General features: G+C 35.5%; 13 protein-coding genes across 22 annotated transcripts; 10 read left to right on the forward strand and 3 right to left on the reverse strand.

The window, feature by feature from the left end:
- The first annotated feature begins 1,150 nt into the window (after positions 1–1,150).
- Positions 1,151–47,902, forward strand: LOC138706023 (tRNA (uracil-5-)-methyltransferase homolog B-like). The gene is made up of 9 exons (XM_069834919.1): positions 1,151–1,836; positions 9,688–9,858; positions 13,415–13,576; positions 17,383–17,575; positions 30,283–30,398; positions 37,116–37,372; positions 41,699–41,927; positions 43,896–44,091; positions 46,775–47,902. Exons 1-9 carry the CDS (start codon positions 1,411–1,413, stop codon positions 47,143–47,145), a joined length of 2,121 nt encoding a protein of 706 aa, XP_069691020.1. The 5' UTR covers positions 1,151–1,410; the 3' UTR covers positions 47,146–47,902.
- A 12,603-nt stretch (positions 47,903–60,505) lies between these two features.
- On the forward strand, positions 60,506–64,794 carry Spase12 (Signal peptidase complex subunit Spase12). The gene is made up of 4 exons (XM_069834931.1): positions 60,506–60,685; positions 62,382–62,441; positions 63,088–63,174; positions 64,375–64,794. Exons 1-4 carry the CDS (start codon positions 60,653–60,655, stop codon positions 64,483–64,485), a joined length of 291 nt encoding a protein of 96 aa, XP_069691032.1. The 5' UTR covers positions 60,506–60,652; the 3' UTR covers positions 64,486–64,794.
- An 11,542-nt stretch (positions 64,795–76,336) lies between these two features.
- On the reverse strand, positions 76,337–89,473 carry LOC138706014 (zinc finger protein 420-like). Its single transcript, XM_069834908.1, has 4 exons — positions 88,959–89,473; positions 84,070–84,249; positions 81,122–82,369; positions 76,337–77,355 (listed from the first exon to the last, which is right to left on the reverse strand). Exons 1-4 carry the CDS (start codon positions 89,198–89,200, stop codon positions 76,512–76,514), a joined length of 2,514 nt encoding a protein of 837 aa, XP_069691009.1. The 5' UTR covers positions 89,201–89,473; the 3' UTR covers positions 76,337–76,511.
- A 434-nt stretch (positions 89,474–89,907) lies between these two features.
- Gabat (4-aminobutyrate aminotransferase) lies at positions 89,908–124,451 on the forward strand. The gene is made up of 10 exons (XM_069834944.1): positions 89,908–90,222; positions 99,787–99,920; positions 105,951–106,118; positions 109,560–109,640; positions 110,488–110,686; positions 114,738–114,910; positions 116,586–116,723; positions 121,469–121,626; positions 122,822–123,090; positions 124,214–124,451. Exons 1-10 carry the CDS (start codon positions 90,165–90,167, stop codon positions 124,333–124,335), a joined length of 1,500 nt encoding a protein of 499 aa, XP_069691045.1. The 5' UTR covers positions 89,908–90,164; the 3' UTR covers positions 124,336–124,451.
- A 34,125-nt stretch (positions 124,452–158,576) lies between these two features.
- Positions 158,577–336,176, forward strand: Sur (Sulfonylurea receptor). 5 transcript variants are annotated; one of them, XM_069834961.1, is made up of 29 exons: positions 158,577–158,801; positions 198,740–198,940; positions 225,879–226,236; positions 253,255–253,500; positions 255,319–255,645; positions 258,889–259,161; positions 261,096–261,233; positions 263,054–263,216; positions 272,094–272,272; positions 274,134–274,274; positions 280,110–280,407; positions 281,914–282,019; positions 286,334–286,595; positions 289,814–289,951; positions 292,180–292,431; positions 294,598–294,950; positions 300,348–300,428; positions 301,074–301,180; positions 302,597–302,850; positions 308,806–309,027; positions 314,938–315,095; positions 315,427–315,622; positions 317,920–318,154; positions 320,202–320,329; positions 323,996–324,183; positions 326,198–326,301; positions 329,200–329,396; positions 331,683–331,842; positions 336,040–336,176. In XM_069834961.1, the coding sequence occupies exons 2-28, from the start codon at positions 198,774–198,776 to the stop codon at positions 331,839–331,841; spliced, it is 5,430 nt and encodes a 1,809-aa protein (XP_069691062.1). In that variant the 5' UTR covers positions 158,577–158,801; positions 198,740–198,773; the 3' UTR covers position 331,842; positions 336,040–336,176. The 5 variants fall into 5 exon arrangements, with proteins under 5 accessions (XP_069691062.1, XP_069691054.1, XP_069691069.1 ...); XM_069834953.1 differs by lacking the exon at positions 336,040–336,176 and having other exon boundaries at positions 331,683–331,878; XM_069834968.1 differs by lacking the exon at positions 336,040–336,176 and having other exon boundaries at positions 302,600–302,850; positions 331,683–331,878.
- Positions 336,177–340,281: 4,105 nt separating this feature from the next.
- Positions 340,282–424,904, forward strand: LOC138706093 (catalase-like). Its single transcript, XM_069835052.1, has 10 exons — positions 340,282–340,449; positions 372,057–372,231; positions 379,471–379,612; positions 385,815–385,965; positions 409,498–409,677; positions 414,263–414,454; positions 414,541–414,693; positions 416,739–416,974; positions 420,939–421,071; positions 424,590–424,904. The coding sequence occupies exons 1-10, from the start codon at positions 340,357–340,359 to the stop codon at positions 424,698–424,700; spliced, it is 1,566 nt and encodes a 521-aa protein (XP_069691153.1). The 5' UTR covers positions 340,282–340,356; the 3' UTR covers positions 424,701–424,904.
- On the forward strand, positions 389,441–395,592 carry LOC138706078 (myb/SANT-like DNA-binding domain-containing protein 3). Its single transcript, XM_069835013.1, has 2 exons — positions 389,441–389,671; positions 391,939–395,592. Exons 1-2 carry the CDS (start codon positions 389,497–389,499, stop codon positions 392,703–392,705), a joined length of 942 nt encoding a protein of 313 aa, XP_069691114.1. The 5' UTR covers positions 389,441–389,496; the 3' UTR covers positions 392,706–395,592.
- On the reverse strand, positions 390,740–400,539 carry LOC138706074 (putative nuclease HARBI1). Its single transcript, XM_069834998.1, has 2 exons — positions 399,231–400,539; positions 390,740–392,455 (listed from the first exon to the last, which is right to left on the reverse strand). Exon 1 carries the CDS (start codon positions 400,351–400,353, stop codon positions 399,232–399,234), a length of 1,122 nt encoding a protein of 373 aa, XP_069691099.1. The 5' UTR covers positions 400,354–400,539; the 3' UTR covers positions 390,740–392,455; position 399,231.
- A 2,040-nt stretch (positions 424,905–426,944) lies between the features above and the next one.
- On the forward strand, positions 426,945–458,995 carry LOC138706100 (queuosine-tRNA galactosyltransferase-like). Of its 4 annotated transcripts, none has more exons than XM_069835064.1 (9): positions 426,948–427,202; positions 429,836–429,978; positions 434,199–434,421; positions 437,824–437,888; positions 439,388–439,453; positions 441,413–441,576; positions 451,491–451,643; positions 451,868–452,135; positions 458,838–458,995. In XM_069835064.1, exons 2-9 carry the CDS (start codon positions 429,946–429,948, stop codon positions 458,916–458,918), a joined length of 1,053 nt encoding a protein of 350 aa, XP_069691165.1. In that variant the 5' UTR covers positions 426,948–427,202; positions 429,836–429,945; the 3' UTR covers positions 458,919–458,995. The 4 variants fall into 4 exon arrangements, with proteins under 4 accessions (XP_069691192.1, XP_069691183.1, XP_069691165.1 ...); XM_069835073.1 differs by having other exon boundaries at positions 426,948–427,186; XM_069835091.1 differs by lacking the exon at positions 458,838–458,995 and adding an exon at positions 455,689–456,151 and having other exon boundaries at positions 426,945–429,978.
- Positions 458,996–473,270: 14,275 nt separating this feature from the next.
- Positions 473,271–480,086, reverse strand: LOC138706119 (uncharacterized). Its single transcript, XM_069835104.1, has 6 exons — positions 479,441–480,086; positions 478,321–478,477; positions 478,072–478,214; positions 477,576–477,701; positions 477,142–477,349; positions 473,271–476,910 (listed from the first exon to the last, which is right to left on the reverse strand). Exons 1-4 carry the CDS (start codon positions 479,570–479,572, stop codon positions 477,648–477,650), a joined length of 486 nt encoding a protein of 161 aa, XP_069691205.1. The 5' UTR covers positions 479,573–480,086; the 3' UTR covers positions 473,271–476,910; positions 477,142–477,349; positions 477,576–477,647.
- A 9,561-nt stretch (positions 480,087–489,647) lies between these two features.
- On the forward strand, positions 489,648–534,652 carry LOC138706126 (zinc finger protein 93-like). 3 transcript variants are annotated; one of them, XM_069835126.1, is made up of 7 exons: positions 489,648–489,761; positions 490,785–491,086; positions 493,520–494,446; positions 510,654–511,004; positions 517,776–518,103; positions 530,943–531,297; positions 531,380–531,897. In XM_069835126.1, exons 2-7 carry the CDS (start codon positions 490,818–490,820, stop codon positions 531,433–531,435), a joined length of 2,286 nt encoding a protein of 761 aa, XP_069691227.1. In that variant the 5' UTR covers positions 489,648–489,761; positions 490,785–490,817; the 3' UTR covers positions 531,436–531,897. The 3 variants fall into 3 exon arrangements, with proteins under 3 accessions (XP_069691227.1, XP_069691216.1, XP_069691223.1); XM_069835115.1 differs by having other exon boundaries at positions 530,943–534,652; XM_069835122.1 differs by lacking the exon at positions 510,654–511,004 and having other exon boundaries at positions 530,943–534,652.
- Positions 534,567–549,371, forward strand: LOC138706146 (coilin-like). Its single transcript, XM_069835135.1, has 4 exons — positions 534,567–534,799; positions 542,192–543,587; positions 544,626–544,731; positions 548,066–549,371. Exons 1-4 carry the CDS (start codon positions 534,567–534,569, stop codon positions 548,188–548,190), a joined length of 1,860 nt encoding a protein of 619 aa, XP_069691236.1. The 3' UTR covers positions 548,191–549,371.
- Positions 549,372–555,562: 6,191 nt separating this feature from the next.
- wls (Wnt ligand secretion mediator) lies at positions 555,563–575,486 on the forward strand. The gene has a single exon (XM_069835147.1). The coding sequence runs from the start codon at positions 555,762–555,764 to the stop codon at positions 557,415–557,417; it is 1,656 nt and encodes a 551-aa protein (XP_069691248.1). The 5' UTR covers positions 555,563–555,761; the 3' UTR covers positions 557,418–575,486.
- The last annotated feature ends 1,230 nt before the right edge of the window (positions 575,487–576,716 follow it).

Genomic DNA, 576,716 nt, shown 5'->3' on the forward strand with positions numbered 1-576,716 from the left:
GGTTGAAAGACCGCCTTTCGCGATCAGCTGTTAAGCGAGTCACGTGGTTTGCCTTACGGCCTGTATTAGATCACGATGGCAGTGGCTTAGCACAGATCTGCCGTGTTTCGCGGTGGCACCGCAAAGAGCGCTGTACAGGACAACATGGCCACTCTATAGTCTTCTCTTTCTATCTCGTTGCCTGTTGCTATGGTAACAACGGTTGAGTTGCCAAACTTTGTTTCCACATGGCGAGTGCTTATAGCTCTCTTAGCAACATTTATTGTGCACACAATGTTAGCATTGGTACGTTTTGTGTTTGATTCTCTGTCGATTTTTGTATTGTTTTCTTACTTTTGCGTCAATGGTCAATGAATGTTTTAACGTCAGCCATCTTAACGTCAATTGCTAGCTTCCATCAGCTGGCAGCATGGTAGTCCATATTGGCAACATAGCACTGTAGTTCCAAGTTCGGCCGCTTAACGGTCATGTCCCATCTTTAAAAAAAAAAAACATGTATAACTGTGGTATTAGCACTTCTAATATCTAGGGTCGAGTATAATATAGTCGCGAAGCTCAATACGTAGCGAATATGCGTCCATAGATAGTTGCTAACCAATAGGATCGCTACTATCGCCTCATCACAGACTATGCTAAATAGTACCGGCACAGTCTATCGGAACATCCTCACAACTCAAGCTTCGTGACTGTATATACCAGATTGTGGTAATAGACAGTATTTGCATATATATATATATATATATATATATATATATATATATATATCCATAGTATTTGTAGCCAGTGCATTGCAGTTCAAAGAGAATAGAATTCATTTCGCTTAGAATTCTATAGGGGCGCTGATAGTCTTTCATCCACAGAATCCGGCAGTTTATTTAGTGGAGATCCGTTCATAAAGGATCGCTAGTCGGAAATAAATACCAAATGATATGGTAACTTCGAGCTATTTCTATGTTCGAAGCATGGAAATGTCGCGTGTATGAATAGGACGTGGTTCACTCAAAGTTAATATTGGTAGTACTGAAATAAAGCGATCATAGAGTAAAATCCGATATCTTCTGTTGTGGCGTTCAATGAATTGCACATTAGGTACTGATAAGGGAAAATAAAAAATAAATGGGTATTTCAACACAAGTTGACTGAAATCGATAAAATTTGCATGTCGTATCGTCTGCTCTCTATTGTCATAATCTAGAACTAAAGTATCCCTGTGAATGTTTATAGCCGTTCGATAGTTGTTTGTCAGTGGTAGACATCGGATTACTAGATAAATAAACAAGTGTAGCTGTGACATAATAATATAAGAAACATTCGAAGGACGTGTTTCTTCTTTGATCATAGGAAGTAATGGATGTATCGATACGTTCGAAATAATTTTCTTATAAGAAGGCGTAGCTGAATAGCGTTAAAATGGATTCAGAAAAATGTACACCACTTAATGGAGAAACAGTTACGAATAACCATTTGGAAAGAGAAAATGATTTACCTACTGCACAAAATACAGAAAACGAAGAAGTTTCAGTTCAGGATTCAGAAATTAAAGTAAAAAAAGAAAACGTTGCAATAAGTGATCAAAATACTCTTGAAAAAAATGACTCTGCCCCAGAAGAAACAAAACCGACCACTACTTCAACTGTATTGGAACAAGTGTCCGAAGTAGAGAATTCCATTAAGAAGGAGAACGAAGAAGAGAACAAAAGTAATGATGAAAATAAGGATAATGAAAATGATTCGGACAAGACTGCGGAGGAACAAGCATTGGCTGCAGAAAATCAGGCAGCTTTGTGGGATATATACGTACTATTTGTACGAGGACTTCCAACAAGAGATATTGGGGTGAGTTGATATTTGGTAGTGGACAGGAATGTAAAAATTAAGTGACCGAATGTTAGTTACAAATATAGACTTCTCAGTCTTCATTACTCTCACCAGTTGGTCTCTTGCATTAGCAATTGTTAAGATTTTGTGACATAGGCTACATAAAGGCAAAAGATACAGGCATAATATGTACCTATCCATGAATAAAGTTAAAATCATAAAATTACTATTACGGTAACTCAGACCTGCGCTACCACTGGTTTTTTTATATATACAATTTCGGTGAAACTTAGGTATCCACGACACTACATATATACTTACTGTATTTATATAATTGTCACATTCCTCGGCCTCATATCACTGTAACAAACCTCTCAACTAACATATTAAACTTGTCACATGTCTCGGCTTAATGTCACTTAGCTGCCCCCTCATTTAACCCCTAAAGAAACAACCGAATAAGTATTTACCTTCGTAAATTTTGGCTCTTTTCTAGCACGCGACACCGAAACTTCAAAGTTGCATTTTTCTAAGTTTACTGTGCGAGAATCTGTGACAGATTAGGTTAGGTTAGTTCAAGCTTTTGATTAGCCTTTCATATGCGAATCTGTAACAGGTTAGGTTAGTTTAGACTTTTGGTATGCAGTGGCAATGCCAGGATTTCACAGTTGGGGGTGCGAATGCGGTGCTACATATACAGTGAAAAGTGCTGTAAGTAATATCTAAAACGAAAATGTACCCTGATATTTTATGTTCCTGAATCGACAAACGAAACAATAAGCAGCTTTCACTACACTATATTCTAGTCAAGCATAAGATCTGTACTAATCTGCCTGTAAAGACACTTGGAACAGATGCATTATAGGACCCACCCTAAATATAGAAATATGCTAAGCCACAAAAAAAAGGTCAACGGAAGTTGCGTTTCGATCAATTAAATGATCGATATAGGCCTATATTGTTTTGATTATGTTGCCAACCAATCAATATTGTTGTAAATTAGTTTGATAATAATCATGGCGGCAATTTCGAATGCTATAGTTAAATATAAAAAAGAAGTGGATCAAATTCTCCCTCTTGATTTAAAATGTAGGCCTCGAAATGGAAATTATGAAATAATAAATAAGTTGTAAACTTTTTAGTAGCTTTATCCATGAATAAAGACATGTAGGCTATGTTTATGGTTTTTTTTTATGCGAATGTGGTTTACTTAGGAGTGAAATGTTTTGCGAAACATGCAATCCTGGGATGAGACTGAAGAAATTTAAAAGTAAACGAGATGAACTCCTGTGGAGATGTCATTGGAAATTACAAGGTATTAAATGATAGACACAGGAACGCCGTATCATAGCACTTTGTGAAATCACTCGGATAACGGAGAAGGTGAAACGGAACATCTGCAGTGAGATCCATGGTAAAATGCTAATTTTACACCAATTTTGTTTTTAATTCTTTGGTCCAGGGAAAATACTAGTAAAAATGTGTTTTTGTGAAAGACTAATATTTTCCCTGTACCAAAAATGCAGTATAAATTGAGTAGAATTAGTATTTTATAATATATTATAAAGATGACTAATATGAACTTAATTTTATTGTTGTATTAATACCAATGTTGTATTGTTTGAAAGTTTAATGTTACTGTGTTTTTTAAGTTTAGCTTTGGTTTGTTTCTTTAACTTTATTTTGAATAAATTTAATATATTGTATAACAAAGGTGACTAATATGAGCTTAATATCATTATTGTTGGTTTTATTAAATTATACATTTTTATAGTACTGTATATTTAGTATTGTTAAGATGGCATACTTGATATAATAATCGAAAATATACAATATATAATCGATACTATGGAATACTCGGGGTGGGTCCTATAATGCATCTGTTCCAGACACTTAAAATAGGCTGCTGAATTCCATCTGAAACATTGCCACATTGCCACAAAGGAATTCATGAACACTCGTCTCTTTAACATCACTCTCCGCCAAATCATCGAATTCTAAAACACTTTCGGATTCAGACCCCCCAAGTGAATATTTTTTTTTTTTTTTTAACTAACAGTTCTCACGAAGAAGTTTGAAATATTGCGTTTCCCACGCAGGCCCAATACTTCAAAGACGTTTATTAGAGATCATTCATTTTTCGAAAACAATTTCTAAAGAGTGAGTCTATCTAATCGAACATTTATTTCACTTTATCACAATGAACGTTTTATTCCATTACACCTACTGCATTGTTGAGCTCAAGGAAATAAACGAAATTATTATGTGCACTTAGCGGCAAAAAGAATGGGCCGGCCGACAATTTCTAAGTTCCAGAGACATACATTGCGCATGCTCGTCTCGTCAAAGCCGTAGTTCACTAGATAACACATATTAAACCATTTAAATTTGCTGTATTTTGTTTAAGAGTCTAAAAATATGTAATAAAATCGAATGGCAGGTTGATTCTAGATACACCAGGGCCCTTGAAGAGTGAAATAATAATAAAATTGATAAATACAAAATCAACCGGAGCGAATATGAACAGGAGAACCACGTATTATGCCGAACTCAGTTGGCGGAGCGCTGGTACATTCAACCAGAGGTCCCGGGATCGATACCCGGCCCCGGAACAAATTTTCCCTTGAAATTATTCAAATCTGCTTTACAGGGAGCTTCATCTGAAAGACCAGATTTGCATAATATATACGTCAATGTGTACGTTGACAGAAAACCACAATTCCAAGTCACATAGAGATTGTGTGCACTCGATGTGGGTCTCTGGCATTTCGTCAGCCCATGCGAGTTGTGTGGATATAAAGGGAAGGGTTGAGACGGTGTCAGGTGGAGTTCCCAGGTAGCTCAGTTGGCGGAGTGCTGGTACATTCAACCAGAGGTCCCGGGATCGATACCCGGCCCCGGAACAAATTTTCCCTTGAAATTATTCAAATCTGCTTTACAGGGAGCTTCATCTGAAAGACTAGATTTGCATGATATTAACTAGTCACAGTAGCGTAAGTCGTTACGGCATTGGTCTATTGAACAAGTTGATAGTAATACAAGGTTCGAATCTCCCCGAATCTTCTTTTTTTAATTACAAATTTGCCATCATAAGTGTCTCGCAAAGCTATAATTATGTGACGATATCTCTTAGAATATGCCCAAACTCTAATAAATAATAAACCTCCCTCCTTTTTCAAGCAATACTGCTATCTGTTAATACAACGGAAAACGATATCCAGAAGGAACACTTTTCTTCCAGCAGGATAATCATCCCATACACACCGCCAACTGGATTCAAAGATGGTTTACGAGGAGGTGTGATGTCGACCCAGTCGACTGGCCTCCAAATTCACCAGATATGAATCCGATTCAAAATTTGTGGGCTGCAGTCAAAAGGATCCTACGCTCTAATTGGGCAGAACAACCACCCGTTCGGACACCTGAAGAATTGTGACAGAGTTCTAGATGCATGGGAGGAGATGGCCAAGAATTTAGACCTGTTCCTTAATCTTGTGGACTCCATACCGCGCAGAATGAGGGCAGTTGTTGACGCAGGTGGTTTGTGGAAGAGATACTAGTCCCCATCACAGGCCTTGTTTTGTTAATATATTGAAAAATTGTTTGTTTTTTTAATTTAATTATTTATTTGTGTTTGATATGTGTCCGGTTTTTTAGGATGTGAAACAAGTATTTTTGTTTATATTTTTAGAAGGCAGGCATAACGAAGTTTGTTAACAAATGCCATTTCACATGTAAACTAATAAATTAAGTAAAAGTTAAAAAAAAAATAATAATAATAATTTTACCGTACCGGGAGGCGAACTCACAACCTCTGGTACGGATGTCAGACTTCTTACCACTGGGCCACACACTGCTCGTAAGGTTTACTACATTATAGACGGACGACTTTCAATGAAGAGACACCACAGCAATGCCTTGCAGTGGGTTACGTTTACACGAATGAACCGCGCGATAGAACTTAGCATTTCTATCGACCAAGAGTCTGCCCATTCTTTTTGCCGCTAAGTGTACTTCAGAAGCACAGAGGAGAATGAAGTCTAATTTGATACCTATGTACTAATGGTCTGTTTACGATTGTCGCAACAATGTGCTGAACTGCAAAAACTTATCAGTTTGCAACTGTGATTAGCATACGTTAGGTCTACCGAAGACTTGAAACAAAAATTAATAAAACAACAGTCTGCAAAATTTTAATCCTTCTTTAACTCCATCTCCACAAATATCTCGTATAAATTCAAAATTTTCACTTCCAAAATCATCATAAGTACATGTGCGCTAGTTTCTCTACGAAAAGCTCCATAAGACAGCCTCTGTCAATCATAGAATGGATCTAAAGTATTATTTTACTAACTTAAAAATAACTAGTGCTCATAAACAAAATTAATGCATGATTTTTAATTATGGACATGACAGCTGAGGCAGCCATACTAGAATTTCATTAAAAATACCTAAGAAAAGCTTACCTATTTTCAGACTTTGTAGAGATCTTGTGAATTCTTCAATAATAATCGACGTCTCCAGTCAGTTGATTCCTCCTCTGCAATCACGAAATAACCAGGGGAAATCCAGCAATTCAAAATTTACTTGATGCCAGCAAAAAGAAACTGCATGAAGTTGGTGGTGGAAAATAAAAAAAAATTAAATATAAAGAAATACCGGTATGTTTTCTAGTACTTTATTAAGAAATTGAAGTTATTTATTTATGCGAATGACAGGGACATAGATAACTTATCTTTTACCTAAACACAACCTCAAGATTAAAACAATTCACTTAATACAACTTAAAATTAAATCTAATAAAGGAACTAAACAAAATCCTTAAAGAACTAAGAACTAAACAGAGGCATGAGGCTTCTCACCTCCCAGTATCTGGCACATTCTGTCAGTGATTTTAGAGCTGGGCAGCATTGGAGATGATCCTTATTCATCGCTTCTTGAAGGTCACAAAGGGTACAGGTTGGATGTTGATAAATACCGAAACGGTGGAGATGCTGCGCCAAGCAGTCATGACCAGTTGCAAGGCGGAAATGCGCGACTGCCAATCTTCTTGGTCCGTTAGGTATTGATAGAAGGCCCCTTCTCCAGTGTTTGCCATATGTTCTTTCTGCAATCTCATGAGAGTGGATGTTGTGGGCAACTTCTTTGATATATAATTTTATTGTCTGAAAGGGTGTTGGTTTAGGAAATGTTTGTAAAATTTTAGCACCTTTTTTTGCCAAGGCATTGGCCTGCTCATTGGCAAATAAGTTGCAGTGCCCGGGGACCCACTGTAGTACCACGATTTTGTGTTTTGCTTGTAATAGTTGTATGGCATTTTGACAGTCTTGGATTGATGAAGACTCAGGGTCTGAGGAACCTACAGATTCTATGGCTGCTTTGGATGACTTTATTTATAGCAGTAATTTTCCAGTTTTTAAATTTTACCCATAGGCTCATTTAAGCCTACTATGGAATGCATGTTACAGCCTACAGTCTTCCAGATTGAATATTGTAATTAATATGCAAGATATGCTTATAATGGATATAATACTTCATTCCTAGAAATCAACATTATTTCAACATTTCTTCATTCCATCATAATTCTTATTAATGATAAGCGATGTGTGGAAGAGACTGTTCCAGGGAGAGAGCTTTTGGAGTTGGCTGCATGTTTTGGAGGTTAACGTAGTGTGTAAATTGAGAACGAAACAGGAAATGACATATCTCTTTCTATCATGGAATGAGACTGTAGGTGCTAGAGATGAACAAAACTAACTGCCGCTCTCACTCGCTGTGTTCGTTGCACTTGTCTTTCGAGTCTCGTCTCGTAACTCTTGTGCGTTTCGAGTTTTGCTCATCATTCTCGAAATAGCATTTGGTGGACATGGAAAGATTTCGTAACTTTGAATAACATACATCATTGAAATAAATAACATTAGAGGTGTTTAATTGATACAAAAAGACAAAACAAAACAGTATCATAGTTATCGAAATGTTCTGGTACTATTATCAGATATTACCTATGGTTATATAAATAGAAAAAAAAAATTCTCAAATAAAGTTGCATTTCTAAGAAACATAAAACGTAACGTTAAATAAAGCGTTAATACTTTTTTTACTTGAGATTATACACTTGATATCAAACATACAGAAAAAAAATTCAAGGCTGCTTGACGTTTGAGAGTTGACCAATATGATGTCTTGAATGCGCGCTTGATTCACTCACAAGTAGTCTTTGCATCTATGACATAGGCAATATGACCAAAATTTCATCCATCATCCCTCTTAACCTATGTACTTCCTTTACTGTAGGCTACTATTGAAGTGTCGGTATAGGCATCGATTTTGTCCTGCAACTTATTGCCATGTAAAGTTTTCCTTTATATCGTGTCATTAAGAGGGGAGGTACACACCCTTGGCCTGTAAAAATTTAGTGAAATTCTTTTTTTTTTATCTCAGCTACTATAAAAGTTAAATGAACAAAACTTTTCATACTTATTATACATACATTACACTTTATAAAACACTGTTCAGAATATTAAAATAGCTCTAAGCTTACCTGTAAAAATAATATCAAATTTGGATTTTTTTTTTTTTATAATCGTAAAGTAGTCACATAATAAAATAGGCCTATACAATTAATTAAATATCTGCATGATTCTTTTACTGGAGTATTTTAAAAACCTATCTCAACAACTACCTATTCCTTCAAGAAATTTCTTTTAATTGCTACCTTCAATATTAAATTTTCTAAAAAATTTTATTAAGAAAAATATATTTCCTGAACGAATAGGTGAAAGATTCTAAACTATGTTGTTGATGTAGGTCTTTAAAACATTCCAGTGAAAGAATCATGTAGATATTTTATTAATTGTATATTTTATTATGTAAATGCTTTACGGTTGTAAAAAAAATTACGCAACTTTGATATTATTTTTGCAGGAAATTATTAACTATTTTAATATTCTAAATAGTGTTTTATAAAGTGTAATGCATGTATATTAAGCATGAAAAGTTTTGTTAATTTAGCTTTTATAGTAGCTGAGATACTCGGGAGGAAATTAAACTCAGAATAAATATGGGAAATGCCTGTTATTATTCGGTTGAGAAGCTTTTATCATCCGGTCTGCTGTCAAAAAATCTGAAAGTTAGAATTTATAAAACAGTTATATTACCGGTTGTTCTTTATGGTTGTGAAACTTGGACTCTCACTTTGAGAGAGGAACATAGGTTAAGGTGTTTGAGAATAAGGTGCTTAGGAAAATATTTGGGGCTAAGAGGGATGAATTACAGGAGAATGGAGGAAGTTGCACAACACAGAACTGCACGCATTGTATTCTTCACGTGACATAATTAGGAACATTAAATCCAGACGTTTGAGATGGGCAGGGCATGTAGCACATATGGGCGAATCCAGAAATGCATATAGAGTGTTAGTTGGAGGCCAGAGGGAAAAAGACCTTTAGGGAGGCCGAGACGTAGATGGGAAGATAATATTAAAATGGATTTGAGGGAGGTGGGATATGATGATAGAGAATGGATTAATCTAGCTCAGGATAGGGACCGGTGGCGGGCTTATGTGAGGGTGGCAATGAACCTCCGGGTTCCTTAAAAGCCAGTAAGTAAGTAAGTAGCTGAGATAAAAAAAATGAATTTCACTAAAATTTTGCAGGCCAATAGTGTAGGCCCTACCTCTCCCCTTAAGTGATAGTGAACACAATTCAATCTTGTTTAAGGCTGTCTTATTACTAGTGTGAAAAGAAAAATATGAGTATGAGCCAATCCAGACTTTATTACCTTCACGATCATTGTGTTGTGTTATAACCCATTTAACAGATATACCATTAGGCCTACAGATAAATAATTCTGATATTTTTATGTTGACAGAATTTGAAGCAGCTGCTGAATTGTACATTGGGATTAGGCTCTCATAAGATTAGACCACGATTGCGAGGTGACACTGTTCTTTACATACACTTCAAGAGTAAGAAGGAAATGATAGATGGCCAGAATGTACTTCACAGCCATGGTATTGTCTCCTGCAGGTTACATGCAAAAGTAAGTATACTGAAGACTTTCCACGGGATGGGTATCCTGTACATGGTAGGCCTAATTATATAGTCTTGGTGCTGCAGTGAAATAGAGTCGTACTATACAGGGTGTGTTTAAATTCTCATTACAGACTTTGAGGATTGTTGTTGTTGTTTTCTAATGCCAGACGTTTGACAATAAAGTCATTTGACCTCTTGCACTCCAATACTTTTCAAAGATATTATCATGGTCAGCCATAGAAGCACAGATTCTGAGGTGTTGTGAATCCATTTCTTGGTTTGAATTGCACAATGGGCAGTTAGGGGACTGATATATTCCAATTCTATGCAGGTGTTTGGCCAAACAATCATGGCCTGTTGCCAATCTAAATGCAGCTAAAGACGATTTTCGTAGTAAATCTGGAATTAACTGTGGATTATGATGCAGAGAGTTCCATTTTTTCCCTTGTGATTGTGTTATCAAATTTTGTTTGTTGAAGTCTAAGTATGTAGATTTAATAAATCTTTTCACAGAGTAATATGTAGATTTACTAACAGGTCTGTAAGTAGCAGTGCTGCCCTTCTTTGCTAATGCATCCGCATTCTCGTTTCCCAGGATTCCACAATGGGATGGTATCCATTGGAACACAATTCTTTTATTGAGTGATATTAATTGAGAGAGCATTTTAGTTATTTTTGCTGTTTGAGATGAAGGTGTGTATTTAGAGACTGTTGATAGAATAGCTGCTTTGGAGTCTGACAATATAACTGCATTCTTAAATTTATTGATGTGGCATAGAAGATTCCTGAGACTTTCACTTATTGCAACGATTTCTCCGTCAAAACTTGTTGTTCCATACCCAAGAGATCTATAAAGTGAGAAGAGACAGCATGTAACACCTGCACTGGCACCTTGTTTTCTGGAGATCAAGGATCCATCGTTGTATAAATGAAGCCTGTTTTGTGGAGGGTACCTAATATTAATTGTCTCTAAAGACAATTGTTTCATTATTTCAGTGTTTACTTCTGATTTCAGTATTTCTTCTGTTAAATTTAGATTATATTCTATATTTAATAGAGTTAAAGGGTTTGGTTTAATTTGTAAGTTTTCTTTTAAATTCGGGATATTGATTTTCTGTTTTAATTCTTGAACCATGGATATGAAACTTTTTTGAGTTTAAAATCTATAGAGAGGACTGTATGAATGCCAATTGTTTCACGGTAATCTGATAAGTTTTTCATATTGAATCAGTGCTTTTTCTTCTATTGTCATTTTGATGCTGTTAATATTAGTGAGGAATCTCATAGAATCTATTGGAGTTGTTACTTTGAGGATTGTAGTGGGGACCAAGATGATTAAGTTTTGCATAGAAACTCATGTCCGGAAACATGCCGTTTTTCTGCTACAAACAAAACACCATCACATCACATGTTGAACTCTCCCACTTCTGCTGCTTACTATACGTTGTTTTCCTTGAGAGTCCACTTACAGGAAGGTCTTGATGTGATGACCAGCGACTTAAACACACACACGGTATCTACATACCATGTTTTGGTACATATGATCACCAATACCTGGTAGTCTAACATCCGCACAGCCATAACCTGCACTAGATCTTTCTCTGATTCCACAGGGATCTCGTAAATCAATCTCTTCATGTGGCCTCACAGAAAGTAGTCTAGCGGAATCAAGTTGGACAAACGTGCAGGGCAAGCAATTGATCTATGCACTGTTGCCCAATCGTTGATCCAGATGACCTCGGACTGCAAGAGCAAAATGAGGTGGTGCGCCATCATGCTGAAACCACATTGCACTGAGCTTCGTTGTACAATAACATCATATCGACATATTCCCTAAATGTGTAGTTAACCATGTTTAACAGCAACACACTGCCAATGAATTACAGCTCGACTTGAAGTGAAGAATGATAAACAAATTACCACAAGCATTACAGCAGGTATGGATGTCAACTGATCGGCACATCTCCGGGCAGTTTACAAATCAACTGAATGGCATGACAACAAACCTGTAGCGGACACAGGACATAAGGTGATCTTTGAATGATGTACGTAATACCCTAGTCATTGGCACCGAAAATGCGGGAAATTTGAACGTGTGTTGTGGGGTGTTTTGTTTGTAGGGGACATGAGTTCCTATCCAAAACTTAAATGTCTTGGTCCCCACTACAAGTCCTCAAAGTCTTTAATGGGAATTTAGACACACCCTGTATAGTAATGTATCTTAGCACTGAGTATGTAGCTTACTTTACATAACCATAGATTGATCAAGCCAGAGTTTATCCCTGATAGAATTAATGTCATATAACCTGGCTGGAGCATTAGGTTGAATCCTGTTACGATGCAAGTTAAAATTATCTTCAAGAGTTATCTGGAAGTATGATTACAACTCCAATACATTCGTATGGGGAATATGCAATCATAAACATAATAAAAATAACAAGTATAATAATTATGTATTTATTTATTCATTCATTTATTCATTTACTTACTTATTTATTCAGTCATTCTATTTATTTACTTATTTATTTACTTATTCATTTATTCATTCATTCATTCACTTATTCATTTATTTATTTATGTATTCATTCATTCTATTTATTTATTTATTCATTCATTTATTTATTCATTTATTTATTTATTTACTTATTTATCTATTTATTGAGTGATTTATTTATTCATTTATTTATTTATTGAGTGATTTCTTTATTTATTTATTCATTTATTCCATTTATTTATTTATTTACTTATTGATTTATTTATATATTTAATCATTCATTCCATTTATTTATTTATTTATTTATTCATTCATTTATTTCTTTAATATTTATTTACTTATTTATTTATTTATTTTTTCATTCATTTCATTTATTTATTTATTATTTAGGCTATTTACTTATTTATTTATTTATTTATTGAGTGATTTTTTTTATTTATTGATTCATTTATTTGTTTATTTATTTATTTATTTATTTATTTATTCATTCATTCCATTTATTTATTTATTTATTATTTATTTACTTATTTATTTATTTATTGAATGATTTTTCTATTTATTTATTTATTTATTTATTTAGTCATTTATTCCATTTATTTATTTGTTTGTTTGTTTGTTCGTTTGTTCGTTCATTTATTTATTTTGGTGTAGTTACAGCCATCAGGTCTTCTCTTCCAGACCAATACAAATACAAATACAATAATAGGAATAAAAAGATAAATCATATTATAAACAAAGTAAAGTCACACAAAAATATACACAGATTTGCAGTCACACGAATTTTAGATGAGCGATTAAGTCTGTCGTCAATTTGCAAAGGGGGACAAGTCCACGAAAATATTATTTTTAGGTTTTTATGCCATCTTGTTTATCTCGTAGATAGGTTCTGGATAGTATATGTAAAGTTGAAGAAGGTATCAAATCCACTGCTAAAATAGCTTGTCCACCTTCTTCCCCTCAGCTCCCAGGTTAGGAAGCCTTGCCAATATAGCTCTCGAAATCATAAAATTAAGCTAGTTGCGCCTAAGGAAAGATTTGAATACTATGATCGTTCTTGACTGTTTTTCAGGATGCAAAAGATCAATCTCAGCAACCTACAGCATCTCAGAAACGTAAAGCAGACAAGGATGTTGAAGAGGATGAGGACACAGACACGGATCCACCTGTTGTCAAGAGATTCAGACCTGAGACTTTCATGTCACAGTTTTTGGAGGGATCGTATGAAGATCAGGTAATGTGCTTTTGACATAATGCCAATATTGTTATGCACTTTTTAACGTGGGTATGTCCCTTGTGTTTGTATTATTCTCAAGTGTAAAATATACATATTATAAGTAGCTATACGTACGAGAGGAGTACCTAGAGCAAGTTCACAGGGCTATGTAGTGTTAGTAAAATTGAAGCTAGTCTGATTGCAATGGTTGTGAAATATTTAATTTCTATCTGTTGGTAACTCCCATGTTAGTTAGCAGCATGCTGCACACACTTCCCTTCACCTCTGGTACCAGTAAGGATCCCCTGTTATGAGTGAAATCAAGTGCAAGGGGTGCGAGAAACTTGAGGTTTAGTGAGTGGAATGAAGATTTGATCATTGTGTATAGTTGGCCGACTACCAATTTTTAAATTATGTTAGAATTACGTCATTGTTGAAGGAACTAAAACAAAACGGATAATGAGGTCAATTTAACCTCCTCACTTTGCAGTCTTTTGTGCTGTAGTAGTTATGCCCCAGGTACGTATATAACCTTACATGACTGTGGTACGTAAATAGCAAAATGTTATTCTCATTGAAAGAAGTGTTATTTCTGCATGTGTGTTTTTTTCTTCGGAATTTCTGAATTATATTGTCACAATTTTACAAATTTACCTATTACATAAGCAATAAAGATATATCGTAATAAAACCTGTATTAGACCAGGTGGTCTGTTACAGTCTCACATCAGCCTATCTTTTAGCTATAATCTTTTCGCTGTAAGAAAAATCCTAAAATAAACAATAGCACGTGACTGAAGTGAGGCTTCATTGGCTGCTGTTTGGCGCCATAGATTCTCAGTACATGTTCCCGCCTACTGTTGTACATTCTGTTTCATGTTAAACATTTCCCGTTACTCGTCAAGTAGGCCTAACCTTACTACTGTGCATTAATTTGCTTAGGAAACGTTTACTTTATAATTACTCTAATTAAAACTCACATTACTTATTATATACATTTAAGACTATTTGTTTTTCTCCCGAGAGGGTTTTTACTCTTGTGATTAATAACTACACACACCGAGGATGCAGAAGCCATATTTCAGTACCACGTACTTACGTGAACAACTACGAGCTCAAGTGACGCCAACTTGTTACAAGAACAGACTACCTCAGTATCACTGTTTGTATTCATCCGCATTCATAGTACATAACAAAATATAAAAGTAGCTTTTCTTTTACATATCGTTTTACATATGAGTGAAGTTATATGTTTCATTGTATTTAACAACTAGAATTCAATTTTTTATTTTTCAAATAATACAAGATGATGGTTTCTAAATGCGGACTATATTTTCCTGCATCGTGTGAGTATTTCAACTGTGAGCTAATCACAGATATGACAGCCACGTGCTTGTGTTTACATTAGGATTTTTCTTACAGCGAAAACAGTATAGATGACCAACTGATCTTCCACCGGGAGCATACTGCAGAATTTATTTGAAAATGTGTGTTCCATCCATTCTTCTGACATGATTTTCTCAGTTTTTCCTTTGATTGTTTACATATTGTAATATTGGTTCGGTTTCGAGTTCTTTCAGGATATCATAATTTCTTTTATGGTCCCATTTTGTGATCCTGCAGTGCGTCTCATAACCTCAATCTCAGCAGCATTTATTCTTGAGAAGTCTGGTGTTCCTGTGGTCCAAGTTTTGGATCTGTAAGATAAAATTGCTTGAGCAAGAATTTTATACATTTTGAGTCTTGTATATCTCTGAACTAATCACTGTTTCAAAACTGAATTTATTATACATAATGTTTTTATAAATTTTTGTTTTCTAATGCCAGATATTTGACAATAAAGTCATTTGACCTCTTGCACTCCAATATTTTTCAAAGATATTATCATGGTCAGCCACTGAAGCACAGATTTTGAGGTGTTCCGAATCCATTTCTTGGTTTGAGTTTGATAAGTTTATTTTGTATATCAAGGTCGTGTGTAAATGATAACTAATTTCCAAGGTAGTTACAGTTATTCATTCTCGAGGCATATTTTGCTGGGTATAGGATCTTTTCCTTTAAATGCGAACACTAAGGTTTTATCATATGAAATTTTCATGTCATAATTTTTGGTTATTTTCTCTAAATTATGTAGTGATATATGGAAGACAGCTTCAGAATTAGCAAATAATACTTTGTCATCTGCATATAACATCGTATGTATAGTTTGAGTTTGCGTGTAATTGGCATATTGCCATGAGGTAGCTGTCTCCATTCTTTAATTATGGTATACAGTACTAAACAATAACGAAGTTTTTTAAAGTTATTTACATACTGTATTGTATTATGAATAACTTGTTTATTATGGACATGTGAGTAAGTCTTTCTACATTACTGGATTCGACTTTGTCCCTGTAAGATTACAGGATCAAAAACTACATAACACTCTCACCTTCTGTATTATCCGGATTGCCCTTGGCCCATATAGTCCAGATAATCGGGACTCTACTGTATATGCAAAATCTATTAATCATTGGTCATGCACTCTGGATAGTCTGATGAATTAAGTGGTTTATGCTCAACCCCGGGCCATAAGCTTGAAACGATGGAACCAAAAAGGTGTACTAGTATGGCCGTCAAATTACCCATAGTTCATCTCTTTTTCCGGTGTGTTTATCAGCTGTTTTGTTCATATTATTACGTTTACGAATTGTTTCATGTTGTGAATATTTCAAAAGTGTAATCAAGTTCAGCAGGAGTTATTTTATTTATAAGTAAGCTAATATTCTATTCGGCTCAACTGTAGAATATGTCCGTTGATACGTCCCCCTATGCTTTAACATATGAAGGAGTGCCAGCATCCTTCTTGATAAAAGAAAGAATATGGAAATGAAGTGTTCATTCCATGTCACAACCATAACACTTTTAATAAATATTTAGTGAAATATACATTGATATAATAATCTGCTAGTAGTACTGTTACCTCCAGAGCCATTCTAATCTGTTTATGTATGACCAAAACCGATAGTAGCAATTTAATATTTGGCAGTTGGCGGTATTTCTCCGTGGATTATGGGGCGTAAAAGGTATAGTTTGACATCATATCCGTCGCACCGATTTCAAGCAGATTTGGTTTGGAGTACTCTCTCCTTTCTTTTTATCCTCTCATTCTATGCTTCTCAACATTAGTGACATCTATGAGTCCACTTGTAGAGTTGGGCTGAATAACATCAAGTTAAGGGCCTTTTCTTAATCTTTTTAATTGGTTTATTTCACTGCACTTTATGAACTGCGATGGTTATCTAGCATCTGAGTGAAACGAAGGCGATGTTGCCAGAGAAATAAGGCCAGGGTCCAGTTCCGAAAGTTACCTAGCATTTGCTCTTAATGGGATGAGGGAAAACCCTGGAAAAAGCTTTAACCAGGTAACTTGTCCCAACTAGAATTTGAACCTGGGCCCACAGTTTCGCAGCCTGACATGCAGTGGACTGCCATTGGACAAAAATAAGTTATGAATACATTTTTAGTGATGGCTGAACATTTAAAACATAATTTTTGTCAAATAAAAACGAAAATAAAATTTACGTAAATACACAAAAAGACTGTAGTTTGTACAGTGTTTTTACCACTTTCCATTTATAACATTAGTTCTGAGATAAGTGAAATTCAGGAGCTATAGAAAAAAATAGGTAATTTTATGATGGGTGATACTATGTCTTAGGCACTATAATAATACAGACAGTACAGCTGTCAGAGTGTGGTTTTATAAGGTTTCTTATTAGGGTAATTAAGGTAATTTGGTATGAATGAACAATACTGAAGACGTTTTCTTTCCTTATGTTACAGATAGAATGGAAGTCAAATGACTTGTATTTAAAACTTCGGAAAGTGGGAAAAATCCTTCTTGGGAGTTACCCACGATATGAAGGATTGATTACACAAAGACAGCTCAGAAATAATGGATTAATCTGTGCTTTGGATCAGTTTAAAGGTTGCCCTACTAATGAACGTTTTGTTCTCAGGTGTACATTTTCAATAGGTAAGTTCACTTGTCTCGATAATAATTTCCGTAGCTCAAAATTAATTTACGTTAGTTTGGCAATTATTTTTAGAACAGGTTATAAACAGCCCCTGTCCTTGTCAGATTTTCATAATGGCTAATTTTTTCTTGCAACTTTTGGAAATGCTTTTTTAAGTAACAAGTCAGTAGTTCACTGCACTGTAGAATTGTACTACTTACACTGTTACAAGATAGTCTCTTTATTGATTTATTTACGACATATACATCACTAGAGTGGAACGCAGCCGGGAAGGCAGTTTCAAACTTTCGACAGCACAGGGAGAGACAGAACTTTGCAATGCCAAGTTGCTTACTCATAAAAGCATGATGCACGACACCAAGAGTTATGTTAAATTTCGAGACTAATGTACTTTTTGCTCTTGCGTGTATCTTTATATTAAAATTGAGAAATCGTAAATGTGTACATTTTATAATGCAACCAAGAAAATGAAATAGTACATTATGCAACGAGCCTATAATGGTAGTAATTAAGACGTGAGTATGTTTATGAAACGAGCGCAAGCGAGTTTCATAATTTTCATACAGGTGTCTTAATTATCATTATAGGCAAGTTTCATACGACTTTTTATGCTCGACCATATTTCTAACTTGAAATTATTCATAAGTATTCATGTTATTCTTATCTGACTGGGGAGCGGAACTGACCTTGTGCAATATCTCGTAAATTGTGAGACGCGAAAGTATTGATTTTTTCCGAGAAACAAATGTCATTGACCTTGATATAATCTAGAGAGTAAAATAAACATTAATCTTGATATAACCTTGAAATTGATTTAGACATTGAAAAACGAAATGACAAATTGAATTTATTTGAATATTATTTACAATTAACGCTAATTATAATTGTCTGTTACTATAATAATTATTATAGTAACAGACCTTCTGTGACAGTATTGGATTTCCAGCCTCCGTGATGTTTCACTAGTTGTCTTTCGATTGCATATCCGAGAGAATAATCGATACTTGCGCTTTCATATTGCTACAATGGTGTTTTCTGATTGGTGGAACACCTGAACTTTAATGAATAGGTGTACTTTCTGATTGGTGGAACACCTGAACTTTAATGAATAGGTGTACTTTAATGAGGTCCATTAAGGGCTGCTACCAGGTGTATAATTACTACATTTCGGCATAGTCGAGCATAAATAAATTAAATTAACAGTAGACAGAATGAAAACAAAAAGCATTGAATAATAAACACACAATTAAAAACTATAATAAATTAATAAATAGACATTTACCTGAACATTAATCAGAAATATCTCTGAGATCGTCTGCATCATCGTCGTCTTCACTTTCTTCATCACTATCTTCAAGATTAGGGTGACTAGACGTCCTCTTTTGTCTGGACGTATCCTCCTTTTTAGGTCTTTGTCCTGGGTCTGGGCGGATGTAAAAAAAAAATCAAGAAATGTCCTCCTTTTCGTAACTTGTATGCCTGATATTTTGAAATTATCTGCTTTGACCACTTTTCAAGTAATTTGCCTGTAGGTGGCAGCAGCATCGACGGAATATACTCTTTGCCAGTGATCATAACCCCCTTTATTCCCCCTTGTTATGGTCGTTGCTCAGAGGTAGCTAGTAAATTGAAGTGCGAATGTAAATCTGAATAGATGTTTTCTGTTTTTTTTAATAATTTTATTATAGTTTCCATGACTTCCATATGTAAAATCATTATTATTAAGTTTTCATAATTATTTTGTAATAAAATAGATATTAATATACTTTTAATATGATATAAGCCTAAATCTGTACTGTAAATATTTTGTAATAAAATAGATACTGACGTAATTTAATAGTACATTATGCAACGAGCCTATAATGGTAGTAATTAAGACGCGAGTATGTTTATGAAACGAGCGCAAGCAAGTTTCATAATTTTCATACGAGCGTCTTAATTACCATTATAGTCAAGTTTCATACGACTTTTTATGCTCGACCATATTTTTAACTTGAAATAAGTATTCATGTTATTCTTATCTGACTGAGGAGCGGAACACTGACCTTGTGCAATACCTCGTAAATTGTGAGATGTGCGCAGACGCGAAACTATTGATTTTTTCCGAGCAACAAATGTCGACATTGACCTTGATATAATCTAGAGAGTAAAATAAACATTAATCTTGATATAACCTTGAAATTGAATTAGACATTGAAAAACGAGATGACAAATTGAATTTATTTGAATATTATTTACAATTAACGGTAATTATTATAGTAACAGAACTGACTTTATTTCAAATATAGGTGATTTATTGATTTATTGTTGTCTTTTGATTGCATATCCTAGAATAATCGATACTTGCACTTTCATATTCCTACAATGGTAGGAACTGTAATGTATAGGTGTACTTTAATGAGGTCCATTAAAGGGCTGCTACCAGGTGTATAATTACTACATTTCGGCATGGTCGAGCTTAAAGTATAATATAGGCCAAAGTATAAATCTAAATACATATTTTCTGTCCTCTTTTTTTCGAACAATATCCTCGTTTTTTAAGCTTTGTGTTTTCTTTTTTATTGATGTGAATCTGCTCACCTATTGAAGATTAATGATGAAGGGCTCCATTTTATCATCCCTACGAATCTCTCGTGCATAATCTTCCTCTTGTAATTTCTCCGCGTGCCGTACACAGTTTTCCCATGCCTCCTTTGATACTGTTTCAACAACCTCATGTGTTACTGTCTCGACGTCGGCAATTTTAAAAATCAAATATTGTTGTATGCAATACATATTTATCTTGAAGTTATCCAGGTCCATGACTGGTTTTTTCCTCTTAGTATTTTTCCCTGGCCATTTGAACACTGCATTAGTTTTATTTCCGTAGCTTGTTATTCTTTGCATTGTTCGCAAACTGATACCATATGTGACTGCTGTCTTCTTTTGAGGTGTGGCAACATAGTGTTCCTTACCCTCACCACATCTCGCCGTCTGCTGCTGGATGCTTACAAAATACAAATATACTTTAAACGCTATTTCTCTCACCTGCCGATATAATATGTGCCATTTTTCTCTTTCTGGATCCATGTTTCTGTAATACATACACACATATAAATACTTACTTACTTACTGGCTTTTAAGGAACCCGGAGGTTCATTGCTGCCCTCACATAAGCCCGCCATTGGTCCCTATCCTGAGCAAGATAATCCAGTCTCTATCATCATATCTCACCTCCCTCAAATCCATTTTAATATTATCTTTCCATCTACGTCTCGGCCTCCCTAAAGGTCTTTTTCCTTCCGGCCTCCCAATTAACACACTATATGCATTTCTGGATTCGCCTATACGTGCTACGTGCCCTGCCCATCTCAAACATCTGGATTTAATGTTCCTAATTATGTCAGGTGAAGAATACAATGCGTGCACTTCTGTGTTGTGTAACACACACATATAAATACTTATTTACTTACTGGCTTTTAAGGAACCCGGAGGTTCATTGCCGCCCTCACATAAGCCCGCCATTGGTCCCTATCCTGAGGAAGATTAATCCAGTCTCTACCATCATAACCTACCTCCCTCAAATCCATTTTAATATTATCTTCCCATCTATGTCTCGGCCTCCCTGAAGGTCTTTTGCCCTCCAGCTTCCCAACTAACAGTCTATGTGCATTTCTGGATTCGCCCATACGTGCTACATGTCCTGCCCATCTCAAACATCTGGATTTTATGGTCCTAATTATGTCAGGTGAAGTATACAATGCGTGCAGCTCTGTGTTGTGTAACTTTCTCCATTCTCCTGTAACACACATATAAATAATAATCTAAATTCGTTTATCGTAATATTATAAATAAAACTCTCAAAACATCCACTTGTGAACTGCACAATCAATCACCTGTTACTGATTTGATTCTATTGGGTCAGCGAAAGACACGTCATACCACAAAGCGAGCGAATGCTACTGCGCAACCATCTTCACGCCGCCTTCCCAGCTGCGTTCCACTCTAATAGATCTAAATCCGTAGGCTATTCAAAAGTGTGACACAAAGTAATTACAAAGTTTCCCCTTCAATACAGAGTGTCACAGCAAGGTTTATGCCAGCCACACACCATAGTCGTTTGGGGTTCCCTCATCAAGCGAACGAATCCTGCTCAAGGCAAATGTCATTCACTGTTTGGCACCAGCTAAGTTTGTGCTGTGCTTACAGTGAGTTAACACGTTAATTGCTCTTTAACATTATTGCGTGTGTTAGTAACAGCTGACAGTATGTAAGTTAAAATTAGTTTATTGCAGTTATTAGTTTATTGAAATACCACCCCAACAGTTAACACTACAACTGAAAATGGTTGCATGTGTCACTTATGTAAAAACAGAGTCTTGTAGGGAACTGTGAAGGCAATTTGCAGAGAAACTTCCTGTCGTCCACATTTCACATAGAAATACTGTAAGAAATCTTGTTCTGAGATTTAGGGAAACAGGATCAGTGATAGAATTCCTAACAGAAAGAAACGTATTCTAGCAGAAGAAAAACTAGACAAAATTGGACAATCATTTGAGAATTCTCCAAAGAAATCTCTATGCCATGTCTCACAGGAAGTAGGCATTTCAAGAAGTTCAGCCCCTAGAGCTATTAAATTGTTACATTTGAAGCCATACAGAGTGACTGTACTCCAGGAATTGAAACTGCAAGAAGATATAAGACGTGTGAATTTTTGTAATTGGGTTCTATGGAATATTACTGATGGTACTGTTGATTCGCACTTCCTCATTTTCTTGTATGAGGCTTGGTTTAATTTAAATGGTTATAGGCATTGGAGCGTAGACAGTCTCTGGTTAATTAACAAAATTTACATTTCATGATGAAAAGTTGGGGTGTGGTGTACTATAACTGGAAGACAAATAATAGGGCCCATATCTTTTCAAGACACTGTAAAATCAGACAGATATTCACACACCATTTTTTTAACAATTAACTAGTAATGAGATATCAGTATCGCAAACAATAAAATACCCCATTCAACAACAGTCAAGGAAATAAGAACAGTAGTACGAGGTGCATTCAAGTTATAACAGCTCCGATTTTTTTCTCACAAACTAATCACACGAAAAATTCGAAACTTGTGTCACTTCTCGACTTAATCTCCCTGCAGTCATACACATTTTTCACAATTTCGATGCCATGATTCCATGGCCACTGTGAACGCTTCTTTAGGAGTCTGTTTTGATCACTGGAAAATTGCTAAAATGCAATAGCGGTATGACTAGTGAATGTGCGACCACTGAGAGTGTCTTTCATCATTGGAAACGGTCAAAAGTCACTAGGAGCCAGGTCAGGTGAGTAGCGAGCATGAGAAATCACTTCAAAGTTGTTGTCACGAAGAAACTGCGAAACTTGTGTCACTTATCGACGTAAACTGTTTCTGATTCATAATGATGTTTTCATCATGTTTACAGAGAATTTGTAATTTCTTTGATATTCGATATCATTCCTATATTCATATTGGCATTAATGAGTCACGTCACACTTGTACATGCACCGGTCAAGTCTTCACTGACAATGCGATTTAAAACTGCCAGCAAGAAGGACAGGCTCTGAATACAGTAATCTTCCAGGTACTGAAGGGTCACATTTCATTCTGTTGTATTCACCAAACAAAGACTTCTACAAATCCTTGAATATGTGGGCATTAGCGGTAAATGTAGAAGTCCAGTATCCTTTAAAGTACGATATTTTAGAATTTTCAGCAGGTGAAATTGTGTATTAAATGGGATGATGAACATTTTAAGTGGTGGATTTTACATGGTTTTATAAAGGGTCAAGAGACCAGACGAAAAGAGCATATAATGCAGAATAGCATAACAAACAGGCGTGTATTATCGGGGTTTCACTGTACTGTCATAACTTTTGACAGTGGCTGTACTTCGGCTGTAGAAGGCAGCACATTTCTGAGGCGTGATGCAAGACCTTAGTCATTGTTAGTTGAGCTGCAGAAGCGAGAAGTTTATAGTAGCTTTCATGATGGACTGGGGTGATTACGAAAATCGTGTAGCAGTCATAGCACTTCATAAGGTGGACAAGTCAGCAGGTGAGATTTTCAAAATGCTTCAGAAACTGGAAATATCCAAGAGATCAGTGTATCGCACTATCCAGCTTTTAATTGAAAATGACCTGTAAAAGACTGCCCTAGGCAAGGAAGGCCACACACAATATGGACTCCAGAATTGGTTAAAGTAGCGGCAGCTTGAATGTGTGCAGAAATCTGATACGTAAGGAAACAATTATGGTTGGCGTGCCTGGGGAAAACCCAGGAAGGAAAAATAAAGAGGATCGTATGGTTCAAGGTTTTTGGTTGCCTCTAACAATAGTACTTATAACACAAGCCATCATAAATATAACAATTTAATAAACCACAAACAAGTAGAGAGAAAGAAGCTACAAATATTATACAAATTAAGAACTGTGAAAACATAAGAATAACCCCAAGCAGGAAGTGGGGCTAATAAAAGAATTTTAAATACTAAAGTCTGATAACGGCGTAAATTGCCGAGAGAGAGAGAGGACTAATAACTAACATGGAATGAGAAGTGAAAATATGGTATTATACACTACAAGTGATCAAACCCTCCACATAAAGTACAGTTCTCCGTGGCGCACGGGCTCTGAGAAATCCAATAAAGTTCAACACTCCAACCTTTAGCTGATTGCTGGTGCAGGTCCGTGTAGAATACCTCGTCACCGACTCAGAACTATCACCATTAATATCACGATAGACTCAAAGAAACTCCACTATCATATAAAGGATGTCGACGATCCCACGCTGTGTAGAATATGATAATTAACAGAGCTGGCCAGTGCTCTGCTAGAGATGAAGCAGACCACCCGGGTCTATGTAACTGCAATATGAAAACGATGTTCTATCGGTGATGCGTCCCACGCATAACCAGAGTCGTTCCTTTTCAACCAGGCGGGCCGACTCAACCGCGATGTTGGCGAAGTACAAACAACCAACGAATCCTCCCGTGGAGGTTGGAGACTAGACGTCCTCTCTCTGACTCGCTTTGAACCCGAGTCCCGTCTCTCGAGGCCGCTCCTAGCTCCTCCAGCAGACAGCCACCCCACTCCCTTGTTCCTCCAATCAGAGGAAGCGAAAATGAGGGTGCGTTCACAACAAAAAAAGGAACAATGTAGCCAACACTATCACATAAAAATCCCCCGCAGCATAAACTACACCACATTGGTAAACTAAGAATATCCAGGATGTCTATGTCTTGCATGTTAAGTAGTGACCTGGGTTACATACTTACAAATGATGCAAAGGACACATTCTCACAAATGAATTGAAGCACAGTAGATTAATAAAAGCAAAGCACTTATTTAAGTGTTATGCAGAAAATAGGCAGATGAAAAGGTTTTCAGTGTTAAGGCTTTCAATGCTCAAAATGACAGGGTATACACCACAAGTTCAAGAGAAGCTGGCAAAAAGACTCCAAAAGTCCAGAAGGGCCATCATCTTGCATCAATGTTTAATGTCATGTTTTATTTAACGACGCTCGCAACTGCAGAGGTTATATCAGCGTCGCCGGATGTGCCAGAATTTTGTCCCGCAGGAGTTCTTTTACATGCTAGTAAATCTACTGACATGAGCCTGTCGCATTTAAGCACACTTAAATGCCATCGACCTGGCCCGGGATCGAACCTGCAGCCTTGGCCATAGAAGGCCAGTCTTGCGTTAATCATGGTGTGATGGGGCGTGAGTTACGAGGGCACAGCTGAACTCCATTTCTACGAGAAGGGAATAAAAACATCAACCAAAGTGTACCCAAAAAGTTCTGGAAAGACTGGTCAGGAACCTCAATAACACACTTCCACAATCAGAACTGGAGCTTTCAACAGGATTCAGTCCCAGCACATAAGGCTCAGACAACCCAGCAGTGACTTGCGACCAATGTGCCAGACTTCATTTCCACCTCTGATTGGCCTCCTGGTAGCCGGATCTGAATCCTCTTGACTACAGTACAAATTGTGGTCTGTGCTTCTGGACATGGCTTGCAATAAGAGATGCTCCAATATTGCCAGTTTTAAATGCTCTCTTTTGAAAGCAGCAGTGGAATTCCTTGTTGATGTGTTGTGTAATGCAATTGGTGAGTGGCCACAATAGTACATTATGCAACGAGCCTATAATGGTAGTAATTAAGACGCGAGTATGTTTATGAAACTCGCGCTCGTTTCAGAATTTTCATACAAGCGTCTTAATTACCATTATAGGCAAGTTTCATACGACTTTTTATGCTCGACCATATTTCTAACTTGAAATTATTCATAAGTATTCATATTATTCTTATCTGACTGGGGAGCGGAAGTGACCTTGTGCAATATCTCGTAAATTGTGAGATGTGCACAGTCGCGAAACTATTGATTTTTTCCGAGGAACAAATGTCATTGACCTTGATATAATCTAGAGAGTAAAATGAACATTAATCTTGATATAACCTGGAAATTGATTTAGCCATGAAAAACGAGATGACAAATTGAATTTATTTGAATATTATTTACAATTAACGCTAATTATTATAGTAACAGAACATATCCTTCTGCGACAGTATTGGATTTCCAGCCTCCGTGACGTTTCGCTAGTTGTCTTTCGATTGCATATCCAAGAATAATCAATACTTGCACTTTCATATTGCTACAATGGTGTTTTCTGATTGGTGGAAAACCTGAACTTTAATGGATAGGTGTACTTTAATGAGGTCCATTAAAGGGCTGCTACCAGGTGTATAATTACTACATTTCGGCATGGTCGAGCATAAAGACTTAAGGACTGCATGTGTGCTAAAGATGGTCATTTTGAAGAATGATTTGTGATTGTGTTTCATTATACAGTATATCCATGTAACTGGTATTATTTGGATATGTTGTTATCTAATGCTGGGCTTTGGCAACGAAGCCATTAGCGTTCTTGCTCTCCAATATTTCTCTGTGGTGGATCCATCAAATAGAACTTCACAGGTTATGAGATGATCTTCAGTCATTTCTTCTTCTTTGTTGCATAGAGGGCAATTTGGATTTGTGTAAATTCCTATTTTATTCAAGTGTTTGGCCAAATAATCGTGTTCTGTAAGCAGTCTGAATTTTGCTACTGCAGATTTACGTGGGATTTCTGGAATAATTTCTGTTTTTTTTTATTAAAATGCTCCATTTTTTATCTTTGGCTTTGGTACATAGTGCTTGGTTTTGCTTGATTTTATATTTATTTTTAATTAGTCTTTTGATGGATGTAAAAGGTAGGCTTGTATTTGTATTCTGAATTAAATTGGATCCTTTTTTGGCAAGGAAGTCAGCAGTTTCATTTCCAGCAATTCCGCAATGTGCAGGTATCCATTGCAATTGAATTCTTTTCTGTAGTTTTTGAAGTTGTTGGATCATTTTGTGACATTCTTTAATTTGGATTGACATCATTTTATATGAATTTATTGCATATAATGCTGCTTTAGAATCAGAGAGAATGACAGCATTTTGAAATTTATCTATTCTGTATAGTAGGTGTTGGAGTGAGATATGAATAGCCATTATTTCCGCATCAAAATTTGTTGTATGATGTCCTGCTGGTTGATAAAATGAGAATAACGCACACGTAATTCCTGATCCTGAGTTGTTATCGATAGTAGACCCATCTGTGTAGATATGTAACCATTCTTCTGGTGGGTATCTATTGTTCACAGCTTCTAATGCCAGCACTTTTAGTAGAGGTTTGGAAGTTTCAGATTTTGTAACTGGTTCTTCTAAATCTAGTTGAATGTTAATTGGTTCGAAGGTTAGAGGGTTTTCTCTGCTTAAAATGTTTTCTTTAGATTTAGGGAGATTCAATTCTGTTTTTCTGTATTATTTGGATATTAAAATATCTTGACATCTTGTGTCAATTTATTGAAAACTTTGTAACAGTACTTATTGTAAGACTAGGTATACCTTAAAATAACTGAAATTTGTCTGTTTGATACAGCACATTCAAGATGGTAAGGTACAGAGTACCTTATTTGACGATTTCATTGATTTTTAAGTGATGAAAACTTTTGTTGCCATATTCATAACAGAAATTAATAATAGAATGCTTATCTGCATCCATATTACCAAGGTTTTGTTCATCAGTCATGATGAGTAAGGAGTTCTAAAACACTTGAAATTTTCCATTTCACGATCTTCTTAATGATGAAAACAGTCCACTGTTGTGGAGTAATGGTTAACATGTCGAATCATGAAATGAGTGGGCCCAGGTTTAAATCCTGGTTGGGGCAAGTTATCTGGTTGAAGTTTTTTCCGGGGTATTCCTTCAGTCCATTAAGAGCAAATGCTAGGTAATTTTCGACACTGGACCCTGGACTCATTTCACTGGCATTATCACCTTCATCTCACTCAGATGTTAGATGACTATTGCAGTTGATAAAGTGCAGTGAAATCAAATACCTTACTATAATAATACCAGACAGCTGTATACTAGCAGCATTGGGGTCAATGCGAAATATCGCGGACTTGACATCTAGCGGAGAGGGATGGAATTACGTCCACATATACAAATATTAACATAGCGAGATTGGGATTATTGTTTGAAACGTGAGTTACTAATGTGGAATTATATATGAAATACTTAAGAAATGTTGAATAATATTTAATGTAAAATTATTATCTTATATCAAAGCTGCATGTTATGAGAAATATTGTATACTTCATATTACTTTCCGTAATTAATTGTCACATATTTTTTCTTTGGTTTACCGAGACAAAATCAATCTGATATTAGGAATGAATTTACAGTAATGTTTTATATACGCATTGCTGACAACTGCAAAGATAAAATTGATAGTAATCTGATGCTTGTAATAATTAGTAAAGGCATGTGGACAACAATGAAACTTAATTTGATAAAACCTTAAAATCCAATACATTTTAACTTCTGTTTATTTATTATGTCTAAATAAAAAATCTAATTTGTATTTTTCTATCAACACAAAGACGAAGGAATTAGGCCTACTAAAGAATGTTGTTGACTTACGTTTTATGAACTGTCGGAAATCGAAAGTACGATTTGGAGCAATTTGTAATGCTGCAATTGTCACAATTATAAACAGCACATATACACTCTGACATTTTAACACTAGTACTAATTCATAAAACTATTAACAAATTAACTAGCCCAGCAACAATATACATTGCAGTTGATTACAGCTTGTTTCGCGAGTATCTCCATCCCGGCAGGTAGGTAGCAGCACCATCGTCGTTCGCACGTAAAATTGCTAGCTGCCCGGTATTATTATAGTAAGGTATTTGGATAAATCTGTAAATATAAAACCAAATTAATACAGTTCATTGTCAGCACAAACTTGGAGATTTTCTTTTTTTCTCTTGCAACTACACTGACCGGGGGAAAAAAAAAAAAAAAACTAGGAAAATTAAAATAAAATTAAGTTTCAAGCTCAATTACGTAGTAATTATAAAGCTGTGTACCACTCTTCAGGTTGTTTCTACACTCTGCCTACCATCTGGACCTCTCAGTGAGACTCGTCGGAAAAAAATACTTTGTTCCAGTCGTCCATCGTCCATTCTGAGTGCTAACGAGTGAAGTGAAGTCAGGCGATTCGATGCTGCATGGTCAATTCTGGGTCTGTAGCAGCTCGTCGTGGTTGTAGGTTTGATTCTCCTAATCGTTTGTGAATTGTCTTTTCACTTGTGCTGACACCTCGCACATGCTGCAGTCAATTTCGGACTTCCACCGCATTTGTTTTCCAATTTCCCAGAACTTGACTGACAATAAATTAGTCATCACAGTTCGAAATTTTGCGTTTTCTGCCTGATTCAGATCTTCTCGAGTTTCTCTGAAGCGTTTCACAGCTTCTTGAACTGTGGTGTATGGTATTTGTATGGCGGCAGCAGGATAACAGAGGCTCTGGCCATCATCAATCAAGGCGACAGCCCTTGCAACACTTTCAGGGCTTAAAGGCATTCTTTTGAGTGGAATTTAGTGGTAAAATGACAGGGTTGGACGATAGAATTGATGTTATTGAATTCACAAAAAGAAAGAGAAGCAATTCATCAGTAGAACGTCTAAAAATGTTTGTGATTGATATGCAATAATTGCAGTACACTCGACAATTTTTAGAAATTGTTGCGAAAGAAAGTGGAGGGAAAACAGTAATATTCAGCAATGCATGTTCACAAAAGTTTAAAAGTGTAAAAAATAAATTCCACATTGTTGCAAAAACAATAAGCTTTATAATTACTACATAATTGGGCTTGAAACTTAATTTTATTTTAATTTTCCAAGTTAAGCTGATCGTTTTTTTTTCTTTTTTTTTTTCCGGTCAGTGTAATAGTTACAACACTGATGACTACCATTGAGGCTGAAACTAATAGTTACAACGCTGATGACTACTTCTGAGGCTAAAACGTGTTTATTAACACTGAAGACAGTTTTGAGGAGCTCTGTGAGAGAAGAAAGACTGACTGCATTGACAAGATTAAATGTGGCGAAGAATACATTGGATCACTTTTGTATTTCAATAACAAAGGTATTGATTTGTTTGACAGTCAGAAGGATCACAGAATCAAGCTCACATTTAACAACTGCTTTAGAGACGAGTATTTTTTGCAGCATTGAAGTCCATCCTGTATTGCACCTACGAAATTCCTTTGTGGAGGAAAATGCTCTGAAGTATCATAAACCTTATTTCAGGTACAGACCCTGAAACTGGGAAACTTGCAGTTGGTTTCACTGCTGGTGATGGCTCTGTGCACAAGATTTCTGCAATCAAACACAATTATCCTCCACATGTGGTTAAGGCTGCAACGGTAAGTTTGTTACTTCATAGGGAACTAATGACACCTGTATAAGCTAATTATAGTGCTCGCCAGAAATGTGGTTCAAATGTTCTTCTGTGTTTAAGTGACATGGCTTTTCCTGCACAACAGTCATGCCCAAATTTGAAGTCGTGTTGATTAATTTTTCTTGACTTGATTTTTTCCTAATGGTTTAAGTTATTACAGTGAAACCTGTTCAAGACGGAAGTGACATGGTCCTAATTTTTTTTTTTCCGTTGTGGACAGGTTTCCGTATTATTCAGATGTGACATTAAAATGGAATATTTTGTCATTCATATACATGAAAAACAAAATGGCATGCCGCAAATTGCAAGAAGTACAAAATATTCCATTTAACACTAATCACATTAAATCAGCTTTCTGTCGCTTATTACGTTGGTGAATCATCTTGATTAAAATCTCATTTTCTGTATAAATATTATCGTAACTCACTCATTAGTCATTAAACAGTACTAAAGTTTACTAATCTCATGGCCGGTTTGTCCAAGTATTGTTAGAAGACTTAACGACTGTTAAACCTTCAACAGTTTGTTAAATACAGTTTTTCCATTTGTTCAACACCAGTTTGGCTTAACAGATTCTTAACCGTTTGTTAACTTTAAATGTAGGATTTCAGGCCGTTAACTCATTTAACAAACAGTTAAACATGGCGGATAACACCACAGCTGTTCAGACAAAAGTTGTGAAAGTAACATGTTATGTTTCTCTTTGAGGAATGTTTAGAGTAAGGGACGGTTTCACCAAGCTTCAGTAAATCAGTCCAAATGAAACATTAACTAGTACTGAACATTGAAATATTTACACAATTACGTTTGTATGTGAGCTGTGTCCGTAGACTTCAAGCCTAGCTGCTATATGTGCCTCGTCGCGCTGGTTACGTCATGGTACCCAGATGGAGTAGTCAGTAGCGTGTTGGCTTGCCATTCCAGGGGCCCGTGTTCGGTTCTCGGCGACAACTTTTTTTTTTTAACCTAACTAATTTTTATACATGTTACCTTTCTTCATTTTTATAATTTTGTGTAGTGGAACTTATTATTTCGCAACTCTGGCTCCACTAAGAGAATTTAAAAAACTCTTGGGAGATCAATTTTCTTCCCGAAATAAAACAAACAAATTAAAGAAAAATAAAAGAAATACACATGTGGATCTAATACATTGTCCACATGCCATCGGCGTCTATCACTGCCTGGCATTTTCGGGGCATTGAGTCCACCAGATCGCAGAAATAGTTCTGGTCCTTAGCGAAATCTTCTCAGGGAACCAGAACTTGATCCCAGAACTGATCTGGATTTTGAGGTGGGATGTCTCGATATTTGTCAATCCTCTTTTTCATGCTTTTCCGTGAACCGTTTTTGAACGTTTATGGCGGTGTGCGCGGGGTGATTATCCTGCTGGAAAATTAAATTTCCATCGGAAAGAAAACGATTATAAATTCCAAGAATCCAGCTCTTTCGCTTCTGTTTTAAAGCCAGTGCAAACATCTTATCGCTAGCTATAATATAATTCTAATAAATGAAAGTTAATATACCAATTAAGTTTTGTTATGTTTGAATGCACATTATGTATTAATTTACTAATATTTCTTAGGTACCGGTATGTAGTTATAATAATCACTTTCATGTCTTAAAATAAAATTCAGTTGTATGTTACCTAGTTGAAATAGGCCACTTGTTCCAATTCACTAGCTACTATTAACTCTAGATTCTATGTTACTAGCTCTTCAACTATAGCCGATGTCAATAGTGCTTCAAAATACGCAGTGAGTAAATAATAAAATGTTTCAGCAGCAATTGCTTCTTTAGGACGAAATTACATATAATTTATACATGAACCTAAATTAGAGAATTTTATATGATACGGAATTCTCCTCGTGGTTTTCTGTACAGTTGACTACACACACATTCGTGTAATTATTGTCACCTGGTGGTCATAATGCTGAGATTTTTCTAAACAGAAATTCATATTTAGCATTATAAAATGTAACCATACATAATAATTATTATTATTCAATTTCAGTCAATGCAACTTTCATTTATCAATTCTCTGTACTGTATGAATCATGGCTACTGTAATAGGTTACGATTTTACACATGTTTCATGACTTACTCCATAGTACAGAATTTAAATAATAATATCAGCCAATAAGAAGTTGTCTTATATATGCAAATACATTACCAACTGCTGTTGAGTAGTTAGAATAGTATTAACGACAGTTAAAGTTAAGTGTTGGTTATTTTAAACAAAATTATGTTGGAAAAATGGAAAATATCTTAACAAAACGTTAAAAATAAACCAGCTGTTAATTTAACATTTGTTAAGCCAAATTAAACATTACTTGGAAAAACTGGCCATCATTCTGTTTAATATCTAACACTATACTCTAATACTGTACTGCATATCGCTGCACATTATTAGCTAATTAATTGGACTAAGACTATTAGAAGCCTTGAATACTGGTTTATTTAATTTCTTTCCCAGTTCAATAGCTTGCTTTGCAGAATAGATCCAGAAATTGGCTTGTTCTTTGAAAGGTCATGAAGAACTCATTTTCACAACAGTTCATTTATTTTCACATAAACAGTTGCTTTCTGGTTCCTTTTGTGTCACCAATATCGGCCGCAAGCCACTCACTCATTATGATCTGTAATTTTTAAAGTGTCACACCTGAGTTTTCCACAACTGAACTTCAACATTAATTCACATAGACTTTGTTTCTAATTTTCCTTTATCTCGATAACATTTACTTCATCGCTTAATGTTAATGCCACATTTTATGCAACTTTTTTTTTACCTCTATTTAGCTTCGACAGTATACGGGTGTGAAGCATTGAAAATCTTTGAAGGGACTCGTCTGCCTAGTCAACGGGTAATAAAATTTATGACCGACAGGCCAACACACCCTCGTACCCTCTAAAATTTTGCAAAGAAAACTTGTTTTTATCTTAGTGACCTACATATTTCGTATATTCCTTGAAATTACACGCTGTTTCAAAATATAGTTACAAAATATAGTCCAAAATATTGTTTCCGTTTTGAACAGTAGCAGACAGTTTCCGTTTTATTCAGGAAAAATTACACATAATACATACAAATTTCGCCAGGACCAATAAATTGTCCCGAAATAGACAGGATTCCGGATTATTCAGGTTCCAATTTGAACAGGTTTCACTGTATATTCTTATGTAACATTAGATTTGTCAATAGAATTACAATAGGCATATGAAGGGTACACAGGAAAAATGATCAAGGCCCATCAATAATTGAAATTGAATTAATAATGCCATCTTACAGTGGAAAGGGAGTACTATCATGTAATGTAGCTAGTTTTCTGTTAAAATGATCATGGTCGTCGAAAATGGGCATTGAAGTTTTCATGTACTTCAGGAGAATGATCAAGCTCCAGTTGGTTCTGTGGAAGAATGATCAAGATCCATTGTCCTACTCTTCTTTTTCTCTTTGTATGTTTCACCGCATAATGCTGCAGTTTTGTGTTACTGGCTTTCTGGCAATTTATGCAAATGACGCAAACAATAATAATTTGATAACTTTTCCACTCTTGAGTATGAATGCAATGATTATTTTTCGCACTAAAATAGATAAGTTCTCATATTGCAGATTGTTACATCAGCTTTCTTTCAGGTTATGTTAGTTGTTCCGGAGTTTGGCTAAAAGTAAGTCAAAAATGAAATGGAGGCATCAGAAATAACAGAGAATGTAGATGAACATTCAGTTGCTGTGCAGAATCCGAGTACAAAGGCAATAAAAGTTTTTCGCGTATTTCTAAGCATCGAAAATGATACAGATCATGAGTCACATTGCAGGAGACGATTGTAAGTGTTCAGGATTGAGATGTTCTCAGAATATTTCAGTTATAGAAAGTAGTAGATAATAAGAAAAATCCAACCACTATCACCTTCAATACTAGTATTACAATGCAGGTAAAAAAAGTGTGGTCAGTTTTGAATTCTGATAAGAATGGGGGGCCTGTGTGCAGTCCTTACTGCCAATATAATAAAGTGGGAAAATAAGAATTGTGTGATATTGGACACTTATGATATGTCTTGTTCTACATCAGTGAATATGAAATTAATATTAAAAGAGCAATTTTTTGAATGGTTATTATATTAAAATAAAACAATTATTTCATCCTAAACCCTCTATAATACTTGGAAATCACCAATGGAAAGGAGCAGCACCACTTTTTAGCAGTAAGAAGAATTCGATCAGCCAATGGATATTTCAGTTAATGACGTGAAAAAATCTTTAAATCTTATGAAATTTGATTCAGCTCCAGGTTCAGATAAAATTGTAATCAGAACCTTGAAATTGACAAATCTACCAACAGTTAGAACTCTCCTGGTGAATATTTTTGCCATAACTCGGAAACTAATCGAGATATTTAGAGAATTCTCTCACAGATAGAAAGGGGAAATTCTGTTCTCCAGATTTCGGATAAAATAAAAAAAAAATCGGCCAGTTAAGCTAGATGTTTCCTCTTAAAGAAGCCAGACAGCAGGAAAGGAGAATGGAATTTACATACAAATAATCACATAGGCAGCCAGGTAAGCAGTAAGTAGTGTGTCTGTAGTACTATTAAATTGCGGTAAAAATGTTTGTTTATTTTAATGGAACATGTCTTTGTTAAACTGTGTTTACTTCGCACATTAATACAGCCTCTTTAATTTTCTAAATAATTTCGAACAGCATACCCAATGTTATAAAATACCGCATGCCCCTGGGAGACATGGAAATTGAAATACCTAACTGAGACATAGTTAGGCAGAAATTCCATAATTTGTGCTTAGATGTCAGAGTCGCCATCTCTTGAGAGAAATAAAAATATATTACTAACTACAACCCTCAGTAAAGACTTTGTATTCCTTGTTTTCATACCCACAGATTGAGCAGACTCCACTAAACTTCAACACACTCGAACAGCAAAACTATAGGGTGCCCACAAATCAGCTTTCAGGTTTCGAACACGTGTAACTTATGTTTAATGAAACTCAGATACACTTGAAATTCATATCGTTAGAGAGAGAAACTCACAGAGTTTTTTTAGTACGATCACATAACATAAAACTGCTGAGCAATAACATTTGTTCATTGTTGAGACGAAATTATGGCTTCGGAGGACAGAAAAGCATTCTCTCGCAGCACTTTGTCCTCTGGTTTTAGGGCCTGCAGCAACTTTGGAATGTTCCACATAGTCGACACAGCTCCCTGCTGGCTCTGATGGTAGATTTTCGCGGACTACATGAGAAACTTTCACAGACACACTCAACTGTCCTTGCTTACTGGCAGGCATCCCCATTTTTAAAATCAGAGTACAGTACCACTTGCAAATTACAGGCTACTGTGTTGTTCTGCACCAAATCTTGTACAGAAATGTAGTTGGACACTAATAACTGACTGGTTGATATGAAAATCGAAGATGCTAAAAGCTTTTCTGTCTTCCATAGCAGGAACAAGGAATAAATCTTATTACACAGCAGTCTTACTACATGTGAGGTACTAAAACAAAACTTTCTGAGCTTATGGTGAAGAATGGGTAGAACGGAGAAATATTCTCTCTGACACCAGGACTCGAACCTGGGTTTTCAGCTCTACGTGCTGACGCTTTATCCACCAAGCCACACCAAATTTCAGTTCCGATGCCGGATTTAATCCTTCTCAGTTTAAGTTCTACCTCTCTGTTCCCCTTTGGTGGCCTACCCTCATGTACTGTGTCACAGAATATGTGACAGTGGCACAATGCCAGAGTACACAGAGATGTACCCATTAGGCCAGGTGCACACAGAATTAGACGAGACGCGACGTTTTGCTTTACAATGCCTCGCTACAGCTTAACACAGTCTGCTTGCAACAACAGATTTGCTGGCTGTGTGAATTTGAAAAAATGGCCTAGGCTAGAAAATGGCGTCAATGAAAGAGGATTGTCTATATGAGAAATTCCATTGTATTTTTGGTTATTATTTCCTAAGGATGCCTAACACACCTAAAAATCTATAGAATTGAAAGAATCTTAAAATTAAATACTACTAATGTAGTGCACAAACGTCATTTTATATGTTTATGACTACTTCACGACTCACAATAAAGAAAAATAGTATATTAAATCAATAATGAATGAAAGTATAGAGCATAGAAGTAGGCCTACTACAAATTATTATTATCAATATTATTATTCACCTGGTGCTTTCATCTCATTTGCAATTTCTCACATATTTTTAGAAACCACATTATTGTCGTGATATTGTTTCAAAGATTGTACAGAATGTATCTTTCCTGTACTAAAACAACTAATTTATCCCCATTGAGCTCCATTATGAATAATGTGCATTACACAACAATATAGTATTTGTAGATAGTGAAAGCACGCAATCATAGCCACTACTAATGCATGAGCAGTACACTGCAGCTATCAGACAGTCTCCTCATGACGAACTTCTAGCAGTCATTCGATGTTGTCTCTTTGTGTCTCCTTGTGTCTGCTCGCGACCGTCGTGCCGTGTCTGATTCTGTGTGCACCCGGCCTTGCTAGTGATTAAGTGGCCGGGGTCCAATGGAACAAGGCACCATCTTGAATCACGAAGCCAAGGCCAGGCCAAACAGGGAGTAGATTTATTTGTATCATAATTTGATAAAAATGTGAAGGAAATAAGTTGTTAATGTTTATGCTTACAGGTGTTTGAGAAAGCAGTACTTGCATCAAAAGTTCCAGACAGCAATGACAATTATAGATTCTGGCATGAACTAATTGTCCGCACTAATCAGGCAGAAGAACTGATGGTTGTGGTGTTTGTTCAATGCCTTCGGGAAGTGGCTCAAGATAGGATGATACGTTTGAATGAAGAATTAAAAGAATTTTTTGAAAATGGAGAAGGAAAGGACTGTCGTGTTGTGTCAGTCTACACAAAAGTGACGGATACATATGTTGAACAGTATGTTTACTTAGATGTTTCTTGCTTGTAATTAGTACAGTAAAACCCTGATAAGACGCTGTTCAAGGGACCGGGTGTAAACCACGTATTAGGCAGGTATACTAATTTTGATTTATATACAGTATCTATTAGCATTTTTCTTTATTGAAATACATGATTCATGAAAGGTAATATAGTATTACTCCATTATGTAATTACTGTATTGTACGTCAAAGACATTTACAATATGTATTGTACTTAATTTTTTCGGAAAAAAAGTCATTTATAGCTGTTTGCCGTATGCGTGTTCTCCAAGTCCTCATGTTTACCACACTTCAGTTTCTGCGATTACATCCTCCTGACGTTGCAGCTGTAGTGATTGAGTCGCGATTTTTTATTATCGTTCTTAATATCAATGTTGGGATTCCTAATGAATCAGAGAATTGTTTCTGGTTAAGAGTACTGTTCTCATCGTACTTTCGTAAGATTTCCAGTTTTTCTGACACACAAAGCGCTTTTCGTTTAACACTCATTGCAATGACATTCACAGACACTTCAATACATTAAAGGACGACAAACTGCCCAGCAAAAATTTCCAGAATTTTATTACTGCTGAATAAGGAATGTTGTTTGAGAGAGAGGGTTAGCAAGAGGGTGGGGTATTGTAACTATATGTAGGCTTCAGGGGCGATTTCTCAGGGCATGCTATGCTTGCTGCGCAAGCCCAATATTTTCGTAGAATGTGTATTTCCAAAATGGGATTATGTACATTAAAATTTATTTTGATTTTTGGAATATTGTATAGGCGTAATACCATCCGCAGGTTCCACACTGCACGTATCGCAACGCTTGCTCGTTTCTTGGAGCTACAGGAAAGACGTAGAAATTGAGAGAATATGATGCGCGCGCAAGTGCCTTCCTCCTTAGTCCGTCCTAGGCGCACATGCTTCTGTTATGTGTTGTTTGAAGCTCTGGTCCGAGAGCTACACCAACGACTATTAAATTTTAATGTTACACAGAGCAGTATTGACAGTGGGAATGTGCTTTGATTTGCGAGTGCAATGTAATTGTATGAGGGGAATGCATGTGTTAGCTGCTGCATGTATTATTAATTCTGAAACATTAATTTGAAGTATTGCAATGAGTTCGGAATTGTGTGTTATTGAAACCTTATTATTAAATCCATTTTCCCGAAGGACTATTCAAGAGAAGACAGACATAGAGAATATGTGCGCTCATTCAGTGCATCTCAATACAACAATATGCATTGGTTGGCAGGGTCGAAAAAACTAAATAAACTGTTTTGTTGGCCATGTTTGTTATATTATATCGAACTTTTACAACTGATAAGCGAATATGATCCATGACTCATAATGATTTCATAATTACAAAATAAATTATTTATTTGGGTCTCATTATTTTTATTAATTATGAATTATTATATCCTCCCATCTTCCCTATGAATAAAAGAGCAAGCCTAACTTTCGTGACTAGCATTCGCCCCTGGTAGGCTTTAACCACGCAGGTAAGGAGAGGAATAAGAGAGCGTAACAAGAAGATGGGGTATACTAAGGTATGAAGTATGAAGGTTTAAATGCGCAGGTAAAGGGTCGAATACCAATACTTTTCAGGTTAATGGCACCAGTGAGTTCAATGACCAAAATGTTTCATTGCTGTTACAGTACATTGCTGAAAATTACATCGAAAATATTCCACAAAAACAGCGTATTATGTGGGACTTGAGCGCAACAAACTAGGTATTTTATAAAGGTGTTGTATATGAAATGTACAGGGACCAGACAAAAAAAGCATATTACACGGGATAGCATAATAAGCGGGCGCATCTTATCGAGGTTTTATTGTAGCTACATAGTGATATCCTCAATATCTCAGTGCAGTTCAGTACAGTAACGAGAAGCAATAGTCGTCTTAAAACTATGCATAATATCTTTTCAATAATTTGTTGTTTTTCTTGAAATCATTATTTTTATTTCTCTTAAATTATTCTTGCTATTGTCAGACTAGCAAAACTCTTCTAATCCAATATATGTGACCATCCATTCAAATTAAGCACTTTATTATTGTACAGAGACTGTCTACACTTTTTTTTATCTTATCTTAACAAGATTAAATTTGCAAATACAATTGACAGTCTTTTTAAATATTTGTAGCAAAGAACCAAATTAAAATCAGTCAGGTGCAGATGGTCTGCAATTCCTTTGAAAGGTATTTTGACAGAACAGTAACACCCCTCTTAACTGAACTTCAGTTAACTGAAATCCAGCTTATCCAAAACAGTGTCGCAAAAAAAAAAAAAAACAGTCAATGTTTTGTTTATCGCTGCAATATTTTTTTCATCCCTTATAGCATGGCTACAAATTTAAGTGTCAATGTCCTCACAGGAATGCTACATCTGTTTTCTACCTCCATCCCCAAGTACTTGTTTTGTATAGTAACCATGGGTGGCCAGTCCCATTAAAGGTACGGTCACACGTCGCTACTTTTGCAGCGATGCAGTGCAAAAAACTGCGCAACTCTCGTACTGCGACATGTGAACAACGGTGCAACCCGAAAAGTAGCGGCTGCCGAACCTGCTGCTCGCTGCTTTCCCATGCTGTGCGCAGCTTAAAAGTAGTGACGTGTGAACAGGGTTCTCAGGGTTACAGCTGCAGCATTTTGATATCGGTTTTGTTGAAACTTTTGCTGCGGTTGCGACCAGTGTTGCCACCCAAATGTGCCAATGATACTTTTATTGTTTGGATGTATTTTAATTTTAGATGTGATGAAAATAAATTATTTGTAACAGTTATTAAATGCACAACACAGTCTGAGCATATTTGCTGATGGTATAATTCACTTTTTTAATATTCTGTAGCGTAGTTTCAAACAGGAGGGTTGCCAACATTGATTACATGAATATGCTGTTGGTTATCATTTAAGTATATAGGCATTTTTAAAAGCTTTATAGTAAAAATAATGCCAATTTCTGAATACTAGTTAGAACAGAAAAGCAAATAATAGATAAATAAGCTTTCGCATGAGTTTGTTAATAATGCTAACATAACCACAAAATGTATATTGAGAAGTCAACACGGAGATGGAAATCTGCAGCATGACTGCGGCTGCAAAAGTAGCGCCTTGTGTGTGAACAGACTCGCAACCTCCAGTTGCAACTTTTGCTGCACTCGGGTTGCGCAGCACGAAAAGTAGCGTGCAGCGCACTATTTTTGGCTTACGTGTGAACATGACACGCAACTTTTGCAGCTGCAGTACAAAAGTTGCGCAGCAAAAGTAGCGACGTGTGAATGTACCTTAAGTGAGACATTCATTTTGCCCCACCTCTTCTCCCATCTAACCGGGAATTACAGAATTATGGTGTATCCTTTCGAGGTAATTTCCAATTTCTCATTCATTTTAGTTGTGTTGCAGCTATTGTGTTATCAGTACGTCTTATTTTTTAGTTACGCGAGTGCATTGTAGAGTAACATGATTACTGTATTGATGTAAGATTAATGTGCAATTCTTCTTCTTTTCCTTCTTCTCCTTCTCCTCCTTCTTCTTCTTCTTCTTCTTCTTCTTCTTCTTCTTCTTCTTCTTCTTCTTCTTCTTCTTCTCAAGGCACTACAACTTCAAAATTGAATGTCTTGGCCTTCTCAACAATTTTTTCCAGGAACTTCTATTCTGTACGACCATCATCCAATCCTTGATTCTTAGCTTCCTTAAATCATTCACAATATCATCATTGATGTGCAATTACAATATTAAATTCATTGAATTTTTGTTTATACTTTACATGCTTAACGATCTATTTTCCTTCCCACTTTTACCAAAAATATTTCTCATCGATTATCTGAAATGGTTCAACCCCCTTTATTTTGGACAAACGGGATTCTATGGTGTAGGGTATTTCAAAAGTATGTGGTAATTTAAAGTGCTTATATTATCGCTAATTTTTATCCGATATTGAAAATCAAGATACTGAGTGTACCTATTTACAAAAAAATTAATTGTAGCTTTTAATGTAAGTATTCAGTTATCTTAATAAGTTTATTTAAAATCTTTTGGGATTAATGTGAAAATGTCGTGGTAATAGAAGAAAATTATCACAACCTATTTGCGAAAAGAAATTATTTTATTTCTTTAAACTCGTATTGCGCTTAAAATATATTGATATTGATATGTGTCAACCTTTCCGTGTATCATGTTATAATGCAGCTTTATTATAAAAGTAATATTGAGCTATGTTTGCTGTGCATTTATAGAAATCTGGGTCCACTATTAATATCTGTTTTGTTTTGCACCTTTAAATGTTTGAGTATTAATAATGCTTTCTTTGAATTTATACAGTGCTACCCGTGTTGCCCAACCATTAACTCTGGCAATGGGATCACCGTATCTTGAAGAGACAGTAGTGGGATTGAAGTTCCAACTTCTACCATCTTTGCACTTCTGGAATAATTTGTACGCTGCTGAGGTGGTTTGCAAGGCTGTTGAAGAATTATTGGCGCCAACGAAAAGAATTTCAGTATTAGAAGTTGGCTGTGGATTGGGTCTCATTGGAATGTATTTGGCGAAGGTTCTGATAATATATTTTTACCATGATTTTCTATATAACTTATGTATTTTGTCTGTAGATAACTGAATTCCACTCAAAACCAGATTTTAATTTAAGTAAGTATAATAATAACAGAACATGTTTAAGAGTTATAATATTATAGTTAAATATTTTCTCTACCACATTATTTAGAAAAACATATGCACTAAAGATGTACATTGCTTGTTGCCCATAATCTGATCTGAATAGAAAGTGTGCTGAGAGGTTTTCAAGTGGAGTCTCTAAATAGAAGATGATAAAGATAGTGACATCATTAGCAAGTTATGAACTAGAAAGAACAATCAATCTTCTTAATGTATCCAGTTGTTTGCTGACAACATAAAGTCCACTATAGTCTTTTCAGTTTTTGTTTTTCATGAGAAATGAGGGGTATTTTGAACAGTGTTCATTATAGATACCTGTTACTAGTAGCCAGATTTAGGGTGTAGTCAATATATAAACATTACATAAATAAAATTTCAAGGCTAGTATTAGCACAATCTTAGTAGGTAAATAGTTTACTGAAAGTAATTTATTGTTCATTATTCAGTTAAGTCATATTTCTAACAAAAATGTATTTACTTCACTTCTCTGTGAAGAAATCCACAACTTCGTAAGAAGAAAATCATAGCTGAATGTTATAAAATGGAATGTTGGAGGCCTATCTCAAACAGAGGAATTGAAATTAATGAAAATATTTATCCATGTTGAATCTTTCGTATACTACTTTTAACACTTGAATATAAATAATTGATTAAATGGCGATTGACTCTTGTTAATTGTGTAAGCATATGCGGCTTACAGCTGTTTTGGTGCTTCTTCACACCATCCTCAGAGCCTACTAGATCTTGGCATCATCTCGAACTTCGCTGCCTGTTGCGTTCGATTGTTGAAAACTAACATACGAAAACAAAAAAAAAACACACACAAGATCGCATCCTCATTCAATAAAACAGAAATACAACACAGCATACAGAACAGAAAACACACTACAAAGACATCTCAACACACAAACAACACAAACAAATAAATACAATCACACAGGCATATACAAACTCACATGCAATAGTTGCAACAGTTTCTACATTGGACAGACAGGCAGATCATTCCAAACTCGATGCAAAGAACACATTAAAACAATAACCAGAGGACACAATACATCTATATATGCCGAACACATAACTAATGCTAACCACACATACAATAACATAAATACAGACATGGAAATCCTACACATACAACCCAAAAACCAAAAACTCAACACACCAGAACAATATGAAATATACAGACACACTAAAACACACCCTGATCAAATTCTCAACATACAGGTCAATTTCAGAACACACACACTATTTGACACCACATTTCAGCAATCGAACGCACCCACACAACAGGCAGTGAAGTTCGAGATGACACCGAGATCTAGTAGGCTCTGAGGATGGTGTGAAGAAGCACCGAAACAGCTGTAAGCCGCACATGCTTATACAATTAACACGAGTAAGATCGCCATTTAATCGAAAATATTTAATAATGGAAACAAAGTCATTTGCCTCTTAAATTCTGATTACTTGTCTGTTAGTAATTATTACCGTCATAATACACAGTTTTGCTTCTGGGTTTGGGGTTTTTTTTAGTGGGTTATTTTACGATGCTTTATCAATTGCTGTGATTATCTAGTGTCTGAATGATATGAAGGTGATAACGCCGGCAAAATGAGTGAAAGGTCCAGCACCAAAAGTTACCCAGCATTTGCTCTTAATGGGTTGAGGGGAAACCCCAGAAAAAACCTCAACCAGGTAACTTGTCCCAACTAGGCTTTGAACCCAGGCCCACTCCTTTCATGCTCAGGCATGCTAACTGTTATTCCACAGCAGTGGACTTTATGGAATTGTTAAATTCTGACATTTGTAAGTTAACACTTCCTGAATACCCTATGTTTCTTATTTTCAGTCTGCTGGAGAGTTGCTGTGTATAGACGAGGAACATTTCATAGAAGAGGCGAAGAAGAATGCAGCTCTCAACAATATTACAGAATGTCAATATTTTGGAGGAAAGCCAGAGGAATTGCTTCCTATAGTTGCAACAAAGATAACATTCAACAAAGCATGTGCTGTTGTAATCAGCAGTTCAAGGCACTTTTCTACATGTGGGTTCTTTACTATGTAAATTGTTAGCTTATAGTCAAGAAATTATATGAATGAAAAAATATATATTTCTCGTTCCAGTAATAACAATAAAAATTAAACTACTTATTTCCACACTGAGTAGGTCTTTCACATACAGAAGGAGACAAGAGCAAATAATTTTTTTCTGTTAAGGGGAGAGGATGGTAGTTTTTTTAACTTTTTTCCTATTTGGTGTAAAATATTAATTTTTTGTATGTAGAGAGGTCATAGCTGTGGCAACTCAAGCAAAATATTTTGAAAAAAAAATTATTTGGGGGCCCAAATTTGAAAAAAAATATACCCAATGCAGGATTGTACTAAAATAGATATATCTAAACCGTTTTTAAAGATAGATTCAAACAATTTTTTTGCAATGTATTTGCAAAAGCATGTTCTACAAACTGTCTGTAACAGAATTTTGATATTAGTCCCTACGTTTGTAAAATAGACAATTAAAATTTAATAACTATTTTCTGATTTCCTTTCTTGCAAACAAACGGACGTATTTTTAAAATGAAATCAATTAACAAAATTCTGTTACAGAGAAAAGTTTCCTAATGGTCTAAAGAAGTGTGTTCTAAATTTCATGCGTGTATCTTTAATAGCTCAGAAATTATATCCATTTTTGTCTGGCAATGTAGCAAAAAAAATTAAGTTACTGGAAACCGATAAAAGCGGGTGTGTGATTTAAAAATCCATAGCGCAGGAAGTTTAAAAATGACGTCTCAACACCCGATAAGGGCACAAATACCAACAAAATGTTATGCAATGCATTCCACACATATCAAAGGGTATTTTAAAGAAAAAAAAAATTTTTTGAAAATTTAATTTACAGGAAACAACAATAAAAGTGAGCGAGTGATTTAAAAATCCATAATGCAGGAAGTTTAAAAATGGCGACTCAACATCTGATAAGGGCACAAATACCCACAAAATGTTATGCTATGCATTCCACATATATCAAACGGTATTTTAAAGAAAAAAAAAATTTTGTTTTAATTTAATTTACCGGAAACAACAATAAAAGTGGGTGAGTGATTTAAAAATCCATAACGCAGGAAGTTTAAAAATGGCGACTCAACATCCGATAGGGGCACAAATACCCACAAAATGTTATGATATGCATTCCACACTTATCAAAGGGTATCTTAAAGAAAAAAATTTTTTTTTTTTTTTTTAATTTAATTTACCGGAAACAACAATAAAAGTGGGCGAATGATTTGAAAATCCATAACGCAGGAAGTTTAAAAATGGCGACTCAACATCCGATAAGGACACAAATACCCACAAAATGTTATGCAATGCATTCCACACATATCAAAGGGTATTTTAGAGAAAAAAAAAATTATTTTGAAAATTTGATATACAGGAAACAACAATAAAAGTGGGCGAGTGATTTAAAAATCCATAATGCAGGAAGTTTAAAAATGGCGACTCAACATCCGATAAGGGCACAAATACCCACAAAATGTTATGCTATGCATTCCACACATATCAAAGGGTATTTTAAAGAAAAAAAAAATTTTTTTTATTTAATTTACCAGGAACAACAATAAAAGTGGGCAAGTGATTTAAAAATCCATAACGCAGGAAGTTTAAAAATGGCGACTCAACATCCGATAAGGGCACAAATACCCACAAAATGTTATGCTATGCATTCCACACATATCAAAGGGTATTTAAAGAAAAAAAAAAAAAAATTTTATTTAATGTACCGGAAACAACAATAAAAGTAGGCGAGTGATTTAAAAATCCATAACACAGGAAGTTTAAAAATGACGTCTCAACGTCCGATAAGGGCACAAATACCCACAAAATGTTATGCAATGCATTCCACACATATCAAAGGGTATTTTAAAGAAAAAAAAATGTTTTTAAATTTAATTTACCGGAAACAACAATAAAAGTGGGCGAGTGATTTAAAAATCCATAACGCAGGAAGTTTAAAAATGACGTCTCAACGTCCGATGAGGGCACAAATACCCACAAAATGTTATGCTATGCATTCCACACATATCAAAGGGTATTTTAAAGAAATTTTTTTTTTCTTTTTTGAAAATTTAATTTACCGGAAACAACAATAAAAGTGGGCGAGTGATTTAAAAATCCATAACGCAGGAAGTTTAAAACTGGCGACTCAACATCCGATAAGGGCACAAATACCCATAAAATGTTATGCTATGCATTCCACACGTATCAAAGGGTATTTTAAAGAAATTTTTTTTTTCTTTTTTGAAAATTTAATTTTTCCGGAAACAACAATAAAAGTGGGCGAGTGATTTAAAAATCCATAATGCAGGAAGTTTAAAACTGGCGACTCAACATCCGATAAGGGCACAAATACCCACAAAATGTTATGCTATGCATTCCACACATATCAAAGGGTATTTTAAAGAAATTTTTTTTTTCTTTTTTGAAAATTTAATTTACCGGAAGCAACAATAAAAGTGGGCGAGTGATTTAAAAATCCATAACGCAGGAAGTTTAAAACTGGCGACTCAACATCCGATAAGGGCACAAATACCCACAAAATGTTATGCTATGCATTCCACACATATCACAGAGTATTTTAAAGATTTATTTTTTTAATTTACTCATTTTTCACCAAAAAATACCATCCTCTCCCCTTAAGTTATTTTTCTGAAATTTGTTTCCCTGTTTCAGGTGCCAAGGCCTTAAAGGAACTGAGAAAGATTGAACAACTTAAAAGAGTGGTATTGGTGACAGAAATGTTTTATCCGCGTTTCACACCTATAATGACCTTGAGCAAACCATCCATTGCAAATGGTATGGGCAATCCTTTCTTCCCTGTGCGGGCCATTCCTGTGGACTTGAAGCCGAGTGCAAAAGGTTATTTGCTGTTAATACTAATGGAACGTATTGGACTCGCCAGCCTACCAAAGATGCCAGGCATGTCGAATGATAGATCTGTTTTGTATAATATGGGAGGGAAAAAGAAGAAGAAGTTTCAATACAAGAGCCAAAAAACACAAAAAACTTTCCTACCTGCTGGAAACTGGGGTTATTATTATTAGATTTTTATGTATCATTCATTAAGGAACAAAGCGACAAGAAGATAATGAACTTTTGACTCTGAGACCCCAGCAAAAAGGTGTGGATTATAGAATTCTAGGACTTAATGAATTATTACAAGCTGAATTCAGTGGGAGTGTGAGTTTTGTTTCCAATTGCAGAAGAAGGAATTATGACTTATTACTAAAGAAGGTGCTTGGCAATGATCAATAAATTGTAGAATTGTTTGTTCAGTACTGGAACTGCAGAATGTATACTGTGGACTGCAGAGATACTGATACTTCTACCGTAATTAGCGTAAGTCTAAAAACAGTGAATTTCTTACATAGGGAGATCAGCAGATGCGTTTGAATATCTGGATTAACATCGATATAATATTTTTTTCAAGGACTTATTCAGATTCAGAAGCACATAACAAAATGATTTGTTATCACATGTGCTGTAGTACAAATATATTAATTATAGTTTTGAAACTCTGAGTTTTGGTTATAACACAACTTTCTTCGTTAGCATATCTCAAGTCTTTTAGGTGCGGATCTCTATGTTGTAGAGATCAATATGAAAAGTGCTAATTGTTTTCTTATTGGAACCATTAAAGAACTGATAATTCACTAACACTTTAAGTTGAATTTAAAGTGTGAGAATTAAAATTCCGCATTCCACAGTAACTCAGAACATTTTAACACAAAAGATTGCAGTGCACATTGCTGCTTTGCACTTTTACAAGCACCTTTACTTAGGCAAATCCGCAGGTTTTTGTCAATTAAAAGGAACATCAAGAAACATTTTTATTATGAACTTTATGATCTACTATAAGCAAGGAGATTGATTTTTTTTTTTTGAGAAAGCGAGAAATTTGGATTGCCATATGTTAGAAAGATGTAGACTTTTGTTTATTAAAGTCACTTTCCAATAGCTGAAATGATCAAGATTCACAGGAATTTCGTCAAGATATTGTGTTTTTATAGTGTCACATCTAGATAAATCAGTACAGAATTTGACTTTGTAAGAGATATCACCGCAGTAAATTGCTTTAAAATGTTCTGGATATGATTTCCTGATAGTAATACAGAATTCGTTTATATGATAACAGAGAGATTTTTACTTATGTATATAACGAACATGAAATGTCTTAAATCTTACCAATTATTTCTGCTGCTAATATTTACAGATAAAGACAGTTACACTGTTCATTCCTACATTACATACATGTGTATCATGTATCCTCTACTGTCTAGAGATATGAAACAGAATTTAACATGAAAGTGTGAGCGTATGTTTGAGATCTTTGGATAGACTCACACTTTACATTCAATTTTTCAGTTTAATTGAAGATTAATTGTTAATATTGTAACTTCATTAGTTATGAGTGTGCATGGGAGGATTTGTGTGTTTGAATGTGTTTTTTTTTTTTCTTTTCTAATTTGAAATTATTTCTTCTGAAGAATCTTTCCAGTAATATAGATAAAATAATATGCTAGACAGAAGAATTTACCTTGTCAAAAAATATATGGACTGCCTATGGCTGTAGCTACACTTTATTTTACAGATACTATTATTCAAGATTGATAAATAATATAATAAAATATTTGTTATAAGGTTAAGAATTTTAACATTTCATTTTACATTGTGATGGAAAGTACAGTTTTATATAAAAGTTTTGTTGCACAGATATTTTATAAGTCCTGCAAAGGAGGCATTACGCATGATCAGAGGACGAGTGACCTGTTCACAAGAGAATGACTAGTTGAGGTAAAAAAATAGTAATATGTGTTACAAGAGCGGTATGTTGAAGTTTTCATGTTCGAGGAAAAGTTTGAGAAAGCAAAATGTAGTTGAGCTTTTTTAATTTCCGAGAATTGAAAGAAAACATACCGCTCATGTATTGTACATTATTTTGTGCGAAGATCGTTTATTACATACCTGAAAGAGGAATTTCTAATTAGTTGCAATGAAATCTCCATCTTGGTTTCTGTTCAATGACGGCAAATTTGAAAAACAAAAATATCTATCTTCAACATTGTTGCTTTAAAATGTTTTCTATGTTTACTATACTCCAGCAGGCCGTGATATACATCTGTCTTTTTTTTCCCCCAGTCTATGATGAGTCTGAAATCTTGTTGATTTTTTCACAGCTTCCTTAATGTTACTTGCATCACGAATGCAGTAACTTTAGTGGAGTTGTAGAGTTTACTTAATTTTTGCAAATATTTAAAAACAATAATTAACAGTGCAATTTAGGTGAAATTGCAGTGTTAAGTTTCCAATTTATAATTATTACTATATTGAACGTCTCAAAAAATAATATGTTAAAAGCCTAACGCAGTAAAATCAATATGTCACTTAAGCGGTAAGAAGAGGGAAATTGTTATGTGTGTTAGGTTGGGAATACTGAATGTGGAATTTTAGACTTTCCGCGGATTGGTTTTGTGCGGAAACCAAGCAAATACGCACGATCTCGCACAAAAATAGTTTTGTTTCGTTGTATGTTTGATCAAGCGCACTGCCTCCTTTCTGGGTCTTATAAAGAATCTGCGCAACTGAATTTTTTCTAAGATTGTACATAAGTATTGTGAAAAGTATTGCAAATATCAGACACATGAACAATATGTTATTCTCCCTCATGTTTCACAGCACAGAAATTCTGTCTCACTACCGTACAGATATCCCCTTGACCCACCTAAACTCAGTTATTCCCAGTTCTGTATACTGGGTCATCAGTAACCGAGTTCAACTCTGTCAGCCCAAATTGGATTAGGTTTATAGGAAAATCTTGCTTAACCCTTCAGACATGGCACAGGGTGTTGTGAACACCCCAGTCAGATATTATGGAGCTCGTAACTTCATATTTAGTAAGTCTATACTTCTGAAACTTTCAGTACCTTTATTGGAATTGGTAAGGCAACAATAACCGTAAACATTTTTGAAATCGGAATTCGCATACTCGAGATAATAATGGTTGAAGTGGGTGGGGATGGTTAAGTGCGACTGCTTAAGAGTGAAGATGAGTTGAGGTGCGTCAAGGGGCAAGAGTAGCAACATGCACCGTTGTATACACGACCTTTACCCCCTCCCCAACTCATTTTAAGCCAGATCTCCATCTCTCATCCAGTTTGTGCTGACAGCTGAATTCGGTATCTGTGATTGCAGCAGTCAGGTACTATTCTTATGCTATGTTTTGTTAGACCAGCGTTTCTCAAACTATGGTCCGCGGACCACCTGTGGTCCTCGAAGTCTGCCCTTGTGGTCCTTCAAAAAAGACAGAAGGAAAAATAAAATTCAAACGAATTGCGTATCTCACTATAGCTTAAATTCTCAGAGTTTGGAAATGAATCGAATTTCACTTTTTCTCCCAGTACTGACATTTTATGAAATTATTACCCTACCCGTCTATCAACTTCCCACTCTACTCTCAGCAACAAAAGAGGGATTTGAAGCACTATACACGTGATGTTTCTCGACATCTTTTCCCTGCACATCTGGCGCCACGCATGTAACCCAGCCAGGGATCACCCAAATTCATAACAGAGGACCGAAGTACTGAACCTTAATTCAGTTTAAATTTTTTTTTTTTATCCAATACCACCAGGTTGTCTTTTCGACATTTCTGGTCTTCTCTCCTGGCTGTGGCTTAGTTGTAACCCACTTCTGAGGTTGGGGCACCTGGAAGGCGGAGTTACATTACCCCAATGATGTGATAGGATGATTATGATAATGTGGCACCAGGAGAGGTCTTAAATCTAAACAGTTTTAAAATATAAGTATACTGGTATTAAAATATGCTACGAAAATGATAAATTTGTTTTCGAAGGGAACAAGAGTAAGGTGGTCCACGGAACTGTTCTGATTTTAAAAAGTGGTCCCCACTTCAAAAAAGTTTGAGAAATGCTGTGTTAGACAATATTATATTAGTACTTTGTATCCCAAAATTAATAATAGATTTCTTACAATTAATTTTGTACAGTATTGTCCTAGTGCTTGTGTAATGCAAGAAGTAATCAATTACAGATATGTTAAAAATTTATACAAGTAGTGAGATCCTTCAATAAACTTTGGGAAGTGGTTCAAATGATGAAAAAATGTCATATACATATATGTCCAAAGCACAAGCATTTCCGACCTACAGCTCTTCTGAAAAGTGTTTACACCTTATATAATATTCTTTAGAGTAGACATTTGAAATGCGATCCCCCCATATCAATACAGAAATGGATATGATGCTGCATTGACCATTGTACTTGATCCAACATTCCAGGGGTTTGAAAAATGTTGGTTGCACATGTTTTGACAACATGCTGTTGCAAAGTGAGTTTCAGCTTCATTTGCTAGATTACTATAAGCTAAACTGAGATTCAGTGATCAAGGAGGTGACATAACAGCCACAGCATGACCTGTCCATCGTCCACAGACAACATCAAAATGATGAACATTTTGTAGGAAATGAACTGGTGACCTGTCATGCATAAACTCCTTTCTCCTTATGATCACAGTACATTTTCAAGAAAATAGATGTAAGCCCGACCTGTGAGCATTTTGATATAATGTAAGGTTCACTGAGTTAATACCCCCATGACACCCATTAGGGAAAAACACTGACACCTCTTGCACTGTTGCGTGTGGATTTTCATTTGCCACTTGTAGTTGATTTTTAAGTTAATAGTCATGTCTTTGGTAAATCCTACTTAATAAATGGGATGGTTTCAAGAATCCATGAATTTGGAACGGGCTATTCCATATGAAATCGATCAGTAAAAAACCTCGCATTTTTTTATACTCTAACTTTTTCCCTACTTATACAAGGTGCTGAGGGGAGTGCATTTTCAAAAATATACTATCGAAAGTCAAACGGTTTTTGTATTATTGAGCGACAAATTTAGCATATTTTATAAAAACAAGCCTCTTTCAGCGCTCAGAACTCTGGAACCATTTACTTCAGAACATTGAACGAGAGTTAGATTTGGTAGGTTATGTTAAGAAGTAATCCTTATTTTTATTGTACACAGAGAGACAGATAATCTGATTTTACTTGCTTTTAGGCTTTTTGGCCATTTGTAAAAATGTAAAAAAATATTGAGAAAAAATCTTGCATTATTAAGAGGGATTCGGCATTGTTTGCTTAGTGGTACGGCAATAAGTTTCGAGGGTATTAAATAGATTATTTTCACACGCCTAGACTTGAACGGCGCAGTACCGCACGCACTGGCAGAGAGTTGAAGATAAGCGAGCATTGGGCGTCATTTTACTCCTGTGTGTATGAAAACCTGTGATAAAGCTAGCACAGCCATGCGCTGCTAGATGACACATCACGTGTTTGTCTCCTGGCCTTGCTTGTCTTGGCTAGCTCCCGCCTCAGTCAGCTGGTTAGTTCACGCACGTACTATTTATTTTCTTTATTTTATATTTTCAATACCTTCTTATCAACGTGCCATCAGTAAAAAATACGTGTTTATTTGTACTTTCAATGCAGAATCTAACTATATATTTTTTAAATATTTTTTTCCTAGCCAAAGGCGTCTTAATGAGGAAAAATCTAAATTTCTCCATTTCCATAAAAAGTAAGAAAATCTGTTTATATGTCAATATAAACTATAATTTCTCAGCATCAAAATAAACCATGATTTTGATCATTGGGTGAAATGGTTTCGGAGCTACAACAGTTTAAAGTTGCTAATTTTATGAAAATACGATAAATTTAAATATTTTTAATTTAAACACTATGAAGTTCTGATGCCTCAAACTTTGCACAAAGCAGTGTATCACAGTTCTCTACGTACAAAAAAAGTTTCATTGTATTTAGAAATTGTAAGGTCAATTTTCTCTATATTTCGACCGATTTGAGATGGAATAGCTCATACACACATCGCAACCCATTGAAGAGTAAGGTCTTGAATCCGTTGACAAAGCCTCATGACATTCTTAGAAGCTCCCATGCCTGCTGCAATTTTTCGTGTATTGATTCCATTTTATCTGAGGCATTGATACATCCTGGTGAATATTAATGATATGGAATTCTACATTCATGGAATCATTCCTCGTAAATGCAGGTTATTGCTTGCATTACTGACTGCTAGTCCATACACGCAAACCAAGTCTGTCATTTTTTTAGTTTGGTTATTTAACGACGCTGTATCAACTACTCGGTTATTTAGTGTCGATTGGATTGGTGATAGCGAAATGGTATTGGCGAGATGAGGCCGAGGATTTGCCATAGATTACCTGACATTTGCCTTATGGTTGGGAAAAACCCCGGAAAAAACCCAACCACGTAATCAGCCCAAGCGGGAATCGAACCTGTGCCTGAGCACAACTCCGGATCAGAAGGCAAGCATCTTAGCTGACTGAGCTATGCCAGTGGCTTGCCATTTCTGCAGTCTTGTAATCTAAACAAGAGTTCAATGCACTAAATATATATATATATATATATATATATATATATATATATATATATATATGCGAAATGACTAACCCAGTGAAAGCACCTATTGAATTTATGGTCAGAGTATGTACCTTGCATGTGTAAAATGGGAAATTACTCTCAAACTGTGTGGTATTGGACACATGTTTGTGTGTTCTTTTTTCATTACCTTGTGTCTAGAACCATCTCCACAAGTTTGATTAGAGCATTTCACAAATACTCTGTACAACGACCTTGTACAATTCATGGTCACCACCAAATTTGGAACTCTTTTGAGGGAGGAAGATACTTTTTGGTGTGTTAGTTGTTTAGTACCTCAGTTCACTCTTATAACTTTTTTCAGGTTCATTGTAAAAAAATAATTCTGTAAGGTTTGTGTTTTCTCCAATACTCAGTCTTAAATATATGTACAATTAAACTAAATTAAATTTCTTTTACTTCTACTTCCAAACTAAATACTAAGACATATACATGAAAATAAATCAAGACTGATGCAGCCAAGAAGTAATTAAAGGTATTCACTAAATTGGGACAGTTCAGTACTTCATGTTCTGTAATCGAAAAGAAGTACAAAATTTTTCAAAATTCACATATTAGAATTTGCAAGTTATTATGCATGACCGTTCGTAGAATAAAAAAAAAAGTCTCTCCTGAACTTCTGTCAAAACATGATGAAAAGGTGAGAAACTTCGTCAGTATGTTATGTTAGTCATGTAAAACTTTTATTATTTATATTGTATGAAAATGGGAACACTCTAATTTGAGCCATTGATAAGCTAAATTTAAAAAGCCATTCCAAACTGACATGAGAGTTCGAGCATGAACGAAGCAGAATTTATTATTTTAATTTATGCAATGTAAAAATATTAGTATCAAATCGTAATTTCTCAGAAGTGTAAGATTTTCTTATATAATGAAGCTTAGTGCATTTTATTTTACATAAATTATTTTTTCACGGTGTGAATGCTCTTAACTTTTGAATAAGAAGTGGTGGAAATGTAAGAGATTAATCTACATTTAAAATTACATATCCCATGTGAAGGAAAAAAAAAAACAGAGTCCTAAAAGTTTTCTGTTTAATGTTAAAGCTTTTAATTCTTCTTGTTCGAGTAGCAGAAAAATAACTGTACTGAAATAATAGTGTTGCTGTTGATGTTATTTAAACATTGTTTTTCAAAGCATACCAAACTGCAATGTAACCATAATGTCTACACATGCTGGCAGATTTGTGGCTTTAGTTTCACAAGCACTGCCTGCTGGATCGCATCCTATAGCTGCATAAACTGCCTGGTCAATCAAAGTTATTTTGCTGCTAGTTGGCAGGTAGTACCACAGTAGATCCTACCATAAGGATTGAAACAGGGAGTAGCCAGCCGGAGGATGTCAATAAAGAAAAGATCAACATTTATCTGCCAACAGTTGATTACTTCAAAGCAAAATACCAGCTTGAAGACATTGAGGTGATTGGTCTTCTTATTGGAGCTCGTGGTGTGATTCCCAAGTTCTTTGAAAGCTTCAGGAAGACTTTTGAACTACCACAGACACTTACTGCTGACATCATAACTTCAGTTTTGAAACACTCTTGCCAAATTCTGAGTCATCATATTCACTCTGTTTAATTTTGTTTATTCACTTTATATTCATATGTTTATTTTAATTTTCTTTCTACAAAATTTATGTAAACATTTAATATTGTAAAATTCAAGTAGGAGAGTATACTGAGTCCTTCTGGGCTACCTCCAATGGGAGGCAGTTATTACCTTATCTTATCTATAATACAGTCACGAAGCTTGAGTTATGATAAGATAATAACTGCCTCCCATTGGAGGTAGCCCAGAAGGACTCAATATACTTTCCTACATGAATTTTACAATATTAAACGTTTATATAAATTTTGTAGAAGAAAATTAAAATAAACATATATGAATTATAAAGTGAAGAAAAAAAAAATTAAACAGTGAATATGGTGACTCAGAATTTGGCAAGAGCGTTTCAAAACTGAAGTTATGATGTACTAAGAACAATAGACTGTGCAGGTACTATTTCGCATTGTCTGTAATGAGGCAATAGTAGCGATCCTAGTGGTTAGCAACTATCTATGGATGAATATTTACTGCATATTGAGCTTCGTGACTGTATATACTAGATTGTGGTAGTACCCACCACTATTAACATCATCAGTACCGGTATATGCAAAGTCACTACCTGCCACCTAGTGGCTACTCGCGCATAACAGTTGATTGGGCATAGGGTGTGATCCAGCAGGCAGTGTTCACAAGATACTCTTGATATTCTTTTGTTATAATTATATTTGTAATATACAAAATGTCTCAAATAAGCCAAGAAAACTATAGAGTAAACCCTCGATTTAACAGACTATTGGGTACAAAGGGATATCCATTAAATTGTGAATTACCGGTATTAAAAACAATAATATTTTTAAATATATCTATAATTTGAACATATTAATGTTACATGTTAAATTTATATACCATTTTTCTGATAAATCATGTCACACACGAATAATGTACATTTTTATCTCACTATTACATATGATGTGCTTCAGCTGGCGACCAAACCTAATGATGATTGCATGGTGCATATTTGCATAACTGTCACACAGGACTCATTTTATCTCACTACATAAGACGTGCTTCCACTAACGACCACAAATAATAATAATAAATTTAATTAAAACATATAATAATAAAAATGTCAGCAAAAATTGTCCCGGATTAACTTTTCATCTTCTTTACTGTGAAGTTGAAAAGTTAATCAGTGATATATGTGTTAAAAGTGTATATAGAACAATGTAGAATCAAGACACACTAGGCTTTGGACAATGAAGAACAACACTTCGAAACTAATCAGCCAGGTAATTTCCTAAAAATTAACACAGTAAAGAAGTTGAAAAGTTAATCAGTGATGAGGCGTTCAGAGCTGAAGTGGATCAAGTCACAAATTTTCATAAATTGAGTTTAATTCATTTTCTGATTACCTGAAGTTGAATCTTTTCCGAGCAGTAATGGATCAAGTCTTAATTCCAAGCATTCACCGGTAGATGATACCAGTCAGATTTGGCTCTGATTATATGTTCACGAAGTTCACCAAAGCGTTGCATCAATTAACATACAATTGTGTATATTTTATAAATCTAGAATTTGACAATGGAGCAATAAAATTATTGCTAGTGAAATTAGATAATCCACTAGAACAAGTTAACTTTAAGTCCTATTATCTCAAAACTACGTCTCATGGACTTGATCCACTTTAGCTCTGAATGCCTCGTATATGTGTTAAAAGTGTATATAGAACAATGAAGAAAAAATTGTCTGTTAATAAAAAAATCCGTTGAAGTGAGGTCTGTTAAATGGAAAGTATGTTGTACTAAACTTAAAAAATAATAAAGGAAGGTCTTGTTCACAATTTGTTGCTTTTGTTAAAATATTTCAGTTTAAGAATACAATTTTCTATCCTTCTTGTCAATATCTTGGTCTTTCTGAGAGATCTCAAGAAGCATCTGAATTGTTCATTTATGTCTTCTTACATTCAAATATCAAAATTGTCAAGAGTGTTGATCATTTTTCGTATATATAAAAGTTAAATACCCAGAATATTGTATTGCATTGCATTTAATAGTGACGTTTGTCATATTTGCATTCTTTTACTTTAAAATAATGTTTATTTTGTTGTACATTTTCAGACTTACGTGCAGTATACAAATGGACATAAATAATGCATAAAATATGAGTAATAATGCAGTACACATGTTAATTGAAGTAGTGCACAAGGTGTGCCATGCATTTACTTGCATTACAAATGTAAACATTCATTCTAGAGACATTTCCTGTCTATACATCAAAACTGCAACTTTTGTGGTAAATATCTGTATAGATGTTTCTGTCAAATGGGATAAGAACAAAGCATAGCATTGGTTAAGAATTGTAACTATTTTTAAGCCGCTTCAGGTTGTTTGATTGGATATGAGAGACATGAATGGTTCTGTTGTTGATTGTGATTTTGCCTGGATAAGTATTTTTTAAGAATATTAACCTTTCTTTCTCTCTTGAAAAGTGCTGCTGCTGTGAATACCTATATAAACATCTTTAAGTATGTTTCATCTTGGTTTTCATGTTAGTGATTTTCGAGATAAATTACAAACACTGTCTCCACTTTTAGACTCGTGTTAAACGTTGTAAAATCATAGACCTTTGAAAATGTGATGTACACAATTGTAATAAAACCAAACAAATTGTCATTCATATGCACATTAAAGTACCGGTATTCTAATCTTCATTTATTACCGTAGATTAATAACATAGCTCATTGTTATTTCCTTGTAATTCTCAACAGTGACCTTACCTAACCTTTAAATTCAATATAACTTTGGCTTGCATTCAATGAATAATGTTTTGAGAAAGTCCTGTATTCATTGTATTCATTGGTATAGATGAGGAGGCGAGACCTGGCATGTGAGTTTTCCGATAGAAGAATGAGCTATCAGAAAGAGAGCTTGTTTCATAATGGTTAATACTGCACTATCGATACAGAAGTTAATCTCAGACTAAAACCTATCTTCCCTCTCCATATCCATTGGTGATATAGCCACGGCATATGATATGATCACAGGACAGGTCTTGCCTTCTCTACTATACCATCCTGCATTAAATATTGAGAGATGTGGAACCATTCCATTAGGCAAGACATTTCTTTCCTTTTGAATATGTTATAATAGGTTCGATACTACTTGAAGTGAAAAATGAGGCAAAAATGGTCAACTGTATTCATTCTGTGGATTTAGTGTCTATCAGTATATAGATTCGCACACACATTTTTGGAAATGTGAGTATAAAGTCAAAATATTTTGTAAAAAGTATTTAAATACATTAATTGAAAATGTTGACAATTTAGTCTCAAATTTAAAAAGCAGTAACATATTTTGACATAATACTGAAATTAAAAACCTAAACTCGGAATAAAGATCACCTAATTTTGAAGAATTGAGATAAATTATACGTATACATTGTGTTCACACCTAAAAATTGTATTATTAGCACATTGCATCTTAAATTATATTTAAACAGAGGCTAGATGCTGTCGCTTTCATTTGCAAGTTTTATGCAAAATATAAATTATATATAATATTTATTATTATTATTATTATTATTATTATTATTATTATTATTATTATTATTATTATTATTATATACTCGCTTTAATATCTCTGATCATATATTCGCTGGTCATATTGCGAGTTAATCTTTTGGGTGAAATCTGACGGCCTGTCTACTTTATTGTGAACTACCCTATTTGTAGATTGGATGTGTGTTCACAGTATAAAGAAGATGGTGAATGTTACTTATGTCCCGCCCACTATAGGAGACATAGGCCAGTTTTACACTAATCCTAAACATTTGGAATAATAAAAGCGTAAACTAACCTAACCTAACCTAACCTAACCGCGTCGGTGTCTTCCAAAATCGGCGGAAGTCGCTCAACGCTCGTTTAATCAATATTATTCGTTCAGTGGGTGGTGGATACTCTACATTGACCAAGAAGACAACTGTGGTGTGTTTATTATTTATTGCTATGAATAGTAACCACAACTCTCAGTTACATTTCCAATATAATATATCGTCAACAATACTATTTAATCACTTTCCAGCATGTGCACTATATACTTCGATATGAAAGGTTTATTCTGCAAAGAGTTGGAGTTTATTTTTCAATTTACTGTATACTTCCTATCGAAGTAAGAAATACTCGTAATAATTATACCACCAACAAAACCAAAGCTTAAAAATAAACCCCAGCCTGGCTTTCACAAATTAATTTTGTTTCAATAATGAATAAGTTTGAATATGTTTTTTTTTTTTTTTTTTTTTTTTTTTTTTTTTTTTTTTTTAGCTTCGTCAGATCGACTTTGATGATGACATCATCAATGCTTTCTGTGGCGAAAGAACGAATTAAATTTTTATAATTCACAAGTAAGATGCATATATTTTGATTCAAGTATTTATTGTTTTCTGAAAATTGTAACATTTAATTTAAAACTTATTTAAACTAAACTTGACCTGTATAATAGCTGCTTATAAATTGTTTGTTGGAGTTGGGGGAGGGGGGACGGCAAATTTTAGCACTGCCTAGAGGCGGCACTATACTTAAATCTGGCCCTGGTTTCACGGTCAGATGTGCTTACAGTTACTCAGCAGCTGTGGACCCACCTTCTTCTTAGTCTCGACCCATATATTCTAATGTTGTCTATCTTCTGCCCTGAACTTTTTTCTTGTTCACCATTCGTTCCTTCCTGCAATAGGCAATTTTTTCACAGCCAATGACCAGCGTATTTCTTTTTCTCTTCCTGGTCACTTTCAGCATTATTTTTTCTTCACCCATTCTTTCTAGCAGTTTAATTTCTTATTTCGTCTGCCCATTTTACAAACATATTAATTCATTCATAGCTTTCTGCCCATGGACAGGCCTTTCATTACAAACCCAGTATCTCCAAATATATACTACTATAATAAATAATAAAATAAGCAGGCCCATATTTAGACATTCAGCTACTTGGGGAGTTTATATTTTGCGCCCAGTTTAATTGATTTGTGGGAACAGTTTAGGCGACTGACACCAGGACCCAGCACTACATGGAGTGGTAGCAGTGGTGCCCATCACTACGCCGTCTAGATCATCTGGGTATTTACCTAGATCATATAAACTATATGATTTAGGGTATTAGCAGTATTATTTATTTAGCCCTGATTACGTATATTGCGATCGGGGTATTAGTGTCGCCTGTAGAAATGTCTTGAATCTCTATTTAAGCAACAGAAAATATAAAAGAATTTGTCGCCGATAAAACGTCAAATCGCCAGATTTAGCGACAGGTCACTAGATTGGCAACACTGGTAATAGTACAAACCAGTCATCCAGACGGCGGTGGTAGAAAGAAATGTCAACGTGTGCACGTTAAAATAAAGTGAAGCAAAGTAGTGTTATTAAATACTGTATACTCTTGAGTAATAAACGTGATAGCTTGGCATTTAAAATACAGTCTTGGTATTTCGTCACGTTTATTGAAATCAATTTAAAAAATGTATTTTTTCGACACTATTCCAACTCATATGGTAAGGTGGAACGTTTTTAATTAGGCATTTGAAGGAGTGAGAATGATATGAACTTAAGCCACAAAGACAAAATTTTGCATCAGAGCTTATTAAAAGGTTAGAGTGCATTGCTATTAGATGCGTTATCATAATTTCTTCAACATATATTCCTATTATTTGTTGAGTAAATGTTATAATCAGTGGCGAAGCTTGTATTTGAAGAGTGGGTAAGCAGAAAGTTTTACCTTAAATTTTTTTGTAGAGTAGTTTCAAACGGCGAGTTTTCTTGATGGAAAAATTGTCAATGACACGATTCTTAAACATCTGGTCACTCATCAGTTCTTCCACTAGCTTTTTTTCAATGGCAATGGTACTAAGACAGCTGAGTCTTTCATTGGTCATAGTGTTACGCAAGTATATGTTCATTCTTTTCAAAGTACTCATACTCCTTTCAGATGAAATTGTGGTCACAGGAAACGTTAAAAACAAACTAATTTGGACACTTCCACATAGGCTACACACTTTCTAGATAATTTAGGACAATATAATCTAAAAGTTTTGAAGGGACATATACCAGAGTAAATGTTAATCAATTCATTTTCCAATCTCTCTCCATTAAAGAAGGGGTATTTGTTCAGAAGACTTTGTAGAAGGGAAATTAGCATTACATTTTTCTTCGTATGTCCAAGATGACTTACTTTTCAGAACATTCGACAAATTACTACAAGAGTCTGGTTCACTCATTTCAGGCTCAATCTGATAACACCTATTTCTTACAAATAATACAAAAATGGTCTTCACTCATTTTGGGCACAATCTAGTAAAATCACACTTAATCCTCACAACGAAAATGGTCTTGAGTAACTTTTGTGCTGACTAAATCAAGAGGAACATTTTCCACTAAAGCAGCGTTGCCAATCATGTTTGTAACAAATCCTTAAACAGCAATAGAAGTTCACTAAATTACTATGTTATCAAGAACATTTTTATTCCTGTCGCTAAGAGGACTTTAAAAACTCGCTAAATTAACAAAAGTAGTAATTACAATATAAAACTTTCATTAATGTTGCCACTGAAAATTTGTTAAAAGTAGTTAGATCTAGTTAACTTACCATAAATTATATTGGCAACACTAACTGCAAGCGAAAGAAAGTCTGAATAGGTATTGTTGGTCACTGTGGTTGGTCGTGAGACATGTAAAGTGGAGGGGGTTGCTAGAAATTCAAAGAACCTCACGTTATTTTTCGTCCTCTCCAATTCCTGCTGTAAAGCGAAAACCTGTTGAACCTCTGGGAGGTTACGGTTGAAGTGGCAGAAAGAAGCAAGCGAGAATTTGTCTCACTCACAGATGCTCACCACCCTGTCCGAACACAATAGATAGATTTTCTCATTCACATGTGCCACTCACTAACTAGCACCGATGAGCGAATAACCCTGTACAAGCAACGAATTTTCTCAATTCAACAATTACTGTCGAGAAATTTATTACAGTAGGCCTATTTATAATATTTTATCTTGAGTTTTGTTTTGGGTAGGCATTGCCGGTTATAATACTTTACTAGTGGTTTCCCCATATGTGTAAGAAATGAACTGGTACAGAAAATTATTTTTGTTTTAAGTGTGACTTTAGATTATCTTATTCTCACCCCTTCATTTCTCATTAGTAGACCATGAAACTTGTTTATTAAGTACATCATATGTAATGTTTATTTTATAGGACTTTGATGGTCAGAGGAGAGCAGAAAAGCTGTCTCGAATTATTGTAACACTTTTTGGAGTAAGTATGTTTTTCTCAATATTAATTTAATTTAAGAAACTTACGAAGGTTGTAAAGGCTCATTCATAACGAAAATTAAACATAACATAAGCATTAACTCCCATTCACAATGAAAATTAAACATAACGTAAGCGTTAACTCCCATTCACAATGAAAATTAAACATAATGTAAGCGTTAACTCCCATTCACAATGAAAATTAAACATAACCGTAAAATAAACACAGAAGTTTGCGGCCAGGCTACCAAATGGGATCATTCACAATGATTCACATAAACACTGACATTAATATTACCGTAAGACATTAACATGAAAGTTTGCAAACCCCATGCTTTCATTTTGAAATGACAACATAAAATGAGAATGAGCACCAGAGTCTTCACCATCAAAAAGAAATTTTTTGATAATGACTGCTAGATGGAAGTACAGTTGCTACATGCAATTCCATAAGGATTATAACGTGACTCACTTTTGCTGATAAGTGATATATTTGCTCAAAGAACTTGAGATACATGCCAATTATATACTTGTAATTTGTTTAAAAATTAAAAGTGAAAATAATGATGAAAGGAGCACGAATACTTTGGAGTAGAAACTGCTTCACAGATAATATTTTATTCTTATTTTATGACCATGGCTTGTTGCAGGTGGTTGGCCTTGTTTGGGGCTACATTATACAACAGTTTTCACAAACGGTTTACATCCTGGGAGCTGGATTTGCTCTGGCCTCAATTGTAAGTATAGAAAGCTCTTTCAACTGTCAGTATATTTTTTTTGTAAAAAAAAAAAAAAAGTAACAGGGGATTTTTAAATCCCATTGATTGCATGAGTACTGCAATACTACTGCGGATGTGCTGTCATCTTATCACCTCATGATGTCAGTGCTACATGTTACACATAAAATGCGACATTTTTCCCAGTTTGTCCTACAGGAATTAGTCAAGCCATGACATGAACAAGAACCCCCTTCCAGAATTTGAAAACATTATAGTCCGGATCAGCTTACTTAATACCCTAAGGGTGAAACCTAACCATTTTTCCACTGTTACTAAATATGCTAGTGGATTATAGTGATTTTCTAGCTCTCAGGTTGAGTTTTCTTTTACCAGCTTCGTTTCGAATTTCGGGTATTGACAAATGCTACAACTGGCAGTTATTTTCTAACTGTTATGTTGGCAGCAATGATTTAGGTTTACAGTACAACAAACTGATAAAAATGCAAGTAAATAAATACATTTTTAGGTTAGGTCTCATGAATCGTAAATTCTTTAGTGAAAGCAATAAATTTCATGTTGCCTGACAAAATAAATTGTAATATTAGATCGTACTAATCCTAATTACCAACATAATAAGCGAGAAGTCCAGAAGGCAAATATGCTATTTTATAAATAAATTATTGAACCATTTAGGAAACACGTCGCAACATAAAGATGAGATGTGGTAAATAAGCAAGACATTGTTATTGTTAACACTATATTATTATTATTATTATTATTATTATTATTATTATTATTGGCTACTGGCTGTTGTACAGCACATTAAATAAGATAAGTAAATAAATTATTATTATTATTATTATTATTATTATTATTATTATTATTATTATTATTTCAGTACGTAGCATTGTGATTTTACCCTCTTTGGTGATATCTGGTACCGGTATTAGTTGGCAACACTGAAGAGACAGCCAAATTAGACTTTTAGAAACTGCTCTTATGTGATCCTCACTATAATGCAATTTTAGCATAACGTGGCGAAAATGTTAACCAGCTGATCACCAAGAACAACATTTTATGTAAATGTTTTAAATTGAAGACGAATGATTGCTTGCTCAAAAATGTACTCTACATACAGTGTGTTATTAAAGAAAAAGCGATATTTGCATCTCCAATATAACCAAGTATTGTAAATGGCAAGATTATTTTGGGTTACAGGTTACTATTCCACCATGGCCAATGTATAGGAGGAAGCCTCTTCAGTGGCAGAAACCTCGTCCTGAAAGTGATACATCTGAACAACCAACAAAATCAAAGAAGAAGAAATAACTATTGGTCGAGTTAAACAGGCCATACGAATTTGACATCATTCCTGTTTGTTTTCTTGTATTCAATATTATAATAAATTATATAAATTGACATTTTCAAGGTTTTTAAGTGTGTGAAAAATGAGTGATATCATGATCTGTCAATTGTGCAAGAAGTTTGCTTTTCTGGTTTTTGACTCCTGAAACAGTGGTGTACACCTAGAAAGAGGTTTTGCTGAGTATGGCATCATGTGAAAAGTGACAGAGGTCACTTAGCACTGATTCACAACTCAAGCTTTCAGCAATAAAGTCTTGTGATGTACATATTGCATTATAGATGTAATTTATTGGCTGAGCCTTATAATAGTTGTTAGAGCTGTCAATCATCCTCTCTAATGCACATTTCACATCTTTGGAAAAGATAGCTAGCTAGAAATGCTGGATGTAGTCTCTACGTGCTGTGTCGGGAAGATCTCAGGACAACCGTTGTAGGCATTGCCACAACGAGATTGAAACTCTTGCACACGTCCTGGGATCCTGTCCGCATGGCAAAGCTCTGCGAAACGCTAGACACCACCAAGTACGATCAATTATAGCCACTGCCCTTAAAGATGCCGATTACAACACGTTTGAAAAAGTACATGGTCTCTCCGTCACTGACAGTACATGGCGCATAGATATAATAGCTTTCAAGGAATCTACAAGATCTGGATTCATAATTATTGATCCCACTGTGCGTTTCGAAACGAATGAGGAACAGCCAGCAGAAGTGGATAAGGAAAAAAAGAATATCTACAATCCTACCATTCCATATTACTTACAAAAGTACCAGCTAGAAGAGCTTGAAATAATCGGACTTCTGGTTGGAGCAAGAGGTACCGCTACTCTCTTCATGAAAGATGTGTTTAAGAGGCTTGGAATATCGACATCTATTATTCCGATTGTAACTTTAGCTGCATTGAAAAGATCAATTGCTCTCCGGAAGCATCATCTATATTCGAAATGAAACCAAGTTCATTAGCATTCTTTACTTTTTTGTAACACCTCTCTAAAACTAGGTATATTTCCACCAATCACAAAATGTATTTGCAGCTATGTACTTGTAGGAGTTTCGTTGTCAAAACAAAATTAATGGTTCACTGAACTTGTAAACATTTATATGGTTAAGTACTCTTTGTCCCTTGTGGCAGCTCACGAATAGTGAGAAGATTTCTGAATTTCTAGACTTGAACCTTAGGCACATGGTCTGTTTCGTTCAATTTATGAGTGACTTACGATCTATAAGACTTCAGTTTTAATACTTTCAGTGCAGAGTATTTAAATGTCCAGCATACCTCTGTGCTGTCACTTTTAAATGCCCCTACTACGAGAAATTTTCGTGAGGTGGAAGCATTTGATATATGGACATCTATTTTATACCATGAATATTAGATGAACTGGAATATTGAATGGTTAAAAATTGAAACTGTTAATACAGTTTGTTTTCTCGATAAAAAATTGCAAATTTGAACTTGTGCATGGGATGCAGGCATATAAGCACTACTATCGGGTTTAAAGTGTTAACAGTTTCGTCTCTTTCCAAGCCGATGTCTTGGATACAGCTGTCTATTGAACTATTTTTCTTAACAATTTCATGAGAGACTGTTTCTCGCCTATAGCCGATTTCTTTTAATTTTTCTCCAGATAGAGTGCAATTTATGCACCTTCTTGCTTTTTTTATTTAAAGTGAGCTGGTTTATCAAACTTTTTTCACTTAATTCTATATTGTTGAATCAGATGATTGATGAACGAGTCCACACCTGTGGAGTAACAGCGCGTCTGGCTGCGAAACCAGGTGGCACTGGTTCGATTCCTGGTGGGGACAAGTTACCTGGTTGAGGTTTTTTCTGGGGTTTTCCCGCAACTCAATATGAGCAAATGCTGGGTAACTTTCGGTGTTGGACCCCGGACTCATTTCACCAGCATTATCACCATCTCATTCAGACCTAAGATGTTGATAAAGTGTCGTAAAATAATCTACTAAAATAAAATAAAATTGATGAACGAGGATATTTTCATAGAAATAATTATAGCACGACATTTTTTGTATGATTTCTTCGTATTACACATATTTATTTAGGCCTGCAATTATTTATTCGAACAGCATGAGCATAATAATGGTTATAAATTCATTTTACTGTACTTCTGGCTTCCCAGTATCTTCTAGTTATGTTTTTTGACAAAACAGGACAGCACATCAAATGGTTTTTGTCACAGACTTCTTGTTGGTCACACAATGTACCTATAAGGCTTGGTGCAATTCCAAAATGATGTAGTAGGCAGTCATGACCTGTGAGGAGACGGAATTCTGCAACAGCTATGTCCCTCGGGTACGGTCTAAGGTTTTACGCCACTCTTAATCTGAGATTCTTGTTGTTAGCTGAAGCTGAGAGCTTTGAGAGATGGTTTTACTGATAAGTCTCTTTACTGTGTGAAAAGTTGTTGGTTTGTGTTTTATCTGCAGAATTTGAGAGCTAGGGTGTCTGCAATATCATTTCCCTCCACACTGCAGTGTCCAGGAATTCACTGAAAGAATATGCATTTTTTTCTTGGATAGTAACTGTTTATATAGTGTTTTGCAGTCCTCTATTTCTGAAGATATGAATAAATTCACATTATCCAATGGTAGATTTTGAGTTTATAAATAGCACTACTTTATAAAACTTATCTTTAAAGTAATATAGCTGATATTATTCTATTCAGATAGCTTCAACTTCTCCGTCAAAGATTGTTTTATATTGACCGACTGCTGTATAAAAAAGAAGAGTTCAGAAAAGACACCAGTTCCAACATTTATTTGATCGCATGTAAGGTAAATGCATGCCACTGCCTAATTTCGACCAAATTAACATGAACACCAACAGATGGGAGACCAACAAAAGCTGTGTTTTGAGCAGTTTCCACCATCCGGAAGTGACATATGTTAAAGAGAGAAGTCATTAGTAGATTGCGGACTTTCTAGACACTAACTCCTGAATCAAGTGGATTCAAGGTCACATAACTCTGGCTATATTCTGGCAGCTATGACGTCATAAAGGGGGAGGAGAATACGTACACTCGTGCATAACTAGATGTTTCAGAGACAACGTGGTAATCGGACATTCTACCTGGTGATAAAAATTAATAAATATTCCGAATGTAAAGAAGTCTCGTAGTTACAAATTACAATTACTTGTACAGGAGTTTGGTAGGCAGTATTTTTCTAGTGATGGGAAAATAATTCAATGCATTTCATATATCGGTAATCGAAAAATCTGTGGTCTTAACAGATGGTTCATACAACAGCATTGCAACTCAGGGACACAATAACCAGCTTAAAATTTTACAAGTGAATGAATATGAAGTAACATCTTCAATTTTATCATTTCTAAGTAGTGTTGTCGATCGATAAAATATTAATCGATTAACGATTTGAATTTAATTGGTTGATCAATTTGAAAAATGTTTTAATATACTGTAATACATTGCAAGATTGGCGAACACGTTGCGGATATTTCTGTACAGACACTCGGCAGCCCAGAAGTTTCTACGAGTTTCGTTCAATCCATCATTATATCAAAACCTTCCTAATTTGTGTAAACCATCACTGTTTGTAGTATGTAGGAGGTATTTGTAATCGCTCTTAACTATTAGATACTTATTTTATTAGCCACAAAAGTAATTGCAAAACTTGAAAAATGTGCATACATAGGTACAGAGAAAACAAAACACACCCTTCTTATTGTACATTGTTGGGCAAGGCCACCTGACCTTATTACCTGGCTAAGTGCAGTGTACATGTAGACCTACATACTGTAGGTACTGTATTGCAATGACTAAAGGAAACACTGCCGAGCAAGCAAAGGGGAAGTGATAGTTTACTTGTATTCATCCCTTGGCGGTGCTGCCGGCCACCAGGTCTACACTCAGGTAATTGTGCGTGTGTACTATGTCAACATTAAATTGACTAATCTTGTTTACATTTTCTTCTTGTAACATTTCTCAGTACGAATGGCATTGTCTTTTCGTATGTTTTCTCATTGAAAGAGTAGGAATTAATAACGTTTGTCCACACCTATGGAGTAATGACTAGCGCGAAACCAGGTGGCCTAGGTTCGAATCCCGGTTGGAGCAAGTAACCTGGTTGAGGTTTTCTCCGGGGTTTTCCCTCAACCAATTATGAGTAAATCCTGGTAACTATCGGTGCTGGACCCCGGACTCATTTCACTGGCTTTATCATCTTCACTTCATTCAGATGCTAAATAACCTGAGATATTGATACAGCATCGTAAAATAACCCATTAAAAAAATAAAAATAAAAACGTTTCCAATGGAAGTTGTTAAAGGCAAGTATTTGAGCTCACACTCAATCTGCACCTTGTGTAATCTAATTTATCTTTATTTCCAGTGTTAAAGAAATGTATACCTGATCTAGATTGATAAAGATCTATATTAGATCTAAAGACTGTAAACTGACATCACCTTTAACTCTGAAAATAGTGGCCTACATGATTGCTTGGTATTTTTGTTGAATATTACCCTCAGTGCCCCTTTTTGAAGTAATAAGGTGCTATTGACTCCTGTTGCACTTCCCCATATATGAATTTCATAGTGAGATGCAAATAGTGCAAAGTATATCTGTGTGAGAGTTTCTGTTGAGGCCAATGATTTAACTGCCTAAAAACAAAAATTACCCTTGGCAATTTAATACATATACTTTCTGTGTGTTTGTGCCATCCTCATTTTGGATCCAAATAAAAACCTAACAGTTTAATGTATTGGAGAGGCCTAAGATCAGTTTCTGAGTTTTTTTCCTCATTACACATTAATTTGTTTGATTGAAACCATTGTTTAGCTATGTTAAGAATATTGATCTGTGACAGCTTTAACTGGTTAAGGTCTGAGTGAGATGTTATTGAGGTGGAATCATCAGCATACATGATTAGATCTTGAGGCAGACTGAAGGGCAAATCACTTATTACCACAAGAAAGAGAAAAGTGTCTAATATGCTGCCTTGAGGAACTCCATTAGTGACAAGTGTCACATCAGAGAGCTTATTTGATATATTAACAATTTGTCTTCTATTTTATAAATAAGATCTGATAAAGTACCGGTATTGACTCCTATATCTAATTTTTTCTACAGCATAAATTTATAAAATATATAAACTGTAACACCATTTGTACTGAAATAATTGTATTTATTTATTAGTTCCTCACATACACCTGTCCATAAACATAATCATATACTGTTTCACTTGTATTAATTAGTTTTAAAACTTTGATAATTTATTGTTGCATTAGGGTTATGTATGACACTTTTTATAAGAACAGACCTATAAAGTAGGGGTTATGACACATTTTATGACTATAAAGTAATGTCTTTTCATTACTATATTGCTAATATTGGTCACATTTTTCCTTCTGTATCCACAATTCCGGTTTTTTAAATAACCATGGTTATTCCAATTTTTAAAAACGAACGTACAATCGGATTATCATTATTTATATAGCTGCTATCTTATTTTCTTTTTCTTTTCTCGGGTTTGTTTTGTCAATGAAAAGTGACAGGGTTTGTTTCGTAAATTGTCTTCTTTCCCACAAGTGAAAGGGAGAATCCATTAAAGGGCGTCATTAAGTAAACAAACCAATACCTGTTAGGGGTGGAAGGACTAGTTACTGTATTACAATCAATTTCACCATGACTTTTCCAGCTATAGTACTGCATAGAGACATAAGTGTTTGCTGTATTGTAGCAATGCAAGTAATCAAGGGTCATTCAGTTTACCCTGGGCAGGCAAGCCTATTTGTGTTTTGGTTATTTCTACATACTTATGTCTCCAAAGAAGCCAATTTCATATAGCCATTTTATGCTTTAAAACTAGGAAAACTGGATATGCTGACATACCTAGAAAGACTGAAGGGGGTCATTTTGATCCCTAGTTTTATATTGCCTTAATATGCACGGAAAAATTATTTGGTTGTGTAATATGTAATGCTTTTGCAATATATTTTTATGCATCATAATGATGGCTCTTCACAACAGAAGTACAGTCAGTATAAAAATGCAATAAGTAGCACAGATTATAAATATTATAGTGTTATGGATTGAAGCTATTGTCTTTTTTAGTAAGTAATATTTTCGTTAATAATATTTCTTTCCAACAGTTGTAAGAACTATTCTCGACCACTGAAGTACAGTCACTAAAAATATAATAGTATTTAGGAATTTTATTTTGCTTTAGAACATTCTCTTATTAACTTATAGTATACACTTACCACACCACATAAGTCGCTACTTTTCACATTTTCCACAGATGGGATGTGTGCATTTTGCACATACCATCACAGTTTCGTTTCCTTTACACTCAACACGAATAGCACATTTACGGAGCTTTTCTCCAGTGCTGGTTTCGTTATCCTCTCTGGGGTTGTGAACTTTGCTAGTTGTCATATAAGGAGCACGGATTTCCTCACGCAAAAGCAGTATGAAATTTTACATATTTTACATATGAGAGCATAGGATTGCATCAAAAACTAGTCACTAATTGAATATTATTACACTTCATTACTATACAGTCTCCGTGGTCTGGAGGTCCCGGGTTCGATTCCCGGACTCGGCTCTCGGTGAATTTTTCTTGAAGAAGAAAAATTATTTGGGTGTCTAGAGTCTGGAAATTTGCATGATTGTGAGTGTGCCGGGTTAATATTAATTAACCAATCATCAAAATATAAAATACATCAGGACTGTCACTGAGCAGTAACTTGAACACATGTTTCAGCGTCACATTGTTGACAAGTAACTCCATCTGTTAGCAGAACCATAAAGCATCTAATAGATGCTAAGGGTTACCAACAACGAAAAAAAAATTACCATACTATTATATCTAGTCAGTGTTGCATGCAATGGAGGGGGAAAGGAACTGGCCACTCTACCCTATTATCTCCTGGCTTAGTTGTCTCATGAGTGATGCCTTATTGGTGTCACTTGTGAGGTTCAGACCAGTCTTCGGACTGCTGACTTTACATACATACTAATAATATCAATGGATATCAATTTGACCCCTCAGTCTTTCTAGGTATCTCTTTTAATACCTTCGTTTCTATAAAAGTTTCAATGTCCAGATTTCAGGTGAAGAATATCTTGGTAAAATTAAGAAATGTCATAGAGCCACAGTTGAATATGACATGTAGTATAAGAGTAATGTGCTCATAAACATGGAAAAGGGGTCAAAATGACCCATCCGTCTTTCCAGTGTTAAGAAATTCTTTCAAAACAGCACAATAAATAACTGAGACAAAATAGTGTACTGGTATTTCAAAATTTATGAAAATGATAATAGTGTAATAGATTCGAACAAGGTATGTTCACTGCAATTTCTAGATTGTTTACAATGCATCTTTGCAATGAGCTGGCTTTGCTTCTTTTATTAATAATAATAATAATAATAATAATAATAATCCGTAGTGCTACAGCCCATGAAGGGCCTAGACTGACCAGTCGGCTGCTGGCCTCACGCCCACAAGCCGAAGCAGAGGTAGACGATCATCCAACCAGAATGGAAGTATCGTGCTTAACACGATGATCCTCCCAGCCGTTACAGCTGGTATTCGCTACCTATCGTAGCTCCCCAAGTGCATCACGATGCTGGGTGGGCACCGGTCCCATACACTGGCCGAAATTTCATGAGAAAATTTCTTCCCCCATGAGGACTCGAACTAGCGCGCATTCCGTAATGAGAGTCCTAGGCTGGATGCCTTAGACCACGACGTGGGACTTGCTTCTTTTATTGCATAGCATAAAATACACTGAACTTCCTTCAATATTCTCTTAACCATATGTATAGAACTCTCGCTAGGCAGGCATGAGCAGAGAAATGGTAGTCATACTATAACTTTTCGGAGGACTCGTTTTAGTATGGAGCAACAGGAAATGCAAATGACCAATGTTTTTCTATAAGAGGACACTTTACCTACCCAATGACAGGGACATCTGTAAAATTGAAAATAAGAAAAGAAAGCAGTGCAAAACAGAAACACCTAATGATTGGAGCAGATCACATCCCTAAATTTAAAAAGTTATTTTTGACTTCCAGAAGTAAAATTTTGAGATACATTAAATTTATACAAACATGTTAGCAACACAATGAAAGATACAGTGTAAAGTTCAACATACAGAAGCTAAATACAATAGTGACATTCCCTACATCAAAAGTACAGTTCATTTACTCCTTGAAAAGACAAGAAATACTCGAATGTCATATTAAAAACATAATATATTTCGTCAGAAAATGTGCAGCTACTGTACATTATAGAAAACTACTTCATTTATGTGATGATAGTGCACCTGGCACAAATAATAAACGTGAATCTAATACAGAATGTATTTGAAATAGTTCATGTATTTAATGCCCATTAAAAAAATGTGTTATTGAAGTTAGGAACTTTATACATTGTGTAAGAAAATAAAAAATCGGACATGAAAACGATTTTCTCTTTTCTTGATATTTCTTGTCTTTCTATATGATTAGAATACAAAGAAGTATCAAATGTTACACTTTGTTATTCTTGTTCATTACGGAAATCATAAACCACCTAATTTCAGGTGTATGTAATGTTTTCAAATAAAGATCTATATAACAATCGTTAATTTTAGTGCCCATATCCATAGTTGTTCTATATTAAGGTTGTACATCACAAAATAAAAAAAGTTTGGATATAAAACATGACCTTGAGACAGTTTATTCTCTCCTCTGAAAAAATTGTTTACTTGGAGTTAGAATTCATTTTTATTTCCATGATTCAACTTGTTTAAATAAAAATAAATTTGAGTTCACAATTAATTTGTTGGTAACAGCAAATTCTGAATCATGGTAAATCAATTACATTAAATTGCCTACTCTTGTTTTGGGGCAAGAAAATATGTTAGAATTTGTTGTTCAGAGTTATTATTTCATGCTAAAAATATAGTAAGAATTTACATCGGCATTCACGCATAGGCACCATATACACCAGAAGTTATTTTTAAAACCTACAGGTAGCTCAGTTGGTAGAGCAGCTGGCTACGGACTGGAAGGTCCGGGGTTCGATCCCAGGTGGTGACAGGATTTTTTCTCGTTGCCAAACTTTCAGAACGGCCCCGAGGTTCACTCAGCCTCCTATAAAATTGAGTACCGGGTCTTTCCCAGGGGTAAAAGGCAGCCAGAGCGTAGTGCCGAGGTCATGGAAAGCATGGGACTCTACCTCCATGCCCCCCCAAGTGCCTTCATGGCATGTTACGGGGATACCTTTACCTTTTTTTTTTGTTTAAAATTATAATAAAAAATACCTCCGCACATTAAGTATACCAATGTAAACACACATACCTACATAAAGACAATTTAAATTATAGGTTAGTACGTGTCAAACTACGTATGTAACTCATTCTGAAGTTGTGGACAAAACATAATGTCCTAATTCCAGGACATACTCAAGGCATTCACCCCTGATGGTACTGCCTAAAGGTAGCCCTTATCTCACATCCTACTACCTTACGTCTGAGGTGGAAAATCGGGACTGCCAAGTGTCCCGTTCTCTGCAGATTTTTTTTCAATCTTTGCTGGTACTTTGTTTCCAATGCATGTTAGTTGTGAATTACGTTGAGTTATTAAATCAATAAGGTCTATCTTTTCCTGACTTACTTACAAATGGCTTTTAGAGAACTAGGAGGTTCATTGTCGCCCTCACATAAGCCCACCATCGGTCCCTATCCTAGGAAAGATTAATTCAGTGCCTAGCATCGTATCCCACCTCCCTCAAATCCATTTTAATATTATCCTGCCATCTATATCTCGGCCTTCACAAAGGTCTTTTTTCCTCCAGCCTCCCAACTAACATTCTATATGCAGTTCTGGATTCGCCCATATGTGCTACATGTTCATCTTAAACGTCTGGATTTAATGTTCCTAATTATGTCAGGTGAAGAATATAATGCGTGCAGTTCTGCGTTGTGTAACTTTCTCCATTCTCCTGTAACTTCATCCCTCTTAGCCCCAAAATTTTTCTAAGCACCTTATTCTCAAACACCCTTAACTTTTGTTTCTCTCTCAAAGTGAGAGTCCAAGTTCCACAATCATACAGAACAACCGGTAATATAATTGTTTTATAAATTCCAACTTTCAGCTTTTTCAAGAGCAGACTGGATGATAAAAGATTCTCAACTGAACAATTACAAGCATTTTCCATATTTATGTTTACTTTCCTCTCGAATGTCATTTATATTTGTTACTATTGCTACAAGGTATTTGAATTTTTCCACCTCTTCAAAGGCTAATAAATTTCCATTTCGTACTATGTTCTGGTCACGAGACATAATCATATACTTTGTCCTTTCGGGATTTACTTCCAAACTTATCTCTTTACTTGCTTCAAGTAAAATTTCCCTAATAGTCTGTGGATTTTCTCCTAACATATTCACATCATCCTCATAAACAAACAGCTGATGTAACCTGTTCAATTCCAAACCCTCCCTGCTTTCCTGGACTTTTGTAATGGCATATTCTAGGGCAAAGTTTAAAAGTAAAGGTGATAGTGCATCTCTTTGATTTAGCCCACAGTGAATTGGAAAAGCATCAGACAGAAAACTGACCTGTACGGACTCTGCTGCAAGTTTCACTGAGAGACATTTTAATTAATCGAACTAGTTTCTTGGGAATACCAAATTCAATAAGAATATTATATAAAACTTGTATCTCATCACTATTAAGTCAATTTGATCTCAAATTATGCAGGAATTATGTCTGTTCTTTTCTTATCATGAACACATATTCATATTTGAATAAAAGTTACTACTTATTAATTAATAATCCATTAGAAATAGCCATAAAATGTTTTTTTTTAATATGTCAGAAAAAATCACGAGACGTCCATGTACTGGTATATAATGTTTTACTTTTCAAATAATAACACTATGAGCATTATTGTAGATCATCTTCTTTATTATATTCAAAGAAACAAATATGCAACATTGGTGGACATATCTTAAAAATTGGCCAAGTTATTACGGAAAAATGCAGTTTTGAGTAAATGACCGAAAAACTTAAAAACTTACAGAAGATTGTGCAAAAGTCAATACATAGCAGGACATTTTAATGTATAACTTGGTCAATTTTATAGATATCTTAAAATTTCTTTCACACAAATAATGCTAAAAAATTCATATTAAATTAATAATAAAAAATTACATTTTTTTTTTATCGTCCAAGGTGTATGTAATCCCTTAACTCAACATTCACTCCAAAATGTACAAGCTATACTGTTGGTAACATACTGAACTATGCTTACATAATTTTATGCTCGACCATGCCGAAATGTAGTAATTATACACCTGGTAGCAGTCCTTTAATGCATGTCATTAAAGTACACCTACTCATTAAAGTACAGGTCTTCAGCCAATCACAAGTCAGCTTTGTACCGTTATATCGATTATTCTCGGATATGCAATCGACAGACAATTAGCGAAAAGTCACGTAGGCTGGAAATCCAATACTGTCGCAGAAGGTTATGTTCTGTTACTATAATAATTTAGCGTTAATTGTAAATAATATTCAAATAAATTCAATCTGTCATCTCGTTTTTCAATTCTAAATCAATTTCCAGGTTATATCAGACTAATGTTCATTCTTATTCTGTGCCAAGGTCAATGACATTCGGTCTCGGAAAAAATCAATACTTTCGCGTCTGCGCACATCTCACAATTCAGATCAGTTCGCACATAACCATAAAAAGACCTAATTTTCAATACTTTCAAGTTAGAAATATGGTCGAGCATAAAAAGTCGTATGAAACTTGCCTATAATGGTAATTAAGATGCTCGTATGAAAATTATGAAACTCGTTTGCGCTCGTTTCATAAACGATCATACTTGCATCTTAATTACTACCATTATAGGCTCGTTGCATAATGTACTATTATATTTGTCTGGATGTTTTTCCATAAAAATATTATTTCAATGTCAAAGTTAAATACTGATGATTTGTTCGTTACAAGTTCTCAGATATGGATACGAACGTGGTTTAACAATTCAATTCTTTCCTTAAAAGATTCTCCACACATGTCGCAACAATACTCTCTTTTTATGTCTGGTATAACTTTATTGTTCATGTTGGAATCTGGAGCTTCAGATGTTACACCTTCATTTGATATGAATGCATAATTGCTTGTATTGTAACATTCTTGTGACAGTACAGGGGGTGTTTCAGGACAATTCGTTCTACTTGTGCCATCCTGCGCTTCTGCTGTTTTCACATGTTCTTGTTTCCCTTTTGCTGCTTTTGCAGCTGCAGCAAGTTGGTCACTATGCTTCACTATATGCGCACAGAGAGCTTCTCTGTCTCCCACCATGTATCCACAAAGCTGACACCCGTCGGAGTTCCGAGCCGCATGCACCCAGCGTACATGTTCCCGAAGCACCACTTTTTGATTAAATGCTCGAGGACAGAGAGGACAAGCATGAGGGCGTTCGCCTGTGTGGATACGTTCGTGCTTACGAAGAGTTCCACCATCACGAAAAGCTTTCCAGCAGAAGCGACAACCGTATGGACGTTCACCGGTGTGAGTTCGCATGTGTATGAGATGTCCCTGTCGACTTGCAAAGCATTTACCACACCGCTGGCACAGGAATGGGGAACTCCCTGGAGTCCCATTTCCTGAATGCACACGTCCATGTTCCCACAGTCCTTGCCGGCTAGCAAAGCTTTTACCACATTCATTACATGTGAATGGAGTGTCACCAGGATGCTGCATTCGACGATGTTCATCCAGTGCTCCTCTATCTGCAAGGCTTACTCCACATATTTCACATACATGAGGACGTTTGCGATGAATCCACATGTGTCTAGAAAAGAAAAACTAATTAGCAATTATAGCATTCTAAGGTCATATGAGCTTAAGAAAATTACTTTGTTCAAGAATTTTATCTCGTACCACAAAGATAACTATCTATAAAACACTTATAAGACCTGTACTAGCATAATTACCATAATTATTCCATTCTCATTATCTGAAAAATGTAACAAACCTCCTACATCTATATTAAATATTAAATTACATAATTCTGATTGTTGTCTTATACAGTGTAAATGTCTGATTATTAAAGAGTCCTCTGAAGTTAAGTATTTAGGCATAATTTTCGATAATCATTTAAAATGGAATCAACACATTAATTACCTTTGTAATAAATTACGTAAAATAGTATATTATTTTGTTTTATTGAGGAATTACTTGTCAATAAGTTTATTACGCACAATATATTTAACATTATTTCAATCGGTAATTATGTATGGAATTATAGGATGGGGTAGCTCATTTAAATCCAATTTTAATCCACTTTATTTATTACAGAAGAAAATAATTAAAATATGTCTTCATAAACCTATTGATTTTCCATCTCAAAATTTGTTTTTTTGACTTTAATGTACTTAACGTAAGACAAATTTATTATATTGTATTAATAAAATTCATACATAAAAATCGAAATAATTTTGAATTGTATTCTCATAGTTATGAAACAAAAGGTATGAATTCTTTAAGATTGTTTGAACCAAAATGCAACACTATTACAGTATTTAATCATAGTAGTAATTTAGGCCCAAGAATATATAACAAATTTATATTTAAATATCCTAATCTTGTCATTTCTAATAGTTCTAGTATTAAATTTAAAAAGTTATGTATGGATTTTATAAAAATTGAAAAATTGTAAATTTAAATTTATATACTATAATTGCATAGTACACATAAGACAAACTGTATTGTATACTTATTAATTTCAATTCAGGAATCCGCCCCTGAGCACGAGTTCTCCACTTTTAGGGGTGAGCTAAAGTTCTTTCTATATATAATATATGTTATATTATAATTATTAGCAAAATAATAAATAAATATGCTGCTGACACTTGGTCCCTAACAAAAAAGGATGCTGGAAATTTGGATGCCTTTGAGAGGAAGATACTCCGTAAAATAATTGGCCCAGTATTCGAGAGAGGAAGATGGAGGAGGCGATATAATAATGAGTTGTATTCCATCTATAAAGATCCGCCTATTAGAAGAATAGTAAAAGCAGCAAAAGGTGGGCTGGGCATGTGGCACGGATGAATGACGTAGAAATTCCTAAAAGGATATTAAATGGAAATCCTGGGGGCCAAAGAAGCTGTGGACGACCAAGAATAAGATGGTTAGATGGAGTTGAGGAAGACATATGTAAGATGGGATATAGGAATTGGAAAGCAATTTCGCAGGATTGAGACAATTGGCGGAAAATCATGGAAGAGGCCAAGGTTCACAATGAGCTGTAGGCCAAGAAAGAAGAAGAAGAAGGTCATATGAGTGTTCTTCAGAGACCTTTATACATATGGCTGACACTGAAAATGCTGTGATTTAAAATAAGCTAAACAATAGTAACATTCCACCAAAGAAGACGCATATTTACTGTAAATAATAATCCTCATTCTTGGTAAACAAAAAAATTTCAATGGTCCTAGTTGTGCAGTTGGCTAATCCATCATTTAATGCTATATAAAAGGAATTCCTTGGGAAAAACAGATATTGTAACAGGTTAAGTACTACCACCACTCTCTCCCTCACCCACAACGGTTCTGTTTATGTATAAAGCATGTGAATGAACCCCAGAAGTGTGACTAAAATTGAATTGGTAAATTCGGCATTGCCCAGAATAACAATTTATTTAAAACCATGAATCCCTTAATGGCTTCTTAAATAAGACGTGACCAATGAGGTACAAAATATTTTTGTTGTTACTGAATTGTTATGAATATGATTTCGGTGATGAATGAGGCCGGTGATTTTCAGGGATGTTGTGGCCCGAATTTCCTGGCATTTGCCTTACGGTTGAGGAAAAACCTCAACCAGGAAATTCGACCCGACCAGGAATCGAACCCGGGCCTTCTGCGTAAGAGACCAGTAACAAAATATTTTTGTGACGTGTTATTAAACTTAGAGGACTCAGCACCGCAAACTACTGCAACTGATATTGTTTAGTGATGTACCTTTATTATCTTATTTATTTGTACATACTGGGTTAAAGGGAACCGATGCATCAAAATTTAAGAAGTGATTGATTCTATATGTTTTTTAACTTGGTTATGTAATGACGCTATATCAATTACGAGGTTAGTTAGCGTAGATGGAATTGGTGATAGCGAGATATTTGGAGAGTTAAGGCCGAGGATTCGCCATAGATTACCTGACAATTGACTTAGAGTTGAAGAAAACCTCAGAAAAAACCCAACAAGGTAATCAGCCAAAGCGAGAATCGAACCAGCACCCAAGCACAACTCTGGATCAGCAGGCAAGTGCCTTAGCCGACTGAGCTATGTCGGTGGCTTTCTACATGTTAAATATAACAGAACTTGTATTACACTTTTTTTTTTAATAATTGCGAAAAAAAAAAACACACACAACCTCTACCCCCCCCCCCCATCCTGTATGTTCCTTATGATCATTATTTTTAAAAACTTGTTTCTGGGTATACAGTTTTACCACACTTACTCTGTCGAAAGTTAGAATTGCATGAACTACATGATTGAAATGTGTTCATGAACTTCGAAATTGTGATTATCCTATAGTGTGACTTTTGTAGCATGAACTGTAACAGACGGGATTACTTTAAAAACATTACTTTGTACTACTGTGTTTGGTATTTATAGTCCCATCGCTCTAATTTCCAGCAGCCAATCACGTTGCAGGTCAGCTACATTTAAACGTGTGCGTCTTGTGATTCGCTGATAAGATGTTATGCATTTCCTAAGGCTGGATAAATACTTAATATAATCGCCCATTTTGGCTCTTCCATTGACGTTCCCAGAAAGCATACGAGGACTTATTTGCTGAATTACAGTCCGTTTGATTTATTATCATAGGAGCTACGACATGATAATGTTTAAGGGGACACTCAACTATATTTTGGAACTTTTTTCCTATTTGACCCTATTAAGTTTTCAAATTTGGAGAAAAAGTTTAATATACACATAGAAAGTAAGATGCAAAATCTCAGCTCATTAGATACAATACTTTTCAAAATAAAAAATATTTCAATTTTTAATCAATCATTAATTGAAATATCACTTTTAATTATCATTTTTTATTTTTTGGCTTTGTGCATTTGACTGTGACTTCTCAATGAATAGGGGAAGAATTCTGTGTATTGATTTAGTTCCGTCACGTAAATTAGTGTAGAAATTTAATTTTTCATTTCTATGACACTTTTTCTCCAATTTTTAAGTTGAGTGTCCCCTTAACGGTGTGGCAAATAGATCCCTCGTCCGGTAGCTCGGCAACAAAAGAACAAAAATGGCGAACGATACTATCTACCTAGACATTATAGAGCCTAGACTTCCTAAGATGTAAGCAAAAAGGAGGAGTCACACCGGGAATAACAGCATCGCGACTATAGTGTAATCAAGAACTCTCGCATTTTAGTAACTGCTGAGATTGTTGACTTTTATCTCGGAATTATTCCCCAAAATTAGTTTGTAATCCTCTGACATTTCCTTTTGGAAAGCTTTACTTGGTTCTACCATTAGAATTGACACAGTGTATTAAGTTTCTCACTGTACGAAAAGTGTTAACTGAAATGAAATTACCTAAACAGCTTCTGCTTTGTGGTGAATCTTTTCTCACATTCTGTGCAAGCATGTTTTCCGATCTTGGCTGGCTGTGAAGAATTTACGTTGGGAACCACCGGACATGAACTTGCTCCCATGTATCTCCCTGCCTGCTGCTGAGTTTGCTGTACAGCTTCATGGTGTTGCTGTCGTTGATTTACAATGTTTCGTGTTTTACCCACACAAGTTTCTCTATGCTGTTGCAATGATATGTCTTCAGGAAACATTTCCTCACATTTATCACATTCGACTGGACTACCCCAATGATCCTGGTGTAGACGTTCGTGAGATTCTAGAGCTTTCCCACGTGAAAAACCCAAGCCGCAATGGCGGCAAACATGTGGGCGACGATTTAAATCCACTGGAGGTTTCGCCTCGTGCCTCACTACACAAGAGTATGTTTCTTCGGTTGGTGGACATTCCACTGGTGGAACATATGGTAATGTTTCAACTTTCACAGCAGCTTCCTCATATCCTTCAGAATTAAAACTTATACTGTTATTTTTAGTCACAGTCGCATAACTACTAGCGTTGCAACTCAACTGCGCTTCAGTATTGGACTGGCTAGGGCTACTTTGTTGTTCTTGTAAATTCTGAACAGATTCTACAACAGGGATATCTTGTTGCTCTGTTAAAGTCTGAATAGATTTAATCGCAGGTATATTGCTTTGTTCACGTAAATTCTGTATAGATTCTGAATTTTCCTCATAACTGAACTGTGAAACATTTTCACTTATGTTTGAAATCTGGGAGTAATGTTTTGGTGTTACAGACCCGTAATGGGATTCATTATTGTCTGATGTAACAGGTATTTCCAGGGTCTGGGATCGAGACAAAGCATTACCATCAGTTCCTCTATTGTAAGAATAATTGACATCCCATCCATTATACGATGGCACTTGTATTTCTGACAACTTGTTGGTCACAGTTTGATTAGACTGTGTTGTTGCTGTTGTTTGAGGAAGAAGAGGAGGAGAAGCTGGAGCAGATGGAGGAGAAGAAAAACCATGAAAGTTTTGTAATGTTCGCACAGCAGAAGGAATGGCTGATCCAGAAGATATCAATGCACGCCCAGGTGAATATGTGTGAATCTTCATATGGTTTGTGAGACTCGACGGTCGTTGAAAATCAGCTCCACATTGAGGACATCTGTGTGGCCGCTCCACCTGATGGCATACCATGTGGTTCTGAAGATCTGCTTTTCGCCGAAACAGGTTGCCACAAATTCTGTGTAACATAAAATTATGCATATGGTAATCAATAATACACGATCATAAATACACAAAATCATTTCACTGTAATTGAAAAATCACTAATCCAACATACAAAAATCACTAACCAGACATACAATCAGATAAAGGAGCAAACTAGTTTCATTAAGAGAAAGGAAGATCATTACGGTGCCTACACACTTAGCGAACAAATGATGAAGCAAAATTTCGTTGTTCGTTCGCTATTTGGAGCAACGTACAAATCATCAGCAAATGGTCAGAAAACATTCACGTTTGCTGATTATCCGCAATAATGGCAGACGAAAATATAATTACAGCAAGTACAGCCGTTGTTATAGGCAGTTTAATAAAAAGAAAGATAAAAAACAAAAGGCGATGGTGGCAGATGCCACTCTACGAAAGTTGCAATCAATATAGAGGCACTGACTTGTTTCATGATTTACGTCGAATGGAATCGGGACAGTTTCACAATTTCTGTCGCATTTCAGAAACAGACTTCGAAGTATAACTGTGCAAAATAGGGCCAAAAATTTCCAAGAAAGACACAGGCTGACGAGAAACAATACCTATTCAGGAAAGGCTAGCATTAACACTTCGATATATTGATACAGGAGATTCGTATATAAGTTTAATGTATTTATTCCAAGTGTCGAAACAGCTGATTAGCAGGATTGTTCCAGAAGTATGTACAGCCATAATTGAGAAACTGGAAGATTTTATTAAGGGACGACTGCAAGACAGGGGAAAGATTCAATATACGGATACCTCACTAACAATAATTATCTTAAAATACTAAAAAGAAAGATTTTTCTGTGTTTGTCGAATGCATATCATGCTTATGAAAAGGCACTTTTCAGTGCCAATAATTTATTTTGTATGCACAAGGTTGGAGCTTTGTTTTTTTTCTGGGTGTCAATTTGTCCAAAACGAACGACATATGTTTATACGCGAACCAAGTTGACTCGTACACTTCATCACTCCCCATTTCAGATCTTTTTGTGGACTTCTGCCTTTCCCTCCGGGATGATATCAGTAGGGACTCAGTTTTCTTTTTGACTTCTGCTCCCTACAATAAACAAAAAATATGTATCCACTGAAAATAAATAAACAAAAATAATTTTCAAATTTTGCACGTGTTTGGCTTGCCTAATTTACAGCTGAACATCTTTCCAATAGCTTCCCAAACATCATGTTTTCTTACTTTATTGTGGTAAGTAGGATGCTTGGGATTCCATAAAGTTTCCTGCTCCCTATATGCATTAATAAGATTTATAACAGCATCTTCCATCCACTCCAGTTTCGACATCCTGTTGGTGAAATTGAACTAAGCGCTGCATTCTGCTACGAACTACAAGCTGGTGGCAAATCCCGTCCACAACGAATACCACTTCCTTTGATGTACCGACAAGTGACGGATCACTTCCGAAGGCAAACCAAACGATCGGTTTGCCTTTGCTGCGACGTACACACATTCCGATTTCAATCAGTGAATGCATTCATTTGTCGTTCGTTCGTTCGCTAAGTGTGTACGCACCTTTACATGCATTGTACAGGTTAGGGATATATAAAATTATTGCAGAGAAGTAGAGAGAAAAATTTCGCAAAGGTACAATTTCATTTTCTGCTTCAGTGCCAATCCTACACTATTGTAAGCATAGGGTCAACAATGAAAGTGATGAAGCATCTCATAATCACCTGCAGGCGTGAGGACGATCCACTTGATGGCACACAATGTGATTTCCCAAGTCAGTCTTTCGTTCAAAGCTTTCCCCACATATATTACAAATATGTTGACGAAATGGTACCGGCTGTGGATTGCTAGCAGATACGTTCTCGAACATTCCACCAAGCTGTCGGAGTGCTTCCACTGCCATGCTTCAAACACAAGATACATTAAATTTAATAATAATAATAATAATAATAATAATAATAATAATAATAATAATAATAATAATAATAATGATTTATTTTAGCTGGCAGAGTTAAGACCATAAGGCCTTCTCTTCCACTCAACCAACAAAAAGTATATATATACTTATGTATGAACTTACAAAGAATTCAACAATTTGATTTAGATAAGAGTTACATGTATACAAGATTTATTTACGAATTAAACAACAAAATACTATGAACTATTAATTAAATACTGAAATACAAACTATGTAGCAGAATTATGCTAAAATACATAGAATGTTAAAATATTTCAAATAATGTTAGATAATAGGAAGAGATTATTATGAAGTAATTTTGAAAATACAGCACTATCAGGATGCATGTCTAAAGGAAGGGGTAACAATGTATTTTTTATTTTATTTTAGCAAGTTATTTTACGACGCTTTATCAACAGCTTAGGTTATTTCTGTGGTGTTCGGGTAAAGGGGTATAAGTCATTTTTTTGTCCAGGTGGAATTTTGTTCCTCAGATGAACACACAAGTTAAATTATACAAGTGGGTGTGCAAAAATCAAAGAATACAAGCAGTTGATGTGTTTTATTTGTGTAGAAAATTATTTGTAATAAGGGTTCCAAGTTTAATTTTCGTTTATCTCCGAACTCATTTTTATGACTTATCTCCCTTTACCCAAACACCACAGATTTAGCATCTGAATGAGAAGAAGGTGATAATGCCGGTGAAATGAGTCCGGGGTCCAACACCGAAAGTTACCCAGCATTTGCTCACATTGGGTTGAGGGAAAACCCCGGAAAAAACCTCAACCAGGTAGCTTGCCCCGACCGGGAATCGAACCCAGGCCACCTGGTTTCGCGGCTAGACGTGCTAACCATTACTCCACAGGTGTGGACGTAACAATGTAGTCAGTGACAGTTTAAGTCAGTATGATTGGAGTGAAATGCTAAGAAGGTTATCTTTTAAGCTGTTTTTAAAAGTGTTTGTCTTGCAGCCCCTAATACTTTGTGACAGGGAATTCCATTGTCGCGAGGTGGATACTGTAAAAGATGATGAATAATGAGATGTTCTACGAAGAGGTATACTTAACGCACCACAGATAAGTGATCTGGTATTTACGTCGTGGTTAGAGTATAGATAAGAGAAATGAGACGAAAGGTAATTTGGTGTTGAAGTGTGCAGAATTCGAAAGAGTAGAGACAAAGAGTGTAAAGTTCTACGTTTCTTAAGTTGGAGCCACGAAAGATTTGCGAAGAACGGTGATATTTGATCATATCATCGGATGTTGCACACATATCTGACGCACATATTCTGAACTCGCTGTAACATGACTGACAGTTCAGAACTTAGGTCACTTAACAGAACGTCACAATAATCGAAGTGCGGCATTACTAGGGTAAGTTTTATACAAGTAAACAGGAAAATCACAGTGAACATACTTCATCAAACAAACCGCTATATGTGAAACTTGCTATAAGAATACAAAATCTGTATGAACAGAACAGAACACTAAATGATAAATTTGAATTTTTTGTAGAACATGATTTTAGGAAAGATTCTAACAACCTGATGTGAAACATATATGTCACCATAATGAAGACAGGTGTATACAAATTAGCATGCACTATTGTCAAATATGCGTCCACCTCTGCTTCGGCAAGTGGACGTGACGTCAGTAGCTGGCTGGTTGGTCTGGACCCTTAAAGGACAGTAGCACCACGGATTACCATATACAAGGTGGCAGTGAAATAACCTTGCAGATTGGAAAGGACAATAGCGTACATGTAAATGAATAGAAAACCTGTGGGTATTACATTTTGTGATTAAATGTACGATTAATTAGAAAATTAAGTATGAAGTTTCAGCAGTCAGACACCATTTTCACACTCAGAGCTGTGTTTTAAGCAATATTCTGCAAAGTTTTTGTAAAAAGAAACAAAGATTAATGATCAGTACATTTCCCAAATTTTTTATCAGTTATTTTGATGGTTCAAGGATTTGCATTTGGTTTATTGTTTGGGAAAATTCGGGGGAAAAAAAAGGTAATCCCTTGGATCATTAATTCCACTTGCTACACAGAGACTGCACCAGTAACTGTTTAGATGTTGCCGCCTACCCCTTCCACCTCAATGAAGTGATCCCACCTGTTTTCACCTGCTGGCCCCCACTTTCACAGCAGCTTTCACCCTTACTTTGGTCAGTATTCAATTTTTCTTTTGTTTATGGGACATACGATTCGACTAGAACCCAAGTACATTTGTACCTTAATGCTATTGTAAAGAATTAACTACCAAACCTGAAGTGCTATAATTTTTTAACTGGCTGTAACTACTCGCAAATAAGGGGATGAGTAAGTGAACTAAAAACTCTTTGCTAAAAGTTTGAGTGTATAGCTGTGCTCTAAAATAATGACAGATCTGGTATTTCATTCCTTCACACAGAAGAAAAAAAAAAGGTAATGTCAACTTTGGCCTCAACTTTCAATTATTACAAGGAGAGACAGGGTAAATGTGCTGAAAATAAAAGTGTTTTCTCTACCTTTCTATCATTTTTCTGATCTGAGCTACCGCATTTACTGCAACTGTCTGCAAATGCCAAAATGTCAAACACCATAACAGAAAAATGGCTGCCATTTTTATATTAAGATATAAATAAAAATAAACTAATTTACTAATTTCTGTTTATTTACACGTAGAGGTCATCACTATTAAAAAATAAACGTTTTTAAAATAAATTTATTCCTTGACCGTTTGATATGGATTGACCGATAACTGTGGAGATCCACTCCACCAACGATTTTCAATTTTTTTTTCTGAAAACCCCCAATGTTATCCCCTTTTCAAAAGAACTTAGGAAAAAAAAAAGTAGCCAGATGATCTAACCTAATCTAAATTTCGACTTAGGCATCAATCAATCTGACAAACACACCAATCTCTTTTACCTTAATAGTTCAGTGCATTGATGCCTAAGTCGAAATTTTGGGTAGGTTAGATTAGGTTCTAGGGTAGAATTCAAGGAAGAGTCGCATTTTCCCGATCAAGAAGTTGAATGACGTAATAGGCCTAAGTTATATGGCGTCAAGTATGTCCGCAATTACATTGCGAGTACGAAAAACTGTTTTAATAAAAATGTGACATAATGAATTCAGTAAGATTAATGGAATACTAAAAGGAATAGTGTAGTGAATCGATTTAATATACGTATACGGTAGTAAGGCAATTGATACTGGATAAGTGCAGTAACGCCATCATTCGGATATGGATCATAACAGTTTCTTGTACAATATAGGCCTGGGCGGCCGGGTAGCTCAGTTGGTAGAGCAGCTGGCTACGGACTGGAAGGTCCGGGGTTCGATCCCAGGTGGTGACAGGATTTTTTCTCGTTGCCAAACTTTCAGAACGGCCCCGAGGTTCACTCAGCCTCCTATAAAATTGAGTACCGGGTCTTTCCCGGGGGTAAAAGGCGGTCAGAGCATGGTGCCGACCACACCACCTCATTCTAGTGCCGAGGTCATGGAAAGCATGGGGCTCTACCTCCATGCCCCCCCAAGTGCCTTCATGGCATGTTACGGGGATACCTTTTTTTTACCTTTACAATATAGGCCTAAGTTTATTAGTGATCTATTTGTCATATTAACTGTAATAAGATTAACAGCAAACTAATGAATTCAGTTCTATTATATAATAAAGTCATAATGCTTAATACTTTTGGAAGTTACTTGATGTTAATTGTGCGTAAGTATAATTTTTAAGGATTTGTTCATCAACGAATTACGCTACGTAATAGTTCACTAAACGAAAGATCCTAGGATCGAATCTTGGCATATTCATGTATTCCAATTTAATATGAAATAGGCCTAGTTAATAGAATGAAGTAGAGAGAGAAAAACATGTGGGGGAGTACAGTATAGTGGAGTGGTGTAGGATGGGAGAAATAAAACATTCGTATTTTTAAATATTACCATCGTACGTGACGTCACATATCGCGTCATAGGTCTCCTATTGGTCTGAAAAAAACAGCGACTGAATCTTGGATCTTACAGGTTCTGGCTAAGTTCTTTTTAAAAAGTGGGAGTAAAGGTTGAGGGGTTTCAGGAAAGAAAAATTCGAAAATCGACCAGTGGCCTTTCCGTTTCGGTGAAGTGCGGATGGGGAACAGTATTGCATTAGATTTAAGAAATACTGCACTAGATATCTTCAACTTATTAGATTTTTAACAACTGTTAGGAAATTTTAATTATCCAAATACATTCAATAGTATCAAGCACTACGTTATTCAACAAGGATTCTCTTCTTATTGAATTTATGACAAAGTAGCCTTTAAGCATGCGGTAGTGTCGTTAAGCCGGAAGTGAAGTGAAAATCGATGGTGGAGTGGATCTCCACAATTACCATGCTAATGTTAACTTTCGAAAAGGCTGCTGGCAACATCCTGGGATCGGAACATATGCTGTAAGTAGCTATAAATCGACCTTGTGCGTGAGTAATGTTGAGCAGCCATCTAGAAAGAATAGCCTTCTTGCCTTCTATATTCGATTCTGCAAGACTGTTTGGTCAGTAACTTTTACATGTTGTGAGATGACCAACTCAACGTTATATTTGAAGCTTTTCCAGCCAACTTTTTGGAACTCTCTCAATATAATAGCCTAGGTACTTACAGAATAATTAACATACACTAACCTTTCATCTTCTGTAGTTCCTTTTGGATCACTATATTCTTCTTTAATTGCAGTTTCTACAAAGTTACTTGTCATCTGGTCCTTATCCATACATTCTTCTTCATTCTCGCTGAGAACCTCCGATTTACACTCAAACTGGGTGTCAACGTTATTGTTTTGACATCGACCATCATTGTAACATATTTCAACCTGAATACCATCTCCTTCTTTCCTCGCATTTCCTTCTTCTAATTCAACATTCATCTTGCATTCAGCACTCTGAAATAACTAACAAGCCACGTTTACTTTTTTCTTGTCATTTACTTCCATTTCCCCTTCAAAACTAACCTACTGACATCTATATTATTTTACAACATTTTCATTTAATACAATATTCGACCATTTAAACACATTAAATACAATTATTGATGGCTTCGAAACGTGCTCTCGATTGTCACCGCATAATTGAATAAGAGATTTTGACCCAAATTATATTTAGATCAATGACCCAACCTAACAGACATCTTGCGACTTGTCTGCCAATAGAATGCGCCACGTTACATTCCTAGGCAAATGTAATCGATCCTCCGTAGAAGTTGGTACGTCTGGCAGGGGAAAATTTATATCTGACATTCAGACAGAGGGATAATTTTTGTAACATAACGATTCGAACTTCTATCTTCTATGACTTCTTCAGTCTCTCCCGGATTCTGTTATGACATATTATTTATACGATGTTGGAGGTGTCAATGCAAATATATCTTCTAATTACCAATTATCCATCATTAATCACAGTTTGTTGAATTACAGTACAGCAAAGGATTACTTTATGTAAAATAATGAAGTAATGAATTAGGCCTAATTACATTTAATTTTGACAAAAAAAAAAAGCAGTTATTAGGAAAGTTAGTAACAACCGTATAAGCTATTAAAACAAGGTCAAATTTGTTAAAAATAAATAAGGCCTTAAATTGAACTCAACTAACTTAAACTAGTTCCAGTCTCCGATCCCATATGTAAATATGAGTGTTGCGTGTTATCTTTCTTTCCCATCCTCCTACTCTACTGATAGTTGCTACAGTGACAGTGACTAGTCCGTATCGGCTGCTGTAGTCCGCGTATCTTGTCCGTGTTATTCAGTACTGTTGTAGCTGTCGTATTTGCAGGTGGAATAGTAATTATTCCACATAATATCTTTCGTCGCACGCATAGATTTAATCAGAGACTGATGGCACAGATCGGAAGAAGATTGGCTTCGAATTTGAAAAAAATAAATAATTGGAATGGTAGGTTGATGCATTCAAATGTGTACTGTAGGTATTATGCTAGTGAATGTATTATGTTATCTTCTTTTGTGATATTATGTACATTTATCATTATTCATAATAAATTAATTTCGTGTATACTGTTAAGAATTCTAGCATTAGTTTGTGGAATTTTTTTACTTGTTTTCAGGTAGATTTATGTTAATTTATCCATTTCACAGAAATGTAGAATTTCAGGGTATAAGCAGCAATTTAGAAAGGGAGATCATGGCATTTGCCCCTTTTTCTCCCTTTTTTCGTTTCAACTTGTATTTTATGTTTGGTGTACCCATTATATTACAGGAAATTTAATATTATCAGAGTAAACCTAATATTTTGAGTCTTTAAAAACATATTCTTTTTTTAAGCTTCTCTTGACATCACTATTTTATTACTATGTTGCCTTTGCACATTGATAGTGATTAGCCTATAGTCTTCGAGTGTTAGTGGTGTATCATAGACTTTTTACAGCTAGCCAGATACTTTTTACAGCTAGCCAGATACTTTTTCTTTTTACCTTATCACTTACGGCATTCACATTACTTTTCCTGTTAACAAAAGCGAAGAAATTCCATTCTGTACGGTGACCAGATTTTCAGGTCCCAAAATCGGGATACCTTGTAAAGTGTGATAGTAAATGAATTGTGAACTTTTTATATAAATTTACGTGAGAACGTATACTGTAGTTTTCTGTTCTTTTCAGAGCTATATTTATTTGGCCCCTTTTAAGGAGGGATTAAGCTTCGTCATTTGCTTGTTTTCTGGTTTCAAGTTGTGTTCCCTCCAGTTTTCTTGAGACTGTAGAGAACTTTACTGCTTTTTTGTTGACTTCTCTTTTATGTGTAATTGTTGATTCTACCAGTAGATGTTCTATTAGAATGGTAGCTGGTGAGGAAGAGAGTAGCCTACTTGTTGTATGAGTCGTATGAAAATGCGATCTTGTAGTGTCAGGCTACTATACCACTTGGAATGAAAACATTAGTCAGTCAATCGCATGACTCATAACATCTCTGCCAGTCCAATCTCTGCACGTTGGAATACTGGCTCTACCAGCCCCTCTCGTTGAATTGAATATAAGTGGTAGCCAATTTTGAAGTTAATGAGATATAATAGTAACACCAGCAATGGCAACTAACTGACTATATTGCCAACTTTAGAGTTCAGATCCCTTAAAAACATTACTATAAATGTATAAAAATCTAAATTGGGACAAATCATAACATCTAGGCAAAATCCGAGACAAATTGACGTCCTGAAATGCCTCCGGGATAGGAGATCAAAATTCGGGACTGTCCCGACTGTGTATTTTATTTAATTGACTAGTTTCATTGTGAAGTGTAACATTTTCTGAATTCTAAACATCTTCCTCTACCAACAAATTTTCTACACAGCTAGTAGTAACATTTTCTTCAGAGATACGGTTAATAAAACCACTACAACAAATTCTATATGACTATTTTTTTCCAATAAGAATATGATCCAGTCTGTTGTCAAAAAATCTGAACGTTAGAATTTATAAAACAGTTGTATTACCAGTTGTTCTTTATGGTTGTGAAACTTGGACTCTCACTTTGAGAGAGGAACATAGGTTAAGGGTGTTTGAGAATAAGGTGCTTAGGAAAATATTTGGGGCTAAGAGGGATGAAGCTACAGGAGAATGGAGAAAGTTACATAACACAAAACTGTACGCATTGTATTCTTCACCTGACATAATTAGGAACATTAAATCCAGACGTTTGAGATGGGCAGGGCATGTAGCACGTATCCAGAAATGCATATAGAGTGTTAATTGGGAGGCCTGAGGGAAAAAGACCTTTGGGGAGGCCGAGACGTAGATGGGAAGATAATATTAAAATGGATTTGAGGGAGGTGGGATATGATGATAGAGATTGGATTAATCTTGCTCAGGATAGGGACCAATAGCGGGCTTATGTGAGGGCGGCAATGAACCTCCGGGTTCTTTAAAAGCCAATAAATAAGTAAGAATATGATCTGCAACAGTTTTCTTATACTATTTTTTCTTGTCTTCCACATATTCTACCACAGTAGATAGTAGTTGATTTCCAGCCTCCATGAATGTTCAGTATTAGCATATAAGCATCATTATCAGGTGGCAGATGAACATCTTCGACAGTGTCCGGTATATTCCTTTAATTTTTCAATCTTAATTATTTAGCAATATGACTCCGTACGTATTCATACCAACTATCTGCCTACTATATTTTTCAGTTCGATAAAACAAATTGTTACTTTACTTTATACAAGTGGAAGTTCACTGTATGTTCGGCATATACGAAGCAAATAAACTAAAATTTTCTACTGACAACAAAACTTCATTACACATGCGTCTTTGAATGAGATATTTTTCACAATTAAAGCTGAACCCACATATTCAACTTTCATACTGTATCTCGGCTAACTTATCTCAATTGCAAGCACCAGCTATTAAATAGCATATTGGCCTATATTATATAAAAGCATCCAGAAATAAAGAAAAAAGTTATAAGCTAGCTATTTTAATGAGGTATCAGGTACCATTTTGTTACAAGCCACATTGACTATAAAAGAAATCCAAATAATAAAAATAAGGCTACGATTTTGTAAACTTTTATCATAAGGTACCTTTCATTTGGTGCATTTTGAAGTTGTGAATTGTATGCATTTTAAATACTCCTTCACACGCATACTTCAAATATTCTGATGAAAACTGCAAAGCCCTTAACTGAATTGAACTCGTGCCATAACTATGTAGCAACTGAGCCTCTATTGCCAGCAATGTGATGTCACTTCCTGTTTAGTCGTCTCATAAGGTGGAAACTAGTATAGTTATAACCTTCCACATGTGTCTACTACAATTGGACAGGGGATTGTGTTTATGAAGGGAACTGAATGACTAATTAGAATGTTGTATTGTTTAGTAAATACTGCATTAAAAATAAAAGCCAATTTCAGAAATATGATTTTATATTTGTTACGAAGTAAGAAATTTTTACAATTCATTCATTCATTCATTCATTCATTCATTCATTCATTCAGTGTTTTGCCCAAGGGCAGGTCTTTCACTGCAAACTAAGCTTTCTCCAATTTTTCCTATTTTCTGCCTTTCTCTTTATCTCCTCATATGATCCACATATCTTAATGTCGTCTATCATCTGATATCTTCTTCTTCCCTGAACTCTTCTCCCATTCACCATTCCTTCCAGTGCATCCTTCAGTAGGCAGTTTCTTCTTAGTCAATGACCCAACCAATTATGAACCAGTATTTTAGTATTTTTGTTATAACTGGGGTTATGATGAATCTCAACTGAATTAACTGTTTTATTTAAATTATTGCCATTACATTGCATAATTTGTTCTCATACACATAGGGGCCATAATTTTCCATAAAACCGGGACAAAGGTACAAGGTTAAGTTATTATGAGTCGTATTTTATTAATGATGGTGCAGTGTCAATACAATGCACGTCAGTATTTTAATAGACTACTTGAGAACTTGATGTACAATTCACACTTTTGTTATTGAATGTTTATGTATTTTGATTTTTGGCACTTTGTTAAGAATTTCACACAGGCTACTTTAACTTTATGGGCATTAGATTTTCTTATATCAAGCATACTTTTCAAAACATTTTACAGAATCTAGATACTTCGACATTTTGGTATTTGTAATCAGTTTATAAAATTCACTACAACTAATGTTTGACATATTGAATATCAAGAACTACTCTTATTAATGCCAAACTTAATCTTCTCCTATCTTCAGAAATCTGTTCTTTTTCTAACATGTTGTTGTTATCCAATGCTGGGCTTTGGCAACGAAGCCATTAGCGTTCTTGCTCTCCAATATTTCTCTGTGGTGGATCCAACAGGTAGAACAGGGTTGCCAGATGAAGGAATCGAAACCTTCGTACTAACTTATGAAAATTGTCGTACTTCAGCATAAAATTGTCGTACATTTTTCAGCTTCCTAATGTATTAGGCCTACTAGTCCGCTGCTGTGTAGTAATGGTTAGCATGTCTGACTGTGAAACGAGCGGGCCGGAGTACAAATCCTGGATGAGACGAGTTAGCTGATTGAGAGATTATTTCCGGATTTCCCGTCAACCCATTAAGAGCAAATGCTGGTTAACTTTCGTCGCTGGAGTCATTTCACTGACATTATCACCTTCATGTCATTAGTCATTACACAGTTGATAAAGAATCGCGAAATAAACCTTTCTCTCTCTCTCTCTCTCTCTCTCTCTATATATATATATATATATATATATATAATGTATTATGTCTACCAGTCTACCAGTAAATTTTAGTTCGAATTAAAAATGCTACTAATTATTATTAACATCCACAATGACATTCAGCATTGAAAAAATCACCACCACCCATTTCTTCATCATCAATACTGTCATGACGCTTCGTTAGAAACAACTTTGTTATATTTAAAGTGAGCGAGCATGTCAGCTTTGGTGCAACTGATACAGGGTCACCTCAGTTATAGATTAGGTCACAGTGGCTACAGGCAGGTTAGGACAACCCTTAGCACGTTGGCCATAGAAAGGCGTATTGTGCACCCCGAAGTGTATGGGAGGGTGTACCAGCCCACCGGCCGCATGTGACCCATCATCCGCTCACCCATTGGGACCTCCTACCCTTCCTCACTCTAAGTTCATGCCGCCAAGGTGACCAAGCAGCACAGGATCCATTCCAACGGCCCTTCCAAGGTGTCGAAGCGCCCTTGGAAGTGCTCTTAAGGAATGAATCCTGGCAGAGATATTTCGGAAGGCTGGGAACTCAGGGACGATTATAGAGAGGACGCCCCCTCCCGTAAGTGGATGAAGACATGCGTCTGACCTGAATATGGCTATTGAATGAGATGAGAAAGATGAATGATGTGATATGAAAATCTTAATTCTTTTTCTACACGGGAGGGGAAGGGGAAATGGACCGTGACAATGAAAATTCCAACTCAGCATTTTCCTAAGCAACTGTGGAAAACCACGGAAAAACCATAGTCAGGTTGGTCGGTCCGGGAATCGAACCACGGACCTCCCAAATGTGAGTACCATGTGAAATGCATGAGTCAACTCACTCGGTTAAGAGAGAAGTTTTATATAATATTCTTATTGAATTTGGTATTCCCAAGAAACTACTTTGATTAATTAAAACGTATCTCAGTGAAACGTACAGCAGAGTCCATATAGGTCAGTTTCTGTCTGATGCTTTTCCAATTCACTGTGGGCTAAAGCAAGGAGATGCACTATCACCTTTACTTTTTAACTTTGCTCTAGAATATGCCGTTAGGAAAGTCCAGGATAACAGAGAGGGTTTGGAATTGAACGGGTTACATCAGCTGCTTGTCTATGCGGATGACGTGAATATGTTAGGAGAAAATCCACAAACGATTAGGAAAAAAACAGGAATTTTAAGAGATAGGTTTGCAAGTAAATCTCGAAAAGACACTCCCTACCATCAGTGAAGGGGAAGATGCTACTGTTCATCTTACAAACGTTCGACTAATTGACTTTCCAGATAGTGACAAATTTTATTTCTGAAAGTGTTTACCGGTACTCTATATTTCGACCAGCCTCATGGTCTAGTGGTCAGAGCTTCTAGCTACAGTTCATGAGGTCCCGGGTTCGATTCCCGCTTAGAGCACAGGAATTTTTCCTGTGTTCGTCCATGGTCTGGAATTTAGGTTAAGTTTAGATTTAAGACCTCTCCTGGCACTACATTATCATAATCATCCTATCACATCATCAGGGTAATGTAACTCCGCCTTCCAGGTGCCCCAACCTCAGAAGTGGGTTACAATTAAGCCACAGCCAAGAGAGAAAACCAGAAATGTCGAAAAGACAACCTGGTGGCATTGGATAAAAAAAAAAAAATTAAAATCAGCAGAAATTTGATCTTTGGCCAGTGCGGCGGCAGATAGGGGCTGAAAATTATATCAAATTAATTCATCTACAGTCGACTCAAACCCGACGCCTCCATTATGTCGGCTTAGACTTCTTAATCCTACTGCGGTATTATTTCATTGATAACAGACTTTCTTTGTCGAATGAACAAGGAAGTTAATAAAATTAAACATGTATTACTTTGACATAACCGTGCCGTAGAATTTCACAGGTTTGTAGATGTTCTGCAGTCATTTCTTCTTCTTTGTGGCATAGAGGACAAGATTCCTGTAAATTCCTATTTTATGCAAGTGTTTGGCCAAATAATCATGTTCCGTAAGCAGTCTGAATTTTTCTACTGCAGTTTTACGTTGGATTTCTGGAATAATTTCAGTTTTTTTTTTATTAAAATGTTCCATTTTTTATCTTCGGCTCTGTTACATAGTGCTTGGTTTTGCTTGACTTTATATTTGTTTTTAATTAGTCTTTTTTATAGATTGAAAAGGTAGGGTTTTATTTGTATTCTGAATTAAATTGGAGCCTTTTTTGGCAAGAAAATCAGCAGTTTCATTTCCAGCAATTCCGCAATCTGCAGGTATCCATTGCAATTGAATTCTTTTCTGTAATTTTTGAAGTTTTTGAATCAGTTTGTGACATTCTTTAATTTGGATTGACATAATTTTATATGAATTTATTTCGTATAATGCTGCTTTAGAATCAGAGAGTATGACAACATTTTTAAATTTATCTATTCTGTATAATAGGTGTTGGAGTGAGATATGAATAGCCATTATTTCCGCATCAAAATTTGTTGTATGATGTCCTGCTGGTTGATAAAATGAGAATAACGCACACGTAATTCCTGATCCTGAGTTGTTATCGATAGTAGACCCATCTGTGTAGATATGTAACCTTTTTTCTGGTGGATATCTATTATTCACAGCTTCTAATGCTAGTGCTTTTAGTACAGGTTTTGAAGTTTCAGATTTTGTAACTGGTTCTTCTAAATCTAGCTGAATATTAATTGGTTCGAAGGTTAGAGGGTTTTCTCTGCTTAAAATGTTTTCTTTAGATTTAGGGAGATTCAATTCTGTTTTTATTTCCGTGACTTTAGACAAGAAACTTGTTTGTGTTTTCAGCGTGGTTGGTTGTAACAGTCTTTTTTCCCCATTTTGTTGTTGTTAACCGTAGCATTTTTTCATGATGTGTTAGTGCCTGCTCCTCTAGAGTTAGACATATTGGAGGGTTCTGGGTTAAGGCTTGCATTGCCGTGATTGGAGTTGATTTTGCTGCACCAGTTATTAGTCGCAGTGCCTGATTTTGGCATACTTCTAGTCGATTCAGGTTAAAATTATTTGCTGTAATTATTATCTCCGCATTGTAGAGAAGTATTGGCTTGATGAATGTTCTGTACGTGGTGTTCAAAGTCTGCCGATTACTACCCCACTTTGCTCCAGCTAATCTCTTTAAAATTGAAAGTCTTTTCGTTGATTTGTTTACTACTGCTTCAATATGATTTCTCCAAGATAATTTTAAATCAAAAATTGTCCCTAGGTATTTCGTTTCATATGTTTGACTCAGGTTTGTTTTCTTGAACTATAGATTTAGTTTAGGGATTTTTTTCTTCAAGCTAAATATTTGAAATGTTGTTTTATCAATATTTATGGCCATAAAATTGTTGTCAGTCCACTTTTCTTATAGCATCAGAGCCTTTTCCATTGAAGCTTTGGATTTGACTATTTGTGGGGAAGATGTCCACATGACCATGTCGTCTGCAAAAAAAGAGCTGTCTTTATTTCTGAGCTTGATACAGCCGAGGGAAGATCGTTGATGTAAATGTTAAACCAGGTTGTACTCAATACTGCACCTTGTGGGAGGCCCATTTTTATTGCCCGGAATTTGGAAGTACTGTCATTGTATTTTGTGCGAGATCGTGCGTATTTGCTTGTTTTCCGCACAGAACCAATACGCGGTAAGTGTGAAATACCACTTCAGTATTCCCAACGTAACACACATAACAATTCCCTCTTATTACCGCTTAAGCGCGACATTCATTTTACTTTTTTAGGCTTTTAACATATTATTTTTAGAGACGTTTAACATAGTAATAATTATAAATTGGAAACTTACCACTGCAATTTCACCTAAATTGCAATGTTAATTATTGTTTTTAAATATTTGCAAAAATTAAGTAAAGTCTACTACTCCACGAAACTTATTGCATTCCTGATACAAGTAACATTAAGGAAGCCGTGAAAAAATCAACGAGATTCCAGATGCCGATGTTATTACTGCAATATGTTATATCAATAATATTGTTAAAATATTAAAATGAAAAATAAATCATTACATAACCTTACCGTTTGTTTTAAGTTCGCATTTATAGACTGGGGGGGGGGGGGAAGACAGACGTATATCGCGGCCTGCTGGAGTATAGTAAACACAGAAAACATTTTACAGCAACAATGTTGAAGAAAGATATTTTGGTGTTCCGAAGTTGGCGTCATTAAACAGAAACCAACATGGAGATTTCATTGCAACTAATTAGAAATTCGTCTTTCAGGTATGTAATAAACGATCTTCGCACAAAATAATGTACGATACACGAGCGGTATGTTTGTTTTCATGTTCTCGGAAATTAAAAAAGCTCAACTACGTTTCGCTTTTTCAATCTTTTCCTCGACCATGAAAACGTCAACATACCGCTCTTGTAACGTATATTACTATTGTAGCACAGAAACGCTGGGAAAGGAAGTGAGTGATCCAGTTTAACATGTTGTTTTGAATGCCTAGTTTTGTGAGTTTTTCGAGTAGATTATACCTCCATACTGAATCATATGCTTTTTCAAAATCAATGAAAACTGATAGCGTATCTTGATTTTTGTTGAAAGATTCTTTGACATCTTGGGATAGCTGAATTGTATTTTCTTTTGTAGATGGGTGTTGTCTGTTTCCTGTTTGTGCTGCTGTTAATATGTTATTACTTTCTAAGAACCAATTAACCTCGCTGAAATCATACGTTCTGCTGTTTTTGCAATGACACTTGTTAAAGGAATTGGTCTGTAATTATTTATGTCATCAGCTGTTTTGTCTTCTTTAGAATAGGGATAATTATTGCTTTTTTCCACTCTATAGGTACAGTAGAGGTTCATGATAAGTTAAATAATTTCAGTAGTGCATTTCTTCCCTTTTGTCCGAGATGTTTCAGAAATTCAACATGTAGTTTATCTGGTCCAGGAGATTTGTTATCTTTTAACTCGTGGATTGCAGAATTTAGTTCCCTTAAGGTGAATTCTTTGCTGAATATATCATTTGTTTGTTCTTGACACTTCTTAAATTTTTTAGATGTTTTTTAATCTGCCTTTGCTTCTTTTTAGCTTCAGGAGAAGGTTTGTGTTGAGAGCTATAATACTTATTAAAGGCTTCGGCAATAGAGCTGCTGGAAGTAAGCGTTTTCCCATTAAATTTGAGTGGTTCTTTCCTTGTTTCTTTCTGACATGTGATTTTACTTACATATCTGTATACTTTTTTTGCATCTTTTCTATAATCAACTTTTTCAATAAATTCACTGAATGCAGCTAATAGTGCATTGTGTCCATCCACTGATATTCAGTTAACTAATATGAATGTAGTTACATGAAATTTTCTATTTTAGGACTTCCTCAAAACACACGGTCCATAAGAGAGGCATCCACCGTGGTAGCAGGCGAGCCTGAAGGACCAACTGTGAAAACAGACATTCCTGGACCAAAGTCAAAACAGCTAATAGATGAACTGAGTACCATTCAGGTAAAATTTTAAGCACAGTATGAGTTTTCTTTAGCACATAATAATGCTGAATTTTTTCTTAATGTAAATATAGTATAAATAATTGATTAAATGGCGACCTTACTCGTGTTAATTATGTAGTGTACGAAAGATTCAACATGGTAAATGTAGTATTATTGCTTACAATTGAAAGTTCCTTAAAAGCTATTATTATATGTTAATTAGTTCACACTAATGTCAAGCGTAGCTTAAGGGTTTCTAGCATCAAATGATACAGTATATAGGTCTCGTTCTACACAGACTTCACCACACGATAATTTTTAATCTATTCGATTAATCGATTAAACGCATTTGATCGATTAATCGGATTTTAAAATGGATTGGGTAATTGGTTTGATTAATTGATTAAATAGACAGCTTTAATTATTATTGCATTTAGAAACTAGGGTTACAAATTGTTAACCGCATTTAAAGTATAATCTAATTTGAATGGAAAATAATAGAAGACTACAAGTGCGAATTAGATTGAAATCTTTTGTAATATTACGTGTGTCAACTATGACGAGAAAGATACTCGTGATGAAATTAGAACTTGCTATGCATGTCTCTTGCTTTTTGCACCCCTCCATTCTCACCATCGCTGTCAACTTTACTATCATTTGTATTTACTCTGTTGCTAACAGCATATCACTATGTGTCTTTCAAAACCATTAGCCTCTAAGAAACGAAAGTTTCGAGTAGTATGACAAGACTGTTTTTTTTTTTTTTTTTTTTTGCTGTGAATATGGTGAGAATATTATCTAATTTGTTCAAAAGTGATATGTGGAAAATTACAACACAATAATATACAAAAGGACATGATACTACATGTCATCCACAATATGAAACATTAAAGTGTAAGTAAATTATAATAATAATTAATAAGAATTATTGTATTATTTTGATCTGTAACTTCTATATTAGACTTCTCGTGTTACCTGCTACCAAGAGTACAGATTGGAGTACTAGCAGACCTGGGCGTAGAATTTGTCTCTATTTGTGAACAGTGGAATCTTTTACTTGTAATGTATAGTATCTACTACCTTGTATATCGATCAACAGCTTTACTTTCTTAGCTGATGTAAGTTGCCTTAGAATTTTTTCTGCTTTAAAACTCATCATCCTGGAGTGAAAAGCAAGCCCAAAATTAGTTTGTATGTAGTTACTGATAGTTTTATTCTGAAATTTATCATCTTTATATTATAATTGACACCCTAGTTAGTTAAATCCAGGCCACCGGCGTGGCTCAGTCAGTTAAGGTGCTTGCCTGCCAGTCTGAAGTTGGGCTTGGGCGCAGGTTCGATCCCAGCTTGGGCTGATTACCTGGTTGGGTTTTTTTTCGAGGTTTTCCCCGACTGTAAGGTGAATGTCAGGTAATCTATGGCGAATCCTCGGCCTCATCTCGCCAAATACCATTTCGCCATTACCAATCTCATCGACGTTAAATAACCTCGTAGTTCATACAGCTCGTTAAATAACCAACTAAAAAAATAGTTAAATCCATACAGATATTTATATATAATTAAAATAAATATACTCATATATGTGTGTGTGTGATCAATAATTATATTATATTACTAGCCGTACCTGTGCGCTCCTCTGCACCCATTAGAAATAAATATAAAGTAATTATTTAATTAAAATAGCACATTTGATCCCGGGAACATTCGTGTTTGATAGAAGGATAAATCGTTTATTATGTTACTTAATTTAAGTTGTATTAAAAGAATTAAAATGGGATCATTTTGATCCAGAGACCACTCATTTGGTCATAAAAATCATTTTAGGAAATACAGGAAACGAATGCTTATCAAGTTTTCTGTGCACAAGAAGCTATTTTAATCTTACCTGTCTTCGATTTGCTCAGAAGTTACTGTAATAACATTATAGCATTATGTCTATCTAGAGAAACTAAATTTCCAATGATGAATTAATAATTAATTATACAAATCGGTTAATTTAGCTTCCAATATTACTTCATACAAACACAGAAACATTCTCTATAGGCTACCATATGTTTCATAGCTTTCGATTGTTGTTGTCCAAGGCCCCTTATAGACGAAGTCATTTGTTTTTTATTTCATTACACCGCCTTAGATGGCGTTGTTATTGTAATTTTTAAACTCATTTATCTCATTAAATATCAATCCTATCAAAATTTTGCATGGAATAAAACTTATCGGAAATTATTTTTAAAGAAACTTTTGTTATGTAATATTTTTCATGAAAATTAATAATAAGGGAGATATTTCGATTTATTTAATTCAAGCCCCCTTATAACCCCCCTTTTAAATAAAATATTTTGAATGCCATATAGCCTAAATTGTAAGTTACAACGAACTTAATTTATATTCCAGTTTTCATATAAATCGGTTCAGCCATTATCGCGTGAAAAGGTAACAAACATCCAGACAGACAGACATAGAAACAAAAATTTCAAAAAAGCGATTTTCGGTTTCAGGGCGGCTAATTATATATGTTAGGACCAATTATTTTTGGAAAATCGAGAATTACCAGAAAAATTTCGGCTACAGATTTATTATTAGTATATAGTTCTGTTGTAGTTTATGCAGAAAAATCGTTCTCAAAATTGAAATTGATAAAGTTTTTTACGACTCATTGTACCATGAGAGATTATTGTTATTCGCAATTCTATCTATTGAAAGTAATTTCATTTCAGAATTGAAGTATATTTTATTGTAATAGTTGATTTTAATACTATTGCATCTGAAAGAATTAGATAAAATGATGTACCTGTACAATCTGTTCAATAAATATTTTATTACACTCTGTCGTGATTTAATTAGCTTAGAATTAAATATCTTTTTCTCCTCTATAACCTCATGTGTGATTCTACCTAAGTTACACAAACTTTAGGACCGCCTCTATGCACTTGTTTTATGAACTGGTTAATGTAGTAATTTCCAAATTAAAATAAATATATATATTTTATTCCATACAGATTCTTGAATATCTTTGAAAGTGCAATTGCACCCCAACTTTGGCTACTAGCAACAGGCATCTATTCCGTCGGATCCCGGCAAACTAGTCACTCATATCGAGTGCACCTCAGCACATGTGTGGATTTCGGTCCTGCGTTCATAGACATCTATGACGCAGTGCAGAGGGCGGCCACTAGAGGGAACCCAAGAGATGGAGCTTAATCTGAGACGATTCTAACCGGCGTCGGAGTTGTATCCGGTGTGGCTTAGTTGATAAAGCATCAGCACGTAGAGCTGAAAACCCTGGTTCAAATCCCGGCGCCGGAGAGAATTTTTCTCCGTTCCATTACTCTTTCATCTATAATAAACACCGATCAAAATACCCCTCATTTCTCGTGAAAAACAACAACTGAATAGACTACAGTGGACTATACTGGACTTTATATTGTCGGCAAAAAGCTGGATACGTTAAGAAGATTGATTGATTTGAAAGTGCAATGTGTAGAAACTTTATTAACGATGTTATTTGTTTCAGGTACCTAGCTCACTGTTATCGTAATTATGAAATTGTTTGCAGAAGATATTAGAAGTGTTTTATCAAAATTGTGTAAGATGCTTATTGATTTGATTTACTTTTTAGTAGCGCATTTTTAATCGTTCATTAAATAAAGATGTTTATAGAATTATTGCCATATTGCATAAATAAGATAAGGGAATGAGTAGTAAGAAGTGGAGTGATTTCTTATCTCACTTGGAAACCGTTTTCAAGGTGATGCATTAAAGTTACATTAAACTTCAGTTACTATGTCGTCTTGTTATTCTCTGCCTTGTTTTCGTTCGTGTTTATCGTATACTTCTCTTTCACTATTTCCTCTTCTTTCTCCTTTCTCTTGTCCTTCCTTTTCAATTGTTTTTATTTTTCATTATATTTCTCCTTTTTATTCTTCTTCTCATTCATCTTTTATTTTCATTCTTCTTCTCTGCTTTCCTCTTATCGAAATTAATTAAAATGCACTTTAATAATTCATTGATAAACACTCCTAAAACGAAAATGAGACACTTTTCCGCCTATGATACCGGTATACAAGTGATACTTAAAAATGAACAAACATTGGTTGAGAAATATGCTGTTCAGTTTAATAGTTTATACAAAGTTATGCAATATGATATGATATATGATGTTAGTTACATCAGTCGTGATAGCCCTTCACATTTCAATAGACAATGCTATCACTCCCTTGGATACGTATTCTGCTTACAATTTCTTTTTTATCATTCGACTATTACATATAAATGACCCTGATCACTTTTCTACCACTTCTCTCACCTCTGTTTCATCTCCCTTTTTTTTCTACTTACTCCCTCCCTTTCCCAAAGTTAAGCAATAAATAAATGGTGCATTACTTACTTATGGCTTTTAAGGATCCCGGAGGTTCATTGCCGTCCTCACATAAGTCTGCCATCGGTCCCTATTATTATTATTATTATTATTATTATTATTATTATTATTATTATTATTATTATTGTTGTTGTTATTATTGTTATTGTTGTTGTCATCGCCGTCGTCGTTGTCCAAATATTGAAACCCTATGTTACCCTTTGGTATATTAGGGTTGTAGTGTGTTACATGTGAAATACATTATGTAGAGATAATATACAATTTTAAAGAAGTAGTAATAAGCATGAGTCATAGTTACAGTATAAATACATTAATTAATAGACAGTAAAAAAATAGTAAATACATTACACAATAATTACATTAATTTAAAACAAAATTAAATACGTAAATTAGAAATTATAATCGAAGGTGAGTTTAATGATATTAAAACACTACATTTTCACTGTAGAAATAAAGATAACTTTTATAAATAATACTTAAAGATTCTATAAATCTCATTAACATCTTCAGTGTCACGCTCTATAATATAAGCTATTCAAGTCTAAATAATTAGTAAAAACATTATTACAACAATTCACATTACAAAAAATATAAGAAAGAATTTTAAATTATTGCAAGAATATGGCATAAATTTGCGTATTTATACATAATTTTACATCGGTCCCTATCCTGAGCAAGATTATTCTAGTCTCTTATCCTGAGCAAGATTATTCTAGTCTCTTATCCTGAGCAAGATTATTCTAGTCTCTTATCCTGAGCAAGATTATTCTAGTCTCTTATCCTGAGCAAGATTAATCCAGTCTCTACCATCATATCCCACCTCCCTCAAATCAATGTTGGATTTTTCACCTATAAGATAGTTGATGAAGCACTTTACTTAGTTGTATACATTTTTAAACCAAAAATAGTGAATTGTTTTTAAAGTAGGTGTGCAGTTGTTTGAACCACTTTATTGATCGATTGCAATTGCTTTCATGTGACATCTGGTGGAAGACAATGGACAATCAGTGCAAACCATTGAAAGTCAGTGTTAAAAGTACTTTTCACCTGCTAAGATATAGTCAGTTTTTAACACACTTGCTTAGCACTAAAAGATCTACTTTAAGGAATGGCTGTCTAAAAATATTTTATAGCAGTATGTTGTCAAATAATCCTGACTCTTGGGAAATCTAAAATTTCATTACCCTCCTTTGTAGGGTTAGGAACTTCCGCAGTAGCAGTGTGTAAAGAAATTGCTAGAGAAGTAGATGTATTGTAACCATTCTGGATCTGGTTAAGTGTAAGAGGTGTTATTGAACTCCAGATGTCTAATTAAAAAGTGGCGAGGGCCAATATTCTCCAGAAAAATGGTTCATTTAAACCTGGGAATTCCTTACCTGCTCCTGCGCGGAGTATATTATTGAAGAGTTATTAGGTGTAGATGACAGAGCGCTACAAAAAAAAAAATTGCCTTTTTTTTACTCGGAATATGGGACTAACCAAAAGTGTGGATAATCTGTAATAAAATAATTCTCAAACAAACGGTTATATTCACTTATGGTCTCGAGTATCAAAGCTCTAAAACAGGTATTGGTATTGGGTATCCAGTATCGAGAAAGTGTGATATGAACTCATCTCTAGAAATTATTGTTACAAACTTCGATATGAATATCGTGATTTTTTCTATTACAGCAAAGTGGAGCAGTGCAGTTGTTTGCGGATTATGAACGATCATTGGGCAACTATTTGGTAGATGTAGACGGAAATGTTCTTTTGGATGTATACACACAAATTTCGTCTATGCCTTTGGGATACAATCATCCGGAACTGTTACAATTGCTTAATAACCCAACAAATGTGGTAAGTAGAACAGTGAGAGAGAGAGTTATACAGTAGAAACTCTATTATCCATGGTAATAAAGGGCTGAACTGAGTGATTAATAGAAAACATTGGGTAATCCATATATAACAGATTTTATAAATTAAGTATACAATTCTTAAAGTTTCGTAATTATTTTCTCCGTGGTCTTGTGTTTAACATGGGTTTTTAATGGCCAAAGAAACTCCTTGTGATGGTTGTCTGCAGAAAGATAGGAATAGCAGAAATCTCGTGTTGTAGATTTACATATATTATACACTTTATCTTCGTCTTTTATTAGAGTGCGCATACTTGTAATGCCAATCTCGTATTCTGATGTGAGATAAGCTACAGTTTCTCCTTTCTCAAATCTCTAAATTATTTTCACCTTTTTTTTTTTTTTTTTTCGAAATTTAACACAAGTTTTCTTTTGACTCACGTGGAAGACTTTTGCATAAAAATTATACAGTACAGCAACTCGAACAGTAGGACAAGGACTGAATGATGCACGCGTTTGCAAATGTGTGGAAGTTCTTGGAGTAATTTTTTTGAAAACGGATAGTAGCAGTACAAGTTGGGAAAAACTTCTCCTCCCACAAGTAACAGTTTCTTTTCTGTTGCCGGCAGTTGCGGCATTCTTACTACATACTGTGTAACAATAAAGCATTGTAATAACCAGTGGCGTAGCGTTAATGTAAGCTAAAAAACTCAGCTTCCCCAGTTAATAACACCATAATAAACTTGCAGTTCATGAACAAAATGATTTATTAATTTTAATACAATTTATATTTACGCATTAAATGTTGCGATGCAGCAGCTCAGGATGATTTGTGATGCAGCAGTAAATATGAAGCCTGCACACACCAACTTCCAATCCCCTCCACTGCACCATACAAGCAGACTCGTTTCTTTCACGCATTCTTCTGTGTAAGCTACCCCGCAGATTTTCCATCCCTTTCTAACTAAATTACCCTGGTCGCAAGGCTCGCAAGAAGCTAGCTTTGACATTGGAAAGAATTTACCTTCCAAGTTATCCCTTTCGTGAGTTGTGTTCAGTTGAAGTGTTAGTGTGTATTGTGGGTGATGTAATAAATAATGAGTGAAATAACAGTTCCTGACACTAATTTATGTAGTCGAAAATAATCTTTTGATAAAGATTTTAACGTTGATTGACGTAATTATATTTACACTGTATCTATTGACCATTAATATTGTGATTTCTCTAAATATGACATGGAGTGACCTAATGTTAAATTATACGTATATATGTCCATTTGTTAGAGATATGTGTAAACCATGAAATCATATTTTATTACCATTTGAGGTGATGCCTTATTGCTGTTACTTATGAGGTTCCAACCAATCTTTGAACTGCTGACTTGACATTGACTACTATTTATTTTAAGACTATATTTTTGCAATATGTTTCCTCATACATGAAAGACAACTTGAGTTAGCTTCCCCTGGTCAAAATTTCATGCTCTGCCACTGGTAATAACCCTCTCTGGAATAAATACGTAATAACTTAATATAATGTACAGTATTTTCTTTCACAATGCAGGCGTAGTGTGTAGACAGAGATAACAGTTTTTAAACAGTTCCTTGTCCTTGAGAGAAGATAGGTGGATGGAGACAGACAGCTCTCGTGATGATAGCGAAAGTTGCATATCTCTATTAGTTAAGGGGAGTTGGTCATTATCGCATGCAAAATAATGGTAAAAATAGCCTCTCTTCAAGCAGTCATAAATATAATACTATTTATCACAGCTCTTTCATTTTTAGTGATATATGTATACACATTAAGCTTTGAAATGAAAAAGAATGGCTATTCTAGAGTAAATCTTTATCCTTAAATTATTTTTTTTAATTAAGCACAATTTTTTATAAATCCACTACATGTCTGTGATTAGGTACATTCTATTCACTTATTATAGCACATATTGAATTGAAAATTTGACCACTTACTGGTAATAGATACTAAAACATATCCTACTAAAATTATTCATGTATCTATAATATTATGGGCATAGGGCTTATAGCAATCATCACAATCAATAAATTAAAAAGGAATTGAAGATTAGTATAAGCCGTATGCCCATAATATTACAGATATTTTAATAATTTTAGTAGGGTATGTTTTAGTATCTATTAGCAGTAAGTGGCCAAAATTTTAATTCAATGTGTGCTATGATAAGTGTGTAGAGTGTACCTAATCACAGGTATGTAGTGAATTTGTATAAAAAATATGATTAAATTAAAAAATTAATTTAAGGGTAAGATTTACACTAGATTAACCATTCTTCTTTCATTTTAAAGCTTAATGTGTATACATATATCACTAAAAAAAATGAAAGAGCTGTGATAAATACGAGTAGTATTACAATTCTGACCGCTTGAAGATAGGATATTTTTACCATTACTTTGCATGCGATAACGTCCAATTCCCCTTAAAAGTAAAAACAGATCAGAGCTGAAAAATAAATGTTACTTTAAAATTGAAGTTTGTGGTGAATTAATGTAATTTATTATAAAACCATCTTATTATATTCTTGATTTTAGAATTTCTCTTCATGATGTAGATATAACAATTAGAACAGTATAAGGAACATTATTATTAATTGCCCTATGAATATGTCACAAGGATGATAAACATAGCAAACCAGCAGGCTGCTTTATACTGTAGTTAGTAGTGTTTTATGTTTGTTATTGAAAGTATTAATTTTATAACATAAACTTTTGAAGCAGCCTATGTTTTTATTATAATACATCTACGACCATGAATGATGCTGGTAAATAGGAAAGTCCAAAAAAAAAAAAAAAAGTTTTAACCACTTTCGATTTTCAGAGGTTTTCAGAAAAGGCAAAAAACGAAATGAAATTGACTGTGGACTACCACCTTATGAACATGAAGAAAACTGTATGACTTGAGGCTTTCCCGGCGTTTGATGTAGAATAACTCTTCTCGGGTTCTCAGCCAGGTGAGTTGGAGATTAGCTTCCAAGCTTTCGACGGCTAGCTCTGCCATCTTCTTCACTTCACTTCGTCCCTGAAGAAGATGGCAGAGCTAGCCGTCGAAAGCTTGGAAGCTAATCTCCAACTCACCTGGCTGAGAACCCGAGAAGAGTTATTCTATGAAGAAAACTGCTAACCATAGAGGTAGTTGCCCATGTTATCTAGGCAGCTGTTCATGAAAATAACATTATTTTGAATTCTGAAGTGCCACAACAATGAAATTGACTTCCAACCTTGTAGATTCTCATATACTAGTGAGAGTTAAAGTATCAGCTTTTGTGACCTGATAGAGCAGCCTTTTCTTATTAAGAATCCAATAATAGCAAAAATGGACACCAGCCCTTAAGTGAAATAAAGTACGAAGTAGATCAAAGAATGCCTTTTTAATTACAATAAGCAGTTTTAAATTCAGTACATGCATTGTCTTTCAGAAAACAATAGTGAATCGACCGGCTTTGGGTGTGTTCCCTGGATCTGACTGGCCCAATAAACTGAAGAATGTTTTGTTACAGGTAATAATTGTCTTTGTAATTAATAATTATTAATAGATTATTTTTCTGTCTGCATGCATGGGTTGATTTTGTCAAATTGAAATGTATTTTTTCTCAACATTGGGACTAGAAAGGTATATGTATTGCTAGCCTCATGCTGTGAACAACATTACCAATCATGAACAAACCTCAACTATTATAACAGGAAACCAGAAGATAGACGAGAACTCACTAAAATTCAGAGGATGATGGAAATGACATCGAAACTAATCAATCTGGTAAAATAACACCACAAATTAAGTGTTAATGCAGTGAAGTTGTTATCAATTTATTTTAAATACTACCGGTAACTTAATAGTTCTTCAGCGTAAATTTTTATTTTTGCCATAACTTCCATTCAAACCACTTATGAAATGAATTTCAGACAGCTCTTTCCTAGGAATAAAGAAACCAGGTAACATGTGATATCTATATTCTATACTACTGCTTCTATTTATTACTTCTGCTACTACTACTGCTCTGCAAAAAACGAGTGAAATCCCTGGTAGAATTCTGTGAATAATGAACAACGTGAACAATTAGAGGGAAATCCCTGGTAGAACACTGAGAATAAACAATGTGAGCAAACAGAGTGCTAAGTTCAATGTGCGAAACTGATATCTTATGTAACTTAATTACCTTATGCACGACTTGTGCGCATTTATTCTATTATTATATTCTATACTCCCATGTTGTGACATGTGAATACGGGAAATTTTAAAGTCCTGGTAATAGCATGAAAGCTTTTTTAATATATATTTTAAACAAATATACGTAATAAAATAATCCAGAGCGATTTATATGTAAATATCTTTTTCTCTAAAAATAGGTTGCCCCTCCTGGTTTGAATCAAGTCACAACAATGATGTGTGGCTCGTGCTCCAATGAGAATGCATACAAAAATATATTCATTTGGTATCAACGAAACCAACGAGGTGTTACGAACGAATTTTCAAAGGAAGAAATAGACTCATGTATGCTGAATCAGTCTCCTGGATCCCCGCCACTTTCAATCATGTCCTTCCATGGTAAGTGCTGATGTGTAAAATTCGAATAGTTAATGTGCATGAATGTAACTCTTTATTGTGGGATTTAAAGTAAGTTTTAAGTTAGGTTTACTCTTTCGTTTCTAATTTAAGCATATTCATTCTTCAGTTAGAGCAGTGTTTCTCAAACTTCTTTGAAGTGGGGACCACTTTTTTAAGACAGAACAGTTCCGCAGACCACCTTACTCTTGTTCCCATCGAAAGCAAATTTATCATTTTTGTAGTATATTTTAATATGAATATACAGTAGCGTGCAAATTAATCCGAACAACATAATTACTTATGCAAAAACATTCGAACGGGATAAAAAAAGGATCTAAGACATATCTCAGTAATCTATGTGGCCTCCCTTGTTCCTAATAATAGCTTTGAGACGATTTGGCATGGATTCCACTAATTTCCCACAAATATTCTTAATTTCTTCATCGCGAAACTATACACCAATGAGAGCAGAAATCATCTTCTCCTTTGTAGAACAATCCATTTTTTGCATTCTTCTTTTGCAATTTGACCACAAGTTCTCAATGGGGTTGATGTCGGGTGAGTTGCCTGGCCAGGGGAGTACCTGAATATTCTTCTTGTTGAAGAATTCTGTAGTTTTTCGAGACGTATGGCATGGTGCCAGGTCTTGTTGGAACACACCTATGCCATCCGGAAATGATTTTTGCAGCTGGGGTACGATTCTGGTTTCCAATAAGTGAATATATTTGTCAGAATTCATCATTCCCTTGATAGGTATTAATGCTCCAGGCCCTTCATGTGTAAAACAACCCCAAAACATTACTTTAGGGAGGTATTTGGGTTCTTGTTGGAGATGAGCTGCTGTTACTTTTTTGGATCCTTTCCGTACGTAAGAAACATGGTGGCCGTGGACCTCGAAATGAGACTCATCGGAAAAAAGTACATTCTTCCAGTCATTCACTGTCCAGTGTTGATGTAATTTTGCCCACATTAAGCGTTTTTTGCACATAACAGGGGTTAGCAGTTGCTTCTTAATAGGCTTACGAGCCCTTCGTCCAACTTCCAAAAGCCTACGCTGCACTGTTGTGACGTGAATATTCACCCCAGTGGTAGGCATTAACTCGCGGGTTAAGTCGACAGCAGTTAGTCTAGGATTTAATTTACTTTTCTTGACAATTAAACGATCATCTGCAGGTGAAGTCTTCCTTTTCCGGCCACAGTTTCCTTTTTTCTGGGGTGTGATGGATCCAGTCTCCCTGTATCGTTTCATGATCGAATTAACAGTAGCCAAACCGATGTGACATTCTGCAGCAATTTGCCTCTGTGTCATAGAAGAATGCTCTGCTAATGTTATAATTTTAGACCGTTTTCGTGGAGTTGTATCCATTTGTGAAGACGACAGAATGTACACAGGATTACAGTATTAAGTCTTCAACACAACTGAAATGCTTATAAGTACAAAACGACAGGCAAAATGTCACATATTATAAAAAAAATAATGACAGACCTTCAACAATGGAATTACACGTACTACAGATGTCAATTAAAGCGGTATGAGCAGCTGTGAGGCCAACAATGACAGAAAATGTAAAAATATGTCGTGTTCGGATTAATTTGCACACTACTGTACTTAACTTTTAAAATAGAATTAATTAATTAATTAAAATTAATTAAATTAATTTTATATTAGTATTAACTAATTAAGCTAACGTTAATAGAAGAAAATTCATTTTTGTTTCTTTAATAATTCAAAGCTATTAGAGTTTAGATAATCTGTAACTTATTAACTAAAAAAAAATAACTAAATGTTGGTACTAACATTAATGAAATGGATAAGCCTGCCGATTCTTGAACAGTTGTTCTATATTTGGACATATGCTTGTAAGCTTAAGTCGGAGATCGTCACATACATCGAGTCGATTTCGGTAGCCTACTTTGTTTTTATTAGAGAGTGATGAAAACCCTTTCTCACACAGATACGTAGAAGCAAACTGAATTATAATCTCTAAAGCACCGTTGTACAGTTCACTATATTCTCTTTTCACTTTAAGTCCAGTCTCATTCGAGAGTTCGGTAGCCTACTTTGTTTTTATTAGAGAGTGATGAAAACCCTTTCTCACACAGATACGTAGAAGCAAACTGAATTATAATCTCTAAAGCACTGTTGTACAGTTCACTATATTCTCTTTTCACTTGTGATGCGGTCCAGAAATTAACCATACCTTCCGCTTGGAATTTCATTTTAAGTCCAGTCTCATTCGAGAGTTCAATTAACTGTTCTCTTTCACTCAATAAAAGTTTGTTAGTTTCAACATCACAATGAAAGTGATCACGAACCCATGAAAATTCGTCATATTTAGTTGGAAAATAAGTTTCAAATTGTGACCTCAGAGTTGTATTATTTGTGTACGACGTACAGTACGTGACCATGTCAGTATGCAGACTGGGTGTCGGCCAAACTATTAAGAAAATCATAAATACATGAAAAGGTTCGGTCCTCTTATGAATTTGGGTGGTCCTGGGCTGGGTTATAGGGGCGGCGCCAGATGTGCAGGGAAAAGATGGCGAGAAACACCACGTTCATAGTGCTTTAAATTCCTCTTTTGATGTTGAGAGTAGACGGATAGAGTAATAAATTTCATGAGATGTCAGTACTGGGAGAAAAAGTGAAAGGTGATTGCCACGTGTCATTTCTAAACTCTGAGATTTTCAGCTATAGAGTGATATGCAATTAGTTTGAATTTTAATTTTTCTTCTGCCTTTTTTGAAGGACAATAAGGGCAGACCTCGAGGACCACAGGTGGTCTGCGGACCATAGTTTGAGAAACGCTGAGTTAGGGGATGCATGAGCAATGTTACAAGAGACAAAGTCGGTAAAATAATAGTTCAAATGAATTAAAATTCTGTCACGTGTTTGCCATTGCATCCCTACTAACGAACAGAGGGGGAAACGAGATCACGGACAAGTGGGCCAGAGCTTCAGGGTGATGAGGCTGTGGTAAAGAAAAGAAAGAGTAGTGTTCATTAACATTGGTTTATAATATAAATTGTTGTTGTTGTTTGTTGTTGTTTGTTGTTTTCTAATGCCAGGCATTTGACAATAAAGTCATTTGACCTCTTGCACTCCAATATTTTTCAAAGATATTATCATGGCCAGCCACTGAAGCACAGATTTAAGAGAAAATGGCAAGTTGTAGCCGATTTAAGTGAACACCATATTTTAACGTTTTGGTGGCTACTTCATTCACACACAACCCCCAGAATGTCTGGAGGACCACACCTGCTGTTGCTCGACTGGTCCACTGGACCTAGCTGGGAGATCTTGTTAATCACCAGCTTTCCCTCCTTAAGCCACTGGAGGACGATTTTAGTGCCATAGCAGGTCAGCACTAGGAACAGAAAAGTAGAAAGAGGAGAAGGAAAGTGAAATGAACCCCTAGGCCTCAAATGCTCTAATGCCATCGGGGTCGAAGAAAGTAAGAGTTCAGTCAGAGGACTGGATAGGAAAGGGTAAAGAGGGAATTAGGTATGGAATAGAGGAAAATTATACCAAATTCAGTCATTAATTCATCAAGCTGACCAGTGCTAATTGATGAGTAGCCCCTCCCTTTAGTTCAGCTCGTAAAATTATGCTTACTAAATGCTTATAATATATATGTAAAGTGTTTTTCCACTGACATGCTGGTTAGGGGAAGCAATAGTGTCACGTTAGAAAGTGAAAAGTTATCGAAACCTCGATCTGGGAGTTCGATGTAAGGCATGGTGAGGTTGAAGACATAATGTCATTGGGCTGAAGATACTGGATGAGAGTAGTACTGGGACTACCTGGTTAGAGACAATGCTGGCCCTCAGGGTACAGTGTAGGAGAACTTTAGAAAGATGGAGTCTGGATTCGAGATTAGCCCTCTTTGAGATCACAGAAGTCTGCTTCTGGTATATATTGTTGTTTGTCATTTTTCAAATATATAATGATATGCTTATTGATGTTTATGATAATTTGCTTCATCTGTATGAGTGCTTGAAAATCTACAGCGTGATTAAAACATTAATTTAGAATGTTACTATGATACAGGAGCATTTCATGGGCGCACTTTGGGTGTTCTTTCAACTACACATTCGAAGTACATACACAAGATGGACATTCCCGCATTTGACTGGCCTATTGCATCGTTTCCACAATATAAATATCCTCTGGAGGAGAATAAACGTGAAAATGAAGCTGAGGACAAACGTTGTCTAGCTGAGGTACAAGAACACAAAACCTACATAGTTACTGTCTTTATCGTCTTGTTTTGTTTCTTTTTCTTCTTCTTCTTCCCTTCCTAACCAATGTAATCTTATTCTTTCTTAGACTATTTCACGCATTGTTTTCTCTATGTGTGTTGTCTTTTTTTCTTGTTTAATATTTGCCTTGTTTTGAGTGAAAAAAGTGGATTTTCAGTCTGTAGGATTATGCATCCTAAATGTGTTGCTTGAAGTCTGAATATTGATGGCAATAATTTTCCACTGTCGGTCATGTTGAAAATGTAAATGGGTAATAAGATTGCCACTTGAATTGACCAATAAGAGCAGTAAGTAGTTGATTTTTATTCAAAATGAATCTAATTTAACATAATCAGGCTGTCAGGTGAAATTTATTGTGTGGTGTAATATCTCGTAAAAAATCTTTTAACCCAAATTTTCATTGCTTACTGTCGGCAGGTTATTCAATTTAATTTATTGCATTCCATAGCTCAGCAGTCATCGGCACAGTGCACCCTCGGGCTAGTGTCTCTTACACACAGATAAGAGACTGCACTAGTGTGCATTCGTGCCTGCTGGCAGGTATGCTTTCTGCCTCTCCCTTCTGCACGTCGGCGCATATTGCAATACACTGCTTACCCATTACCCATTTCAGCGGATGCTGATGACCACTGCCATAGATCTTACATCAGTATTGTAGTTTTGAAATGTGAAGCAAGAAAAAAATATATATATTATTATCCAATGGCAGGATTTGACATTGACATAATTTTCCTTCTAGCTTCTCACTGCAGATGCACCATATCTCCCTTTTGTTGTTTTGTGAGGTTCAATTTGCTGCAAATTAGTAGGTGTTCCTCGGTCATGTCACTGTTGGGCTCACCACACAGAAGACATGCTGGCGATTGAAGAATCTTGATCTCGTGAAGATGACGAGCAAGGCAATCGTGTCCAGACCCAAGGCAGAACAGGTCCACTGACTCTTGATGATCTTTCCATATAGTTCCCGAATGTTTTCCCATTTCTTGCCTTTGCTGCATTCTCATGATCTTGCTGATTTTTTAAGGCTGTTTTTGTTTCTTGAATCTTTCTTCTGAGGATGGTGGTGCTATTTATAAACTATGGTTTCTGTGATCCTTTTTTTTGGCCAGTTGATGTGCTGTTTCATTACCCTCTATGCCTTCGTTTGGTGGTACCCATTGGAGGTATATTATTACTTTGCTTTCATAGGAATGCTAATAGTTTGCGGCATTCATTTATAGTTGGATTATCAGTTGTGTAATTGCTGCTTGAATTGCTGCTTTTGAATCTATGGGTAACACAGCTTTAGTGAACATTTGTATTCTGAGAATGACATTGTGTAGAGCAATCTCTATTGCTTTAATTCCTCCATCAAAGGTTGCCTTGTTACTTCCTACAGCATGGTTTATCTCCAAGAGCGTTTGTATAAAACTTTTTTTTTTGCAAAATTTAACTTTTATAAATTATGAGTAATATTCCATACTTTTGAATGCATGCGCAGTATGTGTGTGAGCGTGCGTACGTGCGTGTGCGCGCTTATATATATATATATATATATATCTTGCCTGGACATTGTTACTCGCTTTCACAGTAAGTTCAGTACCAATACCAGTACAGAAAATTCAAGCCTGTATGGTTATATTCTTGAATTTTTCAGGTAGAAGACTTGTTTTCCCAGTTCAAGAAAAGGAATAAGCCAGTGGCTGGAGTAGTTGTGGAGCCCATTCAGTCTGAAGGTGGGGACAATGAAGCCTCACCATACTTCTTCCAGGAACTGCAGAAAATTACTAAGAAGGTAACATGTACGATGTACTTCACATCAGTGGCGAAGAAAGAGAGATTATTGCTATTGTGTCCATTGGCCATGGTCATGGAGGAAAATAGACATCCATCATCAGTAATCCATGGTTGGGTAGCCTACGTAATTTTTCCTCTGCTTCCTAACGTAAAAAAAAATGAATAAATAATAAATTCCACATAGCTATTGTTATCTCCTGCCAGTTTTTGAAAAGTTACGTTCTTTGTTAAGAGTTTTCCTTTGGGAGGGTTTTGTTGCATATTTGTATATGTTTGCACAGACTTCTTAGCAATTAGTGAAGTAATAAAATGGCGTATCAACAATGGAAATACAGTCCACATATTTATTTATTTATTTAATCCACTCAACAATGTAATTACAGAGTAGAGAAAAAAATAACAGTAGTAATATATATATATATATATATATATACCGTAAAGTGGGGTGACTTTGAACGCTGAGGTGACTTTGAACAGTAAGTTAGCGACTTTCTAAATTAAATGCTGTACCCAATTGCGAAAAAACCGTTTAAATTGTCAATAAATTAGTTCAGTTTTTTCGCAATTGGGTACAGGATTTAATTTAGAAAGGCGCTAAATTGCTGTTCAATATCACCTCGGCGTTCAAAGTCACCCCACTTTACGGTATAATATATATATATATATATATATAATGGTAATTTAAACTTAAACAGTTATAATCCAATACTACTCAACAAATGATATCAAGCAAATATTACATGTAAATCTCGGTAAACAAAAACAAAAGTATTTACAGTATGAAGAAAACTTAGATTATATTAAAGTAATAAAGCCAGTAATGAAATGCAAATAACTAGTCACAGATTAGTAAGAATAATACAATAACTGATGAGAGACTAGACCTACGTTAAGTCAGAATTAGGAGTGAGTTAGTAATGATAATTGGTATGAAATAATTTAAGAAAGAAGACCAAAACTACAATATGCAAATCAGTTAAGATCTATTTATTAGCAAAATACTTCTGGAGTGTTTTGAAAACTACCGGTATTTATTTCTCTCAAGAGTGTGGCTCTATTCTGAAAGATGTCAATATTGCTCAGTTTATTATGGGAGGAACAGATTCTAATAAGTGGAGAGTACTTGTAATAACATGTCCTAGCATAGTTTATATTAAATGTTTTACTGGTCCTACAGTTCTCTCTTGGTACATGTATTGCTATCCTGGACAGTAGATGACTATTTACAGAACTTGTTAATAAATTATGGAAGCATTTTATATCAATATTATTTCTTCTGTGTTGCAAACTTTCAAAATTAAAGAGAGACAAAGAGATGAGTACGAAATACTACTTTCATTGTTTCAGGAGGGATAGTAACCAAATGATTTAAGAAACAAAAATCTAATGATTCTCTTTTGAACACTTTCAATTTTGTTAATATATTTAATTTGATAGGGGTTCCATACAGTACTGCAATATTCAAGTTTTGATCTAACTAGTGAACAAAATAGAATTTTTAAACTATCTTGAGAGGAGAATTTTGTGGTATGTCTATAGATAAATCCTAGAAGTTTAAGTGACTGAGACACAACTTCCAAGCTGCTTTTCACTGCGTAACTGCTAAATATAACCTTCTCCCATTAGCAATAGAGGCAAAGAACTTACTTCACAAACCTCACTTGGGTCTGTGGCCATAATGGTAAAAGGGGAAATAAAAGAGCTGTTGAAATAGCCAAGTATTACAAAACTTTGTGGTGTATATAGATCTGTCTTGCAGTAAAATTTGTTCCTGAGGCCCAAAATGTTTTGGCCGGGTCTGGCTTCTGTATTTCGTATGTTTCTGAGGGTTTTGAGGTTGCACTCGAAAAGCTATAACTGAGGCGCATTTCTCGTGGCCTTGTGGTCTAGCAGGTATTCACCCCAGCCATCAGCCTTCTGAGACCGGTTTTTGTCAATGTCGGTCTCAAGGGTGGGATGAGGTAAAATTAGCAGTGGCGACTCCTTTCCTTAAATAAGTCATAAATAACGTAAAAATTTTCTCTCTCTAACAGGCACGAGTCCACACCTGTGAAGTAATGGTCAGCGCATCTGGCCGTGAAACCAGGTGGCCAGGGTTCGAATCCCAGTCGGGACAAGTTACCTGGTTGAGGTTTTTTCCGGGGTTTTCCCTCAACCCAATACGAGCAAATGCTGGGTAACTTTCGGTGCTGAACCCAGGACTCATTTCACCGGCATTATCACCTTCATTTCATTCAGACACTAAATAACCTAGATGTTGATAAAGCGTCTTAAAATAACCCCCCAAAAAAAAAAAACAGGCACGAGCTCACACGTAATTGATTGCTCTTGTCCACGTTTTAATGACGATGAACTGTCATGTTCAAGAAAACTACAACTATAAAAGCCTGAAATAGAACTACCAGTACTGATACTAAACACTTTATTTAATTTTATGATGCTGGGTAACTTTCGGTGCTGGACCCCGGATTCATTTCACCGGCATTATCACCTTCATATCATTCAGACGCTAAATAACCTAGATGTTGATACAGCGTCGTAAAATAACCCAATAAAAAAAATTTAATTTTATGGTGGGAACTACATTTGATTTTAGCTTAGGTCCACGTAGTTTTTCTTTTGGTATTAAATTTAACTTTAAACACTGTGATTCGTCAAAGTCGTTAGTAGTGAAATACAATGGACATAATGTACAGTATTGGCAACAAAATCCGGACCGACCTTTGTAGCTGATTTCAGAGCCTTGTTCACTCCAGAGCACGATAGACTGATAAGACTTTCGTGGTTCGAATCCTGCCTGGGAAGGAAACTTTTTTTTGTTCCTTATTCAAATTTATTCCCAATACTTTTTGATTGCTGGTAAAATTCATGTTCTGGGAATAATAAGTTAATTAAGTAGTAAAATATCGCTGCAATCGAAAAGTATTGGGAATAAATTTGAATAAGGAACAAAAAAAGTTTCCTTCTCAGACAGGATTCGAACCACGAAAGTCTTAGTTACCAGTCTGTCATGCTCTGGAGTGAACAAGGCTCTGAAATGAGCTACAAGGGTCTGTCCAGTTCTTTGTGCCACTACTGTACTTCCTGGTACGGGGTTAAAATTTTTCTTTTTACAGTACTGTAATCACACTTTGAACCACCGAATCAATTCGATGAGGGAAGGTGTGAGAAAATATACCGTTTTCCCAATTACTCTTTTCTCTTGTTGAATTACTGCACCCATATACACTACAAGAGTGCATTTTATTAATTTAATAAAAGATTAATTATGTGAAAACACAACATTCTTTAGCACTAGCACACCACAATTACATCTCGTGCCTCTGCTTGAGAGACTAATGCTTACCGCTATGAGGTCAGGTGAGCTGAATGACGTCACCCTTGAATCTTTCCCCAAGTGATTACTATTGAATGAAGTGATGTAGAACAAAATAAAAATATTGTTATGCATATTTCTTAAAATATTTTAATATGAAAGAAACTTAATTTTAATGTTGTGTTTCCTTTTAAGGGGTTAGGTGCACCTTACTGCAGTAAAATTTTGGAAATATTCAACATATTTTTCTCCATTACTATATCATGTACAATAATTATTTGCATTTTTTTTTTTTTTTTTCAAAATTCATTTCACTGTGCAGTGATGAAGCATTTCCCACATAACTCAAAAAGTATTCAACATTCTGTGATTAAATTTTTTGTGTGTATTTATGCATGTTATATCTGCGATATGATGCAAGATCACTTCTCCACCTTTGATAGATTGTGTGATAAAAAATAAATTCATTTAAAAAAGTGGTGAAGTATCAGTACTTTCTTCTAACACAAAATAAAAAAAAAAATATTATTTATTAAGGAATGTAGTTGAAAGAGCATGATATTGTAAATATGAGTTTCAGCAATAAAATAAAAGAGAAAGAACATGAAAAGTTAACAAGTTAATGAATTATGAGGGAAACGCTTCATCACTGCACAGTGAACTGCCACCATTTTGAATTCGTAAAAAAAAAAAAAAAGTCTATGTATAATTTTTTTTCAAATGGTAAAAATATTTTTTTTCATATAGCAGAAGGACAGTGTTTTACACATATCAATTTTCATTATTGCACAAAATACAGTAATGGAGGAAAAAATGTTGAATATTTCCAAAAATTTTACTGCTGTAAGCTGTACCTAATCCCTTAAAGTAACACAACAGACACCCATACCATTCAATGTGTTCAAATCTGATATTAGGGATCCATGAGTACACTTTTGTTGGTGTCTTCAGCTATAGCTCCTGCAGTAGGGCATTTTAGCCTTGTTTTTTCTTCTACACTACACCCATCTAATACAGTATTTACACTTATGACTGTTTAAGAATTCGTTCTTCTTGTATTCAGTTATGTTTGAATTGTAATATATTATCCTAGATCATATATGTAACAGATATGTCGGGGTTATAGGCTTTGAGGTTAACAACTTTTGTCAGGTTTACTACGCTGCCATCTAGTTGTTACATAAGGAGTCACGTCATAATACCCATTTGAATTGCATTAGCGACTGTGCTGCCATCTCGTGTTCGTTTACGACGGACGGGTCGCGATCCTGGCAGTTGTTCTCTTCAAAGTGCTGCCGATTTTAACGTAGCGAGGAGTTATCTGTTACATATATGATCTAGGATATTATTCACAGAAAAATAATAATGCAATTTCTAAGTTTAATTTGTTACAGTATTTAATGTTTTGTTTTGTGTGTGATGTCCAGAATGGAGCTGCCTTGTTGATTGATGAAGTACAGACAGGTGGTGGGCCTACAGGCAAGATGTGGTGCCATGAACACTTCAATTTGGATGAAGCGCCCGACGTCGTCACTTTCAGCAAGAAAATGCAGCTTGGTGGTTACTTTCATAAACCTGAATTTAAGTATGTTCGAATATAAATAATAAGTAAATTTAGTCGATTAGATATTTTGTGCATTAAAATTAAACAATTCTTCTTATCCTTAATCTTTACTGCTCAAACTGTTATTGGAAATTGTGAGACTTTTTTGTTAGGTAAATTATTAGACTGATTACCAAAAATGAATATGTTGTTGTTGTTTTCTAATGCCAGGCATTTGACAGTAAAGTCATTTGACCTCTTGCACTCCAATATTTTTCAAAGATATTATCATAGCCAGCCACTGAAGCACAGATTTTGAGGTGTTCCGAATCCATTTCTTGGTTTGAGTTGCACAATGGGCAGTTAGGGGACTGATATATTCCAATTCTATGTAGGTGTTTGGCCAAACAATCATGGCCTATAGCCAATCTAAATGCAGCTACAGACGATTTTCGTGGTAAATCGGGAATTAACTGTGGATTTTGATGCAGAGTTCCATTTTTTCCCTTGAGATTGTGTTATCAAATTTTGTTTGTTGAAGCCTAAGTATGTAGATTTAATAAATCTTTTCACAGAGTAATACGTAGATTTAGTAACAGGTCTGTAAGTAGCAATGCTGCCCTTCTTTGCTAAAGCATCCACATTCTCGTTTCCCAGGATTTCACAATGGGATGGTATCCATTGGAATACAATTCTTTTATTAAGTGATATTAATTGAGAGAGCATTTTACTTATTTCTGCTGTTTGAGATGAAGGTGTGTGTTTAGAGACTATTGATAGAATAGCTGCTTTGGAGTCTGACAATGTAACTGCATTCTTAAAATATAAATACTTCCCTTCCCTTCCCTTCCCTTCCCTTCCCTTCCCTTCCCTTCCCTTCCCTTCCCTTCCCTTCCCTTCCCTTCCCTTCCCTTCCCTTCCCTTCCCTTCCCTTCCCTCCTGCTCTTTCTCCTTTTCTTTCCTTCCCTCGTGTACGAATACCTTCATTTCTCGACGTAGACATAATAGTGATGTTTAGAATTAAGTATTTTCGAAACACGTGTTTGTAAATTGTTGTTGAAGATTGCTGAATTTCAGTTCAAAACTAAGTAGGCATAATATTTTGTTATTCCTCTTTAGTGGAAGATGGAGAAATAATGAGTTTAATTTTATCTCTTTTAGAAATTAAAATCCACTCACACAAACTGAAACACCGGAAGGTGACACAGACTTCTGCAGTGACGATGTTTTGTTGTAGGCCACAGCAGCCCTACAGGGTGTTCAATACATGGATGGGTGACCCAGCAAAGCTCGTGCTGCTGCAAGGTGTGCTGGATGTGGTGCGCAGAGATTCTCTTTTGGATCTAGTACAAACGACAGGAAAAAAGCTTATGCAAGGCCTGCGAAACTTTGAACAGGAGTTTCCTCACTTGCTTCATGCCGCACGAGGTCGTGGTACATTTCTTGCTGTGAGCTGTCCATCCACTAAGTTGAGGGATGACTTGGTGGCCAGGCTCAAGAAGAAGGGTAAGTGATGAAATTTTAGTCGCATACCAGATTCCTTCCTTCGTTTTTCTTTCTTTTTTTTTCTTTATTTCTTCTACCCACTGCAGTGAGTATGAAACTTTACCACATGTGCTTGGGAGTTGCCCACAGGGAGAGGTACTCAGAATAAAACGTCACAACACCATACGTCCTATGATCGCAGATGCATTTTGATCCAAAAATGTAGATGTTCACAAGGAAGTTCATTGTATTGCTGATGGTGGAAGCAATCGTAGGATCGATATCATAGCTATAAATAGGAATAAACAGACAGCCGAAATAATTGATCCTACCATCAGATTTGAAATCTCAGCCACTCAACCATCTGAAGTGAACGAAGAGAAAAAGAAAATCTACGAGCCCACGATTCAGTACCTATTGGCGAAATACAACACTGAAAAAAATCACAGTTACCGGTCTCTTCTTCAGAGCGAGAGGCACCATCCCGAAAGCCTTTGTAAAGTGGAGGGAAAAATACAAGCTGACGAGAGATCTTCAAGATGCCATTGTCACCACCATAATAAAATTTTCTGTAGCGATATTTCGTCAGCATCTTTATGGTGTACATTCAATTTAAATTGCACTTGGTTCTATTTTTTTTTCTTATGTCTTATTCACTTTTGTCTGAAACCTGTTTATATAATTTTTCATTTTAAATTTTATTGTGAGCTATTCTGTGTCGCAGGACAAACCCAAAGTATTGGGTCAGACTACTAAACTAAATTAAATTATTGAATATCTCCTTTTGTCGCTCTTATCTTTTATTTTCCTGCATTCTACTTTCACTTCCATCAGGTAAAGTCGTATTACAATATTTGGAATTATATAGAATTGAATATATAACCTTCGATTTAGGTTTTAAAAATTAATTTTGCATTTAATTTTAAATTGTTCCATTTTGCGTCATAAGCCAATTCATGAAATGTGAAGACTGCCAGGTTTTCGTAAAATTGACTTTTGCTTAAAACCTTACATTATATTTACTTCTGCATTACTATAAATGTAAAAGGAACTTAGACTTTTATTGCGGTATGTTTAATAATTAATTGAAGAAAAGATAATATTATGAAGCTTAAATTAAATTTAACAATGAATTTCGTTTCAGGTGTGCAGACAGGGGGATGCGGGGAGCTGTCAATACGATTGCGACCTGCTCTTATCTTCACTCCCAAACATGCTGATATCTTCTTAGACAGGTTTCAACAGGTGCTGAAAGAAACGAAGTAAAAACGTTAACAAGGTTCTGGTGGACAGGTGTATTACGACAGGGAGCGAATTTTTATGTAATAAAAATGTAAATTATTTATTTTTATGTGGTAAAAATACAAAAATATTTGCCAAAACATTAAAAATATTTAGAAAAAAATTAACTCATTTACTTCGTCTCTTATAAAAGAAAGGTAACTCATAGTACTCACTAATAACCGCAAAATATTAGTTACTGTAGTTCCATTAGAGTTACAGAGTATAAAAAATGTTACCTCAAAATTATCCAATTTAAATGCATGTCGATTTAAATGCCTTCCTACTGTGATTTTGTTCTACGTCACATGACACTCCAATCTTACATATTTTTAAAGGGCAGATAATTCTTTACACATTACTTACTTACAAATGACTAAGGAACCAGGAGATTCATTGCCCTCTTACATAAGCCCACCATCAGTCCCTATCCTGAGCTAGATTAATCCAATTCCTACCATCATATCCTACTTCCCTCAAATCTATTTTAATATTATCCTTCCATCTACACCGTGGCTTCCCCAAAGGTCTTTCTCCTCAGGTCTTCCAACTAACACACTCTATATGTGTTGGGTTATTTGAGAACACTGATCAGCTTTGGCTGTTTTAATGAACGGTTTGCAAAATAACACTTCTCATCAGTGGCAAATATGTTATGATGTTAATACGTCATTAAAATCAGACTGATAAATGGTGTACCAGGATGGAAACGGTGATGTAACATTTGCAGGGTGATCCATTCTGATACCATAACTTAGTGACTAATAACTAATAACTTCGATTGGGTATACTACTACGATGCGAGTATGAACTTGATGGTGGTCTGTGGCAACTGGCGGCTATTTTGGGCATGCACGAAAATTTCCGGGCATAAGTCTATATCTCGTCTATATAATTATTTTGATATGTATTCACATAAAGTCCATGGCTCTATGCCCGACACAGCCACATCCCTTTTTTTTTTTTAATCTTACTAACATTGGTAAAGCTGCGATCTTGTACTCGATTTCACCTTAGAATGTTTATAATAGTCCCACCTTCACTGATTGTTTCATGTTACACAAGCTACGGACAACTGACAGAGCTATCACATCTCACATCTGGAATAGCTCTCACAGTATACTGTACTCTATTATGTAGTAAATAATTTCGTAATATTTTAAATTAAAAGTGTTTACATTGAAGGAAACATGAAGGGGGCAATTTTTACATTTCAAATTTACATAATATTTTTAAAAGTATATAAAAATTAATAACTTGTGATAATATAAAAAAATATACATTAGGCTGCGGAGAAAAGCGTGAATTACATGTTTATGATTAAATATTTTAAAATATTTATTTAGCTATAAAAAAATTAGAAAATATGTGTTATGAGAAATAAATGTGTGAAAAAGTGTGAATTATGTGTTTATGAATAAGTATTTTAAAATATTTATTTAAATATAAAATTTTTTAGGAAATACGTGTCATGTAAAATAAAAATTTTGGTTTAAATACACAGGAAGGCATGCCCAGAATTTTGAATTAATTCAAAGGCTCCTATGTTCGTAAAAAAAATATTTATATGTTTATTTACATAAGAATCCGCTCCTTAATTACGAATAAGTAAAAGCAACACGAAGAAAACCAACTAACCATTCATTGTTTGAGTATTAGTAGAGGAAGAAACTATTTTTTGTATGATATTCTAAATTTCTTATAGATTTGCTACCAAAATGTGTACCTCATAAGTAATTTCGCTTTTTGAGAATATTATTGTATTCTTTTTTATAAGTTTTCATATACGAATTAAAATATACACGTCATTGCAATCTTATGTTCTTGAATTACCTTGCAGTTGGTGCCTCAACAATCCTGTAGTCTGTTCTTTTGATGTAAAGAACTCGGGTATTTCTATTTCAGCTTATTCTCTTCCACGGGTAAAATGTAGAGTATACAAACTGAATTCGATTTCATCCAGTTCTTGGATTTTGTGCTTTGAGTAGCATGGGATTGTAATGTTGCAGAAGCATTTTCCTTTCATTAACTAATGCCGATTTTATTTCAGCTAAAAGCATAGGGGGATCCAGAGAAGGGCTAAGGGGAGCTTTGAATAGTAACCAGTTGCTAGAACTGGCGAGTGGCAACAATGGCAGGAAAAAGTTAGCCACCTCCCTCCTCCCATTTAGAAATTCTGGATCCGCCACTGGCCAAAAGTGCATAACATTGTTGAAGATATTTAACATGACTCTGAGTGGACATTTTGAACCACATCAAACTTCATTTGTTCTCCCTTAGCTTAAATGTATTTTGTTGAATGCTGTGTCTAGCAACAGGTCATTATGTCCACTTGGAACTAAACTTTTCCTAGCATCAGATCATTGTTGAAATCTGACAACTTCTACTTATTTTGATATGACATCATGACATTACATAGTATGTTTGAAACAGGGTGCGAAATCGTTTCTTACTGGTGGAGGGAAGACGTAAAATTTAATATGAAGCTAATTATGGCACAAATGCAAGAAGAAAAAATAAGCCCAGTTTCCGTAGGGCCTATTTTATAAACAAACGTTCCAATTTTTTTATAATAACAGTTTTTTTCATTCATTTTAATGATTCTGGTTTGGAAGGGAAAGTTGGTGATAGTGATATGGATTATGTACCCTTAGAATCAAGTGTAGAAAAATAAGTTCATTCATTAGGCGAAAGGCTGACTGAGAAAGATGCAATATTTGCACAGAAAGCAATACGAGCAGCAGATACTGAAGTGTTTCTGAAAAAAATTTAAACCACAGGAATGAAAGTTAATCCGACATGAATCTATGAAATATGTACATAGCAGGCATAAGTTTACTGGGAAAGAAGAAATAAAAAGAAACTAAGAATGCTACAGAATTTTTCTTGCACCTGAGATGGTATTTTTTGTATATTTTTCCACTGTAAATAATTTCCATGTTTGTGAATAAATGTATAACAAAACTGATTCACCCTATTTACTTTACGTATCGAAATGACTACATTAAACTATTCTCTTTAGAATTTATATTCATTATTTATATATGAAGTATAGTCCTGATGAGAGCATTTTGAAATGTCCAGAAACAACTTGATTTCTACAATTGATATGTCACTAAATGCTGGGTTTCAGTATTCGTGCTATGAACAACATTAATGAAATCACATTCATAAGCTCCATTGATAATAGCACATGACGAACTTTGTCTTAGGAATAGGCAAATCATTTATGCTTTCTTAGAACTGGATATGTACTCTCTCCATTGTGACGCAGCAATGTCAGCATTCAAACCTAGCAGATCAGGTACATCATGGTTACCATTATGTTCATACCATTAAGGCAGCCGTGGCGAGAATGCGACTCGCGAGACATTGTGGCTCGCAGTGAGAGCTACGCATTTCTCTTGCTTCTAACCTCCCCCAACCCCCACCCTCTCACTCATTGGAGTCAAACTCCGTTCCATTTCTTTTTGTCTCTGACCTGCGAGTGGCATATGTCTCTCTCGAAACCATGTACCTCTACAAAAACGAAAGTTTCAAATAGGATGGGAGGACGCATTTTTTTGCTGTCAATATGACGAGAATATTAAATGTATGATTTGTTCACGAGTATTACGAGGAAAACAGTTGTATAACATAAAACGGCATTATACTACATGTTACTCATGAAACATTAAAAATTAGGTGTTAATAATAATAATAATAATAATAATAATAATAATAATATCATCATCATCATCATCATCTCTGTACGTCGAACCTTTTTCAGCAGATGTACAAATAATGCGGTTAGCTCTTCAATTTGAACTCACTGATTTACTATTTGATGTCAAATGAAAGCTAGATGTAAGGACTTGACAAATGTTGAACTTTCAAATCTTTGCCAAAAAATTAATATCCGAAGCTTCGTTCTTTCACTTGCTCTGTTGAAGCCATGTTCGCTACAACTTACGTTTGTGAAAAATTATTTTCAACAATTAAAATAGTAAAAACCAAATTTAGATCATGACTGACGGATCAACTACGACTGGCAGTAAGTGACATAATTCCTGATTTTGAAACTTTGTTGCAGAGACATTCTGAAGACAGTGATATTGTTGATTTATTGTTCATTTCTTTCTTCATTACACGTACTAAACATTAGTTTGTAGCCTTGTACTGTATAAAATTATATTTAAGTGCTTGACGTAAGGAAAATGAAAATCCGTTAATAAGTCAGACAGTTGCTTCACTTCCCCTTCGGGTGTCCGCCTCCCTCCATAGGTGCTATGCACGTTGCAGGTTACACAGTGGTTTCGGCGCACGAATACATTTTCGCTACCGCTGCATTAAGGTATGATCAGGTATATAACTTTGTACAGGTACATCATTGTTACCATTATGTTCATACCATTAAGAATGTTCACTTCAAATACTGGAAAGCAATACATAAGTCGAAGGAAAACTTCTTTTCACTTCATCTCTGTCCACACCTGTGGAATAACAGTCAGCGCGTCTGGCCGCGAAACCAGGTGGCCCGGGTTCGAATCCCGGTCGGGGCAAGTTACCTGGTTCAGGTTTTTTCTGGGGTTTTCCCTCAACCCAATACGAGCAATTGCTGGGTAACTTTCGGTGCTGGACCCCGGACTCATTTTCACTGGCATTATCACCTTCATTTCATTCAGACGCTAAATAACCTGAGATGTTGGTACAGCATCGTAAAATAACCCAATAAAATAAAATAAAAACTTCATTTCTTAAACCTTGAATTTTCCCCCCCTGATTTTGTCAGACTCACTAATTTAACTTTTCTTATCACATTGTAATATGCTAAATATTATAGTTTTGTTTGTAAAGATTTAGGTAAACATCATATTTAATACATACTTCTCTATGAGCTTCCATTGCTGATAAAAAGTTTGTTTTAATTTAATTGTAAAAAATTACTTTCTGTGGTTTTACTATCACGAATAAAATACAAGTGACGTGTAGAAGTATATCTTATAATATAAACTTCTTTTTTAGTGGCAGCTGTTGTGAAAACCACTCAGGGTAGCACGATCTCTTATGCAGGTGGGAGGGGTATATGTGCAAATATTTTTAGAGGTAATCGGGGATAGTATACTGAACCACATTATGTAACAAATTTCTGAGTCTTTGAATTTTTTTTTTTTTTTTTTTTTTTACATGAAAAAAACACAAATGTTTTGAGGTTAGTTAATACTTTCAGGCGGTTTGTTGTCTTTACAAACAGCTCACTAGTTACGTGGAGGTCTAAGCTTGTGGGGGTTCTACTGTCCAGGCTTACCATAAAGGTGTTTGCAGTACTGTTCCTTTTAACTTTTTATTATAAATCTGTCAAAGTAATAGGAAGCTAGTTCATAGGAAAAAAAGCGGGATTACTTGTGAGAAGTCCTAATAATTACAGTGAACAGGACTAAATGCAGTACCCATATGCAATATTTAAGTATATCTCTGAACTTATTACAGTATTATAAGAAACGAATTAAGGCTGGTTCACAATAAACCGGGAACGGAAACGGCAACGAGAACAAAAACGGAAATAAAGTTAAAATAAATGTATTTAAATGTGAGGATTCACAATTAACCATTGTGAACGCTCACATTTAAATACATTTATTTTAACTTTATTTCCGTTCTTGTTCTCGTTGCCGTTTTCGTTCGCGGTTTATTGTGAACCAGCCTTTATACTTTTAGTAGTAAACAACGTAACTTCATTAGGACTTCTAACGAGCATAAAAATAACACAGTATGGCCACAGTCTAGTATATACAGTCACGAAGCTTGAGTTTATGAGGGTACTAGGAACAATAGACTGTGCAAGTACTATTTCGCGTTGTCTGTAATGAGGCGATAGCAGCGATCCTAGTGGTTAGCAACTATCTATGGATGCATATTTACTACGTATTGAGTGTCGTGACTGTAGATAATAGACTGTGGTATGGCCCAGAATAAAATATATTGATACTAAACTAATGAATATTGAATTTTAATTCTGTTTATTACATGTTTATAATGCAGTGTACACTATCATTGTTTATTCATGTTCCATAACGTTGAATATTATTGGAGGGCCATTCCACAGTGAGTGATCACTTTGCAGTGAAAAAAAAAAATCATTTTATAGTTTCTTTTGCTTAAAGCTGGGAGTATAACTGGTACCAGTAGTAGACCTATGTTATCCATAGAAAATAATTATTTTAATAAGAACTTACTGTGGAAATGGATAAAACATTTCACTCACGTATTGCTGTGAAGTTGTACTGTTGCAGAATAATAATTCCATTCTCATTCTACACACCAAAATTTTGTTCGTTTACACTTTTCACTGCCCCATTATCTATTTTATGTCTCGATGGGCCCATGAAGATGAAATAAGCGTCATATGAAAAGGGAATAAAGTACCTAATGGTCTCAATTCCCCATCATGTTCGACACTCTCTAAAAGAAATGAAGTCGGTAGCCTACCTCTAATTTGTGAACGTAAGTTCATAAGTGTTCAGTTTCAATATTGATTTGGTATTGTGTTCAGATTCCGCCTGTTTTACAAAGAAACTGAGTGATTTTCGAGAAAAGATTTCCTAGACATGGGCTAACTGCATAATTCTTTGAAGTTTTGACATCAAATTCTGTGTATGTAGGACGTTGATCCTGAAATATGTATATCTCACGAGCTGATTGCATAAACATAAAAATCCTGAATGAACATTCTTTTTCTTCAATTGAACCAATTATTTTTGAAAGGTCTCATGTCTACTGTTGTCAATTTTACAGGAGAAGCAAAAAAACTGTTTTATTTTGCTAATGGTACTTTGCAGTGTAATCAGATATTTTTTATTCGACGACAGAGGTGTAGGCCTACATTTACATTTGCATGCATTAAGGGGACACGCTACTGAGATTTCTAATCTCCACAATTTTGATTGTAAGTTTTTGAAATTTTAAAATCGAATAGATGTTGATGAGTTACATGTGCACAATTATTTTCAAAATTTTATGTTGAAAAATGTACTCGGAAAAAAATAAAATATAAAAATGTGTTTATAATTTTAGTAAACAAATATCTGGGTCTCATATAAAGATAATTTGTTTCATAAACTTTTAAAATGATGCTAAGACTACCTACAATGAAATGGTGCATGGGTTTGTTCCTAGTCAATACAGTTCATCAGTAAAAAAAAATTAACTTTTAACATTGACCAAAATTGACAAAAACTCAGTAGCGTGTCCCCTTAATTAATGGTACCGGTAACATCACTAAAACTTAACTGTAAAAAAATTATATTTATTTTGGACTTGTGCCCTTTTAATAATAAACAATAAGTAAAACATAATGAAACTAATTTTTATGTTCTTAAATCTGTTTTATTATTTACTAACAAATACTTAAGAATTTTACTGTTAAGAACATTATTTTGCTAAGGCAATATCTCTTAGTCCACACCTGTGGAGTAACGGTCAGCACGTCTGGCCACAAAACCAGGTGGCCCAGATTCGAATCCTGGTTGGGGCAAGTTACTTGGCTGAGGTTTTTTCCGGGGTTTTCCCTCAACCCAATACGAGCAAATGCTGGGTAACTTTGGGTGCTGGATCCCTGACTCATTTCACCAGCATTATCACCTTCAATTCATTCAGACGCTAAATAACCCAGATGTTGAAAAAGCGTCGTAAAATAACCCAATAAAAAAAAATCTCTTATTTCTGAAAAAGCAATTTAAAAGCATAAAAACTTTTAAGTTTCTTCAATAGACATTTCCTCTGAAGTTTTGAGTCATCTTCATTGTTTTTTTTTCTTCTTTCGGCTACTGGAGAATTTCTTCATAAAATTGAAGATATTCCGAAAGTACATACTGCATAACTTTGCTGACATCTTCAACTTTCTTATTTATTGCAACTTTCCCATAATTTGATTTACTTTAAAGTAGTTTCAAATCATTAGGATACATCGCATTAGTTCTATGCAGCAACTTGAATATGTGTGTCACTACTTCATCTATATATCCATATGCAACCACTGTAGGCCTACCTGAGGACTTAGCATCAAAAACCATAATTGAATACTGTGAGATTTAAAAGTATATTTTCTGGTCTTTAGGCACTCCTTTTCCTAATGATTCAACTACTCGCCATTTTGTAACTGTTGTAAACAAAGAATGGAATCATGAGATTTTATATTCTACATCATGCAAAAAATTATGGCAAAGGAAGAGAGTTTGTTACTGATACGTCACATGTCCTGGACACGTGCCCTTTCAATACTAAACGGAAACTTCTTTACACTGTAATATTCGGTAGAGTGCACATACTTGTGTCTTTTCTTCAGGAAACAGTGTGCTACACTAAGAAGAATATGATGGTGGTCATAACTCAATTTGTCAAAAAAGTGGACATGTGACCTTTCAATAATAATCGATTCAATTGTAAATGTTATGCTAGCCATAAGATACGACTAATAGTATACACAGTCATAAAAAGCTGAAGGAATATTGTTCAGTGGTCCAGTCATCAAGAATTAACCCTGATCCTAGAATGTGTAAGCTATTCCAGTTCCACATGTTGGGAACTATTTGTAGTAACAATAATATGTTTCATTACAGATGTTTTCATAATGTAAGTTTTATGAATTTCTCCTAGGATATGATTAATTGGACCACATATTACAGAAAGGAACCAATCCACATTATACCTAAACTGAGAAGAATGCACTTTAAAGTTAAACATCATCATCATCATCATCCTGTCAAGTACTAGTCCCAAAAGAACTGTTACGGCCTGAAAAAGCGATTTTCTTGCCATCTTTTCATAGGTTGACCAAGTGACCGTTTCCCATTTGGACAATACTTCATTATTGCCTTAGGGATCCTGGATGAAACCATTCTTGAGACGTGTTCCTTCCAGCTTAACTGATGTCTGGAGATATAGTCCAGTATTGATGACACATTAAGTTCTTGAAGATATCTTCATTTTTCTTTCGATCCCATTTAGTGTAGCCAGCTGTTCGGCGCATGAATCTCATCTCGCAAGCTGTTAGTCTGCTTTCATCTTTTGTCCTTATAGTCCACGCTTCACTCCCATAACATAAGACTGGTCGAGCTAATATTTGATAAAGACGAGTAACGAGTTGATTTTTGTACTAATGAAGGTTTTAAAACTCTATTAATGATGCCCATTGATTTGTTGAATTTTACAATTTTCTCTGATAAATCCAAATTTTCAGCAAAAGAAAGTTTAAATCCTAAATAATTAAACTCATTAACTCTTTCCAAAATTGTGTTATTTAAACAAATTTTGCTTGGTGTTGGGTATTTACCACAAAAGGTCATTATTTTTGTTTTGTTAATGGATATTTCCATTGAATATTTTTGAGCTATTAAATTTAAATTGTGTACTGACCATTGCAAATCATCTTCAGATGTTGGTAGTAAAACGAAGATCATCTGCAAACGTTATTACATCTAATTTTAAATTTCTGTTAATAGTGATATATTCGTGTTTTGTTTCTCTAAAATCTTTCACAATGGCATTCATATAAACGTTAAAAACGTCAGACGTTAAAGTTAAACATGAATGATAAATTCACAAGTAAATATAACCACATACTTATTGCTTTAATGTAAAGTTTATTATACGAAATATCTTTGTTAAAAATGTGAATCCCCGGAATTATTTAATTACTGAGACATTAAATTTATTTGTGGGTTGGTTCCTTTCTGCAGAATGTGATCCAATTGATGTATTGGGCTTGATTAATTGAATATCAAAATAGACAAAAGCAGAATTTACAACTGCGAGTAAATTAAAAACAATAAACGTGTTGTAGTGTGACAAACAATTGCCCCAAACTTAATGAGGGTAAGGAACATCGTAAGTAAACTATTGTGCTACTATTTGTTATCTGGATAAAATACTATAAATTAAATAATGAACCACTGATATGCTTCTTATGACAATTATAAGACCGATCATAATTAACATTACAGGACACTGTTTCATATAGAGCAGTTGCAGAGAACAGGCTCCTTTACTTTCCACCTGAAGAAAATCCTGGTTACCTATATTATTTAAAAGTTTTAAAATTGTCAGTTTCTTCAGTTGGACAATAAATATCCAGAAATACCTTTTGTCTGCCACATTAGCTATTATATTACACAGAACTTGTGAGTTTTCTTGAAATATGAACTGTCTTCCATACATGTTTTTGAGGTCCAAAAGCATCCTAAGTCTTCCATTTTGTCATATACAGCAATGCGCTGATATTAGCTCGATTTTGTAAACTGGATGTATTGTTAGTACAGTGACTGTTATGTGAAATAAACGGCTTAATTTAATTGTTGTATTAATTTTCTTTTCTTTCCCATCTCCCTTGAGACTTCAGTATTTACACTGACGACAATGATTGATTAATTAATTACAAGACTGTATCCTGTCCCGTCGCTCTTATTTCCGGCAGCCAATCATGTTACAGGTTGGCTACATTTAAACGTGTGCGTCTTATGATTCCCTGCTGATGACGCTATGCACTTCCTAAGGCTCGATAAATACTTAATATAATCACCCGTCATTTTGGCTCTTTTGTTGCCGTTCGCAGAAAGCACACAAGAACGTTAATTGCCGCTCAATTATTTTCTCAATTATAGTGCGTTTGATTTATTATCATAGGAGCTACGACATGATTTAACGGTGCGACAAATAGATTCCTCGTCTGGTAGCTCGGCAACGAAGGAACAAAAATAGCGAACGATACTACCTAACTAAACTTTATAGAGCCTTCACTTCCTAAGGCGTAAGCAAAGAGGGAGGAGTCACGCCGGAAATAACAGCGTCGCGACTATAGTAACAGTTTTCAAATTTAATCTACTTTACAGTTTGTTATTACATTGAAGATGTCTGTCTTTTGTACTAGCGTTTCTCTGATTTTTTGATGACGAGGCCTCACATTTGTTTAGTGCGGCCTCTGGCCTAATATCAGTTTAAAAGAAACCAGTTTAATGATGTATTTATTGAACACAAAATAATCGGATGTTTAAATTTTCATAGAACAGCTTTTAATAATAATAATAATAATAATAATAATAATAATAATAATAATAATAATAATAATAATGGCGATGGTGACAGCAATGATGACATTATTATTATTATTATTATTATTATTATTATTATTGTTATTATTATTATTATTATTATTATTTCTACTACTACTACTACTACTACTACTACTACTACTACTCTACAGCCCTTTGAAGGAGCCAGACCGACTACCCGGCTAACATAACGGAATTTCTCTAATTATCGTACCTCCCCAAGTGCATCACAATGCTAAGTGGGTATCGGTCCCGCACAATGGCCGAAATTTAATGAAAACATTTCTTCCCCATGATGACTCGAGCCAAAGCGCATTTCGTAAAACGAGTCCTAGAGAGGATGCCTTAAACCACAACGCCACGGCACAGGACTAATAATAATTGTACTAGGCCTATATTTTATTATATTATTGCGATGTACCGAAGTATTATATTTTATTAGTTATGAAGCAATGAGCAAATTTCTGTACACTCCACATTTTTAGTGACATGATAATCAGTGCACAGGACTTAGAATTTTATTCGTGGTAGATAATACAGTCCTCCAAGAAGGAGTAAGAGACGAGCCCAGTTCAGCCCAGTTGGGTAGACTACACGCAGGTCTCTGAAGGTTGAATGCGACATTATACGTATTATAATGTCTTTGAATGCGACCAAGTCTAAATTCGGTGCAAGAAGGAAACTTCAAAAGGTAATTTATAAAGTCACTTCCAATGATGTCAAGGTTTTTGAAGTACTGCCATATAGGAAACATTTTTGAGAGGAAGTGTTCGTGAGGGCCTTACAAATTTTTCCATTCACAACGGTCAAAACTAATTCGTGTGCTATTTCATTATTGTGACAGCGACGTGAGATTCGAACTCACGACCAGCGTCCCGCAAGAGAGAAGATCGCGCGGAGCACTTTGGGATGGCGCGCGGCGAAGAGGGGAAAGGGCCAACGCGGCGAGAAAGTGGAGAGAGAGTGCGCGCGCATCTGGTGCTGGTAGAGAGGAGAGGGCTCTGGATTTCTCTGGAGTGCCATCTCTAGAGACGCGTGGAACCTTCGAGGCTACGTCGCTGTGGTTATAAATTACGGACGCGAAGGAACGGCAGGAGTTTCCAGTTTTCAGTTATTCAGTCAGTGAGTAAGCCAGAGCAAGCAAGCCAGACTTGTGTGCCGGAGTTCGACTCGAGTGTGCGTCCGCATCTGCGTCAGCATCCGAAGGCTTGAGTTCGAGTGCAGTGGACCGCAGTTGGAGGGACCTGAGTTCGAGTGCAGTGGACCGCAGTTGGAGGGACCCGAGTTCGAGTACAGTGAACTGTCTCTGAAGGTCTGTGGTTCGAGATACTGTGAACTTGAGTGACTGAGATAGAAGAACTGTGAACTGAGAACGGGTAGTTCTGATTTGTAAATAGTGCTTTGTAAATATTAGTTAAGATTAACAGTTCATTGTTGTGCGTAATAGTCCAAGTAAATTGTCATTGTCGTCGGTGGAGTGCTATAACGAATACTGTGTTGAGTGAAGATCCAATTGTTGACGAGAGCGTTTAAGGTGAATTGTAGAAAGGAATTATTGTTGTGACGAATAAATTACATTGTTGTTACTAATAAAAAATCACATTATCATCAGTACTGAATGTCACTTTCGTAGGTAATTACTTTCAATTTCTCTCAATTTTATTCACTTCCTTTCGAGATAGCTAATCCTTTTCTTTCTTTTTTTTTTTACTTTATTATTTAACGACGCTGTATCAACTATGTGGGCCTACGAGGTTATTTAGTGTCGATGGTACTGGTGATAGCGAGATGACATTTGGCGAGATGAGGTCGAGGATTTGCCATTTGACATTTTCCTTACATTTGAGGAAAACTTCGGAAAAAAAAAAACCAAACAGGTAAGCCCCGTCGGGAGGGGGCTTTCAGTACCTCTTATGCAGATCTATGACTCGTCTAGACTCCACCACATGCTATCTACTAATCTTTGGACAAACGGCGAGGAACACCTGCCATGACTGACGATCGATTTGGCGTCACACAAAGACAAGCGGTACCCTATTTTTTGAAACGGAGATGAAATGTGGAGATTGTCGGTGGAATGACGAGGGGAAAGCTGAAGCACTTCGAAATAAACCCTTACGACGTTGGCTTTGACCACCATAGAAATACCTGCATCGCCAAGATTTGAACTCCGTTCCGCGGTCCTAAACAAGCGCTCTGCCAACTGACAAACATTCTGATGGGAGGCAGATAAAAAAGTTAAAATTTTTCTTCCACCATGTTAATAATGTCAAAAGAAGTGCTTATAAAAATTTTGGCCACTCGATCGCAATTATGAGGTCCAGAAAGTGAAAGGTCGTTTACAGAAAACAAAAAGCACAATTGCTTATTGAAACAGATGCAGCAATTGTTGCGCTATTTGTCAACATATTCCCCACTGGAATTGAGATATTTGTCACCATGGGATCAATTTTTGTATCCTTGTGTCGTAGAAAAAATTATGATCTATTTAACGACGCTCGCAACTGCAGAGGTTATACCAGGGTCGTCGGTGTACCCAAATTTTGTCCAGCAGGAGTTCTTTTACATGCCATTCAATGTACTGACATGAGCCTGTCGCATTTAAACACACTTAAATGTGTCGTAGAAGTCAGCCGCTTGAGATCGGAACCAGTGTTTGACAGCCGTCTGCACGTCTCTGTCGATCCCATGATATGACAAATATCTCAATTCCTGTGGGGAGTATGTTGAAAAATAACTCAATAATTGAAGTGGTGAGATCAATAAATCATTCAAGTCCACTTCTGGCCATTCATTTTTTGAAAATTCGAAATTAAATTTTGGATATTTCCACAAGTGTTACGACTTTAAAAGTTGGTATACTACTTTGTCTTGATCTCTAAAACAACCAGAAATATTACGTGCAAAAAATAATAATTAGGTAAGAAATAAAAAAAAAAAGTTTTCTGCATTTTCTGAAACTTGTGTAAATTGACTTGAATGGTTATTGATCTCACCGCTTCAATTGCTGTTTGTTTCAATAATTTTTTCCAGTGAAATTGTGTTTTCTTTCTGTTAACGGCCCCTGACGATCTTACTTTTTACGGCCCTCGTAATTGCGGTCGAGTGGCCAAAATTTGTATAGGCCTAAGCACTTCTTTTGACATTATTAACATGGTGGAAGAAAAAAAATTAACTTTTTTTTCTGCCCCCATCAAAATGTTTGCTTGCGAGCTACCAAGGTGGTTGTCAGGAATTGTATTATATCTGAAGCCCGTTGTCAAGAATAATAATTGTAATACTTTTAGATTTGGTTTACTTATGAGTCCAATAATTTCTTTACTGGAATTCTTTGCATCCGTTTATAGATCACCATAATGAGTAACGTTTCAAAACATTCGTAGTTTATTATTATTGTTATGATGATAATAATAATAATAATAATAATTATTATTATTATTATTATTATTATTATTATTATTATTATTATTATTATTGAAGCAAGTAAAGCGATCGGTTTGGAAGTAAATCCCGAAAAGACTAAGTATATGATTATGTCTCGTGACCAGAATATTGTACGAAATGGAAATATAAAAATTGGAGATTTATCCTTCGAAGAGGTGGAAAAATTCAAATATCTTGGAGCAACAGTAACAAATATAAATGACACTCGGGAGGAAATTAAACGCAGAATAAATATGGGAAATGCGTGTTATTATTCGGTTGAGAAGCTCTTATCATCCAGTCTGCTGTCCAAAAATCTGAAAGTTAGAATTTATAAAACAGTGATATTACCGGTTGTTCTGTATTGTTGTGAAACTTGGACTCTCACTCTGAGAGAGGAACATAGGTTCAAGGTGTTTGAGAATAAGGTGCTTAGGAAAATATTTGGGGCTAAGCGGGATGAAGTTACAGGAGAATGGAGAAAGTTACACAACGCAGAACTTCACGCATTGTATTCTTCACCTGACATAATTAGGAACATTAAATCCAGACGGTTGAGATGGGCAGGGCATGTAGCACGTATGGGTGAATCCAGAAATGCATATAGAGTGTTAGTTGGGAGACCGGAGGGAAAAAGACCTTTAGGGAGGCCGAGACGTAGATGGGAGGATAATATTAAAATGGATTTGAGGGAGGTGGGATATGATGATAGAGACTGGATTAATCTTGCACAGGATAGGGACCGATGGCGGGCTTATGTAAGGGCGGCAATGAACCTTCGGGTTCCTTAAAAGCCATTTGTAAGTAAGTTATTATTATTATTATTATTATTATTATTATTATTATTATTATTATTATTATTATTATTATTGTTATTGTTGTTGTTACTGCGCACCATTATCGAATTATTGTTTATTATAATACGTGTGTACATTGATTTTCTACACTGGGAAATATGGATCGAAATCGTGGCGAGTTTAAACGAAATTTGTAGTGGATGAAGATGATGTTGGGGCAGGATTTCCCTTCCTCTCTTTCATCACTCCACTAATTCCCGGTAATCATCTCATTCGCTACAACGCACGGAGCATGGTAGCTGATCACCTCTCCTAGTGCCACGGGGTCTCACTCCGTCCCATAGACCTACGAGGCACGCTGTTCTTGTTGCTCGTTATTCTATTTTGAAGGTTTGACCTATCGTCAAGAATTTCAGTTCGATTCATTGATTGATTGTTCAAATTCATTTATTGACTGACTGATTAAACTATTGATTCTTAAGACTGACTAGTTGATTCATCGAAGTACGTAACTTCGCTCCTAGTGATCTAATTTTCTAAGTCGAGTTCCAGATTTTCATAAGTTTCAGATCTTACTTACAAATGGCTTTTAGAGAACCCGGAGGTTCATTTCCGCCCTCACATAAGCCCGCCATCGGTCCCTATCTTGAGCAAGATTAATCCAGTCCCTACCATCATATCCCACCTCCCTCAAATCTATTTTCATATTATCCTCCCATCTAAGTCTCGACCTCCCCAAAGATCTTTTTTTCCCTCAAGTCTCCCAGCTAACACGTTATATCAATTTCTGGATTCGCCCATACGTGCTACATGTCCTGCTCATCTCAAACGTCTGAATTTAATATTCCTAATTATGTTAGCTGAAGAATACAATACATTTAGTTCTTGGTTATGTAACTTTCTCCATTCTCCTGTAACTTCGTCCCTCTTTGCCCCAAATATTTTCTAAGTACCTTATTCTCGAGCACCCTTAAACTGTTCCTCTCTCAAAGTAAGAGTCCAAATTTCACAACCATACAAAACAACCGATAATATAACAGTTTTATATATTCTAACTTTCAGAATTTTTGAGAGCAGACTGGATGATAAAAGCTTCTCAATCGAATAATAACAGGCATTTCCCATACTTATTCTGCGTTTAATTTCCTCTTGAGTGTCATTTATATTTGTTACTGTTGATCTAAGGTACTTCAATTGTTCCATCTTTTCAAAGGCTAAATTTCTAATTTTTATATTTGCATTTCGTACTATGTTCTGGTTACGAGACATAATCATATATCTTTTTTTTCGCGGTTTACTTCCAAATCTATCTCTTTGGTTGCTTCAAGTGATATTCCCGTGTTTTCCATAATCGTTTGTGGGTTTTCTCCTAACATATTCACATCATCCGCATAAAAAGTGAATAAGTATTGTAAAAAAATATTTCTTAAACACTTCTGTCACATTAAAATATAACCAAATGTGAAAAAATTATAAAATGCACGTGGAATATAAAAGGAGTTAAAAATAAAATTACTCTCTTTGCAACAACAAACAAATCGTAACTAATAGGCTAATTGTTACATGTGCGTCGTCTTATTCCAATTTAACATAGGTACATAAGATAAAACAGAATTTCGGACGAGTTTACATGTTGGAGTAAAATATCTGACCTTCGAAGTGCGATGTTTGTGCCAGTTTCGGACGAGTTTACATGTCCCGGAGCTAACAGCTTTGCCTGACTAAATGAGTGCACTAGTTTTACGATTAACATAGAGGCATGAGATTAAATACTCTGTCTGTCACTAAATTCACTCATTATGGTTACATCCCGATTTGATTTGATTTCATTGATTGATTGGTTGGTCGATTAATTGATTGATGGATCGACTGATTGATTTTAGCGCTATATCCTTTATCTACGAATGTATGAATCCGAACTTCAGTGAAAGAGCTACTTGGTTCTTCTATTGGAGGCATACAGTATATTATACATTCGTTGCTCAGAAAAGTTTGTGTTCCTTTCGGTCGGAGATAGTGTATCAGTGAAAGGCAATAGGCCTCAGTCCCGTATATATAGTAAGTGAATCGTAGATAATGGCATTAATTTCAAGGGGTCATTCTTTGAGATAATCAAACAAAAAAGTTTAATTTTTTTTTAATCGTTTTTGCTTCTTTTTCGAGATAAAAATTGTTTTATGTGAAATATTTTATAACTTGTTTTGGAAAAGCAATTGGCTTAATTCCCATATGCTGAGTTAATTTAAGAGAGCAGTGTATTATGATAGTAAATGATTGGAATGATTTTAGTTTTGTCCTTTAAATGTACAGAAATTTTATCCGAACAATTGTAATTTTTCGTTGTGGAAATTAATTTTAAAATACCATGAAAGAGTAATGGAACGGAGAAAAATTCTCTCCGGCGCCGGAATTTGAACCCGGGTTTTCAGCTCTACGTGCTGGCGCTTTATCCACTAAGCCACACCGGATTCTACCCCGGCGTCGGAAGAATCGTCTCAGTTTTAAGTTCCAACTCTTGGGTTCCCTCTGGTGGCCGCCCTCTGCACTACGTCATAGATATCTATGAACCTAGGACCGAAGTCTACACATGTGCTGAGGTGCACTCGTAATGAGTGACTAGTTGGCCGGGATCCGACGGAATAAGCGCCGTCTTAAATCACGGTATGATGACGCAGAATATCTGCATGGAAATATCATATGCACTTCGGTACATTATAATATATATATATATATATATATATATATATATATATATATATATATATATATATATAAATGTTACATTTGTTCGAATCAAATTTCTTTCTTTCTTTCTTTCTTTCTTTCTTTCTTTCTTTCTTTCTTTCCCTTAGTTTAACCTCTCCCTTTTAGGTGCATTTACACGACCCACGCCACCCGGGCCTTACAGGGCCGCGACCTGTCGGGAGATTTATTAAGCTATGGATCACATACATACTTTTTTGACCACACAAGGACATGGAGGGCCTCCCCGGACGAGGGATCAGCTCTATGCCAGGGCCACCTCCGATACAACACAAACATTTAAGACAATGCACAGCATTCACTCACACATATGAAAGCATTAAGGGAAGGATCGCCGTCCATGGCCGGACTTTCAAGAGGTACAATCCCGGCATTTACCTGGAAAAAAATGAGGAAACCATGAAAAACCTCAGGATTGCCGGCCTCTGGGATCGAACACCGGACTTCCCGAATGCAAGGCCAGCCCTCTACCACGCCTCTAGGAATCAAATTTCTGCAAGGACAAAACTAAAATTCTTTCAATCATTTATTATCACAATGCACTGCTCTCTTAAATTCATTGAGCATATTGGGAAATAAGTGAAAATTTCTTTCATTATGTTTATTTAACGACGCTCGCAACTGAAGAGGTTATATCAGCGTCACCGGTGTGCCGGAATTTTGTCTCGCAGGAGTTCTTTTACATGCCACTAAATCAAGTGACATGAGCCTGTCGCATTTAAGCACCCTTAAATGCCATCGACCTGGGCCAGAGTCGAATACGTAACCTCGAGCACAGAAGGCCAGGACTAAACCGACTACGCTATCTAGGGCGACGAATTAAGTCAATGGCTTTCCCAAAACACGCTATGAAATGTTTAATGTAAAACAATTTTTTTTTTCTCGAAAAGATAACAAAAATTAGGAGAATTATATGAAACTTTTTTTGTTTGAAATACGAGTACCTACATTATATCACAGATTAACCTCCTGAAATTAAGGAATTATTATCGGTTCAACCTGTATATGTTGATGGGGTGGGGGGGAAGTATATTGATTTTTTCAGTTTACATGTCTGTTAAGTTATTTATTCAATACGGCTAAATCAGTATCTAAAATCATCGTTCTTATGGAGCTAAACAATGGCGCATAGCATGTGACGTGCGGGCGTTAGTAGCGCAGAGTACGGAAGCTTGACTCCTGTTGCTGCCAGTTTGAATCAGCCCCAGCCGTGTCGGGATGTGCAGTATGAAGGACGTTGAACCTGGTGGGAGAGAGCGCGAGATTCTATATACATTGCAAATTGTCATGTTTGAGGTTACAAATGGACAACTATTAAAAACAGTGTCAAGAAGGTGATACATTATACATTTTATACATTTGGTAACAACTCAAGTCCTTTGTCATATTGCGGATAATATTAGATTTTATTGTTTGTTTTCTTGAATTATTGTTGAAAACACATACATGAATGAAATACCGGTAATTTAATATGTACGCAAACAAAAGGTGCCATTTTATTTTCTGGATTGCATACAAAAGACACAATTAAAAATTAAGACAGTCGATTTTTTTAATAAACAGCATAAGTATAGTTACGTAAATATTTTCTCATAGATATACAAGAAATATGTATTTATGTATGTATGTATGTATGTATGTATGTATGTATGTATGTATGTATGTATGTATGTATGTATGTATGTATGTATTATGTATTTATTCACGCTGCAATGGGTATATACCCGGTGGCAGTGGTAACTAATTACACTCAATAATGACAATAATAAACTTATTAATTAAAAATACAGTTAATAGAAATACCAATAATTAATACAAATAATTAATACTAACAATAATAATAATAATAATAATAATAATAATAATAATAATAATAATAATAACAATAATAGGGAATATCCTAAATTAAATGAAGCACGATCACTTAAAATAACATTTAAAATACATCTAATTTGTATCTTAAATCTAAGTTCGAACTAAAACCCACGAGTATGATATGTTCATATCTGCACAAGTACCTTTCCACATTACACTCATTTCGCTGTCAACTCACTCACTGCACTGGAACTACGACACATTTCACTGATTCTATCCTGATTTCACTAACACTTCAAAAACATTTCACTGTTCAAATACTTTGCACTGCCACTATAAACTATAAAGCTTCCCTGACAGGAACACGTTTCACTGACACAACAAACTTCACTGACACAACATAATTCTTCACTGATACAACACTTCAATAACAAAATATCATTTACATCCTTTACATACTGTGTATAATTACCGTCTATTAGTAAAGTCCTTAAGCTTATTTTTAAATACGTTTTGGTTGTTGGTAAAGCCTTTAGTAAGTCTGTAGGTAAAGCATTCCAGTCCCTGATAGTACGATTGAGAAAAGAAAACTTTCCAGTGTCCGTCCTCTGTCTTCTTTCCCTCAATTTATATGAGTGGTCGTTCCTTGAAGAGTAATTTGGCGGTTGCAACCTATTTTTTATTTCTCTCCAGGCAGGCTCACCTCTGTATGTTTTGAACAGTGCGCATAATCGATAATAGTCACATATTTTTGCATAAATTTTTATTTGTTCTTTTATTTACGAAAATTGGCATTTAAAAGTGGCATGAATATTAAAACATTATAATATTTATAACTTGATGTAAGTTACTTTGTTCTGGTTTAAGTATGTCTGTAACAATGAGAAATTCTGTCTATACTCTTTTTGCTGTAAGAAAAATCCTAATTTAAACACAAGCACGTGGTTGTCATACCAGTGATTGGCTCCCGTTCGAAACACTCACCGACGCAGAAAAATATAGTTCCGTATTTGGAAATCATAACCTTGTACTATTTGAAAATAAAAATGAATTCTAACTTAGTTATTAAATACGACGAAACATATAACTTCACTCATATGTAAAACGCTATGTAAAAGAAAAGCTACTTTTATATTTTATTTACGTTGTAAGCGGATGAATACTAAGAGTAATACCAAGGTAGTTTGTTCTTGTAATACGCTGGCGTCACTTGAGCTTGTTCTTGTAAGCACGTCATAGTATGGCTTATGTGTGTGGTTCCTAAACAGAAGAGTGTAAACGAAAAATTTTCTTTAAAATAATTATGGGTTTAATACGAGTATTATGCCCCACATACGAGATATACTATTAGATTCACAAAGTAGTTGTTCACCTGATGATATAGGACATACTGTATTATATTTCAGATTTGCTCCAGTAACGCCTTGTGTCATAGAACCAATATTTTCAGAGTACAAATATTTTTTTTCTTAATATAAAAGGAGTATTTCTTTTGATAAAATGAAAATGTTCATTGCTATTTGTTATAATGAGGCTGGAATCATAATTATATACTTTGTATGTTACTTTTATACGTATGGGTAAATTACTTTAGATTGGGAGTTACGAACTTTATAATTACAAATTGTTGCTTTTTATAAAAGGGGGACAAAACCAACTGTGGTAACTTTCGAGGAATATCACTTTTGTTGACGTCGTACAAAATTTTGTCCAATATTTTTTTGAGAAGATTAACTCCGTACGTAGATGAAATTATTGGGGATCATCAGTGCGGTTATCGGCGTAATAGATCGACTATTGATCAGATTTTTTGTATTCGACAGATAATGGAGAAAAAATGGAAGTATAAGGGTACAGTACATCAGTTATTCATAGATTTCAAAAAGGCATATGACTCGGTTAAGAGGGAAGTATTATATGATATTCTTATTGAATTTGGTATTCCCAAGAAACTACTTCGATTAATTACAATGTGTCTCAGTGAAACATACAGCAGAGTCCGTATAGGTCAATTTCTATCTGATGCTTTTCCAATTCACTGCGGGCTAAAGCAGGGAGATGCACTATCACCTTTACTTTTTAACTTCGCGCTAGAATATGCCATTAGGAAAGTTCAGGATAACAGGCAGGGTTTGGAATTGAACGGGTTACATCAGCTTCTTGTCTATGCGGATGACGTGAATATGTTAGGAGAAAATACACAAACGATTAGGGAAAACACGGAAATTTTACTTGAAGCAAGTAAAGCGATCGGTTTGGAAGTAAATCCCGAAAAGACTAAGTATATGATTATGTCTCGTGACCAGAATATTGTACGAAATGGAAATATAAAAATTGGAGATTTATCCTTCGAAGAGGTGGAAAAATTCAAATATCTTGGAGCAACAGTAACAAATATAAATGACACTCGAGAGGAAATTAAACGCAGAATAAATATGGGAAATGCGTGTTATTATTCAGTTGAGAAGCTCTTATCATCCAGTCTGCTGTCCAAATATCTGAAAGTTAGAATTTATAAAACAGTGATATTACCGGTTGTTCTGTATGATTGTGAAACTTGGACTCTCACTCTGAGAGAGGAACATAGGTTAAGGGTGTTTGAGAATAAGGTGCTTAGGAACATATTTGGGGCTAAGCGGGATGAAGTTACAGGAGAATGGAGAAAGTTACACAACACAGAACTGCACGCATTGTATTCTTCAGCTGACATAATTAGGAACATTAAATCCAGACGTTTGAGATGGGCAGGGCATGTAGCACGTATGGGCGAATCCAGAAATGCATATAGAGTGTTAGTTGGGAGACCGGAGGGAAAAAGACCTTTAGGGAGGCCGAGACGTAGATGGGAGGATAATATTAAAATGGATTTGAGGGAGGTGGGATATGATGATAGAGACTGGATTAATCTTGCACAGACAGGATAGGGACCGATGGCGGGCTTATGTGAGGGCGGCAATGAACCTTCGTGTTCCTTAAAAGCCATTTGTAAGTAAGTAAGTAATTGTTGCTTTTTATAGCCTAGGCTATTATTCGTTTATTATTTTCTTGTTCTAAGGCCGTGGATGATTGGAGCACATATTTGGTTACCACCCGGCTGTACGTGTTTGTCGTTCTGGTTCATTGACATCGCTATTACTTTTCAGTCTGTAGAGATATAGTCCAAACTCACACAACTTGACAGTTTTGGTACCAACTTCCTAATTCTGGAATTATACAATGCTTTTGAATGTACTGTCGTCCGGGTGGTAATGTCGCAAGGCGGAAATCACGTGACAATTAGTTGACGGACCCTTTTCTTTTTGAGTTATTTTAAATAGATGTACCTACTGTATAATGTTACGTAGACTTCCAATTCGGTGCAGCAAATATATGTAGGAAAGAGCCTAACAGACCAATTTGCTGAACTGAAATGTGATCGGATATAAAAAGAGAAAATCAGTGAACAATCGTGAGATGTACTTTAGTTAATTGTGAGAAAAGAATTTCCTGTAATCTCACAGACAGCTCTAAACGTATTACTCCAATTCTCCAGTCGACCTGGTTGGCGAGTTGGTACAGCGCTGGTCTTCTATGCCCAAGGTTGCGGGTTCGATCCCAGGCCAGGTCGATGGCATTTAAGTGTGCTTAAATGCGACAGGCTCAGGTCAGTAGATTTACTGGCATGTAAAAGAACTCCTGCGGAACAAAATTCCGTCACATCCGGCGACGCTGATATAACCTCTGCAGTTGCGAGCGTCATTAAATAAAACATACATTTTTAACATCCCATTCTCCAAGTGTGAACAAGTATTTTCTTATTTGACAAGCCTTAAAACAAAACATCGAAATAGGTTTTTGACCGTCAAAAAATAACTTCGAGTTTGCCTGCCAATATTACGGCCTAGAATAAAACTGTTTTGCTCTTGAAACAAGCATAAATTTCACGCTGAATTGGCAATGAAAGAAAAATGATAAACTTGAGGAACTGTTTAATTTTGTTTGAAGGTGAATCTTTTATTTTATTCTTATTTATTTATTTATTTATTTATTTATTTATTTATTTATTTATTTATTTACTCACTCACTCACTCACTCACTTATTTATTTATTTATTTCCAAATTGGAAACGGTTTTGCCTAAATATATAAACACAGCATTTGTTAATAATGGTTTTTGTAAGATATAACTTGAAAGTGAATGACTTTCTATGAACAGTATTATTAAATATATACGGTTTTAATTTTTTTCCTAACTCTAATAAGCTTAAATGTGATATGAATCACCTACTATACAACGATACTTTGGCCTACGTGAAAACACTACGAGTCAGGCAGCTGGGGTTCCCTGAGGTTTAGTTAAACATTTCTATGGTTCCTCGAAGCGAAAAAGGTCGGGGAAACACTGCCTTACAGAAAGGCCAACAAAAACGGGTGAGGGAAACCGTGATGCTACGTAAACACTCGGCTGAACAGCAGAGGCCAACTAATTATTTACTTTCTTTAAATAATTCTGTCGTTAGCTTCAGTAATATAGCGCACAATTACTATTGAGCATTGTTGGATTGCACTATGTAGAGCATAAATTATAATTACTGTTGGCAATAAATAATTGTGATATGTTAAAACTGCAAATGAACGTAATAAAAAGAATATATCTCACGTAACAACATTTCTTGCATTTCATCATGCAAACTCAGTTACAAAAAATGTCTCACTAGTAAAATATCTAGCATGTTACATATGTCACTCTTGCATTTAATAATACATGACATTGCTGATTCAGTTTACAATCATACAGGGACATCATTTTATTTTTACTTCAATTTTTATTGTACCTGAGTTTTTGAATGTACTTCACTCCCACCCCTTCTACTAATGAAGTTCAATCGTCCTACACACAGATACAGTCATAGTAGCCTTACCGTCACAGTACGTTCCAAAAATATGTTCGCGTTTTCCAATGACGAAAGAGCTTTCAATATTGTATCATTTTCGCACAGGTACTGTCGTCCATTTGCCTACGTCGCATTCCGGTTTTCCCCACCAGCTTCTATTCGCCTCTCTGTAAAGGCTAGTGTCCGTGCTGTTTCAGCTCTTTTCTGAGAACATTAATTTCTGTTAGGAATTGGGCATCTACGTAATATTATACCCATACAACTGTTTAAAATAACTTAAATAAAAGGGCCTCGTTAAGTAATTAACTGTCACGTGATTTCCCTCCTTTCTACGATCCTGCGACATAACCACTTGAACGGACAATAGATAGCATGTCTGAGTAATTTTATCTTTTCGGATCGAGCAGAAGTGAAGATTGAATTTACAGTAGGGGAGAGTCGGGTAGTATCGGACATCGGGTAATATCGGACAGTGCGTTTCTTTCATCTACCACCATATGGTAGTACCTGAATGACATGGTTACGTTTCTCTATGTGACATCACAGAAACGTAACCATGTCAATCAGGTACTATCATCGTGTGGTAGATGAAAGAAACTCACTGTCCGATATTACCCGATGTCCGATACTACCCGACTCTCCCCTACGTAAGGTACTCTTTTACAGAGTAGGTACAGAATTATTTCAAATGAGTTACTAGTACGAAGGACGAAACTGATAATTGGAATTACACACATTAGAACTGAAGCCTGTATCGAAATGAACCGCCACCATTTTGAAAAATGTGTTTAAATATTCATATTATGATTATTTTTCAATTTAACTTCATTCTCTATAGTGTACGCTAATGTGCTATAGACAGTATAATATACAGTGCATAATGAATACGTCCGTATGGACAGCTCAGTTCGTGAGTAAAAACACTCATTGTTAATACCGTACTGTATTTTGATTACACAAAAACCTAATGAAAATTATCAAACTCAAAAGCGTGATATTTCCGAGTTTAAGTAAATGGATGAACTACTTTTCTTCCCTCCTATACCTAGTAAAGTGATTTGTTTGTATATTACGCCAGTATCATCGAACTCCAGTCATGGAAGGGGTAGCAACCGTTGATCCAAAGGTATAGCCAGGTTAATATCAGAAATGTTAGTAAAAATAAAATGATGTCCCTGTACATCATTTATTCCCGTTTTCATGGCTCATAAGTAGAGAGCGGAATTTAGGCAAAAACCTATTTTTTTTTCCTTGATACATACAGGCTTGAGATTTAATATTTAAATTTTTCAGGGATATATAGGTATAAATAAAGGGGTTTTATAGTGCCTAAAATGCCTATTTCGACGTTACTGCCTATCTTTAAGTTTTCTAAAATTGTTGCATCTTTTTCATATTTTGCAATTCATTTTGCGTAATTTTCAGAAAAGTCCATGCATATGTTAGAAATTTATTTTTTTCAATCGTTGATTTTACTACTTTATATATTTTGTTAGGTGTTAACCTTTACATAATAAGTTGTGTGATGTATGAACGTTTTCGTTGAGCATTTCAACATCATCAGATACAATCTGTCATTTTACAATATCAATACTCTCAGTGTTATCTACACAATCTACACATACAATACATGTTTACTATCATATGGGGATAAAACCTATTAAAAATTATATGAATTAGTTTTATGATGTTCAATTGTGGATACCCCAAATGTCAACAATTAAAATATACTTATATTATCATGGATATATTTTTTTGCAAGTCATCACATGTGAACAATATTATGAACGATGTAATGATATGAGACTAAAAGTGAGATTAAAATATAAAAATGAGCTTTAGTCTCATATCATTACATCGTTCATAATATTGTTCACATGTGATGACTTGCAAAAAAATATATCCATGATAATATAAGTATATTTTAATTGTTGACATTTGGGGTATCCACAATTGAACATTATAAAACTAATTCATATAATTTTTAATAGGTTTTATCCTCATATGATAGTAAACATGTATTGTATGTGTAGATAACACTGAGAGTATTGATATTGTAAAATGACAGATTGTATCTGATGATGTTGAAATGCTCAACGAAAACGTTCATACATCACACAACTTATTATGTAAAGGTTAACACCTAACAAAATATATAAAGTAGTAAAGTCAACGACTGAAAAAATAAATTTCTAACATCTTTTTCATAGCTGTTTACTGTTTTCCTTAACATCCTGTACCGTTTACATTCCAATACGGATAACAACTCCTTCCTAGCAGTGAACGACACAATAGAGAAGTACCTCCGGGCCATCCCTTCTCATTCTTACAATCTTTCAATTTTAAGATTTCAACTTTCAGTCGGCCTGGGTAGTGTAGTCGGTATAGTGCTGGCCTTCTGTGCTCGAGGTTGCGGGTTCGATCCCGCCCCAGATCAATGGCATTTAAGTGTGCTTAAATGGGACAGGCTCATGTCAGTAGATTTACTGGCATGTAAAAGAACTCTTGCGGGACAAATTATTATTATTATTATTATTATTATTATTATTATTATTATTATTATTATTATTATTATTATTATTATTATTATTATATCTTCCTCCGTCTGTCAGCAATTTAACACAAACTCGCTGGGTTGTACCCGAATAAGCATTCTCTTACATTCCAAGACAGATAACAACCCCTTCCTTTTTTCTCACCATTTGCAAGTACAGCAGTGAGCGACACAATAGCCACAATAGGTGCTGACCATCTACTGTGAAGCAAACTATGGAAATGTGATTGGTGAATGAAAAACACTATTATATTAGTGACATTCTTTAACAAAAAAAGCCTGTTTTTATTTTATAGAGCCTAAATAAAGGATACAATGTAAAAATTGAAATATACCGTCTATACTTATCTAGTTTTTATATAATTGATTATAACATAAACGTTTTCGGCACTAATGTGCCATTTTCAAATGTATGAAAATTTGCCTAATTACATATTCAAATAGATGCACATGAACTGTGTGAATGAAACATATGTGTACCCTTGATGATCTCATATCACATATAAAACAATCTATATGTAGATAATTAAATAATTAAAAACACACACTTATTACTAACATTTAAAATCTGTTTCGATTTTCTGCTGCAATTATCCATCGTATTCAATTACTTAGAACGTTATTAACTTACACTGAGATACTAACTGTTAAAATATTAAAAATCCTTTATGTTAATTCATTGTTATTACACCAAGGTTCCTTGTTTGTTCACTTTCACATGTCGGAGCACTTTACCATGATCGAATGTGGTGCGTAATATAAGTTACATTGATACCTGGCTATTGTTTTCCTTCGGTTTGCCGTGGTTGGATTATTACATATTCATGGTTGTCATCGTCCGATTATCAGTCAACCATGAATATGTAATAATCCAACCACGGCAAACCGAAGGAAAACAATAGCCAGGTATCAATGTAACATATTACGCACCACATTCGATCATGATAAAGTGCTCCGACATGTGAAAGTGAACAAACAAGGAACCTTGGTGTAATAACAATGAATTAACATAAAGGATTTTTAATATTTTAACAGTTAGTATCTCAGTGTAAGTTAATAACGTTCTAAGTAATTGAATACGATGGATAATTGCAGCAGAAAATCAAAACAGATTTTAAATGTTAGTAATAAGTGTGTGTTTTTAATTATTTAATTATATACATATAGATTGTTTTATATGTGATATGAGATCATCAAGGGTACACATTATATGTTTCATTCACACAGTTCATGTGCATCTATTTGAATATGTAATTAGGCAAATTTTCATACATTTGAAAATGGCACATTAGTGCCGAAAACGTTTATGTTATAATTGATCATATAATACTAGATAAGTATAGACGGTATATTTCAATTTTAACATTGTATTACAACTTGCTTATCGGATAAACCATACAACATGAAATTACTAAATAAAGGAGTTTAAGAGCCTATTTTAGGCGCCTAAAATGCCACTTTTTAGGGCCTAAAATTCCGCTCTCTAATCATAAGTTAATGCCCTTGTAAGTGCAGAACCACAGAGGAAGCAAGAAGCAGTTTTCGCAGCGTGTAGAGTAATATTTTGTACCTGATCAGCAAAATTACCGAGAGAGTGGGTTCCTACGGTAGTTACCTATCTGATACCAGCTTCATCTTACATAAATATAGTATTACTCGTATTATTAGTTATAAGTAGAGAGCGCGTTTGAGGTTTGTAACGCAAGGTTAACTGCAACATCGACTATAGCTGTGACCATGAGCAGCACGTAAGGCAGTGTACTGTCTTCCTCTTCTGCCATAACCACAACTAAACCTGACGATACAGTCGTTTGAATTACATATTTCTTGTGTTCCGGGGATGCACTTTAAAATATTAAATCACCAATTGCTTACAATACACATTAAGTTACGACGTTTATTTACAATATGTACAAATCAGTGTGTTACTGCATTGTAATACACATATTTATAATTAATTCATACGTTAAGCACATATACAGGGTGATTCAAAATGTAAGGTCAACCGGTGAGGAGATGATTCAGGACGACATTTAATGCAGCTTTATTTATTTGTAACCGTTTCAGAGTTACAACAGGTCAAACAGTTAATTCACATCTCATGATACTTAATACTAATTTACCGTCAGTTGTTTTAATCCAGGTTTGTTTACAAAGCATGATTTCCACCATTGATGGGATGACAATGGAACACACGCCGTAGCTACCGGCGTGGCTCAATCGGTTAAGCCGCTTGCCTGCCGGTCTGAAGTTGCATTCGGGCGCGGGTTCGATCTCCGCTTGGGCTAATTACCTGGTTAGGTTTTTCCGAGGTTTTCCCCAACCGTAAGGTGAATGCCAGGTAAACTATGGTGAATCCTCGGCCTCATTTCGCTATTACCAATCTCATCGACGCTAAATAACCTAGTAATTGATACAGCATCGTTAAATAACCAACTAAAAAAACACACGCCGTGAAATATTGTGATTGGCCAGCACGGTCCCCTTACTTAACGCCTCTGGACTTCTTTTTATGGGGTTTTATGAAAGAAAAGGTGTACGCGAGTTAGTGCAGCTCTAACAGATATCAGATTACGAAACGGACTGTTAGATCTTGTGCAGTAAGAGAACGCGCTCAGGCATGTTTTCGTGCAAACGGAGGACATTTTGAGAGCTACTTCAATAAAGTGCTGTAAATTCGCTATTATTGTAAGTCACCTTAGTTTTGGGTAAATGTTTGACTTGTTGTAACTCTGAAACAGTTGCAAATAATTAAAACTGACAAAGGACTTTCCTGCTCTAAATGTCGCCCTATATGATCTCCTCATCGGTTGACCTTACCTTTTGAATCACCCTGTAGAAAATGTATATTATCTTACTTTGCACTACTTTCCCTTCCTTCATGGTTGCACTTGCAATGAACAACAATATATTTCATCAAGGATTGAGAGGTAAACCTCTTTCGATATTTATTTAATTTTTTTGTTTTAGTAAGTTATTTTACGACGTTTTATCAACAGCTTAGGTTATTTAGCGTCTGAATGAGATGAAGGTGATAATGCCGGTAAAATGAGTCCGGGGTCCAGTACCGATAGTTACCCAGCATAGGCAGTGTTTATACTGCGAAAAATTTCTCTCTACAACGCATAATGTGGGAGGAGCAATGATACCTAGCAATACATAATTATTTCTGTAAATTTCGGAACGTAATATCCAATTTAAATTCTTAAAATTTCGGAACAAAAAGAAATACAGTATATGTACAATTAAGGAAAGTAAGGAAAGTACGGGTATAACAAAAGTATTCTCCTCTCGCTAAAATTATCCGTAGAGAAGTGTTGAAGCCCGAACTCTTAAAAAAATAACTGCAGTTTCAAATCCCGAGAATTGTTTACTTTCAGCATATCTCACCGATGTTTTGATATAACAGTAGATAAATGCTACGAAATTAAGTAAAGAAGTACGGAAGAATGAGAAGAATTACGATGGAAAGTAAAGAAATGCAGATGTACGAATAAAGAAGTGAAGACCTGTGGATGAATATGAAGAACTAACAGAGGAAGTTAAGAAATGTGCCAGGAAGTATAAAAGTACAGGAGTAAGCAAAGAATTGCCGAAGAATGGTCAATAAATGCTATGAAATCACGTCCACTGCCACTGAGTTGTGAGCGTGAAGTTAGCGTACCTGAGAGGTACAACTCCATCCACACTCGTGACGTCATTAAGGAATTCTGTAGTAAACTTGTATTCTCTCATCGTAATATTTAAGTTCGTAGATTGAGAAGATTAACTCCATAATATGTAGATACAATTATTGGGGATCATCAGTGTAGTTTAAGGCGTAATAGATCGACTATTGATCAGATTTTTTGTATTCGACAGATATTGGAGAAAAAATGGGAGTATAAGGGTACAGTACATCAGTTATTCATATATTTCAGAAAGGCTTATGACTCGGTTAAGAGAGAAGTTTTATACGTTTCAAAAATACGGGGCATAATTTCAGGTATGTATTTCCCACATGTAGACAATCAAAATAGTTCATTACAATATGTGTCCGGAAATGCTTCATTTCCGAGTTATGGCCTTCACAACATTGAAATTCACCGGAACGTTTTTCTTTCCGCAGGTCGTTGTCATTACAGAAGATGTTCAAAACGTCCACCTCCTGCTTGAATACAGACCTCACATCGATGTCTCATTGACCTGCGAACACGATCCCAAACTCCAGGAGTATTGCGTATGTCCTCAGAACATGCCACAATTCGATTCTGAAGGGATTCCAAATCAGGCACCGGAGACGAATAAATCAATGATTTTAAATGGCCCCACAAGTAGAAATCGAGAGGGTTCAGATCAGGTGAGCGTGGAGGCCGAGCAATTGGGCCACCTCTACCTATCCATCGATCAGGAAACCTTCGATCCAAGTACTGGCGAGACGTACGACTGAAGTGTGCAGGAGCGCCATCATGCAAGAAGTGAATGTGTTGACGATTGATCAGTGGAGTGTCTTCTAAAATATGAGGTATGGTGTTTTCCAGGAAGTTTGTGTACGCCTGTCCCGTAAGTCTGTTTACAAGTAGACTACACGGGGTCCAACTAATCGATCACCAATGATACCAGCCCACATGTTGAGGGAGAACCGTACCTGGTGATGAGATGAAACAGTTGCACGTGGGTTTTCATACGCCCATACATGCTGATTGTGGAAATTTGTTATGCCATCTCGTGTGAACTGTGCTTCATCTGTAAATAATACTAAGGCAGGAAAGTTCGGATTTACACCACACTGCTGCAAGAACCACTGACAGAACCTAACTCGTGCAGGGTAATCTGCTGGTGACAGGGCCTGTACACGTTGCAAATGATAAGGATACAATTGATACTCTTTCAACAGTCTCCAGACAGTCGTATGAGGAACATTGACTTGCAACGCTACCCTTCGTGTGCTGATAGAAGGAGTCATGTTCATCTCCTCCTGTTCTTCTGGAGTTGTAGATCTTGGTCGTCCCCTTCCCAAACCAGGAGAGTTAAATTTTCCATACTCGCACAGACGGTAATGTCTTCGGATCTGGACATTGTCGCTGTGGGTACCTCTCCTGCTACAAACGACGAGCCAGCGCACATTGCCGTCCGCCTTACCGTACATGAAGTGTATCTCTGCCAGCTCTTGATTTGAATACATGTCGCACAGTCTAACGCCTACACAACACTGAATGTAACCTTCGCCTCGGAATGAACTGTCAGAGTGCCCTCTTAATGTCTCCTTTGACGGCAACGACCTGCGGAAAGAAAAACGTTCCGGTGAATTTCAATGTTGTGAAGGCCATAACTCGGAAATAAAGCATTTCCGGACACATGTTGTAATGAACTATTTTGATTGTCTACATGTGGGAAATACATACCTGAAATTATGCCCCGTATTTTTGAAACACCCTGTATAATATTCTTATTGAATTTGGTATTTCCAAGAAACTAGTTCGATTAATTAAAATGTATCTTAGGCCTAGTGAAACTTACAGCAGAGTCCGTATAGGCCAGTTTCTATCTGATGCTTTTCCAATTCACTGTGGACTAAAGCTGGGAGATGCACTATCACCTTTACTTTTTAACTTCGCTCTAGAATATGTCATTAGGAAAATTGAGGATAATAGACAGGGTTTGGAGTTGAATGGGTTACATCAGCTTCTTGTCTATGCGGATGACGTGAATATGCTAGGAGAAAATCCACAAACGATTAGGGAAAACGCGGAAATTCTAGTTGAACCAAGTAAAGCGATAGGGTTAGAAGTAAATCCCGAAAAGACTAAGTATATGATTATGTCTCGTGACGAGAATATTGTACGAAATGGAACTATAAAAATTGGAGATTTATCTTTCGAATAGGTGGAAAAATTCAAATATCTTGGAGCAACAGTAACAAATATAAATGACACTCGGGAGGGAATTAAACGCAGAATAAATATGGGAAATGCGTGTTATTATTCGGTTGAGAAGCTTTTGTCATCTAGTCTTCTGTCAAAATATGTGAAAGTTAGAATTCATAAAACAGTTATATTACCGGTTCTGTATGGTTGTGAAACTTGGACTCTCACTTGAGAGAGGAACAGAGATTAAGGATGTTTGAGAATAAGGTTCTTAGGAAAATATTTGGGGCTAAGAGGGATGAAGTTACAAGAGAATGGAGAAAGTTACACAACGCAGAGCTGCACGCATTGTATTCTTCACCTGACATAATTAGGAACATAAAATCCAGACGTTTGAAATGGGCAGGACATGTAGCACGTATGGGCGAATCCAGAAATGCATATAGAGTGTTAGTTGGGAGGCCGGAGGGGAAAAGACTTTTGGGGAGGCCGAGACGTAGATGGGAAGATAATATTAAAATGGATTTGAGGGAGGTGGGATATGATAGTAGGGACTGGATTAATCTTGCTCAGGATAGGGACCAATGGCGGGCTTATGTGAGGGCGGCAATGAACCTCCGGGTTCCTTAAAAGCCAGTAAGTAAGTAAGATTGAGTTTATTAGACCGTGGATCCGAAGAATACATTCCAAACCCGGACACTTCGGGGGCGCTAGAAGATCTGGTAACCCTTGCATGACGAACAAAGAGATATGACTTACGTTATTCGTAACATCAATTATTGTCAATTCCCTGTATTTACTGCAATCATTTTTACTCCTTCTTGTATATTGCAGACAGATAATCTTTATATTCTCCAATTAAAGAATTAAATGCCGGTTCCTGTTTGTGAATCCTATTGAATCATATTGAACTCCTTACTAGATTATTACAAGTTGTAATTTACAGCAAGCACAAATTAATTACGAAATCGATTTCTCAAGAGTAACTTGCTCGTGATGTCATATGAGTTTGCGGTTATCCCACGAATCTTGTTTTCTTAGCGGCAGTTAGCAAGTGGCGCGGGACGGGAGGGGTTATTGCCATGCAGATGCCCGTCCGTCCCTAGCAGTCAGTGTTCCAAGTGGTGCGGCCGGTATCGGTCGAGGTAGAGGAAGGAGACGTTGACGAACCTGATGGCGGAAACGCATCAATTGTAACTCTAGAACTACAAGTGGATGTTGTGTTATTTGTTTTTCATTGATAAACGATCAAACTGTGTTGGGTGGACACTACCGCTCTCGTGGTCTGTGCATCAGGTAAATTCATGTTTACATTACCTTGACTAGCATTTATAAAAAACGACTTTCTTGTCTGTGTTTTCTATGACCCCAGGCAATACGTGACAGTACGTGGAGAAGTGAAAGGTGCTTACACGAATCTAGAGCACAATTAAATCCCTAAATAATCTCCAGAATTTCAACATTTTTTATTGGGCATATTGTACGGAAGTTACTATGTTGTTTACAATTTAAACATTTCGCTGTACAGGAGTAACAGTGTTGTTTACAGATTCATAATTTCGTTGTACAGGAGTAACAGTGTTGTTTACAATTTCAACATTTCGTTGTACAGGAGTAATAGTGTAGTTAACAATTTAAACATTTCGTTGTACAGGAGTAACAGTGTTGTTTACAATTTCAACATTTCGTTGTACAGGAGTAATAGTGTAGTTAACAATTTAAACATTTCGTTGTACAGGAGTAACAGTGTTGTTTACAATTTCATCATTTCGTTTTTTTTGTTGGTTATTTAACGACGCTGTATCAACTACTAGGTTATTTAGCGTCGATGAGATTGGTGATAGCGAGACGGTATTTAGCGAGATGAGGCCGAGGATTCGCCAGAGATTACCTGGCATTCATCTTACAGTTGGGAAAAACCTCGGAAAAACCCAACCAGGTAATCAGCCCAAGCGGGGATCAAACCCGCGCCGCAACGCAACTTCAGACCGGCAGACAAGTGCCTTAACCGGCTGAGCCACGCCGGTGGCTCATCATTTCGTTTTACAGGGGTAACAGTGTTGTTTACAGTTTCATCACTTCGTTGTACAGGAGTAACAGTGTTGTTTACAATTTCAACATTTCGTTGTACAGGAGTAACAGTGTTTACAGTTTCATCATTTCGTTGTCAGGAGTAACAGTGTTGTTTACAATTTCAACATTTCGTTGTACAGGAGTAACAGTGTTGTTTACAATTTCAACATTTCGTTGTCAGGAGTAACAGTGTTGTTTACAATTTCAACATTTCGTTGTACAGGAGTAACAGTGTTTACAGTTTCATCATTTCGTTGTCAGGAGTAACAGTGTTGTTTACAATTTCAACATTTCGTTGTACAGGAGTAACAGTGTTTACAGTTTCATCATTTCGTTGTCAGGAGTAAGTGTTGTTTACAATTTCAACATTTCGTTGTACAGGAGTAACAGTGTTTACAGTTTCATCATTTCGTTGTCAGGAGTAACAGTGTTGTTTACAATTTCAACATTTCGTTGTACAGGAGTAACAGTGTTTACAGTTTCATCATTTCGTTGTCAGGAGTAAGTGTTGTTTACAATTTCAACATTTCGTTGTACAGGAGTAACAGTGTTTACAGTTTCATCATTTCGTTGTCAGGAGTAACAGTGTTGTTTACAATTTCAACATTTCGTTGTACAGGAGTAACAGTGTTTACAGTTTCATCATTTCGTTGTCAGGAGTAACAGTGTTGTTTACAATTTCAACATTTCGTTGTACAGGAGTAACAGTGTTGTTTACAATTTCAACATTTCGTTGTCAGGAGTAACAGTGTTGTTTACAATTTCAACATTTCGTTGTACAGGAGTAACAGTGTTTACAGTTTCATCATTTCGTTGTCAGGAGTAACAGTGTTGTTTACAATTTCAACATTTCGTTGTACAGGAGTAACAGTGTTTACAGTTTCATCATTTCGTTGTCAGGAGTAACAGTGTTGTTTACAATTTCAACATTTCGTTGTACAGGAGTAACAGTGTTGTTTACAGTTTCATCACTTCGTTGTGTCCACACCTGTGGAGTAACGGTCAGCTCGTCTGGCCGCGAAACCAGGTGGGCCGGGTTCGAATCCCGGTCGGGGCAAGTTACCTGGTTGAGGTTTTTTCCGGGGTTTTCCCTCAACCCAATACGAGCAAATGCTGGGTAACTTTCGGTGCTGGACCCCGGATTCATTTCACCGGCATTATCACCATTTCACTCAGACGCTAAATAACCTGAGATGCTGATACAGCGTCGTAAAACAACCCAATAAAATAAAAAAATAAAAATCACTTCGTTGTACAGGAGTAACAGTGTTGTTTACAATTTCAACATTTCATTGTACGGGAGTAACAGTGTTTACAGTTTCATCATTTCGTTGTCAGGAGTAACAGTGTTGTTTACAGTTTTATCATTTCGTTGTACAGGAGTAACAGTGTTGTTTACAATTTCAACATTTCATTGTACGGGAGTAACAGTGTTTACAGTTTCATCATTTCGTTGTCAGGAGTAACAGTGTTGTTTACAGTTTTATCATTTCGTTGTACAGGAGTAACAGTGTTGTTTACAATTTCAACATTTCATTGTACAGGAGTGACAGTGCTGTTTATAGTTTCATCATTTTGTTGTACAGGAGTAACAGTGTTGTTTACAATTTCAACATTTCGTTGTACAGGAGTAACAGTGTTGTTTACAGTTTCATCATTTCGTTGTACAGGAGTAACAGTGTTGTTTACAGTTTCATTTGGTTGTACAGGAGTAACAGTGTTGTTTACAGTTTCATCACTTCGTTGTAGGTATACCGTACAGGAGTTAGTGTTGTTTACAATTTCATCATTTCGTTTTTTTGTTGGTTATTTAACGACGCTGTATAAACTACTAGATTATTTAGCGTCGATGAGATTGGTGATAGCGAGACGGTATTTAGCGAGATGAGGCCGAGGATTCGCCATAGATTACCTAGCATTCACCTTACGGTTGGGAAAAACCTCGGAAAAAACCCAACCAGGTAATTAGCCCAAGCGGGGATCAAACCCGCGACTGAACGCAACTTCAGACCGGCAGACAAGCGCCTTAACCGACGGTGGCTCATCATTTCGTTTTACAGGAGTAACAGTGTTTTTTTTTAGTCGGTTTTTTAACGACGCTGTATCAACTACTAGGTTATTTAGCGTCGATGAGATTGGTGATAGCGAGATGATATTTGGCGAGATGAGGCCGAGGATTCGCCATAGATTACCTTGCATTCACATTACGGTTGGGGAAAACCTCGGAAAAAACCCAACCAGGTAATCAGCCCAAGCGGGATCGAACCCGCGCCCGAACGCAACTTCAGACCGGCAGGCAAGTGCCTTAACCGACTGAGCCACGCCGGTGGCTACCGTAACAGTGTTGTTTACAGTTTCATCATTTCGTTGTACAGGAGTAATAGTGTAATAAATATGAGAAATGCCTGTTATTATTCGGTTGAGAAACTTTTGTCATATAGTCTGCTGTCAAAAAGCTGAAAGTTAGAATTTATAAAACAGTTATATTATCGGTTGTTCTGTATGGTTGTGAAACTTGGACTCTCACTTTGAGAGAAGAACAGAGATTAACGGTGTTTGAGAATATGGTTCTTAGGAAAATATTTGGAGCTAAGAGGGATGAAGTTACAGGAGAATGGAGGAAGTTACACAACACAGAACTTCACGCATTGTATTCTTCACCTGACATAATTAGGAACATGTAGCACGTATGGGCGAATCCAGAAATGCATATAGAGTGTTAGTTGGGAGACCGGAGGGAAAAAGACCTTTGGGAGGCCGATACGTAGATGGGAGGATAATATTAAAATGGATTTGAGGGATGTGGGATATGATGATATGAAACTGGATTCAGCTTTCACAGGATAGGGACCGACGGCGGGCTTATGTGAGGGAGGTAATGAACCTGCGGGTTCCTTAAAAACCATTTGTAAGTAAGGAGTAATAGTGTAGTTAATTGAAACATTTCGTTGTAGGTAGACCGTACAGGAGTTAGTGGTGTTTGCAATTTCATCATTTCGTTTTGCAGGAGTTTTCGTTGTACAGGAGTTGCAGTGTAGTTAACAGTTTAAACATACCGTACAGAAGGTACAGTGTTGTTTACAATTTCATAATTTCGTTTTACAGGAGTGACAGTGTTTACAATTTCATTATTTCATTGTACAGGAGTTACAATGTAGTTAACAGTTTAAACATTTAGTTGTAGGTATACTATACAGGAATTACAGTATTGTTTACAACATCATTTAATTGTACAGGAGTTACAGTGTAGTTCAGTGATGTCAAGCTCGGTCACTGGTGGCAGCTGCCATAGGTTTGCCACGAGTTTGGATCCAGGGCCTCTCGTGGCCCGAGCTGCTAGCACAGTGCTTTGGCAGGCGAAGACATAAGAACTTAGGGCGATATTCATAGACATTCTTAGCGCAGGCTTGCAGTGGATGATCAGCGAACTAACGTTTTTCTTATTCATGAACCAGTGTTAGTGATATGATATGATATGATATGATATGATATGATATGATATATGATATGATATGATATGATATGATATGATATGATATGATATGATATGATATGATATGATATGATATGATATGATATGATTATGACATGATATGATATGATTATGACATGATATATGTGATATGATATGATATGATATGATATGATATGATATGATATGATATGATATGAATCCTGTACAAGTAATCACTCGATAGCGGGGGCTAGTTTAGCACGCTCGTAGCGCTGGCTAGCGAAATGTCTATGGATATCACCCTAAGGGTCCAAGAAAAGGCTGTGTCTAAATCCATAGACATAATCCGCTCTGAATCCCCTACTTTGCGTAGATTTTTTAGTATACGTACAATGGAAGAATGTGTTCTTACGTGAGGTTGTAGCAAATCATATACTGTACAATGCTTAGAATGCAAACAGTACTTCTTTATAAGAAAATACCATATAAAACGACATTACGAGCTGAAACACCAAGCGGACTATGAAAGATTTGATGGAAAAGAACGAGTTGTTCTAGTAAAATGTCTAAAAGTGGATAAATGTGATGTAAGTAGTTCGCCGACACTATGAGATATTACAGTTATTTGTCTAACAAGTTAAATGTTATTTACCGTAAATGCACAGTTTTAAAGTTCATGAGATGTGCTGATAGTACATTTAGGCTTACTTACTGTTGTATAATCCTAAGAGGAAACCAAAAATATGTTTCATAGAATCATAGTTAAGGGGAGGCAGAGGTGAAATTTTCGAACAAAACTGAAGAAAAAATGAAAATTTGGTTTTTTCCATTTTTATTATCTTTATTTTGATATTCCGATGTTAGTTTTTGATTTTGTGCCCTTAAAAGTATGAAATTAAAACCAAGATAACTGTATTACTATATTATTCCCATAATAAACTATCAGGGAAAGGATTTATATGTAAATACATATTTACTTATAAAGCTAATATAATTTATATTTTGCATTATCTTTATGTTTCACAATGTGTAGGGTTGAAAAATCCTACTTTTATTTTCCATATTTTTCCATATTTTAGAGTTTAGTACATATTTTCGTTAATTTCCATATATTTTCCATATTTCATATAAAACAGTCCATATTATATTAGGTTTAACAATAAAACAAAACAAAATTCCATTAACTTTTAAAAATACATTTCAACAATAGAGATTTAAACACATGTTCAGTAATCCCTTTAACATCAGAGTTATTTGAAAATTAGCAGTCCTATCAACAATGGGAAAGTAAGTTACAAAACTGTATTAATTTAATTTAAAATTTTTAACAGACTTCAGTTGTGCAGCTCAACAGTTAAATGCCAGTCAGAGTACACATAGGTTCAGTTTTGTAAATCATACTATAAAGACGGTAAATATGCCAAAAGTACGTCATTCAGTCAATTTAAAATCAAAACTAACAAGTTACATTTCAGAATTTAAAGAAGATGGTTTATCAACTGACAATAAAATATTATTTTGTAATTTGTGTCAGTGTGCAGTATCATCTACACAAAAGTTCCTGGTGCAACAACACATTACAACTAGTAAACATCAGGCCAACAAACAACTAAATTCCAAGCAGAGACAATTGTTTTTAACACAACCAACAACATCGAATGTAAGATCTGAGTTTAACATCGACCTGTGCCGTTCTCTCATCTCTGCTGATATTCCTCTCTACAAACTAAAGAATAAGGTCTTCAGGGAATTCCTTGAAAAATATACTCAACATACAATCCCGGATGAGTCAACACTTAGGAAGACGTATGCTCCATCCATCTACGATGAGACAATACAGAAGATAAGAGATGAAATTAAAGATAGTTCAATTTGGGTTTCCATTGATGAGACTCCCGACAAAGAAGGTAGACTTGTTGGTAATGTAGTTATCGGTTTGTTAAGTGAACAATATTCTGAACGAATTCTTTTACATTGTGATGTTCTAGAAAAGTGCAATAACAAAACTATAGTTAAACTGTTCAACGAAGCTATGGGTATCCTGTGGCCAAAGGGTATTATGTACGATAATGTGTTATTCTTTATTAGCGATGCTGCCCCTTATATGGTCAAAGCTGGACAAGCATTATCTGTTGTATATCCTAAATTGACTCATTTTACTTGTGTGGCGCATACATTTCATCATGTGGCAGAAGTGGTCAGAGACAATTTCCCTAAAGTAGATTTGTTGATTTCATCAGTGAAAAAAGTATTTCTCAAAGCTCCCAGTAGAGTTAACGTGTTGAAAGAAATGTACCCTGAAATTCCATTGCCACCAAAGCCAATTTTAACTAGATGGGGTACATGGCTAGAAGCAGTTGAATATTATGCCGAACATATAGACTCTATTAACAATGTTCTCCTTGCATTGGACTCTGAAGATGCAGTCTCAATTGATACTGCGAAAACAGTTACCTGTGACATAAGTGTGAAGAATGACTTAGCTCACATTCAGCATACATTTTCATGCATCATAAAAACGCTCAAAAGTCTCCAAAATAGGCACCTTTCACTATCTGAAAGTTTTGAAATTATAAATAGTACTGTGGAACAACTGAATCGTGGTAGAGGTAAAGTTGCAGATGCAGTAAGAGCTAAGGTGGACACTGTACTTTCAAAAAACCCTGGATATGAAGAACTACAAAAGGTTGTTGCTGTGATGAGTGGTGAATCAACAGTGAAGATTAACTTGGACTTATCCCCAGCAGACATTGTGAAATTGAATTATGTACCAGTTACTTCTTGTGACGTCGAACGCTCTTTTAGTCAGTATAAATCTATCCTCAGAGACAATAGAAGAAGATTCACTTTTCAGCACTTGAAAGAAATGTTTGTAACCTATTGTTATGGTAACAGACAATAAAAATTGTGTTTTGTTGAAACTACATTGGAAGATAAGGTACGTCCATTATATTTTTTGTTTAGTTTGATTAAAATGTACCAATATTTAACGTACATAGTCATTTTTTTATAATTTTAAGTCCATATTTAATTCCATATTTTGGTAAAAATCCATATTTAATTCCATATTTTGGTAAAAATAACTACATATATATTTACATATTTCATATATTTTTAGTCCATATAAATCCGTTCCCTGCTTATCATTATTTATATACCTTCTCTGAACATATAAATAAAAAGAAATATTGAAAATTTATTACAATATGGTGCATGAAGCATTTTATATCAAACGATATAAAGTTTTATAAAATTATTAATATTTACAGAACTATTGTACTTAGAAAGTTGAAACTTGGTATGTCCATTACTAATAACATACTTAGTATCCATGATCAATTTCAAACAAATCGGATAAATTTTGTGGATTTTTAAATATTCACCTCTGCCTCCCCTTAATATGTAAAAAAAAAAAGTCTTACCGAAACCTGCATGTCGATGACCCAAGGAAATATAAAACTGATCATTAAATTTATACTCGAGTTGAAGGAAATGTTCACAAATTTAAAAAGAGTAATATAAATACGCATTAATTATTCCGTAATGTACATATTTTTTATTATAATTGCTTATGTATTCTATTAATGCTTATTAGACATTTCCCGCTATGTACCGTATTTTCCGTGGCATAAGATTCACTGTTTTCTTTGAAAATAGGTCTGAAAACCATTCTGCATCTTATGCGTTGATACTAACTTTGTGAAAGGGTGAAAGTTTCATGGGATTCTGTGAAAACTGAGATAATAACCTGTTGATGCGATTGTGGCAGCAAATGATCTAAGAAGTGGATGTTTAGAAGAGTCAATATTTTTAAATACATCTAAACCAACACACTCCTTTTGGTTACTTTTCACAAAGGTGTCATTTTGCAGATCAGCAACCTCAAATTGAACGAAGTTACGCAACAATAGATAATTTGAAAGAAAAAAATTGAGATATTTGCACAAATCTGTTGTTGGCTGGATTATTTAACTCTGAGAAAATAAAGAATGCGACATCTGCATTTTGCTGCTATTTATGAGCAAAATTCGTTTATTGCATAAAATTTATTTATTTATTTATTTATTTATTTATTTATTTATTTATTTATTTATTTATTTATTTATTTATTTATTTATTTTGCAATATTAAACCAACTGCTGATCTGTTGTTGAAAATCGGTTAGCCCTTTTCTAGTATTATTTGATCTATTTTTGTAGTAGTATGAATGTTACAATAATTCATGCATAAAATGTTTAATGAAAACCGGATTATTTCAATGGTCAGTATCTCGAAAACAGATTTTTGGCGGTTGCTCTCTTATTACGCAACTCTTTCCAATTGTAAGTTTGGTCGTACCTTCAGAATGGGTGTGTTAAAAGGATTTGCAAATAGAGAGAAATAATTTCCCATTTGTTTAAAATCACAAAACCTTCTATCTCTAAATTCTGAAAGTAATGTTTCCAGGATGTCGCAGTATTCCTCTATTTTTGAATCAGAAACATTTGAAAGTGACTCCAGACAAGAAAAATGATGAAACTAATTATTAGGGCTATGAAAAGGGAGCAGTTAAAGCTAGTGATGGTACCGAGTATAGCTGCGGAGGGTGGAATGTGGTGAATTTCCCCTACAACTTGACGTAAGCAACGGTACAGACTATATGCTGCTTACGTCAAGTTGTAGGGGAAATTCACCCCATTCTATCCTCCGCAGCTATAGTGAGGGTCACATAAGGACAGTTCCTAAACAGCAAATATTACCGTCTTGACAGTGTTGCCAAGTGTTACCAGCTATCACACAATCCTATGTACTAAATGACTTATTTACTTATCGTACTTTATGTTGTAAGGTTATTCTAAATAATTCAATAATTTGTAACATATTTTCGTAGGCAAACTATACGAGAAAGGGATCAACATGTCAATTATTTTGTCTGGCAATACGAAATTCATTGGTTTGACTAAACAATTGACTCACGAGACCTAACCTAAAAATGTATTTTGTTTGACCACATGAAATTATTAATACTAACTCCGAAAACTTACCTGACTATAATATTGAATTATAGTCCACATCTGTGGAGTAACGGTTAGCGCGTCTGGCCGCGAAACCAGGTGGCCCGGGTTCGATTCCCGGTCGGGGCAAGTTACCTGGTTGAGGTTTTTCCGGGGTTTTCCCTCAACCCAATATGAGCAAATGCTGGGTAACTTTCGTTGCTGGACCCCGGACTCATTTCACCGGCATTATCACCTTCATCTCATTCAGACGCTAAATAACCGAAGATGTTGATAAAGCGTCGTAATATAACCTACTTAAAAAAATAAAAATAAAAAAATATTGAATGATAACCACAACGCAACACATAAAATAACTATTATGTATTAATATTAATACTGATATTTATTAATTATTAGTATGTTCAAATTTCACTAGCTTCCAGTAACCGGCTCAGAAATCTAGTAAAATTTTAATTTCATGGAACTCCAATACTGACAAATATTGTCGACATTTGTCTCAGCTGCCAACATACCAGTTACAAAATCACTACCATTTGTAATATTCGTCAGTGTCGAAATTTGAAATGAAGTTTGCAAAAGAAAATTCAATCTGCAAACTAGAAAATCACCGCAATCCACTAGCATATGTAGTAATGGGGGAAATATGGTTAGGTTTCACCCTTAGGGTATGAAGTAAGCTGACCCGGACTATACAGGGTGGACTATTTAAGTTGATATTGTATAATATCTCCAAAACTAAGCGTTGTAGAAATAAATGTCTTGAATAAAAGTTGCTTGATATTATGGGGGAAAGAAAATGCCATTTGTCGTGTTTTATTTGGAGGACTCCAAACTTTCATGCTTATGCTTACGTGATTTGCAAACAGAACACAATCGTAGAGCGCTGAAGTATACGACAGAATATGAGGAAATGGCGTCGTTGTTATGTTTCCATGGTTATCAAGTATGTTACTCTGTGTACCTACCTTTCATCAATGTTTAATTGTCTACACCAGTGAAAGAACCATGTACTACAAAATGGTTTTACAAAATCTGTTTATTTTGTGATGAGGAATAAGAAAACAAAATAAAAAAATATTGGTTCCCATTTAAAAAAGACGTACCTTGACCCTCAAATGACCATCCAAACGTTCTCCAAATAAAACACGACAAATGATATTTACTTTCCCCCATAATATCAAGCAACTTTTATTCAAGACATTTCTTTCTACAACGCTTAGTTTTGGAGATATTGGACAGTATCAACTTAAATGATCCACAAACTGTTACAAAACAACGGACACAATGTCTCATTGCCTCCTCGCCTACTGTGATGCTGGACTGTTTCGAATGGGTCCAACCATTCATTGCGCTCTTCTTACACAGCCATTCATAATTTTTGTTGTTATTTACGTTGGTGTAAGAACAATCGCAAAGTGCGTCATACAAAAGTTGTTTAGTTTTTTATGAGGAATGAGAAAATAACATTAAAAAATGTAGGTTCCTATTTAAAAAAATTAAATTAACCCTAAAATAACCATCACAACGTCCTCCAAATAAAACACGACAAATGACATTTACTTTCCCCCATAATATCGAGCAACTTTTATTCAAGATATTTCTTTCTACAACGCTTAGATTTGGAATATTGTACAGTATCAACTTAAATGGTCCACCCCGTATACTCGGTACCATCACTAGCTTTAACTGCACCCTTTTCATAGCCCTACTAATTATCTTTTAATTGCACTTCTCAAACTTTTATCATCATGGAAAAAGATTTCATCGCGTCATACATGTCAACTATGTTTTGATACGTCCTTGAAGCCGGCAGTTTAGTTTGTGCAGCTGTTCAGAAATATCTGTTATGAACGCCAAATCACTATTCAGATAGTACTGGATAACAGAAAGAGCCACTGCTGATGGTACAGACAATGCTAGAGGAAGAGGTTCAGCGCGGAGAGGGGTGTTGTCAGTTAGGACTTACATTAAAGTTCAAGCGCTGTTTCATGAAACACAATTTTGCTATGCCTGATTTAGATGTTCACAGTAGGCCTACATCAGTTAGACGTACAGTTGTCGCTATCAAATAATACAGGGACATCATTTTATTTTTACTTCAATTTTTATTGTACCTGAGTTTTTGAATGTAGCCTACTTCACTCCCACCCCTTCTACTAATGAAGTTCAACCGTCCTCCACACAGATCCAAGACCGCATATACAGTCATAGTAGCCTTACGGTCATAGTAAACAATACGTTCCAAAAATGTGTTCGCGTTTTCCAGTGACGAAAGAGCTTTCAATATTGCATCATTTTCCATTTGCCTACGTCGCATCCCGGTTTCCTCCACCTGCTTCTATTTGCCTCTCTGTAAATGCTTGTGGCTGGGCTGTCTTAGCTCTTTTCTGAGAATATTAATTTCTGTTAGGAATTGGACGTCTACGTAATATTATTCCCATACAACTGTTTAAAATAACTAAAATAAAAGGGTCTCGTTAAGTAATTAACTGTCACGTGATTTTCCCCCTTTCTACGACCCTACGACATAACCACTTGGACGGACAGTGGATAGTATGTCTGAGTAATTTTATCTTTTCGAATCGGGCAGAAGTGAAGATTGAATTTACAGTGCGTAAGGTACTCTTTTATAGAGTAGGTACAGAATTATTTCAACTAGAGTTACTAGTACGAAGAACGAAACTGGTAATTGGGATTAGGTACAATAGTCTATAGTGCGATAATATGCACAAAAGAACTGAAGCTTTTATCGAAATGAACGGCCACCATTTTCAAAAATGTGTTTAAATATCCATATTATGATTATTTTTCAATTTGATTTCATTCTCTATATTGTACGCTAATGTGCTATATACAGAATAATATAGACTGCATAATGAATACGTCCGAATGGACAGCTCAGTTCGTGAGTAAAGAGACTCATTGTTAATACAGTACTGTATTTTGATTAAAGAAAAACCTAATGAAAATTATCAAACTCAAAATCGTGATATTTCCTAGTTTACGTAAATGGATGAACTACTTTTCTTCTCTCCTATACGTAGTAAAGTGATTTGTTTGTATATTACGCCAGTATTATCGAACTCCAGTCGTGGAAGGGGGTAGCAAACGGCGTTGATCCAGAGGTATAGGCAAGTTAATATTAAAAATGTTAGTAAAAATAAAATGATGTCCCTGTACAAACATCACTCTTATGTTCTCGGACAAAATGTTGAGTTCTAGCATCAAACACCTTATGTTACTACGTTAAAGACAGTAACTTCGTTAATGTACCTGTAAAAGAAATTAATTTATAACTCCAGAGGTTTTTATTTTACAAGCTGTTAAATGTTATGTGCGCTTCCTTGTCTTCGTAGAGCTCATGTAAGAAACATGACGTATCTCTTTCTGAAAATCCTGAGCTGCATAAAAGAAATCGGTCAAAGCCAGGGCCGCGGCACGCCTTTTCTTTTTCTCGGCACGCGTTCTATCGTCTTCCGCGCATCGTGAGGCACCTGGTATGACCTTGAGACTCGAGAACAATCACCTTAATAAATAATGTATCGTGTCTGGTCTACAACAGCAAGCTGAGTAAGATATTGTTCAATGAGGAATACGTGTTAATCTCTCTTCGATACAAGTTAAGAAAACTGAATGGCTCTTTCTATAGAAGAAAAGTGTTCATAGGCCTATACGATCCCTACCAGAGTGCTGCATTGGAGTTAAATCGCTCGCTTGAACTCAGTCGAGTGTCGGACCCTCGAGTGAGATAGGATCGGTCGTGATACGCTCGTAATAAATAGAAGCACAGCACAAAGTCATCTAACCGACATGTCTTGTCTTGTATGGAAGGCGACAGATAAGATACACATATGTTTTGCTCACACGGTAAAAATAAGGCATTATTTTCTGCGTTTATGACAAACGTTTAATGGAACAGTCAATGGAACGTACCAAAACAGTAACATGAAGTTATAAATAAAATAGTATGAAAAACTTCGATATACAGTTATTATTGCTAATTAATATTTATTCAATATTTTATTTACCGCATGTATAATATGATAGGTCCCTACATAGTGTTCCGCCTATATACTGCGACAATGTAGAAACGTTTTACAAAATATTATTGATATACCAGTAGATTAATAATAATATTAGTACAGAGATAACGTCACAGAAAATATAATAAAACGAATAATCATGCTGCTCAACTGTTACAAACGCAAAGATTGATACACTAATTATTATAGATTATTATTATTATTATTATTATTATTATTATTATTATTATTATTATTATTATTATTATTATTATTATTATTATTATCATCAATAAAAAACTTGATACGGTTCTTGCATTATCGTGATTGTGTTCTCCGTTTATAATAATTACATTTATATTCAATAACATCTATCAGATGTGGCAAAAACAAAATCACTCCTGTGTGGCGGGGGGGGGGAATTTAAAGCAAGTTTTGTGGTTGTACTATGGAGGGGTTAGTTAAACACTGCAAAGTTTTGAAATGCTAAACATCTATGATGTTACTACACAGTTCATCACTGTAACAAGAACGAATGTCTAACACTCGGCTTATACCGTTCGAGGATTTATCGCTCGTGACAATTTTACCCATCATGCATGTGCGCTACCTATCGGATTATGCTATGAACTACTTGGCGCTCAAGCGAAAACGTCCGATGCAGACCTTTGATCCCTACGTACCGAGAGAAGTTTCTCAAGCGATTTAAGCAACAATTTACTGGTGTTGATGTTTCAGTTCGTTCAACTATTCATAATTTAGTAGAGACAATTCGGGAAACTGAAAGTTACAGCCTATAGACGAGAGACCCAACCATATCCTTAGAGTGCTTATCAAGGTAACTTTGGACGAGGTTACATTTCGAATAGAAAAATTATCCTAAAATATCTTAAGCGGATTTCTCATCAAACACAAATTCCCTAGGGTTCAGTTCAGAAAGCAGCAACTTTATTGAAAGTCAAACCCAATAAATTTACAATGACTCTTTATCAACTGCTGTGGTTACCTAGCGTCTGAATGAATTGAAGGTTATAATGCCAGCGAAATGAGTCCAGGGTCCTTATTTTGACTCTTATCGTGGTGCTTCTCGTGGGTCATTTCGTCATTCTTATCGTGTTTCTCGTCTTTGTCTTTATCCTTGTCGTGGTCCTTATAATAGTCGTTGCTGTCTTTGCCGTAGTCCTTGTCTTTCTCATAGTCCTTATCGTAGCCCTGATCCTTGTGATTCTTATTATGGCCCATATCGTGGTTCTTATCGCGATCCTTGTCGTGATTCTTATTATGGCTCATGTCGTGGTCCTTATCGTGATCCTTATCATGGTCCATGTCGTGGTCCTTATCGTAATCCTTGTCGTGATTCTTATCATGGTCCATGTCGTGGTCCTTATCGTAATCCTTGTCATGATCCTTATCATGGTCCATGTCGTGGTCCTTATCGTAATCCTTGTCGTGATTCTTATCATGCCCCATGTCGTGGTCCTTATCGTGATCATTATCATGGTCCATGTCGTGGTCCTTATCGTAATCCTTGTCGTGATTCTTATCATGGCCCATGTCGTGGTCCTTATCATGGTCCATGTCGTGGTCCTTATCGTAATCCTTGTCGTGATTCTTATCATGGCCTATGTCGTGGTCCTTATCGTGATCCTTATCATGGTCCATGTCGTGGTCCTTATTGTGATCCCTTGTCGTGATCCATGCAGTGATTCTAATCGTGATCTTTGTCGTTGTCCTTATCTTTGTCCTTTTCGTTGTCCGTGTTATTTTTTGTCACGGTTCTTATAGTGGCCCTTGTTACATTTCGTAGGGTTCTACAGTTTCATTTCAGCAAGTGACTTTTTGTCACACCGTAATTACCTTCTATACTTTCATAAAAGACAAAAAATATAGTGCACGTAATCAGATATCTATACCAGAAATAGATAAATGATAACATTTTGCACTGGCGTTCAAAGATACCTGACTTCTACTAATCGATAGTGATCGATAATTTATTCGTGTAAGTATGGCTTAATTAGTTATTACTTCTATGTATAGATGACGAAGATAACAGTCAGTGTTGCCAGTAGTACACAAATATACCCGCATCATAGAATTCAAAATTTTATCCCCACTCTAATGATTGTAAAAAGTACTAAGGTTAGCGGGAAACCGCCGATACTGACAGTTATGAGAATAATTTATACTTAATCTACATCATCATTTTCCCCAACATTTTCTACCCGTCTCAATAATAGTGTCACCTATTGAGAATTAGGAAAACTATTTTAAAGTTTGTCAATTTCTTACACAGGGACATCACTTTATTTTTACTAACATTTTTAACATTAACCTGGCTATACTTGGAAACACTGTTATCCTCCTTCCATTACAGGAGTTTGGAGTTGCTAGTGCAATATGTAAACAAATCATTTTACTAGCTATAGGAGGAGAGAAAAGTAGTGTATCCATTTATGTTACAGGGAAATATAGTATTACGGTTTTCAATTTTGTCATTACTTTACCGTATTTTATCAAAAAAACAGTACGATAGTAACAATTTTTTTCACAAACTCAAGTCTTCAGGTGGTTATATACATTATGTAATGTCTACTTTAATCAGCATATTACTAACCTAATTTATTCCTGAGAATTTTGTGAGCACTTCCGTAAGAAACCCCAATTTCTACAGCTAACTTCTTGACCGACTTATTACGACCTCGTTGCATCCTTTCTCTAGCATCTTCTACAGCATCTTCTGTCACCTTTGTTGGCCATCTAACACTTTTCTTCCTTTCTGTACACTCTGTTGCTCTAAATTTATCTACCAGATTAATGACATTTCTACGAAAATATTCCGTAATGATATAATCAGGAAATTGTTAAAAAAAAAAAAAAAAAAAAAAAAAAAACTGTTGTTCACATTCGGTTATATTGTAATTCCAGTTTCCATCATCGTCCTTTATACCTACAAACAGTAAAACTAAACTCTTGTTTAAATAATGCTGTTAAGTACCGCACCATATTATAGGGTAGGCCTACCGTACTTTCGGTAACTCTAATCTTCACTTGTGCTCAGTCCACACAGATAAATTCAGTTATGCTACACACCATACTTGTGTGAAAATAAACTTCAATAATATAAGCTTTTTCTTCTATAGAAAATGCAACATATTTCTGAAACACACTGTACTCTGTACTGTTTATTTCACTGCTAGCAACAGCGGCCATAAGTTTGTGTGACTGACGTTAGCAAGGACATTAGTGAAAGGGGTGAGAGTCAAGTACATTTAGAAACGCAGGTACAATAAAAATTGAAGTAAAAATAAAATGATGTCCCTGTATGTTTGGTTCTGACTTATCACGTGGTTATAAAGTTCTCTTACTTAATTACTTATAGATTTTAGAGAACCCGGAGGGAAGTTCATAGCCACTCTCACAGAAGCCCGCCATTGGTCCCTGTCCTGAGCAAGATTAATCCATTCTCGACCATCATATTCCACCTCCCTCAAATCCATTTTAATATTATCCTCCTGTCTATGTCTCGGCCTTCCAAAGGTCTTTTTCCCTCCGGCATCCCGACTAACACACTTTATGCATACAAAGTTCGCTCACATGATCAGAAAATTGTAGGTCAGATATCTTTGAACGCGAGTATGTCTTGGAGTAGAGTGAAAATAAGCATCCACGGTCGGACTTCTTCCTGCATTGCTACGTCGATATCAATGTTATGTTTTATTTAACGACGCTCGCAACTGCAGAGGTTATATCAGTGTCGCCGAATGTGCCGGAATTTTGTCCCGCAGGAGTTCTTTTACATGCCAGTAAATCTACTGACATGAGCCTGTCACATTTAAGCACGCTTAAATTCCATCGACCTGGCATAGAAGGCCAGCGCTATACCAACTTGCCAACCAGGTCGACAAGTCGATATCGTATGCACCGAGCTATAGAACTTAGATTTCCTACCATCAAGAATCGTCTCATTATTTTTTGGTGGACTGTACATTAAAATCGTATTTTTTTGTTTTCAGAAGTTTCCCTCAGTCTCTCAACAGAAAGTTTAAGTGATCTTGGTCATTATATTGCGTAGACGTAACAAAAATATACATTTCCACAATTATTTTCACTTGATCTGTTACAGTTCTGCTTTTGTTTGTGTTACGTGAATGTTAGAGCTCAGTTATATTGAAGTTAGCTTTCTCATTGAGTAAATCATCCACTAGTGACGAAAAACATTTCTGACGCAGACAGGAGGAAAAATAATTGTTTTGTGTATATATATATTTTTCTAAATAGACTTGTGTGAAGAAGAGGAATTATGACGGACTTCAGAAGTGTCGGGATTTAACTTCTGAGGCATGGAAGCTGGAATGGGCAGGTTTTCCAATGTTTTTGCCACTTTGAAAAATCACGAATATATAATATATATATATATATTTATGTCATAGATTATTTTTAAAAGTACATAATACGCAGATCCGTTTCTTTTAATTTTACAATCGCGATGAAAGCAGACTGCCAGAAAAGTTACTATGCTCTAAGAAGGGACGAAATTTCATTCGATTATATGGTTGAAGTTACTAATTAATATTAACTTATTACTACTACTACTACTGCTACTGCTACTGCTACTGCTACTACTACCACTACCAGTACCACTACCACTACCACTACTATTATCATCAGTAGGGAGCGGATGTTGATGAAAAGTCATCACCTTATTTTTCACATTAGAACGATGCCTATTAATATAAAAATCCTTTCTATGTTAATATCAACGTAAAAAAGTAATTTCTTATATTGCATTTTCTGCATTTTTGACGTTTTTGAACTAATAGGTATTTTTTATTTTTTTTTTCGGCATACTTTGTAGAACTTTAAGATCATTTGGAATGCATTTTACTTTCTTCTTTACCGATAGGTGTGTTAAATCATTTTCTAAGCAAATAGGTCAGTAGTAATTACGTACTGAATATGTAGATAACAGTGAAGTTTGAGTTTTATAGTTTGGAACAGACTCTAAAGTCCATCCCTCATTCCAATGAAGGCTTCATTTCACACAACGGAAGTAATATAAAATGCTTAACAGCAGCTTAGTTTGAGTGAGGACTTTGACTGCTACTGTTCTTTTGTCGGTACGAGGGTGTATTTAGAATTTATGTTGGAAGGAGGGAAACTTTCACCATGTCCTGGACAGGACGTTGTGTCCTCAACATGGTTCGGAAGGGATGTCTACTGTAGTAGACAGTATTTTTAACACACAGATTGCAAGAATGCACGCTTCGACCACAATTTATTTTGTCATTCACACTCCCTCATCTGGAAGATCTGATAACAAAAGTGAAGTACGGAAGGAGGAGGAGACGGAGAATGAAGGCACTGATGTGGACCACCCCTGATTGAAATATATTGCAAACCCTCATTAAAATCCATAGTTTTCCCGTAAAACCTTCATTTTGTTGCATGTTCTATTCCTTTATCTTAGCCAAATTCCAGGAAGTTGCCTCCTCTCTCCGAGATTTGCAGGGCAGTCATTGAAACAAGGTGACTAATTTTTGAGAAGCTGTGGTGCGAGTACGGTGAATAATATTTAAATGTCATTTTATATTAATTTCATGTCATTTTCCCATTAGTTTAAGGGCACTTTAATGATAACTTTAAGTAGATTTTTAGGTCATCAACATCCGCCCTCTAATCATCATTTATTACATTTATGACACTTGTATTAAACAAGTGAAACTTTACGCTATGAAACAAAGGAAATTTTAATATTTGAGGAGAAAAATTCGCTCCGCTGCTGGGGGTCGAACCCGGGTCCTTGGTTCTACGTACCTAGCGCTCTGACCACTGAGCTACGCCGAATTCAATCCACAGCACCGGATCGAATTCTCCTCCTACAGTGTTTCCCTTTTGTGGCCTGACTCCAAGTTGGGCATATACGTTGACATTTCAAGTCAACTGCCATTATACAGGGACAGCATTTTATTTTTACTAACATTTTTAATATTAATCTGGCTATACCTTTCTATTAACGATTGAAACAGGAAACACCGTTTGCTACCCCTTCCACGACTGGAGTTCGATGATACTGGCGTAAAATACAAATCACTTTATTAGGTATAGGAGAGAAGAAAAGTAGTTCATCCATTTATGTAAACTACGAAATATCGCGATTTTGAGTTTGATAATTTTCATTAGGTTTTTGTTTAATCAAAATACAGTACTGTATTAACACTTAGTGTTTTTACTCACGAATTGAGCTATCCATTCGGACGTATTAATTATGCAAAGTATATTGTACAGCACATTAGCATACAATATAGAAAATGAAGTTAAATTGAAAAATAATCATAATATGGATATTTAAACACATTTTTGAAAATGGTGGCCGTTCATTTCGATACAGGCTTCAGTTTTTTTGTGCATATTATCACACTATAGACTATTGTACCTAATTCCAATTGCCAGTTTCGTCCTTCGTACGAGTAACTCATGTTGAAATAATTCTGTAGGCCTACCTACTCTATAAAAGAGTACCTTACGCACTGTAAATTTAATCTTCACTTCTGCCCGATCCGAAAAGATAAAATTACTCAGAAATGCTATCTACTGTCCGTTCAAGTGGTTTTGTCGCAGGGTCGTAGAAAGGGGGGCGGGATCACATGACAGTTAATTACTTAACGAGGCCCTTTTATTTAAGTTATTTTAAACACTTGTATAATATTACGTAGACGTCCAATTCCTAACAGAAATTAATGTTTTCAGAAAAGAGCTAAGATAGCCCAGCTACTAGACTTTACAGAGGGGGAACAGAAGCAGGTGGGGGAAACCGGGATGCGACGTAGGCAAACGGACGACAGTACCTGTACGAAAATATGATTCAATATTGAAAGCTCTTTCGTCACTGGAAAACGCGAACATATTTCTGGAACGTACTATACTCACTAACTCAGTACCGCTTACGCGCCCTCGACTCTGTGTCGTGAACGGTTGTAAGTTTACTAGTAGAAGGGGTGGAAGTGAATTACATTAAAAAACTCAGGTACAATAAAAATTGAAGTAAAAATAAAATGATGTCCCTGTAGAAGGAGCGCTCTCAGCTGAGTGACTACTGGCCGGGATTCCGCAATAAAGTGTACATTTGTCAATACGAACCAGATAACCAGTGGTCAAAATTTGGTGAATCTAGCTTCAAAAGTATGGTAGTTATTGATTTCAATATTGTGAACCCTTAAAAATATGGAACTTGGAAATTTCAGTGTAGTGTCCCCTTAAATCTTATCCACATAGCATCCTCTCTATTTTGGCTCTGTAAAACATACGTTTCAAATCAATTATTACAATATACAAATATGGATTCGTGTAGAGAAATTATTTAAAATTATAAATAAAAATGCAATATATATAATATAGCCGGGGTGGTTATCCGGTGTGGCTTAGTGGATAAAGCATCAGCACGTAGAGCTGAAAACCCGGGTTCAAATCCCGGCGCCGGAGAGAATTTTTCTCCGTTCCATTACTCTTTCATCGTATTCAATATAGTGTTTTCTTATAACTTAAATAGGCGTGAAATTTGATATACTGCTATTTTTGATGGATGCCATACCATATATGGATTAAGCAGAAGATGGTCTTGCTGTCATTTATTCGAAAATGACACACGTGACGTGAGTTATTCATGATCTTTACAGGATATGTGAACAAGTCAAAGTTGTCTTCCCTAATATGGTTAAATTAGTTTCATATGGAAATGAAGTTCATAAAGTCATATACAAGAATTTCTCTCTTCAAGTGCAGAAATCCTGACTCGTCCTTGTCACCAAGGGAATATAGCTCAGACTGCAGCGGCTAATGGCACAGCTCAGGCGGTAGGCGTGTTTGCGTGCTGATCTGGATTTGTGCTGGAGCGTGGGTTCAATGCTCGTCTGGGCAGATTATCTGAATGAATTTTGTTTTTTTCCGATTTTCTCCCATCTATCAGGCGAATATTATGTAATGTCTTGACGAATTCTTGGCCTCATCTTGCCAAGTATCATCTCACTATCACCAATTCCATCGATGCTGAATAACTTAATTGATATAGCATCGTTGAATAACCAACTAAAAACTTGATTTAGTGGACTAGAGTATACTGTAGAAAACATTTTAACCAGTAGCGGCCCGCGGTTACAAAGGTTGGCAGTTCTGCATGAAAAATAGTGTATTTAGCAAACGCATGCTGTTTATTTCATCTAAATCGGATAACGCGTGTAATTACCGCCCCTTTTCGAAGTTGACTGTGCACCCGAAATTGTACTCCAACCATCCGTGCACTACACCTCTCCCGCCTGACACAACTAGTCACCTAGTGGAGATGTGCCCAACATGTTGATACCTGAATGAACAACCATCAGAAACTTTCCATCTTCGAACGCTTTTAACTCCTACCGAATTTCGTTACGCCAACTTTTTTCTAGCCTACACCCGTAACGGCTGACGGAATTATAAAACGGAGACCTGGGAGTTCCTACAGATTTGCAATAAAGTATCGTAACTTTACCGGTTTGTGAACATGTTTGTCGCATTATTAAATTGAATTATTTGGCATAACAGCGCAAGAAATGAGCTGTGGGACACAATACAAATTCTCCGTGTTTCCCACTCATTACGTTAGCCCCGTCATTAACCAGCAAAATTAATTCATGTTGTTCAATTATGACTGAATTATGACCGTTAAGCCTATATTCCATTAAGATAGTTTGCACCAAACTTTCAGCGTCATGTTTTGGTGACAGTGAAGAGAAATGTCCAATAATTGTATTGTTATCCAGCAATTAATTTTGAATTGTTTTCGTAGTTCCTTTGAATTGTGACAGCCCTATAAATGATCTTTGAAAGTTTAATCTAAACGTGGAATAAAATCAGTCAGACTTCGAAATATTCTGATTCGGCAAGTTCTTGCATCGCTAATTCAAATGCGGCACAGAATTTCACACAGTTAATTATTTTAGATAGACCATATCTATTTTTAGAAACAGTTTCATCTTGTTTCTGAATGTTAATCCAATACGCAGAATCAAGCTGTGTTAAAATATTTTAAGAACTCTAGCAGTGACATATCTGTTTGACTTGAAATGAGTTTTCGAATTTTCGTGCTTTTCTAGTTTTTTAAGTCAAATTAACTAAATCCTTCACTCCGGTCTTTGTCCATGTATTTTCTCCTCTAAACAGAATACATGGGCGGGGGAGAAAGCGTTTTCATGAGCGCAGCAAAAAACCAATCGTTTCCATTACACATTTCGGCATTAAAATGACTAGTAGGCTACATGATTTCCTCGACTCTTTACAGAAATTTCAATATTAAAATATGGTGTAGGATGTTCTAATTTCTTAAGTTCACGTGCAATTTCTCTTTTAATTTCGAAAAGGATTGGTCGAATAGGTTTTCATTTTAATATAAAATGTTACCTTAAACACACTGACTAATCACATCACATCACATCACATCACATCACATCACATCACATCACATCACATCACATCACATCGCATCACATCACATCACATCGCATCGCATCGCGCATCACATCGCATCGCACATCGCATCGCATCACATCGCACATCGCATCGCATCACATCACATCGCACATCACATCGCATCACATCGCACATCACATCACATCGCACATCACATCTCACATCACATCGCATCGCATCACGCATCACATCACATCACATCGCACATCACATGGCATCACATTACATCGCACATCACATGGCATCACATCACATCGCACATCACATGGCATCACATCACATCGCACATCACATGGCATCACATCACATCGCACATCACATGGCATCACATCACATCGCACATCACATGGCATCACATCACATCGCACATCACATGGCATCACATCACATCGCACATCACATGGCATCACATCACATCGCACATCACATGGCATCACATCACATCGCACATCACATGGCATCACATCACATCGCACATCACATGGCATCACATCACATCGCACATCACATGGCATAACATCACATCGCACATCACATCGCACATCACATGGCATCACATCACATCGCACATCACATCACATCGCACATCACATCAACACACTGGAATGTAATGACATACAGTAGTCCAGAAGCCTAATGTGTTCTAATACAGGTCATTAAGAGATGAGGGTGTTGGCGGTTCTTTTGTATAGGCTATTCGGAGAGAGTTGCTTCGGTTGCAGCTCTAATGCAGTCTTATGGGACGGTGAAGAAAACCAGTTTTCTGCTGCTACTACCCTGCATTGAGCTCAAGGAGCTGCCGATCACAGATCCGAAAAGTACACTACAGCTAATATTCTCGAGCAGTTCAAGGCAGAGACTCTTGAATTTCTCAGATCTTACCCCCAACCTGTGTGGGATAAATTCTTCTTTAAATACATTAACCCGACTGATGTAATGAAGACGCTGCGACGCATGAAATCTAAAGCCCAAGGTAAGGACAATATAAATATCACTCTCCTGTATAAAATAATAGATGTGATCCTGCCGACCGTCACCCATATATTCAATGCATCTATTATGACTGGGTCCTACCCCTCACTCTGGAAAATGGCATTAGTGAAACCTTTACCTAAATCTAACACACCTTCTACAGTAAACCAATACAGACCGATATCAATTCTTCCCACTCTTTCAAAAGCATTAGAACATATTGTACACGGACAACTTACGAACTATCTCGACGAACACAAACTCCTCGATGACTATCAATCGGGTTTTAGGCATGGACACAGCACTACTACAGCCCTACTTAAAGTGACTGAGGACATACGTGAAGCTATGGATAGGGGTGAAGTAACGGCACTAACTCTTCTCGATTTCAGCAATGCCTTTGGTTCTGTTGATATCGACTTGCTTCTTGCAAATATGAAGGCTTTGCACCTGTCAGACAATACCTTGAGCTGGATGGACTCCTACCTACGGGACCGCCAACAGTGTGTTTCACTTGATAATCAATTCTCCCAATGGCGATGCACAAAGGCGGGAGTGCCGCAGGGCTCCGTATTAGGACCACTACTTTTCTCTATCTTCATTAATGACGTATCAAAGAACTTACAGTATTACCGATATCACCTCTATGCCGACGACCTACAACTTTACATACATTCCAGACCCAATACGATCAATGAATCAATTGACAAGTTGAATTGTAACCTAGCCACTGTCTCCACTTGGGCGGCCAATTTCGGACTCGCACTTAATCCAAGTAAGACTCAAGCCATAATTATTGGACATAAGCGTTTAGTTAACTCCCTTAATAACAGTAATCTTTCACTTGTTACCCTTAACAACACGCTAATCCCTTATTCATCTGTCGTAAAAAATCTTGGCTTCTTTTTTGATAATAATCTAAGTTGGAATTTTCAAGTTAAAGAAACGATAAAAAAATCTGTTCCTCCATTCACTGTTTGAGTCGCTTGCCCCAGAAACTAAAACTTACCCTAGTACAAACCCTAGTAATGCCGCACTTCGAATATTGTGACGTTTTGTTAAGTGACCCAAGTTCTGAACTGTCAGTCAAGTTACAGCGAGCTCAGAATATGTGCGTCAGATACGTGTGCAACATCCGACGATATGATCACATATCACCGTCCTTCGCAAGTCTCTCGTGGATCCGACTTAAAGAACGCAGAACTTTACACTCTTTGTCTTTACTCTTTCGAATTCTGCACACCTTAACACCAAATTACCTTTCGTCTCGTTTCTCTTATCTATACTCTAACCACGACATAAATACCAGATCACTTATCTGTGGCACGCTAAGTATACCTCTTCATAGAACATCTTGTTATTCATCATGTTTTACAATATCCACCTCGCGTCAATGGAATTTCTTGTCACAAAGTATTAGGGGCTGCAAGACAACAAACACCTTTAAGAACAGCTTAAAAGATAACCTTATTAGCATTTCACTCCAATCATACTGATTTAAGCTATCACTGACTACATTGTTACTTTTTTCTTTAGACATCATCCTGATTGTGCTGTATTTTCAAAATTGTCTCATAATAATCTCTTTCTATTATCTAATATCATTTGAAATATAGCCTATTACATTCTATGTATTTTAGTTTAATTCTGCTACACAGTTTATTTCAGTGTTTAATTAATAGTTCATAGTATTTTGTTGTTTAATTCGTAAATAACTCTTGTATACATGTAACTCTCATCTAAATCAAATTGTTGAATTCTTTGTAAGTTCATGCATATGTATATACACTTTTTGCTGGTTGAGTGGAAGAGAAGGCCTTACGGCCTTAACTCTGCCAGCTAAAATAAATCATTATTATTATATTATTATATTATTATTATTGTTATTATTATTATTATTATTATTATTATTATTATTATTATTATTATTAAGGCTCCTACAGACAGTAAAATCTGGAATCAAAGGAGAATGAATTGTAAAAATAAATGAAACAATGAACTAGATTTCATAAAAGCACGTTTTACATTTTTAATTTTACAGGCCCATTTAAATGGCGGTTCTGCAGCTCTGCAGTTCTTATTGTAGAGCCGCCCCTGATTTTTATATAGCTACTTATTTGTATTTTGAAGGAAACGAATAAAGTCGTTGCTGCATGAAATTTTGACAGAATTAAGTTAAAAATGGCAGAGGGTATACAGGGTGTTAAGAAAAAAGTTATCCAATATTTTAGGAGACGCTAGTATGCATCAAAACAAGGAAAAAAGTCTAATAAATATGGGTCCTACAACACATACTTCCTGATATCTGAACACTTGTTCATAGGAGGTGCTCAATGTGACGTCCATTCATGACAATGCATTCCTCTGCCCTTCGGCGTAAGGAATCACGCACTATTTGAAATTGACCTGGTTGTGCTTGATAACCAAAACTCTAGGGGATTTAGATTTGGGGAACTAGAAGGCCAAGGTGTGGGGTCTCCCCAATCAATCCAACGGTCCTGAAATGTCAGTGTCAAATGTTCACGCTAATTGCGGAAAAAATGTGCTGGTGTGCCATCATGCATGAACCACATCTATAGTCTGCTGACATGGCACATACATACTCCAGTAAGGAAACAATACATTAATTAGAAAATCCTGATAGCGATCCCCAGTTAATCTCTGTAGTAGCACGTATAGCCCTTAATCTATCGCCAAGAACGCCTGCCCATACGTTGATTGAGAATAGGTGCTGATGCCTTGTTTCTTCAACTGTATGGGGATTTTCATCAGCCCACACGCTGATTACGAAAATTCACAACACCATCTCTGCTGAACCCCGCTCATATCCGCAACCAAACTTTTGTTTTCAGTATTCCTTGCGTCGTATCAGTATTCCATGCCAGGGGTGTCAACTACGGTATGATTATCTGGTAGTCTGCTATATTGTAGGGCAGCAAAATGAATTCCATAAATGGACGTCCCATTGAGGCACCTCCTATGAACAAGTATTCAGATCTCAGAAGGTATGTGTTGTAGGACCCATGTTTATTATACATTTTTTTTCTTGTTTTGATGCATACTATCACCTCCTAAAATATTGGATAATTTTTTAACACCCTGTATTTAAATATAATTTTTCTGTCTCAGCCAATAAAAATCTAGACGGTGAAAGAAATTTATGAAGTAGAAACAAACCTCGACATGATTACAGGTCCGAGAGTATATGTACTTAAAAGAAGACTTAGTAATGAAGCATTAAAAAAAATTTTGTTACTTCAAAATGCAAAATTTGAGATGTAGCCTACTTGAAGAGCAATACAATGAATATATAAATGTGAGACATACTTTACTTGAAGTAAGTCTAAGTACGATTGACATCATGCGATGTGAAATGGTTATTTTCCCGGTACTTTTCTGTGACAATCACCAAAGATTTGTGATGAATAGGCCTGTGACATTGGAGCATGTTTACAGTGAAATGTAGCCAATTCACTACAGGATATACACGGAGTTCGCAAGTGTATGTGTGTACGGAGACGACACAACCGTCGCGGTACAGTTCATTCAAGTATAACGCAAACTGTCGTGAACTGTAGTGCGCTCCGCAGTATGGCTCAGAAAGAAAGAAACACGTCTTGGAAACTAGAATATTTAGTTTCACAGTATGGTGCAGATGTGTTTTGCATTTTAAATAACTTTGCAATGTCAGTATTACGTCTGCTAAACGCAAGGAATATAATGTTCAAAGGCACGTAAGTACAATGCAACATAAACGGCTGGAACAAGGAAATGTGCAGAAGGACACTATGTCACATTCAACATTTCATGAAGACACGTGTAAGGCATTTATATCTGCCGATATACCATTTAACTAACTCGCAAATACGGCGTTCCGCGAGTTTTTACAGAAATAGTAGACACTCATTCGCTTTCGAAACTTTGAGAATTCATCCTGTTGTTCACTGTAATTACAAACTAAACACGCAATAGACAATTCATCTAAGCCCACGTGTTGAATAGAATTTTCTAATTTTGAAATGAAGTTAAATAAAGGTAAAAAGTAATTCAGAAGGATGTATGTATTATCAGTGGCGGCTGATTGACTGAGGCAAGTGAGGCCGGGCCTCAGTCACTTGGCTTAACTGAAATAAAATTTTGTGTTTTTATATAATGTATTAGTTATTTGAATGAAGCATATATCGCTGTAGAAGCATTTGAAAACTTTGATGTATATAGACCTGTTTTGCAGTAAAATTTGTTCCTGAGGCCGAGATCGCTCGTGCCGGGTCTGGCTTGTGATGTATGTAGACCTGTTTTGCAGTAAAATTTGTTCCTGAGGCCAGAATCGTTCGTGCCGGGTTTGGCTTAATGCATTTCATGTCCTTTCGCGGGCTTTGAGTTTACGCTTAAAACGTTGTAGCTGAGGCACAATTCGGCTGGCCTGGTCAGGTTTCACTCCTCCCATCCATGGGCCGGCCTCAAGGGTAGAGTGGGGTGGGAATAGCAGTGGTGACTTGTCTTCCTAACTAGGCCATAAATAACAAAATTCCAGCTCTTTGGCAGGCAGGAACCCACTCGAGATTCTCTCCCCTTATGTCTCAGTTTATGACATAAGCGAGGGTGTTCTATTATTGTACTTCGTAGTACAGTAGTGAATCTGGGCCAATGTTGTTATGTATTTCGGGAAAATATAAACAGAAACAAATGAGAGAAATAATGCTGGTGCAGTTAATTCATTGTTAGAGTGTCCTTTTTCGAGAAGAAATAATACTAAAAGAAAGGAAGTACTAAATAAAGAGAGAGACTACCGAGATACCTACGACATCGCTGATAATTTTTCTGACACATAATCTTAAAACGCGAGTTTCTATTGCATCCTGGTATGGACAACATAAATGGTTATGTGGTAATGTGATGCAAAATAAACTTCTCTTGGCCTTGTTTGTTGCTGTCAAAGAAAAAAAAAATAAAAAGAAAAGAAAGAAAGGGGAATTTCAACACATAATATGGGTTGCTTCATCACACTGAAACAATCACTGAAACTCAGAGCGTAACAGCTTATTTGGTGAGTGAAATTATTATTTTTCATTGATAGTAATAAGAATAGACTAATAATAGTAGTAGTAATAATAATAATAATAATAATAATAATAATAATAATAATAATAATACAGTAATAATGATATTAATAATATAATAACAATACCGGTAATAATTAATATCATAAACAAGCATTTCCTATCGGAGGCACTTAAACTAGTTGCATCTGGCCTCACCGAGGATTTTGATCACCGGCCGCTACTGTGTATTATTCTCTTCTGCAGACTGTACTGTACAAGACGGAGCGGTGCAGCGTACTCTGTGTACCTATGTCCTGGATTGAGTTGGCTTTCTTTCACCGTAAACATGCTCCAATGTCACAGGCCTAGTGATGAACAAATTGATAAAGATGTTTCTGATTTTGAAATGATGCGGCATATACTAATCCGCTTAAACAATTTTCTTTAAGACAGAATTATTTTATATATTATAAAACATTTACAGTGATGTGAAGGAGAAAAAACATGTGTTACTTTGTACAGAGCCAGAAACAAATAATGGACAGTCTCTCGGTAGCAGTACTCCTGTATGTAGGCAACAAGCTCGCAAGACTGTTCACAAGTAGCATACATATAGCCTAGGCATTCTTGTTTACTGCACATGCGCAGTGTGTTATAACTGGGACTTTGAAAATTGAGGTGGCCCAAAGTTTGTTTATGGGTCTGTACTAGTAGGCCTACTAATTACAATTTTTAAAGATTTGTGACATAAAATACACCTTGTTATAATGTATTGTTAGCGCCTAAAATCCGTTCCCTGGTAAAAAGGGTAATATGAGTAATAATAAAAAATGGAATTATACTCAGAGGACTCTGCTCAGGAACTGTCTTGTTCCCGGCAACATCCCACTTGATCTTGACTGGACTTTGGAAACTAAATCTGACATTTCAATAATTTATTTAGCTTTGTCACTATAGAATGATTGACTCACAATCTAGAAGTAATGGAAGGTTTTCTGGGTAGAATCACTGGGCTGCAGAGTTTGTGTGGACTTCAAACTGAGGAAAAACTAGCTCCGTCAAAATGGATGTATTGTGAATAGGCCTATCCGTTGTAGTTTTAATAGGAGCATGCAGTGTCTGAACTTTTCTTGTCTTTTATCTTGTATAAAAGAGAGATGGAAAAAACCTGCTCTTTGTCGAAATTCTTGGAAATGCTAATCCTTTAACAAGCCCTTCTTGCCGGTGTTGTTAAATATGTGGCCTGTGGAGGCGTCAGTTGCGAAATATGAGAAAGCTATCTCGTAATGTGTTATGGGAATTCACAATGTTGAAAAACATACTAACTCAAGATTTATAAAATAAATCGCATCGCGGAAATGCAAAAAAAAAAAAAATAATAATAATAATAATAATAAAATAAAAAATAATATGTGCGCAAACAACATAAGTGGCATTGCGACATGCAAGGTTAAGGCAGGTCTGCAGAACCCGTAAGTAGGGGAAATATGACGTCAGCCTCACTCCACTTCTATTGGGGATGATCGACCTACGTAGAGTTGTTTACATTCTCTGCCCGTGCAATGGTCCATCAGTGGCGTCATGTAATTTTCAAAAAGGATTTTAATAAATTCATTGTATTTATAATGCGTTATCTCGTTTCAAGGTTTACAATTATGCTAGGTTTCCTGTCGGTAGCTTCTTTGAGATTTCTTTGCACCTAACCTGTTTTAGATTTTCGAAAACTTTCCTCCTATCATCACCTACGGAAACATAAATTTATAGCATTTAAGTAATGAATCTTGAAAGTCACTATTAATTTCAATTCAAAATCAACACAACGAGTGACGTCCTTAATTTAACAATAGGCCTATATAAATAAATAACCAATATACAGTTCGTAATAATGAAGTTACCCGAAAGTTTGTGCATTCCATAATTCTTAATATGGCTTTGTTGAAATGTGGTTTAATATTGAAATGACATGTAGAAATAAATTGGATGGAACACAGTAAACAAGCATTTCTTTCGTCTTCAACAACAAAATAATCATATTCTCATATCCTTTGGAAGTAGTATTTCTTCACAAGTTTAGATTTTACCATGTTCTAGTTCTCTTTAAACTGCAGTACACGTATTGTGTATTTATTTACTTACTTATTTACTTACTTATTTACTTACTTATTTATTTACTTACTTACTTATTTACTTAATTACTTACTTATTTATTTACTTATTTATTTATTTATTTATTTATTTATTTATTTATTTATTTATTTATTTATTTATTTATTTATTTATTTATTTATTTATTTATTTATTTATTTATTTATTTATTTATTTATTTATTTACTTATTTGGCTGGAGTGCGTTACAATGTTGAATGACAGCATTGACATCCGGTCATATAGCTATCACTCACTTATCAACGTACAATTTATTTATCGTCCTATTACTAGTAAAACCAGTTAAGACCAGTAATGCAAGTTTTGTAACAATAGGAATTAAAACTTTATTAATTCACGAAAAATCATAATAAATTCTTCAAATACAGTAATTGGTTTGTTGCCTGCATGCAACATTTCGGACTTATTTCATTTTAGTATAATAGAGCACGGAAATAAAAGTCGGGGACTGTATTTAACTTGTTTTACACAAAAAGTGGACTTAATCGGCTTTACTACTGCTAGGGCGATATATACATAGGTAGAGCTTCTTACGTGATATGCATACATACATTTTAAAGTGTATTTTATATGTCTTTTAACTTATTTATTTCCCTCATTCATTTTTCTCTTACTTTCTAAAGGTATGTTCCTAAGGATTTTATTATCTGTTTATTTTTAATTCTTGATAGCATATTGTATACCTGCCGCCGCAAGAATGAATGTTGATGCAGCCGAGCGTAACTAGAACGCCATGACCACACTGGTAGAAAAGGTGGGTGGGGTAAGAAGGGGTAGTAAAGTAGTCGCTCTGAGGAGCTACATTTCTGCAGGTCTGGGTTAGGGTATTCCATTTACATACGCCATGAAGACGCATGGAGATATGGAATTATAGCTCCATGCTTTCAGATCTCTGCACTAGAATAAGGTGGTGTAGTCGGCCCCATTCTGAGACTGTAAGTTATTTTATCCCTCGGGAAGACCCAGTACTGTGTGAGATTAGGCTTTTTTGAAGTTTAGAGAAAAAGAGAAATGGCGATATAGCCTGGGCTTGAATCCGGGACTTCTGCGTCCATAGAAAATTGCTTTACCATCTGAGCTACGGTATTTAAAAATAACTATGTAAGAGTATTGCTTGAAAGTGCTGTAGAAAAAGTAATGGAAGGAATATTTGAGAAAAGCGTGTGTAAATTATATGAAAAATTGAACAGCTTCATTGGGAAACATGGTCTTCGGTTACCATGCTAGCTGTTAAAAACCAGCCCAGGGTTTCTTCACTTGCAGTAATTCTACAACACAGACCTTCCAGAATTTTTTTCATTTCCGGAAGAAGTCCTGCTATGTATTCTATTCTGTTTAAAATCCATTAACTGCGGCCGGTTCTGAACCCTCAAACTTCTATTCCAACGGCTAGTACGGTATCCGCTAGACCACCGCGGACACAAGATATCTTACCGATGTTGTCCATTTCCGATCGACGTGTCTTCGTCGAGCCTTCCTGTAGTGTAAGGCCACGAGTTGTTTGTATGTGTCGTCACGAGAGACATCTTGCTTGTACATGGCCGAAGGACAAGGCCACAACCATCATCGGACTCGCCAGTCTGCATGTCGCAATGCCCCAAGTATCAGTCTGTAAGACTGTTTCTGCTTCTTCGTAACGAGATATGCCGTTTTTGGATAGGCCTACTAGAGGGATCCCATTCGTCCCGTTTTACCCGGGGCAGTCTCGTTTTACCTAGGACAGTCCCGTTTTACAAAATGTCCCACCATCCCAAAAACGTTTCTCGGGACAGAGAGAATGTGTGTTGAATTTTTCAATTTAATGTTGAAAGAGTCCAAACTTCTTGAACAAATATAGGCCTACAGTTTGTGAAAATTAAAAATTCATTTTGAATCTACTTCAGCAGAAAAAAGAATGCATCTTCTTCAGCAGAAAAAATTATTGTGTATCTACTTCAGTAGAACATTCAACATAATATCTGTATGTGAAAAAAAATGCGTAAAATTAGTATGCTGTGATGAAAATAAAATACAAGTAGTTCAGTTGTATATACTTCAGTTTAATCCTTTAATAATTAAAATTTAATTAGTTAATAATGTTGAGATTTTTTTCCTTTTTTTTTTGTGTGTCACGCTTTTCTACAAAATGTCCCATATTTTTAGCGAGGTATTTTTCAAATGTACCAGTTTTCAAATAAAATAAAATGGGAACCCTATACTAGTCGCGCTGATACATACGCGAGTTTGTTATTTTTCTTTTTGTACCCATACTACTGTATTTCTTGTGCACAAGACGTTAGATTTGTTCCTAGAGACTTTCTCTACAGAATATATTGTTTGGGTATTTGAATGCCCGTTTCTGGTCCAAATTAACGCATATCTGTCCATGGGATTATGGGAAATCCCAAAGATCATGTTCGCAAACTTCACATACGCGGTCGGTTTGATGAAGCGCTTTGCTTACGTCAAAACCGCTGGCAGCGGAAGCATCGAATAGGCTATAAAGGGGAGTCGCCCAGTTGCGTACGGCGGTAAAACATTTCGAGGGACCGGTTGTTCTCCTCCCTACGTAGTAGGTCTACTTTTTGCCCGTTCGAGAGTTACAGGCCAATTGCGTACCGGACGAGATCATGTGTACTTTGCAGACATTCTGCTTTGCTGATCGTTACTTGAATCATTATACCCTCAAAACTCGTAATTATTTTTATGCTCGACCATGTAGTAATTATACACCTGGTAGCAGCCCTTTAATGGACCTCATTAAAGTACACTATTCATTAAAGTTCAGGTGTTCCACCAATCAGAAAATACCATTGTAGCAATATGAAAGCGCAAGTATAGATTATTCTCGGATATGCAATCGAAAGACAACTCAGTCGAAAAAAAACAACACACAAATTAACATCAATTCACAGTCATCTTCCAGCCTTTCACAAAGCACATTCCCGCAAATTCATTTCACCAATTGCACAATAAATCACCTATATTTGAAATAAAGTCAGTTCTGTTACTATAATAATTAGCATTAATTCTAAATAATATTCAAATAAATTCAATTTGTCATCTCGTTTTTCAATGTCTAATTCAATTTCAAGGTTATATCAAGATTAATGTTTATTTTACTCTCTAGATTATATCAAGGTCAATGTTCACATTTGTTTCTCGGAAAAAATCAATACTTTCGCGTCTGCGCACATCTCACAATTTACGAGGTACTTCACGAGGTCAGTTTCGCTCCTCAGATAAGAATAACATGAATACTTATGAATAATTTCAAGTTAGAAATATGGTCGAGCATAAAAAGTCGTAGCCACCGGCGTGGCTCAGTCGGTTAAGGCGCTTGCCTGCCGGTCTGAAGTTGCGTTCGGGCGCGCGTTCGATTCCCGCTTGGGCTGATTACCTGGTTGGGTTTTTTCCGAGGTTTTCCCCAATCGTAATGTGAATGCAAGGTAATCTATGGCGAATCCTCGGCCTCATCTCGCCAAATATCATCGCATTATCACCAATCTCATCGACGCTAAATAACCTCGTAGTTGATACAGCGTCGTTAAATAACCAAATAAATTAAAATTAATTAAAAAGTCGTATGAAACTTGCCTATAATGATAATTAAGACGCACGTATGAAAATTATGAAACTCGCTTGCGCTCGTTTCATAAACATACTCGCGTCTTAATTACTACCATTATAGGCTCGTTGCATAATGTACTATACTATAACACTGGTCAACAGCCATTTTGCACCAGACATAAAACTAACAAATTCTTACTAATATCGACCTCCTGAATTCAAAAATAACAATCAAAATGTTCCATTAGTTCGGGTTTTCGAGATGCACAATATAAGTCATTTTATGTATATAGTATTAAAAAATTACCGTATTTCGTGTGTAACTACTTTATTTTACAAATGTGACGACCCATTATGTGAAAACAATATTAGTATAAGTAAGCCACCAAGTTAGAAGCACTTGTAGAAACAGAAATTTTTTATTGCCCTTTTACGAGTTTATTTCGAGGGGGGAAACAGAATCGCGGTATGAATTCGCTTGAGTTTACCTGATTTTACTTGAGATGTGCATTTCTTTCACTGTGAGCTTTAATGACATTACTGTAGTTTATATTTTGCAATAGACCACCTTGTCAAAACGACTTCTAGAAGCGGAAATTGTTTTATTGCTCTTTTCGGTTCCATTTTCAAGGGGGAGAAACAGATTCGCTATATGAAAACGCTTCAGTTTACCAAGAGATTTCCGTGGTGTTAGTATTCTGTGTAAGACGTGTATTTCTTTAAAGTGTGCTTTAATGATAATGTTCAAAGTACGAATGGTTTATATGTGCGTATTTGAAGGTTGTAGCATTCCTTCTTGGAATGCAATTAGGCTACACAAAATGTTGCTGCTTTCTATACGAATGGGGCAGTCGCGCTCGAGATAAGCATTATAAAATAAAACGAAAATCACTAGAGCCAGGGAACAAAAATATTATACATCAACCCCTTGTACCTCAAAGTAAAGTAATTTTACTTCCTTCATTCATTAAGCTAGGATTAATAAAGAATTTTGTTAAAGGGATGAATCATAAAACTGAAGCATTTAAACATATCCAGGAAAAATTTCCTGCTATTAGTGACTCAAAAATAAAAGAGGGAGTTTTCAATGGACCACAAATTAGAGAAATAATGAAGGACAATCACTTCGAATCTTTATTGGAAGGAAAAGGGAAAGCCGCCTGGTTTGCATTCAAAGAGGTTGTATTAAATTTTCTGGGTAACCGTAGAAGTTAGAACTATGAAGAACCAGTGTAAAATTTACTGTTGGCGTATGAAACTATGGGTTGTAACATGTGCCTGAAAATTCACTTCCTTCACTTCCATCTTGATTTTTTCCCCGAGAATTGTGACGATTTCAGTGATGAGCATGGTGAGCGCTTTCATCAAGAAATTTCAACTATGGAAAAAAAGATACCAAGGACAGTGGAGCACCAATATGCTAGCAGACTATTTTATCTCGTGAATTAGGTATGAAAGAAAATACAGAAAAAGAAAGCTTACTGCATGAAGTTATTAATGACTTGAAAAATGCGTTTCTGAGTTTGTTTGCTAGTTGGTGACTTAAGAATGCTTTCTTACCATTTTTAACTTTATTTACTTTCTGGGCTAAAAATTAAGGACCGTCCCATAAATAGAACGCTATGCATAATGGTCAGTGATGCAGTAGTTGAATAAAATAACCCCTTCTTGTAGTTCAAATAGTATTTATGTGTTTATTATGTAACAAATACATATACTGTACATATTAGAATCAGTGGTTCAACTGCCCTTCTCACACAAGCCTACGCATTGTACAACACTATTTTGTGTGGTAAGGGTAGAAAAATTTAGGGTGGAGTCCAATTTGACACTTGCTGCAGATGAACTTTGCTTTCCCCGTACAATTAGCACACTTTCACTGAGTTTCATTTTCAATTGGCCAGTGGTGTTGACCATCAAATCTTATGTCTCCTGATGGAATGGGAACAATTTTTCCATAGTGGGCACTCACCCCATGCCTTTTCAGCACTGTAAAAGCCAGGAGAAGGCAAAAGTTGAAGAGCGGTTCTGAAGAGTTTTGAAGCTTCATGTTTCTGTACAGAAACCAAGCATTCACTACGGCAACATCAAGAAAATAAGCGAAGATGGACCACCAGTCTGTTGTTGCCGCTGTTACTAACATTGGTACTGCCAACGCTGGTGCTGCTGTTTCTGTGCTAGCGCTGGTACTGCTTTTGCTGCTAGTGATGGTGCTGCTATTGCTGCTACTAGCGCTGGTGCTGATGGTGGTGATTGTAAAAAAATCCGTAGCGTTACAGCCCATGAAGTGCCAAGACCGACCAGCCGGCTGCTGGTCTCAAGTCTACATGCCGAAACAGAGGTGGACAATCATCCAACCAGAATGGCGGTATCGTGTGGTTAGCACGATGATTTCCCCCCCCCAGAAACCGGATTTTCGCTATCTATCGTAGCTCCACAAGTGCATGATGATGCTGGGTGGGCACTGGTCCCACACACTGGCCGAAATTTCATGAGAAAATTTCTTCCCCCATGAGGACTCGAACCAGCGCGCATTCCGTAACGCGAGTCCTAGGCAGGATGCCTTAGACCACGATGCCACGACGCGGTATGTTGGTGGTTGTAGTAGTAATAATAGCTAGTTTCCGAAACCGGATTTTCGCTACCTATTGTAGCTCCACAAGTGTATGATGATGCTAGGTGGGCACCGGTCCCATACACTGGCCGAAATTTCATGAGAAAATTTCTTTCCCAATGAGGACTCGAACCAGCGCGCATTCCGTAACGCGAGTCCTAGGCAGGATGCCTTAGACCACGATGCCACGACGCGGTATGTTGGTGGTTGTAGTAGTAATAATAGCTAGTTTCCGAAACCGGATTTTCGCTACCTATTGTAGCTCCACAAGTGTATGATGATGCTAGGTGGGCACCGGTCCCATACACTGGCCGAAATTTCATGAGAAAATTTCTTTCCCAATGAGGACTCGAACCAGCGCGCATTCCGTAACGCGAGTCCTAGGCAGGATGCCTTAGACCACGATGTCACGGCGCGGTACGTTGGTGGTTGTAGTAGTAATAATAATAATAATAATAGTACTTGTAGTTGTAGTAGTACCCTACGATGGCCTTCTAGCCTGGAATTATCTTCCCTGCCTTTGAAATTTTCATATAGCCTATTAGCTTCCTTCTTTTCGGACGGCAATAACTTGTGCGAGAAACCTCAGCTTCATTTTTGTCTAATGTACTTTCAAAATTATTCGTTGCAGCTTTTATGTTAGAAGACTCTGGCATACTTTCATCAACATTGTCATCTTAATTATCATCATTACATATATATACTGTATATATATATATATATATATACATATATATTTTTTTTTTTTTGTAATTCCGCTTTCCTACTAAGTAGCATTTTACTGCCAAGATTATTCAAATTAGCCTCATGCTCGTCGTCAGATTTAACACTGTCTTTTTCTGTATCATGGGAAACTTCTGGAGGGGTCACATATATTAGACTCTCATTATTATTATTTTGATTTTTCATTAACCCCAGAATTTCACTTACGGTTAGACTGGAAATAAAACAATGTAATGGAAACCATATGCATATTATAAAGAATACTACAGGAGTGCACACGGCATGGCGTCCTATTTTTAGGACGGCACTTTATTTCACCTTGTATCTAGCAACATATAAGAAAATTTTATTGTTGTTATATACCACATGAAAACTGAAGTATTCAACTCATAATGTGAAAATAAAAATCAGATTTCTGTATCACCATTACAGAGTAACTAAGAATGAACTTACCAGCTGTGCGTCACAAAATACTGTTATCCTGCCATCTTGTCAAAAATTAGCTGGTATGAACAAATGTTCGCGCGGAATTCAAACACTGCAACACCATAATAAAATGTAATAATTTATCTTTTAAACAATGCCCCCAACTGTACTAAACAAGAAGTAGTTCCATAGAAATCAGTATTTTACACACGTCCTATTTTTAAGACGCTATGCAGTAATGGGTTTCTTCCGAACAGTGAATATTTAACCTTATTGTCATTATACAGGGACATCATTTTATTTTTACTTCAATTTTTATTGTACCTGAGTTTTTGAATGTACTTCACTCCCACCCCTCCTACTAATGAAGTTCAACCGTCCTCCACACAGATCCAAGACCGCATATACAGTCATAGAAACCTTACGGTCATAGTAAACAGTTCGTTCCAAAAATATGTTCACTTTTTCTAGTGACGAAAGAGCTTTCAATATTGAATCATTTTCGCACAGGTACTGTCGTCCATTTGCCTACGTCGTATCCCGGTTTCCCCCACCAGCTTTTATTCGCCAGCTAGTGGCTGGGCTGTCTTAGCTCTTTTCTGAGAACATTAATTTCTGTTAGGAATTGGACGTCTACGTAATATTATACAACTGTTTAAAATAACTTAAATAAAAGGGCCTCGTTAAGTAATTAACTGTCGCGTGATTTCCTCCTTTTCTACGACCCTACGACATAACCACTTGGACGAACAGTCGATAGTATGTCAGAGTAATTTTATCTTTTCGGATCGGGCAGAGGTGAAGATTGAATTTACAGTACGTAAGGTACTCTTTTATAGAGTAGGTACAGAATTATTTCAACATGAGTTACTAGTACGAAGAACGAAACTGGTAATTGGAATTAGGTACAGTAGTCTATAGTGCGATAATATGCACAAAAGAACTGAAGCTTGTATCGAAATGAACGGCCACCATTTTTAAAAAAATGTGTTTAAATATCCATATTATGATTATTTTTCAATTTAACTTCATTCTCTATCCTGTACGCTAATGCGCTGCAGACAGTATAATATGCACTGCATAATGAATACGTCCACATGGACAGCTCAGTTCGTGAGTAAAAACACTCATTGTTAATACAGTACTGTATTTTGATTAAACAAAAACCTACTGAAAATGATCAAACTCAAAAGCGCAATATTTCCTAGTTTGCGTAATTGGATGAACTACTTTTCTTCCCTCCTATACCTAGTAAAGTGATTTGTTTATATATTACGCCAGTATCATCAAATTCCAGTCGTGGAAGGGAGTAGCAAACGGCGTTGATCCAGAGGTATAGGCAAGTTAATGTTAAAAATGATAGTAAAAATAAAATGATGTCCCTGTATAAAGCAGTATTTTGAATAGAGATATAAATTCGAAAATTTCTCAAAAACCGTAACCAACAACTGTCATCGTGTCATATTCGTATTCAGGAGGCTCAAATTATATAAATAACGTGTCTCACATGCCCAGCGTCTCATTCTTTTTTTTTTTTTTTTTTGGGAAGGGGGAACTGTAAGTTACAGGTTTCTTTCCTAAATGTGTCATAAAATATACAGTCTGTACATGATGTTTCATTTTGAAAACTATGCTGTTTTACCGGAAGAGTTTCTGCTGTTTGATTAATAATTGTCCTGTATGCACTCCTTCGTTGCAGATCGAGTTGAGTGGGCAGTGTGACACCTTTCGACATGGACTGGTTCTGCGCAACTGCATTCAATGAAACAAGAGTTACGAAATACTCGTGGTCATCTGAGAAGGACAGATGTAACGTGGACGTTGTTAACATCACAGTGGCAGTCTGCAGTGTCTTCGTGGCCCTGCTTGCCAACGTCTTCCTTCGAGAAAATGGTTGGAGGTACGTTCCAGCCATTTAGACACAGTATTCTCTCTTTCTGAAGTTTCAATCTTAGTATCACAACCTTTTCTTTTCTTTTTTTTTTATTTTATGGTAGACTTGAAAGCAAATGTTGCTTTTATTAAAAACTTAACCAGTTATGTTACCAGTTTACCTTCATTGCGAGAGGTACGTCCAGAAAGTAAGTTTCCCTCACAGCTCATAGATAGCAGGCCATGCATTGTGAGAGGCTAGTGCGTGTGCGTGACAGAGTAATAAATATATAATAGGATGCGTAACTTACCGAGTTTCCCTCTCACACGCTAGAGGGCGCTAATGTAGAAATTTATCTTGCTGCCATCTCTTATCTTTAGGCGAACTTATTACATCTAGCAGCACACAAAGTGGCGAAAATAAAAACTAATTACTCCATACATCCAGCAGTACACCTGGTGGTAAAAAAGTTAAACTATGCAGAAAGTATTCCCTCCTCCCCCCCCCCCAGCCATTCTCAAACCAACCCAATTTAAAATAAAACATTTACATTTTTATTCCTTACATCATCTTCCACTGAAAATTCTTATTGGAGCCTACAGGAAGATAAAAGAGACGATCTATTTTACACTACTCAATTAAAATATTATAACCAAACAGAGACAGAAAAAAAAAAGGTTAGATAATTGGGATTGTATTCTTTGGGCATTTAGTATACAACGCAATGAAAAAGTCTGCAAAAACTACACAGATAGTTGAATTTATTATAGGCTATTACCAGGGCCGCCGACAGAATTTATGGGCCCCTATGCAATACTGTATTCTGACCCCCATTGAAAAAAGTAACAATTACAAGTTACCAGTTATTCTAACCATAATAATTATTTGCAAAATAAATAAAAGATAGCACCATACACAGATACGAACTTAAAAATATACACTTTTATTACGTTGAAAAGTTTTAGCAAAACTTCACATTAGCGCAATAGGCTCTATATTATATTCATAAAGCATTATTCTTAAACACCTGTATTTTCTAACTTTTAGTCCAACATCAACATCCTTGACTTAATTGATGCAAAATCATCAATGTCACCAAAATTTAAAGACCTAGCAAGATCGCTCTCCAGACTAAGGAGCCAAAGTTACTCAATCGTTCTTGACACATTGTTTATCTGAATAAATTTTTTATTTCCTTCATTTTGCTGAAGGATCATTCAGCATCAGAAACTGTCACAGGAATTGTATCGAATATTCTAATGGTTATACAAATATTTGGAAATAAAGTATCCAGCTTTAATTCCCTCAGACTATTCAGGAGATTCATAGGTTTCAGTGAGGTTGGTCCTAAATTAGAGGCATGAATTGATTTTAAATATTTCGGCTCATCACTGACCTCTTTGTTAATATCTTCATAATATTTTTCACGCAGTCTAGTACCCATATTAATATCTTCCAATTCTTTCTGTCTCTCCTTGATCTTCTCAGCTCTCGACTTATGTCTGTACTTGTCCATTGTGCAGTTAAACAATAACCAGTAACACTAATGAACAGAATTTACTAAACAAACTACAACGAAAAGACGAAAGTTTCGACACGAAAATACAATGTACTGAAAAAGAATCTTATCCTGCGACGCGGTTTAAGAGAGTTCACTTATTGTGATGGGCCAGCGGGGGTTTGGTAGTTAAAAAGGGCAAGCCACTAAATAATCGAACGTGTTCAGTAAAAGCGACGGGAACATAGATCAGGCAAATGCCGGGGCCCCCAATTGTCGTGTTGGTGAACGTTAATGCGGGAAACTGATATTCTATTAATGTAATCTTCATCTTACGATGTTTGGGCGACGTATATACGTCCGTTGATGTGACATATTGATGAATTAAATACTATTATAGTCACAATCGTGCCATGGTATGAAAGAAAAATTTCACAATCTCCAGCGGGAATCGAACCTGCGACTTCCTGTTCTCCGGTGTTCCGAGTCTTTGGCGTGAGACGAACTCGATAGCTCAGTGGTAGAGCGCCTGACCGGAGAACAGGAAGTCTCAGGTTCGATTCCCGATCGAGGTTGTGAAATTTTTCTTTCATACCATGGCATGATTGTGACTATAATAGTATTTAATTCATGATATTCTATTACATAAAAGTCAAATATTTACATATGAAATGGTAATTTGTATCAATTCTACTATTGTTTGAGTTAATATGTCAAATTTATGTAACAAATATTCTTTCAAAATTTTATAGTACCCGTATCTATCTACGAATAATTATTCATGATAATAAAAAGTAATCAGACTCACTTAATCTGACGGGTCCTTCTTGCACACGGGCCCATATGCACTCGCCCCCTTTGCCCCCCCCCTTCTCGGCGGCCCTGGCTATTACTATTACTTTACAATACAGTACATTCAGCAACACTATTTTTACAAGATCCATAAACATCACTGTTTAACATACACTGCTTATTACACACGTATCACTTATATCCATTTTTTGCAAGTTTCTGGCTGCCATTTTGACTTCTCAACCAACCTATTTTTTTTTTCCAAGATGTTTTTATTAAAAGTACCAGGTCTCTTGGACACTTGCCTTTTACAAAAAAAAAATATGATTATACAAATTGAAGTATACATAGGTTTAAGAAAATTGATTAATAAGACCGTCAAAGACGAAGATATCAACTAACGTCTGTAACGGATAAGTAGAGAACTCTGGGTAATCTACCCATCACGTAATTCTAATGTTCACCACCTAAGACGTCGGGCACTGGTCTTGTTATTTAGTCCGTAAGACGTAATATGGTGCTGATCGGAGATTCTCATCCTATCATATATTTATCCATGACGTAGCGATGGTATGCGCCAGTTGATACTGATTCCTCACAGTAGCACCAGTATAGCAGATGAAGATGTTGGCTCTAATTCCATCCCCCGCCAATTGCGAGGTTTGTTCTGTGGTAAAATTTTTCAACGCACAGAACATAGCACCGATCGAAATCCGTCGTCAACTGTGTCAAGGGTCTGGAGTGGACAGACCATCATGAGCAAGCAGATGGTGCGTCGCTGGTGCAGGCAATTTTCAGAAGGTCGGCAGAATGTGCATGATTGGAGCGCAGTGGGCGGCCATCTCTCGCCACGGACGATCTTGTGGAGCAAGTGCGGCAACGCATTGTGGAGAACCGTCGCTTCACGATTACGGAACTCACAAACAAGCAAACATTCTCATGGGGGCAGATAAAAGAAGTTAAATTTTTTCTTCCACCACGTTAATAATGTCAAAATAAGCGCTTATACAAATTTTTGCCACTCGACTGCAATTACGAGGCCGTCCAGAAAGTGATTTTCCCTGGGACCGTTTATAGAAAAAAGGACAATTGCATGGAAATATTTATTGAAACAGATACAACAATTGTTACGCTATTTGTCAACATATCCCCCATTGGAATTGAGCCATTTGTCATACCATGGGATCAATTTTTGTGTCGTAGAAGTCAGCCGCCTCAGATCGGAACCAGCGTGTGACTACGTCTGCACCTCTCTCTGTCGATCCTATGATATGAGAAATGTCTCAAGTCCGATGGAAAATATGTTGAAAAATAGCTCAACAATTGCTGTATCTGTTTCAATAAATTTTTCCAATGAAATTGTGTGTTTTTTCTGTTAACGGCCCGTGGCGAACTTATTTTTTCACAGCCCTTATAACTGCGGTCTAATGGCCAAAATTTGTATAAGCACTTCTTTTGACATTATTAACATGGTGGAAGAAAAATTTTAACTTTTTTATCTGCCCCATCAGAACGTTTGCTTGTCAGCAGCCATTTTCTGCAGATTTCCCGCTCTTTATTGCAAGAAATTATCATGAAGCGCCTGTTTAAGAAAGTGTGTGCCAGGTGGGTGCAGAAGCAACTGACACCCGAACACAAAACAAAGGCGCATAGGTTGAGCATTGACATTTCTGGAGAGGTATCACGATGACGGCGGTAGAATTTTCTAAAGTCCATAAATTAATCTCATCGGTGAAGGAAGCTTTCGTTAAGACACCGTCAAGGTTAAAGGCTATTAGAGAAGAGCTCAAAGATATTTCTCTGCCATCTCAACCAGTTCTTACCCGATGGGATAGATGGTTAAAAGCAGCAGAGTTCTAAAGTGAACATTTCTCAAAGATCGAGAAAGACAAAAAATCTACCCGAGGATGCTGCTTGTGTCACTACGGCAAGACAGTTACTCGAAGATCCGTCCATCGCCTGTGATTTGGCTTGAATTAGGTCCCACTATACGTTTCTTGTGGCAATCATTTCAGAATTGGAAGGCTAAGGGAAACCTATCTGTGAAAACATGGCTTTACTGGAGGAATTAAAACAAAAAATCTAGGAAGCTCCAGGATATGTGGGAGAAAAAGTGCGTACAAAAATGGAAAATGTTGTACGTGTCCGTCTCCCTTTACCCTTTACACTGAGATAGCCACGGTCACTTCAACTGACTTCCGATATAGTGCTAGTCGTCAGACTTCCGGTCAGAGATATTGTTAGATGCGCTAAAGTTTCATAACTGACTACAATGACACATATTATCTTTTCCCTTCCCACTTTATCAGACTTTAGGACTGGATATGAAATTACGTAGGTCTGGTTAAGGTGATTGGTCAACGCATTTTGTCGGTACTGGTTAAAATGCATTAACGAATACTTTTCTGTGCATATTGATATGCAGTTTATTACATCGACGGGATTTTTAGGCTTTTAAAAAAGCCATTTTAAGTTTTTGGAATAGGTGTGAAATAGTTTTTTTAAAGGTTTTCCGTTCAACCTTTGAAAGGAGTCTCAAAAACTGCCCGATCGTTAAAAATGTACCCTTACAATTATTCTTAGTCCCTATTTACACTTGCTATTTGTCGTTTGACTTGCAGCGCGGGCGCATGCGCAGTACGGATTTCGTTCCTTTCCATTCGACATCTGCTGGGTAGAAGCTGTTTCTATTTCTGTGCGACATTTCCTAGGTGGGCCAGCCGAATTGACGCGACAGGACCCGAACATGGTTCGGAAAAGCAGTAGCAGACAACTTTTAATCAGCTGTTTCTCTCTTTCCGCGCGCTTTGTAGCATCATGTCAGAGTGGAACAAAAACCAAGTAATGAAATTAATCAAGCTTTACGAGGAATTTCCATACTTTTATGACATCAGAAATAAGGACTATCACAATAGGATTCGGAGGGAAAATGCACTGGAGTTTATTTGTAAAAATTTGGAGTCTGTTCGTCCCAATACTATTCCCTCCGACATCAAAACAAAAATAAAGAACACCAGAAGTTAATATGCAAGAAAAAAAAAATAAGCTTTCAATTCATTTTAATATAATGAATATATATTGGACAATTTTGTTCCAGTTTGAAATCTTTACTGAGAACATGGAATAACCCTTTCTCCTGCCTTCTGGACCTCCATCTCCTTTCCCAGTCTCTCTCTCTCTCTCTCTTTTTTAATTTTTTATTTTTATTTTTTTTTATTTATTTTTTTTTTTTTGCTTCTCATTAGTGCAAGCTAACAAAACACTTGAAGCTGTAGAAGCTAAAACAGCTACTTTTTATTGTTAAAATCCATTCTGTTCATTTAAAAGGCTCATCACATCATTCACACGTTGCTCGAGCTCAACAACTAGCCTCGAGTAGCAGACGAGAATTCTGCCAAGAGTGAACGGTGATGCTACATATAGCCGACAGAAAGCGCTTGATGTTGCGCGACAAATAGCAAGTGTAAATTGGGACTTAAAAATAAATATATATTTATTAAGGCAACACGGACCACGAAACTGACCTTTTCAAGAACCAAACCATTTATCAAAATTTATAAGATTCGAAATTTTTGCTCCTTCCCCTTTAACATTATTTGTAGTTTGAATAAATTATTGTAACAATTAACATTTTATGTAATATATAATTTGTCTTGATATAACTATATAAATTTAAATTTTAAATAGTTAAAAGGTACAGTATACACACAACTTTTGAATTAAATTTGTTCAAATTTGATAAGGAATTATTTTAAAAAGTACCGTAACAAAACAAAACATCATTTACTGGTACTGTTCCTGGTTGCAATGTATGACCAAATACTTTTCAAGATTCTCGACTGAGAAGTTATTTCTATTGTCTTTCAAAATACATTTGAAGACGAAGAGGTTCTTTTGACGTCATAGGTGCAAATTTCATCGCTGCCAGTGCAGCAGGTACCCACGGTAACTGACAATTGAAGCTTTCCCCCCTGGAGAATGGAGCATACATTTTTCACTTTTTCAAACCCTGGATTTCTTCAGTTTTAAGTTAAAAGTTATGTTTTATTTAACGACGCTCGCAACTGCAGAGGTTATATCAGCGTCGCCGGATGTGCCGGAATTTTGTCCCGCAGGAGTTCTTTTACATGCCAGTAAATCTACTGACATAAGCTTGTCGCATTTAAGCACACTTAAATGCCATCGACCTGGCCCGGGATCGAACCCGCAACCTTGGGCATAGAAGGCCAGAGCTATACCAACTCGCCAACCAGGTCGACATTCAGTTTTAATGTGACTGTTTCACCCACGAGTCCTGATACTTGTTTCTGTACAAGCGAGTCAATGACACCAATTGTATCTTTCAGTCGTAGTGACGAAGATTCCAAGTACTCAATATATTTTGCAAAGTCACTGAAATGTTCCTTGAGGAAAGCAAGAGAGGCATAGAGGTTGTCACTGCTAAGTACAGATTTTGCCTTAGGAATTGAGAGAATCTCCTCCCGTCGAGAGTGTTCTTTCTTCTCTCTCTCTCTCTCTCTCTCTCTCTCTCTCTAAATGTATTGTTATTTATCTCAAAATAAAAGAAAATCAATATATAATACAGGGACATCATTTTATTTTTACTAACATTTTTAATATTAACCTGGCTATACCTTTAGAGAACCGGAAACACCGTTCGCTACCCCCTTCCACAACTGGAGTTCGATGATACTGGCGAAAAACACAAACACATCACTTTACTAGGTATAGGAGGGAAGAAAAGTAGTTCGTCCATTTACGTAAACTAGGAAATATCGCAATTTTGAGTTCGATAATTTTCATTAGGTTTTTGTTTAATCAAAATGCAGTACTGTATTAAGAATAAGTGTTTTTACTCACGAAATGAGTTATCCATGCGAACGTATTCATATGCAGTGTATATTACACTGTCTAGAGCACATTAGCGTACAATATAGAGAATGAAGTTCAATTGAAAAATAATCATAATATGAATATTTAAACATATTTTTGAAAATGGTGGCCGTTCATTTCGATACAGACTTCAGTTCTTTTGTGCATATTATCGCACTATAGACTATTGCATCTAATTCTAATTGCCAGTTTCGTCCTTCGTCATGTTGAAATTCTGTACCTACTCTATAAAAGAGTACCTTACGTACTGTATATTCAATTTTCACTTCTGCCCGACCCGCACAGATAAAATTACTCAGACATGCTATCTACTGTCCGTCCAAGTGGTTATGTCGCAGGATCGTAGAAAGGGGGAAAATCACGTGACAGTTAATTACTTAACGAGGCCCTTTTATTTACGTTATTTTAAACAGTTGTATAATATTACGTAGACGTCCAATTCCTAACAGAAATTAATCTTTTCAGACAAGAGCTAAGACAGCCCAGATTTTACAGAGGGGCGAGCAGAAGCAGGTGGGGGAAATCGGGATGCGACGTAGGCAAACGAACAGTACCTGTGCGAAAATATGGTTCAATACTGAAAGCTCTTTCGTCACTGGAAAACGCGAACATATTTCTGGAACGTACTATACTCACTAACTCAGTGCTGTTTACTATACGCAGCCCTGATTCTGTCTGGAGGACAGTTGGAACTTCATTAGTAGAAGGGGTGGGAGTGAAGTACATTCAAAAACTCAGGTACAATAAAAATTGAAGTAAAAATAAAATGATGTCCCTGTACAAGAAGTACAGGATAACGTTCATCAACAATGATTTAGGTTTTTTTAGGTTCAACAGAATTCACATATACGACTCCTATGGGTCATGATTCGGAAAAGTATCGAAGAAATTAGTTCAGAAGCAAGGAAAAAAAAATGTGAAAACCTATAAATCCAGTCCCTATTTATTACACTAATTTTAGAATATCTGTTTTCGTAAGATGACCTTTTAACAAAATCTGCTAGTGTTACCTATTCTGTTTTCAGTGTACTGTTCTTTCAGAATCCCAATAAGCTTGTACTTGTCACAGACTTTACAAATTCTTCTCACTGGTACGTGTTGATGACTGCTTCGGATTTTTAAGTATTTCAAGGTTTCGAATTCCAGTAGGGTGTAGGCTAAGTGAAGAAAAATATGCCGGGTTGGGTATGATAGAAGGAAAAATTGAACTTGGACTGGAACGATTCTACATCATTTGTGTTTTCTTTAATTTCTGTACAGTGTACGTTTGCCCACATTCTGGGAAGGGAGAAACTTGGCGTCTGGAGAAATATAGTTGTCGAATATGTAATCACAAAGGAATCTATTCTGTCTCCTTCAGTTAGCCATCATGTCATCTGTGAAGCAGACATCAATGTCTTCAATTTGTAGAAATGGAAGTCTACAAAAGTAGCCCAAACAGACACATGTCTACTTAAAACAAGTTTAGATACTGTGGCATAGGCTACTTACTGTAGATATTATACCTGCAGTAATTGCTCTAGTCGCGTGGCATTTCTGGAATTTTACCAGTACACATTTGAGGAATCTCCAACCTTGGCACACGTGGTATACACCCTTATATCCCCATGGAAATGTCCACACCTGTGGAGTAACGCGTCTGACCGCGAAACCAGGTGGCCTGGTTCGAATCCCGGTCAGGACAAGTTACCTGGTTCAGGCTTTCTCCGGGGTTTTCCCTCTACCCAATACGAGAAAATACTGAATAACTTTCGGTACTGGACCCCGGACTCATTTCACCGGAATTATCACCTTCATATCATTCAGACGCTATATAACCTAATATGTTGATACAGCGACGTAAGGTAACCGAATAAAAAAAAACTCAAGGAAATACCGCAAGCACCTATTCATTTCTGTTTCCAGGAACCCATCGGAAATCGAACCTGCGATTTTCCAGCTTAACACCTTAACAGCGACGGTACCACGTGCCTTCCAATAAAAGTAATTTATTTAATAAAATTACAGTATAACATTGTGACCAAATACATTCTGGTTATTTCCTCTGATCCGAATTACGAACAAATTTTGCGACCATTAAAACCCTGTAAGATTTAAATGATATACATATGTAGGCCTATGTATATTAGATAGATTCTATAACATATTTGCACAAACAGCGCTCAACGAGCGGGAGAGCCGTGTTTTCCGCTCACCGAAATGGAGAGGAAGATACGTCAGAATGACATAGACTTGCTATGGGTAGAGGAGAGGGAAACGACCACTCAGTTATCTAGTGGAGTGCAGTGTGTAGACCTATTCTCAGTAACTGTTTCACGTTGCTTACCTACTGCTTTAGGCTTTTAACATATTATTTTTAGAGACGTTTAACATAGTAATAATTATAAATTGGAAACTTACCACTGCAATTTCACCTAAATTGCACTGTTAATTATTGTTTTTAAATATTTGCAAAAATTAAGTAAAGTCTACTACTCCACGAAACTTATTGCATTCCTGATACAAGTAACATTAAGGAAGCCGTGAAAAAATCAACAAGATTCCAGATGCCGATGTTATTACTGCAATATGTTATATAAATAATATTGTTAAAATATTAAAATGAAAAATAAATCATTACAAAACCTTACCGTTTGTTTTAAGTTCGCATTTATAGACTGGTGGAAAAAAAAAAAAAAAAAAAAAGACAGACGTATATTACGGCCTGCTGGAGTATAGTAAACACAGAAAACATTTTATAGCAACAATGTTGAAGAAATATATTTTGGTTTCCCGAAGTTGCCGTCATTAAACAGAAACCAACATGGAGATTTCATTGCAACTAATTAGAAATTCGTCTTTCAGGTATGTAATAAACGATATTCGCACAAAATAATGTACGATACACGAGCGGTATGTTTGTTTTCGTGTTCTCGGAAATTAAAGAAGCTCAACTACGTTTCGCTTTTTCAATCTTTTCCTCGACCATGAAAACGTCAACATACCGCTCTTGTAACGTATATTACTATTGTGCGAGATCGTGCGTATTTGCTTCGTTTCCGCACAAAACCAATCCGCGGAAAGTCTAAAATTCCACATTCAGTATTCCCAACCTAACACACATAACAATTTCCCTCTTCTTACCGCTAAGTGACATATTGATTTTACTGCTTTAGGCTTTTAACATATTATTTTTAGAGACGTTCAATATAGTAATAATTATAAATTGGAAACTTACCACTGCAATTTCACCTAAATTGCACTGTTAATTATTGTTTTTAAATATTTGCAAAAATTAAGTAAACTCTACAACTCCATTGCATTCGTGATGCAAGTAACATTAAGGAAGCCGTGAAAATCAACAAACATGCCGATGTTATTACTGAAATATGTTATATAAATAATATTGTTAAAATATTAAAATGAAAAATAAATCTTTACATAACCTTACCGTTTGTTTTAAGTTCGCATTTATAGACTGGGGGAAAAAAAAGACAGACGTATATCACGGCCTGCTGGAGTATAGTAAACACAGAAAACATTTTAAAGCAACAATGTTGAAGATAGATATTTTTGTTTTGCAAATTTGCCGTCATTGAACAGAAACCAAGATGGAGATTTCATTGCAACTAATTAGAAATTCCTCTTTCAGGTATGTAATAAACGATCTTCGCACAAAATAATGTACGATACACGAGCGATATGTTTTCTTTCAATTCTCGGAAATTAGAAAAGCTCAACTACGTTTCGCTTTTTCAAACTTTTCCTCGAACATGAAAACTTCAATATACCGCTCTTGTAACGCATATTACTATTTTGTGCATATAAATCCGGGCCCTTGCCTGATAAGTGATAAGATCAATAACTGGCTATAGACGAGACCATTTTATCTTCGCTGTGAGGATAAATTGTCTCCACCACAAGATATACATCTCAAGACTATGAGGAAGAAGTAGGGAATGCGAAACAAATGACGAGTGATAACCGTGTATATTCTAAGAGTGAGCTTAATTTATTGCGTGTTATAACTCAGTCATTCTTCAGGAATTCACAGATGTGTCCCACAAGTTTAATCCCTGTCTGCCACACACATGGCATGGTGGGTTTGATTGTGCGTGATAGAAACCTTGAGTAGACAGCTGGCGCGCGACCTTGTCCCGCATCCCACGCATGCCATGTGATTGGGTGGGGTTTTCCTTTCTTTCATCTCCGCGATTTCTAGTGCAGTTTTATACAGTATATTACTCTTTCACTTGCACTATTATTATTATTATTATTATTATTATTATTATTATTATTATTATTATTATTATTATTATTATGAACTTCATATGTAGATGAAGTTATTGGAGATCATCAGTGTGGTTTTAGGCGTAATAGAACGACTATTGTTCAGATTTTTTGTATTCGACAGATATTGGAGAAAAATGGGAGTATAAGGGTATACAGTACATCAGTTATTCATAGATTTCAAAAAGGCATATGACTCGGTTAAGAAAGAAGTTTTATATAATATTCTTATTGAATTTGGTATTCCCAAGAAATTAGTTCGATTAATTAAAATGTGTCTTAGTGAAACTTACAGCAGAGTCCGTATAGGCCACTTTCTATCTGATGCTTTTCCAATTCACTGCGGGCTAAAGCAAGGAGATGCACTATCACTTTTGATTTTTAACTTTGCTCTAGAATATGCCATTAGGAAAGTTCAGAATAACAGAGAGGGTTTGGAATTGAACGGGTTACATCAGCTTCTTGTCTATGCGGATGACGTGAATATGTTAGCAGAAAATCCACAAACGATTAGGGAAAATACGGAAATTCTACTTGAAGCAAGTAAAACGATAGGTTTGGAAGTAAATCCCGATAAGACAAAGTACAGGATTATGTCTCGTGACCAGACTATTGTACGAAATGGAACTATAAAAATTGGAGATTTATCTTTCGAAGAAGTGGAAAAATTCAAATATCTTGGAGCAACAGTAACAAATATAAATGTCACTCGGGAGGAAATTAAACGCAGAATAAATATGGGAAATGCATGTTATTATTCGGTTGAGAAGCTTTTGTCATCTAGTTTGCTGTCAAAAAATCTGAACGTCAGAATTTATAAAACAGTTATATTACCGGTTGTTCTGTATGGCTGTGAAACTTGGACTCTTACTTTGAGAGAGGAACAGAAATTAAGGGTGTTTGAGAATAAGGTTCTTAGGAAAATATTTGGGGTTAAGAGGGATGAAGTTACAGGAGAATGGAGAAAGTTACACAACGCAGAGCTGCACGCATTGTATTCTTCACCTGACATAATTAGGAACATTAAATCCAGACGTTTGAGATGGGCAGGGCATGTAGCACGTATAGGCGAATCCAGAAATGCATATAGAGTGTTAGTTGGGAGGCCGGAGGGAAAAAGACCTTTGGGGAGGCCGAGACGTAGATGGGAGGATAATATTAAAATGGATTTGAGGGAGGTGGGATACGATGGTAGAGACTGGATTAATCTTGCTCAGGATAGGGACCAATGGCGGGCTTATGTGAGGGCGGCAATGAACCTCCAGGTTCCTTAAAAACCACTAAGTAAGTAAGTATTACCATTGAAGATTATGTTGATATTTTGCAAAGGGAATTATATAATATTTTATCTTTTCTCTAAAGAAGTAGTATTTTCGAACATTAAGGATATATCTCTAGGCACTGTACCTTTGCTCGATATGTCAGCAGCAAAACACAAATAATTAGGAAAAGTCACTTTTCAATGAATAACACTGTCACATATACACTAACTTCATCATAAATGAATGACCTTCCCCCCTTGTGACTGCATCAAAAGAGCACATGCTGAAACAATGATTCATCCTTATTAGATAAAGTTTTCTGTCATAGTTATGAGCATAAAATTGAAAAGACCACCTCCGTGGTGTAGGGGCCAGCATGCTGGTCTCTTACGCGGAGGGCCCGGGTTCGATTCCCGGTCGGGTTGAATTTCCTGGTTGAGGTTTTTTCAGGGTTTTCCCTCAACCGAAAGGCAAATGCTAGGAAATTCGGGTCACAACATCCCTGAATATCACCGGCCCCATTCATCACCGAAATCATATTCATAATAAATCAGTAATACATAAGTATACAGTCGCCATCTACAGTAGTTCACAACATTAGAACCAGTCTTAACAATAGTACATAGGCCTTCGGATTTCACACAGAAGATTAACTCGCGATATAACCAGAGATGTTAAAGCGAGTATAAATAACAGCGAGAAAAAACATTGAAAAGTTGGCTGACAAGCGACTCATGCACCGCGTGTTTTATTAAGGCACATTGAGAAGTAGCGGCACTTTTCAATAAAGTAGCTTACTCCTTTTTTAGTTGGTTATTTAACGACGCTGTATCAACTAGCCCTACTAGGTTATTTAGCGTCGATGCATTTAGTGTTAGCGCTGTGGTATTTGGTGAGATGAAACCGAGAATTCGTCATAAATTACCTGACATTTTGTCTTGCGGTTGGATAAAACCTCGGAAAAAACCCAATCAGGTATTCAGCCAAAGAGGAAATCGAACCCGCTTTAGAGCGAGTCTACTATTGATTCGAACGGGTCTGCCATTTTGATGCTGCCTTACCGATAAAAATTTACACGTCTTCATAATATTGCCTTGGCAAGCTTACAAAAACTGCACATGAATAATAATACTTACTGGCTTTTAAGGAACCCGGAGGTTCATTGCCGCCCTCACGTAAGCCCGCTATTGGTCCCTATCCTGAGCAAAATTAATCCATTCTCTATCATCATATCCCACCTCCCTCAAATCCATTTTAATATTATTTTCCCATCTACGCCTCGGCCTCCCTAAAGGTCTTTTACCCTTCGGCCTCCCAACTAACACTCTATATGCATTTCTGGATTCGCCCATACGTGCTACATGCCCTGCCCATCTCAAACGTCTGGATTTAATGTTCCTAATTATGTCAGGTGAAGAATACAATGCGTGCAGTTCTGTGTTGTGTAACTTTCTCCATTCTCCTGTAACTTCATCCCTCTTAGCCCTAAATATTTTCCTAAGAACCTTATTCTCAAACACCCTTAATCTCTGTTCCTCTCTCAAAGTGAGAGTCCAAGTTTCACAACCATAAAGAACAACCGGTAATATAATTGTTTTATAAAGTCTAACTTTCAGATTTTTCGACAGCAGACTGGATGATAAAAGTTTCTCAACCGAATAATAACAGGCATTTCCCATATTTATTCTGTGTTTAATTTCCTCCCGAGTATCATTTATATTTGTTCAATAATAATAATAATAATAATAATAATAATAATAATAATCCTTGGCGCTACTCCCCTTTAAAAGCTCAGACCAACCAGCCACCTGCTGGCTTCACGTCCACATGCCGAAGAAGAAGTGAACGATCATTCAATCAGAATGGAAGTATCGTGTGGTTAGCACGATGATGCCCTAAGCCGTTATAGCTGGCTTTCGTAACCGGATTTCGCTACCTATCATAGCTCCCCAAGTGCATCACGATGCTGGATGGATACCGGTCCCATACACTGGCCGAAATTCCATGAGAAAAGTTTTTTCCGCGTGAGAACTCGAACCAGCGCGCAACGCTAGTCCTAGGCAGAATGTTTTAGATCACGACGCCACAGAAAGGGACGCAACTAAAGTTAGAATTATCTCTACTTTGCTATATTCGTGTAAAGTAAAGCATCTTCCGTTCTGATGGCTCATCAAGAACACTGACAGCGTTGCCACGTTGTGTTGCAGCAGACCACCTTTTTTGGGGGGGAGGGGGGGTCTCCTTTAGGCTCCGCGAAGGCTCGTGACGGGCAGGGAGATTTAGCTCGAGCTTTACGTGACCCTTGTGGACGGTACCACGCTCCGACCGGCCTTTATCTCGAGGAAGACCTGGTATTCAGTTCGATTATGAGGTTGAGTGGACCGTTCTGCACGTTTTGACGAGTCAGTCACTGTACCAACTGAGTAATAATTGAATTAGAACTGAATGTCTAATAAGGTGTTTGTAAACAGAGCTACTGGGGTGACAAACATTAGCAAATGTCATGTTTCAATATCCATAAAACTGTGCTCAAAATAGAAATAGAATTAATGCTTTTTAATACACTTGCCACTTATGCATCTCGGATTTGATAATGGAATACGGAAAATTATATAAAGAGATCCGTTTATATTTTGATAGCGGCTATAGCGTATAATATTATGTCTCGTGACGAGAATATTGTACGAAATGGAAATATAAAAATTGGAAATTTATTTTTTGGAGAGGTGTAGAAGTTCAAATAACTTGGAGCAACAGTAACAAATATAAATGATACTCGGGAGGAAATTAAACAACGAATAAATATGGGAAATGCCTGTTATTATTCGTTGAGAAGATTTTATCATCCAGTCTGCTGTCAAAAAATCTGAAAGTTAGAATTTATAAAACAGTTATATTACCGGTTGTTCTGTATGGCTGTGAAACTTGGACTCTAACTTTGAGAGAGGGACATAGGTTAAGGGTATTTGAGAATAAGGTGCTTAGGAAAATATTTGGGGCTAAAAGGGATCAAGTTACAGGAGAATAAAGTTACACAACACACAACTGCACGCATTTTATTCTTCACCTGACATAATTAGGAACATTAAATCCAGACGTTTGAGATGGGCAGGGCATGTAGCACATATGGACGAATCCAGAAATGCATATAGAGTGTTAGTTGGGAGGCCAGAGGGAAAAAGACCTTTGGGGAGGCCGAGACGTAGATGGGAAGATAATATTAAAATGGATTTGAGGAAGGTGGGATATGATGGTAGGGACTGGATTAATCTTGCTCAGGATAGGGACCAATGGCGGGCTTATGTGAGGGCGGCAATGAACCTCCGGGTTCCTTAAAAGCCAGTAAGTAAGTAAGTAAGTAAGTAAGTAAGTAAGTAAGTGAGTGAGTAAGTAAGCAAGCGGCTGTAGCGTACATGAACGCTATTGTCACGCATTGGTTAGTGCAAACTTCATTTGGAGAGCATTAGTAGTTTTATACAATTATGTATCTGAATACATGGTACGAAAACGTGAAAGATTGGTGGGGGGAGAAGGATCCTAATTTATAGATATACTGATTTTGGAAAAACATTGCATTTACTTTTAAATGTTCCATATGAAAATGCGGAACCATTTCCAATGATAGAGAGACGATAAAATACGTCAAATAAAACAGAGCTTACCTAAAAAATTCTGAGGTGGTATTACTCTTCACTGACAAGGGATGTACTCGATCTCGAACTCTCAGAACCGCACAAAACCATGCTTATAATGTACGAGCACTACTGCGTGTTCAGTTCAAAGTGTGTCATGGCTCGCTATGTGCCGTCATTTGGCTAGTCGATGAGCCTAGAGAATTCAATCTTCCTACACTTCCGCAGAGCCGTATTACCTATGTGCCAGAGAAGTTGCCTACCAAGTACGGCGTGCCATTCTGAGGAGTACTTACCGATACGTACGGTAACGCCTGTAGTGGCAGGAATGTGAACTGTTTGGAAATACGTACTGAGGTGAGTTTTTTTCTTACTGTCGGGGTATGGGGAGAGGGTTAAGACGATTACTTACGTATTTGTTGACATTAACTTCGACGGTCAACATGGACACAGAGCATTTGATTTGTGTTGTGGAATGTTGCCGTACGCAACCGATGATAACAAATACCCTGCGTACGACTTGGCCGCACAAAACACAGTTCGAAAAAGGTTATGGTAGCACATAGACTTTACATAAAGCCATCTGTTGCTACGACGTTCAAGTTATACCATACACGTTCCCAAGTTCAGATTGAACGCCTTGATTAATAAGCAACTTCTCTGACATAAAAGCTGAAACTCGCTTCAAATCGCTGACTCACAACAGTGACGTCATGACACACTTTGAAATGAACACCCAGTATACTATAATGTATAAATCACTGATCACAAAAACAGTGGCATGAGTAATTTCATGCAAAACAGCGCGTCTTGCCACGAGAGACATTTGAATGATCACCTATTCAAGGTCTTTGGTAATGCAAAGAAGCAAAATATCAGTCTAATAGGACTAAAAACACATATATTTTAATGTCGTGACTATATTGCTACATATCTCATCAACAGTGTCACAAAACTTCTGCTTAAAGAAATTACGATACTTGAATAACAAACTTTTTCTACTGATCTTATAGTGTTGCACAGCTACTTAGTTTTCAAAATGCAGGAGTGGGATTTCAATGAATTGGTCAAAGCAAAGTGGAACTGAACAATATGCACTTCTGACGAAAGCCATTTTTTCTTGTTCAATATCACTTCCGCATTCAATCAGTCCAATATCAAAGGTCACATTAATTTTTTTTTCAAACGATGGTATTACAATAGAATGTCAAAATCATAACCTGCCTTTTGCCAAGCATTTTGCAACATAGACTTGTATTTTGGTGCAGAAAATTAAGTGTATATCACAGAGTGAGTGAAATCTGGTGATGAAATGGCGATTGTGTAACTTCACCTGTGTTTTTCCACATTGCAGTCTTTTCATATAGAGCTTATATTTTCTAAAGAATTACACATGAAGACGTTGGAAGTGTTTTGTTGTCTTCTGTGGCAGTTTTTTAGTGTAACATCTTTATTCTGAAAACTTTCATGTAAAAGAGTACACTCTTTATGGCTTGACCAGGATCACAGAGCAATAGGCTCTTCTCACATGTTCTGAAGTTAGAAAACGTTTCATATACCCATTCGATTCTTTTCCACTTTTATTTTCCTTCACAGGAATGTTTCGTGGACATGTTGCTTCAAGTTTCTATGAAACATTTGGGCCGAAAGTGTCTTGTTTCTTATACGACTTCTTAACTAATAAGTCACTCATTGATAAAGCCAATAGAGCTGTGTAGAGCTATGTACAGGCTGCAACATATCAGCTATAGTTTTCTTTCCTCTGTGATATAATGTTGACAATGAAGACATTTCAAAATTAAATTGAGTTTGGTCATTACTCCAAACATTTTCTTTGTCCACACTCCCCTCCGTTAGATATCTGTTCACTTCCTCCACAAACTCTTGTGCCTTCTGACGAATACCATAATCTTCGTCAATGCCTTCGCGTATAACTAACGTAGTAATATACCTGCAAGAAAAGCCATTTCTTCTTTAAAATTGTTGATAAAAGAAATTGAAGCTTCAGGCCAACCTCTTTTGTTCACTTCCTCCACAAACTTTTGTGCCTTCTGACGAATACCATAATCTTCGTCTATGCCTTCACCTGTGACGAACGTAGTAATATACCTGCAAGAAAAGCCATTTCTTCTTTAAAATTGTTGATAAAAGAAATTGAAGCTTTGAAATTGTCCATGCCAGTCACTTTAGACTCTTCTAGTGCTCACATTTGCAGATGCAAATAGTGAACTGTAGATCCATACGACCTTGACTATCAAATTGTGAAATTAGTTACTACGTGGGGTCTAACTTTAATAGTGGCAATCTGCTTTAAAAGTGAAACGAGACGGAGTTAATTGTTGTCACTTCTACCACATGTTAGTCTATGTCTGCCCCCTCCCCCCTAAAAGGACTCTTCCGTCCGACTCACAGCGCATGCGCTGTGGAGAGTTGAAGTTAGTCTCCTGTTAGTTACAGCTCTAAGCGGTTGTGTTTCGCCATGTTTACAAAGCAGGAAGAGCGATCTCGGCTGAATGTTAGTGCACAGTATTTCCGTCATTTTTTAGCATAATCTGAGACCAGCGTTGAGAAGAAAGCGCCCGCACGTTTTGCAGAACCTTTCCATCATTTTGCAGGATAACGCAGGGGCGCACACGGCACAGCCTGTAGCTGATTTGTATTGTCGCTGGGGGTGGGAAGTGCTTTTCATCCACCACATTCACCGGACTTAAGCCCCTGTGATTATGACTTAATCCCGAAGATGAAGGAACCACTTCGTGACGTTCGATTCCGGACTGTTCCCGATATTCTGCAGGCAGTAGGGCGGTCCATCGGAAACATCAACAGAACAGGAGCTGCTACAGGGATACTACGACTTCCACATCGCTGGCAACGAGTTGTAGACAGTGCTGGTTACTACATTGAGGGACTGTAGAAGTTTCACAGATGTATCACTTGTATATTCGTAATAAATAAGTAGTTACCATTATTAAAGTTACAACCTGGCTATTTTTAACTTTTTAACTGTGACAGCCTGTTTCCCTTGAAGTCAGCTCGATCTTGTCTTTTGCTAGTTACATAATTTAAAACTGTTAGATGCGGCAGTGATGTTGAATGTGAAAAAGCAACTTTCGTCGGAAGTGAATATTATTAGGGATCACTTTGCTTTTATCACTTCATTGAAATCAAACTCCTGTATTTTTAAGACTGTATAGCTGTGCAACACTATCAGATCAGTAAAAGAAAAAGTTTATTTTTCAGGTATCGTAATTATTTTAAGCAGAGATTTTGGGTCACTATTCATGGGAAATGTAACAATATGGTCACGACATTGAAATATGTGTGTTTTTGGTCCTATTATATCGATATTTTGCTTCTTTGTATAACCAAAGTTCTTGTCTTAGACCTTAACCCTGGACTGTTCATCTACTTTGGACATCATTACTGCTCACCTGTGGTATGTTGTCACCCTACGACTTTTATTTCCTCCCTCCCGCCACTAAGATAATTGAAACTTTTATTGTTGTTGAATAGTCCAAGCTATTATTAGATTATTAGACTAAACTACAGAAGAAAATGGAGTCATCTGGGGTGACGCGTCACTCCGGGGAGAATTGCAGGGTTAAATAGATGATCATTCAAATGTCTCTCGTGGTAGGACGCGCAGTTTTGCAAGAGAATGACTCATATTACTGTTTTTATTATGAGCGATTTATATTATAAGCATGTTCTTATGAGGTTCTGAACGTTTGAGGTCAAGTACATCCCAAGTGTTGTCCAGAAGTGACGCATTTATCATCGATGGTAACTGCGTGCCACAATATTTCAAGGGAGTTCCATTAAAGCCAGAATTATAGCAGTTATATTTCCAACGGTTTTTTTCTACAATAACTGTAAGTTTAAAATGTCAAAATCAACAGTGATCAGAATTGTGCAGGAGTCAATGAAGTCAGAGAATACCTATGTAGGCTATGTGACTTAAAAGGGGTTTGGAATTAAATTTTTTCATGACTAAGGTAGGCTTTGGAAGAAAATGAAATTTTTCCAATTTAATTTCAATGTGACTTAAGAGAGTTTTGAAGTATATTATAGTGAATCACATGTATCTAATCCTATAGTCGCGACGCTGTTATTCCCGGCGTGACTCCTCCTCTTTGCTTACGTCCTAGGAAGTGAAGGCTCTATAAAGTCTAGGCAGGTAGTATCGTTCGCCATTTTTTGTTCTTTCGTTACAGAACTACCATACGAGGACTCTATTTGCCACACCGTTAAACATTATGATGTCGTAGCTCATATGATAATAAATCAAACGCACTGTAATTCAGCAAATATTTGAGGGCAAATAACGTCTTCGTGTGCTTTTTGTGAACGCCAACGAAAGAGCGAAAATGGCGGGCGATTATATTAAGTATTTATCGAGCCTTAATAAATGAATAACGTCTTCCTCAGCGAAACACAAGACGCACACGTTTAAATGTAGCCTGCAACGCGATTGGCTGCCGGAAATTAGAGCGACGGGACTATAGTAAGGGATATTAACACAAAAAAAGATAAACAAACGACTTTGGTGGAGTTTTGAAGTAAGCTCTTAAATTGTTCCGCAATAAAATAAGTCAATGTTGCTGCGGTCTTATCTGAAAGAAAATGAGTTCCCATTTGCGATTTGTAGATTTATAAATTCCGAATAGTAACGGAAATTCCAGCTGCTTCATAAACCGATCTTAGCACCTTAACAGTTGTATCTAATTTTTCTTTTTGTTTTTTTCTTTTATGAACAGTTCACGAGCACGACTTAGGTGTAGCGGCATACAGTGAGTAAGCTGAGGTGTGGTAGTGTTGCATGTGGCATGGTAATTTCTCACGCATTTAACTGTAGGAGCAGCCTTGTTATGAAAGAATGATGGTGGGAAAGCAGTGAATGATACGTGACATACTGCCACACAAGCAAACGTTTAGCTCTTCAACAGGTCAATCAGCTCAGCACACGTGGTTGTAATTAAGTAGACATGACAGATCCAAGCAGCGGTGGCAAACGTACAACATCCGCTTCTACCGGTACATTAACTTCAGGGAGGGAAATTTATCTGTTCGCTGAAGTTAACTGCATGACAAATGCATGGTTTGCTACATGTCAAGCAGTTCGTGTTTCACAAAATATATACTGGATAGACTCAATATGGACATGCAATCACAAGCTATATTGGTGGTTATGAGCGTTGCTCTTTCTCTCTCTCTCAAAATCTAAAAAAAAAATAATATTATAACGTCTGAATTATTATTATTGTTATTATTATTATTATTATTATTATTATTAAATATTATTATTATTATTACTTACTGGCTTTTAAAGAACCCAGAGGTTCATTGCCGCCCTCACATAAGCCCGCCATTGGTCCCTATCCTGAGCAAGATTAATCCAGTCTCTACCATCATATCCTACCTCCCTCAAATCCATTTTAATATTATCTTCCCATCTACGTCTCGGCCTCCCCAAAGGTCTTTTGCCCCCCGGCCTCCCAACTAACACTCTATATGCATTTCTGGATTCGCCCATACGTGCTACATATCCTGCCCATCTCAAACGTCTGGATTTTATGTTCCTAATTATGTCTGGTGAAGTATACAATGCGTGCAGCTCTGCGTTGTGTAACTTTCTCCATTCTCCTGTAATTTCATCCCTCTTAGCCCCAAATATTTTCCCAAGAATCTTATTCTCAAACACCCTTAATCTCTGTTCCTCTCTCAAAGTGAGAGTCCAAGTTTCACAACCATACAGAACAACCGGTAATATAATTGTTTTATAAATTCTAACTTTCAGATTTTTTGACAGAAGACTAGATGACAAAAGCTTCTCAACCGAATAATAACAGGCATTTCCCATATTTATTCTGCGTTTAATTTCCTCCCGAGTGTCATTTATGTTTGTTACTGTTGCTCCAAGATTATTATTATTATTATTATTATTATTATTATTATTATTATTATTATTATTATTATTATTATTATACATCATGATTACACAACTTTTAACACTGTATCACTTCGGAATATGCATGGTAAGACTTTCCTGTGTTAAATTTCAACGTACCTCGTTTACATGTTTCGACCTATTTATGGGTCATCTTCAGAACTGGTCGTTGTTGGTTTTGGCGCAACTTGTTCTGTTTCCTGTGAGAGTGTGTTCCTGTGGTATAGTGTAGAGCCAAAGAGTGTGTTTTGAAATTGAGTTGTGTGTTGAGAATTATTATTCCAGTCATAGTTTCCTGCACAAGGACAGATCTTTGACTCCAAATCCAGCAATCTGTAATCTTTCCTATTTTTCGCGTTCCTCTTACAAGCAAACATTCCCATGGGGGCAGATAAAAAGTTAATTTTTTTTCTTCCGCCATGTTAATAATGTCAAAAGAAGTGCTTATACAAATTTTGGCCACTCGACCGCAATTACGAAACCGTCTTGAAAGTGATTTTTCCCTGGGGCCGTTTACAGATAAAAAGCAGAATTGCATAGAAAGATTTATTGAAAGAGATACAGAAATTGTTGCGCTATTTGTAAACATTTCCCCCACTGGATTGAGACATTTGTCGTACCATGGGATCAATTTTTGTATTCCTGTGCCGTAGAAGTCAGCCCCCTGGGATCAGAACCAGCGTTTGACAGCCATCCGCATCTCTCTGGCAATCCCATGATATGACAAATGTTTCAATTCCGGTGGGGAATATTTTGAAAAATAGGTCAACAATTGCTGTGCCTGATCCAATAAATTTTTACATTGAAATTGTTTTCTTTCTGTTAACGGCTCCTGGCGAACTTATTTTTTTACTGCCCTCGTAATTGCGGTTGAGTGGCCAAAATTTGTATAAGCACTTCTTTTGACATTTAACATAATGAAAGAAAAAAAAATAACTGTTTTATCTGCCCCCATCAGAATGTTTGCTTGTTATTCCGCATATGACTCATATCTTAATGTCGCCAATCATCTGATATCTTCTTGTGCCCTGAACTTTTTTTCCATTCACCATTATTTCCATTGCACCCTTCAGCAGGCAGTTTCTTCTTAGCCAGTAAACCAGTCAATTTATTTTTCTCTTTCTGATCACTTTCATCATTATTATTTCTTCATCCACTCTTTCTAGTGCAGCTTCATTTCTTATTCTGTCTATTTCACACGCTTCATTTTTTTATATCCACATTTCAAATGCTTCGAGTTGTTTTCTTCACTTCGTCGTAATGTCCATATTTCTGCTCCATAAAATATCATACTCCACACAAAGCATTTCACTAATCTCTTTCTTAGTTATTTTTCCAGAGATTCGCAGAAAATGATCCTTATTCTATTAAAAGCTTCTCTTGTCATAACCATTCTCGTTTTGAATACTTGGCAGCAACTCATGTTACTACTTATCAGTAGTGGCTGGTGGTCAAAATAATGAATGTGCTACAATCTCTATATCAGCTTACTGTATACACTTATATATGTATTTATCTTAATTTGAGACTCACCTAGTGACGAATTATGAAGTCCCTCCATACGACGTTCCTTCCTACTGGAGAACTTATCAATTACCCTGGTGTTAAATCCCTCCATCTTGGACATCATACTATTTTCTATTGACAGTATTGAAAGAGCAGTGATACGATTCTGGGACATGGTGTTCCTTAGAAACGTTTTTATGCGCTTCCAGCAAGAAGAACATGTTTCTGGCTCAGCAGTGGTCTTTGGTGTTGTAACCGAAATATTTAACAACTTCGTTACTCACAGAATGGATCGTGTAAATTGTTGGAGACTATGTATTGTAACAATTGAACAGCTATCTATATTTCGGAAGTCGGGTCTTCCGTATAGGACTCAAAGTTGTCTTTAACACACTTTTGTTCAGTGTAGTATAGCTGTTGAGAGCAACTTCAAGTTCGCGTTCAGAAAATTAAGCAAAAAATTATCAAACATTTTGCTGTTTATCAATTTCGTTGCGTCTAGGTAGCTTAAAGACTGGAAACGGTAAGTAGCTTCCTGAATTATACGATCACATATTTCCTTGGCTTCAATTTTCTAGGATACCATTTTCCGCCGCATGCTGGCTGATGTAGGAGGAACTTCAAACGGGTAAATGACAGCAGCAGTCGGATACTTGAATTACCAAATAAATAGTTCCGAGTTCTTCCACAAACAAGCATTCTTTTGTTACGCTTTACTTTTGCAATCTCAAAGCTGTGTCGTTCTGAAGCTGACTACAGCACTTTCCCGCGTAAAAATAGCCAAATAGAGCAGTGATTTCAGCTTCGCACCTGCGCATAATTGCCTTCATTCTCATGTAGAGTTCTGAGTAGCACAACGAATCCCCTGAGGCAGTGAAGAGCGAAGAGCGAAGACTAAACACTCTATAACGCGTCATGAACAAAACAACAGTAACTTGTAATTTGACAGAGCTAATACTATGGTATGACAAATACATTATTTGAGCAAAAATTATCATTATGCTGTGGCGGTGTAATACATAAGGACGGGCTGCCCCTGCTACTTGTAGTACACCTCAAGTTTTTTTAAGGTATGTATTAACGTTTTGGAGGAAAATCTACATTTTTTAACCAACCTTTTTAAGATATTTATCAGACAACATATGAAAGTAGACTAACATAACCATATATCAGAAACTTCAATTTCACTTTTTGATTCCTTAAAAAAAATGATTAATTGAAAATTATTCTATTTCTTCAAAATGCTATACATTTTCTAAAAATTACTCAATTTTGAAATTTCTTTCACTGAGTTATTGCTGTTTATGCGTACAATGCTCTGTACTAGGATTTTGCAGCTAACATTATTACAAAGAAAATTTTAGTCATAAAAACGCCATTTCAAACGTTAATACATACCTTAAGCTGCCTACTTCTCTTTCTATCTCATTTTGAATTATCACGTTAAACTTCTTTATTTTGTTTATTAGTAATGTCTGTCGGGATAAGAGAAGAAGTTAAACTGAGAAAAGCATTAACAGAGGTGGTTAATGAAAGGCAATTGAAATGGTTTGGGCATGCATATCGTATGGGAGAAGAAAGGAAGGTTAAACAGGTGATGGAAATGAGAGTGGAAGGAAGAAAGAGAAGAGGAAGACCAAGGATTAAATGGGAGGATACAATAGAAAGAATAGGCCAACGGAAAGGAAAAACAATGGTAGAGATGAAGAGAATGTGTAGAGACCGGGAAAAATGGATGAAATGGACGGAGAAAGGCGAACCCGACGCTTAGCAGCAGAAGAGACTGAAGAAGAAGAAGAAGAAGAAGAAGAAGAAGAAGAAGAAGAGGAAGTTATGTCTGTCGTATCATTATTAGGGACCGAGCAGTTCTGAAGATTACTCCCAAGTCGAAACTAGTCAACTAAGGTATATTTAAATCTAGTTCAAATTAACAGATGAAAGTAATACATACTAGGTTCAAAAAGTTCCCGGAATTTGCTAGCATCATAGAAACAACGTACCTTAAACACTATTCTACAGCATTCCCTTCAAAATAGTTGCCTTCCGCAACAACACACTTTTGCCAACGCGTGTAGAGTTCCTGGAAGCAGGCCTGGAAGCCATTTTGTGAAACCCGTCTTAGTGCTCTCGTCGCGTTTGCGATAACCTCTTCAGCATTGAATCTCCGTCCTTTCAGATGACTTTTCAGACGGGGAAACAGAAAGTAATCAGGTGGTGAGAGATCAGGAGAGTATGGTGGGTGATCCAAAGCAGTTATGTTGTGCCTGGCAAGAAAATTCTTTACAATAATTGCGCGATGAGCAGGTGCATTGTCATGCATAAGGAACCAGTTGTTTTCTACCCACTTTTCTGGACGTTTCCTTCTCACTGCGTCCCAGAGGCGACGGAGGGTTTCTACGTACAATTCTTTCGTTACAGTACGACCTTCTGGAATGAACTCATGGTGCATGAGACCCTGAGAGTCGAAGAAAACTTCCAACATAACTTTGCTTTAAGTGTGCTTAAATGCGACAGGCTCATGTCAGTAGATTTACTGGCATGTGAAAGAACTCCTGCGGGACAAAATTCCGGCACATCCGGCGATGCTGATATAACCTCTGCAGTTGCGAGCGTCGTTAAATAAAACATAACATTTAAAATAACTTTGCCTTTGGAAGTGTCCCTAGGAAATTTTTGCTTCCGAGGAGATGTTTTCGATTTCCACTCAGATGACTGTCGTTTAGGGACTGGGTCGTACAAGTAGCACCAGTTTCATTTTGTTTAAGAAATCACCATCTTCATCAGCCATACTGATCATGTCCCCAGCAAAACACAGAACTTGATGTTTGTACTTTGCTCTGTGGACATAATTACAAAATGCGACGAACAAACAAAACACTATGATAAACAATTGCCTACAACTCAAAACCAATAATTGCCATTATCAGCAAACTTTAAGGAAATGACATCATGAATGTTACCAACAAAACAAATGTATAATATCCCTTGTTATATATTAATACGAAAAATGGTAGTAAAATTCCGGGAACTTTTTGAACCTAGTATATACGAGTACATATTTTATTACTAAATGATACAGTGTTAAAAGTTGTGTAATCAAGATGTATATTCAATTGCCATTTTAAAATCGCTGGCAGGAAGAGTCACCGAAGTGTCTGTGTTGCAGATGGCGGGGCACATGTGCGGTAAGAGAATGTCTGTCGCTGGTGCTGGCAGCAGCGCTGCTAGCAGAGCTGGGCGACGCGCTGCTGGCTCGCTGGGTCCCACACGTGCTGCTCACCCCAGCGGCCTCGCTGCTCTGCTGGGCGGTGTGGCTGCCACTGCACCGAGCCTCTGATCACTGGTCTCTGCGCACCCTGGGGTCGTGCACCTGGTTCGCGAACGGCGCCTGTAGGTTCCTGCGCCTGGCCCAGTTGTTGAATCTTGATCTCAACCTGACGCACATGCGTCCTTTCGCCGCCGCCTGCGTCGGAACGCTATGCTTTGCCATGGCCTTCGTAGACGTATACTCCATATGCTGCACGGTGAGCACACGATTTTTCTACACGGGAAATGAGTTATCTATACTAATAATAAATCTGTAGCCGAAATGTTTCTGGTAATCTTTTATTTTCCAAAAATAATTGATCCTAACGTATATAATTAACCGCCCTCAAACCGAAAATCGCTTTTTTGAAATGTTTGTTTGTATGTCTGTCTGCCTGTCTGTCTGGATGTTTGTTACCTTTTCACGCGATAATGGCTGAACCGATTTATATGAAAATTGGAATATAAATTAAGTTCGTTGTAACTTAGAATTTAGGCTATATGGCATTCAAAATATTTTCTTTAAAAGGGGGTTATAAGGGGGCTTGAATTAAATAAATCGAAATATCTCCCTTATTATTAATTTTCATGAAAACTATTACATAACAAAAGCTTCTTTAAAAATAATTTCCGATAAGTTTTATTCCTTGAAAAATTTTGATAGGACTGATATTTAATGAGATAAATGAGTTTCAAAATTACAATAACAACGCCATCTAAGGCGGTGTAATGAAATAAAAAAACAAATGACTTCGTCTATAAGGGGCCTTGGACAACAACAATCGAAAGCTATTAAACATAGCCTACAGAGAATGTTTGTGTTTGTATGAAGTAATATCGGAAGCTAAATTAACCGATTTGTATAATTAATTATTAATTCAGCATTGGGAAGTGTAGTTTCTCTAGATGGACATAATGCTATAATGTTATTACAGTAACTTCTGAGTGAACCGAGGACAGTTAAGATTAAAATAGCTTCTTATGCACAGAAAACTTGATAGGCTATTCTGTACATTCGTTTCCTGTATTTCCTAAAATAATTTTTATGATCAAATGAGTGCTCTCTGGACCAAAATGATCGCATTTTAATTTTTTAAATACAATTCAAATTAAGTAACATAATAAACGATTTATCCTTCTATCAAACACGAATGTTCCCTGGATCAAATGTCCTATTTTAATTATGTAATTGCTTTATATTTATTTCTAACGGGTGCAGCGGAGCGCACGGGTACATCTAGTGTAAAATAAAAAGATAGCATAATTGAGTCTCTCTTTTTTCTTTTTCTTTTTTTTTTTTTAATTTTGAATATTATAGTATGTGAATTCAGATGAACTTGCAGATTCAATTTTATTTTCAATTTCGAGATAAAATACCAATAACATTGCAGCCTACAAATAGTAGCTGTCACATTTCTAGACCTACAGCAGATGTATCCAACATTTTTCTCTTACCAAAGGCTATTACTGTAGGCCAGCGATGGGCGTTTGAGTGCATTTGCCCTCCGTGCGCACGGGGAATTCCAAGTGCGAGCGCTGTAGTGTGCCAGCAGCTATAACAGATCTTACAGCTTTTAAATGAGCTAAATTTAGGACTTCAGGGGAAAGAAATTCTTAATACACGATTTGTAGATAGAATTGCAGCTTTTAAGGAGAAATTGCTGTTATGGATACGTCAAATGCAAAAGGGCGAAATATATCATTTCCCATGCTTATCTAAGCGCATAGAATTTTGAACAATGAAAATTTCGAAATGTACGCATGTATTCTATTCTGTCTATTAGAGAAATTTACATCAAGGTTCCACGATTTAGATTGCCTGGAAATGGATTTGCGTATTTTTGCTACATGTTCTGATTCCAACTGATTATTGATAACGTCCCCCCTTCATTATAGTGTGAATTGATTGACCTGCGATGTGATCGAGAGATGCGAGCGAAATATGATTCAAGGTCGAGTCTTCTGCAGTTTTATGACGGATTCCCAAGAGGACACTTTCCCAATCTGCACAACCTGTGTGAGAAAGTTTTGTGTTTATTTGGTTCCACTTATAGATGTGAGCAGTTATTTTCTATTACGAAACTAAACAAATCTCAAACAAGAAATGATGGGCTTCTAACGGCAGTTCTTCGCATAGCTTGTGCTAATACAGTTTCTCCAAATCTTGAGAAACTGAGTAATATGAATTAATGTGCAACAGACATGTTTTGTTTTGTGTTTAAGGAAGTTCTTCATTACTTTGTGTTCTTATTTAGTTTGGTAGAATAACGTTTTCTTTTGAAACATACAGTACGTACCGCAACTTGAATAAACCGGTTTTCGTGCACTCTATAAGCACACTTCTCTCGTAGTACTCCGTGCAAGCACAAAGTGCATAATTCTGCCCAACCCTGCTGTAGATGGATTAGTTTGAGTGGGCCGCGTGATTTTATATGCAAACAAAAGCTAAGTAATAAAAAAAAAGTACCTGGTGTCCTAGTATGTGTAACGCTAGCAATTACAGCAACATAAATTTCACAAAATAAATATTATATACAGGGTGAACCTTAAATAATGTAATTAATCCCAGAAGTTATCCCTTGAGATATTTGAAACAAAAAAAGGTTAAATACAATTATGCCTGTTTTTGCCTCCTTTCCGAGATAAAGATTGTTTTGTATGAATCATTGCATAGCGTGTCTGGGAAAGTCATTGATTTAATTCCCAATATGCTCAGTCAATTTAAGAAGGCAGTGTATTATGATAAATTATTGAAAGAATTGTAGTTTTGTCCTTTAAATGTGCAGAAATTTGATCCGAACAAATGTAACTTTACGTTACGAAAAGGAATTTTAAAACATTGCATTTGTGTTTGAAATGATCTTCCAGTCTGTCCAATGTAGAAGTTGTTGCAACTATTGCATAATAGTTTGTATACAAACACGTTACAAGGAACATATCACAGCCATAACCAAAATACGCAACAGTTCAACCTACTCAGAACACATCACAAACTCCAATCACAACTACAGCAACATAGACAATGACATGAAAATACTACATATCCAGCCAAAAACCCAGAAACTTGACACTCTAAAACAGGGATACAGAACTGGCGCGAGAGGGGTGGAAAGCATGGGGAAAGCGTTGGTTCTCCGTCCACAGTCCACCGGCATTGAATGTCGTATCTGTGGCCCGTACGCAATCACATAAGGGTACGTACACGTTGGAGCGACGATAAACGATAAAAGAAGCAGCGATGCTATATCAGGGAGAATTGAAGCATGCATTGTCATTGAGGTGTGCATATTGGAGTAACGATAAAAGCGAAGATACACGATAAAAGCGACGAAAAAGAAAAGTACCATTTTCTTCGCTCTTGTCGTTTATATGATCTCTGATTAAGATAATATTAATCTGTATAAGTAGCGGTGGTTGTCAATATATCCGAATATTAATCGATTTATTATTATTTCGGCATATTAAATTAATTATTGTTGATATTGGCAAATTGATCAGTTGTGTATTTATTCGTCATATGTTATGTGATCACAAGAACCAATCACAACTCAACGAATTTATACTATCTTTGGGATGAGAAACGGGTTTAATTTTGTACGTATTTAACTTATATTAGCCTTGAACTTAGCAGCTGATATTTCCTATATATCTTCTTTCATTAAGTGAATGCATAGAATATCTTCTACTGATAAATCAGAATGTTCGCTTCCCGCGTCCTCGTTGCTCCGATATGAACACTTGATTCTTTGTTAATACCAAAGCGTCGCTAGATCGTTTCTTTTATCGTTTATCGTTGCTCCAACATGTACGTACCCTTAGTTAGACAGACATTGAATACAAATCCCCTCCCCTACCAAGTCAATGACGCGGGGTTGGAAGGAAGGGATGAGTGACGTATCCGATGAGTGACGCAACGCCACAATTGTCGCCCAGTTCTCCAAGCCTGCTCTAGAGCAATACGAAATTTATAAATATAAAGAAACACACTCACACCACATCCTGAACACTCAATTCAATTTCAAAACATACAACTTTTTCAACACAATCATGAACACACTCCATCTCAACAAGAAACCAGAAGATAGCGCATGACCTTCACTAGGCTTTGGACAATGAAGAATATCACTTCGAAACTAGTCAGCCATGTAATTTTCTAATGTTAACACAGAAGTTAAAAAGTTAATCAGTGATTAACGTTAAAGTATATATAGAACAATGAATAAACTTTTTTAATTTAATTTATTTATTCTTAATGCTTAATACAGAATATAAAACAATAGAAATAGAACAAACTACTAAGATTTATTTAAAATCATCCGTCCACAAGTGAGGTTGACCACTGGGATCCGGAATTAACAAACATAAGAGATAAAGGGAAATGGAACGAATAAAATAATTATTCGATTTGTACATGAAAACAAACATTTATGTGTTAACATATAAATGATAGTGTAGAATGTGAAGAGAGGCTTTCAGAATGTCCATACATAACTTAAATAAAAAAGAGGATACAATAATATTAATAAAATGTAGGACCGAATGAGCAGCGCTCATGATTTTGTTACAAATATCTCGAGGAATAACCCTTGAAATTAATGACAGTACTTACGGTTCATTCTGTATGCATTTAAATCTTTAATTAATCAAAATGTTTGAATAGTAGTCTACGTGTATCTGTAAATGTGAAACTTGGCACTGTATTTTTATGAACAAGACTCCCCATACCAGAATTAATAGATGTTGTAGAAATTCGAAGCGAACTTTCCAGTTGACTGTCGGTGATTCACGATCTCGTTACACACTTCACACTCTTCATTCCGGAGAAAACTTGTTCATTCGGGGTGCACAATAGGCCTCAGTATAGCCGACGTGCAAAGGGTCGTCCTAACCCACCCGTATCCATCGTGACCTAACCTAACCTAAGGGTTGTTAATTCTTGTTAGAGGAGAAAAATTCGCTCCGGCGCCGGGGATCGAACAGGGGTCTTTGGTTCTACGTACCAAGCGCTCTAACCACTGAGCTACGCCGAAGTTGAATCCACACCACCGGATCGGATCCCTCTCCTCTAGTGTTTTTCCCTTTGTGGTCTTACTCCATATTCGACATATATGTTGACATTATTATTTTTCTCCTGTAACAACAATTGTTAAGTTACCATAACAGATAAATTCTGTAGGACCAAAAATTAACCTTTACGTAGATTCTTCGCCTATCAGTGCACATACCTACTGTGGAATTCCGGCCACCAAGTTACTCAGTTGAGTGCGCTCCTTGTGTAATGGCAGTTGACTTATATGTCAACATATATTTTGAACATGGAGTAATGCCACAAAGGGAAAAACACTAGAGGAGTGGGATTCGATCCGGTGCTGTGGATTGAACTTCGACGTAGCTCAGTGGTTAGAGCGCTTGATGCGTAGAATCAGGACCCGGGTTCGATCCCTGGCACCGGAGCGAATTTTCCTCCTCTAACAACAATTGTTACCATAACAGATAAATTCTGTAGGACCAAAAAATTAATCTTTACGTAGACTAACCTAAGGGGTATAAGTGCATATTATGCAGATCCATATCTTCGGATCTTCCAAACAGCTTGTCGGTGTGGTCAGATATTAAAACATTGGTTGGTGCTGTGAATATTCTGTACTCTTCTTGTTTCTAACACGAGTCAGCGTTTGCGAGTTTTTTAATTACTCTACCCTTAATTTATAAACACTTATTATTACCTTATTTAAAACGTATTATCAACATTTTGAGATTTCAGTTATTAAGCGAGAGAACCGGTTGTTAAAGCGTTAGAATGACAACACTACCACCAGCAGTTCATGTTTCGCTAAATAGTTCGAGTCATGGTCTCTTGAGTCATGCTTATAACATGACCAACCAATAAGATGATGCGGAATTTCTAGGAAGTTTGAACGGACAAAAAACGGACAGGAAGAGAAGAAGTAGGAAAAAGAGAAACTGGAAGAGTGGAGTCAAAGTGTGAAGATGACGTTGACCTTGGTGATCTAGTTAATGGTTACGAGGTCAGGTTCGCGGCTTCAAGCCCGGTTTAGGGCGATACAAGTTATTTGTGTATCTTTCTCCGGAAGCGACGTAACCTACAGCTTAGGAGCACGTAGAAGAATAGAGATAGCATAATGGGTCTAATCAGTGGTTTTTGAAAGTGTAGGTTATACCACGATGACAGTGGCAATGGCGACGATGATGAAGATAATGAAGTTTGGGTGATACATATTTCAATCCTAAAGACCGACATGAAACTTGAGCCATAATTGCCATCTTGTACGTTTTTTGTTCCATTCCGGCCCTGATTTTCTGGACATAAAACGCAAATCTATATTGTATGCATAATTCTGCTTTATAAAATTAATTCTGTAAAAAAATTCAGAGCACCTTTGGAATCAGTGATGAATAAAGAGCGCAAATGGGGTGCGTATTGAGAGAATACAAGTTTACTACACAAGACTGCCTTAATGATGTCACGACTGTGGGTGAAGTTGTACCTCTCAGGTACGTTGACTTTACGCCAGCTGTGGCGAAAATGTGATCGTGCGCCGAGCCAAGGAATTATGTCACTTACTGCCACTCGTAGTGATCACGAAGGTATTCTGTCAGTCGTGATCTAAATTTGGTTTTTAATATTTTCATTGTTGAAAATATTTTTTTACAAACGTAAGTTGTAGCGAACATGGCTTCAAAAGAGCAAGCGAAAGGACGAAGCTTCGGATATTCATTTTTTGGCAAAGATTTGAAAAGTTAAACATTTGTCAAGTCCTTACATCTAGCTTTCATTTAATATCACATTATAAATCTGTGCGTTTAAAATTGAAGATCTAACCGCATTATTCGTACATCTGCTGAAAAAGGATTGACATACACAGATAATAATAATAATAATAATAATAATAATAATAATAATAATAATAATAACACTTAACTTAACCTTTTAATGTTTCATCAGTAACATGTAGTATAAGTTAATGCCGTTTTGTGTTATACAACCGTTTTCCTCGTAATGCTTGTGAACAAATCATACATTTAATATTTTCACCATATTGGCAGCAAAAAATGCGTCCTCCCATCCTACTTGAAACTTTCGTTTTTGTAGAGGTACATGGTTTCGAGAGAGACATTGTGACGATACGCCACTCGCAGGTCAGAGACAAATACAAATGGAACGGAGTTTGACTCCAATGAGTGAGAGGGTGGGGGTTGGGGGAGGTAGAAAGCAAGAGAAATGCACAGCTATCATTGCGAGCCACAATGTGCTCGTGAGTCACATTTTCGCCACGGCTGCTTTACGCTCACAACTCACTGATAGTGGACGTGATTTTCTAGCATGTATTTACCGTTCTTTGACAGTTCTTTGTTTACTCTCGTACTTTTATACTTTCTGGCACATTTCACATTCATCCACACGTCTTCACTTCTTTATTCGTACATCTGCATTTTTTACTTCCCACCGTAATTCTTCTCATTATTTTGTACTTATTAACTTAATTTCGTAGCATTTATCTACTTTTACATCAAAATATCGGTGAGATATGCTGAAAACAAATAATTATAATTATCGATAATTATCGACATTTGAAGCTGCAGTTGTTTGTTGAAGAGTTCGGACTTCAGCACTTCTCTACGGACAAACAACAAGACGCTTTTGATCTACAACATGATTTGGACAGACTATATAAATAAAGTATTGAAAATTTTCTTTATTTTTTCTTCTGTTAAATCCTAATAAATGTTGCTTTATGACGTATTCGAAAAATAAGATAATTGCTCAAAATTCGTATGAAATTAATGGTGTGAAATTACTTAGAGTAGAATCATTAAAGGATAACTTATGTTTTAAAATGCACTTAAATCACGTGGTAATTGATGCATATAGAAAATTAGAATTTATAATCAGAAATACAATAGAACTTAAAAATATAAATACTCTTCATACTCTATATAGAACTCTACTTAGGAGTAAGCTAGATATGGTCACCTCAGTTTCAGTCCAATCAGATGCATTTAGAAAGGATACAGAAAAGATTTTTACGTTACTTGTATTTAAAAAGAAAAAAAAAAACCTTTGTCGTCTTGCGAAAAGCGAATTTCATAATATGTAATTCAGAAAATAACTGATTATATTATAATCAGTTATTTTCTGAATTACATCATGCACAACTTGTGCGATCCATCGTTATTATTCGTTACTTTCTGAATTCAATTATAAAACTTTAAAATCTAGGGGTGCTATGCATAGACATTTCGCTAGCCCGCGCTACGAGCGTGCTAAACTAGCCCCGGCTATCGACTGATTACTTGTACAGGATTCATATCATATCATATCGTTAACACTGGTTTATGAATACGAAAAACGTTAGTTCGCTGATCATCCACCAGAAGCCCGCGCTAAGAATGTCTATGAATATGGCCCCAGACGATTAGTAAATAGCTAAATTTTACTCTATAAGACTGTAGGCCTAACGGTATACTGAATAACTGTAATTTTCTTAAATTCCTTCAGTTCAATGCCAAAAGAACAGAATTGGGTCATAGGCAACCTTTTTTTATTCCCTTTCCTAGAACTATTTTCTTCTAGAACTCTCCATTGTTTGTTGTATATAATACTTACAACTCTCTGTCTTTAAACCACAGTCTAGTATATACAGTCACGAAGCTTGAGTTGTTGAGGGTGCTAGGAACAATAGACTGTGACGGTACTATTTCGCATTGTCTGTGATGAGGCGATAGTAGCGATCCTAGTGGTTAGCAACTATCTATGGATGCATGTTTCCTATGTCTTGAGTTTCGTGACTGTATATACCAGACTGTCTTTAAACTGTGATTCTGAATTAGATTTGAGCATATCAGTTTAAAAATTTCATATAATATTAAAAAGAACTGTATTTCCTTAGGCATTTAAATTATGAATAAGTGTAATATAATGTTTTTTACTCTAATTTTGAAATAATTGTTACATTGACATTTGGCACTAATATTAACTATAAAATTATATTCTAGCTTCTGTTATGTATCTTTCTTTCGTTTGTGTTGCCTGTTTTGTTTTTTTCCTATTATGTATGTTGTATATGCATCAATGTAAGCCACCTAAAATTTTATTGGAAGCTTGCTTCTGTTGGTGGTGAAGTTCAAATAAATTAAAATTATCCAATAATATTATACTGCGTTCTTCCGCATAATTAATACAACTCTTCAAGGAAGAATTTTCAACGTATGAGTTGTCATTTTCTTGTGAAAATCTAATATTAAATCGGAGTTACATACTCGTTTATTTTGTAGTTGCAAAACCTGTCTTTGCAAATTATATGTAACAAATAAAAATCCGGCTTCTTCTCCTGCGGGCATTTCAATTCATTTTTTTGTTGGAGTTTGAATGACGTAATTTAGTAAGTGGTTCTCACTTACCTGATCTCGTCTGAGTAAAATATCAGTCTCATTTCATTGTGCACTGTGCAGAGATATTTTAACCTTTCCACAACAATGGCAAAAGGAAATTGAATTGCGACTATAGTTTCTTTTCATACACTTCATGCTTCAATTGTTCAATAGCATTACGGTGGGGGATGTGGAAACTGAGTGAATTGAAGCTCTAGTTTGGTGTACTGTACAGAGGAATTTTAACCTTTCCGCAACGGTGTCATTTCTCTCCGTAGGGAACTTGCGACTGTCGTTTCGTTTCACACAATTAACGCTCCAATTGTTCAATAACGTTACGGTGGGGGAAGCAGAGATTGAATGGAATGAAACTTTAGTTTGGTGCACTGTACAGAGGAATTTTTAATCCTTCCACAACAATGTCACATTCTTTCCAAAGAAAACTTGTGACAATCGAATTGTTCAGCAACATCGAAGTGAGAGGTACACGAAGATTTTGAATGAAATTTTTATCCTTAAAACTATAGAAGTTCTTTTGCAATCAGAAACTTACCGCAATGATTAAATAAAATAACAACTTTGCGTACTGCATCCTTTTAAAATCATCGAAGTTTATTGCTTCTTCGATATATTTCAATTTTTCTTTCCGCGAATATCCATCGCATTGGTGTGGCGGACTGACGTAGCCTACGCCCATGGTTTCATTTGTTTCAGCTTACATATAAACTAGACTTAATGTTGCGTATAAAAAAGATGTTGCTGTCTAATTAGGTCGCCAGCAGAGATGAACCCTGAGCTGCACAGCCTTTGTGGCGCAGTAATTTGTGGTTGTCGCTTCTGACTTCACCACAAAAAGACTAAATCAAATCTCATGGTCAGTCTCGGTCCTTATTAAGCTACAGTTATGTCCACTGCTGTGGAATAAGGGTTAACTTATCTGACTGTGAAGCGAGCGGGCCAGGGTTCAAATCCAGATTGGGGCAAGTAACATTTATTTATTCAGCTAGTAAGCAAAGTGAGTACAATTCAAAAGTATACAACAAAAATGTTTCTAGCTACTACCGTAAAAGCCAGGTTTGTGTACTGTGTGATCTTAGCCAGCGGTTAAGGCGCTTGACTGCCGGTTTGAAGTTGCGCTCGGGCGTGGGTTCGATCCCCGCTTGGGCTGATTACCTGGTTGGGTTTTTCCGAGGTTTTCCCCAGCCGTAAGGTGAATGCCAGGTAATCTATGGCGAATTCTCGGCCTCATCTCGCCAAATACCATCTCACTATCACCAAGTCCACATCTGTGGAGTAACGGTCAGCGCGTCTGGCCGCGAAACCAGGTGGCCCGGGTTCGAATCCCGGTCGGGACAAGTTACCTGGTTGAGGTTTTTTCCGGAGTTTTCCCTCAACCCAATACGAGCAAATGCTGGGTAACTTTCGGTGCTGGACCCCGGACTCATTTCACCGTCATTATCACCTTCATTTCATTCAGACGCTAAATAACCTAGATGTTGATACAGCGTCGTAAAATAACCCCCAAAAAAATTAAGAAAAATAAACTATCACCAATCTCATCGACGCTAAATAATCTAGTAGTTGAAACAGCGTCGTTAAATAGCCAACTAAAAAAATAATCAATCAATCAATCAATCTTCTTAATGTATCCAGCTGTTTGCTGACAACATAAAGTCCACTGTAGTCTATTCAGTTGTTTTTTCACGAGAAATGAGGGGTATTTTGATCGGTGTTCATTATAGACGACTGTTGCTAGTAGCCAGAGTTGGGGTGTAGTCAATATATACTGCAGGGCTGTGTCTTCTGCAACCAGTATTGATGAGTTTAATTTACTTCTTTTGTGGTTTATGGACGGACAGTATAGAAGAATGTGTTCCAGATCTTCATCATGATTATTACACCACAGACAAGTAGGATTATCAGAGATGTGAAATCGGTGTAGGTACAATTGAGTGACAATGTGACCTGTTCTGGCTCTTGTTAAAAATGTTTGAACATATCTGGGCAAGTTTTTGTACATTTCCAGGTCATTTGGTTTCTTTTGTACAGACTGTAAAATTTTTCCTTTGTCAGAAGAGAGCCAATTGTTGATCCATAGATTTGTAAAATGAGACTTACTGAAGCATAACCACTGGATAGAGATATCACTTGAAGAGGTCTTGGTTGGAAATATGTTGCCTGTTTTGCAATATTATCGATTTTTCCCGTTTCCAGGTATACCACAATGACTAGGTATCCATTGAAATAATAATATAACATAAAATTTACAAAGACAGTTTACTAAATGCACACGCTGGCACGTAAGTCTGTATTAAGGGAGGAGATAAAGAAGGCCAAGAATTAAGTAGTTACCATAATAGGTGTTCGAGAGTTTCGCTACTTCACTGAGGAGCACGGGACTCTGGAATTGCTAGGTATACACTTGTGCAGCACGCCTGTGAACTACTCACTTTAATTGCCGTACTATTGAAGGAATTTGGGAAGCATAAAGGGAGAAAATTCTGAAAAAAAGGAACTCGAACCGATGACACGCTGAAGATCGGATCACTCAACTACCACAGAGGTGCGTGATTTGGATTACTTGTGCTAGTTGTATCGATGTTCGTGAATCGTCCATATTACTCGTATTTATCTCGATCACAAAACATGCGTCATTCGATTACGAAAGAAGGCAAAAATACGAAGTGCCCACAAACTGATCACTGGGCATGGTATTCTGGAAGTTGCGGTGGTTGTGTGGTCTAGACCATGAACATGTTACGCAGGCAGACCTGATTTCAGTTCCAATTTTTAATTGAGAAACTCATACTGAAATTTGAGGTGGGTAAGTTTGCAATTTGAGGTTTTTCAGGATTCTCTTGTTTCCCCACGATAGAAATAAACACCATTCTGACCGTTTTCTACCCCATTACCACATTCCGATCACCAGGTGGAAGCTATTGATTTATGTGTTTGCTTTCATGAAACTTGGATACACAGAAATCTGAGCACAGTCCACCGATGTGGGTAAGAATGCACCTTCCCGGGGGTCGGCGTAATAGTGCAATCAGATGGACGTAGCGCTATGACTCGACCCCCTCTTTCAAAATAAATTGAATAAAGGATAATAATTTAATAATAATAATAATAATAATAATAATAATAATAATAATAATAATAATAATAATAATAATAATTTATTTATTTAATCTGGCAGAGCTAAGGCCAGCAGGCCTTCTCTTCCGCCCATCCAGACTCTAATTCTAATTGAATACAATTGCTTACATAGTTATTACATTAATATCTAGACCATAAAACAACATGAAAGTAAATAATGAAAGTTGAATAAGTAATGTTAGTGTGACAATAATAAACATTGGTAAGAAATAGTTATAATAATAATAATAATAATAATAATAATAATAGTAATAATAATAATAATGAGATAATTTAGATATTTATATGTGACATATATATATATATATATATATATATATATATATATATATATATATATATAACCATTAAACATTGAGAAACCTGAAAGAGCTATTATTCTTAACAAGAATTGTTAGAAAAATATTTCGTTAGTCTATTCTTAAATTGGTTTGATGTCTGACAGTCCCTGACATTACTCGGTAGGGAATTCCAAAGCCGAGGAACAGCCACAGTGAAAGAAGATGAATATGAGGATGTTCGGTGGGAGGGAATGGATAATATTGAGGAGTGTTGTAATCGTGTGTCTAGGTTATGAGGGGTGCATAAATTTTGAAAACGAGACGCAAGATAGACAGGAGTGGAGAAATGCAATATGTGAAAGAGAAGGGAAAGACAGTTAATTTTCCTACGATCTTCTAGACGGAGCCAGAACAACATTTCGAGGGATGGTGTTACGTGATCAGCCCGGCGAATATTGCAGACGAAACGGAAGCACATATTATGAACACGTTGTAGTCTCTGCGCCGAAGTAACGCTTAGGTCAGTAAGCAGAATATCACAGTAATCGAAGTGGGGCATCACGAGTGTTTGCACTAACATTTTTTTCATGGAAAAGGATAGAAAATTCTTCAATCGCCTAAACGAGTGGATTAATGAGAATACTTTTTTGCAGGTTTCTACAACTTGAATGTTCCAATTTAAACTTTTACCCATATAAATACCTAGATTCTTTACTGATTCACTGAACGGAATTTCGGTGCCGCATATTTTAATCGGGACAAATTTGGTATGGTAATAGCGCTTAACAAACGTGAATGGCCCACAATGATTGACTGTGATTTTTCTGGATTTAGTTTAAGTCGGAATTTCCGTGTCCATGTCCAGATTGAGTCCAGATCGTCATTAATTTTAGTTATTGCATCATTTATTTCGTCAGTGTGGAATTTTATGTATATTTGAAGGTCGTCTGCATAGCATAGCATAGGATAGCATATGGGGGCCTACATCTTTTCCATTTCAATTTCGGAAAAATAAATGTATATTCAGAAAGGATCAGATCAATTTCCGAAATAGTGAAGTTAATGTCGGAAAAAGTGATTTCAAATTCGGAAATAGTAATTTCAGTTTCGGAAAACTATTTTATACTGCATAATTGAGAGACATTACAAATTAAATTAACATTATAATTAGATCACAGAAACATTCATAAAACAGTCAACAAATCTTACCTGAATATACAATACAGTGCAGTGTATTTTAAAAATTGAAATTGGAAAATAAAAGTTCATAAATTTATTATTAATTGCAATACAATGTAAATAACAAAACGTCTCCTTTTTTCTCACGTCAACCACATGCAGAAGCATTACCCTGCAGCCTTGCGACTTGACGACATGCCTATGGGAAACTGAGGAAGATGTTTGTTGCTTTTATATCTGAGAGAAAAACAGATTAACATTCATAATTTAAATTAGCTCTTCTAATATGTTATGAAAATAAATGTTTTCCGGTCTTTGCACGTGTTGACTTGACATTAAAATCAGACGATTCCTGTACACACATGAGCAGGTTTCGAGACTTCGGACCCAATAGAGTAGTTCAATGGGAAATCAGCATAACGGCGTACTGAGTATAGTGGTAAAGCGTGCAGTGGGTAGGGGTACTGTAGAATGAATTGCAACAAATAGCCTACGCAAAGAAAAACGCTCTGGATTTGAAGGTTCTGACGAATAATTTGGTTTTCATACAAACCTATTTTCAAACTGTGTCTGAAACTATTCACGGTTAGAAAAGTCACAGTAAGAGATGCCGGAAGCCCTCAAATTAATTGAGGAAATGACACAGAGAATTAATGAGACACCAAGTACACCGGTTACTGAACGTGTAAAACAGAAATGGAAATCAATTTTATGTAAAAATAACGGATATGGAACATTGTGCAATATAAACAGCAAATTAGTGGACATAGAGTCACCCGAGAATAAAGGACTGTCTCTTAGAGATTGCAATGATGATAGGTTTTTTCGTTTTGCTCCTATCACGTCATACGACGTAAAGCGCAACTTTTCACAGTACAAACTGTGTTTGGCAGATAACCGAAAAAAATTTACGTTTGAGACACTGAAAATTGCAATTCGGTGCTGTAACTGCACTTCCTAAAGACGACCAATAGGATAAATGAAAAAAATTAAAATTGCTACATGTACATTTCCTCCATAACACTGTGTATAATTAAATACAAATGCTTATAAAAGACGGAGGATAAATGCTTTTCATATTCTTTTGACAATGTCATTGTGTAATGTATATTTACTTTCAGAATGTCCATATATGTGTTTCCCCATACTACCGTACTCTACTCTAAATAGCAACGTTGTTACCTGAACACATCTCTACCTTTCACTACCTGCAGCGAGTCAACAACCTATAGTACATGCACAGTAAACTTATTGTATCGGGTCCCAAGTCTCGAAATCTGCACATGAGATACATCTTTAAGATTACGTAATACGACAATAATTCCTTTTGGGTACTGTAGAAATACTGGATATTATGTCCTTACCACATGGGTACCTACATGTGAGAATGTGTTCAATTACAACGACATGTCAGGTTGTGACTTATGCGTAATCTCATATTCAGTTTCATCATCCACATAAGTAGCTACTGACGTGAACTAGTTAATAACGCTCTGTTGAAGATATGAGATGAACAGATCAGTCATGAAACTGTGAGAAAGTCAATGAAGTGTTCTGTGGTAGACTGGGACATTGTTTGGCTATGAATGATGCTCATAATTAATCTTTACATAGATTCTATACTCAACAGAGCATTATACTGTGGAATCCCTGCCATCAAGGTCACTCAGTTGAGTACGCTCTTTGTATATGTCAACATATATGTCGAACTTGGAGTCAGGCCACATAGGGAAAAACATCAGAGGAGGGAGATTCGATCCGGTGCTATGGATTGAACTTAGGCGTAGCTCAATGGTTAGAGCGCTTGGTACGAATAACCAAGGACCCGGGTTCGATCCCCGGCGCCGGAGCGAATTTTTCTCCTCTTAGAACCATTGTTATTACCATAACAGAGGCCACCGGCGTAGCTCTGTCAGTTAAGGCGCTTGGCTGTCGATCCGGAGTTGCGCTTGGGCGCGGGTTCGATTCCCGCTTGGGCTGATTACTTGGTTGGGTTTTTCCGAAATTTTCCGCAATCGTAAGGCAAATGTCAGGTAATCTATGGCGAATCCTCTGCCTCATCTCACTATCACCAATTCCATCGACGCTAAATAACCCCGTAGTTGAGACAGCGTCGTTAAATAACCAAATAAATAAAATAAACCATAACAGATAAATTCTGTAGGATCAGAAATTAATCTTCACGTAGTCATTTATCTTGTTTTACTCCCGAACTCCTCAAATGAAAAACATAAGCTGAGAAGCGATAAGGAAGTCTGTGCGCAGAGACTTTTTTTTTTCTCTCTTGTACGGAGAAGGGACCCAAAAGCTTACACTGCAGCTTGAGGCTTATTGTGCTTACCACTCCTATTCTGTAAATGATTGGGTAGTCGAACGGCCGCTCTCTTATACAAGTAGGCCTACAGCTAACTTCACCGTGAACTTAAACCGGGCTATGGTATGGATGATGATGATGATGATGATGATAATAATAATAATAATAATAAAAATAATAATAATAATAATAATGGTAATAATAATGATAATGATCATAAAAATAATTTATTTTGTTCAGTTTGACAGAGCTAAGACTAGTAGGCCTTCTCTTCCGCCAACCAGACTCTAATTCTATTTGAATGCAATTGGCTTACAATCAGTGGCGGCTTCTCAAGGGGATTGCAGGTTTGTACACCCCCAGTAATGTTCCTAATCTCCCGGCTTTGTTACTATTAATATATATATATATATATATATATATATATATTTTTACAATTTTCATTCATGACTATCTGCAGCTGGCATCTTGTTTCGTTCGTCTGCAGGAGCCTTCGAGCCTCTTGGTTTGCAAAGATGTTGAAAACCGATGAAAGGTAGTTTATAGAGATGTTCGGCTAATGCGGGGACAGGGGGTTAGAGGCGTGGTCTACGGCTTTCCTCATTGAGAACGGTTTGTCGCACTCCCTGACATGGACACCAAAGTCAGTGCAGAAGAAACTAAATTCACTGGGAAAGTATCTGTTTCAACTAGACATTTGTCCGAAGTAATAAGCATGAAAAATGTATTCATTCGGCTTGTGCAATGAACAGTCGCATATTTCTCATATTACTTTCTCAATCTACATGCACACAAACGGCACAATACATAAAGGAGCTTGTATTTTGCTTTAACGTTGTAAGAGTTGTCGTTCTGACAATAAATGCTGCTATCTCCCGACAGCCTACGAAAGCTGCATTTAAATTTTATGAACGAAAACGTTGGACTTGGTACTTGGTAGCATTCTGATGACTATTCTGTGCTCAAATGTTTTTCATGAGGTTAAATCGTAATATAGAGAGCTCCATCCACGACCCCGTCCACTTTTGGACTTTCAGTATAAATAAGTATTCTTGTATTGAGTCATTTTACTTATTAATTGCATATAAATAAGCTTTATGTATAGCCCTCAGGTATACACGGTTTTAAACTTTAAAGTAAAGTATGTTTAACTCCTCTGCGATATCCATTGTGCACCACCATATTTTCAAACCACCAGCCGCCACTGCTTACAATAGTTATTACATTAATATCTAGACCGTAAAACAACATGAAAATGAATAATGAAAGTTAGATAAGTAATGTTAGTGAGACAATAATAAACATTGGTAAGAAATAGTAATAATAATAATAATAATAATAATAATTATTATTATTATTATTATTATTATTATAGTAATATATATATATATATATATATATATATATATATATATATATTTAACCTTTAAACACTAAGAAACTTGAAACCGCTATTATTATTAACGAGAATTGTTTGAAAAATATTTCCTTAGTCTATTCTTAAATTGGTTTGATATCTGACAGTCCCTGACATTACTCGGCAGGGAATTCCAAAATCGAGGAACAGCCACAGTGAAAGAAGATGAATATGAGGATGTTCGGTGGGAGGGAATGGATAATATTAAGGAGTGTTGTGATCGTGTGTCTAGGTTATGATGGATGAATAAATTTTGAAAACGAGACGCAAGATATACAGGAGTGAAGAAATGCAATAATGTGAAAGAGGAGGGAAAGACAGTGGATTTTCCTACGATCTTCTAGACGGAGCCAGGACAACATTTCGAGGGATGGTGTTTCGTGATCAGCCCGGCGAATATTGCAGACGAAACGGACGCATATATGATGATGATGATGATGATGATGATGATGATGATGATGATGATGATGATGATGATGTGTGAATTAATGATGGCGAAGTGAGTCCGAAAGGGAAGCTCGATAATAATGCAACCTATGAGAAGTTTAGAAGCCTTGGTATACATCAGCGCTCCACGATTGTGTTCTGTTTGCAAATCACGTAAGCATAAGCATGAAAGTTTGGAGTTTGCAAACTTTCATGTTAACGTCTTACGGTAATGTTTATGTCAATGTTTATGTGAATCTTGTGAATGATCCCATTTGGTAGACTGGCCGCAAACTTCTGTGTTTATGTTACGGTTATGTTTAATTTTCATTGTGAATGGGCCTTTAACCGTTACTCCACATCGGCGGACGCGCAGAGGCTTCCACCATCTCTCTCGAGCTGATAGTTATTCAGTATGCTCCGAGCGGTCTGCCATGAACTTCCCTATTTCTTCTTTTAATCATGTTGTAATCCTTACTTGTCATCATGGGATTTTCCTGCTTTCTCTGCTGGTGAGGCTCGATAACCTAACATTCCTGGAACTACTGAGTAATGCATTTTTTAACGTCTCCGGAGTCCAGCGACATTTTATTGCAGTCTCATTCTCCAGATATGTATATAAGTCATGTTTTGGGTATGGCCTACAGTTTTAAAACTTTCCAACAGCTGCATGATTCTTCATTACATCATGTTGACTACAGTCGCTAGTGCTTCACAGCCATTCCGGACAAACTGGGAATTCCAATGAAAAAAATGTATCAGAAATAATTGTTTATTTATTAGTGTAAGACATAGATAAGGTTATAAATTTAAATATTCTAATGTTTTACGATATTTTCAAAAGAAAAATATTTTACGAGTAGGCCTAAATGGATATTGAATCTAAGTTGTAGGTAATACTAGTGACAGACTACAGTCGTTAATCGCGATTAGCATTATCGCGATTACCTCCGATCGCGATTACCGAAAATGTGTAGACACCAAAGAGTTTGTAATATATAAGTATTACAAACTCTTTGGTAGACATATTAGGTCACGCTTGGCCCCTCTGGTCAACAGCTGAATTACCATAGAGGAAACAATTTTCTCTATGTACATACTTATGTGTTTGTTTCCCTCCTGGACAACATCTAAACACAGTCTAGTAGTATATAGTCACGAAGCTTGAGTTGTAAGAGTACTAGGAACAATAGACTGTGCAGGTACTATTTCGCATTGTCAGTGATGAGGCGACAGTAGCGATCCTAGTGGTTAGCAACTATCTATGGATGCATATTTACTACGTATTGAGATATGTGACTGTATATACTAGACTGTGATCTAAAGTTCAAACCTTCTTTTGAAGTTTGTTCATTGTTTTTCCTTTTTATTTATTTTTGTTTCTTACAGCTTGATATGGGAATTTATTTGTTAAAATTGTTACATGTTTTATAACTTAAACTGATACAATTTATACCATTACTATTTATATTATTTTGGAAAGAAATTTTATAGCCTATATAACTTATATCATTAAGCCTAAGATTTATATTATTTTGTAATAAAACATATTTTTAAAATGAACTCTAACCTCAACGATATCGTCGTAATGGAGACTGAAATTAAAAATCAGAAAAAGGAATCAGTTTCCGTTTGTAATCCATTATTTATTGAAATTAAACATTTTTCAGCAGCCTTCTATTGACTCCATATATGAATAATTCGTCTGCCATTTGTTAATATATTTGTTTTTATTTTCTCATATATGCATTAAATTTCTCCAATACGTCTAATAGTAGCCAAATGTCATTTTCTATCCATTCATTTTCGTTTATATTTCATATAATACAATGGAATGGGTAACAAAATTCCACAGCAGAAGCTATCACGACTTCCTAAATAATATAAATCAAGGTGATTCGAAACCAAAGATTACTAAAATGTTACTTTCGTCCACTGGGCCGTGTCTCAGCGCGATTTCTAGTTCCGGAAACAGGATTTTTTTTTATGTTTAATATTGGTCGACCAGCAAACTTGCTATACAGACCACTGTTAAATTATGGAATATCACATGCAGAATATCATGTTGAGGTTGGCTCTAAAGGCTCCTCTAATTAATTTAAATTAATTAATTAAACATTTTTGTCAATTATGTGAACAAAAATATGATGATTTCTGTGTCAAATTTATGAAGAGTCGTCAGTATCACTAAGAAGGATGTCTTGAGGGAGTTTCCTTTTAAGTCGAGATGGCTGACAAGATCTTGCTCCAATGTTATATGTCACAGCTCCAGGAACGCCAGGAAGTTTGATGAAGAAAGATTTTGACATTGAATGGATGTACTGTTCTAGTGGAAGAATTCCCAATTCTTGATGCAGTTGTTGATTTCTTACAAACCAGGGGGCATTTGTTGCAGTACGCAGGAACTTGTTCTGGAGAACTTGTAGGCGATGCATATGTGTCTTATTTGCAGTCCCCCACACGGGCGCTGCATAAGTTAAAAGAGGTCGTACAAGCGAGGTGTAGAGTAGCATTGAACAGTCCAATCCAATTTGTGAACGTCTATTAACCAAAGGGTATAATTTTCAAATTCTAGAAGAGGTTAGTGTAACAATGCGAGTTATATGGGCATTCCATGTAAGTTTCGTGTCTAATAATATTCCCAAATATTTGACAGCTTCTTGACTAGAGAGCCATGTAACTTGTTCACGGAAACAGGATTAAGCTTCTGATCGCGATCGGGACGGTGACACACTACAACCGCGATCACGATTAGGTCGATAATCGCGATTAGTGACTATAGTCTGTCACCAGTATTTTAGGTATTGTTTTGTTTCCTTAAAGTTTTCAGCACTTACTCATAGAGAGATCAGCTGTTAAGTCATGTTTTTCAATGAACTATTGTAAAAGAAATATTTGATTATTTACTGTTAATTCCAGAGCTCCAGGATCAGAGTACTTTTTATTCTCTCTGCCATTTATTTTCAGTAGATTGGGTTAATAACAATTTTAATCTCGATTGGGAATGAGATAGCTGATACCGTGGCAAAAAAAGGAACATAAATAGTAGTAGCTCCAAATCACAAAATACCATCCAATTCGGCTAAACTCTACATAAACAGGAAATTCAAAGATGAGATACATAGATACCACTAAACAACAAGCGAAGGCAAGAAGTAGAATTCACTACTAATCTCCAAGGACATCCCACATCAACCACGCAGAGGAACAGTTGCAGCAGTCCTTGTTGTTACTGGTCATGATCTTCTAGCTGCTCATCTTCATCGAATCTCCATTTTGCCATCACAATTTTGTGTTTTGTGCGAAGACAGTGTTAGTTTTATGGACTGGGCTGCAATGGCTTGAATTTAGAAATTTTTAAATTTACACGAAAACCGTGCACGCTATTAAAATACACCAGAGGGATAATTCTTTATTAGATTTCTTATCGATGTGGACAAAAATCACGATCTTACTCGCAATAGTTACCGAATAAGAGATTGTTAAACATTTGGGGGGAAAAATTTTTTTTCTGAAAACTATGAACTTTTCACTAATATGATATTATAGTTTTCTGTTACATACAACATGAGCTGTTCGCTCTGGAAATCTGCAAGGCTATTTCACTTCCACTCTGTATAATCTTCGAGTGATATATAAATATGATATGCTGCGTTAAGTACGCTTATTCCCCGGTAATTGTAACAAAATTTTCGGCCCTCTTCCTACAAACATAGACACTTCTATATGCCGTTCTTCAAGTAAAAATCCTTAAGTCAACAGATTATTAATGGAGTTTAAAAGTCGTAAAATTTCTCAGATGGGTATTTTATGAGCTCACTAGCCCTATTTAGACCATAAAATCCTGAAGGATTTTTGTCCTTTGTTCTCTTTGAAACAACTTTCATTTCTTCCATCGAAATTAGGGCCACCATTCCATCCGACAATGCAATTCTTTCAGGGTCTTCACCTCTATTATTGAAAGTCCATAAGACTTGATAATAATTTAACCATGTATTTTTCTGAAATAGAGTTTATTTGATGTAGGATAACTTTTTTCTAATTATTTCAGTTTCTTATAAGCTTTCATTTGGTATCCATGGATACCATGCTTTGTTTTACCCAGCTACTTTTCTCAGCTATGTATTTTAATGTGTCTTACCTCTCTTTTCATTATTGGCTCATATTCTTTTATATATTTTCAGAAAATCACTTGATGAAAATTAATTACATGAAAATAAAATATATTATAGTCGCGACGCTGCTATTCCCGCGTGACTCCTCCTCTTTGCTTACGTCTTAGGAAATGAAGGCTCTATGAAGTCTAGGTAGGTAGTATCGTTCGCCATATTTGTTCTTTCGTTGCCGCACCGTTAAACATTATCATGTCGTAGTTTCTATGATAATAAATCAAACCTACTGTAATTCAGCAAATAATTGAGCGGCAAATAACGTCCTCGTGTGCTTTCTGCGAACGTCAATGAAAGAGCCAAAATGGCGGGCGATTATATTAAGTATTTATCGAGCCTTAGGAAATGCTTAACGTCATCATCAGCGAATCACAAGACGCACACGTTTAAATGCAGCCGACTTGCAACGTGATTGGCTACCGGAAATAAGAGCGACGGAACTATAAATGTAGGCCTATTTCTATATTAGGAGTTAATAACATTTATATGAAATCCGCTAATTCAAGTTTACGGATTGATATTGCCCTCCTATAAATTGCCACTCAATAATTTTAATCGTGTGAATATTATTCACAATTTCCAAATTCACATTCACCTGCCAAAAAAAAAAATAATAATAAAAAAACGGAATAGCCGTATAAAAATACATGTAGCCTAAATGTTACTTCTGTAGGTGTATTCTTCAGAAGTTCTCGGAAACATCTGCGAAGAGAAGTGCGTCACTCCAAGTAGTCAAGTATTCATATACCGTACAACGAAATACCCGCCACACATTACGAACACGAAGGTATGCAGCTTCGGTAATTCACAATCAGTAAGATGGATGTAAAGCGACACATTCGGCGAAGTTTCGCCTCATCTAATTTCTAAAAGGATGAAAAATAACCGTAGAGAAAGACTTTTCCTTCACCAGATTAAAAACCCTTAGGAGAAAGGACGTCTCCCAGTTCAGAAACAATTTAGCTTGTAAACATGGGTTCAGCCCACGCCTTCGGATGTAACAGGCTGGAGGCTTGCCTGGTGACGTCACAACGCATGACTGATAATGATGATGATTATTACAGAGGAGATCAAACAAATTGACACTTAAGTACATGCAGAAATCTTGATTATTACACTAAAATAAGCAAGATTATTAATTATTTATTAATTCGCTTGTCGCTTAAAATATTGGAATATACAGAGTGATTCACGAGGAATTACCGCTACTTACGGAGCATATTCCCAAAGACATTTTGAGCAAAAAAGTCATACAAACATGGATTCTATTGTAAATATTTTTAGCTTTACACTAATTTGAAGTTGTTAAAAATACCTTTTTTTTTTAGTTTTAAGAGTAAAACAATATTACAATTAGATAATGAAGTATTCAGGAGTATAATTTCTTTAATTGGGTAGTATTATGAAGCTAAAAATGTGTTGTTAATTCCGTAGTTGCTTCGTACAGGTTTTTTTTTTTTCAATTTTTAACTGCAAAACTACATTTTTCTTAGGTACTCATTTATAACAACAATTGTTACAAATCACGTCATTCTTGTAAACTCTTTAAGACAGTACATTAGGATGCAAAATTGAACTGTAGAGAATCAAGTTGCTAGAAATCGTGTGATCTGTAACAATTTATTGTTGTGATAAGTATGTAAGAATGATGTAATTTTTAGTTAAAAATTGGAGGGAAATCAATTCTGTATAAAGCAACTATGGCATTAACAACAGATTTTTAACTTCAGAATACTAACCAATTAAAGACAGTATACTTCTGAATAGTCCATTGTCTATTTGTAACATTCTTGTACCCTTAAACTAAAGAAAAAAGGTATTTTAACAACTTAAAATTAGTGTAACTTTGAAAATATTGAGAATAGGACAAATGTTTATTTGACGGTTTTTGTTCTGAATGTCTTCAGAAGTAAGCTCCGTAAGTGGCAGTAAATCCTCTTGAATCACCCTGTATATGTTATTACTCTAGTTTCTAATACATTATAAATTATAATAGTTCTGTTCAGTAGCAATTTTTATCCATTTTATTTCTTTATTTAATAACATAATGAAACATTACATGAAAGTACCCCGAAAGAGTAAAGTACCATACTTTCAAAATTGAAAGTAATTTTTCCTAATCGGATTATTTTTAAACCTACAATTTAATTACGAATCATCTGCATTCTTTCCAAACTGTAAGTCTGTAGTTTCCTCTCCTTTTCCTGCACTTGCTAAAATCTCATTCTTTTCACTTTTGTTCAAAAAAATGTTTGGCAATACTTCTGTAATTTTTTTTTCACTAGAAGCTCACTTGCTTACCGGTTGTTCTGTACGGCTGTGAAACTTGGACTCTCACTTTGAGAGAGGTACAGATATTGAGGGTTTTTGAGAATAAGGTTCTTAGGAAAATATTTGGGGCTAAGAGGGATGAAGTTACAGGAGAATGGAGAAAGTTACACAACGCAGAGCTGCACGCATTGTATCCTTCACCTGACATAATTAGGAACATTAAACCCAGACGTTTGAGATGGGCTGGGCATGTAGCACGTATGGGCGAATCCAGAAATGCATATAGAGTGTTAGTTGGGAGGCCAGAGGGGAAAAGACCTTTGGGAAGGCCGAGACGTAGATGGGAAGATAATATTAAAATGGATTTGAGGGAGGTGGGATATGATGGTAGGGACTGGATTAATCTTGCTCAGGATATGGACCAATGGCGGGCTTATGTGAGGGCAGCAATGAACCTCCGGGTTCCTTAAAAGCCAGTAAGTAAGTAAGTATGAAGTTCACTTGCACCACAGGGATCATACTCATAGAAAATATCTTCAATTGTATATAATTCTAATCCCACTGTGATTTTTATCTAATACAAATTATTTTCCATTAAGGAAATGAGACACTGGAAAATAAATAAGGATTCTGCGAAGGATCATGTGCACATATGTTTGTATACAGTATATTATATATAAATAAATGCACTTCGTATACACTATTCAAATATCGTATATAACGTAATATACTTATGATTAAATATTACACACGTGACGTCAACCAAATAATATTGAAGTAACACGGCTGCACTAGGACATCCATATCCATCCTGTTATCATCTACCAGAATTATGAATCAGTGATCGAACCTAAGGGCCTTTTAAATATGTAAAAATAATTAACATTAGAAAGTAGCCATATTCCTAGTCGGATGGTAAATTCCTCTCTCAAACATGACGGAAGACATTCATTCCTAGGAAGATTACGACTATCTCAGTTGGTATAAATATACATAAACCCCATTTCACTTCAAAGGTACAGCGCCTCTGAATGTTCCATTTGCACACGATGTATCAAAAGGCGTAAAATAATTATTTTTATTAACACTGAATACAGGATTTCCACCTTCGCACAAATTGTATACAGCGACTGCAAACGCACAAGTCCGCTCTGTGACTGTCACTTGTCACAGGAAGCAAGATGTGAGACGATTTACTGTAAACTGCGTCTGAACAGGGAAGCGATTATTTGAGCGTCGATGTTAGTACTTGTCTGTTCACACTGTACGAAATATTCAAAATCGAAATCGTACTTTGTTGAAAACGTATTCAACTCGTACGTAATTTCAAGAAATGTGGTTATGTTTTAGAGCAATTTTCGTATATACTATAGAAGAAAAACTACTGACAATCTTCTGTCATTCAATAATTGGGAAATAAAATTTATGCTAAATCTTAATCCAGATAAAATCCAAGCCATTCTTTTAGTACACCCTTCAGTCTTTTTCTCTCTCAAAAACACACTCATTCCTTTCAGTGCAACTGTAAAAAATCTCGGCATCTATTTCGACTTTAATATGAACTGCAATACGCAAATCAGATATACCTACTTGTAGAAAAGTTTCCTCTATCATGCATCCTTTCAAACGTCTGAAAAATTTCCTTCCTACTAAACTCAAAGAAATCCTAGTACAGACCCTTGTGGTGCCTCACTTTGACTACTGCGACCTAAGTACTGAACTCTGTCAAAACTTCAACGTGTAGGTACATAATTTCTGCGTTCGATTTATGTTCAATATCCACCGACATGATCATATATCGGAATATTTTCTACGACTCTCCTGGCTCCGCTTGCAAGATAGACGTTTAGTACATTCTCTTTGCCTGCTATATCGAATTATACATGATCCACACCCAACTACCTTGCCTCTCGGTTTACTCTCCTAGCTTCCCATCATAATCGTAATAACGTTCACAGCACAATCTGTTGCTATCAATATCACATCATCAGACATTTCTGTACTCAAGTTCTTTCTCAATAGCCATAGCCCGCTACTGGAATTCGCTGCCTCTGGAAATCAGGGATAATCCTAGTCCTCAGTCGTTTAACATTAGGTTATTTTAAATCCAAGATGTGGACAGCTATCATTTCGATATACTACCATTTGAAGAGTTCACTGTAAGAATGATGGATGTCACTTTCTTGTCGAAAATGAACCAAGACTGTCAGTGCATAGCTTAAGACATATAGAATGTACATAGAGAGTTATATGGCATTAACACTGATAGTCATTGTCCAGTAATGATCGGAAAATCAGAGTTAAGCTTTGAGCGCTAAGCATTTCAAATTTTCAATTGCTTCTTCTGAAAAATGTATTCCAAATGACATCCATCATTCTTGCAGTGGACTCTTCATTTTAATTCTGTATCTCGTTCGATGACGAACTTAAACTTTTATATTAAGTTTATGTCGAACACTATCTTCACTAATCCACAGAAGACTAATACGTATAGATTAGCTACATTGTTATGAAAAAGAATAAATCTCAATTTTTGTATTATTCAATGTGATTTAAATGTTCTATATATTTGGAAAACTGAATAAAGTGGTGAGTTAATAACTTTTTGTGTCACGATGCTCTGATTTCAGATATGTAACAGAAAATGGAAGTGGGAGGTTCCATGCAGTACCGATAGTCCTGAGACTCAAGAGAGTTACAAATATGCAACTGTCAACTTGTATTCGAAGGCAACATTCTTCTGGCTCACACCACTCCTAAGAGTCGGCTACACCAATCCTCTTGAGCTGGAAGACCTTGGGAAACTTCCTGAAGAAGAAAAGACTGAGCGACAATTTAAGAAGTTCGAGAGTGTCTACAACAGTGAACGGAAACGGGTATTGTGGCACAGTTAGCCTATACAAAGCACTTTATAAGTAAATTCTGTCTTCCGACTTTACATCCTGTAAAGTGAATAACTGTGTATGATGAACTGCTGGTGGGTTTTTCGGACATAAAAATAGTTCCCAATCTACCAAACTTAAAGCAGAATCTCGATTCTTGTAAAATATATTTAAGCATCGGATCCTGCAAAAATGTTCCCAAGAACACTGCACGAAGCTACAGTCTAGTCATTTTGGAAATTTCAACGAGGATGTTGTGTCTTAATTTGTCTAGCTTGTGTAGATTGTTCAAATACACTGAATCTTTCAATTTACATTATAGATATAAATAAAAAGTGCTTTAAACTTGGGATCTAAGCGACCACAATTCTTGACTAATTACACGATCATTAAATATATTCCGTATTTCATATCATTTCTTCATCGTAACCTTTTCCATCTCATCTGCCAAATGTTTTGTCGGCCTTCCATCGTTTCGTTTTCCAGACGGTAAATAAATAACAACAATTTTTTTGGAATACTTTCATCTGACATTCTCTAAATCCAATGGGATTTATCTTTTTGAACTCTTTGGATTGCCGATTCTATTCAATTCTGTCCGTGTATATTAATTTCTTATCCTATGTTTTCTTGTACAATTTTTTACCGTTGTTTAGGATATAATTTATAGTATGAAACAGTCGTTACATTTTTCTTCTTCTATAAGAAATCTTGAGAATATAATCGAAAATTTATTATAGATCTAGAAGTAATCATTGACATTTTGGAGTTACTGTTGCCTCGAAAACAGAGACATATTGTATATTATAGTTAAATTGTGTAATTATTAAATTAGCCATATGTGATAATAGGACAATCGTACACAATGGGCATGACTACTTAAAGGTTCGTCCTATAATATCAATATCAGGACACAGTAAACTCATGCTTGTACCTACGCTATGGAAATAATTCAGAATTCACTGTCTGCTCGTGATGAAGAAGCCCTGAATTCTACGATCACTGCTAGCTAAATTCAATTTTCATGTCAAGTGAAAAAGATTATAACGATCATGTTTTAGATTATAGACTTGTATAGTATGCTGAATATGTAACTTACCAGCATGATCACCGGTCGTAGTTTTATTTATTTATTTATTTATTTTTATTTATTTATTTACTTATCCATTTATTTATTTATTTACTTATTTATTTATTCATTCATTCATTTATTTATTCGTTCGTTTATTTATTTATTTATTTATCCATTTATTTATTTATTCATTTATTTATTTATTTATTTATTTATTTATTTAATTATTCATTCATTCATACATTCATTCATTTATTTATTTATAGCCAGTGCAAATAATTTTTATTATAACAAGGACTAACTTAATATTTAAAATAATACATAACGTACTACTTCATGGTATCGGCATTTTTCTGACTTATCACAGTTTTTATATACGAAGATGTCATGAAATTTCTTCGCTAAGAATCTGACGGATTGCACATAAAATTTACTTACAATAATTTTTTGTATAATATGAACAATAAAAAAATATCATTTCGCACTTTACACTTTATATTTTTATTATAATGAACAAAGCAAACAACGAGAACACTTCGTTACAAATCACAATTTCAGTTTGCCTCTAATCTTCCACTGCGCCATGTTGGTCAAATCCCTATTCACCTTCAACATCAGACTCGGCAGACATACCCAATATGGTGTGTGTGAGGACGTCTCATATCTTAAGTAAATATATGGTAGAAAATAAATAGACCTATATAAATGAATTAGTAGTGAAGTAATTCATTGTGTTGCAGGTTGCAGAAGGAAGAAGTAACAAGGTATCGCTATGGCGTTGCTATTTTCGGAGTTGTTGGAAGATGTTTGCTCTGGGTGGGCTCTTCAAGCTGATGGGTGACTGCGTGGGTTTCGTGGGTCCGCTTGGAATTGCGATAGTAATTAGCCATGTATCTGCAAGTACCACTGACGAGGAGATGGACTTCCCCACCATGTTCGAGTTCCTGCACAACGGATACATAATGGGTACCATTATATTCGTGGCTGCTCTGGCTCAAGGTACCTTCTCACAGAGTTCCACGCACCTCGTCAATGTTGAAGGCATTCACCTGAAGGTGGCGCTGCAGGTAATATAGTGTGTTCCAGATTTGAGCACGTGTAGGAAGTTCATTATGATATTCTTCGCACTAACAATATAAAGTGACATCAAAAACTTTTGTGCGAGATCGTGCGTATTTGCTTGCTTTCCGCACAAAACCAATACGCGGTAAGTGTGAAATACCACATTCAGTATTCCCAACGTAACACACATAACAATTTCCTTATTCTTACCGCTTAAGCGTCATATTCATTTTACTGCTTTAGGCTTTTAACATATTATTTTTAAAGACGTTCAATATAGTAATAAGTATAAATTGGAAACTTACCACTGCAATTTCACCTAAATTGCACTGTTAATTATTGTTTTTAAATATTTGCAAAAATTAAGTAAACTCTAAATCATTACATAGGCCTAACCTTACCGTTTGTTTTAAGTTCGCATTTATAGACTGGGGAAAAAAAAAGACAGACGTATATCATGGCCTGCTGGAGTATAGTAAACACAGAAAACATTTTATAGGAACAATGTTGAAGATAAATATATTTGTTTTCCAAAGTTGCCGTCATTGAACAAAAACCAAGATGGAGATTTCATTGCAACTAATTAGAAATTCCTCTTTCAGATATGTAATAAATGATCTTCACACAAAATAATGTACGATACACGAGCGGTATGTTTGTTTTCATGTTCGAGGAAAAGATTGAAAAAGCGAAACGTAGTTGAGCTTTTTTAATTTCCGAGAACATGAAAACGTCAACATACCGCTCTTGTAACGCATCTTATTATTTCCTTGCATTTTTAACTATGCTCTAATTGTACCTATGCAGTGTAAAATATTACCATGGCAACTAAAACTTACGATTAAGCAAAGCCTGCATGGTATAGTCAAAAAAACAAGGTACAGTAAAAATGTAAGGGAATAGTAATATGCGTTACAAGAGCGGTGTGTTGAAGTTTTCATGTTCGAGGAAAAGTTTGAAAAAGCGAAACGTAGTTGAGCTGTTTTAATTTCCGAGAATTGAAAGAAAACATACCGCTCGTGTATCGTACATTATTTTGTGCGAAGATCGTTTATTACATACCAGAAAGAAGAATTTCTAATAAGTTGCAATGAAATCTCCATCTTGGTTTCTGTCCAATGACGGCAAATTTGCAAAACAAAAATATCTATCTTCAACATTGTTGCTTTAAAATGTTTTCTGTGTTTACTATACTCCAGCAGGCCGTGATATGCGTCTGTCTTTTTCCCCCCCAGTCTATAAATGCGAACTTAAAACAAACGGTAAGGTTATGTAATGATTTATTTTTCATTTTAATATTTTAACAATATTATTTATATAACATATTGCAGTAATAACATCGGCAAGTTTGTTGATTTTTTCACGGCTTCCATAATGTTATTTGCATCACGAATGCAGTAACTTTAGTGGAGTTGTAGAGTTTACTTAATTTTTGCAAATATTTAAAAACAATAATTAACAGTGCAATTTAGGTGAAATTCCAGTGGTAAGTCTCCAATTTATAATTATTACTATATTGAACGTCTCTAAAAATAATATGTTAAAAGCCTAAAGCAGTAAAATCAATATGTCACTTAAGCGGTAAGAAGAGGGAAATTGTTATGTGTGTTAGGTTGGGAATACTGAATGTGGGATTTTAGACTTTCCGCGGATTGGTTTTGTGCGGAAACCAAGCAAATACGCACGATCTCCACAAAAACTTTTTCCTTGCATTTTTAACTATGCTCTAATTGTACTTATGCAGTGTAAAATATCACCATGGCAACTAAAACTTACCATTAAGCAAAGCCTGCATGGTATAGTAAAAAAAAAAACAAGGTACTATAAAAATGTCAGAAAAAAGTTTTTGATGTCGCTGTACACTTGGTCAAAATGAAAGTGGCCGGTCTCTTGAGCAGTGAAAATTTTCTAAGTCCCTTCGGGTGACGCGCAGTTCACTATCGTAAACCTCCGTGCCCCGCTTTAGTTAACTCCATAACACAAGGCGCTGATTTAGGCTGCCTTCGCAGCGTGCTTCGAATCTCCGCAGTGAATTTTTTGTTTTGTCCTTTCTTTTATCTTTTACAACTCCTTTTAGTGTAATATAATAAAATAATTTTGCTTTTGTTAGTTCATGTTACTTACAGATAATTACAAAATTGGTGAAAATTTGTGGTTATAATTCCATGAAATCAGGATACATTTTGTTATCAGAATTATTGTTTTTCTTCTTCTTTACAATTACTACGTTTGATGATCACGGATTTAGATTAGTATAATAATCATATCCCCTGTAGCACAACTTGCAAATTAATTATTGCCAATTATTTAACCGTCAACATATTTACTGAATGTTTTTTAGGCAATAGAGTGCAAAGCAGCAGGGATTAATAAAATAATTAACACAGCTTTTAATATAAAACTCCCTAATTGTCGTCTTTATTGTTTCTTCCAGCTAGCGTAAAAAATTTCTATTAAAACGAAAAAAATAATAAAGCGAGAAGTATTCCAACTTGTAAGGATAAAAAATGACGAAAACTTGTTATATTTTCACTGAAAAGGCAACAGAAAAAAGTTTAGTAATTCCACGAAGATTTGAACTTGTAAGGTCAGAAATTCTTAGCTAACGATCTACCAACTACGCTAAGAATTTTACTATAGTCAGAATGGCATTGTAACGAGCATTGGTCGTACTCCACTTGAGAACCTGTTATACAGTATATAGTGTTTGTGTTACAATATTCACTGTTTAAACACTGAACGATGTGTCTGTTTTAAATCTCGTATATGAATTGAATTATTTTCTCGGAAGATTTTAGTGAATAATAGTTGTTTACCCCATTATAACTACTGCAATAATATACGCAATCTTTTGAACAAAGCCTGGCTGTCCCGAGCGCTCATGGAAATACCCGATTCGAACTTAATCTATCAGACGCTGACCACTTTCATTTTGACCAAGTGTACTTCATTCCATTATTATCATTGTGAGCATCGTGATGTCATATAAGACTTCGTTCGATTATTAACCCTAGCAATACCAACGGGGGGAAGTACTTCGTGCCCACCTTCTCGAAAATTTATATTTAAAATATGTAATTGATATATTAAAAGTATGAAAATATTATTTTATAGTCAGTTATGAATCTTTCTCTATATGATTTGTTATTTTTAATTGTTTAATAGCATTTATTTTAATGACTATGAAATTTATAATAATAAATTCTAATAAGTTATTAGGATTACAATGAGTGTTAATTGTTCCTCAGGCGATGGTGTATGACAAAGCACTGCGGCTATGTGTATGGAACATAGACGACCATAGAGAGGATCTGACATCCCGTCATGAGGAAGAAGGTATAAATAAAGGGCATAATTTACCAAGCCTCAGGACACCAGTTCAAAATGGGTGTGCTCCGGGGCAGAATAAGACTGTCTTATCTACGGACATGGGAACCATCACTAATCTCATGTCTGAAGATGCTTACAATGTCATGTCCTTCTTTTGGATTGGTCACTACGTTTGGGCTATACCTCTTAAGGTAAGAATTATTTACTTACCGTTTAATTTTATTATTATTATTATTATTATTATTATTATTATTATTATTATTATTATTATTATTATTATTATTAACTTGGAACATTCGGCTTTTAACACGCAGATGCTTCAACATTAGGCTAGTATCTTAAAAGTTAGTAGGAGTACTATACGTAATTGCAATTCAATATGTAGATGTGTCTAGCGAAAATCGAACTCGAAAATTCTTCTGTGTACTATTGTTACACTGTTAGCCGAACGCCTAGGCCTAGAATGTTGTCTTTTCACGCTGCTAACCCAGGTTTGACTCCATGTGGAATTTGTGGCGGAAAAAGATCGATTGTGTTTGATGGTAGATTTTTGTGGGTTAATCCCATTTCCCCTACCAGCAGCACACAATTGCTCCATTAATCATCACGCTGCTATGTGTTTCGCTTCCCTTCGTGCACTGAGGGTAAAGGCTGGTTCACAATAAACCGGGAACGGAAACAACGAGAACGGAAATAATGTTAAAATAAATGTATTTAAATGTGAGCATTCGCAATAGTTAATTGTGAATGCTTCCATAAATACATTTATTTTAACATTATTTCCGTTTTCGTTCTCGTTGTCGTTTCCGTTCCCGGTCTATTACAAACCAGCCTTAACGCCTAGAATGGCAATTAGAACTTCAGGAAATTCGGCGCGTATCTCTTAGATGAGGACGCTTGGATGTATGACGCCAATTTTATATATATATATACAGGGTGTCCTATTTATCTTGTAACTATTATAACTTTTTTGTTTGGATAGGTATTGGAATGTTTGTTTTTGAACGTTATGTTAGAACGAGGGGCTAACATGAGTGTAGAGATTTGGTGAATGTAACTACATTATGGTAACTTACAAGATACACGTGACGTCATCAATTTTTAAAATATCGCTACGTACTTTAATCACGTTACATTGATTACACACATTAAGACGAGTTCAAAAATGTATCACAATGTCACCTTCCCAATCAATAACAACAAAATGCAAAATGAATGCCATCAGAATGTGCCGTTTGTTGTGGTGCCCCATTCATCTTGTGCATTAACTTACACAAAACGAAAGACGACTGACGTCCGTACACGTTGTGTGTTGTGTTTGCTGTCCTAACATGTAAACAAACCACAACAACTGTCGACGCTACAATCCACGTACAGTGGCCTCCACGTTCTCCGGACCTGTCACCACTCGACTTCTTCCTGTGAGGAACTGTGCAGGACAATGTGTATCAGAACATTCTGACAACACCAGACGACATGCAACAGCGCATTTGACAGGCTTGTGTGTCCATTCAGCCAGCAACATGCCGGACAGTCATACGGTCTTTCGGGGAACGCCTTCGAATATGCATTAATGTGAGTGGCCACCATTTGGAACATCTTTTGTGACTCTCAAAGAATAACATTATTACATTGGAAGTACGTTTTTGTTTCGTTTTGTTGTTGTTATTGATTAGGAAGGTGGCATTGTGATACATTTTTGAACTCGTCTTAATGTGTGTAATCAATGTAACATGATTAAAGTATCTAGTGCTATTTGAAAAATTGATGACATCACGTGTATCTTGTACCATAATGTAGTTACATACACCAAATCTCCACACTCATGTTAGCTCCTCGTTCTAACATAACCTTCAAAAATAAAAATTCCAATACCTATCCAAACAAAAAAGTTATAATAGGTGCACAAGATAAATGGGACACTCTGTATATGTACCAGTAGAGTCAAAAAGTAACCCAGCATGTGTAGATAGCTTTGTTGCAGATGCATGTAATCATTTACACAACACCACCTTATTTTACTTTCTAGATTTTGTTGCATTTAAGTCAATGAAGTGTATACATTTTGATTTAAAGATAAGATAAAGTTATTTTAAATAGTTGTATTGTCTGCTTTATGTTGCAGATAGGCTTGCTCATGTACTTGCTCTTCCAGAAACTCGGAACAAGTGCCATTATCGGGGCTGCCTTTTGCATTCTCACAATGACTCCACTGCAGTTCCTAATTGGCAAGAAGATGTCTACAAATTCTAAAGCCATCACAGTGAGTGAACTTAATATTTTACTGACATTTAAGAGATATTTACTGGGACGTCTCAGAAGTAATCTTGTTAGTTTATCCGTCATGTGTGTTGATTTAAGTTACTGTGAGGCCGCCAAGGGACGTGCCGTACGGAAGCAGGTCGCTGCTGCAGGTTTGTTGCGAACAGTTTGCACTTATTACAGACCTACCAACTTCCATGCGTAATACCTAAGTCGCAATTAGCCACTGCTTTCCGCACTGATATGATAATCTCCGGGATTTAGTGATGATCGCATAACTTTCGTGTTTAATGTTATGTTTCCGTCCCAGTGCTATTATTATTATTATTATTATTATTATTATTATTATTATTAATATTATTATTATTATTATTATTATTATTAATATTATTATTATTATTATTATTATTATTATTATTAATATTATTATTATTATTATTATTATTATTATTATTATTATTATTAATATTATTATTATCACTGTTATTATTGTTATTAATATTATTATTAATATTATTATTATCACTATCATTATTATTATTATTATTATTATTATTATTATTATTATTATTATTATTGTTGTTGTTGTTGTTGTTATTGTTATCCCCTACTGCCTACTAAATTCCCATCTCCCGCATTTCATCTCTCGTAGGTTAGCAGGTCTGATGGTACATGCTCTTTGCGTTTGTCAAGAATGACGTAAGACGTTTAGTACTGTATTTCGCGGATACGACTGAACGCTTGGTAGCACTATTTAACAATGTCATCATCCACAGCATTTTCATTATAGATGTAGCCTACTATTCACGTACTGTATCTGACGATGAATTTCATATGCTCGCATATTCCTGGTGATCAGAATTAGAAAACTTATTTCATATTCAGAGAGCTGTTAGATTGTTTTAAACACGTTTAACGTGCAAAATAAATGTAACCATGATAAGATTTTTACTAAATGGGTCTGCGACTTCCCACATTGTATAAAAGGAAGTCCCTGCACATGGTCAACGAGACAAACTCGATGATGAGCGAGATATATGCGCATACTGTACTGTAGGAAGTTGTATAGTTGATCCATGATGGAGTGGTGACGTGCAGGAGGAAAACGGTATTTCGTTTAAGCTGCAGATGGAAGAGAATGCTGCTATTGGATACAGATAAGCGCAGAGTTAGCTACTAACAACCTCTAAGAAAACATTCGCTAGTTGCAACAGTTTGATTTATTTCTATACATAAATAATTATGTATTTTTATACTATACAACACAACATATGTGTAATTCGAGTGCCCGGAGGGAAAGTCAAGTCTTTATTCTCTCTGACATAGAATTCGAAGTAATGTTTTCAGGTCGAACAGTAACATCTTCCGCGATTGTACTTCACGGCTCAAGGACACGGCTCCATATTGGCCACGAATCATCTCGTCAGCTCTTACAGTAGGCCCTACATCTCGTGGTTTGCAGTCTTCTACAATGCATTACAATGCTATACAATATTTATTATTATTTTTACGTCTTTATGTTAATTCGTCATTGTAACCATGCAGACAAGGACTTTGATGTAAAATGATGCATTATTATTGGCTTTTGTTCTTTTCTGCTAAGTATAACAACGTTATTACATCATTCAGTATAAGTGGTACAGCAAGAACAAGGTGAAGTCAATGATGAAATTAAATTTATGACAAGAATGACTTACTCTAAGAAAACTGAACATTAGTAAATTATTCGCTAGAGGTCGAACCCCTTTTTCTCATTGCTGTTCCATCCACTGCCTCAATATGCTTTATGGTAATGAGATTGTACGTCTTGAATCATTGCAGAACGCGAGTGATGAACGACTGAGCAGAATGAATGAAGTATTACAAGGAATCCGTTTGCTGAAATTGTATGGTTGGGAATTCTTGTATGGACAACGTATCTTACAAACACGTGCCAAAGAGCTCAAACTACTGGATAAAGACTCCTTATATTGGGCATTAATGAGTAAGTACATACATAAACAGTGTTCTGCCCAAGGGCAGGTCTTTCACTGAAAACTCAGCATTCTCCGATCTTTTCTATTTTCTGCCTTCCTCTTAGTCTCCGCATATGATCCATATATTATCTCAGTGTCGTCTATCATCTGATATCTTCTGCCGCGAACTCTTTTCCCGTTCATCATTCCTTCCAGTGCATTCTTCAGTAGGCAGTTTCTTCTCAGCCAGTGACCCAACCAATTCCTTTTTCTCTTCCTGATCAATTTCAGCATCAATCTTTCTTCACCCACTCTTTCCCATACAGCTGCATTTCTTATTGTGTCTGTCCATTTCACACGCTCCATTCTTCTCCATATCCGCATTTAAAATGCTTCTAGTCGTTTCTCTTCACTTCGTCGTAATGTCCACGTTTCTGCCCCATACAATACCACACTTCACACAAAGTACTTCACTAGTCTCTTTCTTAGTTCTTTTTTTTTCAGAGGTCCACAGAAGACGCTCCTTTTTCTGTTAAACCCTTCCTCTGCAATTGCCATTGCTATCCTCCTTTTGACTTCTTGGCAGCAGCTCATGTTATTACTTATAGTACATCCCAAGTATTTGAAGCTGTCCTCTTGTTCTACTGCCTGATTTAGTAGTCGCACGTTTATCTTCTTTATTTTTCTTCAGATAACCATGATCTTCGTCTTATTTGCATTTATCTTCATCCCATACTGTTCACAGCTGCCTTTTAGCTCCAGTAACATATCCCTTAGTATCGTCTCTTCTTCTGCTAACAACACCATATCATCAGCAAATCTTATAAACTTTATTCTTCTTCCTCCTACTATCACTCCTCCCATGTTCTGAAAACAATTCTTCACTACATCCTCCAAGTATATGTTGAACAGGGTAGGTGATGAAATACATTTTTGCCCCTATTTCAATGAGTAAGTAATTGGATATTAAATCATTTTTATCATAGCCGTCGTTATCAATATTGTTGTCATCCACTTCACAGTTCTGTCAAGCTGTGCATTATTTACGAAATGAAATAACCCTCGTACATAAAACGAATATCAAGTCAAGAATGTGATGGCGTTCCAGGCGGTAAATTTCTTTATAATAATAATAATAATAATAATAATAATAATAATAATAATAATAATAATAATAATAATAATAATAATAATAATGGCTTTATTTAACCTGGAAGAGTTAAGCCTGTAAGGCCTTCTCTTACACTCAACCAGGATTAAAACTTGCTTACACAGTTGAACATAAAACTGGATCGGAATTAAGTAATTACATACTGATACAATTTAGGTACATAATGAGATCAAAAGAGGTAGTTACATAAAATTTACCTCATAAAATAAAAGTAAACATAGTGAAATACATATTAATGTTGTTAGAATCAAATACGAATCACATAAAAACAGAAGCCGATAATTCAATAAAAAAATGTACACAGTAAAAATAAAAAAAACACATTAGTATACATATTAGTATTAGATTACAATTAAGTAGGATTTACATAATTAAACCAGAAACCGACAATTGAATAAAATTTACACAAAAAATAGATTAATAATAAAAAAACAACACAGTGGGATACATATTGGCGTTAAGTGATAAATAAACACGATTTAGATAATAAAAATAAGAAACAAAAAAATAAAAATAAATACAGTGGAACACATTCCATTAAATATTTGCAAAGCGTTAGGTCTGGCAACTTATCATAAGATATTTTTCTAATTTACATTTAATGGAAATTAAAGTTCGGCAGCCCTTGACTTCAGGCGGCAGAGAATTCCAGTGACGAGACGTAGCAACAGTGAAAGATGAAGAATAAAGAGATGATGTGTGCAGTGGTATTTCTAGCGTGTTATCATATTGTGACCGAGTATTTAAGTTATGATACCGAGAAAGACTGTGAAATCGGACAGATAAGTAAGAGGGAGTAGAGGTGTGCAAAATTCGGTATAGAGAGAAAGGGAATGTAACTTTCTCCTCTCATTTAACCTGAGCCTCAATAATTTATCGAAAGAAGGCGAAATGTGATCGCAGTAGCGGACATTACAAATGAAACGAACACACGCATTATGGACACGTTGCAGTTTCTGGGATAAATCCACCCTGAGATCACTGAATAAAGCGTCACAATAATCGAAATGAGACATAATAAGAGTCTGTACAAGCGTCTGCTTTAATTTAGCTGGATAGTGGTACAATCTTTTTAATGAATGAAGAGTAGAAAATACTTTCTTGCATGTGTGTTTGATATGCGTGTCCCAGGTAAGGTTAGATTCAAAATGAACTCCCAGGTTTTTTACAGTTGAACTGAATGAAATGATCGCTTTATTCAGAGTCTCAGGAGGAAGGTTCAGCTTATTAATATCGAGGATTAATATCTTATTCGAAAATAAGATAGTCTGTGATTTATTTGTATTTAAGTTAAGTCCGAATTATTATTGTCTTGTAAGTTGATGGCCTTGGACTCTCACTCTGAGAGAGGAACATAGGTTAAGGGTGTTTGAGAATAAGGTGCTTAGGAAAATATTTGGGGCTAAGCGGGATGAAGTTACAGGAGAATGGAGAAAGTTACACAACACAGAACTGCACGCATTGTATTCTTCACCTGACATAATTAGGAACTTAAAATCCAGACGTTTGAGATGGGCAGGGCATGTAGCACGTATGGGCGAATCCAGAAATGCATTTAGAGTGTTAGTTGGGAGACCGGAGGGAAAAAGACCTTTAGGGAGGCCGAGACGTAGATGGGAGGATAATATTAAAATGGATTTGAGGGAGGTGGGGTATGATGATAGAGACTGGATTAATCTTGCACAGGATAGGGATCGATGGCGGGCTTATGTGAGGGCGGCAATGAACCTTCGGGTTCCTTAAAAGCCATTTGTAAGTAAGTAAGTATGTAAGTTGATGGCCAGAGAATTTGGATATAAGTTGAGTCGTTGCTGATAAAGAAAATATTGTAAGAAGTGATATCTCATTTGATGGTGGGGATTTCCAGGTTATTATGTAAGCTAATAATGGATACGAACCGTTGTGCATTGGCTATATAGCAAGAGGAGTTCGTTAATTTGAGTTCTGTTTTTATTGTGAAACGTTCGTTTGACGTTCTGTACATTTGACAGTTCTTATTTTTAATATAAACTTCACATTATGTCCGCCGAGTTAGCTCTGTGGCAGCACGTCTACCTCCAGACTAGTCGGTCCGGGTTCGATTCCCGGCGGAGTCAGAAATTTTCATGTAAAATTTCTACCTCAGGACCAGGAGAGGTGGCAGTGCACAACTTCTAATCACTAAGTTGCGCACCAATATGGCTGGGTTAAATCCTTAATCTCTCCGCAGTGCATAAGTAGAGAAGGCATATGTCAGCGTTGATAGTGATTCGTCCGTCGGACGGGAACGTTAAGCCTGACGGCCCCGTCGGTGCTATTCGGCAGGAGTAGGTTACATGCCGGCATCGGGTTTCCCCTTCTCCCTTCCTCATCTTCATCACCACCACTCACTCCATACACCACACTTACAAGAACACTTACACATACACTCACACTAGTACATGACATAACTCTTCACAGATACACATCATGTACAGCGAGGCCGGCCGAAGTGGTGTACAAATTGAAAATGGGTCAAAGTCCTGCCATCTATCCTCAATATGCGGAACCCGAATCACGCAAGTGAAGTGGGTAGGCATTAGATACACACACTTCACATTATCGTTCCGAATTTTTTTATATGTCCAAGTTGCCGCAAAGTTCAACTTTACAATTTTTTTTATCAGAAAGTCGTATAGTGATTCTCCAAGGTTAGTAAAAATTTCACATTGGCAAATGTTTCTTCGCAGCCGTAGTGTGACGATGTTGTTGTGAACGTTTTCCCCAAAACTACTGCGTGTTCAGTTCAAAGTGTGTCATGGCTCGCTGTATGTCGTCATGTGGCTAGCCGATGAGCCTAGAGAATTCAATCTTCCTACACTTCCGCAGAGGCGTATTACCTATGTGCCAGAGAAGTTGCCTAGCAAGTACGGCGTTCATTCATAAGATTACTTACCGATACGTACCGTAACTCCGGTAGTGGCAGGAATGTTAACTGTTTGTAAACAGTACTGAGGTGATTTTTTTTCTTACTGTCGGGATATGGGGAGAGGGTTAAGACGATTACTTACGTACAGTATTTGTTGACATTAACTTCGACGGTCAACATGGACACGGAGTATTTGATTTGTGTTGTGGAATGTTGCCATACGCAACCGATGATAACAAATACCCTGCGTACGACTTGCCCGCGCAAAACACAGTTCGAAAGAGGTTATGGTAGCACACACACCGTACAGACCGCCATCTTTTGCTACGACACGTTCAAGTTATACCGTACGCGTTCTCAAGTTTGACTGAACGCCTTGATTAATAGGCAACTTCTCTGACATAAAAGCTGAAACTCGCTTCAAATCGCTAACTCACCAACAGTGACGTCATGACACACTTTGAAATGAACAACCAGTAGTTTCACGTACCCCTGTGAAAACTAAGGTGATGATGATGATGATGATAAAAATAATAACAATAATAGTTGTAGTAATGATGATAATGATGATGATGATAATAATAATAATAATAATAATAATAATAATAATAATATTATACCTGGTAATGTTTATCTTGTCTCAATAGCAATAAAACCAAGTCCCTTCAAATGAGGGTGGAGATTATAGGAGGGTTGTAAATTTTCAGGATTCCTTTCAAAATCTTGTTATTGTACAGGCTGCCGGAACTCAATTTCTTGAAAGACAAGTTCAGTGACGGAACTACACAGTACGAAGAGAGGTATTTTGTTATTTTATTTTGCGCTACAGAATGTATCAACTAGTCCCTTCCGCCACTGGATGGATGGACAGCATCGCTCCACTCTCCCATCGCCATAACAATACAGACGAAGTAAGACTATCTCCTTTCTCTCTCTTTTCACAGTGAGACAAGATGCATCACACAGCCTTTAATAATAATACACAAAATGTTAAATACCGATAATGTAAAGTGTAAACAATTTAAAAAATGACCCCCTCCTTCACAAAATTCCGCGTACGCCACTGAGTCGTATTGAGATGGATAAACTACGTACCCTGCAAAATATTGAAGCTTCAACTTTCTATATTTTATTTTAGCTAACATAAAACCAATTGTTTCATCTGTAAATTTTGAAGAGTATTAAGTAGGCCTAACTCCATTGTCACTAGTAGTTACGTGTAGGCTCTCTCTATTCCGAGGCTTATTGTAGGGATTCGTAACAAGCTGTTTTTTTACGGTGATGGGTTGTTAGCCCTTCGCCCAACCCCCAAGCTGGAGGACCACCCCTTATCGGCTGTCCACGACTGCTTATTCAATATATTCGCAGCTACCCTCAAATGACACTCAGGAGCAAATTAAACTCAGAATAAATATGGGAAATGCGTGTTATTATTCGGTTGAGAAGCTTTTATCATCTAGTCTGCTGTCAAAAAATCTGAAAGTTACAATTTATAAAACAGTTATATTACCGGTTGTTCTATATGGTTGTGAAACTTGGACTCTCACTCTGAGAGAGGAACATAGGTTAAGGGTGTTTGAGAATAAGGTGCTTAGGAAAATATTTGGGGCTGAGCGGGATGAAGTTACAGGAGAATGGAGAAAGTTACACAACGCAGAACTGCACGCATTGTATTCTTCACCTGACATAATTAGGAACATTAAATCCAGACGTTTGAGATGGGCAGGGCATGTAGCACGTATGGGCGAATCCAGAAATGCATATAGAGTGTTAGTTGGGAGGCCGGAGGGAAAAAGACCTTTGGGGAGGCCGAGACGTAGATGGGAGGATAAAATTAAAATGGATTTGAGGGAGGTGGTATATGATGATAGAGACTGGATTAATCTTGCACAGGATAGGGACCGATGGCGGGCTTATGTGAGGGCGGCAATGAACCTTCGGGTTCCTTAAAAGCCATTTGTAAGTAAGTAAGTTTGCATTAAGTAGGCCTATTGTAAGTATTAAATTTAATCATAATTTATCGTGTCATTACACTAACATTTAAGAAGATTACTACTGTGGTGCCTTGTTGGTATCACTTGTGAGGTTCAGACCTGTCTTCGGACAGTTGACAACAACAACTACACATTTACAGCTTACCCATATTATCCCGGTGATGCGTTTTCGCAACATTTTACTTCTTTGCTATTAAACGTGTGTGAAATATGGTTTTTAGTATTTTTTAAGTTTATGGCACTTATTATCTATTATACTGATATTGGTAGACCTGGTTTATTGAAAACATTTGGTAACTGATTCATTGATGGCGCAATACTTGAGAAGGAAAGAAGTGATTATTACAAATGTTGAAATATCTGCAGTTTGTCATAAAGGAATGTAATTTTTGTTTATTTTTATAATATTATTATACCTTTCCTTGTATATATTACAATCTAAAGTCTCTTAGGATACTTCTTGTAAAAGTAGCTGAATATTGCATGAAACGTTACTTCTGTAATGTGGGCCTGAATGTTGGTGTTGCGTTTTCGCAACACCGGGCACATGGAATATCAAAACTGTCTTTCTGAGATTAGTGAAATAATTGTGTATATTTACATATGGAATTCGATTTTTCGCATGAAATAGGTATTCTTTTCATGTTTTATATTCAAGGGGTCTGAGTGTACATGAAATAATGACAATCATGGAAGAGAACGAAAAATTCAGGCAGATTTTATAGATATTTTCATATCTCCACCGGAAGCTAGAAGTGATATCGATGAAGACAGTGCTGACGAGGACTTCGATGGAAAGATAAATAATCTAAATTGTCATCAACTGGGGACTGAAGGGATAGTGGTCCTCAGTATATGGAAAAATATATACCGGTAATAATATAAAATCAGGCACAGAATGAATAGATGCCAGAAGGTGCAGAAATACGTGAAATATCAGAGCCTGTCAGGAGATAAAGAGACTATTGTAAGAAAATGGAAAAAGAGTGATTTACCAAGTTACTGTTAACTGAAAAGAAAAGTAAATGAGGAAATTGAAAATTGTGAGTCGAATCCCAACATGAAAAGAACTTATTGCCAATTGATATTTTTCAATTAGGCTATTTTTCCATGAAAATTTTGTACTTGATATTGTAAACCAAAGTGTTGCTTATGCGGTGCAGGAAGGCAGGGATAAATTTAGTTTTTCCCCAAATGATTTCAAAACATTCCTTGGGATTCTTCTTGTAAGTGGATATACTAAAGTCGCAAGCCATCGAATATACTGGAAGAGAGGAGTGACACAAGAAATTAATCAATAGTCAGAGCTATGAGACGCAATAGATTTGATGAAATAATGAGAAACCTTCATCTAAATGGCAACACACAACTTGACAAGAGCGATAGGTTGTCTAAGCTGAGGCCCTTTCTAGATGAACTTATGTGAGAAGGTGAACTTTGTAGCCAAACCTAATTGGCTTTCCTAGAATAAATTGTTTTAGTCCATGTCTTCCAAAATAAAGTATCATAGCCTCGTCAATACTGGATTTATTCTCTCACAGTGTTGCCTACTGTATGCATAATTTTCATTTTCCTCATTTAGAGAAATGCACTGAACGTTGTAGATAGATTCACAGAAATAGGCATGGGCCTTACAGGGACAGAAGTATCCACTAACAAATCTGGCTGATATGAAGAAAACAGAGAGGTTCGGTTCCTTTTATATGCAGTACGATGAAGGTTCTAAATTACTGATATGCCGCTGGAATGACAATTCTGTTGTGACTGTTGTGTCAAACTGTGACAGTGTACTGCCAGTGAGTAACGTTCAAAGAAATTCCAGCTCTCAGAAAAAGAATGTGGCAATTTCTCAACCAGCAGCCATCACAAATTACAATATAAATATGGGTGGAACTGATCGCATGGATCAAAATGTGAGTACCTATCGAAAAAATATACGTTCCAAAATGTGATGGTGGTATTTTTTTTGTGGGGGTTAGGTGTCAGTGTGCAAAACACATCGCTTCTCTACAGTCAGTCATATGGAAAACGTGGATCTTCTGTCATTTCGTAGAAGTATCGCAATGGGCTATCAGAGACAATATGGAACACCGAAGTCAAGACCTAGTCTGTCAGCAGAGTAGCACCAAGTGTTCGATTTGATGAAAGGAGCCATATTATAGTCACTCAGCAGAAGAGAACAAGGTGTGCTGTTTGTAAATCTCAGACAACTAAACCATGTCTAAAATGTGACGTTGCTTTCCATGATAAATGCTTCCAAGAATTTCTAACGATGTAAATAATATAAACTTTTCAAGGTGTTGCTTGCAAAGAATTTAATTTTCAAAAATAATGTCTCTAATGATGTAAAATGTTAATTTTTCATGTTGTTGCTTTCAATGTTAAATATTTCCAAGAATTTCTTTTTTTTTTCAGAAATAATGAGATAAAATGAAAGCTTTTCATCTTGTTGATTCCAGTGTTAAATATTTCAAGAATTTCAAGAATTTAATTTTCAGAAATAACATCTCAGATCATGTAAAATACATTCTGTGCATGGTAATAGAATAGGTTAGGTCAAAATATGTCGTCTTGTTTAATTAATAACTCACCATATTAAAAACACAATGTGAGTAATAATTGATACCCTATGTGCCCGGTGATGCGTTTTCGCAACACATCATATCTCAAGAACTAGAAATGCGATAATAAAAATTTCTGAAAATTCTACGTTCATAAATGCTAATGCACTCAGGAATTCAATTTTATTAAATTTGAAAACAAAACATTATTCTGGGCATATATGGGTTAAGAAGCACCACTTCTGCCGTGCGTAGAGGCTACTACTAATGAAATTTATTTGCTTTTGTTTCAGCATTCTTGACCCATGCCTCCTCAGTTCTGGTGACACTGGTGACATTTGGTGTATATTTCCTGCTTGAAGAGAAACCTCTTACGCCAGAGAATGTATTTTCTGGTCTGGCACTGTTCAACCAATTAACAGTGCCACTGTTCATCTTTCCTATCACCGTGCCAATCATCATTAATGCAATGGTATAACAGCTCATTAACTGCAATCATGTTTTTTTTTCTCCACAGAAATGCGAATGGGTTTTCAATAGTCAGTGTTGCCAATTCACCGTAAAAAAATATGCTAGATGAGTAAGATTAAGATTTCTCGTGTAGAAAATAGCTATATTGTAAAATAGGTTCGAAATTAATACAATTCTAAAAATGCGAGAATGTGTCAAAAATTGCACATGTAAAAATAAACTATATTAGTGCTCAAATAAGCTGGAATTTACATAGTTACTATCTTGATTATCATGATTAATCCACCTATTGTGCTGACTTTATCACATTTCATCAGAAACAGAATTCTACAACTCGTATTGAATTGAAAATTCGGGATGTGGAACATCTCCGTCAAAGAATTATTGCTGCATGTGCTGCTCTTAACCCACGTATGTTGAAGACAATTCAAAGAAATTGTGCAAAACGTATGAGGACGTGTGTTGAAAATGGTGGCAGACATGTGGAACACATTCTTCAATGTTAATATGTATGTATGTGTATTATGTCCTATGATTCCAAACTTTATGGACACCCTGTAGTAATATTGTCCTGTAAACCCGTCAATATTATATTTTTGTGGAATAGGCGGAAGAAATTGAAGTATGTAATACATTATGCCTTAAATATTATTGTGCCGCATTAATAAGGCATGATATTAACTACAGGGACATCATTTTATTTTTACTAATATTTTTAATATTAACCTGGCTATACCTTTGGATTAATGATTGAGAACCGGAAACACCGTTTGCTACCTCCTTCCACGACTAGAGTTAGATGATACTGGCGTAAAATACAAACAAATCACTTTACTAGGTATAGGAGGGAAGAAAAGTAGTTCATCTATTTACGTAAAGTAGGAAATATCGCGATTTTGAGTGTGATAATTTTCATTAGGTTTTGTTTAATCAAAATACAGTACAGTGTTAACAATAAGTGTTTTTACTCACGAACTGAGTTATCCATGCGAACGTATTCATTATACAGTGTATATTATACTGTCTACAGCACATTAGCGTACGATATAGAGAATTAAGTTAAAATGAAAAATAATCATAATATGGATATTTAAACACAATTTTGAAAATGGTGGCAGTTCATTTCGATACAGGCTTCAGTTCTTTTGTGCCTATTATCGCACTATAGACTATTGCAACTAATTCCAATTACCAGTTTCGTCCTTCGTACTAGTAACTCATGTTGAAATAATTCTGTACCTACTCTATAAAAGAGTACCTTACGTACTGTAAATTCAGTCTTCACTTCTGCCCGAGCCGCACAGATAAAATTACTCGGACATGCTATCTACTGTCCATCCGAGTGGATATGTCGCAGGATCGTAGAAAGGGGGGATCACGTGATAGTTAATTACTTAACGAGACTCTTTTATTTAAGTTATTTTAAACAGTTGCATAATATTGCGTAGACGTCCAATTAATTCCTAACAGAAATTAATGTTTTCAGAAAAGAGCTAAGAAAGCTCAGCCACTAGTCTTTACAGTGGAACGAGCAGAAGCAGGTGGGGGAAATCGGGATGCAACGTAGGCAAACGGACGACAGTACCTGTGCGAATATATGATTCAATATTGGAAGTTTTCGTCACTGGAAAACGCGAACATATTTCCGAAACGTACTATAATCACTAACTCAGTACTGCGGCCTTGGTTCTGTGTCGAGGACAGTTGGAACTTCGTTAGTAGAAGGGGTGGGAGTGAAGTACATTCAAAAAGTCAGGTACAATAAAAGTTGAAGTAAAAATAAAATGATGTCCCTGTACATGTATGTATGTGTATACAAAATGTTATATAATATATTATATATTTTTGTTTGTTGAATGCAGGTCAGCACTCGCCGCCTTGAGAATTTCCTGGAACTTCCAGAAACTTGTAGTGCCTTTCTAGCTTCCTCAGACATAGATGAGCAGCCAGAAACTGAGGAACTTGATAAGACCATCGTAGCCGTCTTAGAGAACTACTCTGAGGTTTTTATAATTTAATCACATTTATTATTTTGTATTAAGGACGAGCTTGTACAGAGAGTTCCTATGCAGACAGATCCCAGCTAGTAATGTTCCGTCGGCTTAATGACGGTAATGCGGAGCACCTGGCCCGAGGAAGTTAAGCAGTAAGGAGTGAAGTGGGACCGGTCAGCATAGGAATTCTCTTTACCGATAATTGAATTGATCTGCTCTCAGCTACTTTCATAGGCAGAACTGAAATTGATTTACTTTTAAAAATTTACGCTAAGAAGGTCTATGTAGAATAATGGCTAAAATTCCTAATAGATGTCACATCATACGTGTAAATTTTATTTTACAGCAAGCATAACAGTCCGTTTGTTCATAGCAGTAATAAAATTGCACAATAATCACAACTGACCATGGCATGGTATTGAATGTTATTTAATTCTTGGAGTTCATCAAATTCTGACAGATGAACAGTGAAGGACATAATAAAGTTGTAATGTATGTATGTATGTATGTATGTATGTATGTATGTATGTATGTATGTATGTATGTATGTATGTATGTATGTATGTATGTATGTATGTATGTATGTATGTATGTACGTATTTATTTATTTATTTATTTATTTATTTATTTATTTATTTATTTATTTATTTATTTATTTATTTATTAACACTACAATTGGGTATACACCCGGTGGCAGTGATATATAATATACAATAATTACAATTACATGAAATAAAATAAATAAACGTAAATGAAATGAAATAAAATAAACGTAAATCTTTAAATAGTAAATGCAATAAACCTAGGACTATAAATAAAAACTATTCTATAATAACGCCTACGATAAGCAAAAGTAAATCTAACTTATAAGTACTTCTATTTCACTCAACTATTACCAATTTAAATAATTACATATCACCTTAATCAATTACATACCAACTTAATTACATATCATCTTAATTAATTACATATCACCTTAATTTATTTACATATCAACTAAATTACATATCATCTTAATTAATTACATATCAACTTAATTAATTATATATCAGCTCAATTAGTTACATGACATAACTTAAATAATTACACTGCACCTCCAATTACATTTTCAGTCTAATCTTCTCAACCTTTCCTTGAATGTATTGATTTTAAGAGGACTACCCTGAAAGATTGCCGCAGGTAAGCTGTTCCAGTCTACTATTGTGCGGTTAACAAAGGAAAATTTTGCCACATCCGTTCTTTGTTTTCTACATTTAAACTTCCTAATATGATCAGCCCTTCCTAAATATGATGGTGTTGCTAATCTAGCATTGATATCGATCATGCTTTGTGTCCCATTTGTGCCTTAAACAATGTGGTGAGTCTGGTTTTTCATCGCCTTGATTTGAGAAGTTCCCACCCTAAGTCTTTTACTATCTCTTCACCATGTCCCCTTCTCATTTTGACATGTTTTGCTGCCTTGCGTTGGACCTTTTCTATTGAATCGATTTGGTTTTGTCTGTACGGATCCCAACCTACTGCTCCATATTCCATAATTGGACGAACAAGGGTTTTGTACGCTAATTCTTTTGACTTTCGGTTAGATTTCTTCAGAATACGCATAGAGAAATGTAGTGCTTTCCAGGCTTTCCTTGTGGTATTAGTGACTTGTTCCTCCCAACCCAGTTTGTTACTTAAATATATACCTAGGTATTTACAAGTGTTCACTTGTGGCACCGATGTACCATTCAGCTGATATCCGAGACAAATTTCTTTATGCGTTCTACAAAAGGATATTGACTTACTTTTACTGACATTGATTTTCATTTTATTTTCTGTCTTCCAGGTTTCAGTAATGTTAAGATCGTTTTATAAGGCGGCGATGTCGGATTCATCATTCATTTATATATATATATATATATATATATATATATATATATATATATATATATATATATATATATATTATTTTATTGGGTTATTTTACGACGCTGTATCAACATCTAGGTTATTTAGCGTCTGAATGAAATGAAGGTGATAATGCCGGTGAAATGAGTCCGGGGTCCAGCATCGAAAGTTACCCAGCATTTGCTCGTATTGGGTTGAGGGGAAAACCCCGGAAAAAACCTCAACCAGGTAACTTGCCCCGACCGGGATTCGAACCCGGACCACCTGGTTTCGCGGCCAGACGCGCTGACCGTTACTCCACAGGTGTGGACTATATATATATATATATATATATATATATTATAGGCCTACAGTTGTTGAATAGACGAAAATGTTTCAAGATCTGTAGCGCGGTTCATAAGAAGCTATAGTTTTAATTCCTTCTCAGCATAGATATGTAATATTTAAACAGAAAAAGAAGCAAATATCTCGTCAATATAATATGACCGAGTCCACACCTGTGGAGCAACGATCAGCGCGTCTGGCTACGAAACCAGGTGTCCCGGGTTCGAATCCCGGTCGGGGAAAGTTACCTGGTTGAGGTTTTTTCCGGGGTTTTCCCTCAACCCAATACGAGCAAATGCTGGGTAACTTTTGGTGCTGGACCCCGGACTCATTTCACCGGCATTATCACCTTCATATCATTCAGACGCTAAATAACCCAGATGTTGATACAGCGTCGTAAAATAACCCACAAAAATAAATAATATGACCGAAAACTTTCGGCTCGGAGCATGCGCAAGTTGGCATTCTTTGACTTAGAAAGAACTCGAGTTGTTCAACTGTTATGTACCTCATTCTACTAGTTCTGTAAATCCAATATATTATTATTATTATTATTATTATTATTATTATTATTATTATTATTATTATTATTATTATTATTATTATTATTATTATTATTATTATTATTATTATTATTATTGTCATCATAACCACCCAGGAGTAAATCTCCAGATAAAACTTTTCAGTCGATATAACTTATTACTTAAGTTAATAAATGCATTCGAATTTCCATAATATGTTTATTGCATATAAATCACCATAGTAATAAATATATTTTTACCCTTCATCTGAGCCCAAGACTCAGCAAGTGTTAAATGTGTCCGAAAAAGTTAAAAAGAAAGTCGGAGATAGCAATGTGGAATTTACATTCCATAACCCCTTGTGATCCTCTGATTGAGGTTCTGACTGATATGTACATCTAATATCAGGCAGTACATCTCACTTGACAATATGTATCGGAGGAAGCTCAATTGTTTGTATGCATCTGAAGTCTGATTAGTGTAATATGTAGCTAGTTGGCGATGTATGCAATGGAAGGGGAAAGGAAATGGCCACGCTACCACATTATCTCCTGGTCTAGTTGTCTCATGAGTGGTGTCTTGTTGGTATCATTTGTGAGGGTCCACACCTGTGGAGTAACGGTTAGCGCGTCTGGCCGCGAAACCAGGTGGCCCGGGTTCGATTCCCGGTGGGGTCAAGTTACCTGGTTGAGGTTTTTTCCGGGGTTTTCCCTCAACCCAATATGAGAAAATGCTGGGTAACTTTCGGTGCTGGACCCCGGACTCATTTCACCGGCATTATTACTTTCAGCTTATTCAGACGCTAAATAACCTAACATGTTGATAAAACGTCGTAAAATAACCTACAAAAAAAATACTTGTGAGGTTGAGACCTGTCTTGGACAGTTGACTAAACAACAACTTCTTGTGATGTATCCTACGTAACGTTGGCGGGGTTGCCTACCTTTCTATTACTGCTTATAAGCTGCTTACCTCCTGCAACCTACGAAAAACGGTTTTGGCTTATGAATTTTGACTGAGGAGTTTCCGGACCGTGATTCCTGATGTTAAATTGATTCTTTTGGCCTTCTCCATCATCCCTGGAAGTGTGTAACCTCAACATAGAAACACCCGCTATCATTTCAGAGATCAAAAGCTCAAAGTAGCGTGAAATAACACCACATTCTAGTATATACAGTCACGAAGCTCAATACGTAGTAAATATGCATCCATAGATAGTTGCTAACCACTAGGATCGCTAATATCGCCTCATTACAGACAATGCGAAATAGTACCGGCACAGTCTATTGTTTCTAGCATCCTCACAACTCAAGCTTCGTGACTATATATACAGGGACATCATTTTATTTTTACTTCAATTTTTATTGTACCTGAGTTTTTTAATGTACTTCACTCCCACTCCTTCTACTAATGAAGTTCAACCATCCTCCACACAGAACCAAGACCGCATATACAGTCATAGTAGCCTTACTGTCACAGTCAACAGTACGTTCCAAAAATATGTTAACGTTTTCCAATGACGAAAGAGCTTTCATTATTGAATCATTTTCACACAGGTATTGTCGTCCATTTGCCTACGTCACATCCCGGTTTCCCCCACCAGCTTCTACTCGCCTCTCTCTAACGACTAGTGGCTGGGCTGTCTTAGCTGTTTTCTGAGAACATTAATTTCTGTTAGGAACTGGACGTCTACGTAATATAATACAACTGTTTAAAATAACTTAAATAAAAGGGCCTCGTTAAGTAATTAACTATCATGTGATTTCCCTACTTTGTACGATCCTGCGACGTGACCACTTGGACGGACAGTAGATAGCATGTCTGAGTAATTTTATCTTTTCGGATCGGGCAGAAGTGAAGATTGAATATTCAGAACGTAAGGTACTCTTTTATAGAGTAGGTACAGAATTATTTCAACATGAGTTACTAGTACAAAGGACGAAACTGGTAATTGGAATTAGGTACAATCGTCTATAGTGCGATAATATGCACATTAGAACTGAAACCTGTATCGAAATGAACGGCCACCATTTTCAAAATTGTGTTTAAATATCCATATTATGATTATTTTTCAATTTAACTTTATTCTCTATAGTGTACGCTAATGTGCTGTAGACAGTATAATATACACTGCATAATGAATACGACCGCATGGACAGCTCAGTTCGTGAGTAAAAACACTCATTGTTAATACTGTACTGTATTTTGATTAAACAAAAACCTAATGAAAATTCTCAAACTCAAAATCCCGATATTTCCTAGTTTACGTAAATAGATGAACTACTTTTCTTCCCTCCTTTACCTAGTAAAGTGATTTGTTTGTATTTTACGCCAGTATCATCGAACTCCAGTTGCGGAAGGGGGTAGAAAACGGTGTTTCCTGTTCTCAGCCGATCCAAAGGTATAGCCAGGTTAATATCAGAAATGTTAGTAAAAATAAAATGATGTCCCTGTATTAGACTGTGATAACACTACTGGGTGTTCATTTCAAAGTGTGTCATGACGTCACTGTTGTTGGGTCACCGATTTGAAGCGAGTTTCAGCTTATATGTTAGGGAAGTTGCCTATTATTTAAGGCGTTCTTCAATCTGAATTTGAGAACGTGTACGGTATAACTTGAACGTCGTAGCAACAGATGGCGGTCTGTACGGTCTGTGTGCTACCATAACCTCTTTCGAACTGTGTTTTGCGCCGGCAAGTCGTACGCAGGGTATTTGTTATCATCGGTTGCTTACGGTAACATTCCACAACATAAATCAATTGCTCCGTGTCCATATTGACCGTCGAAGTTAATGTCAACAAATACGTAAGTAATCGTCTTAACCCTTTCCCCATATCCCGACAGTACGTATTTCCAAACAGTTCACATTCCTGCCACTACCGGCGTTACCGTACGTATCGGTACCTACTCTTCAGAATGAACGCCGTACTTGCTAGGCAACTTCTCTGCCTCTTAGGTTATACATCTCTGCGGAAGTGTAGGAAGATTGAATTCTCTAGGCTCATCGGCTAGCCACATGACGGCATACAGCGAGCCATGACACATTTTGAACTGAACACCCAGTATATTAGCATGAAGTCAGTGGCGAGTCATATTACGTTGTGATTGCAGGGAATTGTTGTGAATAACAGCGATATTGAGATCATTGGCAAGCCTCGGACGGAACGAGCAGACAGTGTGTTCGGACTCGGTGATATCATGGAACAAGACGCTGAAGACGCATCACTTTATGAGGTAGAGGAAGAAGTAGAGGAGGAGGAAGAAGAAGAAGAGGAGGAGGAGGTGGACTGTAGTGGGAGTCTAGAGCCTAGTATTGACGTAGCTATTACTATGTTGGAAGGTAGCTTCTCTTGGAGAGCAGACACTGCCAAACCAACTCTGAATACTTGCAACATCATTATCCCATCAGGTAAAAAGTGAGGTAGGACAGGCAGTCCAAGTACATACAGTGACGTTTAATTTCTTATTGTGTACATAAATGCATAAATTATGAAATCGATTTTTAGTTTACTTGTTTAGTTTACTTGTTTAGCAACCATGCTATTTAGCCCGCCAGTGGTAATGTGGGGTATGACATACCCACTTTGAAATATTTTAACCAATTTTTAGAAAACTGTGTAAGCAATTAGACCAGGCCTGCACAAGGTTTGCGCTCTCCGAGCCGGCTCACAGCTCATGAGCGGAATGCAGATATTAGCTGCGCTCTGTATAAGGGTGGACTGGAAGAAGGGGTGATCTCGTACAAAATGTACACAAAAGGAAGTACTATTACGAGTGCTTATGAAATGAATTCCCGTTCAGTGTTTGCAAAACTATCTTGGACTATTAGCCTATTAATTAATAAAGAAATATTTATTTTACAGAAGTAATAGAAATTCTACAGCTACTTAAATGTACAATATCATTTTGTTATATTTTTATTTATCAGTACATCAAAACGAGGTTTTATGCTGTTGGCAGCTGAAAGGAACAGTAGCCTACTGATCATAATGAAACATCAGTTACAGATGTTCGATGTCTGCCTTTATTAAAGTTGATCATAGAAAACAGTTGCTCACAAATATAAATGTTGAGCCAAACATAGCAATCATTTTCACGGCCAGCTTGTGTAGTCGTGGATATTATTGCTAATGTTTAGTCTTGTAAAACTCAACCAGGCTAGTAGTATTATTCAAACGATCTTTAGCCCTCAGGTCACATTGAAGATCAATAAGTTCGAGCTGTAAATCGTTAAATGTTAAATGTTATGTTTCGTCTTTTAGATTCCTCCATACTGTACTGTAGCAGTAGGTAAGCAACGTGAAACAGTTACTGAGAATAGGCCTACACACTGCACTCCACTAGATAACTGAGTGGTCGTTTCCCTCTCCTCTACCTACAACAAATCTATGTCATTCTGACGTTTTGGTGAGCGGTAAACACCGCTCTCCCGCTCCCAAGGAGCGCGCGCTGCTTGAGCACTGTTTGTGCAGGCCTTAATTAGACCATAGCTGCGGGTGATCTAACAGATGCCTCGAGCATGTTTGACATTAAGACATTTGACTGAGCATATTGGGAATTAAATCAATGATTTTCCCAAAACACGCTATGAAATGTTTCATATAAAATGGTTTCTATGTATGTGTGTGTGTTTTATATAGCTATTATTTTAATTCTTCTTATGTCAAATGTGCGAGGATCCTTCAAAAAGTAATGCCTCACATTTTTTCCAGAATATACAGGGTGATTCACGAGGAAAGATGAAACATTTGGGATGTGAATTCTGAAGTCATTCTGAGTGAAAAAGTTCATAGGTTTCTGCAGCAAACTCGGAGCTTGCTCCATCCTCTTCAGGGCACATGCTGATGAGGGTGGATTGCAATACTATACTGCCAGTAATTACGAGGCTTCTTAATCTTTATCTTTTGTATTCTAGGAAAGCTTACGTTGATTGTGGGCCGTGTTGGAAGTGGAAAAACGTCTTTACTCTCTGCATTTCTTGGAGAAATGCACAAGCTACATGGAACAGTTACATGGGCAAGGTAATAATATTTTTTAATTTAAAAATGTCACTTAGCCAAAATTAAATAGTTGCTTTTGTAACTCCACGTTTCTTTGCCACAGCACTCTTCGACATACTGAATGTCTTCGATTGCAGATTTAAGATCTTGAAGTAATATACATTGCCTTCCAAAAAAAAAAAAAAAAAAAAAAAAAAAAAAAAAAAAAAAAAAAAACTGACACACCTAGTTTTTTCACAGAAACCGCATTTAAATGTAGAGGAATGAAATTTTCTTCTACTGTATCATCACAGAATTATAGAAGAATACTTTCCACTCAGATTCTGAGCTTTAACAATGCTTACATAAATGTAATTGACCAAAAATTGCGTTATTTATAACCTCATTGTTTTCGAGCACTAGGGTACTAGAACTTAAAAGCAATGAACGATATGATATTTATTAATTAATAGTTCAAAAGTTCATAAACTTAATAATTAAAACTGACATATGCACAAACAGTGATTATACACAATAAATATACAATTTAATAACGAATTTTCTATCATATAACTATTCAATTTATGTTGGTTTAACTTACACTTACTTCTGGTTTTAGTGCAAGTTTCCACTACAGTCACGAAGCTTGAGTTGTGAGGGTGCTAGAAACAATAGACTGTGCCGGTACTATTTCGCATTGTCTGTAATGAGGCGATATTAGCGATCCTAGTGGTTAGCAACTATCTATGGATGCACATCTACTACGTATTGAGCTTCGTGGCTGTATATACTAGGCTGTGTTTCCAACCTATCGCATTTATTTTGAACATTCAAACTTTTTTACTTGCTAAATTTGAAATTATCTTTTTAACTCTACAATAAACAAGTGTATATAAATCGTCCCTACTGCTATATTCATCCAATTATCTTTTACAACAAACATATTTATATTTAAACTAGTGGCTTGTGCAGCAAATGCTGCAAACTAAGTTCATTAGAAGTTCAAATTAAAATTTTTCAAATTTATTTCCAATGAAGAATAACAGACAGTTTGAAAGTTATTTGCTTCCATAATAGTGAAACATACTCCCTCTGAATGCTTTTTATGCCAAATACATTTCCTTGAACCTATCCGTCTTCACTTCTTGAGTTTCAATGCGAAAACGCAAGTAACAATGTTAGGACGATCAGGGAATTTTTCATGCGGGAGTAATGCAGTAGCTATTTCAAGTCATTGCGGATTATAGATGAGAGTTAAGAAAATTTCAGGTTCGATTAAACCAAAGAAATATGAAATTAATTTTGATTTAGTTTTAAGACGCAGCTACAATAGGAAGCATAACTCATTACTACCTAGGAAAATTAGAGAATCACACATATAAATATCTATATCACACTGCCATTAAATATATGAAAAACCCCACATCACTTGACTAATAACTATAAAAATATTTCATTTTTAATAACAATATTGTTACCTTACGTAAGTTTTATAGTTTTCAGTAACAATATATATAGTTGTTACACAGTAAATTATAGAAATGAAGATCTAATTTAAAATATTCTTTCTCCGTGTCTACTTATATAAAACCTCAAAAGGTTTCACTTTCATATCATCAATATAGCATTAATGTGTGTAATTAGTGGCATTAACTATAATAATATTTCATTTTTAATGGTAATAATCTCATAAAACATTCTTAAGTTTTGTAGTTCTTAATATCCAATACACAGCTGTACTCGGAAAACTACAGACCAGAGAATTATACGCCATGTGAACTCTAAATATGTCAGCAATCCTGCAGATCATGGCCTTCGTGTAATATTGTTTATTGTAGTGTGTGTTTTATTTTATTCTGAAAAGCCATGTTTCTCAAAACTGACGAGAGATGGATTTTGGAAAATAGGAAAATGGTGTAGGAAAATTGACATTTCACTGAAAACTACTATTTTTCTGAAAAACTTTGAGTTCCAAGCTTCAAAATGAGGAGTCATTTATTAAAATCCGTTCAGCCGTTTTCCCGTAATTTCCATTACTAGTTCAAATTATATATATATATATATATATATATAGATTTTAGGCCTTCGTTAAAAGCAATGTTGTGAGGGCATTATTGCGTTATCGATGTTTAGCGTTAATGTTCTCTGTCGAAATTTTGAAGAAGTTTAAGAGAGAAATAGACATAACGATGCCTCTAAGCCCTAAGAATTCTGCAATAGTAGTCGCATTTTTAAATGAAGGTCGTAGTTAACACTATGTCGGTAAGATGCTGGGTATGTCCCACAGTAATATCCTTCTAACTGTAACATTTTTCCGGGACTTCAATACTCTTCAAAGAAGACCCGGATCAGGCCGTCCATGATGCACTTCGGCCAGGGAAGGCCGTTTCTTGAAATTACAAATCATGCAAAACCGATATCTCAGTGCTGTTGAGGCACGAAATCATCTAATAAAAGACCACAATGCAACTCTAATTGAGAATACAGTGAGGAGGAGGCTACATGAGATAGACTAGCCACAAAAAGATCTGTCACAAGCGCACAGTTTAATCCAGTACACCGACATGAATACTGGACTGAGGAGCAGTAGAGCCAACTGCTTTTCAATGACAGAGTCTAGATTCTGTCTTAGGTAACCGGACAGAAGGGAAAGGGAGAGGAGAAGGCCTGGAGAGCACTTTGCGCCTTACCTTCTTCGAGAGGAGGTTCAGTGATGTGCAGGGCGACATAACTTCATAGTTCTGTACCGAGCTCGTAACATCAGGTAACAAAGGTTGTCTGTTTCTTTCCATATTTAGCCTACTGTTGCGTAATAATGGCCTTGATATTGAGAGAACGCACTGTAATAAACGTAGTCGTTTTTTGCTTCAGCGTCTCAAACAGAGGAACTTAAATTTCATCAATAAAAAAAAGAAGAAACATGATACAAAGATATGGAAAACAATTGAGCATGCGTAATTACTATAATATTTGTTTACAGCAGTACTATGGCATGCAAATGATAACACAATAAAGCCTGCATAAAGCATTAGGCTATCATTTTTCGTTTGAGATAGTAAAAAAGAAATACAAAAACAAAACAAAAAAGCGGAGTAGACATAATTCTGGGACATGCCAGGTTTCTTTTCGGAGACGGAAGATTGCATTTGATTCTTGAAGACTTTTTGGCCACTCCAGAAGGGTTGGCAAGCCTAGAAGATGGAAATGAACAGCTAATAAAAAGATAGTTAAATTACACCAACATTTGATTGTTTGTTTGTTTACAATGGCAGCTTCTTGACTTTCACATGATTGTCCTCCTTGCATACCAGTACTATCTTGTGAAGTTTTTTTTTTTAATCTTTGCTTTTCCTTGTTTAATCTATTACATACCCATAGTCGTTCTGTGTTCACAACAGAATTAGGGCCATTTCAGATCTCAAATTAACTGCAATATTATGTCAAAACAATGCATATGACGTGCCAAATGATCGTGGAATATGTATATTCATAATTTTGCTATTGATTTCTTTCGTTGTAGGGAATATGATCTGCTTCTATATTGATCCATTTGCTTGTTAGAGTTCCTTTTCTACTGGGTGTTCATTTCAAAGTGTGTCATGACGTCACTGTTGTGAGTCAGCGATTTGAAGTGAGTTTCAGCTTTTATGTCAGAGAAGGTGCCTATTATTCAAGCCGTTCAATCTGAACTTGAGAACGTGTACGGTATAGCTTGAACGTCGTAGCAACAGATGGCGGTCTGTACGGTCTGTGTGCTACCATATCCTCTTTTGAACTGTGTTTTGCATGGGCAAATCGTACGCAGGGTATTTGATATCATCGGTAACGGCAACATTCCACAACACAAATCAAATGCTCCGTGTCCATGTTGACCGTCGTGTAAACAAATACGTAAGTAATCGTCTTAACCCTCTCCCCATAAAGAAAAAAACTCACCACAGTACATGTTTCCAAACAATTCACATTCCTGCCACTACCGGCGTTACAGTACGTATCGGTAAGTACTCTTCAGAATGAACGCCGTACTTGCTAGGCAACTTCTCTGGCACATAGGTAATACGCCTTTGCGGAAGTGTAGGAAGATTGAATTCTCTAGGCTCATCGGCTAGTTACATGACGGCATACAGCGAGCCATGACACACTTTGAACTGAACATGCAGTATATTTCTTCTTTACTATATGATATAGGTCTATATAATAGCACTTTTATTTCTAGGTTTGTCCTGTGTGGTGTTTTATTCTTTTTGCTGATAAATTTCTGGTCCTTTTTTTTTTTCATTTGCACAAAATTTACTTTTGCAAAATATATAAGAGCGTCTATAATAATGTATGCATAATTTCTATTCTGTTTAACAGTGGTTCCAGTGTGGGATATGCAACACAGAAGCCATGGCTCCTGAATGCTACCCTGAGAGAAAATATTCTCTTTGGTCAACCATTTCGACCACGACGCTATAAACGGGTTATTGCAGCATGCTCTCTTGAACCTGACATTGACATCCTGCCAGGCAAAGATCTCACTGAAATTGGTGAAAAAGGCATCAATCTCTCAGGAGGACAAAAGCAACGAGTAGCAGTGGCTCGGGCACTTTATTCTCAAGCTAGTGTTGTGATCATGGTGAGGATTTATTGCATCAAATGTATTCAGATTAAACTAGACAATAGTAATATGCGTTACAAGAGCGGTATGTTGAAGTTTTCATGTTCGAGGAAAAGTTCGAAAAAGCGAAACGTAGTTGAGCTTTTTTAATTTCCGAGAATTGAAAGAAAACATACCGCTCGTGTATCGTACATTATTTTGTGCGAAGATCGTTTATTACATACCTGAAAGAGGAATTTCTAATTAGTTGCAATGAAATCTCCATCTTGGTTTCTGTTCAATGACGGCAAATTTGCAAAACAAAAATATCTATCTTCAACATTGTTGCTTTAAAATGTTTTCTGTGATTACTATAATCCAGCAGGCCGTGATATACGTCTGTCTTTTTTTTCCCCAGTCTATGATGAGTCTGGAATCTTGTTGACTTTTTCACGGCTTCCTTAATGTTACTTGCATCACGAATGCAGTAACTTTAGTGGAGTTGTAGAGTTTACTTAATTTTTGCAAATATTTAAAAACAATAATTAACAGTGCAATTTAGGTGAAATTGCAGTGGTAAGTTTCCAATTTATAATTATTAGTATATTGAACGTCTCTAAAAATAGTATGTTAAAAGCCTAAAGCAGTAAAATCAATATGTCACTTAAGCGGTAAGAAGAGGGAAATTGTTATGTGTGTTAGGTTGGGAATACTGAATGTGGAATTTTAGACTTTCCGCGGATTGGTTTTGTGCGGAAACCAAGCAAATACGCACGATCTCGCACAAAATGCGTTTTTAGGCTCTATGGTATTCCACCATGTCCTTAAACTTAACATTTCCAACGTTCCGGAACTACTTACAGGTTCCATCATCAGAGTAAATAGGTAAGACCAGAGAGGTTGCTTATTCTGTTGGGCTCGGTACGTTTGGCTACTCCAAACAACTCTGAGCATTTCTTCTCTATTGTTTACAGTATATAAGATAACTAATAGAGAAGAATATTACAGATGCTCAATTTTTTTGGAGTTGCCGTACATAAAAGTCCCAACCTCACTGTAACACTTTCTTTGTATATGTACGTCAGCCGCGGCGAAAATGTGATCGTGCGCCGAGCCACTGTGTAACCTGCAACGTGCATAGCACCTATAGAAGGAGGCGGACACCCGAAGGGGAAGTGAAGCAACTGTCTGACTTATTAACGGATTTCATTTTCCTTATGTCAAGCACTTAAATATAATTTTATACAATATAAGGTTACAAACTAATGTTTAGTACGTGTAACGAAGAAAGAAATGAACAAGAAAACACAGGACTCATTATCACAACCTAAAATTAACTGTCTTCAGAATGTCTTTACGACAGAGTTTCAAAATCAGGAATTATATCACTTACTGCCAGTCGTAGTTGATCACGAAGATATTTGTCTGTTAGTCGTGATCTAAATTTGGTTTTTACTATTTTCATTGTTGAAAATAATTTTTCACATACGTAAGTTGTAGCGAACATGGCTTCAACAGAGCAAGCCAAAGAACGAAGCTTCGGATATTTATTTTTTGGCAAATATTTGAAAAGTTCGACATTTGCCAAGTCCTTACATCTAGCTTTCATTTAACATCACATTGTAAATCTATGAGTTTAAATTGAAAATCTAACCGCATTCTTCGTACATCTGCTGGAAAAAGGATCGACGTACAGAGGTGATGATAATAATAATAATAATAATAATAATAATAATAATAATAATAATAATAATAATAATTCACCTTTTAATGTTTCATGAGTGACATGTATATTGCCGTTTTATGTTATACAACCGTTTCCCTCGTAATACTTGTGAACAAATCATACATTTAATATTCTTATCGTATTGGCAGCAAAAAAATGCGTCCTCCCATCCTACTTGAAACTTTCGTTTTTGTAAAGGTACATGGTTTCGAGAGAGACATTAGACGATACGCCACTCGCAGATCAGAGACAAATACAAATGGAACAGAGTTTGACTCCAGTGAGTGAGAGGGTAGTGGTTGGGGAAGGTAGGAAGTAAGAGAAATGCACAGCTATCATTGCGAGCCACATTTTTGCCACGGCTGGTGTACGTAAACTATAAGAACTTGCTTGTCCTTTATCAACATTAATATTATGTGGCAGATATGCCAGTAGAGTCAAAAAGTAACCGAACACGTGTATAAAACTTTGTTGCATATGACATTTAACCATATACACAACACCGCCTTCAAAGTACGCCCCTGGGCAGTGACACACTTCTGCCAGCGTCCATACCAATTCTCGAAACATTCCTGCAGTCCATCTTTGGTCACTTCCCGCAGAGCGCTTGTCGCATGAATTTTCACCTGTTCGGCTGACGCAAACCGCTGTCCCTTGAGTAGGGATTTGATCTTTAGAAATAGGTAGAAATCTACTGGAGCAAGATCTGAAGAATATGGTGGCTGTAGAAAGACAGGTATTTTGTGTTGTGCGAGGAATTCGCTCACCAAGAGCGACCGATGTGCTAGAGCTAGGATGCCATGATGAAGAACCCAATTGAATCGGTCACTGCAAAAAGATCATGAGTCAGCTTTTTTACGAAAATGAGTAATGCATTGAACATTGTGATATAGGGATAGCCCGACCAGTCTGTGTAAGAAGGTCATGAATACACTTTCAAACAGTGCTGTAATCGAAGCTTGAAATTTCCGCTTCTTGCAGAAAGGTCATAAGTCATTGAATTTAAAAATGTATTTTATCAAAAAAAAAAATTAAATGAAAAATGTATAATGTAATATTTTCCTTGATAACACTTTAAACATTGACAGTTGTATCATAATTAAAATTTAGGTTGTGTATGCTGTAGGTAATTTTTTCTTTCTCCTGTAAAATTTCAGTTTTCTGACTCGTGACCTTTTAGAAATGACCGATTCAATTCTGTCCTTGCCACAGATTGGGTCTTTTTCGTCGAACTCCATCACGAAGACGTCAAAGAATTGCAACATACGTCTCCTTACTGACAGTTCGATCTTTAGGAATAAATTCGAAATGTACGAGACCCTGGATATCGAAGAACACTTCAAACATCTCTCTCTCCTTTGATCAGTCGGCACACTGACTCTATATGCCTGGAGAGTAGGCCACATACCACACGGACAAGGCAGAGAAGTTGCCTACAGAGCATGTCGTTATCACCCGAAGTTCGAGTACTTTCTGATTCTACTGGTATATAAAGATGGCACTGTAGTTTTACAAACAAATATATTTTCAGGATGATCCATTATCAGCACTTGATTATCAAGTGGGACAGAAGCTTTTTGAATCGGGAATTCGGCGATTATTACTGCGACAGAAGAGGACTGTGATTTTTGTGACACATCGTCTACAATTACTTGCGCACGCACATCAGGTACTATCAGTTAAATATTCAGACCATTATTTGTATATACTTCGCCTAAGACTTATATCCTGTGTAAAGATAAATAGTGTTTATTTATTTGTTTGTTTACTTATTTATTTATTCATTAATTTATTTATTCATATATTTATTTATTCATTTATGTATGTATTCATTTATTTATTCATTAATTTATTCATTCATTCATTTATTCATTCATTTATTTATTTATTCACTTATTCATTTATTTATTCATTCATTCATTTATTTATTTACTCATTCATTTATTCACTTATTTATTTAATTATTTATTTATTCATTCATTTATTTATTTGCTCATTCATTTATTCACTTATTTATTCATTTATTTATTTATTCCTTTATTTATTTATATATTTATTATTCATTTATTTATGTTTTCATTTATTTATTTATTCATTAATTTATTCATTCATTTATTTATTCATTCATTTATTTATTTATGCATTTATTTATTTACTCATTCATTTATTCACTTATTTATTCATTTATTTATTTACTCATTCATTTATTCATTTATTTATTCATTTATTCATTCATTCGTTTATTTATTTATTCGTTTATTTATTTATTTATTTATTCGTTTATTTATTTATTTATTTATTCATTCATTTATTTATTTATTTATTTATCTATCCATTTATTTATCTATCTATCCATTTATTTATTTATTCATTCATTCATTTATTTATTTATTCATTCATTCATTTATTCATTTATTTATTTATTTATTTACTCATTCATTTATTCACTTATTTATTTATTTATTTATTTATTTATTTATTTATTTATTTATTTATTCATTTGTTTATTTATTCATTCATTTATTTACTCATTCATTTATTTATTTATTCATTTATTTATTCATTTATTCTGGTGTAGTTAAGGCATCAGGCCTTTTCTTCCACACCACCAGTATGATTGCTCTAGAAGTTACCATTGGTTCTGACGATCTCTGGTTCAGTCTCGGTTGAGGGCGATTGATTTTTAAGGTTGATGAAAACCCTTGATTCAGCTTTCTTCAAAAGAGAAGTAAAGCCGAGGGTACTATGTCGTCAATTTACGGCACATAAAAGAATCCTGCCTTGACATAGGGCTTCAGGCAGGATTTTCCTACCATTTCTCGCCTACAGTGTGCTTTTTAACTTCGCTCTAGATTATGCCATTAGGAAAGTTCAGAATAACACAGAGGGTTTGGAATTTAACGGGTTACATCAGCTTCTTGTCTATGCGGATGACGTGAATATGTTAGAATAAAATCCACAAACGATTAGGGAAAACACGAAAATTTGACTTGAAGCAAGTAAAGCGATAGGTTTGGAAGTAAATCCCGAAAAGACAGAGTAGGCCTATATAATTGTGTCGTGACGAGAATATTGTACGAAATGGAAATATAAAAATTTGAAGTTTTATTCTTCGAAGAGGTGGAGAAATTCAGATATCTTGGAGCAACAGTAACAAATATACTGTAAATGGCACTCGGGAGGAAATTAAACGCAGAATAAGTATGGGAAATGTCTGTTATTATTTGGTTGAGAAGCTTTAGTCATCTAGTCTGCTGTCAAAAAATCTGAAAGTTAGAATTCATAAAACAGTTATATTACTGGTTGCTCTGTATGGTTGTGAAAGTTGGACTGTCACTTTGAGAGAGGAATAGATATTAAGGATGTTTGAGAATAAGGTTCTTAGGAAAATATTTGGGGCTAAGAGGGATGAAGTTACAGAAGAATGGAGAAAGTTACACAACGCAGAACTGCACACTTTGTATTCTTCACCTGACATAATTAGGAACATTAAATCCAGACGTTTGAGATGGGCAGGGCATGTGGCACGTATGGGCGAATCCAGAAATGCATATAGAGTATTAGTTGGGAGGCCGAAGGGAAAAATACCTTTAGGGAGGCCGAGACGTAGATGGGGGGTAATATTACAATAGATTTGAGGGAGATGGGATATGATGATAGAAACTGGATTAATCTTGCACAGGATAGGGACTAATGGTGGCTTATGTGAGGGCGGCAATGAACATGCGGATTCCTTAAAAGCCATTTGTAAGTAAGTTTGTAAGTAAAAATATCACATTCAGTCCAATTTGTTGTGCACATGTTACATTAATTACAGTCATGTTAAGTAAAGCATGCAATTTGAACATATAAGCGCAAAGAAACAATCACTATATCTATGATAATTACTATTGGCAGATCATTGCTCTGGAAGACGGAACTGTACGGGCTCAGGGGACACTGGCAGAGATTGAATCTAATGATGGAGAGCTCGTGCGCACCTGGCGTGCTGCAATGTCCCGCGAGGCTCTTGAAGAGAAGAGGAACGCTCGAAGTGAGGCAGCTCGAGAGCGCTGGCAGCTGTTGAAACTTGTATCTCGAATTGGTGTGCAGCTCAAGCAGCGCAACATTACAGATGGAACCTGGCAGACTGACGAGGAAGCTCATGTGGTGAGACTTAACAGCTTAAATGATTCGAAGAATAATGTTCTTTATCTCTTGCTTCTTTTCCTCAAGTGTGGCATCTGCTTCCAGACAGACATCAGTGCCAATTCCAAGGTTTTCCATAATATTAGATCTGGGAATAAGATACGATGGATGCATTTGCTTTGTCTTTTGCATGATGCTGAATATATAACGAATTAAGTACGATTTAAATTTTATAGTCTTCAATGTGGTAAAAGCTTTCTAAGTATCAGTATTTTCACTGTATCACTGATGTAGAGACATCCAACGTTTCGAAGTTGTGTATCAGCTTATTCGTATGGGATACAGGGAAAGGGGAATCTATTGGTTTATCCTTGATGATGGAGACAATATGAGCACCGAAACAGTGGATGTCTTTACATGAATGGCACAGAACAAACGCCCAAAAAGCTTGCACCGTGTAAAGAATTGGCGATGGAATGATGGGTGGAAAGTGAAATGTTCCAAGAAAAATCTGTCTTCAAGATTGATTTCTATCACAAATTCCACTATGGCCTTTCAAGAATTTTATTATAACTTAGGTCTTGAGTGCTTTGAGTGGATGCTCTAGACGTTTAATTGTGTATGTATCTAATGTCTACCCACTTCATTTGCGTGATTCGGGTTCCGAATATTGCGGACAGATGGCAGGACTGTGACTCATTTTCAAGTTGCACACCACTTCAGTGGGCCACGCTATGTGTATCTGTAGAAAGTTATGTCGTGTACTTGGGTGAGTGTATGTGTAAGTGTATGTAGGGAATGGGTGAGGACGGTGAGTGATAAAGATGAGGAAGGGAGAAGGGGGAACTCGGTGCCGGCACGTAGCCTACTCTGTCGAAGAGCACCAAGGGGGTCATGAGGCTTAACGTCCCAGTCAGATGGACGAATCACTATCAACAGTGACATATGCCTTCTCTTCATATGCACTGCGGAGAGATTTGGGATTTAACTCAGACATATCGGTGCACAATTTAGTGATCAGAAGTTGCGTACTGCCATCTCTCCTATTCCTGAGGTAGAAATGTTACATGAAAATTTCTGACCTCGCCAGGAATCGAACCCGAGCCAGTTAGTCTGGAACCAGACACGCTATCACAGAGCTACTCGGCGGACTCGTTTAATTATGTTATTCTAAGTAAATGGTTATTAAACAAAATTATGACTAGGGTGGGATTTCTGTTATATCATTGATGAGATAAATACATGTATTAAAAATGCCAGATATGTCAGAAGTTCGAAATTTTCACAATATCTGTGATATTTCAGTAGTTTTGTAGTACATTATTAAATAAAAATGTAAAATTTTTACTAATTAAGAAGAATAAGTTAACATAATACTTTCAACTCTCGCTTTCATAGTAATAAAGGACTGCAGCACAGAAAGTTTACTATAATGATTGAGAAATAATAATTAATTAATTAACTAGCGGACTTACTCGTGTTAATTATGTAAGTTTGTGCGGCTTACAGCTGTTTCAGTGCTTATCACACCATCCTCAGAGCCTACTAGATCTCGGCGTCATCTCGAACTTCTCTGCCTGTTATGTGGGTGCGTTTGATTGTTGAAAGGTGTTGAATAGTGAAGTCGAATAGTGTGTGTGTACTGAAATTGATCTGTGTGTTGGGAATTTGATCGGGGTGTGTTTTAGTGTGTTTATGTATTTCGTATTGTTTTAGTGTGTTGAGTTTTTGGTTCTTGGGTTGTATGTATAGGATTTCCATGTTTGCATTTATGTTATTGTATGTATGGTTAGCATATGTTATGTGATCGGTGTATGTAGATGTACAACCCAAGAACCAAAAACTCACCACACTAGAACAATACGAAATTTACAAACACACTAAAACACACCCCAATCAAATTCTCAACACACAGATCAATTTCAGTACACGCACACTATTCGACTCCACTATTCAACACCTTTCAATAATCAAACGCATCCACACAACAGGCAGAAAAGTTCGAGATGACGCCGAGATCTAGTAGGCTCTGAGGATGGTGTGATAAGCACCGAAACAGCTGTAAGCCGCACAAACTTACATAATTAACACGAGTAAGTCCGCTAGTTAATCAATTAATTATATTCAAGTGTTAAAAGTAGTGTACGCAAGAATCAAAATGAAATAATAATTCATTGCATTGCACAGGCTCCTCCAGCTTTCCTACCACTACGTCAACGCCGAGGCACTTTCTCTGGGTCCCGTTATTTTACACATGACCTTCCATTGCCAACGGACGAGTGTGAGGACGAATTTCTGGAGCAAATAGAACGAACTGGTAGTGGAAGTGGACGGTCGTCACTTCGTCATCGAAGCAGAGCTGCAACAACAACAGAGGCACCGAATATCAGACATCGTGGGATTCTGCGAGCTTGCTCCTTGCAGGCCGGGCGCACTACAGTCCACAGCGACACTCAGAACACGCATCCTTCCTCTATAATGCGGCAGTACTCGTCTCCAAGCATGCAGAACTCGCCTCACTCTGCAGACATAAACTGCAGGTACGGTATTACTAAATTTTATGTAACAAAATTAAAAGAGGAAGCCTGTTCTTAAATGCTTCTGAACTTTTACATAATGGCACACATATTCAGTTGACACACTGGTTAAAGAATTTTATATAACAAAATTAAAGGCCCACATATTCAGTTGACACACTAGTTAAGGAATTTTATATAACAAAATTAAAAAAGGAAGCCTGTTCTTAAATGCTTCTGAACTTTTACATAATGGCCCACATATTCAGCTGACACACTAGTTAAAGAATTTTATATAACAAAATTAATGGCCCACATATTCAGTTGACACACTAGTTAAGGAATTTTATATAACAAAATTAAAAAAGGAAGCCTGTTCTTAAATGCTTCTGAACTTTTACATAATGGCCCACATATTCAGTTGACACACTAGTTAAAGAATTTTATATAACAAAATTAATGGCCCACATATTCAGTTGACACACTAGTTAAGGAATTTTATATAACAAAATTAAAAAAGGAAGCCTGTTCTTAAATGCTTCTGACTTTTACATAATGGCCCACATATTCAGTTGACACATTAGTTAAAGAATTTTATATAACAAAATTAATGGCCCACACATTCAGTTGACACACTAGTTAAGGAATTTTATATAACAAAATTAAAAAAGGAAGCCTGTTCTTAAATGCTTCTGAACTTTTACATAATGGCCCACATATTCAGTTACACACTAGTTAAAGAATTTTATATAACAAAATTAAAAAAGGAAGCCTGTTCTTTAATGCTTCTGAACTTTTACATAATGGCCCACATATTCAGTTGACACACTAGTTAAAGAATTTTATATAACAAAATTAAAAGAGGAAGCCTGTTCTTAAATGCTTCTGAACTTTTACATAATGGCCCACATATTCAGTTGACACACTAGTTACAGAATTTTATATAACAAAATTAATGGCCCACATATTCAGTTGACACACTAGTTAAAGAATTTTATATAACAAAATTAAAAAAGGAAGCCTGTTCTTAAATGCTTCTGAACTTTTACATAATGGCCCTGATATTCAGTTGACACACTAGTTAAGGAATTTTATATAACAAAATTAAAAAAGGAAGCCTGTTCTTAAATGCTTCTGAACTTTTACATAATGGCCCACATATTCAGTTGACACACTAGTTAAAGAATTTTATATAACAAAATTAAAAAAAGGAAGCCTGTTCTTAAATGCTTCTGAACTTTTACATAATGGCCCACATATTCAGTTGACACACTAGTTAAAGAATTTTATGTAACAAAATTAAAAAAGGAAGCCTGTTCTTAAATGCTTCTGAACTTTTACATAATGGCCCGCATATTCAGGTGACACACTAGTTAAAGAATTTTATATAACAAAATTAAAAAAGGAAGCCTGTTCTTAAATGCTTCTGAACTTTTACATAATGGCCCCCATATTCAGTTGACACACTAGTTAAAGAATTTTATATAACAAAATTAAAAAAGAAGCCTGTTCTTAAATGCTTCTGAACTTTTACATAATGGCCCACATATTCAGTTGACACACTAGTTAAAGAATTTTATATAACAAAATTAAAAAAGGAAGCCTGTTCTTAAATGCTTCTGAACTTTTACATAATGGCCCACATATTGATTTGACACACTAGTTAAAGAATTTTATATAACAAAATTAAAAAGGGAAGCCTGTTCTTAAATGCTTCTGAACTTTTACATAATGGCCCACATATTGATTTGACACACTAGTTAAAGAATTTTATATAATAAAATTAAAGAGGAAGCCTGTTCTAAAATGCTTCTGAACTTTTACATAATGGCCCACATATTCAGTTAACACACTAGTTAAAGAATTTTATATAACAAAATTAATGGCCCACATATTCAGTTGACACACTAGTTAAAGAATTTTATATAACAAAATTAAAAAAGGAAGCCTGTTCTTAAATGCTTCTGAACATTTACATAATGGCCCACATATTCAGTTGACACACTAGTTAAAGAATTTTATATAACAAAATTAATGGCCCACTTATTCAGTTGACACACTAGTTAAAGAATTTTATATAACAAAATTAAAAAAGGAAGCCTGTTCTTAAATGCTTCTGAACTTTTACATAATGGCCCACATATTCAGGTGACACACTAGTTAAAGAATTTTATGTAACAAAATTAAAAAAGGAAGCCTGTTCTTAAATGCTTCTGAACTTTTACATAATGGCCCGCATATTCAGGTGACACACTAGTTAAAGAATTTTATATAACAAAATTAAAAAAGGAAGCCTGTTCTTAAATGCTTCTGAACTTTTACATAATGGCCCCCATATTCAGTTGACACATTAGTTAAAGAATTTTATATAACAAAATTAAAAAAGAAGCCTGTTCTTAAATGCTTCTGAACTTTTACATAATGGCCCACATATTCAGTTGACACACTAGTTAAAGAATTTTATATAACAAAATTAAAAAAGGAAGCTTGTTCTTAAATGCTTCTGAACTTTTACATAATGGCCCACATATTCAGTTGACACACTAGTTAAAGAATTTTATATAACAAAATTAAAAAAGGAAGCCTGTTCGTAAATGCTTCTGAACTTTTACATAATGGCCCACATATTCAGTTGACACACTAGTTAAAGAATTTTATATAACAAAATTAAAAAAGGAAGCCTGTTCTTAAATGCTTCCGAACTTTTACATAATGGCCCACATATTGATTTGACACACTAGTTAAAGAATTTTATATAACAAAATTAAAAGAGGAAGCCTGTTCTTAAATGCTTCTGAACTTTTACATAATGGCCCACATATTGAGTTGACACACTAGTTAAAGAATTTTATATAACAAAATTAATGGCCCACTTATTCAGTTGACACACTAGTTAAAGAATTTTATATAACAAAATTAAAAAAGGAAGCCTGTTCTTAAATGCTTCTGACTTTTACATAATGGCCCACATATTCAGGTGACACACTAGTTAAAGAATTTTATGTAACAAAATTAAAAAAGGAAGCCTGTTCTTAAATGCTTCTGAACTTTTACATAATGGCCAGCATATTCAGGTGACACACTAGTTAAAGAATTTTATATAACAAAATTAAAAAAGGAAGCCTGTTCTTAAATGCTTCTGAACTTTTACATAATGGCCCCCATATTCAGTTGACACACTAGTTAAAGAATTTTATATAACAAAATTAAAAAAGAAGCCTGTTCTTAAATGCTTCTGAACTTTTACATAATGGCCCACATATTCAGTTGACACACTAGTTAAAGAATTTTATATAACAAAATTAAAAAAGGAAGCCTGTTCTTAAATGCTTCTGAACTTTTACATAATGGCCCACATATTCAGTTGACACACTAGTTAAAGAATTTTATATAACAAAATTAAAAAAGAAAGCCTGTTCTTAAATGCTTCTGAACTTTTACATAATGGCCCACATATTGATTTGACACACTAGTTAAAGAATTTTATATAACAAAATTAAAAGAGGAAGCCTGTTCTAAAATGCTTCTGAACTTTTACATAATGGCCCACATATTCAGTTAACACACTAGTTAAAGAATTTTATATAACAAAATTAATGGCCCACATATTCAGTTGACACACTAGTTAAAGAATTTTATATAACAAAATTAAAAAAGGAAGCCTGTTCTTAAATGCTTCTGAACTTTTACATAATGGCCCACATATTCAATTGACACACTAGTTAAAGAATTTTATATAACAAAATTAATGGCCCACATATTCAGTTGACACACTAGTTAAATTTTATATTTTTCGTAATTGATTAACTAGCGGACTTACTCGTGTTAATTACGTAAGTCTGTACGGCTTACAGCTGTTTCGGTGCTCCGCACAGACTTACATAATTAATACTAGTAAGTCCGCTAGTTAATCAATTACTTATATTCAAGTGTTAAAAGTAGGGTATGGATTATATTTTTCATGACTAGAGACGACGGGAATTCGGAAGGCGGTAGTCTGCTATCTTTTGCATTGAGAGAGACAGATAGAGAGAGTAAGACAACGTACAACATTGCCACATCGTACTTCACACGCACATGCAATACAAATAGCACAGGGGAGAATTCAAATTATCAAAAGACAATAATGACCTTAGCCGTTGATTACTATAAGCATGACACCAAACAAACCCTCTTTCCTTCACTAACAATATATTTTGCACGGTTCTCAATCCTACACCACATATTTCTGCAGTCGTTTCTTGCGCTTTGGCAACGTTGCAGCTAGCATCAATATGGCCGGCAGCATTCTGCTCGTGAAAGTTTTAAAAATAATTATACACCTTAAATACTACTTTCCGCGCCTGCCTGTGCAATACTTATCTTTTTACAGTCTCTTCTTCCATTTATTTATCTTGCACACACACAGTAAATGTTAATTTTACTTATTAAATGTATTGAAACACTCGCACGTGAATAAACGAACTTCGGAAGTACTTGTTATAGACTGATTCTGATTGGTTCTACTGTACAAGCTTGTGACGTCACATACCAGAAATGCTACTGCGCATGTAGCAGCTGACCGCCTTCCGAAATCCCGTCTAGTCTAGAGACAAATAATTCCATGCAAATGCATGTTTTTATAGGAAGATAGGACATAGCTCAAACTTAGTACTTACCCATTTCATTACTTTCTGGTTCCAAATATGTGTACTTTTTCCCGTGCATATTTGCATGTTTTGGCCTTTCTGGGGATAAAAACATAGCAATTTTTAGCTTAATCATGCATATAACATACATTATATTCAGTTTAAATGCATGTTTTAATGGCTTTGGGTGGACACCTCAGTTTCTGATTTTTATGCCCCTTATTTTAGCTTCAGGAATCAGGATTGAAAAGAAAAAAAGAACTAAATAGCAGATTCTTTTGTTCAGTGAAGAAGGTTATTTCTGACGAAAACTTGAATGAAGAATTTGACCTGACACTGTCATAAATATATTCATTTAAGTTTGCACTCATAACTTCTTGCCATGTAGAGTGGTCATTCTCTGCCTACAAAAACATATTGACTAACAAGCGCAGGAACCTCACAGAAACCAATTTAGAAATGTTGTTAGTCGTGAACTGTGGGGGGGGGGGGGAAGAAAAAAAAATAAGTGAAATAAGAAATTGGGAACAAAAATGAAAGTGCATATTTTAATATATTTCTCGCTTGATTGTGCATGTTTCATAGTTTGATAGTGCATGAATGCATGCATATTTTGGGATTTTATAGTGCATGAAATTCTCGTCTCTAGTCATAAGTCATGCCATATCATACTGAACAGTCCTGCACCATATTGTATCGTATCATATATTATATCCAATTATATGATGCATCATATCATATATCATATCACATCATTATTGAATTATAAATAGTTCTCTTTTTTATGATTCAGGTCTCGAGCATATACAGGTGTTGACAACACTGGACAGTCAGGCAGTTTGCTGCGCCGCATTTTTTCCGTCCAATCACAAAGGTTGGTAAGGTCACTTTTCCAAAACCTAACTTGTCTTCATGTTAGAAAGTTTTATTCACTTAAAACAATGAATTAATAAAATAATATTGACAAATCCAATATTAGTTATTCACCATATTAGTGGAAAAGTGTAATTTCGAATATAGAAAATAATTTAAACTTTTTTTCTTTTCTTTTCTTTCACCTCCACCCTCCAAAAATGTAAAAAGCTTTGAAAACTCGACATCCTTGGTTATGTGCATTGTTGAGACACGACTTTCAGCCACTTTTCTTTCTGATCGAATTCACTCAGAAATTGATGTAAAGATAGGTATTAATTGTCTTTTTCTTGTTCATCTAGAGGGACTTAACAATACCGGTACACAATTTTAAGAGCATGTTATTATAAACACAGAGCGAAGCTTACATTTTGGAAAATGTAATGCTCTGCCACTGCACGATATGAATGTATCGATACTTAATAACAATGGCAAACCTCTATCTATCAGAACTATTCGTCTTAGAATCTTTTGAGAACCGATGAATTTCAGTGACTGTTATTTCCTGGTGATTTTAAGAATGCCTTGATGAAAGTGTAATGCCATTGATAAACTTATCAGTGACTAAAAATCAGTGAGTGGTAATGGATGTTACATTTTGCTGTAGGTCTAACAATGCTGCGGCTGTTTCAATGTCAGATCATGAACAGCTGAGACGACTTCCTTCCACTGCATCTGGCATGAGTGACGACATGAATGATGATGACGACCCATGTAAGTAAATACATTGTCACAAAGGATATTTCTCCACATTCTGAAATTTTACAAAATCTGGGAGTCTTTTTATTCCACTTTATGGATCACAGTTTTTAAATACATTATTTATATAGTCATTCTCTGTGATCATCAGCAATATCCAGTGCCATCTTCACCATTACATATCAATCTACTCTCTCCATCATGTTCTTCCTAATCTATTCCCTCATTACACTAGGATTTATAAGAAGTATAATTTGCATTTTATATATTAACTGTCATTGTTTTAATTTTGCTTTAAATATGGTACTGGTACCAATTTGTGAGGTTACAAGCTAATATAATGGTAATGGTATCCCCGTCACATCCCATGAAGGCACTTGGGGGGCATGGAGGTAGAGCCCCATGCTTTCCATGACCTCGGCACTAGAATGAGGTGGTGTGGTCGGCACCATGCTCTGACCGCTGTTTACCCTCGGGAAAGACCCAGTACTCAATTTTATAGGAGACTGAGTGAACCTCAGGGCCATTCTGAAAGTTTGCCAACGAGAAAAATCCCGTCACCACTCAGGATCGAACCCCAGACCTTCCAGTCCGTAGCCAGCTGCTCTACCAACTGAGCTACACAAGCTAATATAATAATAATTATTATTATTATTATTATTATTATTATTATTATTATTATTATTATTATTATTATTTCCACACCTGTGGAGTAACGGTTAGCGTGTCTGGCCGTGAAACCAGGTGGCCCGGGTTCGAATCCCGATCGGGGCAAGTTACCCAGTTGAGGTTTTCTCCAGGGTTTTCCCTCAACCCAAAAATTTCTTCATCCTGTAGTTCCACACACAGCCAAATAATCATCAAAATACACAAAAGTATCGAAATCTGCAACCTCCGGTAGAGCTAGCTCATTGCCAGACACAACTTCGTCGTCTTCGTCTTCGTCGTCATCATCATCATAATCAAGCTCATTTTAATGTAATTATCTACTTTAAAGAAGTGTAGTATTTTTTTTAATTTTTCAGAAATGAGATATTGTTTAAATTGTTGGAAAACTATGTAATATCATAAAAATAGTGAACCCCTTGCCATTCTAGCACGAACCGTCACTGGTAGGAGAGATGAGTTCATTGCTTATAAATGTCTGACAAAAAGAAGTTTCAGGTACCGGTGTCTCATTGGACTTATTTATTCGAATTGATGAAATTAATAATTACAGTACCAAAGAGATTCTTGCTTTCAGTGTGTAGCTAGAGTGGTTGCGGCTTTTTTTATTGATGTCTTATCTATATAAAGAAATAAAGTAAATGTGATGTATTGTTAGTACTTTAAGTACTTAGGTTCTGCTAGTCAGATGTTTATTACTTTCGTGACTGTCCTGCATTAGCTCGTCCAGTTCCTTATTAGGCTAAGAAATAATTACATTTTCAGTAGATGATGAAGTTGCAGACGCTCATGCTGGATGCCTTACATCAGAAGAGGAGAGGGAATACGGAAAGATTCCCAAAAGAATTTATCTTGAATATCTTTGGGCTTGTTCAACCTGTATTGGGACGACTTACCTGGTGTCAGCTATTGCCTGGCAAGGCCTCAGAGTCTACACAGACTACTGGCTCAATCAGTGGACAGATAGTGGAGGCAGGGTGACAAGTAATACTACCACCCCTTACACAAGTGAGACTGAGGTAATTACGAGTACATTTTCCAAGTTTTGTATGGTCTGTAACAATCATTAGTACTGTAACTAAAATAATTCTTTCCTTCGGAATATGTATGATAAGTACTCAACATACCAATGAACCAACAGGATTACAACAAAGAACTAAACACAATCAAATACATGGCACAAGAAAACAGATACAACCCTAACATAATAGACAACATAATACGTAAGATAAAACAAAACCACAAAAAACAGAAGAATACAACACAAACACAAGAACACAAAAAATACATCACACTAACATACGAAAACAAAAACATATAAAATTGCAACCTTATCCAAGAAATTAAACTACAACATCGCTTACAGAACAAATAATACTCTACAAAAACATCTCAACACACAAACAACACAAACAAACAAATACAACTACACAGGCGTATACAAACTCAAATGTAACACCTGCAACAACTTCTATGTAGGACAGACAGGCAGATCATTTCAAACACGTTACAAAGAACACATCACAGCCATAACAAAATTACAAAACGCCTCCACATATGCAGAACACATCACAAATGCCAACCACACCTACAGAGACATCAACACAGACATGGAAATACTGCACATCCAACCAAAAAGCCAGAAACTCAACACACTAGAACAATATGAAATATACAGACACACGAAAACACACCCCAACGATACTCCCAACACACAACTCAATTTCAAAACACATACACTCTTTGACTCTACACTACGAACGCACCCACACAGGAAACAAGAGGCGCCAAGACCAACAACGACCAGTTCTGAAGATGACCGAAAATAGGTCAAAACATGTTAACAAGGTACGGTACGTTAAAATTTAACACAAGAAAGTTCTTATCATACAAATATTCCGAAGTGATACAGTGTTAAAAGTTGTGTAATCAAGATGTATAATTCTTTCCTTTTATTTTGTGAAAATGTTTTATTCCTATTATTCCAGTGACTTCGAAATATGATCAGGCTTTAGCGATGCATGAACTTCAGCCTGATAATGTGATAATGCTCACAATGTCTCATCTATAGATCTATGCGACTAGAGAAAAAGGAAGAGAGAAATTATGTCAAAGTTCTCAGACACTGTAAATCGCTGGTAGGCAATATTGCAACAAACTTAGTTTTTATGAGTCAATGAGCCAGAAATGTTCATTCAATTTCATGTCCTGTTTTAACTTGAATTCAATTTATTAAAGCCTGTTGATCATCATAAGACGTGTGAAATGTAACAAGCTGATATATTTTAGTCAAAAGCAGTAGTTGAACATGACATGCACCAATCCACAGTGATCCGAAATAGCAGAAAGACAGGCAAAATTCCTATAGTAAATATTTTTTATAAATTCATGCAAATAATATTATAAATGACTATTCCAACGCTTTTAGAGCTTATTAAAAAGAAAGTCCTTTTTTTTTTCTCCCCATGTATAGCTATTAGCATCGTGCATTACAGGCACTATGTTCGGTTCAAGTTTGTCGAATATGGTGAAGTTCGACATTCGTCCATGTTCGCTCTGCAGAAGAAGGTCTGTCGTGTTTGTTTTACTTTGTTATAAAAATATTCGATGTCCCCACTCCCACCCATTCATGTTTTAATCGCTTAAGAATATTAGTACAGATCTTGCGATTAGTTTTTCATATGAAATAAGACCATGTTTATCATGTCTTGGTTGCCTCTATCATGTTTTTGTATTGTATTGTATTGTATTGTATTTATTCATTCTCTGTACAATCTATTACAGATTATAGATTCGTCATTAGATACAAACACAAAATACAAACGCAAAAAATACACACACGTACACACACAAATAAGATTTCTAATATGAATTTAATTGATTTCTAATATGAATTTAATTTTAACACTCTTAAGTTTTCAAAGAATAGTAAAACTACCAAAAGACACAATAAATAACAAGATATATAATAAATTTTCCGTTTACAAGACATTAAATAAATTAATTAATAGAGATTAAGTAAAAACAAGATAGTGCTACATTATTATTAATATTGTTTGGAGAAAAATTTATGTGCAACAGTAATGAAGGTAGGTATTTTGCTTTATAGCTTTAATGCAAGAAATCAGTGATTTTGAACGGCATGGACTGGAGCAGAATAGTTTTTACCCTGGTTTTGAAACCTTCATAATTTAAACGTTTAATATCCCCAGGTATCTTGTTATATAATAAGATACCTATTGAGACTTTTGGTAATAGTATGTTTGAACATTGCAGGACACTAGTAGCTATCAGTAATTGTATTACTGCCATATCAATTACCGGTATGTAATATTTAGTTGGAAATTTTAAAGTTTAATAATACTTCATCTCTATTAAAATAAATTTAATAATATAATAATGTTATTAAATACATTGTTTACCTTAAAACTTATTCCATATTGCTGTTTTCACTTTCATCGTCCTCATCAGAAGTAGCATTAATGTCAGTTCTGGAAGAAAAATCTAGGGATATCTCAAATGGTGGCTCTTTAAGAAGATGAATTACATCAGGCGAAAGAGATTTTTCAGGTTTTCTTGGCAGTTTTCGAAGTGATGTGATGATTGGATCAGAAGTCAACATTGGTCTTAAAAATGTCTTCATCTTCAACAACCCTTGAGGTTTTTCTTAAATGGCGTTCACGGTTAGAATTTAATATCCTTATTTCTGACCTCTTGAGCTTCTTCTGACGTCTTCGCAATGGGCGAAGTGCGATAGAAATTATAGAGGCCCCATGCACAAGAATCTCGTACAGGGAGAGCATGTAATATCAACGATATTTTTCTACAAAATGTTTTGCAGTAGTTAAAGCATATTCATTGAAGGTTGATTCATTTACGCTGATTTATGCTGTATCCACAATAAATAGTGATCAAAATGACACCAAAGCATTTTAACAGATCTTCATCAACATCAGTGACAGCAGAAGCAAGTGAAGTGGATTCTGATGTGTCTGTAGTATCGAGGTGATGAGGAACAATTCAGTACCTTCAGAGATGATTCATCTACTTGATAAAGTAGCTGAACTGGCACTACACACAAAGACATGACTTTTGCTGTAAGTTGTATCACTAAACCTTCGTTTATATGACAATTGCTCACTATTGCCATCGAATCCTCACTTTCACACCAACACAAAGCCATCTAAATTCATTGTAGGTCTAACTAATGATCATATTACAGTATCCTGTATACTGTTTTCGCTGTAAGAAAAATCCTAATGTAAACATAAGCACGTTGCTGTCATACCCGTGATTGGCTCCCAGTCGAAACACTCACATGACGCAGAAAAATATAGTTCGTATTTGGAAACCACAATATTGTATTATTTGAAAATAAAAAATTGAATTCTAGTTGTTAAATACGATGAAACATATAACTTCGCTCATATGTAAAACACTATGTAAAAGAAAAGCTACTTTTATATTTTGTTATGTACTATGAACGCGGATGAATACCAACAGTAATACCGAGGTAGTCTGTTCTTATCTGGCGTCACTTGAGCTCGTAGTTGTTTCAGGTAAGCACGTGGTACAGAAGTATGGCTTCTGTATCCTCGGTGTGTATGGTTATTAATTATAAGAGTAGAAACCCTCTCAAAAGCGGAGAAAAACAAATAGTCTTAAATGTATATAATACGTTAAGTGAGTTGAATCCAAGCTGTTGTGGACAGTCTCGTCATAAATCCTGCCGCCGATAGTTCTGACGACTCCGATTGGAAGGAATAACTCCTTTGTCTGGCAGCGATTAACCTTACACCTAAGTTTAAAATAATTTAATTACAGTAATTATAAAGTAAATGTTTCCTAAGCAAACGAATGCATAGTAGTGAGGTTAGGCCTACTTGACGAGTAACTGGAAATGTTTAACATGAAACAGAATGTACAACAGTGGGCGGGAACACGTACTGAGAATCTATGGCGCCAAACAGCGGCCAATGAAGCCTCACTTCAGTCACGTGCTATTGTTTGCATTAGGATTTTTCTTACAGCGAAAAGATTATAGTTTTAGACGTGACCTGTATGGTACAACAATTCCTGCAGCTTCACTTCTACAGATGTTAATTGAAAGTCATTGATGATTTTGCTAGGTAACAATGTTTTTAGCTGCTAGTACCCGATGAGAAGAGAAATATAAATCAGCATTTCTTTCCAGATTCATTTATATTATTTTCACTTAAACTTGCCTCGACAATTTATTATACAGCTTCTTCTGAATAAAGCCGCATTTCTTTGCGTGATTTAGTCAATCCACGCCTGATGGATTTTTCCAGCTCTCGTAGGGTTTGCTAAGACAACTTTATTTTAGAAGCTACCTCCTTCCTTTCTTCTAACTCCAAATATTGTTATTGTAGCAAAAGCTAACTCGGTCACACTTTTTTTTTCTTGATCTATTGCTTCTGTTTTTCAAAAATTACTTCTATCACTGCTTTCATCAAAAGTCAATTTATGGCGTCCTTGTTTAACTTCTTCTGAACCTGAAGATTCCTCTGGATTCTACAACTGAGAAACACTCAAACTCATTCAACCAACTTGCACATTTTAATGAAAATGCTACATGTTTTCTGTGGCACTTTTTAAGTTTATCAAATACGGTAATAATTTATTATACAAAAATCATTACTTGTGTCCTTATTTTCTTTTCATCTTCAGATGACGAGTGGTTTTTAAACACTTTAATATAATTAATTGATTAACTAGTGGACTTACTCGTGTTAATTATGTAAGATTTCTCCGGCTTACAGCTGTTTTAGTGCTTCACGCACCATCCTCAGAGCCTACTAGATCACGGCGTCATCTCGAACTTCTCTGCCTGTTATGTGGGTGTGTTTGATTGTTGAAAGGTGTTGAAGAGTGGAGTAAAATAGTGTGTGTGTACTGAAATTGATCTGTGTGTTGAGAATTAATTAATCAATTAATTATATTCAAGTGTTAAAAGTAGTCTACGCAAGATTCAAAATGGACTTTAATATATAACTAATTAAATGTGTTCGTTGTTCACTTCTATCTTTACCAGATTTTTGTCTAAGAATTTTGTACAGTTCTCTCCGAGATTTTCGACATTCCATTGAGAACTCGCAAAAGTTTAAAATAAAGGACATCATACTAATAACAATATGCACACTCGAAACTGCAACATATCTCGAATAACCAATACGAACTAATAAAAATCTGCAGAATTTATGCTGTGCGTTAGTACCAATGTGGGGGTGCTGATTAAGGAAGCGAGGTGCCTGCCTGCATGACTGCTCCATGCGTTTATGCAGGCTCTCACAACAAAACATCACGTACACTCACGACTGCAAAAGTTTTTCATTTTATCACATTCTACATATTATAAGCTTTCTTTGAAACATAAGCTTATTGCTACGGTTAGTTGCAAATTGTTTGTAGCTCAACGAGAATTTATTCCATCACATTATTTTTTGTGGATCATTTTTGACATTAAAATGCATTAGGAATAAAACTACGTGCGTTAAATGTTGGAAAAAAATATTGTTTTCATTAGCGTAAAAATTGAAATTTTAAAACATGTAAATTCAAGCTGTTCTTACTGCCTTATTTATTAAATTACAAATCTTTCAGTATCGAATTTAAATGGTACAATATGTTAATCAACTGCCATAAACAAAAATCGTCAGTAAAAAAGTTGGAAAAAAAAATGGATTTTGGTGGGATTTTCTGAGTTTCGGATCACTGTGCAGTCCATTTAGTAGTTTTATCGTGAAAATGACAGTAGTACCATACGAAACTTAGTCATGCACATTAACGAATTCTGGACACTGTGAAAATTCAATACTGCGACTTAAAAATAACGTAACAAATGCATCATTACATAAAATATTGAATTCAACTAATATAAAACATTTGTTTAAATTTATGTTTTCTGATTATATTCTGATCATTTGTTGTAATTTGGAATCCTGGCATTGCAGGTAACAAACTACCTACTTGTGTATGGGATACTGTCTTTGGCATCTATTATGTTATCCTTATCATCGAATGGTATTGGACAGTATGCAGGAGCAAGAGCCAGACGAGTTCTCCATGACCACATGTTGCACAATATCCTGCAGTGTCCAGTACGCTTTTTCGAATATACTCCTATTGGACGCATCATCAATAGATTTTCCACTGACATGAGTGTCATTGATAAGGTATGAGGGGATGTAGGAACCTGTTACTGTTTTCTTTAGATCTATTATTAGTGTAATACCGTATATGGTATGTGTGTTTTAATGAACGAATGAGTGATTTCTTTATATTGATTAGTCGAAGGCTTTCCAAACTGTAAGATGCTGTAGCCTATGAGATTGCTAAGTTTCCGAAAGGTGGTGAGATAGTACTGTCAAATTTGTCAGTAATAATAATGATAATAATAATAATAATCGTAATAATAATAATAATAATAATAAAAATAATCGTAATAATAATAAAATAATCGTAATAATAATAATAATAATAATCGTAATAATAATAAAAATAATCGTAATAATAATAATAATAATAATAATAATAATAATAATAATAATAATCGTAATAATAATAAAAATAATCATAATAATAATAATAATAATCATAATAGTAATAATAATAATAATAATAATAATCGTAATAATAATAATAATTTTTTGTATGTAATCACAAATATAACTGAGTTTTAAAACATGAAAATGCTCTCTAAATTTAATAAAGAATGTTCATAAAGTTCTATATTCGTGAATCAAATAGAAATTGTGTGAAATTCTATCATGGAAAGATTGAATGGTCATCTTCATTTAAGAATTAGAATTATTAAGGATAAGGTTTCTCATCAATATTTCTGTACACAGAAGCATATGCAAGGAGAGGGGGTTACCGGGTTTGAGAAACAAAGTGCTTTCATATAGATGTTCACATCTGTGGAGTAACGGTCAGTGCATCTGGCCGCGAAACCAGGAGGCCTGGGTTCGATTCCCGGTCGGGGCAAGGTACCTGGTTGAAGTTTTTTCCGGAGTTTTCCCTCAACCCAATATGAGCAAATGCTGGGAACTTTCGGTGCTGGACCCCGGACTCATTTCACCGGCATTATCACCTTCATCTCATTCAGACGCTAAATAACCTGAGATGTTGATAAAGCGTCGTAAAATAACCTACTTAAAAAAATCATAAAGGTGTTGTTTTTAACCCTTTGCATAGTGGTTGTTCAGAAGAACTACCTTTTCTTTCTTTCTAAATTTTATGGCACAGATATTCCACCAAGGAACATCTTGAGTATACATAGAGGTGCCATCTATGTCTTGAAGTCCACACCTGTGGAGTAACGGTTAGCGTGTCTAGCTGCGAAACCAGGTGGCCCGGGTTCGATTCCCAGTCGGGACAAGTTACCTGGTTGAGGTTTTTTCCGGGGTTTTCCCTCAATCCAATATGAGCAAATGCTGGGTAACTTTCGGTGCTGGATCCCAGACTCATTTCACTGGCATTATCACCTTCATCTCATTCAGACGCTAAACAACCTGAGTTGTTGATAAAGCGTCGTAAAATAACCAAATAAAATAAAAATCTGTGTTTTGAAATTGTGTGCAGAGTTAAAATGTTGAAAAAAAAAATTGATCGAAGCTCTGTTATGATCCATGAAATGAAAAACATAAAAAATTATTTTGTGCTGCAAAAGGATGAACAACGCCTGTTGTTGCAGCTGGACATGGAGTTGTTACATTTTGCCAACTAAAATAAGTCGCACCATGTGAGGAATGACAAGCAGCCGTCACCTTTTGTATTGACATCTGATTAGCCGGTATGTTTTAGTCATTGACTAGATTGCTGTTCGTTATCAGTGTCAAAGAAATAGCACGTCAACATGCAAGTTCCTTGCGTGCAATGCCCCCTAGCGATTACTTCCTCTATGGCATGCACCCTCTTGCCCCTGTGTAGTATGGGAACAAGCAGTCCAAAATAACTGACTTTGTTTTGTAAAATAATCGTATATTATCAAATGAAGATCTCATTGGAAGAACAAGCTAGGTCTACCGATAAGTAATTTCTGGATTGGAGTTTGAAATGTACCTACATCAGCCTAAGATTTTCTACAAAATAATCTTATATTCTTGGAGAATAGGTATGTGTCATAAATCTGTGTACTGTACTCTCAAAATTGGCTTAACTGTGAAGTTATATAAATTTCTCTTGTGAAAATATTACTAAATTGACTTAACTCATTCTTCCCAGACATTCTTTAAATATTATTTCAGATGTTATTATATGTCATTTCAGTTACAAGTTTTCTCACTTTTTTTCTTCAGACCACCGTAAAACATATAAATGAAATTTTACTGCATTATTATTTTAGTATTATCATTATTACATTGTTTTTATTACCTATAAAATGTATTTTATGTTTGTCGGAATAAAAGCAGAAACTCAAGATAACTCCCGCAGTAAATTACAGTGTACATGATTTATTTTTAGTGCATATTTCAGCAATTTTAAGTGCATATGTGGAGTGTCGTTTCAAATCGTATTAAATGCAGAAAAACAAATTTTACAGGAAACGTAAAATACGTTTCACGACTAAGATAATGGAAAAATTTTAAATATCTTAATGCCACCTTTTAGGCATTGTGAAATGACACCAAATGCAGTAAACACTTACACTGATTGTTTAATCTAATGCATGATATTGTCAATTGAAGTTTGCATTTAATACATTTTGCACCGACACAGTGGATTTAATATGTTTTGAAGCGATTTTGTGACATAATATGATTTGCATCTATAAACCACACTGAATTGTGCCCTGTCATTTGTCAGTTTTTTCTGAGGTTCTTACATCAGCATACTACGTAGGATGATACATCAATAGTTTTTATTGCTTTCTGCTGGAAAATAGTGATAAGGAATGGCAAGTTTCTTACCTGCAACCCTTTGAACGGAGCTGCCTAAAGAGACATACTTTGGGTCGTGCGGCCACCCGGGTCGATCTCTAACTCACACTGAATATAAATTTTAAATAATTATGGCATCTACAGAGTGAGCACAAAGTTCCGTTACCCCCTTAAATACCTCAAATATGCACACTATTGATGTAATTCTGGTCATAATTCAAACATACAAACAAAATAACCACTGTACACTAACTGTGTATACCAAAGTATCTAAAGAGTCAGTATGTTCCCCATTATTCTCATGACACTCAATAATATGGAGTAATGGGTCTTTGTGCCCACCCTGTATACTTTATTCTTTAATCCTTATATATCAGTATTTTATTAAGCTCTATTACAAAATTATGAAATATGGTGTGAACACTTGTATTAATTACCGCAATATCTAATAAGCTTTAATAACAAAATTACGAAATGTGTGAACACTTGTATTACAATATTACATATTTTTTTAAGCTTTATAATAAAAAAATATGTTGTAAAAATTTGTATTAAAATACAGTATTACAGTATTTAAGTAAGTAAGCTTTGTAACAAATTTATTAAATGTGGCATGAACACTGGAAAATGTATAAATCATTGCTTTAGATTGCACACACAATTTCAATAACATTTTAAATTCTACCTATAAGTGATTCTTCATGCAAACAATCACATTCTTCATTCTCATTGTTTTAACTTCCACTAATCTGATTTGTATTAATAACAAAATTATACAATTTCACTTAATCAACCTCTTTCCAATTGTCTCTGAATCTACTATTGAGTAGCTTTCGCAAATCAGATTTTTTGGCATCACTGATTGATCTCAAGGTGGTGACTTTCGGAGGTACTTTGACATGATCCATGAACATACCACGTTTCATGAGACTAGCACATGATTTAGATGGATCGTCACATCGGTATGTAGGTTCCATTTTGAAAGTGACATTCACTTTCCCATTTTTCTCGCATTTCTTTAGCATTATTCTTTTCATTTCTTTCATGCCACTGAGGTTATGAAATTCATTAGCCAAGGGCTTGAAATCTCTGACATGCCAATCTGTGCCTAAATATTTTACTGTCCCCACTGTTTCATATATCGCCTTATACTCCTCAGGAGTAAGAATTTCATTCTTCTTACGCAAAACCTTTTGTACTAGCCCAAAGGCTCTGTCAGCTGGTAGAAAAGAATGGCCTCTTACCAGAAAAACTAACAGATTTTCAGAAACCTGAGGACGTGTTTTTCTTGGAGCCAAAGACCAAGAGCATTTACAACATGCATGCTATTTTGTCCACCACATTCATTGGCGAGCAGCCTAATACATTTGATGAACTGTCGAAATTAAATTCACTGATAAATGTAGTGACACAAGATGCCACTTCAATAGCGCCCGCCCAGCCTGTGCTTCATTTCATGTAAAGAAATTTGGCTTCTGTAAAGCTTTATCACTTACACAGAGAGTATAGAAAGCTAATTGTCTTGAATAGTATGCTTCACCTATGTTGAGTTTCGGGAGTGGTTGCAATTGCTTTAAGTCGAAACAAAATGACTGTGTCTCATTAGGTTCTGTTTTCATAATTTTATGGAACATATTGGCACGAAGCTTATGTGCGCCTAAATCGACTAAGAGCCTAGTCTTTTTCAGTGTATCATCGCAGTTTCTTATTGGGAACAGCATGTGTGCGCAATAACTGCATTCATCATTGGCCGGTGTACAAAATCCTATAGCCTATTGAATTCTGTCCGAGATATACGTACTTGAAAAAAAAAAAAAAAAAAAAAAAAAAAAAAAACCAATCTTTTTACTCTTAAGTCGGGTAATTAACACTTTAATTGTACATTTTGAAGAGCTTTGTAATATTTAAGTCGGAAGCCAAATAAAGTCTCTGACTTTTACTTCTATTGTAATGTGATTCCCTTGCTCTATCTTATATAGGTTATTTTACGACGCTCTATCAACATCTGAGGTTATTTAGCGTCTAAATGAAGTAAAGGTGATAATCCCGGTGAAATGAGTCCGGGGTCCAGCACCGATAGTTGTCCAGCATTTGCTCATACAGGGTTGAGGGAAAACCCCGGAAAAAACCTCAACCAAGTAACTTGCCCCGAACAGGAATCAAACCCAGGCCACCTGGTTTCGCGGCCAGACGTGCTCACCATTACTCCACAGATGTTGACCACTTGCTCTTAATTTAGAGATAAATTACACTACTTCCCTCTTCTTAACTACATATAGTGTTCTCTTTTGGGCACCACCTCTCCTCTCTCTGATTCCCTTACTGCTCTTAATAGATTTTGCTATTGTACATACCTTGATAATCACAATGTTGTAAAACAGCGAGAAACTCAATAATGGCGGGAAGATGCAGCACGCTGGCCAACGCTGTCCATTTAAGATTTTAACTAATGGAAGTTGTACATAATACGATTTGATCCAACATATAATTTTCATCATAGAAAAAAGGCGGGAAACAATACGAATTGCTCCAATATGAGATCAGGGTCTTAAAGAATACCGTCTCAGCTATGCGAAATTGCTTCAAATTAAATTTCGACCGAGGATGTATTTAATACAATTTGAAACGACACTCCACATATTTAATTTAATACATCTTCCTCAACTTGGTGAGGTTGCCAAAGACAAAGAATGTTAAACAGTAACATTTAAAGTGTGACATTAAAAATGTCTTACAAGAATTTTGTTTACAATAATCTGAAATTTACAATAGATAATGTTTTACAGTAGTGAAAATTTGCAGTAAAATAAAAAAAAAACAGATAAAAAATAAATTAGACTGAGAAAATTCAACTGTAATTTGAACTGAAGTACAAGTGTCGGCGTAAAACCTGCAGAGAACCCTTCAAAGCTATCATAGAAATTTTCTTAATTGTTGTTGGGACTCCAAATTTATGACAGAATGAGACAAATTGTCTTTTAATGGTCCTTCTAGTACCCACTATTAATCCGATGGCTTTTATATCCCGAGTTTATATGATGTTTTGTGATAAGGGATAGTTGGTTCATAAATTGCATACTACTTTCTGAATTTTCATTGCATGAACTTCCGCAGTCCAATTAACACACATTAGTTGTATGTTGTTATGATTACGGTAATTTTAAGTCTTTATTGCAGTCCTTGTATAATGAATTGTTCACACAGAAAATTGCAACTTCCATCCAGAGGCTTCTGCAGTTCTTGCTGCTGTGTTTCTCAGCTATACTGATAAATGCTGTTGTAACACCATGGTTTCTCATTGCTGCTGTCCCTATCTGTATAGTCTATTTTGTGACACAACGTTTCTACAGATGTTCATCCAGGTAAATATTCATAAAATTATATAATTAACTTTAGATCTCTAAAAGAAATTGAAATTATTACTAGTGATAAATTTTAATCTAGATTCCTTTTTGTATTCTCTCAACTCTAAATTTTGAGTGAAATTAATTTAATATTGATGGAATGCTAAGTTTAAGCATCTGAAATAAGTAATTAAATGTTAAGTAAAAAATGTTCCTTCGTCCAAAAGGCGTCACTTCTGGAGCGAACAAAAGAAATTATAATAAAATAACATCTGAACATCTCAGTTTTTATAGGTTGATATGTAAATTAAAATGTTCCTTTCATTGAATATTAAAATGTCTGTGATAGGGAACTACAGAGGTTAGACAGCATTGCCAGATCTCCTATATTCTCACACTTCTCCGAGACTTTGGGTGGCCTCACCACTATCCGTGCCTTTGGCCACCAGAGACGCTTCAGGAATCTCCTGTTCAGCAAGACAGATGCTCATACTAACGCTTTTCTCATCATGAACACGAGCAACAGATGGCTTGGTATTGCTCTGGTTTGTAGCCTACTAGTTCTTTACAATATAATAAATTTATCTGCTTTATTTTTCAAAATATGTCACTAAACAGTACATGAAATAATTTTGAAAAAATTAGAAAGCATGCAGCCTCTTATTTCAAATCAAACTGTGGAGTATAAACTTAAGAGACATTAGAAGAGATCAAATGTACTCCGTTTTACATATATTTTATTTCGTAATATTCCTGTTTTTACCAATTGCATTATTTTTTTTTCTTTTAGATGTCTGTGGTAATAAGACTTCTATCTTTTTCACATAGTCTTCTTGTTTTTTTTTTTTCTTTCTTTTGACTGTGCTCTGGGAAACCCAGTGAATTCTGCAGGTCTAACAAATGACGACTCATCATTTTTCTCATTTGACAAAGAGCTTGTGAAGGTGCTCACCACTCCATTTGGAGAATCTATCACAGAAATAAATGCTGTGGACTATAGGTGGGATAGGACTATTTCCTTGGGGGGGGGGGGGCACAGTAGGATGACGAAATAAGCTAATTCGCAAAATATACGTATTCTTATCATGATATCACGAGCATACAAATGTGCCAACACACATAAAAAAGACAAATAGGCCTACATACATATACTCATACCTACACGATATAAAAAATCATTAATTATGCTCTGTGAAACCTATACCTTGCTTAACTCAGTACAGCAAAGTGCCAATTATATCAAATAAATATTGTTCATTTTTGTTAACAAGATCCTTGTGTGACCTAGAGAGCTGTGTCATCACTGATTCTTTAGGACGCTTCATATTTGCCCACTTCGCCATTTTTTATCACTTGTATGATAGATAGATAGGTAGGTAGGTAGGTAGGTAGGTAGGTAGGTAGGTAGGTAGGTAGGTAGGTAGGTAGGTAGGTAGGTAGGTAGGTAGATTTATTCGTTCCATAATATTCTTACATTTCCTTTATAGCATAGAATAAAGAACATGTCCAATTCTTACGTTTAACAATAAAATGCAATACATATAAAATGCAAATATGAAATATGTACAGAATTAATACCTTAATAACAATAATATTTTATACAATGTAATATGTTTACCATTTAATAGTATTATAATATTTACACAGTACTGTGAAATGTCAAGAATTCATCTAGAGAATAGAAAGTGTGAGATATTAAGTAATTTTTTAGTTTTACCTTAAATAATGCAGGGTTTTGGCTATGATTCTTAATGTCTTCAGGAAGACTATTGAACATTTTTATCGCCATGTAACGTACTCCCCTTTGAAAGCGTGATAAATTTGATGACGGCATATGAAAATCATTCCTTCTGCGGGTATTTATACTATGTATAGCTGAGTTAGTTGGAAAATTTTCTTTATTACATAAGAGGAAATTTATTGTAGAGTATGTGTATTGATTTGTTAAGGTTAGAATCTCTAATTTTTTAAAAAATAATCTACATGATTCTCTAGCCTTTGCTCCAACTATTATTCTAATGGCTCTTTTTTGTAATAAGAATATATTTTTACTATCTGCAGAATTTCCCCAAAATATTATTCCGTAGGACATAATGGACTGAAAATAGGCAAAATATATTGTCTTTAAGATACTGCTGTTTAGAAATTGTTGTAACGACCTAATTGCGAAGCATGCTGAGCTAAGTTTGGGGGTTATTTCTTTGATATGATTTTTCCAATTTATTGTATTATTAATATGCAAACCAAGAAATTTGGTTGTTGATGTTTCTAGTATAGGTATATTGTTGATAGCTGTGTCCAATGTTTCAGAGATTAAATCTGAAGTGGCTTTAAATTGAATTATGTTAGTTTTATTAATGTTTAATGCTAGTTTATTGGTTGTAAACCAGTAATAAATTTTAAGGAGAATTATTTCTGTTTTATATTTGAATGTGGCAAAGTTCTTGTCTGTAATTATGACTAGCTGTAGGTTCAATCTCAATGTCATCATTCGCAATTAGGATTACCAGATGCCCCACATTGCAAGAGATGTTCTGCCTTTACGACCTTATATTATAGACTGTTAAAGGATATTTTAATTTTATTTTCCTCTTTTTTTGTGCGAATATTGTGCTGTTGAAATGTCATAGCAAATAATCATTTTTTATTAATAACAGTGTCTATAAAAACAAGGCAATGAAGCAAATAAATTTAACCACTAGCTTCTTCAGTGTCAAAGTAATAACTGCTATATGTATTTCCAGTCAAAAAATCTTAGAAACAGAAACATCATTCTAATGCTATTAATTCTTTTACTTTCTCATTGATCTAAATCTAATAACTAACCATCTTTGTGTGGCAGGATTATTTAGGTGGTGTTATAGTGTTTATATCGGTGGTGGCAGCCTTGGTGACATCACGACTCAATCCAGATGTCACAGCGTCACTTGTAGGTTTGGCAGTGAATTACACGCTCCTGGTGCCAATCTATCTCAACTGGGTGGTGAAGTTTCTGGCAGACATGGAAATGTACATGGGTGCAGTGGAAAGGGTTCAGCAATATTCTAGCACGCCTTCAGAAGATTATCGTCTACAAGGTGCTTGAGTAAGCTTTTCATAAGTGAAATTAAAGACAAACATATCAAGATTTCAATTTATTTTCATATTTTCGAATTAAGTTCTTGTAGATCTGTGTATAGGTAATTGGGCGCGGAATACTAGAGGTTCGTTCAACTCTTAAACTTCTGTGCTGCAAACTTCGCGAAAAAATTATACAAATGAATGCCAGGCATTTTCTCTATCTGTTTTGCTTACAGTTGGTGAAAATGTGAAAAAATACTACAGTACCGGTATTTAATCGGATGAGGCAGGATTCGAACCCACGCCTGAGTGTAGCCTCAGAGAATGAGGCCCGCTCACTAATCATGCCAGTGATCACTAGGATCATTAATGTCAAAATTGTAAATAATTAATTACCTAATTGATATAAATGTGATAGGGCCCGGATGTTTAGATTTTATATTATTGTATTGTATGACATTCCATAGTTATCTCGAAGCTCCATTTCACTTGTGTAATATAATATAAATTTAAAACTGCAGGAAAATCACAGATCAAACAAGATGTTATGATGTTTACTATTATAAAATATATAATGATTTCCATTGCAATGCTTTGTAATATAATCCCTACATACCCTTTTTCCAGATGTATTTCAGATATCATTGGATCACAAAGTACCAGGTATTTCAATAGAGTAATTTTATAAAGTCTGAAGTTTTTTTCTCTCTCAGATGAGGTGTTATTGTTAAAAAGGTATTTGGAAGTGCCAGGTAGACAAATTTTGAACATCAGTTTGTTAAGAAATCAGTGCCTGTATTAAAATTGTTATTTCTTCGGAAAACTTAATATGTGTCTTTCTCATGTTAAATTTTACATTACCTCGTTAATATGTTTCAGCCTCTTATCGGCCATCTTCAGAACTGGTTGTTGCTGGTCTTGGCGCCTTTTGTTTGTTTTTCCTGTGGGGGTGTCTTTGTGTAATGTAATGTGGAGTCAAAGAGTGTGTGTGTGTTGTAAAATTTAACGCGAGAAAAACACATAATACATGTTCCGAAGTGATATAGTGTTAAAAGTTGTGTAATCAAGAGGTTATTTCGTTACATAATTATCTGAAATGCGAATGTTGATTTCTGAAATACAATTGACTGAATTGAAATACAACTGACGCTTTCTGAAATACAATTAACTGAATTGAAATATAATTGACGCTTTTTGAAATACAGTTGACTTAACTCATATACAAATGATGTCTTCTGAAATACATCTGACTTATCTGATATACTCGTACAAATTATGCTTTCAGAAATACATTTGATTTATCTGATATATAAATGATGCATTCTGAAATACATCTGGAAAAAGTTCAAAACAATGAGCAATAATAAAATTAGTTTTTTTTTAAGCGAAAGAAAACTGAAGAACAGTTGATTAGTTCAGGTTCCAGTTAATGTTTCATTCAATCATTGGTTAGCAGATAAGAGTTACAAATCAGTGTAAGTAAAGTTTAACTTTTTATGTGTTAGATTACCGGTACTAGTTTAGGATTATTTAGTTCAGTTGTTACTTTATAGTTTATAACACTGTTTAATGTTACTTTCTTTTAGTGGCGAATGGTTTATGATGACGATAGTGAATCATACTTGACATCTGAAACAGTTAAGACCACATGCTTAGACACGTTGAGTGGGGAAATATGTAGCTGCTTAGCTCTCGGACCATTTCATGAACATAATTTTTGTTTAATGAATTTTGTCCTATATATATATACCATAATTTGTTTACTTATAACAATTAGAGCATTGCATTGTATTGCATTAATATTGTCCTCAGTATGATAATGCTTTGAGGATTATAGTACGTTGATAATATAGCAGTGGTTTCTATGTGCATTAAACAATTTAAAATATTTTTTAAGGTAGACCCAGCAAAGAATTTTGTAATTTTTGTAATAAGTATATTGATTACTACTATATAGGAATAATCTAATTTTTCTCAGAAGGTATGACTATCCTTGTAAGAGGTACGATGTAATACAAATTGGAGACATGACGAGACTTATTATAAAACGGTTATTATTCACAGGAATAACAGTTTCTAAAGCCTGGCCTCAGACTGGAGACATAGTGTTTGACGGTGTGTCTTTACGTTATGACGAGAGTAGAGAACCAGTGGTTTCTAACCTTAGTCTACATATACCTGCTGGACAGAAGGTAAGGAGGAATATTATTAAATCAAATCAATTGAAATTAATGATACAATTTTAATAAGAATAAGATTCGAATTCGGCTCATTTTATATAACAATTTAACGAATAACTGAGCAGTTGGCTTAGACCATAACGTATGAGACTCGTATTCAGAAGGTCATTTGTTCAAAACCCATGGCCTGCCAATCTGACTGGGGTTTTTCTTGGTTTCCCTCAGTCACAAAGACAAATGCCGGATTGGAAATTTACATACCATGATTCATCAGCACTTCTATCACTAATATCATAAACATTAATCAAAATCTAAAAAAAAATCAGTTACATGAACACAACCCATCTATAACACACGACAATAGAAACAGGAACTCAACAGTAGTAACAACAGTCTACTCATACATCGAAAGATCCTACACGTGATATGACCACAGATGTTAAAGCGTGTTTAAATAAACTTAACAAAAAAAATTAACGAATACTTCAATATGGTTTAATGACATGGATGTCATAAGTCCAGACTATAAGAATCTATATCATCAGATCGAGTGAGTGCAGAGTAGCCTACGCATTCATTGGCTTTATACTCATGGTGATTTTGGTGTCTTTCTTGGCTAGCATATTTATTACCCTCGACTCCATTGGAACACTATAGTTTTCTGGAGAGATTTTAGATATTTCAAAATTTGATTGATACTTTGTAGTCATTACGATTGCTGTTGTCTGTTTGAAGAAACACTTGAGAATCTGCCAGAAGTAGAGTTGTTTTTTTTTTTTTTTTTTGTAAAGTATTGTGTTGGTAGAGTAAATGTTGCAAAGTTAGATAAATTGCTTCGATTTCTTCGTCGAAATTCATTTTTTGCCTATTGAGAGAAGAGGTGACAGTAAACCCTACTTCTGCTGCAATTTCGTCATTTTCTTTATCCATAAGTAAATACTCCCAGCTAAACCGTTGTTGTTGTTGTTGTTCCTGCTGCTGTTGCTGTTGTTGAGCATACTAAGGGCGAAGTTTTTGAGCTTTTGTAAGGTTATCTGGAAGATTAGGGTTACTTGGAACTGTAGTATACTGGTAATCAATTTCATTGGTTATTTTCAGATCTACCAGGCTTACTAACTTACTTACTTACTAGCTTTTAAGGAACCCGGAGGTTCATTGCCGCCCTCACATAAGCCCACCATTGGTCCCTATCCTGAGCAAGACCAATCCAGTCTCTATCATCATATCCCACCTCCCTCAAAGCCATTTTAATATTATCCTCCCATCTACGTCTCGGCCTCCCCAAAGCTCTTTTTCCCTCTGGCCTCCCAACTAACAATCTATATGCATTTCTGGATTCGCCCATACGTGCTACATGCCCTGCCCATCTCAAACGTCTGGATTTAATGTTCCTATTATTATGCCAGGTGAAGAATACAATGCGTGCAGTTTTGTGTTGTGTAACTTTCTCCATTCTCCTGTAACTTCATCCCTCTTAGCCCCAAATATTTTCCTAAGCACATTATTCTCAAACACCCTTAACCTATGTTTCTCTCTCAAAGTGAGAGTCCAAGTTTCACAACCATAAAGAACAACTGGTAATATAACTGTTTTATAAATTCTAACTGTCAGTTTTTTGACAGCAGACTGGATGATAAAAGCTTCTCAGCCGAATAATAACAGGCATTTCCCATATTTATTCTGTGTTTAATTTCCACCCGAGTATAATTTATATTTGTTACTGTTGCTCCCAGATATTTGAATTTTTCCACCTCTTTAAAGGATAACTTTCCAATTTTTTTTATTTCCATTTCGTACAATAATCTGGTCACGAGACATAATCATATACTTTGTCTTTTTGGGATTTACTTCCAAACCTATCTCTTTACTTGCTTCATGTAAAATTCCCGTGTTTTCCCTAATCGTTTGTGGATTTTCTCCTACCAGGCTTATTTTTTTAAATATTGATTGGGGTTTTGTGATTCTTTAAAGGTATGTGTTGATTTGCTAGGTGGAACATAACAAAAACAGCTAATTATATCATAGTTATTTTTTAATAACTAAGTTAGGGCACTGAATTCTTAGTGTGTCAATATTTTTTCTTGTGAGAGACCAATTAATATATTGCATAAAACCATCAAATATTATTTGTAAGTCCTGTTATGTTTGCCTAAATTAGAACCTGTAATATATAAATACCTATAAAATAAAAATAATCTAAATAATTGATTAAATGGCGATCTTACTCATGTTAATTATTTAAGCATGTGTGGCTTACAGCTGTTTCGGTGTTACTTGACACCATCCTCAGAGCCTACTAGATCTCGGCGCTATCTCAACTTCGCTGCCTGTTGTGTGGGTGCGTTCATGTGATGAAGAGTTGTGTCAAATAGTGTGTGTGTTCTGAAATTGATCTGTGTGTTGAGAATTTGATTAGGGTGTGTTTTAGTGTGTCTGTATATTTCATATTGTTCTACAAATTCGATACAAAGAGCACATTAAAGCAATAACCAGAGGACACAATACATCTACATATGCCGAACACATAACTAATGCTAACCACACATACAATAACATAAATGCAGACATGGAAATCCGAAATCCTACACATACAACCCAAAAACCAGAAACTCAGCACACTAGAACGAAATATACAGACACACTAAAACACACCCTAATCAAATTCTCAACACACAGATCAATTTCAGAACACACACACTATTTGACACAACTCTTCATCACATGAACACACCCACACAACAGGCAGCGAAGTTGGGATAGTGCCAAGATCTATTCCCCATTTCAGTTTGGTTGATAGGATTTCCCCTCTACTCACACTCTTTACCATCCGTGAAGGGGAAGATGCTACTGTCTATCTTACTAACATTCGACTAATTGACTTTGAACATAGTGAAGATTCTTATTATTGAAAATGTTTACCGGTAATCTATATTTCGAGACTCTATACTAAGCGTTTATATTTCATTTTATTGTTGTTTATATCAACTGGCACATTAAAAAGCTACTGACAGCAGAAGATAAATGTTTTCTTCACTGCTAGTTGCTACTCTACAGCATAAACGACGGAACAATCTGCATTGTGTCACTCCCCCTGACTTCATAATACAAACTAACATCCCTTTATTTAATTAATTATTAGTTGAAAATTTTGTAAAAACGACACTAAAATATACTCAAACATGTAACTGTCAAACATCTGTGTCACTGTATTTTATATCCATTTATGTACTTTATTTAATATTTTATTTTCTTGTGTGTACAGCTTGGGGGGTGCAGGTGTAAGAGGTAAGAGCTACCAGTCTGTTACACTGACGGACTCAGGGCAAGTAGAAGGGGAAAGAAATGCCTTCGCATCCTCTCAACTTGTATGAAATGTCGTTTAGTAGGCTCTGAGGATAGTGTCAAATAACACCGAAACAGCTGTAAGTCACACATGCTTACATAATTAACACGAGTAAGATCGCCATTTAATCAATTATTTATATGCAAGTGTTAAAAGTAGTGTACGAAAGATTCAACATGGAAAAACAATCTTTTTTTTATCTTATAGCTGTAATAACTGTACCAGTATTTAAACTTCAGAAATTAAACAGTTTGTTCTGTCGTTGCTGCAAAACCGTTTCATTACACTGGCACACCTAAGAGCAAAACTCAAGAGTGTCTGTGCTCATCCAACAGGTTGGAATATGCGGGAGGACTGGCAGTGGCAAGTCGTCCCTTGTGATGTCACTGTTCCACATGGTGGATGTGTTTGAAGGAAAGATTCTCATTGACGGAATTGATACAAAACTGGTGCCACTGCAGATACTCAGATCCCGTTTATCTGTCATTCCACAAGATGTGATAATGTTCAGTGGAACCATCAGGTACATTATAATTTCGAATTTACTTCTTTGGTTCTTTCAGAATTCTATTAGTACATTATGTAACGAGCCTATAATGGTAGTAATTAAGACGCGAGTATGTTTATGAAATGAGTGCAAGCGAGTTTCATAATTTTCATACGAGCGTCTTAATTAACATTATAGGCAAGTTTCATACGACTTTTTATGCTCGACCATATTTCTAACTTCAAATTATTAATAAGTATTCATGTTATTCTTATCTGACTGGGGAGCGGAACTGACCTTGTGCAATATCTCGTAAATTGTGAGATGTGCGTAGACGCGAAAGTATTGATTTTTTCGAGAAACGAATGTCATTGACCTTGATATAATCTAGAGAGTAAAATAAACATTAATCTTGATATAACCTTGAAATTGATTTAGACATTGAAAAACGAGATGACAAATTGAATTTATTTGAATATTATTTACAATTAACGCTAATTATTATAGTAACAGAACATAACCTTCTGCGACAGTACTGGATTTCCAGCCTCCGTGACGTTTCGCTAGATATCTTTCGATTGCATATCCAAGAATAATCGATACTTGCGCTTTCATATTGCTACAGTGGTGTTTTCTGATTGGTGGAACACCTGAACTTTAATGAATAGGTATACTTTAATGAGGTCCATTAAAGGGCTGCTACCAGGTGTATAATTACTACATTTCGGCATGGTCGAGCATAAAAATCTTTTTAATTCAACATTTAAAAAATTACTGAAACAAAATATATTTTGATTAGTGCTAAATAATTTGTATGAATTTAATAGAATTTCGCGTTACAGTAGAATGGTTAGTTGATTGTATTTGCTTTCATTTTCCTAGCTCATGTATAGGCCTACTTCAGTTAATGACAGGCATCTCATTCACTTTTATTTTTCTAGTTCACGTGTAGTTCAGTCAATGACTGACAAGTGCACACTGGTTTAAAATCCATGATTATCTATGATTTATTTTCCATTCTTTACACAAGAAGCATCGGTTTAAAAATAAATGGAATTGTTGCAAACCAGTTTATTATTTTAATCCAAATTGAGTCAATTTATACTAAATGGATTTAATTTGTATTGCTACTGAATGTGAAAATAAATTAGTACATTATACAACAAGCCTATAATGGTAGTAATTAAGACGCGAGTATGTTTGTCATAATTTTCATACGAGCGTTTTAATTACCATTATAGGCAAGTTTCATACGACTTTTTATGCTCGACCATATTTCTGACTTGAAATTATTCATAAGTATTCATGTTATGGTTATCTAAGTAAAGAGTGGAACTGACCTTCTAAATTGTGAGATGTGCGCAGACGCGAAAGTATTGATTTTTTCCGAAGGACAAATGTCATTGACCTTGATATAATCTAGAGAATAACATGAACATTATTATTGATATAACCTGGAAATTGATTTAGAATTGAAAAACGAGATGACAAATTGAATTTATTTGAATATTATTTACAATTAACGCTAATTATTATAGTAACAGAACATAACCTTCTGCGACAGTATTGCATTTCCAGCCTCCGTGATGTTTCGCTAATTGTCTTTCGATTGCATATCCGAGAATAATCGATACTTGCAGTTTTATAATGGTACAATGGTGATTTCTCATTGGCTGAACAAATGAATTATAATGAATAGGTGTACTTTAATGAGGTGCATTAAAGGGCTACTACCAGGTGTATAATTACTACATTTCGGCATGGTCGAGCATAAAATATGTTTTTAACATTATTTTTTTCTGAACTCCGTTTAAGCCTTGAATTCCTGGTGCACTGGGCAGTAATCATCTCCTCGTCTGCTCCAATAAATTTTGCACAGAGTCCCACCACCTTTTTTCTCTAGAAAAAAAAGACAATGATGAAATATATTCCTCTACCTACTTGCTTTTCACTGTTTTACTTATTTTATTATTTTAATATTGCTTTGGTATTATTTTACATAAGAAACAAACTATGTGAAAGTTTTCATCTTTTATTTTCAATCTTCTAGAGAGAATTTGGATCCTGAATCCCTGTACACAGACGCTGAACTTTGGAAAAGTCTAGAATTGGCCCAACTAAAAGATGTGGTGAGCTCTCTTCATGGCTGCTTAGGTATGTAAACTATAGTTTTCAGTTCGTATATTTTTAATTCCATGATTTAATTTAATGCTTTCCAGCAATTTATTATATGTTGTTGTTGTTGGGGATGTTGCTAATTAAATTACAGTACCGGTATTTAGAAATCTCGCAATTGTGCCTAGTAGGTTGAAGATCGCAGTCCAAGTTTTCACATTTTTTTCGTTTTCGGGAAGTTTGTTCTAATAGTAGCAGATTGGGACTTTTAATTTTTTCCTTATTTCCCTCAGGCATACTGTGCAATAGAAGTCATAATTATTACTAGATAGTCCATGTCATATTTCTGTAATTACTGCACTTAATGCAACGTTGTTGTATATAATATGAATACCGGTACCGTAATAAAATTAACAAAACACGACCTAATGCAAAATATATGAAATCCCAAGAAGCTACCGTACATAGGAGACTTTGTTTTACATGTGACGGATATATTAGGCATGGTCCTGTAGCATAGGTTACAGAACACAAAACACTCTACAAAAGCATCTCAACATACAAACAAATAGTATAGTATAGTATAGTATAGTATAGTATAGTATAGTATAGTATAGTATAGTATAGTATAGTATAGTATTGTATAGTATAGTATTTATTAGCTGTCGTTATAGCAAAAGCTAATGACATTGTCAAATTACACGTGTGAAATTATTATGCAAAAATGAAAATTATTCTATTACAACACTAAACATAAAACAAAATGATCACAAATACTCTTTAGAGTTTACAATTGAGAGTCAAGATTATCAAAATTAGGCTAATATCTAGATGAAAATTGTAACATACGGTACTGATCACAAATATTATTTGATTTTCTCCATTTATACGAGTATACAATAAAACAAGAATTAACTTAACGATTTATGAGAATTTCCTAATATATTACAAAATAATAATACAATTCAGAGAAAGAAATCTAAAAAATATCTACAGTTTGATTTTCTGATTCAAAATATTCTTGCACAGAATAGAATTGGTTTCTAAGAAGCCACGTTTTCACTTTGACTTTGAATATGTCAAGTGACACTTCCTGTGCTTCCTGTGGTAACATGTTGAACATTCTACAGCCCAACATGTTAGGACTACTTTTAACTTTGGATAGTCTGCAAAATGGTATGTCCAGTTTTTCTTTATTACGAGTATTATACTCATGTTTATCCATCAAGTACAGTACAACCTAACAGATGTATACAAACTCACATGTAATAGTCTACATCGGACAGACAGGCAGATCATTTCAAACACGTTACAAAGAACACATCACAGCCATAATCAAATCACACAACACTTCCACATATGGAGAACACATCACAAATTCTAATCACACCTACAGAGACATAGACACAGATATGGAAATTCTACATATCCAACCGAAAAACCTGAAACTAGAACAATACGATATATACAGATACACAAAAACACATCCATAACAAATCCTTAACACATAACTGAATTTCAGAACACAAACACTATTTGACTCCACACTACACAACACAAACACATCCCCAGCAAACAAAATTAAGGCACCGGAAGACTCGAGGACCTCACCAGTTCTCATGGCTCTCAAGCTGAAACGAGTCATAGCTCAATATTAACATGTGAAAGTAATCACCATATATTATATTCCTAAATAAAGAGTAGTAGAATGATAACTGTCTTAACACTGTCTTTGTTCGCTAAAAAATGCATTTTCACTTGCTGGGATTTGGATTTTGTTGTTTGTTGTTGTTTAGTCAACTGTCCGAAGACAGGTCTGAAACTCACAAGTGATACCAAGAAGGCACCACTTATGAGGCAACTAGGCCAGGAGATAATGTGTAGGGTGGCCAGTTCCTTTCCCCCTCCATTGCATACATCACCGACTAGCTGCATATTACACTAGTCAGACTTCAGATGCATACAAACAATTGTTCTTCCTCTGACACATATCTTCAAATTTGGATTTTAATCTCTGGTTAGGAAATCAAAGTTCTAGCTGTCTATCTTCCCAGGAAAATTTAGTTGCTCCACGTAATTCTTCCTTATAACACATATTCCGAATTTAAATAGTACATTGTGCAATGAGCCTATAATGGTAGTAATTAAGACGCGAGTATGTTTATGAAACTAGCGCAAGCGAGTTTCATAATTTTCATACTCGCGTCTTAATTACCATTATAGTCGAGTTTCATACGACTTTTTATGCTCGACCATACTTCTAACTTGAAATTATTCATAAGTATTCATGTTATTCTTATCTGACTGAGGAGCGGAACTGACCTTGTGCAATACCTCGTAAATTGTGAGATGTGCGCAGACGCGAAAGTATTGATTTTTTCCGAGAAACAAATGTCGACATTGACCTTGATATAATCTAGAGAGTAAAATAAACATTAATCTTGATATAACCTTCAAATTGAATTAGACATTGAAAAACGAGATGACAAATTGAATTTATTTGAATATCATTTACAATTAACGCTAATTATTATAGTAACAGAACTAGTTGTCTTTCGATTGCATATCCGAGAATAATCGATACTTGCGCTTTCATATTGCTACAATGGTATTTTCTGATTGGTGGAACACCTGAACTTTAATGAATAGGTGTACTTTAATGAGGTCCATTAAAGGGCTGCTACCAGGTGTATAATTACTACATTTCGACATGGTCGAGCATAAATATTATTAGCTGCTAGCTGTAAACACAGTTAAAAATGTAAACATTATTATCGTGGTTCATAAATTGGCATTTCATTGCAGACTTGCTTCTTGGGTTCTAATGATAGCTAATAGTACCGGTAATAGAAATGTGAATATTGGAAAAGTCGTGAGATTTCTTATGCCACAATATGATCCAATTAACAATGGTTGTTATTGTTACTAATGTTTCAGATGCAGAAGTTAGAGAAGGTGGAGGTAACTTGAGTGCTGGAGAACGTCAGCTGTTCTGTCTTGCACGTGCCATTCTTCATGATGCAGCCTGCCTTGTGATGGACGAAGCTACCAGCTCCGTGGACCCTGCCACAGAAAAAGCATTGCTAACAGCTGCAACTCGAGCATTTGCTGGAAAAACTGTTATCACTATCGCAGTGAGTACACAATGATTATCAGGGCCGGTTCTGGGTTATTAGACATCTGAATGCTAGATATTATAATTGAGGGGCTTAGAACAAAAAGCAGGTAAGTGACATTATTTAAAAAAATGAGGTAAGTGCGTGTATGTGATAGCCCAGAAGAATGTTTCTTTGGGATAAAATCAGGTAAGTGATCACACTGTGCAGTGCTGCTATATGAGCATTATTTCACCAAACTAGTGTATAATATTTCATTGCATGTAGAACTTTAACTGTAATTTCCTCAAAACTAGGTTTCCGTCACTTACCTGCTTTTTGTTCTAAGCCCCTCAATTGACCACCCTAAACAATGCACATCACGAGTACATTCACAGCTTAACACCACCCATGAAAGCCTATTAGTATGTTTTTTTGTGACAGAACCATGTAATTGACATAATTTTGTTTGTACTTATAGAACAAAAAGAGAAAAAAGATATACATCGTGATTATACAACTTTTAACACTGTCGGAATATGTATGATAAGTAGGGCTAGGATTTTGATGACCTATAAATCATACAAAAATGGCCTAAAAACAATGCATTTATGACCTAAAAATGTTTCAAAAATGCCCTTAAAAATGCCCTAAAAATTGATCTTACATTCTAAAGTTGGCTTAGTAGAAAAGTACTACTTAATATTTAGACTAGTAATTAAATTAAATTCTAGTACCAACATTTAAGTTTACTTAATTTTACATAATTTTTCCTAAGTGGTACACTTTAATTAATTATTTTACCTGATGTAGTTTCAATGTAGCCCATCACAAGGCTACTCTTATACGGAATTAGCAAGTATAGGGGAGTCTATATTGAAGGGATGGTTGGACTGATCCATTACACGGGGTGTATTACGTTAAAAGGGCAATATCTGTGTAGAAAAACGATTACAATATTATACAAAATAACGGGGTATTAGCCACCGGCGTAGCTCGGTCGGTTAAGGTGCTTGTCTGCCGATCCGGAGTTGCACTCGAGCGCGGGTTCGATTCCCGCTGGGGCTGATTGTCTGGTTGGGGTTTTCCGAGGTTTTTCCCAACCGTAAGGCAAATGTCAGTTAATCTATGGCGAATCCTCGGCCTCATCTCGCCAAATATCATATCACTATCACCAACACCATCGACGCTAAATAACCTCGTAGTTGATACAGCGTTGTTAAATAACCAAGTAAAAAATAAAGGGTATTAATGGACAAAATATGTAGACAAAATATCAAAGGAATTAAAACATTATTTTATATTAATAATAGGGATTTGTGGCCAAAATTAAATGAAAATGCCTAAAAAATGTCAGAATAACAAAAGATGCTCTTATGAGTTGAAACAGGCAAAAAATGCAAAAAAAAAATGCCCTAACAAATATGTCTTAAAACACTCAGTTTATCACATAACATATAAATACTAAAGCGGCTATGTTTCTGGCTTACTAGAAAAAAGATGCAATTTCATCAAAATCCTAGCCCTAATGATAAGACTTTCTTGTGTTAATTCTTACGTACCTTGTTTACATGTTTCGACCTTTTATGGGTCATCCTCAGAACTGGTCGTTGTTGATCTTGGCACCTCTTGTTTTGTTTCCTGTGAGGGTGTGTTCGTGTGGTGTAATGTAGAGTCAAAGAGTGTGTGTGTTGAGAAATTTCTTTGGGGTGTGTTTTCGTGTGTGTATATTTTATATTGTTCTAGTGTGTTTAGTTTCTGGCTTTTTGGTTGGATGTGTAGTATTTCCATGTCTGTGTTGATGTCTCTGTGGGTGTGGTTAGCATAAAAAAATTACAAAACACTTCCACATATGCAGAACACATCACAAATGCTAACCACACCCACAGAGACATCAACACAGACATGGAAATACTACACATCCAACCAAAAAGCCAGAAATTAAACACACTAGAACAATATGAAATATACAGTCACACGAAAACACACTCCAACGAAATTCTCAACACACAACTCAATTTCAGAACACACACACTCTTTGACTCTACATTACCGGTACACCACACGAACACACCTTCACAGGAAACAAAACAAGAAGTGCCAAGACCAACAACGACCAGTTCTGAAGATGACCCATAAAAGGTCGAAACATGTAAACAAGGTACATTAAAATTTAACCCAAGAAAGTCTTATCATACATATTCCGAAGAAGAAAGATGTTTATATGTGATTAAATTTTGTTTTTCGAAACAAATTGTTTTGTGCAACAAATTAACAACGATAATAGAAGCTGTACTGTCATTTTTATTATGTTTTATGTTACAGCACCGTCTCCCTACAATACTGGATTGTGATCGCATTATTGTGCTGGAAGCAGGAAGAATCATGGAAGATGGAACTCCCTCACAATTACAACATCGTTCAATGGGAATTTTCTCCTCCATGTTAAGGGCATCACAAGAGGGAGGACCTTTCACAAAATAAGGTTTCAGAAGAGTTAAATAAAGATAATCAAAAGTAATGTGATACGTAAGAATATTTATTCATAACATAAGATGACGTTATATACTTTTTTATACTTTTTGAAACAACAGATAAAGGCTTCATATAGTAATATCTAGTACGTAATATAAAGATATTTTTAAACGAGGACATTTGAGTGAAAGTAAAGAACTCAAGGGATTGAGTGTTCGATATTTTGTTTGATGGTTGGTGCTTATCTGGAATTTATGTAAAGTATGGCAGCTTTGCTGTATTATAACAAACTTTTATCCTGAAGAACCCGCCTAGAAAAATACCTTTAGTTTCATGTAGCCTAATATAACATCATCAATTTTTGGCACATTCCGTCCTCCTGGATGTTACACATCGTCATATGAGAGTAGTTCATGGTATTTGGTATGGTACTGATCTGTAATTTTCAGTGCATTGAAGGCAGCATGAGCGATAAGGGATTCAAATCCATTCCAATGAAAAGATATAAATGTCTACTTCGCTCATTGGGATTTGAAACCAGTCCATTGATTGTGAGTTGAAAACTAAAATAGAAAACAATTCTGAAGATTAGAATTATATTGCCTGTAGTTGCCTGACAGCACTGGTAAGAAATGTCCAGCTTCGATGAATTGGATTGCAGTTATACAGGGTGATTTACGAGGAAAGGTAAAAAATTTAGGATACGATATCTTAGGCCATTTTGAGCGAAAAAGTTCATATGAACATAGGTCCGTTTTCGAACGATGGCAGAGCTAGATGCACTTTTTTGGTAAAACGTCTCGCCCCAATGTGAATCAGACATTACCATATGCTGCTGACGTGAAACAAGGTCACCGACGAATGATGTAACATTGGAATCTGCATTGTGAGCGATGTAGATAAGAGAGAAGAAACAAACTGGGTGGGGGGCATTATAAATGTCACAACAAATACGCTATCACTTATCGGTTCACAGCAGTTCAATCAGCTACCTACAGTACAGTAGTTATACAGGTACAGTTATCGGAAGTGTTAAGTTGTGTTTTTCAAGATGCCTTATAAATTTTCGACCGCAGAATATGCCGATATTGTGTATGTTTATGGTTTGTGCGATGGAAGTTCCTTGCGTGCCATCACTGAATATGAACGACACTTTCTGAACAGAAGGGTACCATATCGAAGAGTATTTACTGTCTATGGGGTTGGATGAAAGACTTGGTATAGCAAAGGAACGGGGAAACGAGAGAGGCGCTAATCGACCTATTTTGGATGCGGCATAAAGACAGCCACATGCAACTCTCTCGAGCGATGAGCACGATTCACGCCTGAGCGCAAGAGTGCGTTGAAGCAGAAGGAGATACCTTTGAAAACGTGCGAAAACATCGACCCTGACTTCTAGAATATTAGGTGTATGCATACGTGAATATAAACTTGAAATTTGTCCGTCATCTGTCTCTAAATGCGAGTTAGTACAATGGAATCTCAGAAGTTTTTGTGAAATCAAAGAGCCTTATCTCCATAACCGTTCGAAAACGGATCTATATTCATATGAACTTTTTGACTCAGGATGACTTCAGAATTCACATCCTAAATTTTTTATTTTTCCTCGTGAATCACCCTGTATACTGCTATGTAAAGGCAGTATCGTACTAAATTAATACGTTCGTTACTGGTACCGTAATTGACCGCAGTTCATTAAGGGTGACTTTCGTTATGTACCCTAAATAACGATCATCATTTAGCGTCATGTTGAAAGACAAGCTAAGATAGAAAATAAAAGTGTGAGAGTGAATGGGTTAAATGGATAGTTGTAATTGCATAAAAGAAGTCTGTATGACGTATATCATAACAATAACTCAGGAATTTGTGAATTCTTCTAAAGTGATTGATTTATTCACCAGTTGGAACAAATTAAGAGTTACTTATTTATTAAGTAGATAATTTTTCGCCACTAACATTCCGTGATTCGTGCACAGTGAACAACTGCAATATCTGTTGCCATGGAAGATATTTTAACTTTCTTGCTTTTATAACCTGTTGTATGATATCCCTTGATAAACCGTGTTACAGATGTGTTTTAATTTTATTAGTTGGACAGAAGTGTATTAAATATCCTATAAAACTAGAAAAATGAATTCATTTTCATTTAGAGGCATCTCATTCACTACAAGTGTATGTCCTGATCCAATGACTGCTATTCTTTTACACAATCTATTTAAAAAAACTGTAAAATATGTGTATCACATGCCTAGCTCGGTGAATTCCAGTCCATTACCTTCTTTGCATCCCAGTACAATTTACAGATATTTCTCGAGGTCCTCTGCATTGAATCTAATTTTCTTAACTGGAATAGGTTATCTTTATCCATCCTCGTGTTAAGCTATTGACATAGATTGCAGTTTTCTGATTGTAGTATATCATCCTTGGAGTTACAGTTTTTTCTCTCTCTTGTACGGAGGAGGGACCGAAGGATCTCACTGCAGCCTGAGGCTTATTGTGCTTACACTCCTATTCTGTGACTGACTGGGTAGCCAAACAACCGTGCTCTTGTACAAGTACAGCACACCACATTGTTAACTTAACCCGGGTTATTGTATGGATGATGATGATGATGATGATGATGATGATGATGATGATGATGATATGTGAATTAATGATGGCGAAATGAGCCAGAGGTCCAATGCTGAAAGTTACCCAGCAATTTTGCTTGAATTGGTTGAAGGAAACCCCCGAAAAAACCCCAAACTGGTAACTTGTCCTAACCAGGACTTGAACCCGGGCCCGCTCGTTTCACGGTCAGACGCGTTAACCGTTACTCCACAGTGGCGGACAGAATGGCAGCTTACTTCAGTTTCCTACTTGGCAGGAGTTCAAAGCTCCGCAGTTCTTACGATTTTAATCGTTATGTTTTGAACATACTAAAACATTTTAGTTACGTAATGACCTTGAAAACAGGAAGAATTTAAATCGCGTGAAGAAGTAAGGTCGATATCTCTGTTTACTGCTCCATTTTCCTTTAATATTTAGAAGGCAAATAGTAACACCCAAATATTATTATTATTATTATTATTATTATTATTATTATTATTAGTATTATTATTATTATTATTATTATTATTATTATTATTATTGTTGTTGTTGTTGAATAATAATTTGCATTGTTGTTATTATTATTATTGTTATTATTTGTAAGTAAGTAAGTATTATTATTATTATTATTACTATTATTATTATTACTATTATTATTATTATTATTATTATTATTATTATTATTATTATTATTATTATTATTATTACTTACTGGCTTTTAAGGAACCCGGAGGTTCATTGCCGCCCTCACATAAGCCTGCCATTGGTCCCTATCCTTAGCAAGATTAATCCAGTCACTACCATCATATCCCACCTCCCTCAAATCCATTTTAATATTATCTTCCCATCTACATCTCGGCCTTCCCAAAGGTCTTTTTCCCTCTGGCCTCCCAACTAACACTCTATTATTATTATTATTATTATTATTATTATTATTATTATTATTATTATTATTATTATTATTATTATTATTATTAAGTAGGGATCCTCAGTTTTATTCATATTTGCCGAATCAATGCTATGAAATGCACCAGTTTGCTGCGAGGATACTAGCCATGTTTGCTTCCATCTCTCTCTGTGAATAGTTTTCTTTCTATTAGCAATAATAAATTTATGGCCAGTGTTTTACCAGAAGCATATCACGGGGTATTTACAAAGTTTGGATTACACTGCTCTGCCCTCCGCTAAGGTGGTCTGTTGTGACGAGAATCCAAGCCCCCTCATACTGGTAAGGCATCATGTCACAAAGTGTTTACGCCTAAGTATTTGAGACAACGTAAGTACATTTTCAACGCTTTTGAAACGGTGTAAATATTAAGGATAATGCTGGAGAGTGTAAGGTGATAATCTATCTATCTATCTATCTATCTATCTATCTATCTATCTATCTATCTATCTATCTATCTATCTATCTATCTATCTGTCTGTCTGTCTGTCTGTCTGTCTGTCTGTCTGTCTGTCTGTCTGTCTGTCTGTCTGTCTGTCTGTCTTATCTATCTATCTATCTATCTATCTATCTATCTATCTATCTATCTATCTATCTATCTATCTATCTATCTATCTATCTATCTATCTATCTACCTATTGATTCATTCATATTTATTATTGCATTTTATAGATATCACACGTCGAACGATTGCCTCCAAGCAGAATACCTAAACAGATCCTGTCTTATGCTCCACGAAGTCACGGGAATTTGGGACGCCCTATGAAGCATTGCATTGGAAGGAGACCGTAATGGATTTTTATTTACTTGGTTATTTAACGACGCTGTATCAACTACGAGGTTATTTAGCGTCGATGGAATTGGTGATAGTGAGATGATATTTGGCGAGATGAGGCCGAGGATTCGCCATATATTACCTGACATTTGCTTTACAATTGTGGAAAACCTCTGAAAAACCCAACCAGGTAATCAGCCCAAGCGGGAATCGAACCCGCACCCGAGCGCAACTCCGGATCGGCAGGCAAGCGTCTTTGCCGACAGAGATACACCTGTGGCTACCGTAATGGATTCATTGGGGTCTAATATTTGATCTGCAAATTATGATGGTGAGATACATATACATTCTAGGAAATAAAATTAATTTGTATTAACATTGTATCAGATTCACTTTTTTGTAATGAATTAACAACTCTTAAATACCCATTCCCGTATGATCGTTGTTTCCCTGTCCATAATATTCCTAGACTTCCATGTCCTATTGCTTGCCGGATTTAACTATTCTAAAGTGTGCGGAAGATACGGGGTATTTATACTGATTCACCAATTTAGTAAAATGCGCGTGAGTCTAAAGTAAGCAGAAAACATAATGTGGTCTGTTGTTGTGACGAGAATTCAAGCCCCCTCATCATAGCATCATGTCACAAAACGTTCACGCCTAAGTATTTGTGACAACGTAAGTATTATGCAACACCTTAAAATTAAATTATGGTTTATTTAACGACGCTAACAACTGCAGAGGTTATATCAGCGTCGCCGGTGTGCTGGAATTTTGACCCGCAGGAGTTCTTTTACATGCCAGTAAATCTACTGACATGAGCCTGTTGCATTTAAACACACTTAAATGCCATCGACCTCGGCAGGGATCGAAACCGCAACTTCGAGCATAGAAGGCCAGCACTATACCAAGTACACTATGGAGGGTGACTGCAACACCTTGAAAACGGAGCACATATTAAGAATATTGCTGGAAAGTTTAAGGTAATAATTATTTATTCATTTATCTATTATTATTCACTTATTATGTATTTGTTTATTTATGCTCATGATAGTTGCAAACTGTTGGAAACTGCTGTATAAACAAACCTTTAGTCAAGCTCTTGTTCCAGTGAATGTCTCAATTAACGTACGACTCGCGACAGGATCATATTGACTGTGAGATAATAACTGCGCATGCGCGGACTTTGTTAATATAAACCTAAACTAATCGAACCTAACCTTCCTATATGCAAGATGTGTAACCGGAGCAAGGGAGCTCTAAGCTTCCCCCCCCCCCCCGTAGAATACATTTTCATCCAATTCAAGCACTAGACCTAGTGGTTTGTTGGGTTTGTTGCGGTTTCAATGGTCTCATGCCAACAGATCGTTGCCCAGAAGGGCGGTAATGTAGCACTGCCTTTGGTCATCTAATACATTTTTATAAATACTACGTAAATTAAGGATTTCTACACTCATGTTGAGGTTCACTCTATGCCAATCTTTATTTATCACACATACACGACTATCGTTAATTTAGTAGCGCGGATTGAAGCCTCAGCCAACAGAGTACAATGTTAAGCGCAGCCATATATAACGCAAGACAGGATTTTAATCAGTAGCGGCCAGTGACCAAAAACCTCGGTGAGGCCAGATGCAACTAGTTTGTGCCTCCGATAGGAAATGTTTATTCATGACATTAATTAGTACTGTTATTATATTATTAATGCAATTATTACGGTATTATTATTATTATTATTATTATTATTATTATCATTATTATTAATAATAATGAAAAATAATAAGTTGTTACCCTGTGAGTTTGTTTCAGTGATTGTTGGAGTTTGATGAAGCAATCCATATTATGCTCAGCTGTAGAAGTATTTGTTGAAATTCCCCTGGAAATATTTTTCAGATTGCTGAAGCTTTCAGTAGACACACCTTTCTTTCTTTCTTTCTTTCTTTCTTTCTTTCTTTCTTTCTTTCTTTCTTTCTTTCTTTCTTTCCTCTTTATTTTTTCCCTTTGACAACAACAAACAAGATTTATTCTTTTTAGTTTATTTTGCACCACATTACCACTTAACCATTTATGTTGCCCATATCAGGATGCAATAGAAACTCGCATTTTAAGATTATCTGTCAGAAAAAAATTGTTAGCGAGGGCATAGGTATCTCGGTAGGCTATCTCTTTATTTAAAACTTCCTTTCTTTCGATATAATTTCTTCTCGAAAAAGGACATTCTAACAATAAATAAACTACGCCATCATTATTTCTCTCATCTATTTCTATTTATATTTTCCCGAAACATATAACAACATTGGACCAGACTCACTACTGTACTACGAAGTACAATAGTACAACACCCTCGCTTAAGTCATAAACTAAGACGTAAGGGGAGAGAACAGTGTGGGTCTCTGCCTGCTAAACAGCGGGAATTTTATGTTATTTATGGCCTATTTAGGAAGACAAGTCACTACTGTTATACCCACCCATTCCACCCTTGAGGCCGGCCCATGGATGACAGGAGTGAAAGCTGACCAGGCCAGACGAATTGTGCCTCAGCTACAACGTTTCAAGCACAACCTCAAAGTCCGCGAAAACATACGAAATGCAGAAGCCATACCCGGTACGAGCGATCCTGGCCTCAGGAACAAATTTTACTGCAAAACAGATCTATATACATCGCAAAGTTTTCAAATACTTCTACAGCAATATATGCTTCATTCAAATAACTAATATATTATACAGGGACATCATTTTATTTTTCCTAACATTTTTAATATTAGCCTGGTTATACCTCTGGATTAATGGTTCAGAGCCGGAAACACCGTTTGCTACCCCCTTCCACGATTCAAGTTCGATGATTCTGGCGTAAAATACAAACAAATCACTTTACTAAGTATAGGAGGGAAGAAAAGTAGTTCATCCATTTACGTAAACTAGGAGATATCGTGATTTTGAATTTGATAATTTTCATTAGGTTTTTGTTTAATCAAAATACAGTAAGCTTACAGTATTAACAATAAGTGTTTTTACTCACGAACTGAGTTATCCGTGCGAACGTATTCATTATGCAGTATATATTATACTGTCTACAGCACATTAGCGTACAATATAGAGAATAAAGTTAAATTGAAAAATAATCATAATATGGATATTTAAACACGTTTTTGAAAATGGTGGCCGTTCATTTAGATACAGGCTTCAGTTCTTTTGTGCATATTATCGTACTATAGACTATTGCATCTAATTCTAATTACCGGTTTCGTCCTTTGTACTAGTAACTCATGTTGAAATAATTCTATACCTATTATATAAAAGAGTACCTTACGTACTGTAAATTCAATCTTCACTTCTACCCAACCCGCACAGATAACATTACCCAGACATGCTATCTACTGTCCGTCCAAGTGGTTATGTCGCAGGATCGTAGAAAGGGGGGGGAGGAAATCACGTGAAAGTTAATTACTTTTATTTAAGTTATTTTAAACAGTTGCGGGTGAGGGAAATCGGGATGCGACGTAGGCAAACGGACGACAGTACCTGTGCGAAAATATGATTCAAAATTGAAAGCTCTTTCGTCACTGGAAAACGCGAACATATTTCTGGAATGTACTATACTCACTAACTCAATACTGTTTGTGTTTACTACGACCTTAAGGCGACTTTGTATACGCTTGGTTCTGTGAGGAAAACCGTTGGAAGTTCACTAGTAGAGGGGGTGGGAATGAAGTACATTAAAAAACTCAGGTACAATAAAAATTGAAGTAAAAATAAAATGATGTCCCTGCATAAAAACACAAAATTTGATTTCAGTTAAGCCAAATAACTGAGACCTGGCCTCACTTGCCTCAGTCAATGAGCCGCCACTGATTCTAATATATACGGTAGCGAGTTTCAGACTGCTGGGTGAAAACTGCAGACCGTGGACAAATGATGACGCTAAAGAAGACGAACTGAGTACGACAATCAGACTTGACTAGGGTGAATAACAAATAGAACACAACCATTGCACCGTGAAAAGTGGATTTGGTGGCGTAGGATGCAGTCATTCAACCAGGAACACTGTGTGTCTCGACATGGTGTAGAAAAAGAAATCAGTTAGATCTAGATCCGGAGTAATAAAAGCGGCAGCTGCTCGCCGATCTCCTGCAATTGCAGCGACCGACGCAGGCTATAAAAGCGCGACACCTGCGCAGAGCGGTAGGTCAGTTCTGCGAGTGACGACGACCAGCATGACTTACTGTGCCGCTTTGCTGCTTCTTTGCAGCACCGCGCTTACGCACGATCCAGTTTCCGACCAGCTTCTGGACTATCAAAGAACTCACGTGAGTTGAAATGACACACTGACATTATAACGTCATTTGTTTATAAACCAATAGGCCTAACTTCTAGATTTGTCTTTTATCGAATATGTTTCAGACATCGTACCGATGCACAGTGGTCTAAAATCCATATTTAGGAGGACAAATGCAGAAAAATGACATGTAAAAAAATGAAATTAAACCCTTAAATTATTTTTCCTATATAACTGAGTAACACTCAACGGATTACCTTAATCAGCGCAGGTGGCTGCATAGCGAGATAAGAAGCCGGTAACATGCCACATTTCGCCACCCAGCATTCTTAGGGTACGTACACGTTGGAGCAACGATAAACGATAAAAGAAACGATCTAGCGACGCTTTGGTATTATCAAAGAATCAAGTGTTCATATCGGAGCATTGAGGACGCGGGAAGCGAACATTTTGATTTATCAGTAGAAGATAGTCTATGCATCCACTTAATGAAAGAAGATATATAGGAAATATCAGCTGCTAGGTTCAAGGTTAATATAACTTAAATACGTACAAAATTGAACCCATTTCTCATCCCAAAGCTAGTATAAATTCGTTGTGTTGTGATTGGTTCTCGTGATCACATAACATAGGACGAATAAATACACAACTGATCAATTTGCGAATATCTACAATAATTAATTTAATATGCCGAAATAATAATAAATCGTTTAATATTCGGATATATTGATAATCACCGGTAATTATACAGATTAATATTATCTTAATCAGAGATCATATAAACGACAAGAGCGAAGAAAATGGAACTTTTCTTTTTCGTCGCTTTTATCGTGTATATTCGCCTTTATCGTTACTCCAATAATGCACACCTCAATGACAATGCATGCTTCAGTTCTATCTGATATAGCATCGCTGCATCTTTTATCGTTTATCGTGGCTCCAACGTGTACGTACCCTTACTCAGCAAGCGTCGCGAGTCTGCCGTTTTCTTTGTGCTGTAACTTTGTTGTAAGTGGTCGATTCCATTCATATTTGGTATCAGCATGTCAAGTAGTTCTTTGGGTATGTAACACTCTTTGTTTTTGTTACATTTAATATTATTATAGTATGTCAAATTAGCATGAATGGACACGGGACAAAATATAAATATAACCATTGAGTGCAGATTTTGCTAAGGTAGAGAAAAAAAACCTTTGTTTCGTCCAAAAATGATTTTTTTTTTTCACTTCCTCCAGTATTGACCTCTATTTTAAATCTAGTCTTAAGGTGCGTAGATTTGCGGAAGTAATAAATTAGGAGCACTATTCTTTCGAGGTGCAGTAGTGCAATTTTTCTCGGTTGCAATTATTTCAATATCTGTGAACCGAATCTGCTTCCGCAGTACAATTCAGGGAATTCAAGATGACAGCTTATTAATTATGTATCAAATAAGCTTCCCGAGTGCCCAAAAGGTGCAATAGTAGGCCTACCTAAAATGTTACATTTTCCCCCATAAGATAATTTATTGTTGGAGGGCAAGAGGATAAGGAATATGCGTTTTTTAAACGAAATGGACATTGGCTTAGTGAGCTACTTATTAAATTAGGTTCTCATCGTGATAGTAATGAAAATTTATAGAAAACGTCCCTGAAAAAGTCGTGGCTCCCCAAAAAAGCTTCTCCATTACAGCAAGTATGAGGTCGAAACAAAGACACTCCAGAGAATTAGAGCTTGTATACAAAACAAGTTTACTACCTGTAACTACTGTATAAAGTTTTATAAAAATCTGTTAAGACAGAAGAAAAGTTACAAATTTTGTCTAAATGCATCCCCCTGTAAGGGACACTTCTGCTTAGACCAACATAAACAGAGTTTGTACACAAAACAAATGTACTAAGTGTAACTACTTTATAAAATTTCATAAAAATCTATTAGATTGGATAAAAGTTACTAATTTTGTCTAATTGCGCCCCCCTATAAGGGGTAGTTCCCCTGATGCCAACGTAATGAGAGTTTGTATACAAAACATATATGCTACCTGTAACTACTGTCTAAAATTTCATAAACATCTGTTAAATAGAAGAAAAGTTACTAATTTTGTCTAATTGCCGCCCTATAAGGGGTAGTTCCCCTTATACCAACGTAATCAGAGCTTGTATACAAAACATATATGCTACTTGTAATTGTATTGAAAAATTTCGTAAAAATCTGTCAGATAGGAGAAAAGTTACTACCCCTATAAGGGGTAGTTCCCCTTATACCAACGTAATGAGAGCTTGTATACAAAACATATATGCTACCTGTAACTACTGTGTAAAATTTCATAAAAATCTGTTAAATAGAAGAAAAGTTACTAATTTTGTCTAATTGCGCCCCCTATAAGGGGTAGTTCCCCTTATACCAACGTAATCAGAGCTTGTATACAAAACATATATGCTACTTGTAACTGTATTGAAAAATTTCGTAAAAATCTGTCAGATAGGAGAAAAGTTACTACCCCTATAAGGGGTAGTTCCCCTTACACCAACGTAATGAGAGCTTGTATACAAAACATATGTGCTACCTGTAACTACTGTGTAAAATTTCATAAAATCTGTTAGGTAGCTGAAAAGTTATTAATATGTCCCGCTAAATTTGCATTCTAGGCCACTGTGTGATGGTGAAATTATTAGCTGTCTCTTTTATAACTCTTGCTTTATCACTCTAATACAGTGGACGTTCAATTTTCGAGGTTTATAAACAACAGTGTTAGTACGGCATTCCGTTGCAGGGACGAATCAAAAATGGTATGGGCTCCCGATGAACAGTGCTGGATTTAAGCCTAGGACGGAAAATCCCAGGGGACGGCATTTTCTTTCTCTTTCTCTTCCTTTTTTTCCTTTTAATTTTTATTTTACAGTGAAATTTGCTTTTAAAACACTTGTTGGTTAATCTTTTCTGAAGTTTGTTCTTGAACACCTTGTAGAAGTCGGATATTATTTTGGTATAGTATTGTCGTTGGTTTGGTGAGAGTAAAAGAAAAGTGTGCAGCTGCATAATTTTATTATATTGTAATGCCGGTATCACGTTATTATACGGGGACATCATTTTATTTTTACTAACATTTCTAATATTAACCTGGCTATACCTTTGGATTAACGATTGAGAACCGGAAACACCGTTTGCTACCCTCTTCCACGACCGGAGTTCGATGACACTGGCGTAAAATACAAACAAATCACTTTATTAGGTATAGGAGGGAAGAAAAGTACATTCGTTTACGTAAACTAGGAAATATGACGACTTTGAGTTTGATAATTTTCATTAGGTTTTTCTTTAATCAAAATATAGTACTGTATTAACAATAAGTCTTTTTACTCACGAACTGAGCTATCCATTCGGATGTATTCATTATCCAGTGTATATTGTACTGTATACAGCACATTAGCGTACAATTTAGAGAATGAAGTTAAATTGAAAAATAATCAAAATATGGATATTTAAACACATTTTTGAAAATGGTGGCCGTTCATTTCGATAAAAGCTTCAGTTCTTTTGTGCATATTATCGCACTATAGACTACTGTATCTAATTCCAATTACCAGTTTCGTCCTTCGTACTAGTAACTCATTTGAAATAATTCTGTACCTACTCTATAAAAGAGTACATTACGTACTGTAAATTCAATCTTCACTTCTGCCCGATCCGAAAAGATAAAATTATTCGGTCATGTTATCTACTGTCCGTCCAAGTGGTTATGTCTCAAGATCGTAGAAAGGGGAGGAAATCACGTGACAGTTAATTACTTAATGAGGCGCTTTTACTTAAGTTATTTTAAACAGTTGTATAATATTACGTAGACGTCCAATTCCTAACAGAAATTAATGTTTTCCGAAAAGAGCTAAGACAGCCCAGCCACTAGCCTTTACAGAGGGGCGAACAGAAGCGGGTGAGGGAAACCGGGATGCGACGTAGGCAAACGGACGACAGTGCCTCTTTCGTCACTGGAAAACGCGAATATATTTCTGGAACGTACTATACTCACTAACTCAGTACTGCTTACTTTGATTGCATACGCGGCCTTGGTTCTGTGGGGAGAACGATTGGAAGTTTACTAGTAGAGGGGGTGGGAGTGAAGTACATTCAAAAAGTCAGGTACAATGAAAATTGAAGTAAAAATAAAATAATGTCCCTGTACTATGAAACTGCTTAAATTTAACTGCTTGTATAAACAAGAATGCATTGTTAAAAATCAAATTAGATATGAATTTATTATTTGTCGCTATGAATAGTAACCACAACTCTCAGTTACGTTTGCAGTAAAATAGACTATATCATCAACAATACTATTTAATCGCTTTCCAGCATGTGCACTATATAATTCGGTATGCAAGGTAAGGTTTATTCCGCAAAGGGTTGGAGTTTATTTTTCAATTTACTTTATACTTTCAATCTAAGTAAGAAATACTCATAATAATTATACCACTAACAAACCCAGTGCTTAAAAATAAACCACAGCCTGCCATTCACAAATCAATTTTGTTTCAACAATGACCTAAGTTTGAATATGTTTCCTTGCATCGATGACATCATCAATGCTTTCTCTGTGAAGAAAGTGCGAAGGAAATCTTTATAATTCACAAGTAAAATGCACGTATTTTGATTCCAGTAATTTGTGTTCTGAATAAAATTGTAACATTTCCTTTGAAACTAATTTAAACTAAACATTACCTGTATAATAGCTGCTCATAAACTGTTTGTGGGAGTTGGGGGGGGGGGGCACTCCGGCCCTGCCGATGAAAGCAATAGCCTAATTGGTTCCCTTGTGTAAAAGAGAAAACAAAATATTTTGAATAATAATAATAATAATAATAATAATAATAATAATAATAATATAATAATAATAATAATAATCACTCATCACTTTGATGTTGAATACAGGATCGAATTTCATTCACAGTCATATATCAACACTCTTTTCTTAAATACTAGTCTCTAGACTCTAGAAAAGAGCGGCAAAGATTCTCGCGCACACGAGCGATCTCTCGAAGCGTGCTGACTGTTTTTACACGATCGTGTTTTATGTTGTATTTACAGCTATTATTGTTAGGCCTTGAAAATTAGAATTCCCACACAGAAACTTGTTTCTGGCAAAACTATTCTTCATAACATAAAACTATACTGAAATAGATCCATTATAGTACATTTTTTGTTACTTAGTTACCATTAGCCTACAATATATAGTTCTGCGAAGACTTTGGAATAATAGTGCTCTAAATGTTCAATGCAAAATACAGTATATTGTATTTGCAATTTAAAAATATGATCGTGCAAAAAAATGTTGTACAATACACGTTTGTGAAGTGCATTACAAAATCTTGTATCGTAATATACTATTACGTATCTCGTACCGGGGACGATGAAGGGATGAGTGTACTGAGCAAGGGTTTAACAATTGTGGCAGTGCGCCAGGGTTCAGGAATAACTTTATTGGTGAAAGAATCTCAATAAATAAAAAAATTGTGTCCCAATTGATTTGTTTGCAGTATCGTAGTAGTAGAAATAAACCTGTACAAGGTATTTATTTATATTTTATTTCGAAAAATATACAGTACATAAAGAGTGTTACTTAAAGAAAATTAATTGAATCTTTCCAGCAATCGAAATTGAGAAACTACAAGAACTTGTAATTTTTTACCGACAGATTAATTTTTCTGGTGACGTGGAAGAGAAGGCCTGGTGGCCTTAACTCCACCAGAATAAATAAATTTATTATTATTACTAGCCGTACCCGTGCGCTCCGCTGCACCCGTTAGAAATAAATATAAAGTAATTACATAATTAAAATAGGACGTTTGATCCAGGGAACATTCGTGTTTGATAGAAGGATAAATCGTTTAATATGTTACTTACTTTAAATTGCATCCAAATAATTAAAATGCGATCATTTTGGTCCAGAGACACTCATTTGGTGCAATGACAATCCCTTTAACCTGTTTCTTAATTTTTATTACATGCAACCATAGTTTAATGAAGATTGACATCATTTAGATTTATGTGTATATTTTATTTTACTTGTTATAGGTTTCCATTGAATTATGGTAATAACTTAATTTTAACCCTTGTTTTCTACGTATTCAGTAAATGGCGCTTGGCCCACTATGGTTGTGAACCCTTCAAATAACTTAAATTATATTATATAATATTACATATTATATTATATTATATTATATTATATTATATTATATTATATTATATTATATTATATTATATTATATTATATTATATTATATTATATTATATCAGAAGTTACTGTAATAACATTATAGCATTATGTCCATCTAGAGAAACTACACTTTCCAATGGTGAAATAATAATTAATTATACAAATCGGTTAATTTAGCTTCCGATATTACTTCATACAAGCACAGAAACATTCTCTGTAGGCTATCTTTCATAGCTTTCGATCGTTGCTGTCCAAGGCCCCTTATAGACGAAGTCGTTTTTTAATTCATTACACGGCCTTAGATGACAGTTATTTTAATTTTAAAACTCATTTATCTCATTAAATATCACTCCTTTCAAAATGTTTCAAGGAATAAAACTTATCGCAAATTATTTTTAAAGAAACTTTTGTTATGTAACATTTTTCACAAAAATCAATAATAAGCGAGATATTTCGATTTATTTAATTCAGGCCCCCTTATAACCCCCATTTTAAATAATTTATTTTGAATGCCATATAGCCTAAAATCTAAGTTACAACGAACTTAATTTATATTCCAATTTTTATCGAAATCCGTTCAGCCATTATCGTGTGAAAAGGTAACAAACATACAGAGAGACAGACATACATACAAAAATTTCAAAAAAGCGATTTTCGGTTTCAGGGTGGTTAATTATATGTGTTAGGATCAATTATTTTTGGAAAATCGAAAATTACCAGAAAAATTTCGGCTACAGATTTATTATTATTATTATTATTATTATTATTATTATTATTATTATTATTATTATTATTATTATTATTATTATTATTATTATTATATAAGTTAAGACCGATACTTCTTATTACATAGATATTTAATATGGTTTGTATACTGTTTTAAGTCGAAATATACTAAAACAATGGGATTAAAAATAACACATTTATTTAATTAAAATAATTCGTGAAGAATTTTTCTGTTCGTTTTGATTTTGGCAGGTGTCATACTGACTTCTAATTTCTTGAACACTTCAGACATAAGTAGGCCTACTATATTACAAAATATTTTTTTTGTCTCTTTGAACAGTATAACAACAAGCCCTGTGTATCTTCAGAACTTATTTTCTGGAAGACTGAACTTGCTTTGTTTCTTAATTTATTTTCGCAATATCCGTATTAAGATATTTTAATACAACAGCTTTAATTTTGTATCCTTTATGTTCTCTCTCAGTCTTGACTTTGTTACTATTCGATCTACGCAAGAGATAATAAAAACAATACCTTAAAAACAATATACTTTGCATACTTTCACTCGATAGAGTTTTGAAATAATATTACGCTATGGGGAAATTCTACAGATAGTAACATTATATTTCTACTACAAAAAATAATAATTAGAATAATAATAGGTGCCAAAGCCAGGGAATCGTGTAGGGCCATTAAAAAAACTACAAATAATGTCCATGACTTGTCAGTATATTTTTTCATTAATAAACTTCCTCGTATGTAATCGTGAAAACTCTGTAACTAATTCAACAGTTCATAGCATAGATACTCAACAAAAAAATTACTTTCATGCTTCATCGGTAATTCTATCGTGCTATCAAAAAGGAGTGCGTTATAATATGGCAGTAAAAATTTTTAATAGCCTTTCTACGTATTTAAGAAATCAAACTCAAAACATAAGATTATTTAGGGCCATATTAAAGAAGTAGGCCTATCTAATTTCTCAGGTATGACATTCAACAACGCTGCATGAATATTTTTGTCTTGTATTAAGTATCGATACTAACCCCATGTGTTGTACTAGTAGGCTATATTTTTAAAACTCTTCTGTATAGATAAACTAGACTGTGACTATAATTAAGACTCTATAGTACTATTAAAATTTTTGACATGTATTCTAGCTGTGAAGCGATGTAAGAATACCATGGAATGTAAATAAATACAATACAATACGCTTCATTGTAGAGAAGAACTTTTGACAAGCAGATGTAGGCCTACTATACAGGCTTTAAGGGATATAAGTGCCATTATTTTAACTGATGATTATTCATGGCATAAGAAAGAAAAAATTTCCTTACAATTTTTTTCTAATTGCAATATTTAAATAATTATTAAAATTTACTGCACAATATTAGACGTTCTGCAACGTTGCTGGATAGGAAGGAGTGGGTTTATAAGTACACAGTACAGCTCAAGCGGGTACAGACATATCGGTACACATGCTCTGTTCTAATGCAGGAGCGGACCATGATAATACTGTTGCTTACATAAAACGAGCAGCAAATACAAACTTTCAATCTCATTAATAGAACATTGTGGTAAATTTACATTTTATGTAGCAATATTGCTCCATTTTTATTGTATGTCTACAATAAACAATAATGGTTTTCTGCACAAAATCACACGAACTTTTTTCTAATGCAAAATTTTAATCTTTCCCGCTTTCGTAAAGCAGTATCATTTTAAACAAATTTCTGATTGTGTGATTTTCGAAATGGAGTAAGAGATTTCTAGTTTCTAATAATCGTTGAGAAACAGCTACAAAAGTTCGCCGATTAGGTAACTTTCTTTGAGGAAAACGTTTACAGTACATCCTTCTTGTATCACTTGAATTATGACGACTTTCTCCATAAATTAATAACATATGATATTTCTAAACTCTAAATGATATTGTAAGTTGTTTATTGAATACCCTGTACCGAACTGTCATCCGCTCGGCAGTAGACCTATGGACAGGGAGCTTGAACTCAGCTGACTCGTACTTACGTCTGTGCAGAGTACTGCCTGCAGAACACGTTGCCACGTCTCTCACGCCAGAATATTAACAAATTTAAGCATGCAATTGTATTTAATTTCACGAAAACGTAATAGAACACACAAATATTTATTTAAACTAATATTAACTCTTTGCTAGATATACCTACTGATGTAACTGTTTTCGTAATTTTACTAACGATATAAGCAGTATAACGCAAATAAAATAAGAAAAGAAATATTTTTTCCTGAGAAAACTATAAAGTTTTGACCCTATGTTACATGGACTTTTTTTGATCCTGTAGACCGTCCCCGACGACTGTGAAAAGGACGGCATTTATACCCCTTACACCCTGTAGAGTCGTGCACAACCTGTTACGAAAAATATAAATATTGCTATTGAAATCCTGGCGTTATAGTCAGTATGCAAAGCTCTCCCATCTCGCGGAGTGTCTCAGGAACGGTTTATCGAATATTCGAGTTGTTTCTCATTCTTTGTGGGTAAACGGCAAAGGCAGACCACATTGAGCCATGCAGGAGTTACAAGAGCCCTTGCAAGGACGCATTTATCACCGTGCAGGCCTACCTTTTAATTGATAATTCTTCCTCTCTCAGTACAATCAATCAATAATCCATCGATTCATCCATCATCCATTCATCGACTCATTGATTCATTCGTAATAGATTCATTGATTCATTCATGTGTGGATTGATTCATTCATGTGTGGATTGATTCATTCATGTGTGGATTGATTCATTCATGTGTGGATTGATTGATTCATTCAATTGATTCATTGATTGATTCATTCATTCATTCATTCATCCAGTCTATGTATTACAATTGGGTACCTTCAAGAGCAACAACATGCTTCGTGAAAGCTTGAGCTTCAGAGTACTTTTCTTTTTGTTAATAACACTATCTTCTTAAGAAAGATTTATTAATGAAATAATAATGCAGTTCTCTAGAGTAATTAAAAGGCATTATACGAGTATATTAACAACTACTGTTTTAAAGGTATGCATTTTGAGTTTAAAAGTAAATATTACACTAGTGTAGGCCTATGTATTTATTTGCTCTTCTCTTTAGTAAGTAATTGTAATTTATTTTATTCTTGCATTTCTTTACGTGCCAGATTTCATATTCTCCATTACACTTATTTCCTTTGTTGTTACCAGTGTCCATTTGTTGATTTATGTATTAGTTATGAAGACAAGCGTATAAGTTTCCAATCAATAATATTGTAGGCCTACATCAAGCAAACACATTTTTTAATGAGACAAAGTAAACTTCCTTCAATTGTTACTCCGTTTGTGTGCAGAAAATGTTGTTTTCATGTGTGATGAAATGCGCCTGGTGTTCTGTCTATCTGCAAAACATATGGGGTAATCGGTTGAAAATCGAATATTCGGACGGCCCCAGGGAAACTTATTTTTACGGCCTTCGTAATTGCGCTCGAGTGGCGAAAATTTGTATAAGCACTTGTTTTTACATAATTAACTTGGTGGAAGAAAAACACTAACTTTTTTATCTGCCCCCATGAGAATGTTTGCTTATCAGACTTGCCAAGTCTCTCTGTGTGAGGAGCACAGAGGGAATGCGGACGCAGCTGATACAGGGTATTGTTGAAGCAGGGGAGGCAGAGAGGCAAAAACAAACGATATCAAAGTGTATCGGGTCCAGCCTTCGTAAAAGCCAAGCCAAGAGACATCGTCTGAACATTCACCGTTAAACTGCCTTGTTCGCTCGTGTGATTGATACAATATAATGAAATAGCCCATAGCAAACTTGCGGTCACTGTGCGGCATCCGTTACGCTATAGGCTGGCATGCGGAGATGTTCCGCTGCCGCAAACTCTCCCTCCTGTGTGAATTGCTACATTTAAATTAGTGTGCCACAACGATGAGGCCGCCACGCGTCCGCTGCTCCGCAGACATTCCGCTCGTGTGAACCCGGCCTTATTGTTCAATGAATGTTTCGCTCCAAGCGACATTATATATCTTATTGCAATGCTTTATTAACACGTTGTACGTACTTTGTTTTATACTGTAGTGAAGTATGTTGGTTGAAAACGGAAGTAGGCCTACAACCTTCAATATATACATAACCATCAAGTTATTTCTTCTTCTGTTTCTGTAAAATTTGGCGCTTCCAAACGTTTTTACGCTTAGCTATTGAATTATTAATATTTGGTTTGGCCCTATTATTATTATTATTATTATTATTATTATTATTATTATTATTATTATTATTGTTGTTGTTGTTGTTGTTATTGTTATTATTATTATTATTATTATTATTATTATTATTATTATTATTATCATCATCATCATCATCATCATCATTATTTTTTAAATTGCATCAACCATTTTAAAATCTTCAGTGAACATCATCAATTACCATCTCTATTCATCTTTATAATATTCAGTGTATATTACTTATTTTTCAATAAATTCTTGTCGTATTGATAGCTACCACATCTTGCCACAGCTTATTAAATATATATATATATATATATATATATATATATATATATATATATATATATATATATATATATATATATATATTCATTATGTATTTTTCTAACATTAATTTACATTTTCTTTTTGAATTGATTAGGATGCTGATATTTTAAATCCAAGATTTGGACGGCTATCAATATGATGACTCTCTCCCTCCTATTATTATTATTATTATTATTATTATTATTATTATTATTATTATTATTATTATTATTATTATTATTATTACTATTGTTATTATTATTACTATTATTGTTATTATTATTACTATTATTATTATTGTTATTATTATTATCTGAAATTAAATTGACAATTCTGAAACACAATTGATGTTTTCTGAAATACAATTGATAGGCCTACTATCTGCAATTGAATTGACAAATCTGAAACACAATTGATGTTTTCTGAAATACAATTGATAGGCCTACTATCTGAAATTGAATTGACTAATCTGAAATACAAGTGATACTATCTGAAATTAAATTGACAAATCTGAAACACAATTGATGTTTTCTGAAGTACAATTGATAGACCTAGTATCTGAAATTGAATTGACAAATCTGAAACACAATTGATATTTTCTGAAATACAATTGATAGGCCTACTATCTGAAATTAAATTGACAAATCTGAAACACAATTGATGTTTTCTGAAATACAATTGATACTATCTGAAATTGAATTGACTAATCTGAAATACAAATGATACTATCTGAAATTAAATTGTCAAATCTGAAACACAATTGATGTTTCTGAAATACAATTGATAGGCCTACTATCTGAAATTGAATTGACTAATCTGAAATACAAGTGATACTATCTGAAATTAAATTAACAAATCTGAAATACAATTGATGTTTTCTGAAATACAATTGATACTATCTGAAATTGAATTGACTAATCTGAAATACAAGTGATACTATATGAAATTAAATTGACAAATCTGAAATACAATTGATGTTTTCTGAAAAACAATTGCTACTATCTGAAATTGAATTGACTAATCTGAAATACAAGTGATACTATCTGAAATTAAATTGACAAATCTGAAATACAATTGATACTATCTGAAATTGAATTGACTAATCTGAAATACAATTGATGTTTTCTGAAAAACAATTGCTACTGTCTGAAATTGAATTGACTAATCTCAAATACAAGTGATACTATCTGAAATTGAATTGACTAATCTGAAATACAAGTGATACTATCTGAAATTAAATTGACAAATCTGAAATACAAGTGATACTATCTGAAATTAAATTGACAAATCTGAAACACAATTGATGTTTTCTGAAATACAATTGCTACTATCTGAAATTGAATTTACTAATCTGAAATACAAGTGATACTATCTGAAATTGAATTGACTAATCTGAAATACAAGTGATACTATCTGAAATTAAATTGACAAATCTGAAATACAAGTGATACTATCTGAAATACAATTGCTACTATCTGAAATTGAATTTACTAATCTGAAATACAAGTGATACTATCTGAAATTGAATTGACTAATCTGAAATACAAGTGATACTATCTGAAATTAAATTGACAAATCTGAAATACAAGTGATACTATCTGAAATTGAATTGACTAATCTGAAATACAAGTGATACTATCTGAAATTAAATTGACAAATCTGAAATACAAGTGATACTATCTGAAATACAAGTGATACTATCTGAAATTGAATTGACTAATCTGAAATACAAGTGATACTATCTGAAATTAAATTGACAAATCTGAAATACAAGTGATACTATCTGAAATTGAATTGACTAATCTGAAATACAAGTGATACTATCTGAAATTAAATTGACAAATCTGAAACACAATTGATGTTTTCTGAAATACAATTGCTACTATCTGAAATTGAATTTACTAATCTGAAATACAAGTGATACTATCTGAAATTGAATTGACTAATCTGAAATACAAGTGATACTATCTGAAATTAAATTGACAAATCTGAAATACAAGTGATACTATCTGAAATTGAATTGACTAATCTGAAATACAATTGATGTTTTCTGAAATACAATTGCTACTATCTGAAATTGAATTGACTAATCTGAAATACAAGTGATACTATCTGAAATTGAGTTGACTAATCTGAAATACAAGTGATACTATCTGAAATTAAATTGACAAATCTGAAACACAATTGATGTTTTCTGAAATACAATTGCTACTATCTGAAATTGAATTTACTAATCTGAAATACAAGTGATACTATCTGAAATTGAATTGACTAATCTGAAATACAAGTGATACTATCTGAAATTAAATTGACAAATCTGAAATACAAGTGATACTATCTGAAATTGAATTGACTAATCTGAAATACAATTGATGTTTTCTGAAATACAATTGCTACTATCTGAAATTGAATTGACTAATCTGAAATACAAGTGATACTATCTGAAATTGAGTTGACTAATCTGAAATACAAGTGATACTATCTGAAATTAAATTGACAAATCTGAAACACAATTGATGTTTTCTGAAATACAATTGCTACTATCTGAAATTGAATTGACTAATCTGAAATATAAGTGATACTATCTGAAATTAAATTGACAAATCTGAAATACAATTGATGTTTTCTGAAATACAATTGCTGCTATCTGAAATTGAATTGACTAATCTGAAATACAAGTGATACTATGTGAAGTTACATTGACAAATCTGAAATACAATTGATACTATCTGAAATTGAATTGACTAATCTGAAATACAAGTGATACTATCCGAAATTAAATTGACAAATCTGAAATACAATTGATGTTTTCTGAAATACAATTGATACTATCTGGAATTGAATTGACTAATCTGAAATACAATTGATACTATCTGAAATTGAATTGACTAATCTGAAATACAAGTGATATTATCTGAAATTAAATTGACAAATCTTAAATACAATTGATATTTTCTGAAATACAACTGGGAAAGGTGTAGTGAAAACTGTGACTGGAGTTGGGAGATTGCGTATGAAGAGATCAGAGTTGCTTTTGTCGTTCGACATAGAGCAGATTTATGTTGCAAGGTTTGTAGGCCTACATGTTGCTGCACATGACTCTTTTTCGCGTATTCATTGACGTTTCACACACTCTGCAAAACAAGATGGATCCATCAGTCGAAAATACTGGTAGTACTTATTTCATAAAATTATTCAGTTTGTTTTTTAATCCTGACGGTTCTTTTGGCATGATAAAACAACTAACCACAAAAAAAACACGGCACACTGCCGCACCATTTAACACAAAATACTGTACCAGTCTTCAATGGACGAGTAAAGCTAATGAAAGAGAAAGTATGTCAACGATGTCCCTCTGTCCCTTCGACATTACCCACAACCCGATATTCACACATGTTTGCAGTTGAATGAAAGAAAGTGACTGACAGTTTAAGGAAGGGGCGCTTGCTTTCACCCCGATCACATATAGCAGATTGAGCAACCTAATGGGCTTTCAAGACCACCACTTTTATTAATTTCGCTATGCTACCATATAGCGACTACAAAAGAAGTTACATTATAACCCATATGGATTTGCATGGAGCAACTGTACTTCCATCTAGCGATCGTTTTCAAAAAATGCCTTTTCGACGATAGAGGCTTTGCTGATTGTTCTCATTTTATGTTGTCATTTCATAACATGGGAATGACCAATCTGATATAGTATTACATGTGATCAGGGCTTTAACTGAAATAGGCGCCTGACCTTACACAATAGAAACCACGACGAGTTGGAAAAAAACAACCACTCATTTCTGTTGTACAGTATGCTGCAAAACAAACAATACTAAAATTATCGCTCATCTGCTGTCGGTGTTTCCTTAGGAAGCAAGTATTTATTTATTTGATCCATGACTGGTATCTAAGATGGTCTTTATTCCATCGTCCTTAGAAATGAAGAGTCCACTGCAAGAATGATGGATGTCATTTGGAATACATTTTGCAGGAGAAGCAATTGAAAGTTTGAAATGCTTAGTACTCAAAGCTTAACTGTGATTTTCCGATAATTACTGGACAATGACTATCAGTGTTAATGCCATATAACTCTCTATGTACATTCTATATGTCTTAAGCTATACATTGACAGTCTTTGTTCATTTTCGACAAGAAAGTGACATCCATCATTCTTGCAGTGGACTCTTCAAATCTAGACAACACTGCTGTGAATTAAAAACTTTTTCCATGACAACCAACACATTAGCAACCATAAAATCCATACATTATTCATTTGTGCGAGATCGTGCGTATTTGCTTGGTTTCCGCACAAAACCAATCCGCGGTAAGTCTAAAATTCCACATTCAGTATTCCCAACCTAACACACATAACAATTTCCCTCTTCTTACCGCTTAAGTGACATATTGACTTTACTGCTTTAGGCTTTTAACATATTATTTTTAGAGACGTTCAATATAGTAATAATTATAAATTGGAAACTTACCACTGCAATTTCACCTAAATTGCACTGTTAATTATTGTTTTTAAATGTTTTCAAAAATTAAGTAAGCTCTAAATCATTACATAACCTTACCGTTTGTTTTAATTTCGCATTTATAGACTGGGGGAAAAAAAAGACAGGCGTATATCACAGCCTGCTGGAGTATAGTAAACACAGAAAAAAATTTAAAGCAACAATGTTGAAGATAGATTTTGTTTTGCAAATTTGCAGTCATTGAACAGAAACCAAGATGGAGATTTCATTGCAACTAATTAGAAATTCCTTTTTCAGGTATGTAATAAGTGATCTTCGCACAAAGTAATGTACGATATACGAGCGGTATGTTTTCTTTCAATTCTCGGAAATTAAAAAAGCACAACTACGTTTCGCTTTTTTTTTAAGTAGGTTATTTTACGACGCTGTATCAACATCCTAGGTTATTTAGCGTCTGAATGATATGAAGGTGATAATGCCGGTGAAATGAGTCCGGGGTCCAGCACCTAAAGTTACCCAACATTTGCTCAAATTGGGTTGAGGGAAAGCCCCGGAAAAAACCTCAACCAGGTAACTTGCCCCGACCGGGACTCGAACCCGGGCCACTTTGTTTCTTGTTTCGCGGCCAGCCGTGCTAACCGTTACTCCACAGGTGTGGACGTTTCGCTTTTTCAAACTTTTCCTCGAACATGAAAACTTCAACATACCGCTCTTGTAACGCATATTACTATTATAACGTCTTCAGAGACAACACATTACAAAGAAAAGGCGTACAATTTAAAATTAAACTTAGATACTAATAATGAAATTTAGAGACCAGTAATGGATCAAATATTGTATGCCACACGAGAGTAAACAGATTTTATGCGCTCGTGGAAATTAAACTTTCTACTCGGGCATAAAATCTAATTTTACTCTCTTACACTATAAATTACTATTATATGATAGTTTGACATATCGTATTGGGGTTAATACTGCAATTATGGTTCTCACAACAGAGGAGAAGGTGTTTATCGTCGAACATTATTTCCGGTCATACGGAGCGGAGCGTTAGAATGGGTCGAGCTTGCACCACGTTAAAGAGCAGTACTAGGAGCGATTTAACAATGCGACACCAAATAACACAACAATGTTAGCTTTGTCGAGATTAATCTTGTCATCTTGCATGTTATAATGTCTTATCTTGATTTTCAGAGTATGTTTGTAAATTCAGTACAATTTCGCGGTGTCTATTGACTATTGACATTGCACTATACATAAAAATAGTATTCATTTTGTTCTATGTTCAGGGCTGGGCAAAATACTGATATTCAAGTATTTGAAATACAAACACAAAATACTTCAAAAAATTATATTTGAAATACAAATACAAAATACTTTTAAAAAATTAACCAAAATACATTTGTATTTCAAATACTCAAAATACATTTGTATTTGAAATACTCGATACGATATATAGGCCTAAAGAAATAAGAATATTACTGAAAATCTAAAATGTTATATTAACATTAAAAGTATTTTTAAGTCGAAATTTTATATAAACACTGTAACTGGACATTATTCCTTTTCCCAGTCAGCAATGAAATTATGCTACATATCAATAATTACTGCTCCCTTTAAAAAAGCAGTTTCTCAAGAAGTTTATCAGATAAGGATCCCTTTGCTTGTGAACGAATAAATCAAAACAGAACAGTCTTTCTACAGGTGCAGAGGTACACAAACTTGTATTATACTTTATAATAATGAGAAAAATGCGCTCGAGTTGAGCATTAATGTCCAAGTTTAGTCTTTGCCATAGTCTGTTATTGGTTTAACTCTCTTCGCACACGTTATGATGTGGTATTTCCTACATCTTTGCCCGCACAGCACACATTTGCAGTCTTCGTTCGGTTCATGGAACTTGTTGTTCACACATATTTTATGATGAAACCCGTGTATTGCGAGTCTTGTTGTCACGTGTCTCTGACTCCTACACTCCCTGGTTCAGCTGTCGTCTAGCATGGCTGATGTGGTGTAGAACTCTAGGTCTATCTCCTTCTTCTTCCGGTCTCTTATGCTTACCAGTTCCTGGTAGGGTCCTGTGGATGGTAGCCAGTGCTGCGATCTGATATCATCTACGAAATATGTCTCTCTCATGAGCTCATATACAAGGCGGGATGGTGCTGCTTTTCCGACTCCTAGTATCCGTTTCATAAACATAGTCTTGACTTTTTCTATTCTAATCATGTCACCAATCTTGAGTTTTTCCCAAATGAACTCTATTCCGTACGTCATAACTGGCGCTACTACCGTTTTGAATAGTGTCATCGCTGTGATTGTCGACAGATTGGTTATGTTCGGAATGTTGTATGAGGCTTTGATGGCTGCTGCAGCTCTTTCCTGGACGTGCATACCGAAAGATGTTGCTGTTGTCTGTAATGTAATTCCCAGGTATTTATATTTCCCTACAACTTGTAGGGGCTCGTCATATAAGGTTATTCTGTCTTTGGGTGCTATTTTTTCCGCCCTTCCTGAATGTCATTTGCACTGTCTTCTCTTTGTTTACATCCAGGTCGTTTTCCTTTGCCCAGTTCTCTAGATTTTGTAGCGCCTTCTGCACGTCCTCTTTTACTGCCGACCCTATCACCATGTCGTCTGCGTATAGAATCATTTCTGCTTGTGAGTCTTCCCCTATTATGTTTGTCACATCTGCTGTGTAGATGTTGAACAGCGTGGGACTTATCGGGTCGCCTTGGAGAATTCATTATTTATAAAGGGCAGGAGCACGTATTATACTTTATAAAAGCTTCTTTCACTGTTGGGTAATTCTCTAGAGTGCACAGGGTTGTTCCTTTGCCATTGAGATGAGATGGCTCTCTGACACTGCCTCACCAAATGATAAGAAGAGGACACAGAATATGTGTGTGAAACCAGATGAGCAGTTCTCTGTTACACCTGTTTATATCATGATTGAATTGCAATATTTGAGAGACTGAGTCATAAAGAGAAATCCATCGAGTTGGGCAAGGAAACTTTGATGAATATTTCAAGACATCTGATATAATTTCTGAGGATTTGGGTCTCCTAGACACATTCCATAATGCTGACCATTTAGCAAGTGTTGGGTGATGGATCCTTGATGTTGTTGGAGATTTCTTTATGGCATTAAGGGAATCAGTTGTGGCAAGAAAACTAGCAGTTCTGAAATGGATAAGCAAATAAGACAAAAGTTCATTCTTCAAATCCAAATCCAAAACTTGAAGGACAAGAAGAAAAAAAAAAGTATTTGAAATATTTGAAATACAAAATAAATCAATTTTATGTATTTAAATGCAAAATACAAAATACTTTCGAAAATCCTTACAAATTACAAAATACAAATGTATTTCAAATACTGCCCAGCCCTGTCTATGTTAAGCATATTTATTACAGGAACTACTTTGTTTGCAATGTTTTGTGTAAATTTAAAAACAGCTTCTGTTATATTAATCCCCAAAAAATATTAAATAATAGGATTTAATCTCAATTAAAATAAAGAGTTTTCAAAAGTACAATTCGGTTAACACTACCAGTATAATGTGCAATTTTCGCTTTTTTGTATCCTGTGCCATAACTTCGACAGGCAAACACGAACTCTTCTATTTCAATGTTCATCAAACGTGATAACGCGTATTCACGTAGACCAGATGTAGGCTTACTGTCCGACCGAGTGGTTATGTCGCAGGATCGGCGAAACGGGGAAGTCACGTGACAATTACTTACTTTACGGAGCCCTTTTTCTTTAAATTATTTTAAACAGTTGTAGTTGTATAATATTACGTAGACTTCCAATTCCGAACAGCAAACATTTTCAGGAGAAGCCCGAATCAGATTTTTAGTTCAGTATTTATACAGAATTCCTGAAAATTTCAAGATAATTACATGAAAACTGTATCGCGTAGTGGTTTTTGAATGCAACAAAATGCTTAAAAAAATATTAGAGAAAAATGAATTTTCAAATGTAAAAACTGTCTCGTGAAGAGAATATTGTTCGAAATGGAAATATACAAATTGGAAATTTATCCTTTGAAGAGGTGGAGAAGTTCAAATATCTTGGAGCAACAGTAACAAATATAAATGATACTCGGGAGGAAATTAAACACAGAATAAATATGGGAAATGCCTGTTATTATTCGGTTCAGAAGCTTTTATCATCCAGTCTGCTGTCAAAAAATCTGAAAGTTAGAATTTAAAAAAAGTTATATTACCGGTTGTTCTTTATGGTTGTGAAACTTGGGCTCTCACTTTGAGAGAGAAACATAGGTTAAGAGTGTTTGAGAATAAGGTGCTTAAGAAAATATTTGGGGCTAAGAGGGATGAAGTTACAGGAGAATGGAGAAAGTTACACAACACAGAACTGCACGCATTGTATTCTTCACCTAACATAATTAGGAACATTAAATCCAGACGTTTGAGATGGGCAGGGCATGTAGCACGTACCGGCGAATCCAGAAATGCATATAGAGTGTTAGTTGGGAGGCCGGAGGGAAAAAGACCTTTAGGGAGGCCGAGACGTAGATGGGAAGATAATATTAAAATGGATTTGAGGAAGGTGGGATATGATGATAGAGAATGGATTAATCTTGCTCAGGGTAGGGACCAATGGCGGGCTTATGTGAGGGCGGCAATGAACCTCCGGGTTCCTTAAAAGCCAGTAAGTAAGTAAGTAAGTAAAAAACTGTACATTACCATCATCCTGTTGCCCTAGAACGTTCTAGAGAAAAGCGACATATTAAAATAGAGATTTTATTCATAATAAAATACTGAAAAAATTAAAAACTTATATTTTTTTTGACCAATATTTCACCGATGCATTGTCGTAACCCTTTCACAAAGTACTTTCTTCGGATATCAGTCTAAATTCATTCTATGCTTGCAAACAAATAACACAGACTCAATTAAAATTATTACCAGGTGTCCAGTTTAAAAATAGCAACTCTGTTAAAGACTCGCTTTCTTCCACCTACATTTCAACACCTTTCCATTTTGTAATACAGACTATGAAGTGATTGGAAAGGTCATTCAACCTTGTTGCAATGGAAGATAGATTGAGCTGAAGTTACGTGAAACGTTACAAAAAAAAGCTGCAAGCTGTGAGTTTCTATTTTTTTTAGAGCAGGCCGTGACACTCCATAAAAGTGGAGCCAAAGACAACGCACAACTTTTACCACAAGCGCGGAATTTCCTGTTGCTTGATATTGAAACAAATGAAAAATAATATAAAGAGAGCTGTCTATTTTTCAAGGCTTCACATTGAATGTACAGCACATTATTTAAGAATATTGTGATTCTAACCTGCTCTTATATACTGGTATTTCTATTTTAGGGATGTGGGTGTGAAACTACAGGGACATCATTTTATTTTTATTTCAATTTTTATTGTACCTGAGTTTTTGAATGTACTTCACTCCCACCCCTTCTACTAATGAAGTTCAACCGTCCTCCACACAGATCCAAGACCGCATATACAGTAATAGTAGCCTTACAGTTACAATAAACAGTACGTTCCAAAAATATGTTCGCGTTTTCCAGTGACGAAAGAGCTTTCAATATTGAATCATTTTCGCACAGGTACTGTCGTCCATTTGCCTACGTCGTATCCCGGTTTCCCCCACCACCTTTTATTCGCCAGCTAGCGGCTGGGCTGTCTCAGCTCTTTTCTGAGAACATTAATTTCTGTTAGGAATTGGACGTTTACGTAATATTATAAAACTGTTTAAAATAACTTAAATAAAAGGACCTCGTTAAGTATTTAACTGTCACGTGATTCCCTCCCCCTTTCTACGTCCCTGCGACAAAACCTCTTGAACGGACAGTAGATAGCATTTCTGAGTAATTTTATCTTTTCGGATCGGGCAGAAGTGAAGATTGAATTTACAGTACGTAAGGTACTCTTTTATAGAGTAGGTATAGAATTATTTCGACATGAGTTACTCGTACGAAGGACGAAACTGGTAATTGGAATTAGGTACAATAATCTATATTGCGATAATATTCACAAAAGAACTGAAGCCTGTATCGAAATGAACGGCCACCATTTTCAAAAATGTGTTTAAATATCCATATTATGATTATTTTTCAATTTAACTTCATTCTCTATATTGTACGCTAATGTGCTGTAACAGTACAATATACACTGCATAATTAATAAGTCCACATGGACAGCTCAGTTCGTAAGTAAAAACACTCATTGTTAATACTGTACTGTATTTTGATTAAACAAAAACCTAATGAAAATGATCAAACTCAAAAGCGCAATATTTTCTAGTTTACGTAAATGGATGAACTAATTTTGTTTCCTCCTATACCTAGTAAAGTGATTTGTTTGTATTTTACGCCAGTATCATCGAACTCCAGTCGTGGAAGGGGGTAGCAAACGGCGTTGATCCAGAGGTATAGACAAGTTAATACCGGTATTAAAAATGTTAGTAAAAATAAAATGATGTCCCTGTATAATAGAATATGTGATTTTTGAGTAAGTAAATATGAATTAGATCCCCGCCAAATAGTTGAAGCTTTATTTCCCCTTGTAGAGAATATAATATGTTGCACTCATTATATTGCTTTTATTACTGTATATCCTCTCAAGTTATGACCTTAAGTGCTGACCACTTGAGCTGGAGCTGCGAATTTTAAAACTAACGAATCAAGTCAATGGAATGACAATTTTACGGGGAATCATATTGCTAATAGTCATTAATTTTGTTATAGTTAGATACCACAATAGCAATGACGAAAGAAGCTTTTAGTAGAAGAAGGAGCATCATCTGCGGAACTCTGAAAGGGCTATTCCATATGAAATCGATCAGTAAAAAACCTCGCATTTTTTTATACTCTAATTGTTTTCCTACTTATACAAGATGCTGAGGGGAGTGCACTTTCAAAAATATACTATCGAGAGTCAAACGGTTTTCGTATTATTGAGCGACAAATTTAGCGTATTTTATAAAAAACAAGCCTCTTTCAGCGCTTAGAACTCTGGAACCATTTACTGCAGAACATTGAACGAGAGCTTATTTTGAAGCTGACATTTGGTAGGTTATGTTAAGAAGTAATCCTTATTTTTATTGTATACAAAGAGACAGATAATCTGATTTTACTTGCTTTTAGGCTTTTTGGCCATTTGTAAATATGTAAAAAAAAATATTGAGTAAAAACCTTGCATTATTAAGAGGGATTCGGCATTGTTTGCTTAGTGGTACGGCAATAAGTTTCGAGGGTATTAAATAGATTATTTTCACACGCCTAGATTTGAACGGCGCAGTACCGCACGCACTGGCCGAGAGCTGAAGATAAGCGAGCGTTGGGCGTCATTTTACTCCTGTGTGTATGAAAACCTGTGATAAAGCTAGCACAGCCATGCGCTGCTAGATGACACATCACGTGTTTGTCTCCTGGCCTTGCTTGTCTTGGCTAGCTCCCGCCTCAGTCAGCTGGTTAGTTCACGCGCATACTATTTATTTTCTTTATTTGATATTTTCAATACTTTCTTATCAACATACCATCAGTAAAAAATATGTTTATTTGTACTTTCAAAGCGGAATCTAACTATATATTTTTTAAATATTTTTTTTCCTAGCCAAAGGCGTCTTAATGAGGAAAAATCTAAATTTCTCCATTTCCATAAAAAGTAAGAAAATCTGTTTATATGTCAATATAAACTTTAATTTCTCAGCATAAAAATAAACCATGATTTTGATCATTGGATGAAAGGGTTTCGGAGCTAAAACAGTTTAAAGTTGCTAATTTTATGAAAATACGATAAATTTAAATATTTTTAATTTAAACACTTTAAAGTTCTGATGCCTCAAACTTTGCACAAAGCATTGTATCACAGTTCTCTACGTACAAAAAAGCTTCATTGTATTTAGAAATTGTAAGGTCAATTTTCACTATATTTCGATCGATTTGAGATGGAATAGCTCGAAAAAGAAGAACTAAGGACAAGGCTAGTGAAGTGCTCTGTGTGGAATGTGGCATTGTATGGGGTATAAATATGGACATTACGACGAAGTGAAGAGAAACAATTATAAGCATTTGAAATGTGGATATGGAGAATAATGAAAAGTGTGATATGGACAGACAAAATAAGAAATGAAGCTGTGCTAGAAAGAGTGTGTGAAGAAAGAATAATGCTGAAACTGACTGGAAGAGAAAAAGAAGTTGGCTGGGCTAAGAAGGCTCTGCCTACTCAGTGACATAATGTAGTCTTACAAAATATAGTCTACATTAAGTTAAAATCAAAGAGTATTAAAAACACATAAAACACAATTAAAAATCACTGGCTATACTCGTTTCGGTAAGTGCTATCCCATCATGCTGATTCAGCAGGATGTCAAATATTATGTAGTCTTGTTCTGAAACGGCTTGTGAAAGTTTCTGAGGACGACTTACAATTACTTCTGCCATAATAAATCTGCAGGTTCAAAGGTGCACTGTTAGAATTATTAAGAATGAACAACGATCGAGAAAGCAAGACTAACAGCGCCCTCGAAGCCGAAAACCCGCACGACAATGTTCTACACGTCGCGTCGTTGACGTAAAGACTGCTTGTGAGTGTTTCGAGACGCCGAGATTGATCACTCCCGAAGTCCCAAACGTCAAGCAACCTTGAATCGCCACAATTGTTTATATTTGACTGAACTTTTATCTACTTTGGTAACTGTTATATATGTATAAACAATCAAGTAGCCTATTTGAAACATCATCTCTACCTTTCAGTGTATAATAATCCGTTCCCCAATTTTTATTTAATTACTAGGCCCTTATTGAAAGGCTAGGAATTTTCTTTTCATATGTTTGAGACAGGGGCGGTTATTCAGGTGAAGTAGGTGAAGTGTCACTTCACGTATTTAAGTGCAAAACACAATTTTATCTCATATTAATAATTAATTCTAGTTATTACCGATACCGTATTTCTAAAATAAAAAAAGTTTTCTTTTCTGTCGTTATAAACAGTGTTTAGTTGTATAAATACTACCTGTAACCGTCCGCTGAATAGAATAATGTCAACTGTTACGAGCGCCGAGCGGTGACTATTGGAACTTATAATACTGTAAAGGTGAAATTATTTGGGCTCCCATTCTCATACAGCACTTGGTTTCCATGGTAACGTGACGTCACGCACTAAAGAAAGATTGTATGAATGAAGTGCTTTTCTGAATCTTTCAGTTCGGAGAACTGTCAGACTTCTTGTAGGCGGAGTAACCAGTTTGCCGATCTAACGGTACTAATAATACAGAAGGGTTGAAACTGGTCTCCGAGGCTGGGGGCTATTGTTGAAGGGCCGTGAAATTTTACAGTATGTACTACCTGACTCGGGAATAGTATCCTCATTCCTTGTGTCTAAGCAGCCACCCCTGCAGTGATAAATTAGTTGGCTCTATGTTATTTCATCAGGAATACACCTCACATGCTTTCGCAAAGTTTAAAAGCTGTTTTCCGCGGCGTGTATTATTTCCTCTCATGAGCTCATGACCTTGCCAGTTTTGTTCCAGCTCTTGTATTTGAAAGTTTAACGCGCGCGTAAATGTACGCATGTAGTTTAATATTGTGTACGTATATATTAACTTATTATTTAATGTATTTAGAGTATATTAGTGATAAGTGTACATAGTGTATTAATCCTACATCATAGTGCATATTATATGTTTAATCACTATAGTGCTATTATACAGATACTTAGGTACTAGTACATAGAAAATGTTGATAAATGAGTGCGAAATATGTATCCCGAAAATGACACGGTTTGTAATTTATTAGAAATGCCGTTTTGTAGACTTAAATATGAGAATAAAAAATATGTTTTAAATTCTGGACAACCTACGGTTCCATTCGTTATTTGTTTTAAATAGTGCTAAGAAAATAGAGAAATTGTATAAAATGACTTTAAAAAATTCTTCCGATGAAAGAAGCTTTTCTGTTTGAAAAGATAGAAAATTTTACTCGGAATGCTACATCACAGGAGACACTTTCATCATTAGCCCCATAGCTTTGCATAGAGATGTACTGCCCACCCTCAGTTAAGCTCAGACATTTTATGAAGACATCATCGACAGGTTTGCTGCTTTAAAATGTAGGAGGATTGACTTGGTATGCAAGAAATTGGGCAAGTCTTGAAATAAATTAATTTTCTTGTTTGCATGTGTTCTAGAACTATTAAAACTGTACGTAGTTTACGAATAGTAGGCCTACTCATTATATTGGTAAAACTGTTCATGCATTTGTGTATGTCAACAGCACTTCACCTATTTTTTTTACGGCGAGCCGCTACTGGTTTGAGATCAAGTATGCAATTTAAAGTAAAAATATATTAACGTTATGTTTTATGTTTCTTAGAAATGCAAATTTATTTGAGAATTTTTTTTTCTATTTATATAACCATAGGTAGGCAAATATCATATAATAGAACCAGAAGATTTTGATAACTAAGATACTGTTCTGTTTTGTCTTTTTGTCTCATTTAAACATTTATAATGTTATTTATTTCAATGATGTATGTTATTCAAAGTTACGAAATCTTTCCACGCCGACCAAATGCTATTTCGAGACTGATGAGCGAGACTCGAAACGTACGAGAATGACGAGATGAGACTGGAAAGACAAATGCAACGAACACAGCGAGCGAGAGCGGCAGTTAGTTTTGTTCATCTCTAGTTAGAATATGGAATTTTCACATAGTCATGAGCTTACAATTCCGAAGCGGATGAATAATCATTCTGTAGGAGAAATCTTGTTCATCTTCAGAGTCAACTTCACTATCTTCAGCCTACATCTACTCAAGAATGGTATCGCCAAAGTTTTCATTAAAAAACACTATCTTGTGCATAATGGCTTTCTTATTCTTGCTCTTTGTGCTAAGCATGAATATTTTTCCAAATTTATTTCTTATCATATTATTCACCAGGAAGCCATATGCGTTAAGGCAGACGTCTCCAAAAGCCTACTCGCGAGTAAGCCCTTGAACGGAACCGAAGCCAGTACGTAATGAGCGCGCTCCGCCTCACCCATCCCCACCTGTACTGTACTCAATGTTTATGCGCAAACGAAGAGCAGTGGCGGACTGCCATTATCATTGTGTTGAGTGGAGTGTTCGACCGTTTCACAATGTATTCTAATCGTGGACGTAGTACATTCAAGGATGAATAGGAAGAAACTTTTTTTTGAGTTAGTGGGGAGAATGTGAAATGTTTAATTTGTTCGAAAATTCTTAAGGGTGTGTTAAAATTCAACATGCGACGACAATACTCGACTCTTCACCAAGAATATCATACAATTACAGGTATGCTGGACATGTGAAAATAATTTATTTTGGGGCGTCTGTATAACTTTTGGTTATACATAATAATCAGTGTATTACAAAACGTTTAACTCAGTTCCGAATGACATACTTATAGTTTCTCTTTTAATTTTAGGTGAAATACGTAGGCCTACAAAAAATTTTGATAAATATAAAACAAGAAAATACAAACACAAATCACACACGTGTCCTCAGTCTTAAACAAAAAAAAAAAGCTTTTTGCTAGCTATGTTTTAGCTTGGAATACTGGAAAATCAAAGAAGCCCTTTACAGAAGAATCATTTGTAAAATCGTGCATACAGGACGTTACTAAAATACTGTGTCCAGAACAAAGTCAAAGTTTTAGAAAATTAAATTGTTTCCAATTACAGTTCAGGGAAGGAATTTCAAGACTGTAAATGTAATTGAATCTGAAGTCGAAACCACAATTAACCAGTTTGTAGCTTACTCACTTGCATTGGACGAAAGCACAGATAGAAGTGACAAAGCTCACCTAGCCATTTTCATCCGAAGAGTTAATGAACATTTTACTGTGTCTGAATGTCTTCTAGATGTAATTACAAAATATAACTGGAGAAGATCTTTTCCAGGCACTGAAAGACACCATAGAATAGAAAAGGTTGAATTTACAATGGCTTGTGTCAATAGCAACAGACGGGGCTCCAGCTTCATAGTATGTCAAATAATATACAAACGTATGATATTTCTTATTCTTTTGAAGTTATTATTTGTAAACATAAGTAGACCGTTGCCGCGATCCTCCACTGATCGCTCCCATCTGTTGAGGTACGAGTCTCTCCCCCTTCTCTAGCCTTAGAGCACACTTTGTTCTGCGGGCAGCATCGAGAGCACGAATGACGATATGCTTTATGGAGACCTCTGCATTAAGGTATTGATGTTCGAGCATGTCATGAAAGCATAACTCGTATTATAAATTTCATCAGACCATCTTCCACTCGTCATCGACTGTTCAAGACTAATACATTAGATGCTGAACATGGTGATGTAATAAATTAATAATGTAGAAGTAAGGTGGCTTAGTATAGGAAAACATTAGAAAGATTCTGCAGTCTTCTAAATGAGATCAGGGCATTTCCTAAATATTCATCCGGTCAATATTACGAGAAATTTTATTGCATATCCTGCCTACAAGATCTAGATTTCTTGACAGATATCACTTCCAAATTAAACGAGTTCAATAAACATCGAATTGCAATTGAAAGACCGTGGCATGTAAAGTATGTTAAGTGTTTTAAATGCGTTTCAAAGGAAGGTGAAGCTATGGATTACTGTTCGTATAAATTTAAGAAAACACAGATTTCGTAACATTATAGAGTGTGTAAGGGGTATAAGTGCCGTCCTTTTCACAGCCGTCGGACCAAGAAATGTTCATACAACATAGGGTCAAAGCTTGATAGTTTTCCCAGAAAAAAAAATATTTCTTTTCTTATTTCATTTGCGTTATACTGTTTATATCGTTAGTAAAATTACGAAAACAATTACATCAGCAAAGAGTTAACATTAGTTTAAATAAATATTCGTGTTCTATTTCGTTTTCGTGAAATTAAATAAAAATACAAGCTTAAATGTGTTAATATTCTGGCATGAGAGGCATGGCAACGTTCAGCAACGAGTCAGCTGAGTTCAAGCTCCCTGTCCATAGTTCTACTGCCGAGCGGATGGCAGTTCAGTACAGAGTATTCGATAAACAACTTACAATGTCATTCACAGTTTAGGAATATCATATTGTGAATTTTATTAGTTACAACAATGTAATTTATTCGTCACAACAATAATTCCTTTCTACAATTCACCTTAAACGCTCTCGTCAACAATTGGATCTTCACTCAACACAGTATTCGTTATAGCACTCCACCGACGACAATGACAGTTTACTTGGACTATTACGCACAACAATGAACTGTTAATCTTAACTAATATTTACAAAGCACTATTTACAAATCAGAACTACCAGTTCTCAGCTCACAGTTCTTCTATCTCAGTCACTCGAGTTCACAGTATCTCGAACCACAGACCTTCAGAGACAGTTCACTGTACTCGAAATCAGGTCCCTCCAACTGCGGTCCACTGCACTCGAACTCAGGTCCCTCCAACTGCGGTCCACTGCACTCGAACTCAGGTCCCTCCAACTGCGGTCCACTGCACTCGAACTCAGGCCTTCAGATGCTGACGCAGTTGCGAACGCACACTCGAGTCGAATTCCGGTACACAAGACTGGCTTGCTTGCTCTGGCTTTCTCACTGACTGGCTCACTAATCAACTGAAAACTGGAAACTGCTGTCGTTCCTTCGCGTCCGTAATTTATAACCACAGCGACGTAGCCTCGAAGGTTCCACGCGTCTCTAGAGATGGCACTCCAGAGAAATCCAGAGCCCTCTCCTCTCTACCAGCACCAGATGCGCGCGCAAACTCGTCGCGTTGACGTAATACACCCTCTCTCTTCTCTCCACCGTGCGACGTCACTCAATGTTCCGTGGAGCCTGTGCGATCTGCTTTCTTGCGGGACGCTGGTCGTGAGTTCGAATCTCACGTCGCTGTCACAATATGTTATTAATTTATGGAAAAAGTCATCGTAATTCAAGTGAAGCAAGAAGGATGTACCGCTAACGTTTTCCTCAATAAAGGTTACCTAATCGGCAAACTTTTGTAGCGATTTCTCAACGATTATTAGAAACTAGAAGTCTCTTACTCCGTTTCGAAAATCACACAACCAGAAATTTGTTTTAAAATGATACTGCTTTACGGAAGCGGGAGAGATTGAAATGTTGCATTAGAGGAAAAGTTCGTGTGATTTTGTGCAGAAAACCATTATTGTTTATTTTTTAGACTTATAATTAAAAAATAGAACAATATTGTTACATAAAATGTAAATTTACAATAATGTTCTATTAATGAGATTGAAAGTTTGTATTTACTGCTCGTTTTATGTAAACAACAGTATTATCATGGTCCTCTCCTGCATTAGAACAGAGCATCTCTTTTGTACCGGTATGTTTGTACCCGCTTGGGCTGTACTGTGTACTTGTAAACCCCCTCCTCCCTGCTTGAGCTGTATTGAATAGTTCTAAACCCCCTTCTCCCATCCAGCAACATTGCAAAAGTCTAATATTGTAAACTTCAATAATTAATTAAATATTGCAATTAGAAAAAATTAGGGCATTCGATAAGTAATGACAACAATGCTGTAAATCAGTGCTTCTAGCGGTGACCATTGAAATCTTGTATTACGTAATAGAGCAACGATTGTTTCATAAATTTGCAATATTGGAAGTCTCGAAGTAGCCATATTTTGTAAATACAGTGGCTGTTTCTGATTTGTAGTAAACAATACAGCCCTAAAGTACGAACAAAGTTGCTTTATTAAAATCCAAATTGCAAGAGAAAAACATGCAAAATAGTACATTATGCAACGAGCCTATAATGATAGTAATTAAGAATCGAGTATGGATATTTATGAAACGAGCGCAAGCGAGTTTCATAATTTTCATACGAGCTTCTTAATTACCATTATAGGCGAGTTTCATACGACTTTTTATGCTCGACCATATTTCTAACTTGGAATTACCGGTATTCAGATGTATACATTTTATTTGTAATTGACAAGATCGGAAGTGACCTTGTTCTAGGTCGTGAATTGTGAGATGTGCGCAGACGCGAAAGTATTGATTTTTTTCCGAGGAACAATAATGTCATTGACCTTGACGTAGTCCCGTTAAACTTGATAATATTATAATATTATAACCTTGATTATTGAATTCGACATTGAAAAACGAGATGACAAATTGAATTTATTTGAATATTATTTACAATTAACACTAATTATTATAGTAACAGAACATAACCTTCTGCGACAGTATTGGATTTCCAGCCTCCGTGACTTTTCGCTAATTCTCTTTCGATTGCATATCCGAGAATAATCGATACTTGCGGTTTTATAACGGTATAAAGCTGACTTGTCATTGGCTGAACACATGTAAGCTGAGTTATTATTGGCTGAAGACCTATACTTTAATGAGTAGGTGTACTTTAATGACATGCATTAAAGGACTGCTACCAGATGTATAATTAGTACATTTCGGCATGGTCGAGCATAAACGTTACAAGAAGCCTGTGGGAGAGAAGTCCTACCATACTGAACTATTGCAAGTTGGGTGGAAGTGAGGCATTCGCTTTCAATCAAGAGTTGACATCCGAAGATCTTTAGGTTGATCAGTGAGAAAGATATTCAGAAATGCTGCTACAGTTGGAATCCGCCGTCTTCCAAGAATTTAGCAACTATGACAGGAGACTGTATTTGAAGTATGTAATGTCAAAAGTATGTTGCCATTATTTTTCGAATGCTCTAGTCGTTGTTGATAATAGACTTATCTGTTTGGTCAAATCTTATCTCGTTCTTTTTGCAGCAAGATGTGAATCGCGTCGTAACAGGTTATGGAGTCCCAGTAAGCAACATAGCGGCCAGTCTGACGGCAGGGTACCACGGCCCTGTACTGCTACAAGATGTTGTTTTTCTGGATACTTTGGCACACTTCGATAGGGAGCGAATCCCTGAGAGAGTGGTACATGCCAAAGGTGCTGGTAAGTTTTTGCTTCTGAAATGAGTGGAAATATTAGTATTAGTAATAGTTATCAATAACTCTGGAGTAGAGCAAGTAAATGCTTTTACTTACCTTGGCTGTAATCTCTCCCATATTCATTCTCGAGATATAGATAATAAATTAGCCAAATTTCAACAGCTGCTAAGAACAATTAGAAATACACTGTTTAAGAAGGTCCGGCAAGACACAATTTTGAAATTCTACAAAACAATGGCCATTCCAACTTTGCTATATGGATCAGAAACTTGGACTCTAACAACTAGTCAACTGAAAAGAATAGAAGCAGCTGAGATGAGATTACTAAGACCGCTAGCAGGCTACACTCTCTATGACCATAAATATAATGAAGACATCCGACAAGAACTAAATATCGCAGCCATTACAGAGACAATCCACAAGTATCGGAGCAACTGGCATGAGCATGTCCTACGGATGCCAAATGATAGACTACCCAGGAGATTATTAAATTACAGACCCCTTGGATACCGAGATCGTGGACGCCCGAAGAAGCGATGGAGAGACCAGCTTTTCACCTGAGACGGAACAGGCCAAATGGCCTAAACCCTGATAGCTATTGATGATGATGAGTATTAGTATTATTTATTAATAGTTCAAAAGTACATAAACTTAATCTTAAAACTGATACATTCACAAATAATGATAATACACAATATTTTACACAATTTAATCACAAATTTTCTATCATATAATTAGAGTGGAAATATAGTAGAAATATATATGAAAGTAGTGCTTAGGTGCTTAGGAAAATATTTAGGGCTAAGAGGGACGAAGTTACAGGAGAATGGAGAAAGTTACACAAAGCAGAACTGCATGCATTGTACGAGGCGTGTTCTTAAAGTAAGTTCCGTTTTCAATTATAGCCGTCACATCGCTGCAATCGTTATTTTGCGCATGCATATTTTCTTCTTCAATCTTCAGACAAGCTGTGCATGCAGTTTCAGAGCTTCAGTCCGTGTGTGTGGTTAGTTATGATCAGTTGAAAAGTTTAAAGTGATCGAGCACCCCGCCGACTGTGAGATGCAGTCTGTTATCCATTTCTTGAATGCGAGAAACATCAAACCAACTGACATTCATCGTCAACTTTGTGAGGTGTATGGTGATGATGCCATTAGTGATGGAATGGTCAGGAGATGGGTTAGGAAGTTCAAAGAGGGCCGCGTCTCTGTGCATGACGAGAAGCATACCGGTCGGCCATCTTTGGTCAATGACAATTTGGTGCGTGCTGTCGATCAAAAAAATCATGAGGACAGGAACAAATTGACCATCCCTCCTACAGCCCGGATCTGGTTCCGAGTGACTTTCATCTCTTCCAGCACCTCAAGAAGTTCCTCGGTGGTCAACGTTTTGATGGTGACGACACCCAAAATCTCATCTCGAAATTTAGCTGGGAACAAATTGACCATCCCCCCTACAGCCCGGATTTGGTCCCGAGTGACTTTCATCTCTTCCTGCACCTCAAGAAGTTCCTATGTGGTCAACGTTTTGATGGCGACGACACCCAAAATCTCATCTCGAAATTTGGCTAGGAACAAATTGACCATCCCCCCTACAGCCCGGATTTGGTTCCGAGTGACTTTCATCTCTTCCTGTACCTCAAGAAGTTCCTATGTGGTCAACGTTTTGATGGCGACGAAGTGAAAACAGCAGTGCGGGAGTGGTTCGCATTGCAGGCGGGCGAATTCTACAATGAGGGGATAGAAAGACTTGTGCCACGACTCGATGAATGCCTCAATAATGGTGGAGATTATGTTGAGAAGTAATTGAAGTGTGGGGAATACAATGCAACAAAAATAGTTTGTAAATATCTTCCCGTTTACTTACTACACCCTTTTGGAACTTACTTTAAGAACACGCCTCGTATTCTTTACCTGACATAATTAGGAAATGAAATCCAGACGTTTGAGAAGGGCAGGGCATGTAGCACGTATGGGCGAATCCAGAACTGCATATAGAGTGTTAGTTGGGAAGCCGGAGAGAAAAAGACCTTTGGAGATATAGATGGGAGGATAATATTAAAATGGATTTGAGGGAGGTGAGATATGATGATAGAGACTGGATCAATCTTGCTCAGACAGGGACCGATGGCGGGCTTATGTGAGGGCGGCAATGAACCTGCGGGTTCCTTAAAAGCTATTTGTAAGTAAGTAATAGTTAAATATAATTATAAATAATTGAAGGAACTTCTCAACACGCGAATACCGTTTGCGCAGGAAGCCGAGTGACATAATATTAACCAAGCAGTCAGGAATTCTACTATAAGAAAATCAGACTGAGCTTGTATACTACTCACTTCCACATGCATTTTTATTTATGGGAGAGATATCAACCACTATCTCTTGTCTGTAGTCAGAATTATAATGTAACTGAAAATATAGTACTGAAAGAATGAATGTAAATTTCCGAGCAATTAATGCCCTGTAATTTTAATTCATTTCAAATTCTACTTCAAACTACAGAAGCTATTCGCGATGACTATGAAGAAAGTGTGAAATGAAAAAGAATTAAATAAAATTATTCTGGTAGGAAACCTCTTCCAGGACTGTTCTGCCTACAGCATTAGTCGAGAACAGTGCAGAAGTACTCTTATACACTATATTAGCCATACCTGTGCGTACTTACTTACTTACTTACTTACTTACTTACTTACTTACTTACTTACTTACTTACTTACTTACTTACTTACTGGCTTTAAGGAACCCGAAGGTTCATTGCCGCCCTCACATAAGCCCGCCATTGGTCCCTATCCTGTGCAAGATTAATCCAGTCTCTATCAACATATCCCACCTCCCTCAAATCCATTTTAATATTAACTTCCCTTCTATGTCTCGGCCTCCCTAAAGGTCTTTTTCCCTCCGACCTCCCAACTAACACTCTATATGCATTTCTGGATTCGTTCATACGTTCTACATGCCCTGCCCATCTCAAACGTCTGGATTTAATGTTCCTAATTATGTCAGGTGAAGAATACAATGCGTGCAGTTCTGTGTTGTGTAACTTTCTCCATTCTCCTGTAACTTCATCCCTCTTAGCCCCAAATATTTCCCTAAGCACCTTATTCTCAAACACCCTTAACCTATGTTCCTCTCTCAAAGTGAGAGTCCAAGCTTCACAACCATACAGAACAACCGGTAATATAACTGTTCCTAACTTTCAGATTTTTTGACAACAAACTGGATGATAAAAGCTTCTCAACCGAATAATAACAGGCATTTCCCATATCTATTCTGTGTTTAATTTCCTCCCGAGTATCATTTATATTTGTTACTGTTGCTCCTAGGTATTTTAATTTTTCCACCTCTTCAAAGGATAAATTTACAATTTTTATATTTCCATTTCGTACAATATTCTCGTTACGAGATATAATCATATACTTTGTCTTTTCGGGATTTACTTCCAAACCTATTTCTTTACTTGCTTCAGGTAAAATTCCCGTATTTTCCCTAATCGTTTGTGGAACCAGAAATATTCAGATTACAGTTTTATTAGTGGTAAAAGGATAAATCGTTTATGTTCCGTGGGCAACAAGAAATCAAAATGTAGTATAAAATTAGAACTTTATGTGGACTAAATCAAGTTTATGTAGGCCTACAGATTACCGTGGCTCACTCAAATACGTAATTAAGAAATAAAAATGTTTCGACAATATAATTATCAAGTTCTCTGTGCTTAAGGATATGTTTTAATCTCACCGTATTGCGGACTTATGCCTAGTCCACGATTCATTCTGGAATTATCGTAATGATAACCACTGACGGGCAAAATGTGTGTTGCAACGCAAAACAAACTCTGTGTTCGCCGTGAAGTCAGGCTAACCCCCAACCAACCGTAGATAGGCCTATCAGTAATGTATTTCTTGTTCTCCCCACCTTATCATTTTGTTGTCATGCAGGCTGCATAAGTTGCTCCTTACGTTTTGTCCGCCTCTGATATAGGCTACCGGTATGTCCATCTAGAGGAGCTACACTTTCCAATGGTGAAAGAATTATCCAAACCGGTTAATCTGAGATTACTTCATACAAACACACACTCTCTCTTATATATGAATATTGATAAACATTTATATGAATATATATTATAATGATTTTCATATAACAATAGAGTTAATTGAACCACGGCCGACTTGATGTACCCTTCGCTTCTTTGTATAGGAGAAGCGAAGCGAGTATCAAGTAGGCCGTGATTGAACATATTCTGTTTGTTGTGCAAGGCTTCTTAAATAAACACAGTCATTTGTTTTCACTTCATTGTAATAATATGATTGAGGCGGCACTGACATAAAAAGCATTGCTATTTAAACTCATATATCTCGTTAAATATCAGTCCTATCAAAATTTTACACAATACAAAACTTGCCGGAATCATTTCTAAAGCAACTTTTGTTATGTAACATTATATTGAAAATCAATAATAAACCAGTTATTTAGATTTATTTACTTTATGCCCCCTTATAACTCCCCTTTTAAAGGAAGTATTTTGAATGTCATAGGCCTATAGCCTAAATTTTAAATTAGATGCAACGTAATGTATATACCAATTTTCATAGAAATCGGTTCAGCCAGTATCGCGTGAAAGGGTATCAAACATAAATACAGACAGACATACAAACAAAAGTGTCAAAAAATGCTATTTTTGGTCTCAGGAGAGCTAATTATATTATGTTTACATTGATTATTATTGAAAAATGAAAAATTGCCAGAAAAATTTAGGTTATACAGGGACATCATTTTATTTTTACTAACATTTTTAATATTAACCTGTCTATACCTTTAGAGAACCGGAAACAACGCTTGCTCCCCCCTCCAAGACTGGAGTTCGATGATACTGGCGTAAAACACAAATCACTCTACTAGGTATAGGATGGAAGAAAAGTAGTTCATCCATTTACGTAAACTAGGAAATATCGCGATTTTGAGTTTGATAATTTTCATTAGGTTTTCTTTAATCAAAGTACAGTACTGTATTAAGAATAAGTGTTTTTACTCACGAAGTGAGTTATCCATGCGAACGTATTCATTATGCAGTGTATACTGTCTACAGCACATTAGCGTACAATATAGAGAAAAAAGTTAAATTGAAAAATAATCATAATATGAATATTTAAACACAATTTTGAAAATGGTGGCCGTTCATTTCGATATAGGCTTCAGTTCTTTTGTGCATATTATCGCACTATAGACTATTGCATCTAATTCCAATTGCCAGTTTCGTCCTTCGTACTAGTAACTCATGTTGAAATAATTCTGTACCTACTCTACGTACTGTGAATTCAATCTTCACTTCTGCCCGACCCGAAAATATAAAATTACTCAGACATGCTATCTACTGTCCATCCAAGTGGTTATGCCGCAGGATTGTAGAAAGGGAGGAAATCACGTGACAGTTAATTACTTAACGAGGCCCTTTTATTTAAGTTGAATTAAACAGCTGTATAATATTACGTAAACGTCCAATTCCTAAGAGAAATTAATGTTTTCAGAAAAGAGCCAAGACAGCCCAGCTTTTACATAGGGGCGAGCAGAAGCAGGTGAGGGAAATCGGGATGCGACGTAGGCAAACGGACAGTAACTGTGCGAAAATATGATTCAATATTGAAAGCTCTTTCGTCACTGGAAAACGTGAACATATTTCTGGAACGTACTATACCCAGTAACTCAGTACTGCTTACTATCTGCGGTCTTGGTTCTGTGTGGAGTTGGAACTTCCTTAGTAGAAGGGGTGGGAATGAAGTACATTCAAAAACTCAGGTACAATAAAAATTGAAGTAAAAATAAAATTATGTCCCTGTAGTTTTATTATTAGTATAGACAGATGAATATCAGTTGTGAAACTTGGACTCTCACTTTGAGAGAGGAACAGAGATTAAGGGTGTTTGAGAATAAGGTTCTTAGGAAAATATTTGGGGCTAAAAGGGATGAAGTTACAGGAGGATGGAGAAAGTTACACAACGCAGAACTGCACGCATTGTATTCTTCACTTGACATAATTAGGAACATTAAATCCTGACGTTTGAGAAGGGCAGGGCATGTAGCACGTATGGGCGAATCCAGAAATGCATATAGGCTAAAGTGTTAGTTGGGAGACTGGAGGCAAAAGGACCTTTGGGGAGGCTGAGACGTAGATGGGAGGATAATATTAAAATAGATTTGAGGGAGGTAGAATAGAGAGTGATAGAGACTGGATTATTCTTGCTCAGGATAGGGACCAATGGCGGGCGTAAGTGAGGGCGGCAAAGAACCTCCGGGTTTCTTAAAAGCCATTTGTAAGTAAGTAAGATGAATATCATCCGTATAAAAAGGTTGTTAAATGAATATTTTTATTGTTGTGCAAGGCCGCCTTAAATAAATGCAGAGTCATTTGTTTTATCTTTATTACTCGTATATTAGTCTGACAGGCGACACTGACATGAAAATAATTATTTTAGAACTCATATATCTCGTTAAATATCACTTCTATCAAAATTTTGCAGAGAAGAAAACTTGTGGGAAACATTTCGAAGCTACTTTTGTTATGTAACATTCCACTAAAAAATCAATAATGAGCGAGATATTTAGATTTATTTACTTAATGCCCTCTTATAACCCCCATTTAAAAGAAAGTATTTTGAATGTCATATAGTCTAAACTCTAAGTGGGAACTAACTTACCTTACATACCAATTTTCATAAAAATCCGTTCAGCCATTTTCGAGTGAAAAGTTAACAAACATCAGACAGACATTAACAAACATTTCAAAAATGCGATTTTCGATCTCAGAGTAGCTAATTATACATATTTACACCAATTATTTTTGCAAAAGCGAAAATTACCAGAAAAATTTAGGTCACAGTTGTATTATTAGTGTCCACACCTGTGGAGTAGTGGTCTGCGCGTCTGGCCGCGAAACCAGGTGGCCCGGGTTCGAATCCTGGTCGGGGAAAGTTACCTGGTTGAGGTTTTTTCCGCAGTTTTCCTTCAGCCCAATACGAGCAAATGCTGGGTAACTTTCGGTGCTGGACCCTGGACTCATTTCACCGGCATTATCACCTTCATTTCATTCAGACGCTAAATAACCTGAGATGTTGATACAGCGTCGTAAAATAACCCAATAAAATTAAAAAGTATTATTAGTACAGATTAGAAGTTCTAAAATATGTGAAACACGTATTTAAAGAAAAATTCGTTTCACAGGAGAAGATTTAATCCACTTCACCTATTCACAGGCGCGTTTGGTTACTTTGAAGTGACACACGACATCACGGAATACACTAAGGCTGTTGTGTTCTCGAATGTGGGAAAGAAGACACCAATCGCAGTACGTTTTTCATTTGTTACTGGAGAAACAGGTTCGGCCGATACAATGCGGTAAGTTAGCATTATGTTATATTGATTGTTATTAAAGTGCAATCCACCAATATACTAGTTGAAATTAGTTTCACTTCATTATTTAGTAGAGGCAAAAGCTCCACTTCATACTCCATTTTCTAGCCTTCACGGCTCCACTCACTATTTGCAAAAATGAAAACTTCAATATGTAAACAATTGAACTTCAAATAAAAAATGACAATCGATAAATAAACCCATAGCAACCGGAGTACCAGCACGCGAAACAAAAACGCTACGAACTTATGTACCAACCCAATATATTCTATGTTGCAGTTCTACATTTCAGTTGCGCATTTCGTTTCTTTCCATTGTACATTGTCTGTGAACACGAGTACTGTATTGTCGGACCATCGGAACTGTGCCCCTTCAGCGCTGTCGTCGTTCTTGAAAAAGTTAACGCCTGTACTCACTCCATTCCACCCGCTCTCCTCCCACCACGTTAAACAGCAGGCCACAAACCTTGCCGAATAGGGATGTTGCCAAACTTCGGTCAAACGGTGTCATAAATAACTGGTCCTTCATGCTACAATATCATTTCTTTCAATCAAAATACATCTTGTATTTCTACATTTTTTAAACCTAAATCCCATGTCTCGAATCACTTTCCGTAGCGTTTCTCTCCAACCTTGGAAATTATTGCTTCTCCAGCAACCTTCAGTAATTTCTTCAATGTTGGAACTTCGTTCTGCACCGCGTAAAATTCTTGTATCTTTCTTCTTAAAATATAGGGCCTACATCGGTTCATATTATCTACAAGAATTAAAGGTTCCCTTGGTCTGTTCTTCCCTGGTGATTCTAGCATTTCATCTCCTGCACAGACTCCCTCTTCCTGATTTTCTTTATTAAGAGCTCTGACCTGTCTATATAAATTACATAAAAATGTTGTATTATTAGTATTAGTTAAGTAAGTAATTTTAATACGTAATCAATTTAAATAAAATAAGCCTCACCTGTGATAGCAGCTGCTCTTTTCGTTGCCTGATTTATAGGAAACAGATATTGACCTGTTTGTTTCTCTTCATTGCAAAATGCTATTACGTACTTGCTTAATAATATTTGTTTCACCACTCCGTGCTGCAGTATTCATGTTGAGTTGACAACACTGGACTGCAAGTGCAAATAAACTGTCCCGCAAGAAGACCAAAATTGTGAGTAATGGGGGAGAGAAAGGGAGAGAGAGAGAAAAGAGAGAGATAGGAATGCAGGGAGAGAAATGAATTACCGAGGCTGAGAAGGAATTAAGGTAAGCGTTCATTACATCGTATCGCACGCATCGGACGAATCGCACGGATCGGAAAAAGACTACCTTTGCTGTAATTGTTATGTAACCGCGTTCACTACATCGTATCGGACGCATCGCCTTTCGGCAAATCCGTCCACGTTTCTCGGATGGGCAACTTTTCCGATGCTTGCGATCATGGCCTTCTTTAATAAATCAATTTTAATTGGTCAACTGTTACTATTATGTTGTGCCATGTTCAGTGTCGCGCCAAAATGGCAGACGGAAAACTTATTTCGCGTGTAGAAAATTGCGAAGAATTATATAATTTGAGGCGTTCCCATTACAGTAATCAACTCGTTTCTTGCAAATATATTATGTAACCAATATTTCTTTCGTTTCTTCCTCTTCAATTAAGACGCATGAAGCAATTACAAATTCTTATCCGCTAACAGTCATAATTAATAGACTTAACCTCAACTCCTCTGCTTTCAGTAATGTCAATATCGTACGACGTCATGTTTTAAACAGCTGATAGGGGAATCCGATGAGGCGATGAGGTGGAGCCGTTACAGTGAACGCACTGCACTTAAAATATCCGTTGCGTGCGATTCGTACGAGGAGTGCGATACGATGTAGTGAACGCTTACCTTTAGGGTTCAGTTCGCATATCTTACGGGGGCATAGATCCGATGGTCCGACAATATCTAATTTGTGGTGACTTTACTGGGAATATTTTTCTCTTTATTTTCTCTAACGGTGCTACTGGACGTTTTAGGCCGCTTCGTCTTCGGCTGTAGAAACTCACTGCCCATTAACCTACCGACACTGAAAGAGAAACCGAGATCTGAATGCAGATTCCCGGATGGAGAAGTGCAACGTCGCTGCTTTCTATCTGACCCCAAGGCACTTGTCTGTAGCGTCACATAACAAGCACTCTTACGGAAGTAACGCCTGATATTAAGGGCACAGCTGTCATCCGATCAGATAGTTACATCGACGAATATCTATCTGTATTGATATTTCACATTAGCGTTATGATATACAGGGTGGGGCATGGGAACCAAGTGTTTTTTAAATGGCTTGTACTCTGTCATTATGAAACGGAGAGACGTGCGGCATGTGACAGTCCATTCCGTGGCTCATAGCATTTCACCTGCAGTCGGCATCATGGAGCAGTGGACGCATGTTTGCGTATGATTGTTTTGTTAGAAATGGCGAGTCGGTGAGCTCATACGGCGTGAGTTTTGCTACAGATTCAATATTAATCGCAATGATTCTGTTCCCATGCGTGACACAATCTTATATTGGGTTAAAAAAAATAGGCGCAATACTGAAGAATAAATCGCCCGGCCCCCAACACAGAGTGCGTACTCCAGAAAACTTTGTCAGATAAGCGATACTGCCCATCCCATGCCGCTCTGCTCGAAGACATTCAGCTGCTCTTGGAATCAGCAATCGTACGGTAAGACGGATTTGGCATGACGATTTACATTTACACCCATACAAGATAGGTGGTTTCAGCAAGATGGGGCCACGGCGCATATCTCCAGAGCGTCAATGGCAGTTCTTTGTCTCCTGTTTTCCAATCGTCTCATTTCGAGATTTGGTGATGTTCCATGGCTCCCTTGGTCCCCTGACCTGTCCACGTGATTTTTTTCTATGTGAGTACCTAAAGGCACGTGTTTACGAGGATAAGCCCCGAATATTAGATGAATTAAAGGACACAGTACGTCAACACATCACCCAAATCAACAGAGATCCCCCTGGAAAGAATAGAGGTGAATTTTCGTCAGCGCCTTAAACAATGGGTCAACAGAGACGGACATCACATGCCAGATGTAATTTTCCGCTCATAATTGAAATGGTATGTTCTCACAAACGTTGTTCTACGAATAAAATGTGTTGAAAACAAAAACTGTTTTATGATTATTTTAAAAAACACTTGGTTCCTATGCCCCACCCTGTATTGTTGAGAGGCGGGTCTGTGTAGAAGCGTCAATTTAGATATTGAGGGGGAAGTCTGAAAACAGGCTTAATTGCATTTTAGATTCCACCCCCACTCCAGTTTCCCCCCTATACTCGTATCTTAATACCTAAATATGAAAGAACATTCAATTGTTTATATATCTCATTCATTTAGTTCACATATTTTGTTTTATATCGTTGCCTGGCAACCTCGATTGTCGTTACTGTTGATTAGAACTGAAGCTACAAATACCATTGAACATTTCTTGTAATAGTTATATTCGTGTAAGTTAGGTATTAAAATACAGATTATAAAACTAACGGGTAAACCAATTCTTCTATATTTGATTATTTTAACGTTATGTTATGCCCACTCTCGAATTCTTTGCTAACAATTAGGCCTAGATAAAACCATTATTCCACTTTTTGTATATAAAATATTATTGAAAAGAAATTCGTTAATACGAAATGGTCGCGCACAGAAGTACAGTGCGATCCAAAAATCGCGCACATTAAAATTATAGTGTCTATATTGAGTAGTGCAGTTGGAAAGTGCTGTCGGCTACCGCTAGATAGCATCATGGGTGTTGACAGCAACAGACCTACTGTCATTGAAAGTTATCTTGAACCTTACATCCCCTAAGTCTGTCTTTGAAACAGCTCGGTACGGCGTGTGCTCATCAACGTAACGACACGGCAAGGATGCCGTGACTCTTTTTTTAAAAACGTTGATTCTTTTACCTTACTCCTCTCTACTGTAAAAGAACTTGGTTCAATACAGACATCATCTTCTCTCGATACTCCGGTTTTGAGAGGAGAACATAGTTTCGTAGCAAGCTTTAATTAACCTGTGTACACTCCTCTCTCATCCGGGCTGAGGACCGGCAATGGAGGAGTTACTACAGCTACTTCTATACATTATATATGCCTGCATGTCTTACACCTTCAGTTAATATGTACATATTCTTATAACAATATTTTACAGGCTTATTATTTGAATTTACATTAATTTACAATTATACACAATTCATATCCCTATCATTGCTGCCATCATCGCTTGTTTCAAAATTAATTATTTCGCCAATGGTATCATCCATTCGGGATTATCTTCTTAATCGTAGGTACTACTTTCTGAACACGATAGAATTCTTCGATTGTATCCTGAATAACATATTGATCGAAGTCGTCCACTTCCACTTCAACTTTACACAAGTCTAATTCTGGAATGAAATAATATGTTTAGTAGAACTATAAGAAAATAACTTGCAACAGTAATTCATTATGTCGCTCTCAATACACATAACTATTATAGCAATAATTTCTAAACATCACATACCTATTCTTTCCCGGAGTGTGAGGTTCATTCGGTTGTAATTCAATATTATTTTTAATTCTCTTCACGGAACTAATACTTTTGCCAGAGTATTTAGCCGCTCTCTCATTTTCCTTAACAAGAGGTTCCAGCAAATATATGTTTAATTTTTCCTCCTCGCAACGCTTAATTTTATTATATTTGCGATAATTTCTCTTTCTCCGCTGTGGATAACAGCGTTACTTTTTCTCCGCGGTGGTGTGATTTCACCATAATTACTACCCTGTGGTTGCTGCTCCATGTTAACACTACTGGTACGCAGTGAAGGAAATAGTTCTATGTTTCTCGACAAGAGATTATGCTGCGGAGCATGCGCAAACAACTCAGTTGGCTCCACCCACGTTACGCGCTTCCTTCCCTCTGCCCCTCTAACCCCGCTCAGAAGGTTCAAGATAATTTGCAATAACAGTAGACGTCATTGTGGTGTGTATGTATACACTGTCGCTTGCAGTAGTCCTTTGTTTATTGCTCGGCAAACATGTCGTTTTCCCAAGAGCAACGAATTTTCATTGTTGAACATTATTTTTCCAGTCGTTCTTATACACGTGTTGTAGACGAATTTCGTAGGAATTATCCGGATGTGGCAGTGCCTAATAATTCGACCATAATGAGATTAATCACCGTTTTAGGGAATATCGATCAGCGCTTCTTGACAATGATGAAGTGATTCTTAGTTCCAGCAGGCCAGTGCCACTTGTCACACATTTAATAAAACCATGCAATTTTTGCTCGAGTTTTTTGGTGAGCATATAATTTCTCAAGGATTATAGCTCCCACGTTCCCCCGATTTCACGTCTCCAGATTTCTTCCTGTGGGGTTATCTTAAAGGAAGGGTATACAAAAATAGGCCGCACACTCTGGAGGAACTAAAGAGAGACATAACGGAGATTAACAACATCACTGCACGCGTGCTTAAAAAAATGGCCGCAAACATGCATTACTGGACGGGGCTGCCATTTTCAGCGTATGTTGTTAAAAATAATGTAATTCATGTGAAAACTGATGTAAGTAAACGTAATAAATTCATCTTTTTAAATATATGTGAGCGTATTATTAAGATGTGCGCGACTTTTGGATCGCTCTGTAGTATGAGCACTTGCTTCATTCCGTGCAATATTTATTTATTTATTTATTTATTTATTTATTTATTTATTCTGGTGTAGTTAAGGCCATCACGCCTTCTCTTCCACAACACCAGGAATACAAATACAATAATAGAAATAAACAGAAAAAAATACACTATATACAAAATAAAGCCCCTAGTAAAGAAACTGAAAAAAATGTTGAAGGTATAAACGGCAAAAATCAAGTGCACGTTTCTCCATATTCCGTTCGATTCAAGTGAGTATCGACTTTAGATGTGGAGATTGACGTGTCATGTAATTGTCAGTTTTGATGTTATGCAAATAATAGTAGGCCTAATTGTCGTTATTTCGATCTTAGATGGAAACTTACACATATTTGGTAACTTTGCATACACATTGGTTCGCTGTAAAAATACGATAACAGCACAGACTTACTGTTGGACGTAAATTTCGTTTAATTTGTGTTTTTTCACTTAGGACAGATATGTAATTCTTCAGAGTGAAGACTTCACATGTTCCGTTTGTGAATTTCTACAGAGATCCTCGTGGCTTTTCCATCAAGTTTTATACAGAAGATGGAATCTGGGATCTCGTGGGAAACAACACACCCATCTTCTTCATTCGGGATCCTATTTTATTTCCTTTATTCATCCACTCGCAGAAAAGGAATCCTGCAACGCATCTCAAGGTAACTATCAAGTATTCATACTTAATGTCCAATGCAGAGTAAAGTTCTATTTATATAATTAATACTACGTTTTCATGGAGTATTCAGATCGATCTGAATACACTTACCGTATTGAAATCTTCATGAAAACGGGGATTCAATTCGACCTGAGTCTCAAGGTCGATACACCTAAAAAGTGGGACCGGATCGTATTCAGTTGGAATTGAGTTCCAAGAAAACGGGTATCGTATTCAAATCGATCTCAATACACTAAGCGCGTGATCGATCGTCATTTGTTTGATGTGTCAGCTGTTTTACCGACAGTGAGGGAAATATGTCTGTTGAAAAAGGGTGTTGTAAAACATAATATTTCGTGTTTTCCTAAGAGTCAATATTACCATTATTCATTAATAGCCAGGATATTAAGTTTTATGCGCCTCATTTGGAAAACGCAACATTATGAAAACAGGGATCGTATTCAGTACGGATCGTATTCAGATCGAATTGAATACTCCATGAAAACGTAGTAATAGTGATAACTAGACTTCGTTGAATTGCCACACGCAGCATGCAATCAGGTTGCCGACGTACGGTAGTATAAAGGAGGTGAGCGACCGCCCGGTCTCGTAGTACAGGGACATCACTTTATTTTTACCAACATTTTTAACATTAACCTGGCTATACTCGAAAACACTGTTACCCCCTTCCATTACAGGAATTTGGTGTTACTAGTGCAATATGTAAACAAATCATTTTACTAGCTATAGGAGGAGTATTTTATCAAAAAACAGTAGAATAGTAATTTTTTTCACAAACTCAACTCTTCAGGCGGTTATATTCATTATGTAATGTCTACTTTATTCAGCATATTACTAACCTAATTCATTCTTGAGAATTTTGTGAGCACTTCCGTAAGAAACCCCAATTTCTACAGCTAACTTCTTGGCCGACTTATTAGGACCTCGCTGCATCCTTTCTCTAGCATTTTCTACAGCATCTTCTGTCACAGTTAATAAAATCATTTGTTGAAATACTTTGGATTACGATAGGTATAAATCTATGATTTTCCCCACAAATTTCAGAACATTGACATTTGCTGGCCATCTTACACTTTTCTTCCTTTCTGTACACTCTGTTGCTCTAAATGTATCTACCAGATTAATGACATTTCTACGAAAATACTCCGTAATGATATAATCAGGAAATTGTGAAAAAAACTGTTGTTCACATTCGGTTATATTGTAATTCCAGTTTCCATCATCGTCCTTCATACCTACAAACAGTAAAACAAAACTCTTGTTTAAATAATGCTGTTAAGTACCGTACCATATTATAGGGTACCGTACTTTCGGTAACTCTAATCTTCACTTGTGCTCAGTCCACACAGATAAATTCAGTTATGCTACACACGATACCTGTGTGAAAATAAACTTCAATAATATAAGCACTTTCTTCTATAGAAAATGCAACATATTTCTGAAACACGCTGTACTCTCTGTTTACTTCACTGCTAGCAACAGCGGCCGTAAGTTTGTGTGACTGACGTTAGCAAGGACATTAGTGAAAGGGGTGGGGGTCAAGTACATTCAGAAACGCAGGTACGATAAAAATTGAAGTAAAAATAAAATGATATCCCTGTATAAGCAGTTCATGTTAAGAGTTGTGACCGGTCCAAATAGATGGAGCAGCTACAGCTAATGTATACCTATGTAAGCACTTGTTTTTGCTTTACTGTGGTTGGAATAGTCAAAGCTTAACATTTGTTCAGTGCAGACAAGAATTCAATCAAACATGCTACAATGAGAGTGTTGCTGTTCCAAACAATTGCCCCTGGAATACCCTTACCCTCGCAGCCAGTCTTGACTCTTTGGAAAACGTGGTTGGATGATGTTAATTATTATGCAGAATATTACGGCAAAATAATAGAGGTAATTTATGCATTGGATAGCACAGCAGTTCCGTTGTTGCAGCTGTAAAATCATTACCTTCTGAACAGCTATTGGAAGATATTCTGTTCATTGATTCTGATTTTAAAATCGTTTCCAAAAGTATCATCCTGTTAGAATCGTCTAAACTACAACTCTCAGAAGCCCTTAATATAGTGGATAAAGTATCATAAACCGTTATCCAAAATAACAATTCACTAATTTCAGAAAAAGTGAAATGTAAGTTGAGAAACATTATTGCTAAATATTCTGCCTATTCACAAATTCGTATTATAAATGATGTACTATCAGGTCACGACAAGACGTCTGAAGTTAGTGTACTAAAAAGTAGTAACTTTCCGTTCTTCAAATATGCACCTACTACATCGTGTGATGTTGAACGTACATTTTCCCAATATAAAAACTGTTTGAGTGACCATCGGAGGAGGTTACTTTGCAGTCGTTCAAAATGTACGTAACTCTTCACTGCAATGCACATATTCAAGGATGATGTGAGTATGTTACATTAAATTTTAAGAGTTAATATATCTCAGTATAAAATAATTGTGTATTTACATGTTTAGGCATTTCCTACTTCAATGATCATTCACTATATTTCTTGAATGCAGGATACAGGTTTTATTGTAACCGCAGTATACTGCTCAGTTTTTACATTAGAGGCATGCTCCATCCTTTGCACGCCCCCTTCTCATACATTCTATACCGCGTGCGCAGTAAACCTTACGATTCTCGTGGCAATTCCTCGAAGTCTAGTGATAACACTTCAATCGAAAAATAAATTCTGTGTCTAAGCTTCGGAAAAAATTATAATGAACTAAATTATTGTAATTAATGCATTAAAAATAAATTTTAATATATAAAGATATCCCCATTACGCGCCATGAGAACGGTTTGGGAGCGGAGAGATAGAGCTACTTGCTTCTTTGATCTCGACACTACAATGAGGTGTGTTGTCGGCACCACGCTCCGAACGCATTTCATCCCCGGGAAAGATATGATATTCAATTTGTTGGGAGGATGAGTTAATCTTGGGACAGTTCTGGAAGTTCTGACAACGAGTAAAATCCCTTCACCACTTGGGATGTACCAGTTCGGAGCTAATTAAATAGCTGTATGTTAAAAGGGCTTACTGCTTAATCAATGAAGTTTATTAATGTCTGAATCATTACAATTAAGAATTTATATGTAACTCACATGCTTGAAAATTGTATTTGGAAATATAATTATTCATGCCTTTAGTGGGGGTAGTTAATCCTTAAGGGGAGGCAGAGGTGAATATTTCAAAATCCACGATTTGTTTGAAATTGATCATGGATACTGATGGCCGTGTGCACCATTCTCGATCATCTAGCCCGTTTATCAGCAATCACGGAAACATGGTCAATTCTTGACAATGATCAAGTTACAGATGCGGTGCACCGACATTTTCCCTCGATCAACTCATTACCGTCAGCTGACGGTACGCTCGCTTGAGAAGAATCATCTGAGCGCTAGGTAACCGCGTATAAAACAGCGAACGAACGCACTCTGTCAATTATCGCTTTGTTTTTGTTTGTCGCCTTGTCGGACTGTTTCAAACATCGTCACAGGTTTCAAAACAAGTTTCATGGAAGAAAAAAAGAAAAGAGCACCGAACTTCTCACAGTTCGAAGTGGGAATTCTTTTAGAACTCGTCGGCAATTCGGCATCTATATTAGAAAATAAAAGTACTGACGGAAGTTCTCTAAGAGAAAAGCAGGCTACCTGGTTGGATTTAACCTCACAATTCAACGCTGTTCCAGGTGAGTTATACGTGTTTACATAATTCGGGAACATTTTAGAACATGGATTGCACGTACCAAATTATGTCTTAAAATATTAAAAAGAGCAGATTTGTCTGCGTTTGTCGAATGCGCATCATTATATTTACGAAAAGGCACTTTTCAGTGCCAATAATTTATTTTGTGTGCACAAGGTTGGAATTTTGAACTAAGAGGGAAAGGGTGCAATCCATGTTCTGGAGTTTATCCCATCCACATAATTTATACAGTGGTTATTTCATACTTTTGATAATAATTGGGAAAATTTTAGTATACGGATACCTCACTGACAATTATCTTGAAATAGGCTACTAAAAAGAGCAGATTTGTATGTATTTGTCGAATTCTCATCATCTTGCTTACGAAGAGACATTGCAGAGCCAATAATTTATTTGGGAAAATTTCAGTATACGGATACCTCACTAACAATTATTAAAAAAAAAAAAAAAGGCAATTCATCTGTGTATGTCGAATACGCATCATCATGCATACGAAAAGGAAGTTTTTAGTGCCAATTTATTTTGTGTGCATGAGATTGGAATTTTGGAGTAAGAGGGAAAGGAAAGTATCCTTGTTCTGAAATTTATCCATTTATTTTGTGTTCACAAGGTTGGAATTTTGGAGTAAGAGGGAAAGGAAGGTATCCGTGTAATTTCTCTTAATTCAAGCGTCAGTAGCCTTATTGTCCAAAACGTCATGTAGGTCCTAATAGTTTGAAACTGCAAATCTATAGCTAATAAGTGATAATCTCGCATTCCACAAAATGGTCATTTAGTTTTACTATATTATTACCAGCATATAATAACTACTTTATTATTAAATTGGACAGTTAGGCCTAAATAATATTTTGTCCTCAAGTAAAGTCCCCAGAAACATATATAAAATATTAGTCTATTTTTACAAAAAAAAATATATATATATTTTTATTATTCATCTGCAAACTTGCAGAGACATATCACTTTTTAGCCATCGATATATTATTAGACCTCCCTGTGAAAACTGTTGGGTAGTGTAAGGAGTGATTAAATGAAATTGAAGATTAGACAGAAGTGAATAAAATAAATTTATTGCAATTTATATCAGTGTTCAATATCATAATCAAGTAGTATTATAATTTTAAAAAATTCCAGCGGTCTACATTAATACAAATGAACATGACAGTTATCTGATAAATTAAATAATTTACATCAATTGAACATAATATGTAATAGGTAAATAGCCTATTTACAGTGAGGTCAGTATTAAACTATTTTGAACTACTTTTTACTTCACAAAAACACACAAAAAAACATATTTTTTTAACAATTTTCTCCTTTTTTCTATTAATACAGGGTTGCCGAGTTAAAATTCTGAAAAAGCTGAAATTCATGTTAAAAACAACAAAAATAAGCTGACACCATTAATTATTATTTTCATAAGATAAAATAAGTAAATACATTACCATGCATACAATAACAAACTATTCAGCATTTGAAATGTAAAACACACAACAAATACAGCCAGATTGCTATGAATTATTTTTATTATACTCTTCAGTGTGGTACATCTGACTTTATTAAAATATTTTTTGTCAAACACTTGTTCAGGGCACTTTCCAACATAGTTTAATTTGCAACATGCAATGGAAGAGAGAGTTCTGAGTTTCATTTTGTCGTTTCTATAAAAATGTGTATTGAAAACTTAAATTAACCGATTAATACAAAATAGACATTGGCACAGCAATTGTGACAAAAGCTGACAACAGATATGAACTGACAAGCTGACAAACTTTAGAAAATGCTGGTCAGTTTTAAAACCTGACACTTGGCAAAACTGTTAATAAAATACACTAAACCTAAGTTAAGCTGAGCAAACCTAAACTAAAGTGACAAGCCAGGCTTGCTGTACAGTGAGAGTATATTTCCAAAAAAAATTTCACATTCTTTTTGTAAAACAGCAATTAAATCGAGGCTTTGCAGAAAAAAAAAGTTACGAAATCCAGTACTGACCTCGTTGTAAATAATGAATATGTAATATAATGTGGAGTTATTGGAAGCTGTGATGAGTAAAATAAAATTACACAAGTTCCTTTCTTTCTAAAATTAAATAAGCTTATTATGCAGGGTCCCCTACAAAGTTTGAAGTATATTGTGCTTATGGTTGAAAATTATACATTAATAGAGACTGTGAATACATTTAACCCACATTTTCTATATAGCAGCATAATTATTAACATGGTTTTTACATATTTATGTTTCTTTATGTTTTAGGTGTAACAAAAAGGTCTACACAAAATCTAAAAGTATGCTATGAGAATTTAAAAAGACGTCTACGCAAAGACCTTGCAGATGAGAAAGTAGAGACATATAAGACTGGCGGAGGAAAAAAGAACATTAAAACCACAAACATTGACCCTAAACTACTAGAAATTATGGGCCATTCTGTAAGACCCTTACAAAATGCCTTTGACTCTGATACTAGTTATCAGGGTGACGTTTTGTATGATGGTAGTTTGTCAGTAGTAACTACACAGTATGAGGTACCATCAACATCAACTGCTCCTGAAATGGAACCAGTTGAGCAGGCATCAACAGTATCAGCTACTGTAATACAGGACATCACACAGAGAGTAAATGTACAGACACCAGTCGATATGGTATCGCCTAATATCTTCCAAGAAAAGGAAGTGGCACACTCCAAGACCCCAGCCAGCTCCAAGCAGTACCAATGGAATCGTCGTCGGATGCCTCAAAAACCAAAACCTTCATGTGATGCTGTAGCTGACACCTTTAAAAAAAGAATAAGTGTACTGGAAAATCAATTACGAACGATGGAGGAAGAACATCTAAAAGAAATTAGGATAAAAAACTTAAAAATTTCAGTGTTACGACAGAAACTAAAATACTGGAAAAAAAAAATTCTGTTAATTGAAATGCCTACCACTGTCTCTTCCAGTTTTCAACTGGGTCATTCCGTGTCATTTCAACCAATATTCTTTCAAAATGTCACCCACCATCTCAGATCATCTTCGTATTAGGTGAACATGTTTGCTTACCTGAGATGTGAACATAACCAAAATATTTGTTTTACCTGTAGCACCATTTCTTTGTTATAGCTTCATGAAAATATAAAAATTGCATATATGTCACAAACACGCTTTATAAGGTACTCCAGAAACAAAAATTGCTGCAAAAACGGAATAACTGTACTTGATTCTTGTATTTAATTGTTTGTTTGTTATTGAAGATTTTGAAATTACTATTGATATGAAATTATAATTGTTTGCTTTCTTTTACACACACGCACACACACATTATAACACTTTCCATGGATTTGGGCCAAATGGTTAATCCGTTTCAGTATCAGTTATCAGTAGTTGTTTCAATGGTCGTTCCTAATGTCTTGTTCCCCAAGGTTGGAAATTTTTCATTATTCTTGGGAGACAATGTCGTGGCATCCATTGGATGTGTTCAAACCAGTTATTTTTGTATTTAATCCAGCACTGATGTAACTTTCAGTTACTGGTAATTTAAAATTTGTTTATTAGCCTTGTGATCTAACAAAATAGCTATACTGCGCAGTTTTTCTCATGAACTTCATTTCAGCCGCTCTAATTCTTGATTTATCAGATGTTTCTAGAGTCCATATGTCACTGCCATACATTAACATTGGAAGTGCCAAATTGTTATAAATTTTACTCTAGTAGGTACTCCTTGAAAATTTTGTAGGTTAAAAAATATTATTTATGAGTCCTGTTATTTTTAGGAACTTTGAGATGTAATTTTTTTCATTCTCATGAGACAGTAAACATCCTAAATAGTTAAATGACTTTGTTTGCTCAGTGATTTTATTATTAGTAACTATTTCACTTCTTACTGGTTCTTGGCCTATGAATGTCATCATTTTTGTTTTTTGTGGTAGAAATTGCCATTTCATAAGCTTGTATAACTTTATTCAGTTTATGCACTGCTATTTGTAAAAAATATATATATATATATATATATATATATATATCTATGTGTGTGTGTGTGTGTGCGTATTTTAACTGTATATACTTACAGCCTTAGACACAAAAAATGACAGATCTCCTGTAGTGTGAATTTGTCTAAGTCCATTTTGGACAGCACTTGGTTTACACGACTAGGGAAAGGATATTTATTTTGCACTTAATTTATTATTTGAATATATCTTCCTTATAACACATATATCTTCATAACACCTATAAACAGACAAATAAAAGCAACTAACAAAACAAAGAAGAAAAAGAGCGGAGTCATGCATAAGAAATTTCTTCATGTGTTAACCTAAGCTCTCATTGAATCAATTGAAGTCTTCCGAAGGGGACTTTGTATGGCGGCCCATCATTTTTTGTGTCTAAGGTTGTACATGATACATCATAATAAAGTCTAAATGTGGAGCAACATAGCTTTTAGAACCACTACATATCTGATACAAACAAAAATAGACATTTATAATTGTACCCTGGGTCCAAGTTTAGTAATATAATTTTCACACAAATGTTTGTTGACATTTTATTTCCTTAATATACCTGTCATTTGGAATTAATGGGTTCATTTGTTTCCTTGGTCACTTGTTATGTTCTTCCTGTTGCTGTGTGCATACTGCCTTCACACAGTGTAATGCTCAAAAGCAACCTCACAGGTATCACTTTGAGACCTATAATATGATAATGCTGGGCCATGTGGACGCATACATTTAACAGTTATATCCCTTTCATCAGTATTTACTGCTTCTGCAAATCTTTTGCACCAGTATGAATCATATACACAAGCCACGTTGGAGTTTGCACTCCAACTGTAATTATTGCACTTCCATTGTGAGCTGATGCTGTAATGTTCATCAGCACTAACCTTTTCGCACCAATTTCATTTATTGACAAGGGCACAAATTGATGTAGACTGTGAGTACCAGAAATTATAAAAGCTTGCTGAAATCGTTTATTCAGTTGGACACGAGTTCATGATGTCTTTTATGGTACAAAGAAAAATTTCAATTTCTTTAAGTGTTTCCCTACAGAAGTTGTAGATCAGACGTACTCATGGTGGGCACATCGCCCAGTGCAGAAGATGGGCGGGTGCTGGAAACTTCTGTACATGCAAACAGACAGTGTCGTGCACTCAGACCTATTGTAACCTAGCAGTAAGGTTGCTTCCGGTTTGTATCATGGATAGACCTATTGATACAATATTTATTTAACCTGGTAGAGAGAGATAAGGCCGTAGCCTTCTCTTTCCCTCTACCAGGGGATTACAACTACAATATCAAAAATATAATTTAATATTAAATTTACTATTACAATAAAATCAAAGTACTAAACATTACTTGTATAATAAAGACTGGACAATTTATTATAGAAGTTAAGACCAAAGAAAGAATTAGTTACTGAAGTACAAATTAAACATAGCATAATTAAATAGGGATGAAATTACTGAAGATCGAAGTATTTTATGCTACAGTAAGGAAGCTATTTACAAAGAGAACAGAAAAGTACCAGCACTACATTTAAAGTGACTCTTTTTGTTCAAACTGACAAACTTGCCAAACACTTACTATGCGGGCACTCTGTTATAGGGACAGAATATAACATTGAGCCACATTACAACATCAGGCATGCTCAAACATATGATACTATGCAAATCATGCAAATCTGGCTTTCAGGTAGTAGCTCCCTGTAAAGCAGGTTTGAATAATTTCAAGGAAAAATTGTTCCGGGGCCGGGTATCGATCCCGGGACCCTTCGCTTAGCACGCGAACGCTCTACTGTTCGAGATGAGCGTATGCAAGTAATATAAAATTTAAAAAGACTGTCATCAGTGAAGTAAGTTATAGGGAAGTAAAGCATTATTCCAGACATTTCCCTGGTTACTGAAAAAAAAAAAAGGAAAAAAATATAAACAAGAAAATGCTTAAAGCAAAATCATAATGATAACATTTAGTTGTGCACATAATGTAAATATATTATAAATACAACACTCTAATTTGAAAAAAAGATATTGAAATAAAGTGATAAAATATTGTCAGTTCCACTAGGACAGTTGTTTTTAATCTTTTTTTGGAAAAAGAGGCCCCTTTGAAAATATGGTGAAAGCTATGGACCCCCTTTCTAGAAAAATATAAAAAAAGGACTAACATTTTCAGATACGCTTCTCCTTTTTTACTGCTGCTTTTTAGTTCTGTACTGGTCAATAGGAGCTGGATATTTTTGTGTATTTTACATACACACGGAATTGTGTTCCTGGTGATCCTGCTGACACAGTGTTTTGGTCTTAATAAATTGGCAAAATGTAGAAAAACAAACTATTGTGGAAGAGGGTTTTGCTTTAAAAGTAGAGTATAGTTCTTGCAGATTGCAAAGTATAAGGCATTTCTGTTCATGTACATTTTTTTAAATGCTTTGTCTCTGATGCCTGACAATATTCTGGTAAATTCAGATTATTATAAAAGCCAGTTACCATTTTCACTGTTTCGTCTGCTAGCTTCTTTCCTCTTTTTATGTTTCGAAGATAAAGTCTCCCTTTCACTTTCACAAGTTTTCTTCATTGCTTCACTCTCTTTCCTTTTTGACCAACTTTAAGAAACTAGTGTTAGTAACTAAATTTTTCCCTGCTAGTTACAGTTTGAATTTTTTGCATTATTAGGTCTAAAAGTATATCAAAATCTTCTGTCTTTTGCTTTATTTCAGTTCTAAGTGTTTCCTCTTCAGGTAGTGAAGCCGAATCAGGGTAAAGGATTCTCCCCCCCCCCCCCCCCCCATATAAAATTTACCTAGTTTTGCTTTGAGAGAAGTTGATGCAAGTTCTATTTTATATTTGGCTACAGATGCCGTTCTGTGTTGTGGGATGCCATGGATCTTGAGACACCCAAACTAACAAGGCTTTCATTTATACCCTCTTTAAAGAAAATTTCCATAACAGTTTGACTACAAGATCATCCAAAGGACTGGACTGTTTGCTTCCTCAGAAACTTCTATTATTTTTTTAATCATTTTTCCTGCATATGTATATATATATATATATATATTGAATAAGCAGTCGCGGACAGCCGATGAGGGATGGTCCTCAGCTTGGGGGTTGGGCGAAGAGCTAACAACCCATCACCGTAAAAAAACAGCTTGATACGATTCCTTCAAAGTGGGATATGATGATAGAGAATGGATTAATTTTGCTCAGGATAGGGACCAATGGCGGGCTTATGTGAGGGCGGCAATGAAGCTCCGGGTTCCTTAAAAGCCAGTAAGTAAGTAAGTATCATTTTTCCTGCAATTTGGACACATCTTTATGCCAAGTGCAGCATTATGTCCTTTCCTCTGTAATTTCCTGGCATTAACAAGGTAGGCTATATCTCTTTCAAACCAGATATGTTTTTTTGTGTGTTTTAAACAAATTACACTTGCTCACTATGAGTGAAAACCTCCAGAGATAATTATTTGTTCTTATGGTAATCACAGCATGTTGCCTTTGTTACAAGACTTGATATTGCTATATCTTCTCTCCATAACAGAAATTCTCCTCTTCTTTTGTTTGTTTATTTGTCATTAACAGACCCTTGACAGGTATCAGTATTTGAACAAAAGGCAGCATATGCATTGACTTTATGACAAGGTTTTACAGATAACACTCCATTACAATCACACAGAAATCAACGCAGCCTTATTTTATATGAAAGACTGAAAAGAATACCTAACGTAGACTACTGGAGAACCTTCTCAGATACTCGTACAAGCTTAGAGATCCAACAAGGTTTCATACAGAAAGTTAAATATCTAAAAAAAAACCCAATATAGCCTACCATTAGACAAATATAGTATGGAAAGGTTACAACTTCCATCTTATCCTGTCAATAAATTAAAAATCCAAATTACAATATAACACTATCAACACAAGATTCCAGAAACTGAATGGGTACACATCTACACCGATGGTTCTAAAATCAGCAATAACTTTAATAATACGACTGGTGCTGGAATATATAATACATTATTTTGCTTTTATATATTTCTAGGTCAAAATTCAACTCACTTTGATGAGAACTTGAAGCAGTCAATTCTACATAAAAACAACTTTTCTATCACAGTAACCTCTTTAATAAAGCTGTTATATTTAGCGATTCTAAATCAGTTATACAAGCCATTAATGCAAACACCTATGCAACAAAAAGAATTACTGAAATTCACCGAAGTATCAAACACTAAGTTATCTCTTCACAATAAATAGTTTTGCAATGGATTCCTTCACACTGTGGAATTCTTGTTAATGAGATAGCAGATTTCTTAACAAAAATTAAAAAAAGGCACAATGATCCAACAAATTAAAAATTCATGTTTATCATTTCAATTTTCCAAAGTAATAATTAAGAAAATCATCCAACAAGAAATACACAAAAAATTAGTAGGCCTACATGAGAGTATAAATAAGCAATGGAATATTTTATTAAACAATAACAATTTAATTCCAGACTGCCCATGAATGAAAGCTGTCGTCGCACTTTTTCAATTATATATGTGATATGATTGTTTGGCTGCTTATCTATATAAAATAAATATTTTTCATACTCCTAATTATTTATTTTGTAAAGAAGAAAATACTATAATGGATATGACACACCTCAAGAATTGTATAAATTTAACAGTACACATCTGTCATAATATTGGGAAGCAAGAATGCAAATGGAAGAACTCCAATACACAGAGCATTAGCAACCAAACAACATTGACTTTTGAGACTTATAGTATTAAAGATTATACCTGTACAATAAAAAATTAATAAGCCAACAGCAAGTTTACACTATCTAAAATACTCGTAGGCCTATATCAATATTCCATATATAGCCTAAGTGAATTACCCAAACTTTTCAGAAATATAATGCAAAGCAGAGTTTGAAAATTATAATTTTACATATGCTTTATGTGGCTTAATTTCTAGATTTTAACAAAGTATTTTTTTTTCTCGAGAACCTCTCATTTCTAAAAAAACAATTTTCTTCCCTAGTAAAGACTGGTGCACACTTAAAAAAATCTACAATTCTGAATATACAGCAAATTGTTCTTTATAATATTATACATATCTAAATTTTTGAAGTAATTTGACACTTAGGTAACTAAATTACCAGTATACTGATACCAAGAAGCCATATTGTGAAATTCTCCAATGTATATTGAATAAAATAAAGGAAGAATCAAGGCTCTGGCGTTCATTCTTTACTTTTTATATCTACATTTGTTCCACTCTGCACTCATCAATATCAGTTACTGAGTGAGAACACATGAACTTCAACGGGCTGTAACTCACTCATGCAACAACGGAATAATCTAAATTCTGCCAGATTTCTGTACTGGTATACATAAAACTCATGACCAAATATCATAACAATCGCTATCAGTGGGTGACATGTTTTAGTTGCACTGACACAGAATGACTCTAGCGCTTTGTCTAAAAAATAAGTGTTTCAGAAATTGCTAAATATAAAGTTAAAATTAATGTTCATAATTAAAAGCAAAAATTAATGTTCAATGTTATTACACTGATGCTACTGACTGACTTACCTTATTGAAAATGTTGGTTAATTATAGCTTGACGAAATGCTCTCCCAGGCACAGCATCATTGCGCTGCATCAACTCTCCTTGGGGAACAGGTTCATCATCATCAATGTCAGGGCCTCTTAAACCTCGTAACTCCTCTAGTAGTCGCACCATCTGTGGATCTTCAGGCGGTTCTTCATTGCTGGTGCTTCTGGCAATGTTATGCAGTACTGCAGTAGCCGTTATTACAGTCATGGCTTTCTGCAGACCACATCTCAAACTCACTGACAATATTGGAAACCTTCTTTTCCATATACCATACTGCCTTTCTACAGTGTTCCTTGTTTTGATGTGTGCTCTATTATATCGCTGTTCGGCTGGAGTTAGTGGATTTAACAGTGGAGTTAATAAATATGGTTTGCAGGCATAACCTCCATCTCCTAATAAATACCCATGCGGTATTTCACCATTTTCAAATTGTGCTCTACGAGCACAGTTACGAAATATGGTGCTATCATGCACAGATCCTGCCCATCTTGCCACAATATCCCTTATCAATAGATCGTGATCACTGATTGTCTGACAATTCAAAGAGAAATAACCTTTCCTGTTACGGAAGTGTTCTGCGTTGTCTCCCCCAGGAGATTGAATTCTAATATGTGTACAATCTATTGTTCCTATCACACCCGGAAATCCATCTATTTGATGAAATCCATCCATTACATTTTGTAAATCGGCCCTTGCTGGAAAAACAATGAAGCGTGGAAAGAACGATGCAATGATTTCCGACACTTCACTGGTGATACGCTGCACTGTTGTTCGATGTATATTAGCAGTGTCCCCGATAACAATATTAAAAGCACCTGTGGCATACGATCGTAAAGTTGCCAAAACTCTGTTCATAGGAGAAACGGGATTATTTCTGTTGGTAGGGAACTCTAACCTATCGTTCATTTGGTCCACTAACCACCACACTGTTTCTTTACTCAGTCGAAATCTCTCTTCAAATTTTCTGTCTCCCAGATCTTCGAAAGGATCTCCTCTTTCTACAATAACACCAATTCTATTATTTCCGCAGTGATTTGCGTGTTCAAGATACATCATTTCATCTTCGATTCCATCAAGTACGTCAAATCGTGCCGCCATTTTGGTTTTCTCGACTTGACCATGTTCAATTCAAGATAATCAGTCCCACACCCGTGATCAAATTTGATCATCATCAACTCGCTTGTTTAACTTTGATCGAGATTGATACTCCGCAAATTGGCGTTGAAGACGGTCAAGTGCCGACTTAACTTTGGTCAAATTTTGATCGAGAATGGTGCACACGGGCATAAGTATGTTATTAGTAATGGACATACCAAGTTTCAACTTTCTAAGTACAATAGTTCTGTAAATATTAATAATTTTATAAAACTTTATATCGTTTATATTATTTTAATGTACCGAAGTACATATATTTCCATGCAGATATTCTGCGTCATCATACGATGAAAGAGTAATGGAACGGAGAAAAATTCTCTCCGGCGCCGGGATTTGAACCCGGGTCTTCAGCTCTACGTGCTTTATCCACTAAGCCACACCGGATACCCACCCCGGCACCGGACAGAATCGTCTCAGATTAAGTTCCAACTCTTGGGTTCCCTCTAGTGGCCGCCCTCTGCACTACGTCATAGATGTCTATGAACATAGGACTGAAGTCCACACATATGCTGAGGTGCACTCGTTATGAGTGACTAGTTGGCCGGGATCCGATGGAATAAGCGCCGTCTTAAATCACGAAGTAATATACGCATATCATATATATTATTTTAATGTACCGAAGTACATATTATATTTCCATGCAGATATTCTGCGTCGCTGGGTAACTTTCGGTGCTGGACCCCGGACTCATTTCACCGGCATTATCACCATTTCATTCAGACGCTAAATAACCTAAATGTTGATACAGCGTCGTAAAATAACCTAATAAAATAAAATATTCTGCGTCATCATACGGTGAAAGAGTAATAGAACGGAGAAAAATTCTCTCCGGCGTCGGCATTTGAACCTAGGTTTTCAGCTCTACGTGCTGATGTTTTATCCACTAAGCCACACAGGATACCCACCCCGGCGCCGGAAAGAACCGTCTCAGATTAAGTTCCAACTCTTGGGTTCCCTCTAGTGGCCGCCCTCTGCACTACGTCATAGATGTCTATGAACGTAGGACTGAAGTCCACACATGTGCTGAGGTGCACTCGTTATGAATGACTAGTTGGCCGGGATCCGACGGAATAAGCGCCGTCTTAAATCACGAAGTAATTTACGCATATCATATATATTATTTTAATGTACCGAAGTACATATGGTATTTCCATGCAGATATTCTGCGTCATCATACGATGAAAGAGTAATGGAACGGAAAAAAATTCTCTCCGGCGCCGGGATTTTAACCCGGGTTTTCAGCTCTACGTTCCATTACTCTTTCATCGTATGATGACGCAGAATATCTGCATAGAAATATCATATTGTACTTCGGTACATTAAAATAATATATATTAATCAATGAAGTTTATTAACGTCTGAATCATTAAAATTAAGAATATATATGTAACTCACATGCTTGAAAATTGTATTTGGAAATATAATTATTCATGCCTTTAGTGGGGTTAGTTAACCCTTAAATCGACAAAGTATCCTATAGGATACAACAGGTTAATAGGCTATATGCTATAATTTTAATAGAACAATAGAAAAAAAATTGGTAGGAAAATTAAAATTTCACAATACTGTAATATTGTACAACATATAAAATATGTACATTGCGATAGTTGTTTTCTTTACAGTCCGACAAACTTTAATAAACTAGTGTGAGAAATGAAGCTCTGCCAAGATAGGGGTTGGGCCTAAATTTGTGTGTCTGAAGAGATTTTTTGTTTAAATATAATATAAGCAAGTTTTGTATGAAAAAAAGAGATTTATTAATACACTGGTCAAAAAAGTTAAGCATATTTCCAGTTTACCCAATAATACCTGATATTTATGTTTCTTTTGGTTTTATGTGGCACGTGTTATGTTTACCAATTCAAACTCTTTCATTTGTTTTAGTCTGCATCACTAGGTAACGTCCAAATCACGGCTAGTAAAGAAAAGCCTGTAATTCGAGCAAAGTTCAGTCAGTGTCATTTTGCTTCATAGTGCTTCATAGTGCAGTAAACAAAGTCTGTAATTCGAGCAAAGTTCAATCAGTGTCGTTTTGCTTCATAGTGCTTCATAGTGCAGTACAATGGCTCGGAACACCCTTACAATGGCAGACCACATCAAAATCATCACTTTGATGGAACAAAACATGTGACAAGTTGATGTTGCTAACATCCTTCATGTGAATCAGAGTATTGTCTCCAGACTGTGGAGAAAGTTCCAGGAAACCCATTCTATAGTAGATCGACCTCGCGAAGGCCGTCCACGCAAAGCAACACCAGGTCAGGACCGGTATGTAAGGTTATCTGCACGTAGGAACCCTATAGCCTCAGCTACAACTCTGCGCCATGACCTGCGCGAAGCCACTGGTGTTGTTGTAAGCAGCCAAACTGTGCGCAATAGACCTCATGACATAGGGTTGTATGCTCGAAGACCACTCAAGACTCCAGCACTCCGTCCACATCACAGGGGTGCTCGTGCAAGATGAGCTAGAGCACATGAGAATTGGACACGAGGCCAATGGACCAGAACTTTATTCTCAGACGAAGTGAAAATGGGCCTACACCCTGACAACAACTCTATTCGCGTATGGAGACGAACAGGGGAACGAAATCATCCCTCAATGACCGTGGAACGTCACCAACAGTTTGGTGGTTCAATCTTGTTTTGGGCAGGTGTCATGTTTGGCCGCCGCACACCACTGGTTTCAATAGAGGGAAACATGACTGCTGCCGTGTATGAGAACAACATCCTCCAACCCATAGTAAGTGGTTTTGCAGAGACTGTAGGAGAAGGGTTCACTCTACAGGACGATAATGCTCGGCCTCATCGTGCTCATAGTGTGCAGCGGTATCTTGTAGAACATGGGATCCGAAGAATGGATTGGCCAGCATGCTCACCGGATATGAACTGCATAGAGCATGCATGGAGCTTTCTCAGGAGAGCCATTTCCAATCGTCTACATCACCCATTAACGATTCAAGAACTCAGGAATGCTGCCTTGGAAGAATGGGACAATTTGCCTCAGGAGAGCTTAGATGCGTTGGTACTGAGTATGCCCCGTCGCATACAAGAGTGCCTCAGGGTTCGTGGAGGACCAACACGTTATTAAACAGGGTACTGAAAGCACCATCTCCTTTTCTTTGATGATGTACGAATTTCAACTTCCCTTATCTTTTCCGTTGTTTCCAAACAATGCAACTTTTTCATTTCATATTGAGTCCATTGTTAACAAATAGTGTATTTCTACTTTTAAGTTTATTCTGTGGAACCAAGAAACCCAATTATAATTTATCTATTTTATTTTAATTAATAAAAACAGTTATATGCCTAATTATGCTTAACTTTTTTTGACCAGTGTATATACAGAGGGTCATACTGAAAGTCATGAGCATCCATTTGGTACAATTCCAACAATGTAACAAAAACGACTGCATGATCGTAATCTACAAACTAGAGCTGGGGACGGAGCGATTAGAACTGTTGAGTTACTCGGTTCTGTGCTTGGCAGCGGAGCACCGAAGTTACTCGGTTAACCGTAGCCGTTACCGGTCAGTTCAAACGTTCAAACAGAGTTCACGTGTTTTACTTAATTCTAGCAGACAACAACGTAGCTACTGTTGTATTTAAATATTTTCTGCTGCAGGACAAATTATTTCCTTATTCCCAAGGCGGGCTGAAAAGCTTGAAGCATTGAAGAGGAGTTCATCCTATTATATGAACTGTCAAGTGGGCCTAATAAACACTGACAGTCGGAACATATTACTGTAAATAATAATAATAATAATAATAATAATAATAATAATAATAATAATAATAATAATAATAATAGTAATGTTATAATATTATTATTATTCATTATTATTCATTATTATTATTATTATTATTATTATTATTATTATTATTATTATTATTATTATTATTATTATTAAAATCCTGGATAACAGAGAAAGTATGGAATTGAACGGGTTACATCAGCTCCTTGTTTATGCGGATGACGTGACTATATTAGAAGAAAATTCACAAAAAATTTTACTTCAAGCAAGTAAAGAGATAGGTGTGAAAGTAAATCCCGAAAAGACAAAGTATATGATTATGTCTCGGGACCAGAATAATGTACGAAATGGAAATATAAAAGTTGGAAATTTATCCTTCGAAGAGCTGGAAAAATGCAAATATCTTGGAGCAACAGTAACAAATATAAATGACACTCGGGAGGAAATTAAACGCAGAATAATTATGGGAAATGCATTTTATTATTCGGTTGAAAAGCTTTTATCATCCAATGTGCTCTCAGAAAAGCTGAAAGTGAGAATTTATAAAACAGTTATATTACCGGTTCTTCTATATGGTTGTGAAACTTGGACTCTCACTTTGAGAGAGGAACAGAGGTGAAAGGTGTTAGAGAATAAGATGCTTAGGAAAATATTTGGGGCTAAGAGGGATGAAGTTACAGGAGAATGGAGAAAGTTACATAACGCAAAACTGTATGCATTTTATTCTTCACCTGACATAATTAGGTGACCTCATCAGTCATAATTTTATTTGTATTTATTTCTACGAATTATGTTATCTGATTACTTTAATTAATCAATAATATTACTCTTCACGAAAGAGAACATGGTTGTATTGAAGGCTAGTAATGTTATAAAATAAATAAACATTGTGTTCTTCAGTTTAAGATTCCACGTTTTATTATTTTATCCACTTTCCGTAATAGTAAATAATTCTGTGTGTTATTTTTAAGTGTTTTAGGCAGCGCTTCAGGGAGCCCGTTTCTTTCTATCTTCCCTTTTACTTAGCTGCAGCGTTTAACGTTTACATCACATGTTAATTTATTAGCTGTTAGTATTATAAATTATTTTATCAATTTTATTTCGTCTGTCATATATAACAACACTGAAAGTTAAATAGGCCTTTCATACAAAATAACTCCGCAAATAGTTGTAACCACGCAAATGAAATTTGCAACCGCCATTTTTTAATGAAGAGAAGCACTTTTTTCTCGTCAATTGGCAAAGCGAAAGCGCTTTACTACAACGCTTTTAAAACACGCTTGGTTCCACTTTCAAAGTACGTTCTAAAATCGACTCAATCTATCTCAATTTTAAATCTGCCGCCACTAATTTGTACTCAGTACTGTACTCGGTTCAAGCGAGTAATGACGTCACAGTAACTGCTCCGAACCGAACCGCTCCGTCCCCAGAAACTTTATACTACGTGTTGACATATTGTGACGTCATTAGCTTCTAACCGTGGATAACGAGAAAGACAGGCTACGGCGCGACGTCACATTCTTTGTCATAACATGGCCAACATTTAACAAATTTATATATAAATGCACATTTAACATGAGTTTAGTATAATAATTCCTTTGTGTTTCAGAACTTTGAACATGCATTTATATTAGACGATTGTCAAGATGACCATGACAAGACCATGATAAACACGTGACTCCAATTCGTGTCGAAGCCTGTCTACGTGATCACAGGCAATGTTTGCAAAATGATGATTCGTTTCGACTGCGTGCTGTCATTGAATTCCTTATTAAAGAGAAAAAAATCTGCTGCTGAAATTCACCTCAGACTTCAGCGTGCATACGGAGATGTGTGCATGGGCGCCAGCAGTGTTAGGAGATGAGTGAAACATTTCGAAGATGGGAACACGAGCATCCAAGATGAGCCTCGTAGCGGTCGCCCTCGAACTGCCTTCACTGAACGCAACAAGGAAGTTAATGAGTCCTGGGATGCATTCTGGTTGAATTTCCTGAACCTGGAGACACCATAAATGTTGTCCGTTATATCCAGACATTTTTGAAGCTCGTGTTCATTGTGCGAAAAACGACCTGAAAAGAAGATAATCCTGCAACACAATAACGCATGGCCTCACATTGCTCGTGTCACCATGGAGAAAATCTTCTGCATCCTCCATACAGTCCCGACTTGGTACTCTCCGACTACTGTCTTTTCGGTTCTCTAAAGGAACAGCTGCGAGGCCAACGCTACGTCAATATCTTCAGGAAGCTGGAACGGACTTCTACCGCAAGGAAACTTTCAAACTTACAGAACGGTGGGGAAAATGTGTTCAAAGAAATGGAGACTATGTGGAAAAGAGACAGAAAAGTCTGTAGATTAAATGATGTACCTGGTTGTCTAAAAAATAAAAATTAAGATTCATAACAAAGGATTCCTCATGACTTTCAGTATGACCATCGTACATGGTTTGAAATTTTAATAGTGGCAACACTGCTGTGGAAGCGAATCGAGACGGAATGAATTATTCTCACTTCTACTATTATGTTAGTCTATGCCTGACCTACCTCACAGTAAATGGACTTTCTCTTCCGACTCAAAACGCATGCGCTGTGGCGAGAAGAAGATAGTCTTGTGTGAGTTACCGATCTAAACTGTTGTGTTTTCGTCATGTTCACAAAACAGAAACAGCGAAGTTGGTTGAAAATTCAATGTGTCCTGGTCGCACACAGTGGCGGCTCGTGCCTTTCTTGGATGAGTGTTCACAAAAAAAAAATGGGTAATGAACACACTGATATATTCTCGTATAGCTGAGTCACACGTCAGAGATAGAGGCCTAATATCATGTACCAAATCCACGCAAATAAAACCAAAATTAAAACATTAAACAAGAGTAGAGTAAAATTAATTCATAGGACTCACCTTCACTGCTGTTGTAGATGGTGTTGAAGATCTAGATTTATTTGTAGAGAAACTCCATGCGCCTAGTTTTGAGAAATGCAAATTTATCAATAACTTTATTATTGAAGTCTCTGATGTCGTTAACAAGTTTTTTTCCAATGCCAACATAGCCAATGTATTTAATCGGTCTTCTGTCATGGTGCGGAGGAATGTTTTAATCCTCTTTTAATTTAACACACAATTTCACACACATCCGTCTCCAAACTTCAAGTGTTACTGTTTCAACTTTCAATACGCACCAATGCAGCTTGTATTTTCCTTACTTTGCTGAACAAAAGACAACAGAATCAGAACCCGCGCGTAACGGTATTTTGAAAAGAAGAAGTAAAGAGAGAAAACGAGGAAAGAGGGAGAAAGGAACAGGATGCCAGATCCAAGGGAGATGGAGCATCTCTGTTTCTCTGTCACTAGCACGTTAAGACCTGTGCGAGCAGAGCTATTGTAACCATTGTAACAAACCAGAAAATATTCTCGTCTCAGGCCATTTCACCCTGCTAGAGAAAAATTGTGCGAGCTGCTGTCAACCTGTCCAATGGAGATTTAAAGACACACGACACACGAACGGGACATTCTCTCGAGACGAAAAATGTAGGAACGTCATTGCACATTGGAAAGGAATAGATGTTATAATATTAATACAGTAATACAGGTATGCTCAAAATTGTAAAAGCGCCGATTACACGGATGATGCTGCACTGCATAACACACACAGTGTAGGAACTGGGCTCCGCAACTACATTGCAGCACCGCCCGTGGCATCGCTCTCACTGTCTTACAAATACGGATAATAAACTGAATTTGAAAAAGTAAATATTCAGTTATTACATTATTTATTATATTTTATACAGTTATGATACTATTATATCATAGATAATGTTATTTTCGTATTCCACATTCAACATGTGTAGGCCTATTCTTTTCTGCAAGTAATTGGAAATCTATTTCCAACGAATTTACTGCAATGCACAAAAGATTCTCATCTATTAATCGGGATCTATGTTTGGATTTTTGGATTTAGCAACCTTCATTCTCGAAAATAATTGTTTGCACACATATTTCGAGTGACAGCGAATAAGCTCATCTTGGGATATTGCGTTTTGTTCATTTTTTAATATTTCTATGCTTGGCAAGTCATATTCTCCGCATTTAGTTCTGAATTCTACTTGACTTTGTAAATCAATTAACTCGTCCTGGAACTGCACTCTCACAGATTGTACTAAATTTATTATGAAAAGATTAACAAAAAGATTAATATCACTTTCCATACGTCTAAAATCATTAAATCCATGTTCTGTGAATTCACATTTGAGCTGTTCCAGTAGTGAGATGTAATTAACTATATTTTGTTCAGGCACCATAGATTTCTTTACAAGTTCACAACGGTTTTTAGTGCCTTAGCTAATTCCCAACATACTACATAACTTGATCCTAAACGCAGACTCTGAATTCTTCGACTCTCTTCAATATTTGGCGTATCATGAAGTGCTTTCAATTCTTGAAACTGTAGTGCACGTTGCACTCCTGAAAAAATATTTATAACATGTATTTCTATTGGAATAAAATCACCACAATAACAATAATTGTACTAGTAATAATAATAATAATAATAATAATAATAATAATAATAATAATAATAATAATGTTGATATATGAATACATATTACAGAAAACAACTTCCCTGTCACTTCGGCATGTTCTGGATGGCAGAACGTATAATGTTTTATGTTGCTCAGTAGTATTCCTGACAATACCTTACAACATAGTAAACACTTTACGCTTTAACAACAAAAATATTCTTCCTCCCACACTGTACGGAATGATCGTTTGCTTACAGAAGGATTTGACTCTGTCATTGTCCCCACTGTTCGTACGTTTACTAAGTACTTGATCTGCCTTCCGCAGTCATCCGTCGAGCTTCGAACGAGGAACAGCACGCTCTACATTCGAAGGCTGCGATTACAGAACGTAATCGGGAGTCAGAGAATGAGCATACCTGCAGTAATATGTATGATTATTGTTGGTTTTTAATGTGTTCACGTAATCTGTGCTCATATAGAGGAACCGCCGCTGGTCGCACAGCAAGACAATGTCATGAAGGTCTTGTTGAAACGTGGGGAAACAGCGTTACCATACAGAACAGTGGCGAGGTGGGTTAGAGCTTTCAATGAGGGACGTGAAAGCGTGGCAGACGTCGCCCTAGTGTCAGTGACGAGCAAATGCAGGCTGTTGATCAGTATTGATGCTATTGTGAGGACGTGATATAGAGGATGTCTCAGTTTCAATATCCATTTTGTAGGAAAGACTTCCTAAAAAATTTCAATCACGGCTGGCTGATCAGGGTAAATAATTGGTAACATGTCACATTTTTTTAGTTGTGTTGCGGGTTGTGGTGTTTCAGGACGCGAACATGTTCTGGGACTTCATCTCGCTGCGTCCCGAAACTACTCATCAGGTGATGATCACGTTCTCAGACAGAGGCATCCCTGACGGCTATCGCTACATGCACGGTTACGGCTCACACACCTTCAAGATGGTCAACCACAAGAAAGAGGCCGTGTACGTCAAGTTCCACTACAAGGTACGCACTAAAAAGAATAGCATCATCATTTAAGTCGGGGCACACAAAATAATTATACAGGGTGTTTCCGAGGTGGTGTTACAAACTTTCAGGGATGATGGCGAAGGGCACATGTATCAATTTGAGATAAGGAACCCTGACTGAGTCGAAAGTTATAAGCAAAAATAGTCCCGTCGCTCTAATTTCCGGCAGCCAATCGCGTTGCAGGTCGGTTACATTTAAACGTGTGGGTCTTGTGATTCGCTGAGGAAGACGTTATTCATTTCTTAAGACTCGACAAATACTTAATATAATCGCACGCCATTTTGGCTCTTTCGTTGGCGTTCGCAGAAAGCACACGAAGACGTTATTTGCCGCTCAATTATTTGCTGAATTACAATGCGTTTGATTTATTATCGTAGGAGCTATGACATGATAATGTTTAACGGCGTGACAAATAGATTCCTAGTATGCTAACTCGGCAACGAAAGAACAAAAATGGCGAACGATACTACCTACTTAGACTTTATAGAGCCTTCACTTCCTAAGACGTAAGCAAAGAGGAGGAGTCACGCCGGAAGTAACAGCGTCGCGACTAGCTAACTGATGTTATATCTTCTGTCACCCGACAATAACTGACTGTTCCTCACTCAAATTTCTTTCTCCTACAATAATAAACACGTGTGACACAAAATTGAAACGGTAAGATTTGAAAATATGAAAGCAAACAATTGAAAATGCTACGTGAAAACTTCTATGAGAACGAGCTTAATATTTAAAATTATAAAGCTGATTGTTGGTATCGTGAAGACATGACAATATTATATTTTGTAACTGTGGATTGTCGATCATCATTCATATTACACCAATAGTATGAAAGCACGATTATTAGCAGATTAAGCACCGAAATAAATTACTTTTAACTATTGTTAGTAAAGTTAGTCATTGTTTCAAATATTTAAATTTCATACACATTACATTACATTTAATATTAGAAAATTGCAAATAAACAAATATTGCTTTAAAATGACAAAAAAGACATTTATTAGTAAGAAACGACTTAAAAAAGGCAAAATAAAAATTGGCCCTATCACTTTGATTTACTCCAAATCACATTTATATTTATGCAAATAATTATATACTTCCACTCAATAAAAAAAGGCATTTTGCAAAACATCCGGGCTCTAGTTATAACTTATCTATGATCTTAATTAAGGTGGAATGAATAACATCATATTGTATTCTGGTAAAATATTAGAGGAGGCACGGCCTCCCTTACCTCCCCTGAAATTCCGCCGCTGGCCGAATGTTGAATGGTATGATTTTCTTATGAATGGTGGGTCCTGACCTGAGCATAATGTCTTCCTCCTATTATTGTCTAAATAAAAATAAGAAAAATCAATATCTACGAAATGGAAATGTTGCAGGTTACAAGGGCGAATGTTTCACATAGCCTATTCGTTTTGAAATTCCTGCCTCGCTTCATTGCTCGACCGTAAACATTTCAAATCATACATAAAAACCTTACTTTCGGTCCACGTAAAGTAAGTGTAGTAACTAATTCAATACGCGTTGTCAATTTCAACACGTTTTGATAGTTGGTATTGTAGACACACACACTAAGAGTCGAATTCATAGTCATCACTTATAAAATGAGCAAACACTTAAGTAATGAGCGATTCCTTAGCACTTATTTTTTTAGATCGTATTGCAGAGACGCTACTCTTTCATATGCACTGAGCATTCCCTTGACATCGAAAGAAATATGGCAACATGGCTAGACGTGAGCGCTTTTGTACATTCAGTTGTTTTCCAGCATCTTCAAATTGTTAAATCGACATTATTATAGTACACAAATACAGAAGTGAATACCACAGTCTACTATATACAGTCGCGAAGCTTGAGGTGTTTTTTTGCAAATCTCGTGATAAAGCGCTCCAAGCGGTTAGCAACTAGAAACAATAGACTGTCCATGGTCGACTTTGGACTATGTTGTATTTCTATCGAGTGCTGGCTCGTTGCGTATTTCACATTGATGCTTGTGAAATGTTCGTTATTGGTTGTAATGAAAATGTTAATGGCTAAAATATAATAATTGGAATAATAATATGGGACAAGGAGGAGACGTTTGTAGTGCTATAAATTGTAGCAACGGTAAGAGAAAGAGGCCAGAGTTATCCTTTGTCCGATTTCCGAAAGATACAGAAAGGTTCCTGGGTTTCCACAAGAATGCTGTGCAGAAACAAAACTCTTAATTTTGAAGTTCTTTGTGACTGTTAGAATACATTATATCCTTAAATTTCACAATGAAATGTTTCAGTCTAACCGAAAGGATGTTAGATACCGGTTAAAGTTCTGCTAAATTTCCAGAGAAATAAAGGTTAGGTCTACTTTTTTTTTTCAGAGGATATATTTTTAATTGTAGCTATTAATTTTGTTATTATTTTTATATATTATTTTACTAAAGACGTAGAAAAATTAAGTTCGTTTTAATTAAATTTATTGATCACGTTTTATTTTCAATTCTGGTGGGATTATTATTGCTTAGGCCTACTTTTTTTTTCAAAGGATATGTTTTTAATTATAGCTGTTAATTTTGTTGTTATTTTTATTTGCTGCTTTACTAGAGAAGTAGAAAAAGTCTGTTACAATAAAATGTATTGATCACGTTTTATTTCCAATTCTGGTGTGATTATTATTGCTTAACCTCATCCCACTTTGTTAACTACGTAAGCCTACACTACAAGTACCGGTACGCGTAAGTTACTCCATTAATTCATATTTCCATTATTATTGTTGTAAAGGATAATGCAAATAAATATTTATTGGTTTCAAAATTAATTATCGCTATAATCTTGAATGAGTGAAGCTATTATAGTAAATTTCAGTTCGTTTTGCACAAATAAAATTAAATTAACCTATTTCTTGCAGGTATCTTCGAGTTTATGGTGGAATTTAATATACTTCATTAAAATAATAAATTAACTTTATGCATTTAATATTTCAATAATGGAAGGAAGGTGTTAATTTTTCCAAAAGAACACGACAACGAAAGTATAACATACTTTGTCATCTGCTAGGAGAGAGATCTGCGATGATGAGGCGATAGTAGCGATCCTAGTGGTGGGCAACTACCCATGTTTGCATTTTTACTACATATTGAGCTTCGCGACTGTATATAGTAGACTGTGTGAATACTATAGAGCTAAAAATTATACAAAATGTCGAGAAAGCATTTTACAGAAGAAGAAAGAAGTGAGCTAAGAGAACTAGTTATGAAATATAGGCCTACATATATCGTCGAAAGTAAAAAATCTGACAATTGTTCTCTCCAAAATAAAAAAATTGACATGGGACAAAATTGCAGTTCAGTTTAATGCAAACTCCGGAAATATTCCTGTAAGTAAATCATTTTAATTTATTTTTCAGTTATTTTTATGGTCAACAAAAGTGGAAGTGGTATAAATAGAAAATTTTAACAGCTTATTCCTGGGGTAGAATACAAACGAAAATGCAAATAACACTTTCTCGAATACTTTTCGAAAAAAAATACCACTTAAACCTACCTGAAATGAAACTGTAGCATAAAACCTCAAAGCAGTATTTTCAGTAGTAGTGAAATCGGTAAGCCTCATGGTTATATTGTGAATTTCAATGAGAGACACCGGAATATCCACAACAATGTTCTGGTCGAAACGGTATCTCCTCTTAAATTGTTGGTCATTGTACATCTCTAAAGGATTTTCCATATCTCTGATATATCTTTTGTTTTGCCGAAATACATTTTCATTTTTATTTTCATTATAGGACTCAATAAATTCATCAAATCATAATCATCATCCATTGTATAATAATAATAATAATAATAATAATAATAATAATAATAATAATAATAATAATAATAATAATAATAATAATAATAATAATAATAATAATAATAATGGTTCATTTTAACTGGCAGAGTTAAGGCCATTCGGCCTTCTCTTCCACTCAACCAGTATGATAGAAAATTACTACAATGCTATGAATATAACATAATTAATACAATACAATTCAAAGCAATACAATACTACAATACAAGACAATATAATACATAATTAATATAATACAATAACAATTCTTTTCATCTTCACAACACCAATAAAATAATTATGTAATAATAATAATAATAATAATAATAATAATAATAATAATAATAATAATAATAATAATAATAACAATAACAGTAATAGTAATGATAGTCATACCTAAATTAAATATATACTGACACTATATATGTGTGTGTGTGCGTGTGCGTGTGTGCGTGTGCGTGCGTGCGCGCGCGTGTGCGTGCGTGTGCGTGTGTGTGCGTGTGTGTGCGTGCGTGTGCGTGTGCGTGTGTGTGCGTGTGTGTGTGTGTGTGTGTGTGTATATACTGAATCGGCTGATTACAATGCATATAAGGAAAGAGTTGAGTAAGCTGACAAGCTACATTATTTGAAGAAGTGTTTACTTCAGTGGGATTTATGAATTGGAAATGATTATAAGCAATTGTTTAAGAGTTTCCTTACAATAAGTGTTGACTATGAATTCGGCCCTAAAACTTGTGGGACGTTTGTATTTGCAGACGGACCAAGGCATCCGCAATCTGTCTTCTGCCAAGGCTGCCAATATCTCTGGAATAGATCCTGACTACGCCATCCGCGATTTGTACAATGCCATCGCGCGAGGGGACTTCCCCACCTGGACCTTCTACATCCAAGTAATGACGTTCCACGAGGCGAAGAACTTCCGCTGGAACCCATTCGACCTCACCAAGGTAAGATCCACGAATACAAATTCGCAACGTGTAAACCTATAGCATCTATCAATTTTAACTTCATTCTGCTGTGAACTCTTCTTCAGGTTTGGCCGCAAGAAGATTTTCCACTCATCCCGGTGGGCAAGGTGGTTCTCAATCAGAACCCGTCCAATTACTTTGCAGAAGTAGAGCAAATCGGGTTCAGCCCAGCGCATATGATTCCAGGCATCGAACCAAGTCCCGACAAGATGTTACACGTGAGTGAAGTAATGATACGAGCTCAGGAGATTGTTAAGTCTGGGGAATTCAGTTCTGAATCGCTGAAGCAAAGCACGCGACTTCTTTCTAGATAATAGGGTAGGTCCAGGGTTCAGAAATCAGTTGTTACAACACTCATCAATGAAGTGTCACTGCTTCACGATATGTTGCCATACCAAAAGACATACAGAGACGTGATTGTGAATCAATTCTATTATGTGTGTATCTAATGCCTAGTCCACACCTTCGGAGTAACGGTTAGCGCGTCTGGCCGCGAAACCAGGTGGCCCGGGTTCGATTCCCGATCGGGATAAGTTACCTGGTTAAGGTTTTTTCCGAAGTTTTTCCTCAACCCAATATGAGCAAATGCTGGGTAACTTTCGGTGCAGGACCCCGGACTCATTTCACCGGCATTATCATCTTCATCTCATTCAAACGCTAAATAACCAAAGATGTTGATACAGCGTCGTAAAATAACATACTAAAAAAAAATCTAATGCCTACCCACTTCACTTGCGTGATTCGGGTCCCGCGTACTGCGCATAGATGGCAGGACTGTGACCCATTTTCAAGTTGCACACCACTTCGGCGGGCCACGCTGTTCATGATGTGTATATGTGAAGAGTTATTTTGTGTACTAGGGTGAGTGTATGTGTAAGTGTAGTGTAGGGAATGGGTGAGAATGATGATGAAGGTGAGGAAGGGAGAAGAGGAAATCCGGTGCTGCACGTAGCCTACTCTGTCGAATAGCACCAAGGGGGCCGCCAGATTTAACGTCCCCATCAGACGGACGAATCACTATCAACAGTGACGTATGCCTTCTCTTCATATGCACTGCAGGCATATGCAGGCATATTGGTACACAATTTAGTGATTAGTTGTGCATCGCCATCTGTTCTAATCCCGAGGAGGAATTGTACAGGAAAATTTCTGACCCCGCAGGGAATCGAACCCGGGCCGGTTAATCTGGAGACAGACGCGCTACCACAGAGCTAACCCGGCGGACCTGGAAAAAAATGTACTTGCTTAGGAGAGAAAGTGTTTCCTTTGATGAAGTAATAAGAAATCGATCCATAAAAATTCTGAAGTGATCTTAATTTGAAGCAAGGCTTTTACCTTATTTACTAGAATCTGTTCCTTTCGCATATCTAAATGATTTTCTTCAATGGAAACATTCTCTCCACAGGCACAGAAGTTTCTCTGAAACTTTGATTTCATAAACAAATAAATAAATCTACAAATGCGGTAGACATCTTCAGTGGCGAGGCAAACGTGGCCGAAGTGATAGGCCTATCGACGTGCCAGTATCAGCCCAGGTCAATGGCATTTAAGTGTACTTAAATGCAACAGGCTCATGTCAGTATATTTACTGGCATGTAAAAGAACTCCTGTGGGACAAAATTCCGGCACACCGGTGACGCTGATATAACCTCTGCAGTTGCGAGCGTCGTTAAATAAACCATAAAAAAACAATATTAATATTGTGACATAATGTTCGCGTGACATTGTAATGCAATGTGATAAAATATCTGCGGTACGTTCTGGTTGTGACAAAAAGTTCTGACACCGAGCATCAAGCAATACTTGGTTCAATAACCTACTGTAATTGAAGTTACTTTATTATTTTGCGTTTTTAAAACATTTTAGATTTATTAATGTTGTATCTAAATAATGTATGATGGTTCCATAATCGTTTTCAGTACAAAGGAATTGAAACGCTTGTTATCTCATCAGTGTTACAAAATCCTTATTAACTAGTTGATTCGATACAAATTGAGTAATTAGAGTATAGTAAAGATATTCATAACGTACTACCACAGTCTAATATATAGTCTAGGCCTACAGTCACGAAGCTTGAGTTGTTGAGGTTGCTAGGAACAATTGACTGTGCAGGTACTATTTCGCATTGTATGTAAAGAGGCGATAGTAGCGATCCTAGTGGTTAGCAACTATCTATGGATGCATATTTACTACTATTGAGCTTCGTGACTGTATATATTAGACTGTGGTACTACTGTAACTGAAGATAATAATCGTTTTCTAGGGACGACTATTCACGTACTCGGACACTCAGCGGTACCGCCTGGGACCGAACTATTTGCAGTTCCCTATAAACAGCCCGTTTCGCTCTCAGATCGTCAACTTTCAGCGTGATGGACCGCAGACATTCAGTGACAACCAGAAGGGTGCCCCTAATTACTTTCCAAATAGTTTTGGAGGACCTAAGAATGATCCAAGTTCTGCCATCTCTAGTTTCAATGTCACAGGAGACGTTGCCAGGTAGAGTATTTTACTGTTTTTTTTTAGCTCATTAACGGAGGAGGTAACTTAGCATTTGGCTCAATTTATGTTGGCTAAAGAAATTTTATTACTCTTTCACGGAATTTAGTTATAACCAGGGCCGGATATTTATGGAGATCGCGAAAATCACGACATAATAGATATACAATCGATTTTTACTAATCTTTACGAATTAAGTGATTCTGATTAATAATATGCTGATAAAACAATCGTGACAAATCGCGAAATAGTGTTTTAATAGCGAAATATGAACGCATTCGCGAATTATTACTATTGCGTTGTTTTATAATGAATTTCATATTCTGAGTTCTTTTCGGATTTTTTTTTTACTTGAATTTGTTATATATCCAAGTACGCTACATTACATGGTATTCCAGGTGTTCTGATTACATTAGTGAACTCAAAAGACGGTGAATTCAACATTTCACTAATAATTTGAAAGTGTTGATTTGAGGGCTGCAATTTTTTTTTTTTTTTTTTTTTAATGAATGTGTGTTAATACAGTCTCAATTCAACAAATATTATCTATTGGCCATACCATACCTTTACCAGAATCCAACAAACCTTTAATGTTAATTATTTGGAAAGTAATATTTTTATTTTTATTTGTTTAGTATGCTGTGTCTTTTGGCAACCCTTACTGAAGGGCAGCTACCCTTGTGGGATTTATATATTTATTCTGATTGTTGTCCTAAACAGTGTAAATGTCCGATTACACTGGTCAACAAAATTTAAACTTTTGTCTGTTAAAAGGGAAACAATGGGTGATTCTAAGTCAAATCTTTTTACAGAACTTTTCCATCACCCAGGGTTTTAGAGTAATCATATGAAAAACATTTTTCGTATCTATACATTATAATATTACGATATCTTAGCTGAAATTACATTTATTGACCTAAAATGTATGTGAAACATATTTTCGGCTGTACTTCGCCTGAGGAACATCTCTCTTCAGTATCCAACAATAGTCTGCCAACATATTTGAACATCATTTACCCTGATAGTGCCTTTCCACTTCCACAATGTCCTGGTGGAAACGCTCCCCGTGTTCGTCACTCACAGCCCTAGGTTTTCAGAAAAGAAATCTAGATGGGAAGCAGAAAGTGTACTTTTAAAACATATTACATCCCATTATCTTGTAGTTCTCAATCATCTCACTGCAACTTCTCTGTAGTTCTCAGGCCTGAAGTTTCCTAAAAAGTTCGTGACAACATTTTTTAAATGTAACTATGCAGCTGCTTCTTGCATATTTAACTGGTTTTCAAATTGCGTATCTTTCATCAGTTCCCTTATTTAAGGTCAACAAATATTCTTTCTTTTAGTTTAGCTTCACTGATTCTTGGGAACTTATTTTTCAGGAAGAGAAATGCACTGCCATCACGATCCATTGCTTTCACAAAATTCTTAATCAAACCTAGTTTAATATGCAGGGGAGGCAATAAGATTTTTTCAGAACTTACAAGTGGTTGGTGGAGAACATATTGTCCTGGATTAAAGTGATTCTCTCTTTGTCCAGTTCTTTTTTATATAATGATAACTTTTATCTCTGCTATCCAATTTGCACAAGAAGCAGCAAAATTTAGTACAGCCAAGCTGTAACCCAAGTTAGATAGCTAACTTTCAAATCCCAACATATCCTCCAAGAAAAATTGTCACACTTGTTAGTGGATAGTAAAAGCTTCATATTCTCGTAATTTTCCTTCATACCAACTGCATGAGCTAAAGCACTGGATGGATATTTGTTTCCATTATGTAGTAACGCTCCTTTCAAACTTGTTTTTGAGGAGTCTATAAACAAAAGCCAATCCTCAGGTTTATGCTCAACACCCAGTGACTCGAACAAATTCTCAACATCATTGCAGAAAACTAGGTCCTCCTCTTTAGAAAACAAATGCTCAAATTTCTTTTGGCGTTGGCGAAAGAAACTTACTTTGGTGTTACCTGCAGCAGCTTCCAGCCTTTCAATCATGAGGCGAGTAATTCTGCCTTGCTCTTACTTAAACCAAGATCCCGAACCAAATCATTTAAATCCTCCTCTGTTAGAAAGTGAGGTTCATTTATAATATCGTCTTGCACAAAATCTGGATCATTCTGTAATTCATTCTGAACATCAGGAACACTTTGAATTACTTCAGTCAATGTTATGTCATCTGATGGAGTCGGTATGGGAACTCCTGGCCCATGAAGCACCGGCCAAATTGCAGAAACTAAAGATTTATATTTAACAGTGTCTGGACTTCAAACTTATTCCAGATATATTTGTCAAACAGAAGTAGCATTCTGTCAAATGATCCTTAGGTTCGCGTCATATCATAGGGACTGCAAAAGGTATATGACGGGATCCTTTTAAGCAGCCAGTTAATAGTAATCCACATTTGGCACAACAGATTTCCGGGGCCCATGTCTTATTCTGGTCTAGTTTGTTGTTAAAATAACAGTCCTAACCTCTCCTAACTAGAGGAGTAAAATTTGGCCTCTGAAATTTTAAAGTGAATTCACCACACACTTAACAGAAGTTGTTTCTATCAATAAGACACTTTCAGGACATGTTTCTTATGCATTATGCACTTACACACTACTCCTTACAATGCACTATTAGATATGGTATTATATACTTCTATCACAATTCAATGACAACGGAAGAGAGCACAGGATTAGCTTCTTTCATTAAAGAAAGTTTCTATTCACCTGGGAAATTTACCTTACAATCACAGTTTTGTGAGGCAAATGTCATTGTTGTTATTCGTGAATTCACCGGCAACAATATCAAACGTTACAAGTTAATTGTTGATACAATGTAATGAAATATAAATGTAAAATACGCCTTCTAACCAGCATGTTATATACCAGAAATGCTAATAAATAGGAACAAATTTATTTAAAAAAAAAAAAAATGATGGGTGATGGAAAATTTCTGACTTCATTTTTGGAATCAGCAGATGGCAATACATAAGAAACACCCGACATTATTTATTTAACAAAATCATTGTTGACCAGTGTTATTAAAGAGTCATCTAAAGTTAAGTATTTAGGCATAATTTTCGATAAACATTTAAAATGGAACCAACACATTAATTACCTTTGTAATAAATTACGTAAAATAGTATATTATTTTGTTTTATTGAGGAATTACTTGTCAATAAGTTTATTATGTACAATATATTTAACTTTATTTCAATCGGTAATTATGTATGGAATTATAGGATGGGGTAGCTCATTTAAATCCAATTTTAATCCACTTTATTTATTACAGAAGAAAATAATTAAAATATGTCTTCATAAACCTATTGATTTTCCATCTCAAAATTTGTTTCTAGACTTTAATGTGCTTAACGTAAGACAAATTTATTGTATTGTATTAATAAAATTCATACATAAAAATCGAAATAATTTTGAATTGTATTCTCATAGTTATGAAACAAAAGGTATGAATTCTTTAAGATTGTTTGAACCAAAATGCAACACTGTTACAGTATTTACTCATAGTAGTAATTTAGGCCCAAGAATATATAACAAATTTATATTTAAATATCCTAATCTTGTCAATTCTAATAGTTCTAGTATTAAATTTAAAAAGTTATGTATGGATTTTATAAAAATTGAAAAATTGTAAATTTAAATTTATAAACTATAATTGCACAGTAGACATAAGACAAATTGTATTGTATAATTATTAATTTCAATTCAGGAATCCGCACCTGAGCACGAGTTTTGCTCTTTCAGGGGCGAGCTAAAGTTTTTCTGTATATATTATATTTTATGTTACGATTATTAGCAAAATAACAAATAAATAAAATAAAAAATATATATCATACTGAGTTAATACTCCAATTCCAAAATAGTTGTATTTTCCACAATTTTCATATCTGTGTATAAAAATTTGTTCACTGGCTTGGTATTGAAGAAAGTAGATACTTTTCTGAGACAGAGGTGGTTATTGCAGGCACGACTCCGGAGATGAAGACAACTTCAGTCAACCCTCCCTATTATGGAGAAACGTGCTCAAGTCCGACGAGAGAGATCGATTGGTACAGAATATCGTGGACAGTTTGAAGAACGCAGCGGATTTTATCCAGGTTTTCTTTCTTTTTATTACAACACGAACAGTGATGTCAATCTATTTTTTTTATTTATTTATCTAAACGATAACAGCTCCCTGTATTAACAGGCTGCCACAAAGACAGAGCATATTGTGCAATAGGCAGTTGGAAGTATAAATAATATACGAGTTTCAAATTTCGTAATTTTATTAGAAATAACTTTTTATCTGATTGAAAACTACTTATTTATTTAATTTCGTTCAAGTTTAATTTTATCTTCTATGTAGGCTTAATAACCAACTTCTAAAATGTCAGAACGTAAGTTCCCTTGAAAATTCTCACATTTGTAGAAGTAAAGTAATAATTAATTAAATACAGTAGGCCTAATTACTATTGCGAGACATATTTCCCTCTGCTACAACGCCTTTATTCCCGTAATCTGAAACGGTTAAGGATTAATAAAATAACTCTGAAAAGTTATTCTTATAGGTTTCCCTAATCCCTAATATTGATCAATATAATTTTTCAATTTCAACTATATTTACGAGGCGTTGAAATTCTAAGATCTTCTAATTTTTTTCTCGGGACATGGAGCAGATGGAACCATGCGACTGAGCTTAAAAAACGCGGGCCCAGACGTGAATGTGTGACACAGATGGCAGCACCGTACGGCGTTCAGAACTCGAATGGCTGCAGCCAGAATTAGGTGTTTTCGATACTTCAAATAGCGATGTTTCTATCTGACGCTTTTTTAATTCACTGCGGGCTAAAGCAAGGAGATGCATTAGCACTATCACCTTAATTCTTAACTTTACTCTAGAATATGCCGTTAGGAAAGTCCAGAGAACATGGAGGGTTTTTATTGAACGGGTTACATCAGCTGCTTATTTTTGCAGATGATGTGAATATGTCAGGGAAAACACGGGAATTTTAGTTGAAGCCTAGATCATATTATGTAACAGATAACTCCTCGCTACGTTAAAATCGGCAGCACTTTGAAGAGAACAACCGCCAGTATCGCCACCCGTCAGCCGTAAACGAACATGAGATGGCAGCACAGTCGCTAATGCAATTCAAATGGGTATTATGACGTGACTTGCACGCATTGCATCCTTCACCTGACATAATTAGGAACATTAAATCCAGACGTTTGAGATAGGCAGGGCATGTAGCACGTATGGGCGAATCCAGAAATGCATATAGAGTGTTAGTTGGGAGGCCAGAAGGGAAAAGACCTTTGGGGAGGCCGAGACGTAGATGGGAGGATAATATTAAAATGGATTTGAGGGAGGTGGGATATGATGGTAGAGACTGGATTAATTTTGCTCAGGATAGGGACCAATGGCGGGCTTATGTGAGGGCGGCAATGAACCTCCGGGTCCCTTGCCAGTAAGTATTGACGTGACTCCTTACGTAACAACTAGATGGCAGCGTAGTAAACCTGACAAAAGTTGTTAACTTCAAAGCCTATAACCCCGACATATCTGTTACATATATGATCTAGGGTTGAAGCAAAACGAAGTATATGATTATGCCTCGTGACCAGAACATAGTACGAAATGAAAATATAGAAATTGGAAATTTATCCTTTGAAAGGGTGGAAAAATCCAAGTAGCTCGGAGCAACGGTAAAGGCTGGTTCACAATAACCGGGAATGGAAACGAGAACGGAAATATTGTTAAAATAAATGTATTTGAATGTGAGAATCCATAATTAACTATTGTGAATGGTCACATATAAATACATTTATTTTAACATTATTTTCGTTGTCGTTCTCGTTTCCGTTCCCGGTTTATTGTGAACCGGGCTTTACAAAGAACTCGAGAGGAAATTAAACTCACAATAAATATGGAAAATGCCTGTTATTATTCGATTGATCACTTTGAGAGAGGAACAGAAGTTCAGAGTGTTTGAGAATAAGGTGCTTAGGAAAATATTTGGGGCTAAGAGGGATGAAGTTACAGTAGACTGGAGAAAGTTACGCAAAACTACACGCATTGTATTCTTCACCTAACATAAAAATAAACATTAAAATCTAGACGTTTGAGATGTGCAGGGCATGTAGCACGTATGATGATGATAATAATAATAATAATAATAATAATAATAATAATAATAATTATTATTATTATTATTATTATTATTATTATTATTATTATTATTATTATTATTATTATTATTATTATTATTATGTGCAATCACAATCATATCGTTACTTTTTCGCTGCTATAAAATTATTGACAAACATTTAGTGCGATTCGAAAAGTAGTACAGAATGACAGTCTTATAGCCTTCAAAATAATAACAGTTATTGACTGGTACAGAGGCATGTCCCTTACTGCAGGAACCCTACATGTACTGACGACGTGGACTTGCGATACTTCTTTTATGCGTATCGTAATGGGAAACTACTGAAAGACATTCAGAAGTTGGTTGCTAACATTATTTGAAACTTCGATTACGTGAAGTAAGATAACAGGTTCATTGCTTAGGCCTATGTATGAAATCTATTACAATTACACAGAAACGCTTAATTTTATATGGTCCATAAGTTATTTTAGAAATAACGTTGTAGATAAGTGAATTAGTTGATTAGGACTTAAGCTGAAGGTAAAGCTAGAGATAGGCTTCATATATGAAATTTCAACATCATACAAACCTCGTTTCAATGTATCGGTGTAGGCCTAAATGAGGTTGAAGAAATCCGGTTTTGTCTTATGTTAAAAATTGACAAAGGTAACTATAAAATAAATATCAATATGATTATAGTAGATACCAGTATAGAAAAGAGAGAGAGAGAGAGAGGGGGGGGCTTAACAATAATTATTTTGTGGAACATTAGTCCATAATTGTTCAATTTCTCCATGGATACGATATATGTAATACAGCCCATTATACCTTTGTGGGCCTAACAATTTGTACAGAACCTAGGACCAAAAAAATATAGGCCTATATCGTTTGTTTACTCCAGATTTAATTGGAGAAACTTATCTTCACATTGTTTGGCATTAATAGGCCTATAATTCCAGAAGGAATTTTCAACATAACAGAACATTATCGGTATTTATTAAATTCAGAGACTGGTAACTTTACAACAAAGAAATAATGCATGGCCTCCCTCAACGATTGAGTTTATTGTACGTATTATTTTTTTTTCTAATAAGCCTGTAGATAGTCCCTAGATATCAAAACAAAATATGCTAAACAAGACACAAACACAAAGCGAATTTGTAACTTAAAACTCTTATCAAAAAGTTTTAATTTATTCAATTATGAACTAGTGCACCACAAAATAATGTACGAATCTTTGGCGAAATTTCATGTCGAAACCTCGGGTCAGAGGCCGTAACCCTTTCTATAAACATATTAATTTCGCCCTTGATACATAAATTACTATTGGACACAATTGCAGTAGATAAATCTGAACTATTTTTTATATATTTGTATCATTGTGGATGAACATAATACAGTATTTTCGGTATTGCATATTTTGGACTTAAAAATAGAGGATTTATTAGCGGCACAGTATCATTCTCATGTTTGACTGTTTTCAGGATCGAACAGTGGAAATGTTCAACCAAGTGGACCCGGAATTTGGACACAAACTCTCGGAGGGACTCAGCACAACTTTCAAGACTGCTGGCAACTATTATGAATTCATTTAAGTGTTATTGAGTATTGTGTGCGATCTCTCAACTTCACAAAGACTGAAGAAGAATTTTACATGTCAGTGCAGAGTGTTTACTGAATATGGAATGACACTGGATTAATTTTTAAGAACTTCTTAAGAAAGAAATTAGTTTATGATAATGTAGATGTTGTCTTCTGTACTTCTGTTGACTTTGTTAATCATTAAATCATTATATTTATCTTCCAGCTTATATTAAGTAGAGCCAAAGAAAGCTTGTGAGATCGTATTTGCTGGCATAGAGGAGGCAGCCCTTTTTTCTATATCTATGCGTATGCGTGTGCATGCGTGTGTGCGCGTGTGTGTGAGATTAACACCACCAATTCGACTTATGGTGTACTTACATATTCCTGTATTTAGGCCACACCATAACTCCCATTTTACATTTCCCCACAGTTTTATTGGTATTCCGAAAGTATAGTCCCGTCGCTCTAATTTCCGACAGCCAATCGCGTTGCAGGTCGGCTACATTTAAACGTGTGCGTCTTGTGATTCGCTGATGAAGACGTTATTCATTTCTTAAGGCTCGATAAATACTTAATATAATCGCCCGCCATTTTAGCTCTTTCGTTGGCGTTCGCAGAAAGCACACGAAGACGTTATTTGTCGCTCAATTATTTGCTGAACTACAGTGCGTTTAATTTATTATCATAGGAGCTACGACATGATAATGTTTAACGGTGTGGCAAAGATTCCTCGTAAGGAAGCTCGGCAACGAAAGAACAAAAATGGCGAACGATATTACCTACCTAGACTTTATAGAGCCTTCACTTCCTAAGACGTAAGCAAAGAGGATGAGTCACGCCGGGAATAACAGCGTCGCGACTATAGGTGTGCTAAACTATAATATACTGATATACATTTAACTCCAAACTGTAAGTCCAATTCCCACTATTGTTCACAACAATCACCAATATATTATTCCTCCTCTTCGATCAAGCTCCTTTAACGTTCCTTTCTGAATTATGTTCTTACTAAAATTACTATAATTTTATCTAAAGTATTTTCAAAATCTCACCGCGAAAACAAAAAACCAAAATCAATTTTCCTATTTAACACTTCACACTTCACACGCTTTAAGTAATTGAAATCTCTACTATTCCTGAGACAGTTCATTCTATCGATCTTGCTTAATATTTCAGACTAATCTTCTCTAATTTTTACTGTCTATCATATTGACACTTTCGGCTTCACTCATTTAACAACTTCCCATTCGTTCATCTTACTTCCGAACGTGTTTCCTTTACGTAGATTTCCTCTGTTATTTAACAACACCATTTTTATTAATTTCACTATTTTACTGCAGAACCAGTTTCCCTTTATTTTATTTTATTTTATTTTTAAGGATGGCTATTTCAATTTTCATTTTCTTTATTTTTTTCCCATTGATTTTAAATTGTTTTCATTTCTAAATTATTTGATTTCTTAATTTTAAATTTTTAAGTATGGAATAGCCTTCCAGCAAATGAAGAATCACCCAGGATTGCTCGAGCGCATTCGCGGATCTTTGCGGAGAAGATTTGACAGATGCATTGAAGTGTTGGTCAGTATTTTGCATACCTGTAAAATTCTTCAGTATTATACTGTATTATTTATATCTTGTTTATCCACAAACTTCACTGTTGTTCAAACAGAAAAGTTTCTTTTGTGATGTTCATATCTCTGTGGTGCTGAAGCCAAGATTATATATTTTACTGTCTCGTGATTGATAAATTAATAAAATTGTCGCTGCTTTTGTTGGAATTAGTATTTAGCATGCAGCTGGCGCCTAACCAGCACAAAATGTCATTATCTCGTAAATGGTTAATTTGCGGACCCATGTTTACTTGAACTTCTTGTTATTTTTACTTCTCATCCCAAAATTTTTGACGATCACTTTTGAGACATTCTGTATTGAATTATGAATGAATCATGCCATATTTCAGATTAGGGACTATAACTTTTCTGTACATTCATTAATTTAGCTTTTCCGCGTGTATTTCGCTACGCTTTGTCATTTTGACAACGTTTTAATAATAGAAAGAGCTTTTCATATTAAATTTTAGTTTTAAATTTTCAAATTCTAAAATGTATCCCCATCGCAGCTATTTTTTACTCCTTTTAGCGAAAAATCAGCTCGCATCTTTCAGTCGGAGTTGGCAACACTGAATCCCTGCGTCGAGATTCGTGGGCGGATTTACAGATATAGCCAATGCGGGCGTAGTGAACGAGCTTACATGGATGCATTCATGGATGAATATAGGATATAATTCATGAGTGGTTACATAACAATTATTATAGCAAAGATTGTTTTTCTCGCACGTGAGAAAAAACGTGCATCTAGAGAAGTGAACGGCACAGCGTTGTGATTTTTTTTCCGCCCCGCCCTGCATTTCATTGCTACGTTGATCATTAGGCCTACAGGGTGTTGAGAAAATGAAACTGTTTACCACGGCTCACTCAGTGTGGTGCTGAATGCGGGTGGTATTAATAAATAAATGTTTGTCATTTGTTGTAAATAGTGTATAATTCACAAAAAAAAATGCCATGAATGTTACTGTCTGTTTGGCGTTTCGGTGAAACTAACGCTCAGGTAGTTGCGGTGATTTCGGAAGTGAAAATCGTTGAATTTATAAGGGAAAAGGCATAACAAAAGTTTAAACTAACCAAACCTAACCTGTCACAGATTCGTAGGCTGTATGCAAGGTATATAAACAGAGTACGAAGGGAACTACCTCAGCGCTAGTTAGCCTGCGTTTCTATAGCACGCGGCACTAAAATTAAAAAAAAAAACATTTCAAGAACAAATTACGAGCTTTCACTTATAAAAGTCAATTGATTTTGTATTATGTATTCATAATTGGAAGTCAGTGAAAGCTCGTTTGTTCTTGAAATGTTTTCTAAAAAATTTTTAAACTTAAGTATTTTAACATTTACTTTTAATATTGTACCCCAAGAGTATAGTCACAACTGCATTTTTTTTTATTTTAAAACTCCCAAATAATTTTATACGACTATATTATACAATACCACATAGATGAGGTTATCGTATTGAAAACTATATGCTTCTGATAATGCCAAAATGAGTGGCGAAAACGTTCATACAAATATGCAAACTAAGCTTATGTAATATATAAAGAATTTTACTTTTATGATATTATAATTGATAAGTCATTGATGGAAATTTAAAAAAACATTTATTTGAATATCAACTATAGACTTACCTGAACATCCCCAATATGAATTAGGCCCTACCTATGGAAAACCTGAATTGTAAATAAAACATTGGCTTTCCTCTTATTAACTGTTTTGCATGATGTCGTTCATAATATTATGGAACAATGACCTCATCAATGGATAGTGTGTCTCCATGAGGTATTTGTTTGATGTAATCAAAAAGGCTTTTAAGTTAGTATGAATAATCGGTAATTTTCTAGACCCGGTACTCGTTACATAGGTCGTTTTTATGTTTACACAGTGTTTTGTATTATCATTGAATAGAATGTAATATATCTTCAAGTGTCCACTTCTGTATTGCCTCCGATATGAACTTCACATTACAGTCAGTTTCTTCCTGCCAGTAAACTTACATGCACTTGTTGCACAGATGATGGTAACCCGATAAGAACATGATTCCGATTATTGTACAAAGTTCGTCATATGTAGATTTCAAACTGTGCAAACTGTGATTTCCTTTTTGTGCTGCATATAAATGAGTTTGCTAATAATGAAATGTATTAATCATCATCAAGGTTTGGACTTTCATGATCTGTTCCAGCTCCTTTATTATTTAAAATTGCTATATCCATCTTTTAACTGGCCTTCCTTGAGGTCTACCTAATGGATTGATTATATTGTAGTATTGTCTTGCATCCTGCAGACATAATCACACCAATTCTGTCAATATTCTTCTATTTTTATTTTTTTGTTTAAGAAAATATTTTTAGTTCTGTGCGAATATCTTCATTTCTTCTCTTATCTTGAGAGTGTGTCCTACACTGGTCTTAAAAATTTCATTTCAGCTACTTCTATACGTTTTAATAAATTTCTTGTCACTGTCCAGAATTCTGAGCCTTGAAGGAACATCATCACATACAGAACTGTGTAAAATTTTATCAATATTTCCTTTCTGACTTTCTTTAATAAGTTCTTTTTATTGTGCCACATATATTTTGAAACAAATCAAGATGTCTTGCAACGTCACCACAGTGAGATCTGTCCCTGGCAGAACCTTCAGTACTACCCATTGTCGCCATCCCGGCTGCAGCGAGACTGAAACACTTGGCCATGTACTGGGGTTCTGTAAGAAGGGAGAGCTACTGCGTAACAACAGACACCATTGTGCCCGTACAGCAATTGCCAATCTGCTAAGAAACAGAGGATGGGAAGTACATGAGGAGATTCATTGTGTGTCTGAAGATGATTCTCATAGAAGATCGATATAATTGCCGTCAATAGAAGTACCCAGAAAGCGATGGTCTTAGACCCTATGATTTGCTTTGAATGAGACACGAATCAAGCACTGCAGATAAATGATGACAAGCGAGCTAAATATGTACCTTGTCTTCCATACCTCAGTGAAAAATATGGCATTTCGCTTTACAACTGGGATGTTACAGGCTTACTATTTGGAGTGAGGGGTTGTTTACCAAAATTTACATGTAATATCCTTTTATGAGGTTCAGAAGATTGTAATGGAAATTCTGAAGGCCTCTCTTCAAATTCTACACTATCATCTATATGTTAACACGTAAATTTTTGTTTTAATGTACAAATCAAATCATTATTTTGCTCATTTCATTTCCCTTTACCTTTTATTTTTGTTAATTCCGGATCCCAGTGGTCAACCTCACTTGAGGACGGATGATTTGAAATAAATCTTAGTAGTAGAATGCTATGCTGTTCCGTTCTCTAGGTGCATGTGTCTGAATGGTCTGAATTATGATGACGATGGGTTGTTATGTAGTTAAAAGTTATGTACACGTACACTACACATTATAACTGTGATTGCGGTTGCGATTGGAGACTGAAGTCTGTCTGCATATTAGTTACATTGGTCACGTGGTACGATGGTGTGGGAAGTGGCAAAACTCCACCCTGTTTGCCTGAATATTTTTCTTATCTGGAATTCAGTAATAGATGTCAAGCGACTTTTGAGGTTCAATGTAATGACAAAGCGTTATTAGGAGTTGGTATATTGGTCAGTTGTTTCGAAAGAATAGCCATTCCACTAGAACAGCTCAATGGATTGCCGGAAAGAAGAGAAGTGTGATGTTGTAAGTTAACGTGAATAGGCGATATATAGATCTATGTAAATCCACAAGATTCATTTTGGGGATATCGTTAACGCCTGCCATTTTTCTGGTACTTCACGTAACCACTATTAAACAAAAGATAAACCCGATCCACGACAAAGCAGTGGAGTACATGTCACTGACAGGAAATGTAGTATCTGATCATAACTGGTAGTTGCACAAAGTGTCGGAAAAGTGACAGGTGTTTGATGATATACCCATCCTGTTTTTAACCTTCTGTCAGGTGCAGTGTATCTGAGGGATCTACTTTCCAGGTTTTTACATGTAACACTCATTATTGCAAAAGCAAAACAGCTGTACATCATAGCAGCATTGCCAACCATACGATAAATTATCGCATTATGAGATATTTTTAACAGTGATGCGATGTGCAATAACACTTCCTGAATATTGCGTTAATTTTCGTTAATCATATCATTCCACTTTGCTTTCCATAGGAAGGAATTATCACATTAATGAAACACATTATTTGAGTTTATGCTAGTCTTTTGGTATTCTCTGGATAAATGTTTTTAATCTGCCCCGCTTTCCATCAAGATTCTCAAGGGAGAACCCAGATTCTTCCCCAGTAAATCGTAAGCTTGCATCATAGTTTGATAATTAGTAATCATTTGATCACAATAGTCTGTTTGTAGCGGTTTTCTTCACTGCAACTAAGGAAGCAAATTAACATACACCATTTTTGCTCGAAAGTAATCAGCATCATAGCCTTTGAAAGTGTACATGTCGTTAATTATATCAAGGCGAAATATCAGTTTTTATTATTTTAGTCCACGATAAAATACTCATTTTTGTGCAACTTGTATTTTATATTTGATTCAGGGGAGAGTCTCATCTTAGGAAAATACTCGTCTTTGAATACCTTATAATACCTTATATTGACAGGAGACTTCAATGCAAGAGTCAGCAACAGATCAATGGACAAATGTATAGGATCAGAAGGTGAACTTGTGGTCAACAAAAATGGAAGATGTTTGATAGATTTTTGTATATTAATTGAAGATTACAAACACGTTTTTCAGACATAAAGGCTATTCATAAATTCACACGAGAAGCACGAAACACTAAATCCAAAATAGATTATGTTATTACCAATGAAAATATCAACAAAATCAAAGATACTGAGGAGTATATAGGAGTAGCAAAATTTATCGCGATCATTATCTACCGGAAAGCTCTTTAAAACTTCAAAATACATTTTTTATTAGAAAGAAGAATACACCAACAAACACTGTTAAGAAATTAAAGTCCACACCTGTGGAGTAACGGTCAGCGCGTCTGGCTGCGAAACCAGGTGGCCTGGGTTCGAATCCCAGTCGGGGCAAGTTATCTGGATGAGGTTTTTTCCGGGTATTCCCTCAACCCAATACGAGCAAATGCTGGGTAACTTTCGGTGCTGGACCCCGGACTCGTTTCACTGGCATTATCACCTTCATATCATTCAGACGATAAATAACCTAGATGTTGATACAGTGTCGTAAAATAACCCAATAAAATGAAATAAATAAAAAGAAATTAAAAATGCTTTTGTTAGAAGAAGAAAGCTTCAGAATATTCTATGAAAACCGAATAGAAGATAAACTTACGGTACATGAAAGTGATGTTGAAGAAATCTGGCTAAATATTAAAAAGTAAGTTTTAGAAGTTTCCTGAAGGAAGTCTTGGGTTTAAGGCTTTTAAAAGCAGACATTGGTTAAGAAGTTGGCATGAAGAATTGAAGCAGATAATTGCTGAAAAATCTTGTAAATTATTTTTGCAAACCAAAGATCCACTACAATATATGAAATAAAAAAAAAAAAACTGAGACCTTCTGTCAGAAAATTATTTATTGTTAGTTTTATATAAACTCCTTAAAGTCGTAAATTGGATTTTATAAGTCCTAAATCTCTCTTTTTTAGCACCTAGAAATCTGTTCCCTAGTTATTACTGAAGACACCAATCTTCACAAAAGGACAATACTCACCAACTGACATTTATTTATATATTTAAGTGAAAGATGTTGTTTACTCCTGCACAGTAATTCTGAAGAGCCAAAAATCTGCAGGATCAATAAAAGGGTCATTTTGTTTGGGTTTGTTACACAGATTGCTTCAACTGAAAGTACTTTCTTCTTACAAATATGTATGTTTCTCGGATAGTTTAGGTGATACCACAAAACGGATACCATATCTGAAATCAGTGCGTCAAAATACATTCGATTCACTTCGTTTTATTTGATGGAAAATTCCATTGTCGAACCGTGTTATTTCAAGGAACTGTGTTCTTTGTAATTGTGTATTTTTATTAAAAGTTTCAGCATTAAAAACATGAACGTAATGTAAGTACAGTGAAACCTCTCCTTAAGGACACCTCCAAGATACGGACATTCCTCATATACGGACAGATTTTTATGTCCGAACTTAAATAATATAGAAATAATGATAAATTTAACTCTCGTTTATGGATACTCTCAGACACAGACAGGGACAGCTGTTTCACAGTCCTAAAGCTTGTTTTACCTCCTGACTGTGGACGAACTTGGATTTCAAGACCAAATGTGTTACAAAATTAAAAATTTAGTTTTGAGAACTGTACAGAAATTCCTTAACATGAAAGAAGACAATAAGGGTCTCATAGGGTACAACTAGCCCAGCCGGCTACCCCTTGTTATAGTCCCGACATTATTTCCGGCGTGACTCCGCCTCTTTGCTTATGTCTTAGAAAGAGAAGGCTCTATAAATTCTAGGTAGGTAGTATCGTTCGCCATTTTTGTTCTTACGTGGCCGAGCTACCATACAAGGAATCTATTTGCCACACCGTTAAACATTATCATGTCGTAGCTCCTATGATAATAAATCAAACACAATGTAATTCAGCAAATAATTGAGCGGAAAGTAACGTCTTCGTGTGCTTTCTGCGAACGCCAACGAAAGAGCTAAAATGGCGGGCGTTTATATTAAGTATTTATCGAGCCTTAAGAAATGAATCAGCGAATCACAAGACACACATTTAAATGTAGCCGACCTGCAATGCGATTGGCTGCCGGAAATTAGAGCGACTGGACTATAGCTGAAAGCGGGTGGGTAAACAAAGTCATAAAATTTAACCTGTCTGATGGGTCCAAGATTTCCGCGATCGTGTAATTGTATTCGACACATGATAGGGTTTGTAGGATTATTCTCTTCACTTCAATCAGTTGTTCTGTTTCGAGAGACTGTATTTTCCTTTTTCGGTCTTATCTACTGTAGTTCAAAGTTGCAAAGAATTTACTGTAGAACAGTATACTGTACTTAGAATTAAACTACAGCAATACATTTAATTTAAAGCGTGAAGGGATACATAATGCATATTATAAATTTACTGTTAGATTGGAGAGCCTCCCTCTCAGTAAAGGACACCTCCCAGATGCGGACAGATTTTTATGTCCCTTCGATGTCCGTAAATGAGAGGTTTCACTGTAATTGCTAACTCTTTGCCGAGCTCTAACACACTTAAGTAAAATATTAAACTAATATTAAACACAGCAGTGCAAAAATGTGGAAAAATTCAAATATCTTGGAGCAACAGTAACAAATATAAATGACACTCAGGAGGAAATTAAACGCAGAATAAATATGGGAAATGCGTGTTATTATTCGGTTGAGAAGCTCTTATCATCCAGTCTGCTGTCCAAAAATCTGAAAGTTAGAATTTATAAAACAGTTATATTACCGGTTCTTCTATATGGCTGTGAAACTTGGACTCTCACTCTGAGAGAGGAACATAGGTTAAGGGTGTTTGAGAATAAGGTGCTTAGGAAAATATTTGGGGCTAAGAGGGATGAAGTTACAGGAGAATGGAGAAAGTTACACAACACAGAACTGCACGCATTGTATTCTTCACCTGACATAATTAGGAACTTGAAATCCAGACGTTTGAGATGGGCAGGGCATGTAGCACGTATGGGCGAATCCAGAAATGCATATAGAGTGTTAGTTGGGAGACCGGAGGGAAAAAGACCTTTAGGGAGGCCGAGACGTAGATGGGAGGATAATATTAAAATGGATTTGAGGGAGGTGGGGTATGATGATAGAGACTGGATTAATCTTGCACAGGATAGGGACCGATGGCGGGCTTATGTGAGGGCGGCAATGAACCTTCGGGTTTCTTAAAAGCCATTTGTTGTTGCAGTGCAAAAATACAGTAAATATCTCTTGTTTCAGTCTGTGATCGTGCCTATTCATAATGGAGAAGCTTGGATTGACGATTGCTTTGAAGCCATTCAGCTTCAATCAGCTGTGGAACATCTCACAGTGGAGGTGTCTGCATATGATGATTCCAGCACAGATAAAACCTGGGACATGTTGCAGGCATGGAAGGAGAAGCTGACTATGAAAGGCATAAAGTTCGTACTTTCTAGAAATGAGTCATCATGCCCAAGAGGAGGTAAGTGCAGATTCTGTTTCAATTATCACAGCAGTCACAAAACTTATTTTCACTGCAAAGTTTTGTGAGTAACAAATAATAAAAGATGGAAGTATCTCAGTATACAACAAAATGTAATTTCTGAGTAGTCGAGGAAAAGTACAGTTGCATCCTTTCGATTACTCACTGTTTGTCAAAACACTTGAACAAACTTGGAATTATTTCTTCTCCACTTTGTTCGTCATGCAGTCTTCAAGAAGAAATTAATCAGAATCATCTTCAGCAATGTCCAGCCTTTGTAAGAAATATGTTGTTGTTGTTTTCTAATGCCAGGCGTTCGACAATAAAGTCATTTGACTTCTTGCACTCCAATATTTTTCGAAGATATTATCATGGTCAGCCACTGAAGCACAGATTTTGAGGTGTTCCGAATCCATTTCTTGGTTTGAGTTGCACAATGGGCAGTTAGGGGACTGATATATTCCAATTCTATGCAGGTGTTTGGCCAAACAATCATGGCCTGTTGCCAATCTACTGTAAATGCAGCTACAGACGATTTTCGTGGTAAATCGGGAATTAACTGTGGATTATGATACAGAGAGTTCCATTTTTTCCCTTGAGATTGTGTTATCAAATTTTGTTTGTTGAAGTCTAACTATGTAGATTTAATAAATCTTTTCACAGAGTAATACGTAGATTTAGTAACAGGTCTGTAAGTAACAGTGCTGCCCTTCTTTGCTAAAGCATCTGCATTCTCGTTTCCCAGAATTCCACAATGGGATGGTATCCATTGGAATACAATTCTTTTATTGAGTGATATTAATTGAGAGAGCATTTTGTGAGAAATATTGGAGAGCAAGAGAGTTAATGGCTTTATGCCTAACAACTCAGCATTAGTTAACAACAGCGACAACATTTTTAAAACATGCTCAGACAAAATTTAATTTTAGTACCAGGCATTAAGACAGTAATTTTATAAGTATCAGGATATTTAGATTTTCTAAAAAATCGTATTTAGAATGATATTTTTCGATTTGTTGGATGTAGTACAATATGTGCCAAAATAAACAGGACTGAAATTATCGCTCATCTGCTGTCCACATTTCCCTAGCAAACGAAGTATTTATTTATAGTATACAATAGTTTGACATATTGTGAATTCAGTGTTGTGTTGATTTCTGCAAATTTGGTTCTCACAACAGAAGAGAAGGTGTTTATTTTTAGTATCTTCCAGTCATATGGAGTACTGAAATTACAAACATACTCTGAAAATCAAGATAAGTGATTATGTTGTTGTTGTTTTCTAATGCCAGGCATTTGACAATAAAGTCATTTAACCTCTTGCACTGCAATATTTTTCAAAGATATTGTCATGGTTAGCCACTGACGCACAGATTTTGAGATAAGAGAGATAAGTGATTATAACATGCAAGGTGACATAAGGCTGATCCCGTACAACGAACTTCTTGATGATAGCTAACAATGTTGTGATATTTAATGCCTCATTGTTAAATAGCTCCTGCAACTGCTCTTTAACGTGGCACAAGGTCGGTCCATTCTGACGCCTCGTTCCGTATGACCGGAAATAATGCTCGACAATAAACACCTCCTCTACTAAAACATCTCTTATTGATTCTTACAGATTCACAACACGCTACCATTCTATGCGTCGTGATGACTGTTGCAACTTTTTACCCTTTTAACCATCTCTTTTATATTTCATAAGCTGCATACATGTTTTTGCAGACTATTATTCAAGGCTTAGATTTTGTAATTTAATATCTAGACTTTATAGAGGTTGAATTACTACAACCATCACGCCTGTTTTCAAGTCAACATTTCACTTTGCCTTCTGTTTGTGCAGTTATTTTAACATTGTAATTTTTCTCACGTCATGTATTTTATCACTTTTTATTATGTTGCATTTCATATATGTCTTTATGTAAAAAACATCATAATATGCTAACTAGACCTGAAGATGCCAGCCAATTGGCGAAAGCGCTAGTCATATATTTTATGTGTTGTTGTTGTTTTCTAATGCCAGGCGTTTGACAATAAAGTCATTTGACCTCTTGCACTCCAATATTTTTCAAAGATATTATCGTGACCAGCCACTGACGCACAGATTTTGAGGTGTTCCGAATCCGTTTCTTGGTTTGAGTTGCACAATGGACAGTTAGGGGACTGATATATTCCAATTCTATGCAGGTGTTTGGCCAAACAATCATGGCCTGTTGCCAATCTAAATGCAGCTACAGACGATTTTCGTGGTAAATCGGGAATTAACTGTGGATTTTATGTGTATAACCTAATGTAATTTCTTGTACTACTCATTAGGTTAAAAATAGACAGTTATTGAAGGATTTATTTATTTATTATACTCCAATTTTACAAAGAACCCTATTTTACCTGAGATAGGTATGTTAGGGTTATAAATACATAATATTTGGCTAATAATAATAATAATAATATGATATAGGTTAATGAAGTCTCCTATTGAATTAGTCTTACGTGTCAATTATGAAATTAATACAATTTAACAAATCTATATATTCAGCAAATCTGTACAAAGTTTTTTAAGTTATACACATGAATGAATGAAATGGAATGAGTTGAAATTAAATCCTAAAATACAATCTTATATTTCTATTAATAAGTTACATGAAATGTATGCTATATTATAACCTAAGCAAATATCTAATCCTAATATTCACTAGAATGTAGTTTAAATTTCTGTGGGTTGAAATCTCTGAAGACGTTACACAGTTTTCCGTTAAACATTGTTGTCACAAGCAATTTTTAAATTATATACATCACAAACACAAGAACACAAAAATACATCACACTAACATACGGGGGGGGGGGGAAACCGTACATAATTACTACCTACATTCAAGAAATTAAATTACAACATCCCATACAGAACAAATAACACTCTAGAAAAGCATCTCAACACACAAACAACACAAACAAACAAATACAACCACACAGGCGTATACAAACTCAACTGTAACACCTGCAACAACTTCTACATTGGACAAACAGGCAAATCGTTTCAAACAGGTTACAAAGAACACGTCACAGCCATAACAAAATTACAAAACACCTCCACATATGCAGAACACATACCAAGGATTTATGATACTTATTTTCCATTTACATGTTAACTTGTCGGACCAACATGCCTTTTAAACCTTCTGCTCTGTTGTGAGAACCATAATTGCAGAAATGAACACAACACTGAATTCACAATATGCCAAACTATTGTAGACAATAAATAAATACTTCGTTGCTAGGGAAACGTGGACAGCAGATGAGCGATAATTTCAGTAATGTTTGTTTTGGTGCATACCGTATATGATATGAAGTACCTATATATTATACACAAACATTTTATTTATTAAATTTTTTTTTTTTCAACAGTGGGCTTTGCAAAGAATCACGCAGTAGAGCAGAGTTCAGGAGTCTTCCTCTGTTTTCAAGACGTGGTAAGAATTGTTCTATTATTTACTTAATTTTGAATTATCATCAAAGGTTCTGCTTAATATTATGTCAAAATATTCTTTGCCACTTACCTTATTGGTGATGATGTGGATTGGAAACAAAATGGTCTAGGCATATCATCATCAAACACTACAATCACTTGACGATGGCTGCTTCTTCGCATTCATCTATGCCACACACACTATTTTCTATTTTGAACATAGTTTCGAGGACTTCCTAGAAATTCCTCACTTGTTTTCCAGTGATATATCCATACTTTTGCCATGCATATGAAAGCATATCTTGCAAGTGACAAAGAGAGAATAGAGGATTTTCTCTTTAAGTAAGAAATGTGAATTTGTTAGGATATGTTCACTATTTTCCATTTAAATGTTTGCTTTATGATTTCATTGAGCAACGATGTATTAATTGACATTAGAATATTTTTGTGATGGGCTATTTATATTACAAGCATGTTTTTATGTGGTTCTGAGTGTTCGAGGTCAGATACATCCCTTATTAGTGAATATTTTGAATTTTTTCATCATAATTTATTCAGGATAATTATATTGAAACATCAACTTCTCTCCCCCACCCCCGAATTATGGGTAGAGCACCACAATTTCGAACTGTACGAACTACAAACGTGGCAGAATGTTACCACAGTTAACTGCAGCATGAATTTTGTAAAACATATCAACCTATCTTCATGGTCATAGATGTATTAAAATAAAAGCATAGACTGCATGTGAGGTAATATAAATGGGAAGGACAGTAAAAAGTTGAATGGACAAACACACCAGGAACTATTCATCTTGAACCAGTATGAACGATACACTTCGAATGAGATATCCCATGTAAGTACTTGACGAGCATGGGACATCGAGAATAGATGAGCAAAGATTTACATTTTCATTACAGTGTTGCCATATAACGAAATAAAAAATACTTATGTGCTGAAATAAAAAAATTAAAGCATGATGAAATGATAGAAAGTGCGACGAAATTGGTCATTTTTCTCTTATTAATAGACTACGTTTAAGCTGTGCACAGTGTATTTCAATCTTATACTGTTTTTTTTTTTTTGCTAGTTCCTTGAGCACCGCATTTTCATTCACAGAAACTTTCTCATGTATGTGACAGTCGATTAAGATGCTTCTCTCTGTGCTGTTTCTTAGGTACATTTTCTTAGTGAAAATAGCCTTTCACGAGTACGAATACTTACAGGGAGGCTTGCCAGTTTGTGAATAGGTTGTGCATTACTGGGATTAAGTCACTGTTTTAATGTTGCAGAGTTTCAACATTGTTTTTTTTTTGGGGGGGGGGGCTTTGGAGGGAGTTTTCAACTCCCAAAACCTCCCCTCGCTGTGCTAGTGCATAAGCAATGGTGATATAATTATGATAGCAACAACATATGATGACAGTTCAGAAGTCCCATTCAAAATCACTTTGTGTGTTAGTTGGTGTTGGCATAAAAATTTCTAATAATTTTCTTGTTTTGTAGGATGATATCATGCTTCCAGATCGTATTCTCCATCAATATGAAGCAGCACAAGAAAATGAGAATGCTGTAAGTAATATACTTACTGGCTTTTAAGGAACCCGGAGGTTCATTGCCGCCCTCACATAAGCCCGCCATTGGTCCCTATCCTGAGCAAGATCAATCCAGTCTCTATCATCATACCCCACCTCCCTCAAATCCATTTTAATATTATCTTCCCATCCACGTCTCGGCCTCCCCAAAGGTCTTTTTCCCTCCGGCCTCCCAACTAACACTCTATATGCATTTCTGGATTCGCCCATATGTGCTACATGCCCTGCCCATCTCAAACGTCTGGATTTAATGTTCCTAATTATGTCAGGTGAAGAATACAATGCGTGCAGTTCTGTGTTGTGTAACTTTCTCCATTCTTCTGTAACTTCATCCCTCTTAGCCCCAAATATTTTCCCAAGCACTTTATTCTCAAACACTCTTAATCTCTGTTCCTCTCTCAAAGTAAGAGTCCAAGTTTCACAACCATAAAGAACAACCGGTAATATAACTGTTTTATAAATTCTAACTTTCAGATTTCTCGACAGCAGACTGGATGATAAAAGCTTCTCAACCGAATAATAACAGGCATTTCCCATATTTATTCTGTGTTTAATTTCCTCCCGAGTGTCATTTATATTTGTTACTGTTGCTCCCAGATATTTGAACTTCTCCACCTCTTCAAAAGATAAATTTCCAATTTTTATATTTCCATTTCTTACAATATTCTCGTCACGAGACATAATCATATACTTTGTCTTTTCGGGATTTACTTCCAAACCTATCTCTTTACTTGCTTCCAGTAAAACTCCCGTGTTTTCCCTAATTGTTTGTGGATCTTCTCCTAACATATTCACGTCATCTGCATAAACAAGCAGCTGATGTAACCCGTTCAATTCCAAACCCTCTCTGTTATCCTGGACTTTCCTAATGGCATACTTTAGAGCGAAATTAAAAAATAGCTGTAAGTAATGTACATAATGAAAAAATATGATAGAAAAATGATGTAGGTGAGGTAAACAATATCATCCAGCGTATTATTTGCTGCATTTAAATCCTATAAATATGTTAAAAGATGTTAAAATTTTGATCTTAATATAACTAAATGTCTAGAGTGAATGTTATTAAACTTAATTTCTTAACTCTGCATAAATGGTTTCCCATATTCACAAGCAAAAGTTGGCATATTCATTCATATCCCTGTCTTCGAAGTTTTCCACTTGTTGGAGAACTTCATTGAATGTGTAATACTGTTGATATAGTGTATTCAAATGAACTAGTGACCATGCATTTCACTACAAACCCAGCATTGTGTTGATGATTGGCCAATGGCAGTGCTTTGAAGGCACATCGTTTGTACCAGGAATGATACCCAACACACAGACGTCCAGTTAGGATGACATTTTAAACAATTCATCCCTTAAAAGAATACTGTGGAAGTTCAACCTTGATGTAGGCTTGAAATGGAATGAAAAGCGAACAAAAGAAGTACCTATGGTAAAAATAAGTCTCCCCTTTCCCCCTAAAAAGGATAAAATCACTAACAGGTGACCTTATATAGATGTCAGTGACGTTTCTGTTATCAATAAGACAACTTAGAAAAACATTAGACTGTAAGAAGGCATGTCACCAACAGATCTTTAAAATGTTATAACATAAAATATGATAATAATTAAAAATATGTTTTTGTTATTTATATTTTAAGAACCTTTTAAAATTCTGTATATATGTACTAATTTTGGTGAGAGTCCTAAGGGTGAAACAAATGAAGTCAGTGGGAGCTAGTATTGAAGATTAAGAGGAAAATAGTTTTCTTAAGTTCAAGTAAAAGCAGTCTTCGATTTCTAATAGAAAAGATGTGAATCTAACAAATTTTTCGTTTTTAGACAGTAATTAATATTCCTAGAATAAAATTTATCATTATGGTTTGATGGTGAAGATCACTTGTTGTACGTGTACAACAACAGGTGCTTCATAGAATATTATGAATCATTACAGATCGTGGGTTGTGAGTTTCGTCGTTTGCCTGATGATTCAACTGTGCGCTTCACACGTTGGGCCAACTCCCTAGATAACGAGCAGCTTTATCACCAGATTTATACGTCACATGGCCCAACACTTATTATGCCAACATGGTTTTGTAAAAGGAGTGTCTTTGACAGGTCAGTGAGTAGAGAGCTTATTTGCAAATATAGACAGAAATGCGTAGTCATTGATCATTATAATATATTTAGAAACAATGGATACATTTCCTTGAATGTATAAATGTTTCTAATTTCACCACGTATTAAAGCCCTAATAAGGACTTTATGTTGTTGTTGTTTTCTAATGCCAGGCGTTTGACAATAAAGTCATTTGACCTCCTGCACTCCAACATTTTTCAAAGATATTATCATGACCAGCCACTGAAGCACAGATTTTGAGGTGTTCCGAATCCATTTCTTGGTTTGAGTTGCACAATGGACAGTTAGGGGACTGATATATTCCAATTCTATGCAGGTGTTTGGCCAAACAATTATGGCCTGTTGCCAATCTAAATGCAGCTACAGACGATTTTCGTGGTAAATCGGGAATTAACTGTGGATTTTGATGCAGAGAGTTCCATTTTTTCTCATGGGATTGTGTTATCAAATTTTGTTTGTTGAAGTCTAAGTATGTAGATTTAATAAATCTTTTCACAGAGTAATACGTAGATTTAGTAACAGGTCTGTAAGTAGCAGTGGCTTAAGGAGGGAAAGCTGGTGATCAACAAGATCTCCCAGCTAGGTCCAATGGACCCGTCGACCAACAGCAGGTGTGGTCCTCCAGACATTCTGGGGGTTGTGTGTGAATGAAGTAGCCACCAAAACGTTAAAATATGGTGTTCACTTAAATCGGCTACAACTTGCCATTTTTCACTCCAATATGAAATTAAGGTAAAATTATCCAGAGGTATAATAGTCCCCCAATCGGATCTCCGGGCGGGGACTACTTTAATGGTACAGAATCAACTAAACATCTTACAATGGAATGCTGGCGGTATAACATCAGCCATGAAGACTGAACTAAGGACTTTATGAAACTGCTGCTCAGAATTATTATTATTATTATTATTATTATTATTATTATTATTATTATTATTATTATTATTATTATTATTATTATTATTATTTAGATATATAATACATTTCATTTACATCTATACTAATAATCAGGGAAAGGATTTATATGTAAATACATATTTACTTATAAAGCTAATATAATTTATATTTTGCATTATCTTTATGTTTCACAATGTGTAGGGTTGAAAAATCCTACTTTTATTTTCCATATTTTTCCATATTTTAGAGTTTAGTACATATTTTCGTTAATTTCCATATATTTTCCATATTTCATATAAAACAGTCCATATTATATTAGGTTTAACAATAAAACAAAATTCCATTAACTTTTAAAAATACATTTCAACAATAGAGATTTAAACACATGTTCAGTAATCCCTTTAACATCAGAGTTATTTGAAAATTAGCAGTCCTATCAACAATGGGAAAGTAAGTTACAAAACTGTATTAATTTAATTTAAAATTTTTAACAGACTTCAGTTGTGCAGCTCAACAGTTAAATGCCAGTCAGAGTACACATAGGTTCAGTTTTGTAAATCATACTATAAAGACGGTAAATATGCCAAAAGTACGTCATTCAGTCAATTTAAAATCAAAACTAACAAGTTACATTTCAGAATTTAAAGAAGATGGTTTATCAACTGACAATAAAATATTATTTTGTAATTTGTGTCAGTGTGCAGTATCATCTACACAAAAGTTCCTGGTGCAACAACACATTACAACTAGTAAACATCAGGCCAACAAACAACTAAATTCCAAGCAGAGACAATTGTTTTTAACACAACCAACAACATCGAATGTAAGATCTGAGTTTAACATCGACCTGTGCCGTTCTCTCATCTCTGCTGATATTCCTCTCTACAAACTAAAGAATAAGGTCTTCAGGGAATTCCTTGAAAAATATACTCAACATACAATCCCGGATGAGTCAACACTTAGGAAGACGTATGCTCCATCCATCTACGATGAGACAATACAGAAGATAAGAGATGAAATTAAAGATAGTTCAATTTGGGTTTCCATTGATGAGACTCCCGACAAAGAAGGTAGACTTGTTGGTAATGTAGTTATCGGTTTGTTAAGTGAACAATATTCTGAACGAATTCTTTTACATTGTGATGTTCTAGAAAAGTGCAATAACAAAACTATAGTTAAACTGTTCAACGAAGCTATGGGTATCCTGTGGCCAAAGGGTATTATGTACGATAATGTGTTATTCTTTATTAGCGATGCTGCCCCTTATATGGTCAAAGCTGGACAAGCATTATCTGTTGTATATCCTAAATTGACTCATTTTACTTGTGTGGCGCATGCATTTCATCGTGTGGCAGAAGTGGTCAGGGACAATTTCCCTAAAGTAGATTTGTTGATTTCATCAGTGAAAAAAGTATTTCTCAAAGCTCCCAGTAGAGTTAACGTGTTGAAAGAAATGTACCCTGAAATTCCATTGCCACCAAAGCCAATTTTAACTAGATGGGGTACATGGCTAGAAGCAGTTGAATATTATGCCGAACATATAGACTCTATTAACAATGTTCTCCTTGCATTGGACTCTGAAGATGCAGTCTCAATTGATACTGCGAAAACAGTTACCTGTGACATAAGTGTGAAGAATGACTTAGCTCACATTCAGCATACATTTTCATGCATCATAAAAACGCTCAAAAGTCTCCAAAATAGGCACCTTTCACTATCTGAAAGTTTTGAAATTATAAATAGTACTGTGGAACAACTGAATCGTGGTAGAGGTAAAGTTGCAGATGCAGTAAGAGCTAAGGTGGACACTGTACTTTCAAAAAACCCTGGATATGAAGAACTACAAAAGGTTGTTGCTGTGATGAGTGGTGAATCAACAGTGAAGATTAACTTGGACTTATCCCCAGCAGACATTGTGAAATTGAATTATGTACCAGTTACTTCTTGTGACGTCGAACGCTCTTTTAGTCAGTATAAATCTATCCTCAGAGACAATAGAAGAAGATTCACTTTTCAGCACTTGAAAGAAATGTTTGTAACCTATTGTTATGGTAACAGACAATAAAAATTGTGTTTTGTTGAAACTACATTGGAAGATAAGGTACGTCCATTATATTTTTTGTTTAGTTTGATTAAAATGTACAAATATTTAACGTACATAGTCATTTTTTTATAATTTTAAGTCCATATTTAATTCCATATTTTGGTAAAAATCCATATTTAATTCCATATTTTGGTAAAAATAACTACATATATATTTACATATTTCATATATTTTTAGTCCATATAAATCCGTTCCCTGCTAATAATAAATCTGTAGTCAAAATTTTTCTGGTAATTTTCGATTTTCCAAAAATAATTGGTGTTAACATGTATAATTAACCATCCTGAAACCGAAAATCGCTTTTTTGACTTTTTGTTTGTATGTCTGTCTGTTTGTCTGGATGTTTGTTACCTTTTCACGCGATAATGGCTGAACCAATTTATATGAAAATTGGAATATAAATTATGTTCGTTCTAACTTAGATTTAGGCTATATGGCATTCAAAATACTTTATTTAAAAGGGGTTATAAGGGAGCCTGAATTAAATAAATCGAAATATCTCGCTTATTATTGATTTTCGTGAAAAATATTACATAACAAAAGTTTCTTTAAAAATAATTTCCGATAAGTTTTATTCTATACAAAAGTTTGATAGGACTGATATTTAATGAAATAAATAAGTTTTAAAATTACAATAACAATGCCATCTAAGGCGCTGTTCTGAAATGAAAACAAATGACTTCGTCTATAAGGGGCCTTGGACAACAACAATCGAAAGCTATTAAACATAGCCTACAGAGAATGTTTGTGTGTTTGTATGAAGTGATATCAGAAGCTAATTAATTGTTTACTCCATTGGAAAGTGTAGTTTCTCTAGATGGACATAATTCTACAATGTTATTACAGTAACTTCTGAAACATATAGCAAGTAATATAAAGTATACACATTAAAACTAAATGATGTCAATCTTCATTAAACTATGGTTGCATGAATAACAATTAAGAAACATGTTAAAGGAATTGTCATTGCACCAAATGATTGCTCTCTGGACCAAAATGACCGCATTTTAATTGTTTAAATACAAAGGGCAAACCGAACATTCTCCAATCTTTCCTATTTTTTGCCCTCTTATTATCTGCATACGATCCATATATCTTAATATCGTCCATCATCTGATATCTTTCTCTGCCTCGAACTCTTCTCCTATTCACCATCACTTCCAGTGCACCCTTCAGTGGCCCAGCCAATTCTTTTTCCTCTTCCTGATCAGTTTCAACATTATTCTTTCTTCATCTAGTCTTTCCAACACTGCTTCATTTCTTATTCTGTCTGTCTACTTCACACATTCCATTTTTCTCCATAGTTCATACCACAGTCTAGTATATACAGTCACGAAGCTTGAGTTGTTGAGGTTGCTAGGAACAATAGACTGTGCAGGTACTATTTCGCATTGTCTGTAATGAGGCTATAGTAGCGATCCTAGTGGTTAGCAAGTATCTATGGATGCATATTTATTACATATTAAGCTTCGTGACTGTATATACTAGACTGTGGTTCATACTTACTTACAAATGGCTTTTAAGGAACCCGCAGGTTCATTGCTGCCCTTACATAAGCCCGCCATCAGTCCCTATCCTGTGCAAGATAATCCAGTCTCTATCGTCATATCCCACCTCCCTCAAATCCATTTTAATATTATCTTCCCCTCTACATCTCAGTCTTCCCAAAGGTCTTTTTCTCTCCGGCCTCCCAACTAACACTCTATATGCATTTCTGTATTCGCCCATGTTTCTAATTATGTCAGGTAAAGAATACAATGTGTGCAGTTCTGTCTCCATAGTTCATATTAAGGTTAATTAAACATTATGCATTAAATACAAACGTTTAAAAACAGATGTAAACAATAAAATTTCAATCATTTACAGTAATTCCTTTAAAATTGGTTTCTGTTGTTATTTTAAAATTAACAATCCCCTCATAAGCTTGTTACCGATGTAGTCTAATATCAACAATCACATGACAAACTTTGTTATATTCAGTTGTATCTTGTTAATCATTGAATACAGTAACAATTACAATATGCCGAATGTCAGTACATCAGCTGTTGAATTGCACATGTTGAAAGATTAAGATCTGCGCACACCGACACGACGCGGGAGTGGTAGCGAATGCGAAACCGACGCAAATTATTGTGAGTACAGCGGGATATGAATCCATTCACACCACAGCGACTCAATCCCACCTAGTTAGCGGGACTGCAGCGTTCTACTTGCAGTTCGCTGCAAGCAGCGTTTTCCCGCGTCCCGCATTCACTTTGGTAATGGCGACTGAACAGTTAATAGAGTGTGTTAGGAGCATTGCTTACCAGAATCTGTATCCACGGGCTCTGTGCTTACGAGATGTGCATCTTGGAGCGTTATTACAATTTCTGCCGCTAGGTTCGCCTCGCAATGATGAAATAGTTCCATTACTAAACACTGTGTATCGTGAAAATTCTTTAATTAATTTTGCATTACTCATTGAGTACGAAGATTATAAACATGCCAAGCTTATTTCAGTTTTATTTGAGATTTATTGATGACTTGTTAAATAATAATATACAGATTTTCAGTCTGATTTAATTAAATTTACAATTTTGTTTCTCGTAAGTCTGGATTTGTTGATTTAAAAATGTTGCTTTCATCTGGTTCATTTACTTTGGAAAATTGATTGTTTTTAATTACGTGTTTTTCCTTCAGATTTCGTTCTCTCTAATTCGTTTTAATTATGAAAGTGAACTATCGGTGTCTTCTACTTTCAGACATTATTATTATTATTATTATTATTATTATTATTATTATTATTATTATTATTATTATTATTATTATTATTATTATTATTATACTGTAGTTATTGATGCAATAATAACACTAATGATCAGGGAACGGATTTATATGGACTAAAAATATATGAAATATGTAAATATATATGTAGTTATTTTTACCAAAATATGGAATTAAATATGGATTTTTACCAAAATATGGAATTAAATATGGACTTAAAATTATAAAAAAATGACTATGTACGTTAAATATTGGTACATTTTAATCAAACTAAACAAAAAATATAATGGACGTACCTTATCTTCCAATGTAGTTTCAACAAAACACAATTTTTATTGTCTGTTACCATAACAATAGGTTACAAACATTTCTTTCAAGTGCTGAAAAGTGAATCTTCTTCTATTGTCTCTGAGGATAGATTTATACTGACTAAAAGAGCGTTCGACGTCACAAGAAGTAACTGGTACATAATTCAATTTCACAATGTCTGCTGGGGATAAGTCCAAGTTAATCTTCACTGTTGATTCACCACTCATCACAGCAACAACCTTTTGTAGTTCTTCATATCCAGGGTTTTTTGAAAGTACAGTGTCCACCTTAGCTCTTACTGCATCTGCAACTTTACCTCTACCACGATTCAGTTGTTCCACAGTACTATTTATAATTTCAAAACTTTCAGATAGTGAAAGGTGCCTATTTTGGAGACTTTTGAGCGTTTTTATGATGCATGAAAATGTATGCTGAATGTGAGCTAAGTCATTCTTCACACTTATGTCACAGGTAACTGTTTTCGCAGTATCAATTGAGACTGCATCTTCAGAGTCCAATGCAAGGAGAACATTGTTAATAGAGTCTATATGTTCGGCATAATATTCAACTGCTTCTAGCCATGTACCCCATCTAGTTAAAATTGGCTTTGGTGGCAGTGGAATTTCAGGGTACATTTCTTTCAACACGTTAACTCTACTGGGAGCTTTGAGAAATACTTTTTTCACTGATGAAATCAACAAATCTACTTTAGGGAAATTGTCTCTGACCACTTCTGCCACACGATGAAATGCATGCGCCACACAAGTAAAATGAGTCAATTTAGGATATACAACAGATAATGCTTGTCCAGCTTTGACCATATAAGGGGCAGCATCGCTAATAAAGAATAACACATTATCGTACATAATACCCTTTGGCCACAGGATACCCATAGCTTCGTTGAACAGTTTAATTATAGTTTTGTTATTGCACTTTTCTAGAACATCACAATGTAAAAGAATTCGTTCAGAATATTGTTCACTTAACAAACCGATAACTACATTACCAACAAGTCTACCTTCTTTGTCGGGAGTCTCATCAATGGAAACCCAAATTGAACTATCTTTAATTTCATCTCTTATCTTCTGTATTGTCTCATCGTAGATGGATGGAGCATACGTCTTCCTAAGTGTTGACTCATCCGGGATTGTATGTTGAGTATATTTTTCAAGGAATTCCCTGAAGACCTTATTCTTTAGTTTGTAGAGAGGAATATCAGCAGAGATGAGAGAACGGCACAGGTCGATGTTAAACTCAGATCTTACATTCGATGTTGTTGGTTGTGTTAAAAACAATTGTCTCTGCTTGGAATTTAGTTGTTTGTTGGCCTGATGTTTACTAGTTGTAATGTGTTGTTGCACCAGGAACTTTTGTGTAGATGATACTGCACACTGACACAAATTACAAAATAATATTTTATTGTCAGTTGATAAACCATCTTCTTTAAATTCTGAAATGTAACTTGTTAGTTTTGATTTTAAATTGACTGAATGACGTACTTTTGGCATATTTACCGTCTTTATAGTATGATTTACAAAACTGAACCTATGTGTACTCTGACTGGCATTTAACTGTTGAGCTGCACAACTGAAGTCTGTTAAAAATTTTAAATTAAATTAATACAGTTTTGTAACTTACTTTCCCATTGTTGATAGGACTGCTAATTTTCAAATAACTCTGATGTTAAAGGGATTACTGAACATGTGTTTAAATCTCTATTGTTGAAATGTATTTTTAAAAGTTAATGGAATTTTGTTTTGTTTTATTGTTAAACCTAATATAATATGGACTGTTTTATATGAAATATGGAAAATATATGGAAATTAACGAAAATATGTACTAAACTCTAAAATATGGAAAAATATGGAAAATAAAAGTAGGATTTTTCAACCCTACACATTGTGAAACATAAAGATAATGCAAAATATAAATTATATTAGCTTTATAAGTAAATATGTATTTACATATAAATCCTTTCCCTGCTAATGATTTACGTAAAATGTTATTCAAGCAAGGAAAAACAAGAATTGATATTGCAAAAAAAACTATTATATAATGCAATAATTATCAACAAGTATAATAAAATAAATATGTTACCATTTTAACATACGTAATCAAGACAATCATGGATTGAATACCACTGTATTAGAGGATGCGTGTTAAAGAAAACTTTACAAATTTTTCAGGATCAGTCTTTGTGAAAGCCACAGAGGGCGCAGTAATGAATGAGAGCATATTGTATTACAAAAAGAATGTCTGTTCTCTTAACCGGAGTTTCGGTTAACAATGGTTCTGCTGTGACAGCAAGAGTGTAGTACTATATGAACGAACCTATGATCATCTTCGGCAACTACAAGCAGTATCCTATTCGCGACTGCATCCAGCTTTGGTGTGAAGCCAACGACGAATTTCTCAGCGATCGCGGGATTACAAGTTTCGCTATCGCTCCCGCGTCCTGCGTTGGTGTGCGCTGACCTTCATGAGAAGATTACCTTACTGATACGTAAATCGCACAGAAGGAAGCAATACAGAATATAGTGATAAATCTCCGAGACAGTTACTTACATACCAACACTAGTGAGGGAGAAGAAGGGGAGGTTCTGACAGTTCCTGTGGCTTAGCACATAACTTCAAAAAAAAAAAATTTTCAAATTTCAAATTTATTTACAATTTACATTTGAATTGAATACATATGAATATATACCCGAAATGAGCATAATGCTCGTGCTCGGGTACAGTCCAGTAGTCTACATAAATTTTACAGGGTTCAAATAATAATGCTGATGATATAAATAATAGTAACAACAACAATAATACTAATAATAATAATAATAATAATAATAATGGTGATAAAACAAAAATATTTACAATAATAAAATAAATACTAAGACGGATAAAATAAAATATAAAACCACTAGCGAGAGTTAACACAACTTAAATAAGCATATAATAACCGGAAAAAATGCCAAACTCGAAAATCAACAGAAAAGTTCGTTGTATCGCAGACGACAGCAACCGCCGTATTGACATTGTGTTGTGCATTAATGGTAGTAGTGGGGAGCTGAAAGTCTACGTAACTGCCGTTCTCTTCTGATCTTCTCGTAAAATCATAGGAAGTTAATGCTGAAAAAACAAAATGTCTACGAGTCAAACTGTTCATTATTACCAGGATAAATACAAATAATACTGAAATATATTAATCGAGTTTCAGTTATAGATCTCTCCTTTTGTGCAAGAGGTATCATATCAAAATATTTTATGAATGGTGGGGAAAATATAAATTTCAAAAACTTTCTAGTGACAAGTACAATCAAGTGTATCTGTGGCAATGCTAAGAAAATCATTTATTGGAGATATACACTGTTATTAATTAAGAAAATGATCTATTTATATTTATTACAATGTTTTATCTTATAGGGTACATGCATCAGATAAATACAATAAAAATTAGTACCATATAATGCTAGTAACACTTAAAAAAAAATTATAATAAAATTTTTCAAATATCATACAAACATTTTCACTTTATTTTTAAACTTGAACTACATAACTACATAAAGAAAACTTACTATGCAGATATGCTCGTTTTAATGATTCCTGTTTTAATTAATTTAATTTGTGTAAGACACTCGTGTTACAATTGCATATCCTCCCGGAGTAAGGGTCTAAATTATATTGTCTCACCATTTGAATTAAGCCCTTATTCCAGGGAGGTATTAAATTATTATTGTATATGAGTTTACGACATTTCTTTGCTCTGTCACTAGTGTGTGTAATGTTACTATCTTTCTCTCTCCATATGCGTGCATGCATGTTACAGGATTGGAGGTTTCTCTGAGGAAGGTAAAGGCACTCCAGAAGATCTGCTGTTTTTCTACAAGCACTTAGACATTAAAGGAAGACTCTGGAAGGTACCAGAATGTTTGTTAGTGTATCGCTATCATCCACATGCTACAACATTTTCCATTGATGAGTATGTACACGTTTGTATTGCATTATATTTTAGCTTCGTAACTGAGGAGTTAGATAAAGATAAAAGAACTGTACTACTATGAGTGTAGAAATTAAAAAAACAATTTAGTTTTATAGTGTAAGATACTTCATATAAAAAGTAATTTCTTTCGTAGATATAGGTAAGTACAGGTAGATAGTCATTCTACAATAACAAACTTATATAATCTTTTCCCATCCCTACAGGAACACAATTTGGTCTGTACGTCTTGAGAGGTTGCAAGAAAATGTCCTGATCAGTTGGACAGAGTTTACTATTTGGAATGCTGGAAAACAAGGACGACGATTTTATCGCTCACTTCAACCAAAATATCAAGAGAGAGTTATTGCTTTCTGTGATGTTGATGTCAACAAAGTGGGGAAAACATACACACCTCCACATCAGAATAAGTGTATGATACCCATCCTTCATTTCACTCAAATGACACCTCCTGTGATTATTTGCGTCAAACTGGTAAGTTTAAAATAACACTAGCTTCCTCTGTTAGTTATAATTTTTTTAAGAATTTATTAAAGCAAGTAAAATATGGCATTATAATAAATGGCAGAAGATTAACCAACCTAAGATTCGCGGATGATGTTGTATTGTTTGCCAGGTCGCCAAACGAACTACAGCAAATGCTTATCGAACTGAACTGTGTTAGGCTCTCAATCAATTACAGTAAAACAAAAATAATGTCAAATAGAACGCCAACACCAATCACAGTACTAGGAACAGAGATAGAACACGTGGACGATTACATCTACCTAGGGCAGACTGTCTCACTTAACCAAGGGATGGAGAAAGAAATACAAAGGAGAATAACACAATCCTGGAAAGCCTTCTGGGCACTAAAGTTTATACTCCTCGACAGATCCATAAACCGCAGACTCAGACTAGAGGCTCTTAACTCCTGTGTATTCCCGGTGCTAACATATGGTTGCCAAACCTGGGCCCTCACAGAGGAGCAAAAGACGGACATCGAAATATGCCAAAGGAAAATGGAGAGGAAGATAGTTGGCGTTTCATTGAAAGACAAGGTCTCCAACACGGCACTGCAGAAAATTACAGCTTCTGAGAACATCACAGAAAAAGCCCTCATAACGAAGTGGAAGTGGGGTGGTCATGTAGCAAGGCAGCAACAAGGCAGATGGGCGCGAGAAACCACCGTGTGGGACCCGTACATAGGAAGGAGAACACAAGGCAGGCCAAGAAGAAGATGGGCAGATACATTCAAGCAGCAGCTGAGAGGGAACTGGTCAACCATCGCCCGCAACAGGAACGAGTGGAGACAGATAGTGAACAAACTCATATAGAACTAAAATTTGACAAACTCTAGTGTATCTCACATAGTGAATGTGAATGTAAATATTGTTCACATGAAATAGCTCATCATGTGAACCACACCAACCGAGCTTCCCTCCTGTAGGAGGCCCTAGCCCTTCATGGGACACAGTGGCTTCATTCATTCATTTTTGTTGCTAATTCCTGATTTACTGTTTAAACTATGATAGTGTACTTAGTCTTTAATTCTCATGATCATGTAATACAGAGACATTATTATGACGTCAAGGACGTATCAGTCAGGTGGACCCTATCTTCTGGACACAGTGCATATGTAGTTGTGAAGTGTCTAATCCAACCTATTGATAGATCTGGAAAGAATGTAACAACACAACTTTTTCACGTCAGTTCCTCTAGCTTTTTCGAGGAATATCACTTTTGTTGACGTCGTACAAAATTTTGTCCAATATTCTTTTGAGAAGATTAACTCCATATGTAGATGAAATTATTGGGGGTCATCAGTGTGGTTTTAGGCGTAATAGATCAACTATTGACCAGATATTTTGTATTCGACAGATAATGGAGAAAAAATGGGAGTATAAGGGTACAGTGCATCAGTTATTCATAGATTTCAAAAAGGCATATGACTCGGTTAAGAGAGAAGTTTTATATGATATTCTTATTGAATTTGGTAATTCCCAAGAAACTACTTCGATTAATTAAAATGTGTCTCAGTAAAACGTACAGCAGAGTTCGTATAGGTCAGTTTCTGTCAGATGCGTTTCCAATTCAATGTGGGCTAAATCAAGGAGATGCATTATCACCTTTACTTTTTAATTTTGCTCTAGAGTATGCATTAGGAAAGTCCAGGATAACAGAGAGGGCTTGGAATTGAACGGGTTACATCAGCTGCTTGTCTATGCGGATGACGTGAATATGTTAGGAGAAAATCCACAAACGATTAGGGAAAACATGGGAATTTTACTGAAAGCAAGTAAAGAGATAGGTTTGGAAGTAAATCCCGAAAAGACAAAATATATGATTATGACTCGTGACGGGAATATTGTACGAAATAGAAACATTAAAAATTGGAAATTTATCTTTTGAAGAGGTGGAGAAGTTCAAATATCTTGGAGCAACAGTAACAAATATAAATGATACTCGGGAGGAAATTAAACACAGAATAAATATAGGAAATGCCTGTTATTATTCGGTTGAGAAGCTTTTATCATCCAGTCTGCTGTCAAAAAATCTGAAAGTTAGAATTTATAAAACAGTTATATTACCGGTTGTTCTTTATGGTTGTGAAACTTGGACTCTCACTTTGAGAGAGGAACATAGGTTAAGGGAGTTTGAGAATAAGGTGCTTAGGAAAATATTTGGGGCTAAGAGGGATAAAGTTACAGGAGAATGGAGAAAGTTACACAACGCAGAACTGCACGCATTGTATTCTTCACCTGACATAATTAGGAACATTAAATCCAGACGTTTGAGATGGGCAGGGCATGTAGCACATATGGGCGAATCCAGAAATGCATATAGAGTGTTAGTTGGGAGGCCGGAGGGAAAAAGACCTTTGGGGAGGCCGAGACATAGATGGGAAGATAATATTAAAATGGATTTGAGGGAGGTGGGATATGATGATAGAGAATGGATTAATCTTGCTCAGGATAGGGACCAATGCCGGGCTTATGTGAGGGCAGCAATGAACCTCCGGGTTCTTTAAAAGCCAGTAAGTAAGTAAGTTCCTTTAGCTTTAGATCTTCTACAAAACCAGGGTATAACAATGGTTGGCACTCTAAAAAGTAACATGCCACGTATACCCTTTGAGTTTCTAGATAAAGAGAAGACCATTACTCTCCAGCATGTTTGATCATGGAAAAGATGTCTTACTTTGTTCATACGTATCAAAGAAAAGAAAAATTTACTGTTGCTCTTTACAATACATGAGAGGGACAACATTGACGAAGCAACAGGCGAACAGGGCTAAACCTAAAGATATTACTTACTTACTTACTTACTTACTTACTTACTGGTTTTTAAGGAACCCGGAAGTTCATTGCCATCCTCACATAAGCCCGCCAATGGTCCCTATCCTGAGCAAGATTAATCCATTCTCTATCATCATGTTCTACCTCTCTCAAATTCATTTTAATATTATCTTCCCATCTACGTCTCGGCCTCCCTAAAGGTCTTTTTCCCTCCAGCTTCCCAGCTAACACTCTATATGCATTTCTGGATTCGCCCATACATGCTACATGCCCTGCCCATCTCAAACGTCTGGATTTAATGTTCCTAATTATGTCAGGTGAAGAATACAATGCGTGCAGTTCTGTGTTGTGTAACTTTCTCCATTCTCCTGTAAGTTCATCCCTCTTAGCCCCAAATATTTTCCTAAGCACCTTATTCTCAAACACCCTTAATCTCTGTCCCTCTCTCAAAGTGAGAGTCCAAGTTTCACAACCATACAGAGCAACCGGTAATATAACTGTTTTATAAATTCTAACTTTCAGATTTTTTGACAGCAGACTGAATGATAAAAGTTTCTCAACCGAATAATAACAGGCATTTTCCATATTTATTCTGTGTTTAATTTCCTCCCGAGTATCATTTATATTTGTTACTGTTGCTCCCAGTTATTTGAACTTCTCCACCTCTTCAAAACATAAATTTCCAATTTTTATATTTCCATTTCGTACAATATTCTCGTCACGAGACATAATCATATACTTTGTCTTTACAGGAAACCTCAAGATATTACCTTTTATAATATAAAGAAAGATGGTGTAGACTGCGTGAATGGGTTGAAGAGTTTGTACTCAGTTGCCAGAAAGACACTGCAGATCTTTTACACACTCCTTGATGTTTGTGCTCTAAACATAATATACAGGTTTAATTCCGAAAATGTTGGTCCAAGAAGGTTTCATCTGAAAGACTTAGAACTTTGTGAATCTCCTCTCACTAGGAGGGCAAGAATATAATACTTGCCGACTCTTCTGAGATCACAAATAAGAGGATCGTCAGTGACACTCTAGTGACTGGGTCTTCAGAACCACTATGAAAAGATGGTGATAGGAGAAAATGTAACTCGTGTCCCAAGAAGAAAATTCTGCAGTCTGAAAACAAACTGAGCAGTCTTAACCCGTATGCAACAAGGCCTGCTGTTCTCTGCTTTAAATGTAGAGGGAACGAAGAAGGTGAAAACCACAGTACAGTCGCAAAGCTTGAGGTGATTTTTTGCAAATCTTGTTATAAAGCGCTCCAAGCAGTTAGCAACTAGAAACAATAGACTTTCCACGGTCGACTTTGGATTGTGTCGTATTTCCATCGACTGCTAGCTCGTTGCGTATTTCACATTGATGCTTGTGAAATGTTCGTTATTGGTTGTAATGAAAATGTTAATGGCTAAAATACAATAATTGGAATAATAATATTTTACTAGAAACGTAGAAAAATTAAGTTTGTTTTAATGAAATTTATTGATCATGTTTTATTTTCAATTCTGGTGGGATTATTATTGCTTAGGCCTACTTTTTTTTTTTCAAAGGATATGTTTTTAATTATAGCTGTTAATTTTGTTGTTATTTTTATTTGTTACTTTACTAGAGACATAGAAAAAGTCTGTTACAATAAAATTTATTGATCACGTTTTATTTCCAATTCTGGTGTGATTATTATTGCTTAACCTCATCCCACTTTGTTAACTACGTAAGCCTACACTACAAGTACCGGTACACATAAGTTACTCCATTAATTCATATTTCCATTATCATTGTTGTAAAGGGAAATGCAAATTAATATTTATTGGTTTCATAGTTAATTATCGCTATAATCTTGAATGAGTGAAGCTATTATAGTAAATTTCAGTTCGTTTTGCACAAACAAAAATAATATTAACCTATTTCTTGCAGGTATCTTCGAGTTTATGGTGGAATTTAATATATTTCATTAAAATAATAAATTAACTTTATGCATTTAATATTTCAATAATGGAAGGAAGGTGTTAATTTTAACAAAAGAACACAACGAAAGTGTGACATATTTTGTCGTCTACTAGGAGAGAGATCTGCGATGATGAGACGATAGTAGCGATCCTAGTGGTGGGCAACTACCCATGTTTGCATTTTTACTACATATTGAGCTTCGCGACTGTATATAGTAGACTGTGGTGAAAACTATGATGGAAATTAAAACATTACAACATAACTTTGAGCTAGAAAGACAATGATTTTGAAATTATTATTATTATTATTATTATTATTATTATTATTATTATTATTATTATAAATATTAATATATAAATAAGTGTCAAAATAAATAACTGTATATCCGAAAGAAAATTAGTTAATAATGGAGTTCGACAAGGTTGTCCACTATCACCAACTTTATTTAATATTTATATAAATGAAATTATTTTAAAATAGAACCATATCTACACATCAGGAATCAAAATAACCAGTGCTCTAACATTAAATACCTTACTCTATGCCGATGATCAAGTCATAATTTCCAATTCAGAGAATAATTTACAAAGAGGATTATATACATTAAATAAAATATTAAAAGATTTTGGGATGGAAATTTCAGCACAAAAATCAAAAGTAATGGCATTGTTAGGACAAGACCCAGTCAGAAGTAAGATAATACACAATAACCAATGCCTCGAACAAGTACAAAATTTAAATTATCTGGGTTGTGAAATATCTTATCAAAATGAAAAAGATGTGAACAAGAAAATTACCAAATTTACACAAATTCTAGGTATAATAAACAATACATTAAAAGCTAAATTAATACAAAAATCTACAAGAATAAAAATATATAATACACTAGCATTACCCTCCCTTTTATACGGAAGCGAGATTTGGACATTAAGGAAAAAAAAACATGAACAGAATCAAAGCAACGGAAATGAAATTTTTCAGAACAGCAGGATATACTCTATTAGACCGAAAAAGGAATGAAGAAATTTTAGAACAATTAGAGGTAGACTCAGTAGAAGAAAAAATCAGCAGATACAAATTCAATTGGCTAGATCATGTAAGAAGAATGGAAAATTCAAGAATCCCAAAAATTATGATGCAGTATAAACCTGGAGGACATCGTCAACTAGGAAGACCTTTTAGAAGACTGCTAGCTGGGGCCGAAACAGGTCTACAGAGTCCTAATTCGTGAAGGATGATGATGATGATGATTATTATTATTATTATTATTATTATTATTATTATTATTTTCATTCTTTCATTTAAGTAATTTACATTGTAAAGAGTAACTTAATTAGCTAGAAGTGATACAATAAATATTTTCATTCTAAATTTTGTATGCATAAAGATTTATTATTACATGAAATGCTTGTAATAATAATAAAAATAAATGTAATTAATTAGCATGAATTAATAAATAGATGCCTTATAAAGAATATTAGGCAATTTGAAGAAGGCAATTGGATGTATATTTCGCTGGTGGGGAAAAATCTCACCACGTGACCGCTTCCGTGGCAATAAAGTTCATGCTCTTTGTCAGGTTAATTGAATGACACTTTTTAGGAAAGAACGAAGTCAAAATTTTCCATGTTTATTTTTCTGATGAAATGATTAATAGTTCCAAAATGCACCGATTGACAAAGAAAGGAACCTAGTCAAACTATTCCTTGTATCTATAACGTAAAGTTGATGTTTATAGTACGGCACTGATATACTGGTATTTATCCATGAAAATAAGTTTTTTTGTTCTCCTGAAAAGTAGCAAATTTGACTTTCTAAAAAGTGTGATTCAGTTATAATTTACATGTTTTAGGAACCAAATACTGTTACGTGCACTAAGCTGACATTTGAATAATGTCAATTAAAACTGTCTGTCAATTACAGTTAATGGTATTCTGATTTATTGCAGGATCTAACAGGGGGAAGCTTCGAAGAAAACCTGAAATCCTTAAATTTGCAAGAAGGAAGAGATTACGTTCTCTTCAGTTGACAGGTTCATCTCTTAATCATATTAGTTATTGTGTACCAAATATATAATTGAGCATTAAATTTTAGTAATTTCCCCTACATTTTCTTACTTTTTTACACGCAGAATATTTTAAAAGCATATAAAATATACAAAAGTGAGTGTCCAACGCCATTGAGATATCAGAAAGAACAATAAAAAGATGGTGTCGTGTATAGTTCCTGGGGTACCTCAGTTGAAAGAGCATTTGCGCGCTATGCAAAGGGTCCTGGGATCGATACCCGGCCCCGGAATAATTTTTCCCTGCTTTACAGGGAGCTACTACTTGAAAACCAGATTTATATAATAAAAAGAATAGTCCATTAACGCAAGCAAAACAAAAGCCAGGGGACATCATTTGTAATACTAAGCAGAAAAAAAACATAATGTCTCGAAACGAATAAGAGATATAGACTATTTTGATAAATGTTTTTTTTTTTTATCCAATGCCACCAGGTTGTCTTTTCGACATTTCTGGTCGTCTCTCCTGGCCGTGGCTTAGTTGTAACCCACTTCTGAGGTTGGGGCGCCTGGAAGGCGGAGTTACATTACCCCGATGATGTGATAGGATGATTATGATAATGTGGTGCCAGGAGAGATCTTAAATCTAAACTTAACCTAAATTCCAGACCATGGATGAACGCAGGAATAATCCCCCTTAAGGAAAAATTCCTGTGCTCTAACCGGAAGCTCTGACCACTAGACCATGAGGCTGGTCATTTTGATAAATGTATAAATGTGTAACATTTGTTAATAGATGTTTACGAAGAATTTTAAAAATTAGATGGCCAGATATAATCACAAACTCAGAACTATGGAAGATAACAAATCAGAAAGAAATCACAATAGAAATCAAAAGACGAAAGTGGAATTGGATAGGGCACACAATCAGGAAAGAAGATGGAACAGTAGAAAGAATGGCTTTGGTTTGGAACCCCCAGGGTAATAGAACAAGAGGAAGGCCAAAAAATACATGGAAGAGAACAGTTTTGCTAGGGAGGGGAAAACATGGAGCGAAGTGAAGAAGTTGGCTACAAATAGGAGGCACTTTGTGAATGCCCTAGACTCCTCATGAGGAGATATAGGAGTTTGATTGATTGATTGATAAATGTGTGAGTAGAAGAACAATTTGAAATTTTTTTATGTATAGGAAACAATTGATCCAACAATTAGAAAATTCCTTGCACTTTTAAAGGTTAATATAAATTTTGAGGGGAGTAAAGCATCACTTAACAAGATAGTAAAGACTTGGCTTGGGTTTTAAATGGAAGAGAACTGAAACATACTGATCATTACTAATAGAAAAACATGACATTCGTTCGAAATGAAAAGTTTATTTAAAAGAAATAAGAAAATTTAAGACAGAAGGAAGATCCATAATATTTACAGACAGCATATATTCACAGCAGCGACACCACTCCAAAATGTTGGACAATAGGTTTCAGTGCTCCAGTGTCGAAAGGTGAAAGGCTAATCATAGTTCATACAGGATGTTGTTATCTAATGCCGGGCTTTGGCAACAAAGCCATTAGCGTTCTTGCTCTCCAATATTTCTCTGTGGTGGATCCATCAGGTAGAACTTCACAGGTTTGTAGATGATCTTCAGTCATTTCTTCTTCTTTGTTGCATAGAGGGCAATTTGGATTTGTGTAAATTCCTATTTTATTCAAGTGTTTGGCCAAATAACCGTGTTCTGTAAGCAATCTGAATTTTGCTACTGCATATTTACGTGGGATTTCTGGAATCATTTCTGGTTTTTTTATTAAAATGCTCCATTTTTTATCTTTGGCTTTGGTACATAGTGCTTGGTTTTGCTTGATTTTATATTTATTTTTAATTAGTCTTTTGATGGATGTAAAAGGTAGGCTTGTATTTGTATTCTGAATTAAATTGAATCCTTTTTTGGCAAGAAAGTCAGCAGTTTCATTTCCAGCAATTCCGCAATGTGCAGGTATCCATTTCAATTGAATTCTTTTCTGTAGTTTTTGAAGTTGTTGGATCATTTTGTGACATTCTTTAATTTGGATTGACATCATTTTATATGAATTTATTTTTATTATTTATTTAACCTGGTAGAGATAAGGCCATCAGGCCTTCTCTTCCCCTCTACCAGGGGATTACAACTACAATATTAAGACTACAATTACAATTATAATTACAATTAATATTGAATTTACAAATACGATAAAAATCAAAGTACTAAAAGATTAACAGACTAATAAAAGCTAGACAGTTCATTGTAAAAATTAAGAAGAGAAAAAATTTTTTTTTATTAACTAAGTAAAAATTAAACCTACTCTACGCAGTAAGAAAATGCTTAATAAGTTTGCTTTTGAACGCTACTAAATTCCGACAGTCTGTGATGTCACTGGGTAGGGTATTCCACAAGCGCGAAAACGAGATTGTGTATGATGATGAATACGATGATGTCTTATGTGTTGGTATGGCTAGTATGAGGCTATTTTGCGTGCGTGTGAAGAGGTTATGATATGATGACAGGTAACTGCAACAGGAGGCAAGGTAGGTAGGTGTAGAGGTCTGAAGGACTTGGAAAAGGAGAACAAGAGAATGAAAATTTCTACGTTCGTTAAGCCATAGCCAGTTTAGAGTTTGGAAGGATGGGGTAATGTGGTCAGCACGACGGACATCACAGACGAAGCAAACACAAGAATTATGAACACGTTGTAATCTTTGTGACTGGTTGACATTGAGGTCGGCCAGTAGAGAATCACAATAATCGAAGTGGGGCATTACTAGTGTTTCCACTAGTATTTTCTTGAGTGATAGCAGGAGGAATTTTCGAATGTTGTTTAAGGAATTTAGTTTGGAAAGCACTTTTTTGATAAAATGGGTAACTTGATAATTCCAGTTTAAATGTGTGTCAAAGTAAACTCCAAGGTTTTAACACAGGAAGCAAAAGGGATTATTGTGTCATTTAACTTGACTGGAAGAGCAGGAGTAATGTTGCGTAATATACGTTGATGTCCCACTAGGATTGCTTGTGATTTTCTTGCATTGAGAGTCAAACCAAACTTTCTGGCCCATGCAGATATGGATTTAAGGTCCTCGTTAAGATAGTGTATTGCGTCATTGAGTGAGTCAGGGGTTGTATGGATATAGATTTGTAAATCGTCTGCATAAAGGTGATGCTTACAGTGCAGTAGAGTCGAAGGGATGTCATTTACGTAAATAGCGAATAGTAGTGGTGATAGAACAGATCCTTGTGGGATTCCAGAATCAACGATACGCCATGAGGAAGTTCGACTTCCAATGGAAACACACTGCTGACGTTCACTGAGATAAGAGGAGAACCAAGAGACTGTGCTTTCTGATAGTTGGAGTAATCGTAATTTTCTCGTCAGTAAGTCGATATTTACAGTGTCAAACGCTTTGCTGAAGTCAAGTAGAGTCAGTATTGTAATTTTACGTTCGTCCATAGCTTTTCGGATGTCTTCCGTTACGTCCAACATTGCAGTCGCTGTACTGTGTCGAGTCCTAAAACCTGACTGATATGTGTCCAAGAGTTCATATCTGTTTAGGTAGTCAATGAGTTATCTGTGTACTATGAATAGCCATTATTTCCGTATCAAAATTTGTTGTATGATATCCTGCTGGTTGATAAAATGAGAATAACGCACACGTAATTCCTGATCCTGAGTTGTTATCGATAGTAGACTCATCTGTGTAGATATGTAACCATTCTTCTGGTGGGTATCTATTGTTCACAACTTCTAATGCTAGCGCTTCATACAGAATGTAGAGATGGTCTAAAACCACAGCATATGAAGCCACTAAAATTTTTGAATCCTTAAGAGATGTCAGAGATGTGTTGCAGCAGAACATTATTTCCAACACGCGCGCAAAATGGCCGCATTCTAGCCATACCAACACATAAGACATCATCGTATTCATCATCATACACAATCTCGCTCTCGCGCTTGTAGAATACCCTACCCAGTGACATCAGAGACTGTCGGAATTTAGTAGCGTTCAAAAGCAAGCTTATTAAACATTTTCTTACTGTGTAGAATAGGTTTAATTTGTATTTAATCAATAAAACAAATGCTTCTCTCTTCAACTTTTACAATAAACTGTCTAGCTTTTATTAATCAGTTAATCTTTTAGTAATTTGGTTTTTATTGTATCTGTAAATTTAATATTAATTGTAATTATAATTATAATTGAGTCGTTCGTTGTTGAAAGGAACTAAGTTCACATTTTTGTCAATTTCATTTTTTTATCGATTTGTAATGTAGAAAGCAAGCTGCATCTGTTGGTGTTGGAACGAACTTATTACTCATATTCCTTGTGCTTTATTTGAGGTGGCCAATCTTGTCATTCGGTGCTGAAAGGAACTAACTCCTGTAGATAGTGCTTTTCAACACGGAACGACGAAGATTCCAGGTTGGCGGTCCTGTGCTAACAGTATATTCTTCCTCCAATATTTCGCGGGTTTTATGAGTCTGCAGAGACTGATTGTTGATTACTAGTTGTTTGTCGCATTAAATGTTCAGATTTGATTATTCTGTACTTGATAATGGAAGACGGAATACACGAGAAATTGTAATCTTATTAGCCTATTACAGAAAGTCTATCCTGAAGGACGAGTTCCAATAAAAACAAGCAAACTAGGAGATGTGAGGAAAGTTTATCGTTATGTTACTACATCAGGAGATAGCAAAGATTTCTATGATGAAATATTGCAGTGGCCAACGGAACAAAAATAAAATCATCTTTATTGAAAACAGTAATTTATTTGTACTGTTGTTCTGTATTTACCCAAGAATAATATTGGTTAATTCAATCAAATAGTATGGATATTTTAAAAACGTTGTTTTGTTTTCTGAGTTATTCTCATTACAAAGGTGTATGACTACTGTAAATATTTTTTGTATTTTGTGAAAATAATGTGTGTTATACTGCACCATGCAAGTAACATGTTTCATAGTTGATTTTTTTCCTTAAGACATGCATTGCAGGTGATTTAATAAATTCCCAATTTGTTCTTACAGGCCAAAATGTGTTTACATTTTTATAAATAGAGCATTTCCATGTTGAAAGGAACTAAGTCCAATGACGTGTTTCCTAGATTAAAAAGATTCTAATGACTGTGTGAATATTTTTATGAGTCTAAACTAATTTTGTATGCCTATATTTTATGTGCACAATATATTTTGGTTTAATCTTTGATAGATTACTCACAAAACAGTTTTTTTCGATTATCTCAAAACTTTAAAAAGTGGACTTGGTTCCTTTCAACAATAACCGATTCAATTTTATTCTTAAAATTGTAGTTGTAATCCCTGGTAGAGGGGAAGAGAAGGCCTGATGGCCAGATAAATAAATAATCAAGGTAAGTTCAGTAATAAACTGTTGAGCGTGCAGGAGACGGTTTTCCATATGTTGCATGGCCTTCATGTCAGTCGCGTGCTGCCCAGTGTATGTAAGCTAATGCACTGTAGTATATAGAACCTACAAAATGAACACATTTATTAATGTCCAACCTACATTACAAAATAAGATGAAACTTCGATATCCTCCCACACCACACATGGGAGGAAAAACATACTTAAATAATTGAAACTAACCTAATACAGAATCAAATAGAATGAAGATATTTTGTAGTCTAATATGTAAATATCTTAATTATCATTCGTCAATTTTTTACTCTTATACATAGCATTCTAGTAATTATTGATTAAAGAAAAAATCAGTATGGTATTTTAGGTTGGGGAGGAATGACAAAATCGACTCTCCATCCTTTAAATTTGCTCCAAAAAAGAATTATCAAAATTTGTCTATATAAACCTTTCGATTACTCTTCTTCTTCTTCTTCTTCTTATTTTCTATAGGCCTAAGCCTGTTTGTTTACACACACTACGTCAATGATGGTTACGTCTCATTCCATCTCTTGAGAGGTCTGCCCACTTCTCTTTTTCCTCCTCGTTGTGATGAAAGTCTCAACATCTATAATATTACATTCCTTCCTAACATCCTGGTTCCTAACTCTGTCAAATCTTGTTTTGCTTACTATGGTTCTTAAAGTGTTCATTTCTGCTGTTCTCATGAGCTGTTTCGTTTGGCCAGTATCTGCTCTTGTGTCCGCTCCAAATGTCATTATTGGTCGTACACATGTTTTATAAATTTTTACTTTACTTTCTATGTTTAGATATTTGTTTTTCCAGATGACATCTCTTAAGTATCCTGATATTCTCGATGCTTTAAAGACCTGAGTTCTTACTTCATCAATCACTCTACGAGAACTAGAAATGTGTATCCCAAGATAATTAAAATCCATAACTTGTTGTATAATTTTACCATTAACTTTTGATTACTCAACAAAATTAATTTTTCAGGAATTTAGTGTATCAAATCTAGAACAAGTTTATAAACAAACATTGCTGATTTACTTCCATAAAAACCACAATAAATTTAAATTTGATCCTCACAAATACCATACAAGACAAAACTACAGTTTGAATAATTTCAAGGGAAGAATTGTTCCGGGGCCAGGTATCGATCCCGGGACCTCTGGTTGAACGTACCAGCAGAGTACCCGGGAGTTCCCAGATAGCTCAGTTGGCAGAGCGCTGGTACATTCAACCAGAGGTCCCGGGATCGATACCCGGCCCCAGAACAATTTTTCCCTTGAAATTATTCAAATCTGCTTTACAGGAAGCTTTACCTGAAAGTCTAGATTTGCAAAACTACAGTTTCTTTCTAAATACTTCCAAATGCCACACAACTGCTGGATTAAAACAGAGTAGAAATTTTGGACCCAAAATATATAATGAATTAATTAGAGCTTACCCTGAGCGAAGTACACTTAACACACACAGATTTAAGAAACAAATCAGATTAATTATTTAATTGTTTAAGCTAATTGAGTTAAAAATTGATACTCTAATATTTATGTACTTTTGCATTTTCTATCTGTATATAGACCCAATTATTACATGCTGTATTATTTTACCATTTATTAATGTTATTGTGCTCAATGAACTCTCTTAATTTTCTGATATATTTTGTATAACTGATCTGAACTGCGCCCGAGCACGAGCTTCTGCTCTTTCGGGCTGCAATGCCTAATGTAGCTCAAGTGTAAAGTATTAAATAAATAAATATTGCACACTTTTTCCTACATTTAGACCTATATTTACAATTACAGTGTAACCTAAATGACATTAATTCTTTAACATCATCATTTGAGGGGACAAATAACTTTCCTTTATTCTTGAAATCAATAAATGTGTATGGATTTTGTGTTTATGTGATTGCCTTCCCCCCCCCCCCCCACACTTGAGAAAACTGATTATTTTCTTTGCAACATAACCTGATATATATTCGACAATACTTTCAGAAAACAGTGAAGTGTTGAGTAGAGTAAGATGGGAAGTAATCATGAACATCAATCTGATAACTTTAACACAGTATTGCAATATTCCAAAGCCCCAGCTACTGAATTGCTGAGAGTCTAAACTGCAGACCTTACCGCATTTTATGTTTGTGAATGTGTTTGGAGGTTAATTTATTTGCAAAACTCAAACCCTCAGCACTTTGAAGTTTGAACAGAGATTCTATATAAGCCCATTTAATTAAACCAGCTTCGTGATAAATAACTTGTTTCTAAGCAAAACAGTTGCATACAAGTTTTATCATATGACATGCATCAAGTAAGACAGCAATTGATGACTCTGCTAGGGACGGATGAGGGAAACTTACTCTCAAGTTAATGAATTAAATACTATTATAGTCACAATCATGCCATGGTATGAAAGAAAAATTTCACAACCTCGAGCGGGAATCGAACCTGCGACTTCCTGTTTTCTGGTCAGGTGCTCTACCACTGAGCTATCGAGTTTGCCTCACGCCAAAGGCTCGGAATTATCCTTTCATACTGGCGACTCTGTTATAGAGTACTGTCCATAGCGTCTGATCTTAGTCAGCACTGCTTATGGGTGGAAAGAAACTTTACAATGTAATCTTCATCTTACGATGTTTGGGTGACATATTAATTCTCAAGTTATTTACATCTGACAAATGAGCCCAAAGCTGTTTGCCATGCTTATATTGGAACTGGCTCCATCAAATACTACTGCAGCTACAGTCACACCAACTTCGTACAATTTTTCAATACAACTTGGAAAAAAAAAAATGATTAAATGACGATCTTACTCATGTTAATTACGTAAGCATGTACGGCTTACAGCTGTTTCGGTACTACTTAACACCATCCTCAGAGCCTACTAGATCTCGGCGCTATCTCAACTTCGCTGCCTGTTGTGTGGGTGCGTTTGCATGATGAAGAGTTGTGTCAAATAGTGTGTGTTTTCTGAAATTGATCTGTGTGTTGAGAATTTGATTAGGGTATGTTTTAGTGTGTCTGTATATTTCAGTGTAGGATTTCCATGTCTGTATTTATGTCACATAACTAATGCTAACCACACATATAATAACATAAATACAGACATGGAAATCCTACACGTACAACCCAAAAACTCAACACACTAGAACAATATGAAATATACAAACACACCCTAATCAAATTCTCAACACACAGATCAATTTCAGAACACAAACACTATTTGACACAACTCTTCATCATGCGAATGTACCCACACAACAGGCAGCGAAGTTGAGATAGCGCCAAGATCTAGTAGGCTCTGAGGATGGTGTTAAGTAGCACCGAAACAGCTGTAAGCCGCACATGCTTATGTAATTAACACGAGTAAGATCGCCATTTAATCAGTTATTTATATTCAAGTGTTAAAAGTAGTGTACGAAATTTTCAACATGGAAAAAAAAATGCTCTTTCCTGGCCTGAAAGTGAATCAGTGTAAAAGTAGTCACAAGGAATTTTCCAGCTGTGCACATAATTACACAGGCCAGCTTTGCTGTAGGTTGTTATAAATGTTATGTTTTATTTAACAACGCTCGCAACTGCAGAGGTTATATCAGCGTCGCCGGATGTGCCGGAATTTTGTCCCGCAGGAGCCTGTCGCATTTAAGCACACTTAAATGCCATCGACCTGGCCCGGGATCGAACCCGCAACCGTGGGTATAGAAGGCCAGCACTATACCAACTCGCCAACCAGGTCGACTTGCTGTTGGTAAATTGTCATTATTAATTTCATGCCAACACATACATAACCTACAATTTTGTTTCCAGCATATTCTATGTGTTCCTAAAGACACATGTCATCAATAGAGGGGGCAAACAATAGGAACATTACCCTCAAATGGGGTGACTTTGTGTAATTTTCAGCATCTTTTTCTCTTTAAAACATTTTATTGCGTGAAAAGTATTTTTGTATATTTCTAGAATATTATTCTCAAACTGTTTAGTGTCTAATTTAAAGCCATTTTTCGAAGTTATTTAAATTTATTAAGTCCACACATTTTTTCCTAAAAAAAAATGGAACAATCTCGCCTCGTCCTGGGGTAACTTTGTGTCGAATCTCAAAAACCATTAAATAACCCTTTACAGGAAATAGACAATGTGAGAAAAATGAACCTCAATAAACAATGATAATTTCTATGTATGAAAAGTCATCATTTTCAGAAGGTGAAGGATATAAACTAGACAATAATACAATTTCATAAAAATTTGTATTTATTTTCATCTTTTTAAAGTAATTTGAGGAGTACAAAAGCAGACGCAAAAAACTGGAAAACAATAATAAATAAAGGAATTATTTGCAGTAGTAATCACTCAACTCTAGGACTGAAAAATAGTTCTTCCTCTTCACTGATACGGGTCTCAGAGGATCGATTTCCCTCAAGATACTCTCCCTTTCTTATTGCTTAGATGCCAGCTCTTACTTTCTTAATATTTCGTGCAAACCTCAATGTTGATTCAGGGCGATCACAGAGAAACCTTTCGATCCAATCAGAGGCTGGGGTATTGTCCTTGAGTTTAGGCACACTTACACTTTTGCATTGCAGATAATGTTGCACAGTCATTCTAAAATCAATTTTCATCCACAGGAAATCCAAACTCTGGTAACGTGATAAGATGGTGAACAAATGATTGCTCCTCCCTATTGCTGAAAATCTTTTGGCCCACCGGTCTTTTTGTGTGCCTGTTTTTCAGTTTATTCTTCAAAGTTGTAATATGAATTCCATAACTTATGGCTGCATTTCTTTGGCTTAATCACTTCATTAAGACATCATCTACAGCTTTCTCCAAACTTTCTTCATTGTAGGGCCGGCTATGTGCTGGGAACACATGCATGCAGTGGTGATATTCAGCCAGTTCTGATGAACCAGTAATATTTGCAATTACCATAGAGATATACCGCATAAGTTTAACATAGGTACACATGAGAGAACTAGTTGTTAAACTTTTTGAATATCACCATTACATACATGTGCGTGGCATGATGGATCAATACATATCTAGACCTACCTATATGAAAACAAAAGCAAGTACAAGTATTTGTTAGTATTCATGTCTGGATATAAATGCAAATAAAAAATACCTACATTCATTTACAATACAAAACATGAGCAAACTTTGATGACATAAAGTCACCCCAAATCTCTGTTAGAAATGCCACATTTCCGTAAACTCAACAGAATAACCTAAAATGTTGGCTCAATAATTATAACTTTCATTGCGCTAAACTAATTGCATATAAATAACTGAAAGAATACAAATACAAATAACTGAAGTAAGAACAAATAGTAATAATGATGAAAAAATGTAATCAGTCTTCTTAATGTATCCAGCTGTTTGCTGACAACATGAAGTCCACTGTAGTCTATTCAATTGTTATTTTTCACGAGAAATGAGGGGGATTTTGATTGGTGTTTATTATAGATGCCTGTTGCTAGTAGCCAGAGTTGGGGTGTAGTCAATATATACTGCAGGGCTGTCTTTTCTGCAACTGGTACTGATGATTTTAATTTAATTCTTTTGTGGTTTATGGATGGACAGTATAGAAGAATGTGTTTCAAATCTTCATCATGATAAGTAGGATTATCAGAAATGTGAAATCGGTGTAGGTACAATTGAGTGACAATGTGACCTGTTCTGGCTCTTGTTAAAAATGTTTGAACATGTCTGGGCAAGTTTTTGTACATTTCCAGGTCATTTGGATTCTTTTGTACAGACTGTAAAATTTTTCCTTTGTCAGAAGAGAGCCAATTGTTGATCCATAGGTTTGTAAAATGAGACTTTACTGAAGCAAAAGCACTGGATAGAGATATCACTTGAAGAGGTCTTGGTTGCAAATATGTTACCTGTTTTGCAATATTATCGACTTTCTCGTTTCCAGGTATACCACAATGACTAGGTATCCATTGAAATGTTATTTCCTTTTGGAGTTCTTTTAGTTTACTTAGTTGTTTCTGAATTGGAATAAAATGTAACAATGTGAAAAATATAAAAGTAACTAAGAATGAGAATAGCAAAGCCGATAGTCAGGGCAATACTCTGAATTACACTGGGAACAGCTCCTTCTCTCAGCCTCCTGGTTTGTCCCGTATAATCCAAGTGTTCTAGACAGAAATGCAGAGAGCACACGCCCGAAGCTGCAGTCAGTTGTCAATTTTCCCTGTTTGCCCATGTTTCTCGTATGTCTTCCTTATTTGGAGTACTATAATAAACGTAATGTAAACTATTCATCCGCTAAGTAATGTAATTAATTAGAAATGGTGGATAAATTATGTTCCAGCATGCAAATAATTTAGGCTTAGACCTACTTCAGGGTTGCCAGAACTTAGATTTACGAAGGAGAGACATCCTTTTTCCATCATATACAACACTGAAATTTATTTTTACCAATAACAGCCTCAACGTTGTCTAAGCTTAATTTATTTCTTAACTTTCTCAAAACTCTATTCATCAAACTGAAGACTCTTTCTGAAGAGACACTGGAATGGTGGTGGTGTTTAGTCAACTGTACGAAGACAGGTTTGAACCTCATAAGTGATACAAGTAAGGAATCATTCATGAGGCAACTACACCAGGAGATAATGGTAGGGTGATCAGTTCCTTTCCCCCCTCCATAGCATACATCGGAGATTAGCTACATATTACACTACTCAGACTTCAGATGTATACAAACAATTATTGTTCTTCTTCTAACACATATTGTCATGGTCAGTACATCTTGCTATGAAATGGGCAGGCCCAAGTTCAAATCCTGGTTGGGGTTTTTTTCCGGGGTTTTCCCTCAACCAATTGAAGCAGAATTGCTGGATAACTTCAGGTATTGGACATCGGACTCATTTCGCCATCATTAATTAACATATCATCATCAATACAATAGCCCAGGTTAAGGTCACGGTGCAGTGTGCTGTACTTGTACAAGTGCGTAGCCATTCGGTTACCCAATCATTCACAAGAATAGGAGTGGTAAGCACAATAAGCCTCAGGCTGCAGTGTAAGCCTTTGGGTCCCTCCTCCGTACAAGAGAAAAAAAAACATCGTCAAATGAGATGTACTGGAAATAAGAAACAATTTTCTCCAACTGAGGAGCTTTATATTTAAGAAAGAAATCTGCACCCAGGTATAGTCAGTCTTGGTTGATTATACTGGTGACAGACTACAGTAGTAATCGCGATCATCCCCAATCGCGATTACCGAAAATGTGGTGACCCACTACGTCCCGTCTGGTCAACAGCTGAATTACCATAGAGGAAAGAATTTTCTCTATGTACATACGTATATGTTTGTTTCCCTCCTGGACAACACCTAAAGTTCATACTTCCTTTTGATGTTTGTTCATTGTTTTTCCCCTTTTTTTTGTTGTTTCTTGCAGCTTGATATGGGAATTTATTTGTTAAAAATGTTATATGCTTTACAATGTAAACTGATACAATTTATATCATTACTATTTATATTATTTTGAAAATAGATTTTATAATCTATAAAATTTATATCATGCCAAAAATTTATATTATTTTGTAATAAAACATTTTTAAAATCAACCTTAACCTCAACGATAGCGTCGTAATGGAGACTGAAATTGAAAATCTGAAAAAGAAACCAGTTCCAGTTAGTAATCCATTAATTATTGAAATGAAACATCTTTCAGCAGCCTTTTATTGCTCTCTATATATTGTATATATGAAATATGAATAATTCGTCTGTCATTTGTTAATATATTTATTTGTACTTTTCTCATATCTGCATTAAATTTCTCCACTACGTCTAATAGTAGCCAAATTCATTTTCTAGCCACTCATTTTCGTTTCTATTTCATATAATACAATGGAAGTGGTAACAAAATTTCATAGCAGAAGCTATCACGACTTCCTAAATAATATAATTCAAGGTGATTCGAAACCAAAGATTATTAAAATGTTACTTTCGTCCACTGGGCCGTGCCTCAGCGCGATTATCTTGTTCTGGAAACAGGATTTAGCTCCTGATCGCGATCGCGACCAAAGACGTTATAATAGTATATTAGACTCACACAGAGCGCTGGTGTGCTGTCCAAAATTGAAACCAGTCTGCGCATGTTTACGCCGCCATGCTACTGGTAGAAATAGAGCGGTAAACACGATTGTCATACTTGTCCTTTGTTTTGTCTCGGGTGTTTTTAGTGAATAGTGTGAAAGTAATGGCAATATAATTTTGAAATATACATTATCGCCGCGGACTCATGTTTAACATGTCGGCATCATACAATAACGTGCGGTGTGGTTTAAAAAAATAATTTTGCCGACCGATTGTTGCTCTGTAGGTTTCACTCTAAGCGTCACGTTGTCACGTCTACTTTCTCGATAAGAATAAGCATTAGTTTGTTATATTGTTAAATGGCTATTATTATTATTATTATTATTATTATTATTATTATTATTATTATTATCATTTCATTTACGAGTACGTTGGCTTTCTTAACTCTTAATAATAACTCTTTAATAATAATTTTTAATCACATACCTTAATGTTCGTCCTCAGCACAAGACATTGCAACCTCGGGTTTAGTCTATGTGGATTAGACAAGTAAGTGTCATTTAATAATAATTGAAGCAGCTTATTGGTTGCATTATTGAAATTGAGGCGAGTGATTGGAGCGGCGACACAAGAAATTGAAAACAATAATACAATTAAATTTCAAAGATCTGCCGAACGCATGAGGCCGCTCAAAGACCTGCTGAATGTTAACCATGAGAGCGCGGCGATAATACCATCCCTGTTTAATTTTCCAAGCTATTTGCAAAAGGTACGATATAATATTATCTCTGTTGTTACAATATCAATATCATTAAAAATCAATCAGTAGTTTACGACAATAAAGAATATTTAATTTTTAGTACAGGACTACATGTATAGTGAGGATCACGTAAGTTCAGTTCCCAAACAGCAAATATTTCCGCCTTGTCAGTGTTGCCAACTGTTACCAGATATCACCACATGTAGTAAAATCACGATCCTGTGTACTGAATGACTTCTTTACTCACCGTACTTTACCTTAATGTTGGAAGGTTATTCTAAATAGTTTCAATAATAATGAGAAATGTATTGCTATGTTCTATTCTTTTATTCCTTTACATTATTATTAGTATTAGCATTAATAGGTTACTAGACGTAAATATACAACAAAGTATAGTATATAATATTCAAGAATCAAATCTGTTCCAAGACCAATTAAATTATTGTCACTTCACTTCAAAGACTCCAGCGTACATATACTGTACTTCCTAAAGGTAGATAAATTAATAACCAATTGACTTTTGGTTGGAATTCGAATGAACTTCTGATTATCTTTTGAAATTAGTAAGGAAATGGATAATACAACTAGGCTAAAACTGAAATAATAATAAATCAACTTAAAAAATTATTTTGGTCCTTAAAAGCCATAAGTAATTTCACTTCTAGATACCTTTTTAAAGATTTCATTTGTTTGTAAATTGCTTAATAATGCTACACTTACACTTATTATTTCTGCAACTCCACGTCTGTCATTGAAAAAATGTATGATACATAACTGTGAAGTCTCTTTTTGGCTCTTGTGTCCTAAATTTAAATAAGAAAAAACAAATGATTCAAGAAATGTGAGCTGGTGAAAATTAAATACTCAATTAATAAAATAATTACTACCAAAAGAATATTTTATTAATTCTATACAAAAGATGGATTACACAGAACAGATGGCCAGAAATCATAGATTTATACACAACATACAGCATGAAACGATCATCAAAAAATGCTTTTTGTACACAATAACATCTTTCAAACGAAGTGAAATAGCCAATAAGTTCAATAAATATTATGCTAATAAGTAATAACTACAATTAATAATTATCTACAAGCTGTAAAAGGGAATAAAATAGTATATTGTTGAAATTAGGGGGTTATGGTTTATTACGTGTATTTATAATTTTAATTACTGTACTTTTTCTACATTTAATTATATTTTAATTTCTATTAGATTAGTTGGTGGTGTGGTTGTTAGTTTTATCTGTGTACGTCAGACTATTAAGGAAAAACTGAAAGAAATATTAAATCTACTATCTACTTTATATAACAATATTTAATCAAGAACTGAATATTACTATTAATTTAATGACATAAGACCCAAAACATCTCCAAGTCCAGACAATACACATGCTGATTTTCTTAAACATGTTGGCAAACAAGCAAACTCACTACTTTTATCTTGTAATCTCATCTAAAATACAATATCTGTCTGGAGAAAATCTACCATAACATCAATTTTGAAAAGCAATTATTCAACTAATATCTTTTTGAGTTATCGACAGATACCACTTACTAGTATGATAGCCAAAATTATGGAAGAGATGATTTCATAGATTGAATTGGTTCCTGGAATCTAGTAACTAACTTTCATTTTATTGGGTTGACTTTAGAGAATTGCATTCAACAAATGGACAGATTTTAAATTTTAGTCAAGATATTAAAGATATTTTAAACAGAAAACAAAACAACTTAACAATTTTAATTTATTTTCAAGGATCATATGGCTCTGTAGATATAAATCACTTAAGAAATTGCAAACTTAGGGTGTCCATGATAAAGTGTTACACTGGGTCAGTGACTTGATTATTTGATTCATTGTCACAAATATGTAAATAGAGACAGATTCATCTGGGCTTCCCACATTGTTGTTTTCAGGAATACATTTTCCAATATTAATGTCGATGGTCTAACTAAAGAAATAGATCTTATGATAATCTCATCATTTGCAGATAATATGGTTGTCTAGAACAAAAAATCACAGTCTACAAATATTAATAAACTGAGCCAAAATCCCAACAGACTTTTTGACTCTACTTGGAGAATTCAAACTTGCTCAATTAAGGGAAACTTTACTAATAAAACACAATCCCAAGTTATTTCAAAATGAATAGTATATAAGTTAACTTTAACAGATGATGTTAAGAAATGTGATACTTCTCCAGACATTTTAAAAATCATTAGAAACGATAAATGATCTGGTCAGTGAGTGACTACATACAGTATTTTTTATAGATGGATCCTGTTTACCAAGCCATAGATGTAGTGGTGTTGTAGTACAATACCAGTATATTCCCTTTTACAGGGAATTATATTCAAACACTTGTTTGCCCCATTTTAACCGTGACAACGCTTTTTAGCATTTTAAACATTCCGGTTATTGTATTGTGTTTAGTGAAAGATTTTAGATAAGGGTGCAAATAGCCATAGTAGCTGACGCGCCCTTTTTAAACGCCACTAACTAACTAACTTCAAACACTGACTAATTTTGATAGTGAAAATTTAGATACACTTTTAAGCTTACAAAATCTCCAGTATCGACTTCATAAATCTGAGAAGGCTGTCATACTATCAGATTCAAAATCAGATGTTCTTGCTGCAGTAATGGACGTAACAGCATGAAATCTCAATATTTTACAGTGTTTTAATATTTTAAGCAAAATGGTCGAATTACATCGATGACTGGTACTTCCGTGGATCCATGAACTTTATGGAGTGGGAGGTAATGAGGTAGCTGAAAGGTAGCAAAATTACTGTAAGGTTATCTATACCTGCATCTTACCACACTGTTAAAAGAATAACAAGATCAGTACATGACAATGTGGTAACAAAAATCGGAATGATTCTAAAGCAAATGAAAAAATTGCAATAGGCCATCCGGCATCTGCTCCACGATGGAGGAAAATCCTCAGAAGAAACCAACTAATCAGACCAAATGGGGGATCCAAACTACCCTCGAGTGCAGCTCTGAATTTGCAGGCCAACGAGTTTACCGACTAAGCTACATTGGTGGCTCCACTAAAAATATGAAGTACATGGCACTCAGATTATTAAATTGACAAACCTAAACAATTATTCATCAGTTAAGCTATAAAATATAATACATAGCAAGCAAGTTAATTCAATTTAAAAGTATAAACAATTCAATCAGTTGAAATATACAGAAACTGATAATAAATATCATGCAAATTACTTCACATTACAAGCATAAACAATTCATCACTTGTGGTATACAGCCTACTATTTAATTTACAGCACATACAATTCCTCAGTTAAGCTATAGACCTACAGTCTACTATTCAATTTACAGCATATATAATTCATCAATTAAGCGAAACAAAAATATAGTACAATACATAGTAAAAATAATACACCTAATTTAATAACTGAACTTCTATGAAAATCTACAGTGGCAGTACTCATATTATCACAGGCCATGATTGTCTCAAATATTTACAAAGAACTGATATTTCAGAATCTCCCCATGCCATTTCTGAAATCTCAATGAAGATATGGATCATTGTCTTGACTGTTTAACTTTACATAGCTTTCAATCATCTGGTTAAATATTGGAGTGCAAGATAACAAATGACATCAACTGCTGAACACTTGGTATCAATCAACCAACAACTTCATTACATTAAAGGGGAAAAAAAACTGAAAGAATTAATTGTATATAGACACAACACATAAGACAAGGCCGCTTCAGAACAGTAATTGGCAAGGCTCTGTTGTTTTAGGATTCTTATGTAGATTCAATTTCACCTGAAAGAAAAAAGTAGCATCTATAAGTAGTAGTAGTAGTAGTAGTAAAGATAATAATAATAATAATAATAATAATAATAATAATAATAATAATAATAATAATGACTGTAAAGTATGGAAATTAATATTGCAATGTAATATCAAAAGGTGATTTCACACCATCAACTCTTATCATTTAGTACAACTCTTATCATTTAGTACAACAAATCTATTATATTCAGTTGCAATCACCAGTAGCTGTTCTTTCCTCCATTTTGTTGTTGGCTGATTTTTCACAAGTCTGCTATGATATGCAGCACTATCCATGACAATAACGCATTGCCCTAATGTTCTCAGGTCAACAACTGTGTTTGCACCCACTTCTCAACTACAGGGCTATTCATAGCACTATGGTAGTCCTGACTTTTCTTTCAATTGCATGAAAAAATTAAATCAGCACCTGCAATAAAAATTATACCTGGGCATATAATTACGTCACATGAATTCACAGCATTTAAATAAAGAAAATAAAACATAACATAACATAACATGACATGACATGAGATCCTCTTTGGTGAAAGGCTTTCCCACGTTTTTATTTAGTCACCAATTTTTATATTTTTGTACCCTGATTTAAAAAATTACTCTTGCCAAATTTATATAAAATATAAATCAATATAACTTACCGAGTATAAATCCACCTTTCGTTCCGGCATCTAATCTTCCACCCTCATTTGTTGGTCTATGAATAACACTATTCATGTCACTGGAAACTTCACCTGGTTTATTTCATGAATAAGTGGGTGATCATACTTAAAAAAACAGAGAGAGAAAAGCAATTCACATTGACACTCTAAGAGACACAAAAATTTTAAAGACAGGAAAACCGTTCAAGAATTTTATAACTAACCTCTAGTTATAATATGAAACTATTAATTGCAAAACATGTTGTTCCCACCTGAATTCATTACTAGTAGCCTATATTAATTGGAATTTCATATTCCACATAAGTGTTAATCTATTTGTTAGTAAAAAATTCAATCACTCAATGTCTCATAATACATTGAAATTTACGATTCATAAAAATCCAAGTCTCATCCAAGAATACTACGGGTTTAGGGTTCTCACGCTCCACATTTCTTATATATTCTCTTAAAAACGAATAACATCACTTTCTCATACATGTGTATAAGGATCCCCTTTGCTCCATAGAAATTTCATCTCTTTCAAAATTTTTTTCACCGATGATAAGGATACTCTAAATAAATATGTTTCATAATCATCATTCATATGTTCCAGAACTTTTGCTGCTGTTAGTACTTCCCCTGTAACAGTAAATGAAAATTATGCCATATTTTTATACATAGGCCTATGACTAATATCAGAATTACATTGCATAAATCAACACAATAATTCCTGTAACTTCCCTACCTTTATGTAACTTGTCATAAATAAATCTCGCAATTGCATCTTTCGTAAAATCATCAGCATCAGTCACTGGATGTTTACGTAGTCTATGTTTTCCTGGTGTCACGAGTGGGGTCCCCTTGTGTGAATTTATCACTTTCGTGGCTGTAGTTAAGCCAAGCTGTAATAACAAACAATAACATAATACTTCTAAAAATTGTTATATCATAAAATTCATGCATAATACCAACATTTACAGCTATATGAATAGAAAATGATCAACATGTTAGGTTGGGTCTACGATAGGTTTAAGTAGGCTAATATTTAGGTAATTCTCCAGAAAAGCTACACCAAAGAAGGCATAATTTTATTTTGTTTAATTGATTTCTGTGATATTTACATAGTGATGAACACGTGGTTTTAGTGCACAGCCACAAATACTTTCAGCACAAAAATCCTTTGACACTTACCTGTATATTCTAATGCATTGTTGTAGTCCCTCCCTCAAACTTGTTACTAACTACCAATATAACATGCGAGAGGTCCAGGACGAAGAGAAATGGTTAGTTTCCCAGTAGTGCGTCCTCGTCCTCTCGAGTGTTATATCTTAACAAGTACTTTGGGTGGGGTAGCTTTTCTGAAGAAACACCATATTTAATATTACTTAGACCAGTCATGAATAAATTATTCAGCCAGAGTCAACGTTCCTATGCTTTATAGAGTATGTTATATAGTTATTATATAAAACTGAATTATTTTTAAGCACCATAACAGGCCAACATTCATGTAATATTTGCTGCAATATCAAGTTAATAATTACAATATGACTTGTATTTTCTTCGGCCGATGTGGCATGTAAATTGTGATCTGAACGGTTAATTTAATACCAAAAGAGAAAACTGGAAATTTACTTTCGTGCTGTTTGATTACTTGTTCGTCTAATTTGTAAATGTATTTAAGCTATCACCTACTGCAGTATTACAGTATCTTAAATGTATTTAGTTTGGCAATATGAAAATCACTGACTTGATTAAACATTAGGCCTAACCTAAAAATTTGTTTTGTTTGACCACAATCATGAAATTATTAGTGCAAACTCCTAAAACTGAATACCACTTTGAAATGTATGCTTAAGAATACTTACTCCTAATAATTGTCCTGTTCTGGTTGTAATTGCTGTCTCCGTTAGCATAATTCCTTCTTCATTATCTTCTTTCTTCAACTCATTATACACGTGAACTACAGATTTCTGAAGCGTACTCTGAATGCCACACATTTTCTTCCTTGGAGGAGTCACTGCAACACTATTTCATTTTTTTGACATAGTAATAAAAATCTAAACACGAAAGAAATTCATTAAAATTTGAAATAATATTTCTATCCATTACCCACGTGCATTATCACGCCCAAGTATATTATATTCATTCGTACTTATCTGACTATTCTTGAATTATAACCACAACGCAACACATAACATAACTATTATGTATTAATATTAATACTAATATTAATTAATTATTAATAAGTTCGAATTTCACTATCTTCCAGTAACCGGCTGAGAAATCTAGTACAATTTTAATTTCATGGAACTCCAGTACCGGCAAATATTGTCGATATTTGCCTCAGCTGCCAACATACCGGTTACAAAATCACTACCATTTATAGTATTTGTCAGTATCGAAATTCGAAACGAAGTTGGCAAAAGAAAATTCAACCTTCAAACTAGAAAATCACCATAATCCACTAGCATTTGTAGTAATGGGGGAAAAATGGTTAGGTTTCACCCTTAGGGTATCAAGTTACCTGGTCTTCCCTATATATCAGACTGTAGCGAAATCCCACTGAGTGAATTATTTAGACTTACACATCAGATGTTAAAACATTAGTGGAAAGATAACTTTTTGTTTTTATTATGTAAATGAATTTATCTGCAAGATAATAAACTTTCATTCAAGATCCATATATGGATAAATAAATATACAGATAATAAATAAATAAATAGCTATAATAGCTAAGCCTCCTTTGTGAATTTATGATTCAGAGTTCATCTATAAATAACTCTTTTACATTTTGCCGGATATATTTTATTAACAAAAGCAAGGAATGGCATCTTATTGATATTGCATATGTGCATAAAAATTATGTATCATCACTCCGCAAACAATGATAATATATCTATTTTATTTATTTAAAATAAAAATACAATATGTAAAAAATCCACACATAAAAAGTATGTGGTTTTTTTATCTTGCATAAAGTGATTGTTTAGTTTTTAGGTCTTCACGTTACCTATTGTTTGCAATGTATTAGGTACCGATACTTTTTATAATTGATAGCATTCCCTTTATTAATTGAAGAATGAATTCAATGTAATTTGGCTACCTTCGCATATTATATTTTACCAGATTACCTATGTCCTGTGGTCTAAAAGTACCGGTAATATAATTTATTTTTGGTTCTCTAAAACTTAACAAGTCTATACTGATTATCGCATATTTATTTCACTTAGGAATTTGATTATAACAAGAACTTGTGTAATCAAGGTGCATATATTTATGTCTTGTGATCTAAGAGTTAATATGTTAATATAATTTTAGATTCTCTGAAACCTAACAATTTGCTGATTATCGTAAAATTATACAATCTATAATGTGTATTGTGTAGGCCTATTTATGGATGTATCAGTATGTTTCCTATAAATTGCTGCATACGTATTTTCTTTTCTTTAATGTTCTAACACATATCAATGAAACTTTGAATATGTTTATTTCGTTCTAATTTTACGTTAAACGTCGAAAATGGCCATAATATGTCAATTTTAGATCATCACAGCGTTAAATTGCGTGATTTACGCACTGCTATTATTTGTCTGCTCTCCAACAATATGGCTGCAAGCGCAGCGTTCAATTTGCCCCGGTTTCCTCGTTTCGCGCAGCCGAGACTGTAGGGGCTTGATCGCGACGGTGACACACTACCAACGAGCACAGAATGCATACAGTAGATATAAACAACTTGGAGGTGAAGCCGCTTTTGTGGACAGTCGCCATTATGATGCTACCAAAACATTGCGCTCCCGGTTAGTACATGGGCAGTTGATTGTGATGTTGCATCGTTGTTTTAATTAATAAATTAACTAATTTCAATATGCCTACATGTTCTGCGTATGGCTGCACAAACAGGTTTCCAAAAAAAATTCCTGGAATAACTTTTCACGGGTAAATATGCATGTGTGAAATGTACTTATTACCGGTAGGCTAGATACGGTAATGAATGATTTAGCCTAAGTTAGTCGGTTAGATTCGTATTGTTCACGTATTTGTTTGATTAACAGAAAGGATTAGTGTATTGATATTATTGTAATTAATTTTTATAATCACGAAATCAGACATGCTTTGCAGACTTAGCATTTACGAGCGAAGCTAACTTAACAACCCATGTTGGAAGTTTGTGTCGAGTGCTATAGAAAACTGGTGTACCGAGGTTTCTCTTAAACCGAATGCACGTATTCGTTTGATGAAGAAAAAGAAATAGTGTATTAATATTATTGTAATTAATTTTTATAATCACGAAATCAGACTTATGCTTTACAGACTTAGTAGCTTCATTAACTCGGTCGTGAACTGACTTGACCCACTTGGTAATAAAACTTCACTTTTGTTCGCCGTTATAATCTAATTATATACTATAAACGAAGAGCCTATCAAATATTATATGGTTAAGAGCATTCCATTTTTTCTCTAAACAAAATCGGGACATCTATACGAAATACTGGCAAAAGGAAGAGAATGATAATTTGCGTTAAGAAGCAAGTTTCATTATTAAATCGAAGCAAATGGATCAACCTATAAAAGTAATTATTATAGGGTAGCATTTTTATTGGATTAGTAGCAAAATAACGTCAAACTGTTATTTTCCTTTTTTATCATTATTGTTTGTTTAACCTTCCAGATTATCTATTAAATACCATACTGCAATTTGAAGAGCTGCCAATTTAAATAACCTGTATATATGTGATTTATCGATGACAGTTTCGTAATTTTTGCTAAAAAATACGTGCATAGCGATTCTGTATTACGAAACAAACAAGAAAGTGTGAGTCCTACAAGAAATTAGGGACATATGGAATTCTTATTATCATAAGATCTTCTATAACGTAATAGCTATTTTGCAATGTTTTGGTAGCAACAAGATGGCGTCAGGTCCATCAAACCGGCTTCACTCCGTCCAATGGTATTAAGATGCTAGTGTCTACTCTATTGTATTCTGTGCTCGTTGCACACTACAAACCCGATGGCGATTAGGTCGATAATCGCGATTAGTGACTGCAGTCTGCAACGAGCACTCGTTGGTAGCCTGTCACCAGTATAACGAACTCACTCATCCGCCAGGTGTGTGTGTGTGTGTGTATGTGAATATTGCACTTAAGTGGTCCTTCGCCTGCACACGTACATTTTCTCTCCAGCCCGTGCGCTGTTGCAGGTGTGCAGCTTCTCCCTCCGCCAATGCCACCTAGTATGTATGTATGCATGTATGTATGTTGTATGTTATGTTTTATTTAACGACGCTCGCAACTACAGAGGTTATATCAGCGTCGCCGGATGTGCTGGAATTTTGTCCCGCACGAGTTCTTTTACATGCCAGTAAATCTACTGACATGAGCCTGTCGCATTTAAGCACACTTAAATGCCATCGACCTGGCCCGGGATCGAACCCGCAACCTTGGGCATAGAAGGCCAGCGCTATACCAACTCGCCAACCAGGTCGACTGCATGTATGTATGTATGTATGTATGTATGTATGTATGTATGTATGTATGTACTGTATGTATGTATGTATGCATATGCAGTTTTGAAGCCGACAATGGGAAGGTAGAGATAATAATTAAGGAACACCCTTTTGCTCTTATTATAGCACAACAATTTTATTGCATGTATATTCCATACCTTTTTTTTACATTTTTGTTTCTTTGTAATACTTCATGCTGCAAAATAAGAATAAATTTTATTATAACTATATGTACCCACTCAACGAGAAAGAAGCTGCGCGGGTAACAGTGACGGCGGGAGCGGGGGCGGCAACGACGACGGGGTCGGCGTGGGCGGAGACGGTTGAGTATCCGAAGCTCCTCACGGGCTCAACGACGGCGACGTGGGCAGGGGCGGCGACGGCAACGGGAGAGCGTGGGCAGAGGCGGTGGGGTAGCCGAAGCTGGGAGCGGCAACGGCGACGGGGGCGGCGACGGCAGCGGAAGCGGCATAAGTGGCAACGGCGGCAGGGGCGGCATAAGCGACAACGCTACGCTTCTTGCGGCCCTGCAGAGCAAGAGCCTCGGCGTGGGCGGCGAAGTGGGCGATCTTGGCGGCAGCTACTTCGGGGGTGTCGAGGGACACTCCAGCGTGAACAGCGGGGATGGCGTAGGCGGCGGCGTAGTGAGCTGGAGCGGCCACCACGGCGCACAGTGTGTAATTTCAAGCAGCTAGCCGGCCAAAAATCAATTTTCACACCCCATCTTTAATTCTAAATTCTTATATAGACGTGTTTATAACACTCCAAAGTATAATATCCAAGTATAGATAGATGCTTACATCTGTTAGGGGACCCTCACAACAGAGCGAAAGTTGCATGTCTGCGATAAGATCATTTACACTGCAGAGGCAGGCGTGCAGTTCTTATTTGGATGATGCAAAGTGAGGAAGTTAATATAATATTTTTCTTTAATATACAGTGTGGATATATTATAAGAAGGTATATACTTACAAATAAACTAATTCTTTTGCTAAAAACTATTATCTTATTGTCTAGAATAAGTGTCTGAATAAACATGTGCAGAGAGTCGAAGTTCTATCTCATTACATTACTTTGAGTTGAATTTTAAAAGGTGTAGCCCTCTATCACCTCGCTAAAATTTTGTGGAGATATTCATTATGCTTTTCTGAGCAAGACGTAGTGATTTTTTTCTGCAACCAGATGCAGACAGAAAAACTATTAATTATTTTCAGACACCATGCGCTCCGTAATCCGGAGAGCTGTTTTCCAGATATGGAACAAGAGCGAGAAAAAAGTGAAATTCTCAAATATAATTGAACATTTTGGTCTCAAAGATTACTCTGAAGACATTTTACAGTCAATAAAAAGATTAATTTATTTTTTATGCTCGAAAATTCGATTACGGTGGGAAAAATACAGCATGAATGAGAAAATTTTCTTAAAATATAATGTGCTATGTTTGAACCAAGATGCAAAGTCTGACAATAAAATATATAATACTTTGAAATCTACTACAAAACAATTCCAATTTGAGTCTGTCCGTACAAGCATTCGGGGACGTCCACGTAAACTTTTCGGAGAACTGAGCGAAAGATCAAAACGGAAAAAATTTAGTCCTCTTTTTAAAGAAAGATCACCAGAAGAAAAGCTTTCTGCTGCCCATATGAGTTTCAGAACTTCTAGGAAAAGAGATGCAGCCAATATTGTAGGAGAGCTTTTACTTGCATCACTTCAACGTGCGACAAAATCGAGAAAAAAAAAAGTGAAAATTGATTTTGCAGGAACGACCAACAATTGCCACCTAATAAGGATCTCACTTTGATTACTGATTTACAGTTGACCTCTAATCAATATAAAGAATTAAGGGAAATGCAAAATCTTGTAACAGTTAATTTAGATCCATCGTTTTATTTATTGCGAAACATTGAAGATAGGATAGGTTCAGGCAGGAAAGGGGACTACTTGTTGGCGTGATAAAACAAAGCAGTCGCAATAAAAATGATGCAAATACCGCAAGAAGATTTTTGAGGGAGGTTTCCACTTTCGCATATATTACGGGAATAGATGGAAATTTAATAAGTCGTTTACACACATATCAGAAACATTTTTCTTGAGGTTTTGCAATACTGATGAACGGGCACTTGACATGTATGCAAGAGAGACAAGGGAATTATATTTATGCTTGCACAAATAGTATTATATGCCTACAACCCTTCACAAACTCTTGGCTCATGGACAGAAGGTCACGTGACACTATTACACCTACTGGCAAACTATCTGAGGAAGCCCAGGAAACTAGGAACAAATACTATATTAGACTTTTCAGAGAAGGCTTCGCAAAAAAAACATCAAGAGTGCTGCTGTTCTCTCCGAGCCTCTATTACTCGGTGCTGCCGAAGGAGAGACTAGCAGCGTGGATACAGATTCTGATGGGGATGCATCTGACGTCTGAACGAATAAGATATGTAGCAATATTCCTTCGTCTTACGCTTTCAATTTTAAGCGCATTCCACATTATGAACATTAATTTATTTTTTTCACTCAAATCGATTTTTTTTACAATATTACTAATTTTATTTTCAGTAAAAATAGTTGTTATTTTCATTTTCATTATTGAAAACGTATCTACTTCAATAATTGAAGTTACATACTAAATTTTATGAAAATTGAGCGATTAGTTTTCGAGAAATGATTTTTGGCCGGCTAGACTCGCTAAATTACACACTGTACGGCGGGGGCGGCGAAGTGGGCGGTCTTGGCGGCAGCTACTTCGGGGGTGTCGAGGGACACTCCAGCGTGAACAGCGGGGATGGCGTAGGCGGCGGCGTAGTGAGCTGGAGCGGCCACAACGGCGGGGGCGGCGAAGTGGGCGGTCTTGGCGGCAGCTACTTCGGGGTGTCGAGGGACACTCCAGCGTGAACAGCGGGGATGGCGTAGGCGGCGGCGTAGTGAGCTGGAGCGGCCACGACGGCGGGGGCGGCGAAGTGGGGGGTCTTGGCGGCAGCTGCTTCGGGGGTGTCGAGGGACACTCCAGCGTGAACAGCGGGGATGGCGTAGGCGGCGGCGTAGTGAGCTGGAGCGGCCACGGCGGCGGGGGCGGCGAAGTGGGCGGTCTTGGCGGCAGCTACTTCGGGGTGTCGAGGGACACTCCAGCGTGAACAGCGGGGATGGCGTAGGCGGCGGCGTAGTGAGCTGGAGCGGCCACGACGGCGGGGGCGGCGGCATAGGAAAAGGCATCCAGAGCGACAAGGCGGGAGACGATAACCTGTACAGAGAAGATACGCGAACGTCAAATCTGGCACCCTGGCACCTGGCCTTCCCGTGTACCAATCCTAGTTGGGGCAGTTTACTTTTCAGCAGAAAGATCGTGAAGATTTGAGGTGTGGTAGAGTTTTCTTCAACGCATTATCTTGATATTTTCATTTTACTAAAGCACCGAATAAAAACAACATCTGCAGTACAAGTACATTGTTAAAGGTACTCTTTAAAGAAAGGAGTAATTTGCAGGTTAGTATGGTAACTCCACGATCTGAATTTATGTTAATAAGAGAATTGCCATTAACTGATATATAATTCCCCACGGCGTTCTATCAGATTTCATAAGAGTTCATTTTGTTAGTCTCGAGGACAGGGAGATTCTGAGTATTTGCAGCGTGGGAATAGTTTTCTTTGAGTTCCATAATTTCAGCGATTATTACCATATATATACAAAGGGACATCATTTTACTTTTACTTCAATTTTTATTGTACCTGAGTTTTTGAATGTACTTCACTCCCACCCCTTCTACTAAGGAAGTTCCAACTCCACACAGAACCAAGACCGCAGATAGTAAGCAGTACTGAGTTACTGAGGGCCTGTACTACGACCGTTGCTTACGGGATTGTATAATCTCGTAAGCAACGACTACGACTCTCGGATAAAGTTCTAGTTTAAACTTATCCGGCAGATGGCATATTTATCCGGAAGTTGGGTTGTAATTGCGTACTACGACTTTTGGTTATGTGCAATCTGGAGCACAGTCTAATAGATACAGTCACGCAACTCATACGTATAAAATATGCCAACATTTGACAACTGACGCGACAGTAGCCCTCTAGCGGCAGGCAAGTTAAAAGTGTTCACACGACATATGATAGCACATCAGAAAACGGGTTTTGCGTAATTTATTTTATATTTTTATGCTATACAATAAGTGTATATGGTTCTTATTAATTCTACTTTAGAATCCTGGAAGAATTTCACACGCAGTTAATATAAAAGCTTCAGAAGCTGGGAATAAACGTAATTCTTTCTGCTCCTTACGACTGAATCATGGCCCTGATCACGAATTATGGTTTGAAATAATATAATTGTTCGTTGCGTGGTCGGTTAATTCAATTCATTCCTAAATATATTTATGAATCATTGGAACTTTGTATTTCCTGTGAGAAGAGTAAAAATTAGTAGCTTCAAAATTGTAGGGAATATCTTCTAGGATACATCGCGTGGTGAACTCCTCTCCCTATTTCCTGAGAAATTAACGATTTTGCATACCGCAAATTGGGGTAAACTCGGTCGCTGAGGTAAACTTGAAAATAAAGAAAAGGGGAGGATTTAAACATTAATATGAAGTTCATTATGTTTCCATTTCTTAAGAACCGGTATTTCCTTTATTATTTTGAGTCACAAATAGTGCTGATGTTATGGTTTAAATTTTGATGGCAAGTTTACCGCATTTTACATTACATTTCCAGTTTTCACATATAATGCCTAATTTTAACATATCCTACCTATATTATACGTAATTTACATGCACTTACTGTTAATATGACGTAGGTGAGAACAAATAAATGAACACACAATTTTGTTGAAAAAATTGTAACTTCAATTAACTCAGAAAATGTAGGCCTAATTTTGTTTTCAGAGCAGAAGTGGTGTAAGTCAAAAATGGGTAATGAGGGGTTAAAGTAAACATTCTGTAAAATACAGCGCAAAGCGGCAGTTAATATTGAATGTATTTAAACTATTAATAGTCAGTGAATAGCACGAAGGATATATTAATTGCTACTTTGCGCTCTATTTTACAGAATTTTTACTTTAAACCTCATTACCTGATTTTGACTTACACCACTTCTGCACTGAATGGCTCAAATAATCACTGGGAATGTAAAATCAACACCAATAACAGTCATGCAAAATATTACAGAAAAGATTGCTTTTTATATTAAATTAAAAAAGGCTCTTTTATTTCTTGAGAACTTAATACGTCTGCCATATGAATCTACACCAACACATCAGAAATTTTATCGACACAATCTGGATTTATTCAAGAAGTGAATATTTTGCAAAAGGATTACTATACTCCATGAATTCTTTCAAAATTAACACCATGATACCTACTTGAATGCTATATAACATTCAACATTTGAAAAATATAAAGAAAAAAAAACACGAATACAAAAATTATGGAATTACTTGCATTAAAAACTGTAGATATATTATCAAAAATTGGAATGGTTACGCATTTACACATATGATCTCTGCAAAAAAAAAAATAATATACTGTAACAGGTATTTACTTTGTTTTTATTTAAACTGTCCTTCCTGACATACAAATAGGTAACTGATAAGTAATAAAATAATGTTTTATAGACCACAATACGTACGTTAGTTACAACGTGGATTATTGGTTATGACTGAGTTATGGTTTTGTCTTGGTCTTTAGGGAATCTGAAGAACGACAAATTCGGAGATTTAAACTTGTTGTTACTGCAATTTTCGTCATTGCACACATTGCCTTTATTCCGACGCATGATTAAAACGTTATTATAACATCTCGCATCCCTTTAAAGCACATGCTGGCTGTATCAATACTATGACCAGTGCCTTGCCTGCCGCTTGGGCGCTAGTGTCGCGAATGTTGGCAAAAAAAGTGTTGAAGTTGCGCGACTGTATATATTAGACTGTGACTGTAGTCTGTCACCAGTATTAGTTTCATGGACTTTCAAGACAACAACTTTTCTCAATTTCACTATGCTGATATCTAACCACTGCAAAAGAAGTCATGAATCCATGTTGTAACCCTGATGGAATTGCAAAGAAAATAGCTTGCAGCAGTACTTCCATCTAGCGGTCGCTACCAAAAAATTAATTTTCGACAGTGGAGATCCTGGTGGTTTTTTTTTATATGTTGCCATTTCGTAACATGGGAATGGGCAATCGGATACCACATACTCTGATACATTATGTGATAGGGGTTTTGTCAACAAAATTTTCTTGATTGAATCTGAATTACTGATTTTTTTGTTATTTTACTGCAAAAACCTCATGATTCACTGTTGTATTCACGGCTCGCATATAATATAAACATACAGTATTAATGTCACAGCGTTGTGGGATTATCCAAATCGTCGGTTAACTATTAAGAGTGTAGACGTTGTGTGCTAAACTTCCGTATGTGATTTAGTTATATCTTAGAGAATATTTAATTTGTTTTAATACAGAACTTTTGCTTAATGTGACGAAAATTTATGTTGTCATAAGTCATAAAATCAGAGCCCTCTGTTTTAACACAAAGAGTATTTGATACTCTTTGGTTTTTACATCGTAACATTTTAGAGAGCAAAACACATTATCTCAGCGAACTAATTTAGATTTTCTGAACACGGTCGATATGAACAATTGAAAGTTGACGCTGTTCTTGGTAAAATTTGGTTAGGTTTGTATATTTAATTCGTGTTAAATTTCAATATTTGTTCCATTATTGTGTCATCTAATATAATTACGCATGTATTTTGCAATTTTATTTCCATTAATATCCAGTTGAACTGCAAAATTTAAGTTATTTAATCAATGATTACTGTTGGTTTCCTCTTAGGTTAAACAAGTAGCAAATGGAGTCTCTAACCCTCAAGGTTTTAATAAACAAAGGTTAGAAAATAGGGATATTGTGTTTACAAGCATCAGGTCTTCATGTTTATTTATGAAATCAATAATCTTGTTGCAGACACTTGCATAATGTGAAAATATGAGCTGTTCAATTAGGTTTTAATATGTTTTGACTGTATAATAGTACTCCGTAATAAGAGAGGTTAATTTTGTTCCATTTTGTGTTCTGAACTGTTTTTCTAATGAAATGTCACAATACAAAAATTATCATGACAATATGATGATGATAATAATATAATAATAATTATAATAATAATAATAATAATAATAATAATATGTGTTTAAAAATTGTGTCAAGTATAAATAACACAGAGGTGTAAATATGTTAATGAAATAAAAAACATGTCGCGATTGTATGTACCGTAACGCAACTTTAAGCTTTGAAAGTTACTGCTTGGTTGGCAGATGTCGATGATGTGACTTTCTAAGCTTTCAGGATGATTGTTGTGTTCAGAAATAGGCCTATACCGGTAGCATACTTTTGGGTATTCTGGAATTTAATATCTCAAATTGAGAAGGTGAACCATCAGGTTGTACTAATTTGACTGACTGTGGAACCTGTTTGCAGTTATGAAACGTTGGAGAAGTTAATTTCTAGCTCGGTGAAATACTGAAATGACTACGGTACTTCAGAAGATGTTGATATTTCCTTTTCTGCAACATCAAACTTGTACAGACTCACCGGAGCAAAATATGATAAGGGAACTGGATGAATTTCGTGTAGTGTATGTTATGTAGTTTATTCTTATTAGGCATAAGTTACGTGATTCACTTTGCTATTTTAATATTTCAGATAATGTCAAATGCACCGTAAAGTACGAGTGAAATGGCACAATCTGAAGGAGCTGTACATAAAGCTTCTGGATCTAATTGGAGAGGTCCAGGAGCTGCAGATGGTGAAGTTGTGTGTGGAATAGGAAGTGATTGTGTGATATTTCCAAATAGTACTAATGTTGTCTCCAACGTGCCTCAGCCACAGTCCAATGAAATAGTACAGTATACTTTCCCCGAGCAGGATTTCTTAGATATCCAGGTGACGGAAGAAGAGGTGATCAGTGAAACATGGGACAATGGTCAGCCAGTAGAAGAAGTAAGGTAAGAAAAAATTGTTATAAATAGGCAGGCAATATTGGTTCTGATCATTGTAAAAATGAGTAGGAATGCACCAATTCCTTCTCCCACCCATACACACACATACGCAATGACTAATTTCGAGTGTTGTGTCTAATTTTGGGGGGGGGGGGTAGGTCTAATGAAGATATTGATGTAAGTTGATTAGGTGTAAAGTGCAATAGGAAAGTGAGACATTGGATAACATAAACTCATTTGTATTCGTTGCGAAACTTGAAATTATTCTATTAAGAATAACGTGATAGTTATAGCCTACTTACAACGTGACAAACAGTCACTTGTTTAGGCTAATTTTTTCTTCATTCTTGAATACACTCTTTTAACACTTATATAATCACTGATGTACTGTTAAGTTATTTCAATAAATAACGACTTCACTGAATCGATTGAGAGGATGATGCAAACAACATCGAAACTACTCTATTTCCAACTAAATATTGAAGTAGACGTAAACAAAACCGAAATGTATTACTCCGCAATCGCAAGCTAGCTACCAAAGCAGCCACCAGGGCGCATTATTTTCAGCAAGTGAGCACGCAGGGCAGCCACCGTCTGATATATTGTGGACATTCCAACACATTCATTGAACTAACCCGTAAAATGCTCACAGAGGGTTAATATTTATTATTTCTCTACTGGGAATAGTGGATTTTCTTTTTCTGTAGATTCGTGATTAAATGTTTTTCTTTGAAGAGTGGAGAATTTCTTTAATTCTACAGAAATTTATTTGAGGTTGACAACATTGAATCTCGCACTGTGTTATACCAGCCGTGCTGATGTGCTCTGTGAAGCTGCAAGTCACCTTGGGAGGGATTTAATGCCTATTACGCATGCGCGTTGCCATAATACAAGTTACAATGATTTAACATGCAATGTCTGAAACTACTAATATAAACATGTTGTTTAAATAGTCAGAAAGTGTTCTTATAAGCATGTTTAATTCACTCGTATTCCATGTATATTATACATTTTATTATTTTAGAAGGAACTATTTTAATATGAGGAAGAAGATGACAAGCATGAGTTTAGAGGAGTTGTGCGTCCAATAGCCAATCAGGAACCATTATGCCACGTGCATTTATTTACATTTACTTCAATCTTTAGCTGGGAAGAGAGTAGTCAGCAAGGTAACATAATACAAAAATTTATAACTTATGTTAATATAGTGAAGTCGTTATTTATTTATTGAAATAACTTAACAATACATCAGTCACTAATTTTTTCATTCATCAATCTACACTGCATGGCATGTACGAGGCGCGTCCAGAAAGTAAGTTTCCCTGGGGTCGTTTAGAGAAAGAAAATACAGGGTGATTCATTATTACGTGTAAATACTTTGTGTGTGTGTGTGTGTGTGTGTGTGTGTGTGTGTGTGTAATGTAGAGGTGAAACTAAGGCTAAAACGTTCTATACAACTTTTTCTCAAAACCTTTAATTCCAGAGTTAATGCCATTTTGCGTGGAACTTGCGCTCCCAAACAAAGAAGGGATAACACACCAAATGTAAACTAATTATCACTTTCGTACAGTGCATTTGGACTTCAATACAAAAATAACCGAAGTCACTAAACCCATATCCTTGGCAGTCCACTTAAAGCAGTTTTGTGAACTAAAACCAAACACATTAAAAAATGTAAAGCAATTTCTTCTAGACTACACATTTGCACAATTCTTAGTATAATGCATGTTCAAAGCACTGTCTCTCAACTTGAAGACATACCTGTGCTCGCCGCCTTAGTGATCTCTGAATGTTACAAAGCCCATTGAAGTCATTACGAACAATTCCACACGCATGTTCAATTTGCTGTTGTAGTACTTCTACGTTAGGTACAGCATAGGCATCCACTAACGACTTCAGGCGGTCTCAAAGGTAGAAGTCCAGAGGGTTCATGTCCGGTGATCTGGCTGGCCAAGGAGTTGGCCCTGCATTACCTATCCATTGACCTGGATACGCAGCATTGAGATATGCCCTTATGTTGCGGCAGTAATGCATAAACCATAAGTTCACTCGCATTGGAAAAGGGATATCATGTAGCAGACCATGCAATTCGCATTCCAAGAATCCGTGGTAGATTTCCCCAGTCAACTGCAGAGGTAAACTCGAGGTCTGAGTAACTGATTCCTCACAATACCACACCAAATGTATGGGAGAACAGTAATGCCTATGCAGTTACTATGACGTAGGTGCCATCTACTGGAACTCTGGAATTAAAGGTTTTGAGAAAAAGTTGTATAGAATGTTTTAGTCTCAGTTTCACCTCTACAATACACACACAAAGTATTTACACGTAATAATGAATCACTCTGTATAATTTCATGGAAACATTTATTGAAACAGATACAGCAATTGTTGGGCTATTTTCAACTAACGTGTTTAATATTGTTTTGTTTGTTATAGCCAACACTTCGTGGAACTTAAAGTGGCCTGCAACCCTACAACAGAACCAGATGAAGTTGAGATACCACTACCACAGGATCAAGATGCATACACCACAATGCGTCCTTATCCTTGTGATTTCTGTAGTCGACGTTTTCGTAAGAAAGCAAACTTAATGAATCACATGGTGGCCCATCAGACAGACCGACCACATGGTTGCAACCTATGTGGAGCTCGATACCGCCGCAAGTGTGATCTTATTAACCACATGAAAATCCATGCATATGCCCCTGGCCACCTGGGCAGTGATGATGAAGATGACGATGTACCATCAAACAACTTAAATGAAAATGACAATGTTACTTCCATAAAGGGGAGGCGAAAGAAGACACAATCAGCAGCACCAAAAAAGAGGAAAACCCTCGTCACTTCTACCCAGAGCAATAGTTACCTGGAGGAGGACGACAATAGTCTCAGCTGTAAAGACTTCAAGAGGTCAAACTACAGCAATACTTCATCACGTAAGAAGTACAGCAGTGGGAGTTATAGTTATGTTGACGAGGATATGAAGCTGTTGTCTCAGCCACCTCCCACGTTCACCCCCAGTATGGAACCACAGGAACCTGCTGTACCTCGGTGGCCTGTCATAGATGAATCACGTCCATATGTGTGCCAACACTGTGGTGTGGGTTTTGCTCGAGAAAAGGCATTAGGATCACACGCAAGAATTCATGCCGGAGACAGCCCATTTGAATGCAATACTTGTGGAGAAATGTTCTGGGACGTTGGACTGTTAAAGGAACATGCCCGTACAAAACATGTTGGAAAATCTCGTGAGGAGTCTGATGCTTCTGGTCCATATACAGGAGATGATCGGTTTGGAGAGTTTCATTGTGAGACCTGTGGCCTTGGTTTTCATCGGCAAGATCTTCTTAAGCGTCACCGCAGGTTAGCATAGTTTATAATGTCTAAGCATTTTATTTTCTAGTTTATTCATTTTGTGTTACTATTGATTAAATGTTGTCACTAGATAAAAAAATGAAATTTTGAAATATTCAACTTATTACACTAGAAATACTTTTTTTGTAGGTCACTTTTATCTAGCAACACCAGCTGACAGTTCATGTTCGATTATGATGATGTCAAAATAGAAAGATGATGCATTTCCTCACTGTGAGAGTTATAAAGAGAATGTTGATGATTAGGGTCGAATTTTGTAATTTCTGAATATTTACTCTTTAATAATATTACTGTCCTGTTTATTTTGTTAGAATGACATATTGTGGTTATCTAGTATGGGTAATACTGTTATTGCAAGTTATCTTGAACCTTACATCCCCTAAGTCTGTCTTTCGAACTGCTCGGTACGGCGTGTACTCATCAACGTAACGGCACGGCAAGGATGCCCCTCCCTCAGGTAACGTGACTCTTTTCAGAAAACCTTGGTTCTTTTACTTCTTTTGCTCTCAACTGTAAAAGAACTTGGTTCAATACAGACATCATCTTCTCACGATACTCCGGTTTTGAGAGGAGAACATAGTTTTGTAGCAAGTTTTAATTAAACTGTAATGAGTAAGTATTTAAATATAATCGTGTGTACACTCCTCTCTCATCCGGGCTGGGGACCGGCAATGGCGGAGTTACTACAGCTATTTTTATACATTATATAGGCCTGCATGACTTACACCTACAGCTAATATGTACATATACTTATAACAATATTTTGCAGGCTTATTATTTGAATTTACATTAATTTACAATTATACACAATCCATATCCCTATCATTGCTGCCATCATCGCTTGGTCCAAAATTAATTATTTCGTCAATAGCATCATCCATTCGAAATTATCTTCTTAATCGTAGGTACTACTTTCTGAACAAGATAGAATTCTTTGATTGTATCCCGAATAACATGTTGATCAAAGTCATCCACTTCAACTTTACACAAGTCCTAATTCTGGAATGAAATAATATGTTTAGCAGAGCTATAAGAAAATAATAACTTACAACAGTAATTCATTATGTCGCTCACAATACACACACTATTGTACATAACTATTATAGCAATAATTTCTAAACATCACATACCTATTCTTCCCCGGAGTAGTGTGAGGTTCATTTGGTTGTAATTCAATATTCTTCTTAATTCTCTTTACGGAACTAATACTTTTGCCAGAGTATTTAGCCGCTCTCTCATATTCCTTAGCAAGAGGTTCCAGCAAATATTTGTTTAATTTTTCCTCCTCGCAACGCTTAATTATATTTGCGATAATTTCTCTTTCTCCGCATTGGTGTGATTTCACCATAATTACTACCCTGTGGTTGCTGCTCCATGGTAACACTACTGGTACGCGGTGAAGGAAATAGCTCTATGTTTCTTGACAAGAGATTATGATGCGGAGCATGCGCAAACAACTCAGTTGGCTCCACCCACATTACGCACTTCCTTCCCTCTGCCCCTCTGTCCCTGCTCAGGAAGTTCAAGATAACTTGCAATAACAGTACAGTTCATTCATTTTCAGTCATACAGAATAGCTGTACGTAACGATCCCAACAATAGGTTTTTTCTCTTATCTCCTTCCTTCCACCTGAAGACGAAGGGAGAACCACCCTTCGAAACGTTGTGTCTTAATTTTTTGATTGTGACAACCAGCAATGGAAAAAGTCCAAACCCCTCACCTAAACATTAGTACAGTTATTAATGCAAGTTTGGTTATCATTTACACCTGTTTTGATAAGCATGAACTAAGTTATGATGCAGGTATAAGCAGATAAGAAAATTGACCAGTTCTTGTGAGGTGATTCGTCAATAGAAATAGAATAATAGCTGAACTGTGAAATACAACTGCAATCCCACTTTGTGTTTTTACATAGTTTTGAGTGTACTCTATTGGACTGGTGCTGTTGCGTGTTGGTTGATTAATTTTCAATGCTCGGCAATTTGACAGTGAAGGGCCCCACTACATTATTTTGCAGTCCAGTAGCAATGAGTTATATTAATATTGTTAGGAAGGACTTTACAAATTCATCAGGTGATTTTAGTCCTTTTCATGGTTATCTTTGCATCGGAGACAATTTGATGAAGTAAGTATTTCAGCTTAGTTTACATTGTTGTTGTAAGTATTTCTGTTCAGTCTAAATGTTTTGCAAAATTTGTGTATTACTGTCATGCTCATTTATTTTCGAGGCACATAGTTTGGATGCTTTATCAGTGTGAAAAATCAGGTCAGACTAATGACAATTGAAGGTGCAAAAGGGGGTTAACTCCATTTTATCACAATTCTCAGGAAAGACAATTAAGTGCTCCCACTTGCATCAAACACATAAGTGGGGTAAGTTTAGATCTTTTGTAACACACTCAATTTCCAGCAGATCTTCCTCGTTCTTGTACCAAACATGCCACTAATTTTTCCCTATATTTATAGTTTATTATAAAACAACTTCCTGAATTTACAGGTTGCTAAAAAAAGACATGGTAAACAAAAATATAACAATTACAGGATTAATAACCTAGGATTGAAATATACATACAATAAATGTTGAAAAAAATCTAAACTAATATGAAATTAGAGATCAAAATAACATTGAAGTGTCACTTTAAAAGTTATTATATAAATGATTTTTTAAATATATGCAAGGACCTCCTAATTGCAATGATAACATTGCTTTTAATTTTGTTATTGGGGTTTCAAAACGGTATTTGTCAAATGCAGGGGGAGAGCCATTAATCCTTCCCATTGAAGGCTTTAAGGAACCAACCTGGACAAATACCCAATGTCCCATCCCTATCTTCCCGTGGTGCAGCTGTTAGTAAGCATAATTTTACAAGCTGAACTAAAGGGAGGGACTACTCATCAATTAGCACTGGTCAGCTTGATGAGTTAATGACTGAATTTGGTATAATTTTCCTCTAACCAATACCTAATTCCCTCTTTACCCTTTCCTATCCAGTCCTCTGACTGAACTCTTCCTTTCTTCGACCCCGACAGTATTAGAGCATTTGAGGCCTAGGGGTTCATTTCACCTTCCTTCCTACCCTTCTTACTTTTCTGTTCCTAGTGCTGACCTGCTATGGCACTAAAATCGTCCTCCAGTGGCTTAAGGAGGGAAAGTTGGTGATCACCAAGATCTCCCAACTAGGTCCAGTGGACCCGTCGACCAACAGCAGGTGTGGTCCTCCAGACATTATGGGGGTTGTGTGTGAATGAAGTAGCCACCAAAACATTAAAATATGGTGTTCACTTAAATCGGCTACAACTTGCCATTTAATGGTTGGAATATATCAGTCTCCTAACTGTCCATTGTGCAATTCAAATCAAGAAATGGATTCAGAACATCTCAAAATCTGTGCGTCAGTGGCTAACCATGACAATATCTTTGAAAAATATTGGAGTGCAAGAGGTCAAATGACTATTGTCGAATGCCTGGCATTAGAAAACAACAACAACAACAACAACAACAATTTTGTTAATGGGTAGTCCGAGAATTTTCCAAATTTCCACAAAATGTGGTATAGTGCCGCGTGCTCCCACCATCAATCCAAACTCCTGTACCTTGGTTAGCTTCTATTTGGCTTTATAGTAATCCAACTTAGGCTCATAAACTTTGTGAAATTTGGAGTTAACCTCTCTCTTGCACCAGGCCATTCAGTTGTTCTGACAGCTTGCAGTGAAAGTGCAGGAAACAAAATAAATGGGTCAGAAAAGCAGCATTGTCACGTTTCTTTTGGAGGTTAAGGCATAATTTCACAACTTACTTTGATATGTATGGTACACCAAATATAAGTTTCTCATACATACATAAGGTAAAACCGGGTAATATGACACACCTTTTTGAAAATATGCCTAAAATATAGCACACTTTAATTAACAGCGTGGGAATACAAAATAGTAGTAGTAGTATTTTTTGCCTGGGCACTTGGAAGTTCTTCATTTGCCTTCTAGCTTCCTAGTATAATTTAGAGTCCAAATCCAAAAGATTTAATGCCAAAGCTGAACATTTTCGTAGATGTTCTTGATTCATCAAAGAATCTTCTAGGTTACACAGAATGCATTTTGGTGAACTAGAAATTCTAATTTTAAACAGGTGTGCTGCTAAACAGTCATGGCCAGTTAGCATTCTAAATTTTGCTACTGCATCATGTCAAGGAGAATCAGGTATATGTTCTTTTGTGTGAGATCATGCGTATTTGCTTGGTTTCCGCACAAAACCAATCCGCGGAAAGTCTAAAATTCCACATTTAGTATTCCCAACCTAACACACGTAACAATTTCCCTCTTCTTACTGCTTAAGTGACATATTGATTTTACTGCTTTAGGCTTTTAACATATTATTTTTAGAGACGTTCAATATAGTATCAATATAGTAATAATTATAAATTGGAAACTTACCAATGCAATTTCACCTAAATTGCACTGTTAATTATTGTTTTTAAATATTTGCAAAAATTAAGTAAACCCTACAACTCCACTAAAGTTACTGCATTCGTGATGCAAGTAACATTAAGGAAGCCGTGAAAAAATCAACAAGATTCCAGACTCATCATAGACTGGGGGAAAAAAGAGACAGACGTATATCACGGCCTGCTGGAGTATAGTAAACACAGAAAACATTTTAAAGCAACAGTGTTGAAGATAGATATTTTTGTTTTGCAAATTTGCCGTCATTGAACAGAAACCAAGATGGAGATTTCATTGCAACTAATTAGAAATTCCTCTTTCAGGTATGTAATAAACGATATTCGCACAAAATAATGTACGATATACGAGCAGTATGTTTTCTTTCAATTCTCGGAAATTAAAAAAGATCAACTACATTTTGCTTTTTCAATTTTTTCCTCGAACATGAAAACTTCAACATACCGCTCTTGAAATGCATATTACTATTTCAGTAAGCAAAACTGACCACGATTTATTATTACTGTTTTCTTGAAATTTCTTTAAAATTTTGATTTGAAATTATGATTGTATAAACAATTTGGCACTGTGATAAACTATCTTTTTCAAGAGTATGTATAACATTTTTAGTTCCTTTCTTTGCCAAAGAATCTGCACTCTCATTGCCCATAATACCACAATGGGCAGGGATCCATTGGAGATACAGTTTTTTATTTTGTTTTGCCAGTATGTTTATGGATGATTGAATTTCTGCAATTTTGGAATTTGTAGGAATATTGATTAAAGCTATAGCTTAGATTGCAGAAATTTAGTCGCTAAATATAACAGCATTTTTGGACATATTAATTTGATAAATAAGTTGCGTTCATGTCCTGTTGATTGCTACAATTTCTGCATCAAAGTGAGTAGAAGGGCTCCCTATAGACAAATAAAAACTGAGTAATTTGGAATATATTCCAATCCCATCATTTTGATATTTGGAGCCGTCTGTATAAATGTGTAACCAATCAGGGTCGGGATACAATGTATTTATAGTTTTAAGAGCAACTTGTTTAATTCAGATGTAGACAATTCAACACACATTCCACAATTTGGGACATCTGGCCGACATCTATGGCTGACCACTAGGATCCAGAATACAAAACAGAGGTTAAATTAAAAATATAATATGATTGCGGAGAGAATACAGAACAATGATAAATTTAAAAATAAAGTACAATTTGATTTTGGAGAAACATGAGATGAAAATACATTGAAGAGTAATGAAATTAAGTAAAAAAAACATTACATAGTATTATACAATGATTGTGTAAAATGGATAATGAATCTCTCGATACCATTAGACAAATTTTGTTAATGTCCTCATTAGAAAATTTAAGAGAAAGGAGAATGGTTTTGGTTAACTTAAATGAAGTTCCCCTAGCGCCAAAAAGAAGTCCTTTCACTTCCCATGTATTAATATTCATTTTCTATCTCTCACTGAAGTGAGGAATACATGGGTTGTAAATAGACTTCTTTTCATCGTTAACGTTATTGGCTTGTTGATCATCCTTCTCAAAACGGACAGTGGGGTCAAGAATGAGGCTTCTTTGATTCTGGAGATTGATGGCTATAATGTCTGCTCTTCTCGTTGACCCATTCTCAGCCAAGCAGTGCACTTCTTCGTAAACCTCCCACTTTGCCTTCCGAAGAGTGGTTGCGATGGAGCTTCTCACTTTATGGTGGCGATTGTTCCTCAGTAGTTCTCCTTTAGGGCAATAACCCAAAACATGCCCAAGGGTTTCTGCTTCGCTGCATCCTATATATATATATATATATATATATATATATATATATATATGTATACTATATATACAAAATATATCTTGCACATTACATACATTCATGAATTGAAGGATTCCAAATATATTTGTTGACAGATTTTGTGATAAGAATCAATAAAACTAAAATTAAGTTTTCTGCCATATCTCCCACCCTGGCTGAGTGATATTAGACATACGAGGCGGGTGATATGGCTTACGAAAAATAGCACTGAATTTTACAGCAAAACAGATAAAACACAAAAAATTAAATTTTACAATGAATTACTTGTAAAATAATACTTATTCTAATCACCCAAATACAGGGTGTCCGGGACAAAATTTACCAATAAGAAAGTTTAATAACTCACCAAATAATTGATGGATGAAAATGCTGTTTGCGGGAATTGACAAAGGGACTTCCAAAGTTTCGAGTGACCACTAATAAACTTCTATGTGTGCACCTCTTGTAGCACGACAGATATATAGGCGATATTAAAGTTCTTGCCAAACGATCCAATCACAGTTTCATGTGTAAGTCCGCACCAAACATTAATCTTAGGGCTGTCTCTTTCCAATTCCCTCACTACATGCGGATTTTCTGATCCCCAGATGCGACAATTATGCCTGTTGACGATCCCACAGACGTGGAAGGTGGACTTATCACTAAACACGACCTTCTGCAGATATCCATTTTCAATATCAATTTTCAACAGCATGTCACTAGCGAAATCATATCGTGCAGGCAAGTCGTTTGGTTTCAACTTTTGAACCAATTGCATCTTGTATGCATGCAGACGAAACCTCTTGTGCAGAACATCGTGGATAGTTGACTTTGGAATTGCAAGTTCCCTGCTGGCACGGCGAACAGACTTACATGGGCTCTGTTGGAAAGCTTGCTCAATTCTGTCGACTTGCACTTCTGTCACTTCTTCCCGCATGGTGTTTTCTCTACAAGAGAACCGGTCTCGAGAAGCTTTCTGTGCCAAGTTGTTATTGTGTGCCTATCTGGTGGTTGCTTCTCAGGCCACTGTTGTCTAAATCTTCTCTCCACTATCTTCGGATACTTGAATTCGGCAAGCAAATAGCAGCATTGAACTTTTTGTTGCACTGTGAACGCCATTTTAATTACAGCTATGTCAACAACAATGACCAAATGTTGTCAACATCACACATAAAACTTAAAATGTCCCTCTTTCATTTGCTGCAAATTTCATTTTCCTATCTCCATTATTACGCGAGTTATTAAACTTTCTTATTGGTAAATTTTGTCCCGGACACAGTATATTGTAAGAATGGTAACATGCCATTACATTGTCAATTAACAGATCCATTTGTGAAAACCAATTATGTGAAATCTGCTGGCATGTCTCGTGATAAAGTCTTGGCCATCATGATAGTGCTACATGTTAACGATAGTGAAAATCGTGTACCTGGAGTCAAACTGTTTCTGATGCTTCCTTCAAAATTTGTCGTATTTTAAGCAGACTAAATAAACATTTTCAGGCTCTATATACTCCCAAACAAATGCTCACAATTGATGAGGCTATTTGTGCTTTTCGAGATCGCATACATATAGAATATAATCTAAATTTAACAGAAGAAATACTGAAATCAGAAGTAAGCACTGTAATAATGAAACAATTGTCTTTAGAGACAATTAATATTAGGTACCAGTACCCTCCACAAAACTGGCTTCATTTATACACCGACGGATCCTTGATCTCCAGAGAACAAGGTGCCGGTGCAGGTGTTACGTGCTGTCTCTTCTCACTTTATAGATCTCTTGGATATGGAACAACAAGTTTTGAAATCGTTGCAATAAGTGAAAGTCTCAGGAATCTTCTATGCCACATCAATAAATTTAAGAATGCAGTTATATTGTCAGACTCCAAAGCAGCTATTCTGTCAATAGTCTCTAAACACACACCTTCATCTCAAACAGCAGAAATAACTAAAATGCCCTCTCAGTTAATATCACTCAATAAAAGAATTGTATTCCAATGGATACCATCCCATTGTGAAATCCTGGGAAATGAGAATGTGGATGCTTTAGCAAAGAAGGGCAGCACTGCTACTTACAGATCTGTTACTAAATCTACATATTATTCTGTGAAAAGATTTATTAAATCTACATACTTAGACTTCAACAAACAAAATTTGATAGCACAATCCCAAGGGAAAAAATGGAACTCTCTGCATCATAATCCACAGTTAATTCCCGATTTACCACGAAAATCGTCTGTAGCTGCATTTAGATTGGCAACAGGCCATGATTGTTTGGCCAAACACCTGCATAGAATTGGAATATATCAGTCCCCTAACTGCCCATTGTGCAACTCAAACCAAGAAATGGATTCGGAACACCTCAAAATCTGTGCTTCAGTGGCTGACCATGATAATATCACAGTCTACTATATACAGTCGCGAAGCTTGAGATGATTTTTTGCAAATCTCGTGATAAAGCGCTCCAAGCGGTTAGCAACTAGAAACAATAGACTGTCCACGGTCGACTTTGGACTGTGTCGTATTTCCATCGAGTGCTGGCTCGTTGCGTATTTCACATTGATGCTTGTGAAATGTTCGTTATTGGTTGTAATGAAAATGTTAATGGCTAAAATACAATAATTGGAATAATAATATTTTACTAGAGATGTAGAAAAATTAAGTTTGTCTTAATGAAATTTATTGATCACGTTTTATTTTCAATTCTGGTGGGATTATTATTGCTTAGGCCTACTTTTTTTTTTTTTCAAAGGATATGTTTTTAATTATAGCTGTTAATTTTATTGTTATTTTTATTTGTTACTTTACTAGAAACGTAGACAAAGTCTGTTACAATAAAATTTATTGATCACGTTTTATTTCCAATTCTGGTGTGATTATTATTGCTTATTGATCACGTTTTATTTCCAATTCTGGTGTGATTATTATTGCTTAACCTAATCCCACTTTGTTAACTACGTAAGCATACACTACAAGTACTGGTACATGTAAGTTACTCCATTAATTCATATTTCCATTATTATTGTAAAGGGAAATGCAAATTAATATTTATTGATTTCATAGTTAATTATCGCTATAATCTTGAATGAGTGAAGCGATTATAGTAAATTTCAGTTCGTTTTGCACAAACAAAAATAATATTAACCTATTTCTTGCAGGTATCTTCGAGTTTGTGGTGGAATTTAATATACTTCATTAAAATAATAAATTAACTTTATGCATTTAATATTTCAATAATGGAAGGAAGGTGTTAATTTTTCCAAAAGAACACAACGAAAGTGTAACATATTTTGTCGTCTACTAGGAGAGAGATCTGCGATGATGAGACGATAGTAGCGATCCTAGTGGTGGGCAACTACCCATGTTTGCATTTTAGTACATATTGAGCTTCGCGACTGTATATAGTAGACTGCGATAATATCTTTGAAAAATATTGGAGTGCAAGAGGTCAAATGATTTTATTGTCAAACGCCTGGCATTAGAAAACAACAACAACAAATTTCAGAGTATATATGAAGGGGAAGTCGCAGAAGTATGTGATAAAATTTTTTAATTATCTGAAGCAATGTTGGAACAGCTACAGCAGACTCCTGCAGAAAGGCTTGTGCATAGAGGGCATTATCCATACAAAATTCCAAAGAAAAACCCTGGGAAGCCATACAGAGGAACTCACGAGGTGTTCTGACAAAGGGAAACATTGCACCGGTGAAACAGCTCATAAGTTGGCAACTGTATACTGTCTAATGTTTGTTGTCATTCTGTTTATCAGACAGTATTTCGAACTGTATCATTCCAAAACACATCTATACTAATAATAAATCTGTAGCCAAAATTTTTCTGGTAATTTTCGATTTTCCAAAAATAATTGGTCCTAACATATATAATTAACCACCCTGAAACCGAAAATCACTTTTTTGAAATTTTTGTTTGTATGTCTGTCTGGATGTTTGTTACCTTTTCACGTGATAATAGCTGAACCGATTTATATGAAAATTGGAATATAAATTAAGTTCGTTGTAACTTAGATTTTAGTCCATATTGCATTCAAAATACTTTATTTAAAAGGGGGGTTATAAGGGGGTCTGAATCAAATAAATCGAAATATCTCGCTTATTATTGCTTTTCATGAAAAATATTACATAACAAAAGTTTCTTTAAAAATAATTTCCGATAAGTTTTATTCTATACACAATTTTGATAGGACTGATATTTAATGAGATAAATGAGTTTTAAAATTACAATAACAACGCCATCTAAGGCGCTGTATTGAAATAAAAACAAATGACTTCGTCTATAAGGGGCCTTGGACAACAACAATCAAAAGCTATTAAACATAGCCTAAGAGAATGTTTCTGTGTTTGTATGAAGTAATATCGGAAGCTAATTAATTGTTTAATTATTATTTCACCATTGCAAAGTGTAGTTTCTCTAGATGGACATAATTTACAATGTTATTACAGTAACTTCTGAAACATATAGCAAGTAATATGTATACACATTAAAACTAAATGATATGTCAGTCTTCATTAAACTATGGTTGCATGTAATACCAATTAAGAAACATGTTAAAGGAATTGTCATTGCACCAAATGATTGCTCTCTGGACCAAAATGACCCCATTTTAATTATTTAAATACAATTTAAATTAAGTAACATATTAAACGATTTATCCTTCTATCAAATACGAATGTTCCCTGGATCAAACGTCCTATTTTAATTATGTAATTACTTTATATTTATTTCTAAAAGGTGCAGCGGAGCGCACGGGTACGGCTAGTTATAGGAATATAGGAAATAAGTGCCGTTTTTATGTGTAAACATACTTATGTTGTGTAAAAACAACAGGTTATTTTATGTGTACATACTAAAACACCGATTTTTGTGCCATGGATATCATTTTACACTTCAGTGTATCTTAATTTTATTAACGCATTTTTGTCCTACACTGTACTAATGTGTGCAAAAATGTAATATTTCTATCACATATATTGTGGAAGTTGTAGCACATATGGGCGAATACAGAAATGCATGTAGAGTGTTAGTTTAAAGGCCAGAAGGAAAAAGACCTTTGGGGAGGCCGAGACGTAGATGAGAGGATAATATTAAAATTGATTTGAGGGAAGTGGGATATAATTGTAGAGACTGGATTAATCTTGCTCAGGATAGGGACCGATGGCGGGCTTATGTGAGGGCAGCAATGAACCTCTTGAGTTCCTTAAAAGCCAGTAAGCATATTGTGGAAGTTGCGATTTTTTTCCTGAATCATTTAAATAATGAATGATACACGAAGGAGAGTCAAAAAGTAACCTTAATAATAATTTTATTAATTGAATATGTACAATAAGACTGCAAATACTTCATCACTTTTTAACATAGTCCCCACTACGTTCAATGCAAGTGTTCCTGTTATACAGATGTTATGCTATCTCTCTCTCTCTCTGTCTCTGTGTGTGTATGTGTGCGTGCGTGTGTTTTTTTTTTTTGCTACGGTCTACTATGTGAGTCTAATTTTTTATTTTTATTTATTTATGTCTATAACAGGGCAAAGCCCCAATTACAATAGACAGTACAGATTTGTTAAAAAAAACACAGAATTGCATATAACATGAAAAAAGAGATGAAACAGAAACAAATGCAAGATACAAGTGTAATTACAAATTAAAAATTAAAAATGAAAAAAAAACAAACAAACAAATAGATACTACCTAAATAAAAGACACAGATATAGATATAAATGAAAAATACCAAATAAAAATAAATTTAAAAGAGTTAAGTACAGATATCATAGCCAAAAATGTAAAATGTAGCTATAATTGGCAAATTACAGAGTAAATATAACACTATGTCAATAAATTCAGTATACAGTAAATAAATACAGTATTTATATATTAATGTGTTACTTTTTGACTCAGCCTCGTAAATGTATTCAGATGCACAGTGTTAAAATTGTTTTCTTAAAAAAGTAGTTAATTAAGGAGGTTGCTGAACTACAGTAACTTCTCTTTACGTCCAATAATATAGAGCATTATAATACAATATTTAGTCATTGGCGTAGTCTAGGAGTAGCAAGGAGGCTTGTGCTCCATCTTTTTTTCCGAGGTTTTCTCCAACTTTAAGATGACTGTCAGGTAATTCTATGCAAATCTCTGGACTTGGTATACCAAAATAACATCTTGCTATCATCAGTTCCATCGACATTAAATAACCATACAGTTAATACAGCATTATTAAATAACTAATAAAACATTTAAAATAATTACACCATTCACATTCCAGAAACTATAGGTGGTACTTGAAAAATCTTCTAACACATCTTCTGGCATTGATAATATATTTTATATCTGTTTGTAGAGAAATCTAAATTCATTGGTAGGTCCTTCCTTCTTTATTTTGCACGATAGAATGTGGACTGAATGTATTTTTCCATCCGCATTGCATTCCACCTTTGTAATGCCAGTCCAGAGACAGGCTTATCTGTCTCACTAGTTTTCACTGTAAAGTTATGGAGAAGATAATAATTAAATTCCTCTTGTGAATATTCAAATTGAAAAACGATTATCCAGAATTCAGTGTGATTTCCATAAACTTACATCAGCTGCAGACCATCTTTTTGGGCTAGCAGGCACCATTAGAAATGCTTTCCTCAAGAAGACTTATCTTTTGGCAATCATCTTTGGTCTTGAAAGCTTATAACACAACATGGTGGTATGGGATCCTGTGCATGACACCATGCATGAAGAACATCAGACGTGCATGCTAACTCCATCTTGCCATTTCATAACAGTTTCATGTCACTGTAGCTTGGGTTTAAGCATTAACTGCACATTATACTATTTCTGGTCACTTGGCACAAAAGAATGACATGTTTTTTCGAACTGTCTTATTCTTATAGCATGAAGTGAGCTATTACCATACAGTATAATATACAAACAGAGGAATATGGATCATTGCATCATTTCCGTCATAATGGAATGCATATTGCCTATAATTAGGCCGTGTCTCAAAGCTACATTTTCAGCTGAAGTGAACTAGATTGTTGACTAAATAGCCGGATGTGACGTCAGAAGTTATGATCCAAAGCTACATAGTGCATAGCAATCAAGTCCGTAGTAGCTAGTAAACGAAAATGCTTGATTGCTGAATTGTTCACTAAACAAACATGGATACCTGATCAGCAATTGGGGTTATGAAATCTGAAAATGCTTTGGAAGTGAAATAATGTAAATATAATGTAGAATAACACATTAACTTTGAACTCTGACATTGTTAGTATCTTCTGTACAATGTTTTAAACATTATTGTAATATATTAAGTCCTTATCTTTTCCACATAAGTCGTAATGAAACTGCATTAGGACACTGCCCTCTTAATTCAGTGCTGCACCATGATGTCATGGTTTTTAGAAAAATAGTCTGTGAAGAAGGCCATGATTCCAGCATACATGTTCAAAACTCTCTAGTGTGTAGTTTACAAGTCAGCTAGTTGCTAGTCACTAGAGTGTAGTATGGACTTGAGCTTTGAGACACGGCCTTATAAGGGGCTATTCGTAGGATATTTTTAATCGTTATTTTATATTTATACAGGGTGGAAGGGAACCTGTTACATTAATTGACAGAGGTAATAGATGAAAGTTTTGTCAAATAAGTTTTTTGATACATTCAATAATTCTGAGAGTACGAAATGTAATGCATTGCATTGCTGTAAATGCTTCTTGAGTCGTTTTTGTTTACATTCTCCTCTCACTAGTCTTGTGGAGTGGATACTCACCTGAATTGTAGAACAATGACCTCAATGAACAGGACTGCATTGGAATCATATAAAAGTCTGAAAACTAAGTTATTCATCTCTACATAAGTCCACACCTGTGGAGTAGCGGTTAGCGCATCTGGCCGTGAAACCAGATGGCCCAGGTTCGATTCCCGGTCGGGGCAAGTTACCTGGTTGAGGTTTCTTCCGGGGTTTTCCCTCAACCCAAGCAAATGCTGGGTAACTTTCGGTGCTGGACCTGGGACTCATTTCACCGGCATTATCACCTTCATCTCATTCAGACGCTAGATAACCTGAGATGTTGATAAAGCATCGTAAAATAACCTACTAAAATAAATAAAAAAATCTCTACATAATTATCTCTCAAATGTTGTGCCTTTAATATTTCATGACAATTTCAAATCAAATACTGTTGCTGCTACAGAGTGACCAAACGTCTTTTTTATTCATTGTCTATCCCATTGTACTGATAAAAATATAAAGGGATGTATGTTGTTACATTCTTTTTATTCATTGGATGAAAATAAAAAAATCCGTCTAAAATCTCGAACTACTTGAAATACATGAAACCGATTATTACTAATGGTCTTCTGCACTGTTATCATCTTAACTGCATTGCTCATTTCAATACTCATTGGTCAGGCAAAGTATTGTATTTCTTGAGAAGGCTGTGATCATGGCAATTAAAAGGGAAGTGAATTATTGACTTTTTCACTGCTTTTTAGTGACATTTCGTAAATGGGAATTTGCAACACTTTTTCTTCATCATTTCTTTAAATGTTTCATTGAACGACTTTCTTTGTGGTTTTGTGATTACTGACTTCAGATTCCGTATTGCAGAAACGAAAGTGTTCTTTTATTGATGCACTTAAATTTTTCTTTCCTGTAAGAAGATAAACTGGCTAAGAAGGTGCTGAATTAAATTTTTTTTTTTTTTTTTTTTTTTGCGAAAATACTTATGAAATTAGGTTATGTCACAGCAACACTAATATGTGTTTTCCTTCCCTTCTCCCTCCCCTTCTCCCTCGAAATAAAATACAGTAGAATCCCTCTTATCCAGTACCAAAGCACCAGGCTAGTTCTGGATACGAGATTTTGCCGGATAATTGAATAGATACTGGTATATACAAAAAAAAAAAGTTCGTATTTCATGGTGCTAAATGTTGAAACTGCAGCCATGTGAAGCTTATTTCTCTATTACTTGCTCATAACTGAATAAACATAAAATCTCTATGGACTTTCCTTATTAATAAATATCACACAACACAAATAATATACTAATTTTAGGTTCGAATATTCACGAAAGTTCATGCGAATTTTCTGATGTCGCAACACAGACGGCCCAAACATAATTAAATAAACATAAAAACTGTGTGGATTTTCTTTATTAAAAGACATCACACAACACAAGAAATACACAAATTTTAGATTCGAGTATTGACTGAAAATGAAGGTTTGTGCGAACTTTCTAATGTGGCAAAACTGATGGCCTAGACTGTGGCAATGTGGCAGATTTCAACATCTTTTTTTGTTTGTTTTTTTTTGGGGGGGGGCAGCCAAAAGTGCTGTTGTTTTGGTATTGCCAGTTATTTGGGTTCCTGTTACAAGGGATTTTAATGTATTGTTTTACTTGTGAAAAAACAGCACTAATATATTTCCCATTCTCCATTATTTTCATTTGAATTATGACTGCTACTACTATTACTGCTGCTGCTACTACAACTACTGCTATAATACTATTACTACTGCTGCTGCTACTACTACTACTACAGCTACTACATGGTTTGGAATTATTTTTTAATTATACCTCATCTTTTAGTAGCATAAGGATGATGTATATATTTTACGTATAATAATTATATTCACAAAATTCAAAATTGTGGTCAATTATTCTTTCCAAAGGACCACGTGACCTCATTAGACTTCACAAGGAGATACTTTTGACGTAGTATACCTTTGTCCCAGCATTGATTCTATCTTAAGACAGTGAATCCAATATACAACCCTTCTCCTTCTAAGTGACTATGCAACTGTTGTGATTTGTATGTAACATATTTCTTTGTAGTTCTAAAGATAGAATCAGTAATATATTCCGAATTTTATTTCACCACAAGAACTACAACATGAATTTAATTATGTATAATTTCTAGTTATTGCTAAGATCATGGTATTGCTGTTGGTACAGAATCCATGTGAAGATTGAGCCAAACAGTGCTGTCTCAGCGAACGTGTGTCAGGTGTGTGGTCAAAGCTTCCCTGAACAGAGCGACCTTTTGGCACATGTTGAGACACATGCACGCTACCAACCTCATCGCTGCATGCTCTGTGGCGAGTGTTTCTTGGATGCACCGGCTGTAGCTGCACATGTGCGTCGACGCCATGCTCGTAACATACCACCTAATGCCTGTACACTCTGTGGCAAAACTTGCAAAGATCGTCGTTCGCTACAGAAACATGCTTGGGTCCATTCTGCAGAACGCAGCTTTTCCTGCCATAAGTGTGGGAAACGCTTTCACAGTCGTGCACGTCTTAAACGGTAAGCATCACTAACCCATTGCATGACTATTGCTTAATCTGGGAATCAGAACTTCTGCCTAATTAGCCCCTGTGAATAATCCATTTCAATTTCTTTTAGGTATTAAACTATAACACTAAAAGTGATGACAAATTTTGCTGTCCTCATTGACCATTCTGGTATGAAATTAGAAAGGTTGATTAATAAGTCTTTAGTTTCATGTAATTTTCTCACATTTGGAGCTCTTCCTCTAACTTTTCCCTCCCATTTCCAAGATATCCAATTAAATACAAGTTTAATGTATATGATGAAATACTGTGAAAACCTAAGCAAATAGGTATTATAACATTGCATGTCATCCTGTCTGACTCCAAAGCTGCAATCCAGTCCATCAGCTCAACTACATCCCCTAAAATGGAAAAAGTAAAAGAAATTCATTGCATGGTAAAACAAATTCAAATGCTGAATAAAAAAGTGGTCTTCCAATGGATCCCGTCCCACTGCGGACTGAACGGTAATGAGAAAGCAGATATGTTAGCAAAGAAAGGAACTTATATCAACTTAAAAACAAATTTCAAGTTCCCATATGAATCAATAAAGCGAGTCATGAAAAGAATAAGTTACAGCGAACAGGCAAAACATCAAAATTCAAAATGGAAAGAATCATTCAAAGATCCAAAACTAATTCCTGATCTACCTCGAAAATCTGCCGTGGCCATGTTTAGATTGATTACTGGTCATGATTGCCTCAGTAAACACCTCCATCGTATTGGAGTACTGAATTCACCTAAATGCTTACTGTGCACCAGAGAAGAGGACATGGAGATGGAGCACCTGGCTGATTGTGAAACTCTTAGGACATTTGTGGACCTTCCATCAAAATATTGGGAAGCAAGAAGGATGATGACTTCATTGTTAAATCCAGAGCATTAGATACACACACACACACATTGCATGTAGATGACAGAAGAATCTCAATTTATTAGATATAGAGAATATTTTATACAGAGATTAACTTTTCACAGTGGTAGATGTAGAGGATTGAGAAAGCACTGGACTAATACTGTTGTGATGTTTCTATCATCTTATAACAGATGAGTAGTTGATTCCCGATTTACCACGCAAATCGTCTGTAGCTGCATTTAGATTGGCAACAGGCCATGACTGTTTGGCCAAGCATCTGCATAGAATTGGAATATATCAGTCTCCTAACTGTCCATTGTGCAACTCAAATCAAGAAATGGATTCAGAACATTTCAAAATCTGTGGTCAGTGGCTAACCATGACAATATCTTTGAAAAATATTCAAGTGCAAGAGGTCGAATGACTTTATTGTCAAATGCCTGGCATTAGAAAACAACAACAATATAACAGAGGAGTAGAAAAACAGAGAATAAACTTTCTTCTGACTAAAGCTCGATGATACAGGATGAACTAGCCAGGGCTAACTCCTAACCACATTCACGGTGGCTTATTCATACGTAACGATGCTACCATATGCAGAGGATTCATTCTGCACTCTTGTGGTTAGTATTGCGTAATGATGTACTTACCGAATTCACAATTCATGTTCAAAATTACGTCTCCTGAAGACATGTTCAGCAACTTGCCACAGTTCGTTCTCCGAAATGGCACGAATTTCGTGCTGGATATTTTGAGTTCTTCAAGTGAATGTGGGTTATTCGCATATACTTTACTTTTAACCATGAGATGGAACCATGCTTGTCACTACAAAAATTAAGGTGGAGTCAAGTAGTCCATCATACACTGACTGTTACAAAGCGTAAGTCTGCTCTGACAATCGGATTCCGTTAACCTCTGAACTACACGAATTTTGTAAGGTTTTAATTTTAATTGTTTCATACCTCTTATCACTGAAGACTGTGACACCCCTACCTGCTGAGCTACATGGCGGGATGATGATGTTGTAAGACTTCTCTCTAATCAGTGGTCAATTTCATTTAACATCTCCTTAGTGAGAACAACTTCACACATGTTCGTTTCTTATGGCTATTCACCCCCACAACCATTCATGCCACACTGGCACTGGCACTGGCACCAATCCTGAGCATCTGGTACCATGTGGTTTTACCATGTATATTTGACACACCTTTACATGAAATTGCAAATTATTAGTTACTGCATAAAGGTTGTAAAGCATGTGAAGAGGAAATGTGCCATTTACCTGGCACCATTGATTAGAATTGAAGATAATGTGAAGTGTTTTATTTGTGACATTCTTTCAGCATTAAAATACTGAACCAAGAGTATTTTATACGTCAGTAAAATATATAATAAAATTTTAATTGCTGGTCCTGCCTAGGACTCGCGTTACGGAATGCACGCTGGTTCGAGTCCTCATGGGGGAAGAAATTTTCTAATGAAATTTCGGCCAGTGTATGGAACCAGTGGCCACCCAGCATTGTGATGCACTTGGGGAGCTACGATAGGTAGCGAAATCCGGTTGCGAATGCCAGCTATAATGGCTGGGGGGATCATCGTGCTAACCACACAATACCTCCATTCTGATTGGATGATCGTCCACCTCTGCTTCGACATGTGGGTGTGAGGCCAGCAGCCGGCTGGTCGGTGTAGGCCCTTCATGGGCTGTAGCGCCATGGATAAAATTTTAATTGCTGAAAATGCTATAAATTTAAATACACTGTGTCCCAGAAGTCATGGTGGGGTTTCAGAGGATTATATTTTTTTGAATGAATAGAGGTAGAAATGTAATATTGGCCCAGGTGGGGTTTCAGAGGATTATATTTTTTGAATGAATAGAGGTAGAAATGTAATATTGGTGCCAGATGAAAATAAAATTCTCAACATTTTTCGTCTAAGTTTTAGACTCTGAAGGCAACGAAAGATGGTGACAATCAAACAAATGCAATAATTTTCATTGTACAATTAATTATATAAGATGGATGTCCAAAGAATAGTGCAATGTATTTTGTGGCTGGAAAAAATTTGAATCTTTGACTTGTGTACAACATGAATTTCGTCGCGTATATAATGAAGAACCACCACACGAAAATAATGTTCGTCATTGGGATAGACATTTAAAAGAAACTGGAAGCCTATTGGAGAAAAAGCGTACTGGAAGACCATCAACAAATGATGAAACGGTAGAAGCCATCCGAAGAGCATTTGTTGAGTTCGAAGAAATCAATTCATAAATGTGCCTGACAATTAGGGCTTCAGAAAACTACAGTTCATAGAGCTTTAAAGAAACGTCTTCATCTGACTCCTTACAAACTTCATTTGTTACATGCACTCCATCTAGATGATTATCACAAAAGTTATGAGTTTGCTCTTCCGTTCAAGTGGCACAAAAATGCTTCCACACAAGAATACATGTAAAGTAGCTTCTAGTAGCGTGAACATTCGATATTTGGCGCCACTTTACAAACTTTGCGTTTAATGGCATAGGTTACACTTGTCCCAAATTTACACTTGCCCTGATTCACCTTACTGTATATTGTAGATAGTGAATTTCATTATTGCCTTCAAACAGTGGGGGATTAATTATATTTTTCTTAAATGCTGGTTTTTCTTAAAAGGAGAAGCTGAGAGTAGAAATTAAGACACCTGTCGATCATCTAACAATTATGTACTTACTTATGGCTTTTAGGGAACTAGGAGGTTCATTGCTGCCCTGTCTTCAGCCCTATCCTGAGCAAGATTAATTCAGTCTCTGTCATCATATTCCACCTCCCTCAAATCCATTTTAATATTATCCTCCCATCTACGTCTCAGTATTCCCAAAGGTCTTTTTCCTTCCTGTCTCCCAACTAACACTCTATATGCATTTCGGGGTTTGCCCATACGTGCTAGATGCCCTGCCTATCTCAAACATCTGGATTTAATGTTCGTAATTATGTCAGGTGAAGAGTAAAATGTTCGCAGTTCTGCGCTGTGTAAGCCATTTAACAATTATATTTACATATTCTTAGTACTTTTTAAATTTACTAGTAAGAAACACACAGTAACAATGAACTTTCACAAACTTCGAATATATTTCACACAATCACAATAACATATTTTTAAGTACTGTAATTAAATTTACAATAAGTTATATGCAAATATACATATACTAACATTTCTGCTGCCTAGTTTTAAATGATATATCAATGCATACTATTGACCATAATGTACAATACTTACTTACTTACTTACTTACTTACTGGCTTTTAAGGAACCTGGAGGTTCATTGCTGCCCTCACATAAGCCCGCCATTGGTCCCTATCCTGAGCAAGATACCATAATGTACAATATGGTACAGAAATTGATTTAAAAATTGTGGTATAAGAGTTGTTTGTAGTGGTGCCCATCTGCATTCACACATTCCCGACATCTTTTGATGAAATTGTTATTCAATGCAAAAGTTCTGTTTTTGTAATGCTTTCAGTTTCTCTTCTTACATTGCCTCTTTAAGTTCTCCTGCAATGTAGAAGTTATTCCTGTATACACTATATTTTTAGGAAGTAAATAACACTTTCTAGAAGTTCCAGACCTTCTCGTAAAAAGTGTTTTTGTTTAATTAATGTGGTATGTATTTTGGAGCCAGAATTGAAAAGACTGATGCCTCTGTCTTAATTTATTTTGTCCCTTTTGTTACAGATCGGTATTATTATTATTATTATTATTATTATTATTATTATTATTATTATTATTATTACTATTATTATTATTATTATTATTATTATTACTATTATTATTATTATTATTACTATTACTATTATTATTATTATTATTACTACTACTACTACTATTATTATTATTATTATTATTATTACTATTATTATTATTATTATTACTACTATTATTATTATTATTATTATTATTATTACTATTATTATTATTATTACTATTATTATTATTATTATTATTATTATTACTATTATTATTATTATTATTATTATTATTATTACTATTATTATTATTACTATTATTATTATTATTATTATTACTATTATTATTATTATTATTACTATTATTATTATTATTATTATTACTATTATTACTATTATTATTATTATTACTATTATTATTATTATTATTACTATTATTATTATTATTATTATTATTGTTATTATTATTATTATTATTATTATTATTATTATTATTATTATTATTATTATTATTATTATTATTGGTGGTGGTGGTGGTGGTGGTGATAGTTGTCGTGATGGTGATGGTGGTGGTTTTTGACAGCTATCTGGGTAGTTTAGCCCTTTGCCAAAGTAGATTGGGAATGTAAAGTAAATTATGTTAAAAGTATCTTCAGTATTTTGAAATAATTCCATATTCAGGCCTTATTCTGCTGGAGATTTATTATTTCTTAAATCTTTCTTATTGAGATCTTCAAATTAAAATAAATCTATGAAATGAATATTGAGTGATACATTTTGTAGCTTACTCTGTTTGTCTGACCTAAGTTTTGGGCAATTTAATGTAACGTTATTTCACATAATTAAGTAAATACAAAGTTTTAGTGCATTAGTTGTTCATTAATTGAAATATACCACTTTTTTTGGTGATGCCGAATCTTTCTTCAAAAACAATGCAAATGTTAGTTCACTTGTTTCTAACTTAATTGTATTAGGAATCTTCGTAAGTTTTGTGAATTAAAGCTAACATGTTGATTTAACATGTATATAGACATTTCAAGTCTCAATTGACTTAACATGTTGACTGAGTATGTTGAAGTTAACACTTTTAACATGTTGGCGTGTTTTCCAGCAGCAATGGAACACATGTCAAGTCAATTCATTTGCTTGTGCAGCGTCGGTACAGTTCGGCAAAGTTTGTACAGTTTCTATAGCAACAACTAACTTCCGATTTTGTGGCGCATATCTTGATCATTTTTATACTATCATTGATCCTTGGTGTTGGTTGTAAGTTGTTCGAAGTAATGGAATGGACGAAAGAAAATACATTAGAATAAAATTAACGCACTGATGGAAAGGCCTTGTTCGTGGGATGTGTCTGCAAAAAAAAAAATACAGAGACAAAATAAAGAAGGCTGACTGTTTTAGAGAACTGGAATTATTATTTAACTGTTCTAGAGAATACAATAGAGAGTTTTCGTACTCTCGTCTTACGCGAAACGTTAATACTATGTTGACGTCAGTAATGGTCGTATTTGGTGATGTATGTTAACGTTCGTAAAACTTCAGAAAGAATAATTGTACGATATTACCCACTTCTTTAACATCTATCATGTCATAGGTCCTATGATAATTTAATCAATCAATTGTGCTGTAATTTTTTTGAGATGAAGTGACTGCTCTTAAATTGTGTCTTTCTCTGATGTAACAGAAAGTATTTTTGCAGCACTATATTAAAATCGTGTTCTGACATTCTCAGCAAGTTTTTGAATCCAAATCGATCTTGAACTTTAAGCTCGTTTAGAATGTCTTCTGTATAGTGTCTTTTACTTAGATATTGCCGCACCCACATTCTCATTTTCTTTCTTTGCAAGGCCTTGTAATAGGCAATAGAGGCAATTACAAAAGTCAAATCATCATCTGAGTCCTTTGTCCAAGATTTGAAAATAAGACACTACCTACATTAAAATCTCATAGACTGTTTATGGTGGACTACGCAAAGAAAGTCAAGTTTAACGTGTTTAACAGTGTGGACAAAGTGTTAAATGAAATTATCATTATCATGTTCAATCAACATGTTGGGATGTTAACGGTAAACAATTTAACATTTAACATGTTGTTGTTAAATGTTTAATACTGAAGACTAGCCTTTAGTTATAAATGGGAATATTTTTGTTTACAGGCATATGGTATCTCATCGAGACAAAGCAGTATCATGTGAGGAATGTGGGTTGGAATTTCCTGATGGTCGTGCTCTCATTAACCATCGTCACAGTCACAACAAAGAACCTTCTGCACGTCAGTTCTCGTGTGCAGAATGTGGCAAGACGTTTGGGTCACGCAGCAGTCAGCAGATTCATGCTCGCATCCACACTGGTGAGCGTCCCTATGGATGCCGCTTCTGCTGGAAAGCGTTTGCTGATGGTGGTACTCTCCGGAAACATGAACGCATACACACAGGAGAGAAACCTTATGCCTGTGCTGTCTGTCCTCGCGCCTTCAATCAGCGGGTAACTCTTTCTTTGTTTTTGTTTTAGATATATAAAAAATTTCATGTGAGGTTTGGTCACAGTCTAGTATATACAGTCACGAAGCTTGAGTTGTGAGGGTGCTAGGAACAATAGACTGTGCTGGTACCAAATACCTTACTATAATAATACCGGACAGCTGTATACTAGTAGCATTGGCATGAGTGCGAAAAAATCGCGGACCTGACATCTAGCGCAGAGGGATGGAATTGCGTCCACATATACATATATTAACATAGCGAGATTCAGACTACTCTTTAAAATGTGAGTTACTAATGTGGAATTATATATGAAACACTTAAGAAATGTTGAATAATATTTAATGTAAAATTATTATCTTATATCAGAGCTGCATATTATGAGAAATATTGCACACTTCATATTACTTTCCGTAATTAATTGTTACATATTTTTTCTTTGGTTTACCGAGACAAAATCAATCTGATATTAGGGATGAATTTACAGTAATGTTTTATCTCTCAATTAATATCACTCAATAAAAGAATTGTATTCCAATGGATACCATCCCATTGTGGAATCCTGGGAAACGAGAATGCGGATGTTTTAGCAAAGAAGGGCAGCACTGCTACTTACAGACCTGTTACTAAATCTACGTATTACTCTGTAAAAAGATTTATTAAATCTACATACTTAGACTTCAACAAACAAAATTTGGTAACACAATCCCAAGGGAAAAAATCGAACTCTCTGCATCAAAATCCACAGTTCATTCCCGATTTACCACGAAAATCGTCTGTAGCTGCATTTAGATTGGCAACAGGCCATGATTGTTTGGCCAAACACCTGCATAGAATTGGAATATATCAGTCCCCTAACTGCCCATTGTGCAACTCAAACCAAGAAATGGATTCGGAACACCTCAAAATCTGTGCTTCATTGGCTGGTCATGATAATATCTTTGAAAAATATTGGAGTGCAAGAGGTCAAATGACTTTATTGTCAAACGCCTGGCATTAGAAAACAACAACAACAGCAATGTTTTATATACGCATTGCTGACAACTGCAAAGATAAAATTGATAGTAATCTGATGCTTGTAATAATTAGTAAAGGCATGTGGACAACAATAAAACTTAATTTGATAAAACCTTAAAATCCAGTACATTTTAACTTCTATTTATTTATTAGGTCTAAATAAAAAAACTAATTTGTATTTTTCTATCAACACAAAGACGAAGGAATTAGGCCTACTAAAGAATGTTGTTGACTTACGTTTTATGAACTGTCGGAAATCGAAAGTACGATTTGGAGCAATTTGTAATGCTGCAATTGTCACAATTATAAACAGCACATATACGCCCTGACACTAGTACTAATTCATAAAACTATTAAGAAATTAACTAGCCCAGCAACAAAATACAGTGGAGTAACGGCTAGCACGTCTGGCTGCGAAACCAGGTGGCCCGGGTTCGATTCCCAGTCGGGACAAGTTACCTGGTTGAGGTTTTTTCCGGGGTTTTCCCTCAACCCAATATGAGCAAATGCTGGGTAACTTTCGGTGCTGGACCCCAGACTCATTTCACCGTCATTATCACCTTCATATCATTCAGATGCTAAATAACTTGAGACGTTGATACAGCGTCGTAAAATAACCTACTTAAAAAAAAACAATATACATTGCAGTTGATTACAGCTTGTTTCGCGAGTATCTCCATCCCGGCAGGTAGGTAGCAGCACTATCGTCGTTCGCATGTAAAACTGCTAGCTGTCTGGTATTATTGTAGTAAAGTATTTGCTGGTACTGTATCGCATTGTCTGTAATGAGACGATATTAGCGATCCTAGTGGTTAGCAACTATCTATGGATGCATATTTACTACATATTGAGTTTCGTGACTGTATGTACTAGACTGTGGTTTGTTGTAGTTTTAACATATGTAGGTTTGGCTGGGGCTCCGGATGTTCCTGTGTTGTAGACAAACTGGTTTTTTTTTATTGTTATTTCTTCTGATGATGGGTACTTGACTGTCATTCACCCATGCGAAACAAGTTGTGTAGACCAATTTACCAACAGAGTCGTTAACCACGTTGTGCCATAGAAGGCAATCTACGCTACACCCACAATGAGATGAGATGATGATGGAGATTTGTTGGGATGTCACAGGGGAACTGGAGCTCCTGGAGAAAACCCCTGTGTTATCTGGACTATGAGCTTACTCAACTCAAGTTATAAATCAGGTGTATACCTGAGATCGAACCCGGTCCACAGTATTATAAGTCCAGTGCTCTAGTTATTATTTTAAGGAGTTAAGTACAGCTTACAGCAGTAAAATTATTGGAAATATTTAACATGAAAATTTGTATGTGTAAAACACTGTCCTTCTGCTATATAAAAAAAATATATATTTTTACAACTTAAAAAAAATTATATATATATATATATCATCATCATCATCATCATATCCTTCACGTATTAGACCCTACAGGATCTGTTACGGTCTCATGCCAGCGCTTTCGTGGTCTTCCCAATTTCCTCTTTCCTCTTGGTACATAAGTAAGAATCTGTTTAGGCCATCTAGTGCGATCCATCCTTTCGACATGTTTTTTCCACTGAAGTCGATATTGTTGAACAAAATTAACTATAGGATCCATTTTTAGTTCCTGCAATATGTCCACATTTTTACGGTGTTCCAGCAAAGAGCATCCTGCTGTTCGTCGCATGAACCTCATTTCAGCTGTCGTCAGCCTTTGCTCAACTTTTCTAATTGTCCATGCCTCGCTACCGTAAGTGAGGACCAGTCGAGCTAGTGTTTTATATACCTTTAGCCTTGTATGTTTCTGAACATGAGAGGATTTGAAGACGGTGTTAATTATGCCAGTGATTTTTATAAATTTAGATATTTTGTTTGACATATCTTCATCAGTGATGTAAGAGAGGTTATAACCTAAATAGTTAAATGAATTAACACGTTCAATTAAGGTATTATTTATCATGATCTTACTTGGAATTGAGTTCTCCCCGGAAAATGCCATGACTTTTGTTTTCTCTTTTGAGATTTCCATATTGAAATCTGAGGCGATTATTTGCAAATTATAAATGGCTCTTTGTAAAGCATCCTCTGTTTTAGTGATAATAACCTGATCGTCAGCAAACATTAGTGTATCGAGAACTGTGTTTCGATTAATTTGAATTCCAGCATGATGACTTTGCCTCCAAATGTATAAAATATGGTTCATATATATAATAAACAACAGAGGGGAAAGACCGCATCCTTGTCTAACACCTTGCTTGATGGAAGTCCAGCTAGTAGTTCCTCGTTCAGTTCTTATGGAAATTTAATTTTGTTGATATATATATATATATATTTTTTTTTTTTTCAAAATTCAAAATGGTGGTAGTTTACTGTGCAGCGATGAAGCATTTCTCTCATAACTCATACACTTGTTAAATTTTTCATGTTCTCTCTCTTTTATTTTAGTGCTGAAAGTCATGTTTACAATATCATCCTCTTTCAACTACATTTCTTAATAAATAATATATTTTTTTTTTATTTTGTGTTAGAATAAAATACAGATATTTGACCATTTTTTAAATGAATTTATTTTTTATCAGGCAATCTATCAAAGGTGTAGAAGTGATCTTGCATCATATTGTAGATATGACATGCATAAATATACACAAAAAATTTCATCACAAAATGTTGGATAGCTTTTGAGTTGTGTGGGAAACGCTTTATCACTGCACAGTGAACTGAATTTTGAAAAAAAAAAAAAAAAAAAAAAAAAAAAAAGTAAATAATTTTTTTAAACCGTAAAAATATTTTTTTCATATAGCAGAAGGACAATGTTTTACACATACTAATTTTCATTATTGTACACGATACAGTAATGGAGGAAAAAAATGTTGAATATTTCCAACATTTTATTGCTGTAAGCTGTACCTAACCCCTTAAAGTTGGTCCCATAATTTGTTCGCCACTAATAGTGATTTTCTGGCCGTGAATGGGTACTTCATGGTAGAGTTATGATTTTTCTATATTACAATATCAGTTGTTTTGAGAATTTACATATGCTGTAGGTGGAACCAGGCCTTGTCTGGTAAGAAATAATGATGGGTCTATCTCTCCATCATGAATCCACTTGCAAAACCTGAACCTAGAAATTGGATCACATGGTCTTCGTCTTGTATCACTGTAACTTAAAGGGGTTGTAGTTTTAACAATGTTTTGGCTTTCTGAACCAAACTATAGGGATATTATTATGATGTACCGAAGTACATATGATATTTCCATGCAGATATTCTGCATCATCACATGATGAAAGATGAATGGAACAGAGAAAAATTCTCTCCGGCACCGGGATTTGAACCCAGGTTTTCAGCTCTACGTGCTGACGCTCTATCCACTAAGCCACACCGGATTCACATCCCGGAACCACACCTGTGGAGTAATGGTCAGCGCGTCTGGCCACGAAACCAGGTGGCCCGGGTTCGAATCCCAGTCGGGGCAAGTTACCTGGTTGAGGTTTTTCCGGGGTTTTCCCTCAACCCAATACGAGCAAATGCTGGGTAACTTTCGGTGCTGGACCCCGGACTTATTTCACCGGCATTACCACATTCATATCATTCAGATGCTAAATAACCTAGATGTTGATACAGCTTCGTAAAATAACCCAATAAAATAAAATAAATTCACATCCCGATGTCGGATCGAATCCTCTCAGTTCAAGTTCCATCTCTTGGGTCCCTCTAGTAGCCTACCCTCATGCATTGCGTCATAGATGTATGACAGTGGCACCATGTCCACACACATGTGCAGAGGTGCACAGAGACAAAACAGCGGTCAAAACAATGGAATCACAGTGACTCTCCGTCTCCAAAGAAAGCATAAGCTGTTCATCCGGCTGGGAAAGTCATGGCATCTGTATTCTAAGAGGATAATCATGATTGACTATCTAGCAAAGAGAATATTATTCAAATCACCTGCGGCAATTGAAAGGGAAAATTCGCGAGAAGAGGCCGGGTATGGCCAAGAAGAAAGTGTTGTTTCATCACAACAATGCACTTGTTCACATGTGTGCTATCGTGGTTGCTAAACTACACGAACTACAGTTCGAATTGTTCCCGTGGCCCCTCTACTCACCAGATCTCGCACCCTCAGACTTCTTTCTGTTCCCAAACTCACAACTCACTTGGCTGGGAAGAAATTTTCGTGAAATGAAGAGGTAATTGCAGCAGCAAAAGGCTTTTTTTTTTTTTTTTTTTTTTTTTTTGCAAACCTCAAAGAATCTGTGTACGAGGAGGGTATGGCAGCATTAAAGCCCCAGTGGACCAAGTGTGTGAATTGCAGGGGGAGTTATGTTGAGAAATAAAGATTGTTTCGTAATAATCCTAGTTTAATTTCTATGCCAGGGTATGAACTTTTCAAGCAACCTTCATATAGACACTATTTCCTTGGCAATCGCATTCGATCTGTAACAATAAAAGGCCAATAGAATTTACTTGAGAGAAACCTGTTTCCTGGCGAAGCTCTGCAAAAATATAGTAGTAGTAGTAGTAGTAGGTTTATTTTGCCTGACAGAGTTGAGGCCATGAGGCCTTCTCTTCCACTCAACCAGGTTTCAATAATATACATGAAATACAAAATTAGATTACAAAACAACACAAAAGAAAATACCTTAGAAATTACATAAAATATAGTAGAAAATTACAATAGTCAAGATCAGTTACATAATATAAAATTACAAATAGTCAAGATCGGTTACATAATATATAAAATAAAATAGAAAATTATACACATAATCAGAATCAGTTACATAACATAAGGGGAATATACACACAATTTATAAGACCTGAAATGCTCGAGATAAATTCGACGATTAATTTACTTGAGATATATTATACAGTTAATATATTAATAGGAGAATACATGTGGGTTACAAGACATAAAATGTTGATTAGCAAAGTCGTACTAAATGGTATACAAATACAAATGATTAAGTAATATATCAAGATAATAAAAAAAAAAGAAAAGAAAAAAAAAGAAGAAGAAGAGAGAGGAGAAAAAAAAATATGCACGTCTATGCACTAACAAACCATGTATCAACAGTCTCAGTTAAAACTGAAACACATAATTACCAATACAGTAATGCATTTACATAAATTCTCTTCTCTGCTCATTGTAATGAACTACTATAGCTTAATATTCCATAATAAATTTTAAATGGTGATTTTTGGAAAAGGAAAGTATACGAAGGGTATATCATGGCAATTTGCGCAAAATTAATTACATCTACTTAAACCCTGCGAATTATATATCTTATTCATTGATTAAAGTTCACGTTAACACTTTGTTTGTTAAAAACATAAAATTACGTAGTCACACGTTAAAAAGTGTTAAAATTTTTAAAAAGTTATATACCTTGGACAGACGGTCCGTTTGAACGTGATGTTACGTCTTTATCAGTGTCTCTTGAAATACTGGTGATCTTGAATTCTGCGATGTGCATTTGTCGATTGTAGGGGTGGGGGTATGTGAGAATAAACACATAACATTAACATATCACAATACCAATACTCACAAAATTGCAACTTCATTCAGAAAACTAAAATACAAGATAGCATACAAAACAAATAACACAACACAGAAATATCTAAATAATCACGTTAAACATTCAAATAAATATAATTCAACTGGAGTTTACAAACTAAAATGCAATAGTTGCCCACATTTTTACATAGGACAGACAGGAAGATCCTTTCACACAAGATATAATGAATATATTAAAGCTATAACCGAACCCTACATCACATCAAATTATGCAGATCACATTATGAACAATAATCATGACTACAATAATATAGAAACAGATATGGAAATTTTACACATCACACCAAAAAGTTCACAGTTAAACATCTTAGAACAATACGAAATATATAAACATACAATAACATACCCACAACATATACTTAATACACAATTACAGTTCAATACCCACACATTATTCGACATCATGATACATCATAACACAAACAACCAGCCCCCACCATAACAGCACTCGACAAATGCACATCGCAGAATTCAAGATCACCAGTAGTTCAAGAGACACTGATGAAGATGTAACACAACATTGAAACGGGCCGTCTGTCGAAGGTATATACCGTTTTTAAAATTTTAACACTTTTGAACGTGTGACTAAGTAATTTTATGTTTTTAATATATATCTTAATTTCGCGTTTAATTCAATCCAGAAAGCGGAAGTTTACTTCATTTTGGTTTGTAGAAAATTATTTGACTTAAATGTGTCGTTTAAATGATACTTCAAGAAAATGTGCTATAAAAAGTCTGCAACATGATAAATGAACTGGTCCACACCTGTGGAGTAACGGTCAGCGCGTCTGGCTGTGAAACCAGGTGGCCTGGGTTCGAATCCCAGTCAGGGCAAGTTACCTGGTTGAGGTTTTTTCCGGGGTTTTCCCTCAACCCAATACGAGCAAATGCTGGGTAACTTTCGGTGCTGGACCCCGGACTCATTTCACCGGCATTATCACCTTCATATCATTCAGACGCTAAATAACCTAGATGTTGATACAGCGTCGTAAAATAACCCAATAATAAATGAACTGAATTGTTGCAAAATGCGTATAACATCTACTAAGAAATATATGTGTGATTTTCGTGATACTTATGTTTCGAAGCCGTTTTTAAAAATGCTGTTTATAGCAAACATTCTTCTATTTGTCATATCAATGTCTTTGTACAGTACCCTCAATGTAGGTTGCTGCAAGAAAGGAAGTAGTACAGCCAATGAAGGGGATCCCACCACAAGATATGTGAACAAGTGAGTGTACAGCCATGTTACCTCCTAATATTGTACAGATACGGAATTAAAATTTGGAACGAGTATTGATGGAAGTCTACCTGTATGTAGGCAACAGTCTCGCACAACTGTCCACAAGTAGCATATATACAGGGATTCTTGTTTGCTACACAAGCACAGTGTGTTGTAAGCGAAACTTATACAATAAGGGAGCTCTAAATTTTATTTTCGTATCTGTACATTTGAGGAGTAGACTTTCAAAAAACAGTTTGTCCAAAATTTAAAAGAAAACTTGCTTCAATAGAATTTTACTCATTGTGGAAAATTAAAAATGCTCAAATCGACTTCATACCTTGGTCTATATAACTGCATTAAATTATTGTATTTTGAAATGCTACATAAAAAAATTATATTGAAGCATTTTTTTTTATTTTGGACAAACTGTTTTTTGAAAGTCATTTATTCATTATTGTTTGCTTCAATCTACACCTCCATATTATAAAATTAGGTCTACCTGGTACTTTAAAATATTCATCCTCTGTGGAGTAGTAGGTTACCATGTTTGTGGTGTTGTACTCATAGATTTATTGCGTGTAAAAGAGCCCAGTTAGAGGGTTCCAGACAAAATTTGTCGGCCATTTTTCAACATGTCGAAGTGAATAAACTCTGCAGTTGAAAGCATCATTAAATAAAATTGACTTCTACTGCTATCACTGTCGCCACCACCATCACATTGCTGCTGCCATAGCTACTGCTGTCACTGGGTACCACTCGTACTGCTACTGTTTGCTTTTTCATTGGGAGTTTCGAATAATAATTCATCCTCACTTGTCTTTACAATTGAAGACCTGAAATAAAAAAGGCTCTAAGTGCCATAATCATGAATTTGAGGAAAATGAGTTTTAAGTATAGTAGGTAATTAATGGTCATAATATCAGTATTAATGTGTTTTAATTGAAAGATAAGCATAGTATGGAGCTAGTGTCCAAAGGAACTTATAAAAAGTAATATTGTAATAGTATGATAAACATACTGAAAGTGGAAATTTAATGAAAGGCTCTAAGTTCCATAGTTCAGAATCAGCAAAAAGATAGTGAAGAAGACAAACGAATGAAACAAAAATGGTTTTTTGTTCATAAAGTAAAAGTTTATTCTGTAATGCTTCTGTAAAACTGTTTGTGGTCATCATTTTTGTCAGGTACTGTATCATTTCAGTCAAATTCTTCTTCTTTTCGGTTAACATCTGGATTTTCTTCTGAGTTAACGAAAATATTTCAGAAAATGTTCCTCTGCAAACTTGCACTAAGTCACCTTGCCCATCTGGAACAGTGTAATGAATAGTTGCTTGTCTCCTGCTCTGTGAAGGGTCATCGTAGATACCATGACATCTTCTTTTAACATGTGATACTTGCATCAGCCCCATCAAGTAACTCCCTCGCTTTTCAATATCTTCCAGGTCATAAAAATCTTCAAACAGCCCACCTTGTGTTCATAGCTGAGGTTCTTGCATTTACACTTGCACGCACACCGACTCTGAAAGCAAGATGGAGAACCCTGTGTACTATACCTCACTAGGTCTACCAGTTTTTTCTGTTGTCACAACCAACATAATTTAGTTAGACCTTATTGTTGCTTTCATGCAAAAAGAACAAGAATGAACAGTCTATCCAGGCATGATGTAGGTTAGCGATCAGTAATGAGACTTACCTCCTGTGCTGGACGAGCTTTTGCAGGAACATGTTTCTTATTTGAACTTACGTATTCATTTCCTCCATTTTTTAGCTTTTTTTTAATTGCAGCCACAGTACCTTTCCTTTAATTCGTCGTTTCTTTCCACTCAAACTGTTACAAACATCTGCTGCCTCCACCACTTAATCTAACAATGAGGAGGAAGCGCGCGGGACATAGAGCCTTTCATATGTTAACAGCAGCGGCAGTTAAACCACATGCTATCTGTCAATTGCATTTGGTACTACATTTTTTCATTCGTGGCAGTTCGAGCCTTTAATGCACTACAGGGCTTGGCTTATATATCCCATTTTGCACACAATTTCAAAATTCCTTATTATGGCAGTTAGAGCCTTTTTTATTTCAAGTCTTCAATTTATTCTCACCAGAGTGATCTGAAAAACTCCTACTACATCTGACACATTCTCTGTCACCTTATAACATCTTTCTCAACACTTCCTGCCCGACTTTTTTTTTTCTGTCTCTCATGAACTCCGTAATGTTATTAATAACCTACGAGTTTGACTAAATTGAAGTTTATGAGATAACAATACTCGTCTTAACTACAAATAACAGCAACACATTAACTGACAGTCACTTGTACTCACTTTGTTATACAGGGTGGGCAAAATAAAATTGTCCCGCGGAAAATATATATGAAATATATTAATTTACATGTATAAGACTGACGTGGAAATGACCCTGACAATGCAGGAAATTGTGTTTTCAATGCAACAGTGGGTTGCTGTCACATGTCCATCCATGCGCATCTCCCGCATGTTCTGTCCTGAGCTTCGCTGTGTCATTACATTTGAATGAGTGAGAGGAGCAGACATGTTTAGTGGCCAGTTGAATGCAACACAAAATGGTGCTCACGATAAAACAACGCTTGTTCATTGTCGAGTGTTAAGTGAAGCACAATTCATGGAAAAGGTGTGTGGAACTGTTTGCGCAAGAGTTTCTGACTGGACATGTTTTGGCAAAACCTCCAGCAAAGTTTGCAATGCAAAACTTAGTGCAAAATGGCGTGAAACAGGCTCTGTAGCGAATAAAAACCGTAACTATCCAAAGGTCAGTCTTAAACAGTCTTATAACTATAAATATATGAAGAGCCCACTGCAAGAATGATGGATGTCACTTTCTTGTCGGAAATGAACCAAGACTGTCAATGCATAGCTTAAGACATATAGAATGTACATAGAGAGTTATATGGCATTAACACTGATAGTCATTGTCCAGTAATGATCGGAAAATCACAGTTAAGCTTTGAGCGCTAAGCATTTCAAACTTTCAATTCATTCTCCTGAAAAATGTATTCCAAATGACATCCATCACTCTTGCAGTGGACTCTTCATATATAAATGTAAATATTATAAATTTTCCGGGTCAGTTTTATTTTGCTCACCCTGTATGAATGCTATGAACGCAGTGAATTATCAAGTTATATGTACCATTAGGTAGGCAAAGTTAGAAAATAGATGCTGTGCTAACATGTGCAAACTAGAGAACTTCCTAATTTGCGTCAACTATATAGTATGTACGTACGTACGTACATAACTTACATAGTGTACTGCCCAAGGGTAGATCTTTCACTGAAAACCCAGCATTCTTCAATCTTCCCTATTTTCTGCCTTTCTCTTAGTCTCCACATTTGATCCATGTATCTCAAAGTTGTCTGTCATCTGATATCTTCTTCTGCCCCGAGCTCTTCTACCATTCACCTTCCTTCCAGTGCATCCTTCAGCAGACAGTGTCTTCTCAGCCAGTGATCCAACTAATTCCTTTTTCTCTTCCTGATCAATTGATATTAGAGGAGGAAAATTCGCCCCGGCACAGGGGATCGAACCCGGGTCCTTGGTTCTATGTACCAAGCACTCTAACTATTGAGCTATGCTGAAGTTCAATCCACAGCACCAGACCGAATCCTCTCCTCCAGTGTTTTTCCTTTTGTGGCCTGACTCCAAGTTCGACATGTATGTTGACATTTATATTAAGTCAACTGCCATTATATAAGGAGCGCACCTGGTGGCCGGGATTCCACAGTAATATGCACTGTTGGGTGAAGAATCTATGTAAAGATTATTTTTGGTCCTGCAGAATATATCAGACCGCATATGCAGTCAAAATCGTCTTATGGTCATAGTAAACAGTACTGAGTTAATGAGTATAGTACGTTCCAGAAATATGGTAATATTTTCCAGTCAAGAAAGAGCTTTCAATATTGTGTCATATATTCGCACAGATACTGTGCGTCGGTTTGCTTATGTCGCATCCTGGTTTCCCCCACCTGCTTCTGCTCGCCCCTCTGTAAAGGCTAGTGGGTAGACTGTATTAGCTCTTTTCTGAAAACATTTTCTGTTAGGAATTGGACGTCTACGTAATATTATACAACTGTTTAAAATAACTTAAATAAAAGGGCCTTGTTAAGTAATTAACTGTCACGTGATTTCCCCCCTTTCTACAACCCTGCGACATAACCACTTGGACGGACAGTAGATAGAATGTCTGAGTAATTTTATCTTTTCAGATCAGGGAGAAGTGAAGATTGAATTTACAGTTTGTAAGGTACTCTTTTATAAAGTAGGTACAGAATTATTTCAACATGCGTTACTAGTACGGAGGACGAAACTGGTAATTGGAATTAGGTACAATAGTCTATAGTGCGGTAATATGCACAAAAGAACTGAAGCCTGTATCGAAATGAACGGCCACCATTTTAAAAAATGTGTTTAAATACCGGTATCCATATTGTGATTATTTTTCAATTTAAATTCAATCTCTATATAGTATGCTAATGTGCTGTAGACACTATAATATACACTGCATAATGAATACTGTACATCTGCATGGATAGCTCAGTTCGTGAGTAAAACACTTATTGTATTTTGATTAAACAAAAACCTAATGAAAATTATTAAACTCAAAATCGCGATATTTCCTAGTTTACATAAATGGATGAACTACTTTTCTTCCCTCCTATACATAGTAAAGTGATTTGCTTGTATTTTACGCCATTATCATCAAACTCCAGTTGTGGAAGGGGGTAGCAAACAGTGTTTCCATTTCTCAATCATTAATCGAAAGGTATAGTCAGATTAATGTTAGAAATGTTAGTAAAAATAAAATGATGTCCCGGTATATTAAGAAACAAGTTCTCTTTCCAGAGATGACTGTCTGGTACTGTAATGATCCCACAGTTTCTTAATTGTAATGGAGTGTAAGAGCAGATCCACTAATTGCTAATTTATCAAAATCTGCTTCAAATTTGTGTTGTGAATACTGTTTAATTTACTTTTGCATCTTGACATCATTTCAGGTGGTACTCAGGGAACATATACGCTCACACCACTCAGGTCCAGAACCTAGATCATCAAGCAGTCATGCTCCAGTGTATGTTTGCAAGGTGTGTGCAGCAGCATTCAGCAGTTCTGAGCAGTTGTGTGCACATTTGATTCAGCATAGTGATGAAAATACCGCCAAACAGCGAATGCCCAAATTGGGCCCACGCAAATATAAGCGTCGTCGCAAGCTGAACCCTCATGAGCTCACATTGCTATCAAATGTTGCAACAACAACTCGCGGGGACACCTCTGCTGATGGCGATCCAGATTCAGATGATGACGGAAGCAGCTACCGGCGAAAGATTGCCAAGAAGAAGTTCAAACAAAAAGGCAAGTCAAACACTGATGAAAATTTTGAATCAGTTGTCAAAAGTTTTGAGTCTGTAATTGAAAATTTCAATTCAATTGTTAGCCACTCAAAGTCCGAGCCTGGGAAGGAGAAAATTGAAAAGAAGAAGCACAAAGTGAAGCGCAAATCAACACTTGACGGGAAGTACAGTGGAAATTCTGGATTGAACAACAAATCTAGAACTAATGTGCCAGACTTGTCATCTGGAGGGTTTGTGAAAAGCACGAGACCTGCCGGTGAGAGTAGGATACGACCGAGAACAAAGAATGTGACAGTGAGTACACTTGCAGTGTTGAAGGCCGTTGCTTCAAAGCCAAGACCGGAGACTAAAGTTGGACGAGATGTGAGTAGAGCGGGACCAAGGACAAAGAATGTAAATTATCACAATGTTAAGATGGCTAAACTTCCCGCGGCGACTTTTCCTGCTACAAAGTCGAAAGTTGCCAAGAATGTGACAGATTCGAAACTTAGTACGAAACGTGAAAATAATAAAACTGTGTCTTCAGAAGAGAACCATAGTGTCTCTGTTAAGTCAGAAAGTGATAGAAACAACCCAGTGCCCAGTAAAGTTTTAGAAGATGAAAAAGAGGTGAAAGTTGAATTCACATGTGAAATGTGTAGTGAAACCTTTACAAAGCGATCTGAACTTCTGGTTCATGTCCCAATACACATTTAAGATTGTAAATACTTCTTAATCAGATTATACTCTATTCTGCTTTATGAGAAAAAGTCACAAGTGATTGATTTTAGTAAATAGATAATGAACTCAGCCATACGGACATATATATATATATATATATATATATATATATATATATATGCATATATGTATATATACATATATTTTCAGTTGTAGTAATTATGTTAAACATATTTTGGATAATGTAATTGAGAGTTCTGCCATAATAGGTACCATTATAATATTGTGGTTTTGTGTTGTGTTCAACAATGTATGTTTATGATAAAATATGATTAACTCGATTTTTATAACTTGTTTTCAAGTTGTAAATATATTATAATTTTGTTTCAGGTAATATAAAAAAAATGTTATCATTGTATATGCACCATAAAGTTCAATCAAAAATATTACGAAGTTGAAAATCGTATGTTCAAATTCGTGATTTTTCTATTATAAAGAGAAATTTTATGTTGAGAAGTTCGTTGGTAGCCATGTTGGCATTTATAATCTTTTCGCCGTTAGAATAATCCTACTGTAAACAATAGCACGTGACTCAAATAAGGGCTGATAGGCTTCAGCATCACACCACTGATTCTCAGTACATGATCCCCTCCATTGTTGAACATTCTGTTTCATGTTAAACATTTTCCGTGACTCATAAAAGTAGGCCTAACGTCACTACTATGCATTTGTTTGCTTAGAAAACAGTTATTTTCTAATTAATTAAATTATTTGAAACTTTCATGCAAGACCAATTTTATTGCTGTCAGACAAAGATGTGTTTAACCATACATTCTGAGGTACAGAAGCCATTCTACATTGCTATCTTTGAAAAATATTGGAGTGCAAGAGGTCAAATGACTTTATTGTCAAGTGCCTTACGTTAGAAAACAACAACATTGATCACTTGTTTATATGGACAACAAACTCAAGTGACGCCAACTTGTTACAAGAATAGACTGCCTTGGCCCCAGATCATGTATAACAGATTGATCAGCCTTATGGGCTTTGAAGGCAACAACTTTTATCAATTTCACTATGCTGTCATCTAATGACTGCAGAAGAAGTTACGTTATTACTCTCATTTTAATTGCATTACTGGAAGAATGAGGCGTTTGTACAACTGAATTTTCTTTTGAAGTTTCAGAACCGGAGAGGAAAGCAGGGGATACAATTGATGTATTCTTTGTAATGTTCTCTGCCTTATATAACTGATATGACACTGTCATGTTAATCTTTTATCAAGTTTTATTTCGAGATATTTTGTGTTTGTTGCATACAGTATATCTTTGTTATTAATTTGTAATGGAGGTTTCTTTTTGTGAAAACTATTACACTGAACTTCCATTCAGCTGTCGTTACCAATCGACAGTAATGATCCTGGTGGTTGTTCTCTTCCATATGTTACCGTTTTTAACATGGGGATGGCCAATTTATTATATATGTGATCAGAGGTATTACTCTTTGTATTCATCTGCTCTCATTTTTTTCTTTTTGTACGGAGGAGGGACCCAAAGGCTTACACTTAAGTCTGAGGCTTACCACTCCTATTCTGTGAACAATTGGATAGCTGAACGGCTGCACTCATTGGATTGTTTTGTATTTATTTACACTCCATGGTATTCGTACATCACTTCACAGCTAGAATATGGAACATGTCAAAAAAACCTTAATAGTGCTATAAAGTCTTAATTATAGTCACAGTCTAGTTGAAATATATACAGAAGAGTTTTACAATATAGTCTACTAGTACAACACAAAGGTTTAGTATCAATACTTAATACAAGGCAGAAATATTCATGAAGTGTTGTTGAATGTCATAAATTCACCTATAGAATATAAGGCGTGAGAAATTGGGTACTTCTTTAATTTGGCCCTAAATGATCTTATGTTTTGAGTTTAATTTTTTATATGCATAGGGAGACAATTAAAATTTTTACTGCCATATAACGCATTCCTTTTTTGATAGCTCTCATCTGTTCTCATAGTAATAAATTTAAAAGAACCTTTTCTTTTACATAAAGTACATACGAGCCAAGTTTCATATTTTATCATATTTACCAACAAAAATTCAAATTTCCTTTTAATATAAATGCAAGGGTATGTTCATCAAATATGGAACTATATTTTCCTATGTCGTGTGGGTGTTTGGAGTATGGGCTAAACGTGGGGTTATACCAAATACCTTACTACTGTATGTAGTGCTTAATATAGCCCTCTTAATGACAGCCACGTGCTTGTGTTTACATTTGGATTATTCTAACGGAGGGGAAAGGATAATTTAAAAGCTATTCGCGTTCAGCGTTGCCAACCATGCTGTAGTAAGAGTTCATCATAACTAGTGCCATCTATTATAGACACTGGTTAATCAGATAATGAAAATAGTCTGTTCTGAAGAGTCTTGTTTCTTCTGTGCAAGAGGCAATAAAAAGTTTATTTAGTGTTGTATAATGTGTGGTGGTATGATATTGTATGTTTGCGATAATTTTGTGAAAAAAAAAAATCCCATAATTTTGTCTTTGAAGTTGGCAACGGTGTTCGCGATATTGCGTTGGTATTATGTATGTGTAAATGGCGGACATGCTAGGTTTTAGGGTTGGTGTTGATGGAAGTGAAATACGAAATGGTATTAGAAATAAATTCTTTATTTATGTAAATTTGTTACACGATCGAAAAATCCAAGATGTTGAAAACCGTATTAGAAGTTTTCTTCGTATTGACAAACCAGTTTCTTTGTTGATTGGCAAGTTTTATTTGCCTTCAGAGGAAAATGTGCGTCTGCTAAGTAATGGTGATATTTTGAAGTAAGTTTCTCTCATAATTATATAAATAACACTAGTACCCGATTTAGATTGTAATGTGAGTGGATAGGTTTTTTTTTAATTTTTATTTGCCAGTGAAAATATTGGTAAATACATTACGAAAAGTTCTAATGATTCTAAACTGAACTGAATAAAAGAAGAATAAATATTAAAAGCTGGGAAAACAATATCAATATTTACATCAATACTAATATTAAAAGGGGGAAAATCTTCGATATCGCCCCACACCATACACGGGACTGACGTCTTTCATAAGTTTCTTTATGGGTTAGATGGGTTGATGAGGGAATAGCTAAGTGACATTAAGCCGAGGTATGTGACAAAATTAGAGGGTTAGTTGAGGGGATAATTTAAGTGATATGAAGCCGAGGAATGTGAAAATTATGTAAGTACGCTTTCTCTCACGTGTGTAGTGTGGGGGTGGAGGAATACCAAGATTCTCCGAACCTAGTTTGCCTTCCATTTTTAAGATTAGTTACTGTATCATTATTATTATTATTTCCTTGGGAAGTTAAAGCGGAATTAGTGATCCATGGTAATAAGCAAGTTACTTTTACAACGTAACAGTTCAGCTGTTTTCTACAAAGCTTAATAGTTATTTTGAAGCACGATTAAAAACAAAATTTGAAACACGACTTCAATTTTTCGTAACTGCGCCAAGCATATCAACAATAAGGGGCAGTCATTATTTTTCTTTTCCTTGAGAATAGCATATCCAAAAATTCATAACTGACTTCCAACGAGACAAGGATGATAGCCTAAATCATATATATTACTATGATCTAGGATTTTAGGAAGTAGGTCTACTTCGTGTTCTGCCCAGAGCATTAAATATTTTATTGAAGGTTCGCAGGTTCAAACCTGCTGAAGGTGATTGATTCTTAAGGGCAATATAAATTCTTAACATGGCTTCCTTCGGAAGGGAAGTAGAGCTGGAAAGTCTGCGTCGTAGATTTACGACACATAAAAGAACTCCATCTCTGAATGAGAGGGCCGGTGGCAAAATTTACCGCCCTTTTCTCGCTCACGTAAGAATTTAACAGTGGAGATAGGGGTGGCCTAAGTGAACATACTCCACTTATAGTCGTTCATGATAAATATACAGAATTATTTATGTAAGTTTGAGGTGGGAGCAATGTTCAATATTTCAAATTATTTTCACAAATTTAAAATCATTTATTAAAATTTAGGCAACGTGTTAGATGATCCATTTTGAATCTTGCGTACACTACTTTTAACACTTGAATATAAGTAATTGATTAACTAGCGGACTTACTCGTATTAATTATGTAAGTTTGTGCGGCTTACCGCTGTTTTGGTGCTTCATCACACCATCCTCAGAGCCTACTAGATCTCAGCGTCATCTCGAACTTCTCTGCCTGTTATGTGGGTCAATCAATTTCAGTACACACACACACTATTTGACTCCACTTTGCAACACATTTCAACACCTTTCAACAATCAAACGCACCCACATAACAGGCAGAGAAGTTCGAGATGACGCCGAGATCTAGTAGGCTCTGAGGCTGGTGTGCACTGAAACAGCTGTAAGCTGCACAAACTTACATAATTAACACGAGTAAGTCCGCTAGTTAATCACTTACTTGTGTTAGATGAATTGTAATATTTTTTTTCAGCCTGCTTCCCTGGGGTTGATCGATAAAGACTTAGTGTTGTGTACTTATAGCTTGCATTTTGGTAATATGGTCTAACCATTTTTGTTTCTTAATTGTTATGATGGGGACAATATCTAAATGCCCGTATATCTGCTTGAATTCTTTATTTTTTCTCTATCACTGACTTTTATGACTACCAGATTTGCCTTATTGTAAGTTCTAAGGAACATTATCAAATTATTGCCTTTAATTAAAAATTCTTTGATAGTGATTTGCATTATAACACTTTAGACTTAAAATATAAAATATAATAGACGTAGAGCTTTAAATCTTCACAGTGTTGAAATATGAAACAAAAAAAACATAGGACCCGACTTAAGGCATCCTCTGTCGCTCGAACATGCCTTGAGAATGCCCATAAAATTTACTTGATGCAAGAGAATAAATTATTTTTGTTGTGCGAAGCTAGTTATGACGAGTCTTCTGTAGCAGATAGTTATTAGTTTACTCTTGGTGCAGCAGATGATATAAATGTCTCTTGTTCTAAAGTTACATAATTGGGTAATTGCTATTTTAAACTTTTCCGAGTAATAATGCTGTTGGTGGTTGTTGTTGCTGATGTTGTTGTTTAAGAACTCAGATTCTACCAGAATCACTTGCATAAACCATTTTGTGGGAGCGTGCCTAAAGATTCCCAAAAGCCAACACCTATGAAAAAAGTATTAATCAACTGTTTTCATCATTCTGAGGGATAATGGGTGACCAAAGGTATAGAAATAAAATGAGCTCTTCTTTCCCTCTTGAAATATGCAGGATTATCTGCTTCTGAGGCATATAGTTGATTCATACAATTCCAGTTTTACAAAGTTCTGATGCTTTCTTTGTGAATGGTTCAGATGAACAAGGGACAAACACTGTAACATCAAGTACTGACCCATGCGATAAAATTTAATTACAGGTAAGAAGGGTTTGAAGAATCATTCTCTGGTAGAAAAAAAAAAAGAAGAGATTCTGTAGCCATCACTACACATTAACTTGGGGTGGATGAGTAATTTTGTTAAAGATTCGGATGAACATAGGGTTTCTAGTATTTGAGAACAAAATTTCATAAATTTAGTGATAGGAAGTTAAAAGAGGGTATATTTATTGGGTCTCAAATTCATGAGATCCTTCATGATAACATTTTTGTGAACCTGCTAACAGAAACTGAGAAACGCGCATGGCTAGCTTTCAGAAAACTATGCACAAATTTCTGTGGAAATGTGAAAGTCAACAACTACAAGGAACTTGAGGACATGTCAGCGTATAGGATACAATATGTCTTTGGAAATCTACTTTTTACATTCCAATGAACGTCTTTCCTTCTAATCTGGGAGCAGTGAGTGACGGCCTGAGGAAAGACTACCAGGAAATTTCGGCCATGGAGAAAAGATATGTTATCCAGGAAAGTCACTTCAGATCATCGAAAGACTATTGTTGGACCCTTGTACAAGGGATCCTGGTGTTAATTACAAACAAATGAGCTTAGAAAAAATCTTGAAATGTTACTAAAATATACTTTCATTTCTATTTACCACTGCATTAAATATCTTCATGGGGTATACATGTAACTCTTTCTTTGAAAAGAAATAGGACAATTAGATGTTGCTGTGGTGTGACAGGAAGTGAATAAAACCCCCACTATATCAACTAAAATTAAAAAAAATACTGTTCGTTTCCAATAATCCATCACCTGTACCTTGAAGTGATCATCAGATTATGTGTAAAACTCAAAACGCCAATATTTTCGTCTTTATCAAAGCATTAAGGAAACAGAACTTTCATGCAGATCTTCAGGTCTTCAAATTAGTGATAAGTTACATGAACTGAAATTCCCTTAAATCTCTTGCTGAAACACACTGCTGAAAGATTAGTTTCTTTTAAGGAAGGAGTAATACTACAAGACATGTTAACAAATAATAGCGAATTTTGCAATTTGGAACTAATCTGTAGCTCTGATTTGATAGAAGTTTTAACCAAAAAGTATACAAACAGAAATTCACATAGATCCTATTCCGAGACAGTAAGTCATGGTGAATTTGAGTTCATGTTTTTTGTGAATGATTAGTTCATAATTGAATATTGTTTGGAACAACCAAGTCCCCCCAGTAAGATTTTATCACCCTTTGAAATTACAGCATATCAAAGGAACTAAAGAGAAGGTTAATATCGATGAGTTAAAACATTTAAATGGCTCTAAGCAATGGAAATACAGTGTATGTAAAATTCGTTTGATATAATATGACTTTAATTGATGGGAAAATATTAAACATTCTAACAAACAAAATCTAAGCAAACATGCCAGATTTGTAAAGCAAAATTCTGCAATTTAAACACACAAAAACTTTAGATTCATCTGTATTTGTGTCTGAACATGAAACACTACAACATGGAATCAGCACCCTTCATCTCTGGTTTCAAATGTCGAAATATATTATACATATTCCATATTGAATTGAAATAAAAGCTTGCCAAATTAGAAGTAATTAGTGCAATTTACATGTTGATAAAAACCAAGCCAAATGAGATAAAATATACAAGAGATACAGAGAGCCTTGGAGACTTCAGAAAAATAGGCAATTATAGACTTAAAAGTGATAAACAATCCTATTTTCAACATTCCGAATAAAGAAAATTAAAAAAAAAAACAATGTTTCTAATTTTGGCCACAAATAAGATCATTCTATCCCTCTGTGCATTCCTACAAGAAATATCTGACATTGAATGTACATAGGCATTTTTTCAAGAAGACTCTGCTAGTGCATACAGCTGATCTGTTGTTAACATTAATTGTGGAAATTTTTGAAGATAGCATCAAGGGAATACGGTCAGTGCAATTCCCAGTTCTTACCATATACAGTTTCTGTGTATGGGGAAACTAACAAAAGTAAAATGTATCGGAATAACCCGCTATGTTGGAAGAACTGAAAGACAGTATAACTGAGAAATTGCAGCAATTTCAAAGAAAGAACAAATGCATGTTGATAACAATTTTTTTAAAAGGTGTGAGAGATGTGTGGCTGCACAAGAACATCATTTCCAACATCTTCTATTACAAAGGTAGGTGGTTATTGTAATTGTAATTTGCATGAGCAGTCTATGTACTTGTCTTAAGAAGTCATGAACATCCAACTGTGCCGGCAAACAGCATGCTTCTAGTCATCATGCACGGCCACACACTGATGAGCATCTATTTAAAGGCTCTGTGATGATACAGTAAGACGATGGAAAAATGAAATATAAAAGTATATAAAGCTAAGTTTAGAACATTGATTACTCTGCTATTCGCAGATACTAAATAATTGTAGCCACAGATGAACATATTCTAGAAAGAGTAACATTTTATATGATGAAATAGCTGAAAGCTACAATTTTAATATATTGATAATGAAAATTAAAGACATGGCTTTTAAAGGAAGCAGATCAAAAATCGTGAACAGTGAAGATATAATTGAACAAGTATCAAATTTCAATTATTTAGGTTGTCAACTATGACTCTATTAAGAAGATTATGTAGACTATTACATTTTTACTACATAAATTTAAGAATGCAGTTATATTGTCAGACTCCAAAGCAGCTATTCAGGTGTTCCGAATCCATTTCTTGGTTTGAGTTGCACAATGGACAGTTAGGGGACTGAGATATTCCAATTCTGTGCAGGTGTTTGGCCAAACAATCATGGCCTGTTGCCAATCTAAATGCAGCTACAGACGATTTTCGTGGTAAATCGGGAATTAACTGTGGATTATGGTGCAGAGTTTTCCATTTTTTCCCTTGAGATTGTGTTATCAAATTTTGTTTGTTGAAGTCTAAGTATGTAGATTTAATAAATCTTTTCACAGAGTAATACTTAGATTTAGTAAGAGGTCTGTAAGTAGCAGTGCTGCCCTTCTTTGCTAAAGCATCTCATTCTCATTTCCCAGGATTCCACAATGGGATGGTATCCATTGGAATACAATTCTTTTATTGAGTGATATTAATTGAGAGAGCATTTTAGTTATTTCTGCTGTTTGAGATGAAGGTGTGTGTGTTTAGAGACTATTGATAGAATAGCTGCTTTGGAGTCTGGCAATATAACTGCATTCTTAAATTTATTGATGTGGCATAGAAGATTTTTGAGACTTTCACTTATTCTTGAAAATATAAATGTTTCCTGAGAGTCGACCCTAAGAAAAATTACATAGGACCTTGCTATAATGATAAACTGAATCAGGTAAGAAAGTGGTACAAGACCAGAAAATCTGGGTTTCACTGGATGGAACGACAGATGTTTGTGATAGGTTTGTAGCTAACATCATTGTGGGAGTTTTGTTGCTTGTTGGGATCGGTTAAGAAAATGTTGCTAACATCTGAGATACTGGATAAAGTAAACCATGTGAACATAGAAAATTTCTTCAAAAATTCAATATGTCTCGTATCCAAATGGAATCAAATGAGAAAATATTTTGTTATTGTAACAGATGCTGCGTCATACATAGCGATGGCAGCAAAAATTCTTCAGATGCTGTATACTAAATCAATTCATATAACCTGTATGGCACATGCCTTTGATAGAACACGTAAGAGGTAACTTCAAAGATTACTTCATATTGGATGTAATTTCAAGCTACTTCAAGAATAAACAAAATTTCAAGATATAGCACCTAAGAGTCCTTTACCACCATAGCCTATTATTATATGTTTGAGTAATTGAGTGGACACTGCTACTTACTATGCCAAACATTTTGAAAATTTATCCACAACCATAATATCGTCTGCAGGAGTCTGTTATAGAAATGCCCAGGGCTCTCCAGTTCGTAATTGAACTTCAAAAACTGAAGGACAAATTAAAAAATGTTCTTGAGAAAAACACTGGATTTGCCATGATGGACGTTTTATTGAAGTCCAACAGTGACTGCAAATCCCTGAAAACAGATTTTTGTGATGTCCCAGTCTATCTTTATGCACCTGTTACATCATGTGATGTCGAATGAAGTTTCTCTAGATACAAACTTACTTTGAGTGAAAATAGGAGATGCTTTTCTTTTGATACATTGCAAATGTGCCTTGTAATTCGGTGCAATGAATTGTGAAGAAATGTATTTTATCCTACTGTATATTTTCCTTTTCTACTCGCACACAGAAAATATAGTATAATGGAAGTTGAAACATGTAATGTTAGGCAATTATTTTCTGTACTAGAAATGCACTGTATATACTCTATTATATCTGTAAATGTGAACCTTTATTTTATGTCCTACTGTGATGAATGTTCACATGTTGAGGCAACAAGTAACTTCACACTCCACCTCTCATTCCCCTCGATCTACACAACACAGTCGTCCATGTGTTTGTAACTTCATGTGTTTCGGTACCTGGACCGAGGCTTGCAAATGACATGCCCTTATTTCTTTTCAGAGATTAACTATGACTTAGAGTTTATAGAGTTTCAAGGCTCAATTGAAGAGTCTGTAAGAACAATTTGATTTTAGAATAACTCTTCTCGGGTTCTCAGCCAGGTGAGTTGGAGATTAGCTTCCAAGCTTTCGACGGCTAGCTCTGCCATCTTCTTCATTCCCTGAACCCAAGAAGAGTTATTCTACATCAAACGCCAGGAAAGCTTCAAGTCATACAATTTGATTTTGTTTATTAAACTTGTAAAGTGAAAGATTGTCTTCAACTGCTTACTATGTATTTTTAGACAATTAGTTATTGATGATGTTCTTTTTTTATTCCTAGAGTTTTGGAACAAAGTGGTGAAGAATCCTATGATGAAATACCTGTTAGCGAAGAACAAAATAACATGCTTCAAGAAATTTATGTTCATAAACGAAAAAAGCGGAAAAAGAACACTTCATGTGAAGAAGGAAACATTGCATCACAAATTGAACATTTTGGTTCAGAAACGTGTCTTTCTGAAGGCAAGTTTGCAAAAGGCTGGGAGGAAAGTGATAAAAAGAAAAAAAGTCATACTTCAAAGAAAAATAGACAGAAATTGGGAGACAATGATATTGAACTAAATGATACTAATTGTGAAAATATTAATCCTGTTGAACATACTGAGGAAAAGAAAAATTCCCAAGAAAAACTGAATAGTGAAAAGAAGTTAAGATTGCATGATAGCTGTGATGTGGATAATGTATTTCTTAATAATGTTGCACATCATGAAGTAAACAATTCTGAAGATAGCAATTTAAACAAATCTACACACTTCACAATGAAATACAGAAAGAAAGAAAATGAAAATAAGTGTGATGAAGTTAGATTTCCAGATCAACATACGAATAAAGCAAACCAGATGGAACTCAGTGACAACTATGACTATTCTATAGAAGAGAAGCATAAAAGAAGTAAATCATTTGAAAAGAATGTGGAATTTGGAAATGTTGATGATTTCAGCACACCTAAGACTGTGAAAAGAGCAAAAGAACTGAACACTGAAATTTTACATGATACAGTTAGTGAAGTGGTTGGTACATGTAAAGAGGCTGTTGAGAATAGTTTTGGTTTACTACTGAACGAGTCGGGGACTAGAACATGTAAGAAACGAATAAGAAGGCGAAAGAAAAAACCCAAGTTACAACTGTCAAACATGAAAGAAAATATTTCTTCACTTGTTGTGAACGAGAAAGCTGAATCACCCAGGACACACATCCGATTTTCAAACAGTGATGTAGAAGATTATAATCCTAATATAAAAGTAGAGAATCAAAGGGCATTTTGTGATAATAGGCCTGAGTGTGTGATGAGTTCAGAAACTACATATGCTGGTCTTGACAGTGAGATTAGTCCCATTGTTCAGAAAGTTGGTCAGAGTACTACAGAGTATGCAACAAAATGGGATATGCAGACAGAAGATGCACTCAGACCTGTTCTCGTACATAATGAAATTACTCATAATAACTCTGCATTTTCTAAGATACTTTCTTTAGAAAAGTCTTCCACGCCAAAAGTTTACATGCGCAAGAAAAGTAATTCACTGATGGATTGTGGGTCTGTAATGAGTATTTCACCTCAATGTGATAAAATGAACAGTGAATCCGTTGACACTGTGAATGAAAAGAAACCACTGAACTTCACTAAATTTCCACTTGCCGAGTCATTTCCAAAGAAAGGAGACATAATAGCCTTTAAGGTAAGTCATATTATAGTCCTGACGCTATAATTTCTGGCGTGACTCCGCCTCTTTGCTTACGTCTTAGAAAGTGAAGGCTCTATAAAGTCTAGGTAGGTAGTATCGTTCGCCATTTTTGTTCTTACATTGCCGAGCTACCATATGAGGAATCTATTTGCCACACCGTTAAACATTATCATGTCGTAGCTCCTATGATAAAATCAAATGCAATGTAATTCGGCAAATACTTGAGCGGCAAATAACGTCTTCGTGTGCTTTCTGCGAACGCCAGTGAAAGAGCTAAAATAGCGGGCGATTATATTAAGTATTTATCGAGCCTTAAGAAATGAATCAGCGAACCACAAGACATTTAAATGTAGCCGACCTGCAATGCGATTGGCTGCCGGAAATTAGAGCGACGGGTCTATAGTAATGATAAGTTTAAATATGTGTGATTTCTTATTCGTTTGTTATGGATTAGCAATATATGTTAATATAATGTAATGAAGTCTTATGGGAGACAGAATATATTCATATGAATTAAATTTCGGTACTGACTCAAATCTCTGCCATGGAAATTCAATTATCTAGCCATTCAACTAGTGGTTCTTCATAAATTATAGTACAGAGTGGTGCATGAAATGTCATATAATTTAATTATGTTGTTAAAATTGTAATATTTCCATTGCAACTACATAAACAACTGCTTGGTAGAAATGAAGCCTATATTTGGAATGTGGATCGAAAAGTAGAAATCTAAAGGTCCACAAATAAATACCCTATTTACTCACATATTTCTCGCACTTTTTTGGACCAAAAATGGTCTTGAAATAGGAGGCGTAAATACAGATAACATCTTACACTAAAGTAATTAATTTTATTGTAATGTACTTATATATGCTGTATATCAAATAATAAGTATGTAAATACAATTAAAAATCTTCGAAAACAGAATGCTACTTCAGCAAAAGCACGGTTGACTGAAAAGCAAATAAGAATACAATAACATAATATTTATGCATAAAAGACTTTTGATTATTAATCTTTTGTCTTTCTCAGATGCTGAAAATTGGAGCAGACTACAGTCCTCAGCTATCAGATTATATCACTGGTAAAGTTGTGAGTGCTTGTAAAGATACCCACCAGTTACATCTTGTTTTATTAGGTAAGCCGTAGATCTGTATTAACATTTTGTGTTTATATAGCCTACTTTTGGGAGTGCAGAGCAGAGAAAATCACACAATCTGCAACACAGAAAAGCACAGTGTGGGTGTTGTTATGACAGAATGATGCCGTTCATCAGTGCCATCTATCGTGGAAAATATGCATTTCCGAACACATGTTGATATGAACTTTTTTTTGTTCCTTTTCCTGTCAGGAACCATCTCCTGAAGTTTGTCTCATTTTTTATTCAACCTGTATATACCATGTTTGTCATTGTTTACTCCGAGATTTCGTGATATCATTGCACAACAATGATTAAGAATATGGTAAAATAGTGAATGGCAGTGTAAAATGAGAAGTTCAAAATTTTGTAAAATACTTCACAAATGATCAATATGGCCATCCCTCGTGATATGGCAGATGTTTGTCCTGTGATAGCTGTGGTAATACGGTCTCTCAATTCCTGTAAGTCTCAGAGCATGAGCAACATATACACTTTCCGAGTATTCCTTGCATTAGATAACTCAAGTACAGGCCAAACTCTTTGCCAAATAGCTGTGTGTGTCTTTAACTACTGCCAAATCCTCATAGACATAATTTGTTAACAATCATTTAGAACGCATATTGCCAACAAACCTCATTTTAAAAGTTCACAGTTTGCTTTGCTACTGTCTAGTGGAGAACCTTGTGTAAAAAATATGGAACTTGAGCTGCAACATGCTAAATATTTTTATACATCTTGATTACACAACTGTTAACACTATATTACTTTGGAAAACGTATTATATGTCTTTCACGTGTTAAATTTTATGTTACCTTGTTAACATGTTTCAGCCTACTATTGGCCATCATCAGAACTGGTTGTTGCTGGTCTTGGCGCCTTTTGTTTTGTTTCCTGTGGAGGTGTGTTTGTGTAGTGTAATGTGGAGTCAAAGAGAGAGAGAGTGTGTGTGTGTGTGTGTGCGTGCGTGCGCGCGTGCGCTAACCACTCATACAGAGACATCAACACAGACATGGAAATTCTACACATCCAACCAAAAAGCCAGAAACTAAACACACTAGAACAATATGAAATATGTTGTTGTTTTCTAATGCCAGGCGTTTGACAATAAAATCATTTGACCTCTTGCACTCCAATATTTTTCAAAGATATTATCATGACCAGCCACTGAAGCACAGATTTTGAGGTGTTCCGAATCCATTTCTTGGTTTGAGTTGCACAATGGACAGTTAGGGGACTGATATATTCCAATTCTATGCAGGTGTTTGGCCAAACAGTCATGGCCTGATGCCAATCTAAATGCAGCTTCAGACGATTTTTGTGGTACATCGGGAATTAACTGTGGATTTTGATGCAGAGAGTTCCATTTTTTCCCTTGGGATTGTGTTATCAAATTTTGTTTGTTGAAGTCTAAGTATGTAGATTTAATAAATCTTTTCACAGAGTAATATGTAGATTTAGTAACAGGTCTGTAAGTAGCAGTGCTGCCCTTCTTTGCTAAAGTATCTGCATTCTCGTTTCCCAGGATTCCACAATGGGATGGTATCCATTGGAATACAATTCTTTTATTGAGTGATATTAATTGAGAACAATATGAAATATACAAACACACAGAAACACATCCAAATGAAATTCTCAACACACAACTCAATTTCAGAACACACACGCTCTTTGACTCCACATTACACTACACAAACACACCCCCACAGGAAACAAAACAAAAGGCGCCAAGACCAACAACAACCAGTTCTGATGATGGCCAATACCAGACCGAAACATGTTAACAAGGTAAAATAAAATTTAACACGTGAAAGATATATATGTTTCCTAAATATTTTTATTTAGAAATTGGAATGAACAAATGCATTAAATTAATTTTTGAGTGTTGCATGTAGAAGAAAATAATTACATTGAGCATCAAATAAACAACCAATTTATGCTCTTTTTCCTCCATAATACTTAACTATTTAATCTAATTTAAATATATTATTGGAAATTAAAATCAATATTTCTGGAACGTAATTATGCAGAACAACTACAGAAGCGATTTTGTTATTTTTGCTGGTTTGGTAGTGTTTAGTATTCGTTTATTAGTACGTGTATATTATGCGTAGGTCAGATACGGTTGAGATAGAGTAGATTTTTTAAATATGAAGAAGAATTGAACTTGGTTTTTTTTTTCGTGTTTAGAAGACTATGTTGTTGAGTGCATAACTTTTAATGTATTGTGATTTGATTGGCTGAAGTGTTGTGCGTTCTTATTGTGTGATGGTCTTCCGGTATGATTGGATGGTTGTGGTTAAGTGATAGCTGTATGTTACGAGCTAGAATTTCTCTAAGTCGTTGGCTGTATGATTGTAGTTTGTCGTAGTTGATGCGTGTATTATTCTCATCTAGTATGTGGTCTATCGCTGTTGAGTTGTAATGGATGTAGAATTTCGTTTTTTATCTATATAGAGTCGAGAGAGAAGGATATTGAATACTATTTCGTGAATCACGGTAATCTTAAGGATTGCATGATTTGCGAAGTGTGTTGGCATGAGTTGAGAGCAAATAAGATGGATCTGAACGTCCGTTGTGGGAGATTATACGGAAGTATGCAAAACGGAAGAAAGTTGGTCGTTGTGGTACCTTTCTGGCACGTAGTAAACTTAGTGTTGTGGACGTTTTTCGTTTGGTTGCGTCATTGGATATTTGGGAGAATATATGTTTAAGTGTAAATGTCCAATAGAAGAGAGAATGTGTGCATTCTGTAGAGCAGCTGCAGCCCTATATCCTCCGAATTATTAAGGTAAGGTTCATCATGTTGACATTGTTTGACGAATTTGTGAAATTGATTCAGTCTTTGTGTGGCTATTTTGGTTAGGTTAGGTTATTGTTGCTTATATTTGTCCTCTTGAAAAAGGAGTGAAAATTAAGGTTTTTGATAAAAAAGTATTACATTAAGTTTTTGCGGTTTATGTTGTTTTCCTACTTTTGTTTTTAAGTGTTTATGAAAAAGGGGGTAAAAATGTGGAGTTCTGGGAAAGAATAAAATTTAAAATCGCTTCTGTAGCTGTTATATATAGCTTTCTGGAATTAATAAAAGTAACTGTAAAACCCATTTCTTCAGCCAGGTTATTCAGTTGGTTCTTTATGTCTTTTGGAAGTCTTCTTCTCCTAACGGCCAACATTGGAGGATAAGTCCATCAGTTGCCTAGCATTCCAATAGTGTGTTGATGTTTCCTGCTTATTGTAATTTTTTTTATCGAGACCAGAACAGATCAGTAGGTGGTGACTGTCCATATCTTTTCGAAGTAACTGAGTAATTTGTGTGTGCTTATTGTGATTGCAGATGGAAGTGAACAGCTGCAGCAACCACAGGGCAAATTTGATCTTGATGATACTGCATCCCATGTTGCCACTGATCTGCAAGTGAACTGGAATGAACTTATTGAAACAAGACTTATTCACCCATAAAGTACCATCTTGTTTGCGAGATACCTGGTAGTATTTTGAAGACATCTGCACATTCCAGAATAGTAGTGCATGAATTAAGATGGTAAGGACAATAATTTCATGGCTGGAAACCGAATCTGATGACGAAAGATTATAGTCCTACGTCTTTGTAGGAACAATAAGGATAAGAGAAGAAAATGGAAAATATATTCCAGTACCTTAAATTTATTACATAAACTATATTCTTGTTTAACACACGTGAGTGGTGAAGATACAATGCAGCTCTTGCAGTTGTCAATGTAGTTCCCACATGCAGGTTCCTGACAAGTGATGGCATAAGAGCTGAGACTATATCATGAACTTGCATGGAGAAAAAAGCCCTGACTACACAGTTTGCATTAACGGAAGAACAACTATTATTAATAAATGGAATTAAAAAAAAATTAGTCTTGACATTACAGTAGGTGCTCAAAATATTAATCAGAAAACTACACTAATTGAGAGTTTAAGACACCACTGTCTAGTGACTGGAGTAATCAATTGCAATTGCAATAACTAAATCTGGTAGTAGAAGCTCTAGAACTTAAACTCTGCACTTCAGTTGTTTTGTAAGGTCTAAAGCTTAGTTTTTTTGTTGCATTCTGGGTAGATTGTATAGTTGGATTTTTTTTTACTCCATGTGAGTGTATGGTATAGTCTCGGTTCTTATGCTATCACTTGCCAGGTGTCAGAGTGTGGAAACTACGTGGACAGCTTTAAGAATCAAACTGTATTTAACAATGGTACAGTGATACCGTGCTCGTTGCAGTTGATTAATTTACATAGCTTACTCAGGATGCATTAAGTCTAATGCTGTAAATCAAGTTTCAGTCATTTGTAAACAATAACATGTATGTCTAGTTCAGGTTTTCACAATACATGTCAGATAACTTGTTTTCTCGAAGAATTTTTTCCAAGAAATTTTGATATCATTGCGTTTTAGTTTCAGAATCATTCTGAGTTAGTATTTAAATGAGAAATGAGTTACTGGAAGTGCCAATTTACTTTTTGTTCTGTTAGGTATAATGAAAATAATATGACTAGCATACAATATTCATAAATTATATTTCAAGAAAAATATCTGTACACACATTTACATGTTTAAATTGAAATTTATAAAAAATCAAATATGAGAGTGAATAAAAATTAATTCACAATGCAAATGTAGTTATCTTTTTTATGGCTTCATTGATATCACTCATGATCTCGCCCTATCAGATTTTCCCCTGAACAGGAATTGGTAGATAATATGACTTGTCTCTCAACTATATATGGCCTTATTAATAATCCTTGTATAGTTTTATATAAGACTTATGCAGAGTTGGGACAGAAAACGTTACTAATAAACCATGCATAAGCGATGTATGTATAAACAGCTGTAACTATTGTGACAGCTGCACCGGGGTTTGAACACGCATCTGACAGGGCGCGCGGCAGACGAAACGCTGATACGGTGAGCATCTGCATGCTGAAGGGCAGAGGGGGTGTATTACATCAACGCGACGAGGGGATTGTGCGCGTGCAACTGCTGCGTGTGGAGTGAAGGGGGGACGGACCCTCCCGACTCTTCCAGAAGTCCGTCGAAGTGGAGATATCCAGATAATTCGAGAGAGCTATCTCTGCACACCCGTAGAAATTTCTCGCAACTATGATTTTGCTATAAAAGAAGAAACGCGAGCGAACTTGAGCAGTTTTCAGTTTATTCAGCCATTCAGCGAGTAAGCCAGAGAAAGCAAGCCAGTCTTGTGTACCAGAGTTCGACTCGAGTGTGCGTCCGCAACTGTGTCAGCATCCTAAGGCCTGAGTTCGAGTGCGGTGGACTGCAGTTGGAGGGACCTGAGTTCGAGTACAGTGGACTGTCTCTGAAGGTCTGTGGTTCGAGATACTGTGAACTCGAGTGACTGAGCTAGAAGAACTGTGAAATCAGAACTGACAGTTCTGATTTGTAAATAGTGCTTTGTAAATATTAGTTAAGATTAACAGTTCATTGTTGTTCGTAATAGTCCAAGTAAATTGTCATTGTCGTTTGTGGAGTGCAATAACGAATGCTGTGTTGCTGTGCAGAGAGCAAATCCCATTGTTGCCGAGAGCATTTAAGGTGAATTGTAGAAAGGAATTATTATTGTTGAGTTGAAATAAATTACACTGGTGTCAGAACCGGGATATTATCGACAATGGAGAACCTACAGCAGATCCTGCAAGCCATCGCGGAAATGAAAGCAGAAATGAAAGACGAAATGAACAAGCACATCAGTGAGTTGAGTGAGTTAGTTGAAGTATGATATAAGTGAAGTGAAAACAGAGATGAAAAGTGACATAAGTGAAGTGAAAGGCGACATAAGTGAAGTGAAAACGGAGATGAAAAGTGACATAAGCGGAGTGAAAGATGACGTCACTACGCAAATTAAAAGCGTTTCAGCCCACGTAGATGGAATTGTCGCCATCGTGAAAGACGAATTCAGAGCCGATCTTGACAACCTAAACAAGAATTTTACAACTATAAATGAGACAGTAACCGAATTGAGACAGGAGGTAGACCATTTCGACGACAAAATCCGCGATCTCGAGCGTCGTCAAGAGCAGACGAGCGAGTTGCTGGACAAGTTAAGACAGAGGTTCTACTGGCTACATCAGAGAACCGACACGGAACAATGGTGCCGAAGTTGCGACTGTGTTGAGTGAAAATCCTATTGTTGACGGGAGTGAAGTTAAATTGTAGAGTGTAAAGAGTTTTATTGTTGTGACAATAAAGTTACATTGTTGTCTAGTTTAAAAATTTACACTATATATGGGAATTGCTTTGCAGTAGTTATATACACGAAACCCCTTGTTTAAGCTTTGTATATAGGGAGAAAAAATGGCCGCCCCTCTAACAGCTGTTTGTATCGATTGTCATTTAGACATTGTAACCACAGAAGAACAATCCAAAGAGCACAGAATAATTAGAATTATATTGCTATAGCTGTACCCTTTGACCAAAATATAGCATGGTAATCGATCAGGTTTATATTAAGGGGACTTGTACAATAGCGATGTTGCAGATTGTAAACCTTTTCCAAAATTTTAAATATCTCAGAAATAATTCACTAGATCTTTATTCTTTTTTGTACACAAATAAGTGGTATTTGGGCCTCTCATTTGACATCAAAATATTTATAATTATCATAATAATTAATTATTTTTATTCACAAAATTTAAAGGATATAATTTGCTGCTATTTTTCAAACTAAAAACACTCTTGAACTAATTGTCCAAATTGTTTCAAGTTTTCAGAATATCTGTAATCATTCAAACTTTAGAGAATGAACCACTTTCATAGAGATAATAAGCATAATTTCATTATTTTCAAGTAAATAATGTAAAATAAAATTGTCTTTTTTCCTTATGGCAAAATAAAAAAAAATGTAATTAAAAAAAACTTTGTAACATAGGAAGTTCACTGTGATGTAAAATAAAATTGTCTTTTTTCCTTATGGCAAAATAAAAAAAAATGTAATTAAAAAAAACTTTGTAACATAGGAAGTTCACTGTGGTCCATCCTCTAACACTGCATTTCCGAAGTCAGAAATAAAAAAGGAAACTTAGAGTCCGGTAGAAATATTCTGCAGCACCACTACTGTATGAGCCTCCTTATGCATCTGTGTTAACAGCCAAAGCAGTAGAAAAACGCACATGAATTTCAAGAAATTCTTCTGCACGATGTGAAAGTTGGAATGTGATTTGTGGTCAGTGCTAGTAGAATTATACAGCTGATCTTTTTTGAAGAAACAGAAAATTCACACTTATGTTCAATATTAAACCTAACACCATTTACCATTTTTTCATTAATTCACAGAAGAAAAAATATTTCATGCAAAACAGTGTCACAGCTCACACTGGCAGAAAGTCTGTCTATAAACGCAATTGCTGTAATTTTTGGGATCAGATTGTTAGTCGAAAGTTGTTGCCTTCTTGTTTGACCAATTTATTTATTGGGTACATATGTGAACAATCTTCACATACTTGAATGAAACAACATTTGAGGAGAGAGGAACTTCAGCAAAGTCCACACCTGTGGAGTAACGGTCAGCGCGTCTGGCAGCGAAACCAGGTGGCCCGGGTTCGAATCCCAGTTAGGGCAAGTTACCTGGATGAGGTTTTTTCCGGGGCTTTCCCTCAACCCAATACGATCAAATGCTGGGTAACTTTCGGTGCTGGACCCCGGACTCATTTCACCAGCATTATCACCTTCATTTCATTCAGATGCTAAATAACCTAGATGTTGATACAGCGTTGTAAAATAACCCAATAAAATAAACTTCAGCAAGTGTCCACCAGTTTTTCTCCAAGTGTAGGCAAGAGGTCAACACTTGAGAAAAAACTGAACTTAGATAAGTAATGTAGGTAGGATGTGAACTACCAAAGATGAGAGACCTATCTATATCGTTTTAATGCTGTACAGACAGCAAGCACATTGTTGGTAAAGAGAGATCCACACAAACATATCTCGATACGGCAACTCACTGCTGACATAAGTAACAGCAATGAAGCAATAATTTCAATTTTGTTCTAGTGTTTTGACCAGGGCCGGGCATGAGAGCAGCTCCATTTAGCCGGCCAGAGCTGCTCTCGCTCCGCAAGGCACTTCAATTCCAAGCCGGAGCAGAACGCTCACGCTCACGCAGTGGCGGACTCGCATTACAGCTACCTTCCCTGCATTAATATAACAAGAGCCACGGTTGTTCTAGTCATTCAGTCTGTCAGTACATAATAGTTTATAAGGATATTACATCAATCCATTGTACAGTACAGAATTTATAACACTCTTATTAATTTAATGAAATAAACTTCGCTCTATGCACACACACAAATCATTAGGCTTATTTACATAACCCATACGCACATACTGCAATCTCCTCACTACGGTTCTACGAGACAGGCGTATGGCTTCCACTTCCCCTAATTAATATAATTAATATCATATAATATGGTATGGTATGATATATGATATGATATATAATATAATATGACCATAAATTAATACACTTAACGAAAATGTTTCTCAGGTACATTATATTAGAGTATCTATTCGATATTTATATTGCATTATAAGTTATTATAGTACATTTAGTAATATATATATATATATATATATATATATATATATATATATATATCATAAACTGTAATTTACTATACTATAATATATTTTACTAAATGTATAATAACTTATAATGCAATATAAATATCAAATAGGTACTCTAATATAATATACCTAAGAAACATTTTCTTTAAGGTATATTAATTTATGGTGTTCATTAGCAACATATTTATCATATTCAGTAGCATGTTGTAAAGAATAATGTCGTTGGATATTGAACTTCTTAATCAGTTGGAGTGTTGTATGCCAAATTAAACACTTTGCTAATCCACTGCTCTCTACCAAAAAGAACTCCTCCTCCCAGGATACATTAAAAGCATTGGGAGTAGCGGGACGCTTTAGTGTATGAGCGGAAGCTCCGTCTTCAAAGTTCGCCTTCATACTGCAGAGTCATCACTGCACCGACACTGAATGACGTACAGTATGCTTACGTCACAGCGCTCGCAAGACCGGCTCTTTAAAGCACACAGCGCTCATTTCTCAGAATCACGTAATGTGCCCAGCCCTGGTTTTGACAAACAGTCATGCCCTGTGAGTAATCAAAAGGATGCAACTGCACTTTTCCTTGGATACTCAAGAGTTATATTTTGTTGAGATATTCTCATCTTTTATTATTTGAAATTTCGTGGAAATGGTGTGATATCTCTTGATATTTTGAGTTTATTAATCTTTTAACGTTGGAAATGGTAAAGTTCACATGGGGTTCTATAAGATTTTACTTCCCTTCTTAGCAAGATGGTCAGCAGCTTCATTACCAGATAATCCGCAGTGTGTCAATGCTTATTGAAAAACTATTATTCGTTCAAATCTGGCTTTCAGGTATCGAGGAAAAAATTGTTCCAAGACGAGGTGAGAGCTTCCAGGTTATAATGTCCATAACAAAATGTCCACAAGTACAAAAGGTCCACAAGAAAATGTCCATAAACTAAATAGTCCAACATTTAAAGTCCTACATGCAATTTGTCCATGGAGTAAAAAAGTCCAACATCTATGTGGTCCACCATATTATAAAGCCCGTCATATGAAAATGTCCATCATACGAAATCAATTCTTTCAGTTTTTCACAGTGCATGGGATTGTTTGAGATTTGTATTTCCTTTAGTATACCGGTATTTCCTAACTGTAAATAAGACTGAAAATACTTATTGCACTGTAAATAATGAGATAAAAAATTATTCAGCACATTTAAATCTCACTTGCAATCCTACCTATACAATGTCTGATTTTGAAATCGCCAATATGAAGCTTGTCGACTGACATTCCATCAGGCAGTAGTTAATGGGTGTCTTTTCCACTTCAATCAAGCAGTACGGGGTCGACAGGGGTCTCAGGGCACAATATTTGGATATTGAGAACCCTGAAGTAAGAAACCAAATACAGGAAATTATGGGACTGCCGTTTATTCCGCTAAATGACTTGCAATTGGTTTGTGATTTATTACATGAAAGATCTCTGGACGATATCTTGGACTTAGCATATTACATTGAAATTACATAATTATATTGTCATACGGCAAGAGGGCGAAGGCGAGCAGTTCCCCTAGATTAATAGCATGGTCTACTCTATATTATAGTAGAGTCGACTGTGTGTGTAATATTCTTTGTCATTTAGAAAGTCTGCTATGGCAGAAAGAATGTTCAATTAGTTTATTTCAAATACCACAATGGATTATTATTATTATTATTATTATTATTATTATTAATATTAATATTAATATTATTTAGTCAACTGTCTGAAGACAGGTCTGAACCTCACAAGTGATACTAACAAGACCACTTATGAGGCAACTAGGCCAGGAGATAATGGGGTAGGATGGCCAGTTCCTTTCCCCCACCATTGTATACATTGCCAATTAGCTATAAGTACACTAATCAGATTTCAGATGCATACAAACAATTGTTCTTCCTCTGACACACATCGTCAAGTGAGATGTACTGCCTGTATATGGATCATATGAGGAGACAAAGAGGAAGGCAGAAAATAGGGAAAATGGAGAAATCTGGGTTTGCAGTGAAAGACTTGCCCTTGAGCAGAACACAATAATAATAATAATAATAATAATAATAATAATAATAATAATAATAATAGGGTAGTTTATGTAGAAAATGTATATAATTTTTTTATTTCAAAATTTGGGACTTTTTCGGTAACATTAGAGACATTCAGCATGATCACATTGGCAGTCCTGGCTGTCTCCTTAAATGTCTGGGGAAAGTTTGAGTGAGGGAAGGAATTTTTGGTTGTAATAAAAGGAAATTTCACTTTAAGCCATTGGCGGTATAGAGTATACGACAAAGTAAGGAATAAACAATGGAAAGTGGTTAGTGCGGCAATGTTTGTGAGTTTATGTGATAGACGTCTGTCATATAAATAAAGTGATCTGAAGTTCTTTGGCTAGCTTTTAAGGAACAAGATGCCGGGTGTGATAGTGGAGAACCTAAGTGGCAGAAAACTAGCCATTCTTATAACTTTATTGTTAATATGTCAGGTAATATGCTTCTTAATTGGGGGACTTGTTGCTCCTACGCCTGCCTCTGCTGAAAATTGCTTGGCTACGAAGTGCCGCCAGCATAAAAATGATACACGAGAATGGCTGTATCCAAGAGGTAAAGGGCGCTGTGAATCTATTTCATCGTTGGACATTTATAGAACTTTCGATTTGAATCATCGGAAGAGCGATGATCAGAATTATTTGAAAGCGAATGAATTAGTATTTGCATTCCAAATACCACTTCCCCGAAACAATGTAACATTGGATTACTCTAGATGGCAACAAAATCTTATAGGGATTTTGCAGTTCGACATAGAGTATCATTCTGATGCAGAGATGAAAGAACGCGTCGTTGTGACAATAGATGCAAGGTTAGCTTACAGAAACAAAGGCGATCCAGATGATGCATGGAAGCCTTATGCCTCTTCTGTTGAAGAAAGAATGCTAGATTGCACAATGGCAAACAAAGAAGCAGGATATCGTTATGACTGCTCTATCATTCCTCTGTTTGAACTCGGATCCCTTCACCACGATTTCTACCTGCTCAACATACGTCTTCCAGTAGATGAAGACAAGATAAATCAGGGACTCGGACATGTGGAAGACTTGTGGTTAGTTGCCATTAACCAGAATGGTGGATTTACAAAAGTGTGGGTTTCATTGAAAACAATTTTCTTTCCTTTCATAGTTGGAGTAATGATCTGGTTTTGGAAAAGAGTCCACCAACTGTCGAGATCACCTGCTCTCCTGGAGTACATGCTCGTGTTCTTAGGCACCACTCTTACTTTTCTCAACATGCCTCTCGAGTATTTCACTTTAGTGTTCGATATGCCGTTTATGTTGTTGTTGGGCGACATTCGACAGGGAATTTTCTATGCCGCTTTGTTGTCCTTCTGGCTCGTGTTTGCTGGAGAACATCTTATGATTCAAGAGAGTGGCGATAGCAACACTTTGAAGGCTTATTGGAAGCATCTTAGTGCCGTGGCAATTGGGTGTCTCTCCCTATTTATATTTGATATGTGCGAAAGAGGGGTCCAGCTCAGAAATCCCTTCTACTCGATCTGGGTTACAGACATTGGAACTAATCTTGCTCTAACATTTATTATCCTGGCTGGTATCTCGGCTGGAGTGTATTTCTTTTTCTTATCGTACATGATTTGGAAGGTCTTCTGCAACATCAGTGCCAAGCGCACAGTTCTCCCGAGCATGTCCAGCGCCCGGAGGCTCCATTACGAAGGCATCATATATAGATTTAAGTTCCTGATGTTGGCAACGCTGCTTTGTGCAGCTATGACTGTTATAGGTTTTATCTTGGGTCAAGTGTCAGAAGGTCGCTGGAAATGGGATGATGACCTGGTACTGGAACTAACTTCTGCATTTTTTACCGGAGTGTATGGAATGTGGAATATCTACATATTCGCTCTGATCGTCCTGTACGCCCCTTCACACAAGCAGTGGCCTTCAGAGAGCGAGCATCGTGGAAGTGCTAATGAGGAGATTGAATTCAGTCGTCTGCCAACGGATCCAAGTGAGATCTCTTCATTGACAATTTTTGCAAGGAAGTCTGCCATGGATTAGACATTATGTGGTTGTATGTATTTAATTACATCATTTATGTGTGTCTCATATGAATGTGATGTAGCACAGTTGATATGTGGTCCTAAGACAGCTGAATTATCCCTAAAATGTAACATAAAGCCTGCTTGTAGTTTTCTCTTTTCACTTATAAGAATAATCACGAGAGTGCATCGACATATGTTTATGATGTAGTAGTGTAGTAGTAGTGGGATGATAAAAGTAATAATTATCAGCAACAATAACAGTAATATAAACAACAACTGAGGAAATGTAACGTTAGAAACATACACGGTATTATCAGTCTGTTATAATACAGTCACGAAGCTTGAGTTTTGAGGGTGCTAGAAACAATAGACTGTGACGGTACTATTTTGCATTGCCTGTAATGAGGCGATATTAACGATTCTAGTGGTGAGCAACTATCTAATATTTGCATATTTACTGCGTATTGAGCTTCGTGACTGTATATACTAGACTGTGGTATTATACCATCATCTTTGATAAGTGCATGGTAACCATTTCAAGGCTTTGTCTTGCTCTGAAACACTTATAGTCTACATTCAGGTTAAAAAAAGCTGAAAATAGACATAACTTCAGCTCTAGTAATTTTATTGGAAACAAGATTCTAGGTACAACTGTAAAATATTTTGTTAGAGCACAATAGAAGGCGAAATTGAAGTGTAAGAAGACAATATTGATATCAAGACTAAACTATGAAAGGAACTGTTAAATAATAAATTAAAGATACCGGTACTTATTTTCATTTGAATACTTAAATTGATGTCACAAACAAGTGACATATGGATCAGACGTTCAGGCTACATTTCTGCCACATGCTTACTGTACCATTAATGTTCCACATTATATGAATTATTATTATTATTACTATTATTGTCGTTATTACTATTACTGTTACAACCACTACTGCTACTACTACTAACTATTATCACCACCACCATCATAATTTGGAAACTGAAACAATATAACTCAATTTCATTTTAATGATTTGGATGGTGAATATTTCGTCACCTTAGGCAGAGCTTATTGTTACTAACATTTAGAAACTAGAAGTATTTGGTGGTACATTTTAACTTTTTTTATTATTTATTCTTTTGCTATTTATGTGAATATATGTTTTGTAATTTGTGAGTAAATTAGTTAATACATTTGATATAAGCAGTAAAGGGTAACGTGCATTTCCTTAAAGGCAGCAGGCACATTGGACTAACATCCATACTGCCATTAAATACCCATTGTCTATAATGATAGGAGCCAGAACTTCCCGTCACCCTCTGGGCCAGTTTGACCTGTAATGGGGTTGGTTCTACGGTAAATAATAATGTAGATATTATTGTATTGAAGGAATAATTGAAGACCTCACCAGAATAAGGGTGTAACCAACATATCTATAATACACGTTTCAAGAGAGGAAAATAATTTCAGGGGCATATTTCGTTAGACCTATATTTACTAGCAGAACCATTTGATTAATCAAGGATACAAGTTTATTCAGCTATTGTATGCAATAATTTATTGTTATAAATGAATGCTTCAAAATTACTTTTTCCACCTAATTCACATGCTTCTTTAATTTGATGTTACATCCTTTTTCTGGGGAGATCATTGGTAAATGCAATGTCATAATAATTCATGCAATACTTTTTAAATATTTTATGTTCTTTTACATTCATATTTGAGTGCTACTCTCACCTATACCGTATAGATGACATACAACGTAGCTATTCTCAGATAACTGTACACTACATCTTTATTAATTTCCATTGCATACATATTTCGGGAATCTTTTGTTCCTATTTTTATTTTCTTATTAGGTATATATAAATAATTTATATGTATACAGATTATTTTGCAGAATTAACGTGCCCAAACCATTAGAGAAGTCGAACAAAAATATTTTCTGTATTTGTGAAGATAGTAAATTATAATAATTTCTTGAATTGAAAAATTGAGACAATATATTTAGGGTTTAACAATACTTACATCAATTATTTTATAGGATAAATGTAACACTTTAATTATCATGAAGAGTTGACAAAGTTTAGAAAATGTGCCAAGAACCATTTGAGTAGGGTTGTCCTTTGAGAATATGTAGTCTGATTTTGGTTAATAAATGAAGTAGGTTTATATCTCAATGTTAACAGCTGACAGTACTTTAAATTCATAAATCTGTGTATAGGCAAATTAGAAACAGTGATGTGGCCTTCTTATTCAATTGACCCTGGTTTGAATACTCGAGTGTCAATCTTCCTGAACAATTTCACTGATTTTTTTCAACATTTTCTTCAGTTTTTCTTATGTTCATCTTCCACTTACGACTGTACTGTAACCAGTTGTGTATGGTATAAGACTACCATACACCTCCTTTAGCAGTTGAAAACATTCAGTTGAAGTTTCTTATTTGATTTAAGAAGCTTCAAGGTCGACTATCTTTCACATGCTTTCCACTAATAATTTCACCCAGCAACATCACAACCAACATAATGCATACTTTGGTTATACTTTACCAAAGATATTCTCTTGCAAGTTGGAACTTACTCTGGACTTAAAAACCAAGTTACATGATAAAATTTAATTTTAAACTGACTGAGAATGCTAAACACTTGCAAATCCACGAAATAAGAACATGAAATAGCCAAACTTTATTGCTGGAAGGAAAATATTTATTGCAGGTTGGGAGAATGGAATAGAAAGGTTTCTGATATGGGAAATCCCTTAAATCGGAGAAAATAAAGAGGAATAGTGGGAAAATGTTTCAGTAAGATGCAGAGCTGTTATGGTAATTTTTTTTTTGTTGATCGTACGTCCTCACCCCTTATTTTTCTCTCTTGAAATATATTTCACTCTCCTCTCATTATCCTTCCAACCATCATTTAGTGAGAGCCACCGGCATAGCTCAGTCGGCTAAAGGCGCTTGCCTGCCGATCCGGAGTTGCACTCGAGTGCAGGTTCGATCCCCACTTGAGCTGATTACCTGGTTGGGTTTTTTCCAAGGTTTTCCCCAACCGTAAGGCAAATGTCAGGAAATCTATGGCGAATTCTTGGCCTCATCTCGCCAAATATCATCTTGCTATCACCAATCTCATCTACGCTAAATAATCTCCTAGTTGATGCAGTGTCGTTAAATAACCAAGTAAAAAAATCATTTAGTGGATATTTTTATGTTAAAGAAGAAGTAAGGAAATTCTTTTGGTTTCTTTTTAATTGTAAAACAAGTTTGATTTAAATAAGATCCCGTGAAGTTTTCACAGTAGATGCACACTTGTGTTGACGAATCCTGGAGCTTGTATCTGCAGCCTTTAGTGTGTTTTCAACCATTCGTTTAAAATGTTCTGAATTCCAGAGATGGATCATTTATGTTTATGAAAATTAAAGAAGATATATTAGGAACAGCAAGAGATGATCTAAAATCAATACAAATCGATACAAAATATAGATCTCTGGAAGGAAAGATGGGATTGTGACAGATATGATCATATTAAATTTCTTATAGAAATATCTGTGTTTTCAGGGTAAATGCTTTGTATATGTATGCAATGATATACAGCTTATTTTTAAAGTCAACCTAAATCTAAATGACATGATTTCATTGTGTATAGCCTTATTACAATTATTTTGTCAATTTCTTCAATCAGAACGCACTGTCCGTTCATTTCTGAAAGATGTGCTGTCATCTGAGAGTGGCAAAAAACAGCAGCAGATATTCTTACTGTGCTCCAACCACGAGAAAGTCTTTGCGGAATGAAATGCAGCGGAGTAATGCTGGTGAATGAATGTTGATGTCATAAGATGTCATAAGGTCACATATGTGGGTACTCGTATCTCTATTGGCTTGCTCTCACAGCACAAACAATAACATTGTTACACACATATTTATACTACCCTAGTTACAAAATTAGATCACTGTTAATCTCCTAGTCTTTTAATCCCTCCATATAGGAAATATCATATGCAGGAGAGCACATGGTTTTTAAACTGACGTTATAACGATAATATTATCTATCTACTTCACTCCAATACTGTAGATGACGTAATAGTAAACACATTCCTTTCACGGTTGATCTCCTGGTTGGAGAACAGTAAGTATCTATGTAATAATATGAATCTCAATTTTTTATAACCTGTAACGTTTTGATATATTTTACATATTTTAGATCAAAGTCATTTATGAATATATATTTTTGTATCGTATTTATGAGTTTTTTTTATTATGTTTATTCTATGTGTGATTTTCAGGGCATGATTAGAACTTAAGACGTATAGTCTTACTTTTCTGCTTATCTTCGATGTGATTTTTTAGCGAAGTGATTAAATGTGGTGAGAATGAATTGAAATTAAAATTTGTATAAATTTGTGTTGTTATTAAATATTACAAATGGGCCTACCAGTTCCCCAAAATTATTTATATTTTAGGCAAATTTTGCTCATTACATTCTCCTATAATATAATTTACTGTCAGCTCCAGCTTTTGCTTTCAGGAACTGATGTACTGAATATGAAATGTTACAGGTGTTCTACTGGAAATTAACGCTGTTATGTTTGAGTATGATTGTATGAAGCATTAGTTGGAAAGGGAGCAATGACCTTGTAATAAGAAAATCCATTATTATAGTTGAGAGCAAACTGTCAATAGAATTTCCTACAGTATCAGGTATCAAGGTGCGGTCACACATCACTGCTTTTGCTGTGCAGTTTTTCTACTGCAACTACAAAAGTTCAGTACTTTCATTTTTACAGGTGAACATTCAGATGTTCGTTGTCTAATATGAATGGATGAAATATCTGGAAGAATACAGTGGAATATGTAATTCTGCATTGTGTTAAAGTAGTCATATTCCTCCTCACCACATCTTTGATCTCAAAAATTAAATTTTTATGCTCGACTATGCCAAAATGTAGTAATTATACACCTGGTAGCAGCCCTTTAATGGACCTCATTAAAGTACACCTATTCATTAAAGTTCAGGTGTTCCACCAATCAGAAAATACCATTGTAGCAATATGAAAGCGCAAGTATCGATTATTCTCGGATATGCAATCGAAGGACAACAATAAATCACCTATATTTGAAATAAAGTCAGTTCTGTTACTATAATAATTAGCGTTAATTGTAAATAATATTCAAATAAATTCAATTTGTCATCTCGTTTTTCAATGTCTAGTTCAATTTCAAGGTTATATCAAGATTAATGTTTATTTTACTCTCTAGATTATATCAAGGTCAATGTCGACATTTGTTTCTCGGAAAAAAATCAATACTTTCGTGTCTGCGCACATCTCACAATTTACGAGGTATTGCACAAGGTCAGTTCTGCTCCTCAGTCAGATAAGAATAACATGAATACTTATGAATAATTTCAAGTTAGAAATATGGTCGAGCTTAAAAAGTCGTATGAAACTTGACTATAATGGTAATTAAGATGCTCGTATGAAAATTATGAAACTCGCAGTCGTTTCATAAACATACTCGCGTCTTAATTACTACCATTATAGGCTCGTTGCATAATGTACTATTATATGTGCCTGGCATAATCTTTCTTGCACGATAGTGTGTTTTTTCGTCATTACAGCAAATGGCCGCCACGATTGAAAGTTAATTGCACTGAATTCAGAGTTGCCAACCTAGATAAATATATTTAAATATTACAAATAACTCCTCTAGAGTTGTAATGAAAACCACCGTCTTCTATGTGTGCTACAAACCTACAATGCATGTAAAATTCATTCCCAAAAGGCAGTGTTAAATCACTGCATTTGGAATGTACTGAACTTTATTTAAACAATTCAAACTTCACTTAACAAAAATGAATAAAAATTATTCCAATTGAACACGAAATATTACAAATACCTGAATCATTTTTGCTGCTTCACATTGAAGTTGATGATGAAGTTTGTACATTGGTCAGCTGTTCATAGTGTATTGTATGTACTATTTATTAAGATTTTTTAAAATATTATTTTCAAAATATACAATCGTGCAAAAAAAAAAAAAAAAATACTGTACAATACACATTTATGAAGTTCATTACAAAATCTCGGAAATTGAAAAACTTGCTCTGCTCGTTTTTAAAACTTTTCTTCGATTTTGTAAAAATCACTTCTCAATCTTTTATCATAATACACTAAATATATATATATATTTTTTTCCAAATATTGTTGTGGATGGGATACAATTTGTTGCGAAGAGTGTCATTTATGTGACCATTGACAGCTTTGAATTTTATCTTGACTTGTACCACTATAGATCTCGGAAAAATTCACCAAAGAACTATCTCATCATTAAAAAGGCTTTCTGTTTTTTCCTCTCTCAAAATATTTTACTTTCTTTCTTCACAGAAAAATATTAAAAATCATTGGCCATATACCATGAGGTAGCTAGTATGAACAAAATAAATATTATTTCAGGGTAGCCAAATAATTTTTCTGTCAGGTTAGCCTTTTTCCCTATAACTATGTGTAATATACAAATTGTCCCACCGTTCTGCTTCTTTTGTAAAGGCAAATATGCACGTGTTGAGTTCGAAAAAGATAATTTATACACCTTCACGTGTATTCTGTCTACATTGTCCATTTAACAGTTATTATACTGGGTGTTCAGTTCAAAGTGTGTCATGGCTCGCTGTATGCCGTCATGTGGCTAGTCGTTGAGTCTAGAGAATTCAATCTTCCTACACTTCCACAGAGGCATATTACCTATGTGGCAGAGAAGTTGCCTAGCAAGTACGGCGTTCATTCTGAAGAGTACTTACCGATACGTACGGTAACTCCAATAGTGGCAGGAATGTGAACTGTTTGGAAACACGTACTGGGGTGAGTTTTTTCTTACTGTCAGGATATGGGGAGAGGGTTAAGACGATTACTTACGTATTTGTTGACATTAACTGTGACTGTCAACACGGACATGGAGCATTTGATTTGTGCTGTGGAATGTTGCCGTACGCAACCGATGATAACAAATACCCTGCGTACGACTTGCCCGAGCAAAACACAGTTCGAAGGAGGTTATGGTAGCACACAGACTGTTCAGACCGCCATCTGTTGCTACGACGTTCAAGTCATACCGTACATGTTTTCAAGTTCAGATTGAATGCCTTGAATAATAGGCATCTTCTCTGACATAAAAGCTGAAACTCACTTCAAATCGCTGACTCACAACAGTGACGTCATGACACACTTTGAAATGAACACCCAGTATATTTTAAATCTTAATTATATCTAACATAGTCTTAAAGAAAAAATAGTAGTGGTTTTTTGGGGTTCAACACTGGTTTCAGCTGCTACAAAAGATGCAACAAAAGCAATAAAAATGCTGCTGCAACCCTGGAAACTCTGTTCACACGCTTCTTTAAAACAGTACAGCAAGAAAAAGTTGTAAACAGTTGGTTTGATAGCCATTACTTCTAGTCACATTTCGCAGTATGCTAGTTATAGCACTTTTGTACTGCAGCACTGTAGAAGTAGTGATGTGTGATCTACCTTCAGATGTTCAATTACAGAATCCCGTATTTCTACTCATGAATGCTTGTATGAAACTTGTGAATTGCATTATAGCCTGAGAACAGTATAGCACTAATTCTCCGAGATATGGCTAGTAATGTTCTTCAGTAGAGTAGTAGTATTTCATACATAAATTTTTCAATTGAGGTGGCAATATAAATATAGCCTATTAGTGAAAGCATGTCAGTGTAATCACGAACTAGAAAACTGGAAAAACTATAACTAACGTGAAAGAGTACATGTTGAGTTGAGATTGACTGTAAAGAATGTAAAATAGAAACATCGTCCATCTATAGATATTGGAGGAAATATTTAATTTGTATTAGACTACTGTCAATCCCAACCTAGACCCTGATTAATCAAATAAATAATGTATTATAACACTTTATAGTTCCATTGCCTATGTGTGTCATACTGTGGTTTGTGTCAGTGATTTTCTTGAAAAAAAAAAAAATTATTATCATGTATTTTTGTGTAATTTGCAAAGATTTTGAGTATTCATGGAACTAGGAAGGAAAAAAAAAAACATAAGTTACATACAGAGCAAGTCAAACCTAAGTTACTGGCATTCTTACCAAACCACCAGTTTTTTAAATATATAATTCTGCTGGATTTGAGGGAGGTGGGATATGATAGTAGAGAAGTAGAGACTGGATTAATTTTGCTCATGGCAGGCTTATGTGAGGGCGGCAATGAACCTCCGGGTTCCTTAAAAGCCAGCAAGTAAGTAAGTAATTCTGCTGGCACTACATTGCTACTATGTCAATTGAACTGTATTGAGAATTAGTATTTTGAACTACTGTTAGACTCACAGTACAGCAACACATTTTTCTCGTTTAAATGTATCTACGTATTTTTTTTTTTTTTCGTTGTTGGTAACTCTATAGCATCTATTAGATGCTTTATGGTTGCGCTAACAGATGGCGTTACTTGTCAACAATGTGACACTGAAACGTGTGTTCAGGTTACTGCCCAGCAACAGTCCTGATGTTTTTTTTTTTTTTAATATCTGTGATGATTGGTTAATTAATATTAACCCGGCACAATCACACATTCATACAAATTTCCAGACTCTAGACACCCAGGGAATTCCTCTTCTTCAAGAAAAATTCATTGAGAGCCGAACCCGGGACCTCCTGATGTAGAAGCCAGCATGCTGACCAACAGACCACCGAGACAGTCAAATGTATCTACTGAGGCAGAATTTGTACAGACTGTGTTTACACAAGTTTTGGTGGCATTTTCCAGATGCTGCACTATGTTCAAAACAGTATATTGTTAAATTATTTAATAAGTATGAAGGAACATTGTCTAAAGTATTGTGCTCTGACATAAATACTTGAAGCTATGTGTGTGGAGATGGAATTGAACACAAGAATTGGACATATTGTAACTTTTTGTAGCAAGAGCCTTGAAAAGTTTCATGCCTATAAGATATCAGTAGTTCTAGTAGTGTGCATACGATTTTCTTCTTGTATGCTAGAACGAATCCATGAAGGAGTTATTGATCCAGTACTTTTTTTCACTGATAAAACTTGGTTTCACCTGAGTGGCATTGTGAAAGTCTAGAATACTCGATATTGGAATACCGAAAATCTACATTTTTCTTATGCAGTCTCATTTTATGATCAAAAAGTGGGAGTATTGCCTGTAATTAGACTGCGAAGAATAGGTGGACACATATTTTTTTTTACAAAACAGTTAATTTGGAGTTTTATGTGAACAGAATTTTGCCACTGTTTCACAACTCCTCTTTTTCTAATTTTTTTTAGCAAGATGGCGCAACATCACATATCAGTGCATTCAGTGGAAATGCTACATGAAACTTTTGACGACAGAGTAATAAATAGTGAACTATGGCTTCCTGAGTCTCCAGACTTGTTAGTGTGTGACTTTTACACTCAAAAAGTGTATGAAAACATTCTTTGGGGGCTCTCAGGGATAAAATAACATGACTATACCTTGACCAAAACTACTTCCGACTTGACAGTTTACAGAGATGGGGGAGCAGTGTTGTCATGTTGTCCATCTTTCGTGTAAGCGAGCGCGCTGCCGATAGAGTGTAGTAATGAACGGCTGACATGAACACATACATTTCTAACCAATTTGTTGAACACTAGGCATTAAAATTGGTGTACATTATTATTTTTATTATTATTATTATTAGTAGTAGTAGTAGTAGTAGTAGTAGTACCGGTATTCTTCAATGTAATACTATTAGAAAAGTGTCGAAAGGATTGTAAACTGTAATAACAGGTTTAAATTTAATACGAAGCCTTTACTTTTATGAGTGTCGGTATTCTTCAATGTAATGTTGTTAGAAAGACGTTGAAAAAATAGTAAACTAAAAAATATTTATGATTAAAATCTCCACGACCTTTTTCTTTTCCAATATCGATAACAGTGCTCTTATTAATTTTAATACAAGCAGCAGTTCTCATTACGACTTGTGCCGAAGGTAAAAGAGACCCGCCATTATCTTTTTCCGTCTCACGCTTGACTCTTCAACGGGGCACTTTGTACAATATTCTTTGTTCTCCGCCTGCCTTTCCTTCCTTCCGTCACTGCACAAGTCACCTGTTTAGAAACTCTAGCAGAAACTAGAAAACGCACGCTAGCCACACACTCCACCAATGACAACGAAGATAATACGTGTAATATAATTTAAACACAATAATTATCGATACACTAAAACAATAATACAACTAAATAATATTTTTAATTCACACAAAGCACGCGTTAACCAGCCAACTCAGTCATTCCGGGCACTGCATTCTCCGCTAGGCCATGGTATTCATGTGCAGCTTGTAAACATAGACACGGCAACACCGTCCCGTTACCATGGTTATGCATCTCTCGTGATTGATTAATTTGAATAGTTGCCATGGTGACATGCTAAAGGCGCCATTTGTCAGGTCGGAAGTTGTTTTGGACAGACCATAATATGCAATATTAGTGATTATGAGCTCCAGCAAATGTTCCAGAACTTCATATCTTGCTGCAACATGTGTATAGAACGCAGTGGAGGCCATTTTGAGCACCTTCAAATAAGATTCTCTCCATTTCTTTAAATAAATAGTGCCCTATTATGCGAAAGATCACTTCCTAGATTAATACCTTTTTATATTATATAAAGTATTTATACCTTTTCCCACTGTGTCTGCTGTTTCCTTCATTGCTTTTCTGAGTGAAATGAAAAGTCCTGATGGCTTCTGATACTTACAAAATCGTGTGTGCACTGTTGAATCACCTGGATTCAATTTATGAACTACTGACACCCTTTAGGGATGAAACTTAAGACAGTTCATAGCTCTTACCACTGCTATATGTCCGGTAATACTCATACTAGACAGCATGTACTTTTTTTTTTTCTTGGGCTCAACTCCTTTCTCACATGCATATTTTCAGGAGTTCTGTTAATGCATACTTCAGGCAACATTTCTTCTTATCGAAAACGAAACACACTTCTCGCCTCTGACATAATTTAACAACACACTGTTTCGATAGTTATGCAACCTCTGGGAAAGCCGCGGAAAATTGCGTAAACAAAACTCGTACGACATCTTCTACAATAGATACTGTACCTTTCAACGAGAAAAATGCGTTGCTGTACTGTACAAATACTTCTTAATAGAGATTGATAATGTAAAGTGCCAACAGAATTGTTTCTCCACCTTGCAGCAATAACTGAAATGGGAAACGTTAACACGTCGCCCATTAGAAAGCAACCTCATGGCTTGGTAAGAATGCCAATAACTTAGGTTTGACTCACTTCGTAGAAATGTGAACACACTGTACAATGTTGCAAATGTTCATGTTTCAAAATGACAGATAAAACTTACAAGAACTTGATACAAGGTATTGACGTGAATTTCTCTACATATTTGAGAATTGTTATTTTTGCATAGATAAATGTGAGCTAATATTTCATCTCATCTGCATTATTGTAAATGAAACATAATAACATAATCGTAAATAATGATAACAGTGTAGTAATATCATAGGAAAGTAAATTAGTTCCTAATTTAATTTTTACAGTATTGTGCAGTATTTTAATTAAAATATATTGTTGGTGTAGTAATTCTTCTTTCATGGGTCATATGTAATAGCATTTAGTAAAATATAGTATTATTTAAAGTATATCTCCGTAATGTAACGACAGATTAATTTTTGTACTTCAGAAATTATAATCATTTATGTACTAGAGCTCCATTTGCCATTGTATTACTCTTTTATACTTTGTATACCACATAATGAATCAGCCTTGTTTAAGTTGGTGCACTTGATGAGACTGCAGATTGGTATTTCTCAGACATTATAGAATAAAAATTAACCAGGTGTTTCATGTATTATGAACTTCAGTACCAATATCTTCTAACTTGCGTGTTGTGAAAGTTATATGACACAAAAAATAGTTTCCAAAATTGTTAACTTGAATTATGTGTGTGATTTGAGACTTTCATGGTGTTCAACATGATGCAAGATTTTTGAATACTTGCAGACACATCCTTTGTTTTGGAGCTGCATATCAGCCCCATCATCAGGAAAACAGGGAAAGGTGGAACCTGTCTGTTGGATCCGTTACCAAGAGATACTCTGATGTTCTGTTCTGGATAATAGTTCCAACAGATAGGCACCCAATACCTACCTCAAAAAAGTTGGATGTGTCTACATCTATGATAATTATGGTGCATATACCCAAAAGTCTTGCACTTTGACTTATATTTGCAGTGCACAGTTTAAAAATCAATAAAAAATATTGGAAACATAGTGTAAAAATATGTACGAGCTGTTGTCCTGATTATGTAAGTAAAAAGCTATCTCTAGAAAATTGTCATATATTTGTTGACATTTATTTCATGTGTCAAAGCATAACCATAGTTTCACAATACTTAAAGACTTCCACAAATAATTAACTACATGAATGATGGTATAAAGTATACTATTGCGATGCAGTAAAAATACAGACAGAAGGATTATAAACCATCTTGTAACGACTAATTGAGGACCGTTTTTGCAAAACTTGCTAACTGATAAAAACTAAATTTTACAGGAGAGGCAAAACACTGTAGTAAGCAAAATTTTGCTGTAATTATCACTTAGCAGAAAGCAAGTTTTGCAAAAACGGTCCTCAATTTGACAAATAAACATTGTATACATACAGTAGGTGTCAAGTTCACACAAAGTTATGTTGTGTGCATCTTGCCATGTAGGTACAACTGCAAGGTTGCATGATATCTAAGGTTAGGCACTCTTAGGTCACTTATTGGAATTTATATACTGTATTTTCTCGAATATTCCACGTACTTTTTTTCCGAAACATACAAGTAAAAAATACAGGATTCGTAGCTTATTCAAAATGAAGTTGGCAACATGCCCAATTTTCCTCCCGTGCAACTCCTAAAGTGGTAGCGCATGCCATTATCTTCCCGCGCGGGTATTTCAATTTTTAATGTTAAATGGCATTTGGATTAGCAGTAGCTACATGTGTCAGAATCAAGTTCAAGTGTGATGAGTTTATAGTTTGTGCGTCTTATATTTTCAATTTTGAAAATGAGTACTACTAAAGATACCGGTATGAGATTGCGGCCCTTTACTTGCAGCAAAAAAACTTAAAATTATCAAAGATCCTGAGGAACATAGAAATCGTGCTACAGTCTACAAATTTGATGTAAAACAAGTGAAAGTTGCACCAGAGACTGGAGGATCCTGTTATTAACTGAACTGTATTTGTTGTTTTCACAAGTGTCATATCTTGCTTGTCTTCCAATTACTTCATATTAGTATAATTATTTTCAGAATGTCTTTTATGGTCAGAAAAAAACAGCAGAGGCATGAACTCTACATTGAATTTCATTTTCTAATTCCAGGTAATTGTTTGTTAAACACTCTACTTGCCCATTTGTTAATGAAAGTCTATATAATTAATGTCTAATGTATCTTTAATATGCTGCCTGTCTGAGTCAGTATTCCTCCATTCTTTATTTTTAAATAGTTTTAATGTGAAAAGTTTATGTGCTTGACATCCGACAAATCTGGTCACATTTTCTGTTAATACAGTGATGTCATCAAAGTGTGTTATGTAATGCAAGCAGCAATAACTGTACTGTTCCACTTTGGCTGGGAATATAAACAGTAAGTGTAAGGTTAACGAAATATTCATCTTAATTTTAATTTAATAAAAAATTCTATTTTATACAAGTGGTGCTGATTAATAAATGTGGGTTATTTTTATTTTAGTAGGTTATTTTACGACGCTTTATCAACAGTTTAAGTTATTTAGCATCTGAATGAGATGAAGGTGGTAATGCCGGTGAAATAAGTCCGGGGTCCAGTACCGAAAGTTACCCAGCAAAATGTGGGGTGTATATATATATATATATATATATATATATATATATATATATATATATCTCGAAATGATAGCCATCCAAATCTTGAATTTTAAATATTGGCATCCTAATCAATTCAAATGAACAAAAAAGAAAATGTAAATTAATGTTAAAAAAACACATAATGAAATTTAAAAAAATAATATTCTGTGACAAGGTGTGGTAGCTATGAAAACGATAAAAATTTATTGAAAATAAATAATATACATTGAATATTATAAAGATGAATAGAGATGGTGATTGATGATGTTCAATGAAGATTTTGAAATGGTTGATGCAATTGTCTGAAGAGTTTCAGGAACCTTTAATTTTCTGAGGATCTCCAATGTAAATTTGGGAATTGTTCCTCGCGCACCAAACATAAGTCCAATGACATTCCAGTCTTGAATATTATATTTATGACTGACATCATCACAGCATGGAAGGTAAATAGCGCGTTTCTCTTCATGTACCTGCTTTGGTTGATCTTCATTAATTTCGAACCTTACAGTTGGGTCAAGACAAATAATTTAACTTAAGCTAAAAAGTACATTGTGGTATTAATTTTCAGATGAATCCAATTCTCTGTAATTACATTATTATTATTATTATTATTATTATTATTATTATTATTATTATTATTATTCATTACAATCAAACAACTCATTAGAATTGTATTGCTGTGTAAATAACTTCGACAATCAATTATTGCATTGTTTTCTCGAAAGTAGGCCTCATGAAATGAGGAAACAATTATGAAGTAATTAACGAATTCGTGAATTTAAATGTGGGGAGTATAAAGACGGAACTGAAAAGAAATATTAAAATTTTATTTCAAATTTCAAACTTCCTCAGTCTCAACCATGCTCACAATAACAATCACGAACAGCATAAACGTTTCACACAGTTATTACAGAAATTCAATGAATCCCCTGTTACCTTTATTACCGTCTTCATGGGAAAGGTCAAGTGAGTGTTTTGCAAATATGTAATTTGTGTATTAAACTTGCTGTTAGTCCCATTAACATAGAATCAGATTATAGCATACATCGAAAGCCACCTTCTATGTAGATGGCTCTGTCACATCTGTATGCATCATGCTGCAGAGACCTCTGGCAGAAATGGAAGATAGGATAAAAAAAAAAGGAGGCCTCTTTTACGAAAGTACAAGTACAAGTTAAAAGTTACAGATAAATATATCGATAATTTGTAAAAATTGTAACTTACAGGTGTATTACCCTTATGCACATTCCCTGATCGCCGGCTGGTGACACATGGATATGCAGCGAACCTTAGTGTAGTCAGCCGGTGTGGGTTGGGAATCTGCCTAGCTTGAGGGTTAGCGCAATAGATCATAACAGGTTGCAGTGCTGGGCCTTAGTGCCTGCTTCCCATAAATCTGTTTCATTCCACCTAACATAAGTGCATAACACTTGTAAATGAAGGTTACAAAGTACCAGTACAGGTTATAGGTGAATTTCATGCATTTTTTGTCAGCGATCACCAATGTTTCTTTACAGTTGTGCAAATCTTAGGCTACCAGTGTAGTGAAAATATAAAATATATTATACAAGTTCTATCCATCTCTGTCAGTGGGTAGAATATAAATAAATAAATTGTTAAATATGTTTTATTTAACAATGCTCGCAACTGCTGAGATTATATCAGCATCACTGGTGTGCAGGAATTTTGTCTCTCAGGAGTTCTTTGACATGCCAGTACAATTTACGGCAATGGCATTGTTCATAATAATTTGTAACTATCCAGAAGGAGGTGATGTGAAGAAAGAAGCATCACCATGACCTACATCCACTGCCTGCTGGGTCACTTCTTATAGCTGCATAAACTGCCTGCTCAATCAAAGTTATTTTGCCGCTAGGTGGCAGGCAATCCCACTACTATTAACATTATCCCTAATAGCAGTGAGCACTACCTGCCACCTAGCAGCTACTCGCACATAAGTATTGATTGAGCAGACAGTGTAAACAGCCATAGGATGTGATGCAGTAGGCAGTAGAAGCCATGGCTTTCTTAAAAAGCTTCTTTTCCTTCCAAGTCAAACAAGTCCTGTACTAAATTAAGAAATGCCTATACCTGTAACTTGCACTTAACAGTGCAGTTTCTTGTACACTTGTAGACTTGTAACTTGTATTTTCGTAAAATAAGCCCCAGATAGTGACAACAGCGAATAGGGATTATAAAGAATGGACACTTCGCGTCAGTACCTTTGATGTAGCCTGACTGATTTCAATGACCTTCAAGCCAGCTAGAGCGTGAGATTCTGCTTTCTCCCTAGAGTTGGCGCTGACATCACACCAGCTAGCAGTCGACACAGGGGAAATATAACACATATAATTAATACATCTAGGTACATTATGTACCCAAATAAAATAAATTGGATCCATAAAATAATAAATCCGTCATTAATTGTAATGTCTAGACTCTAGAGTTCCTTTATAATGAGAGTTGAGACGTTGACGTCAACAACAATTGAAATATGTAATAATTTGATAGCACTGAAAATGGAAAAACGAAACTCTTATGAGAAGTAAAACCATATCCCTATATTATATTATATATAAATATTAATCGAATTTGATACATAATTTTATAATGTATTATATTATTTTATAATATAATTTATTATATCTGAAATATAAAAAATTATTATTACAACTAGTTTGTCACTGAGAAATAAGGGAAAGCTGTTAACTTGAATTTATTTGAAGCAAAGCGTTACTGGGTTATGCAATAAGGTAGGTGATGTTTGGATCCTGTGTCTCAACTTTATTCTCAATTATTATCTTTGCATATGCTCGATTACACTAACCTCTAGCACTTGAAAGTGGAACTAAACGCCGCCACACAGAGAAACAAAACACAGGAAAATTCGTTCAGTGTCCATTCTTTATAATCCCTATTCGCTGGTGACAATAGCTACACACAATTATTGGAGTGTGTAATGGAAAATGGATTACATTAAAAGTTAGATAGTTGAATTAGATGGAGAGTAAGTAGCCATTGGTACACTTTAGTTATCGGGAGTAGTGAATGGGAGACATTGCATGAATATTTCAATTCAGAAACGGGTAATCTATTAAATTAGAAACTTGCACAATAAGAAATCATTGAAAGGAAGCATTAAAATAATCATTGTACGAGTTGCATGTAATATTCTGACACATGCACACATACACACAAAAAGTACTGAAATGTACAAATTATGGGACTAAAGTTTTATGAATTGTGGGTTTACTTAGAAATCTAGCTAACGTGTTTCTGAAAAATAGATACGAAAGAAAAATACTGAACAGATGGATAGATAAACTGCAAACTGAATAAGACATTCCTGAAAATTCAACAATTAAATGTAGTATATAAAATAATTTACTCTTTAAAATTGTAACTGTCAGATAGAAAATATTTAACGTGTTTTTCTACCAATATGAAACTACACAGTGAATTAAAATGTGAAAATGGGCACATTTTAATGTAAATATATTTGTGCACCATTTATCATTTGTATGGCAGTATTGTCCAATTGGTAAGAAATTAGTTTCCATTTTTGAAGATTAGGACAACAGTTTATTTCAAAGATGTTCATAATACTGATAATATTGGTAATGAACAAAGGTGAGTTTTATTGGGATATGACGCAATAGCTTTACTGTCATCATTGAAGAAAACTCTATTAATGGTATTAGACAATATCGTCGCCTGAATGCAAGAACTAGGTAACTCGAAATTTGCGTTTTTTAGTTACCTCTTTTATAGCATAGCAAAAACCGCACAAAATGTAATCTAGGATCTAGGTAACTGATCGAACGATACCTGCGACATCTATTTTCCAATATAACAAATAGGTAAAAGAAAACGAGACATATTCCTTAGTGCAATAAATAAGTAAATAGGCGATGTCACAAAATATGAAAAATCAAGTTACCTAGTTCTTGCATTCAGGCGACGATATAAATAGCATAATGAGAATGAATTTATGCGAACTGGTAGTAGTGCTTACATGTGTATTGTATTTCTTTTAAGACTTCGTAATGTAACAAAAATAATTAATGTTTATGATGTAGATTAAATGTATTTAGTAGCAGAAACAAACTTCTGTTTTTCTCCCACTAGTTGAGATGGCATATACTATATCCTGTTTAATAAATTAACCTCAAGAATTAAATATTCGTTACTGATAGTATGTCATTTGTCTTGTTCCTTTGCTATTTAAATGAACAATTATTTTGTTCATTAGATAGATTACAGTATCATCCCTTCTTCCTAGCTCCTAGTTCTCTTTAGGGACTCATCTCTGAAAACAGGCAGTTGTATCATCATTCTGATGATATACTCAAGTAATTACATTTCAGTCTCTCTTCAGCAATTTGTTATTCTTTTAGTTGAATCCCACACTACTTCACAGCATCTTGATTATAATATAGTGAAGTCTGGCTTTTCCAATTATTTGTAAGGTATTAATTACAGTTTTGGTGGAGGTGGGTTCTTCAGGTTGGTGATCTAGGGTATATTGTGGCTCTTGAATTATCTCTTATTCCCAAATATCGCATTACCACTTTCACACCTTTTTATCACAACCATTTTCATCATTTCGTGCCTGTTTGTAAGACATTAGCACTTTTCCTAAATATAACACGGGAATTTTACTTCAAGCAAGTAAAGAGTTAGGTTTGGAAGTAAATCCCGAAAAGGTAAAGTAATATGATTATGTCTCGTGACCAGAACATAGTACGAAATGAGAATATAAAAATGGAAATTTATCCTTTGAAGAGGTGGAAAAATTAATATATCTTAGAGTAACAGTAACAATGTAAATGGTGGTAGGAAGGAAATTAAACGCAGATAAATATGGGAAATGCCAATTATTCGGTTGAGAAATTTTAGACCAGTCTTCTCTCAAAAAAGCTGAAAGTTAGAATTTATAAAACAGTTATATTACTGACTAGCCGTACCCGTGCTCTCCGCTGCACCCGTTAGAAATAAATATAAAGTAATTACATAATTAAAATAGGACATCTGCCCCAGGGAACATTCATGTTTGATAGAAGGATAAATCGTTTAATATGTTACCGGTACTTAATTTAAATTGTATTTAAACAATTAAAATGGGGTCATTTTGGTCCAGAGAGCAATCATTTGGTGCAATGACAATTCCTTTAACATGTTTCTTAATTGTTATTACATGCAACCATAGTATAATGAAGATTGAAATATCATTTAGTTTTAATGTGTATACTTTATATTACTTGCTATATGTTTCAGAAGTTACTGTAATAACAATGTAGAATTATGTCCATCTAGAGAAACTACATTTTCCAATGGTGAAATGATATTTAAAAATTAATTATCTTCCGATATTACTTCATACAAACACAGAAACATTCTCTTAGGTTAT

The sequence above is a fragment of the Periplaneta americana genome, chromosome 1, assembly GCF_040183065.1.
Source record: "Periplaneta americana isolate PAMFEO1 chromosome 1, P.americana_PAMFEO1_priV1, whole genome shotgun sequence".
Lineage (NCBI taxonomy): Eukaryota > Metazoa > Arthropoda > Insecta > Blattodea > Blattidae > Periplaneta > Periplaneta americana.

Bases quoted from the DNA above. Each gene is read 5' to 3' on its own strand.
- LOC138706023 (XM_069834919.1), top strand. From the start codon at position 1,411: ATGGATTCAGAAAAATGTACACCACTTAATGGAGAAACAGTTACGAAT. The intron at 13,577-17,382 runs GTAATGTGCTTT...CTTATGTTACAG, and splicing joins AGGGATCGTATGAAGATCAG to ATAGAATGGAAGTCAAATGA. The intron at 41,928-43,895 runs GTTCTGATAATA...TCTTATTTTCAG, and splicing joins TTGGAATGTATTTGGCGAAG to TCTGCTGGAGAGTTGCTGTG.
- Spase12 (XM_069834931.1), top strand. From the start codon at position 60,653: ATGTATTTTTTCGACACTATTCCAACTCATATG. The intron at 62,442-63,087 runs GTAAGTATGTTT...GGCTTGTTGCAG, and splicing joins TTATTGTAACACTTTTTGGA to GTGGTTGGCCTTGTTTGGGG. The intron at 63,175-64,374 runs GTAAGTATAGAA...TTTGGGTTACAG, and splicing joins GATTTGCTCTGGCCTCAATT to GTTACTATTCCACCATGGCC.
- LOC138706014 (XM_069834908.1), bottom strand. From the start codon at position 89,200: ATGAATGTTGAATTAGAAGAAGGAAATGCGAGGAAAGAAGGAGATGGT. The intron at 84,250-88,958 runs GTTAGTGTATGT...TTGTGTTTGAAG, and splicing joins GGAACTACAGAAGATGAAAG to CATGGCAGTGGAAGCACTCC. The intron at 82,370-84,069 runs GTGATTATGAGA...TATGTTACACAG, and splicing joins GATCGTCCTCACGCCTGCAG to AATTTGTGGCAACCTGTTTC.
- Gabat (XM_069834944.1), top strand. From the start codon at position 90,165: ATGGCACAGATCGGAAGAAGATTGGCTTCGAATTTGAAAAAAATAAAT. The intron at 90,223-99,786 runs GTAGGTTGATGC...TTTCTATTTTAG, and splicing joins AAAAATAAATAATTGGAATG to GACTTCCTCAAAACACACGG. The intron at 121,627-122,821 runs GTATGTTCGAAT...GTTTTGTTGTAG, and splicing joins TTTCATAAACCTGAATTTAA to GCCACAGCAGCCCTACAGGG.
- Sur (XM_069834961.1), top strand. From the start codon at position 198,774: ATGGACTGGTTCTGCGCAACTGCATTCAATGAAACAAGAGTTACGAAA. The intron at 253,501-255,318 runs GTATTGTGGCAC...ATTGTGTTGCAG, and splicing joins ACAACAGTGAACGGAAACGG to GTTGCAGAAGGAAGAAGTAA. The intron at 255,646-258,888 runs GTAATATAGTGT...ATTGTTCCTCAG, and splicing joins ACCTGAAGGTGGCGCTGCAG to GCGATGGTGTATGACAAAGC.
- LOC138706093 (XM_069835052.1), top strand. From the start codon at position 340,357: ATGACTTACTGTGCCGCTTTGCTGCTTCTTTGCAGCACCGCGCTTACG. The intron at 372,232-379,470 runs GTAAGTTTTTGC...ACCTATTCACAG, and splicing joins GGTACATGCCAAAGGTGCTG to GCGCGTTTGGTTACTTTGAA. The intron at 421,072-424,589 runs GTTTTCTTTCTT...GACTGTTTTCAG, and splicing joins ACGCAGCGGATTTTATCCAG to GATCGAACAGTGGAAATGTT.
- LOC138706078 (XM_069835013.1), top strand. From the start codon at position 389,497: ATGGAAGAAAAAAAGAAAAGAGCACCGAACTTCTCACAGTTCGAAGTG. The intron at 389,672-391,938 runs GTGAGTTATACG...TTTATGTTTTAG, and splicing joins ACAATTCAACGCTGTTCCAG to GTGTAACAAAAAGGTCTACA.
- LOC138706074 (XM_069834998.1), bottom strand. From the start codon at position 400,353: ATGGCGGCACGATTTGACGTACTTGATGGAATCGAAGATGAAATGATG.
- LOC138706100 (XM_069835064.1), top strand. From the start codon at position 429,946: ATGGATTGCCGGAAAGAAGAGAAGTGTGATGTT. The intron at 429,979-434,198 runs GTAAGTTAACGT...CTCTTGTTTCAG, and splicing joins AAGAAGAGAAGTGTGATGTT to TCTGTGATCGTGCCTATTCA. The intron at 439,454-441,412 runs GTAAGTAATATA...GAATCATTACAG, and splicing joins CACAAGAAAATGAGAATGCT to ATCGTGGGTTGTGAGTTTCG.
- LOC138706119 (XM_069835104.1), bottom strand. From the start codon at position 479,572: ATGTGTGGCATTCAGAGTACGCTTCAGAAATCTGTAGTTCACGTGTAT. The intron at 478,215-478,320 runs GTAGGGAAGTTA...TTACTGTTACAG, and splicing joins TTATGACAAGTTACATAAAG to GGGAAGTACTAACAGCAGCA. The intron at 477,702-478,071 runs GTATGAGAAAGT...TGTTTTTTTAAG, and splicing joins AAGGGGATCCTTATACACAT to TATGATCACCCACTTATTCA.
- LOC138706126 (XM_069835115.1), top strand. From the start codon at position 490,818: ATGGCACAATCTGAAGGAGCTGTACATAAAGCTTCTGGATCTAATTGG. The intron at 494,447-510,653 runs GTTAGCATAGTT...CTGTTGGTACAG, and splicing joins CTTCTTAAGCGTCACCGCAG to AATCCATGTGAAGATTGAGC. The intron at 518,104-530,942 runs GTAACTCTTTCT...ACATCATTTCAG, and splicing joins CTCGCGCCTTCAATCAGCGG to GTGGTACTCAGGGAACATAT.
- LOC138706146 (XM_069835135.1), top strand. From the start codon at position 534,567: ATGGCGGACATGCTAGGTTTTAGGGTTGGTGTTGATGGAAGTGAAATA. The intron at 543,588-544,625 runs GTAAGTCATATT...TGTCTTTCTCAG, and splicing joins GAGACATAATAGCCTTTAAG to ATGCTGAAAATTGGAGCAGA. The intron at 544,732-548,065 runs GTAAGCCGTAGA...TTGTGATTGCAG, and splicing joins GTTACATCTTGTTTTATTAG to ATGGAAGTGAACAGCTGCAG.
- wls (XM_069835147.1), top strand. From the start codon at position 555,762: ATGCCGGGTGTGATAGTGGAGAACCTAAGTGGCAGAAAACTAGCCATT.